Here is a 516153-nt window from a genome sequence, read left to right as displayed (position 1 = left end):
AGAAATAAAGCTAGATATTGTCCTTAACTTTTTTTTTTTTTAAGATTTTATTTATTTATTCATGAGAGACACACACACACACACAGAGGCAGAGGGAGAAGCAGGCCCCATGCAGGGAGCCTGACACGGGACTCGATCCTGGGTCCCCAGGATCACACCCTGGGCTGAAGGCGGCGCTAAACCGCTGAGCCACCGGGATTGCCCTCGTCTTTACTTTTTAACCTATGTTTCAGATGGCACAATTAATCGAAGGTAAACGTTGAAACCATAGAAGTGCGAGTCGAAGGCATGAATGACTTTGAAAATGAACCATGAGGGGATCCCTGGGTGGCGCAGTGGTTTGGTGCCTGCCTTTGGCCCAGGGCGCGATCCTGGAGACCCGGGATCGAATCCCACGTCGGGATCCCGGTGCATGGAGCCTGCTTCTCCCTCTGCCTGTGTCTCTGCCTCTCTCTCTCTCTCTCTCTGTGTGACTATCATAAATAAATAAAAATTAAAAAAAAAAAAAAAGAAAATGAACCATGAAGTGGAGAGGTTTTGAACTCTGGGAGAAAAACCTTCCCAGAAATCATAAAATGAAATGTTGATACATTTGACCTCGCAAAAATTTCACTTTAAATTTGACTAGCTTGAAACTTAAGCATTTTGTATGGGGAAAAAAGGCACAAGGCAAATGACAAGGTGAAGGAAAACATTTGCAGCATACATGATACCTAAAGACGCATTACCTTTGCTCCACATGTTAATAAGGTAGAGCATAGTTCATAGAAAAGAAATAAAAATGGCCGATAAACTTAATGCTGATTTTAAAAGAGCAAATCAACTCAACAGTGAAATACCATGTCAGACATATCAGGTGGGCAACATTTAATTTAATTTAATTTTTTTAAAGGTCTTATTTATTTGAAAGAGAACAAGAGTGAGCATGAGCAGAAGGAGGGTCAGAGGCAGTGGAAGAAGCAGACTCCTTGCTGAGCAGGGAGCCGGACACAGGACTTGATCCCAGGACCCTGACATCATGACCTGACTTGCAGTCAGATGCTTAACCCACTGAGCCCCTCAGGTACCCCAGGTGGGCAACATTTTAAAGCTACATTAAACTTTGCATTGCTGAGGGTGGGGAAATGGGCTCTCAGTAACACAGACAAATGTGTCAACCAGTCATCTTTTTGGAAGACGAATTGACAAATGAATAAAATCTTAAAAAAAAAAAAAAAAGGACACCCGGGTGGCTCGGAGGTTTAGCACCTGCCTTCAGCCCAGGGCATGATCCTGGAGTACTAAGAGCCTGCTTCTCCCTCTGCCTGTGTCTCTACCTCTCTGTGTCTCTCATGAATAAATGAATAAAATCTTTTTTTAAAAAAAGGAAGACGAATTGACGTAATCAGGATTGTGAATGTGTATATCCTCTCTTCCAGCAATTCTACTCTGGAACTTTATTTTCTAGAACTTTACTTTTTTTTGCCTAAGCTGGAAAAAATATGCATACTATAATCTTCCTTGCAGCATTATTCTGTTATGGTAAATAACCTATATGACTATCTGCAGGGCCTGGTTAGGTACCATAGACATCCTACAATTGGACGCTTTGAACCTATTTACCAGAGCAAGGTAGAACTCCATGTGCTGACTTAGGAGGATTCTCAAGATATATTATCAGACAGAAAGAGCAACGCGTAGAATAATATGTATAGAGAGTGTGATTTTAGCTATGTTAAGGAGAAAGGACTATCAGCTTTTGCATGTGTAGATAATTTCTGGAAAGAGAAGAAAATTAAAGGCGATTGCATCTGGGGAGTTGAGATGATTTTAGTTTGTGTCCAGAAGTACACTCCTCCCCTCAAGGAGTGAAGCCTAATTTCTCTGTGACGGACTTTGTGACTTGTGTATAGAATGAGTAGAATATGGCAAAATTGACATCGTGACTTCTGAAGCTGTATCTTAAAAGTCATTGTGGCTTTTTTCTTGCTCTCTCTTTTGGACCATGCACTCCGGGGGGAACCAGATGCCTCTTAAAAATTATTATTTGAACATTTTTTAGAATCCCATTTTAATTTCCATATTGGTAGTTTTGCTATATATCATTGCATTCCCCCAGCCCCGTGGCTCGCTAACAATCATGATATACAGTCTTAAATTTCACAGTATAATCGAATATTGTCCTACTTCACATAAATACAGAACCCTTGCAGCCATATAGGTCCACTTATCACCCCCAGTGGGATATAGATCTGACATATAACATTTCCTTTATACAACATCTGACATGTACAGATGTTATAAATACAAGACAGTATTATGATTTTCATTTCAAATAATCCTATATGTTTGAAAGAAATTAAGATGGAAAAAACAGCCTTTTATATTTACCAGATATTTATACTCTGGATGCCCTTCATTCCTTCCTAAAGATTCATATCTTCATTTTGTCTCATTTCTTTTCAGGCTGAAGAATTTCCTATAGCATTTCTTTAGTGTAGGTCTTCTAGTTACAAATTTTTTTAGTTTTCTCTTATCTGAAAGATCTTTATTTTGCTTTCATACTTGATAAACTTTTTTTTTCTGGATGTAGAATTCTGGGCTAGGTTTTTCTGCCAACTATCAGCCCTGGAAGATGTTTGACATACTGTTTTCTGGCCTCCATAATTTCTGACAGGAGAAACCAGTTATTTGAATCACTGTTGCAAGATGGTCCCTCTATCTCTGGTTTTCAGAAGTTTGATTTAATGTGCCCAAGCATGGTTTTCTTTTATTTAACCTGCTTGAGGCTTGCTGAGATTCTTAGGTGTGTAAATTTATTTCTTTTCCCAAGTTTGGAGATTTTTGGGGGTCATTATGTCTTCAATATTTTTTTTTTCTAATGCATCTCTTTTTTCCTTCTAGGACTCCAATTGCCTATGTGTTAGACCTTTTGATATTCTCCTATGGGTTCTATCATTTTCCTCTGTATGCTTCAGGTTGGATGTTTTGTGTTGATCTCTCTTTCTTTTTTTTTTTTTAATTTTTATTTATTTATGATAGTCACAGAGAGAGAGAGAGGCAGAGACACAGGCAGAGGGAGAAGCAGGCTCCATGCACCGGGAGCCCGACGTGGGATTCGATCCCGGGTCTCCAGGATCGCGCCCTGGGCCAAAGGCAGGCGCCAAACCGCTGCGCCACCCAGGGATCCCTTGATCTCTCTTTCGATTCACTGACTCTTTCCTCTGTTTTCTCCATTCTGTTAAGCCCATCCAATTAATTTCTTAAAATTTTAGATATTGCATTTTTCAGCTATAAAATTTCCATTTGATTCTTTTTTATGGTAGTTTTTATTTATTTGCTAACTATCATTTCATCATTATCTCATTGTGTTCCTTACATCATTTAACATAGGCAAAATTGCTGCTTTAAAATAATTATTTGCTCATTTCAACATCTGCATTGTCTTGAGCTTGGTGTTCATTGAATGCCTTTCTTCCCTGACGTGGGTCACATTTTGTTCATATGTCAAGAGATTTTGGATTGTATTCCAGACAGTGTGATCATTATGTTGTGGAGTCTGGATTTGTTGTATTCCTTCCAAAAGATTTGAACTTTTGTTTTAGCAAATAATTAACTTGATTTGGGCTCAAAGTGCAAACTTTGTTTTTAGGGTGACATCTCAAATCTCAGCTCAGCTGTCTTATCCTTAGCTGGGCTGCCTGAAGTCTGTCCTGTGTACAGGTGATTGGGGCAGAAATCTGAGGAGAATTTACACATGAAAGTTGAGATGTTTTCTCTCTGTCCCTCTCCCTTCCCAGATTCCACCTTACTTTCCAGCAGTTGTGGTTACCCCTGGTTCTCGTTCTTCGGGCCAGAAAGATTGTAGTCTCCGTCAGTTTTAGTTGCCCCTCAGGACATTGGCCACAGCTGACCTCCAGGCTGAAAGTCATAAAAATAGGATACTCAACTCATACTATTCCCTTCTTCCAAGTATCATCTTTCCTTTAGAATCTGTAGCTTTAAAAAAAAAAGATTTTATTTATTTATTCATAACAGACAGGGGGAGAGAGAGAGAGAGAGAGAGAGAGAGAGAGAAGCAGGCTCCATGCAGGGAGCCCAACATGGGCTCGATCCCGGGTCTCCAGGATCACACCCGGAGCTGAGGGCAGTGCTAAACCGCTGGGCCACAGGGCTGCCCGAATCTGTAGTTTTTGTACACTTTCTAAAACCCTCAGCCTCCAGGTAGGTGGGGTTTTTGTTGTTGTTGTTTTTCATTTTTTGTTTTGTTTTGTTGTTGTTGTTGTTCTGGAGCTGATAGTTGTTATCTTCAGGAAAGTTGGTACAGTACCAGCTTACTCATCCATACGAAGTGGAACTTGGTCCAGAAACTGGATTCTTCATCCTTGAAATATACTGTCACTTAATAAGATGCTAATCTGTCTTCATCAAACATTCTAGGAAGGGTCATTGCTCTGAGGAGTGTCTGAAACAGTGGGGTTTTAGACACTATGTAAGACTGGTGATATTTTTGAAGAATAATTTTTGTCAATGCTTGTCTACCTGTAGACAAGCTCCCACCTTTTTTTTCTGAAGAGAAAGTAATGACCATGTATGCAAACAGGAGATACTGACTCATCTTGGGTTAAGCCAGGCTCTGAGGGTGACTCACTATGCCTTCAGAGGCTGGAGGAAATGGCCAAGTGGGTGGACCTTCTGCTCATGCTTGGCTCTGACTTGACTAGATTTAGAACAAATTGATTCTGATTTGGGAAAGGTATGAACTTGATTTTCCAGGTCATTAGGAGGCATCTTCTGTTCCCTTTTATTTACCATCAAGAAGGCATGAGATCCTAGGATGTGATTAGAAATGAGCAAATAAATGCAATTTGTATGAAGTCATTCAGTCACGCAGGGCAATTTTGGGGGTGGAAGGTGAGGGAGGTGCCAGACCACAGAGGCAAGTCAGAGGCCATGGGCACAACTGGGTCCTCTTTAGTCTTCCCTCCTCCTTTCTCTGAGCATTGAGGTGGGGATTGGATGTTGGGGGTCATTAGGAAGGACCTGAGTCTCATGGATTGGCATCAGCCTTTGTCACAGCTTTGGTCCTCTGTGACTTAGAAGCTTTGGGGCTATTGGAAAGGCTCCATAAAGTAATTTCTCTTTTCTCCTCTGTCAAACTATGGCCATGGATTAGATGTGCCTGAAGGACCCTTCTGGTGCCCTGAATCTCCAGGGAGGGGCCTCTCTACCTTATCAACTCTAGCCAGAGATCATGGGAATGGGAGCCAAGACTGGAACAGTTTGGGGGCAGGAGAGAGTAGACACTAGTGAGTTCCATGCCAGAGGCCAAAGGCATCATCACCTTCCCTGTTAACCTTTCCTCCAGGTCCACCCTAGAGCTGAGGGCGGGAACAGAAAGGACCCAGGGAACCTCTCTCTGCTGTGAGCACTGCCCTCACCTCCCAGGAGAGCTTAGAAGGTCAATGGAGACCAAATCCTCCCGTGGAATCTGGAATCTGATCTGAAAAACCACCAACTGTGCTACCTCTCACCGGGCTGAGCCCTGTTTCCGCTTCCAACCTTGGGAAGGAAACCTGCACTTCTCCTCATTGGCTTGTCCCTTCTGGGGGTGGGGGTGGGACTCTAGGTGGCTTAAACAGTGGGAGAAGGGGTGGAGGAAGTGTCGAAGGAGGGGAGAAAACAGAAGGGGACGGTGGAACGTGTTTAGGGCCAATGTCACCATTTCTGTGTTGCAGATTCTACTCAGCTCAGCGACCCCTTCTCATCATGCCCTCATTCCCTCCCCCATTTGGAAAACATCTCTACTTGCATCTCTAGTTTATTAACCACAAAGTTTGAACTCACTGGCACCCTACATAAAACTTTAAAAAGCAGGAGGAGGATGCTATTCACTCTCTCTTTACCAAGTTTTCCAATTTCCCCACAAGCACTGCCCCTTCCCAGAGGCTTTCCCCAATCAGAGCAGTGGGTTCCAGAGGCTCTGAAGGTCTTTGGTCTCAGCTTGTGTCCCCTACTGTCCTGAGCCCAGGATCTCCTCTGCTCTGGGATGTTAGAGGTTGTGGTGTTTGAGCAGCTTGGCAGAAGGGACCCATCTTTCCACCCCTCAAAATGCAGTGGAAAAGACTGAAGCTCCAAGATCAGAGGGTAACGGGGCTTGTCGAGAGATGGGACCTCCAATGACAACTGTGTAGCTGTTGCTCAGTCAAATATCTCAGCAACTTTAGTTTTTAGTTGGACTTTTTAGCTGTTCCTCCCCAGCCATCATCATGCTGCATGCCTATTGTAGAAATTTCAATTTATACAGAAAATGATAAAGAGAGCGCAGGAGACCATCCATAGATTTACTACCCATTGTTGACATTGGCATATTCCCACCCAGTCTCTTTCCTTTTACATCCGTTCTTTATCCATGAGATCAAATAGCGTCTACCCACGTCTACCCTGCTTTTACAACTTAACCCTATGCCAGTAGAATTTTCCTATGACATGAAAATTCTGTGAGCATTCTCTTAAACGGCAGCATAACATCCTGTCAAAAGTCTATGCCTCTTTTACTTAACAATGGACCTATTTTTTGGATATGCAAGGTGTTTCCACTTTTAAGTTATTATAAATGAATCTGAAATGAACATGTTGGTTCACAAGCCTTTAGGACAGATTCCAGAAGTGGGAGGACCAGATGGACTGGTTTCCCTTAATCCTAGGCAGGCTGAGCCTTTCCCAGCCCCCAGGCCTTCTGCCCCATTAGGAGCTTCAGGCCTCTTCTTGAGCCAGTTACTATATTCTACCTCATGACTTTCTCAACATCTATGTAAGTTCACATTCCCACCAGGACTGGATGGGCATCCAGGTTATTTGGAAAGGCCACTTGCAAGCTAGAAAAACCTTTATGTTGCTTTGATCACGAGGAAAGTTAGGCACCCCAGTTCCCATCATGGCCAGTCCCCGGAGCCTGTCCCCCAAATAATGACATTATTAATTGTCACTAGAGCATCAGCAATTCCTTGGCAGATGCCAACTCTGTTCTGAGTCTCATATATATAATCTAATCTAATCTTCACAGCCACCTGAGAAATAGTGACATTCCCATTTTATAGATAAAGAAACAGGCTCAGAGAAGATAAGGGATCTATCCAAAGCATACAGGTGAGAGGCAGAGAGAAGTGTAGACCCTGGATGGTCTGGTCCCAATACCATGCTGGTGCCACACACCATGGGGTGTCAAGGAAGTGGGGGAGAGCACTGCGGTAAGTGCTAAGCTGGGCTTTCTAAGGATCTGGGAGTCAGGGGTGAGTAGGAGGTGAGGTTTCTCTGATTTTTTATTTTGGTCTCCCTACCTGGTCATCTGCCACTGGGATTTAGGCCAAATGGTGCCTGAGGGGTGTCTGCTCGAGGCTGTGTCCCTGGAAGGACAGATCTTATAATTCTTTTTTTGTTTTCGAGCTTTAAGATATAATTGACATATGATGTACCATGTAAGTTTAAAGTACACAACGTGGAGATTTGATAGACGTTTATATTGTGAAATGATTATCACAATAAGCTTAGTTAGCACATCACCTTATACAGTTACAATTTCTGTTTGGTTGGTTGGTTGTCTTTTGGCGCTGAGAATTTTTCAAATCTACTCTCCTAGCAACTTTCAGCTATACAGTAGAGTATATTATTAACTATAGTCACCATGCTGCACGTTACATCCTAGAAATTTACTCGTCTTATAACTGCAGGCTTGAACCCTTTGACTACCTTCACTCCACTGGCACCCCCACCGCTGGCAACTACCAATTTTCTTTCTGTTTCTGAGTTGGGTTTTCTTAGTTTCCACATATACATGAGATTACATGGTACTTGTCATTCTTTCTCTGACTTGTTTCACTTAGCATAATGCCCTCAAATTTCACCCATGTTGTCACAAAAGGCAGGAATTCCTTTTTTATGACTGAGTAACATTCCACTATATCTATATCTGTATATCACATTTTCCGTTATATATAAATCGCATTTTCTTTATCCAGTCATCGGTTGATGGACACTTTGGTTGTTGCTATGTGTTGGACTATTGGGAATATATTTATTTTATTTATCTATGTATTTTAGAAAGTTCTCGAGAAAGAGAGGAGGATAGGGAGAGGGACAGAGGGAGAGGATCTTAAGCAAACTCTGTGCTGAGCACAGAGCCCAACATGGGGCTCAATCTCATGTCCCTGAGATCATGACTTGAGCCAAAATCAAGAGTCAGCTGCTTGACTGACTGAGCCACCCTGGCACTCCTGGGCTATTGGGAAAAATGCTGTCATGAACATGGGGGTAGGTGTCTCTTCAAAGCAGAAATTTTCTTTCCTTCGGATATATACCCAGAAGTGGGATTGCTGGATCATATGGTAGTCCTATTTTTAATTTCTTGAGAAAACTCCATACTGTTTTTAATAGTGTCTGTTCCAATCTACATTCCCCCAATGGTGCACAGGGATTCCCTTTTCTCTGCATCCTCGCCAAGACTGGATATTTCTTGTCTTTTGAGCAACAACCATTCTAACAGGTATGAAGGGGTATCTCATGGTGATTTTGATTTGACAAGTCTTGTCATAATTTTAATGGAAGTGGGTGGAGACTTTCCCAAACTGCTGCTTCTGTTCCAATTCCAAGGTCCCGGCTGCAGGGGACCAGGCACTGCATTTCCCTGAGTAGAGGCAGTGCAGCTGCTGTACTGCCTTGGAAAAAAAAAAAAAAAAAAACCCAAAACCCTACTCTTAATTTAATATCCTTCGACACATAACCTCCTGCAAACACAAATTTAATAGCTGAAAAAATACGATTATTTATATGCTCATCTTTGTGCAGTTTTTTCTTTTTAGTTTGCTCCTCATTTAGTTCTTCATGTTATCAAATACCAGACACAGGTGTGCAGGTACAGATACTTGTACATATATGTGCATATGAGCACAAATATTTAAATGTACAGCACTATTTGGTGATTCATTTATTAAAAAGAATCAAGTTGTGACCTCCTGATTCTACTTGCTTTTTTATCCAACCATGCTTCCTTAGGACCCCTTTAAGCCACCTGTTTTATTTCTAATTTATTCTGTTAAATAGTGGCATAATATTCATGGTGAGGTTGTACCCAAATTTATTCATCTGTTCCCCTATTCATGGTAACTCCATTTGTTTCCATTTTTTTTTCTCCTCACTATAAGCTCTGCAGCCACAAATACTCTCACACATATGTACTAGTGATTTTATTTTTATAGGATGGATTCCCAGCAGAGGCATTGCTAGGTCAAAAGTCATAAGCGTTTGGAATTTTAGTGATAGCATGAGATGGCTGTCTAAAATGATTGTGATATTTTATACTTCCACCAGCAATGTGGTTTCCAACCACGCCAGCAACAGGAGTTACGGCTTTTCATTTTTTTTTTTTTTTTTGCCCATCAGAAGGGCATAAAGTGATGTTTTGTTGCTGTGTAACATTTATTTCCATGCCTGCCAGTGAATTTGAGCATCTTACCATGTTTATAGCTATCTGAACTTGCAACTCTGGACTTTTTTCTAGTTTGATTTGTCCACATTTCTTTGCAACAATTGTCTTTTTCTTACTGCACTTGTATGTTCTATTTGTTTGTTTTAAGTATTAACATTATACCACCTGCATTATAAATATTTTCCCTTGGGCTATGGCTCTACTTTTGTTTGTTTGGGGGATATTTTTGCTGTTCAAAGGACTTTTGTTTTCTTTGTCATTTTTCATGGCCAAGTATATCTACTCTTCTTTTATAGCTTTTATGTTCTTAATCTTGATTAAGAAGGTGCTTTCTAAAGATTTTTAAAAAATATTTTATTAATTTATTCATGAGACACACACACACACACACACAGAGGTAGAGGGAGAAAGAAGGGGTTTTCTGATCTTATCTCATATACATTGTGTTTTAGTTTGCTGGGGCTACCATAATAAAATACCATAGACAGGGGAGTTTGAATGACAGAAAGTTATTTCTCACAGTTCTAGAGGCCAAGAAGTCCAAGATCAAAGAGCCAGATAATTTGGTTTCTGGGTAGGGCTCTCTTCTTGGCTTGCAAATTTTATTATCTAATTAATTTTTAATTACTCAGTTAAAAAATAACTGTATTCAAAATGTAATTGCATGAATTTTATATATTGACTTCTGGAGAATTGGCATTTTTATGAAATCAACTGTTAATTCATCTGATAGTTCTGTTGGTAAGTCTTCTGCCTTTCTTGTTAAATTTACTTTTCAAAAGCCTGCTAATCACGAGATCCTCTGATATACTACTGCTGTGATTTCTTGTCTTCACAGATGCCTGCCAGCACTTGTCCCCATTCCTGCACCATTGAGCCACTCCTTCTAGGATGAGGTAGGATCAATTCCTCTTTCCCTTGACCCTGGGCTGGTCTTATGACTTGCTTTTACCCACAGAATGTGGTGGAAGTGACACATCATGGCTTCCAACCCTAGACCTTAAGACACCTTTTAGCTTCTGCTTTTGCTTTCTTGGAAGCCAGCTGCCATTTAAAGGGGCTTGCGCTAGGGCTCTTGGCAGGACTTAGTCGGTTGAGGGTCTGACTCCTGGTTTGGCTCAGGTCATGATCTCATGAGTCCGCATTGAGCTCTATGTTCAGTGAGGGAGTCTGCTTGGGATTCTCTCTGTCTCTGCCCTCTCTCTGTTTGTGCTTAGTCTTTCTTCCTCTCTTGAATAAATAAATAAATCATTAAAATAATAATAATAAACTGGCTTGAATTAGACCACAGAATGGACAAAAGCTATGTAGACAGAGGGAGGCCTCATCAGTCCCCAGCTCTCAGGCCATTCCAGTTGAGGTGCCAGACATGTGAGTGAATCCACTGTTGCTGTTGCAGCCCCAGTTATGTTTCCAGCTGAGTGCAGCCCCACAGACAACTCCAGTCAACACCACAAAGAGAAGAAATTCCCAGGTGAGCCCAACTGGAAGCATATGAAACAATAAATCTTTGTTTTGAGCTACTAATTTTGGGGTAGCTTGTTAAGAAGTGATAAAGAGCCGAAACACATACAAAAGACTATAAAAGTATATGATAGTTACACACACATACACACATACACACACACACATACAACAGTGGGATACCACCACCTACTTTAGGAATAAAAATTACAAGTGACTTAGAAGCTCCTTGCTCACATCCTCCTCCCCTCCCATCAGAGGTAACTACCATCTTGAATCCCCTATTAATCATTCCCTCACTTTTTAATAAATATTTATTTATTTATTTGAGGGGGGTGGGGCAGAGAGAGAGAGGGAGAGAGAATCTCAAGCAGACTCCCCACTGACTGTAGAGCCTGACACAGGGCTCAATCCCCTCCTCCGACCCTGACATCATGACCTGAGCCAAAATCAAGAGTCAGTCATCCGCATTCCTTCACTTTTAATTTTAACATCTTATGTATGTATCCTAAAACAGCATTTCAGTTTTGATGTTTGCATAAAAGGCATCGTGCCATATGTACACTTGATCACTCTCTTTGCTTAATATTTTGTTTCTAACATTTATCCATGTTGATGAATTAGCGGTAGTTCGTTCATTTTCCATGCTGTACTGCCTGCCCTCTGTTCTCAATAACCTTTGGGTTGTTCTAGTATTCTGCTCCTATGCTATGAATATTTATTTTAAATGATATTTCAAAAATATTTTTAATTTGTCTGAATTTTTTATCAAGGTAAAAAAATTGACAAATTTGATCATTTTTAAAACATGCACACAGTTTTTAAGGGTAACGAGGCTTTTTACAAGAATGTAGCATCCTTTCCTGTCTAGCCCACCTCATCTCTTTTCCTCTTCCTCAGAGCCAACCACTGCACTGATTATTTCATTCTTTCTGTCCACTTCTCTACATAATATGCTTGTGCTGCTACTTGGTTTTTTGAGGATCTAGTTCTTTTTCCTACAAACCTTGTCACCTCAATGCATATACCATCTTCCCATGCCCTCATCATGCCATATAATTATGTTATAATCATTTCTAGATGCATATTATGATGATATAAGCACTTTTGCAGCTGTTTCCTCTACATTCTGAAATGTCACCATTAGGATAGTTATTCCTTCTTCTTGGAGGAAGACGCTGGAAGGAGGAGGGCAGAGGGGCATGAAGATGCCCCCTCCCACTTCTACGTAATTGTATGATTTGGATTTTTTGCAACTGAAATGCAAGACTTCACATTTAACTTTCTCTTGTTCAGCCCATCATTCCATCTGTGAAAGAACTTTCAGTACTGGATGGTCTTTCATCTTTATAATCCCCCAAGCCTAGCACCCTCAAGCCTACCGGTGGCCGACAAGCACTGGTACAAATGAATGACTTGGTATATGTTAGGTACTGAGCAGGGCATCCAGATGGTCTACTGCCCACTCTGCTGGTCGGTTTTCCTTCCACAAGGTTCCTGGAAGACATGTAGTCATGTGAAATTCTTGCAAATGAGAATCAGCACCCCTGAGCACTACCTGAGCCTATGTCCAACACCAGCTACGCTTTCTCCCCAAGTGTGGTGTTCTAGTGAAGAGGGACTGGATTATGGATCTCAAGCAAAACACCATTCTATGATTCTATAGGCAATCAAATGAAATGAAAAGATCTATAGGCTCTGGAATTATTCTGTTAGCCAGAGTCAGGGCTGCCCTCCCAGGCAAGCCTTTTTGGTAATTCTTTGGTTGTAATGAATGGGAATTTTGAGAACACAAGAGTCTGAGGTTGGTCAAGGAGTTTCACTTACCTTTACTCCCTGGGAGTGAAAACCCTGAGATTGTTGCCTGGTCCCTTCCCACCTCCATGGGGGTGCCAGCAATCAGGATGCTCTCAGGTGTAAAAAGAGCTCATACTCCACAGGGAGGTAAAGGGTAATGGCTTGGCCAGGCCCTGACCTGAGGCCAGCATTGTCCCTTGACTAAGTATTCCAGGGGCAGGGCTAAGAATGTTTTGAATTCTTTTATTATGTCCCTCAGGGCAAGAATTAAGGGCTCAGGATGACATCTGAACACAACCTTCCTTTACTTTTATTTGGAACACTGATAGACAAGTTTTCTATCAATTTATTTGTAGAAATGAAGCCAGCATGGCTTCTAAACAAAGGGACATTGAGTGGTAGGTCTGCAGGTGCTTCGTGCTCTCCTCTTTCCCTGCACATATGTAACCGATTTCTTGGAAGGGACACAATGGCCTTGGTGGATCTCACTTAAGAACAATAGACAATGACAACCATTAATCCAAATTTGCTTCCCTGGAAAAGGAGAAGAGCTTTGCATGGAAGTGTCAGGGGGACTCAGGCTCTATGTTGGGGATTTTCCGGAGGGTTTTTCAAAACCCATAAGGAAACATATGACGCCTTTTGGAAATTGTGCCATTTCCAATAAATATTTATCAATATTTATTGTTGGTGGATCTAATGACAATTCTTTTTAAATAATTGAGTACAAAATATTTGAGCCTGGATGGAATCGCAGGTGGAGTGGGTAGGAGCTTTTTGGCTCTCTTTTATTATGAGGATGGCTGTGAGCTGTTTGTCGGGGGGATAGCAGTCTGCATACCTGGCCACAGGCCCAGGCTCATGACTTGGGCTTGGCTAACTGTGGAACCGATAGTCTGGGCCACAGTGACTGGTTTCAGCTATGAGCCCAGACGGACGGCCAGGATCCGGATCTGGTCTACAGACACTGGGAGGGAGAAATCCTCTCCTGAGGTCACTGGTTTGGGGAAGGCAGGACTGGTTGATGGCTATCTCCTCTGCTGCATGCAGATGTCTCTGCAGAGGGAAGTGGAGAGACAAGCAGAGATTACAAAGATCAAGAGCGAGGAAAATGTGGGAAAAGACAAAGCAGTGAGTGGAGCAGCGAGGCCTGCAAGTTCTGGCTGCCCCGAGGCCTGCTGCCAGCCTTCCAGGCCCGAGACCTTGCCCCATAATACTTCCCACCCTGGGAGTGGCACCTGAGTAGCACCAGTCACACTTGTCTCCCCAACCCCCTCTGTCCTCTTTATCAGCTCATGGCAATCCAGTGACTCGCATTTGAGAATCCTCTCGAACAGACTGTGTTAGGCTTAAATTCTTTCTATGTGTCTACTTAGCCTTTTCCAACTCGAGGATAATCTTCTCTGGTGGAGAGGATGCGTGAGAAGAGGTGTTGATGTTTCTTTCTGTTCTTGCTTAACATTATACCCCCTTCTCCAGGCACCAGTTAACATGTTCCTTTTCTGCCTCTTCTAAGCATAACTTGACTCAACCATTCGGAATCCTTGGTTGTTTTCCTAAATCCTGTTCATTCCAGACTCTGAATATTTTTATGCTGAGAATTTCAGCCCATACTTTTAAAGCCCTTCCTTCCATTTTTCTGGATAAACTAACACTAACTTTGAAAGATACCTATGTAAGGTCTTATGTATTGTTACATATAGAATCACAAAAGTAATAAGTGTTGATTATAAAGAAAGTGAAAATCTAGAAGTGTCCCAAGAGAAAAATTATAAAATAATGTAAAATAATAAAATAATATCATCCCTGCATCTAAAGAAAAATATTAATACTTTCGTGTGTGGTCTTCCAGTGTGTTTTATGCATATCTGTATACCCGTGGTATCTTAAAATCCAGCTTCAATAGAAGGAGAGAAATCACCATCCCCCAAGGATTTTGTCACTTTCATGGTTTTGAGTAATTCTTTTTTGCTTGGATGTAAGTATTGAGAAGCCATACCACTTCCTCTCGTCACTGCTTCTCTTTTCTAGCTTAAAATTGTCAGGGAGGCGAGGGGATGCCTTATTTATCAGGTACTGTGATTTTGGCAGAACATGACCTCTGTGCAGACTCATCCCAGCCCTGCATCACCCGGTTTGCTGCATATGGGTTTATGATATGTGTTAGAGGAGGAAATGCCAGGCCTTCCATCTAGCTGTGGATGCTTCTAGCACGAGGGCACTTCTGTCCACTTCTGTTCACTGCAGTGCCAGGCATCTGCATGGGAGCAGATTTCAGTTGTTTGCCTTCCTCCTTCTCTGCTCTTTGGTGCCACTTCTCATCTTCTTGCTTAGAAGCGTATGGCCACGGCCCTTGGTGTGGAACACGTCTGGATATCAATGCTGTTTTTGGCACTGCCTTGGTTATGAGACCCTGACCAAGCTACTTGGTGAGTCTTTGGATGTGATATTGCTCATCTGAGGAACAAGGATAAGTTGATCTGAAAGAGGCAGAGCTGGGCTTCTTGGAAGGAGGTGATAGCACTCAGTTATCTCAGGAATCCCAAGGAGGAGTCCCCCCACACCCCAGCATGAGCACTTGGCAAAATTCCACTCTCAGAGCTTGAAATGAATTTTGCGGAGGTTAAACCTTTGCTCTTTTTCTTCTAGAACCAGAGATAAAAAGCGACTATCTACAGTCCCTTGGAGGGGTCAGTGACTGATAGCAAATATTGTGGAAGTGTTTTGATATGAAATAAAGGAGAGGGGGGGAGAGAGAGAGAGAGAGAGAGAACGAGCTCAAGCAGTGGGGCCTGAGAAAAGGAGGGAGCTGGAGCCCAGGCCAGAGCGAGGATAGAAAAGATAGCAGTAGGATGGAGGCAGGCCACAGACCGTGTCCTTTGTTGTCTCTTTGGGCATGTTGTTTGTTGAGCCAGGTGCCCTGCTGCCTGGTCTAGCCCCTGCCTACATTTGTTGCCCTGAGCAGTTCCACTGGCGGCTCTTTGCATAAGTAAGATGGATGGTGTTGAAGTCTGGGAAACAATTAGGCTTCAAGGAGATGTCTCCCATCAGGATATGTATAAAAAGATATGTAATGGATCTGGGCTCACAGGGCACCTATCAGTTACTTGAGAGAGTCTTCCAGAAGAGGGCAAAACTCCCCCGGAGCCTGAGTGTCCATCCAGGGAACATACAAGCTTGCAGGTGGGACAGCTGGGAGGTCGGCGGGTTGATGAATACACATGGGCGCCCAGTTTTCCAGCACCTGCAGCTGCTTGCTGGGGGGTGGGGAGGGCTGGCATCTCCCCCACACCTGAGACCCTGCAAGATGACACCAGGCAGCTGGTATGATGAGTGCTGAGAGCAGGCTGGATGTAAGAATGTAAGTAAGTTGAGGAGGATGAGTAAGCGAGTGAGAGAGGCAACCTGTTCTGAATGCTTAGGATGAGGAAAAAGGTGAGGCAGGAAAAAAAAAGTATCAATCGAGCTGAGTTGTTTATTCTGAGCAGAGGACTTCTGTGCCAAAGAGCCAGGGTGGAATTCAAGGATGGCAGCAAGCACTCATTTGTCCAACAACTAATGACTCATCTGGCAGCTACTGATGTGTGCTGGAGACACAGAGAAGAGGACGGGCTCTGTTTTCAAGTCACTTTCATCTCATTCTGCCTCTGTGCGCTGGCTCACACCATCCGCTTGCCTGGCCCTCTCTAGCCTTCTCTCCATTCGTTCCAGGGGTTCTCAGCTTCAGCACTGTTGGCATTTTGGGATGTATATTTCTTTGTTGTGGTGACTGCTCTGTGTATCATAGAACTTTTAGCAGCATCTCTGGCCCCACTCACTAGATGCCGTCACTCCTCCTGAACTATGACATCTAAAAATGTGTCCAGACATTGCCAGATATCCATTGGGAAGCTATGAGAACCACTGATCCATTTTGACTTTATCTGTATTTCATAAACTTTCTCAGGTTCTCCTCCATGGAGCTTGCTTTTACTCCTTATGCTTATTTGGATTTTCCCTTTCTTTGGGCTCCCATATCAGATCCTGCTGCAGCAAGGCCATTCAACATGTGACCATCTCCTCCCCAACCCCCTCTGATATCTGTAGGAGGACAATCCTGAAGATGGTCCTGGAGCTGCAGATTTCACTCAGGAACCATGGCAAGCCCATTGCCTCCCCAAGAATGAGCTGCTTCCACTCGGCCAGGGAGACCCAGCTTCCTCAACTCACAAATCGAATGCAGGGCTAGGTCAGAAATTTTCACCATCCCTCATAAAAGACACAGAGGGGCCCATCGGGTAGGTTTCTAGGTACTAATTCTCTTTAAAAGAAGCAGAGCGTATGCTTCATACATTGAGTGTTTTGTTGAGTGGGTACCATGGAGAAAAAAAATGTCAAAAACTATTAGATTATCTTAAAGACTTTTTTAATATTCGACTATGAGGTATCATTTATATTTATTATGTCCCTCAGTTAGGTATGAGGGCCTGCAAACCTGCTACCTTGGTGGTTTCCACAGAGCCAACCAGCTCAGTGCTGGGCTCACAGAAAGTTCAATAAACATTTGTTGTTTTTTCTTTCCGCTCAGGTCCTCCTCCTGAGAGAAAGATGTCACTCTGAGAGAGAGAGATGATGTCACTCTGATGTGTAGCCCTGGCATTTGAAATCTCCTGATCTCAATTAAGAGGGTTTCATTTGCAAATGAAGGAAAACCTAACCACAATATTTTGAACAAGTAGTGGTTTCTTTCTCTCCCCTAAGAAAGCACTAGAGAGGGCACTTGATGGGATGAGCACTGGGTGTTATTCTATATGTTGGCAAATTGAACACCAATAAAAAATAAATTTATATATAAAAAAAAAAGAAAGCAATTTAGGGCTGGCTTCTTAAAGGTTCTCTGGGCCCCTCCCTGAGTGTAGGCTCCAGCACCTACAGCCTCAGAAGGAAGGTGGGCAGCTGGAGGCCCACGCTCTTTTCCCTGGGGCGGTGGGGCCTCCGTTCCCTGAGCTCGTCCACTGCCCGGACACTGGCAGTGGCTCTGGGAGAGCAGGGCCGATGCTCGCAGCTCCTGGAGTGGGGTGGATCTCTCTGTGGCTGAGGCTTCCCATTCTTCTGGGCAGCGCTGGCAGTGGGAATTGACGGCTCCCCAACAAGGAAGCAATTAAGTAGGTCGGATAATGCTGCCTGTTTTTGAAATCCCATGGGTTTAAGTAGGATTAGAAGTACCAAGTGAGAATTAACCCTCTAAATTCTTGTGTTCTTCATGTTGACTGGAGCAAGGGAAGGAAACCAATAAAAAGAATCCTTTTTTAATTCCGTTCTTACCCCTCTAGTGACTCTACAACTGTTCCCTCAAACCACCCCATACCCCCACTTCCTGATTCATTTTTCCACTCATGTCCCTCCACTGCTCGAAAGTTCTCATCTTCATCTCTAGCCAGAACCCACAGCAGATTTCTGCTTGTAGTAGAGGCAGGGCAGCTAATCTGGGCCAACTTTCCTTCTGAAAACAACTAAAACAACCTGAAGAAAAGATTAAAAAAAATTTTTTTTTCCCCTAAAACATCAAGAAGCAAATAGGATAAGGAGGGATCAACAAACCAAAATGCAGAAGACAGTAATCCAGAGAGGTGAATTTGCCATTTAGGGTTATGTTTGCCCAGGGGGCATTGGCTAAACAGGTTTCATGCAATTTTTGCATGCCACCAAGTCTCCTTGGCCACCCCTGACTCCTCTGTCCACCAAACTCCCAGGGCCTTAATAGACCAATGCACTTAAGATTGGATTTATTATACACTCTTTGTACTGTGGTTTATTTGGAGGATACATTTTAATTTTCCTAGAATATAGGTTTCTGAAGGACAAGGATCATGTCTTCGATTGCGTCTCTCACAGTGCCTTGCACAGGGGAGACATGAAACAAATCATTTTCACAGAAACAGGTAACTGTGAAAAGCCATGTAATATCTGTGACTCATTTTCTCAGCTGTTAAAATGATTAAAACAATATGTGGTCTAACCCAATTCACGAGATTGCTGAGAGGCTCAAATGGGCTAATACATACAAATGAATTTGGATCATGTAATATGCTATGGAGAGTTATGAACGATCATCAGCATTGATGATCAAGCAGCCATTGGGTATTTATAATAGGACGGAACTCTCAGTGATCAGAGGTTAATAAGAATCAAAAGTCATTGAACCTTTAGGTCACTGGCACCAGAATTCAAGTCCTCCCTTTACCCACTTCTGCAGTGATGTTTACTGAGGCTGTCTTCTATGACTGCCATGCGTCAGGCTCTACATATGCAGAAATAAAACAAGTTTCTGCCCACACCTCGCTCAGGCTGTCGAGGGACCAGATGAAGATGGCAAGTGATATCACAGAGATATTAATAAAGTGTGAAAAAGAGCACCGAGGGGAAGACATCTGACATGAGGAAAGAGGTATTAGGAGGCCTTCCTGGAAGAGGTGACCACTAAAACAACTGCTGGGGGACAAATAGGAGACAGTCAATGTAAGAAAAACCTATTGTAAAAAAAAAAAAAAAGAAAAAAAAAGAAAAAGAAAAACCTATTGTAAGAAGAGGGAAGAGTCCGTGTAAAGGTACAGAGTTTCAAAGAGCAAATCTTCATAAGGAAAGTTTCAGCCGTTTCATGCAGAGGAGGAGGCCTGTTGACTTCAGAGCTGGGCGGTTCCATGAGGACCACATTAGGGAGGGCCTGGTGTGGCCTCAGGCACAGCTCTAAGTATGTGCTCTCTTCGGAGATCAGGTCATCGGCAGTTTGAAACTCCAGCCTGAATCAGAATCTCTTGGAGAGGTTGTTCAAATGCAGGCTGCTGGGCTGGCCCCTGAGCTGATTATTTAGTAGGTCAGGGCAGGGGGCGGGTATTTGCATTTCTGACGAGTTCCTGGTTGATGCTCTACTGCTGGTCTGGGGATGGCTTGGAGAGCCACTACTCTAGCCCAACCCTTCTGTTCCTGCAGATAAACAAGCCGAGACCTGGGAGGGGAGTGTGTTAGCCCAGATCACAGAGCTGTGTAAGGCCAACTGGTCCAACAACAGGAGCTCTTCCCCCCCTCCAGCGGAGCCCCTCCCTTCTTGGATCTTCAACAGCCTTTCCTCCCTTCCGTCCTCCCTCTTATCCTCCCTCTCGTCCTCCCTCCTACTCTCCTTCCCATCCTCCCTCTAGTCTTCTCTCTCGTCCTCCTTCTCGGTGTCCTCTCGCTTCCTCCCCGCCACCCCATCCTCCCTGCCATCCCTCCTCCCCTGCCCTCCTCCACAGGAACCTCCCCTCGCAGCACTCACTTCCCCTTTATCTCCCTGTAAGGCAGAGAGATGGCATGTTCCAATTTAACACCACAACCCACTTTCCAAGAAGGCAAAGTTTTAACCACACGTTTAACCGTGGATTTGGGGGCAGGCCCCACATTGGCTCCCAGCCCGGACCCTGCAGTGGGAAACATGCATCTCTGTCCAGTGAACCCTGGTCCCGGGGGATGGGGAGGGGTGTGAGAGAAGCACGGCTCCACCGGCGACAGTCTTGTCCCCAGGTCCCTAGGTCCCCAGGTCCCCAGGCCCGCGCAGTGAGGTGCCCCCCACTAGCACGGCACCCTCAAGTCCTGGCCCTGGAGCCATGCTCCCCAGGGGCTGGGGAGGTGATGGGTGATGGGCACTGGCAAGATGAGGATCCTCCCCACCCAAGTACAGTCTCCTTCCCAAGAGGGGTCCCTCAGGCAGGCAGAGTCCTCGGAGCCCTGGAGCCTGGAGGGCCGCGCGGCCCACAGGCTTGCGGACAGCAACTCGCGCTGTTAGGGACGCTGTTAGGGACGTTGTGAGCAAAGGATGCAGCCTTATGGCTCCTGTCCTCTTGGAGAACACTGACCGTGGAGCTGCCATTCACGCTGTCCTCTGCTAGGCGTGGTGGTGAGGACACGCTTCCCAAAGGGAGCCCAAATGTGATGCTGGGGACCCAAGCACCGCCTTGGCAGCCACTCTACACCCCTGTTTGGAGGTGCCTCCAGAACTGATACAAAATGAACACAGATTTCCATTTGCAGCGTGAGTGTCAAGAAAGGTCACTGACGTGGTCACAGAGGCTTCAGAGAGGGGTCGGGGGGAGTGGACCTCGGAGGGGTGACAGGAAAGCAAACTTTCCAGCTTGAGGGTGGCCGGGAGGGCAGTGTGATGAGGACTGGCCCAGCCCAGAGGGACGGGGGTGCTCCCGTGGATGGAGGTGGGTGTGGAACTTCCTCTCCTCCTGGGATCTGCTCTTCCTACAGACCTTTATATTTCAGGTGACCACAGGTGACCAGCCACCTGCTAAGGCCGCGGGATGTGCTGCCTCAGACTTAGGACAAAGGCTGAGCAACACAATTCTCTGGACTCTGGTTTTTCTGCATCTCTCAGAGCCATAGGGCCAATGGCACATGCCCTGGGCAGGTGCGTGACATGCAAACCCAGAAACAGGAAGCTGTGTGGGCAGCTGCATAATAGGAGAATGACATTTATCTTCCAGCGCGATCTTTTTTATGATTATTATTAAGAAGGCCTGTTTAGATATGGTTAATGGCTTATTCAAACCAGTTGGGCAGGGCTGAAGGCAATCCCAGTTTCAGTGGATTCTTAGTTCATAATCAGAGCAGCGCTGGAAGGGAAGGATGGGATACGGTGAGCAGGGCAGAAGGCAGGGTTCCCAGCCGGGGACTGATGTTTTTGAGAGACTCTGAAGAAAACTTATATATGCTAATGTTTTATTGGTCCTAACGCACCTTTTCTCTCTGAAAAGAGCATGAAACCTGTAATACCATAGCGCCAGAGAAAACAAAGCATCATTTTTAGATGTAAAAGGTAGCAAGTATTGGGGCCCCCGGGCAGCTCAGTGAGTTGAGCGTCCAACTCTTGATTTCAGCTCCGGTCATGATCTCAGGGTCGTGGGACGGAGCCCATGTTAGGCTCTGTGCTCAGTGGGGAGCCTGCTGAGATTCTCTAACTCTCTCTCCTTCTGCTTCTCCCCTGGCTTGCATGTGTGCTCTCTCTCTCTCTCTCTCAAATAAATTTTTAAAAATAAAAAAAAAAAAACCCTAAAGGTAGCAAGTATGCATGAGAACCTATGGCTGGGGGGGAGGGTGGCCCTCTTCCCCCATCTGGTGTGAAGGTGCTGGTCTCAGTCTGGCTTGTGGAGGAGGCTATAGGCATGAGATGGAGAAGCACTGCTGGGGGGACTGCTGAACATATAGATTCTCTCTCCCAAGCTTCCCCCAGAGATGCTGTTTTAGTTGGTCTCTTTCTAGTCTTCACCCTGGAGTTTCTCTGGGGTTACCAGATCCTTCCTTTAAAATGGGAACACATCTGAACACACGTGAGTAGGAAGGGTGGTAGGAAGGCTGGGAACCGTTCTGAGGTTTGGGGCATCTTGGGGGCAGGAGGAATTTGGGGGGATCTTCAGGCACACTGGATGTGCAGAGAACCTTGAGAGGCATGGGATGTTGGTACAGGACACTGGGGGAGGGGTGCATATTTTGCCTAAGGTGCTGTGATAATAATACTCAAAAGGGTGAAATGCTGTATGTGAGGAGGAGGCTCTTTGAGACCTACTGGGGGTGTCCCGGTGTCCCGTTGCTGCCTAACAAACTACTCCAAGACCTAGTGGCTTAAGTCAACAACTATTTTATTATATCTAATGATTTTGTGGGGCAGAGATGAGGCAGGGGCTTTGCTAGGTCATTCTTCCATTCTGAACGGAGTCTGTGAAGATCCCTTGATGGTACTCTGCTAACATTTTAAGAGAAGGAAAAAGCAAAAGCAAAAGCCAATAAATATTTGTTGAGAACCTGCTTCTCATGGTGGTCCAAGAATGGTGCTGTCACTTCCTACCGATGTGGCCTTGGGAGAACCCCTTAGCCTTTCTCAGGGTCAGTCGTCACATCGGTTCAATGGGAAAACTTCCTCTTGGGGCTATTATGGGGTTCACATGAGATCATCGATGTAAGTCTTCGTTTAACCTACATTGATGTGGCTGGTGGTGTTTTGACTTCTCTGGGAATGCTATCTTGCTCCATGTGTGGACTTAGGGACGTAGCAGGTGCAGTCCGTCCCCTCAAGATGCTTAGTGAGAAAAACTCCACACCATGGATGGATAATGCAGCCATGCACTGTGGCTGTGAACGTGCTGGCTTAACCCTGGAGCTTAGCCGAAGGGAGACACTGCAGGCCTGGAGGACTTCCTGGAAGGTGAGCATGCTTCCAGTCAATGAGTAGGAGGAAGCCATTCCAGGCTGCAGGGGAAACAAGACAGATGCGCAGAGAGCAGAAGGGAGGGCTAGGGGGTATCAAGCGGGGTTCTTGGGAGGCTGTGGAGTTAGCTGAGCCTGGAAGATGAGTGGGACAGGCTGGAAATTCTGAAATTCCATACTAAGCCCTTCATCCTGTTTGCCAGTTGTTTTTCATAGTTTTCTTCTCAAATATTCTAAACAGGAGCTAGTTGGAGTCCAAACTGGTAACTGTAAGCAAGATATTTCCTGGGAATCTCATGTTTCATCTTAGAAATTCATGTGAGATTCGTGTTCTGCATAACGACGTCTCTATATTTTTAATATAAAAATCATCTTTGAAGTTACTGACCATCGCGTAAAAGGGAAGGACCTGGTATGTTCTCCACCAGCTTCCCATCCCCCAGACACATCGCCTCGTGCTGCTGGTGGGGCTGTGGGCCCTGGTGTGGGAAGGGGCCATGAGGGGCTCCAGAGGGCGCAGGATAGGGCCCGGGAGCCTGTGATGAGGGCTCACTGGAAGGGGTGAGCATGCACACCTTGACATCCACAGATGCGAGTTCAAATCCAGATGGTGTCACTTACTGGCTGTGTGACCTGGCTGAGGCGTAGCCGTTTTCAAACTCAGGGCCCTAGGCATGAACGGGATGGCGGTGGGCATCTAGACGGAAGGAAGGAATGGCTGTGTCTCCTCTTTCAAATGCTACCACTGTTTCCCCAGGGCTTCCAACACTCATGTGGTCTAAGGTCCGGATTCCACGTCTGTAGAATGGGGAAACTTCCTCGTGGGGTTATTATATGGTTCACATGAGATCACATATAAGCACGCAATAAAATGGAAGTCACTTAAACGATCCCAAGTGTCTCCCACATTTAAAATAACCTCCCTCCCATCTCCCATCCAGCTCTGGTTGCTGTACTCTTTTTTCTTTTTAACTATACAGATTAGCAAAGTTTGCCTGACTCTGTTTCCACTTCCTACCTCCCATCCTCTCCTGAATCCGAGACTCCCCAGCTTTCACTCCACCATGCCACTCTCTGCCTCCCAAGGTCATCGGGGACTCCCTAAGTGTGGGATCTCACAGGCGACCTCTGGGAAGATCAGCCACCTCTAGCACTCCTTTCTTTTTAAAATACGTCCTTCCTCTGGATTCTGTGGTACCCACCCTCCTGGTTTGCCTCCTGCCTCTCTGGCTATTCCTTCTCAGCCTTTCTCATTCCCTTCTTCTGTTGCAGCGTAACAGTGGATTTCCTCTGGGGCCCTGTGTTCATCTTCTCGCTCTTTATGCTCTCTTGGGTCATTTTTATTAACTCATGGTTTGAAATATCATCTGTGGCCCCAGGCACTAGCCGAGGCCCCAGACCACTGTGGTCCATGGCCTCCTGGGAGTCTCTACTTGGATTCCCTCTGCTCCAGGCCCTGCAAACTTGCTTCTTTTCTGTTTCACTTCTTGGTGACAGTCATTACCCCTCAGCTGCCCAGGGTGGTCATCCTTGACCATGCCCTTGGTCTTTTTTTTTTTTTTCATGCCCTTGGTCTTATTCCCCATGTGAAATAAATCACAAAGTCCTAATTCCATCCCCCAAAGTGCTTTAGGGTTTCTTACGTTTCTCCCTTCCAATATTATTCTGTCCATTATCTCTTACCTGGATTACTCCAGAAAGTATTGCACAGGGGCATGGCTTAGGAAAGCTCAGCTCAAATGTTCAGAATTGGTTGATTTGTTGGGACTTTTAGGTGACAGAGATAATTACATTTTTTTTTTTTTTTTTTTACATTTTCTTTACTAGCTTAGGCAGAAAAGGGTGAGCAAGCTCAGAGAATCAAGAGGTGAGGCAGACACACAGAAGTCGGAATTTATGGTCACCTCAGGGACCAGACCCAGACACTTTGGACTTCCAGCATGCACACATACACGCACACACACACACACACACACGCACATTCTCTCTCTCCTTCTCCTTGCCTCATTCTCTCCAACTTCAGATGGTCTTTCTCCACAGCCAGAAGAATTGAAATGGGCAGCTATTGTCAGATGACCTTCCTAAATCAATTACTGTGGTAAAGTGCAGAGATTGTTCTAACCTGGCTCACGGACCTCCCTGTGCAGTCAGGGGTTCAAGGTCTGTGGCCGGAAGAGTCTGGGGTAGGACGGAGGTGCGCACTGAACAAAGACAACAGTTATCTTTGCTTCCCAGCTCACACACCCTCTTCTCCCATATACACAATTTCAGAACTGTTCCTGCTTAAGATAATACCCCATTGCTCATACCTCCTTCCCCCTGGGAGACAACCAGAAGTCTATTGAATACCCTTCCCCGCCAGGGCTGGATGTGCTCGGCAAGACCTCGCAGAAAGATAAATGTGCCACGCGCAGCACGCTCGGTTGTGGGGTGGGGAACAGAATAACAATAAAGGCTTCCATTTAAAGAAGGGCACAGGAGATGACGGCCCCTGGCCCAGAGGGTGCATATCCTGCTGGTCAGGAACATGAGTAAGCAGGCAGACATGTTTGCTGAGTCACTGCCCCCAGTGAGCCAACAGGTGAGGCCTTGGGTGGCCACTGTGGCTCCCCTGTGGTCTGCTTGCTGGAGCTTCTGTCTGTCAGGCAGCACCTGAGGGTCCCCGGGCAAGATTTGGCTGCTGAGACTGGGCTTTGAGGCCCGTTTCCTCCTGGGATGGGCTTTGGAGCCCGGGTTTGCCTTGGAGTTGATATAATCATAAGCTTCTGTGTGTCCAGCCCAGAGCATCTCCGTCAATAAAGCTCAACAAAACTCTCACTGATTACACTGGGGGAGCGTTACCGTTAAGTCATGATGTTTGACTCTGGGCCTCGAGGTTTGGCCTCTTAGCTCGTCCCTCCAGCCCGCAGCCTAATGGAGGGGATCCAGGGGGCAGAGCTGAGTTTCTTCCCGTCAGACCCTCCCCCAACATTTATGAGGCTGGGCAAGAGCACAGAAAGAGGCTTCCGGTTGATGCCTCCCTGACCTTTTCTTCCCACTCAGCTCTGTCCTGCACGACAGGGCCTCCTGCTTGGACCTGGACAGCTTCGGGGGCACCTCCAATCTCTGGTCACTTCCAGCTCCATCTGCTGTCTCCCAGCAGCACCATGTGACCTAACAGCACAGGGTTCCCTCAGAAGAATGACTTGAGAAGGGGTCCTCTGGGGCCCAGGAAGCAGGCTCTGGCTACTTGGCCAGGACATTCTGTGATCTTGGGTGCTTGAGGCAAGGTCTAGAAGGAGGTCTTAGGCTCCAGGTGGACATGTCCCCTGGGTCCCGTGGGCTGTTTGTCCTGCAGGGAAGGGCATGGCCAGAGGAAAATCCGATTAGAGCGTTTTAAAGCATAAAGGGTGAGGGCTCCCAGCTTGGAAGTCTCTACTTCTTCTGTTGCCGGGCTGCTCCCCAGTAAGTGACGCTTAATCATGGCCAGGACTCGCTAAGCTTTTTTTGGCAAGGAGTGAATTTATAATAGAATGTGTTTGGGAAGGGCCTGAGGATAAGACTTCCCCACTTCTGTCCCTCCTCCCAGGTAGCTGCTTCCTATCAGGACAGTAATTTTAGTGCAGAGACAGAACTCGGCTGAGGAAGGGACCCCCCCCAGCCGGTCGCCTCTAGGGCTGGGACCTCTGAGGGGGTGTGCTGAGTCTGGTTATGGGACAAGGACAAGAGACAGGCGACTGCTGTGGAATGTGGCAAACCTCTCTGCCCGCCTCCCGCCTCCGGGCTTCCTCTGGTCCACCCTGTTAGTGGAAGCCAACAGGCCAAGGGGAAAGTGTGGGACCAGAGCTGAATAACTTGCACAGACACCCAATTATTCAACCTCCAGGCGGCTGTTGCATTTTGCTAAAGGCAGAAGGAGCATCTCAACAGGCATCCTGCTCTGAGTAAGCCAGAAGAGGAGCCGTGCGCCCCACGTCCGGGCATTCTCCTGCTTGCCCTTCCTGAAGCTTTAGCTGCTCGGATGTGTAGTTGGGGGTCATAACACTCAGGGGTTAATCACGTAACCCCTTGTGGCAAGGACTCTCCGATTCCCAGCCTGGGATAGGACAGGCGGGGGAGGGGGGGTTCCTCCTTTAGCTCTCCCCCGCCCCCCCCCAGCCAACCTCGACTCAGCCTATTCTAAATGTGTTACTCCGACGTTCTGTGTCCGTTTTGGCTGTTGGTTGCAACAACAGAAACAGATTCTCCCTCCCTGAAGTCCCAGTTTATGGGAAAGACATGGGGATAGCTCAGTATGTGGGAGCAATAGTAACCTGGCCTGGTGGGGCAGGGGAGGAAGCCCAGGTGGCTTCCGGTGTTGCATGGCTGGTCTCCACACCCCAGCTGTCAGCGGTAGCTTCCTTCTATCCCGGGGTGTCTGCTCAGGTTTCCAGTCCGTGCCCGGGAGGAGCTGACTGGCTCAGTTCGGATCAGGTGGGGCTGATCCCTGTGACTGGGGGGACTGGAGAACTCTGATGGGCCTGGTCCAAGCCCCTTGACCCCATGGTGCCTGGGAGGAAGGAGGGAGGATGTAGAGGCTGGCAGCCCCCCTCACCCAAGAGAACCCCATGAATGGGAAGGAGCAGATCTCTTCAGGGAAGGGAGGTGCTGTTACCAGAAGAAGGTAGGAAGTATGTAGGGAAGAGAAAAACAACAGATGGCCATTAGGGCAGGCGAGCTGGGACTTCAAGATTCTGGGAAAAGGAGCCGCATTCTAAAGAGCGAGGAAGGAAGCCCGCAGCCGGCCCTGCTGGCACAGGCTCGCACCTGCCCGGCTCCTTGGTCCTGCCGCCTGGCTTCTCTCTTCACTGTGCTTCAATCATGCGTTGTCCTTGGCTTCCTCTTGCTTGTCTCCCCCCACACACACTCCTTCCCCTTCCTCCTCTTGCACGACAGCTCCCCTAGTTCCAGATGACTGCCTTCCTTGGATTCGTCCATCTAATCTTTCTAGAACCCCTTTCCTACACGATTTGTTCTTTCTTACGATTCGGTGGGAAGAAACCCCATCAATGATTTCCACCGGGTTTTTAATATGAGATCTTAAGGGGTTGGCAGCTGTCACAACAAAATGCTGTTTCCCTGAGAATTCAAGGGAGGCATTTCTGGTTGCACGGGCAGCTGCTGGCGAAGGTGTCTTAGGCCCTGGGTGCCTCTCAGATCATGCAGGTGTGGGCCTGATCTGGTCCAGGTGTGACCGCACCGATTCTGGTGGAGGTACATGCACCCCTGTCATGTACCTAATGCCACGTCCTGGGTCTGTAGATTCCACTTTGTAGCCTGGAAGGAATCACTAAATTCTACCTCTGAGAACACCAACCACATGGTTAATCTTAGGGCCCACCAAAACGTGGCTCCTTAATGACAGCATTATTTTTTTTGGACCCTAGCAGTGGTTCTAGAAAGGGTGGTAGTCAGGGGTCCCAGGAAGAAACCAAATGAGGCTCCAAAGCCAAGTCTCCATAAGCTAGGGAGAAAATGTGTCAGAACAAGGGTAGAGTCACACCTCCTCCAGGAAGCCATCCAGCTTCTGTTGGTCTCTGAGTTTTCTGAACTTGCAGTAGCTTTAATGTAGGAAAACACATTAGAGGGGCACCTGGGTGGCTCCGTTGGTGAAGCGCCTGCCTTTGGCTCAGGTCATGATCCCAGGGTCCTGGAATCAAGCCCTGCATCAGGCTCCCTGCTCAGTGGGGCCTGTTTCTCTCTCTCCCTCTGTGCTCACGAACTCTCTCTCTCTCAAGTAAATACATACATACATACATACATACATACATACCTTAAAAGGAGAGCGCATTAGAATAATCTGTAGAGCTTTTAAAGATTCAGGAGGCCCAGGATGGGGTGGGACAATCGGAGTTTTTCGAAGGTTCTTATGCATGATCCTGATAAATACTCTTGGTTGAGAAACACTGTGGAGCATTTATAAGCCTGGGGATAGAACTTGCAGATTGGAGCCCTTGGAAGACATCCAGCCCCTAAACTGGCTTTGTTTGCCTGGCAGAGTATTTGAAAACATCTGAAATGTGAATGCTTTAGTGGGGGTCAGGTAAGATGGGGTGCTCAACCTTTAATTTGCCACGGTCCCCAATGTTCCCTATTGCCTCATAACCAGCTACTTCACTGTTTTCATCGCTTGTGACTAATGAGCACCTGTACACATGGGAGACTGTGTTCTTCATGTGGGCACGTCGCAGGGCGGCCCACTTATCCCGATGGTGCTGCCCCAGCTCTGAGCGTCTCCGAGGCTCCTTTCCAGGGGCTGCCTTCGGGATAACTTTATACCACACACGAGAAAATCAGTCTCCTCACTCTAGTAGCAGGTTATGCTTATTTTTTAAAAAATGATGTCCTTGAGGTGCAGCGGGTATCCCTGGAAAGGTGCGACATTTTTATCTGAAATGGACACTCTGGAATTAGCTAACTATGTCTCCACCATGTGATAGAGGAGGAAAGTCTTCTTACCCATTCATGATGATGAATAATGAATTCTCTAGAAGGTTGAGCTCTAAGAGCTTGGTGCCATCTGAGTTGCCGTGAAGACATTGTAGACCATTAAGAGACCAGGGAGGGGCACTGTCAAGCCCAGCACTGTCCCACAGTGTATTTGAACCACAAATACATGTCATGTATGGGATTTAAAATTTTCTCATGACCACATGAAACATTTTTTGTAAGTGAAATTAATTTAATAATATCTCTGATTTAACCTGATGTATCCAAAGTGTCATCATCTCCATGTTTAATCAATATACAAAATTATTGAGTTGTTTTACTTTTTTTTTTTTTTGTCTTATATGTTTGAAATCCCATATGTGCTTGTGAGCACAGCTCAGTTGGGGCTGGCTTTTTTTTTTTTTTTTAGAGTTAATTTATTTATTAATGAGAGACACAGAGAGAGAGAGAGAGAGCAAGACGAGAGTGAGAGAGGCAGAGGGAGAAGCAGGCTCCATGCAGGGAGCCCGACATGGGACTCGATCCCGGGTCTCCAGGATCACGCCCTGGGCTGAAGGCCGCGCTAAACCGCTAGCCACCCGGGCTGCCTGGGCCTGGCTTTATTTCAAGTGCTGTGTGTGGCTACTTGCTACCACACATCTACTCTGCTATTGTTGAGAGGCCGACACGGGCTCTCAGAACGTAGAAAGGCTCCCTGTTGGATTCGCCACTCCCGTGACCTGCCTATATGTACTCTCCTTGCCCCAAAGCCGTGCTTGCTCTGGGGTCACTGACTCATGTCCTAGCTGCCATTGTTTCCTGTGGTCCGACGGACTTAACTTTAGCCAGATTTCCTGATGCTGTGCCAGCTTTCCTCCGTGCTTCATTTCTTCCTCTTCAAGTGCTTGCATGTCACTGTGATATCATTCAAAGCTTCTAAGGGCCAGGATCCAATGGGCCCAGCCCCAAAGCAGGAAACTGGCTTTCTCATTGTTTATTTGAAACCACGAAGCAGAAAATGTCAGACACTTGTTTTCAGTGCTTCACTGAGCTGGAATCGAATTGCAACGCAACTATTCCCAACGGGGCCTTCTGACGTCGGATGATTTCGAGGCTTCACCGCTTTAGACGGAGACGACTAATTGAAGCACGAAGTAACCCTAGACTTCCCTCACTCTGGTTGTCATCACTAGCTGCCTCACCTTTTGTTTAGGATCTTGTTAGTCTATAAAATTTTGTTTGAAGCTGGGGCATCCTAATGTACTCTGGGAATATTCCAGCAAGGATTCTACAAAGTCTTTCTGTGTAAAAGGTCTCCATTTAGGTCTCTGTCCCAAACCCCCTTGGGAGTCCCACAAGAGACTGTCGTGTCTGTCACCACATAGCTCTCTCCAGTGTGGTCTGGGCACAAAGGTACCGTATACTGTATGCCACCGTGGCACATGTGTTTGTCTGCCTGTGCAGTAGCCATTCCTCCTGCTTTCCCTGCAATATGGCAGAGCTCACCTGCTACAATAGAGGCCGACGATGCCAGATGCATGCTTTCCTAGACTCTTTTGCAGCCAGGAATGGCCATGTGACCCCGTTCTGCCAAAAAGACACAAGTGAAGGTATGTGGAGAGAGCTTCTGGGGGAAGATTTTCCTCCCCGATAAAAAGAGACATGAAAGAGTGACTCTCTTGCAACTCTGGTTGCCTCCTTCTTCCTGATGTGGTTGTGATGTTTATAACAAAGCAGCTGTTTTGGGACCATGAGGCAACGAGCCTGAGGATGGACATGAAGTCTTCTGAGGATGCTGAGAACGATGAGGAGGATAGAAAGATATTGCAACCTTGATGACCTCGTTGAGCAGCTGCAACCAAACTTGGAACAGAACTTTCTACTTTAGGAACCAAACTACTGTTGTTGTTCTATTACTTGCTACCAAAAGCATGCTGACTGCTATGGATGCCTGGTATTTAGTGGTAGGTTCTTGTCTTCTGTTTCTTAGAAGGAAGAACTCACTGAAATACTCTTTCTTCAACCTTGTTGCCCAGCTACTCTTGCTCATCCTCATTACCACACTACTCCCTTTACTCATTTATTTGTCTGTTCACCTCATAAAGTTCCTGTGAGGGCAGAGGCCATGACTGTCTGGTTCACTCTGGTAGTTCCAGTTCCCATTATGTAATAAATAGGCGTTCAATAAATATTTACAAATTAATGAACCAAGGGGGGCTATGAAGGAGGTAAAATCCTTAGAATTTGGCTATTGCCCATTGGTGAGAGAAGGAAGCTAAAAGTGGCACCCTGCTTTTGGCTTGTATAGTTGGCTAGAGGGTGCGACCTTTCCTCATAACTCAGTAGCTTGAGGAGAGCAGAGTAGTTGAAGATGAGTTTTGCCCTGGATGTGTTGAAATTGATGCTTTTGGAACAGCCTCTGTAGACAGTTGAACAGAGGGCCTGGATTGAAGCTCTAGAAAGGATTGGACAGGGAGATGTATAGCATGAGAGAAGTGACTCTTCGGTGCTCCCATCTCATTGTGTGGCACCGCCATCCACCTGTTGCCCAAGTGAGGGTTCAGGAAGTCATCCTTGACACTCCCTCTCCCTCATTTCCCACATGAACCCATCATCCAGTACTGAGGATTCCACCTTTTGTTTCCCACACCCATGAACTTCTCTCCATCCTCCTGCCCCCACTGAGTCCAAGCCAACTACCTCTCTCCTGCATTACTACAGGGTCTACTTGGTTTCCCAAATCCACTCCAATCCCTTCTACTCCCTGCAGTCCAGCCACATCAGTCTTCTCTCACTTCTTGAGAGCACCAATCTCCTTGTCTCAAGACCTGTATGCATGAGCATCCATCTGCCAAGAACACTGCTCCCTCCATCCTCCACATCCCTCTACCTGTCCAGCTCTGGTCTACTCCCCTTTAGGTATTAGCCTAAACCTCACATCCTTAGGAAGGCCTTCCCTGACGACCTCCCACTCCCACCCACCTTTGTAGCCTCAGAAATTTAACTTTGTTGGAACACTACAGGGTGATTTGGCTTTTGGAGACAGGTACTGGCAAAACAAAACAAAACAAAACACCACCAACAAAAAACAAATTTTTTTTTTTTAAAACAAATCTTTACAAAAACCTATTAGCAAAATTGCATTATTTATTTTTTTAAAGATTTTATTTATTTATTCGTAGAGACACAGAGAGAGAATGAGAGGCAAAGACACAGGCAGAGGGAGAAGCAGGCTCCATGCAGAGAGCCTGATGTGGGACTTGATCCAGGGTCTCCAGGATCACGCCCCAGGCTGCAGGCGGCACTAAACCGCTGGGCCACCAGGGCTGCCCAAAATTGCATTATTTAGATGAGAAATGTAACTATAGAGGATCAAATATGCACAAGTACAGACAAGTGCATTGTTTCCTTTAGAAAGCAAATCTACACAGGAAGTCAAATAGCTTGTGAGTAAGGCTTAGACAAGGGGCTTTAGCTGCTTGAAATGATTATGTTTGCTAAACTGTGATCCCCCCAGTGTGCCCATCTCCACCACAGGTGTCCCCCCCCTTGACACCTGTTTCTGGGCCACCACTCCCAGGGCAGTCACTCAACAACTCAGCTCCCAGGGCTGAAGACCTCTTGCCTCTGTCTGCCGCCAACGCCTAAGCTTCAGCCATTGACCAGCTCTCCCACTAAGGGTAAGCTTGCTTTAGCTGTGTTAACACCTCCCTGGTTAACACTTAGGAAGGTCAAGGTCAGGCCTGGGAGCAGTCTTTTCTTTTAGCTGATTTCATATATGTCTGCTTTGAACACTACATGTATTGTGTAGTTCAATCTTAAGAGCTTGTAAAAGCAGACTATTATGGGCCTTAAGCCCACTTTTTAAAAAAATTTTATTTATTTATTCATGAGAGACACACAGAGAGAGGCAGAGACACAGGCAGAGGGAGAAGCAGGCTCCCCGTGGAGAGCCTGATGTGGGACTCGATCCCAGGACCCTGGGATCATGCCCTGAGCCAAAGGCAGATGCAAACACACTAACCACAGATGGAGGGAGGAGGGAGGGAGATGCTTCAGGAGGCAGGGAGGAGCACGGCTTGGCTTCACCGTCACTGGTCACATTCTGAGAAGTAGCCCTGCCCACAATGCTGGCCACTCAGGTGTGCCCAGCCTTCGACCTGGGGGGCACCCAGGACTTGGACAGCTGCCTGGCGGGATATCCATCCCAGAGTGCTAGGAGCACAGCCTGAACATCGGCGACTGCCCCTAAGTGATCCCTTCTCACCCCTGAGCGAGGAGGACAGTGTGCAGTTGAGAGGAGGCCCACAGAGATGGGTCCATAATCGAGTTGAACAGGGTTTGCTCAGCTACATATCTGGTGCTGTTAGCAAGTCTAGGGAAGGAATAAGGACAGCAGCACACCAAAATAGAAGCAATTATAATCAACATACTCTTAGGCACATGATGGTTAATATGCGCCATAATATAAAAGGCATATATGACTTTTATTTATTTTTTCTAAGATTTTATTCATTTATTCGTGAGAGACACACAGAGAGAGGCAGAGACACAGGCAGAAGGCTCCCTGTGGGGAGTCCAATGCAGGACTTGATCCTAGGACTCTGGGATCACGCCCTGAACCGAAGGCAGTCACTCAACAACTGAGTCACCTAGGTGCCTGGCATAGGTGACTTTTAAACAAAATTTACACAAAACTAAGCTGTGAGTATAACTTTATTCATATTCTTACTTGGAAACCTGTTATTACAGACAAAAGGCAAGAATACCGCTGATTCCTAAGAAAACTGACAAAATACTCACTTCATTTCAGGATAATACTCAGTAAAAAAAAAAAAAAAAAAAAAAGCTTGAAAAGTTTAATACCATTTAAATTAGACAATGTACAAGGCCTTAGACTGTTCCTATTTACATGATTGTGTGAGCACACCAGGAGAAGGTAGAGATCATTCTGGAGCTCCTTGAGAGGGCGGCCTACGTGTTAGAGGCTCTGGCTCCCTCCACCATGGCTCAGATTCCTAACTCCTGGTTATCTTTGGTTCTGCTTGCTTTTTTGTGTCCTCCCCCACCCCACCACCCCACCCCAAACCTGACCCATCTCCCCCAGTCTTGCTTCACAAATTCCTTAACAAGGGAGATTTCCGTGCAAACAATGAACATTTAGTTTTCCAACAGGAATACACATGAATCTACCACAGTTGCACATTCAGTTTCAAAAGGCTTTGGTTACAGGGTTGTTACATTTGGAACAATGTTTGTGTTCCTGAGAAAAGGAAGAAGTGGACTTCTCCCCAAAATATTTGTAGGTTTACTTCCCTTCTTCCGCTTATCCCGGCAGCAAACTTGTCTATTTTGCACTGAGCACTGCAAACCCAAAGGGCGAGAAAAAAAACTTTAGACTTCCACTATTTCTCTTTTTGAATCCTCCAAAATAGCAGATTGATACAGAATGAAGTAGAAGGTAGTGAGTAGAGCTTTCCACGGCATCCTCTGTGCATTTGCTCATAGAATGTTTATGGGACCAATAACCTTAAAATTAATACAAAGACAGGAGAACCCTTTTACCGGTATGTCTTTTCGGGTTTTTGAGCGAGAACATTGTGAGCATGCAGAAAATAATGAATTTTTTTTTTTTTTAAGTAGTTTTTTTTAAACTCAACAAGCTCTAAACGCCCAGAAACAATCTGACCTTCCCTTCCAGGCTTTATGATATAAGACATAGCCTCAAAGGAGTAGCAAATGCGGTTTCAAAGGGCCTTGGATGTTGATGACTCGGTTCTACTCATTCCAGGCATTTATAAAATCCACTTGGGGATGGAATTAAAAATAGCTATGCCGATTATTTTATAAAAATGTAACTTTTCCTTAATATCTAGGAACTGGTTAAGCCAGAAACTTGTTATTTTACCTCATTGAAAAAACAAATCCATTCTCCCAAGAAAATGATCATAAGCTTTATTTATCTAAAACATCTTTTGCAGTGTCGAAGGAAAATGACACTACAGAATAGTTTTGACTGATAAAATTCCCTTTCTTCCTCCTATAGCTGTGTCAGCCTGGAAAGAATCAACCATCTCCTGGAGGGGAGTGTGCAACACACTCAGGGCAGCATCCAGGCCCCTTTGCTGCCCAGGAGCCGGAGAATGAGCTGTGGCCACAGCTGCCAAGTGTGACTTGTATGGTTTTTATTTTATTTATTTTTTTAATATTTTTTTTTTTATTGGAGTTCGGTTTGCCAACATATAGTATAACACCCAGTGGTCTTCCCGTCAAGTGACTTGTATGGATTTTAAACGAGTCAAACTGCTTATCTGAGAATTCTGGGTTGACTAATTTCATGGTCATGAATTCTATTCACTTAAGGCTTAGTTGGTTTGTAGAGCTTGATTTTTTTTTTCCTTTTTTGAGCTTGGTTTTTAATACTGTTAACATCATGTAGCCAACCAAATACCAAGAACACCGGTAAATAATTAGCTCTGGTCTCGTGTCTTCTTTCTGTGGGAGCTGTTTGACTTTATAACGACATGACAGTCTAGCACCAACGCCCCACCAGGGCACACCATCCTGACGTGTCTCTCACATGTTTGGGGATGTTCCTGGAGTCTAAAAGAGAGCTACAGAGCGAGCTTAAGAACAGATTGCCAATGGGTTAGTATGAACATTGTCACTAGTGAAAAAACAGCAGTTTGCCAAGACCCCGGGAGTCACCTGGGGCTGTCAGCCACCCCTTGCGACCTTGGCCATGGGTGGGGGTTGCTCTCACAAAGGGCTTTCAACCATCCTTTTTTTCTTGACTTGGAGGAAGAAGATGCGGTTTTCTTCAGGATAAGTGACTTTACTGAGGGGCATTCTGTAGATGTTGGCATTTTTCGTGGTCAGCAAGAGGAACAGTAGTGTGGCCAAACAGAAGGGCCAGGTGCAGGCTGGCAGTCCCGCCTGAAGAGGAAGAGACAAGCCACATACTCCTCTGAGATCCTGTCACAAAGCACCAGCACCCATCCCATTCTCACTCAGTCCAGGGGGATGCATCCTGGGGCACCAACCGGACTCTGCTTAGGCCCACTGAGTTGGAGTCCACGATCCCAGTGGGACTGCATTTAGCAGTTGAAATGTCACCATCCATTCCTTAGGGTGGTCTGGGAATGTCCACTTTGCACATCTTTCCCTCCCTCTCATACAGTCGGGTTTCTACACCACTGTGAAGATGACGCTGGGCACCCCAATAAGTTATTTCATTGGATAATGCCAACTCGGCATTAGGTCCTAAACTAGGTAATTACCTTACATATTTACGTCTCATGGCCATTTGATGAAATTGGCATTATGTCTGCAAAAGCTGAGGAAATTGTCTTAGGGAGGCTGCATAATAATCCAAGTTTCTGGGTAAATAAGTGGTAATGTGAAGACTGGAAACCAAGTCAACCCAAGTTCAAAGCATGCATCTTTCCCAACAAGATGAAGTTCTGTCTCAGGAACCCCCTTGTCTGGAACCACATGCAAACTGAAGTGTGCATTGGAGTATAGACAGAGCTGCCTACTTAGGAAGCCACCAGTGGCCCCTGACCCCTCCTCACACCCACAGGGCCCTCTTTGCTTAGTTTGGCCCATGGTGACCTCTCTCCTGATCTCCACCCAGACTCATCTTGGACTCTCCTGGTTTTCCTCCCTTTCTTGTGGCTCCCAAACAGACTCTAAGCTCTTTGAGGGAAAGTCCTTGCTTTGGGCTGTTCTTGGCAACTCAGGCAGGTCTGAAGGAGAAGGTCAAGGACCAAAAGGGAAGGAGAAAGAGTGGCAGGAGGCACTACACAGGTAACGATTTTGCCTATTAAATAATTCAGCTAGGACATGGGTCTGAATGCTTCTTATTAATGACTCACTGGGGGTTTAACAAATGGCTCAATTAAAAACGAAATCCAAACCATCTGGGTCTTTAGCCAATTATCCTTTCCCTCCCTTTCCTGATTTCTCAACCACTACATGGTTCTGGCTTTCTGTTCAAGTAGAAAATATTCTAAAGTCACTTCCCTGGTACTCAGAGTATGAACTTGGTAAATATGGTATACAACCTAAGTTTCACTGCTTTAAATTATGCAATCTGATATTTTTAGCAAGGTGTGTGTGGAACAGGCAGGTGCAGGAGATGGGAAAGTAGTGGCTAACACAGCGATGGATCCTGCACTGGGGACCCCACCCAGGGGACCTCAGGGGGGTTTCCACGGCACTGAGAGCCGATCGATCATGCTGCTGATGAAGCAAGATTAAGGCAAACTCACCATAGCCATCACGTGTGACAGGCTGACTCCGAGGTAAGCAGTAAACAGGGCTAAAAAAAAGGGGAGGGAACAACAATACTTAGTAGGTGTACTTTTCATTATAGGAAATGTACATTTTCATTTTGCCAGCTAGCTCTCAGCACCCTGGTTACAAGCATGAGCTTACAGTCGGCAGTTCTGGGTTCAAATCCAGACTCTACTGCTTAGGAGCTTTGTGGCCTTCATTCTAAGCCTCTACCTCCTCACCTGCACCGTAGAGGTAACAGAAATTTCTCATGGGGTTGGTGTCATCATGAAAGGAGTAATACTTGGGTTTAGCATGCAATGAGAAGTACTCAGTAAAGGTAGCTTTTCTGTGGTTACTATTTCACTGCTATTATCACTGATCCCTAAGGAAAAGGCCTTCCATGGCAAATAAGCTTCCCTGTTGTTTTATCTGAACATAACTGAATTAAAATGAAATGTAGGGGGGCACCAGGGTGGCTCAGCTGGTTGAGCATCTGACTGTTGATTTCAGCTCAGGTCACATTCTCAGGGTCATGACATTGAGCCCTGTGTCAGGCTCCACACTTAGCAGGGAATCTGCTTGAGATTCTCTCTCTCTCTCTCTCTCTCTCTCTCTCCCCCCCTCTCCCCCTCCCTCCCTCACTCTATTGCTCTCTAAAATAAATACAATCTTTGAAGAAATTGAAACCTATGAATGTTTCTTGAGATAGCATGGATTCTGTACAACCACACCATATGCATCTAGGATTGTCCTATTAATGACTGGAATTTACAGTCATAAAAAAAAATCATGGTATAAAAAAAAAAATAAAGAGAGAGTAATTCAGCAATCAGCAGGACTGACCACAAACTTGGGATTTCGCCCCATAATAACATCGTTCCCAATACTGTTAAGGTTGGCACACAGGCCAATGAATTAGTATGTTATGCTTTTCCTTAACTCTGAGTGAGCACAAATCTTAAAGCGGTAATTTGAGTCTATGTGTGACCGTTGGTGGTAAAACAACAAAAACAAAGATCTCAAGTAGCTAATCATCAATTGAAGAGAGGGCTCAAGGCAGCCCAGGGAAGCTGGGGTTTCAGAAAGACAGGCTGCAGAATAATCTTGGTGCACTGGCCAGACAGGCCCCTGGGGCAGCGCTGGCCCCATGAGACCAGCCCACCACCTAAACCTCCTGGGCCTGAGAAGCCACCTGAGCCACCTCGGTGGGGGGTAGTGGGGAGGCAGTGGGGGGAAGGGGGAGGAGGGACTCTGTGACGCTCATTTACTTTACCACAGACTTCCATTTCTTCGCCAATCTTTGGTCTTTTTATCCCAGTGTTTTTGTTCAACAGCATACCTAATTCTTTCACATCTGAATTGTCTCATGCTCGTGGGAAAGGCTTGTCTCAGAAACAGCCTGGGCTTCAAACCCCAGCTCTGGTCATTTTACTGTACAACAAATCACTGAACTTTGGCACTCAGTATTGTCCTTTGTAAAAGGGCAGCTTGAAGATGCGCTTTCCAGGGAGGCGGTGAACCTCAAATGCAATCCTGTATTTCCACCAACACTGGCTGCCAAACCATCCTGGTTGGGGGGACCCCGATGCTGCTCTGAGCAGAGAACTGCGCAGGGGCGTGGGTTGGAAGAGCTTCTTTGTTTGATTTGATAATTTCATTCCTTTTTCCCCCATTTCCTTCCTTCCTTCCTTAACAAATATTCGCCAGCCCTAGGGTAAGCACCTGCTGTCTTGGGTACCTGCTCTTCTACGAGACCTCCCCTGAGCACATGAGACCTTATCACCATTCCTTTCCTTTTCTTTTTTCTCTTTCTTTCTTTCTTTCTTTCTTTCTTTCTTTCTTTCTTTCTTCATTCATTCATGAGAGACACACAGAGGGAGGCAGAGACACAGGCAGAGGGAGAAGCAGGTTCTCTATGGAGAGCCCGAAGCAGGACTCGATCCCAGGACTCCAGGATCACGACCTGAGCCAAAGGCAGACGCTCACCCCCTGAGCCACCCGGGTGCCCCATTCCTCTCCCTTTCACAAGGATTGCACTTGAAAGGTCCAGCAGTAGCTCTGGTCTCTTCCTGCTATGCTGTTTCCAAGCCGTCTCCAATTGCAAGTTGCTTTTCTCTCCATAGTAAGAGCATCAGATTGTCTAACAGTAGCTGTGCATCAATTAAGGCTTGCTGAGCGGGACTGGGAAAACCTCACGGGAGAGGTGCAAGTCTGCAACACCACAGTGTGTGGGTGATGACTCTGATGGCACCCTGGGCAGTGAGGGGCAGAAAGGCCCTGAGTGCCGAGTGGACAGTGTCCATCCCAGCAGAACACCAGGTGTGAGTCCTACTATGACAACCCCAGCATTAAAGAGAGACAAAATATCAGGATGGCTCAGTCACTCAACCCCCCCTCTTGATTTCAGCTCAGGCCATGGTCTCAGGGTCATGAGATCAAGCCCTACCTGAGGCTCGCGTGGAACATGGAGCCTGCTTGAGATTCTCCTCCTCCCCCATATAAATAAATAAATAAATAAATAAATAAATAAATAAATAAATAAATAAATAAATAGAGACAAAATGTGTCTATAGTTTGCAGTGACAAAATAACAAAGTTAGGACTCCCCTGGTGGGCAGTTTCCGGTTTGGAGGCAGGGAAGGCGGCCCTGCCAGGCTCCCTCAGCCTTTCCTGGGGCCTCTTCCTGATAATACCACAGCGAAGTTGTGAAAGGGCAACTCTGTAATAAATGTGTGTTATTTATTTACCCCAGCTGATATAGTCGGTCTTTCCTTGGGCCGGGGGCAGGGTGATATGGGCAAGCCAGAACTTGCTGTGACATTTTGCAGGGGAGATTTGCTTTCCAAGAGGGGCCAGAGGTCCCTCTCAACATTTCGTATCCGCGGATGAAATGGACAGTGCCCAGCATGGACGGAACACGCACTCCCCATTGTCTGTGGAGGGGAAATCGGTATGGCCTCTGTGGGGGTGAGTGTGGCATCTCTCGAAATTCAAGTTGGCAGAGCTAGGGTTCTGGCCTCAGGGTCTGGGTTCTCAGCTAACTCAGTATACAGCCCTAACCGTCAGGCTACGCCAGTGAGGAAAATATGACCTGTCCAAAGGAAGGTAGGTGTGATAGGCAGAATGAGAAACCCGCTAGCTTTCTAAATCTACATCACTTGAGGTTTGGTTTTACCTAAAGGCCTGGAGGCTGCCACAGGAGAGCAGAGTGGTGTAGTGCGTGGAATTCAGAGTTTCTTAGCAAATGTGGATTCTGGCTTGCATTTACCCTAATTGACCGGGTCCCCTTCAACACATCACTTTATCTCTCTAGCCTCAGAACTCCAACAATAAAACGAGGGGCATGGACTGGAGACCTCTAGAACCTCTTCTAGCTCTGACAGGCTGAGTCTGGCTAGAACATAGGGGTCAGAAGGGATGAACACAGTGGTTCGGAAAATGTGGTTCCCAAGACCAACAGCAGCAAGCACCATCTGGCCCTCGTTAGAAATGCCAACTCCTCTCCTACCTCTAAGGAGGAATCAGGGGCTGGGAGGTGGGGCGGGCAGCCATCTGTGTTTTAACAAGCCTTCCAATTGATTCTGACACTCCCTGAAGTGTGTGAGAAAAGCTGGATTCGTGTGATTCTCCAAGGGCCACATGGAGTCCTACCTGACTCAGCAGGAGAAATGGCTCTGTATTTAGCTTGAGTCATTTCCATTTTCGTTTCTTGGGTCAAACGATTAGTATGAAGAACATAGGATGAGTCAAGTTTCTATCCCCCAACACGTACATATGGCAAAATAGTTAACACGACTCGACAGGTTCTCCTGTCTTCACGACAACCAATAAGGAGGGCACAGCGGAGCTTAATCCTCCCAGGGAGGGGATGCCACTTGCCCTGTTCACACCTGCAGGCAGCCGGGGGCCCTCACTGGAACCTGGCCCCAGTGTCTCACATAGTCCCTTTTTACTGTATGGACTGATCCCACAGTTATGAGCGACCCTCCTTCCAATGCACAATATACGTACCGCAGGCAAGAGCCAGGATGTGAGTTTGCCAGGTGAGCGCCACGAACATTCCTCCAATTGCAATGCAGGCCAGAGAGCTGTTGAAACCCCAGAGCCCAAGGTAGATGTTCTCAAATGGCTCTGAAAGACTGAGTCCTATTAAGGAAGACAGGTGGGGTCAGCGCTGTGCACCAAAGGCAGGATGCTGTGGTAGGAGGCCGGGGGTGGGGGAGCACCCATGAACTCCCATTGGTCCCCTGGAAGTAGAGCCCTCCAGGAAGGTCCAGAGCATGGAAGATGCCTGCGGAGGAGGTGCTGGGTACTTGGGCCTGAGCCCTCAGCTTACCTGCTGCTATCCCCAGCAGTGATCCGATGGCGGCGTGCAGGCACATGAGTGGGGAGGAGAGCAGGAGGGCGCACAGGAAAATGCCCCCTGTCCACGGGTTATCACAGCCATAGATCTGCCCGACACCCACAGGCAGGGATTTCAGTAACTGCAAAGCCATTCAGAAAACGAGGTCATTAAAACAACTGAACAGAAACCCACAGGACGCTCACAGGCACGTACAATGCAACGTCAGAGTTAGCACATCTCTGTGTTACTAAATTTTTAAGTCTCTGTCTCGTTACAGAGAAATCTCATTCTTCTGCTTGATCCCAAGAGATACACAGGCCCTTCCCCGGCGGATGCTGAGCCTGCATGCCTCCTTGGCACGGCCACTAACTCAGGGGCTCCGCTGCTGGCGCTGACACTGGCCTCGGTCGCTGATAAGCCCCCAGGTGGAACCACTGCTGCCCCCACCTCACCTGCCGTGTCCCTCAGTGAGGACAGCAGGGACCACAGTTTACACTTCCAGTTCTTAACTGTGCATCAGGCCTCAGGCTAATGCATCAACGCCACCATGGTCAACAGAAGTATTATTACTCCCATGCAACTGGGCTGTTAAGGCCAAAGACCCAGAGTTGGGTTATCTTTTCCACAATTCAGAAGCAATTATTGCGGACGCCTGGGTGGCTGAGTTGGTTAAGCATCGGCCTTCAGCAAATCAGGTCATGATCTGAGAGTCCTGGGATCTAGCCCCACATCAGGCTCCTGGCTCAACGAGGAGCCTGCTTCTCCCTCTGCCCTTCCCCATGCTTGTGTTCTCTTTTGCTCGTGCTCGCTCTCTCTCAAGTAAATAAAATCTTTTTTTTTAAACGAGCAATTATTGGCAAGTTCATGAATCAGTACCCTATTTATACTTCCGCTGTTACAGAGAATATGTATTCATTTCAACCAGTATATCCTTAGCTTACGCTGGTTACCAGCAACTGCCAAATAGTCCTCAAAACACAAAAATACATGTAAATGTCACTAATGCTGGTGAGGCCTGAATTCAGCTAATGTGTTCACAGACTAACAGTTTTCAGGAAAGTAGAGGGTTTGATTTAAGCTAACACCTGGTAATGCTTTCTAAGGGCACTTCTGGTAAGGCCAGGCTAGGCATAATTAGCCATGTTAGCTTGACCAAGTTCATTTACTGAAAGACGCCTTCCTCGCCCCAGGTCACATGTACACCTTTTGAGCCACCATGGGGAGGCAGTTACTCTGCTATGGGGGCGCTGCTTTGGCACAAAAACTATCCTTTCCCGGGGTCCCTGGGTGGCTCAGTGGTTGAGTGGCTCAGGGAGTGATCCCGGGGTCCTGAGATCGAGTCTTGTATCAGGTCCTGGCAGGGAGCTTGATTTTCCCTCTGCCTGTGTCTCTGCCTCTCTCTCTGTGTCGCTCATGAATGAATAAATAAATAATGTCTTTAAAAAAAAAAGAATTATCCTCTCCCTCATGCATTAGGCTGCACTGACACTGGCTTCCAATCCTGCCTCCGTCCTTGCGCAGAGCACAGGATCACACTGTGAGTTTGGTTCTATCCTAAAGTGGATCCTGAATTCTGCAGCTCACACTGGATCTTCATGTCTACACAAGATCATTGCTCTTTTCTCTACAGCAAGGAACTTGACACGTTACAGACTGCATAGGCTTTCACTCAGAATCGACCGCAGAACTATCCCTCGTGTGGCCAGGAAAACGGGGGAGTCAAGCGAGATGGGAGAGACATGTGCTGATGTTGGGATGGTAGTTCAGAATGAGAAGAGGAAGACCCCCACTCCCACTGTCTAACATAACTTTCCTGATGGGGGAATATTCCCTATGGGGCTACTGAGCACCTGAAATGTGCCTAGTATAAGGGTAAGAAACTGGATTTTTAATTTTATTTTTTATTTAATTTTATTTTTTTAAAGACTTTATTTATTTATTCAGGAGAGACACAGAGAGGCAGAGGGAGAAGCAGGCTCCATGCGGGGAGCCTGATGCGGGACTCAATCCCAGGCCCTGGGGATCGTGCCCTGGGGCCGAAGGGAGGCACCCAACCACTGAGCCACCCAGGCATCCCTGGATTTTTAATTTTATCTAATTATAATAATTTCACATTGAAATTAAATAAGCTCTGTGGGTCTAATAGCTACTATATTGGACAGGGCAGTTTTAGATAGATCAATTAGCATTATTTATGATATTATTTTTCATGGGTAGTTTGAACAAACATTTGACTTTCTTTCTGAGTTATTTCCAAATGCTCCCATTTATTTTTTTGGCAAGAAGGTAAAGAAAAGCCTACCTGAGCCCCTCACATGTTTTGATGGCTCAGCAGAGAGGACAGCAAAAAGGGGTTTCATGAGCTAGTAGTGCAGAAAACCAGTCTTTTGCACATCAAAAAAGGTGGGTTTTGTTTGTTTTCCTCTGCCTTTAAGTGTTCTCTTGTTTTAAACAGTTATTTAATAACTCTTCAACAACTCTTCAACAGAGTTATTAAATAAACACCCCAGGAAGAGCGGGGCCTGGGTTAACCAGGTCTTTAAAATGGCACTCTCTCTGTGCACATCGGAAAGGAGTTGGATACAATACATGCTGTGGTAGTGGTTCTCAAATTCTGGCCCCCATTACCATTATTTGGGGAGCTTGTTAACATAGGTTCTTAGGTGCCCCCCTCAGAGATTATGATACAGAGAGTCTGAGATGAAGCCTGTATCGTATTTAAAAACAACGATTCTGATGGCTACCAATGCTTGAGCACCATGAATCACTGTACATACTCTATGAGATCTACCAAGAGAAAAAGCAGAATAGAGAGGTTCTATCATGAGATCTAACAGTAACCAGCCAGTTCTTTTGATCGGAGGAGGCAGGTCATGGAGGCCTTAACTCCACACTAGAGGCCCTTCCTCAAGGGCTGGGCCCCATCACATCCACCCAAGGAAGGGACAATTTTGAAACAGCCTTTGATTTCCAGTGGAGCTATACTCTAGACCGAATTTTAGGAAAAGAAGGGGGAAAGTTAGCTTTGAGCAGTCATTAAAAACAAACAAACAAACAAAAACCAAAAAACAACCCTTACAACAAAGGAAAAAAAAAGACAAAATAACAAACTCTTAAATACAGAAAACAAACTGGTGGCCACCAGAGGGAGCTGAATGGGGAAATAGGGGAAGTAGGTGAAGGGGATTGAGGGTACGTGTATCTTGATGAGCAATGGGTAGAAGTGTTGAATCATTACATTGCACACCTGAAACTAATGTAACACTGTAGGTTAACTAATTTTCAATAATAATAATAATAAACAAAGCCTTAGAACCCACAGCCTTAGAGTAGAATGGGTGAGAGGGCAAGAGGGAGGCAGTAAAGCCATCCTAGAGCTGAGTCTCCATAAGGCTCTGATGCCCAAGAACAATTAACCAAGGGGACACTGGGTGTCTTCGAGTCAGGGAGGAATGTGAGAGGACAGGGTACCTTACCTGCAGGGCACTGAGGTCAGGCCAGGTGACATTGGGAACCGCGGTCACGGGTTTGAACAATTTGCTTGGGAAGAACAGGTTGTAATGTCCCGTCGCCGAGAGGTACATTGACAATGCCATGTTGAAGGGCAGAGTGAAGACGGGGAGGTCCCATTTGCAGAACAAGGAGTTCAAGGCGCTTGAGAAAATTGGGCTAATGACAACGACCACAGAACAGAATGGAAGAACATGCACGTGACAAGTCAGTTGACAAACTGAATCTCTACACCCTGGGGGGGCTTTCTTTCATGGGCACAATACTAACGTGCTGTTTCAGCAAACTTTTTATGGGAGGACAAGAAAAAGAGAACCCCAAACTGAAACAAAAAAAACAAACACAACGTGGAATAAATCCTGTCAGAGAAGAATTTTTCCATAAAGTCAAAAATCAACTCGTAGCTCATCTGGCTTTCGAAAAATTACACTCTGGGATCGCTCACAGTGACTTAGGAAATCTAGGTTTTAGAAATATTTTTCTAGTATTTTAGACGTAAAGTAAAATACTCTGCACCCAGTGGGAGCCCCCTTTCCCCATGTAACCTACTTGATCATGTGCCCGGTCCTCCCCACCAGGGGCAGCCACCGTCTTGAATTTCTGTATCATCTTCATGCGCCTTTAGCATATTGTTTTTGAAAAAGAGAAACAGTTGTCCAAGGGAGGATGTAAGGTGGTGTGGGCGGGAGGAAAAATATCTTAAACTCAGGGCGGGGCGAGGGTGGGGGTGGGGGTGGGGGTGGGAGGAACAGCTTTAAGTCCAGAGCCGTTGGTGAACTGTGTGACCTTTGGCAAGGAGCTACTCTTCCATTTCCTTGTCTGTAGCCTGGGGGACTGGATTAGATTAGATGGTCTCGGGACCCCTTTTGTACTCTCACTTGTTGGCCCATCATGAAGGTCAGAGCCCCAGATTATGGGAGGGGGTGTGGTGAGCACCTGGAGGTGATCCACCTCCTGTCCTTGAGGTTGTTCTTCAGAACTGGTAAGAAATTACTTCCTGGGCAGCTTGGCTCTCCCAGCAGGCTCTCTCCCACACTGCTGTGGGTGCAGCCAGGGCAGGTGGCCCTGCAGACACTGTGCAGAGTGGGCTACCCTTCTCATCTGGGTGGATATTCGTGATTTATATTCTTAATGTGCCATCGTAAGAAGGAAATGTGTGCTTCCAAAAAACAAACAAGCAAAAAGAACCTTTAGCTAGTTTGAAGGATTTAGGGTTAAAAAAAAAAGGAACCGAATTCAGTGAAGAAATTTTTTTGAAGGTAGCAGGGGCAGGTGGGTAAGGAGAGTTCATAGAGGCACACACGGTGGTTCTCAAAGTGTAGTCCCTGGATGAGCCGTATCACCTGAGAACTAGTTAGAGATGCAAATTATTAGGCTTCACCCAGAGGGACGGAATCAGAAGCCCTGGGGCGGGGAGCAGAGGTCGTGTTTACCCAAGCCCTGCTGGGGATTCGTTAGTGTGCAGGTTTGAGGACCATGGATGACTCTCAAATTTAGTTGTCCTTTAGAAACCCCCAGGAGCCTTAAAACTCCCAGTGCCCGGGTAACACCCCAGACCAATTACATCAGAATCTGAGAGGAAGGGGGGACGAGGTGTGTGTCAAGGGTCACACGCATCAGTGTGTTTGGATGCTTCCTGTTTCTAACAGATGTAACCCAAATCTAAGTTAAAAAAATTTTTTTTTTCTAAACGTTGCTATACACAGATACCATAAAATTTACCATTTTAACCAACCTAAGGCCTGCAGTTCACTCACATTCAGTTCATTCACATTATTGTATAACCACCACTGCTGTCCATTTGTGGAACATTTTTCATTTTGCAAAACTGAAACTCTGTACCCATTAAACAGTAACTCCCCATTCCCTCCCCCTACTATGAATTTTTTTTCTTAGAGGTATTTTGAGAACCAGGCACAACTTACCAAGTCATGGACATGGCAGACACAGGTAATAACAGCCACCAGAAATAATTGCCCTTGTCTGAAAAGACAGCCATGAGTATTCCCAGCAGGGTGGCATTATAGCCGTGGAGTCCTGCGGCGATGGCTGACCTGTGGGCAGAGAGGCACAGGGGGGACGCATTCTGGGTGGGCGGGGGCCGGACTTGCCCAGAAATGGTGCTTGCAATTTTCAGATCATGGTCACATTAGAAAGTGAGGTTATGCTTAGAAATTTATTTCCAAGTCTATAAAAGCCAAACACTAATAAAGTCATGGAAAAATGAAATATAGTAGATCAAGGTAAAATACAAATGTGCTTCTAGAACAACCCCCTACAGAGGTGTCACAGTGAGACAGGATTCTAGCATCCAGGTGCAGAAAGGGAAATGAGCAAGGCGGCCTGTTCTGCTTTCTTTAGCCTTTCCTTCAGGAAGTTGTTACCTCTGTGTCTTAAGGGCCTTTGATCCGAATAGAGCTCTTAGAGGAAACTGGGTTCTAAGTCTGACATTCTTGGTGAGAGGTGTAAGATTGTTGAATTGCAAACTCCCTTTTGTAGTGTTTGTGACCTTAAAAAAACGACTCTTCCAACTGAGGATCCACTTTCATCTTCCTGCACTTCCACTTTGTGCTCTCCAAATACACGTTTCCAAGTTATTGCAAAGGAAAACAAGTACTTTTACTGGGCAGAGTTATTCCACTTATGTGCATATCTAGCACCGAATTCATTCTTGGGTTCTTTTTCGCTTCTCAGCATTTAACCTCACTTCTGAAGGTGGTCCTGTTAGTAAATTTCTACTCCCGGCCAAAATGGTTCCCAGTTTGTAACTGGGAACTAGGAGCCCCAAGTGAGAAATGAAACAACTTCTGCAGAATAAGCCCCAAGGCTGACAAGCTGGGCTCCCCGAGGCCCTATTAGTTGGCAACATCTCCACCAGGAAGGGCTGGAGTTTCAAAGATGAAGTCAGCGAGGCCACGAGGTGCGAAGCTGGGTGAGGTCAGGTGCAGGGTCTGCGGGGGCGGGGGGGGGTGACAGAGCCAGGGGCCAGGCTATAGAGGGGGTGCAGGTGGCGTGAGAGCTTCAGTTGGGGCACGAGGCACCAGCCCAACAGGAAGAAGGTGCCACTCATTCATCTGGGTGAGAGCATTAGCAGTGGGGCTCTCTGTCCAGTGTCCTTTGTCTCCCTTAAGGAATCTTTTGGGACATGTAGGAAGTGATGGAATGTTTACTGGTTTAACCCTGTAAGTGATACTCTCTTCTAGAATTTGGGAATACACAGCAGACAGCTAGGCAAAGACTCGCTTTCTCAACAAGGGACTTGCAGATTTTAAGGCAGACTGCCTGTGCTTTCATGGCAATGTCTGCAAGTTGTGGAGCACTATGGCTTAAAAACAACAGAAAGAGATATATTCACTTACAACAGGATTGCTATTTTAATGCAGGCCTTTAGGCCTGAGGAAGGTAAAAGAGACTTGAAAGCCAACACATGTAAATATGGCTTGCCTTCTAAATAATACCTGATAGGGAGAGTGGGTCATTTTTTGCTGGAACAAAATAATGAAAGGATATTTGACATGGCATGATGCTGGACCACATCTCCAAACTGGGTGGGCTGTTTCCTGACGTGTACCGGAATTGGATTTAACCTAATCTACGGACAACACATCAGGCTCCTTGGACCTGATGGGAAAGCGGAACGTTCTCGGAGCTCTAAATGCCACAGGAGCTGAGTTGTGTAATGACCACCCACTGGTGCTCATGCGTTGATTCTGGACACCTCGAAGACCAGCAGCCTCCCTGATTAAACCAGAAAGTCAGGAGCTGTCTAACCCTGTGGTGGGAGTCAGCGTTTTACTTCTTCAACAACAGATCAATTTATAAAGTAGTGGTCTTTTTAATCCAGCACATAGTTCAGAAGACACGCTAATGCTTCTTAAATCATAACTGGGAATTTGATTATTCACTTTTCCAGAAACTGAGCTAACATTTGCACCATCTATAAAGAATGGTTCACTAAACTGAGCATGGAAACAAAATAGGATGGGATTGGTGAGATTTTTTGTACACCACCAAGACTTTTCAAGTTCTCATGCACATGGGGCTCCTGGGCGGCTCAGTTGGTTAAGCATCTGCCTTTGGCTCTGGGTCCTGGGATTCAGTCTCGAGTTGGGCAACCTGCTCAGTGGGGAGTCTCCTTCTCCCTCTGCCTCCTCCCCCTGCTTGTGCTCTCTTTCTCTCTCAGATAAATAAATAAAATCTAAAAAAATAAAAAAATAAAAAGGACTCCTATGCATTCTTGCCCAAACAAACAAAATGCTGACGATAAATAATTGAGTAATCATTGCAGAAGAATGATCTAGGGAATGGTTAAAGAGAAACAATAAGGAATGTAAGTAATGCCTTGACCTCTGACTGAACACAAATACCAGGTCCTGTGGAATAAAGGGTAAGTTTTTCTGGGAAGGGTGGGGCTTTATCACCGATGCCCAAAGTCACTGACTGGTTCCTGTGTTCTCAGAAGCAGGAAGAGCAGGCTTGGATGGATGCACCTACCTGTCCTGGGCAAGCAACAGCGCCGTCAGGGTGGACACCACCGTTCCCACACAGCCATTAAGAGCCCACCAGGGATTCTGGACCAGCAGTCCCACCAGAATCAGGATTCCACTGATGGGGTTGCTGACGAACACCACTTGGGATATGCCCCGAAGAACCCAGTCAACGAACTGGAGCACCTGTGGTTTGTCTGGAAGAGATGAGATGGGCAGAGCTAAGGATGTGACAAGGCAAGGTGCTCCTTTCCGTGCCTGGTGCCCACCCTGAATAAAATCATCAAAATCCTCTCTGCTAAGGGTGGAACTAATTTTTGATATTCTTGGAAGCTTTTTCCCGCTGAGCCATTTCCCCCTTAATGGTACCCAGATCCCTGAAAGCCTCCAGTTTCTTCATTCTCAGCCCACCCTGCTCTTACCAGAATCTCCACTGCAGAAAGCACTGAATGTACTTATTTACCATGCTCAGAGGTACAGACTCTAAAGCTAAAGAAGTAAATTACCAACAGTAAAACTTCAGCTTTTAAGGGCTGAAACTATGGGATGGAGCCAGGTGTCTTCCTCTAAATAGGAGTAGGGCCCTGGCCCTAAGCACTATCTCCATAAAAAAAAATATTTGAAGAGGCTTGCATGCTAAATGATACAAAGTTAGGGGTGCCGGCTGGCTCAGCGAAGCACATGACGCTTGATCTCGGGATTGTAAATTCAAGCCCCATGTCGTGTATTGAGATTACTTAAAAATAAAATCTTGGGGCACCTGAGTGGTTCAGTCAGTTAAGCATCTGACTCTTCCCTTTGGCTCAGGTTCTATTCTGAGTCGTGGGTTTGAGCCCCGCATCAGGCTTCGTGCTCAGCAGGGAGTCTGCTTTGAGAGTCTCTCTCTTTCTTCAGCCTTCTCCCTCCCACTCATGTGCTCGCTCCTTCTCTCAAATAAATAAATCTTAAGGAAAAAAAGAGTAAAATCTTAAAAAAAAAAAAAAAGAAGATAAAAAGTTAAAAACTGGAGAGGGGGAGAGGGGGAGATAAAAGGCAGGAGACTATAATGAAAGAATCATTTCCCCCAAATCTACTTCTCCCATCTCTCCAAAGGATGGAAGCATAAATACCTTTGAGCCAGCTGGCAAATTCTCTCATATCACCGGTGATGTAGCCAAGTGCCTTGGGGAGGTACCTTCTTCTTGGTAAAATCTGATTTTCACCCTGGTCCATTTTAACCATAGTGGGACTGTCCTCCATGGTTATCTCTTCCTCTGGCTCCTTGAGGAAAGGACAGAGCTCATAAACATCCTAATGCAGAACACTTGAGACTGGCCAGCACTGGGCCTGGTTGCAGTAGCCACAGAGGATGAGTTTAAAAGCACTTCATTTGTATCATGACATTCTAGGGGACTAAGAAAGCACCCGGCTCCCCTTGCAACGTTGCCGTGGAGATTATTACCCAAATCCAAATCCCATACTACTTTTTTCATTACCGTCTTTATTGCTACCATGAGAAGGTTCTGGCCTTGGGTTTCCCGTTTCTAGTCCAACAGATCTTCACTGAGCACCTACAACCTGCACTCAGAGAGCTCAGTCTGGCGGAAAAGACTGAAAAATACTTAATTTTAACATACTGAGTCAAATAATAATACAGGAAGAGAGCTAAGACCAAGGACTTAAGCTTCATGCTGTCAGCTGAAGGAGCCCAGTGTCAGGTTACAAAATGGTGCTCATGAATGCAGACCAAGCAGCTCCTTCCCAGCGTGAGCAGCCTTTTCTTAAAGTTAAGTTTTTAATTTGAATTTGAATATAATTAACATACAGTGTTATATTAGTTTCAGGTGTACGATATGACAATTCAACAATTTTAGACATTGCTCAGTGCTCACCATGGTAAGTGGACTCTTAATCCCCTCTACCCATTTCACCCATCCTCCCACCCACCTCCTCTATGGCAACCCTCACCTTGTGCTCTGCAGTTAGTCTGCTTTTGGATTGTGTCTTTTTCTTTCCTCTGTTTGTTTTGTTTCTTAAATTCCATATATGAGTGAAACCATATGGTATTTGTCTTTCTCTGACTTATTTCACTTAGCATTACCCTCTCTAGCTCTATCTTGTTGCAAATGGCAAGATTTCATTCCTTTTTATGGCTGAGTAATATTCCATTGTATATACCCTTCATCTTCTTTATCCATTCATCTATTGATGGACACTTGGGCTGCTTCCATAATTCACTCTTGTAAATAACGCTGCAATAAACATAGGGGTTCATATGTCCTTTCAGATTAGTGTTTTTGTATTCTTTGGGTAAATACCAAGTAGTGCAATTACTGGATCATAGGGTAGCTCTATTTTTAAATTTGTTGAGGAACCTCCATACTATTTTCCACAATGGCTGCACCAATTTGCATTCCCACCAACAGTGCATGGGGGTTCCTTTTCCCCAACATCCTCACCAACACTTATTTTTTTTTTTTTTTCATTGTGGCCTTTCTGACAGGTGTGAGGTGATACCTCATTGCGGTTTTGATTTGCATTTCCCTGATGATGAGTGATGTTCAGCATCTTTTCATGTGTCTGCTGGCCATCTGGATGTCTTCTTGGGAGAGATGTCTGTTCGTGTCTTCTCTCCATATTGTTAAAACGTATTATTTATTTTGGGAGGGGGTGTTGAATTATATAAATTCCTTATCCATCTTGGATACTGACCTTTTATCAGACATGTCATTTGCAAATATCTTCTCCTGTTCCGTCTGTTGTCTTTTAGTTTTGTTGCTTGTTTCTTTGCTGGGCAGAAGCTTTTTTATTTTGATGTAGTCTCAATAGTTGATTTTTACTTTTATTTCCCTGGCCTCAGGAAATATCTAAAAACGTCAATGTCAGAGAAATTCCTGCCTGTGCTCTCTTCTAGGAATTTTTTAAAAATATTTCTTTATTTATTTATTCATGATAGACATAGAGAAAGAGAGAGGCAGAGACACAGGCAGAGGGAGAAGCAGGCTCCACGCTGGGAGCCCGACGTGGGACTTGATCCCGGGACTCCAGGATCGCGCCCTGGGCCAAAGGCAGGCACTAAACCGTTGAGCCACCCAGGGATCCCCTCTTCTAGGAATTTTATGGTTTCAGGTCTCATATTCAGGTCTTTAATCCATTTTGAGTTTACTTTTGTTTATGGTGTAAGCAAGTGGTTCACTTTCATTCTTTTGCAGGTGGCTGACCAGTTTTCCCAACACCCTTTGTTGAAGAGATTATCTTTTCTCCGGGACATCTTCTTGCCTCTTTTGTTGAAGATTAACTGACCATATCATTGTGGGTTTGTTTCTAGGCTTTCTATCCTGTTCCATTAATTTATGTGTCTGTTTTTGTGTCAGTATCATATTGTTTTGATTACTGCAGCTTTGTAGTATAACTTGAAATCTGGAGTTGTGATACCTCTGGCTTTGTTTTTCTTTTTCAAGATTGGTTTGCTATTCTAGGTCTTTAGTAGTTCCATACAAATTTCAATATTATTTGTTCCAGTTCTATGAAGAATGCTTTTGGTATTTTGATGCTGATTACATTAAATGTCTATATTGCTTTGGGTGGTATAAACATTTTAACAATATTTGTACTTCCAATCCATGGGCATGGAATATCTTTCCATGTGTTTGTATCATCTTCAATTTCTTCCATCAATGTTTCATAGTTTTCAGAGTCTAAGTCTTTCACCTCCTTGGTTAAGCTTATTTTTTGTTATTTTATTATTTTTGGTGCAATTGTAAATGGGTTTGCTTTCTTAATTTCTCTTTCACTTGCTTCATTATTAGCGTATAGAAATGCAACAGATTTCTGTACATTGATTTTATATCCTGGGATCTTATTAAATTCATTTATCTTCTAGCAGGTTTTTGGTGGAGTCCTCAAGGTTTTCTATATATAGTATCATATTACCTGCAAATAGTGAAAGTTTTACTTCTTCCTTACCAATTTGGATGCATTTTACTTCTTTTTGTGGTCTGTTGTGACTAGGAATTCCACTACTACGTTGAATGAAAGTGGTGAGAGTAAACATCCTGGTCTTGTTTCTGATCTTAGGGGGAAAGCTCTTAATTTTTCACTGAGAATGATGTAAGCTGTGGGTTTTTCATACATGGCCTTTATTATGTTGAGTTATGTTCTTCCTTAATCTATTTTCTTAAGAGTTTTTATCATGAATGGATGTTGTCCTTTGTCAAACACTTTTTCTGCATCTATTAAAATGATCATACATTTTTAATCCTTTCTCTTGCTGATGTGATGTATCATGTTAATCAATTTTTGAATATTGAAACATACTTGCATCCCAGGAATAAATCCCACTTGATTGTGGTGAATGTTTTTTTTTTTTTTTTAATGTATTGTTGGATTTGGTTTGCTAATATTTTGTTGAGGACTTTTGCATCTATGTTCATCAGAGATATTGGTCTGTAGTTCTCTTTTTTGTAGTGTCTTTATCTGGTTTGGGTATCGGGGTAATGTGGGATTTACTCTTTGATTTCTTGGTCTTGTTTAATAGTATGTTATTTAATCTCTATGTATCTGTGCTCTCTCAAGATTTTTTCTTGTGATTGATTTCTAGCTTCATAGTGTTGTGGTCAGAAAAAATGCATGGTATGTCTTCAATCTTTTTGAGATTGAATCTTGTTGAGACTTGTTTTGTGGCATAATGGGTGATCTATTCTGGAGAATGTTCCATGTGTACTTTAAAAGAATGTGTATTCTGCTGTTTTAGGATGGAATGTTCTGACTATATCTGTTAAAATCCATCTTGTCCAATGTGTCATTCAATGCCACTGTTTCCTTATTGATTTTCTGTTTGGATGATCTGTCCATTCATAGTAAGTGGGTTAGGTATTTGGGTGCTCCTATGTTGGATGCATAAATATTAACAATTGTTATATCTTCTTGTTGGATTGTTCCCTTTATTATTATATAGTATTCTTCTTTGTCTCTTGTTATCATCTTTGTTTTAAAGTTTATTTTATCTGATATAAGTATTACTACCTTAGCTTTCTTTTCACATCCATTTGCATGACAAATACTTCTCCATCCCTTCACTTTCAATCTGTCCAGGTGTTTCTGAGGTAAGTCCTTTATAGGCAGCATATAGATGGGTCTTTTTTTTTTTTTTAATCCATTCTGCCACCCTATGTCTTTTGATTGAACAGTCCATTTACATTTAAAGTCATTATTGATAAATATGTATTTATTGTCATTTTGTTCCTTGTTTTATTGTTGCTTTTGTAGTTCTCCTCTGTTCCTTTCTTTTCGTCCTCTCTTCTCTCATGATTAGTTGGCTTTCCTTAGTGAAATTTTTAGGATTTCTTTCTCCTTAATTTTTGCATATCTATTACCGGGTTTAGACTTGTGGTAACCACTCAGTTTGTATACAACATCTTCTGCATATAGCAGTCTGTATTAAGTTGACAGTTACTTAAGTTTGAATGTGTTCTTTACTCCACTAGCTCCCATATTTTAGGTATATGGTGTCATACTTTACATCCTTTTATTCTGTGAGTCCTTGGACTGATTTTTACAGATATACTTATTTTTACTGCTTTTGTGCTATTTTTCTTAATTCCTACTTATCGTCTTCCCTTTTCACTCACAAAGTCTCCTTTAATATTTTTTGTAGGGCTGGTGTAGTGGTCATGAATCTCTTTAACTTTTGTTTGTCTGGGAAGCTCTTTATCTCTCCTTCTATTCTGAATGATAGCCTTGGTGGATAGAAGGTTGCAGATTTTTCCCCCTTTCAATACGTTGAATACACCATGCCACTCTCTTCTGGCCTGCAAAGTTTTTGTTGAAAAATCAGCTGTAGCCTTATGAGATTTCCCTTGTATGTAAGTGTTTTCTTTTCTCTTGCTGCTTTTAAAATTCTCTCATTATCACAACTTTTTGCCATTTTAACTACTATGTGTTTTGGTAGGAACCTCCTTGGTTTTTTTTTGTTGGGGGCTCTCTGTGCCTTCTAGATCTGGATTTCTGTTTCCTTCTCAAGATTTGGGAATTTTTCAGCTATTATTTCTTCAAACAAATTTTTGGCCCTCCTTTCTTTCTATTCTACCTCTGGATCCTGATAATATGGATGTTATTATGCTTCATGTTGTTGCTGAGTTCCCTAAATCTATTCTCATTTTGTGTATTTTTCCCCCTTTTACCTGCTTAGCTTGACTGATTTCCTTTACTCTGTCCTCTGGGTCACAGATTCATTCTTCTGCTTCTTCTAGTCTGTGTATTCCATTTGGTCTATTTTTAATTTCGTTTCTTGTGTTCTCATATCTGATTGATTCTTTTTTTATCATTAAGGGTCTCAGTGACCCATTCTTTCCTCGAGTCCAGTGAGTTATCTTTATGATCATTTCTTTAAATTTACTATCAGGCACATTATTTATCTCCATTTCACTTAGATCTCTTGCTGTGATTTTGTCCAGTTCTTTCATTTGGGACATTTTCCTCTGTCTCCTTATTTTGTCTAAGTCTCTGTATCTGTTTCTCTCTGTTAGGAAAGTCGGCTATGTCTCCTGCACTGGAAAGTCATGGGCTTAGGAAGAAGAGGTTCTTTGGTGCCTTGCAGTCCCCTGTTCACCAGAACCTGGTGCTGCAGGGGTGTCTTCTATGTGTGTTGCGTACATTCAGCTGTGTGACTGAGCTGCTTTTTCCTACAGTCCAGTCGTCTACAGTGGTTTTCTTTCTTGTGGGCAGGATTTGGTCTCAGTATTAATAGTGGGCCAGTCTGTGGATGCCTCGGATTTGAGTCAAGTCAGGCCAGGTGTTTGCCAGAGCTGCAGTAGCAGTGAGCTGCAGGCTTCTCTCCCTTTGTTGTCTCCTGAGAAGCTGGGTTGGGGGGCAGGGCCCACAGTCAGACACAGTGTCTTCCCTCAGCCCACGGCCAGGCTGCAGCCTGACTGGCGCCTGTAGTCATCTTCCCCTCTCCCTGGGGCAGGGGTCACTCTGGAGTGGTGCTGGTCCCTGGTGGGGCTGCCCGTACTTGGCCAGGCCTGCAGCCCTGCCCTGCATGGGCTCCAGCCAAAAGCCCCCCGTGCCCCCCCCCCCCACAGCCCTGGGGCTGAGGCAGGTCTGTCTGGGGGAGGAAGGAGCAGTATTCACAAGTTCTTAGTGTGTCAGCGACAGGTTGGTTCCCGAAGGTGGCTGTGCATTTATGCTGGGGGCATGGGAGGGAACCGGTGCTTGCCAGCTTCCTTCTTCTTGGAGGAGGCCCCCAGTGATCTCTGTCCCCCCAGGACATGCTCTGAGATGAATGAATAACCCTCCCTCCTGTGTGCCCCAGGCATTTTTCAAACTGCTGCTTTTCTGCTGTGTCTCCTCTGGGATGTCCTGCCCTCTCTTGAAGCAAGCCTGAGGCCTCAGGCTCTCTCCCGCTTTGCTCTAGAGCCAAGCCCTGACTTTTAAAATTTCAGGGTTTAAGTCCCCCTGGTTGTGAGAAGTCATCAAGTTCAGCCCCTTTGGTTTTCAAAGCCAAGTGTTACGGGGATTCGGGGATTCGTCCTCCCTGTGTGGGTTCCCTGGTGCGGGATCTGCTCCTCTCTGCTCTCCATGCAGGCAGCTCTCTCCTGAGGCGGACTGACCTGGGGGGCCGTGTGGCTCCTGACCACATCCTTGCCCTTTATACCCTCTTCAATGTGCCCTCTTCTCTCCATTTAGTTGTGGAGATTGTTCCGCCAGTCTCCGGATCATTTTCTGGGTTATTTAGACTGATGTGTGTGTTACCTAGTTGTATCCATGGGACGAGGTGAGCTCGGGGTCCTCCTACTGTGCCCTCATGTCCATAAGTCCCAAGCAGCCTTTTTAAATTAAGCTTCTATTTTACAAAAAAGCTCTTGTTTTTAAAGGCTTGACAAAGCAGAATTATTTACAAAATAGTCCGTATGTTGACAGAGCCTAAGTAAAGCCCCTTGTAGACACTCTCCAAGTCAAAGAGGGCTTGACTATGTCCCCACCTTGGGCCACTGCCTCAGGTATTCTTTATTTTTGCTATTTGTTATTTAAATATTTTTAAAAACAGTCAAGAATGATATTGCACAAAATATAGAAATTGGAAAAGGTAAAAGTGAACCAAGTTATTGAAAACCAAAAGTTGTCATCTAAGATTGTACGATATAAGAATAGCCAAGGCATGAGTATGGTAAGCATGCCTCAGGAAAATATTAATATAACCGTGACTTGCATTCATGACAAGACTCTTCACTTCTCATGATAACTGTGATAAGAAAGCACCAACATCACCAGAGTGATAGCCTCTAGACAAAAATGAAGTTTTCACAGGGCCGATGGCAGATACAAAAGAAGAGTATCAACAACGTAACCCCAGAGGAAGGCAAAGGGAGGAAGATAATGGCAAACCACCTTGCACGTGCAAGAAACACCAAGAGCACAGCCAAGTGAGCGTGGAGTAGGGAGACATCCAAACTATCAGATCCCAGAAGGCACCAGTGGAAAGTTGAAACCACAGGCATATAAGACATGACCGAGGTAATACCCCAAATCTATGCAGATAAACCAGCTCATCTTCTCCCTGTGGCCAGGCTGTGAATAAGGGGTTCTCACGGCTAGGTTTGGCCTCATCCTTGTTGCATTTATCATAGCCAACAAACACCTATTAAGAGATAATAAAGTTATGCCTTTAAAAAATTTTTAGTTTTCGCAATCCTGACTCTAGTTTGGGCTTCCATTAATCCCAGGACAAAAAAATCAATGTGGGTAACTGATTATTTCCTGAGTAGCCCGGACACTTCAGTTGCATTATTTTACCACCTAAGTGTCCCGCTTTTAAACAATGGCCAACCATTAATCATTACACAAAGCAGAAGCTATTTATGCAACGAATTCTAGATCAAGCTCACTTCATCTTGGCAAAATAGTGTTAGACACCTGCACTTGTGAGATTTCCAATGAACATTGGCATGAAGAAATTCTTAAATTGAGACCTGCTGGACATCAGGAACCTAGTCTATAGGGAGCTCAGCTGGCCCCATGGTGAAACATAGAAAATGATTAAAATGTTAAGCCAATTTGAGAAGTACCTTTCATTTTATAATCTAAGTGATAGCTATTATTTATTTTCATATATCTTCCTCTTTAAATCTCATAACTGACAACATTGCTCAGTAAGCTCCTTCCTCAGCTCCAGTGACCCATTTGCAAAGCCCCACCGATTTATCAGAGGCATCAAGTTTTACCCCAGGCAACGGTCAAGAAGCTCAGACACAATTGCTTTGAGTTTCTATAACTGAGTAGATCTGTTCCTACAGAGGCAGCATTGAGTGAAAACATTACAGTTTTTCCATCAACTCTAGAAACAATTAAATGTATAGTTTGGAGTGAACACACACATGTTCTCAAAGTTCCTGGCATATATTTATTTATTTTAGAGGGTTTTAAATACACCATCAGCTCAGAGATTTTGGAGATACAGATGACAAACCCGATACTGTAACTGGTCAGACATGATCAAGAACCTGCATGGCCTGAGCTCTTTGCCGAGCCACTCTAAGTTAAAGGACTGGTTTTTTTTTTTTTTTTTTTTCTGATTGCACAGCTCAGCATATACAAGGCTTATTGTGATTTGTCTCCCCAGTACCCACATGTTGGGATGGTTTATTGGGGTACCATGTCCTAGAGAGAGGGCTCCTCTCCCAAGTTAAGCAGACAGTAGCTGCTGTGGCATATCTACCCATGAACTCTTTATTCTGAACTCCTGAACCCTTCCCGAGCCCTTCAGATCCTGACGACTTGCCTCAGAACCCAGGCATGAGAACTGGTTCTGAGAAACCAGCAACTTCAAGGTTGTAGTTTGCCCTAGAATTTTATCGTGTCCAACTATTTGCAGTTCTTTGGAGAACTTTAAGAATTCTGATCAGGAAGGCGATGCAGCAGGAAACCTTTATTGATGCTCAGATTTCTCCAGTCTAAGGAGGCCATTAAATTTAACTAACAAGACAAGAAAATAAAAGGAAGAAGCTCTAAATAAGGAGAAGCAGGGTAAGATGAAAACTCCAGACTCCTTTTTCCTAGCTTTTGCACTGTTAGCCAAAGTCAGTAGTTCAACAGTCCCGCATCTCGCCCAAGTTGAGCGCCATGTGACTTTGGGACAAAGACTCGTGTGCATCCCGCAAAACCCAAGCCGCACCACTCAGCAGAGCATGAGGACCCCACTTCCCTGGCTCCGTTCAGAAAAGACACACCAGAGCTTAGATCGCAGGAGCCCACGTTCCCGGAGACAGAGGCTGCACCCAGGGAGCCTACCTGTTCCGGGGGCCCAGGTGCCAGGGCCTCACCAGCCTTATCTCCAAAAGGGTCCTTCCAAAGAGGACCACGAGGGGTGTCCCCAGTGCTGCCAACCAAAGACTGTCCATTCATCCTTCCTTTCTCTCCATACTCGACAAAGGGCAAAAAGACATAAGTCAGCATGATAGACATGCAGAATGTGGGATGGAGGGAGTCAGGGGTCAGTGGGGTCCCGAGGCAGAGCCCTGACCCCAGATGGGGAGCTCCAAGGAGAAGGCAGGCTTCTCCATCAGCAAGGAGAGACAATGAGCCGACCACAGACAGGGAATGCTCATTTTATTTTGCTTAAATAAAAGGATAAAATGATAGTAAACCATCTGGCCCAGAGACCAACGCACAAATTTTGTTCTGCTGTGTCTCTCTACTGTTAGGGCTCCGACTTCGGGACCAAGACCAAAGCAACACTTTACCTCAGGCTTGTTCTTTACAGATGGGAGAAGACGGCATGGGGTGGGCTCTATTTTCTGAAATCAGATACAAGCCACACTCTCAATGCACAGCCAGAGCCCAGTGCGAGAGACCGCTAAAGGGCATTCTTTCTTGTATCAGAATAAGAATGGTTCAATATCGGAGGTCATCTTGTTAATAATAAACAATTCTTAGTAGAAGTCAACAAGTGTGGCAGCTTTTTGTAAGTTTTCTTAAAAAAAACACAAAAAACAAAAAACAAAACAACCAAACAAACCAAAAAGAAACATCCATTGTATCCAAGGATATCATTGTTCCTTCAGAAGTTCCAGAAAAGGTGTGTGCGCGTGGGGTTTTTTTTTTGCGGGGGTCCCTCCTTTATTTAATTTTTACTTTCTTCTACTGGCTTGCTTTGAAAAATCCACAGTTGTGGAAAATACTATTGACATGTGTTAGAAAAAAATCGCATATGTGTTCATCCATAGTTAAACTATCTGGTTCCTTAAGTACCAACAGATGTGTCTGTGGGTTGCATTATGTATTGTTTGTTTGATAAAGAACAGTATTAAGAAAAACCAGTGGTAGGACTCTCATCTTCTATGCAGTCTAAAAAAAAAAAAAAAAAAGGAAAGAAAGAGACAAGAAGGGACTGTCACATTCTCTTGGTGAGAGAGTTTTTACCCCCTTGGCTCCTGCATGGCTCCTGCCTTCCTGGCCCCCACCCCCCTCCCCCCAAATCACACACATGTAGGAAGATAATATCCTTGAGCTCAATATCATTATTTTCTCAGAGCTCAGAGAGAAAAACTTGAGAGCTAGGCGAGGTTGTAAAGAGCACATAGTTCAAGGCTTCACTTTATAGAAGAGAAAACCGAAGCTCAGAGTGGGCAAGTCTCCTCTGCAGAGTCAGCTTTATGCACTAAGGGAAGCGGGGTGGTTGTCTCCTCCAAGGCAGGCACATTAATGCCACCTGAGATTCTGTTCAAGTAAACAGGGAAGGAGCAGCTCCTGAGAGATGGGATCTGCTGTGTGTGTCAGGGCTCAGTGACGTAGCAGACCTGCTGTCTTTATGGCCGACTTGAAGCAATCACCGAGGGCCCCTGGTCACCCCCACTTTCACTCTTGCTGGAAGCAGGAACTCTTCTGACAAATAGACATGTCCTTGTCCCTCAAAGGGAGCCTCATTCTTTTGTATCATCGACACACCCCTAACAAGCTTATATGTGCTGAAGTTAACATTCTAGGAATATTCTGGAAGCTGCACCTGGTGAACTTTCCAATGGGAGTCAGAAAGTACTTTTCATAACCCAAATCACTAGGAAAACCAAAGCAGTACTTATTCTAATACAAGGCAATCTCAGGATTTCAATTCTACCAACATTTCCTATTTGATTATATGAAATAAAACTCAGGATACATTAGAAATCTGTGCAATTGGAGAGACCTGAAAGTCTTTAATTTTTTGTGACTTGAATATCACTTTAAAAATTAATACATGGGACACCTGTGTGGCTCAGAGGTTGAGTGTCTGCCTCCAGCTCAGGTCCTGGGAGCAAGTCCCTCATTGGGCTTCCCATGGGGAGCCTGCTTCTCCCTCTGCCTATGTCTCTGCCTCTCTCTCTGTCTCTGTGTCTCTCATGAATAAATACATAAAATCTTTAAAAAAAATGAAAATTAATACAAAGTTTTGGATATAGATACAGAAGAAAACCTTTCAACATTCATGCTGTATCATAAAGAAAGAGAATTTAAGCATTGACATTTACTTGGTACTTACAATAATCTATTATTTTGAGTGCTTTTTGGTTTGAAGTGGTGGGAGTCGCTCAGTTTTCTTTAAAGCTGTAAGCAGAAACAGGACAATGCTGTCAGGTCTTCCTATCATCGGATGAAAACACTTCTGTCTTCAGAAGGCACCAGTCCTAGGAGCCTTGGGGTCTGAATTCCACCCCAGGTCCATGGCTGCAGTGTGGATGCCAGGCTGTCCCGATGGGAAGCACGCACACTCCCTGCACATGCAGGTGGGCAGAGCCATAGTTGGAGAGGGCCCTTCACTGTACCCCACTTTTTTTGGAGTCTCCAAACTGGACTCAAGTATTTCAAGAACACAGTTTGAAAACTCGTATACAGCATTGATGAACTCAGAGTCATCTGGCCCATAGAACGGACCCCCTGCCCTCTTGCACGCGGAGCCCCAGTCCTGCTGCCACCCTGCTTCGGAAATCAGGAGCCAAGGCTTTGCTTGCAGGCTTCCAGGAGGAAGCCTGCGGCTTTGGCGAACTGCCTTTTAGCCGACCAGCCCTCGGACTTTGCTGCCTCTACAAAGTTGCAACCATCCGAGGCACATTTCTCCATAAAAAAAAAGGGAAAAAAAGGATGAAAGAGCAACAATTGAGAGTAAGAAGACGAGCTGGCAACAAGGGACAGCTGGAAGTGAATAGAGACGAGGAGGGTACTCACTGCAGCCGGCTCGGCTCCGGGGCAGAAGGCGCTGGCTGATAAAGCCTCGGGGCTCTGTGAGGAGGGAGGCTGCTCCGAAGGAGATAGTGCTGGGAGGAGGCACCCAACAGTTTTATACTGGGAACCCCGCTCTGCACACCCGTGCACTCGGCTTTCTCCTCCCACTTCGGGTGCCAGGGCCAAAGCATTGTGAGGACCAGTCCCCTATCCCGCACCTGATGTCTCTCTGTCTCTTCCTCTCTGTCCCTCTGTCTCTCTGTCTTTGCCGATGGATGTTTCTCTCCCTCTCCTGCCGCCTCTTCCTCCCCTCAATGCTGTCCTTGATTTGATGCCAGCAGCGTTGCCATCTTTTGCAAGGTTCCAAGGTCTGTACCCCGGGACAGTCCTGCAAGTTCATCTTTTACTTCTCCTCGTTGTTCTAGCCCCTGCCTTCACCCAGAAATAATTTGGGGGGAATACTTGCAACTAAAAATGATCAACACAGCGCCACTTAAAACTAAAAAGCGAGTGTCAGGTTGCTACACCGTCGACTCCGAGAGCCCAGTGACTGCTCTCGGGGTGGAATTCTTTTTTCTTAGGCTCAATACAGCTTCTACACAGATGTAAGATTCCAGCGAGGTTCTGTGGGGTGTGGTGTGAGGGTGGGGAGGACAGGGGGTGTGCGACTCATCTTCTGGAAACCAACCTGCCGTTTTTCCCAGTGAGGAGGAAACAGGAATATACGTGTTTCCCTGAAGGGTCCTTCTTTCCAGGCGAGGGTCCTAGGACAAGCCCTGCTGCGGCCTTCTAATAGATGGGAGGCAAACATTCCATAGCAGAGAATCGAAAATCCAAGTGAAAAACCAGCTCTTCCCCCATGCTTCTTAAAATTCAGTGTTTGCGGCTTGCTCAGCTACGGCAGGACTCTAACTCAGGTGCACTTCCTGGACCACGGGATTAAAAACAAAAACAAAAACAAAAGCAAAAACCAAACAACCCACAGGGAGCTGTGCAGATGCCATGGGCGTCTGTCCTCTGGACCTCCAGGCTTCTGGGAGAGCGGAGAGCTCTTGTCAGAGGTCCCTGAGGCCACCACGACTCGCTGGCTCCCCCAACTGGACACCTATGAAACCACAGGGTTCCCTGTCCTGGGGAGCCCCCCCCTCCAGCTCCCAGCGCTCAGGGGGTGTGCTTCTGGGGCCTGCGAGGGAGACCAGAGGTTGGGGGTCAGCATTACAGTTCTGAGCATCAGGGAAATCTCCCCGGTCAAATAAGGCAAAAATAAGCTCCTAGGTTACCCTGAAGGAGAAAAATCAACCATAAGAGGAGTCAAGTCAGAGGGCCCCGTTTGAAAAGGAAAGGAGCCACACCAGCTTCCAGGGGTTCATAGCACCAGTGATGACCGTGACAAGAAGGGCACAAGCGGTTGAGGGTTCACTCTATGTGCCCATCCCTCATCCAACCATTGCCAAAGTCCCGGGAGGGTAAATGCCGTTATCCCCATCTTGCAGAGAAGGAAACTGAGGCCCACAGAGTTTAAATAACTCGTCCAACGTCTAAAAGCAAAGTTTGTACTTTGACGTCCTCCGCACTGTTCCAACCTTCCCAACCACGGCCCCTTGTTTGCCTTTCACTCACCGACTAACTTAATCAAGCCGCCATCCGCAGGTGGTTAGGGACCTGGTCCTGAGACCGCCTCCCCGCAGCACCCCTGCAGCCTTCTGCCTCAGTGGCCCGGCCAGGATGGAGTCTCTAGTCTCCTGGGCAGAAGCCCCTCATCCCCCTCGTCCCCCCTCGTCCCTCCCCAGCCTCCCTGCTCGCAGAATGCACCCTGCTAGGCGCCGTGGACAAGGTAGTGTGGGCCCGTGGGCTTCGGGGTCAGCCAGACCCAGGTCTGGCTCCGTGCTGGGTCCCTTCCTAGATGGTTTCCCTTGGGGATGTGAGCCACCCTTTCCGGAGCTCAGCCTCCTCGCTGCAGGAAGGCGGAGGATGTCAGGGGGCTCGGCCGCGAGGCACACGAGGCTCTGGCTCTGCACCTGACCCACCCAGGCGGCACCGTGCCCGCGCCCGGCCGTCTCTAGTGCGGTTGGGTGGCCCGTGAGCATCTGGGGAGCAATCGCCCTTCCCAGCTTGCACCAGGGGGGCGTCTTCCTGGCCGTGACATGGGAAGACACGTAGTGATGAGCATGGAGAGGACTGTTGGGTAAGAACACTGGACCAGGGAGGCGGCTGACCAAGCTCCCTAAGTTCCTGCGCTGTGAGGGTCCACCGTGGCCCATCACTGTGGCTCTGTAAGGACTCCCTGAGCCGGAGAGCAGAGGGACAGTGGGGCGCCCCGTGGGTGCATACATGAGTTCATAGGTGTTTTTAAACCCTTGCTGATGATTCAGTGACTTCCTCTCAGTTCTTTCTCAGGCAGCCCTTGCTATCACTTACGGCCTTTTGCGGAGTGTTTAAGCCCTGACACTGGTTCCGTACCCACCTCCCCTGAGGTCCCCCGGCGCCTCCCCTGCTGTGTCCCCTCTCTTCTGCTGGCTCTCTGAACTCATCAGCCAGCCTTCAGTCTGGTTCTATCATGATGCAACCTATGCAGAGCTTTCCCTCCTCTGTGCTTCTCCTAGAATTTCTGCCCCTAGAAAGTTCTCTGCCCCCTCCCTACGTGCTCTGCCCACACACTCACACTGGGCTTTCGTTCCTCCTCTATTTGGCTTTCCCAGCAGGCCATTATGTAGGCTGCACTCTGGGGAGCTTACAGCCATTTACGTCCCTGCTCCTCACTGGACAGGCTGCCCTACCCCCCTGGCCCTGCAACAACTCTGGTATTGGCTTTTTATTTATTTATTTTTTTAAAGATTTTATTTACTTATTCATGAGAGACACAGAACGAAAGAGGCAGAGACAAAGGCAGGGGAGAAGCAGGCTCCCTTTCGGGGAGCCCGATGTGGGACTTGATCCCAGGACCTGGGGATCACACCCTGAGCCAAAGGCAGACGCTCAACCACTGAGCCCCCTGGGCATCCCCTCTGGTATTGGATTTTATTTTAAAATATTTTATGCTGCATCATCCTACTTGGGCCTGGAGATACTAGAGGATGAGCTCAGGATCTGATCGTTGTCATTATTCACGACATACGGGTAGCTTGGCTTTACACGTAGCTTGCAGCACCAGCGTTAGCTAGTGCCCACACTCGAGAAGTGTGCAGGTGAGGACCCCGTGAGTGTCTTCTGCATCCCAAGCAGGGGGTTTCTAAATGGAAAAGAGAATGGGGAAGAAGCTCATTCTCCTTCTTTTCTTCCTAGCTGCGCCCCCCCCCCCTCCCAAGAGAGAGAGAGAGAGAGAGGCCAGGATAGCAAGTCCAGGACACAGTGTTCCTCTGCAGTGTGTCCTGAGCCCACAACGTCTTCGTTTCCATTTGGTAAACAGTCAGACAAAAGGCATCAGATGGGTGCCTGATCTCCCAACTGGCCCCGTGCCCCTCTTGGGGGCCCCCTTTATGGGAGGCCTTCCCTAGATGAAGAGCCAAGAGGCAAACTGGCCCACAGTGCAGCGTCTCTCTCAAAGCTTCCCCGCTTGCCCTTGCCAGGGGAGCTCGGGGGTGGAAGGTGGCAGGAGGCAGTGAGGCGCCTGCATTTCTAGCCCTCGAGTGCAGTCATGCAATTATTCATTTCCACTGAATAGCTGGCTGTCCCTCCTGCACACAGCAGAAGGGTTAGAGAATCTCTGTCCTAACCTATGACTTTTCTCAGCTGTCTTCTTTCCATGCAGCACCTTCTTTCCAGCTTTTTTTTTTTTTTTTTTTTAAGATTTATTTATTTCAGAGAGAGAGAGAGGGAGAAAAGAGACAGTGCAAGCAGGGGGAGGGGCAACAGGAGAAGGAGAGAGAATCTGAGCCAGATTCTGTATTCAGTGGAGCCTGGTGGGGGTTGGGGGTCGAGCTCATGAGCCTGAGATCATGACCTGAGCCAAAACCAAGAGTCGGCTGCTTAACCAACTGAGCCACCCAGGCATCCCCACTTTTTTCTGGTTTCTAATGTAAACTCAGGCCAGGTTGGGTTCCATCACGTAGGTCTCTGGTCTCCACAGCCAGTGTTAAAGATGTGCAGGTTGTGCCCTGCACAAATGCATTTTGTCTAAAGGGTACCATTAACATCCTAGTATTTATTGCAATGAAACTCTTGCAGGTGGCACTAAAATCTCTTGAGGAAAGGGGAGTCTGGCTGTCTTTGCACTAAGGAGCCATATTGGCTAGCAATGGTCCTGCTGGTGTTTTGTTTCTTCAGGATTAAAAAAAATTCCCATTGAGAGACAATTGGGAAGGGGATGCGGGGGGAGAATCTTTTCAATCTCTTCTGAGTAGACTGAAGAAGGGATTGAAGTGTTGGGGAAAATTAAAGTTGGAGAGTGGCATGGCCCTGTTTCCTTCTTGAGAGTAATTTAAAACTCATTCCATTGTTTCTGTGCCATTAAAGATAGTATGATATTGGCTCCAAGCTTAGGGAGTTGAGCTTTATTTAATAATTGAGCTGGGAAAAGAATGTGGGATGGCCTGGCACCACCATTGCCAATGGGGCTCTTGGCAAAGACGTCAGCCACCCCAGTTTGAGTGGGATCACAGGTACTCACTGGAAAGCATCCTGGAGAGACCTGGCAAGAATGCAAGGGGAGGGGTGGCTGTGTTAAGTGAGGCTGCCCTCTGGAGCTGGGGAGGTGGCAGCTGGCTCCGGCTCCTCATACATGTCCTAACCGAAGCTTGCTGAGTGCTGGCTGCACAGTTTTGTGGTTATCAGAAATGCTCCAGATCACCATCCTTTGCTTAAAGCAACTGGCAGCCAGGAGCTGAGAAGGATTCAGAATCTCCTGGCCCTCACGCATCCTTCTATCTTCCTTGCCTCTTCTTTCTCTGCTGTTGGCATTGGCCAAGGCTAGGCTGATGGCCAAAGGCAGAGCATCCTGACCTAGAGAACAAACTAACGAACTATCCATTGGTCAATCAGTGCAGAGGTGGACCATGATGCATCCTCAAGCTCTGGAGTTGAGCATCTCCTTCATTCAGCTCAGGTCATGATCCGAGGTCTAGGGATTGAGTCCTACATCAGGATCCCTGTGAGGAGCCTGCTTCTCCCTCTGCCTATGTCTCTGTATCTCTTGCTGTGTCTCTCATGAATAAGTTTTAAAAAATAAGATATAAAAATGGCAAGAAAACTGGAAGAAGGGTTCACAATTAATCACAAACTCTAATTTTTAAAGAAAATGTGACAATTCCCAACACCTTTGCAAGCCTTAGTTGGAAAAACGCCCCATTGACTTTATTTCCAAATGGAAGAAGCCAAGTTATGACTGCTTCTTGGGACTAATGGTACCTTCTTCCAACTGAGATGTTAATTGTGGGTCCTGGGGATATAGAAACATGGGAAGAGGTCAGATTTTCCATTGCTTCATCCACTTTGTTTACCTACAGTCTTTTCTCCTCTCAGATTATTTATTTTCTCCTAACACCTGGATCAAGGGACATCTTTGAACAGAGGGCTGATATTCAGTTATGTCATGGGGCATGTGCTGCTATGTGTGAAGTCACAGAGTTGATTCCTGAGTAGGCTGGTCAGCTCACTAGCCCCCAAATGCATGACACACTGGACACCAGCCAGCCATACCCAGTGTCAGCCAAGGTCACCAAGTGGGCCAGGGGCATGTGGATGCTTGCAGAGAAGTCCCTCCTCCTTGTGGAGGAACATCTAAGACACAGCTCGGGCAATGTCATCTTTGAAGACAAGGGTCTGTGGGGTCATAATTAAACCCACACAAGATATTGATGATGAATAAATTAAACACTGTTGAGTGAAGGAAAAAAAAAATCCAGTAAGAAACTTAACAAACACTCTGACAAGTGATGAGCAAAGCAATATCCCCATGTGGATTCTTAATGCCTGACATCACCCAGAGTTTTGGCTCCTCCTAACTCATGGTTTTGCAGAATCTGGGGCTTACAGAACTTCAGAGATGATATGTAAGGCTGACCACTGATTTCTCAATGGCTTCTCACCCCTAATATTTGAAAGGGAGAAACTAGCTTTACATTAATATCTATTACAGCCTTGGAGGGAGAAAAAAGTTACCCAGAGGAAGCTTTGGGGGCAGGTGGAGGACCCAGAATTTTGCTCGGTTTAGGATCTGAGATTTCTCTTTGCAGGGCTGGTGGGCAGCCTGAATCTTTCATCCTGATTATGGCAAGACAAGAAGCACTACGTCTCTAGAAGAGCTCCAGGCTTTTTCTTCGCCTCAAATGGATTGCTTCATTTACTTTTACCACTTGGTGCAGTCCATCCTAATATTAAAAAATAACCCCAATTCTAAAAATAAAATCCCCACACATGGTTTCCTAGTGGACCACTCCCTTTTGTGCTGGTAGCTCTATACTAGGTAGAGGTCCTTTCTCCTGTCATTGACCTTACCCTCAACCCTAGCGTGAGCCCCATTTCTCTGTTCAACTTGTGTTCCATATCTCCTTGTCTGGGGGACCCACCCCATCTTCCTGGTTCCATCCATACACTCATCTATCCATCACCTCACAGATGCTAAGATGACTCAGCGATGACTAAGATGTTCTAATTTCAAGGACTTCAGTGAGCTGAGTTTTTCTCTTTCCCAACGAATCTTCCCCTCAGCTTCTATGTATATAGTGCCTGTAGCATTGGCTGATGCTTACGGCTCTTTTCTATGTATTTTTCCCTAGCAGCATCTCCATTCCACACCCTGTCCTATCCTGTTTCACCCTACTACATGGTTTGTGTTTAGCTGGTTTCTGGGAAGGAGTCCCTGAGGAAGAACTGAGAGGTACTGGTTCCGATGAGACTGGACTCCATCCATCAGCTACTTAATTGCCTTAATTTACCAGAAGGGGAGCTGGACTCACTCAGTGACTCCCAGTCTTGCTTGCACATTGGAATTCCCGGGGGAGGGGGCTTTACAAAATGCTGATAGTAGAGCATCTGATGTAATTGGCTTGGGCTGTGGGAGTTTTTAAAAGTCTTGCTGATTCTTACACGCCAGTGAGGTCGAGAGCCCCTGGACTAAATCTAGTTCTGCTTCCTTACCCTCCAAAGCAAGGATGTGTGTCATAGTGAGATCAGGTGGATTTTGGAGTTTGATCGACAGGATTCAAATTCCAGCCAGCTAGCCCCCTCTGGGGAAGATGACTTCATCTTTCCAAGCCTTAATTTCATTACGAAATTAATGGAGATCAGTAAAACCTACCTTGCCAAATCCAGAGATGAGACAAGATTGAGGCACATGATAGGCATTCAGGCACAGGTGATCTTTATCATTATTCCCATCTAAGGCACTTTCTACCCCTGACTTCCTTATTTCTGCTGGTCTTTGCCTCAGTTCTTAGGCTCAACGAATGCTTACTGAGTGGCTGATGGGTGGTGGAGCTGCCTCTCCCTCTCAGCACTTACTCAGAATAGGGAGGGTTTAACTGCGTTCACTGCGTTCACTCCTGTTGGTGTCCTCAAGTCTGTAAGGCGTCCGCAAACTGGCAGCCTTGGTACCCCTGGGAACTTGTTTCAAAAATGAAGCCCCACTCAGACTTGTGGAATCAGATTTTGCATTTTAACCAGATCTCCAGGGGATTTGCGTGCTGTTAACGTTTTGGAAGCACCCTCTCAAACATCCCCGTCCTTGAGACTTGGTGCAAAGGGATGGATTCAAATCCCCGGAGTGGCAACAGTTTACAAATTCCAATGTCTTGCTTGGAAACTCCATGGAGAGCCCAAGTGAGCCCTGTGGTGTTCCAGCTGGCAGCCCAGAGCGCGCTGTCACATGCTGGGCCAGTCGCCAGGGCCGCCTCCTGCAGAAGCCTCAGCATCCCCTGAGACTCTGGCAGGCCGCACCCTCTGCCTGGGGCGCATCGCTCCACGTAGGCTTGGTGAGTGCCTCCCGGCCCTCGGTCATAAGACAAATGATCACGGGGCTTGAGAGGGGGATGCTTGCAGGCACAGGGGCAGGTTCCTCCAGCCCAGGGACCCCAGCAGCAGTACCTGGGGTCCAGCCAGCAGCATCCTGCCCGCCCGCAGGACGAGCACCCCCACACTGCAGGTGCAACCCCTATCCCCCCAGGGCTAGGGATCTTCCCTGAGCATCTTCCTTGGGGGCCCTTGCCACTTGGTTCTCCATCTGGGATTTCTTGGCCTTTTGACCCCCAGGGCCCTGCCATAATCCTCCCCTCTCCCCACCAACCCCGCTATACAAGTTCTGTGGCTAAAAGGCCAAACCACCTGTGTTTAACTGTATTTTTTACAGCCTACCTTACAGCAATAGACACGTACACCTTACCAACGACACCCGCCTTTCCATTTGCTGTCCCTCCTACCTGAGGGCAGAGGCGGCTAAATTGTCCCCCATTCAGACTCATTGTTTGCAGGAAGGTGGCTCTGTGGGCCAGGACTGCAATCCTTGGCACATGTCTCCTAGAGTGCTTCTCTCTTCTCTCACCACATTGCCCAGCATTTGTAATTACATAATTGTGCAAGCATATGCTTCACGGGGTTTGCCCACCAGACGGCAAGCTTCCTGAGGGCAGGGTAGGGGCTGGTCTTATTTGCTGCTATAGCCCTGGTTTGGGGCTCCGTGTCTGGCTCCTAGGGACCCTCACTAGCTATTCACCAAGTCCATGGATGAATAAATGGGTAAATGACTCTGTCACTATGGTAACTTGGAGGGCTAGGGTGATTTCTTGCATAGTACTGAGATAGGTGCGTGTGTCTTTGGTGTGACACAGGGGTGGATTTCCCCCCAGTATGGCCCTCAGAGCAGGGTACGGCACTGTGACTGGTACGTGTAGTCCAGGGGCAGGTCCCCGCCACCTCTAACATGCATGGTTGGCCCTTGATCATCCACAGGTCAATCGACCACAGGCACCAAACAGTCAGCACTCGAGCCTACAGGTCAGCCTTGTGGTCAGAGGCTCTGGCTGGCCTCTAACACTGTCCTAACACTGGGGAGGATTGAGCCCAGCTTCAGGCATGCAGGCAGGCTGGCCGGTCCTTGGAGCATGGAGTCATCCTGAGTTCGGTGAGTAGAAAGGAAGCCTGTGTCTTCAGGGCTCCACGGTAGAGGTCAGTGTGGGTGATCTGGGATGGTCCCAATCCTAGCTCTCAACCAGGCCTTACCCTAAGCCCAGGAAGCCTGAGTTCTCCAAAAATTGGGGGTGGAGATGGGGGTGGGGTAGGACTGACTCCTCCCTCCCCTCTCTACATCCCAGATCTTAGGCTGTAAAGTCACCATGCCTTCTCCAGTTCTCGGTCTTCCTGCTGACCTGAGCCTCAGCATCTTCTCTCAGGCTATCTAGGCCGTGCTCTGAGGCGCCCCTCTGCCTTGAGTTAGCTGCCATTGATTCATCCGCACTATTGCACCCCATTGTGGATGCAGGTCAGTCCTCGCGGCTGTAGTGGGTGGCACAAAGTATAAGATGGCTCTGTTATCTGTGCGGCAACAAGACACAGGGAAAAGTGAGTGCCGGGGCGAGGCTCTATGTGACCAATGGTCATGCTATGGACAGAAAGGCACTTCTTCCTTAGCACAGAAGGGATGTGTAAGAATCATTAGCCTATAAGGAAGCCCATCATGCAGTCTTCCAAGGAGGGACAGGATGCCTGTCAAGTTTAATAAAAAATGGGCAGATTTTCGGGCTCTCTTAAATAATACAAGATGCTGTGCAATGAAGTGCTAAGTTGTGAGCAGACACAGTCTTGGGCTGGAAGAGTTTGGATCCTATCAGTGGTGTCTGGAGTCGGCAGAGAGAGCTCTACCGAAGATACAGGCCTCGTAAGGCCTTTGACATCTGACGAGCACTTTAGTGAAGGCAGGAAAAGCCAGGCAGCCTTTGAGAAAGAAAACTGAATGTGAGCTAAGAGAAACATGGCATCTTTGTGGGCTGTGAACAGCGTGCTGTGGGTCATGGTCTATCAGTTCAGCCCCCAGGCAGGTTCACAAGGAAGGCAGGGTTCCAGCACGCTTGTGCAAGGCATTTTGGGCTAATGCTGCACTCTGACATTTGCTTCCCTGTGATAGGATATACTAAGCAGGCACTGAGTCTCTTCCGAAGGACTCAGCATCAGAGGAAGAAACATGCTACATTATGAAAGAAAAGATGCCTATGGCCATTTAAAGTTACAAAATCATGCTCTAAGCTCTAAATATGGGCAATATGAACTGTAGTATATTGGGGTCCCTCATGTAAAGAATACAAGTAATAACTATAATAAACCATAAACAAACAAGACACATTTTTAGCCTTTTTAAAATTTGGGAAGAACAGGAAAAAAAAAAATGCCTGCTTCCTATCTCCCCGGCACTTACTTGTGATTCTCTGTAATGATAAAGAGCTTTCAAAACCTTTCTATTGATCAGAAGCCTCCTTAAATGTGGTGGCTGCTTGTGAACCTGCCCCTGAGGAGGATGTTTTTCTCAGTGAGAAGTGCTTTTAAAAGCAGAGCCAACCTAGAATTTCTATCCACAGCCCCTCACCTCCCCTTCCAGCTCATATCCCAAGCTCCACCTGCTTTCAGATCAAATAAAAGCTATCAGCAAATAAGAAGTGATAGTTGTCACTTTAAGAAAAGTCACAAAAACACCTGCTAAATCATTTGGATTTTTAAAAAAATCCTTTATAAAAATAATCCTTTGTAATTTGGAGTTTCTCTGGAGACAGAGGTGCTGGAACAGGTTCTCTAAGGCTTTGCCAGCATGAACCCTGTCCAGCCTCGGGGTTTCTTCCAGAATGGCTAACAAAGAAGACAATTACCCTGACAGACAAGCAGACGTCCCAGACTTACAGGGCGAGGGTCTGGGACATTGGAAGTCACCGCAGGGGAGGGATGAAGGAACATCGGGGCCTAAGGGAGACATGGGGTCTGGCTTGATCGTTGACTAGGTTTGCAGACAGTGTCCAAGGCCAGACAGATGAACAGATGTGGCTCTAAAGGAACAGGAGATGAGGAGCGATTGAAGGTTTATGCACAGAGCAGAGTGACAATTAAAGCAGCATTTGGGGAGATTTGCTGGGAGCGGTTCTCGGAGCCCGAAGGCCAGAGCTAGGCAGGTTGGCAGAGTTCACGCTGCCTGCAGTGGGCTGGGCCAAGGGGAAGGGGCTGCTCACATGAGATAATTTGGGAGGACAAAGGGACCCAGGTAGGCACGGGGTGAAGGATGAGTGAATCAAACATGGTGTCAAGCGTTGGTGAGTCAGTGGAGCAACCAGAACTCACACCCGCTGCTGGGAGACGCATCCCCATAACCACTTTGGAGAACCGCCTGGCGGAACCTGCTAGAGCGGGTTTCTGCACACCCCAAGGCCCGGCCACTCCCCCACAGCAATATGCACAGACGAAGTACCTGCATCCATCACACCGAGAGACAACGCGCCATGAAGTCCAATATAGTCCGACCCCAAACAGCCCCAAATGGGAAACAACCCAATTGCTCGTCAGCAAGCAGCATGGTGGATAAATACTGATTTATCTGCACGGCGAGGGAATGAGTGCCCTACAGCCGCAGGCAATGGTATGCATGCATCTCAAAATGGGGAGCAAAAGAAGCCAAGCACAAAGGAGTGTATAGATCATACAATTCCAATTATATGAAATTCAAACACAGGCTAACCTGGAAGAAGTCTGTAAGCCAACCAGCACTGGGAGGGGGCACAAGGACTTCTGGGGACTGATGGTGTTCAACGTCTTGATCTGGGAGCTGGTCACCTGGTGGTGTTAGTTTGTGAAAATTCACCAAGCTATCTATTTACGATATGTGTACTCTGATGTAAGTCTCTTACTCCTTACTAATGGTTTTGAGACGACAGTATGAGGTAGAGTAAAGGCAGTTAAGGCCCACTTCGTGACATGGAATTTGAGATGTCTAGACAGACAGGTGGAAATGCCCAGCTTGCCGTGGGAGGTGCAACACTCTGGTTTGGACAAGAGTCCAGGGCTGGAGACATAGAATTTGGGGGTTCACCCAGAAGTGATGGGGAAGATGAGAGCCTTGTTATATTCTGGGGCCATGGGGGCTGTTAGAAGCATCATTAGGCCGCATGAGAAGGCAGGAGGAAGATGGGGGGTGGGCAGAGCCATTCATCAGAAGCCTACTCAGCACTTTGCTGCACCAGGACCCTCTGCTTGACACCGGTAGCCATGACTTCTGTCCTTGAGGGCTTATATTTTGCTAGGGTGGGGGCAGATTCTTTTTCTTCTCTTCAGGCAGCAAAACCTTTTAAAAGATAAAAAAGCAGAGGAGGGGAGAGGTGGGCTGTTCAGGGCTGGTGAGCAGTAGAGCCAGGCACCAGCCAGGCCATCCACCTGTAGGGCACGTCGTGCCTTTGACACCGTGGCTGCCATTAGCAGAGGGCATCAAGCCATCCAGGCAGGTGGACAGTTCCGCTAGCAGAGCCTGGAAGGTCAACCCAAGGGGGTAGCAGGCAACACGCTGCCCAGTACTCCTCTCTAGGCTACAGGGGCTTCTCGAGATAAGAGGAATCTGTGCACACACACACAGAACAGCCACACAGGCTTGTGGCCCCATCGCCTCTCGTGGGCTGCTGGGCTTGTGCTTTTCCTATAAGCACATTAGGTTAGAAGGTCACAGTATCATCCCAAACGCCTCTGTGATGCTGGGGGCCAAGGTGATACATCAATAACAGAGCCAGTACATTTCCTCTAATGGCAAATACCAGGGCAGTAAGGCCTACCAAACACACTGACGGGAAACATCAAGACATTGGCAGAAATGCAGAAGAAAAACATATATTAAGATCACACACACACACACCAAGGTCCCCACCGTGACTCTTAATCATCACACACAGAATGGCAAGAGGGGCAAAGTAGCTGCTTCAGGCAAGCGGTAGTCCTTTCTCTAAAGCTCCTCTACCTATATTCAGGGCCCTCCATCTGTAATGGGGTGCCACTCTACCCCTCCATCCGTAATTCTCATCACTCCTCAGTGGGATGACACGTGGGTATGTCAGTTCTCCAGTGTAGAAGTGCCTGGGATGAAAGGTCCTCATTCCTACCCCAGTTGGCTTTGCCTATGCTGTTCCTTCTAGAAAGTTGTTCTCAAGAGTCAGGTGGATTGAAATCCTGGTTCTGGGGCTTTGAGGCATGATGATTTGAAGATTTGGGACAAGTCCCATTGGTTCTCTTCAGCTCCTTCTTCTTTCAAGTGGGGACAACTCTCCCAATGGTATCACTGGGAAGCCCCAACACAGGCGGGCACAGAGACGGCAGGCAACCAACAGTAGCTGTTCTCCAGCTCACTTCCATTAACCTGTACCTGGAATGTCCTTATAGTCAACGTGACCTTGTTCTTCAAACGTTGCTAATGGTTTCACTCCCTTAGATGGTGAGCCTGCCTCCTCTAATCCTGGCTCAGCTCCGAGGCTCAGGAGCGCCCACTGTGGGGTTCAGGTTAGCCGACGGCCTGGAAGTTGCTCTGAAAAGGAACACAGTGACTCCAGATCCACAGAGTGGCTTCCTCAGGGGGCATTTGGCTTCTGTAACTTCTAAAATGTCTTTGACAAGCTTGTAATTACTCACATATTTGAATCTTGATAGCTTACTTTTAAAATTACAAGTCTAAATAGTTAGAAATGCATTTTTAAACTGGATCATTGAGGGGCTTCTGGATGTTGTTAATATCCTGTTTCTTGGTCATAGGAGTATGTTCATTTACTGGAAATTCATTCACGAAGTGTTCACTTATGATTTTTTCACGTTTCTGGATATATGTTAAGAGTAGATTTGTTGTAGGCTGTCTGAGCTCTGCCACTTGACCTCATGGTAGGCTTTGCAGACTGAAGTGGAGTGACTTCTGGCCTGGCATGAGGGCAGTGGGTCAGAGCCTAAGATCCTTGGACGGGTCCATTCTAAGGCTGCTTCTTGTGGGCAAGGAGACCCCAAACCTGTTATATAAGACAGATCAACGATGTTGGAGCTGAGGCATGCACAGAATACCGTGGAACTATTGAGGAAGGACACTTAGCTTTGCCTTAAGAATCAGAGAACTCCACATAAGATGCTGGTGGTACTTGAACAGGATATTGAAGACTGAATGGGAGTGTTTCTGGTGGGAAAGGTAAGGAAAGCATGATAAGATTAGTATGAACGGTCTCTATCGAGTAAAATAAGGTTTAGAAGCCACCCTAATGTGGAGGAGCTTAGTGAGTGCGCGTGCATGTGTGGTTGGTGAGAGCAGAGGCTAGAGAAGTAAGGGTTCCCTCCAAGGCCCATGAACATGTCAGGACTGCTTGGAGGGACAAGGAGCAGAGGCTGACTGGTGCCAAGGACCAAGACCGCTCTTCCTGTCCCTTCTTCCTTTCTCATTCCCATCTTCACTGCCCACCAGTTTTGTCAAGGCCAAACTTAGCTTTGTTCATAATGAAATTAAGTATAAACAATAATAAATTAAATAATTTCATGCACATTTTATAAAATTCATGTTTGTGGTCACTTACATATCTCCAAAAACTTAACTGGTTTTAGTAAATAACAGTCTTTCTAAAACACAATCACAGTGTACCTAATTCTGAGGTAAATGTCCTGAATCCATTCTTTTGAGAAGAGTTTCAGCAGGGTCTCTCTGAAGTGGGTTGAGTCTACTGAACGTCAAGTTCTGGTGTTCACATGGGCTGGGGAAAGGGCAGAGATGATCCAAAATTTCATAACTGAGTGTTCCTTATTTGGCTCTATTAAGTTTATATATATATATATATATATATATATATATATATATATATATATATATTACCATTCAAGCTTCCCGCTTTCCTAGCAGTGCAAATCACTGCCTGTGGTGGAATAATAGTAGCCAGGAGCTGATTGAGGAGCGTTACCTCGATGATCTCTTTTAACCATTAAAAGCAGGACAAGTAACAGGTTCATATATTTCCTTGTTGGGGTGAGAACTGCCCCAGAGGCATTAAACAAACTCTCCAGGGCTCACAAGTAATAAGTGTTTTTTGCTTTTTCCGCAAAAAGCATCCTCCTGGGGCCCAACATCCTTCAGAGGATCAGTGAGGTGTGAGATAGGTCTGAGATTGGAAGAGCACTCTGAATGGAGAGCCTGCCGGGGAAGGGGAGACGGCTTGGCTTTGGAGGTGCTCTGGCGCTCTCTGGTGACAATCTGGAGGTAGCACAGGCCAAGGAGCACATGGGGGAGCTTCAGTTCTGTGACCACATTCCCTGGATGTGTCTACACGTTGCAGGGCATGGAGCTGGGCAGTGAAAATGAGGACGAGAAAGGAAGGGACAGGGAGAGCCGTCTTGGTCCTGGGCACCTGTCAGCCTCTGTCCCCCATGTCTCCACGGACAGCTTGACTCTGTCCTTCAATCCAAGGACGAGCAGCAGTTCTCACACTTTGGGGAGCACGAGAATCACCCCAGAGCTGGGTGTGCGGCCTCTGGGGTCCAGCTCCAGAGCTCCCGAGGACTGGGTCTGAAGGGGCCCCGGTGATCTCTATTTTTAAACCCCATCCAGGTGATTCTGATGCAGGTGGTTCATGGACCACACTTTCAAAAAACAAAACAAAACAAAACAAAAACCAAAACCCACTGTTCAGTATTAACATTGGTATTAAAAGTAGAAGTAGTAGTGTTTACCTAGGGGTTAGGAGGAAATGGGGAGTGATTGCTAACGGGTAAGGTTTCTTTTTGGGACAATGAAAACGTTCTAAGATCGATGGTGGTGGAGAAGCTTGCCCAGTTCTGTGGAGACGTATCCCTCCAGAGGGTGAGCTGCGTGGCGAGTGAATTTTATCCCGATCCAGGTGTTCTAGGAAAATTCCCATAAAGTCTTTCCTCCCGAGAGGCCGTGGGAAAATCACAGCAAGTGTGTAGGAAAAGAAACCCTTTTCATTTTATTTTATTTTTTTCAATGGAGTCTTCCCTCTGGAAGAAGAGCTGCTGGCTGCGGGAGCTGAGCCGGTGCTCGGGACAGAGCGGATTTTGCCACGCGCGTCCGGGAGAAAAGGCGGGGGCGGCTCCCCTGGGTCTCGGTCCGCAGCCTGCGGGGCCGCGAAGAGCCGGGCCGCGCCTTCCAGCTCGCGGGGCGCCCCCGCCCCGGGACCCGCCGCAACCCCCGCGGCCCCGCCGGCCCGGGGAGCGCGGGCTCGGGGACAGGAAACCGTGGCTCGGGGTCACGATCACAAAGACGAGGCACCCGGACAGGCCTCCGGCCTCCGCGTCCGTCCGCGGCAGCTCTGTTTACAGCCCGCGGCTTCCTCCCATTGTCAGGCCGGCCGCACCCCCGGGGCCCGCGGGCGCTGCGCGGGGCTCCGGGCCGCCGCCTCTCCGTCCCTTTCCTCGGCCCCCGAGCCCGGGCGGGCGGGCTGCTCCCATTGGCCCCTCGCCTGTCTGGCCCGCCCCCAGCGGGCTGACACCCACCAATGAGCGCTGCGCTGCGCTCAGCTCACGCCCCGCCCCGCTCCGGGGAGGGCCCCTCCGAGCGCGGCCGCGGGGGTTCGGGCGGGAATTCCGGCCGCGGGGGGCCGCAGGGGTCCGCGGGGTCCGCCGGGCTGCGGCTGCGGCTCCTCCCCTCCGGCCCCCCGGCAGCCCTTTGGCCGGTCCGACGGGCCCGAGCGGCCGCTGCCTCAGCGGAGGGTCCCGGGCAGCCCGGGGTTGAGGCTGCGTGCGGCCCGGCCCACGCCGCCTGGATCGGTCCTGCTCGGCTGCCCGGGCCGCGGCAGCCTCTTCCCCTTCCCAGAGCGTGTTTCCGAGCACACGCACGGCTTGGCGGCCGGTTCTCTTCCGGTGAGTTTGCTGGTGTCACGCTCTAAAGGACTGTGTGTCAGAGTGCGGCCCTGGGTTACAGAGTGAGGGGCAGAAAAGCTGGCGTTTTGTTGGAGAGATCTAGACTCCACTGAATCAACCTCTTGGGGAGGCAGGCGTGACAGAGAAAGCTCTTTGTAGTGGAAAACCTGAAATATGCATTTTCCATAAGCACTCCACTCTCCGTGCCCCCCCCATTCCTATATACACAGTAGCTGGTGCCCACCCACCCCCACCCCTGACCTGAATTCTAAGCAGGTAGAGCCCAGGGGGGTTCCAGGGTCTTTGCTCCTTCCCACCACATCACTTAGGACGGCGTTAAGCTCCTAACAGGTTCTTAAGTCAGTACCCGTGTGATTGAAAAGAAAGCGCCGTGCTGAGCCGAGTAGTTCTCAAACCCACCTGCACCAGAAGCATCTGGAAGGCTTGTTCACCCAGATAGCTTGTGCCCACCCCCCCGGAATCTCTGAGTCAGTAGGTGCGGGTGGCACCTGAGGATCTGCATTTCCAACAAGTTTCTCTGGCGGTGCTGATGCTGCTCAACTGGGCAGCACACAGTGTCTCCCTAAGTAAGAGTTGGGCGTCGAGACCGGAAGCTTCGGGATCACTCCGGGACTTGCAAATTGCAGCAGTTCAGACCCCACCCGGGACCCTATTGACACAGAGCGGGCATCTGATAAGATCTTCAGGAGACCTGGGTGCACGTTCAAATGCAGGAGGCGGCCCAGTTTAGTCCATTTGGACGGACCTAGGAGGCACCGCTACCTTTATTCTCATTTCATAGGTGAGGAAACGGAGGCTGTTGGAGAGAGTGCCTGAGGCAGAGTCACGTGACAGGGCTGGGCTTGGACTCTGCAGACACCCAGCCCTCACCCTTAGCACTCAGTTTCCCTCTCTCCATGGAAGCCCTCCCTGCGCCCTCCTTCCTTCAGGTAACAGTGCTAAGAGCCCAGACGACCGAATCCAGCCACAAGGAAATCCTGTGCCCAGCCATGTGCTGTGTGGTGTCCACATAATTAGGAGATGGGGTCCCTGGCCTCAGAATTTGCCACCTTGTTTTGGGACTAAGACCCACCCAGACGGAACTAGCAATACCAGACAACATAAAATTAAACCGGTAAGTTGGACGGTCAACATCACAGCTTATGTAAAAATTAGTTTGCCGAAAGAATATGGAGGCTACCAAGAAATTTTTGCCAGATTCAGGTCACCGGTGTCTTCTGGCTCATTCCAGACCCTGCACCACGGAGCCCAGGGGTGCTGGGCCTCAGAATGGCAGGTGCCCCCTCTCTGTGCGTTTGCCTCCTTCCTTGCATGTGCGCCCTTCTCTTCCCTCTGTGTATACAGAATGTCACATCGCTGCCTACACTGCCATGGGTGAGGGAGGGGCACAAAAAGCAGGGGGGAGCTTCATGCTGTCGCTGTGGCACAGAGATCTCCGGGCCCCAGCGAGACATGATTCACGGGGCCCAGTGCAAAAATCAGTAAGGGTTTTGAGAGGGTGACGGAAGAGTGTGAAAGCGACTGTGCAGCCCCTGTGACTACACAGGCCTTGTGAGGTTGGCCCTGGCCCTGCGTGCAGGGGCGGCACAGACCCTATAGCACCTTAACCCGTGCATGGCTTGCCTACCAGGGGCTGGGGTGGCCGGCGGGAGAGGAAAGGGGGTAGAACTGGGGGACAGGAGAAAGTGGGGGTGGCAGTGCTGCGTATCTCTCTGGGGTGACTGTGTCTGCCAGTGTCTCACTCCCCTGCACATGCAGACCCCGCCCCCCCCTCCGCGAGGGGATCAGTCTATTCCTGTTGAGGTCCTGGGGGCCGGGGTCAGGGGGCCAGGGTGGTGACCCAGGAGAGTGGGAGGCTAGGGGCCCAGGAATGCCGCTGGGTCCCTCTGCCACAGCCCTGGGCTCCCTGTCCTGCCCCCCAGGTCCTCACCTCAGTCCTGGGCCCCATGTTCCGGGGTGCCGAGCTCTGCACCAGCGCTGCCAGAAACCAGCCGCACCCCAATGTCTCTCAGTTCAGCAATCAGATGGGCCCAGTACGATCCCACAGCTCCTCCGTGCGCCAGGAGCACAGTGGAAATGTGTCAGCTCCAGAATTGCGTGGAAATAGGCCAACTCTGACCCCGGGGACAAGATACCCTTGGGTGACAACATAATGGTGCCGGGGGTGGGGAGGGGGCTCCCACCTCATAACCCTTTAGGGGACCTGGTGCTGGGGCACCTGCACCCTTGTTATCTGCTAGGGCACCCGCACTCCTGGCACGAGCGCCCCTCTCCACCTTCTGCTGCAGGGCGCCCCTCCTTGGCCTCACCCCTCGGGGAGCACTGATGGCTACTCCTGCCAGTGCCCCCCCCCCAAGATTCTGGTAGTGTCGGCCTGGCCCCCTGATCTGCTCTCCTCGACCCCCACAACCCTGCTCCCCACATCAGCTCAGGCCACACTAGAGGTGATGCTCTCTGGAACATTCTGGTGGGGCCTCCTGATTCAGACAGACTCCTCCAGAAGCCAGAGCTGGGGAGAAGAGTGACAACTGGCCCCTGGCCCTGGCCGTTCACAGAGGGGAGGAGCCTCATGCCAGAAGCGACACCGCCCGTCCCTGGCCCCTTCCTGTTATGGGACTGCCTGGCCTCCCGCCACCTGCTTCCCCACGTTTCCCTGTGTTCTGCTCTTCTGTCTCTGTATCTTACCTCGAACATCTACCTGGCCTGGGCTTCCCGCACGCAGGGCTCGCCTGCCCACCTGTCTGTCTACCTGCGGCAGCACCGACTGCTCCTGGCCCCTTCCACTTCCACTTCCACTTCCTTCCCCGGGTTGGGGACTGGGGGAGCCCTGGCCCGCTCCGTACCTGCTCACACAGCACACCTGCCGCTTCTCACCGTGCCGCTCACGAAGGCCAGCGCTGCCCGCGCCGCAGGGCCGGGGAGACCCCTGCCTGAGAGCAGCAGCGTGAGCCGGGGGCGCCGCTGACCACCCAGCTGCTCCAGTGGCTTCCTTTCTAGGGCCCAGGCTGCGTGCCTGGCAGGTTTCCGGGGCCAATGCAAAACCTTGCTTGTCTGCTCAGCCTCCTGGGCCAGATGTTTCCTGTTTAGTGGTTTCATTTTTTTTTTTTAAATCTAGTCTCCTTTGGGGTGCAGGGCCAGGACCCAACAACGTGGAGGAAGAGGCAAGCATCACTTCTGAGGATTCTCTGTGCCTCCTGTGCATACCTCTTCCTCGTCCAGGCACCTTGCAGTGCTTCTCGCTGCACCCACGGCAAGCCTACTTATCAAAACCCACTGGGGACTCTAGGATGGCGGGGGGCTCAACAGCCTCTAGAAGTGGCCCTGATTGGAGACTCTGGCTGCACAGTAGAATCCCTCTGGGAACTTTAAAACTACCTGTCCCCAGGCCCCTGCTGACCAGTGTGGTCCAGGGTCAGGTGATTTGAATCCAGTCCAGACTGAGCACCACTGTGCAATGATCTCAAAGTCTGGACCTTGACCCAGCTGCATCCGTATGATCTGAGAGTTTTCTAGAAGTTCAGATTCCTGGTTCCACTCAAATCTACTAAATCAAAATCTTTGGGGCTGAGGACCAAGGATCTGTGTTTTCATAAGAACAGTTGGTGATTCTTATATGCATGAAAGTTTGCAAACCAGAGCATTATAACCGGCAGAGCAAGGGGAAGGGATGACGGAGGCAGCACCATTTCTAAGTCTACACCGGTGATTTTCAAAGCACAGTCCTTGGTCCAACAGCGTTACACTGGAACTTGTTAGAAATGCAAATTCCCAGGCCCTCCCTGCCTCAGACCTGCTGAATCAGAATCTGGGGGTCAGGCCTCGCACTCTATTTCCCAAATGCTGTAGGTGATTCTGATGTGTGTTCAAGTTTGAGGGCTACTGGTCCACCATCCACCTCCCCCACCCAAGACCATTACATGGTCTGGATCCAAACCCTGGAGGCTCTCTAAGGAAAGGATGGTGGCAAAGGACCTTTGTAGAGGCTTGACATTACTACCCATCAGATGATGACATGCCTAGGGCTGGATGAGGGGTCTGTTCTGAAGAGTGTCCTCCCTAAAGACTATTCAGGGAGTATATGTTGGGAGGTTTGGGAGGCAAGATTCAAGCAGCTGGCCTGCCTGAGATTCTGTGTATCCATCATGTGCGGGTGGATGGAGGCATGAAACAGATCTCAAGATCCAGCCAGTGTGAGCAAACGGGCTCCGTAGAGGGAGACTGAGTGGAGACAGGAGGTGTTTCCATTCCCCAACCAATTATTTCCCCAGGGCCACTAGGTGCCCATCATGGCTAGTTCTCGGAAGAGACACAAAAACAAAAACAACTGTGTGTGTGTGTGTGTGTGTGTGTGTGTGTAGATGTACTGATATATGCAGGTACATAAGTATCTGTGGTTTCTGTCTGCACACGTTTGTGTGTCTACACAGGTGGGTACATCTCTGTGTGTGTGCATTGTGCATGCATGTAACGTACTCCTGGGATAGCATGTGTGTGTGTGTGTGTGTGTGTGTGTGTGTGTGTATGTGTTATCTGTGTGGGTGTGTATACTACAACCACTATCCTCCTAGGACTTACAATTTAATTGGAGAAAAGACCCACATAATTGAAGCAGAGAACAGCTGTGTGGTATGCTCCATAGTGGTGACCTTAAGGGATTAAGGAAACAAGGGGCCTCTGGGGAGTTCATTTTGAGAAAGTTTTCTAAAATATGTGAGGTAGGAGAGGAAGGAAAGAGGACAGTCCAAATGGTGAATTGAAGGGATGCCTTGGTGTACCCCCACTTGGGTCACACCTGAGCTATGACCAGTGTCCAGCCAGTCCTTTCCTTAGCATTTTAAAGCTAAGAGGAGATTCTGATCTGGCCCCTCTGGCCTGAACCTCCGTATTTTATTTTATTTTATTTTATTTTATTTTATTTTATTTTATTTTATTTTATTTTATTTTATTTTATTTATTTATTTTATTTTATTAAGAGATTTTATTTATTTGTCAGAGGGAGAAAGAGAAAGAGAAAGCACAAGCAGGGGCAGTGGCAGCCAGAGGGAGAAGCAGGCTCCCCACTGAACAAGGAGCCCAAGGCAGCACTCCATCCCAGGACCCTGGGGTCATGACCTTAGCTGAAGGCAGACACTTAACTGACTGAGCCACCCAGGCACCCCTGAGCACCCACATTTTAAAGAACACCTATCATATCATGTCTCGGCCCTTCTGGGCATTTCTGGTCACTGGGACCGCCTGGGAAGTAGGGGTAAGACTGTGAGCTCCCCTCCCGCCAGCACCGCACAGTGATGGACCCTGGCGTGGACTAGTCACATTCCAGGGATCCGTATTTAGCGCTATATCAACACTGCTCTTGGGGTGGGGGGGACGTCATCCTCATTTTGTAGGTGATACGCTGCAGGTAAGAGATTCACCCCCAGCCAGTAAGGAACAGAGAAGGGCTGGATTCAAAACCGGGGCTGTCTGATTTCAGAGCTCAGGCCTCTCCACACCTAACCTGATTGACTCAGCCATGAGGTTTGATGAGCATGGGAGGTTAATGTGAGCTCCAATTTATTATCCCTGAGGTCCCCACTCTTTGTGAACTCAGCTGACAGTCTCCATGCCACTGCTGTCATTCTCGACAACCACAAAATTTCCCTTTCCCTCCACATTTTATCTGAGATTCTAAAATATTCGAAAAGCAGAAATATATAACGTTATATACAACACTACTGTTGTTACTCTCAGGATTATGATGGTCATCTAATTTGGAGGCAAAGCACAGAGTTATGTTAATATATGCAAATTACATCTAATATATAAAAATATGCACTTAAAAGTGTGGCCAGGGGCAGCCCGGGTGGCTCAGCAGTTTAAGCGCTGCCTTCCGCCTGGGGTGTGATCCTGGAGTCCCAGGATCGAGTCCGGCGTCGGGTTCCCTGCATGGGACCTGCTTCTCCCTCTGCCTGTGTCTCTGCCTCTTTCTCTCTCTCTGTGTCTCTCATGAATAAATGAATAGAATCTAAAAAAAAAAAAAAAAAAGTGTGGCCGGAATGCTTCCAAATGTGGGTGCAGGCAGAATGGACACTGGAGGGCTTTGCAGATTGACCCGGCCTGAGTCCTGGGGCCAGTGGGACGCCGCCAGCCCGAGGCTCAAGGGCCCGAGCAGAGTGCCCTCTAAGCCCCGCTCTGTTAAGATTTTCTTCTGGCCGAGCTGAGTCACCCTTGCGGCGTAGTCCTTGCCTGCGATCTGCACGGGCCCAGGAAGGCTGCCTGCCTTGAACCTACAGAAGGGAGCATGTCTTTTCGTTTTTATACTCCACGGTCTTTTCTCTTTTTGTTTGAGGGCTTGCAAACTGTGTATTGTTGTTTGACGTGCCTGCTTTTTTGATTAATGTACGTGATACTGATCATAAATGTCACATTTGTGTTTTTAGCTCAGCACTAGGTTTTTATTTATTTTATTATTTTTAAAAATTTTATTTATTTATTCATGAGATACACAGAGAGAGAGGCAGAGACACAGGCAGAGGGAGAAGCAGGCTCCATGCAGGGAACCCGACATGGGACTCGATCCCAGGTCTCTAAGGATCACACCCCGGGATGCAAGCGGTGCTAAACCGCTGCCCCACCAGGGCTGCCCGGCACTAGGTTTTTAATTAAGATTTTTTGACATTGCTCTGTGGTCCTGGGCGCGGGTCTGCTGCGGGGGCTCCACTTTGCCTTCGCCTTCTTTGGCTCTTCCACCATGGTGAATGCGGGCAGGTGTAGCCGTCCTGACGGCCGCTGTGGAAGCAGGCAACACTTCTCCTGATGACCGTATCTGCTAGGGGAGGGGAATTTCTAGGTCACAGAGGGTGTGTAGACTTAACGTGACTGAATACTGAGGACCTGCTCCCTGAGTGGCTGCACTAGGCAACTTCCCACCAGCGTTTTGTGAGGATCCCAAGCTTGCTTTACAGTGTGATACGTGGCCTATGTGGTTAATTCTCTAGGGGTTCTTGAGAAAAACATGTGTCCCCTGCTTGTTTTTTTTCGGAGGGAGGATGTTGAGGGGGCAGATTTAGAATCCTACATGTAAATAATAGCTCACACTTGCTAATTCCATCGTTCATATCTCTCATGTCTCTATTCATTTTTTGTTCTTTTGATGTATCAGTTTCTGAGGTTTTGGTAAAACCTACAATTATTGGCTTGTTTATTTCTCCCTGATGTCCAGCCAGTTCTTGCTTGATGTGCTTGAGGCTGATTGTGTACTATATGTGTTTGTGATAATTTTGTACTGTTGTCCTATTGTTCCTTGCACATCATTCTTTCTGTTTTTTAATTTATTGAAACTAAACAAAAAAAACACTTCACTCATTTCTCCCATCCCTTACCTCTCAGCTCGGGCAACCATCAATGTGTTCTCTGTTTCTATGAACTTGTTTTTTTTTTTTTTTTTAATTCATTTATTTATTTTTGGATTCCACATATAAGTAAGAATATATGATATTTTTCTTTCTTGGTTGGACGTATTTCACTTAATATAATCCCCTTGAAGTCTGTCCACATTGTCACAAATGACAAGATTCCATTCTTTTTTTATAACGGAATAATGTTCTATTGTATATCTGTGGCACATTTTCTTTATTCACTCATCTATCAGTAGACACTTAGCTTGTTTCTATGTTTCAGCCTTATAAATAATGCTGAAGTGAATGTGGGGGTGCAGCTATCTTTTTGAGTTAATGTTTTTGTATTCTTTGGATACATACCCAGAAATGGGATTGCCTGGGTTATAAGGTAGTTCTATTTCTCATTTTTTTGAGGATCCTGCATACTGTTTTCCAAGCAGCTGCACAAGTTTGTATTCCCACACCAGAGCAGAAGGGTCGTTTTCCCCCAGGTCCTGCCAACCCTTGTTGTTTCTTGGCTTTGATACTAGCCATTCTGATGCATGAAAGGACATTTCATTGTGGCTTTGATTCATATTTTCCTGATGACTAAGAATGTATATATTTTTTGTTTTTTGACCTTTTTTTGCCTTAAATTTCACTTTTCAAGGTATTATGGTTGATGCCCCAAACTTTCTTTTAGTTCTTATTTATCTTATTGCATTATTATTATTTTTTTGTGTTTAAACATTTATGTCTTTCTTTTAGATGTTCTTTTTGTGAACAGCAAATTGTAAAGCCTTTTTCCAAAAAGCAACCTGAGGGTCTCTGCCTTCCAGTGGTAAATTTAATAGTTAACATTTTTTCAGTCAATTATATTATATTATTATTTAATAATTATATTATTATATTATATATTATAATTATTTAATGATTATATTATATTATTATTATTATATTAATTACATTATGTTATATTATGACCAGTTTCTACCTTCTGTTTATTTTTTATATTTACTGTCTTTTGAGGGACGGCTTATTTTTCCTCCTTTGCTATTCTCCATTGGAAAGATGGGACTTTCTTCTAGTTCAAAAATCATAATTCTAATTTTGTTTTCATGGTGGATGCTCTGATCAGCCTTTTATTTCTCCTTGTGAACTTTTTAAACTTACCAGTTTTTGTATAAGCCAAGTACTCTTACAGGCTCTCCTGCCTCATTTGTCCCCCTCTCCCTCCTAATCATTTAATAGTCCACTTTAGATTGTTACAGGTACTTTCCTTCTATTTTTTTTCCCCTTTGGTCCTAATGAACAGCAAGCATCACTGAGATGTTCAATCTCCCCGCACTTCTTGTATCCCTGCAACATTTCCTGGATTTGTTCTATCTGGATGCTTCCACCTGGTGTGCTTTCAGTATTAGACTTGGTGGGTAAGTCTTCTGAGCTTTTTTTAATGCCTGAGAACACATTTTCTGTCCTTGTAGATGCCTCCTGTATGTGGGATGGCATCTATGTGGTGTTGTTGCATTGAGTATTTCAGCCTAGTTTCTGAACTTCTGGTCTGGAGCCCTACAACAGTTCTTTTTCTTTTAAGCCAAACTGCCCTGGCCATGGTGTACTGGGAAGCCGGCTATCTGGGTGGAAAAGCCCACATTTGTAGTTTGTTGATTCTATGGTGGAAATATTACCTCCACAGCTGATTTCAAGCCATAGGTGTGATAGGAGCGGTGCACTCACTTGCACAACCAGCTCTCAGGAACTCTCTCCTCTGTAGCACCTAAATAAGGTGCTGATATAGACTTTTGAAATCCTGTGGCCTTCATACATTTTCATAGGTTGAATTCTTTTATCCCATCTATTCCTACCTTGCTCGATATCCTGGGCCAACTCAATTTGCTTTATAGATGAGGATTTTGAAATATTTAGAACACCTGAAGGGATTTGTTAGCGGTCACTAAGCAGAATGGTATGCGTGTGGAGGATTTCCTGGTCTTCATAAATTCAGATTATAATACTTTGGTGGAAAATACACAGAAAGTGCTATTTTAATGGTTCGATGTCATCACTTAAGAGTTCTGGGGCAGCTGAGTGAGCTGTGAGCAGAAACAGCCATCTGGGGAAATCCCTGGTTGCTTGATCTTCAGAGAGCCACAACTCCATGGTCATTAAAATATAGCCTGAGACCTTCTTGGCCTCAAGGTGTGATCACAAACTCAGAGGTAGCCTCTGGAGTGTGACTCATTCCCCTTTCCCATATGGGGGATTTGCTTTCAGCAGGAAGTATTCCGTTTTCCTGGAGAAGTCATAATGGCTAGGTATGACCTGGTGGAGAAAGAGGCACCACAGTGCTCTTGGGCCGGCAGAAGATGGCTGGGATCTCAGGGCAGACAGAGGAAGGAAAAGATGAACATAGACACCAGCTTTTTCCAAATGATGGATTTTGGTTAAATGTAATTCTTTCCTTAAAGCTGCATTTCTAGAGGCTGTGTCTCCTGCCCCTGGCCTTCTTCCCCTATCTTATGATCTTATGTCCTCATCCCACCATGCTAAATTGAGAATATGGAAGGGTGTGGAGGGAAGGGTGTCCACTGAGGCACTGGAGAAGTTTATTCCTGTGCTGTGGAGGCGAGGTGGGAGGGCTGAGCCACATGGATTCCCACAAAGGGGTCCTGTGAGTTAGGAGCTTAATGCTGTAACCAGAGTAACTAAATAACAAGAGTTATTGGCCATTCAAGTATGGCTGGGTTTGTAATTTTGAGGTGCAAGACTAAAAGACTATTCCCTAAAAAGTGAGATGTGTTGTTAATACCTGTGCTTCTACTGAAACAGAAAAAACAAAGACCTTAGTCATTTCAGTGTAATTCTCTCTGTAAGCAAATCAAACCATCTACTGATGATTTTTAACTTTTCCTCATCTCTTGTCAGACACTTGCTTGACCATGAAAATCCCCTCAAATGGGCAATGTGTGAACAGGGTAGGTGAGCTCCATTTCAAGAAAACCCTGATACCACCTTGTGAACTTAACCATTTAATAAGAGAATGCTTATCTATGCTACAAAAGAAAACACATTTGTTTAAAACATGATTTGAGTGTTGAAAAAGATCGGTTTTCATCTTATGACATTTCCAGAAATATTTCTGGTATGTAAAGGAAGGCATGTTGGCATTTCCAGTGAGTTTAGTTTCCTAACCCCAAATCTGGAGAACATCTTCTCATGACCCAAGAACAAATCTCAGAATATGAACATTTTCCTGCCTTGTCTCCAGGTAAGCCCTCCATCTATTATTTACTGTAATTATTTGATAGTCATGCTCATTTTGTCAGTTTATGGGAGAGAGAGAAGAATCAACATTTCTGTGGTAGGAGGGACTATAGAGTCCCTCCCTGTCATGAAACTAATAAGAAGTCGAGGCTGAGAGCAGGGATGTGCTCACCCAACATGGCAGGAGCTCATTAGAGGCAGAGCTGGGACAGAACCACCCCATCACCTTCCAGGCTGATACATGTTCCCTGGCACTGTGCATTGCTCCATGAAATGACTGAGTTGGAAGTGCATGCCACCAATCACTGTCTCCTTGATGAGTTCTCTTTAGTGACATGGCTTATTTTGCAGAAGAGGGAAAACCCCTCCAAGGGAGCTCTTCTGCAGTGAGCTATGGGTATGGAGTCTAAACTATTGTATCCTTGCTAAGCGTTGTGCATCTTGGACCTGAGAGGTTCCTAAATGGTGACTATACATGCATGTCCCTATGCAGGGGAATAACTAGGGTGTAGGCTTGCTTGAAGGGAAAATCACAAAACAGACAGAAAGGGAAGTTGAATGGCCTTCAGCCTGGGGACCGGGACAACCTGCTGAAGGCTGAGTGTTTTGGAAAAGGCAGCCTAGGAGACATCATAGGCCTGGTACTTTGTTATGGTTGATGCTCTTCTGTTTTTCTCCTGGGATAGGTAGTAGATGCGGTTGGCCTCTGGGTAGGTGACTTTGCTGAGTGGAAGCTTGTAGATGGCGGGGTTGTTGGTCGTCAGGAGCAGGAAGGTGAGTGCTGAGAGGCAGAAGGGCCAGGTGCACGGTGGTAGTCCAAACTGGGTGGGGGGCAGGGGAGACACACAAGAGAAACCTTGGTTATATCAGATGCTTGTGCCTGTTTTGTCAGCCCTTATCAAGCCCCTCCATCCCTGGGTAGACGACAGATCTTTGTGAGCATTGATAGAATAATACTTAATTCTTGACCAGTATAAATAAAATCACGTCAGTGCTCTCTGTCCACATTGTAGCAGGTGGACACACATTCTTCAAAATGCAGCCATTGGAACCGTATTGTAATATGGAATGTGGGTTTATGTAGAAACCATGGTTTGTCTTGGGCTGTCTGGCCAGGCTCTACCTCCAACTCTAGGAACCATGACCATTGCCTGTCTTTTCCCATAGCCCCTGTTGAAGGAGTGGCTTTGGCAGCTATTTTGTAGCTCATGACCTTTTTCTCTTTGGTCACAGCTGATTGAACTAGAGCAAGGGACTTGACTCAAATGCAATTTCCACAGGCAGATGGCCTGGGAACTGAATTTTCTTTTGAGGATTTGAACTAAGAGAGGTTGAGGTCTTGGTTTGAAATGACTGGAGAGCCAACCATTGCTGGGTGGCCACTGGGGCACTGTGTGCAGCAGAAGAAACCCACTGCGGAGAGACACGGAGATCGAACAGACATTTGGAGAGAGGCAGAGACGTGATCTCCTAGTTCCAGGGGCTGGTGGTGGAGGGCAGGAACCTCTCTTCTCAAAGGGATCACCCATTCCCAGCTTCCCTTCTCATGGAGTTGACCTGTTTTTTTATTCCTTAAGATGCCTTGAGCCTTTCTGATGTGCCTCCCCACTCTTCCTTGAGTTCACTTGAGTGGAGAGCTTGTTGACAGGGAGCCTGCAGACTCAACTGTGAGGCAGACCAAATCACGTTCCATCAACCCCCAGCGCCATTTCATTTTAAGCAGTAAAGACCTTGGGTAAATACCATGGAGATAACAATGCCAGTGATGTGTGTGCTCAAAGATGGCACTGCTGGATGGGGCCTGAAGAAGAACTATGGCAGCCAGAACTGTGGCTGTAAGAATATCAAGAGTAATGAATTCCATCCCGTGAGTCTGCCTAAAGCCCTGCTAACACAGCACAGTGTGTTTAGGGAAGCACCCCCTGGAGCCCTACAGTGGGAGACGATGTAGATCTAGAGTCCCACAGGCCCAGATCCACATCTCAGCTCCAATCACCTTGTTAAAGGCATTTCATCTGCCTGAGACTTATATCCTCAAGAGTAAAGTAGGGATAACAGTGTCTACTTAGAGAGTTGGTGCCTAGTACATACTGAGGACTCTGTAAATAGCCCTCAGCACGTGGCCATGAGTGTCAAGTAGAGGGTGGCATTGTGGAAGGCACGGGGCAGTGCATACAAGTGCCAGCGAGAAAGCAGAAGGACACAGCTCTTAAGTCCTCTCGTGTGTGGAGGGCTTGGATGGGCTCATAAACATCACTCGACATGTTTATCCCCTATTCCTCGAGAAGATTGGAAATTCCTTTGGAGAGAGTCAATAGCCTGCGCTTTTTTGTATCCCTGAGAGTGATCAACACAGCATCTTAAACATCATAGGAACGCAGAAAGTACACTTGATTTAAAAAAAAAAAAGCCTAAATTGGGTGGTATCACCTCTGACTCATCTGCACACAGAAGAAAGGACCGGCCATCCCTGAACAGAAGCCTCTGGTTTGGCTTCTCTTTCAGTACCCTGCCCGAGGAAGGCGCGTGACACCTAGTCACGGGCTGGACAATCAGAGGTAAGGGTGGGTACCACCAGCAGGAGGGGAGGGCCTGGAGCACACAGGAGCCACAGAGCCCAGACTCCATGCTCTCCTTACCCGTCTGTGTTTCGAGGGCTGACCATTCAGCCCCAGCTCTTATGTTCCCACGGTGGCAGCTTGTGCCTTTAGACTTTCACTCACTCCTTCAGCATTTCTTGTGCACCTGTCAGGTGCTGGGTACTGCAAAAGGTACTAGAGCTAAAGACTTGACTATGACTGGGCCCCTGTTCTGAAGGAGCACACGGGCTGGAGTTGGAAGAGGAAGAATGTATACTAGGCTCGTCACAATACTGTATACACAATACTGAAGGCCGCGTGTGGGAGCAGAGGTACATGCAAAAGCCACTGGGGCCCAGAGGGGAATTCAGTCCACTGGGGTCAGGGATAGGGTCAGGGAAGGCCAATTCTCTTGCTAAGAAAATTTCTTCCTGAGCTAAGTTCAATCTGCCCAATTTCACTGAGGATGAAGAAGGGTTTCAGACAGGTGTGCATGGAATGCCTGCCTCCGTTCCCACCTTCAGGACCACTGGGGCTTTTCCTGGTGGCTTTTATAAAATGTGCCCTTGAACCCTTATCCAAAAGAGGGAGGCACTGACTATGACTGAGCCCTAATAGCTCTGCTCTGGGTCTGGGACCCTAACCCAGGGTTTGTGGGGCTGGAACTGGCCATGTGGCTCCTCCTGACTTCAACACCACCTCACACCAGGGCACAACCAGGAGGTTCTTGGCCTGCTGCACATGCCCATAGCCAGCAGCTCTGGCTTCTCTCAGGTATGGCTGGGGCTTGGTTCCCTGTCTTCCCTGAGCTTTCCCTCATGACCGCCTCAACTCCTAGTTGTCAAGGGATGGACAAAGATGTACACTGGCCCATAAGCTGGTTGGGCAGTTGATCTATAAACATTAAAAAAAAATTAAATCATGAAGATTTAAGGGAAGTTCTAGGGGATGATGCAAGAATTCAATTTACAAGATAATGCTCAAGTTAGCCCTCTGTAAGAAGCTCCATTGGCCCAATGGCAATGGGGTCTGATCTGACCGATGGTTGACGTTTACGCTTTTTAAACCCAGCTCCTCCTGTGTAGCAGGTGCCAAGGTGGACAGTGTGATTGGAGACGAGAGAGATGAACTGGGGAGGGGTTCCCGGAGGAGAGGCTTGCACTGGCTTTGGGGAGCCCCCAAAACAGCTGGAAGGGCATGGTGGCATGTTCTTAGCGTACGCTGACTCACCACGGACAGCACATTAGCCAGAGCAGCGCCCAGGTAGGCCGCGAACAGCGCTGCAAAAAGAACCAAGAGACAGTCCAGTGACTAATGGACCCTCAAGCTTAGCCTGTATGTTATCTCCCCAGACATTCTCTGCCACAAATGCTATCTCTCAGATTAAAATTAAAACTTGAGTTATGTTTCTATTACTTGATAGCTTTGAAACATGTTAAATTCCAGGCAGGTGCTGGCACAGCTAAGACAGCAGGTGAACTTTGTTAGGGCCAGAATGGAGCGGTTACGGTTCTCTTGGGTTCCACCACCTTGCATTCTAGCAAAGGAACATTTAGCAGCATAAACCATACATGAAAATTTTTACTATCACAGCCAAGGTGAGTGGATCCCAGAAGCCCCTGCTGGAATAGTTCATCATGAGTTATTGACAGAATATGGGTTTCCAGGGAGGAGCAGCATTCTGTAAGCTTGAGGAAGACCACATGGGCCCACCGCCTTGTCTTCTAGGCTTCCCTTGTAGAGGGCATGGCCGGGCTGGCCACTGGCCAGAGCTGAATGCCGGTACGAGGTGAGGGGGGCTCTGTGAAAATGAGCCAGTGTAATTGGGCTTTGCTTCTGAACCCCCAGTTTCTCAACTGAAGGCTGCCCAGTTGTCCCTAGCATATTAACAAGAGCAAATCTTTATAAGAGAGGCACTGGGTGCCCACAGCCCTCGGCATTCCTGTCACATAAGCATTACTTGAAGGTCCTGTGATCAGTGTTTGGGTGCTTCTATCTATCTGATGTAAATCACCCAATTCTATATATGAAGATGAATTTGGGGGAAGAAGAGTTGTTCTATCAGTTAGCTTCCGTCACCAGCCAGGAGAATAACAATCACAGAGACAGCCCCCCGAACAACCCCCAAACAACCATCATCTAGAAATTCTGTCCTCGTGTGGCTGAGCTCTTTGTTCCGTGAAAATAACTTCTACCATGTGAATCATTGAGCAACCGACCATTCCGAACAGTTTTAGATAGAAACCCTTTTATGACGCAAACAATCCTCCCATTTATTGCTGAACGGCCCGCCGAATTTTCAGGGTGGCTTTCCGCACAGGGACAGCCCCACGGGAGGTGTGTGAGGTGCAGAGGGAGCTGGAGGTGGTCCCTACCGCAGGCAACGGCCAGGAGGTGGGTCTGCCAGGTGAGGACGTAGAACATGCCTCCTATCGCGATGCAGGCCAGTGTGCTGTTGAAGCCACACAGGCCGAAGTAGATGGACTCCAAGGGCGTTGCTATAGTGAGGGCTGCGGGAGAAGACAGGCATAGGTGCTGAGTTTAGGGGGATCTCACGGGGGCTCACCTGCTGGCCCTGGAAACCACCACCGTGCTCAAAGCCCAGACTGGCCACTCCCTTAGGCTTCTATAGAAAAAGAACTTTTGATCTTATTCAGTGAAAAAATAACTAAAATAAACTGATATGGCCATAGAACCACATGAGTACTAGCAGTGAAGTGTCAGGGGAAGACGAGAGCTTTCTAAGTAAGGACTCTACAGCCTTTTTAAGCAGTCCAGTCCAGAGAAGTTCCTTCCTCCAGCCAAGAAAGAAGACCTTTCCTTCTTCATTGCTATCTTAACGTTCTCTACTGGAGTATCATCCCTCGGGATAGGATGTAAACTACAAACATGCCTGGAATTAACCTCTCCCCGAATTTAAATTTATACTAAGATGTAAATGGTTAACACTTCAAACCTTCCAGAGGCATGAGGACACTGGCACCTAAAGTGGGGAAAACAGGGTATAATGGAGGGAAAGTTTACAGGAGTCAGTGGGAGGAGGGGGAGAGGGTCATTAAAGACACATGTCACCATTTTCTTTGGAGTCGACTCCAGACACTAACATCCTTATGGCCCATCGGAGAGGAAGAAGTGATGACACTAACCTGCTAACATCCCCATGGTGGAGCCAATCGCAGCGTGCAAGCAAATAAGAGGTGATGATATGAACAGAGCTATGAGGAAGATGCCTCCAGTCCAGGGGTTGTCGCAGCCGTACACCTGGCCGATTCCAACAGGGATGGCTCTCAGAAGCTGTGGGTGTAGAGTCGCATGTGGTTATAGAGGGAGACAACACAACTTGAGCCCTGGCTGGAAACAATTTGTGCCAAACCCTCTACGCCCATGTTTTGCAGCAGGTTTCCAAGATGTTTGTATTCAAATAGATTAACTCTAAAAGGAACACAGCTTTTTTGCTTTAATCTTGAGTTCTTAGACCAATACGCATTCAGGATGTTAAGCTTCCTTTATTTAGAGACGTTAGTGTAAGGCACTAAACCCCCAGTGAAGAGAAACTAAAAACTTAAAATGAGGGAATTATCCATTACAAAAGCAAGAGATGTGTGATCAAAGGGTTTGAAAACCCTCTTGTAACATTTAAAAAAACACCCTAGAATTATGACTAGAAGGCTGAATATTACATGAAAAAATGGTCCTTTGTGTTTCCAAGAATAAGGTGTCTGGGTGATGGTCACGTTAGTCTATGTGAGCAGTTGGACTCATGTCCACAGAAGGGTCCCTGAGGAGGTAGGATCACGGTCTCTGCTCTCTTGTTTGGTACACCAATCAGATGGTGACTGGTGGGTGAACACCCTGCTTGCATCAGGCCTCCAGGGAGCTTGGGGATGGGGGACCCGTCTGCCAAAGTGAAGGGTTTGACAAGGCAGGATCCACTGCCTTATGGGCACTTGCAAAGGTGCTCCGGAGTTCAGGAAAAGGATCCTGAGCATGCAGCCTTCCCCAGCAACGGGGGTTAGCCCCTATGCTTTGGAAGTTGGCCAAAGGTTCTTGAGTTAGTAGAGTGTATAAAGGAGGGGGCCTCTGGGCCATGCAGGGTACACTGGGGTTTTCTCACCCCTCGGGCGGTGAGCTGAGAAGGAGCAGAGTCCCGGGGCCAGGATGGCCATGGATTTTGAGGAGCCAGCTCTTCTCTCAGCCCATTGCTTTCTGAGAGGACTTGGCCCCTGGAGGTGTGCAGGGACAGGAAGACACAGCAGGAGCCTGTGGGTTGGCCTGGTGGGCCAGACTCAATCTCCTGGGACCCCCAACACAGAGAAGAGGGTGGGGCTCTGGTATTACCATGTGGGCAAAGGCAGGCAGGTGGGGGAGTCTGATGCAGAGGCAGTGGTGCTGGGCAGTGTGGTCCCAGCTGGTGGCCCCGTCCAGGGGGCCGTCCAGTGACCAAAGAGCCGAGGAACTCATGGGGCTTCGACATTGTTGGGAGTGTTAGACTCTCTCTCTGACACTGACTTGGTCCCCCAATGCTCCAGGCTGTCATGAATGGTCAGAAGGACAAAACATAGGGGTCATTGTCGTAATCCGTTTGATTGGCAGGAAAGTTACTTCTTAAAAGGTGACCAGCACAAACTGCATTTCTCTCTCCTAGAACTTTGGGGCTCTGAAGTGTCTGTATGAGATTCCCTAATTGTTGTTCCCTTCTGCGAAATTCCTAGATATCTTTTCCATTGGAAATGTGGCATAGAGAATGCAAACTTTCTTAAACTTGCCTTTTTTAACACCATCCCCCATAGGCAACAAGTTAGAGCAATTGTGCCTTCGAAACTCATTGGTGGGGGTAAATACCAGGAAAGGGAAGTGTAATGAGTGAATCGCTAACCTTTTCTTACCTCTGGTTCATGAGGGTCCTCACATACACAGACGCAAATCAACACGGATGAAGCTAACACGAGTATTTCTCTTCCTAAATCATATTTCTTACTGCAAACACAGGGCCCTTTCTACCAGGCCATGCTGTTGTATACTATGAAATGCTAAAAGAACGTAGGCCTCATTGTTTCTGAAAGTTCTTCCAACAAAGCCCAAGCGGCTTTGTGGTTAGATGATGGCCTGCCAACAACAAGGTTCCAGAGGGAGCCCTCGACCATGGAGTGTAGTCTAGTGTAATGGAAAACAGGAGAACCTCAGCGAAAACATGTCTTATTAATTATCTTGGCAGACTTCCAGAGGCAGGCGTTCTATGCAAAATCCTCGTAAAACACCATTCAAAGCTCTGATATGTAGACATTTCTTAATGGAGGGACACCTGCGCTTCACCGTGGGACCGTGCCGGAGAGAGCGAATGGAATCAAGTCTGGGGGTCAGAACAGAGACTTCTGTAGCCCACAGGTGGCCGTGTGATGTGTGTGCCTTTATCAGTGACACGGATAGAAGGGAATACACAGAATAAACTGGAGCAACATTGGAGGAAAGCCTCAGAAAGATTTTTTTCAAAGCAGTCAGGAGGCCGGAGGGCTAATGTTGACTCTGCTCTTCACCGATTAGCTGCATGACCTCAGGCCTCAGTTTCTTTCTCTGTGCTATGACAGTGTGGGCCACAAACGGTCCTGTTAGCTCTCAGAAGGAGGAAGGAGAAGGGTGGTGGCTAACGAGAGGCTGCATGTGGAGCACCTCACACCGAGTCGTGGTTCAGCCATTACCCGGGGAGGCTTTTGGCATGTGGAATCCGCAAATGCCACTTTGACATGGCTTTTGGACAGATGTTGCCCCCTGCCTTCCACGGTACCTACCAAGGGCACTTGGACCTCTGACCAGGTAATGTTGGGCACGGAGGAGGCGGGCTGCAGCAGCGTCGTGGGGAAGAAGAGGTTGTAGTGGCCGGTGGCCGCCAGGTACAGGGTCACGGCTATGTTGAAGGGCAGTGTGAAGACGGGGAGGTCCCACTTGCTGAGGATGGTGCCCAGGGCACTGGAGAGGATGGGGCTGTGGCAGAAACATAAGAGACTCCATTCAGGAGGCTCCTGCCCTGACACTAGGCTGAGCAGGAGTTGGGGAGGGCTGGTCCCTGTACTTTCCTGACGATGGGGAGCCTGCTGGGTACGTTCTCTGAGCCTGACTCGCCCTGAGCCTGTGTTCCCTTGGCCTCTTCCCTGGGTCTGGCGTGGTGACAGGGCGAACGCCTGGGCTCAACTGCAGAGAGAGGGCTTTCTGGGGGCAAGACCCAAGGCAAGGGGTCACAGAAACTCCTTGAAAAGTCATATAGCTCCATGCTCAGGCTTGAGGAGAGAGGACAAGCTGGGAGAGTGACAGGGAGGGGAGTCAGTCATTCTATGAATAAATTCCTTCATTTATTCATTCAACAAACGTTCGTGGAGCAGCCGAGAGCGCCGAGCCTCCTGGCCAGAGTGCCCTGTGCTGATCTCTGGAGGTGAAGGGGAGCTGAGGCTGGCCCTCGGAGGGCTCTGCCTGGTGGCTGGTCCTTCAGGCTACACTAGGATGTTGTCCTAGGCTGGTCAGGGGTTCCCGAGGATGGGGAAAAGCTGGGGGGGTGGGTAGGGGAGTGTGAGAAAGTTTCTAGAAACTGACAGCACGCTGTGGTATGGCTCTTCACCTATATGTGCCCCAGTTCCTTCCTCTGTGCTCTGGCAGAAACCCCTTGACATGTTAAAAAGAGAAAAGTGAGGGATGGCAGGTGATACCATCCCCAGATCCCTGGGCACAGGGCTGTCGCTGTGTGACACGAGGAATTACTGCTGGTGGATGTTTCCCATGTGCCAGCTAAGCCAATGCCCCCTTAAAGTGGAGTGGAGACACGCGGAGAGCTGGGATGAAACGCTGGGGGGGCCCTTGACTGTATCCACAGCCTCAGGAGCAAACTTACCAAGACATGGACATAATGATGACAGGGAGCAGGAGCCACCAGTAATAGTTGCCTCTGTCTGAGAACACGGCCATCAGTAGCCCCACCAGCACCCCGTTGTAGCCGTGAAGTCCCGCCGCGATGGCAGACCTGGGGGGACATAGGAGGCCGGGTGAGGTGGGGTCTCCCCGGGGCCTCAGGAGGGGCACTGGGGGCACTGCCTACTTGACTCCCCTTGTGACCCAGGTTTTTGTCAGTGGGGGCCTGACTGCACACGCCTTCCAGAGGATGGCCCCACTGGGCACAGGAAGGAAAGCCATCAACCCTTCCTGGTCCCCCTGGACGACGTGAAGCTGTTCCCAAATAATGCATGAGTGGCTGTGGTTAGTACTTAATGGAGGGGTTTCTGAGCTTGGAGGCCAGTGGGGAGGCAAGGGGAAGGTGGCCCATGGTCCCCGCAGGAAGCCACCTCTGGCCTTGTGCTTGAGTCTCAGGGCTCCTGGAACTTACCTGTCCTGGCTCAGGATGAGGGCTGTCAAGGTGGACACTACAGTGCCCAAGCAGCCTGACACGGCCCACCAGGGGTTCTGGACAAAGAGGCCCAGGACAATGAGGATGCCGCTGAGGGGGTTGTTCACAAACATCACCTGCGACGTGCCCCGGAGAACCCAGTCGAGGAACTGGAACACGGGAGATTTGTCTGAAATGGAAGCAGGGCAGGGAGTCAAAGTTAAGGTGTGCCAGGCCCGCGGGAGACTCCGCTGGGCGTGGGGAGCTCCGCACTGAATGGGGTTCTCAGGGCACCAGCCCCCACTGCCACCTGCCACAGGGGAAGCTGCATCAAAAACCCAGGAGAAAACTCTTTAGACCCCTCATCAGCTCTATGGTCTTTACTTTGGTTTTTAGGTTGTGAGGACAAGGTCCCCTGAGCCATCTGTGCCCCTGTGAGGGTGGCAAGAGTTTTCAAGAAGACGTATCCAAGAGGAAAGTTCTCTAGCTGCATAGAAGGTGTCAAAGCCACAGGCTCTGGGAAGATTGCTAGAGAGAACTTACTGGAACACTGAACATAGTTCTCCCAAGTGTCATCTGTAGGGCAGGCTTTTTTTTTTTTTTTTTTTTTGGAATGCTGATTCTAGGGACGCCTGGGTGGCTCAGCAGTTGAACATCTGTCTTCAGCTCAGGTTGTGACCCCGGGTCCCGGGATTGAGTCCCACATCGGATTCCCCACATGGAGCCTGATTCTCCCTTTGCCTGTGTCTCTGCCTCTCTGTGTGTGTCTCTCATGAATAAATAAATAAAATCTTAAGAGAAAAATGCAGATTCTAGAATCTCATGCCTAAATGCCCCAGGGGATGTGTGTCAGCTCGGCTGCTATGTTCCAAAATGAGGGCTTGCACACTGACGCCTAGTGCACTCACGTCCCAAGTGTCTGCATGTCTTTTGTAACAGCAAAAGACTCTCATCCCTTATAGAAGACCCTAGACAGGGCCCTCAGTCTAATCTGTCAAGGCCCGTGGCTTTGCACCTGCTGGGACGGGTGGCAGCGACACGTTAGGGGCAGGGTGGACTTACCTTTCAGCCCCTCGCCGCACTCCTTCATCTCCCCTGTGATGTAACTGAGGGCCCTGCCAACCCTCTTCCCGCTGGCTGCCACGTGGCTCTGAATCCAGGAGGCCTTGGATGTGCTCGCCTCCACCTTTATCTCCGCGCTGTCCTCCATGGTGTCCAGATCCTGTCCAGGGACAAGACAAGGGGCTCCCATATCCCGTGCTTCACACGCTGAGCAGCCACCTTTGTGCTGGCTCGGGGACCATGCTAACGTTTTCACTGGGTATCTAGTGATGCTGCTGCTTGGTGGTCTCCATGTTTCTGTGGACAGGAAGACCTTGCCTCGTTTGACGCGTTACTTCATTTAATACGGGCCAGAGCCTTGCAGTACAACGGACACTGTGTTTGTCCTCATCCTGGGGGTGAGGGCTCAGGCATGGGTGGAGTGGAGCAGGAGTTCTCACTGGCAAAGATCAAGGTCCAACAGTAGAGCTGGTTTCTAACCACATATCTTTAGGCTCTTTATTTAATCCATTACCACCACAACACCATGCTCTTCCCAGAAGAATTTATTCCCCACCCCCCAGCAGGTCGCGTCTATAAAATCTAACTATCCATTAAAATTAAACACGTGAAGATTCTGTTTCTAAAAAAATTGGTGCTGGCTTGTTTCCGAAATGCTTGAATGCCCGATTTAGAGGTAGACAGATAGTAACTACGTCAAATAAAAGGAACATGAAGTTTTATAAAGTAGACTACAAAAAACAGACATTTTTAAATCTCAGGTTATTTAGTTTTTAGAAATAACGAATTCAAGAAAAGTTGGCCTAAATCAGAGGACATCTTTCCCCAGTGTCCGCTCCCTGATCTATGGCAGGCTCTGTGGCCCGGGACCCTGCCCCATTTCGGCCACTTGTGACTCACCAGCAGCTCAACCGTGGGCTTCCGGTACTGATAGGGAGAAGGGTCTTTGGTCTGTCTCTCCTGGTGTTCGCTTTTTCCAAACACTGGAGTTAAGGAAAGCACAACATTAATTAGGACACCTCTACCCACCCAAGCAGAGCTCTCCAGGTGGGGCTGAAATACTCAGTATTTCCTATTCCACTTGTGTGAGTACAGAACCATGGCGTCTTGCAGCTGGAAGGCCTCTTTTAATTTTCGGTCAAGAACCCATTTGGGGGATCCCTGGGTGGCGCAGTGGTTTGGCGCCTGCCTTTGGCCCAGGGCGCGATCCTGGAGACCCGGGATCTAATCCCACGTCGGGCTCCCAGTGCCTGGAGCCTGCTTCTCCCTCTGCCTGTGTCTCTGCCCCTCTCTCTCTCTCTCTGTGACTATCATAAATAAATAAAAATTAAAAAAAAAAGAACCCATTTGGACTCTCACATTAGGTGGAAAATGTACTTCCCCATGTAAACAGGACACTTTAGAGAGTTCTGAATTTAGGGAGTTCAGAGGCTGGCCTCCAGGGAAGAGGCTCTGAGTTCGCTCAACGTTTCTATTTCTCAGATAAGGACACAGTGCCTTGGCCATGATCTCCAAACTAGGGTTCCTTCTCCTACACTGCATGAACTTTTAAGCATAGAAGGAAGGAAAGCTTGGATGTTATTTCTCCCAGAGGATTAAACTGCCTGAGCCATGCAAAGTGTGGGTTTGAGTTTGACCATGATTCTCTCCATCTGGATGACCTTGGGCTGTCCTGGTCTCGTGTTTTTGGATTTATTTCTGATTTTAGCAGCAACTGCCAGTTGGATTAAGACAAGTGATGTCTACATCAATCCTTGAAACAGATTTTGTCATGTTCTTGTAATTCTAGGAAACCCTTGTGAAGTTGCTGCAAGCCTATTTTTTCATGATTACCAGATGGGTTATTTTTTAGGATGACCAAGTGTAGCAGGGTTTTATGCATCCCAAAAGAAGGCCTTGGCAAGCTTCGGCCTCGGTGCTCTGGTTCCCTCTCGTGGTCAAGTGCGAGGATGGCAGGCTGGGCTCTGAGTGCCCTCCCTGTAGGTTCAGACTGAACTGGCCGTTCTGCTGCATTCAGGAGCCTTTAGGGCACCTGTGTGCTGGAAGGACGCATTGCTGAGCTCCCAGTTCTGAAGGGGCAGGGGCTGCAAGTACCTGTGTGGTTGGGAAGTTACACTATGCAGGGCAAACTAATTAATGTTGGAAGCTTTGAGATAAAGAGTAGGAGCAAGGAGTCCTCTAGGAATTGAGGCCTGTGTGTCTGTGTCTCCTGGTGGACCCACTGCTTGTGTGTGGAACACCCCCATCATCACCTGCCCCCACCCGTGGCTGCCGTTGAGCAATTTCCACTAGCCCACGTCCCAGGCTCCTTGGCACTCTCCCCACCCCAGCCCCCAGGCCCCATGAGGAAGGATGTTTGGAGGGGGGTTGTTAACCTTCTGAGGAAGGCCGTACCTCTTCCTTGCCATGCCAGTGGCCCCCACCCCCCGCCCCTGTCAGATACAAACTCCTGGGCTAGAGGGTCCCTGAGAAGTCTCAGTACCCTCTACCATGTAGGACATGTTCCCCCTCTGCCCCCGGCCCTGTTTTCTGTGTTGGCCACTCTAGATGGTGAGAAACTAGGAGGCTTAGGTGAAGCAGAGCAAGAATGTCACAAACACATCTTCTAGAAAGCATGTGAGGCTGTATGAAGGACACTGACTGGTCCTCCCCCGCCTTGTCCTTCACCAGCTGCATGACTGTGGGGGAGTCGGTTCCCCTCCCTGAGGTTTCAGGGGCAGAATTAGATTGCCCCTCTGCCCAGGCCCATCACATGGCTACTTTTGCATCTGACTAGCAAGGACTCCGGGCGAGCCCCTCCCTGGTCCCGGGCTCCTCCCTGGCTCATTTTGGCTGCCCCTCTTGGTCTGTGGGAGCCCCCTCCCATCCACGACTCTCCACCTGTTTCCTTGGCCTTGACATCTCGGTGGCCACTGTGGGTGAGAACTTTTTACCTCAAGCCCTGTCGGTATACCTGTGGTTTGTGGCTCAGCAAGAAATTAGACTCTCCTGGGGAGCTTTGGAAGCTCTTACATTGGCTTGGGCTGCTCCCCAGATGAATTAGATTAGTCTCCTGGGATGGGAGGCAGGGGATTCCAATATGCAGTCAAGTTTGAGACCTCCCGAGTCAGCTGCTTATCCCAGCATCAGCATCCCCCCGGCCCCCTGACGGGTCTAGACAATGGGGTGGTGCTGTGGTCACAGGCTGGGTGTGAGAAAAACAAGCCTGGCCCTCGTGGCTCTGCCTACCGCCCAGTGAAGTAGGCACTGCCATTGTCCCCATTCTAGAGATGAGCAAATCGACCCGAGAGTGAAGGGGAAGCAGCACACACCTTTGCTCCTCCTCCGAATGGATGACCACTCGATGTGGAACACGCTCCTGGGCTTGGGGGGCACGGCCTCCAAGCCCTCATCGGCCTTCGTGCTTGCTGCCGCTGGCTGCTCCCTCCCGCCACCTAGCCAGGGGCAAAACAAGACAGGTCAGTGTCCGCCCTGGCCTGTGCCCAGGGAGAGCCAAGCAGGCGGTGTGGGGACAAGTCACATGCAGAAGCTGGAAGGGCAGGAGCGGTCGCTGTGAGGCTGCAGGTAGTAACCACATCTGTGTCTGTGTCAAGCATCCAGTGTCTCTGCTCCCCCTGTAAACACTTCCAATCCCTTTCCCCACAGGGACCGTGTCACAGACACCTATACCTGCCAAGACAGAGATGAGCTGGTCTGCCCTATTTCCCCAGCAGGACCTTCTCATCTGGGCCTTGCCAGCCTGGCTGGCGTTCAAGTGCTGCAGCTAGTGACCTGGCCTCCCTCTGGAGAGGGGCTGGGGCGGGCGGTCCTCGATGCTGACCGTGTTTTGGAACCACCGGGCTCTTTACCCGATGCCTGGAGAACCGAGGCTGGGAATGGGTCCTGGAGCTTTCTACCAACGAAAGTTTTTCAATGCCTGTCATATTTAAAAGGTGGCTCTGAGGAGCTTGAGCTGAGAACCACCGACCTGGGTTCTTCCCACCTGAGATGTGGTCCTGGGACCAGCAGCATCAGACTCATCTGGGAGCAGGTTGAAAATGCAGACTGTGGGGGGAGCAGAGCGTGCTCATCTCTTGGGACAGAGTTTCCCAAAGCTGGGCCTGGGATTACAGCATCCTGTTGGCTTGCTGCGGTCCATGCACCCATGTCCACCCCACGTGGATCAGTTGGAGTATTTGGTGGTCCCAGAGGTACACAGTTTCAATACTTTCTGCTTGGGATTCAGGGCACTCTGGCCGCTGTGATCTAGTGGTCACCTGCGGTCTTGGTTCGGAATAATGCCTGGGCATTGTTGTCTGCACAAGCTGGAGAACCGAGGTGGGAATGGGTCCTGGAGTTTCCTACCAATGGCCATGTGACTCTCAGCCCTCAGTCCTTTTCTCGGCATTCTTGCTGCTTAGAGTCTGGTTCATGGGCCAGCTCCATGGACATCAAATGCAGACTCTCAGGTCCCATCTCAGACTGGCTGAACTGTAGTCTATTTTTACCAAGCTCCACAGCTGACCTGAGTGCACCCTTACATTGAGAGAACCCATCTGGATCACAGCATTTGCACAAAAATGATTTTAGCAAAGCTCAGAACATAGCAAGACCCACACCCAGAGCATGTATGGGATATGCATGAGCAAGGAAAGGGGTTTTGTCTATACTCCCAGACTGAAAGGGCAAACAGGCAACCATGTTCCTTCCCTCTAGGCAGCAGGATGGGGAAGAAAGTCCCCATTCCAGCATCCTGTCTGTGTGCCAGCGCCAGGCCCTCACTTCCTCCATAACTCCAGGGAGAAGCCCCCCACCCCGATCCCATGTCAGACACACCTGGAACATCAGCCTGCCCTAGGGGCCCTCTGCAACCTCTGCCGGACGCTTGCTTCCTGTTTCTTGTAGCGCAGTGTCAGCGGCCCTGGCCACCCCCCATACACCCCCGTAACCCCTGGCCTCTGGGCAGAGCAATATTTTGTCCTTAGTACCCTCGCCTGGGCATTGCATGGAGCTACAAGATCACCGTCTACCTCCCACGTCCAGAAAACTGAACTCACCTAAGCCGCACAGCTCATTAATTATGGCACAGCCAGGAGTTGTTCCCAGGTCTCCTGACCCCCAGTTTGAAGCTCTGTAAATGGCTGCACAAGGTCTGGCTCGGCTCTCATGCCCTGGCTCCTCACTTGTAGCCCCCCAGATTCTGCAAGTGGCTCAGGGCCCAGGAAAGTGGGGCAGGGCCCATATTGCCAGGTGCTCCTCAGGTTGATGTCCCCACCACCAAAAGCTAAAGCAAAAAAGTATCTTTCTTTTCCTTGAGCATCTTTTTTTGGTCTTTATTTAGGGAGGTGACACCAAATACGGTCTGATCCAGGGGTGGTCGTGCGTCTCCCGTGGGTTATGACGGAAGGGCTGGGCCTGGAGGCAGCAGCCCTGCTGGATGTGCCTGCCAGCACTTGAGAATGAAAAGTGGGAGCAGATGCCACCAGAACACTGGAGGTAAAAATCATGAATTTCCCAAGGCTGTGAAAATACCTTAAAGCTGGAATGGCAGCAGTTTACCGCTATCTTTGGGACAGATTCTCAGGACTTTCCTAATGGGAAAAGGTGATTTCAAGAGTATCATGGGCACTTCTATCAGATGGTTTAGAAATAAATGCTTATCGATGTGGCGGGGAACAAAGAAAACAACAGTAACTCTGGCAGAGAACCCAAGTCACTCATCTCTGCATGCTGTTTCCAGTGACGTTTCACCCACTTGCAGGCATGGCTCTCAGAAAGAAGTAGGCAGACCCCCTTAGGCAGGCCTTGCAAGCTCCATCTATAGAATGATGGCAGATATTTTGGAGGGATACCCTCTGTTTCTTTCTCTTATTGTTTTGAAGAGGAGACGATGCTTGCAAAAGGCTCTGGAAAATAATTTTGCAGTGCTCTTGTGTCAGATACCTTTCCAGCGAGGCCACTTTCCTTGGATGGCACATGTTCCTCCACTTGGGCAGGAGGGCTCCCTGTCCTGGCGCACGCCTGGCACCTTACACCTGCCTGCACTGACTCTTACCTTTGCCAAGTGTCAACTATGTGTTCTCGTCTGTCACCTTCACAGGATGATGAGGTCCTTGGCAGCCCGGATTATACCCGTTTATCTAGGCTTTCCCAGCACCCAGCACGAGCCTGGGATTGGGTAGGCACTCAAGTATTTGCTGAATAAATTAATGAAGGATAATTATACCATGCACTTTAGTTTTGAATGGTATAATGAATAATCATTGGATATTTTAGGCTATGAACTATTTTTAAGAAGTATGAACTATTTTTAAGAAGGTATGAACTATTTTTAAGAAGGCCCCATTTTACGAACTATTTTTAAGAAGAATTGTAATTGTTAAATGCTTGATACATATTGAAATAAAGGTGAGCATCTTTCATTGGTTGACAAAGTAACAGCTGAGTCGTGTAGGGTTTTGCAGGTTATAGGAGAAGAGCTGATTATTTTCAGTGGTACTTGGATAAAAGAAACGAAGTTTACAGATGGTGATACAATGCTCAGCCATCTGTGACCAACCAACCAGAAACCCAGGAATCCTGCAAGGGTGGTTGGACAGAAGACAGACCATCGAAGACAGAGATCTTGCTCAACAGAATATAGGAACTACATATTACACAGGTCTGTTCTGTGTGATCACAAAATGCTAAGCGTTTTGTTCTATAGCCCATGAGTAATTTTTTGATCATAATAACTTACTTTTTTGAAGTACTTTCAACTTTTCTTCCCCTAACGTCACGGCACACATAGAAAATAGGTGGTACAGTGAATAGATAATATTTATGGCCAGAGGGCCTACACCCATGGACTCGGGGCCCCCCAGGCCCACCTGGTTCCTTAGAGGCTGGTGGGTGCTCTGCCGGCCCAGCTCTGTGGGCGCTGTGGCCACATGATTGGAAAGCTCTGCCCTCGATAGCCCGCGGGTAAACCTTAGTGGCTGAGTAACTCCATGGCCTGCCTACCCGGTGTAGGAGCCAGGCTCTCCTTCTCTGGCAAGCCTTATTAAGAGTCCTAGTGCATGTAGGGGCATGGTCCTTGCCTTCGAGGACTGCCACCATCCTCTTTTTTTATAGGCAGGAGTCTAGCAGCCCTTTCCTCCTGTTGACTCACAAAACAAAAGAACGAAAGAACAGTTATGAGGCACAGTATTTGTTCAGAGGTGTTTTTCCTGGACAGCGGCGCCCTAGAGTACTTCTGCCTCTACTGACATTGAACATACAGAAAATGTCAACTGTTTAAACACCAGAGTTAAAAATTTTTTTGTAGAGGACCCCATCTGTCACATACAATTTTGAAGTTTCCTGCCATTTCTCTGAGAGGAACTAAACAAACCCAGACCACGTATGACATTGTTCAGAAGAGAGAAACTGATCTCGTCCATCTCACTGAAAATCAGTCTTCACCCAGACAGGCCCAGGCCTGAATTCTTTCTGCAAGTTGTCTTTCTCAGATTTTGAACAGATGTTCCTGTCTCCTGCAGGTGGATCGATGCCATCCATGCATCACTTGCAATGTCCAGCATATGGAGCATCTGGAACCCACCATTAAGACCATTTGTCACCCCTCCCTAAAATTTGCCCCCTCAAAACCCCACTCCAAACTTGCCTGTGTATCATTACATTTGTGACACTCAATAAAAGGCCAAGGAAAGTTCCAGACCATTGCACACTGCCTTCTCTAGTAGCAGTGTTTTCATATTCCCTTTCCCCATATCCTCTTCCTCACCTCCTTCCTCTCCATTATCTGTGGCAAGCATAGCGAATTAGTGATAGCATTTTCTTCCGATAAATTTGAAAACAGTCTCAGACTCCTTCTTCACAGAACACTCAGACAACCAATACCAATTAGCTCGAGTTGGCACTTAAGAGTAAATTTATTTTCCCTCCTCTAGCCTTAAAGGAAGGTGTAGACACTGTACAAGTTTGAGAAAAGGGTTATATCAAGGCCAGTGTATTGCTCTCAAGCAGAGGCCTGGCTACAGGCCCTTTCAAGCCTCACAGGATAGCCTTTCCTCAGTAAGTTCACCAGAGCTCACATCCTTTGGTGCCAGTCTTAGAGGAGATCACATACCATACAAGGTTGTCCATTCTCTGATCATATAACTTCAATATCCTGGAACGTTCTAGAAACGTCCACTCTCTGTGGCTACACAGAATATGTCTACAGTAATCTAAGATGGCTGTGTAAGAGAGGAGTGCCAAAGAGATAGGTTATTAAGCTGGGATGTTAAGATGTTTGTGGATCCTGAGATGGTCTAGTTCTGTTGGCATGTCTGAGGAAGGGGTAGAGGACCTGAGGGGAGAGACCAATATGCCTGGACCAGGTACCCCAGCCCTGGAAGAAGCAGGTAATGACTTGGGAAGAAAGTTTTCAAATTCACTGCATGAGCTTCCACAGTTCAACTCCACATGATGCTGCCCTGAGAACCATCGTGATGTGACAGCTGTGGGTCACAAGGTTGTAGAAAGGATGACAAACAGTGTGAAGGCGCATGCAGTGGGCAGCTGGGGAGGTAAGGGGGTTTAAGAGCTGACGGATTAACTTGGTTTCATCACCAGGTGAGCAAGAAGAGCTCAGAGCTGTGAGTTACAACCCCTGGACTTCTGCCCAGGCCCTTCTATCACAGGAACAGCTCTTTGGACAAACCTTGGTTTCCTTATCTACAAAGTAAGGCCTTTGAAGTCTATCTGTTTAAGAGCTCTTCCAGCTAGAAGCTTTCAGAATCTAAATTCTCTTTAGAGTTTTTAGTAATCTTCCCGGTTTCAAGACTAGCTTCCCCTGATGCCCTAGCTCAACAGAAGACAGGAACAGAAAAGCACCAGCCCTTTTTTTTCCTCTTCCTTTGAAAAGTTAGATGGTCCTGTTGGCTGGGGTGTGCGTGTGTGTGTGGGTGGTTTATGGTTCAGTTCTCTCCCGCAAGACCTCTTACCTGGGCTCCTGATTTCCCGCACAGGGCTGGAGGAATCTAGACCATTGAGATGTGGGACGAAGCTTCTTTCCAATTGGGTGGTGTTTCTGGTCCTCAATTCCGGATGCTGGACTTCGCCCTAAACCCAAAGCCCTTCAGTTCCTGGGGACCTCCTGCCCATCCTCTTGCTGACCCTCTGGAAGTTCACTTTGCCTTCCCTGACCCTATGCCTGGCACACGTCTTCCGGTTGAGAAAGGGTATCATGGAGGAGGAGGAGAGAGGAAAGATAAATGTTCTGCAGCTTGCTCTCACTCTGCCCTTTCTGACAACAGATGACTTTCTACACTCCCTGAGGAAGACTGGCTCTGGCTACCATGGTTCCCCCACCTGGTTTAATAAGACAGGTTTCCTTTAAAGGGACAGAGCCAGGGACTGTGTAGTAGGAGCTTCCCTGTCCTCCTTCAGTTACTCCTCTCATTAGAAATTCGCTCCAGTGCTTGCCTTTAAGCAATCATCTAAGTGTTGTCTCCTCAGGGGGCCAATTTGCCTTCCAGCCTCAATAAACTCCCTTAATTCCCTGTATAGGCAGGGCACAGTCTAGGGGACAGTACTGCCATCTCGATAGAAATTTCTGCACAGCCCAATACTAGATGCTGTATTTCTGGTTCTGTGGAAATTTTCAGACCTTTCCTCCTTCTGACTTATGCTGATGGGTGTCCTGGGGACTCACCATGGGACTCTCTCAGAGCAAGAAGGGCATGACCTAACCACTGCCTCCAGAAATGACTTGAGGTCTATATATTAGGAAAGGGGACACTCCCACATCCCATGGGGCTATGGGGCCTGGTGGGCTGGAGTTTGAGGAGGGAGGCCCAATCTAAACATGTTTTGTTTGGCTTCAGGGTATGATGGGTCAAGCATCACTCTCCCTCCCATGCCCCCAGCCTGTCCTAGGTTTGTGAACCCCCACTCCACACACACACTCTCATTGATCCGGTGTGAGGCAGCCTATCCAGGTTTAGAAACAAAACCTCACATTGAGGAAATTAGCTACACCCGAGTAGACAACCTCCCCACTGACGTCAAAGGCCCCCTTCCCAACATGCCAGGTGTTTTAGAACTGCCAAAGAGGGGACCTGATCACGGAGGTCCTTCTGAGGAAGGAAAGCAAACAAAAGCTGGGGGGCCCCACATTCCAGGGGCAGGTGTGGAGCGGACTAGAGATCAGTCCCCTGCACAGGGTCTTTACTTTGGTATTGCTAGTTCAGGGCCCATGGACGTCTGCCAATGACACCTTTCCTTGTCCCCCATCTGACGGCTCTTGGCTCAGTTCTGCATGCCCTATCCCTTACCCTCTTGCTCTGGTCTTTCCTGAGGGTTCCTGAACTTCTTGTGGTATGCTCCCTCCAGCCCCCTAATCTGCCCTAAAGGTGGCAGGAAAGATGCCATCTGAGCACAACATGTAACTGGTTTGAAAAGCCTGGAAATAATTCTCCCTGAGGAGCCATTCACAAGTTCATATGCAGCCCATGAGCCACATGAGACATGCAGAGTATCTGTCATATATGCTAAGGGTGGGGCAATCAAGGCCTGTTCTGTAAGAGAGAATATCAAGATTTACTCTTGTTCCGGATGAGTCTTACTGAAGGCTGCAACGCATGTACCAGTGGCTCCCTAAGACATCTGTCTATGCCTACACATGATTTCCTTGAAGGCTCAATCAGAATTCACTTCAGAACTGTTTTCTTCACAGTACTCATGGCTCCCTTCAACTCCACATATCCAATCTTGTAGAAGGAGGAGGGCTGCACTGATCACTAGGGGCTAAACTTGGAAAGGTCAGACTTCTCTAGAGTTCAGGTGGCATAAATGCATGCTGGGCTAGACATTCTCCAAAGAGCTACTTCATTTACTTCATTCTGTTCCCATAGCTTGTTCTGTATGAGGGGGCTGGGGACTCATAGTCATCAATTTACAAAGGGCAACACTTTTCTAGCAATCCTCATCTCCCTCCTTGGGGCCTTGCAATTCTAGTTTCACTAGGGACAGAATTGTTCCCTATGGATTCTTCTATCTTCTCTGAATGGCAAGAGGTGGGAAAAGTCAGGCAAGTAAAAAAATCTCACATAAAAACTGAATGCCTTTCAAGTTGCCAAATGAGACTGTGGTTTATTGAGTAGAAATCACACCTACACTTTAACTGCCAACTCTTAACTAATTTAGATTATAGTTGTCCCCAGACCCTTGCAACCTTTATGACCCAAGGAAACAGACTCATACAAGAAGCACAAACAAATTGGGGCACATGGGTTTGATGTAGCCACAAACATAGGCCATGAAGATTTGAATTTCCAAATGGGCAGATCTTAGAAGACAGACCCAAAAGAAGAACTTCCTGAGAGGAGAGAGTGACAGGAGGGCAATTAAAAGACTAGGCACAGTTGAGTGATGTTGGCACCTCAGCTTGCATTCACATAAGCATGTTGAGCATTTTGGTAAACTGACCAAGTGGCTAAAGGTCAAGCTATAGGAAAATCTCTAAGGGCAACAGTGGTATGCTCTTGGTTTATTTGATCTCCATGTTATTAACTTTTTGTCACCTCAGTGATGCCTCCTTCTCATTCCTATGTAGGGATTCAGGGCCAGAATATCAGAGAAACTAATGTTAGAGGACAGAGGCTACATGGTCAACTGGTCTACCCCCAACCAAAGCAAGCATCCCCAACAGGTGTCTAGCCCTTGTCCCTGCGCTGCCAGAGCAGGGAACTCAGTGTCTCACGGGATTATTTATAAGTCAACTTCCATTGTGAAAAAGTGCTCTTCTCCACTGATTCAAAGTCTGATTGCTTATTAATCCCAGTTAGTTATCTTTTGAAGTAATATTGAGTAAATTGACTTTTTCCACATTCATTACTCCACACTGCAGACAGCCATGACCCTAGCCATTTTTTTCTCCTCCAAGCCAAATATAACAGTGTCATTATCATTTATGATAAAATAAGAGGGCTTTAGACCTCATTTACCCACCTTAGACTCACCTAGCATGTCCTCAATTGCCAAAGACTCTTTCAAAGTACTCTACCCATTTTTTTCTTTGTATTCTCTCCTCCTTTTCTATCTCAACTATTCTCGGAAATGACTCCTACAACCTAAGATGCAAATGACTGATCATGCTTACTGTGTTACCTTCCCAGGATTGTTTATATTTTAACAGGTTCAAAGCGTTGAACTGAGGGGATGGGTGGGAATGTTTGGGCATCAGGTAATGGCAAGATAAAGGACAAGAGACAAAGCACAGAAATCTTTCTGGGACCCCTAACATCAAAAGCTTGATACTTTTCCTGAACAGAAGACCAATCCAACCAGATAATTCATTCAAGATAATGAAACTGGTGCTGTAAACTAACACAGCCTAGGCAATCTGTTGTGTTACCCTCATCTTCACCTCAGGTGAGACTACTCACCTGGCCAGGCAAATTCCCATAAAATGAATTCCTTGAAGGCAGGAACTGGGCTGATTCTTTCCCGGTTTGTTGTCAAGCACAGTCCTGAGTAACATATTAACAGTTCCTCATACATGTCTTCTGGATGAATAAGTGAATGAGGTCAGACCATAAGGCAGAGTTTCTAGGGGCTTCACTCACGAGAGTTGGCAAGTGGCCTTGGGCACAACAGAAGAATAATATAAACATACATGGAGATTCAAGATTCAAAAACCCAAAGATTTTCTGAAATGAAACACATGATTTTTGAACTGAAGAATTCAACTTATTTCTTGAATTGAAGAAAAGAAAGGGGGATCCCTGGGTGGCGCAGCGGTTTGGCGCCTGCCTTTGGCCCGGGGCGTGATCCTGGAGACCCGGGATCGAATCCCACGTCAGGCTCCCTGCATGGAGCCTGCTTCTCCCTCTACCTGTGTCTCTGCCTCTCTGTCTCTCTCTGTGTGACTATCATGAATAAATAAATAAAATCTTTAAAAAAAAAAAAAAAAGAAAAGAAAGGTTACTGTAGGGATCTGAATTGGTGGCCTAGAAGATCAAATGGAAGAAATATCTGAAAGCAAAGCAAAAATACAAATGGTGAAAATTGTGAAGGAGATAAGCAACTTGGTGCAGAGCTCAAGGAGACTAAACACGTGGATAATAGGCATTCCAGAGATAGAAGGAAAAGATGGAGAAAGGGCAATAATCAGACAAATGTTAGAAGAAAAGCTGCTGAGCTAAAGAAGGACTTGACATTGTGGATTGAAAGGCAGGACTGATGAGACAAGACACACTCTTAGGCTTGACTTAATAAAATTCCTGAAATCTACTGATAAGGAGAGAATCTTATGATCTTTTAGAAAGAATAGGTTACTTACAGAGGAAAAAGAATGAGATTGACATCAGATTTTTAAATTTGTAACATCTGGAAGCCAGAAAATGGAAGGACAATGGCTATAGACAGCTGAAGAAAAGGCTGTGGCTCAAGGAAGGATCACCAGCCAAAATGCCATTCTTTTGCAAGGGAAAGAAACTTTGTGGATGTGCAGCCTCAAAGAACATGTCATCCATATTCTCTCATCTAGTATTTGAACAAAATACTCAATTCTCAAGCAAGAGCTCTAAACAAGTAATAAATGAATCAGAGCAGAGATCACAAACCAGGGAAAGGTGAAGAATAGAGGAAACAGTGATAGAAAGTAACATGTTCACTATATATTGTAAACTCCAAATGGACAATGATAGAATTACTGGGAATGTGGTACATAGGGGCAAAGTAAGGATTCTTGCACAAATAAGAGGCAAGGGAAATAAATGATCTCAGCAAGATCCAGAGGTGGGTGATACTAGAGAAGTAAAAGTGTTATAAGAATGGGGGCTTCAGGGAGCAGAATAGTGAAAGTGGTATAAGGGTTTTAGTTATTTAGGGTTGGGGAAGGACCATCAGAGAATGGCAACTCTTGTCAGGGTAAACTATCTGGCATCTTGTTTTTATATAATAGAGAAATATACTTTTGATCATGAGTGTTGGGAAAGAAGTAGGAACATCTAGGGAAATGGAAAAGTAGACCTTCCAAATGAACAAAGAAAAAGATAGCAACAGGATCAAACTTGCAAAATGAGGAAAGTAAAAACAAAGCAGTCATAACCAACAAATAGTAAAAAAAAAAAAAAAGTACGGTGGAAGAGGTAAAACATACATATTGATGGTTATACTAAATAGGAAGAGGTTAAACTATCTTATTAAATTACAGATACACTAAGATTAGGTTAAATATAAAACATTGCTAAATGCTCTTCTTAAGAAGTTAAAAGAAAATGATCAATGTTGAAACAAAGGGATAAGAAAACACTAGGAAGAAAGTAGGTATGGCAACACTAATGCTAGATAAGTTGGAATGAGGTTAAAAGCATGAATGAGGATAAAAATTGGCAGTGTAGAAATAGTGAAAGAGAACATTTATGAAAAATTAATGACTCATTTCCCATAGGCACCAAACAACGCAGCTGATAAATATATGAGACAAATGTTATAAAAATGCAAAGAGAGTTTCATGAAACTATATAATTTTAATTGAAAATTTTTTCTTTTTTCTTTTTTTGGTAGTCTTCATACCAGTGTGGAGCCCAATGTGGCACTTGAACTCATGACCCTGAGATCAAGACCTGAGCTGAGATTAAGAGACACTTAACCAATTGGGTCACCCAGGTGCCCCACAGTTGAGTTTTAATAAACCCTTTTCAGAATTAAGATCCCATAGACAAAAAATAAATAAGCACATAGAAAAATTAAATGATGCAATTAATAAATCAATTTAATATGTATTTCCTTCAAATAAAAAATTTGCATTTTGCATCTCCAAAATCAACCAAGTACTTGGCTACAAATAAGAATTCATATAATTTTAAAATAGAGGTTTTACAGGCCATCCCCTCTACTCATAATCTAGTAAAACTAGTATAGAAAGTTAAAAAAATATAAAAAGTCCCAAGTGCTAGGAATTAAGAAATCATTCTTAAATAATTTTCAGATCAAAGAGAAATCAAAACTAAAATTACAAACTATTCAAAACTGATCAAAGTAGAATACTTTATTCCCAAAACTACAGTACACAGCTATAGCTATACTCAGAGGAAAATTAATAGCTTAAAAAATGCCTTTGTTGTTAAAGGAGAAAGATCTAAAATGAAGAAATTGCACATTAATTTTAAAACATTAGGAAAAAGGAACATTTAAATTTGAAAAAATAGGAAAAAACAGGAAAAAAAATCAACAAAATAGAAAACAAACCAGAACTGGAGATAGGGCAAATAAATCTCAGACTGCTTCTTTGAAAAAGTCAATAAAAACCTATCACAATGATGAGGTGAGCACTGGGTGTTATACTTTATGTTGGCAAACTGAATTCAAATAAAATTATTATTATTTTTTAAACATTTTATTTATTTATTCATGAGAGACACACACAGAGAGAGGCAGAGATACAGGCAGAGGGAGAAGCAGGCTCCATGCAGGGAGCCCGACGTGGGACTCCATCCCAGGACTCCAGGATTACACCTTGGGCCGAAGGGAGGCACTAGACACCAGGGATCCCCTGAATTCAAATAAAATTTTTAAAAATCATGAACTTGATTAAGTAAAAGAAAGAGCAAGTTTCCGTAAGATTGGAAAGGTACAGCCATACATACAGGAGAGATTGAAATCATGGTAAGAGAGACTAATGAGTAAGAGCATGGCAACAGTGTTGTAAATCTAAAGAAAACAGGTTATTCCCTCGCAAACAAACTCTGAAGTTTGACCAAGAGAAAGTAGAAAACTCAACTATGTCGGTTATCAGAGAAATTAAAAGACGAGTCAAGATGGAAGATTTAAAAGTACAGCAGGACAAGACTTTCATGGGAGACAGCAGCCCTCGTCTGCTGGGGAAGAAAGCAGATGGAAATGGCAGCAGAGGAGGGGCGAGATGATGAGGTCAGAAGGAGGAGATGAGAAGATCTGGGGAAGGGACAGTGGAGAGAGGGAGAGGGGCGTGTGTTAGGGACAGTTTTGGGCAGCACCTCCTCCACTGCCCCTGCTGCCCAACATACGTTCCTATTCTCTGTAATGACTTTATGTTCAGCCATATTTGTGTTCACTACTATGTGGCTACCTAAAAGCTGCTGTCTGGAGTTTGGGGCGATTGCCCCATTGGGGGTAATCCAATGGATTGGATGCGGCCCCCAAAGCTCTCCTCCCTTCTATCCTGGCGACTCACTCCTGTGCAATCTCTCGTCGGTGGTGTCTCTGTGGTTAAGGCCTCTGCCCCCCTACTGATCCATCCTACTCATCAGTGGGATGGGAAGGTGCTGGTCAAGGCAGGACAGGGTCACTCCAGAGAGCTCTCCAAACCTCCTATCACTATTTGGGCAACTTCAGAGGACCTCTGGGCATCTCTTCACGGCCACTGGGCAGGGTGACCTGCGAGGGGCAGACTTTTCTTAGAGGAGTGGGGATTTGCATTTCTGCCCCACCCTTCTCCATGCCCACAAGAGAGATGCAGCATCTGCCTGCCAGACTGGCTTAATAAGATTTGTTCTGCTCCAGGAGGAGCTTATTTGACCACATTTGGGAAATACCATCAATTTTCTGCCTCTTAGTCACAAAAGATTTTTTTTTTAAACATTTCATTATTCCTAGACGACATCTCTTGGCAAGTGAATTCAGTGATTAGTAATACTTCATCCAGGCAGTTCTTTCTTATTTCAAATGAGTAGATATTTTCCTATTTCTACATAAATATCTGGTCATCTGGATCATAGTGTATTACAGAATTTCTAAGGCCCAGTGGTGTTTCCAGACTTGCTGGACGTGCTTTTTCCTTCTTCTGAATCACTTAGCTCTTACCCATTTTTCCTCACATGAATTTGGCAGCTGGCAAAGCAGTTTAACATTTAATTTCTATGGGGGTGGAAGCAGGGATGTGGGAGAAAAAAAGCAACCAAGATAGCTGTGACCTTGTCAGCAACAGAGACGTGGGGCAGGAAAGGAAGGGAGAGAGAGAATCTGGTCTAAGTGAACTGAAAGGATTTTTTTATATCCAAATAGTTTTCCTGTCCTGGAAATCCAATATAAAGCAGGGTTAAAACCCAGCTCCCATCAGATCCCATTCTTGGGGTGGAGCGTCTCATGGGCTTGAAGGAAAGGAAAGCAGATTTCTGGGCACAGTTTGTCCGTAACGAATGAATGAATGGGGTTATCTGGTTCTGTTATCTCTCGTTAGACTATTTGGGGGGTCCCCCTCCCTTTTGGGTAATTGAGCCCTGTCTGGAAGCCCAGTAGGGAACTGAAGCCTCTGTCCTCTGTAGAGAGGGATTCATGAATCCCAGAAGGGCAGGACCATCTGGCCTTCAAAGCTCCCCTTCAAGCCTGGGATTCTAGGAGCCTCCCTGCTCTTCCTGCTGGAAACTCCTGCACCAAAGGTCAGTTTTCTCTTCCTCTCCTGGTGTGCATCTGCTGGCAGAGGTGAAAACAGAGTGAGGGGACAGAGGAGGGGTGGTTCCCAGACATTACTGTGGAAGGAGGGCCTGGTGTAGCCCATTGTATGCTGGGTCTGTCAAAGAGCCTCAGAGCAGACTTTTCTGATCCCATCATACTAATCTCACTTTCCTAAAAATCTTCCACTATAACCCAGCAAAGAAAGGCTATGTGAGTGTCTGTGGTAAAGAACTTGGTGTCATCTTTTTGGGCCTGCCCTCTGCTCACGAGCTCCTGATCATTCTCATGGGGAGCATCCACATCAGGTACTGGCAAACTCAGGCTTGTGGGCCAAATACAGGTTTTGCTTGTTTAATAAAGTCTTCTTGGAACACAACCATGCTCATGTCTAAGGCTGTGTCATGCTCCAATGATGCAGGTGAGTCTTTGCTAAAGACACAGTAAGGCCTCCAGAACCAAAACTATTTACTATTTGACCCTTTCCAGAAAAAGTTTGCTGAGCCCTGATAATACATATAAATAAAGACAATGTAGGCTAATGATGTAATTGGGAAGTCAAATTATGAACTTCGTGGATCACAGTTTGTCCTTCTACTCAGGCTAACCATTTGTTTTAAGTATCACAGCCCTCATAAAACTTCCAACACCCACAAGCAAACAGGAAAATGAGATAAATTGCCCCAGCTTTTCACCCTCTGAGCTCAGATACTTTTTTCAACCAGGATCTCTGCTCAAAGTTGCTGGTTTGACTTATGCTGAGAAAGGCTTATCCTTCACCACTTTATCCTTTATAGTAAAAGTCAGATACAGAATCTAACTTTTATTAATTGCTTCCTGCTAGAAGATATCAGCTTGCCCTTCCTCTGACCACTGTCTCCACTGAATGTGTGAGACTTCCTATTTAGACACCCCAGTGCCCTGATTGTTCCTGTTTGGACTTTAAAACTCTATCCGTGTGAAATTCCTCTCTTTTATGTAAAGCTGGGTGTGCTCATCAGCCATTAGCTCAGTGCACTGATGCACCTTCAATTCTTTGCGTGTGTCCCCTGAATTTTCACCTACTCTGTGTCCACCTGGGAACCACTTAGCAAGTTCAGTTTTACAGCATCTATTATTCAGTTAAACATGCTCAAAGATCATCTTGTAATCATCTTTCCAAAAGACTAAATAGAAATGTTTTTAAGACAATGACATGTAAAGCACATGCCTTACTTCTGAAAACTCTGGCAAGCTCATACCAACTTCCTCTAATGTCATGTATGGATAGTTGTGGCTATTTGGGCAGAGAGAGAAACCGGCATTGGGGAAGGGAGGTACAGGTGTGTCTGGTTCTACACAGGTGCAAGGAGAGGCACAAGAGGTGAGTGCTGCGGCAGATTGACCCAGAGCTGAGACCACAGGGAGCAGACACCAGGTCCAGGCAAAGAGCATTTCTGGCTAGTCACCGCTGGGGGACTTCTCTTCTTCACTGCTCTTCATTTTCAGGTAGTAGATGCGGTTGGCCTCTGGGTAGGTGACTTTGCTGAGCGGGAGCTTGTAGATGGCTGGGTTGTTGGTTGTCAGGAGCAGGAAGATGAGGGTAGAGAGGCAGAAGGCCCAGGTGCCTGGTGGCACACCAACCTGGAAGAAGTAGCACTGGGGTCTGAAAGTGGTCCTAGGCTTTAGGGACCCTGGGGGAGAAGGATGGGGTAGGAGTTGAGGATGGGGATCCTTCCCTAGTGATGACATTGATTTTGGGGTTCATAACATCAGAGTAGCTGATCTAGGCATTTGAGATGTTGGTACCTTTGGACACAATCAGAATCTTTTAATGATGGAGCTGAACTTCAGCCTTGGGATGATTTCCCACATCTAGCCACACACAAACACCTCCATCTGCCCATCTAGGTTCTCCACTGCTTGTTGTATCACTCTTTGGCACACACACACACAGCCAGGGGAACACAAATACAACTGCCAGTCCTTCTCTGGGCAAACCCTCGATAAACCTTGACAAAGACATTGACTAGCTACCGTAACACACTCAGGATTCTTCCACAAACTGCAAATGTCCTCAAGCCCTGGCTGGGGAGTGGCATGTTCAGGAGAATCCAAACTTACCACTGACATTATGTTGGAGAGGGCTGCTCCCATGTATGCACAGAACAGGGCTGTGGAAAAACAAGCACCATAGAGTCAGCTTCCCAGGGTCTGCCTCCACCTCTCCCCAAGGGCAGGGGTCCCATCCTGTCTCTAGCAGCTTCCATGTCTGCACCATACCCTGACATCTGGCCTATTTGTTGGACATAACCACCATGGTGGTTATCTTTGCAGGTAGGTGTAGCCACTCTCCCACCAGATGGTGTTCCCAGGGCAGAGGTTAAAGCCTTCTCTCCCTTCCCCACTTTCATGCACAGAGTCAGGGCTCAGTAAGCATCTTCTGTTTGTCCATACTGACCTTGGGGAGAGTCTGTCTGGGGGGTGAGGGGTCAGACTACATGAGCCCCCAACAAGTCTCCTCCTGTCCAAGATTCTAAGCAGCCACGATAGACCCCGCTGGACCTTACTGGTCCATGAGCTTGTCTTTACGAGCCAGGCATCTGAGTTCACCCTAGGATGTGACCCCCAGGACAGTTAGGGGGGCTCATCCACACCCCTGTGCCTCTGAACAAGCTCCTTCTGCCCCTTTACCTTTGTTCTTTCTGTTCTGTGTCCAGAAAAACTTCTCCTGCCCCTTCCCAGCCATCCCCACCCTGGAGGTGTTGAGATAAACCCCATGCTCCGCCCGAAGCCTTCCCAGATGGTTCTAGCCGTAAGAATCTGCCACTTCTCTGAAGGCCAAAGGCAGTTACAATCTTAGCCTCAAAATATCTGGCACTTTTGACTCGAAGAATATTTACCAAGTCTACTGTCTCCCTGCTGGCCACTGAGAGGAATGCAAGGGACATGGAAGTCATTTACAGTCTCCGCACATGAGTGGGGAAGAAAAACAACAAAAAAGGTCTTCTGGATGGTACTCTGTCCATTACATGTCTCTAATTTTGCTTATTAAAGTCCTGCTGTTTCCAGAGACTGTAAGCAACTCCAGAGCAGGAAGACTGGTGGAAAAGATGGGGATGGGGTTTGAATCTTGCCTCTGCCCTTAATAACTGTGTTCTACACCAAGTTCATGAACCTTCTGGGCTTCATTCCCTCACCTGTAAAATGGGCCGACAATCGATGCCTGCTAGTGGGCTTGGGAGGATTGAGTTCACAGGTGGTGCTGGGCTGCCACTGTAATAAGGCCTGTAGCCCATTTCCCTTGGGATGGCATGCTATTTGCTCCATGGGAATCAAGCTCCCATGGAATGATTTTCTGAGACCTCAGTGTTCCCAGGTACATCATCTCACTGGGTCTTTCCAACAATCTTTTCAGACATCACGGCCTTAACCATCATGTGATTATACATTTCCTAATGTGCCAGATGTGGCTTCATGAGGATGTGGTCACCACTGCCTTGCCCATGTGTAGCCTAGGGCCTGGCACTCAGCGGTGCTCTATAAGGTTGTGGGATGAAAAGTTATTACATCAGAACACTGCCACTAGCACATTAGGAAGTGCATATGTGATCTTGTACACCTACAGCACTGCTGTAATAGCAGTAAGTGTGGTTGTGACTCTATTTGACAGAAGAGGCACCTCAAGTACCCCAGTGCTGGGACCCAAGCCACAGGTCCTTGTATTGCTGCTGCTCAGTTCCGATCAGTGGTCCCCCATGGGTTTCACATCATCAAGTAGGGAGGGAAGGAAGGAAGGAATAGCAGAACGACTTGGCTGCCAGCTTTCCCCCAAATACCCACCACAGACGAGGGCCAGCAGGTGGGTCTGCCAGGTGAGGGCGTAGAACATGCCCCCGATGGCGATGCAGGAGAGGACACAGTTGTAGCTCCAGAGGCCCATGTAGATCATCTCAAAGGGCGTGGCCACCGTCAGGGCTGTGGGACAAGGGGTGATGTTTCTGGGCAGTTCCAGGTCCCAGCACAAAAGCCGCCCCGTGGCTGGTGCCAGGTCTCAGGGTGGCTTCGCTCCTTCCATCTCCCTCCAGTCCCTCCCCCCCTCCCATCAAAGGAGCCTCTACAAATGGCATATGTCTTCAGTAGCTGGAAACAGGAAGAGAGCAGTGGTTTCCAAATGGTGTTCTGAAGATTTCACACAGGGGTATGACTACTTCCAGGGTGAGGGGAGGTCAAGGCTTTGGGATTCTTGGCCTTCCCTACTCCTTTGGCCAAAGCAACTGCATTTTTAGCAAGAACGTTTTCATTTAAGAAAGGTCTGCTTCCAATGGTGGAGGAAAAGTATGTATGTGCACATGTAGAAACATGGAGATATAGAAATAATATAGCAGGAGGGTGGGATGTGAACAGTGGGTGAATCAGGTGAAGAATGTATGGGTGCTTTGCATCCCATTTTTATTTTTGTAATTTTTTGGTAAGTTCGAAGTTATTTTCAAGTAATCTTTTAAGTTCTGCTTCCAAGATGTTTTTGAAAAATATTGAAATGAGCCAACAGGATCCTAGTCCCACATGCCTAACTCCAATTTCTGGCTCTACTGTCCCATGTACAGACATAAATGCATATACACACTTATGCATACATGGAGAAATATTAAGGCATGTTTGTTAAATAGCGACACAAGTTTTGAGATTTTTTTTTTTTTTTTTTTTTAGTTTACTTGAGATTTCGAAGTGCTGGATCGTTTATACCCCGTGGTTTGCTGTTCTCCTTCTCTGAATTACCCTCCCCTTTCTCCCATTGCTCAGCTCCCAGGGGCTCAGTTAGCAGGCCAATCAGGTCTTCAGTCCCTTGTGTCTCTCCATATATCCTGCTGCTGCAGTCTACTCCCTTCGGAGACTCAAGAAAGGGAAAAATAAGTCCCTATCCTTGACAGTGTTCAAAAACATCAGTGAAGATAATAGGTCTAGAGTATTTGCCATGTGCAGTGGTGAAATGACCTCAGGAAAATTATTCCAAAGTCCTCCCTGCAGAGAGGGGGACTCTCTCCTACCTGCTAGCATCCCCACGATTGAGCCAATGGCTGCATGCAGGCAGATGAGTGGCGAGGAGATGAACAGGGCCACCAGGAACACACCGCCTGTCCAGGGATTGTCGCAGCCGTACACCTGGCCGACCCCGATGGGAATGGCTTGTAGCAGCTGCAAAGTCAACAGAATCCAGGTTACTGGAGCGTGGGTACATAATGCAAAGCCCAGGCCTTGGGGTCAGGACTGAGCCATTCCTGGTGGGGGTAATGGGCTGGAACGGGGGATGCCGGGACCCTCCAGCGTGTAAGAGAACTTGGGAGGAAGGACACCAGCTGGAACAAATCACTCCTCACTCCACCACCTAGCAGGCATCTGGCATCCCCCATGCAAAGCAGGGCAGGGCCCCCAACACAAGTGGTTCTGAGGGACACATGGCTTCTGCTGAGAGAGGAGAAGCTTTGAGGGGACCAGAGGATAACCTCTTCTCTAGACTGCCCCTGGGGCTTTTGGGGCCCTAAGGTATTTCCATTAGACCTTCTAAAATCCTACAAGTATTCCAGGAATATTGGAAATATTTTAGGCCATTCTGATGATTGATTTAATCCAAGGTCACCCAGCTCATTGGTGGCAAAAGCCAGGCTAAAGCCTCAAAATTTGACCCTTCATCTATAAGTGGTTGCTGTATATTCAGTGTTCCCTAGGGTATTTTGGGGCTCTGGGAAGGAGGAGGCACTTCCCTTGCTCAGGGAGCATTCAGCAGAAAGGTTAATGTGTGCAACAGTGGAACACAGAACAAAGCCAACATCCCTGAGCCTGAGAGCCATTTGGTGGTGGCATAATTGGAGATGGTTACTTTTGTGGCCAGATGGCCCTTTTCTGCTCAAGCTGAGCCATCCAGCTCTGATAGAAGAGGGGAAGGGGGAAAGGAGGGAGATTGGCGGGCCAGGGAGAGCACTGGCCTGGGAGCCGAGGGCTCCAGATTTCAGGGGGCTCTGCATGAGCTCATGGCTTGATGATGGGTATGTCACTTCCTCATGCTGGGCTCTGGTGTCCGCCTCTGTAACATAAGGAGGCTGCCCTAGCAGATGATCTTCTAGCTTTAAAATCCTGCAGTCTTTACTTCATTCCTAGGTCATGTGACCTCTTTGAGGGCAAGGCTCCTTTTTGTCTGGGTACATATTAGATGCTTAATAAGTATGTCTTGCTTAGCTCAGGGGTTTCCAAACTTTGCTGTACATTGAAATCACCTGGAGATCCTTAAAAAAAATAAAATTGATGCCTGGTTTCTCCCCAGACATTGTGATTTAACTGGTATGCACCTGACCAGGGCCTCAGGAGATTCTAACATGCCATTGACTCTAGGGACCACTTGGTTAGTTATATGTGACCTACTGCAGATGTTGGGGGTTCATTGCACATTTTCCCTTGAGAGAAATTTTGTAATTTTTTAACAAACTGATTTAATTCCGGAGTCAGTGTGATCTCTTTAGAGAATAGTGTTTTGAGGAATTCCACAGAGCTTTTAAGCTTTGCCCATCCTTGTCTCTGGGTGAGTGGCCTTTTGATCACCAGGCACTATTTGGGCCTGAGCCTACGGCCTTCTGCCAGGAGTGACAGGGTGGGGTGCCTCTGATTTAAAGGAGCCCTAAGAAGGCTCGGTGTCAGTTCAGGGAACCCAGCTTCCATGTGGGGAACTGGCTAGACGACTACTCAGTAAATACTCCATGACTTCTCCAAGTCTCAGGAATGCAGGATGCTGAGGGGGTTCTTACTTCCCCTTTCCCCTCTGGGAACACAGGTTTGAAGTGCAAGCAGTTAAGAACGAGAGGAATGAGGGGCAAGCAGCCACGGAATGGAGTCTGTGTTCAGAAAGCAGCTTCTTTTGCTTGGATCCATATTTTAGCTTGGTGAACTGTGGCCCTGTGGCCACCTCCCTCCCTGCTACCTCCTTCCCGACACCCTGTGGGGAAGGTGTGAAGGGCAGTAGGGTGTGCATGGAAATTTACTGAGCCCCAGGCCCCTTCCTGCTCTCTATTCCAGACAGTTCTCCAGTAACAACAACAGGCCTGACAAATAAAAAGGAAGTCACTCCCATGGTTGGTTTAAAGAGAAGGAGATCAGAGGTGTGGGGATCTGCATGGTGGGGACGAGAAGGAGCCGAGTGTCGGAGTAGTGGCATGTCGGGGAGCTCAGACGGTGGGCTTGGGCTCCTGTGGATTTGCGTCCTGCCACTTTCTGTTTGTTTGTTTGTTTATTTATTTTTTAAGATTTTATTTATTTATTCATGAGAGACACACAGAGAGAGAGAGAGAGAGAGAGAGAGGCAGAGACACAGGCAGAGGGAGAAGCAGTCTCCATGCAGGGAGCCCGATGTGGGACTCGATCCGGGGTCTCCAGGATCAGGCCCTGGGCTGAAGGTGGCGCTAAACCGCTGAGCCACCCGGGCTACCCTGTTTATTTTGAAGATGAACAAGAAGCATCTCTTGCCCGTGGCTATCTCCCTTCCGTATTCCCCTTGGTGCTGGACTGCACAGCCTCATAGTGGGGGTGGGTAGGGTCTCCGTGGGCCTTTCCCTCTGGCAGTGCCACATGCCCCTGCTGCTGTCACTTGGACCCTGCCCTGAGGGGACAGCAGGTCTGGGCCCCTAAGACAATATGCCTAACTGCCAGATGAGGATCCCTCTGGGTCCTAGCAGAGTTAGGGTTTTACCCCTGCTCCCACTGCTGTTTTCCACTTGAGAGGGTGGGCTTTCCCTTCAATGCAGGGCACTGTCTTTTCCATCCTCTTGGATTTAGGCCCTAACCCTGACTCTAATCCTACTCCTGCCTTGGGCCCCAGACAAACTTTAAAATGACAAAATCTTCAAAATTTTTGCAGCAGCATCTGCAGTAGGGGCAGGGAAGCCTTTCCTTTTCTGATGGCTTCAGAGCCGAGTGTGGCCAGCCCTGGAGGACCTGTGCTGCCTGCCTCGCCCTGGGAGTGGTGGCCCTGGAGCTCAGCACATGGCAGCAGGGTCATGCTGGGTATTTAAATATGTAGACAATGGGCTTCGCTGGGTAGTAAGGGCTCAGGAATCAGACTGCATAAACAGGATTAAGGACATAGGTTATGTCTGCAAGCATTCAAAAGGCAATCCTGGAAACAATATTCTGAATTACTCTAAAAAGATGAGCTAGAACCAATGGGTGAAAGATGGAGGGGGATGGATTTCTGAGGAAGGTGGAGAATACTCCAGCACTTAATAAAGAGACCCAGAGAGGAGGGGTGGACTGCACTGAGAAGCAGAGGGTTTTGCCTCCGTGTGGTTGCTCCCGGGAGGTGCCTGTCCTGCCTGGGACGAAGTGGGTAGCAGTCACAGCCTGGGCTCTGCATCAGGCCGCCTGGGTTTTATGCTCAGGCACACAAGCTGCAGTTGGACCCTGGTCAGCTAACCCTCTCTGTGCCTTAGTTTTGTCATTTGTGAACAGGGATAATGGTAAAAGTTAACAGCATTGGGCTATTATGAGGGTTGGTTAAACGATTTCAGAAGCCAAGGGCTTGGAACAGTGTCTGGTATGTCACAAGCTTGCCTTAGCGTGAGCTCTTGGCAATCTATGTTGTCCATTAACAAGGCCAAATGTTGCGATTCTATATATGTAATCTTATGTTAGATTTTTATTATATCGCCTCATCTCTGGTGTCTAGACATCAGTAGAATAAATGAATATGTACGCTTATGATAGTTGGATATAAAGCAGAGTTTCTCAACTTCAGTATTATTGTCATTTGGGGCTGGATAATTCTTGTGACAGGGAGGGCTGTCTTGTGCATAGTAGGATATTTATCGGCATCTCTGGCTTCTACCTACTTGATCCCAGTAGCACCCCTCCCCTCAGTTAAGATGATTAAAAATGTATCTGCAGACATTTGCCCTCTCAGGAGGACAAAATCACCCCTTCCTGAGAGCCACTGATACGGAAAGTACATTAAAACTCATCCCCATTTTCTACTGATGATATCTTTAAAATTCTAATTTTCTTTCCTTTTCTTTTTTTTTTTTTTTTTTTTTTAAGATTTTTAAATTTATTCATTGGAGACACAGAGAGAGAGGCAGAGACACAGGCAGAAGGAGAGGCATGCTCCTCTCTGGAAGCTCAATATGGGACTCAATTCTGGGACTCCAGGATCACGACCTGAGCCAAAGGTAGATGCTCAACCACTGAACCACCCAGGTGCCCCAAAATCCTAATTTTCAACACTTATTTTAGTGTCTTGCCTCTTCCCCCAACCATCCATCTTATTCTCCCTGAACCCCACCATTGTGTATTATCAATTTAGCACTTGTCTGTGAGCTTGTTTACTGTGTTTCCCTGTGTGGAGTGGACACTTCAAAAGGGCAGACAGCTTGTTGTCCTCTTACTCCCTTATTCCTAGTGTCTGATAAAGTTCCCGGCACATAACAGGTCTTCAATAAGGGTTTGGTAAAAGAACCTATGGAGGCGGCAGCAGCCCTTCCCTGTCCCATCCTCTCCCATGACGATCATCTGGTGGAGATGCACCTAGAGAAACAGGGAACCTAGGTAATCCACAGGCTGGTTATCAAGAAGGTGTGTGGTGGAAGCAAGGTCACCTGTCATTGGGGCACTTACCAAGGACATCTCCATCTCTGACCAGGTGATATTGGGCACTGAAGAAATGGGCTGCACGAGCGTCGTGGGGAAGAAGAGGTTGTAATGGCCTGTGGCTGCCAGGTACAGGGTCACGGCTATGTTGAAGGGAAGTGTGAAGACCGGGAGGTCCCACCTACTGAAGATGGAATTCAAGGCACTGGAAAGAAGTGGGCTGAAGATAAGAGAGACAAAGGGTGAATCCATGCTCATCCTTAGGTCTACATTGTCTCTTTAGCTCTGGCCACAGTGCCACCCACTGTCCCCGTCTCCTTGGCATGGCCATTCCTGGCTCCTTGGAGACTCTAGTGGCCCATTTATCTGAGGCTGGGAATAAGGTGTTCAATTTAGGGGTGAATCTTTGAGAAACAAGTTTTTTAAAGTATTATAATTTGTTTCAAATAGTAAACTTTATAATTTAGATCTTTCCTTATTTCTTAAACCAAGAAAACGAAACAAAATGTCATCCTTAGAAAATATCATGCATTGCCTTTGAGATGTACAACATCATCAATATCATTGAGATGTACGTATCCTGGGCTATGATAACGTTTTGAAGTCTGGCCTTGTAGGAGGTGGCTGTTATGGCACAAATAGGTAATGCGTGGTCCTGGATTCAGCTGAAGTGCCTTGAGCAACTCTGGAAGTCATCACATGAAGATGGAGCCTTCAGTTGTTTGTGCCCTCTTTCTTCTTGGCGTCTTCCTTAGGAAGAGCATGCATTTTGGAGACAGATGGAGCTGGGTGCAAATCCTAATGCTTATACTAACAAGCTGAGTGAGCTACATCAGGTAATGACTCTCCTCGAACTTTAGTTTTCTTGAAGGTATTAGCCACTGCAGACACCTGACACCCTGCGTCTTCCACACCTGGTAAACTGCTAGACAAAACATGAAGTCACATGATCTGGCGGACCGGTCTACCTTGATGACCATGGGTGTCCAATGGGCATTTAAGACTGCCTGAAAAACTTACCACACAGCCCTGGCAGACTAACTCTCCAAATTGCTGAGACAACTATTTCACATTTCACTTTCTCCTCAAACCTTCACTAGCTGCTTCCCTTTAGTTGAGCACCTTGCTCGACTTCATTAAAAAGGATAGAAATGATGAGATGCAAGATGCCTCATTTTTCCCAATCATAAGCTCCACACACTCTAATGGCCCGGCTCCCACAAACTTTCTCTCTGCCTTTGTCATATAATGAAACTGTCCCTCCTTCTTTATTGGGCCAATTCTTTTTCTTGTACTTCAGGATCCAATCTGTCTCTAAGGCTTCACTCCTGCAGCCTCAGTCTCCCCTTTTCCCCTACATCATTCTTGTAAGTCTACAACAAGAACGTACACATTCTCCTCCTCTAACTCGATGTCCCCTTCAGCTAGTTTGTCCCATTTTTCTGCTCCCCTTCATAGCAATTACTCCTCAGGAGATGGCTATGCCCAATCTTTCCTACCCCTTTCTTTCCTGAACCTACTCCCATCTGGTGTGTGTTCTCCCCATACCACGAAGTGGCTCCTGTCCACTTCACCAATGACATTGATCTTGCCAAATCTATGGCCGTTCCCTGCTCCCTTCATTTGACAGCTGGATGCTCCAATGGGACTGACGTACTTTCTGTCTGGGTTATCAGCACACTGCCCTTTCTTAGCTTTTCTTCCCGCTTCTCCAGCCACTCCTTGTCATCTGTTCTTTGTGGTTCTTTCCTTCTTCGGCTAGGCATCTAACTATTGGAAGATCCTATGGCTCTGCCTTGGGTCTTCTCTTTCTTAATCTTCTTTTTCTGAGTGATATCCTTTAGTTAAATGGACAAAATATCTTCCATATGTTTCTACCCTCCAAGTCTTGAATGTATCACAAAGTTTTGGATGTTACTTTGTCAACATATCTCTTTGGAATTTAAAGACTAATAATTATGTCTGACAGAACTCTTGATTTGTGCCCTGTCTCCCACCACTAGCCTGTTTTTCTCTTAGTCTTGTCCATCAAACCAAGTGCTCAGGCAAACTACAGGAGTCTACTGGATTTTCTTTTCTCCCCACCCGCCCTGCACACCACAGCCTCCCAGCGAGTCTTGTTGCCTACACCTTCTTTAAAATATATTCCAAGCCCAACCACTTCTCACCACCTTCCTGTGTGTCTACACAGACCATTCTCATTTCTCTGTGAGTTCCAGACGATGCTTCCAGCATCCACTCTTGCTCCAGCTAAAATCCATTCTCCACATGGCAAGACAAGTGGTTTGTTTAAATGTAAACCCTATCCTATCACATCTTTGCTTAAAACCCTTTAGCTGCTTCTCATCACAGTTGTAATAAAATCAAAAAGCTTACTGGATCCTCAAAGCAAATGGAATCTAGGTCTCACTTACTTTTGCCCTCCTTTCCTGCCACTTCTCTTTGTTCACAGGGGGCAAGCCCCTCTCTGGTTTTATTTCCTGAACACAGACACTCCTTTGTTGGGGTCTGCACATGCCACTGCTTCTGCCTGCAGCATCCTGTACCAGATGTCCAGACAGCAGCTGCCCTTTATCATTTAGGTGAAAGCGTTAATGTGCCCTCTATGAAGTGGCCTTCCCTGACCACTCATGTCTGGAATCACCCTCTGTCCCCTCACCCTGTTTGCCTTTCCTCACAGTGCTTTTATCAAATCTTGACATGTTCTTTTTATTCAACTAGTTGGGGGGCATTATTTCTATCTTTGTCAAGAAGTACATAAACTCTAAGAGGATGGAGGCCATTTCTTGTTCACAAGAATAGTCCCTGCACATAGCAGGCACTCAGCTAATATTTGTTTGTTGGATAAACCTGGAAAATGGCATTCCTAATACCTACCTTACGGGTTTTAGGTTCTACATGAATAGATTAGCGAACACACTGAAACAGCAGCACAGAGTTGGATGCTGGATGGTTTTTTGTCTTTTAACCTGGGGAGTGGGGGTGGGGGTGGGGGTGGGGACACTAGAGACACACTGCCACCTATTGCAGCCTGGCCATGCAGCTTCTGGGAGGCTTCATCTGTGTTGTTGTAAACCACAGGGATGCAAATGAAGATAAGGTCTGCTACTCCTTACAAGGGAGCAGGTAGGGGGCACTGAGAAAAATCTCCACAGAAATGACTGCTATAGCTTCTGGTCCCAATGGTTTCATAAAGACAGAAACCCTAAGAAGAAACTTGAATTGCTCAGAATGCTCAACGTAGTAATTCATTTACAAGTACTCCTAAAAAATAATACAACAATACTTTAAACTAAATTAAATTAAATTATTTATTAAAATAATAAATTTTATTTATTTATTTATTTATTTATTTATTTTTTAATTTTTATTTATTTATGATAGTCACACACACACACACACACACACACACACACACACACAGAGGCAGCGACATAGGCAGAAGGAGAAGCAGGCTCCATGCACCAGGAGCCTGACGTGGGATTCGATCCCGGGTCTCCAGGATCGCGCCCTCGGCCAAAAGCAGGTGCTAAACCGCTGCGCCACCCAAGGATCCCAAGCTAACAGGTTTTAGAAACTCTAGAAACCGAAGAAAGATATGTTCTAAGGAGAGATGTTAAAAATGAGTCAGCATGTCTCAGAACTGCAGGGCACGGTCTGGAGGACATGGGACACCTCAGGCTCCTGTCCTTTGGTACTGGGGCACAGGAGTGATAAAAGCCTCAGGCACCACAGACAGGCCATAGATGCAGGGTGAGCTAAGGCCTAGCATGCCTCTGGTCTCCACCAATATTTGTTTCCAAGACCCTTCCTCCTGACTTTTTTATTCCTTTGCAAAATGAGGTGACTGCACAGCAAGATCTTAACTGATGCTTCTTGTTCAAAGATTCTATGCTTTCACTACCGATAGTCTGCTCCAAGAGAGCTCTGATTCTGTCACAAACGAGTTTATAGCTTTATCACCTTGCTGAGGCCACGGTGTAGATGATTCCCACGTAGCCTGGAGTTTTATAGTTGCAGACTCTGGGTTCATCATCAAAAACTTTGTAAAAATACGATCTGGGGTTAAGTTACTTAACCTCTTCATGACTTGGTCTTCCCTTCTGTAAACTGGGGACAATTATAACCTGACCTGACTTAGCATTGTGCCTGGCTTGTAGGAAATACTCAATAAATGTTAGCCTTTATTATTAAAACTATAATTCAAGGAAGATTATTAGCACAATAAAAAAAACCTGTGCTCATTTCTGCTCTAAAGGGTCTCTCTTATTCCGAAATAAAAAAATGATCTGATCTGCTTTGTTGCAACCAAATTCATGGATTTTCACTGTGTCTTGTGGGACAAGCCAGCCTATGAAGCACTGGGCTCCAGGAGGGTTCACATCCCTGTCAGGTGTAAGACACAACAACTTGGGGCCCTGTGGGTCTGTGAGCAGAAAGAATGAGGTGTCTTACCAGGTCATGGCTGTGAAGGTCACAGGAATCAGAAGCCACCAGTAATAGTCCAATTTCTCAGAGAACACAGCCACCAGCAGTCCCACCAGCATCCCGTTGTACCCATGGAGGCCAGAGGCGATGGCGGACCTGGGGGTGGGGGCAGTTACTTTGCATTTGAATTTGGTGGTGCTTATAGGGATTCCCCATCCTCCCCCCCACCCAGTACTCCCAGAAAAAAGTCAGCTTACTCCTGAATGAATGTTGGGCAGTCACATAGCTGCCAGCACCTTCCTAGATACACCCCCTCCCCACAGACCTGGTTACCCTGCCATTCTAGGATTAAGTCTCTTCACTGCTTCTGAGCTCTCCCCTTGGCTTCTCAGGGGGGTTTCAGATGGCTAAATATAGTGGGAGATCTAATAGAAACCTGAGCTATGACACTGGGGAAGGTGTGTGTGTGTGTGTGTGTGTGTGTGTGTAAGTGTATAGGAGACAGGGAGGAGAGAGGAAGAGAAGAGGGAGGAGATCCCGCACTGCGTGAGGCTGTAATTGTCACCTGGCCTCTCCTGGAGGACAATGCATCCCTGAGTGGATGTGCAGGTGCCTCTCCCCATGGCAGGGCAGGCAGGGCCCTGGAGAATCCAAGCCTGAGTCTATCCTTTCTTTTCATCTCATCTGGGAAGTCTACATGCACCTAAACTTCCCTCCCTGATGCTGATAAACACTGCCCTTGCCCATAGCTCTGCTGGCTGGGGGAATGGGGAGTGGGGCGAGGGATGGACTGGGCCAGGCCCTGAAGACCCCTGCCTGATCTTGAGCTCTGTGTGCGGCACTCTGTCCCCCTGTCCCTGACTCGAAGTTGCCTGGGCTGCAGCTCGTCTGTCTGACATCAGTGTGACCACAGGCAATGTCTGTTGTGGAATGCACATGTGCCAATGTTAGAGCTCCTCCCCCACTCACTGTCTGCATCCAGTGGAGGCCATGGCTGAGGTCTGGAATGAGGGGAGCTCTCAGCTCTGGAGGGGCCAGGAGATGGGCTCAGCTAGACTGGGGGGAATGGGGAGTCTCTGGACAGTCACCGAAAAAGCTGAACATGAGACACTTGTGGGAGACACTTGTATGGGCCTCTGGACAGTATGTGGGGGGTGCTGCTCCCGAGGCCAGGATCATATGGGGCAGCTGGAGATAGGCAGGGGGCTGGCGGGCAAGACCCTTGGGGTCCAGAACGTCCTCAGGACTAGATAATCTCTCTGTAAATAAGAAACCCATGTTTGGGAAAACAATTATTTTTAAGTGTGTTTGCAGTTTAGCTGTATTTTCCCATTTCTGGTCAGCATTAGTAGCATTTAGTACTTTTTTGGTTTTAAGACTGGCTGCTTCAGGCAAACTGAGAAAAGCCCACTAGGGGCTGTCCTGTAGCCCTAGGGGCAAGGTGTAGTGGGAATAGTAGGAATTAAACAAGGGAGCACAGGGGAGACAAAATTAGGGCGACATCCATAGCTGCCCCTCCCTGGGGAAGTTCACTCCCAGAACACTTCTCTACTCACCCTTTAGAGGCCTATTGGCTTGGCTGTCAAAATGAAACCCATGACCTTACGTCCCCCTCTGACTATCAAGGATATAAAATTAGGTTTAACCCTGGTGCCAAGAAGGTGTTGGCGAGGACTACATCCCATCAGGACGGTGCAGCAGTAGTGTCGCTGACCTGAAGCTCCTCTCTGGGAAGTGGCCTCTGGGCCAGTGGGGGCAAGGTAGCAGGGATAAGGGGAGACATAGGGCTGGTGGAGGAGGCAACGGGGAATAAGACTGGTGGACAGGAAAGAGGGGTGGTCAGGGGGATGGGGGTTGGAGAGTAGGGGTGGTGGAGAGGGATGGTAGAGGTTGTTGATGAGAACATGTGGCCGTGTCCATGCTTTGTTGGGGACAGTGGTGACATCAGGATTCCTTGGAAAGATGTGTGCGTGGATGCTGTAGGGCTCCTAGAGCTTTGAAAGTATGGTGTCAGACACGGTCTTGGCCTATCAGCAATGAAGCTGGAATCTTTTCGAGTCACTGTAGTAGCATGTGGAGCATTCAGAATGGACTTCCCGTCCCGAACATGCTTAGAACATTGTCCGGGAGAGAAGACTCAGAAAACTATTGGAGAACTGTCCCATAGAGTTATTGAGATATGTTCTGCAGTTATCCAGTGAGAAAGGAGGGTTCAGAGAGCACTGGGGTAAATCAGGGGTGGCTCCCTGGAGGAGGAGAGATTTGAAACAATGGATTAGATAGAGGCAAAAGTGCTCGATCGGGAAGAGTGCGATGCTGAATGGGAGATATGTTGGGGCCCATCAGAGAGAGCTTTGGAAGCCAAACAGGCCCATTCTTGTCTTAGCAAAGATGTTTGGGAGGACTTGGCAGGCATGGTTTGTGTCTCCGCTGTAATTCTGATGTCCGTGAAGCAGCTCTCTGAACGGACTGGCAAGTTTTCCAGTTGATCATAATTGGGAGGAAAGTCAGAGATTCAGACAGTCAGTGCAGGAAGAGACTCTGGCTCCTCGAAGGTGAGCCAGTAAGTCACAAATCTCACAGATGAGGACGATGGGGCTAGGAGGGGCTGCCCATGAGAAGTAGGAATAGGGAACCTAGTGGTTGAAAGAGAGACACAAAATCCTGGCTGGTGCCTGTTTTTTCTGTCACTGCACTCCAAAGAATTTGGTCTCTCAGTCATCCAATTTGGATTGGCCTCCCGGGTTGCTAGACTTGGAGTGGTCCCCCAAGGCCACCTGAGAGATGAATGAAAGGCTTCTCAGGGGAGACAAGCTGACTCACAAATTTGCCTTGGTGGCATCTGGAATGTCAGGTGGGCCTGGAGGAGGTGTGATGTTGGTTTCAACACCATTAACTCTGATTACTCCCCACTCCCTGGGTTCACCAGGGTGCCTCTGGCCTTACTGTTCATGGTGTCTATGTGACACAGAGAGTGTGACCTCAACCTAGGAGATGCAGGCCAAGTGTCCCGGCCCGAGCCCTGCTTCCCACTGACTGTGGCACCTTAGGTGAACACCTTGCCCTCCACAGTCTCTTTCTCTCACTTGGGAAATGTGGATCCTCCTACCTTCACTGTCTGCCTTGGGAAGTGGCGGTGAGAATCACATGTAACAAGGCATGACAGTGCTTTTCAATCTTTTTCACAGTGACCCACAGAGGGAATATATTTGATAGCACGACCCAGTTCTCTCTTTCTCTCTACATATACACCTCCCCCACATACACAACACATCCCAACATTAATGAAACAAAAATTTCACAGAATATCTACTACATACGGATTACTCTAATCTGTTTTATTTTATCCTAGTATTTTGATTTAAAAAAATACTGTTGACAATTAATTTGTGATCCACAAATGGATCAGAATCCCCTCCCCCCAAAGAATATAAAAAATAGTGAAAGGGAATAAAGGGGAGAGGAGAAAAAATGAGTGGGAAATATTAGAAAGGGAGACAGAACATGAGAGACTCCTAACTCTGGGAAACGAACAAGGGGTGGTGGAAAGGGAGGTGGGCAGGGAGTGGGGGTGACTGGGTGACGGGCACTGAGGGGGGCACTTGATGGCATGAGCACAGGTTTTATGCTATATGTTGGCAAATTGAACTCCAATAAAAAAAATAAAAAAATATGTAAAAAAAAAGAATCCCCCCCAAATTGAAAAACACTAAAAATATGGGCATTCCCAAACTTCTCTGATGATCAGAAGCATCCAGAAGGATCTTGTTAAAAACATCCCCTCCCTGGCCCACTGAATGGGACTGTCGCAGGGAATAGAAGGGGTTGGCCTGAAGAAGACATGTTTCTTAACAGTCAGCCCAGATGATTCTAGCCATCAGGAAAGTTTGAGAACTGTTGGGCAAAGTCTGTGGAAACGGTCAAGTTACATAAAATACTACTTGTTGTTGTTCCTGGACTCTGCAGCCCCTCCTCTAGCTGCCTCCTGCCTCTGCACCATCCTTCCTCTTGTCCTTTCCTCCTCTCTTCCACATCCCATGTTTCCAGCTCAAAGGCTGCCTCCTCTCATCCCCTTCCACCCTCAGAGATGTCTGTCTTTTCTGAGCTTTCTGGTACATACTGTCTCATGTTATTCTGAGATATTTCTTGCCAGTTCCTCATCTTCCCTCAACTAGATGGTAGGCTCCATGAGGGAAGAACCGCTTAAGTGTTCCTCTGCACCTGCCTCCCAGGGAGGGTTTCTAGAAGGATCTACAGTTCAAAGGAGCCCAGTGCTGTCACTTGCTGTGAGCAAAGGAGTAGTTTAATTCTGTTTGATTCTGTAGAGGCCTCCAGTGACCTGTTGAAAGTTGATCTTCAGGAGACTTTGGGCAGGCTGGTAGGATAAGGTTGGCTGACTACTCAAGTAAACACTTCTCTACCTGTCTACCTTAAGACCCCACGACCACCAATGACAGGGACCCACCTGTCCTGGTTCAGGGCGAGGGCAGTTAAGGTTGAGACCACTGCCCCTAGGCCCCCAGCAATTGTCCACCAGGGATTCTGGATCAGGAGCCCTATGAAGATGATGAGTCCACTGAGAGGGTTGTTGACAAACATCACCTGAGCAGTTCCCCTCAGGACCCAGTCTGTGAACTGCATGGCCAGGGGCTTATCTGAAAGAGATAGGCAGAAGTATCAGCAGGGGGCAGCCGGTACTTCTCTGCTGGACCACTGGTTGGCATGGCAACCAAGGCAAACAGGGATGCAGAAGCCAGGACATTTGTCTCATTTGGCCTGCCACCCCCCCCCCCCCCAGCCTGAGTTTCTGAGTGGCCAGGCAATCAGTCCACAGTGGGTGTGTTTTTGCCATACAGACTGAGGCACCGTGCTGAGACCAATTTAACGCCGTTCCAGCCATCAGCTTGGTTGGCACGGAAGCCTCAGGAGCATTCCAAAGGAAATTTATTGGTCCAAGGGAAAGGATGAGGAGGGAAGGAAACTCTCTTTTCGTGTTGCAGTGTATGACTCAGTTGAAAGCTGGTATCTGAGCAGCAAAGACAGTAGTCTAGAGAAAAGACGTTGCAAAAGAAATGATATTAGTCCAGCTGTGGAATCAGTATTGAATTAGGATGTGGAGGAAGCCAGGTCTAGAAGAGAGGACATACATTCTGCCTCAGTCTCTGGCTTGGTTTCTAGGACAGCCTACAGGTGTGGGTAGGGAGGGTAGGGGTGTTTGTTGCAGTATTTAATTGAGGGAAACTAGGAGAAGAAGGACATTGAAAGGAGAGAATGAACGCTAGAGCATGAGGGAGGGTGAGGTCAATATTTTCTTGGCACATAATAAGTGGCTGTGGAACCAGGGAAGGAACAGCCATTGGGAAATGGCTCATACGTTGCTAAAGTGGTCGTACTGTACCTACTCCATGTAGGGGCAAAGAATTAGTTCAAAGAACTAAAATCAGTGAAGTGTATTTAATTCTGAAACCATGGGAATTCCAAGTCATTAGGGTACATTCGATCCACCCACAGCCAACTCAGGGTGAGAGCACTCCAGCTGAGAGTCTTCTCCATGAGTGAGCAAAGGAGCAGCATCCTCCACCCAGGCCCAAGGGGGGTGCTGTCTCCCAGGCCAGCCTGGCTGCTTCTTCCTGGGGCATCTGTTTACCTTTCAGCCAGTTCCTGCACTCCTTCATCTCCCCTGTGAGGTAGCCCACTGCTTGGAAGAGGCTGATGCCCCCCATGCCTGCAGAGCCCCGATGGGCTGCCCCGCTTTCTCTCCTTTTACTCCTTTCACTGGGCTTTTCCATTTTTACAATATGGCTGTCTTCATTGGATGACCGGAGATCCTTTTAAGAGAAACCATGACAAACTATCAGATAATACAGCTTTTTGAGGGCAGGGGTATTTGGGGATATGGAAGCTTGTCAGGTGTTCTGATAAAGATAAATGATCCTAAGACACCTGTCCACTCTCTATTGCTGTCCAGAGTGCTGCACGCAGGCCAGCTCTTCCAGGATTGTGTACGTTATTTTTTCCAGACTAATGTTGGGAAATGAATAAAATAAATAGAATTGCAAAGAAAACAGTTACTTTATATAGTATATATACTTTATATACTTTTTAAAAAGTATATATATATATATATATATATATATATATATGCAAAAGTATATATATATATACTTTTTAGCTTGTGATAGACATACAGGTATGGCCAATCCAATAACTATTATAATTTCAAAGTAACAATGAGTGAATATGTGAGGCCTTCTCACCCCAACTCAGGGCAACCTTACAGGGCCACCTGAGATCCAAATCTCACCATAGGATTGCCTGGGGCCTTTATCGCCCAACTCTTCCTTTATAGCCCAACTTCTCCTTCTGCCTAATCCTGCTGCCCTTCCTCCTCTACAAGTATTGACCCCAAAGGCACATCCCAGTAGAGTTCCTACATGCAAATCTCTACCTCAAAGTCAGCCTCTAGGGGAACCCAACCTGTGACAATGGCCACAATCTCAGGTAATACTGATAGAGCTGTTGTTTATTTGCTATGTTTATAATTCAAATAAGTGCTTAAGTTCACTGGAAGTTAGTGAAATACAGATAAATTATTCTCCCCATCCAAGCTCAAACCCCCTCAATTCTATTTGCGGACCCCTTGGTCAGGAGTACTTGTTCTAAAACTACACTATCCTATAGCATAGCCAATAGGACATATCAGTATTGAGCTCTTAAAATGTGGCTAATCTGAATCAAGATGGTCTCTAAGTGGATTTTGAAGACTTAGTATGAAAAGAGAATGTGTAAAATATCTCAATGATACTTTATACTGATTATATGATAAAATAACAATATTATATATATCCATATATATTAGGCTAAATAAAATATAGTATTAAATTAATTTTACCTTCTTTTTACTTTAAAAAATGTGGTTAATAGACATTTAAATATACATATGTGGCTCACATTATATTTCTATTATACACTGATGGTCTATAGTCCTCCTTATATTAAGATTTCAGTGTCTGGAGGATACTAGTGGAAGTGATAGAGTAAGGATCTCCACAAATTCTCCTTCATAAAGGCAATATAATTGGCCCAGGGCGCGATCCTGGAGACCCGGGATGGAATCCCACATCGGGCTCCCGGTGCATGGAGCCTGCTTCTCCCTCTGCCTGTGTCTCTGCTCTCTCTCTCTCTCTCTGTGACTATCATAAATAAATAAATAAAAATTAAAAAAAAAAGAAAGTCAAAGGTTTAAAAAAAAATAAAGGCAATATAAATTCTTTTCTAGTGCACATGGAACCTTCTCCAATACACAGCATATGTTAGGCCATAAGATAAGTAAAATATTTTTACTGGTAAAAAAGTATCAGTAAAGTTAAAGGCATTGAAATAATACAAAGTATGTTCTCTCTTGTTTTAAAGATTTTATTTTTTGTAATCTCTGTGCCCAATGTGAGGCTTGAACCCACAACCTCAAGATCAAGGGTTGTACACTCTACCAACTGAGCCAGCCAGGTGCCTCCAAAGTATGTTCTCTGACCATGATGGTGTGAATTTAGAAATCAAAAGCAAAAGGAAATTTGGGAGATAATGTGGCAATTAAACAACATGCTCCTAAATAATCAATGGATCACAGAGGCAAACAGAAGAGAAATTAGAAAAATACTTTGAGATGAATGAAAAAAAAAAAAAACCCCACAACATACTAAAACTTATGGGGTACAGCTAAATCAGTGTTTGAAGGAAATTGTAGGTATGAAGACCTTTGTGAAAAAAATGAAATATCCTGTGTCAACAACCTAACATTTCACATTAAGAAACTAGAAAAAAAACAATGGACTAAACCCAAAGCAAGTAGAAGGAAGGAAATAATAAATATTATCATGAAAATAAATGAAATAGAGAAGAAAAAATATAGAAAATCCATGAAACTAAAAGACGGTTAATTGCAGTTGTCAAAATTGATCAACCTTTAGCTAGACTGACCAAGGAAGAAAGAGAAGATGGAAATTACCAGAATCAGAAATGAAAGAGGAGACATTAATATCAACCTTCAAGAAATAAAAAGGGTTATAAGGAAATGGATTCTAAAGAAATGAATAATTGTATGTTAACAGATCAGTTAACCTAGATGAACTGGATACATTCTTAGACAGGTACCATACAATCAAGCCTACTCAAGAAGAAACAGAAAATCTGAACTGACTTATAATCAAGGAAATGACTGAATTAGTAGAACAAAAACAAAAACAACAAATAAAACATTTCCTACAAAGAAAATCCCAAATTCAGTTGGCTTCACTTGCACATTCTGCCAAATCTTTAAAGAATTAATAACATTTTTCAAAGCCTAGAAGAGAAGGCAACACTTTCTAATACATTCTATGAGACTAGTATTACCCTAACACCACAGCCAGACAAAGACATCACAAGAAAGAAAATCACAGATCAATCTGCTTTGTAAATATAGGTGCAAAATTTCTTGACAAAATACTACCAAGCCAGATTCAGTAACACATAAAAAGAATTATATGGCCAAGTGGGATTTATTCTCAGAATTCAAGACTGTTTCAACACACAAAAAAACTATAATTATTAATATTAACCTAATGAAAGAAAAAACCCCACAAGATTATCTCAATAGACACAGAAAAATCCCTTGAAAAATTCAACAATCTTTCCTGATAAAAACTTTTAACAAACTAGGGACAGAAAGGAAATTCCTCAACTTAATAAAGGGTATCTATTAAAAACCCCAGCTACTATGATAGGTAATGGTGAAAGATGGGATGTTTTCCCTTTAAGATCAGGAACTAGACAAGGATGTTGGTTCTCTTGTCACTTCTATTCAACATTGTACTGCAAGTTCTAGCCTGAGCAACTAGGTAAGAAAAACAAACAAACAAAGGAACCCAGATTGGAAAGAAAGAATTTAAACTATCTCCATTTGCAGATGGCACATTCTGTTATATGGAAACTTATTTTTTTTTTAATATTTATTTATTTATTATTTATGATAGACATAGAGAGAGAGAGAGTGGCAGAGACACAGGAGGAGGGAGAAGCAGGCTCCATGCTGAGAGCCTGACATGGGACTCGATCCCGGGACTCCAGGATCGCACCCTGGGCCAAAGGCAGGCGCTAAACCACTGAGCCACCCAGGGATACCCTATGGAAACTTCTAAAAAATCTATTTAAAAATTCAAAAAACCCCATTAAAGTTAGTGAAGAAATTCAGCAAGTTTCCTGGGTAGAAGATCGATGTACAAAAATCAATTTTATTTGTATGCCTGGGCAATGAACAATCCAAAAATATAAAGAAGAAAACGATTCTATGATAGTATGAAAAATAATAAAATATTTTGGAATGAATTTAACATAAAAGGCTTTGCGTACTAAACTAAAGGTTTTGTACAAGTGTTCTTATACTAGCAACTACAAAACAGCAAAAGGAATTAAAGACCTAAATAAATGGAAATGTATCCTATGTCCATGGATTGGAAGACTTGTTAAAATGGCAATACTCAAGTTCATCTACAGATTTACTACAATCCTTATCAAGATCCCAATTACCTTTTTTTATTTCCTTGCAGAAATTGAAAGTTGGATCCTAAAAGTAATATAGAAATTCAAGGGTCTCAGAATAGATAAAACGATCTTAAAAAGGAAGAACAAAGTTGGAAGACTCATACTCTTCATTTCAAAACTTACTACAAAGCTACAGTAATCAAGATGGCATGCTACTAGCATAAGGATAGACATATAAATCAGTTAAATAAATTTGAGAGTCCAGAAATAAACCCATGCACTGTGGTCAGTTAATTTTTGATGGGAGTGTCAAAACAGTTCAATGGAGGAAGAATAGCCTTTTCAATAATAGTGCTGGGACAACTGGATACCTACTTGTAAAAGGTTAAAGTTAGACCCCTACTTGACACCATATATAAAAATTAATTCAAAATGGATGAAAGACTTAAATGTAAGTACTAAAGTTATAAAACTGTTACATAAAAAACATAGGACTAAATCTCCATGACCTTGGATAAGAAAATGGTTTCTTACAGATATGACACTAAATGTGGAAGCAATCTGATAGATAAATCAGACTTAGAATCACAAATTTTGTGCTTCTATCTTTGTGACACTTTCAAGACTGTGAAAAGATCTACAGAGTAGGAGATATTGTTTGTGAATCACATAATTGGCAAGGGTCTAATATCCAGAATATAGAAAGAACTGTTACAACCCCACAATAAAAAGGTAAATAATTCAGTTGAAAAATGGGCAAAGAACTTGAGAAGACATTTTTTCAAGGAAGATATACAACTGGCCAGTAAGCATATGAAAAGATGCTCAACATCAATCGGACATTAGGGAAATACTAATCAAAATCACAGTGAGATGTTAGTTCACCTTCACTTGGGCTATAATAAAAAAACAATGACAAGTTTTGACAAGGAGGTGGAGTGGCAGGACGTGTACACTGCTGGTGAGAATGTTCACTGATGCAGCTACTTTGGCAGTGCCTGAAAATGTTAAACATTAGGTTTATCATATGGTCCAGGAATTCCACTTCTGGATATATACCCAAGAAAAATAAAAACACATGTCTGCACAACACCTTCTGCACAAATGCTCATAGTAGCATTTTTGTGACAGGCAAAAAGGGGAAACACCCAAGTGTCCATCAACTGATGAATGAGTAAATACACTGTAGTATACTCATCCCATGAAATATTGTCTGGCCCTAAAAGGTAACAATGTCCCCGTTCATGCTACAATAAGGATGCTCCTGAAAACATTATGGAAAATGACAGGAGCACTTCACAAAAGCCCATATATTATATGATTCCATTTCCATGAAACATACAGAATAGGTAAATCCAGAGGGATAATAAATAGATTGGCAGTGGCCAGGTGTGGGGGACGGGGAACCGCGGGGTGACTGCTAATGGGTATTCTGTGTTTCTTTTCGAGGTGATGAAAACATTCTGGAATCCACTGGCGGTGATTTTGGTGAACTCTGTAATTATGCTAAGAACCAGTGAAGTGTATACTTTAAAGGGGTGAATTTTATGATATCTAAGTTATATCTCATTAAAAAAAAAAAAAACCTTTAGTGGTCCTGGGTTGCTCTCCATTGTATCAGTTCATGGAGTGTTAAAAGCTAGCATTTGAACACAGGTTTTACTTTAGGGAGACAATAAGGGAAGTCGAGGGGGCAGGTCTAAGGGGAAGGATTTGGGGGCACTGGTTGGAAAACTGGTGTGTGAGTGCGTGCGTTCTCTACCTGTCTTTAAAATCGTCTTGCACACAGAACCCCATTTTCCATCATAAGGCTAAATAGGACCAACCAGGGGTGTGACCTTGTGTTGCCCAGGGGCAGAACCTCCTTGGGCAGTGGCCCTTCCAGGCCATCATGCAACGCATGCCCTGGGAAGCTGGGTCTCCAGTGTCTTTCATCACCCTTCCTCCCCTTCTCTGTACCTGGGAGACCTGCTGGGAGGGAGACTTCTCACCTTTTCCTCAGGCATCTCCAGGAGGGGCAGGGCCGGGTGTGTGTCCTGGGGGCTTGAGGGCCAGCTAGGGTTGGTAAACTCCGACTCATAGAGTTTGTATCTGCTGGAAAGAGGCTCCGGGAGGAGAGGGCTGCGGTGAGTGTGGGACATTTCCCTCAGGGCGTGGTCGCTCATAGGTCCTGCAACCAGAGAGACAAGGGGGACAGAAGTGAGTCAGGACGGGGCCCTGAGGGACAAGGCTGAGGCTGGATGGAGGCCACAGGAGGCACGTGGGTCCGGGCAGATACATGTACGGGACCTCCTGTTGCAGTAGCCACACTGCCAAGGAGGCCTGGGGCCATTCCTCCACCCCTGTGGCCTTACCTTTCAAAATCCCCACATTCTTTCCCCATCCATGGGACAGTCTGTTTCTGCTGTGAAGAGTTCCCTGACCCCTCAGTTACAACAGGTGCCTTTTTTTTTTTTTTTTTTTTTTCTGATCGTGGAAATATTTTTTCTCTACCTTTCATAATATCCGTTGTGCTGTCTTCCTGTAGTAGTTGTAAGTATGCTTTCTCTTTGGTATGCACGGGTGGTTCTGGGTCTTCGAACCCAGTAGGGACCTAAGAGAAACTCATTTTCTTACTTGCTCTGGGGCTTATATTGGTTATGGGCCACCTCAGTGCCTCCCTCTCTTCCCTCTGCCCTCAGTGCCCTTTCCAGCACCTTCCTCTTTTTCCTTCCCCTTGGAGGAACAGCACTGAAGCAGCAGCTCTCTATAATCTGCTAGAAGCTGTGTGCACCAGGCTGGTGGTCCCTCCATGCCGGGCTACCAGGACTAGCGGTTCCACCATGACTAGCTTCTGGAGCATCCCCTGCCTGCAGGCCTCAGTATCCTGCTCCACTACGGCGGCCACCCGGTAGTGCTCACTTCTTCCTCTCTGGCCACCTTAGCCCTTCTTCCCTTCTGTGGCCTCCTCGGGCTTAGTTAGATCTTCATTTACTTCACTGTTTCTTTGAAACAGCTCCTACCCAGCAGACCTGCACGGTCCCCTCTCAGTATGATCTAGAGTGTTCTCTATTGTTCTATGCTGCCTCCCTTGAATTGCAAGACAGCATATCTTAGGATGGTGCTTGCAGACCCCTGGCATGGGTGCTAGCCTTCCTCATGCTCACCTCTGCAGACACTGCCCAGGGATTGCCGGGCTCTCTTCCAAAGCGGAGGAAGTCGATTAGTGACCTTTCCCTGGCCTATTTCCTACTCCCCATGAAAGGAGTTCTTGTTCTTGACTGTTGCTTCCAGACCCCTGCTCCCCTTGCTGGTGCAGAAAGCCCTCTTCTTTGAGGCTTACACTACTGTCTCACTGCTCCTGCTCACTGCCATGGTACTACTCTCTGGTCACCCACTCATTCAGTGAAGACTTCAGCTCCTACTGGTCACCTTCATCTCCACTCCAATAATTTTCAGCAACTTCAATGCCTGGACATTGACAATGACCTCACTGACATTAACTCATCATTTCCTTCTCTTACCTCGCAGACCCTTGTCTTTCTCATCTCCAGGGACGCTCTCCACCTTTTCTTTTAAGCCACTGATTTCCATGGTCACCACATGGACTTGAGATTACACAAACTATGAAGTCTCAAAAGTCTGGCTTTCTTCTGGGCTTGCAGCTCACCTGCTCAAGTGCACCCACTGACCCAGCACTTTCACATGATGGAGACCTTCAGTCCCTTAGCTCCACTGACCCCGTGTTCTCTCCTGACCTCCTTAACCAACCTAGACTTCACAGACCACCATCTCACCTCTCTCAATGTGCTTGCTCTGCCCTACCCACTCTCTCTCTCATGCTTGTGTGGTGAAATCCTGGCCAGGCTAAACCCAACCATCCATCTCTTCCAGGTTTTCATCAAGCAGCTGAACATTGCCTGAGAAAAACTGCCTAACTGGGTAGCCTGCCATCATTCTAGGATTATGCTTGCCATCCTCTTGGGTGGACTCTTGGCATTGCCTTTCTGCCTTTGGCCAGCCCAGGCTAGTTTCTGCTGCTGCTGGCCTTGCTATAAGACCTCCATGTTGGCAAATCCAAAACATGCTTTGGTCTTCATCTCATTAGACTGCTCAGAGCATCCACACAGTTGACCATCCCTCCTTTACATACTCTCGTCTTTTTGGCAATTTACATTGATCCTGTCTCTGGAAGCTCCTTCACACTGTCCTTGGCTGGCTCCTCCTGGAAATATAAGCATTCTGCTGAGCTCTGTTATGGACCATTTTCTCTTCATTGTCTTCATTGATGCTCTTACCCAGCTGACATCAGCTTTATCCATGGCTTTATCCCCCATCTGTATACCTATGACTCCCAAATCAGGTATTTTCAGCCTAGTTTTGAGCATTGGATTCACAGACTTAATTGTATGCTTTACATTTGCACGTGGATGTTCCAGAAATAACATAAAGTTCATGCACTGAAATAGCTCATAATGTTCCCTTCTCAGATGCTGTCCTCCCTGAAAGGTGCTTGTCCCAGGAGGGCATTCCAAGCTACCCCTTAGAATACGCTGTTCTCTCTCTCCCCCAATCTAGTAATCTTACCTCTAAAATACACCTGAATGCCCACTGTCACCATTTGGCTGCCATCATCTCTTGCCTCTGCTCCAATAACTCCCAACTGGACACCCCACTTCTCAAATTTCTCTTCCATGCCATATTCCCTACGGCCATCAGTGCTGTCCTATCAGTACTCCACTCCACTCATGTCTATTCCCTGCTTCAATCCTGTCGCTACCAATGGAAAAATAGGCCTTAAACATGCACATGAGGCTCTGCACCTCCATGGTCCTGTGATGCTTCAGGCCACCCTGGGTTTCTCTTACCTCTCGTCTCTGAGCTCCACCCCCACCTCCTTTCAGTGCCTCGGTGTTGAGTACTTTCCACCTCAGGGCCTCTGCAAATGCTGGTCCATCTGCCCCAAGGACTCTTACTTGCTCTTCACCTGGGAACTCCTTCCCTCAGGCATTGTCTCCATTATCACTCATCAGAGAAGCCTGCTTGGACCACATTCTCTTGTCGCACACTCTTATGGCACCCAGTACCTTTCCTTACAGCATGTCTTGTTTTTTCTTTTTTTTGTACCATGCAATGACTGATTTATTTGTATACTATCTTCCCACCAGAACTCAAGATGCATGAGGACAGTAATCTTCTCCTCTGTTCTGTTTATTGTTGTATCCCTAGTTCCTAGCACAGACCCTGGCACATAGCAGATGTTCAATAAATAAGTAGTGAAGCGAGGGAAGGAAGGGAGGAAGGAAGAAATGAGAAAGCTACAGGTAATTGCTAGAGTGGGAAAACTTCCTTGCAGAACTTTATGCATCACTATGGTCTCATAAGTCTTGACCCGTTTCAGGAGGGCAGGGGGGCCACCCGCCAGCCCTGCATTTTTCAGGCAGAACTCCACCATGTATAATAGTTGTCCTCATCCCCAGAAGCTGCTCATTTAAACCACAGCTGATTTTTAGTGTGGGTTTGCAGACATCATTCAGATCCAACGCCTCTTTCTCACCGCCACTGCACTGGGAGAGGGCCCTCTCCTGGACTTTGACTCTGCAGGTAGAGAGTCTGCAGTGATGTTCAGCCCACCCTGGAGGGGTTCTTGCTGGAAAGGTTTAGGAGAGGGAAAGGCAGCAAGCCTGAGAACCAGTGCACTCTCTCCCTCTGGTGGCCAAGGGTTGATGCAGCATCCTGGTCCCATGCTTTGAGATGGTGTCTAAGCCATCCTGCTGGAAAGTGAGGGGCAATCAGGTCTCTAGACACAGGAGCTGTGTGACACCACACATCTGGATGAACTAGAAATGTCTTGGAAAGATTTTTGTGGTGACCTTGGTGGCTGTGAATTTCCTTTAAAAGTCCAGTTGAAAAGTAACTCCCCCCCCCCTCGAGTGCATTTCCTTAAGTCTAAGATCTGTACGATGATCATTGTTTAGTGTATCACCAAGAAGAAAACGCTGCCAATCAAAATGGTAAGATGCAGACTGACTTGAAAGATGTTAAAATATGAGAACAATGTATATCATATAGTCAAGGAGATATATATATATATATAGTGATGGGGCTCAAGTATACAGGATTTGAGAATGGGTATATTCAGGATTATTTTATAAACATAAGACTTCAAACACATACACATACACACATTTATTCTTTATGATGACAAAATTTATATACGATTCTTTTAAGAACAGGGGCTTGACCCTGTTGATTTCTGTATTTGCATTGCCCAGCAGAGAGCCTGGCACATAACAAGCCCTGAGTATGTGTTTAATGATTCCGGAAAGAATAAATGATTGTACAAGGGGAGTTACTCTCCAGAGACATCTCCTAAAAGGCACTTTCTTCTCTACCTCTGAGTCCCTCCTGTATGCAGACAACATTTGCACTTACGGACAGAGAAAGAAATCAATGCCCAGGAAAGTAAAACGAGAGAGTTATTTCTCACATGGATTTAACGCTCTGTACTTTCCAAAGCAAGCTTGCTGCCTCATGATAGCAACAGGAAGCAGAGACCCAGGGAAACCAGCGACTTGCTGCAAAGTCAAGATTAGACCCGGCTCTCCGGCCTGAGCTCCCCACCCTTCTGTTCTTCCAACTGCCTTGTAGGGCATGGCCGGGGGATGCCAGGGAGGGTGGCTGCCCCGGAGCCTGGGTCCAGGCCCTCAACCCAGTTCTATTTCATTAGCACACATAGCTTCAGCAGGAACAATGTGATTGCATCTCCTCTGGGGAACACGGCGTTTCTTTGCCATGGGAATGTTTACCCTGTTTAACTGGGGGAATTTTGGCTTTGGGGAAGGATTGAGACATGCGGCAAGAATGGCCTTGTAAAGAGAAGGTCGTTGTGTCTGGAAAGAGCACAGGCTCAGGAGGTGAGATGCCAGCTTCACTCCTTCTCTGCCGCCAGGGGCTCCATGAGCCTCTGTGTCTTCCTCTTCAAAGGGCAACATGGGACTCTTGAGGGCAGTGAGATTGCTGACTTGGTTCTTGGCACGTAGTAGGCGCTCAGTGATTTCTAGTTTCCTTCCTTCTTGTGCTCCTAAACTGAAGGAAAGATGGCCAGAGCAACCAGATGAAGCACAAGCTGGCTGTCCTGAAACAGAACGCCTTTCAAAAGTTTCCATAAGGCGTTGGCCACTTGTTAAAACTGGACGGTGAAATCCTTGCCTGAGCCACGTCCCGTCTGAAGGCGGCAGGCCTCAGAGCCCATTCCCAGATCAGCGCTGAGCCAGTACATTAAACCAGCTTCCAAGAACACATAATTATCTGCTTGGCGTGTCGACGCTCTCCTTGGCTGCCTGCACCTTCTCTTCTCCCTCCGAAATAGGGATGGGAAGGGCTGTCGGATTGGGCTGACCTCATCTCTCTTCAAAAAGCCAGGTCTTGAATGCTCCCACTAGGAGGCTCCCCAAACACTAACTCCTCCGTCCTCTTTGTAAGAATGCTCTTTGTTGAGTACCTCCTGTGTGCTCTTGGATGCCTCATCCTTTTTGTAAGAATGCTCTTTGTTGAGTACCTACTGTGTGCTCTTGGATGCCTCATCCTTTTTGTAAGAATGCTCTTTGTTGAGTACCTACTGTGTGCCCTCAGATGCCCCCCAACTCCCCAAGCATCAGCACTGGCCACACAGCATGCTCACATTCCGGCTTGGGCACCGGAGGGTAGGGACTGGGGAGTGAACAGACTTTCAGTAAGGAGGGAAGGAGACGGCAGAGGGGAAGTGGGGCCAGCTGTAGGAGCATAGGGATGTAGGATGGGCGGGCAGGTGCCAAGAGACTAGGGCTTAGGCTTTCATGTTGGGCGCTTGGCTGAGAAAGAGGGAGGAGAACACTCTAGGCCGAGGAAATGCCTAGGAAAATACATACATGGTTTATGTCGGGAAATCCCAGTTGGAGACCCTGCTAGAATGATGGAGGGGGTCAGAACACAATAAAGTGATGAGAGTAGGGGGTCAGAAGCCAGACTGGGAAGCATTCTCAGTTCCTGTATTTGGACCCCAATTCTTCTTCAACATTTGGAAGCCATGGCCCTGACTCTATTGTCCTAACTTTTAAATTCTTGTCCTGGCTCTGTTGTCTAAAAAACTATCTGTCCCTGGTAGCAATGCCAAAGCATGCCCATGCTCAATGGGGAGAGGCTGTGTCCTCTCTAGCACATTCTTGATGTCAAGGGAGAGCAGGGGCTTGTGGTGGGAGGGGTTTCTTGAATTGTTGGTGTGAATTACTGCAGAGTTAAGGCTCTCCCTCCTGTGGTGGGTGGGGGGTTGGCTATATAAGTGTGCCAGTGAACTTGTCATCCAGGGCTGAGTCTAGAATGGGCTCATTTATGTCATCATCTATCTAGCTGAGTTATGGAGGTCGCAGTAGCTCTACAGAAGAAAAGGTGATTAGCCAGTTTTCCAAAAAACCGATTAATTCATTTGCTGAATTAAGTTTGCTAAAGATTTTGCAATTGATACAATTATGGAAAACCATCTCCATATATTTCTACAACTTCATGACCAAAAAGGATATTCTTTGCCTCTCTCAAACAATGAAGGAATCCACTTCATAGTGCTTCTGACAGTTGGTTGGTATCCCTCAGTCCCATGCAGTAGGCTGCTCTCATTGTGAACATCTCTGTGTATTAGAAACCCTTAAATCTATGGAGCTGACATCCAGTGCCTGGGAGTTTTACCCAGTGCTGGTTCTAGATCCTTCCATCATATCTGTGTAGTAGACGGTACCCTCTTTCCTATGTGAGAGCATTTCAGAGATTGATCATGATCTTCCTTTCTCTGGAGCAGACCTCTTGACTCCTTCAATTTGGCTCTTCCAACAAGGCCCCCAGACTCTCTGTCATCTAGAGAGGATCTCAGTGACAAGAAGATCAGAGGCAGAGACATGACTCCAAAAGGACCTTGCTGAGTCAGGCTGGGTCCCTGGGCCAGGGCTCTGCTGATCTCTGAACTGACCGGACAGCTGCTGAAAGGGAGAAATCAGCTGTTTGGGGCCAAGTAGATGCTGGAATAGGGGCAGAACAGACCCACCAATGGTTGCTCAGAGAGGCCAGGGAGGGCACGAAGCCAGGAGAGGCCTGGTCCCTCAACAGACGGGGCAGGGAACAGAGGAAGGGAGCAGCCGGCAGCTGGGCTAAGGTGAGAGGTGCCTTTCTCAGAGCTGGCTCATGTAAGGGGTTGGCTGAGTGCTGCTTCTTGATGGGGGCTCTGAGTTTTTCTTGGCAGCTCCAGCCCAGTGAGTCTGATGTGGCTGAGAGGAGCCTGACTCATTGGGCCAGGGGTCAGGTTGGGCGGGAGGGGAGCCGGGAGGCAGCTCAGCCTCCCCTGGGCCATCTGCAGACTGTCAGGGTTAAAGACGGCTGGTGGTGAGCGTGTTGGGAGTTCTATCTGTCTGGGTTCCCCTGCAGGGCCAGGGCTGGTTCCTGTAGCTGGGGATCTGAGCAGGGCCTGCAGTGGAGTAGGCAGAGGAGGCCAGACCTGCTTGGATCTCCTCCTTAGATCTTGGATACCCTTGTGTCTGGAAGCACATTCTGAGGCAGTCACCACACCCTTCTCAGCTGACATTCCTTCAGTGGGATGACTCTTTGATGTGCTGTATATCGAGTCCCTGCCTCACCACAGCCCCAAACTAGCAATCACTAAGCCGTCAAATTTCATTTCAAGGGCCTCTTCTGCATAAGTCTATTCTCTTCCTCCAGGTCAGCTCCTAGCTGGTCTCCCTGACTTCAGCTCCCTGGGTTGTCTCCACCTTGCCACTGGGGATGGATGAATTACCTTAAAACATGATTTGGTCATGCAGCTGCTCAGAAAGCTTCTGGGATGCTCCATGTCTGAGTGGCTTGGTACTGGAACTGGGTGATTATGGTTTTATGGTTTTGCTTTTGTTCTATTTTTTTTAATTTTAGTTTTAAGATTTGATTGATTGATTTGAGAGAGAGCGAGAGAGAATGTGTGTGTGAGCATGCAAGGGTGAGGGAGGAGCAGAGGAGGAGGGGCAGAGGGTGAAGAAGAGAGAATCCCAAACAGACTCAACACTGAGTGCAGAGCAGGATGAGAGGCTCAATCTCATGACCCTGAGATCACAACCTGAGCCTAAAAACAAGGGTTGAATGCTTAACTGACTGAGCCAACCAGGTACTCCTATGTTTTTGTTTTTAAAACAAAAATTTCTAGGAAGACGTTTTTGACTCTGCAGGTGGCTGCTTTAGGCAAGTCCCCAGGCCCCGTAAGGGTGACATGTCCAGTCTGTATGCTGGCTGGGGCTACCTGGGGTACAAGGTGAGCAGCACTGAGGGCAGCAGTGTTTGCATTCTCCACGGATCTGCCTTGGGGTTATAGGGCTCCACTCATGTGGGAACCGGTTTCCAGCTTCTCTGCACTGCGTGCCCCTGTTCTGGGGAGGAGCTCTGCTCTGGCCTCAGGGCTGCCTCAGGCTCCCTTGGCTTTCTGTGTGTGTCGTTCTCCATAAGGACCCTGGCCACACGCTGCAGCCCTGTCACTGCCCAGGTGCTCTCCTGACCCAAGGGCACCCTGACCTCTCTTCTGGCCCGTGCGGGGTTAGGATGTATTTCCGAGAGCAGTAGCCAGACACACATGCACGCTCTATGAACTCATACATACGTGCATACACACTCATGTATGTGCACACATGCACACGCTCACATACCTGCACTCACACTATGAGCTCTGCAAATTCTGCACTGATCTGACCCTTTGTGTACGTGTTTCATACTCTATAAGGCACTCTCTTGTCAAGAACTGCATTTGAGGGGTGCCTGGGTGGTTCAGCCAGGAAGCATCTGCCTTCTGCTCAGGTTATGACCCTGGAGTCCTGGGATGGAGCCCCTCGTGGGGCTCCCTGCTCAGCGGGGAGCCTGCTTCTCCCTCTGCCCCTTCCCCCGACTCATGGTAGCTCATTCTCAAATACATACATACACACATACATACATACATCTTAAACAAAAAACAAGACCCCCAAAACTGAATTTGTTTTCCTGAATGATCCCATGATGAGGAGAGAGGCAGGGTATTTTCACTTCACAGGCCCAGAGAAGGGAGGGTACCCCCACCCCTCCTGAGGGACACAGGAACTGGGAGCATTATTATGCTGCCTCCTAATGCTCAGGTCTGAGCTCGTTCCACAGGAGCATCATTGACTCCTTTGCTATAGGCCGTGGGCTCCACCCTGAGGGTTTCTCTCTAGTCTCAGGCAGAGCCTGGGGCCAGCAGGTCCTCCATTCTCCCCAGGGCCTGGCTTTCTGTTTCAAGTTTGGATTTAACGTGTATAAACACATGCCTCCTTTCAGGATCTGAGCCATGGTGTAAAAGTGGGACTTCGTGTGTCCCCTGGGGCAGTCTGCAGCCCCGTTCTTCCACTTGGCAGGGACACAGTTCTCCTGGACTTGACCTCTCCAAGGACTTAGCCTGGCATGTCCTTTAGGCCCTGGAGCTACCCCCTTTCCTTTCAACAAAACCTTGATAATGTTTTCCCTGCACAGATGTGTATTTTCTAGAACTGACACTGATGAGAGTGGGGAGGCAGGGCTGTTCCTGGGAGGGCATGGAAATTGGGACAGATCCCACCAGGCACTGTCCCTGGAGCCTCTGGTTCAGGTACAGCTCAGAGTCACAGGACATGGAAGGCCTTCTGGAGACAGGGTGGAGGCATTCTGCAGGAATAAGGGGTGTTGTTGGGTGCAGGTAAAAGTGGAGGTTAAGGGGATGGCGTTGGATCTCAGTTCTTACCCGTAGCCTGAAGGGCCCTGGGGCTGGGTTCTCCTGGTGCAGCAACCCCAGGCCCTGGCCTCTATCCCTATGGACTGCGTTCTCCACATTCTGTAACGTGCCTGGGAGCCAGGGCAGGCACGGCTCCCCCCAGTCACCCTTAGGCCTCAGACCTGGCCTCCTTTTCTATACGTGATGAACTGGAGCCCCTGCTGCAATCTAGTTGGGTGGAAAAACAACTGGGTGACAGGGGATGATGTTTCCAGAGCACTTTCCCCTTCAAACTTTGGTGAGCGTTCCTTTCTTTAAACCCCTAGAGCAAAGATTCTGGTTCTACCACACACAGCTGGCCTCCTCCTCCAGAGACATATGCGGTCTGGGGTGTAGCCGGCACACTGAGATCCTCAAAAGCTCTCTACGTGATGCCGATGTGAGGCCTATGTTGAGAAGTATGACCTGGACCTTTGGCGATCTGTCTTTGTGGCACACGGTTACTGCACGCTACTCAAGGTGTGAGAGTTGAGGACCTGCTGCATGTCTAAATGCCCTGTGCCCCTTTCTCAGATAAGGAATCTGCACTTGAACGAGCCCCCCAGGTGGCTCTGAGAAGCCCAGGTGAGGGGGTCTATCAGGCAGCATTCTTGCTTGGTGGGGGCTCTAGGTGTGGGGAGCTACAAGAAGGGAGCTGGGGCATGCTGGGAGAGGGTCTGGGAACAATCTCCATTGTTTTAGAACTTGGGCGGAGTGGTGGGAGCATTCGGCAAACAAGTGAAACCAGATTAGATTTAGCAACAGGAAAACTAAAATGAAACCAAAGCTAGATTTATGACTTTAATTAAGTATCATTTACGCCGTCTATCTCCAGATGAAAGGTGGTGGCAAATGCCCCAGTCCTTTCCATCATGAGTCTTGGCCTCTCGAAGCTAAATCCCTGCCTCCCACGCAACCTGCATGGGGTCTGAGCCACGGCCTACCTCCAAAGAGGCTGGTTTGTAAGCAGTGCATGAGTTCAGAAATAAAAATGTAGCACGTTGTTGAAAATACCTAAACCAGAGGCTCACCTTTGCCTTATTATACGCTCTACAAGACCATAATGAACTTGACAGGATGAGCACTGGGTGTTATGCTATACGTTGGCAAATCGAACTCCAATTAAAAAAAAAAAAAAGACCATAATAGGAGACACAAAGGGGTCATTGCTGTGAATGGCCCCAAAGAGGACAGAAGCACGGGGTCGTGTTGAGGTGAGTGAGCGTCAGGAGGCTTTTGTGCTGACAGCCCCATGCATCCTCGCTGTGAACTTCACTGGGAGGCAGGGAGGAAGGACCCCCGTAAGGACAGCAGTGATCAAACAGTATGTCTGTGCCACATCCAGGAAGACAAAACAGAGAGAGCCCCACCTGGACTGGAAGGTGGAGGTAGTAAGAAAAGCAGTATAGCTGGGGTTGGCAGGGAGGAAACCACGGAAGGACCGGGAATTACAGGTAGACCTAAGGGAAGTAGCAGGGGACAGGGAATAAGGAGGAAGGAGGACGAGAGGAGAGAAAAGGCAGAGTCACTGCGCGGGAGGAGAGCTTGAAGTCCTCGCAGCAAAGGATATGCTGAAAAGGGGAGCTGGAGAGGTGATGGGGCTGGGGAGACAGAGGGCTGCTCCCAAACCACTTGTCCTTGCTCTGAAGGGACCACAGCCTTCAAGCTGCCAGACTTCCTGGCAAGGCTTCTCCCCCTTCCTTCCTCCCTTCTTGCATGAATCCTGAGAAGGATGGAGCAACAATCTTCCTGGAGAAGAGGAAGCAAGGTGATTGGTCGCACTGCCCTGAGTGTGGCTCCTGGCACATCATCTGGGCTTAGAGCTAGCCAGCCCTTGGAACAGCTACTTAAGGAGGAGGGCCAGAGGGAGGCTGGTGTGGAGATGGGGACTTAATTCTAGCTTTATCCCACCCTTTCTCCTCCTTCATGCCTAACCAATTTACCACATGCGCTTTCCTCAGATCCCCAAGAAGCCACTTGGGGTTACACCAGTTGAGTGTTAAAGAACACATGCATGTTGCAAATGGCCAAAGACATTTGCCAAGATGCTTGTCCTCTGACCCCCCGTGGCTTGGCCGAGGCAATGGGAGAGATAAGTTGGCTATATTTAAGCAGCCAAGGCTCTGAAGAGATGGAATGTGTCTGGGCATCACTGGAAAAATAAATGGAGTTTGTTGTGAAATCTCTGAAGACGTGTTTTCTCGAGAGCATCCGAAAGGAGGGTGAGAGGTGATGAGCAAACCCTACCGGGATGGTCACCGCGAGTGGAACCAAAAGAGGATGGCCTGGGGAGTCTGCTCACATTCTAGCTCTGCCACTTGCCATGGTGCCACATGGGGCACACAGATGCCTTCTCCTCTGGGAAGCAGGCTGCTGATTACTACCTCATAAGACAAAATGCAGAGGGCCGAGGAGTGCACCACCCTGCGTGCTGAAGGTGTCAGCAAGTGTCAGTTTCTGCCTATGGCCTCCTGGCTTTTCTGGAGTTGTTCATAAGCTCTCGAAATCCTCCAACTACCAGGAATTTAATGAGAGTGGAATTGCTGATGTAAATATTTAGAAACGTTAATCTTCCTCAAACGCTAATTTCTCCACAGCAGATTCCATATTGAGTATCGCTCATTCATTCACATGTGTTTGTTGAGTACCTACTATGTACTACCCACTAGAGATTCAACACTGAACAAGCAAAATCTCTTCTTCTTCTTTTTTTTAATTTTATTTATTTGACAGAGAGAGAGAGAGAGAGAGAGAGAGAGACTGAGCACCAGCAGGGGAAGCAGCAGGCAGAGGGAGAGAGAGAAGCATGCCCTCCACTGAGCAGGGAGGCCGATGTGGGACTTGATCCCAGGACTCTGGGATCAGGACCTGAGTCAAAGGCAGACACTTAACTGACTGAGCCACCTAGGCAAAAGTTCTTCTTGCCTTCATGGAAACCAGAAGACACACTGTGTCTTCACTAGGATTGCCCTAGTTCCCACTGTGGAGGTGGGTAGGGAATGAAGGTGGAAATAAGGGGAGCATCTTTCTGGTTGTCTCGATGACTGAGGGGTACCACTACTATTTATGGAGTGAAGGCCAGGGAGGCTAAATATGCTGCATTATGCAGGACAAGCCTATATGATAAGGGACTGTCCCCCACAAAATGCTCAGTGAGAAAATCTGGTAGGCCAAGGATGAAAAAAGTCATGAAAACTAAAAACGTGCCTGCTAGCAGAAAGATTTTTAATACCATCATTTTCCTAAGATCGACTTTTAAGAGATCTTTGAATTGAGTGTGAAGGAGTCCTATGTCCTGTCCTGTTTCTTTCTGTTTTTCAGAGTTTATAGTTACATTCCTCTTCTTCTTGGGCTTGTCCTTCCACATAATGATTGCATTGCCTTTTTGGTGATGCTCCTAATTCCTTCATGCTGAGGGCTGATGCAACTATGAACTAAGACATAGGATTCAACCAGGACTCCAGGACTTGCAGACCTCCTTGATCAGTGCTTTGCCTGTATAAGGGGCCCAGTTCTAGTTAGGGGTGCACATGGGGATCACAGATCAGGGGTGCACATGGCTCATCTGAGGATCCTAACCCATCATCTTGGCTGCACTGATTCTATACCCTAACCCACTAGGACAAGAGGCAGGTAAAGTACACCCCTCAAGACTGATGATGTATCTATAACACCTTCAAGGGCTTCTGAGGTTCTAAGACATAAACATTTGACGGGATAAATGAGATGACAATATCACCCACCCAATAATCATATTCCTTTTAAGCCCCTCCTTGTCATATTTATAAAATCATATTTGCCATGAAAATATCATCTACAGGAGCTTACTGGCACTTTCCAAATGCAGAAGTGGCCATTGTAAACATTGGGGAGCTTTCCTTCCAGATACCTCTCTACTCATATTCCTAAGCAGCAAGGGAAAGAGACAAAATTATTTTCTAGAACTAGGATCATGCCTTATGAGCTATTTGTTTTTGTTTTTGTTTTGCTTTTGAGCTATTGTTTTTAAATAGAAAGTATCATATTTAATTTTGTGTGACTATAACAAAAGAAAAATGAATTAAAGTGAAACCAGAGAAAGTGCTAAACTTCAGATAAATGTTTACTTGTCACAGGAAATATTTTTAGTTTTCATAACATTTTAAGGCTAAGAAAACAGAAAAATCATTTAAAAATTAAGAAATTAATATCTTTTAAAAAAGAAAAAAATCCAGGTTTCTGGGGCACCTGGGTGGCTCAGTGGTGGAGCATCTGCCTTTGGCTCAGGTCATGATCTCGGGGTCCTGGGATGGAGTCCCACATTGGGCTCCTTGCAAGGAATCTACTTCTCCCTCTGCCTGTGTCTCCGCCTCTCTCTCTATTTCTCATGAATAAATAAATAAAATCTTAAAAAAAAATCCAGGTTTCATATTTAGGTGATACTGATTGCCTCCTTGCTAGAAAAATCAGAAAATTGATTTTCTTATGCTTTTATCAATTTTTACTAATTTTATTATTATTCTTACTTTGTCAGGGTTATACCATTTCATTCTATTCTTTAATTGCAATTCATAGTTATCATACATTTCTATTCCTATCTATTGAAGAAAGCATACCACACGCGCGCACACGCACACACACACACACACACACACACACTCCTGAACATAAAAAGGAATTCAGTGATTATTACTAGTTCTTTTATTATAGTTTACACGTTCCCAAATTCTTATTGTGGGTGACATTTTATCACACACACATAGCACCTAATTCACATACATATATATTCACAAGAAGCTCCATAGATGCTTTATCTCTTGAGTTGTTCCATTTTGGGGAATGCCTATATGTTGCTCAAAGGACAAATTTATTCATTATTTACATATTTCCTGATGTCTAATGAGTGCACTCTAGAGCTAAAATCTTGACAAAGATTAAAGTGTCTCTAAGGGTATCTCACAAAGTTGCATTGAAACATTCAAAATCCCTTCCAAATCACAATGACAGCAACTGGAAGAGCTCCTCTACAGTATTAAGCCATTATAAGGTGTGGCAGCCAGCCACCACGGTGGCCCTTGGTGACCCTTGCCTCCCAGTACTCACAGAGCTGATCCGTGTAACCAGCAGGACATCATGGGAATGAGGCTCTGTGGCTTCGGAGGCTAGTTTATTAAAGACCTTGCCACTTCAGCCTTGCCCTCTTAGGGCATTTGCTCTGGAGGAGCTGCTGCCATGTCATGATGGCGCTCGAGCAGCCTTGGGAGTTCCTCATGGAGAGGCAGAGACCTCCTGGCAACAACCAGCATCAGCTGGCTAGCTGCACAGCAGACTCTTCTTGAGAGCAGACTCCAGCTCCAGTAAAGCCTTCAGACTACGGCAACCCTGGCTGTCATCTTGACATCTTGTCATCTCATTAGAGATCCTAAGCCAGAGCCACCAGGTAGGCTGCTGCTGCTCCTGGATTCCTGGCCAAGGACATTTTTATTATTTTAAGTTGGCTAAGTTTTGGGCAATTTGTTATACATCGGTAGACAACTAATACATTAACCATTAATATCGCCTCAAGGATCTAATTAGCCAGTCTCTTAGCAAGAGCCCAGAAAGGCATATTTTTTATGGAAGAAAAAGTTCTTGGGAAGAAGGAAGGAACAGACACTACTGAACACCTTCTATGTGGTAGGTATTGTTACCTGTGTTTCTTTTCTTTTCTTTCTTTTCTTTTCTTTTCTTTTCTTTTCTTTTCTTTTCTTTTTCCTTTTTCTTTTTTTTTTTTTTTTTTTTTAAAGATTTTATCCATTTACTGAGACACAGAGAGAGAGGCAGAGACACAGGCAGAGGGAAGCAGGCTCCATGCAGGGAACCCGATGTGGGACTCGATCCCTGGTCTCCAGGATCATGCCCTGGGCTGCAGGTGGTGCTAAACCACTGCTAAACCAGTGCCCTGTTACCTGTGTTTTCTTACCTAATCCTCATAACAAGCATGTAGGGCAGTGTAGAGGGCACTTGCTTACCCATTCAGAGGTAGCCTGTTGACACAATGAGATGATAGTTCATAAAAGAAAGATCTGTTGGCTTCAGGGAATCACTTTTCTATTGGTTGAGCCTCATTGGGTAGAAATGTCTCTTGGGGGAAAAAAACCAGCTCTGGCTGGGGATCAGTTGTGAAACACAATCACCCACTAGTTGAGGAATATACATATACACACACCCAGCCCCGTGGCTCACTTGGAGAAGTGCCAACTAGCATTACCTTCAAGGAGGTTTAATGAGAGACAACATTTAAAGGTAGGATCAGAAAGCAAAGTAAGAAAATACTGAAACAGTGAATGCATCTCATCGTTTGATTATTTGCAAGGAAGGGCCTCTCATCTTGCAGCCTTAGAGGATGTGAAAGACATGAACCCTGTCCTCTAGGAACGGAGAGGTGGTTAGACACATAAAAAACAACGCAGGATGTATTATCTGGGAGATCCCATGCTGGAACCCGTAGTGTGGCTTGCTCAATCCTTCTGGGGTACCTTACTATATTCAAGAGGCTAAAATCAAATTTCTCAGCTTCCCTTGCAGCTAAAATTTTAGGATAAAATCAGGGGTTGTCAGAGGCATTTAGGCAAAACTTAAAAGGTAGAAGTGAAGCAGAAGTCTTGCTCTTTCAGCTGTGTGTGTGGTTTTTTTTTTTTGAAAGCAAGGTCATGGACAGATGATGTTTTCTTGTTTTCTGCCAATGTGCTTAGCCATCAGCTTTGTGGGGTTTGAGGGGTGGGAGCTAGAGTGACTTCATGATTCTGGCTTCCTGATTCCTGGAATATCAGGAATATCATTCCTGTTCATGGTTCTTGAGCTCAGTAGTTTCAGTGGAGGCCTTGGAGGTAGTGGCCCCTATGGGTCAGATTTGTAGTGTTCCAGGAGTAATTTCTGGCCCAACCTAGAAAGCTCACTCCTACAACTCTGCCCCAAATTTCGTGACCCCACCCCCAGGTTCTTGTACTAAATCCCTTTCTGTTTAAAATATCTGTAGTGGTTTCTGTTTTCTGTACTGAACCCTGAGTAAGAGATGCCATAAGAAAGGAGATTAGGGCAGGAGATGGGAAAGAAGGGGTAATTAGGAAGGAATTTTTGGAGGAGCTAATGTTTTAGCTTAAAGGAAGAAGGATTTTAAACAGTCCAGAAGAGATGAGGGCTCCTGAGTGGGAATGATTACAAGAATCTGTTTATCTTTCCCCCATGTTGGTACCTCCCTAGCACCTTCCACTCTTCAGCAGGACGGGTTATGGTTTTTGTTAAGGCCTGCACTTGAATGGATAGTCACTTGGAGTTTCTGTTTGCCATCATGGAAAATGTGTTATTTCAGTATGGGATTCAACACCCAGAAAACAGATTCTCATGGAGTCCCCTGATGGATCCTACAAAGACAAATACATCTGGAGAAGGCAGTGCCTTTCCTTTCCTGGTGCCTTCCTTCATCATCCTGCTGGAAACTGCACGGTGCTGTCTGGGCTCAGCTCCTGATCACCTATCTCCCTCGGGGAGGATAAAACGGAGGGACCAGGTGTTCTCTGACATGGCAAATCAGAAGAAAAATCACTGTTTTGGGAGTGAGGAGACCTGGGGTCTAAATTTAGCTCTGCTGCCTACCAGCTGTTTAACCTTGGGCAAGTTTAGTGAATAGCCAAATCTTTACTATCTTGTGAATCTGCCCACTTTTCTCCATCTTTAAAGGCTGCAGCCTTAATTCAGACCATTATCATTTCTCCTGTTATATAACTCCTATTATCTTCACAATCCATTTTCCTTAGGGCATTCAGAATAATCTTGCAAGAATGCAAATTAGGTCACATCATCCCTTCTTTAAAAGACCGTTTAACGCTTCCCAGTGGCCCCAGGATGCCCAAACTACTGGGCAGGACATCAAGTCTGACACGGTCTCAGCGGGCCTCCTCTCCTGAAGAGCCTGTATTTTGAGGTGAACTAGAACCAGTGGTTCTCAAAGTGGGACATTCATCCTGAGGGAGATGTAAGACACTCAGGCCATTGGGGTGAGGTCAGAAAATACTAGAACTTATGGGGTGCCTGGGTGGCTTAGTCGATTGAATGGCTGCCTTTGGCTCAGGTCACGATCCTGGAGTCCTGGGATCCAGCGCCACATCAGGCTCCCTGCTCAGTGGGGAGCCTGCTTCTCCTTTTCCCTCTGCTGTGCTCTCTCTCAAACAAACAAGCTTAAAAAAGAAAATATTAGGACTTCTATGTATATTTTTATCTAAAAATTGAGATAAACTTAAGATGTCCTGGTTCAGATCCTTTTTCAAGTTGTCACATGTCATGTATGGACCTTGTATATCATGTGTGAAGGTCAGCATGCAAGATCAGGAGGCTGATGGCTGCCGATGCAGCTTCTGGAGTCAATCCTGGATAAGTACTTTTTATTATCCAGGATTGGATATTATTATTATTATTATTATCATCATTCTGGAATAGAGTGGTTTCCCATGGTACTAAGGGATTTACACAAAATGGACACTTAGGATTAACAAGATTCTTACAAAGACTTCAGCATATAAAGAAAGATTGATAGAAAAGCCCAAATAAATCACAGGAAAGTGCTGGGGCTATTGTTTCCTCAGTTCTGCTTATGTTCTGATTATTCCAGCCACATTAGAAAGTAAAGGCAATGACAACCTAATTAGCCATGACAAGAACTAGGCCCCTCAAATGTCAGGATTATGAAATCTAGTTTAAAAAGGATTTACATTTTCTGTCATTAAAGATGACCCTCACCTAACTGCATATGTGGCTTGACATACTGGCTGATGTACGTACAGAAATATAATTTGCAATTAAACAAATGTATAGGGGGGTGCCTGTTCAAAGATATTTTTCTGGTAGAATTGCACAATAAAAAAATTTGGAGTCCACCGAACTAAGCCCGAATTTGGGTCTGGATTGTGCAAGGACTTGATCCTAGATCCAATACATATCCTCTGGCCTAATACAAGAATGTGAACCTCCTGGTTTTTGATGCTTTTAATGCATTTATAGGGCAGGGTTGTTACTGTGCCGTATATTTTCAGTGGATTTTAAAGGGGTAAACTTCAAAATCTGGGAGTTTTTATCTGCAAAATCATTTGATTTAATATTATCTACTATTTACTGAGAATAAAAAAAGGTCAATATTATGCACCGTACGAAATTTTGTCACTGATAGGATGGGTTCTGGCAACCTGCACCCTCGTGATGGTGAATTGCCTCCTGACATTAGGACCAATTGGATCACACACCAGTTCCATCATTAGAAGCCAGCGAGCAATGCCCTTTTTTGCTCCAGTCATTCTTGAAGTAATTTGTTTACCCCAGCCATCAGAGCACAGTCAATAAACTGCAGGGATTGACAAAGTGGCACTGTACAGGCAACACGGAAAATTGGAAAAGTGAATTGTAGGTGGTGAGTGACTAGCAATAAATAATCAGCTTATTCCCGTTGCAGAAATGTCTATGACTGGGAGAAAATCTGGCCAGTGAAAAATTTGAATCAGACAAAAGTGGGCCACTTAATTCTGCATGAATACACTTGAGAGCGAATATGTTCTGATTCTCCAAGCAAGATGGCTCTTCACAATACTTGGCTTTGTTAAAACCATGTCTGCTGACACTTGGACTCTCTCCAGTTACCTGGCATCTGAAATTATACCTTTAGTGATTCACTCCTTTGAACTAAACACAGATGTCTTCAGGTATCCTCTTTTGAAGAACAAGCACCCTTGGGAAGATTTAGCACAGTGAGTCAAAGATCTCTTAGCATGGCTTGGTCTATTAAATGGTCACCCCTGCAAGGGAGAGCTCTGGGACGGTATGAAGGCTCCAGGCATCCTGGGGATGGGGGCGGGTGCAAGGTGGCGGGGAACCCGGGAAAGGGTGAGATGATGCTTGAGAGAAGGATAAAGGGTACAGAAGGAGGGTGCCAAAGGCCAGGTCGAATGGTTTCAGTTTAAACAAAGAAATCAATTTTAACTCTTTAGTTTGGGTCTAACACAGACCGTGTCAAGCACTGAATTTATCATAATCCTCTGGACTTGGGAAGGCATCATATCTTTCAGAATTAATTCAGCATAATATAACAGTCAAAGGACTTCAAATAAATACAATCAACTTTTGGTTTTTAGCGAACCTGCCATCAGCTCGTTGGTTTTTGACAGGCAATCAGGGACACAAATCAGTACTCCCGGGGCAATCACACCCATTTTCTTATCAATTATGGACAAACAAGACAGGAAGGTGAATTTCTAGAAAGAATAGAAAAATGCTCTTCCATGCACCAAATTGTTGTGATTAGGGACTACCTGTCATACATCTTGTAGGATCCCATTTCTCATTGTTATTGTGGATGATTGAGCAGCGGCCATTCTGATGGAATCTTTTTGATGATTTCATTTCTGATGTTCACCTCCCTGCTTGTTCAAGCTGCACATCTGGTCAATATCCTCCCCACACTGCACACAACTGATTGATTTAGTAGATTCAGTGGGAAAAAAAATCAAAGTAGTTTGACAAAAATGTAGGTTTTTTTTTGATAGAAGTTATTAGTCTATCGCTAACTAAATTGATAGGTTACTTTTATCTTGTTTTTTTCTTTTGTTTTTGTTTTTGTTTTCAGAAATAACAAGTTTAGCTGACTAAAAAGACCAGGTGTCTAATCGACTTGGCTGGATGTACTGACAGATATTTGATATGACATCAATTGACTAAACTGACGGGAATTTGAATGAGTACAGTCAAAATGTTTGAATCCATCATCGGGGAGTGTCAACCAATTTTTGCTCTGGAGAAAGCACTCAAGTGTCTGCATTTTACCATGAGGAAGTACAAGCTGTTTGGCCTCAAGAAATAGAAAGTGATCCAAGAGAAGACTCCTTTGAAAGAACCTGAGTGATTTTTTGTGTGTGTGCCTTCTGATCTTTTGCAAGAACCTAAGTGTGTTTGGGAAAGACCAGCTTATGTGCCCATTACAGTTACTTGGTCTCCAGGGAAGGCAGATGCAGCAGAAGTGAGTCTGGGCAGATATGTTTTTCATATTATGCTAGAGACCTTACACTTACCCTGTTCCTGAGGTTTCCAGGGCCAGACCATGCAAAAGCAGAGCAGTAGGTATAAAGGGTTTTCAGGTTTCCATAATCCATGTTCCTGCCACCCGACCCTGCCTCAGATTCTTTCTTCCACCTTTGTCCTCCCTCATCAGGGTGTTCAACTCTCCTACTGCCCCTCTCTGGGGAAAATAGTCTCTACTCCCCTTAAGGAATAGGTGACAAATCCCACTACTCACTAAGCCTCCCCAAGAGAGACGACGTTGGCCAGGGACTGACATTTTAGTTGAACACTTACTATGTCCCAGGAACTGTGCTGAGTACTTTACACATGTTCCTAACAACTACTAACCATTCCATGGCTCATTTATGGTCTTTTGACAGTTCATGAAATAACTCTCTTGGCTGAAGTTGAGAGCTGAGGTTCTGCAAAATTTCCAGATATGTTTGACTTGCTCTAGGCAGTGAACTGGATCCCAGAGATGTGGGGTCTTGGGTACCATGCGCAGCCACACATAGCCACACACACCCTGGCACACCCTCAGCCAGCATCAGTTACTGCAGTGGCCGACGCAGAGGCTCTGATGGCTCAGACCTTTCAACCCATTTTGCCAAACCAGGAACTTCTCTGATAAGACCAAAAGAAAGCTCCTGAGCTTGTCTGAGGAAGCACATGTCACTCGAGGTCAGCAGAAGAGACCTAAAAGTTGAGGGTTGCCAAGGCTTTTTCTTGTCTTACTATAGATTTGGGTCCCTTAAGTCAAAGCTTACAAATGGGTCAGTCTGATGAGATCATTTGAGGAAAAGACTTTTTTTTAAAAAAGATTTTTATTTATTTGAGAGAGAGAGCAGAGAGAAAGAGCACGAGTTAGTGCATGAGCAGGGGGGAAGTGCAGAGGAAGAGAGAGAGAAGCAGACTCCCTGCTGAGGAGGGAGCCCCATGCAGGTATCCATCCCAGGACCCCAAGATCATGACCTGAGCCAAAGCCAGGTGCTTAACCGGCCGAGCTACCCAGGCTCCCCAGACCTTTTCTTTTTTCTTCCTTCCTTCCTTCCTTCCTTCCTTCCTTCCTTCCTTCCTTCCTTCCTTCCTTCCTTCTTTCCTTTCTTTCCTTCTTTCTTCTTTCTTTCTTTCTTTCTTTCTTTCTTTCTTTCTTTCTTTCTTTCTTCCTTCCTTCCTTCCTTCCTTCCTTCCTTCCTTCCTTCCTTCTTTCTTCTTTCTTTCTTTCTTTCTTTCTTTCTTTCTTTCTTTCTTTCTTTCTTTCTTTCAAGATTTATTTATTTTAGACAGAGAGCATGCACAAGCAGGGGCAGACAGAGACAGGAAGCAGGCTCCCCAATGAGTGCCCAAGGTGGGGCCTGATCTCATGACCCTGAGATCATGACATGAGCTGAAACCAAGGGTCCAATGTGCTTAACCAATGGGGTCGCCCAGGAGCCCTGTGGTGCAGACTTTTGATGACTTCATTCAGTCAACATTTATTTTTTATTTTATTTTATTTTATTTTTTATTGGTGTTCAATTTACTAACATACAGAATAACACCCAGTGCCCGTCACCCATTCACTCCCACCCCCCGCCCTCCTCCCCTTCTACCACCCCTAGTTCGTTTCCCAGAGTTAGCAGTCTTTACGTTCTGTCTCCCTTTCTGATATTTCCCACACATTTCTTCTCCCTTCCCTTATATCAGTCAACATTTAACTCAGTGGCGCAGATGTCAGGTTGGGCAGGGGGAGTCCTGGATCACTAGGGCAGAGAGCTAGCCCCATGGACTGTACACATATAAGAAAAAAGCCCCATTATAATTAAGATGACATCAAAGCAGTTTCCTTTAGAGACCTGAACGGTGAACTGGTTCAGACTTGCTCCTTTCTTACTGTATAGCCACGAGGTAGTTACATTACAAAGCATGTGCACTGTCCTTCTTGGACATTCAGGGTCAGGGTCAGTTGCTCAGAGGGGTGGGAAGAAGCTTGGGAAAGGAGGAGATGGATGAGAGATCCAGTTCTGGTCAGGCTCTCCTACTCGTCTTTTATATATTAGGTGACACTGGTGCTTCTCTATAAATGTACCTTTATCACTCCAAATTTCTTTTTCATAGTGCCTCCATATGGCAGGTTAGGCTCAAGCTCAGAGAGGTTAAGTGACTTGCCTAAAGCCACACAGCCAGTCAGCATGAGTCAGTATGATGCTGTAGGTTGGGGCATGCACTTTTTTTTGCCTTTTCTTTTCTTTCTTTTTTTTTTCTTTAAAGATTTTATTTATTTATTCATGAGAGACACAGAGAGAGCGGCAGAGACACAGGCAGAGGGAGAAGCAGGCTCCCTGCGGGGAACCCAATGCAGGACTTGATCCCAGGACCCCAGGATCATGCCTTGAGCTGAAGGCAGACATTCAACCACTGAGCCACCCAGGTGTCCCTCTTTTGCCTTTTCTATACAGTGTAGTACTGTGCTGATCACCCTGAGAGGCAGCAGCCAGGTTTGGAGGAATGAGGGACAGCACAGGGAAGTGGTAAAGAATAAGCTCTGGAGCCAGATTACAAAGTTTGAGCCTTAGGCCCTTCCCCACCTCCACCCCTGCCCGCTTTTCAGTATCATGACCTTGGCCTAATTTTAGGGCCTATGTTCTCCCATTTGTGGTACTATCTACCCAAAGCTGGTTCTGTGGGCATGTGACCAGGGCAGTTTTATACAGTCTTATGCTTCAAAGGATTGGGGTTTGTTGCTCTATAATCAGCATCTTGAAATTCTTAATAATTCAAACATGTTCAATTGTTCAAAATCTTAAATTTGTGTCTTGTAAGTGAAGTTTGACAGACAGTGGGCCATGAATGTGGGAGGCTTGGATCCTTGGCTGACACTCTGGCCTGCCTCCTGCTGCCTCTCCCTCCTGGCCCCTCACCCAGGGATTGCTGCTGCCCTCTGTGCTCAGGTGTGCTCAGGTGTGGGGAGGGGTATAGTTACCTGAGGCACGCAGCAGCATCTGGTCTCTTCCTGGTACCAAGTGAAACGGGGCCAAGAGGTTGCAGTCCCTTGGGGGTCATCCATTCACAGTGGGCTGGAGTCAGGGGCTTGTGGGAAGGTGAGACACCTGGCTCAACTCCCCTATGCTGCCTGGGACGTGGTGCGGCACTCTGATGGCCAAGGGCAGGGAAGCCTGCAGGTAGTGGGTCTTTTGTGCACATATAAATTTGGTGGGGTGGAGTGGGGGGGCATGTGGTGACACCTAGCAAGAGTCCCTGTGCCCCTGGGAGTGCAACATTAAATAGCAGATGAAAACAGCATAACAAGTCAGGAGAGAGAGGGAGGAAAGGAGGGAGAGAGAGGGAAAAAACCACCTGAGGAAGAATGAAAGAAAAAGTTTCACCCTTCAGTACCCTTAACTGCATGTTTCCCCTGCTATTTTTGAACAAAGCCCACCTATTTTCCTTTTGCACTGGACCTCACAAATTCTGCGCTGTGCCCCCCGAACCCACCCCAGGGCTTGTTGGGGGGGGTAGATGAGTGAGCACCTGACAGTACCCGGGACAGGAAGGTGTGTGCGCAGGGCTCAGTTCACTCTTGGCCATTTCCTGGCTGGAGCTGTGAGCCATGGTGAGGTTAGGTCCCCTTTCTTTGGAGAGAGAGGGCCACAGTCATGCTTCAAGGAGGGGGGAGTCCCTCTGCCCATCAAGCCTGTAATTAAACAGAATTATCTGACCTCTTCCTAACTCCTGATGAGCTTCTTTAAATCGGGCCAGGTATTGAGTGGTAACTACTTTTGCAATAGTCGGAGTGGGCAGGGGCCAAGGCTCTGGCAGGCATCTCGCTGAGCCCAACTGGAAGGAAGCAGGGGGATCGTCATGTGGTCACATCCGCTGTGATTCAGCTCATTTCCAGCATGATAATGAATTCAAGAAACGAGCTTCTGAAATGAACTCTCCATCAGGAGGGAGGCAGTAATTGTGCTGGTTATTAGCGATTACTCCTGGATGGGGGTTAGGGGTGTGAGCAATAGAATTAAATGAATTTCCTTTGAAAGTTCTGCTGCGCAAAGTAAGAGATATAAATGCTACATTATGCGTTTAAAATACCTCCTGGGTTTGGTTTATAGACTTGTTTATATTTATATATTTATTTGAATGTTTATGGCTTTCGCTCTGTCATTTCACATTGGTATCTCCATACTCATTATGGTTTTATGGCTGCCTTTTGGAAACCAGTGGCTGCACACAACACCAGCATGTGATTTGATGAGAGAAGGAGATCCAGAAAGGAAAACAAGTTTAATATTGTAGTTCGGGGGGTGGGGTGGGATGGAGGAGAGCCTTCCCTTGGGGTCAGAAAGTTAAAAATGAAGCTCAAGGTCTGCAAGCTTTAGTTAGAATCTTGGGGAGTCATTGCTTAGAAGGCCAAGAGATGGTCAAGTTCGGCTCCCCTCACCCCTCACCCCTACCCTCCTTTCCGCCGTGGGAAGATGAGGAAGTGGAGGCCTTGAGAGGAAGAGAGACTGATCAGAGATCTCATAGCTTATTGTTCAGGGGTCAAGACAGGGGCCCAGGTGTCCTGACATCCACGGCTCCTCCATATCCACCCTCTTCCTGTCTTGCACACAGGGATGCTTCTCCACTGGGCATAGCAGCCACTGTGCTTAAAGCCCATGATACTTTCAAGGGCCCACAACATTGCTTTAATTTCTTTTAAAATCGGAAGGAAAAAAAACCCCACATATAACCCAGCCTGCATTATCATTATATTCATCTCGATACCCATGCAGTCATAAAATACAATTTTTAATATTTTTTTTTTCTGGAGAAAGGGACCTATGAAAACCAAGTGCTTAGGGGCCCCACAAGCCATAAGGCAGCCCTGCCAATACCAACTGCCCAAGAGAGCCGTGGGGAAGTGCAGGGGGTGGGGAGCAGTCCACTGAATCCCCTCTGCCCCATCCACAGAGATGAGGTTCTGCTCCCGTCCCACCCCCATGCCTTGTAGGCCCCACACACCTCAGATGCCTTTTTGTCTCTCTGCAGGGAGACTATTTCAAACAGGAAAGAGGAAGCTCTGAGAAATGCCTTATGATGGGTAGAGAGTGACAGATATAACCAATGCGGGTAAACACACACCGAGCAGCAAGCCCCTACTGACTAGGTTTTGATCACAAGGCACCTGATGATGTTCTGAGTCTCAAGGTCTCTACGGTACGGTACGTGTGAGCCACAACTGCTGTGTGAACGTGTGAGTGGCCCATTTAGTAAAAAAAGATTCCATTCAGTGAAAGGTGAGATCTGTTGGGTACCTCTGGTTGGGTATATACTGGTGGGCTTGCACTCCTCAGGTCTGATCAGCCTGTGAGGCTCCCCGATCTCAGCAAAAGAGATCGTCACTCACTGCTATGGACTGAATGACTATGTCCTCCAAATCCACATGTTGAGTGTGATGTATTAAGAAGTGGAGTCTTTGGGAGGTGATTAGGTCATGGGGGTGCAGCCCTCATGGATGGGATGAGTATCCTTGTCAAAGAGACCCCATAGAGAGCCCCACTGCCCATCCCACAGTGTGAGGACATAGCCCAGCAGAGCCGTCTATGAACCAGGAAGTGGGTCCTTACCAGACACTGAATCTGGGGCGCCTTGATCTTGGACTTCCCAGGCTCTGGAACTGTGAGAAATAAATGATTGTTGTTTATGAGCCACCCAGTCAGTGGTTTTTATTACAGTGGCCGGAATGGTCTAAGACACCCACCCGGGTGCTCAGGACTCTCTTCCTCTCACCCCACACCACAACATGCCAACTCCTGTTAGCTCCACCTCCACGTCACATCTGGGACTGGCTTTTTGCATCACCGTCACCTCTGGGGCAGAGCCCAAGGCAGCAGCATCTGTCTCCTGGTCCATGTGTCTCAGCTTCCTCCAGTACCTGCCTCCGTCAGCCTAAGCAGCCAGAGTGGTCGTTTGGCTATGCAGCATGAGGCCCTTCCCCACTGAAGGCCCCTCCGGAGACTGCCCAGCTCATGCAAACACAAGCCAAAGTCCTTCTGCCTCCCACCTGGCCTCCACCACCTGATCTCTGGCTACAGCTTTGACACTGTCTCCTGCCCCACCTAGGGCATGTTACAGCCAGTCCTGCCCTATGACCTTTGCATGTGCCACTCCCTCTGTTTACACCACCTTCCCCTGGTGAGCCATGGCTTCTCAGGCATTCTCCAGACACCTCTCCACGGTAGCACACACACCACACTCCTTCCCACCCCACCAACATTCCTCAGTACATTACCACCACCTGAAGCTCTCAAACCCCCCTTTGTTCCTGTCCTTCCCTCCCCCTGAGATGAAGCCCCTTGAGGGTAGGAACCCTGGTCTACTGTCAAATCTCTAGGCTGAAAACAAATCGCATGTTCAAATAACATTTGCTGAATGAATAAAAGTCTGGGGCTGTAGCTGTTTTTTTTTTTTTTTTTTTTTTTTTTTTTTTTTTTTTTTTTTTTTTTTTTTAAGTCTCAACATCTGTCCATACGGGCAGTTTTCCTATTTTCATCTCAGGTTTGGATCTTCAAATTTGGTCATTCCTCTTCTGGCCCCTGCCTACATCTATCCCCTCATATCCTCTGAAGTGCATTCCAGAAATAGCCAGGTGGCTGGTCTCCTGGCCCCTCTTCCTTTGCCCAGGGAGGGTACTCCTGAGACATGTCAGACCAGGTGGCCTGCTGAGCACCCTTGGGAGGCTACTGGCAGCCTCAGACCAGCATCCAGCCCTGCCTCTCACCCTGCCTGTCTTCCCCTCTTGGCTGCATGGTTCTGTGGTTTTGTCTTTTTGTTTCAGGCCATAACTTCTGTATACCATAATTTATCATGACAGTGGTATTACTCAAAACAGTTCTCAAACTGGAAGACAGAGAAGGGAGAGGGAGAAGAAAAAAACCACTCCCTACTCCAATAAATTTCCAACAGAACTACACACAGAGGAAGAATGTGAGCAGCCAAGCTAATGGAGGGGTGCTGGGGAAACCCTGCTGGCACATTTTGTCCACTAGCTCAGCTAGAATTTTCAGGACACACACCAAGAGCCCTATGGATGTTGGGCTGGGCACTGGGGCAGAGGTGAGAGTGGGGTGCAGAGGTGCTCCATTCAAGGTGGGGGCAGATGATAGGCAGGTGGTTCTGTCCCAGAGTGTGGAGCATCTCCACGAAGAAGGGAAGGGGGCCCAGGGTAGGAGCTTCTCTCAGCTGGGGAGCTAGTCTTTGGGGAGGAGGCAAAGATATGAGTGGATGTCAGTGGAGAGTGTAGGCCTCGGCGTGGAAGTGAGCAGTATGGTCAGCTCCAGGAACCACAGAAACACAGAAGACACAGGGAAGGGGAGGGCAACAAGAAGGCAGGCTGGATGCCACTCAGAGGAGTGACCGGTTCTGTAGGAACCCTGTGGGCAGGTGCCAAGAAAGTCTTAGCCCCTGAAGAGTTGGCTGGGGTATAGAGCTTAGAAACACACTCTCCTGGCAAATGAGGATTTGGAGGCTGGGAGAGCAGCTGGGAGGCCCTTTCAGACACCCGCTGGAGAAGTGATGAACAGGGACAGCCCACCCTGGGGATCCATTTGTGGTTTCAATGGGGTTGGTGGGCAGACAACTTAGGGGCCATTCCTGGGTGACTAGGACACTGGAGAACCACTTGAGAGCAGGAGGCTTCAGGAGGTGGTGGTGGGGCCTGATGACAGAGGAGGTGGGGGCTGAGTGGTTAGGAGGGCAGAGCAGTTGTGACGGGTGGTTTAGTGTGTCATTGTGGCTGGGCCACCATCCCTGGCTGCTCAAGCACCAACATAGGTGTTGGTACACAGGTACTCTGTGGATGTGATTACAGTCCAGGGTGCATCGGCTGGCTTTCTAAGTAATAGAGATGATCCTAGATGATCTGGGTGGATCAATCAGTTGAAAGGCCTTATGAACAGAACTGGAGCTTCCCTGAGAAAAGAAGTAATTCTACCTGTGGACAGCAGCTTCACCCTGTGCCTGGGAGTCCCAGCTTGCCCTGTGGGTTCTGGACCTGCCAAGCCAGCTCCCACAACCACATAAGCCAATTTCTTGCAATAAATCTCTTCATATACTATGTATTCTCTCCTACTGGTTCTGTTTTTCTGGTTGGCTCCCGACAATACAACAGCTGTGATGGCAGCAAGCCCAGCCCCTTGCCTGCCCCACCTCAGGCCAGGGTGCTTCCTTCCCTGTGCCTCCTGTTTCGGGAGCCTTGTGGAGCTTTAAGAGCAAAGATGAGTCTGTCAAGGGAAGGGCGTTAGGCACCTGCCCATCCTCTGTGTGTACACAAATACACCACCCGTCACTGCAGGATTGGATTCTTGCCTCTCAGAGACATCCAAACCCACCCAGCTCTGTGTGCCTCACTTTAGAAGATCCTCTCTTTCTCTTGTCCAACCCTTGGGCAATTCCCTTTGGGTCTGGCACATCATAGGAGAATCCCCGCACCAGTGTCTTTCTTTCTCTTTTAATTTTGTCTTCCTGCTCCCCAGTAAGGGTTTGAAATATATCCGCAGTGTTTTTAATGAAGATCCTGCTCTACCTGCATATGCCTCCATTAACCAGAGTCAATCTCATCAGGAGTCCTGGGGGTGAGATCAATTCTGCTCCAGATAGCCGTGCCAATTTCCACGGCTTCCAATAGTATTTCAAACCTATCAAGAGCGCTTGGCAAGCCAAACATTTCCACATGGTTTACACACATTAATTAATTTAGCCTCATGCCACCATAGCGAGACAGGAGAGGGCAACTGGAGCGCACAGGTATAGTTTACAGGAGGGGGAGAGGTTCCCTGTGAACAGGGGAGAGGGGACCTTTCCCAAGCAGATGCTTTCCACCTATCCACAATGGGTGGTTGTCTTTTTCTTGGATGGAATCTGCACTGCTCAGCGGGAGAGCCTCCATGAAGCATGAGCAACACAAGCTCTGTGATCCCATTTCTGCAGTGTCTTCATGATTGTAGAGGGGCAAAGCCTCCTTAATGAGTCTGCTCGGGGCAGCCCACTTGATCTAATACTGGCTCCCAAGGACGAAGTCAGGCAAACTGAACAAGGATGCTGCCTGCAAGGCTGCAAGTGTGTGGGATGGGGCCGGGGAGGTGGGCTGGGAGGGGGAAGAGGCCGGAGGGAGAGAAGACGCTGAAAGCTGGCATTACCCAAATACTAGTTTTGTGCGAGGAAATGCATGAGAGTCTTCCTTGGGCCTAATCCTCACAGCAATGGGCTAGGTAATTATTGCTACTTTCTTCTTACAAAAGGTAAAACTTAGGCTCTGCCTGGCTTTAAAGTCTTTGCTGTTTCCTCTATACGTGGAAGGAAGAATTCAGTTGCCAAGCTTGAAAGAGGCAGTGAAGCTCAGTGGAGAGGACTTGGTTTGTAGCCCCCACCCTGTGAATTCAGGTAATTCATGGAATGTCTGTGTGTCTCAGTTTAGTTAATGGTTAAATGGACAGACAGTTTTGTGCAGTGGCAAAATGTGGCATCTGAAATAAGACTGCCTTATATTCTAGAATCTTCTATGTCACAGCTTTTTTTTTTTTTTAAATGAAAAAATCTCTAATACCTATCTTATAGGGTTATTGATGAAATGAGATACTGTATATAAAGTGCTTGGCCCAGAGCTGGCCACACTGTTAAATGCAAAATGAATGTTAACTATTATTAATTCCACCTAGAGACACTGTAGAGATCATTTTTTTTTTCAGGTCATTTTTAATGAGTTCCTGCTTTTTGTATAACCTTATGCTTGGTACTGGAATAGGTATACAAACACACTGAAAGGTTGTAAAGCATGCTATTATTTTCATATGCAAGGAAACAGTTTAGAAACCTAGTTGCACAAGTAGATAAAAACTGTTGAATCAATGAGGTGGTCAGATTTTAAAGATCAATGCAGAAAGGTTTTACCTCCTAAGGTTTTAGAAGATTAAAAGTCTGGGCAGGGTTTGGAAAGAGGAAAGCGCTATGCTTTGGAGAAAGAAGTGTTCTTTTCTGGAGCATGGATAAAGTCTCACAGATGGGGGAGGAAGTGGTGGGTCTGTGTGCACATACACGTGTGTGTGTGCATGCTTGTGTGCACATCTAGGTATATGTGCCTGTGTGTGTGTACATGTGTAGGTCTCTAGATGTATCTGGAGACGTGTGCCTATTTGTGGTTGCGTGTGTCTGTACGTGTGTGGCACATGTGTGCATGCATGTATCTGTGTTTTTGTGTGCATATCTATATGCACATGTGTGCATGTGCGTAGGCAGGGGCACCTGGGGACGGATGTTGGGACGGTTGCCTGGATAGAACCTGTTCTGCTGTGGTGTAACTGTTGCCAGGGTGGAGTCCGGGTAACAGTGCATCATGAGGTCCATGTCTGGGAGTCTTACTTTGGTAGCAAGACTTAGGCTGTAGGGTTCTTGGCTTGTTTCCTAGAGTTCCAGAACTGAGCACCAGAAGACATCTGATTCAGTTTCCAGTCTCTCAGGCTAGTGATATTATCCCAGTTTTCACAAGGCAGAGACTAGTGAGGTGTCAAGAATTATAAGGGCCTGTATGACTGACCCCACTCTCCTAGGTCCTGCCCTCTGTCCCACCACCTTCTGTTAGCAGAGGTAACAACTGATCGGGGAGAGAGAAGAGAGGAGGTGTTAGGGAGGAAGGAAGGGACAATGTCTGTTTTGTTGTGGCAATCCTCACAACAAAAATAAGGACCCAAGGAAGTTTGGGGAGCAAGCCGTGAAGTTAGTAGAGACAACCTCAGTGCTGTTTTCTGACTGGAGGAGGACTGTTCACTCTGCTTTCCCCCATCCACTGCCCCAGTTCCCTTGAACCTTATATGTAATGTCCAATATTCTCTAAAGTGTCTTATTCTTAAAACCCCCATTGCTATAGTACGGTTCCTAGTACTCAGTATCTTTGCGGCCTTCGGCCTAGTACCCTGTACTTGAGTCATCTGAACCACGATGCTACTCAAACCTCTCCTCTCCTAGTAAATAGTCCATCTGTGTGCATTAACCCTTCCCTACACCTGTTAATGCCCTGACTCTGTTCTAATCCTGCACCCTTTCAGCCTATTCCACCAGCAAGCTGTGCACAGGTATTCAAGGTCCTCATCTAAATTACATTTTAAGAAAGAAACAGCACTGAACTCTTCATTTGTTGAGCAGCTCCCCCCGCAGGTGCTTTTTTGCACAGACAAATGCCTTCTCCACTGGCCAGTCTTAGTTCCAAAAGTATTTACTGAAGGAGCACAGAGGCAAGTCATCTGGAAGGGGGTGTTGCTAATGTTGCATGTGCATAGCTAGCTTATTGTTTTTACTTAACTCCAGTACTAAAGATCAATAAAAATAGCATAGTTTTCCAAAAATCCTTTTATTTTTCCTTCGCATAATATTAAAGAAATGCATAGTCACCACATCTAAGAATATTATTCTTAGGATTTCAGTGTTATTGATGCTTATTACTGGGGATGGCTAGGGGGTGGTGCTGAAGATGATAGGAATGTTAAACCCTGCCTTCCCCCAGCCAACTTTTGCTGCCATTGCTGGTTTGGTATCCATTGGTGTCCTCTGCTCTATATCTGTACAATTTGGTAGAGTTGTTGCCAGCCACATGTGGCCACTGAGCACTTGAAATATGGCTAGTCCAAAGTGAGACGTGCTGTCAATGTAAAATACACACCAAATTTCCAAGACTCTGTACAAAAAAAGAATGTAAAATGTATCATTAATCATTTTTAATGTTGATTATATGTCAAAATGATCCTAGTTTGTATATTAGGTTAAATTAAATAAATTATTAAAATGAATTAAACTTGTTACTTTTTATTTTTAAATGTAATACATTTAATTTCTTAAACTTTTTTTTTTTTACTAAAAATTTAAAATTACACATATGATACACATTGATGGTTCACATTACATTTCTACTGGGAAGCCCTGGTCTAGAACCCTGAATCTTTAGTTGTTCGACAATACGAGTTCCAAGTGTCCCTTGGACTTGGTCAGATTCTCTGGAGAACAGATCTGGGGAGTGTCTGATTTATCATCAATAGTCACTTTGTCATCCACCTACGCTGTGGCTAGCCCTTGTAAGGAATGGCGCTTATAGCAGCATTAAAGGTCGCAGAGCTTGAGGATCTGAAAGCCACCTCCAGGGAGCTAGGGACTTGAGCCCAGCTCTGTAGGGCTGGGTGTCTATTAGGGCTCCCTGCCCCTCTCCAGGCCACAATGCTTTGCTTCACCCTGTCAGGGGGAACCAGACCAGGGAGGCCAGGGGTTGAGCGCTGCCCCTTTCTGCTCTTCCATGTCTTGTTTCTCTAGGCTGTGCAAAGTCTTCTGAGCCAGTAGGAACACAATGTTGATGTATGTGTCGGCTGTGAGGCAGAGCCCTCACACCTTGCAGTCTCAGGGCTGGGGCAGCGTACTTGGCGAAGTGCGGGGAATCAGCTTCCTCCAGCTGCTTCTCAAGATGTAGGTGGGGACCGAGAACAGGGCAGCCAGGTTCCTGTGAGAGCTGTTTTATGGCGCTGCAGCCTCTGCAGAGCCAGGAAACGGGCTCTGTCTGATGCCCTGGTGTTGGTGTTGGCAGCAAGGATATCAGAATATCAGGATGTGCAGACAGCTGGCTGAATTTTTACTCACTGTATAGGCATTTATAGACTCATAGATTGGGATGGGAGGGAGGGGAGATTGAAAGGTGTTGTGCAATCCTTAGACAAATGGAACCAGGAAGGTTAAATGTCTGTCCAAAGTCCCCAGCAAGAATGTGGAAACTGCCATCCGGGGTCCCTTCCTCTTGGTCAGCAGCCTTCCCGCCAGGATGTAAGAGAGGCGTCAGGTTGTTCCTGACCTCAGCAATCCCTGTATACTCATTACTGTCCCTGCCAGGGAGGTAGAGATGCTGGACTCTCTGGTCCTGTGGCACCTGGCTGGTGCTGGTGGCTGCAGAGATTTCAATCCCAGGGCTTCTAGTGGCCCCAAAGGCCTCCCAATGAAATCCAGTGGCTCTACTGATAGGTGGCAGGCTAGCCTGGGCCACAGCTGTGGAATTGATGAAATGTCTCTGACCCTTCCATCTGCCTTCTTATGGGCGCCTCTTCTGGTGGAGAAGAGCAATCCGGTAGATACCTACAGCCTTGCCACTCAAGTGTGCTCTGTGGCCCACTGGAGTACCTGCAAGCTTGTTAGAAATGGGGAACATCAGACTCCTTCACAGACCTGCTGAATAAGAATCTGCATTCTAGCAAGATTGCTGGGGAATTTGTGTGCCCCTTACATTTTGAGAAGCCCTGGTTTAAACTATTAGTTTAGACTATTTAGGTTCACTGACACTCTGGGAGCTATTTACATATCCAAGGGTAAGGAGAAAGTATGAAACGTTTATTTCAGAAAGTACATCTCCAATGAGGGTGAGAAGGAGGAGAATTAAGACCTCCTCTGATGTTGCTATTTAGGTCTGCGTGCTTAGGGGTGGGATTGGGGAGGATGGTGGGTAGTGTGAGATCCTGATGGTTGAGATTCAAATACTGGCTTGGTCACCTGGGTCAGTTATGCGATCTTAGCTGACTGTGAGACTTTGGGCAATTTGCCTCAGATTTCTCACCTGCAAATTGGGGATAGTGGTGTCACTACAACATAGGGTTGTTAGGATGGAATGACTGAACTCATACCAAGTTCTTGGAACAGTGCCTTAGCATACTGTAAGCACTCAATCAAAGTCAGCTTTCATTCTGATCCTTTTCCATGCATGACACTGCTCCTGGCAGCTGGGCAAGAGATGCTGGGACCATATGACATTTCAGGGACCATTGCATGGATGACAGGTGGGCGATGATGTTCTGTGTGCCCTTACATTCCAGAGGTCTGAACTAGGGTGCCAAGACAGACTAGGGTGCCCCTAGGGTGGGGGAAGAAGGGCCCCACTTGGCTTCCTGGAAGGCGAACTCAGCACATACATGTGAACTCCTGCAATTGACATGTCCTGTGGAGGTTTCAGAAAACAAAACCAACGCACCTCCAGGGAGCCCTCACTCTGATCTATTTGAAAATAAACATGCTATAGTTTTATGATGTGAATTATAGTCCAATAGGAAATGAACTTAGGGTGTCCAACTTGTTTAGGGTAGACTGTTTCATAGCTGGGGGAGTCTAGGCCTGTGAGTTCATGCAAAAAACCATGTTGTCAGCAGCTCTGATCTGGGGCCAACAAAGAGAAGGTCTCTGCCTTGTTTTTATCTAGGGAGGTGGTGTGCTTTGGTGAAAAGAACTAAACTGGGATTCAGGAGCTCTGGGTTTTCCTTCCATGTGCTGCACCTTGGGTGAGTCTGTCTCTCTCCTCGCTGCCCTTGGCCCCTCAGCTATGAAACGATGGTTGGAATCCAAACATCCTCTGAGGAGTGCTGGAGTGTCCTGTGCTCTGAAACACCCATCCCATCAGGGAAACTGGTCATGGTCATATGCTCAGCAACTCGACAGGGAGAGGAATCATGGTGGCCACTTTCCTTTCTGGGAAGAGTCGAACCCTGAGAAAGCCTGGTGTTGCCAGGGTCTGAAGGAGCCCTCAGACCCAGACCCAGAAATCTGAAACCTCTTCAGAATTCCCAGGCTCCTTTGTGCTTTCCTCAATAGAGCCTCCTGCCTCCCAGCCCTGCCCCAGCCTTGCCACTTCCCCCTTCTTCGGCAAGCTAACCAGATTCTCCCTTCATGGACAGTTCAATGGAAAGTTAGTCTGAAACGACAGTATATCATATTTCATGAATTTAATAGGGTTTTCATGATTTTACAAAGTGCCTCCACCAGACACTCGCAGCTGGAGGCGGCTCAGCAGGAGGCTGAAGCCCTGCATCTGGGTTTTTCAACTCTTGCCAAAATCCATTGAATTTGATCCGGAATGACTATGAATCTTTGGAATGTACAGTCCCTTTTCTCTTGCCTTATCCAAATAAAAAAAGGGGAGGAGGGGAGAAGGGGGGTGCGGGGAAATGTCCTATGAGAATTCCATATGGAAACACTAAACGTGCATTATAAAGGATTTCCTATAAACAAAATCACAGTCAGAGATGTTGGACCCTCACCATGTTGAAAACAAAGGGCCCTTGTGTGTGTGTGCGTGTGTGTCTGTCTGCACTTTAAAACATATACATGTATTCATTCAGGGTACCTGGCAGCCCCCTTCCTCTCTCTAGCTAACTCTCCCTTTCCATCTTCCTCGCCCCCCAAAACTAGCCCCAAACTCCTAACAAGAGCAAACTTTAATCGTTCTGCGCAGTAAATCCCCTACAAATAAATATCCAGGGCAACTTCAAACGCGCTAAATTGGAAGCACATGGGAAGAACTGCACAGTCCTGGCTGAGGCTGCAGAGCTGTAATTTACTGTTATGATCTGCCATAAACGTGTGCCATAATGAGCAGAGTTTGGGTTTCCCTTCTGCGTATCAGAAAAGTGCAGGTTTGAGTTTTTTTTTTTCGCATTCTTTTTTTTCTTGTGCTTTGCATTTTGTTCGGTCATCAGACTTCACATTTACACCCCTCAACCCTCATCTGAGTGGAATAGGGCAGCCACCACCTAAACAGACCTTCTCCCTCTAACCTCTTCCCATAGCTCCCCTGCTTCAAACCGTGCATGACTGTCCTGTCTTTCCCTCTGCTGTAAAAGAATTATGGTTTAGAGTTTATAGGGTTTAAGAAAATGTGTTCTATCACCAGAATGGGAGAAATGAGGCTAAACCACCTCTGGGCCCTCTAATGGTCTTATCACAGAATTATAGCTGGAGTGGGCTGCCGGGAACTTGGAGAGGTCATGAGTTCCATTCCCCTGCCTCCACACTGCTTTATCTGTGGTACCGAGGTACACCGAGGTTCCCTTCTCCTCAGAGATCACCCAGAGAGGAGCTTCTGTAACATTCTCTGGCAAGTGAACCCCACCTCCAACCTCACAATATAGGAAGTCTTTCACAAGTCACATGACTTTAGGCCATTTCTCCTTATTACATCTTGGGGGATGGCAGACTTTTGGATGTCATCCTTTAGGATGACTTTACTGGGGAGAATGTCTCCGGCCCACTGGGTGGGGAGGAACTCTTCCTGGTTTCAAAGGGGAGGAACCCAATGCCAAGTTCCGTGTGCACGGAACTGCTGAATGCCAGGCTTAAAATGGGCCTCAGAGGCCAACCAGTCCAACTGCCCCTGTGAGCAGGGGACCTTTGACTTCCAGCCTGGACCCAGGTCTTTCCAGGAATCAGGAGTCCACCATCTCCTCAGTCCTTTCCCTCGTGATCAGAAAGCTGCCTCTCCTACTGAGCCCAGATCCACTTTCTATTTCTCCCTTTTGCTGGTCCTCATTTTGTTCTCAGGAACTACACAGAAGAATTTGAATACCTCTGAATGACAGTCATGTTCATTATCCTATCATATTATTATCATATTTATGTGCTATCATTATCATGTTCATATCATATCACCATATCCATATATCATTATCATATTCATCCCTACTTTTCCCTTTACATGGATTAAAAAACAACCAGGTTTTCAGCACCCTCCCCCCACAACACACATTTCAATATATGGTCTGGACCACTCAGCAGAATCTTGGTCTTTCCTTGTTCTACGTATAAAATGGGGATAATTTTGCCATTTGTTCTTACTGTCTAGAATGGCTACAAAGATTGCAAAGCGGTTCAGTTTTATCTCCTCTGCACCAAAGCAGTACTAGCATTGGCTGGTGGGGGTGGGGGGCCTCCCATGGCTTTGATCTTTGCTATCGGCCTCTGCCTGTGAGCCCTGGGCCAGCCACTTCACCTCTCCGAGGGTTGCTTTTTTCCTCTGGGATACTGGAGAGCTGGATTAAAGGACTTCCAAGATCCCTTCTAGTTCAATAGGCTCACAAGGGCAAGTGTTCATGCCAACTGGAGCCAAAGGCCTAAAAGCTTCTGTATCTCAGATCCTATTGCCTGCCCTCTGCTCATCTATCAACCGATGCCAGCAGTCCACTAGACTGAGGAAAAGAAGGTATTGTTTTGCCTGCTGGGAGCTACCTTCTAGTTCACGAGACAAGAAATACACAGAGGACAGAGTCAGAGGATGTATAGCCATGTGCCTCAAAGGGTATCCTGGAAAGAGGCTCTCATTCCCAGGGTTGGCACCCTGCGTATGTGTGCCTAGGAAAGCTAGGCATTATAAGTAGCAGTTAAGGTACTGAGTTTATGAGTGAACAACTAAAAAGATAAAGCAGAATAATGATTTTTTTTCCCTATGACGTTATTCCCATCCATGCACATTCTACTACAGGTTCTCAAAGTGGTAGATATAGGGGCAAAGTTATAGCTGGCACTTTATCTCCCTCCAAATCCCTGCCTGGTCTCCTCCTTCACCTTTGGGCGCCCTACTCAGCTTGCAGGCAGCAGTAACCAAAGGCTGCACACCACTGACCCACTTGACTACACTGGGGACAGAACCCGTGAGCGCCAGTGGAAGATCAGGGCCTCAAACGGTACAGTTTACTGGGGCATGGGGGAGGACCTGGTGGGAGCTCCCATTGAGTGTCACTATTGCCATGGCCTGCCATTCTGCCTCCCCTCTCATTCCCCTACAGAGTATTCTCCACCCAGCAGCCTGAATGAGTGCTTGAAAATGCAAATTAGATCAGGTTGCTTCTCCGTTCTGGATCTTTCCATCCTTTTCCATCACCCTAGGAATACAGTCCCAATTTACCAAGGCCTCCACAGTTCATGACAATTGGCTTCTAGCTATCTCTATGACCTTACTTTCCGCCTCTTCTCCTTTCATGCTCTACTCCTTAGCCACACTAACATTCTTAGTGTTCCTTGGACAAGCCAGGCACACTCTTGCCTCAGGGCCTTGGCACTGGTTGGTTGCAGGTGTGTGGCTCACTCTCTTACTCTGAGGTCATCTCAACACCTAGAGTAGTACTCCCTGCCATTCTCTCCTGTAGCTTTCTTCACTTTTTCATAGTATTTATTACCACTCGACAGTGTATTATATGTTTATTAGCATATTTGTTTATTGTTTGTCTCTGTCATAGGAGGACAGGGAACTGTCTCACTTGCCTCCATACTTCCAACATCACTCAATAAATACGTCTTGAATGAATAAGTGAGTGAATGAATAAAGCCTTGCTTTTTTCCCCAGTGACAGATGTTGTCATAGGGAGAGCCTTGAACCTGCATAAAGTGTGAGATGGGGTATAACTGGTCCCCATTCAAGAGGAGGCAGTCCAGGTACTCACATTCACATGGAGCCATCCCTGCATTGGATGGGCCATCAGAATATCTCCTGAGAATGGCTCATGAGTAAGGAGAAGGGACAGGTGAAGCCTGGGGCATCTCGAGTGGGGTGGGAGTGGGGTCAGGACTGGAGGAGACACTAGGAATGGGAGGCTGATGCTCACCAGTCGGAGAAGAGCACCCTGACTGTTTCACTTCTATTCTCTGGGCTCAGAGCTCCAGGAGGACCAAGCTGGCTGTACCTTGAAAGGGGAAAAATATAATTTGCGTATGCCTATGAATAGAAGGCTTCTAGAATCTTGGCTGTTAATCTCTTTGTTTCAAGTATTAATTTTTATTGATAGGAAGTTATAATCTTAGAATGTTAGAGCTGGAATGGTATTCATTCATTCATTCATTCATTCATTCAACCAGTATTTGTTGAATACCTGCTATGTGCTGTTTTAGGCATGGGGAATATATCCAGTTAAGGAAACAGACACAAATCCCTTCTCTTTATAGAGTTTATATTCTAGATAAGGGAGATAAACATCAAAATACATAAATAAAAATATGCTAGGAGGTGATAATTACTATGAGGGAAACAAAAATATAAACAGGGAGCTCACTGAAAGGAGTCAGTTGAAGGTCAGGGGGCCCATAAGAAGGCATCATGGCTGAAGCCTAGAGCAAGGGGAAAAGGTGGGGGACAGTGGTGTCAGAGAGGTGAGGTGGGGGACTTTGGCTCTGGGGGAAGGAGGAAGCCATGGAGTTTGCTAATAGAAGATGACATGATCTCTTCACCCTGGTCATGCAGATGGACCCTTTCATTCTAGTGATAAGGAAAAGGCCCAGAGAGGTAACCTGACTTGTGCACAGCCTATTTCTGACAGATCCAAGAAAAGAATCCAGGTTTTCTGGTTCCTAGTCTTTGCATCTCTCCATAAGGCCTGCTACTTCTGATCTCAATATCCTGGCATTTAACATTTTTCTAGAGCATTTTCATAAACGTCATTTTGTTCTGTCAGAAACAGAATCTGCTGCCAGATTCTCAATGTCAGATTACAAAAGGATAAAGAGAGCTACAGAGGTGGTGGGATTTTCTGAAGGTCACAGAGCTGAGCTGGAACCCATGACTTCTGGTGCTTAGGCCATTGCCTTGGGGTTTGCAGACTCTCTTTTCAAAGATGAGACCTTACATTCTTCTCCCCAGGCTCTTGTGTGGCAGCTTAGGTCCTCCACTAATCAACAGGAGCATTTCTGACCACTTTCCATTCACATTTAGCTTCTGAAAAGTCCAGCTTCATTATTTGTGCACCCTACTCCCTAGCAGTCAGTGATGGGAGGAACAGTCTGGGAGGTTGGGGAGGCGATGCAATTTCTGATGCCAAATTGGCATGTGGAGCAGAGAGGGTAAAGTGCATCTGGGTATTCATTGGCTCCCTTCAATCTTATACTCTGAAAGCTGGAAAGACGGTATAGTAATTAATAAGAGCTCAGGATCCTGATGGAGCAGCCATATGGGCCAGAGGGGCAACATATCTGCCTCTTAAATTAACCTAACCCATGGGACTAGCACTGTTTCTGCCTAAAGTTGTAAAAAGGCAACAGTATTTAAAAAAAATCATTGGACAATATCCTAAAAATGACAGATGTCCATGTCATTCTCTCTGTGTGTCTCTGACTGTGATTCCAGAATTGTGCTGTCCCATGCTGGTAGCCACTAGCCACATGCAGTTAGTCCCAGGGGAGATGCTGCAGTGTCAAATACACACTGGCATTTCAAAGACTAAATATGAAACCAACAATGTAAAATAGCTTATTAATAATCTTTTGTAATGGGGGTGCCTGGGTGGCTCAGTCGGTTAGGTGTCCGACTCTTGATTTTGGCTCAGGTCATGATCTCAGAGTTATGAGATAGGGTCTGGAGTTGGGCTCTGTGCTCAGTGAAAAATCTGCTTGAGATTTTCTCTCTTCCTCTCCTTCTGCTCCTCCCTCACCCCTGCTCTCTCTCTCTCTAATAAATAAATAAATCTTTAGAAAAATAATCTTTTGTAAGCATTAGATGTTAAAGTAATATTCTGGATATACTGAGCTAAAATACTAAGATTAGTGTTGGCTGTTTCTTTTTACAATTTTAGTGGGACTACTAGAAAATTGAAAATTACATATGTGGCTTTCATCCAGTAGTGGGCTGGAACCATATGGCTCATGGGAGCCAATTGTGTACCCTTCTAGCCAACACTCTGTGTCTAGTGAGTTTACAATGGTAGCTTGCAATCAGTCATGGTGGGGGTTTCTACACCAAGGAAATCGGCAAGTACTGCAATTAAGGCTTTTTTTTTTTTTTTTTTTGAGAGTTGGTTTATCAACATACCACTTCTCACATTGTATTTCTCAGTTCCATCCTAGATGTTTCGTTTCCTAAGCTTTATTTTCTGGGTTTGATGGTTGAGTATGGGAGTTTGTGTACTTTCCCCTGTCTCTTTTCTTTAGTGCCTGTATTATATCATTCATCCACAATCACTGAATAAGTACTATGTATAAGGTGTTGGTTTAGACCACAGAGATTTATGATGAATAAATCACACTCAGGATCTTGGGGCACTCAGAATCTAGTGGGAGTGGCAGTGGTGATAGAAGTTGGAGCAAATTACCATAGTAGTGGTGAAGGTGAGACCCAGTGCACAGGATAGTTTGCAATGTCTGGATGGGGTGAGAAGCAGGAAAGGCTTCAGAGAGGAAGGGCTATTTGAATTGGGTCTCTAGGGATGAGTAGGAGTTTGTCAGGAGAGATTCTGGGAAAGATCATTCCAGGTGGGATAGAGTTGGCACAGCATGGAAGACAGGAAAGGGGAGTAATCTTAGATGGGATGGGAAGATGATTTTGGAAAACAAGAGAGGCTTTGTATAACATGCTAAAAAGCCTCACATATATTTTCTCTTCTCCTCCCATTCCCCAATATCTCTTCCTACCAGTGGAGAACTGGAATTGAAAGCATTTAACTTTTCAAGCCTCATCTCCTCAGGGGCCAGAGATTCCATGCCCTGGTGGGTGGTAGGGAGAAAAGACTGGAAGCCCTACACTCAAGGGCCAGGAGTAAGGTAGACTCAGACACTCCATGTGTGGAGATTGAGGGGTTCTATTTAGTTTTTTAAACATTCCTACAGGGTTGGATGGCTTCAGAACTTTCAGGGATGTGTGTATTGGAGATTCAGAGAGAAGATGAAGTAAAATCTCTGCTCGTTGGTGCCAGTGGCAGAGTGGGAGTGACACAGGGAACAGCCAAGTGTAGTAGTAGAAAGAGCACATGGCTAGCGGCTTGCTTTGTGACCTGGGAAAATCATCCCCTCTCTGGACCTCAGTTTCCTCATCTTTAAAATGAGCAAGTTGGACTCAATTCTGTGTGTTTTAATGTTTATTATATTTGTTGATTACTTCATATTTTCTCTTAATTTTAAACATGTGACTAGAATATTTTCTATTTCTCATAAAATAAAGGCTAAATGAATTTATTTTGCACTGATATGGCTTTGGTCAGTATCACAAATTGTTAGTTGCACATAACGGAAAATAGAAACCTTTCTTGTGTCTGTACTTTATACCTCTGTGCCGATATGACTGGCAATACCAAGACCAAAAGTGTGGAATTTATAACCCTGAGCAAAGGGATTTGCACATTTTCCTGGAATCTCTGGTCCTATATAATTTCCTTCTTAATTAGTCAGGGGCTGTCTTAGTCTGTTCTGAGATCAGCAATTGTCCTATTTGGTGCCAGAGGTAGAGACTGGGTTGCCTGGACCAGATGTCCATCATGAACCCTTCCTTTTATCATCTCATGGCCAAGAGGTTCTTGCTGCTTCCAGAATCAGTGGGCCAGGAGCAAAAGTCTTCTGAACTGGATGGCATCTTGCATATTATATTGGACCCCTTTTTATCTATAGCTCCCCCTTTGGGTCAGTCACTCTGCTCATATCTACCAGAAAGTGCTTCTAAATGATATCTTTTGTCTTGCTTTGTTTCTTCTCTGCCCTAGAGCTGCCAGTGGCATCTTGGGGGTGACAGAGCACACACTTCTACTGGCCTCAGCATTGCTTCTCCAGCTTTACTGGAGGCCTATCATCTTCCAGGCTGCTCCTCGAGACTCTCTCTTTTCCTCACCTTGAGGAATCTGATCACCACAGCTCCAGAGATACCTATGATTTCCTTTCTGCCATCTCAATTTTTTCAGACTCTGGAAGTTCTCTCTTCATCTCCCTTAGTCTCTTTCCTGCACACCTCCAAAGCATCTATAAAACACTTGCTGTGGGTCCTCTCTGTCTCTCCTGTCTGTATGTTGCCTTACAAAACAGGCAGTAAGTCTGAGAGTGCAGGGATCTCACAGGTGGAGGAGCGAGGTAGGACAGCTGCCTGCCCATAAATGGACTGTGCGACACTGGACACAGTATTTTACCTCTTAGGCAACCTCAACTGCTTTGTCTGTAAGATGGAATAATACTGCCTGTCCTCCTTCATTCTTGGAGTTGGATGTCTCATGGGAGAGTCTGACATGTGTATAATAACTAAACAATGAACCGCATGGTGGCAGGGTCCTACAACTCACAGCACTGGGATCACACTTCCTTCCCTCAACCCCTGCCATTTAAGGGAGTCCTGAAGGTTATTCTGACTCCAACACCATGTCTGGAATTTTGGCTGGGAAATGTGGTGCTAACAGAGGGGCAACTGGATTTATTAACGTTCAAATCTAAAGCTTCTGAGTTGTGAGGAATGGGGAAGAGGCCCATTAGTCCTTAATGATAGGTTGTAGAAACTATTATGGGAGGTGTGCTGGTTTTAAAACATGCTCACAAATTCTTTGTTACGCTTCCATCAAAAGCTGGAGTCCAATTCTCTTCTTAGATTATGGGCTGGCCTTAATGACTTGCTTCTTACAAATAGAAAGTGACAAATGATACTGCATGACTTTTGAAGCTAGCTCATAAAAAGCAATGTTAATGTCTACCTGGCTCTCTATGGCTTTCAACACATGCCTTTGGAGCCCTGAGCTACCATGTGCATGAACTATGTTTTTTATTTTCTGTATTTTGATGCTTGACATCTGGAAACTTGCTGACCCTGGAGGGATTGCCCTCATCAGGATTAGGGAATTCTTAGAGATGGCAAACAACTCACCTGCGAGTGCAAACTAACCAGTCAGGGCCCATACCCCCCAACTGCCTCTTTTATCAGGCTCTTCTAGGACCACTAGCCACCTGCTGTAATCATTCTAGGGCCAGGTACCAGACAACTGAGGGGCAGCTGCTAGAAATTATTTGAACTGGCCAATCCTACAGCTGCATACTCTGTCTCACCTGTTCCTTCCCGCAGAAATGTAATATAGGCTCTTGCCTGCATCCCACCCCTCTCCTACTCCCTGACCAATCCTGGTGCTTCTCTATGTGGGTCTCCATGCATGGTCCCTTCTTTCTAAGATCTGTCAGTATAAAAAACTATCTTTTTAACAGTAATTGTTTCTTAACCCACTGACCTCATCATACTACATAATGATACAACCCTTATTTTGAAACACCATGTAAGAAGTCTGGGTACCATGGGACCATGGTGCTGCAGGAACCCTGTGAAGAAATGATGTAGAGAGGAAGGGATGGCTGAGGAGCCCCAACTGTTAAAGCCTTCCCAGCCCAGATACTGGATACGTGAGGGAGACTTTGAGAAGACTCCTGCTCCAGCCACTTTCTGACTGCAAACTCACAGAAGATCCCAAGCAAGAACCACCAGCCAACGACAGAGCTATGAAAGATAATCGTATTAGATGACTATTTTGTAACACAATTTGGATGTTTTGTTAGAGAAATATAGGTATCTGAAATAGAAGGGTGATCAAAGTGAATGGATCTGCTGATTACATTCTTATTCCTTTTGACAGCCGAATCCCTGCTTAAGCCTTTTCAGAATCATTTAATTCCTGAAATTTGAAATTCCTCCAGTTCTAGCAAGATGCCATAGACTGCCCTCACTTCCCGCCCCACAACACACAGAGCACCAGTAATATCCCTCTCATACTGCTCAGTGCAGTGCCTCAAAGAAAACATCTAAAACTATTTAGAAATATTTCTAGGGGCACCAGGATGAAATCTGGAGCTCAGCATGGTCAGTCAGAAAAAAAAAAAAAAAAAAAAGGTGGGGAGGGGGAAGAAAACAAGACAAACTAGGCTTTCAAAGAAAATTGAGGATCTGGAGAGCCTTCAACTATTTTGATTTATAGTTAAACATTTCTTGAGATTGAAGTCTTGATTAGCCCAGTCCTCTCAAGTTCTGCCTTAGCCCTGATTTATGGGAAAGCCAGGCCCGAGCAAAATGAAAGCAAAATGAGGTATTCTTTAAAATTACCTTGGAGCACTTGAAGGAGGGCACAAGTGCTAACGTGGAGATTAAAAGGGAAGTGATGAGATGAGTTTCTGAAGCCCTAGATCTGCAGATGCCTGGCAGTGTGGGGAGGGGAGCCTGTGAAGGATGGGCTACAATCTCTGCAGGTGAGACCCCTGCAGGATGCTTTGTTTGGTTTGGCTTGCCATAGACTGAGCTCTCCATCAAAGGGTGGATCTGAGAGTTCCGGCTGGCATTTTGATTCAGTGACTCTTCCATCACCAGCTGGAAGGGAGAAACTTCTAACATGGAGAGAACAGTAGGGGCATGGAGGGAGGGGGGTGGCTGGCAGTGGGTTGTGATAGTAGAATTCAGACTCACTGTGGCTCAGGGGCTGAATCAGTGTTAGATCAGGCGAGAGGAGCCCCTGATCCAGCTCCCTACTCTGACTGTCTTCCAGCCATGCTTTCCATATGGGCAGGAAAGCCATGGGACCAAGATGTGCTCACCTGGAGCCCACTGTCCTCTTCTAGATTTCATCATTAGTTCTTGGGATCTGTAATGCCCTGACATAATGGCTCCAAGCTCACTCCTAGGGGATGCATGGACCTCCTTCTTGGTCCATCCTTCTGAGGACAGATTGCATCCTGAGACTTGAAGGATGGCCAAGTGGTGGCTATTTACAGGATCCTGTGGAGGCGCTTGGACACACTGTCTGGGATGTTCACATGCCTGAGCATAAGGCCTTTAATATGTGGGTGGAGCCAAGGGTGGAAAGAGAAGAGAGGTATATGGCAGAGGCTGGAACCTACACATCCCCAGGGCTCTAGGTTTGGTACAGAAAATGGAGAATTCTGAGAATTTTAAATTGAAATTTGGCTTTCTAGGCTGATATAAAAGTATATCTATCAATGGAGGAGGAGGGAACATATTGTATTTGACAGTTGTTATCTTTATTTATAACCCTTACATATGTAGCCATATGGCACATGTGGGCCTCCATATGTACTCTTGCCCTGGTCCTGTGAATATTAGGAAAGGTCTGTGCAAAGGGCAGAGGCAGAGTGTGCTATTGGTCTGCTGTGTCAGCTGCAGGGAGCTTGGGCTTTCTCCCTGCAGGTTGTGATGGTACTGTTTTCAACTTTAACTTCTCTTAGCCCCAACCCCCACCCTCCCCAGCTGGAGGCAACAATGGCTATTATCATTTACAGGAAGAACCCTGAAGACTCATAGAACATTCTGGGCCCAATCTACCTCCTATCACTCCTCTTTCCCTCCATGAATCTTCTGTGTGGTAGCATAAACCTCCTCACTGCTCCTCCCTACTCTCTTCTGCCCCGACCCTGTGCCCCCTTCTCACAAGTAAGCAGGTTCCTCCTTCTCAATTTACTCATGACACTTACTCTGCTTCAAGTACCTTTCTTCCTCTTTTCCACCCATCCAAACTCAACCCATTTTTAAAGATTTAGTTTATGCTGAATTTCTTAAACTGTGTCTATTCATTAATTAATTCGTTCAATGACTAATCAGTGAAACTCTGGCATGTATCAATTCCTGGATTATAGCCATCTGGACACGTTTTTCTACTCTAACTCATCCTGATCTTGATTTTCCTAATTTCTACTCCAAGTAACATCATTACTTCTAGATTTTAACAAAATCTCAATATTGCTTTCTTAAATTTTCTTACAGATTTTATATCTAAACTGGATGACATATTTGTTGTGAGCATGAGCTCTCTGTTGGGCCATTTTCATATCCCACTCATTGGTTAGCAGTGTTTAACAGTATGAAGTGGATATGCAGCAAAGACCCATTGATTGAGTGACAGGCAGATTGATGGAAGAACCAACTGATTTGCTGCCAAACCCCCTTCCTTGTAAAGGAATTTGGGTGGTCTGGCTTCCATTGTCTCCTTGCCATTTTTTTTTTTATCATTCTGCTAGATTATTTCTAATCCATTTTGCATCTATCATGCCCGAATTTATTTCAACCCCTTTGAACATATTGATATTTTGGCTTGAAGTCTTAATAACAATGATTTCTTTATTACAAATTTGAGTTTCAATTTGTAATTTATACCAAATTACTCTTATAGACAAGCATGTGTTGAAATAAATAGGTTAAGTCATTTATTATTTCTTATTATTTCCATATGATTTGCGTTTACTTTTATAACATCTCTTCTACTAGGTCTGAAGTCTCTGTTTCTATCTTTTTTCTTTTATGAAATAGCTTGGATTAGAATGGTGGTCCTCAAAAATGTGCTGCCTAAGCCAGTACCATCATCATTTTCGGAAATTGCTAGAAATGCAATTATCAGGACCTGGTCCAGATCTACTACTTGAACAAGACTTCTAGGTGATTCTGATGCATTAGCTAAAGTTTGAGAACCACTCTATTAGTTGAAAGAACACTGAATGGGCAGGGTAGACCTTGAATTTTGGCTCTATTATTAAAAGGCTGTATGACTCATACTGAGTCTTAGTTTCCTCATACCAGTTCTTCTGCTGTCTTAGTGTCTTTAGGGATAAAAATGAACTATTCTTCTTTTAGGTTTTTTTTTTTTAAACTGGTGACATGGTGAAAATAACAATATTTACTTCACACGGTTGTTCTAAAGATGAAATAATTTGAGTTTTTATTTTATTAAAAATAATAAAGATCAAATGATTCATTGTATGCACATTCTTATAGGATTCTCTCTCAAATCTTAGAATTCTTAGGGGAACCCAAATTCTCATTATTTTACATTGTATTACACAGCAAGAAATCTTGGTTTCTACCACATGTAAGTGTTAGAGCCCACTGGGAAATGTGCACACACATGCTCATGCACATATTTGAAGTGTCCAAATAAATGGTACTTCCAATAGACAATTAACTCAGGAGAGGAAACAGCTTCTGTAGTGGTCACACAGAGATTTGTGCATATCAAAGATGCTTTTTGAGTTAAGACATACAGATTGGCTACGGAGAGACAGATTGGGGGAAGGGCACTTTGGATCAGCCTGGTAGGCACCAGGATTCGATATGCACACTAAGATGGGGATACAGAGGGGGACACTGAGTACACCAGCTACCAGCAGTTGGGTGTGTGTAGAGAAACATAGTGGAAGAAAATCTGAAGGGGATGCTGAGGCCAGTTGTTGAGGATCTTGATGGTAGGCAAAAGAATCTGGAAAGTCTGAGTGAGAAAACTAGCATAGGTCACTAGTCATGATTTAGATCTCTCTAGGGTCAGTGGGCTATTCACCTGGTGATGTGCTGGAAGCATCTGATCACATGCTTTCAGGAAACAGCACTGAAGTCTGAGGCCTGAACCCTTGAAACCTATCTTGGGAACTGCCTTGGCTGGCTCAATGGAGCGATTCTGAATGCATATGTATTAATTAACTCCTAATAGCTTTAAAGACTAGGCCAGCCACAGTTTCAGATACCCCTGAGGAAAGGAAGCAAGTTCATCATAGCAGTAGTTCACAATCTTGGCTATATAGGATCACCGGAGAACTTTAAAAAATCCATATCTGGACCCCACCCCAGAGATTTTGATTTAATTGGTCTAGGGTGGGGTCTGTGTACTGTTATGTTTTAAAAGCTCTCCAGGTGATTCTGAAGTGTAGCCAGTGCTCTGAACCATGGGCCCTGGAGAGTCCAGCAGATATAACTGTAGGTCTCAGATAATGTTTGGTCAACCCCAATGATTTGTAACATATTCTGCTCAATGAGGAACTGTTTCTGTTGTCTCAGACATCAGTTGTCTCTGATTTTTGGTGGCTCTTCAAATAATGCAGCAGATTGCCATGGTTTTGGCAAGCTGGGGAGTCTGGCAGACATGAATGATCTTGGCTGGTGTATTAAAAAATACGGATCCAGAAAAGAAAACATAAGGTGAGGTGGAACAGGGGAAAGGACTCTGCGTAGGAAATCTGAAGACTTCTACACAACACCAGTTAGGAGTCAGGAACTACAGATCAAGACTGCAATTGTAAAAACATTGTCTGATTTCCTAGACTTTACAACCATCACATGTTTATTTTTTATACTTCCTTCTGTAGCTCTATAGCAACTACCAGTAAATCTTTGGAATTGAAAAAGGATGGCAGGCTGTTGTCAGGGCCTCAAAGGAAAACTGGAGGGTTTTGTGGCACAGTGTCTTAGAAGAAAGGAACTCTCAGGGTAGCCCTGGGTAGGGACTGTTTTCAAGAGAAAAAAGAGAACATGGCTGCCTGGAAGAGAGCGAGAAATCTCTTGTGGCTCCATTGCACTTAGAAGTACAAGTAACCCATCATCCAGCACACAGAATTTATTAAAGAAATAATTGTCGAACTGACATGTGTTCTAGGCCTGGCCTCCATTCTTTCTGGGTTGTGCGCCCTTCCTTGAGCATCTTCTTTATTCATCTAGTATTCCTCTTCCAAGTGGGGTAAATTGTAACCTAATTTCCAGTCTTCAGGAAGTACCCCAAAGGCATGAGCAAATGAACTGATAAACTTGAGGAGTCTAGGATTAGAGGTTAAAGTGACATGGCTTTGATGACATCATTTCTCCAAGTCTCAAGTTTTAGCTGAAACATCCATATATGATGTGCATTCACTCAGTCAGTCATTCACAGTTTACTGTCTATGACATCCATCGCACTACCCTAGGAACTTGGCATTCGACAAGGAACAACCAAAATAAAGAAGACCCCAGTTTCATGTTGTTTCTTTTCTAGTGGAGGGAGACACAATAAACTCTGTAATTTGTTTGTGCTTGTTTAATATAAAAACAAGAAAACGTTACTTATAACTTCAAATTCCTTAATACTCGGTCTGCCCTTGCTTCATAATCTTAGTGTCATATGAGGCTTCAGGAGGAGGTGCAGGGCCCAGGGCCCTGACTGTCATGGTATACTACCAAAGGCATGTGATCCCACATGGGAGAACTAAGTAAACCATTAAGTAAAGAGATGGAAGTCACTTGGTTGGGAGACTTCAATACACTGTATAAATATAAAGGATGAATACGAACGTTTAAGAATTTTATATTTCAAATTATGAAATGCACTGTGTGCCAGGATATGGTGAGCTATGAATTCTCTCAACTGCTGTCTTATTCTCATGTGACCCACAGACCCCAGTATTTGGGTACATGTGGGCATGGGATGACTTTAGAATCAGTTGGTCTGCTTTGGAACACACAAGGAAGGAGCTGTGCCATGGTGTTGTAACATCCACCATTTGGGTTAAGTGCCAACCACCACAATCCATGAAGGGCTTCTTTTCAGGATGAGGATGGAGTGAGGGTTTGGGGAGACTACAGATAGGTCTTCAAGAACATGCAGAATGTCATGGAACTTTAGAGCCAAAGGGTAGCTCAGAGTGGTTAAGTAGCAGGTTCAAGATCACAGAGTTAATAACGGGGTGTAGCTGGAATGGGACAAGACAGCTAGTCTCCTATACTTCCTCTCTGTTAAGAGATGTTAACTGCATACCAGCCCATATCAACCCCTCGCCAGCTGGTACCCCTCAAAGCCACACACTGGCTAGAAGTTGAAAGACATGTTTTTCCTGCTTATCTGGAACAAATTGATACAGTTCCAGTTCTTCATTCTTGACAACACTATGCTTTAGCACAGAAGACAATGATGAGAAAGAATCAATAATGTTGTAGTTTAAAAGGCTTTTTGTCAAACTCTTTTGACTAGGGGTGGAGGTGGGTGGGCTCCATCCTGCAGCCTAAGAAGGAATGTGACTGGCTCCAGGTCACATGGCTGGGAAGGGCACACTCAGGACTCCTGACTTCCATGCAAGGGCTCTGTCTCCCACTGTCTTGGAGAGAGGATATTGGTGTGGATTGGCAGACTTGGCAGATGGATTATTTAATGAGCCAAATTATTTTACCATAATGGCATGAACATTTCATAGTAAATCAGGTTCATTGTCACTACAGCATGGCTAATTACCCACATGTAGTCAGCTAGGATGAACTTTCCTCTGGAAATCACTGTTTCATAGAATATTGATTTCCCAGATACGTTGTGAGATGGCTAACATTGGCCATGATGACATATAAAGTCTGGATGGAATATACCTTGATGTGCTTTTTTTATAGCCTCTGATCCCTAAATCCTGAATTTTATTTTGTAAGGAGGAAGCTCAGAGTAAATTCTAAGGGAATAAAGAAGTATAGAGTTGGTATATTAATGAATCATTTAGACTAAAGGGGTTGGTTCAAGGTTAAGAGATGATTTTTACTTCAAGTAGGGAGGCACTTGAGAGCATTTATAGGCTGTTGATAAGGAACCAGTGGAGAGGGAGGTACAAATACAAGAGAGGGGAGGTGGATCACTGAGCGGATGAAGTCCCTGAGTCGGTAGGGTGATTGGATTTGGACTCTCAGACTGAAGATAAGGATGAGTGAAGAGGGCAATAAATAGAAGACTGAAGGCATGTCATGAGAGGCAGTTGGGATAAAGGAAGCGGGTCACAAGGGGTTCAGCTGAAGCCTGATGCCCTCCTAACTAAAGAAATGTTGGAAGAGCAATGTAGGCTGAAATAGGTACCCAATGTTCAGGGAGAAACGGAGAGGTGGAGATTTACTCCCACCCCACTCAACCTAACTTCAATCCTACTCAGACTCCTGCATGTGCTCTCAGACCATGCCAGCTTACAGTAAATTCCACTTCTTTTACCGCATCCTGGGTCTATGACCAAATCTGTAACATTCAGAATACGACCATTCATGGCCCTGCATCACGCTCATTTTATACAAGATCTACATATCTTGTGTCTCTGTATCAGTCAGGGTAGGTTAGGTTGTGTTGCAGTAAGAGCTCCCCCTCGCCCCACCTCACCCCCAGTCTCTGAGGATTAAAACAATCAAGGTTTATTTCTTGCACATACTGAATGTCTCACTTGGTGTATGAAGGTTGGGCTCTGCTCAACGCTGTCCTGCAGGGACCCAGGCAGGACTCAGGCTGATAACAGAGCAGCCTTCTCGAAGTAGCTGGTCCTCATGCCAAATATAAAAGAATGCTTTGTGAGGTCTTGCCTCAGCGATCTGATGCTCTGGCTTAGAAGTAACATGACAATTTTGCTCATAGCTCATTGGGCAGAACCATTCTTGTGACACCATCCAGCACAACGAACAGGAAGTGTAATCCTACACTGTGCCTTGAATGGGGAATTGTGGCAAAAATTTAGCCCACAGTGCTAATGACTAGTATACGTCAGTCAGCGCACTGTCTGAAGGTAAGGCCGGACTGGGCCTCCTGATTCTCTAGCAGAGGCACCATATTGGGGAGCCACAGCACTGGTCACAAGACGGCAATGTTCTTCCTGCACCCACAGAGCATACTAACTAGTCCAGTCCTGCAACCATAGGTCACAAACCTCATGAGGCAGACCAGGCAGGGAGTGGGGGAGGCAAGGTCCTGTTGGGGGTTGTAGTAGAAGCAAAGATCACAAGGAGGCAAGGAGCAAGTAGTAAGAAACAGAAAGGAGGCTGCCCATAATGATGGAGGCAATGATGCTGCCATCTTGAGTGGTTCAGTCCCTGCAGTGCTGGGCATGTCCATGAGTGTTTGAAAAAAGGGATCAGGAGAGACCCACACTTATGCTGGTTTGACTGCAGTGAATTGAGTGTAAGAACACTAGAAAGAACAGCTTGTGTCAAGCCCTATGATACTGATGGGCAGGCTGGGAGACACCACGGCCGTTCTTCTACATGTCTTCACAGCCATCTCCTGAAGATCCTGGGGGGTGGATCCATTATTCATGAAATGATCTGTACTTGTTTTTTTTTTTTTTTTTTTTTTTTAATCTTGTTCCTAGGTTTCCTCTTGAGGGAGGTGACCATTTTATCTTTAAACTCAACAACTCCCCAGTGAATTGATCAGCCCAGGTGGAGGCCTAGAGAGGCAGGTCACTTGCTCCAGGCAGGGCAATGAATGACCCAGAGTCTTGCCTCCTTCACACTCATCTGTGTACTGCATGGTCACCTGGCTAACCCCAGACAAAGGTTAGCTTTTTCAGAAACTGAGTAAAAACAACCTCAGGCTTCTGAATTAATGGACATTCAGGTTCCTTCTCAAGTTTTAAGTTTTAAGGTGTTCTAGATATTGAATAAGATAGGGAAGCTTCCCGCTGCTCAAGGACAACGGCTCAAAAGGGCTGTCCGGCCAGCTTGCTCTCTCAGCCAGGGTCCCTTTAAGATGTGAGAACTTGGAGGTAGGGAGGTCATACACAGGCCAGTGGAAGTTTCCACACTCTGTGTGTCTGGGCCAGCATCTCTATCTATCTCGGCTGGGGAAGGGTGGGTCCTGTTCCCACAGGCCTGAGATTTATGACTTCAGTCTGGGAGGGGAGCGTTGGCCTTTACTTCTCGGCACGAACAATGGTAAACACTTAGGAAGAACATTTGGAACTGGTAGCCTTCAGCCTGTCCTCTCGCTCTTTGTGCACATGCACATGCATGCACACGCGTGCGCACATACACGTGCGCACACACACACATTTTGTAAACCTTTCACCTTACTCCCAGACCTCTCCGGCACCTCTTTTTGCCTGACCCCTGAGCAAAGCCAAAGCTTCTTGGCTTGCACTGCCTCGCAGTTATCTGCTAGTGGAGATAAGATCTCCTGCTCCCAAGATTCTTCCTTCAATGCACTGAAATATTAAGGGGCAAAAGCTGCATGTATAGAAGGTCTATGTGGAGCTTAAATGGGAATCAAAGACCAGTAGTTGACTGGCTGAGGCCTTAATTGTTGGTGGAGGGACAGGGAAGGAAGTCTGGCCAGACCAGGGAGGCAGTGATGGGTACATGTGTGCATGTGTCAGGGGCGACAGCAGGGAGAGGGCTGCCATCAGCTATTTAGAGGATTTTTAAGTGTTTGCCTGATGAGGGGTTCTGGTGAGGGTTTCGTCCTTATGGCAGCATCATCCCACTTTCTTACATGGAAGGCAGTAGATCATAGAGGCTAAGACATACTTCCAAAATCAGACCAACTGAGTCTAAATCCTGGCCCTGCTACTTCTACCTGCATGACGTGGTCAAACTCCTGCACTTCTTCTATGCCTCAGTTTCCTTGTCTATAAAATGGGCACGACTAGAACACTGGCCTTGAAGAGCTGAGTCGGCTGAGTGCCCACCACACAGCCAGGAATTCCAAATTCCTACTCATTCATGGATATTCTACCTGAATTGACAGTTGGGTTATTTCACATTCTTGTTTCCTGGCCTGTAGCAATGCAGAAACCATTGGGAACTCCTCCTTCTGTGACAGAAATGACCTATAGCTGCTCATTTCCTCAAGGAAGCAGTGCAGAAACCCACCCCTCACTCTGCCTCTGAAGCAAAAGACACCTGCCCTGAACCCATGTCCCCGCCTGGCACCCAGGGCTGGTGGCCTCCCACAGGGCCTGAGCTAGAGTGGAGGAGTCAGGGTAAAGGATGAGGTGACTCTCTTCTCTCCCAAGGCAGGGCTGGATGGGTGTGATGGAGAGCAACAGAGTGACCCAGGGAGGAGGCAGGTTTGTCTGCACCCCCCATGCCTCCTGCATCTGTGCCTGGAAGGGCGCTCTGCCTATGGAGAGGCAGGTCAGGTTGCGATGCTGCAGGGCTGCAGAGGAGGCCGGGGGTGTGGGCAGCGAGGGGGACAGCATGGTGCATGTGGTGTCCAGAGGCCTGGGTGTGGCTCTGAGTTCTGCTACTCACTGACTGCAGAGCTGCCCTGCCTTTCTGGGCCTCAGCGTTCTGCTTGCAGGTCAGCTTGATGTCGGTCCTGATGCCAGGCCACTTCTCCTGAATGCTTTGTGCAGGTCCCTTAATTCCCTCCTTAAACACACTCACACTTGCACATGCACACGTGCACACACGCTCACAGGGAGGCATCTGCTCATACACATAATGTGCCCTAGGTGCAGGTGCTCATGTGTACGCACACAGGTGTGAACACATGTGTGCTCCTCCTCAGCCATCTGAATCACACACCCAGTTCTGGTTCTACCCCCTGCCATCCTGGGCCTCCCCTTCCACACTGATCCCCTGCTCTTCACGGCTTCTGGGGCGTCCCTGCACAGTCACCCTCTGATTCCTTTGTTGACTTTGGGCTGCTCTACTTTTCCCTTCAGATGCATGGTAAGTCCCCAACAGCCCCAGCTTCTAAGTCCTCTCCCCCACGGCCTCTGCAGTGCACAGAAGTGGCTTTCTTGTGCCACGGATGCCATGTCAGGCCCCGGGGCCTTCCTCAGCACAGGGCTCATATTTGCGTACGGCTGGGGAATGCAAGATATTTTAGCTATGGTCTATTAATACCACCTTTTCTCTCGCCTCTGATCTGCTGCCTGTCACATCTCTTTGTTTGGTGGCATCTGAGTGGCAGTTTGGAAGTGAGCTAAGGAGCGGCTGAGTTGGGACTGTTCAGTGTGGGTTGAGTGAGATGTGCTTCACGTGACATTGAGTCCCTTTTGCATGTAAGTCACTCTTCCTAGCAGTCCCTACAGAGCAAAGGCTTTCAGGGCCACCCTGAGGCCCACTGTGGTGAGGTATTCTGTCAGTGCCACAAAGGGCCACCAGAAGAGGTAAGGAGACCTGAAGGAATGTGTCCTACAGCGCCTGGCATTGGAAGTGCATGGATGGTGGAAGACCTACAAGGTCTAAAACGTACAGAGCCAGAAGCTAGTTGGTGGGGAATTCCTCCAATCGTCAGGCAGCTGACATTGTAAGCAGAAGATTCTGTTCTCATGGGTGCCTGGTCAAAAGGAAAGTTCTCTCTCGTCAGGGATACATTCGATCATGCAAAGTATTACAGTGACAAACACGCTATTCATTTTGTTTCTTTTTTGATGAGAATTACTGACACAGAATTTATCAGAACCCCCCATGTTTCAGTGCCTCGCTGATGTGACAGCAAATACTGACAGTGACAGAGATAACAGAAAACTCATTATACACCACCACAATGAGGGCATCGATGACAATCTGGTTATAAGTTTCATAAATTCAGAAAGTATTTTAGATTTGTCACTGTAAATGAGAAGTTGAAACGCCCTGAAATCTCCTTGCTAGTCTACGAAAGATACTTGACAGAGGTTTTCCCAAAGTTGATAACAATCCTGAAAATCCACATGGCATTACCAGTGACAAATTGTGAGACTCAAAGAAACCTTTCCAAACCATGAATAATAAAATGCAAAATTGGATCAACTTGTTAGGGGAGAGATGGGATTATCTTTGTATTCTCTCTATAAAGATGATGTTGAAAAATGATAGTCATTTAAAGAGATGATCAGAAAGTTTGCAGCCAAATATATATATAAATATATATTTATAGAAGAAGAGTGTTACGGATATGTGTCAGACAGTAATTCTGATTTTGTGGTGCCTGTGGAATCTGTCAGTGTTTCATAATTTATAATTTGTTGTGATTTCTTTTGGTCTATGTAAATACAATTTCATTTTCAAACATAACTTTGTATTTGGAGTTTCGAATTCTTTTTCTTCAACAGGGGCCCCTATGTTGCGAAAGCTGGGTCTGCCCCGTGGGATCCTCGGCTCCGGGAGAAGCTTGGCCTGTGGCTGCCAGTGAAGGTTCTGGATGTGCGCCCAGGACGTGGGGGGCACTGACAAGAGCACCCACCCCAAGCCAGTGGGTGATGCGGGCCTGGCTGTCATCACACATCCTTGGAGACCGCCGGACTCTTACTCTAAGAGGGGCAAAACTTCTGTGGCATTGCCTGTGAGGGGCACAGACCTTTCCACCAACAGTCTCGTCAGGGCCTGGCTGGGCCCTGCCAGCCCCCCTGCGTTTCCTTTTAATAAAATTTAATGTTTTCATTTTCAAAGACCTAGAAAATCCAAACACTTTTTAAAAGCCCCAAGGAACTATAAAAATTAATAGCACAGGGATAATTTCTTTTTCAGTGGCGACTCAATTAAACCTGCCAAAGTCAGACAGTGTGATTTAAACACGCCGCTTGCAGAGAGACCCGAGCAAAGCACGCAAGCATGGTATGAACAATAATATTTACCAATTACCCTCTTGGATGTTTCCCACCCGGCCCCTTCCCCCCGGGAAGCATTTTTTCCTTCCCTCCCTCCTCTCTAGGGGCCAGAGGTCAGCATCCCTAATTGTTTTCTCCTTGAATGGTCACATTGCTATCAACAAGTGACTGAACTTCTTCTCTGCTCCAGGGTAATGGAAAAATACCACCCGGGCTGGCTGCCCAGGGCAACAGGCCACGTGGACATCATCCCGACTGACCACGGGGCTGAGCTCAGCTTTGAAAATGGGAGAATGGCTCCCGGCTCATCTCAACTCTGCACTCCAGCCAGACTAGACATCTCACATTCCACACTTAAGTCCTGCCCCAGGGCACTTGCTCCTGCTGTTCCCCCTGCCAGGAATGCCCTCTCTCCTGTTTGCTCAATGCTTACCACAGAACACCTAAGTCTTGTATTTTGTTTGAGGCCCCTCATCAAGATCAAGTTGGTTTAAGAAAGCTTTCCTGATAAAATCCACATCCACGCAGATTACCCACTTTTTAAAAATTTTTTATTTATTTACGATAGTCACACACAGATTGAGAGAGAGAGAGAGAGAGAGAGAGAGAGAGGCAGAGACACAGGCAGAGGGAGAAGCAGGCTCCATGCACCGGGAGCCCCACGTGGGATTCGATCCCGGGTCTCCAGGATCGCGCCCTGAGCCAAAGGCAGGCGCCAAACCGCTGCGCCACCCAGGGATCCCCAGATTACCCACTTAATCTTCTTGCCTTCAACTTTTCTCTCCTGAGTCAACTGCACATTATTTCTGAACTCGTATGGGCTGTGTGGGCACTGTCCTGGCTGAGAGCTTTTAATAGGCTTATCCCTACTTCCAGAATGGAAGCTCCTCCAAGGCAGGGACCCCTCTGGGTGTATCCTTTGCGTTATTCACTGCATTTGGTTATGTGTTCTGCATGCATTGGAGGCTTAATAGGTGCCTTTGGACTGGAATGGAGAGTTTGCACATCTCTACAACAGGAGAATGAATTTTGTGCCTCAGGAAAGGGTGCAAGGATTTCAAGGTAGCATTGTTTGCACAGGAAAAATAAGAAATAAGAAATAATTATAAATTACAAAAGATAAAGAAGACCTCAGCTAAATGTCCATCAGTGCAGAATGGATGAAGAGAACACAGAATATAGTGACATGCTCTGGAGCAGTCAAAGGAAATGGAGTCGAATTATCCATGTGTACAGATTCCCCAAAAGAAATGTTGATGGAAGAAGTTGAACTGCAGAACAATATGTTTGTTAAGATATAATTTATGAAGATTCAATGCCACATAAACCAATACTACATAGCATTTTATGGATCCATGTGAACATGTCCACGTGTGAACACATGGATGAGATAAAAATACACATGGTTCTTGCCAGAGGTTGCTTCTGGAGACAGAGTGGAGGGGATGGGGAAGGGCGCCCGAGACTTTTCATCCTTCCCCCTCCTCCAACCCACCCTGCACCCCATTTCCCAGCTTCCTCTGTGTCAGCCATGTGACCTTGGTCTGGCTGGGGAAGGGGGCAGGTGGGTGGGAGTCATAGGTGAGCATCTCCAGGCCTGGTTGCTGAACACCGGCCTTGGTCAGGGTCAGCAGCCCTGGAAGGAGGCAAGCCGGCCATTAATTTTGCTGTCACCATCCCCTGAGCTTCCCAGGATTAGCTAGAGGGCAGGGAACAGGAAGAGCCAAGTTCCTGGAGACTTTTGCTGCCTGCAGGATGACAGCTGATCCCCCACACCCCCAACAGGTACTTTGCCCTTGATTCATGTTAGCCAGCCTCCTCGCTGTCCCCAGACCACACCTTGCCTACTTCTGATCTGCTCCCCACTAGGGATATCCCCGTACAGTGCTCTGCTTTTACAGCACACACTCAACCATCAAACTCTTCTGCCTGGCTCAGGCTACCATCTCGGTGACGCTGCATCCTATTCCCAGAATTTTATCTGTACTGCTTATTTTGGCTTTAACTACACACCGCAATGTGCTGTTGCTTGTATCTTCGTGACAGGGACAACGCCTTACCTTTGTATCACTCTGTCAGGGAGGGACCTCAAGTGACTTTTTCTGTGCTATGCAGGGTGGGGTGGGGGGAGAATAACAAAGTCTAACCTGGTGCCCTCTGTGAGTCTGATGGGTTTATAACACATTGTTCAGAGTTTCCAGAGTTGAGGTAGAAGAGATCCTTGCTTAGAGGGTGAAGGGCAAGCAGGCATGTGCCCCAGTGCCAGGGGAAGAGCACAGCACAGAAGCCCCCTACAAGAAGCTGGGGAGAAGAGGGCTCTGAACCCATGCCTGAGTCTCATTCTCATGGCAGAGAAGATAAAGATGAATTCTGGCCGGGGTTTCTTAATATTGATTGTTTCGCTTCCGGTGCCTCTGTGGGGACTCCGGGTAAGGTCCCATAGAATGCAGTGGTGTTTCTTTCAGAGGCAGTAGAGAAAGGAGGGAAGCAGCATCCTATTCAAATAGGTTTATGAGTAGAAGGGCGGTGGTGATACAGGAGTTCAGGAGTGATAGAAGATCTTAGAGGCAGGGATGGCATGCTCATCTGTGGTGGGCAGCTCTTTTGGCCTTGAACAAAGGCCACTTTACCTCTCTGAGATCTAGGTTCCTTGTTTTTAGAAAAGGGATGATACAATTTTGCTGGGCTTCTGGGGTCTAAATGAATAAAATACATGAAATAGGGCTTCTCAGCCTTGAGGATGGATATACAAATACACACATCATGGCTATCATATTAGATGCCAGATATATGGAGGCCCATCAGAATGAAGAGGCTAAATGAATGCATGAGAGAAGGGATGAAGGAATGATCTAGGGAGGGGGCGTATGCTCACAGGTGGTGGACATGTATATATAGGTAATATCTAGACAAAGACATTGAGTAGGGACTTGGGGCCATACCCAGGTGCATGACCTTGATGTGGTTGATCCCTTATCCCCTCAAGACTAGGGGGCATGGTCAAGCATTCTCTTCCACAGGAGAGAGTCAATACCTGGTGCTGGTAGCCAGTGAAGTGCTCCCAGGGCTCCTGTACCACCAACCAGAGGCCCAAACTGAGTCCACTCTAGGGAGGACATAGAAAACGAAGCAATTCCTCAGATGTTAGTAATCTGGTCAAATGACTCGCAGAGCACTGTGACTGTGACTGCATGTTTAGAAAATGAAGAGACAATCATAAAGCTAATTAGGGTAGACCCTGTGGTCAGGAAAGAAATACTCTGGAGGAAAACATAAGGACCATAAATTTTTTATATCGCAGAGTTTTGTCTATCTGAAATGCTTATCTTCCTCCTTCCCTGAGATATATAACCTGAGCATCTCCTTTGGAGACTGGAACTTTCCACAACCTGGCCAGATGGTCTTTGTGGTGTGTTCTTCCCACTATGGCTGCCTTGCATGAACTCTTCCTAGCCCATTCCATCCTATCATCAGGGCCCTGCTCAAAGCTCACCTTCTTCCCAGTGGATTCAGGGCTTCCCCTTGAAATATATCTTTTGCTTTTCACACTCTCCTGTTTGTACCCTTCAAATGCGTGGTGCCCCTACCCTCCATTGGACTCAGCACTCTCTGCCTAGCATTGCGCCTGTGTATGTCCCATCTTTTCTTCCACACTGTGAGCTCTTGAAGACACTATGTTCAGTTTACGGCTTCTCGTGCCCCTTAATCCACCTGGCACAATGTGGGGTACATAGGGAACCCCCCAAGTATCCGATGACTGATTGGGAAGAGAGCATCCTTAGTGACCAAGTGACACCTTGTCCCTTGTAGCTGGGGTCAAATGGACACTTACAGGGAATCAGAACTTTTCATGCTCTCCAAGGTGCGAGCATTAGCAGGTGACACCTGGCTTTAGCTCTGGCCTCCAAATGCCTCCCTCCCTGCCCCCTACCCCAAGCCCCCCAGTGAGGCTGGCCTATCAGACTCTACATGACATGTGGCACTTACTTGTGTAATCCTGCCCAGGTGATGCTGCATTTTTTTTTTTCTTGATTCTGTACATTGATGTCTAACCATTTCCCTTCTGCTCCTGAGAAACTAACTCACAATCCAGGGAGATCTCCCAGAGGATGGGACACTGGGGCTGGGCGGCCTGGCTTGAGCGGGTCCTCCCCACCCCTCCCCTTTAAGAAAGATGCTGGCACAGAGGACATCCACACACGGGCTAGAGGGAACCTGCCCCAAGAACTCTGAGTGAAGGGGGAATAAGAGGCGTGGGGAACAGCACCAGAGAACCTTGAGAGAGGGCACAAGATAGCCCTCTTGGCATAGGTTTTAGTGTTTGCCTGAAACCATCAGGGTGAGAGGTTTGGCTCTGTGGGCAGTGTTCCTGCGGGGGCAAGACTGAGGCTCCAAGGACACTGGTGTCCTAACACCTGAGGGCTATTCTGCAAGTGAAGGAACTGCTTGCATTGGGATCCCTCGCTCCTTCCTCAGCATGTCCCAACACAGCAGGAAGCTGGTCACACTCAGGCTCATGGAAACCACATTTGGGGCTGAGTGGAACATGTGCAGAACGCTGTCTTTGATAAGAGTGCTCTGAAGAATTCTCGTGTGCATAAGCTTTTTGTACTTAATATTGGCAAATGGAGAAGAGCTGTGTGCTCCTGGGAGTGGGAAAGTGACACACCATCTCCCGCTCTGGGTGCTCCATGTGAGGGAAGGATCTTAACAGAAACGACGGCCTGCATCATTTTTGGCACGCACACCCAATGCATCCTGAATCAGGCTACACACAGATTGCAGATAAGGTCGTATGTAAATACATGAAACTGTATTGCATAAATAGAAATTGAGAATTCCAAGCAGCAGCAGAGAAAGCACAGCAACATGTATTCTCTGTTGCAGTGCTCACAATAATCCCATGGGGGCAGGGGCCATTACCTTCATTTTTTTATCGAAGAGGAAAGCCAAGGCATAGAAAGATCAAGTAAATTGGACAAGGTCACTTAGCTGATAGGCGGCTAAAGCAGGAATTGAACCCAGGGCTGTCTGATGGTTTTAGTTTCCACATTCCATCTTGGGTAGGTCAACACAGGAAGAAGGGTGCCCTGTCCGAGACACCACAGGGAATTTTCGTGTCAGGGCTGGGGTGGGTAAGTTTCTTTCTTTCTTTTTTTTTTTTTTCATCTCAAATTATAAATTTAATTAGGCCAAGTAAAATTATTTTTACTTAGTCGATTTGTTCTCTGAATAAACTATACTCTTGGTTTAAAATATTTGTATGCATAATCTTTATATTAAAAATGTGTTTTCGAATGGGTAATACATTCACATAGTTCTAAACTCAATTCAGAAGTACATATTTTGAGAATGTTCAAAAGCAACAGTCTCATATGGGTAAAATCATTAACACTTGATGACTACCAATCCTTTCAATCAATTCCTAACATTACCTTTTGTCTATTGTATTGGTTTAATATTACACAGAGCTTGGACTATCAGTTTCCTTACACTTCTACGGGCCTGTGGTCTGGCCCTTAGGGTTTTCAGGCAAACACTAAAACCTATGCCAACTTGGGCTCCAGCCTCCACACCTCTACGTAATGCCAAGAATGTGGTAGTGGGGAGGCAGAGAGACAAGCGCAAAGGCAAGGCTAGGGAAGTTTGTTCACACCTTCTGACTTCCTGTTCTCCTAGCTGTTCCTGCTATCCCTTTAAGGGCACCCAGGTCCCGGGGACCCAGCAGCTGATCCCTCTGAAGGAAGGGATGCTAACCAGCACAGTGGAGAAGACTTGGGAGTGAGAGGCCTCAAGTCCATCTACTTAGATCCACTGACCCATGACAAAATAAATCCCCCTCATCCTGCGAAGAACAAGAGATGCTCTCATTTTGAGTGGAATGGAAGATGCCTAGTGTGAGTCCTAAGGTCAGTTTATGAATCTTCACCAGCTGGGAAGATTCTGTTGAGCATTTCTTTTTGTAGATTTTATTAGGAAAGTCTCTCATGTTAGAAGCAGACATTTTGGTTTTCTAGGTATAACACTGTATATTATATTGCTGAATATTCTTTCTCAAACCATGATTGCTGCCTTCTCCCTCCCCATGGAGTGTGATGTACCTCCTCAGAAAGACAAGTCACCTTCTTCCACTGCCCTACACAACTGGGAATCACTGGTCTTGTGTAATGGTTATAGCTAAGAAGCCAGAGATAGGAAATAGTTTGGTCATAGTCACAAAACGGCTTTCAGCTCATTCGATTCAGTGGTAGTCAACAAATATTTATTGAGCAACTACTCTGTGCCTTAGATCTTAAAGGCAGAAGGTGCACCTGCATTCTCAAATCTACCTCAGAAGAAGGGACTCCTTAACCAAAGGACTGAAAGTGTTTACGGGTAGAATTTAGGTGCTAGTAGGGTACATTCCTTTGGGATTCCCTTTAAGGGAATCTTTCAGATACCCTTAAAACCTCACACTGTGGATGAATCTGCTCATTTGTACAAACAGGGCCAGGGTACCCAGCTCTGAAGATGGCAAAGAAGAGGATTAGCTCTCTCCCTAAAGTAGCAGCATCTTCCTGTTGCCCCTCTCTTGTCAACACCCTCTTTTCCTTGGATTTGGTCTCATACTCTGCCTGCTGTGTTCTTTGTTGTCCCCACCAAGTTGGGCAGAAGGGCACCTCCCCCTTTATTTCCTCCCAACCCCCCCACCCCCCAAATCTGTTTTTTTCCCAGCACAAGGTTCCATTCTTCATTAATGCTGTTTTAAAGCCAGCATGGAGCTGTTTTCCAGATGTGGCCATGCGCAGACAGTAATTGTGCTCTGTGATCCCTTCCAGCTGCTCCCCTAGCTTGCCAGCAGCCCCCTCCCACCCCCACCTTGCAGCCTCAGGAGTCCAAGTTTGGGGGCTGCAAATTAGGGCAAGCATTGTAAAATGATCGTGTGCTACACACGGCCTTCCCCGCAAGAATTATGGACTTTATAACTGAGCTAATTGGCATTAGGTCTTGCCTGAAAGGTCAACAGAGTGGCAGAGAAACAGGATCTTTGTAAATTGATCGGCTGGCTCCCCCTGTGTCCCCTCAACTCTCTCCCCTGTTTTGAAATATGGCCTACCTGCCTTGCAGAATTGCTGACTCCTGTAAATTACTGCTTTGACTGGGGGTGGGGGGGGTGGGGGGACTGTGACACATTGTTTCACATCACGTGGAAGGTGGTGGGGATGTTGGAGGGGTGCATAATTACACCCTGCAAATTCTCCTAGCAGGCCACAAGCTTCAGCCTTTATGCATCTCGGTGAGGTAAGTGGGGCATTGTAATGTTCTTGACCTTCAAATCAAGCATCAGGCATGATTTATTTGAAGGTAGCATGCAGGCTCGGGATTATTTATTTATTTGTTGCCCCAAATACATGATTTCCTTCAGGATAATCTTGCCTTTCTTAAATGGGAACACTTGTAGAGTGCTCTTTTTTTTTTTTTTTTTTCCATTCCACACATTCTTATTGAGCTTAATAGTGGTCGGGTTCAAGACTGACTAGGAGGAGAAAAAAAAGTCTTCCTGGAATCTGAGATGTTATGTTTTTATCTATACTTGGTGTAGTCTTTCCGCTCGGGGTGAATTAAAGCCTTATGGTTTCAAAATGTCTATCCTCCCCATCTGGTGCTCACCGTTGAGGGTTAAGCATTGGAAGTCCCTGTGAAAACATGTATGGTATCTGAGAGGGATAGTGCATCAAATTCGTGGTTCTTACCCCTTGCCTGCTTCTTTTTCTTCATCAGGGACCCTTGGGAATCTAATGAAAGGTGACTCCGTATTGTACACACTCATATATATTTTGCCTACAATTTAGGGCTGTTCTTGGATCTTTCAAATCGCAGCTACGGATCAATTCCAAGTTATGAATCCCCACTCAGTTATCATTGCCCACTGACACCCTAGCTCACATGGGCTTATTAGACCCCTTCCAGCAGAGAGACCTAAGGGAACAGGTCCTATGCTGGCCAAGGTAATGGGAAAAATGAAAGAGGCAAAGCTTTAGTGGTCTGCTTTTGGGCCACAATGCAAGAAGGGGTCTGAAAAATCATTCCCTTGTTAAATATGCAGCCTGCAGACCTAAAAAATAATGCAACTTGCACACATCCACATGCAACTCTTTCTCAAATGTATGTAAATACCGTGGAGATGTGAACACTGTGGATTCATTTAGGAATGTGGCTATGAAGTGTTTGTTTAATCAACATATAAAAATGGTAACGGTTGTCATGCCAGGAGGCTATTTAATGCAAAAAAAGAGATCTGAGCTGGGAAGTCTGGGAGCCCTTGGACTACTCTATCAGTGATCCAGGTCCCCATCTCCTCTCACCCTGACTACTGCTGCAGCCTGAGCAAGTTTCTCCCTCATTTACTGCTCCCAACATTGTGGCCAGGGTGGTCCTTCCCGGATGTTAGGTCTCCTAAACTTACACCCTCTCATGGCTGCCATCCCACTCTGAGTCTAAGCCGTGGCCTCCTGCTCTGGCCTCATCTGCTATTACCCTCTCTCTCACTCCCACCAGCCCAGTCCTGGATATTCCTCAAACATGCTGGTTGAGCTACTGCCTCACATCTTTTGTGCTTGCTGTTGCTCTCTGCCCACAATGCTCAGGCCCAGATCCCCCTTCCAGGTCATTGCTCATATTTCACCTTGCTCCCCACCTTGTCTAACACAGCTACCACCTGCCCTAGCACTGCTGATCCTTCTTCCCTGCTGTATGTTTCCCTACAGCCTCCAACACCACCTGACTTCATATTTACTTTTGTCTGTGCCTCCCCACCAGGATATCAGCTCCTTGAGAATAGAACCTTTGTTTGAGGTGTCCACTGCTGAATCCAACAGCTATAGATACTTTGCTATTGGTGACTTCCAGGCCCTCAGACCCCATCTGCCACAGCTCTGTGCTTTGAGCATTGCACTGCAGCTTTTCCTTGAGAGGTTTTCACAAGTTCAGAGCAGTCCTGGGTATTGGGGAGTTGAAATTATTTTTACCCATGTGCAGCTGAAATAGCCATCTGCCATCACACCGCCCAATTCCCCACTGTGTTTAAAATCCATCTGGAGTTCTTTCTTTCTTTCTTTCTTTTTTTTTTTTTTAATTATCCATATTAAAAAGAAATCAGTGTCTCGGTACAAAGGAAGGTGCCATGTTTTCATGTCTTTCCTGCCTGTGGCAGAACCTGTCCTAAGAGAAGGATAGATTTAGGGTGACTCATTGCTTGTTTCAAGCTCTATGGATTAATTATTGCTTCTAGGGTTACGGTTGTTCCTTGTTCTAGGGATGTTTATCTTCCTGTACCTAAATTTAATTCAAAGCTCAGCTCATGTCACCTCTTCCATGAAGCCTTCCTGATTACTCTAGCCCTCTCTTCTCTGATATCACTATGGTCAAATTAGGCAGCTCCTTCAAACAGAGTCCTTACTTTTCTTCTGTTTTCTTCAGCTGTGTTGGCCTTGTACCTCTCAGTTCTGTGACAACTGAGAGTGTATTTTATGTTGATCTTGCAACTACCTTCAACCCAGTCTGGGGGGGCCCTTAATAAACTCTTGGAATGCCTTCTAGCTGTCTTTTTTTTTTTCCTTCAAGCCTCCTCAGATTCTTTTCGAACAGCTCTGATTTTCACCACACCTGGACTCCTATAGTGTCAATCGAATCACCCAAATTCAATATAGTGCACATGCTCCTCCTGTTTTGCCAAAGCTCACTGTGTGCTCTGGATTGTGGGGATGGTATCTCACATCCCATTGCCTACATAATGACCAGCCCGAGGAGATGCTGAGTGAATAATTTTGATTTAAATTAAGATGGCAATGATGATGGAAACATTCAATTAATACACATCTTTCAGGGTGTTAATAAGTGCAGGCCCTTTGGCAGGTGCTAGGGATTGAGCAATAAATAAATCATCATTCCTACCTTCAAAGAGCTCACAGTCTAGTGGAGGAGATAGATGGTGGAGATTTCCATTTCATTTCAAGAGGAGAGAGCTACAAACTCTTTTTGAGATTTTAAAAAGTTTGACATTTGAACCTGAAGTTTCAGGAAGAAGAAGCACAAAGACAGACATGGGAAGAGTCTGATGGATTCAGGGAGCAGCTGTGGTTCTGACTGGCTGGGGCGCAGGAGGTGTGGGGGCTGCTGAGAGGTCAGTCTGGGGAGGTAGGAGGGCCAGGGCAGGGAGCCCCATCCTGCTCTGCTAGACATGCCCAACCTTAGTTTCCAAGGCCATTCATTCCACTTGCATTGCATGCTTTTATCTAGACTGTTTGATAATGGGGTCTATGGGTTTGTTGTCCTCTGTGTGAAGTGGGACTTCCTTTGACTCACCTTAAATTGTGGGTTGGGGTTGGCTCCCCCAACTGCCCTCAGTCCAGTGACGTGTCCTTTATGAGAAACAAGGCACATACAGATGAGCATTGGAAACTAGGTGTCTGGAGATCCATCTATTACTTTCATGAGTTTGACAATTTCTTTAACTGCTCTCAGCCTCAGTCTTCACTTGAAAAACAGAAAATTTTTGTTCTGGGCCCACCTACTTCATTGGGTGGTTATGAAGCTCAACTATAATATAACAATTGATATTAAAGCGTTTCAAAACACGCAAAACTCTGCACAAATGCAAAGACTTGTTACCCCAACGGAAGGAAATAGCCGCTCCTTCCCTCCCGAGAAGACTCCCTTGCCAGGTGGTACAAACATCAGTGGGGTCCCTCCGTCTCCCATGGCAACTCGCTTCATCATCCCACTGGCGGGTCTGCCTCCATAGAAGGCGGCACTTGCTCATTAGGCATAACAAATTACCCACGCTCCATTGGGGTATAGATGGAAAGCTGTGAGGCAGAATAGATTTCTTCCCCTCTGCTTCACTCCCTCTCCCTTTTCATGTTCACAAGTGTCTCCGGAACAAGCTGTCTCCTGTCTGGAGAAGGCAGAGCCCAGGCCGCACAGAGGTGGTATGCAAGATTTGAAAAGGCAACTGCTCAGGCCTTCTTCCTCCAGTGCTTCCCACAGCTTGGCTGGCCCCGGCCCCGCCATGCTTGCAGCAGATCTGAACATTCGCATAAATTGGGAGCTCAATTTATGAGCCCTTTGTTGGAAGCACCTGAGGTTTCCAGCTCCACATACCTACTAGGGGCAGAGCACTGAGGAACCAGAAGCCATATTCCTATTTCTTTAGCTGCTCCCATCTAGAGAGTGGTGAAGGAGTCCTTTATGGTCACATTTCCAGCCCTGGTCCATTATACTTCCATTCAAGCAGCAGCACAGATCCCAAATCCTGAATGGGAAGCAGGGGGAACAGGTAGTACAGGGAGGCAGAAGAGACAAGCAGTATTGTGGCAGAGATCAAGAGCACTACTCTTCACTCTCTGGGGTCCCTTCTCACCTTCTTGTAGGCCGTTGGGCCTTTGCAATACCTCTGCAGATGCTCCAGCACCCTATGCCTGGGTTCCAACTAGGTCACCATCAAGTTGCCGCCAGATGGCCAAGTAATGAGGCTGGAGATCTGTCTTCCCCTTCTGTTTGAGTGATACTGCCCACCTCAGCCTCCACTCGTGTGCAATGAGGCCACTGAACTGGGAGTGAACTCTGATCCCATTATGCTCCAAAGTGGGTGATTCTCCCACCTGCTTCCTATCTACTACTTGTCTTCCCTGATCAAAAATCATGTTTCCTGTGGTTCATTCCCTCTGGGTGTCACTCCTCATGGAAGGAAATGTTCACATGCTCTTGGGAAAAGCTCACTGGCACAAGGGGTCTTCCTGACAAGCTTAGGCCACACCCTCCCAGCCCCATCCTCAGCCCTGAGGCCAGGATGCTTTCTCCTTCTGGAGAGTTCCCATTGGACACCTGGCCCTGCATTCACTACTCTTGGATCATTGTCTGGTTGTTCTGACTTGGGCAATCCTACCTCCTACAGATTACAGAATGCCCTGACACCTGAAATTAAGTGGGCACCATGCTGACCCCTTGGATGACTCTCAATAACAATAATTTTGAATAATTGATTAGTTAGAAAAGACTCCGGTTTCTGGGTTACAAAGTCTTATTTGCATCCGATACCCTACCCTGCTGTGTGCCTTTCAGTTCTATCCTCCTCAATCCACCCCAGGCCTACCTTCTCCTCCCATCTCATTGAGGACCCTCTGGCCCTTATAACCTTTCTCATTATCCACCTGGTATGCAGCCCTCTGTTCTCCAAAGTCCCACTTCTCCAGGAAGTCTTTCTGAGCTAGATCAATACACAGTGGGCTTCTGCTTCTTTCCTTAATTAAAATCCCTCACACACGCATTTTATAAGGCACATTCACAGAGGTTGTCTTATTTTATTAACTCAGAGACAATAGACATTATCAGCCCCATTTGGAAGGAGAGGCAACGGAAGGTCAAGGAGACTAACTGAGCCCAAGATTACTAGGCTGTCACTAGAAGGTCCATGAGGGGTAGGCTAGAGACTCAAACAGCAGCTCCTGTATCCCAAGCTAAGGGCCCTCTCAGTTACAGCACAGGCTGTGGGGCTCCAGTACCTGCCAGGGCTGGTAGGCATTCCTATCGTCTGGCTTTCATTTACTCCAGAGCTGCCTGCTTCCCATTCCACAGCTCTATCTTGGCTGAAAACACCCAAGGAGTCAGGGGAGGGATTACTGCAGGATGAGGCAGGGTAGGAGGGGATCAGAGGCAAGGTACATTCCAGGGACAGAGTCAAGCTTTCAACGTCCTGAGATGAATCTCCCAGAATGGGATCTGGCCCTCCAGTGTTTAAAGTGATGGGTCTCAAAACATGATGAAGATCAGAAACAAATCCTTCATACTTCTTAAGTCAAAATCAATACTATTTTTTTTTCTTTTTTCTTTTGCTTCACTCAGATGGCAATCTTCTTGGCTCTCTAAGTATAAGAACTGGGTGCTCTGATAGCTGCCTCTACCCAGGACAAGAAGGAGCCCTGGGTCCCCTGGCCTGTATTCTAATCAGAAAGGGGTTAGAAGGCACCTCTTGCTCAGGGAGGTTCAAAGGGATCCAGGGACCATGATGGGAAATGTATTAGTTTCTGGGGTAAGAAGGCTGGGCATGGATGGTTCCTTATGCTTCCCACCATCAGCAATAGCAGCTAGCCTGCAGGAAGGAATGAAAACCCAGGTGGATCTTGCTCTGAGAACATCTAGAAACATCTAGGAGAACAAATAAAATTAATGGCTATCATGGAGAGCTTACTATGTGCCAGGCACTGTGCAAAGTGTTTATGTAGATTATCTCAGTTTGATCTTTATCACAATCTCCTGAAGTAACTTCTATTATGATTCCCATTATAGAGATGAGGAACTAAGGCACAGCAGTTAAGTAATGTGCCTAAAGCCAACCACTAGCCAGCGGTGGGCTTGAAATCGGTCTGGATTTAGTCAGGCTTAACCGTTAAACTCTTTGGCCTTCAGGGCTCAGAAAAGCTCCTTTTGTAAAAGAACCCATCCATGGGCTCTGTTATCCATGGCTAAGAGCTCTTTCATTCCAGGGATGTCGACTGCTGCTTCTGGAGCTTGGGTCAAAGGTGGAGGCAACGTCAGGCAAAGAAAAGTAAAAGCATCGCCCAGTGCTTTCAGAGATTCAATTTGATCTGGTTCGCTTCGATATGATTCGACCCGATTCAACCCCATTTCCGCATCTGTGGCACTATTTGTGTGTCAGGCGGTTTTCTCTGTCTTGGAGCTTCTCAAGTGAAGCCCAGGCAATCCTGAAATAATTTCAAAAGCCTTCAATGTTTGGCTAATCTGACTCGGCAATTCTATTGCTGGGAGTTTATTCTAAGAAGATAATCTTGAATATATGGGAATGTACGCTATGAAGATGCTCCTCTTTGTTTGTTAAATAGTAAGAAACAACATAAATGTCTCAGGGACAGGAGATAGGCAACAGATATATCTACTGCAGCCCCTATAAGCTCTAGTGACAGAGCCCTGCGCGTTGGAACTAGTCAGGCGGTAGGGAAACCAGTTAGTGCCACAACTTTAGATGCACAAGGAATGTGCGTAAGGTTCCCAAACTTTGTCTCAGTAATATTTTTTCAGTGCCTCTAAGCCAAAATAGATGACATGTACTTCGGTTTTTTAAATATGTAGGTCCAAGAAAACTGATAAGTATTTATTTTCTAACAACTTAGTAACTGAAAAAAATTTCACACAAAAACTGAAAGAAAAAAATATTTACAATTCATTCTTAATCATAATTGCTTACTAATGGAATATGTGCACCTATTGGCTATTGTACAATTAGTCAAACCTTGGAATCAGATAGGATACATCTACCCTCATTTCCCGTTCCATACTGATTTTTGTGCGGTCCTTTCTTTTTAATATATCAACCAGTGAAAATCCAGTTTTGCAAAAATATGATATCATATATGTGTAGCATGATAAAATGCTGAATTTCTGAATTCCCTCAATTTGGTAGTTTGAGTAGTATCTGACAGTTCTGAGTCTAATGGTGTGTTCTTTGATAATTAAAAATACCTTGAGCTACCCTTGGTGGGTTCACTGTGGCATACTGGAGTTCCTTGGCACACAGTTTGGGAACTGTGGAAATATGTTCACTTCCATTTCGTTGAAACAAACTGTCTTCTTTATTTTCCCTTTTGGTTTAGCTTTTGATAGACATATGAATACAAGAAATATTTCACTTTTCTCTTGACTGCAGAAAAGAAAATCAGCCCAAGCGTCTGATAAATACCAATTGATGTTTAGTTTCAGGGAGGCCATAGGGCATGGGGGTGGTGTACTGAGGCAAAGAGAAAACAAAAGCTCTGTCTAAAGAAATCAGCTTCCACTCAGCTCCCCACCATGTGGCCTGATGGGCATGTGATATTACTATTTTTTTTTTTTTAAGAAAAGCAGAAATTATGGACCTTCATGCAAAGTTTCCCAATATTCAGGTACTGGCAACTAATTCTAACATATTCTTTATAAATGTAGGGTAGGTCAATATTATGCTACATGGAAAAGGCATGTCTTTGGGTGATGGTGTTTCACTTGAGAGTCACTGAGTATGTGACACATAATAAGTTATTATGTCACCATTAAAAATGACATTGCTGATAAACATGTCATCACACTGATGATGTTCATGATAAGTAGAAAATGGTAACAAAAATCATGATATTATTTTTACAAAGGCTATTTATGGATAGTAAGTAGACTAAAAGGATGTATAACCAAGTAGATTAACTGGTTTTGCTGGGAAGGGAATCATGGAAGGTTAAAATGTTTTTTCTTTCTGTTCTTCTGTATTTTCTAAGTTATTTTTACGATAACCATATATTGCATCCCAAATTTTGTTTTGTTTGTGTTTGTTTTAAAAAAGAAACTTAGAGCAATTACCATGAATAAGACACTATTAGGCACAAACACAAATACAAATCAAAGTTGTATGAGTCATACAGAAGCTTATTAATGAATGAGAGAGAGACATCATATTTACTCATGATAGATTAATTGATAAAACAAGTGGGAGAGCTCCATGATTATATTTTAGTTGCTGAAGGGGCTCAGGATAAGAAGAAAATTGGAGGGTGGCATGGCCATGAAGGGCAGCTCTATGTAGGGTCCCTGAGACCATCCCCAGGTCAGGCTTAGGACTCAGCATATGGTTGCATTCACAACTAAGATTCACTAAAGTGAAAGGATATGAAGCATAAGCAGCCAAGAGAAAAGGCACATGGCGTGAAGTCCAGGGGAAACCGGGCACAATTTTCCAAGAGTCTTTTCCCCATGGAATCACATAGGACAAGCTTCATTTCTCCAGCATCGAATGGTGACAATACATGGGAAGTGCTATCTACCAGGGATGCTCATTAGAGATGCAGTGCTCAAGGTTTTTACTGGGGCTGGTCACACAGACACTCTCTACCTTGCATGTACCCAAATTTTAGACTCCCAGAGGGAAGCAGGTTTCAGCGTAAACCATATTGTTTGTATAGTGTAGGTACAATGAGCCATGCTTGTCAATTAGGGAATGGTTAGGATTTTCCTAAAATCCAAGTTCTCAATACCAGCCAAAGACCGCCCTTGGAGGCAGGACTTTCTGAGGATAGCAATCTCAGGCCTGCTGTGTTATTGCTCTTTTGTACAGATGCCTTCATGGGGGAGATGAGATTTGTGCAGGGCCATGAATTAGGGAGGTGGAAAAAAGGAAGGCATTCCAGGTGTGGCCCATACTCACAAAACTAAACCGCTTTTCAGAAATCAGAGAATCCTAAAACTGAAAGGGGTCATAAAAGTTACCTAGTCTAGTACTTCCAAAGGGCAAGCATACACCAATAATATTAAGACAATTTTAGGCCATCCATGGATGAATTTTAAATTGTTTTAATGTATATGCATTAACGTTTATGTAACATTTATATATTTATTTTCATGTGCAGTTATAGGCATACCACATTGTATTGTGATGCTCAAATACTGAGTTTTTTAACAAATTGGAGCTTTGTGGCAACCCCGTGCTATGCAAGTCTATTGGTGCCAGTTTTCCAAACCCATTTGTTCATTTTGTGTTTCTGTGTCACATTTTGGTAATTCTCTCAGTATTTCAAGTTATTATTATATTATTCATTATTATACTTGTTATGGTGTAATCACATGGACACGTGTTCATGATCTATTAAATAAAAACAGGTAACTAACAAAAACCATGATATCATTTTTATAAAAGCTGTCTACAGATAATAAGAGGACTAAAAGGATATGTTATTATATTTGCCATGGTGATCTGTGATCAGTGATTGCAGGTCTCTGAAAGCTCAGATGATGGTTAGCATTTTTTTAGCCATAAAGTTATTTTTAAACTAAAGCATGTACATTTTTTATACATAATACTATTGTACACTTAATAAGCCACACTATAGTGTCAACATAGCTTTTATATCCACTGGGAAAACAAAACATTTATTTGACTTACTGTATTGCGATATTTGCTTTATTGCAATGGTCAGGAATGAAACCCACAATATCTCTGAGGTATGCTTGTGTATATATAATGTAAAATTAATAAGAATATTTTATAATATATTACAGACATTATATAAGGATGTGTATTTCTATGTATTTATCTTTCATCTTTATAAAAATCTGATACTATAAGTATTATGTAGGATAATACTAATTTTTTAAGACAAATACTAAATAACATTAAATAATAAATATAGTACAATTAAATATTAAATACATCTTAGATAATATTAAATATTAAGTAAACAACAGTCCAGGGGCTGAGGCCACATCTGCCCCCCGAGGGCAGTACAGTGAGCAAATGGCCGATGCTGATCAGCCAGCCTCCCTCCTGCTGCACAAACCCCCATCACGTTTTTACGTTGTTGCGGAACCCTGCAGTGTCATATGCTACCTCTGTACAAAGAGCTTTGAGTTAAACCTCTAGGGTACCTTCCAGATCTACTAGACAATACCTCCCTGATTCTATGGGGCCTAGTAATGTAAGTCAGTGGGAAAATGGAATTCAATTTTTACTATTTCAAGAATTTTTTTTTTTCTTGTATAACACAAGACACATCTTTATGGGTACTATCATTGTTTATCTGCCTCAGGAAGTTCATGGAAAAAAGAAAATACACAAATTGCCCAGAAGCTTCCTCTTGCACATTACTTCCTGCATCTTAAAACCAACTCCCTCATTGCTCCGTTCTTTCAACAAATTCCACTCTTAATACCCTGTGCACTTGAGACATTGGCATTGCTGAGTTGGCTTGATTCTCTATTTCCCTTGCCCATCCTTCAGGAGAGGCAGTCTTTGGTGACAATATTTTGGCCCTGACCATCCACTCTGGGTTCCAGAGGGACTTCCAAAGCTACTCACGGCAGTTCTCAGCCATGCCCTCTGAGATTTCTGAGCCCACAGAGACTAGGAAGTTATTATTAAGCAGAGAAATACACCTTTGCGGTAGTCCTGGAGGCTATTTCAGGCAAGTGTGCTGAAAACCTAAGTGAGGCTTTCTGATTGTTGATGCCTGGGGGACCCAAAAGCAAAAGCCCCTTTTCTCTTTTATCTAACAAGCCTCTAGGATAGATGCACCTTGTAATGCCTGTCAAAGAAGTGAGCCTGCTGTCAGGAAGAGGGCTCTGCCTTTCAGTATTATTAATTCACTTAGAAAAAAAAAAAAAAAACCTATTATGTGTAAGATTCTATCCTGAGCACTGGGGACACAGCAGGAAGTGTGGTGTCCTTGCTCCCTGTCCATATGGAGATTATGCTTCAAGAAGCCTTGGCCATAGGCGAGTGGACAACCTGATGACCTCACCAAGTCCCATTTGCCTCTGTGCCCACTACCAATTCTCTACCCTTCTTTCAGGTTTGAAAATCTCAATCTTATTTTATCCATAAGGCATGGATGTCTAACGTCTAATAGACAGTGTTAGACCAAGCTCTTAAATCAATCACTCTCTCAGGTGTAGAATGACCTCTATTTCCTTACATATGAACCAACATTTAAGGCTCAAATTAAGTCAAATTTCCTCGGCGAACCATTGTGTATCAGAAGCTCTGAGAAAACCTGTCCTCCTCCCAGGCTCCCCCACAGGCACAGGTCTGCTCCACTCCCTTCCCTGAGCAGCGAAGCTGGTGCCTGGAAGCCTGTCTCTCAGAGATGAGCGACTACACGAGGGCACCTGATCTAGGCAGCCTCTCTCTGGCCAGGTGCCTCCGAGCAGGGTTTGGTTTGAGAGATTTGCTTAAAGGGGCAGTGGGACTTTAGTGGGCCCATCTGATCTTTCAACTGGGCTTATAGGGCTGTTGATAGTGGCAGCAGGTAAGAGATAGGGACACACACACATACGGCTGCATCATGGGAGAAGTAGAACTCTGGCAAGAAGACCACAGATTCCTGCTGTCAAGGGGCACAAAATATCCCTACTGCCAGAATGGCCTTGGATCTTAATCGTCTTTGATTCCCATTTGTATTTGAGGTATTCTAAGCTCCTGTTCCTTCTAAACCAAAGGGCTGAGATGAGACTTTTTTCCTTCTCTCTGGCCCCATTCTTCCCCTCTTGTCATCTTCCCTCACATGCTTTCTCTTGCCTCTCTGGACTAGAACCCAACAGAATTCCTGATTCTTAGCTTCCTGATTCCAATAGCTTGTGAAGTTTGGACCAAGGGCTCAGCGCTATGCCAGGTGCTGAAAGGGAAAAGAAAGGAAGACATCCAGCCCCAGTATGCAGAAAGCCTCCTTGCTGGCAGGACAGATAAAGCCTGTGAGCACCACGAGGCTTGGTAACTCAGTGAGCCAGCATCTGACTACTCCTGAATGTGGTGTATTTGGGGTGTCTATGAAGTCAGAGGAGGCTTCTGGGCACTGGGAGAGGTCAGAAAATGTGGCTGGATGGAGAGGTTTAGGGAAATCATCCCAGTTACGGAGCCCAGCATGAGGAGATGTCTGAGGAAGGGAACAGAGCTTGTCAAGGGGGCCAGGAGAGTCCAAATGGGGAGCAGGGGCTGGAGACCACTTCACCCTACAGGCCTCGCCTTGCCATTAAATTTGGGGAGGCCAAATGGGTGTGCCAGCCAACCTGCCCTCTCCCTCACGTTATCAGGCACGAATTACCCAGGATTAAAGAAGAAGAAGGAAGAAGGAAGAAGGAAAAAGGAAGAAGGAGGAAGGAGGAAGGAGGAAGGAGGAAGAAGGAAGAAGAAGAAGAAGAAGAAGAAGAAGAAGAAGAAGAAGAAGAAGAAGAAGAAGAAGAAGAAGAAGGAAAGGCCTCATTATGTGGTTGGAAATCCTCATACCAGAGATAAACTTTTATGAGTTGCCTATTGCTCAGCACCCCATATTTTTGACATTCCCTGTTTCACATACAGTATTTTAAATACATGAGACACAGACATTACTGTTTTTTTATTTTTTTACCCTTTCATTTTTTTTTCTTTCTGTCATGGCTTAGTGGGTAGCTCTGAAGTTTTTAATACTGAAGGGCCCATTTCATGTTATTTATTACCCTGCTTGTGTGAAAGCTGAGGCCTATAAATCGTCAACACAGGCCGTCTAATTCCAGCAACGGCAGGGCTTCGTCACATGTAATTAAAAGATCCCAAAGCCATTGGAATGTAATGGATTTGGAAATGACACCATGGGGGCGCGGGGAGTAGGCCCAGGAAGAGGCGGCCGTATTTCAAAGGCTCTCCTACATGGTCTGGGATCGATGGGGCTGCCTGGCTGGCCTCCAGCAGTGCTGGCTGCCTACGGATAGAGGCGGGGTCTGGATTTGATCTCACCCTCAGCTTGGAGACTACTCCAGTTCCCACCTGCATGGAGATGCACCCAGCTCTTGGCATCACAGACTCCTTCAGCCTGGCCTGCCCAGGGGCCACCTCCGATGGCAGAGAGCATCCAGTTCTCCTGGAGAAGGGTTTCTAGAAGCAGGAGAGTAACTTTGTTTCATAGACAGGATGCCAGCCCAGGACAGAGGGATGGTCTTGGATGCAGGAAGACAGGGAGGGGAAAAGAGGACAAAAGGGAAGAAGGGGAAAAAAGGAAGGAAGTTGAGAGAAGTCTTTGGTAATCTGTCTCATGACTTTAAATAATAAGGTAATCAGACTCCTAGATGACCCCAATGCTCTCCCTCTCCTGCTCGCCACATCTTTGTCCCTCCCCTGCTCCAAGGCACCAGGGTTGGTGTTTGTGACTAATGGCATGCAGCAGAAGTGTGGTATGTCTCCTTGGAGATTAGGTTATAAAAAAGACTGCAGGCTCTTCTTTTTCCCCTCTCCTCCTTTCTCGAATTTCTTGCTCTGGGGCAGCAGGCTGCCATGTTGTGTGAGCAGCTCCACAGGCAGGCCCATGCGTCAGGAAACTGAAGCTTCTGGCTGACAGTCTGACTGCAATCCCACTAAGCTGCCCTCAGATTCTTGACCTCAGAAGTCTTGGGACTAAATGAAGGTGCCTTTAGGTTGCTAAGTTTTGGAATGATACATCATACAGTGATAGATAACTATATGCAAACACCATTTATTTGTTGATGACACCAGATTTTTGTTTCCTACTCAGACTCCTCTGCTGAACTTCAGAGTTGTATATCCAACTGCCTCCTTGACCTCTCTGCCTATATTCCAAACCAAACTCCTGATTAACCTCTTAACCTGTTTCCTCCTCAGTTTTCCCACATCAGTTGGTGGCACCTCTTCCCTGGAGGCTAGCTACAGCCTTCTCTCTGCTTCCTGCCTCCTTCTCTGGCCACTGCAGTCTCCTCTCTATCCGGCAGCCTGTGACCCCAATCAAATTTAAGTCAGATCATGACATTCTGAACCAAAATATGCCACCCAAACCCCTGAACTCCCAGGCCTCATTACTCTGCTTTCCCCACCATCACCTTTTTTGTAAAACACTTGAAGCCTTCAGGAATAGTATATGATTAATTTATGATGCTTACTGCTTATTGCCCTCTGCTGGAATGTAAACTCCATGAGATCAGAGATTTTGTTGCTGTTTTCTCTTTTGTTTATTGTGGTATCTCCAGTACCTAGAACAGAAAGCCTAGAACTATGTGCCTGGGGTGTAGTGGTAGGCAGTAAATATCTATTGAAGGATGGAAGACAGTGGGGAGTTGGTGGCAGGAGGTCAAGATGGTGAAGGGAGGGCAGAAGGATAGCTCTATGAGAACTCTTGTGTTGTGATCTGAATTATTCCTCACCTTGTAAGACCTCGACTGTAAGATGTTTGAAGGCATGAGAGGCTGTCCCATCCCCAACATCTGGAGACCAGAGGTCCAGGAATGTGCATGAACAATCTGCTTTGGCAGCCCAGGGATCCCTCAGTTTTGCTGCCCTCCCAATCCAACAAACCTGGATATTTTCAGTTCTTTGGTCTTTTGCTGTTTTTCACATCCAGCCTCTCTGCTTTTCTCACTTTGTCATTAGTTGAATTGCACCCCTTGAAGAGATTTGTTGGTCTCAACCCCTCAGTACCTTAGAATGTGACCTTATCTGGAGATAGGTCACATTCTCATGGTAGAATTGTGGTAGAGTAATAAACTAAGTTAAGATGTGGTCATACTGGAAAAGTATGATCTGAGTCTAATATGACTAATTGTCTTCTTAAGAAGAAGGGACACACAGGGAAAAATCACATGTGAGGACAGAGGCAGAAATTGCAGTGATGCATATACAAGTTCAAGAGTGCCAAGAATTGCTGGCCATCACCAGAATCTAGGAGAGAGGCAGGGAATGGATTCTCTTTCAGAAGGAACCGACTGTGCCAACACCTTGATTTCAGAGGCTCAGCTTCTAAAACTGAGAGAACAATTTTCTGCTGTTTTAAGCTACCTAGTTTGTATTTCTTTGTTATGGTAGCTCTAGGATACTAATATATACTCCATGCCTTCTTCTAGACCATTCCAGTCCTTCTTGCCTTTTATCAGCATTAACAGACAATTAGAACATACCACCTTTGATTTGTCACAGAGTGTGTTCTCTTTCACATACAATACATACAATGAATCTCATGTCCTCCAAGAAGCTCTCTTGGACAGCCTATGACCTAGGAGGCCAATGCTCTCAGCATTCCAGTATTTAAAAGTTAAACTATAGGGGTGGTGCCTGGGTGGCTCAGTCAGTTAAGTGTCTGCCTTTGGCTCAGGCCATGGTCTCAAGGTCCTGAGATTGAGTCTCGCATCAGGCTCCCTGGAGCCTGCTTCTCCCTCTGTCCTTCCCCCTGCTCATACTTGCTCTCTCTCAAATAAATAAACAAAATCTTAAAAAAAAAAGGGTTAAACTGTAGAATATATGGTTTCTTTAGTCACATTTATTCTATTGGTTTGAGATGACATAGACTATCCATTTTATCCATTTTTTTGACTTGCTCATTCACTGCCATGATATCATCACTGATTAAATATCATCACTGATTAAATATCATCAAATGATAAGAAACATATGTCTCCTTCATCGCCTGTAGTTATAAGTCCAACTATGGAAAAGAAAAGGCATTCATCCTGTTGAAAGAGATTGTTTAGTAAGTGGGGTCTGGTTTACTCAATCCTTTTCTATTTTACAAATGAGGAAACTGAGGCCCAGGAAGGAAAAGTGACCCTTGAAAGATGAAGAACTACCAAATTTTTCCATTTTGCCTCCATATAGGATTGGCTAATACTGAGGCTTTTGCTCAAAGTCAAGCATTAGAGAGACATGCCCTTGCACAGTCATTGCTAACCATAGATGAATAGCTAGGTTTAAATCCCAGCCCCACTGTTCTTTGTTTGTACAATCTTGGGCAAGTTACTGAACCTCCCCAAGGCTCAGAGTCCTCATCTGAAAAATGAGGGTGGAAATATCAACCTCATAGAGTGGTAAGGAGGATTCAATAGAATGTCACAAAGGAATTGAGCCTGTGTACTGTGTCAATTCAACAAACCTTCATTTCTTAACTTTTACTCCCATCACATAAACTCCAGACTAGAAAAAGGTAGAAAAAAATTACATTTTTAACAAATTCTTGGTCTATTTGTCACATTCAGCTTAAGTTGGAAAAATTGTCAGAAATAATGGAAGTGTGTAAAATAATCTATCCCAGCCTTGTCACTAATAGCAAGTGTTATATAGTGCTAGCAAGATCCTTCATCAGCAAACAAAAGCCTGGTGATGTTCACTAAACTTGACTGAGTATAAGAAGAAAATGGGAACCTGACATTTTGGAAAGATTTCCAAAAACCAGAGCAGAAACAGGAAGAGCTTTCTGGTTGCCTCTTGGTGAAGGATCAGATATCATAGCAGATGGGAAAGTACAAAAGGATTACAGATATGGAACACACTTTGGGTCTCATTAACCAGCTAATTCACTTAACCAGAATGCCTCATTTCCTAAGAATGCTAGTGAGCTGAGATTTTATAATAATGTTTGGAGGATATATTTTTTCTTCCCATCAATGGCTGCAAAGATGTCTTGTAGTGCTGGACATATAGAGCTTAAAATAATGATGCAAGGATATAGGAACCAGCTCCAGCATTAATTGACCATGAACTAGCCAGTTTGCCAGTCTAATTTCAGGGTCATCCTTCAGCTAATGCAAGGTAGGAGTAATGATCTCTGAGGTCCCTAAATTGATAATTTTAATTATTTCTGCTTCATGTTCAACACTTTTTCCAGGTCACACATACTCCATTAAGGCACAATTCATCCCCTGCTCGACTTTGAAGATATCTATAAAAGGGGAGTTGGACCAGATAAACTCTAAAGTTCCTTTGACATTTGAAATGCTATTGTTTGTAGCAGCATGGTATCTTAAGGAACTTTAGAGTTCATCCGGTCCAACTTTCACATTTTACAGTGTAAGTATCTGTAAAGAACTAAAGATACTTACAGTGTAAGTATCTGTAGTGATCTCCTTTACTATTATTAATTATTAACTAAAGGATTAAATTTATAAGGTCTTTATCTCAAGTATTTGTGATGAAATAAAATGAAGAGGTTCATTGAGCTGTATTACAAGGTGTTAGAGACTGAATGTTTAATTCCTGTTAAATCCTAACCCCTAATGTGATGGTATTAGGAGGTGTGGCCTTTGGGAGGTAATTAGGTCATGAGGGTAGAGTCCTCATGAAAGGGCTGAGTGCCTTTATAAGAAGAGACACAGCAGAGATAATCTTTCTGCCACAATGAGAAGATAGCCATTTGTAAACTAGGAAGAGGGCTTTCATCAAGAACCCAAATGTGCTAGCACTCTCATGTTGGACTTCTGGCCTCCAGAACTATGAGAAATAAATGTTGGTTAAGCCACCCAGTCTATGGTATTCTATAATAGCAGCCTGAATTGTCTAAGACACAAGTGTGATGAAAAAACCACTGGGCATGAGTTTGAGTTCTGACCACCCTGCTTTGCTATCCTGAGTAAGTCAACACACCTCTCTGGACTTTTTTTGTATCTATAAGTTTGTATGCCTGAACTAGTTATTTTTTGGGCCTATTTCTGAGATTTGCCACTAAGCTGTAGAGTTATCCCTCCAACTCCAGCAATGTTTCATAAGGGGATAATTTGCAGTGAGGAGGAGTAGAGAGTGGAATTCATAGAAGGAATACACAGAAAGTGAACTCTTATATCTCTTCCAGCTCCGAAATTACAGCTTTACTTTCTCAGACTCAAAGTACCTCCTTGAGCAGAGGCACAATTTCACTACACTTGGATGGATGTGAAGCCCAAAAGCCCATGACTCCTCAAGACCCTAAACAAAGGTGTTTCTTCCTTTTCTACCTTCTTCCTGATTTGGGTTCTTGAGTCTGGCATGTTTTGCTTTATAACTGAGCCAGAACTAGTCATTAAAAAAAGTAGGGCTCAAATGCAAACTCCTGGGTGAGATCAGCCTACCACTCCAGCTTGCAACTTGGCATCATTTGACCTCTCCTGAAACCAGTCTTTCCCCAGGGCCTCTGGACTCTAAACAAAAGGAAGGTGATTTCTAATGAGCCTTTCCCCACCAGAAGCAATGCTATAGTCAAACGTATTAATTCACATAGACTTTGAAATTGATCACATAAAGTGAACGGAGCCACTACTTTTCAAAGGACACATATGGACCTGAAATGATTCCAGGTTTGTAGAAACTTATGTGTAGCAGAATACTTGAAGTTCCTCTGGCTGCTGTTACCCTGAATGCTTTATCTTATCAAAAATAATGCCTTAATGCTTTTCTAGCACCACACTTAGTCAGAGGCCAGGCTAGTAGCAGTTTGGACTTTGGATCCCATGTTCAAGAACAAAACTCTTCTGAACGACTGAAAGAATATCTGCAGTAAGTAAAGTCACTGTACCTTTCTCTCTCCTTATGCTGTCATGCAGCACTTTGTTGACTCCTTTCAATATACAATTTTAACACACTTAGTCATAGATTGCTGCCAAAGCTTACAGAAGATATAGAGAATCACAACTAAAAGTGGGTTATGAGAGGCACTGGCATTAGGGAGAAATAAGACTGACAGTGTAGGATGAAAAAGAAAACCTTTTTAAACTCAACACGAAAACACAGCAATAGAGCGACATTTTTATATCAGGGCAGGTAGCCTCACATAACTCAGCAACATATGAGACTTTTGCACTGTTTAATCATGGATTATGGAATGAAGCTACATTCAATTTTAGCATTTCCTTTATATAAAAGTAGGGAGGAAATAATGTTTGTCAGGAAAATGGCAACAAAAATTGTCCTCTCCACCAAATGATTATTATCGATGAGATTCATCTGAGCTCAGGAACTCTGATTTGTATCTCTGTGTCCCCAGTACCTGGCATACTCCCTAGTGCACAGCAGGTGCTCAATAAACACTTGAATGAAACAGAGGCATGTTTTGAAGGTTTAATTTCTGGAAAATTCACTTATGTACAATATCATGCTTTCTAGTGATTCGTTGAACAAAACTCTTTGTGGAAAACGTACCAACTGGGGATGCAGGGTCTTCCTTATCAGAGAATGGCACTGGATCAATGACAGCTCCTTCTAACAGTGAGTGTGAACCATATTGATGCCTGGCTCTAAAGGTTGGTCAAAACTTGGGACCCTGGGAGTTTTGTGCCTATTTGGAGAAATTAAAGGCCGTATAGAAGTCCATTCCAAAAACTGTTATTTTAAACCCTCAGACACAAGACAGCGCCCCGCCAAAGAGCTCCAGAGGATTGATGTGCTGAAGAGTACACATAAAGTGGTTATTTCACACTACCCTACTACACCTTGGGCTCTTTTGTTAAATCAAAGCTACTTTTCTCTTGCTGGCTGATTAACTCTAGTTCATTCGATCTTAAGTCCTGGGCCTCAATATGACAAGGCTGAAGATTTCAGAAAGAGAGGGTTATAAGGTAGGGACTGACATATGTGTTAAACTTTAGGAAATCAATCCATTCATATTTACCAGTGACAAATTATGTGCCCAGAACACTAAGTCAAAGTCTTTACTAGAAAGGGGCCAAAGAAATAGAAGACCTAGACTTTTCCTTATAGAAGACCATCCAAGGGCTAAGACAGTACCAGCTTGGGTAGTAGGAGGTACAACTTGTGCCTCTTGGATTGACCCTGCCCCCCTGCCATGATTCCTCATACAGAGTTATATACTTAATACCTGTGTGGATATATGGCCAAATAACCAATGATAAGTGAGTCATGGTGAAATATTTGTGTTTAATTAATTAATTAATTAATTAATTAATTAATTTGAGAGAGAGCATGCAGGCATGAACGAGGGAGGGCTAGAGGGAGAAGAAGACTCTCCACTGAGCAGGGAGCCAGACATGGGACTCGATCCCAGGATTCCAGGATCATAACCTGAGCCAAAGGCAGACCCTTGACTGACTGAGCCAGTCAGGCACCTGAGGTATTTGTTTTTTAAAGAAATCTTTTACTGAAGAAGGCTAAATAGGTGTTTTGACTATGTTTATCTTGCCAATGCTGATTTTATTTCAGTTATATATTGCTGCCTAATAACACAAAACAAAAATTTATTATTTCTCATGATTCTGTGAGTCAAAAATTTAAGCAGGGCTTACCTGTGCATCTCTTTTGTTCCCTGATGTCAGCTGGAGTCACTCAGCTGTTTGTTAGATAGGAAGGTGCAAGAAGGCCTCACTCTCATGTCTGGTGCTTTAGTTTTCCTGCATGTGGCCTCTTTCTCTCCGTGTAAGAAAGAGTAACAAGTGAGTTACTCTTGTAACTTCACTGGATGAGTAACTCCTTTCAGAAGTCTAGCCTAGGTTTCCTCACAGCATGGTGGCTAGCTTTCCCAGAAAGCAGAAAAGTATAAGCTGCTAGTCTAGGCCTGGCATTGACACAGGGACATGTTCACCTCAGTTTATTGGTCAAAGAAAGTCACTAGGACAGCCCAAGAGGAGGTAAAATAGTCTTCCCTCCTATCTAGCAAATATTTGAGTCTTTGTTTTCCAGGATTTACTCTTTTTTGTATCTCCAATATTTTCCATGGTTCTGGTTTGGAATGAATCAATTAGGTTTGATGGAACCAAATGGTGTGTGTGTGTGTGTGTGTGTGTGTGTGTGTGTATGTGTGTGTGTGTTTTAACTGGGAGTAGAGGAATGGAGATCCTATTGGCTGGATAATTAATTCATTATTGACAAGACCTGAAATAGAACACAATTGTATGTGATTTATGACCTGTGTGTTAAACACTCCTGGCCAGTCTGGACACTACAGCTTCTCAGTCCAGGTAAGGAAATTGGTATGGTCCTAAGATGTCAGGATGTCAGTGAGCCTTTTTCAACAACATGGATTTTGAAGTCCAACTGGGAACTATAGAGATGATATTGAAAGCTTAATGGTAGCTTCCAATGGTTAGCTCTCTGCTTAAATCTAGAACAATCTTGTTCCTTTCGGATTCTTTTTGGGAGGAATTTCTGATGGTTTTGAAATCATAATGCTTGTTAGACATAGACTGAGGAAGTTTATTTGTGCGTGCGCGCACACACACACACACACACACAAACACACACACAGGGTTTCCTGCCTTAATTACAGGACAGTGTTCCCCTGGAAGTAGTGTCAAGACTCAACCTCAGTAAGTAAGCTTCTTTTCTTGGAAAGAGCTGTAAATTTGGTCTTAAGAGTAGCTTTCTAGGAGATAAGTTGTGGGTGGTAGAGAAGAGTCACGAACTGTAATCACTCATATTTGTGCATCAATTTGCACATTTTCAAAGCACTTTCCAATATATTATTGTACTTAATCCTCACAATCCTATGATACAGCTATTATTACCTCCATTTTATTTGAAAAAACAGAGAGCGCAAGGGATTTGCTCAAGAGGACACAGCTGCTAAGTGTGTCTTTGTTGGAACTGAACCTGGAGCTTTGCCATGTCCTTTCCTTATCACAGGTCTGTAGAAATGACTTAGATTTATATTTTTTTCTCTAAATGTTGCTTTTTTTCTTGTACAAAATTTGAATAGGTTAAAATACAAATTGGGCAATTTATGTGATTCTATTGCTATGGCTAATTTTAGGGGCAACCTTGGCCTGCTTTTCTTGTAAGCTATTTCCTACCACATCACCAAACATCTGTATTGAATACATCAAATCTACATTTGATTTCACCTACATAAGCTACAACAAATGTGACATCTAAGGGGGTGTGCTGTTAAGATTTCTGAGACGTAAAACCGGATTGTGAAGGTGACCTCACTTTTAATCATCTCACATCTTGGATCTGCCAGCATTGTCTCATTAGTGGAGAGGTGCCATCTAAGGACTCAGATCCTACAGCTCAACAGAACCTCGAGAAATCTGCCACTCTAGGACAGAAAGCCAAGTTTTTTTTCTTCTTGGAAACAGATACTGGGAGATCTCAGCTCTGTCATTCACCAGCTGTGTGAATTAGGCAAGACATGTCCCTCTCTGGGCCTTAGCTTTCTGACTTGTGAAGTGAAGGCTTTGGTAGATTATCTCTGAGATCCTTATGACTCTTCTATTTTCTGATTATAACTTTCCACTCTTATCTACCCAGCATCTATTATTCTGATTTTGAAGAATCTTCCTCCTGTTCCATTCCTTTTTCCTTAATTACATTTCCTCTACTTGTGCTCTATGTGAGGCCATGGTAAATTTCACGGCAGCTCCCTCTTGGCCTATAAAGTCCCAGCTCCAGATTAGCATAAAAGATTGAGAAAATTAAAATCTACCCCCCTTAGCCTGGCTGATAAGGCCTTTGTAATCTTCCTCCACTCTGCCTGTCCACAATGTAGTGCCCTTTCCTCTTTTGTAGGGATTTCCAGTTGCAACTAAATTACAGATGCTACCCACCTCCCCTTCTTAATGGCTCAGTTGGCTAATATTACACACCCTGTGACTCTTTGCTGCCATCACATTCACTCCAATATTGCTGGGGTACTGGTTCTCTGTGCTTCTCTGAAGCACTGGCTTGGATCTACTGCTTTCCCTTTACTGGATTCTCTGGTTGGTTGTTCATTCATTCATTCATTCATTCATTTAATCTTTCCAAGTAAATTACAAGCTACTTGACTCAGATACTGAGTGATGCTTCCTTCTGCATCCCCACAGCGCCAAGCACAGTGAATCTGGGTCTATCAATAGGTGGGGATGTCAATGGGTTAGAAGAGCTTGTCTCCCAGTTAGGCAATGGGATTAGGAATGAATGTCTCATGGCAGTGTCAAAGCATCCTGAGGATGACTCCTGGTCATGTCACACATGGTTCTCTCAGATTACACCAGCAAAGAGGATTTTTTTTTAATTCCCTTCAGCTGGACAGGGAATCCCAGTGACTACAGACCATGAGGGGTCACTGTTGGGAAGAGAATGCAAGTGAGGCTAAGCTACAGCAAAGACCCTCCCTGCACAACCCAAATATTTACAGCCACAGCATTAGTTCATTCTCTCTGAAGCTATCTTTCATGTGAAAAAGAATGTCTCTATGCCTTCCACCTTTTTTCTTTATTTAACCAAGTGAAATGATGCTTTTATTGAACATTTAGAATTTTTAATTCCTTTTTGCTTATAATATCCTTAGAGCCAGTGAACTGATTTTGATAGGACTTGTTGTGATGTTAGAGGGGCCCAAGATGCATCCTGAATTCCACGGAGTCTCAGAGGACAGTGAGAAACAAAGTGGTCACCATCAGCTGCATTAAGAATGGCACACCTGTCACTAATTTAAATTTGCACAATTGGAAATTTGGAATTGTTATTGCACTGGGTGTGCAATGGGCAAGAGTTCATCTAGAACACTATCAGAGGATATATTCCTGGTCTTATGAGTCTCATCTAAAATGTGAAAAGAATTCCTGAGCAGATTTACAAAATGCTAATTGGAATGCACAGCAAATAGGTCGGTTAAGTTCGTGAGCATTTTGAAATTATCATGGGTGATATAAGCATATTTTTATTCCTAGTGTTTAATAAAAGCCATTTCTGTGTTTGGGCCAAGGGCTTTGGCACATGCTCAGTGCAAGTCAAAGGATTAATAACCAGTAATAAAAGGAAATTGAGCCTAGGAATATCTAAACTGCATATCTCTAGGGAGCTTGGAAGTGGTAGAAGGGACATTCCTCAAGACATGCAGGGTGGACTGCACCAGTGTCACTATAATCAATCATTCACTGCAAGCCCAATCTACGAGACCTTTCCCGGGAGAAAAGGCTAGGGCTGATCCCATGAAATCCTTGCTTCATTTGCTTATTTCTATGATTAACTGCAAGTAATTCTGTTTGCTTCATTACCAATAGAAACCACACTTAAAGAACTCCCAGGTAGGTGAAAGGGAGAATTTTAAAGGATGGGCAGAGGCAGAAGGGAGGATGCTTTATGGCATTTCACCTGATAATAAAGGAGTTCCTCCTTCTATTTCTGTCTCTGACTCTCTCTCTCTCTCTCTCTCTCTCTCTCACACACACACACACACACACACACACAGTCATCTGCATTGGGATGTCCAAATAATTTCATTCTTGGTGACCACGTGTGGTCAGAAGATGGGTGGGAGGTCTCCTGATTTAATTCTACCAGAAATCTCTCTGAATTTTGAAGAAAGCATTCCTTTATGTACGGCGTCTGGAAAGAGGGACGAGGCCTCTTTTCTCAAGGTTGAGCTGGGACAAAGCAAAATGTGGGGAAAAGCCTTTCAGCTTTAATCTGAGGAGAAATGACATTAGCCATACTACCCAGAACCCTAGTATTTTATATGATTTAAAGCATTTTAATGGAGGATGGGGCAAAACGAGGGGTTGGCAAAATGGGGAAAGGGGATTAAAAGGTACAAACTTCCAGTTTGGGGGATGCAATGTACAGCAAGGGGAAAATAATTAATAACATGTAACAACTTTGTGTGGTGACAGATGGTAGCTAGATTTATTATGGTGATCACTTTGTAATGTATATAAATGTTGAATCATTATGTTGTATTACCCGAAACTAATATAATATTCTATGTCTACACATCAATTAAAAAATTTTTTTACATATATTCTAATTGAATCATTGAAAATATCCTCTATGCTAAGACTGGGTTCGTTGCTCTTCATTTGAAAACAGAAAATTCTGAAATTCAGATGAATAAATCAAGTTGTTTGCCCAAATACACTTTGTGGGTGGCAGCCCTTGTACCAGAAACTGCTTCTTTGATGCCATGCATCGCTTTAAGCCAGACAGCATGACCCTGTGGCAGGTGCTGCAGCTCTGGGAGTTTCTGGGAAACCAGATGGGGTAAACAGACAAAATCAGAGACCAGGTTCTTTTCCTGGTTCTGTCACATATTTAGACAAGACGCTCACTGGCTTTCTCAGCTCAGGATTCACCATCTGTTCATTGGTAATGGTGATGGGGTGGGAACAATCCTGCCTACTCTACGACTCTCAGGGAAGGTATAGGGATCTGTGGGCACCCATTTCTGGGATAGGCACTTTCCCCATTTGTTTTCCCATTTGATCCTGATAATAGCACTCTGAAGTAAGTATTATTTCTAGATTATATACAAAAGCCTAAAACTCAAAGAGGTTAAGTAACTTGCTCAAGGTAGGTGGTTTTGTTAGGTGGCAGAAGGTGGGATTCCAACCCAAGTCTCATGCTATTTTTACTGTGCAAACACCCTCAAATGGGATAGCGGCTGTGGTAGCTCTTGAGATGTATAAAAAGTCATCCTAACACAAGAGGAATTGGTTGGTGTTTTGATAAGTATCTGAAGTCTAGAGCAAGCTGGAAGGGGACCACGGTGAGAGAGAGGGGATCCAGAGCTGATTATTATGGCAAAGCTGGACACAAGCCCCTGACCTCCTCAGTCACCTGTTGCATCTATTTTGAATATTCTAGATTCATTCACTCATTTATTTATTAAACAAGTATCCACTGACTGAGCCCAACAATGGCTAGGCACTATGCTTAAAATGGGGGTGGCAGTGGGGTAAACAGGGGTTTAGCAGGCCATCACAGTAGATGCGATAGGGAGACTCAGAGAAGAAAATCAGAAGAACTGGGAGATTTTAGTATCTAGAAGCAACACAGAGGGTAAGGTAGTCGAGGAGCGGGGAGCTGCAAGGCTAGTGAGGCAGGAAGAGACTGAAGAAATGTTGAAGAGCAGGGAAAATGGCCAAAGCAAGGCATTTCCTACTGTGTCTCAGGAACTAGCCTGGGCATTGCCAGGAATGTTTCAACAGGTGAGACTGAAGACAGAATTCATGGATGTGGAAGCCAAGGCTCACCCAGCTTGTCCTTGAAGTAGTCATTTAAGAAATTAGCCTTCTTGATGACTCTGAGAAGGGAGGGCCTTTGTGTCCTGAAGAACCAGCTAGAAAGCCAGTTGGATGGTCTCCTTTCAATTTAGGAATGGCAGAGGACAGGTGAATGCCTTCAGAGAGAACATGTGGCGTTGGTTGCCTCCTTTGGCCTATGAGACAGGCCACCCTCATCTGACATAACTTGGGTCAAGCTCTCGCAGCCCCTGGGAGACCCTGGCAGGCCCCACCATGCATGCCTCTGTCTGGCTTCACTCATTGTACAGGGCTCAGAGAGAGGTGCTGCTGGGGAGTCAAGCTGCAATCAGGGAATGCTAAACCTGGAGCCTGTGAACGAGCATTTAGTGCCCTTCCCACCTTGTTTCCCCCCAGTGGTTTTGGGAGCGTTTTTCTGGTTTCCACACTAGAATTAGACTCTTTCAGAACAGAGGCTTCATATTTTTCACGGTGACTGACATTGATCTGGGCATGGAGTAGGTGTTATTTGTTAGTTAAAGGAATGCTAATTGGGGCTGTTGCAGAACAACTGCTGTGAAGATTTGTAAGGAAAGCTGTTCTGAGTTTAAAGCTTCACTTAGAGTCACAGTGTCATGGAACGCAGGAGCTGGCCAGGCTGTGGTGCCCACACCTCATTTTACAGACAGAGAGGTGGGAGGCCAGGAAAGGTAGGTGAGTTACAAAGGGCTTAGAAGAGTTAGGTCTACCCTGTGTGCTTCATTTGTGGGTCATTGTTCTTGCCACCAAGACATTGCTTACCTCCTCTCTCAATGAGCCCTGAACTAAAGAGGAAGAATGAAATGCCAATTTCACGAGTGTCTGCTCCCTGCTCACTGTCCTAGGTGCTGGATAAAGAACTGAGGCCAGTGTGCCTTACCTGCTGGGGGTGATGAGGCTGCTCTAAGGTTCTTCAAAGTCTTGTCCAACCTTCCATCTCTTTTCAGATCCGGTTAGGCTGGCCCCACACTAGGTCCCTCCCATTGCCTTGTCTTTGCTTCTTCCCACCCTATTCAAACCCTGCCAGGTCTTCAAGACCCAGTTCAGTGCCATGTAATTCAATTCAACAGACATTTATGGAGGGCCTCATGTATACAAGGCATTGCGTTGCCAGACATTTACTGGGGGTGTTGAGGACACTAAGTAAAAAGAACACATTTTTCTGTTCAAGGCTCAAGGGGAAGATAGATCTGTAAACAATCAAGACCCACAGCCCAAGGCTGAGAATATGAGTAATAAAAATCACTTATTGAGCACCCACAAATTACCAGACTCTGTCCCAGGCACTTTATATTTGTTACTGCCAATCCTTCCAAGGCCAGGAAAGATAGGTGTCAGATACAGCCCGGTTCAAAAGACCTCCAGTTTTGAAACCAGGCCTAAGGCTAAATTCTTCCACTCTACAAATCACCTGTCTTTGGGCAAGTTCCTTAACTTCTCTGCATCTTTCATCTGTAAAATGAAGGTAAGAAAACCTTCACAGGATGGATGTGAGAATTAAATGATCAAATGCACACAAAAGACCTGCTGTTTGTTGGGAAAGTGCTTGACAAATGTGATGGGAGGACCTGATGCTCCAGGACAAGTGGGGCAGCTGTGAAGGAAGACTACGGTGGAGTCAGAGGTGGACTGTGGCAGTTCATAGGCAGGAGGCATCCTTTGAGCTGGGTCTCTAAAGACAGGGAGGAGTTGAGCGGGGTTCGAGAATGGTGGCCACCAAAGGGCTCTGGTTGCTGCTGCCCTGAATGACCTGTCTTCATGATGCTTCCCTACCTTGCAGAGTGTCTCTGCTGGATTATCCAGACTCAGAGTGGGATTGGAGATGGGAAGGAATTTCTGGACATTCCCTCTATTATTTATTTAATCCCTTCCTCAATTGATTATCAGCTATAATCCTTACCAGTTTGGAAGTGGAGAGCCCTGAGTTCCCATTATCTTAGGGAACTGTGTAGACCTTAGCCTTCTAATTAACTGTGGGGTTCTGCTTGGACACCTGGACCACTCCTGACTTGAACCCTACATAGACCAGCTTTTTTGGATGCACCTGTGCAAAGCCACGTGTGCTGTATCTTGGAATTGAGCAGCACTGGGAACCTCAAGCGATCCAGATTGTCTAAACTAGGTGTCCTTTAAAATGTCTTCTGACTTCCACTGCCCAAGGCAATGGGGTGTAGCTGTTGGGTAATACGATTTTCCAATGACCCACATGTCAGGGAGAATCAGATGAGAGCCTGAGGAAAGTAGGCAAGCAAGCAATCAAAAATCCTCATGCGGCGAACAACAGCAGTGACAACAAGCACACTGAAAAAAAAATCAATAAATAGTTGTGGTCCAGAATGAATGAATGAATACATGAATGGAATTTCCTGAAAAAAGTCCTCTTACCAAAGCCATCAGCTTCTTTTAGAGCATGAGGGAGAACTAGGCCTGTTTCCCGGGAACTGTCACTGTAGAATTAAATGTGCTTGGTGGCATTTCCATTCCGGGTAGTGAGTTATGTAGGACTGTCCCCTCCCCAAGCAGAAAGAGAGACCGGTGCTAATGGATGCTGCCAGGAAGCTGCTGCACCCAGGACAGCAGGGTTAAAACTTGCCTTGGTCTGAAATGTTAAGGGCAGGCCTGCCAGGGTCCGCTCCCCGAGTTTATCACTGCAAACTAGACATTTTCTCATGGACTCACAGTGTTTATGCTTCTAAGGCTTAGCTGCTTGGATCACAAGGCTAATGAAACAAACGCTTCCTTTTCACAGAGCATCATACCCATAACATGACGCTAGCATGCCCGTGGCACCTTCTATCTGAAGGTGCTTTTGTATTCACACTCCTGTTTAAAACCCACGGTCACCTAGTGAGGGAGATGGTTATCTCCAGTTATGAGGCATGCAGGCTAAGGGTCAGAAGACGCACATGATTGCATTAACGTGACTCAGGAGGCAGAGTCAAGGCAGGACTAGAACCCACATCTCCTGACTCCCAACCCGGGGTGTTTTCTTGACAAGTTGATGAGGCAACTTCTCAATGAGTGCATGTGATGCTTGGCAGCCAGTTCCCCCATAGACCTTGGAGTAAATGCCTCCTGCCTTCTGATGGTGCTCCCCCACCCCTCATTATAGGCACCTGCACACTCCTGCTCCTGCTCGAGTCCCTATAATCACCTGGCACTTTGATACAAATACAGATTTGGGGCCCAACCCCGGAAATTCTGTTTCTCTAACAAGATGCATTTCTGACATGCTCATTCAGTGATTCTGATGCCTGTTAAACTCTGTGACTTGCTGGTTTAGGGCAGCAAACCAGCAAACCATACATTCTGAAGATCACTTGAGCCAGACATAATCTTACATGTAAATCTGTTCCCTTGAAAGGTAAGTGAAAAGGAAGAGGAGGAAAGACAAAAAAGAAACAAGCTTCCTTTTTGGCAGCCTTTTCCAAAATCACGATTTCTGCCTTGAATGTCCCCTCTTTCCTCCTTCTCCCAATCTGCCATGCCCTTCTGAGCTACTGTCTGGTCCCTGAGCTGTGTCATACTTAGCTTAATATGTAGTCACTGTGGGTCTGCCTTTGTGGTTTTTGGTCCCTACCCTAGGCACTCTTTGAGAGTGAGTTTCCTGTAAGAGTCCTTGGCACAACACTGGAGACTGAAAAGATGCTTTTATTAGACTCTTGGAATGAGCCGCTTAATGCTGTTGGACTTTGCCTAGCATGCTCCCTGCATCCAGGGGGATAATCAGGTGTGCTTGTTGCAGATGCCAAACCTGTTATCAAATAGGCATTGAGTCCCTACCAGATGCAAAGCTAAAATCTCAAAAAAAATCCCTCAAAAATATGGGGTCCACACATATGGGTGTATGAAACATAACTGTGGATGTATCAGCTGATACAAAACTGGGGTTTTAAAAGCTGGAGGGGATGGTTTAGCCCACAGGTGGGCCTGTTGGCTGGTTGTGAACATCGCTCTTGCCTGGGCCAGCTGTTCAGATCCTGGAGGATCTCTCAGGAGGTGGGGTGTGTGTGTGTGTGTGTGTCTGCACACTGTCCCACTCCCAACACTTAGGTCCTATTCAAGCAGTGCACAGAAAATCACCTTTGTTATTCAAAGAACAGGATGAGGGTCTCCTGGGATTGTAACAACCATAATGAAAACAGTTTCTATTTGCTCCAGCTTTGGCATTTACTAAGCCTTTCCCTGATCTTTTGGCAACCACCTACAAATTAGGTAAATTGTTACCTCCAGGTTTAGGGAGGAGGAAGTGGATGTTCCCAGAGGTGAAGTGAACTGCCCCAGATCACCCAGCTGGATGCATTAGTACCCAAGTTTCTGGATGCTGAAATGTCATGCTCTCCTCAGGAGACTGTATAGCTTCTCACCTGGAGGCTGCACCTCTTTTAGGACTTTAATTCCCAGAGAAACATTTTTCCATAAAGATCTAACTCATTTTATATGCAGAGTTTATTCCACAAACTGTAATAAAAAATAGAAAGGACTGCAGTCTTAAACACATTTATTTAATCAATCACTCAAAAATTATCAATATATTCCTTAGTACTATGAAAAAGCCTCATGCCCCTGGCACTATAGGGGATACAAGTGGCATGTACAAGGCATGCCCATTGGCGCTAAGAGCTCTAAGCATGGTGCAGGTGTGGTTTCCAGCTGGTGAAGGTGGCAGGAGCTGCCAGTTCCCATGCATGTGTGCAAAGGTCTGCTAAAGACAGGAGGAGCTGGGTGAGAAGCTTGATGTTTCTGCCAGGTTCCTGGTGCCACCAGCCTGTTGTTCCTAGTTCAGGACTCCACCTGACTCTGGCTTCACTCAGAGACCTCACTGTAGGGTAGAACCCAAAGTATTCTCATAGCCACAGGAATTCCAGACCATAGCTACCCTCCCCCTGCCAGGCGGCAGCAAGTACTGGAGCAACAGCATGAAGGGGTTTCTCTGAACCTTTGGATTAATTTCTTATACTCATTAGCCAGAAAGTATTTGCCTTGGCACCTTTTTGATTGCCAAAAACTGAGGTTGTGGTTTATAAGCTCTCTTCTCCTTCTTTGTCTTTACCTCTATCCCTCTACCCTGGTTAATTTTCAGTCAGGGACTCTTCCCCAGGGTAGGGGAGGAAAATGTTTTCCCTCTACCTTTTAAGATTTTTGGCTGAGATACCTCTGTAATAAAAGAGAAAAAACAAACAAAAGTTTAATAACATGTATACCTCCTGGATATATGGGAGAGACCCAGGACAACTGAGGAACTCTCGGAAATGGCTCAAACCATGACCCTAAATACCATCTTCAGCTGGAGGCAAGATGGTGTGGGAGAATGGGGGGGAGGGTAAAAGTGCAATCTGGGAGGTGACCAGGAAAGGCAGAGTAAACCAGGTAAGGCTTGCTATGCAGATTTTCTGCTGATAAAGAGTTTTAGAGATTTAGAATCCTCTCTCTTTTCCCGATTCAGAGAGAGAGAGACAGCATACAATAGAGATTTCCCTAATGCATGTAAATGTCTTTTACCAAAGGTAACTTTTCCTGGGTTTTCAGAGCTTTTCCTCTGTCTGCATCTTAAAAACAATCAGCTAAAGATAATCCTAATTCCAAAAAGGCATACTTTGGGGTGTCCTTTTCTGTTCCCCTTCACCAGCTAGCCAGGATCAGTGAATTACAAGTCTGGGATTCCCAGTGGGGGGTAAGTGAGCGAAGTGCGTATGTTCTTGCATGTGAACTCATGTGTGGGCACAGGGCTGTGGAAGTGGGAGAGGATGATCCAAGTTCAGAACTAACACTGGGGACTCTGAACGGGCAGATGATTTCCCTGGAGGGTCAACATTCCATCTCCTACAAGAAGCGATCAAACGGAACTATGCCTGGTTCACGGGTAGCTAATCTGCAAGGGAGATTTTTTTTTCAGTCTGAGCCCCACCTCGCCTTGCCCTTCCTTCGTGGATTTCAGTTCATTTATACACGGATTCAGTTGCTTGTTAGTGTGCTCCGCGGTGCCTCCCTAAGGATATAACTCTGCAGATGGACGACATTTTTTATTTTCTTAATATTATTCTTGGCTTTTCGAAGAAGAGTTTTTAATGATTATTCCTCCTGGTATTATTTTAGTTTCCAATTACAATGTGGGTATACTCCAGCACACTGCTATTTTGTAAATGGATGTATATGCTTATTGTTAATTGATTCCCCAAACAGGCCCCAAACGTTTGCATTTAGATTGTGTATTATATTACTTGCATGCCACTGGGCTGGCCCCCTGCCAGCTGGGGCTCTTGGTTTGCCAAAATTACGGTGGACGCATCTTGTTTTCCCTGACACCTGTGCAAACTAGTTTGCCTGCCCTTGACTTTGCTCTCCAGGGAAAAGGAGCTGAGGTGGCACTCTATTGAAGAGGTGCCCAAAAACCTGAGATCCATCTGTTCTTTTTTCATAAGTTAAGGACTAGAAAGAAATTTCAGCTCCAGTCTCTGGACTATCCACCTTTTTGTGAAAACACAAAGAAAGGTGAGCTCTGGTCACAATGTCTTAATCTTTGACCATCAGTGGCTGAGTTCTGACAGCATCAACTTGAACCACTCCTCTGTGAAGCTCTTCCTGGGGGCCCAGCAGGTTAGAATTCCTTTCTCTGGGTTCTCTGTCACTACTTGATCCCAGTGGTAGCAGACTGTTTTACTTACTAATATGTCTATTTCACCACCAGACTGCAGGTGTGGGCTGAGATCTCTTTTTTCTGCTGATAATCCTGATGTCTAGAACTGTACTTAATAGTTACTAAACAGACTGAATGAAAGACAAATGACTGAGTACAAAGGCGGTCACAAAAGAGTTATACTGAAGTTTAACACCAAGTACTTGTACACAATGGATATATAATTTTTAAGATAAGATTATTACCTACTTTTAAAAGAGTTACAGCATTTAATAAAGTATGAAAGCTAGCGTGCATAGCACATGGTGAACAGAGGTCTGATTTGTATCTGCTGTGAAATGAAATGGACCAGAGATGTCTCAGAAATGCTGTGGTGACCCAGAGCTACAATCTATGCTTTGGCAGGTAACAGCTCTTTTAAAGCATGGAATTGCAATCGGGAAAATATATCATAGGTCTCATTCCTTCTTCTATATGACGGAGTAGAGAGCAGACTGAATCTAGATGCTGTGTTCCTTATTATTATTATTTTACATTTAAGACATCTAGTTGAAGATGTCAAAGTTAAGATGAGGTATTAGTTGGGACATTCCAGTTCAACAATCGTCTAGAAGAGATGCAATAGAACATGTTACTCTGTAGCAGCTGCCTTGTTGAGCAAGCTGCTTGATTTCTAACTCTTCTCGGGTACCAGTCTATTTTTTTTGGACCCTGAGGAACCTAATATTCCCTCCTAGAAAAAAGAGGGATTAAAGTCTTCAGTCGAATGCCCCAAATCCCAAAGGTAGAATTTCAGGCATTAGTCAAAAGGCAAGAAAGCTCTGGGAGGGAAGGTCAGGGTACCACAGAGTTCCTCAAGGTACAGGATTTACAACTCCCAGCCAAGAACTGGTGGCCGCCTTCACCTCCGGGTGAGACTGGCCTTGGCCATGATAAAGCCTGTCAAAAGAAGCTAATTCGGCAGTTGGATAGCAGCAGGAATGTTTATGTAATGCTAGCCTGAGGTTTAATGCCACAATTAAAAGAATAACAAACCCTCCTGCTGAGGAGCCTTTTGGCTACTCCAGACCCTTTAATTCCCTTCAGAAAACAGCATGTCACTTCCAAGGGTTACCCACAACAGGCCTTACTTTGGAGACCTACAGGCGTAATTATCTATTGGGAGAGGCAAGGCTGAGGTCAGTCTGGCTGGGGCGAGGGCCTGCCCTTTGTGCAGATATTGGAATGTCTCGGAATCCCAGCCAAACCGAATCAGCCAGGGCTGTGTCTCATGAGAAGTTACTCCGGGAGGTCATTTTGTCTGCCGTGCTGCTGATTCAGGCGGCCTTCTCCAAGCTAACGAGAGTCAGATGAATTCTTGGGAAAAGCTCTGTCGTCACCATCAAGGCCCCAAGTGGAGCTGGGCCCTGAGCCCACCGTGTTCTTTGGTGGGCTGTCCATGTCTCCCCAGACGACGATATCTGGTTCCCCTCTGGGTGCCCGTGCCCCGCAGGCCTGTGGAGGGCAGGTCTTGGCTCCCTCTGTCTCCTGTGCAGTCACTCTCACTTCTCTTCTTCCAGATGCCACCCATCCTTGGAGGCTTACTGCAAGCTCCACCCCTCTGTGAAGCTTCCTGTGCTGCCCAGCACTGCCTGGTGTCTCAGGGTCCCTGCACTCACGGGTCCCCACAGCGAGCCCCAGAGGTGTGGGAGCGCCTCGAGCCGCAGACTCTGCCTTCTACCTCTCCTGGTTTCACTTGGTGTCGCCAGCATCATGTCTTCTACATGACAGAAACTCAATAAACACTACAAACCCACATGCCTGGAGTGGGAAAGGACCTTCGAGATCAAGTGGCCCAGTGGGTTTCTAACATTTTGTTTTTAAAAAGTGGAGAGAACACTTTGTTCTTTTCAAATGAACTATTATGAAGTCTCCTCCCCTGTGGAAAGCAGATAAGAAACGAGCTTCCTGATTGAGGAGAGGGCAGAGGGCTGGAAGCCCCATGTCTGATCTTTCTCTACCCCACTCAGCTCCCTGAGGCAGCGCTTGAAAAATGACTGATCTGTTCAGACCCTTCACTTTATATACAACGATGCTGAGGGCCAGACAAACACAGTGACCCCACTAGGTTCACACTTATATCAGTTGCAAATTTGGGAGGAGAACTAGGATCTCCAAAGTATTTCCTGAGTGACCTGCCCAATTTATTTTATTTTATTTTATTTTTTTAATTTTTTTTTATTTATTTATAATAGTCACACAGAGAGAGAGAGAGAGGCAGAGACACAGGCAGAGGGAGAAGCAGGCTCCATGCACCGAGAGCCCGACGTGGGATTCGATCCCGGGTCTCCAGGATCGCGCCCTGGGCCAAAGGCAGGCGCTAAACCGCTGCGCCACCCAGGGATCCCGACCTGCCCAATTTATGATATGGCTTTACTTTTGTCTGAAAGAAGGAAGGAAGGAAAGAAGGAAGGAAGGGAAGGAAGGAGGATAGGTAGGAAGGAAGGAAGGGCAGGAAAGAAGCAAATAGTGGGGAGAAAGGAAATAAAGAAAAACATGGAAATTCAATACGTTCTGGATGAGTTTAATGTTCTCTTTGACCCCAACATCAACACAGCCTTACACCTGGTGTAGCAGAACCCCTGCACTCCCCCAAATCCCAATGTTATGTGTTGTAAAGAGGATCTTCAGAAAGGGAGTTTAAGGAACCATATCAATGATTAATTCAGTTACTTATTAAGATTCCATTCTGCCTATCAACTTTGAATTTTTACAGTGAGGAGTTTCCAGTTATAGGGCAGTTTGAGTGAGCTAGGCGGCTTACCCTTAGGGGACGCAGAGGAGGGCAATGCAGAGCAGACCCTGCTTAATTTCCAAGAATGAACCTTCTCGGTTAAATCCTTCTTGCTCTGGGTCCTGTTTGCTGCCACTGGCAGTTTCTCCACCCCAGGAGGGTGCCCCCTTGTGGCTTTGCCCAGCCCTGCCTTCACAGGCCCCATCCGTGGGGGGGGCAGGTGAGCTGGGAGGGAGCCAACCCCCCCCCCCCCCACCCCGGGTTGGTAGGGTCCTTCCTTTTGTTTCCTCTCTGCCTCCCCTTGACTCCGCTGGTACTCCCTTTCCCAGACTACTTCATGAGAAAACAGAGGCTCAGAACGATGAAAGGCTCCTCCCAAGGCCAACCTGGAGAGTTAATATTAGTCAAGCTCAGTACTCAGGTGTTTGGATAGCAAATTTACATTCTGTCCACACTCTCCATAATCATTCCATAAAATGGATTTTAACTCAGTGATGCTACAGTTAGTATGACAAGGCAGTTACTTTAAGATCATAATATCCAGAAGCTGTAGTTGTATCAAAAGTACTTGAAAACTCTTCCATTTTCAATCAATCATTTACTCATTGGACAAATATTTATTGACAAGTCATCTAGTGCCACAAGTGTTGTGGTGCTGGGCACACACCACTAGGTACTTTAACACTCCTGTGAGTGAAACACTAATCCTGTTCAGCTAACATGTCCCTCTCAACTCTCAACCTATCCCAGGAGAAGTCTGTCATGATTAATGTGGTTCTTATTGCTTTCTTATTAGGTTTCAAGAGAATCACTGAATCTGGTGCTTGTGTTTCAATTTTTGATAAATTGGGGAACAGAGGAAAGAAGGGGGCCTTGATGGGTAGGAATAAAAGCATTTATTAACATATCAATTAACGTTTTAATGGATAGCAACGGCTATATTAGTAGCTATCTCAATGTCAAGTAAGCAATAGGAAGTTTGCAGCAGTTACTTCATGGGTGGGTTTCCATCTAAGTCTTGAGGGCGTGGGTTGAGCTTTATTCATCTTTGTATCACCCATAGAATCTAGCCTTGCACATCACAGATGTGCAAAAAATTTGCTGACTCGTATGCTTCCCAATATCACTATTTGCTCAACAAGTAATATAGGCCAGGTACCCCTTAGAACTCTCACCTAAAACATCTACAGCAAATTTTTAACAAGGCGAGTTCATCTCCAAGGCCAGATTTACATTTATCAGAGTAGATGTTTACCTCCATGGATCATCCTTGGGAAAGGTCTTTTTTTTTTTCTTTTTCTTTCCGTCTCTGGCTGATATTAGTATGATTAGGACTGACTTTTTTAGTTCTAGAGATGAAACCAGGGTCTGCAGCGTAGAAAGGGGAGGACACCTACCCAAGGAAGGACATGAAGGGTTATAGGTTTTCACCACTCCAGGGCAGATCACTGTATAGAGGTGGAGCTGTTCTCTTAGTCTGTGGCACCCCCATGGAGACTGGGTCCATCCTCAGCTGGTCAAAGGAGAAACTTCTCTCAACACAGGTCTGAGTAGGTACAGTGAGAATGGCACAGACCAGATAAGCATTTCATTCTTTTCACCATCAGAAACCCAGGGCCAGACAATATAGACCCAAGTCACTCATCAATTATTTGCACATATGTGGGTAAGATCTAAACACTCATACCCTTCCACCTTTGCGTCTGGGGCTAAACTCAAACTGCTGTTACTGTAATTAAATTTATCACAGTGAACTCTTGTGAGTCCTAGAGGCCCTGACTAATTTGGAGATGAGGTTATAACTCAAAGAAAAGTAGTACCATTACATAGTGGTATTATAAAATGTGCTTTGTCTATTGTGTGCATCCCTCCTATGTATTCCAACCCACCCCACCAGCACCTTATCAGTGCAATGATGCTGGAAATTCCTTTCCTAGAGAGTTAGTGATAAGGCTTAAAGTAGAGGTTACTACAGGAAAGAGAACATAATGATTTATGTTTGCACTGGGGGAGAAATGACAGGTTTGAGAGTTTTTCTTCAAGTAGGTTTTGACCCAGAGACATACAGAGAGAGAAGTAAAGATTGGGTGGTATGGAAGGTGAGTATGTGCCTCAGCCTACTTGTTTGTAATAGAGACCTGGTGTTTGCTACCAGTTGGCTACACTGACCTCTACCGTGGCTCCATGATACGAGCTTTCAGGGCATCAGCAGGGCTGAGCTGCAGCCATCACTGGGCACCTAACTGGGCACCACATAGGCGAATGATAAGTTTCCGGGGGCCGTCTTCACTGAACCCTGGTCAACAGGGGTCCCTCAAAGAGGCACTTTTTCTGATCACAGCCCAGAGTAGACAGAGCTTTGGTAATGGATTTACCTAAAAGTTACTGACAGAAAAGTACTTGGAAGTATTCTGAACTAGACATGGCCCTCACTGTTGAGAAATGATGTCTGGGAATTCCCCTCTGCATCCCCCACCCTTCCAGCCCACCACCCTCTCCAGTAATGGCCTTGTGATCTCATCCTCCAAGACAAACTCTGAAAGCATAGTGAACCCGATGTATGTAAATCTTGTGCCCGAGCCAGACTCTCCCAGAGAGCCTGCCCTGAAGAAAATCTATTGCCCTAATCAATTACCAAACTTCCAAATGAAATAGATTGTTCTCTGTTGCTGGAAGACTATGAAGCTGTCATTTTTCTTGGTAATGAGCAATAGTGCAGAGGGGGGAATTGCACTTTGTCTATGGCACTGGACGAAGGGTTCCAGTAAGCAGGGCCTGACCAGGAAAGCTGGGAGTTACCTGCCAAAATGATGGAAAGGTATCTGGAAACTTCTCTCACTCCTAAATGTACTCCAACAAATTTCCCTTGACTGTTTGATATGGATCAGGCAGTTTGCTGGGTGCAGGAGGTATAAAACTAAGAAAGGACCCTTCCTCCGGGTCTGGGAATCTCCTTGTCTGGCTTTGCTTTCCTGTTCCCCACTCCTTCCTTGCTGGCACAGTTCACCCCAATTCCTGAGCTACCCCTGGTGAGGATAAGAACTCATTTAGGGTTCTCACCTGCATCATCTGACAGACACTGGAATTGGTCTGTTGCCCAGGGATGCTCTGTGCACACTGGCACATAATGTCCAAACACTTATCTTTCTCCTGAAATGTGCTCCTCTACAAGCCTCTGGGTGTTGGGTGCAAACCCTCTAAATAGTTCTCCTGCCTCAGTTTACTTTCCCAGCCTCCTAATTCCCCTATGGGCTTGAAAGAGCATCTCAAACTTTAGTCTGCTAGGCTGGGCTCTTGCTAGGTTCATTCTCTGAGAACTGAGAGCCTATTTTTCTACCTCCCTCTTCCCAGGAGGGCCCTGCCATGAGTAGACTGATGCCACAGCCTACTTGTCTTCAAATACTATGTGTCCCTTAGGTATTTCCCAAAGTAATGCTTTACCTACCAAGGTGAACCCTCTGATACACAGATGGAGGCCTGACCCCCTGCGTGATATCATCCCACCCCTTGGATTCTGTACTCTTGTTCCAAGGCAGTGCTTTTGATGAGCTCCATTTCAGGGGTAGTACTTAACATGAGTGGGAGAATTTTTACTGGTAGCACTTTAGTGGTAGCACTTTATTGGGGCACTTGGATTAGGTCCCTCATTTTCCCTACATATTTCCAACTGCCTTCTTGTTGAAGCTTGTATCCCTGAAATCTCAGCTTGTCCTGCTAGTTGTTCCTGGGTATGGCACTTACTCACCTGGTGTTCACCTTCTGGATGGAAAGACAACCAGATACTTAACAGATAAAAATGAACCATTGTGATCAGGCAATAATAAAGTTATGTATAAAGGGCCATGGAGCAAGTACGGGGAAGGGAGTTCTAATTTCACTGGAGTACAGGATGGTGCCAAGAATATCACAAGGAAAATAGTGGAAGTGGACCTTATGAGTGATAGGGTCCTCTGTTACAAGTGATAGACAAAAGTCTGAAAATTACTATATACATGCTAGAATTTCAGAGCCCATTGCCCCAAATATAGTTCCTGCCCCACAGGAGCTGTATCCTGGTTAAGAAAAGTTCCTCACGCAGTAAACAGCTGACTAAGGATGTGAGGCTCTCCGTAATAAAGTGCTCCTTTGAATACAGACAGGTACTGTGGAGGTGTTAAGTGCCAGGAGGTTGTCTGGCCTAGGAAAAGCCACCTGCAAAGGCTGGGAAAAGAGTGAGGCTGTTGGCTTGGGGTGACTCAGTAAACAATTAGAGGGCCGTTACTACATGAGCTAGGACCAGGGGCCTTTTTGCTGTCTGTGAAGTCATGTGGTGTGCGTGGCTGGCTTCTTTGGCCTCTGCCCTGAGGAGGACTCTTGGATTTTCAGGAGAGAAGGAGAAAAAAGAGAGAATAAAAATAATAGGACTTGGTGTGCATGTCTGTGAATGAGTGTGGGTCCAAAGGAATGCCTAGCAGTGCAGCTAGTGCTGAGCACTGGCTGGTGGAGGTGTCCTGAATCCAAAGTGAGGGGAATGGCCTTTGCAAATGCCAGCTGGAAATGTTGCTGTGCTGTGCAAGCAGGATGAAAACAGGCTGGTGAGCTGTCACCTTTCCCAGTAAGTTTCCTCTCTGACTTCAGGGGATTGTCTAGCTATTTGGAGAGGGGCTTTGGGCATCTCGATGCCTCTTTGTGTGAGGCAGATGCCTGAGAGTGGGGAGCAGGGCTGAGTGCCGAGCACTGGCCTGGGCTACTTTCTGAAGGCCAGACCCTGACTGGTAGGCCAAGGAGAATGTGTCGTTGTGATAGTCCATGGCAGAGTGGACGAGGCTGCTCTCCAGGGAGCACAGCCACCTGCTTCTTCACTTCATCAGTGGCAGGGCCTGGGGGCAAGGGATAGCGCCCTGCCTCCACTGGCAGGAGCAGGGTGGAGAGGCCTGGGAGTGTGAGAGTGCATGGTCATGGGTCCACACTCATCTCTTGTCCTTTAAGGCTGTGCTAAGTACAAGCTGGGCAGGGCAGGCACTGAATAAACCACTGCGATCGGGATTCAGATTCTGACTCTACAAGCTTCATGACCTTAAGGAGTTGGCTTAATCTCACAGAGACTAATTTTTCTCACCTAAATGTGGGAATTTTGATGACTACTGTAAAACACAGAAATGCCAGGTTTAAACACAAGAATAGTTGTAAACACTTGCTACTCCATAAGGAACCTTCAGAAATGCTCTCTTCCCAAATCCCCTAATTCTGCACTCAGAATGCTGAGGCTCAGAGAGGTTAAGCATCTCACCCAATGTGGCCCATCACAGACAGTGGTGAGGCAGGAGCCTGGGAAGCACAGTGAGGAGGTGTTAGAGAAATGCTTTGGACTGGCTCTGCCCAAACTAGCTGTGGGATTTTGGACAACCTCATTTCTTTGGTTTCAGGTTCCCTCTCCATTACATAGAGGGCAAATCAGATACTCTCCAAAGCCTCCTCCAGTCCCGACATTGAAGCAGCACCGTTCACTCCTCTGTGCAGCAGAGGCCTGGCCCATGACTCATAATACTTTCTATTTCAGAAAAGCAATCATGTGGGCTCCAAGTCAGATAGTTCTCCAAAGAGGATTTATCCTAGTCGAACTATTTAGAGGGTTTGCCCCCAACACCTCCCATAAGAACAATCCAAGGGAGGCAGGGGTGAGGGCTCACTGAATGCAGAGTCACAGCCCTTAGAGTGGCAGACTGCTGACACAATGTAACTCAGCGGGTCTGGTCCTCACTTTAAATTCTGTCCAATTTATTTTTCCTCCTCTGTCCCCTCAGTGACCTGAAATGCAGTCACAGCCTTATCTTGGCTTTCCTGTAAATGTCTTTTCTTCTTCTTCTTCTTTTTTTTAAAAATTATTTATTTATTCATGAAGAGAAGAAAAGAAGCAGAGATACAGGCAGAGGGAGAAACAGAGATATAGGCAGAGGGAGAAGCAGGCTCCCTGGGGGAGCCTAATGGGGGACTTGGTCCCAGGACCCCGGATCACACCCGAGCTGAAGGCAGACACTCACCCACTGAGCTACCCAGGCATCCCTTTTCTTCTTCTTTTAAACCTTGATCTCCTCCATGCTAATAAATTAGAACTGAGGCTCACTGTGACAAGGGCCTATAATTGTGTGCATGTAACAGAAAGAGCTAGAGACCGAGAGGCAGAAAGAGACAGTGGGAGAAAAGAACAGAGAGGAAGCTCATGGAGAATTGGAGAGAGAGACAGACAGGTCTTGACAGAAAGAGAGGGAGGGAAATAGGGAAGAGATGATAGAGATGGATAGGCAGAGATGGGGACCTGATCTGTCTCCTCCCTGTGTTGCTGTCTCCAAAGAGGGATGGGATGGAGGCTGCCAGGTCCACAGATGAGGTGGGTGAGATGGGGATGTATTCCACGAAAGGGCATAGGGAGTCTTCATTTTCAAAGATAATCTTTTCAAAGAGATTTCAAGGCCATTGGCTACATTGGAAGCTCCACAATACCCCAGCCCCATCTACAGTCCCCAGGTGAGGGCCAAGGATCCTTCATCCTTGCATTTTGCCTCAGATAGACCTGAAAGCAATGATTTGGAGGATGCTGGCATTGCTACCCATGAAATCAACTCAGAGGTCATCTCTGACCCCCAAATATCTTTACATTTTGGGATTCCATTGACATTTTCACACGTTTGTGTCTGGTTTCCATAATCAGATTGTAAACTCCTTGAGGACAGGTGTTTTTGTGTGAGTATGATGCCTTGAAACTGAGACCCCTTAATAAAGTCTTGTTGAATTACTGGGCCCATATCTTCAGACAGCTTTCCCCGGTCCATTTGAATAGATGCTGGAAAGTTTGAGGGGACTCACTAAATCGACACTGGTTATTTGTAGAGGAACACTTTGTAGATGGCTAGGCACCCATGAGTGGATTGGCAAGGAAAGAAATGATAAAGGCCCTGCCTTTGAGGAACTTAGGACTCTCTTCCAAAAGCTGAGAGAGAGAGAGGAGAGTCACCCTGAGAATGCAGATGAAGACCAGTCTGTCAACAGTCAACAAAGGAAGACTCAGGAGGTCAGCCCCTGCTGGGAACAGATCTACCCAAATCAATCTTCCAGAGAGCTGTGATGCCTCTGCTGCTGATGTTGGATGATGGTATTTCTGAAAAATGTCCCAGTGTTTCTTACCTTTGAGAAAAGCAGAGGACAGTGAAATCTATTTCAAGCTTGTATTTTAGGTTCAGGGTTATACTTGGAAGGCCCTAGTTTGTGCAGGGATATTTGTCCCCATGCCAGATGGCCCCAGATGGCCATGTTTTTATAACTGATTATGCTTCTTGCCTTTTCTTACTATTCCTATTTATTCCTGTTGTATGTATGTTTCTGCTTCTTTATTTTACACATACTCAAATGAGGGAGAGCTAAAGGAAGCTCCCACCATTCCTGTCAACTAGCCAACTTTTATTCATTTTTCAGGTAGCTTAAAAGGCACTGCTTCTGGGAAGATTTCCAAGCTCCCCAAACTGAGGTAGGGATCAGCCTGAGGTACCCCTCTGTGTATGTTCTTGACTAAAATATCCACCACCTTGAACGTAGTTACATGCTCAATGATCTGCCTCCGCCATCTGATTGCAAGCTGAGGGCAGAGGCTGTGCTCACCACTGACTCTTCTATGCTTGGGCCATGCTGGCTGTACAGTGAGTATTCAATATCTATTTGTTTAATGCACAGATGTGGGAAAGTCTGATTTTTCCCAGGGGGCAAAGCACATCCCTTGGTGCTGGGATGCTGGCAGTGAAGAAGATATTAGCAAAGGCTGACTTTTGGGTGGGTGGTGATGTGGCCCTCCCATGGTCTTCCTTGCTCTACCCTGGCCCATTTCCTCACTGTCACCCACTCATCCAACCTCTGCTTGTTCCCTCCCCCTGGCCCTTGCCTCTGATCCCCTCCCTGTTCCTGTCCTTCACCAATCTGTGCTTGAGCTTAGAGACTGACTCCTTTGTGGGCCTTTCACTGACTCTGCTGCTGCACTTGAACTTCTCTGATCCATGATGGCTTTTTTAGTCTGCTTTTCATAGTAGGCATTTGGGCTTATAATGTCACCATCCTATGTTGTTATAATCTCTTTCTTTTGCACAAAACATTTAATACTAGAGCTGTAAGGGGTCCTAGACATATTGTTTTGTCCACCTCCTTCAATGTACAGGCCTGGATATGTGTCCTCTCTAAGGGGACACAGCAGACCAGGTCCCTAGTTTCAAGTCTAGGGTAGATTCCAACTCTCATTTTTAGAATTTTGTCCATGTCACCCTAGCCTCAGGCTACTTTACCACATTACTACCAATTTGGTGCCTTAAAACAATAGAAGTTTATTCTTTCACAGTTCTGGAAGCTACAAGTTCAAAATCAAGGTGTTGGCAGGGTCATGCTTGCTCTGAAGGCTCCTGGAGAGGATTTTTTTTCTTGCCACTTCCAGCATCTGGTGGCTTCTGGCATTCCTTGCCTTGTGGCTGCATCATTCCAATCTGTCCTCCTCTCTGTCATTTACTTTTCTGTCTCCTCCATCATTGGATTTAGGACCCACCCTCATCCAGAAGATTCCATCTCAGGATCCTTACCTTAATGTTATCTACAAAGACCTTCATCCCCCAAAGTTCACATTCTGAGGTTCTGGGGGGGGACATCTTGGGAGGGGGCACCAGTCAACCCACTATAGCTCTAAATACAGCAAAAACACAGTATGTGCCTATTGCTGACTGGCAGAAGCACCGCCGAGGGTGTGATCGGGTCAGCAAGCAACTATGGGGGGGCTCTTTGGAGGTGCCTGGGGCTTTGACAAACAGAAGAGAGGGTTTTCTGAGTGAAAGGCAGGGTCTCAGAGGCTGGTGGGAACGGGCCTTGAAGGTGACGTGAGGCTAGCGGCACCAGCTAGTGTGTGAGTCAAAGCAGGGGAGGGACACTCACTGGGATGATGGTGGGAGAGGGACCCCCATAGTCTCAGGCTGTGAGGCCAGGGGTGGAAAGAGGGAGGCAGGTGTCCCCCAAATATCTACTTTCCCAGGAAGGTGATTTTCTGTTCTCATCTTGGTCCTCCCCACCCCCAGTTCATCTGAGAGAACCCCAGCAGAGAGCAGACTGGGGTGAATGCAGGTGGCCCCGTCTTCACATGTCCCAGTCTGCTACTTGAGAAGAAAATGAGAGAGGCGGCAATGTTAGGCTGTGTGTCCCGCCTCCTGTGAAACACGTAGGCGGGTCTGTACACAAACATCGGCTCATACAAATAAACCAAACCTGGCCAAAAATAACAGAAAAGGCAACAGATGCTTCCAATTAAAATGTCAGCGTCTCCCGAGAAGCCGCGTTCTCACGTGGTGTGGGTGCTCCGGGGCCGAGGACTATGGGGAGGGACCGCATATGGAAATCTGTGTGCATTATACCATGTCCCAGATGCCACGGAAGACACTGGCCTGACCTTGCAATTAACACTGTGGCTGTCTCTGGGGTGTGGACGTGGATGCAGGGAAAAATCAGGAAGTTGTGAAACAGAGCGACTGTTCCTACCACGTCCCTTCGACAGTGAGGAGCCCGGGAGCATTCTCAGGGAATACTACCCTGTGGGCTTCCTCACACCTTCATCTCCTTTCCTCCTTGCCTTCATTTCCTTGTATTCTTCAACATTATCATAAAAGGAAAATCAATGCACAGGAGCACCAGGCAGTCAGTGGGGAAAGGCTGTCGAATGGGGGATAGTCAATACCCCTTGTTCCTTACTGGTGAGGGTTGGGGGACACTGAGGGATGCTGGTGTACGGAAGCAGCACACCAAACCACAGCCTCCCTGACCTGCTGGTCTCCTAAACCCTTCATAAAATGGTTCCTTTCCAATTGGGTTTGCTCTATACTGGTGGTAGATCCTCATTCTCCTCTCCTCTTGGGTGGCTTTATTCTGTTTTTCTTCAGGATTCCCCAAACTCTTTTTCTAGCCCTAGTTGGGTGCTAAGGAAAGTAGCAAAAGAGGCAAGGAAACAAAATGGTAGAGGAGCAGAAGGGAAACCAACATTGCTCTTTCCAAAATTTCACCATCTCCTCAGACCAACAGGGAATGTGTATTTGAAATGGTGCCTTTTTCTAATAAATGAATCTCCTTCTTCTGATTATTTTTATTATCACTCTTATCATAAAATCCACATTTTATAGCTGACGATCCAACTAGAGTAATGTCCACAGACAGGAAGAACGATGGGGGAAATTAATGAACTGAATCCACATTTGTGTTTCTATTGGGAAAGATGATAATTTGTTGGTTTTAATAAGTTCCTGGATTGAGTTGCTACCATAGGCCCAGTGCTGCTAGGCCTGGGTACCCACTAGGTAATACAAGATGTGAAATTTAAATATTTTTATGTGAACTCAAACACATTTTCATTTCTTAATGGTCACTATTATTAGCCAGATAAGAGAAGACCTGTCTGCATAAAACAAACAAATAATTAGTTTTGACAACAGAAGCTTAAACAGGACGTTAATTAGCAGCCATAGAGATGGGGGGGGGGGGTCCTGGATGGGAACAATTACACAGACAAATCCACAGTATGGCTACAATGTGCCAGGGTCCCATCCCTCACCATATGGCTGCAGTCTGGCGAATGGCTCGTTGGCAATTCATTACCATAGCGCTTGGAACTCAGGAGCGAATGGTTTATGATTAGCCAATTCATTATGCTATCTTTGGTACCTCAAGGGGGCCCTGAGGGCTTGCCTCCCCCATTGTGTTATTTTAAGGACATATGACAGGGAAGGAACAGCCCTCCCTTCCCCAGCTGCCTCAAAGTACTGTTTGCTGGAAAGTTTTCTGGAATCGAGATAGAATCTTTCAAAAGAAAATAAACAAGCAAAAAAAAATCCCCACAGTCATGAACTGTAGCCACAGCTGGAACCATTAGAACATTCCAGGAGATGAAAACAAAGATTTCCTTCTCCTTCTCTTCCATCCTACTGAGGACATACCAGCCGGCCTTATAGTCTAACTATGTAAGAGTGTGATCAGAGGGAGATAGAGACTAAAGACTCTCAGACCAGTATACGCAAAGTCATGATTCTTGAAGGGGCTCTATTACCAACTAACTTTGGGTTAAGTCAGCATGACCCTTGGTCCTTAGCTTCAAAACTTGCAAAATGAACACAATCCCTTCTGTCTCATCCACTACCCCATGGGGTGGGAAGCTTCGTGAGAGAAGCCTCTTTGATGGGGGAAATTACTCTGAATCCAACAGGCTGATTACAATGCAGCAGAGAGCATGAGAGCCATCAGAGAGATTTATCTGCAAATCATTAGCACAGGTGGGCAAAGAAGAAAGGGCACAACCTCTCTCATTGGATCTACTACAGATGGGGTCCGTCCACCTCTGTTATTGAGCATTTTAGCTACAGTTGCCAAGTAGGAGGGTAACAAGGTTTTGCATAAGGGAAAAAAAGTGGAGGCAAGGTGAGGCCCGAGGACTGAATAAAAGGAATGCATCTCGCAGAGCACCTGAAAAAGTAGCAGGAATACCTGAAGAGTCAGAAAAACATTAAGATAGGAGAGTTACAGTGATGAACAACCCAAAATGGAACGGAGAATGGAAAAAGGACACATAAAAAACAGACATTGAGTTAGTTACATTAATGTGCTTTGCTAAGCATGTGGCTGGGCAGAGAGGAGGCCCTTTCATTGAGTGCAGAGCACAGGGAGGTTCCATTTGGGTTAATGTGCATAACACGGAGCCACCCTCTGTAGAGCTTGTTTTGTGAAATCCACAGCAGCCTGTTCCCCCATCCTTTACAACCAGCCTCTAAGTAATACTTCCAAGGCTGAGACAAGGGTCCCAATTTAGTGAGAACATACACAATGCTATCACGTGTCACAAACACTATCAGGCCCCTGCATCATAAATCTGACCTAAAAGAAGCATGCTTGCTACAATCAACAGTAATTACACATTTAATTAGCTCTAACATCGTTTCCTTCTTAGAATTCCAAGGGACTCTGGGGAAGACTTTCCATGGCCCGAGTCCCTGGTAAGAGCTGTCCAGGGAACTTTAAAATGATGCATCCTTCTTGTGACAAATGCCCCTATAGCAAGCACTAGAGGCATTAGAAAAGGGAAAGATTTTATTGGCCATTCTTTAAAAAAAGTAAAAACAAAAACCAACACAGGTCCTTCTCAGGATCTTGTGGTTTTCAGGAAGCTCTGCTCAGGAAATCCAGAGACCCAGGTCTGAGTTCTGGGCATGACACTGATTCAGGGTGCAGTCTTGAATGTGTCAGCCTCTTTAGGCCTTGGACCTCTTGTCTACAAAGTTGCTGTAAGGTATACTGTATGACACTGGTTAGATGATCTCAGAGAAAATGTTTCTTGGAGCATAATCCTATAGACCCAAATGGTTGCAGGGATCCTTTGTTTTAGGGAAGCTGAAGCATGGATTTGGGTACATTTTAGCTCTATCACTCTGGCATCCCACCATTCAATACTCTTGCCATATTTATGATCTATGGGGGTTCCCAGTGATGCTTGTAAACTATACAAGCCCTAGATATGGGACTGTTCCTATGAGAATGGGATGTATCTGGATGTGAGCACAACCAAACACCTATGACGTGCCAGATGCTCTGCCAGGCCTGGGGTACGAGGATGAGAAGGCACAGACCCTGTCCTGGAGTAGCTAACAATATGGCCGGGGGAGTTAGACCCATAAACAGATCACTTCAGTACAAGATAGTACGTGAAACAATAGACTATCAGCTTTTCCCTAGGGCGTACTCCACTGGAAGCAGAGTTTGTTAAAGGCACATTACTACTGTCCTATCCCTGCCTTGTGAACCTGAATCTGCGAGGGGAACTTGGGAATCTGTTTAGTAAGCACTCTAGGTCCTTCTGCCTAATGAAAAGTTCATTATGGGACAAGTTAGCTGTGGGAACTCACAGGAGGATGGCACAGTATCCTGCCTTTATGGACCACTTATTTGAGCTCTGTACTCTTCTAGGTTCTACAGGAAGTCCAATAACATGTAAGATAAAAAGTCCATATACTCTGGGATCTGACAGCCTATACTTTTCTCTAGAGCCATAAAACCAGGACACCGTATCCAGAGATTAGAGGGGAAAGGCAGAGTTAGAGCTCATCTCTCATGATATTTTTGCTCTAGCCAGCTGTAATGACCTCCCAGCTTCCTGCCCCATGACTTTCCTCTTCCTGGGTCAGAAAATATTGACTTAACCACAGGAACACTTAGCTCTGCCCAAGGCTCTGAGACCCATTCGATCCTAGGAAGGTTTTAAGCAGGATGTGTGGGGCCCCTTGTCACTGGTAGTGCTGCTCTGATCTAGTAACTCATTATCAGACCTTGGTTGCATTCTAGGCTCCTGCTTTATTCATATCCAGTATCCCAGGACCTCTACAGTCTTTGCTCTTTTGTGTCTATGCAGGGATGTGGCCTTTAGCTGCAACCCTGTGAGTGGAGGCAATGTCACCCTCTCTATCTCTGAAGACAAGGTACTGTCACAAATATCACTGCATTTGAATTATACAACTCACACTGGAAAGGAGAGATAATGTTTTGTTTATTTTATAGATAGTTAGGTTTACAAGGTAGTAGATGTCTAGTAGATGTCTGAGACTGGGGTCTTCTTACTCAACTATAGTCTGTGTCTATTACATAATAATCAAAGGTCCTTTATCAAGGGGAATGTCTTAGGACACAACTGGAGAGTCTCTTTTTCTGGGTGTGTCCAGTACTTGGAAAGACCTCTGACACCTCTGGTGAGCCAGTGTGTTGGAGTGCAAATAGCCTGGCATCTAGAGTCCCACTGTTTCTTCTCTGTGTGATCTTGGGCAACTTTTAGCCATTTTGGCCCTCAGGTTCTTTGCTGGGAAAAGGGGACAATAAACCCATATGTGAGAGTATTGTTGACTGGATTGAATGAAATACGTAGATAATATCCTTGGCTCAATAAACGCTGGCTTCCCTTCCATTTCCTTATTCTGCTTCCCCTCCCAGGGAGCCCAAGACACTTTGTTTCTCCTCACTTCTGGAATGAAGGGCCAGTTTTGTACCTCCCAGATCCTAGAGATTGTTGAGACATGCTTCTTGCTATGTATATGACTCTGACAGCAGCCTGGCTTGTCCTCACCAGGTAATAGTTAGTGCTCCCTCCCCATAGCACCATGGAAATCCTGTATCTTTCTGAAACCAGAGAAAACTTGGTGGAGCCACCTTAAGCTTGATGGTTTGTCTGCAAACCCTGCCCCCTCCAACACTCTGAGCCTCAGCTGGGCACAGTGGAGGACAGAAGAAAGGACTGGGACCAAGGAAGGCACATTAATTCCAGCTGCTGTGCTCTTTTTTGGAGAGCTGGAAACTTGTGCACACCTACCAGAGGCTATGCATCCAGGTAGAGCCAGGATTTCAGGTCAGAAAGTATTTTATTTTATGAAAAAAATGGTTTTTTTAGAAAGTATTTTCTAAAAAAAAAAGCGACCCAGTATACCAAAGAGCACATGCTTGCTCCTAGGGTGGGGTTCAAATGTAGGCCAAGTGGCTAGGAGGAGTGATTATTTCTACAATGGATAATCTTTCTCACACACTATATTCTTTCTCTCCATGCACCCTTTATAAAAATAATAAGTAGCCAATTATTATCAATTTATTTGCTGCTTCTTATAATTACATTATCCATGATTAACTCACTGGAGTCTAATTCGACTCCAGACTTGTTTCATAGGAACTCTCCATCATTGGGCACGGTGGGACTCTTGTGAACACAGCCTCACTCTGCTGGGCTCACGGAACTCAATTAATGCACATGGAGAGGGGACAAAGAAGAGGATGAGAAATGGCAGGCGCCTCAGCCTTGCTGAGCTGCAAAGTCCCTCCACATTTGTTATTTCATTTGATAGACATACTGGCTCTATGAGGTAGCTAGAAGAGCTGTTATCTTCAGTTTACAAACTGAGAAATGGACCCAGGTCATATCATAACATGGTGCCTAACACAGGATTAAAGCCCGTGTCGACACCCTGCTAGTGTACCCTGGAAGGATATTGACAGGTGATTTTCATGGTAATCATTTCCATACTGCTTTGAACTCTGCAAAATGTTTTCAAATTCCCCATCTCATTTGACCTTTACCACAAATCCTGGGCAGCAGAGAAGAAATTATAATACCTATTTTTATAGAGGTAACTTTGGTTTAGAGAGGTGACTTGTTTAAGTCTTTAAGGTATGAAAACTGGGATGAGAACGGTGGGCTCCTGCCTTCTGATAAAGCGTGTGACTTCATTACAGGACCCCTGAAGCCAAGAACTTACTAGAAACATGTGATTTAAAAGCAACATGGAGGGGTGCCTAGGTGGCCCAGTGGGTTAAACATCTGATTCTTGGTTTTGGCTCAGGTCATGATCTCAGAGTCGTGAAATAGAGCCCTGCATCAAGCACTGCATCAGGCTCCACACTATAAGGAGTCTGCTTGTTTCTCTCCCTTCCCCTCTGCCCCTCCCCTTTTGTCCCTCCTCCGGTTCCTGCTTGCTTTCTCTCTCTAAAACAAACAAACAAACAAAATCTTTAAGAAAACAAATAAAAAATTTAAAGCAACATGGAACAGCCACATGACATTATAATTACATTTTGTACAAAAGGTTTGTCTCTGGAGAGAGGCCCTTCATTTAGGAAGTCCATGAGCTTCTCCTGAAATATTGTTTGTGTGTGTGTGCCTATCTGTATGCATGTATATGTATACACAAACCATATTTTAAGGAGATTTTTTAAAAACGTCCCTCAGATTTTTGAAAGAGTGTGTTACCCCCAAACATCCAGTCAGTTGAATCATTCTGGTGTCTTTTCCATCAAAGGACTAAGGTGATAGTTTATAGGGGGTCTTGGGACCGAGAGGAGGTGAGAAGGTATTGGAGGAGACCAGGGGAACAGGGTCATGTAGGCCAAAGGAGGGGATTATTTTAAGATGTTGGGTCCAGGCAATGGTTACACGGTGACAAATGCTGCTGAGACCAGGGGCGTGGACAGACTGGTGTATCTAGCCATTAGAGAAGTTCTGTGGAATTGTGGGACCAGAAAGCAGACTGTGAGGTGTTAAAGAAGGTGGAGATGTGGCAGGCATGACAGTGAACAAAGAAGTACTTCTTTAAAATCTGGCAATTAAGAAAAGTAGAGAGACTGGGTGCTAGTGTGGGGGGAAAGTGGGGCTGAGGAAAGTTCTCTCTCTCTCTCTCTCTCTCCCCCTTAAAAAAGGGATATGATGTGTTTGTGGGGGAAGAAGAATCTAATTGAAAGGGAGAGACCAGGTAAGAATGTAGGAGCCTAATTAGGAGACAGGAGGAGATGAATCCTGAGCTGAGATGGAGGGTTCACTTTAGAATAGATGTGAGACTCTCCTGAAGCCGCCACGGTGGTGGTAAGGAGAGGTGAAGATGCAGAGAAAGTGTGAGCTTCACGCACGTTTCCTGCCAATTTCATCTACAGCACTACTTATGGCACTTACAGCAAGCAGCGCGCCACGCCATCCAGCCAGGCTGTTCCTGTCACCTCCAGGCACAAGGCCTTCTGGCTCTGGGTGGCTGGCAGCTTCTCACTGCCCTTCCTGCTCTGAGTCTATTTCCCAGCATCTGACACTGACCCTGTTCAAGGGCTTCCAGAGCTGCTCCCTGGGGCCTCTCCTCAAGCCCCTAGCAAATAGAATTCTCCTGGGGTGATTTCAGTAGTAAAATACAGAAATGTATTTAGGTGATGGTTTTCTTCGTTGTTGATTTGATTGCTAAACCTTTTAGAAAATTTGTGCTACACACTACAATATATCACCAGATAGCTATAAAATAGATGATATACTTGGCAGTTTCTGCATAAAGCTTTTTCGCTGGGCCTTGGACAAAAATGGACTCTCATATTATTTCTGAGGTACAATCAGAGTCTTCTTATTATTTTACTTTTAGTGCCTTTAATTAATCTATGAAAAGCACTCAGACTGGTGCTTGAAACAGAGGGTGAGTGTTGGCTAATGCTGTCATTATTATTGCTGTTATGAGCTGCATGACCTGGGACAATTCAATTCTGACTTGAGGTAGCAGTGTCTTCACTTATGAAATAAGGGCAAGATATTCTCTTTTCAGAGTGTGTTCTGAAGACTTTGGGCTCCACCCACTGTGCACCACCATTTTATTCATCTTACCACTTCCTTGGGTTTTCTACTTTTTTCACTTGACGAAAGGGTTCATAAATAAATAAATAAATAAATAAATAAATAAATAAATAAATACAAACAAAAAACTGTGAATCACCGGCCCAGAGAGTCAAAGGGGGCCTGACTGTCTAAGTGAAAGATGCTGTTGACAATGGACGTGGAGATGAAGTGGTCTCAGTGGGGACGGCCATAAGCCAAGGGAAGGCTCCCTGGAAGAAGTGAGTTGGAAAGTTAGAATCCAGGTGTTTCTAGCAGTTGATAGGCCTGGAAAAGAAACTGCACTTCCTAAAGGGTGGGGAGTATGGAGTGTAAGTGCAGAAGCACAGCTGTGGGGGGACGAAAAGGTGAGCAGCCCAACTCAGACCTGTCCCTGGGTGGTAGAAGCCAAGTGGGCAGACAAGGGCTTCAGGTATAATGATCCCAAGTAGAAGTCTGATCAAAGTGTGAAGTGATGAACAGCAAAGAAAACATTTCCTAGCTTCCTTTGACATTAGGGATGGCCAACAAAATGTCCATGTAAGTTAAAGGACTTCCAGGAAAGAACTGATGGAAGGCTATATGACAGCTCATGGGAACCATTTTCTCCTTCCTCCTTCTTCTTGCTTCCGACCTGGATGGCTTTCAGCTATGGGGCCATCTCAGATCATGAAGTGACCTTGGAGATGGAACACGTGTAACTAGGGATGGCAGAGCAGAAAGATGGAAAGAACCTGAGTCCTGGAGACATTGTGCAGACACATATTAGGTGCGGACTGCCAACCTCTGAATTCTTTTATGTTGACAGAGAGGCTGTCCTATTGTATTTAAGCCATTGTCATTCCTGGGCCCTATTCCTAGCCACAGAATGTTCTCGATGCCGTGGCAGAGCTGGGGCTGGCAGGGCCTCTGTATGCCTTGACTATTTTGCTTGGCAGTGCTTCTTGTGTGACCCTGCTGCTCCCGTGTGTGGAACTGTCTCGGTGTGTGTGCATGAGTAGAAATCCAAAGCCAAAATAATCTTCAAAGCTGTCAGCTCTGTTTCCTGCAGATTCATGCTCCCCACTGCCTTCTCATTTCCACCAGAGGAAAGAGAGGCTGCTGGTGAATAACTTCTTTCCTGAATTGTTTACTATGTCAAACACTCAATAGCCACAGTACAGAATGTTATAATGGTCACATCACTGAATTTGTTTTAGTTTATTTTTTAATTAATGAAATGACACATAGGTTCAGTTGAAGTGTCTTTGTACTGTCCTTGAGCCTATCATCCTCCTCCTTCTTCTGAGAAACCATTCTCCTGGACTGCATGGATCTCTCTGTGTTTTTATGCACTTACCACACCTATGCTTGAATCCATAAGTAATAGACAATATTGTTTTGTATGCTTTAAACATGTATGTAAATGGTACATTGATATGATTTGATTTTTTTGTTCAACTTGGAGTTTCCCAAATCATCTATTTTGATAATGAGTTAGGGAGCCTCACTGCTATGAAATATACATGGCTTTTCCATTGACCTGTCTTCTCCTTTTTTAAAATTTTATTTATTCATGAGAGACACACAAAGAGAGGCAGAGACACAGGCAGAGGGAGACGCAGGCTCCCTGCAGGGAGCCCGATGTGGGACTCAAACTGAGGACCCTGGGATCACAACCTGAGCCAAAGGCAGATGCTCAACCACTGAGCCACCCAGGCATCCCTTCATTGACCCGCTGATGAGCATTTAGATTGTTTCCAAATTTTCAATTTTGGAAAGCATTGCAATAATAAACATCCTTTTTTATAAGTCATATTATGCATCGGAATGAGTTTTGCTAGGGTATGTATCTAGACATAGAAGTAGTTGTCATAGAGACATATACCTTCACTTTTACAAGATATTTCCAAATTGCTCTCTAAAGGGGTTAAAACAACATGCTCCCTCCAGAATGACAGTGCCTATTTCCCACAAAAACTCAGCACTGTTGAACTATCTAATTCTGACAACTAAATAGGTGTGAAATGGTATCTGTTCACTGTACTTGGCATTTCCTTGATTATTAATGAGGTAGGGCATCTTTCCATGTTTTTATAGCCCATTTTGATTTCTATTTTTATATTTTGCATGTTTTTCTAGTGGGCTGTTTGTCTTTTACCTATTGCAGCATTTTCCTCACATATTTTAGATATTAATCCTTTGCTGGTCAAATGCATTGCAACTGCCTCCTTCAAATCTCTCACTCTTCCTTTGGCTTTGTTCATGGTGTCTTTGGTCTTATACAAATCTTAAATTTTAATGTGATCCAATATATCTTTTTATTTTGTGGGGTTTTTTTTTGTATCTTAAGAAATCTTTTCCTGATTTGATATAAAAATATTTTCCTGAATTTTCTTCAAATAGTTTAAAAGTTGTTGTTTGAACTTTTAGCCTCAAATCCACCTGCAGTTTATTTACAATATTTTGTCATTTTGCATATGAAATAAAGCTCTAATGTTAATTTTGCAATATGGGGAGCCAATTGTTGTGACACTAATTTCAAAAGTCCATACTTTACCTATTTATTTGTAATCAACTACTGTCATATAACAAGTTTCCTAAATGCGTGGGTCTCTTTCTGAACTTTCTAGTTATTCCATTAGTCTCTGTGTCCCTACACCTTGATCACATTGCTTTATCATGTGTTTTGATGCCTGTGATGTAGCCCCGCTTTTTTACATCCTTTCCCCAAACTCTTGGCTGTTGTTGGTTTTACTTTCATGTGAATTTTTAAGTTTATTTTTTCCAGTCTTACTGACATATTATCAACCTACATCAGTGTGTAAGTTTAAGGTATAGAGCATAATGGTTTGACTTCCGTTTTGTATAATGTGAAATGTATATGGATACTGATGAATCTTTTAATGAAATGTTTCCTTCCTACTTCTCTCAGCAGGTGCTTCCCCCCATCCCATCCCCATCGCAAGGATCTGGGTTCCAGTTCCAATGTTGCCACTGGATGGCCAACTGTTCTTGGGCCAGTGGTCTAACCTCTCTGGGCTGTAGCTTTCTCATCTGTCAGATGTGCTCTGCCTACCTCACAGGACTGCTGAGTGGAACAAATGAGGTAAGGGTGTACAAAATGCTTTGAAGAGTTGAAAACACTGAGGGAAAGGCAAAAGGAGCCAAAAACAGGGATGCCTGGTTGGCTCAGTCGGTTGAATCTCTCTGACTCTTGATTTTGGCGCAGGTCATGATCTCAGAGTCCTGGGATAGAGCTCATGCTCAGTGGAGAGTCTGCTTTTCTCCCTCTGCCCCTATCCCTCTCTCTCTGAAATAAGTAAATAAATCTTAAAAAAAAAAAAAAAAAAAGGAATCAAATACAGTGATCTCAGAACTGGCCTGAGACAAAAGGTGAAAGTCAGACAATTTTTTCCTCAGTTCTCTGCCTTCTCTACCTTCCTGACTCTCCTTCCTCCTAAACTTGCAGGGTTGTGAGACACAGAACTCTTTCACTGGTGTAGACTTATGATAATGTGGTAGAAGCAACTTGTATTTGAAAGGCCCAGGTCCAATTTCAGACTCTAACCTGTGACTTAAGGTAAGTCACTCAACTCTCTGAATCAGTTCATTCATCTTTACTAGGAGCATAGTAATTCCCTCCCCCAAGTAGTATCGTCAAATTGAAAAGAAACAATGGACATGAGAGAGCTTGGTAAAACGTGAGGCCTTTCAGGAAACAGAAGTTTTTGTTAGTGTTCTTGCTGATAGTTACACGTGACAAAGGACTTACAGGGAAGTAACAGTGCTTACTATGTAGAAGTGCTTTGCTCTCACCCCTTGAATTAAGGCATGTAGAAGAAAACAAAACCACTTTGTCTATAAATATGGTTAGACTCCATACAGTATCTATACAATCTTCTAGAACATGCAGGTAGCCCCTGTCTTAAATATCATTCTCTTCAGAGTTTGCAGTCTGGATGTGCAGAGAAGTGGAGGTTGTTGAGATTCCATGAGGTTTGTCTGGACAAACAAGCAGAGCTCACTCTGGCACCGATATTGGGTTCAGTCAGCACTGACCAGAGACAGTGAGAGTCTTGGGGGTTCGAGGGTAGGGACAAATCAGTCTTTGTACCCTCCTCACAGACACTATTTGGTTAAAACGAACATTAAGGTTAGCCCTGATATTCTGTGAAAGAACATGAGGCAATGCCCTCACATCTTTCTAGCCTTTGCTACTCAGATGACTGGAACATCCTGTGCTCCTGTGCTGAAATCCGACTGGGGCTGGTGCCAAATGACATCCATAGGCCAAATGACATGAGACTGTAGTGCACCTGCTCAATCTCATACAGAACACCACTTTCCTTGGTAATTTGGCTCTTGCCTTTTCCTCAGTTCTATAGAAACAGGACTTCTTACCTGTTCCCTAATTACTCCCATGGCTCATGCTGGGTTGTAATGTTTTGACCAGTCTCTGCTGCAAGTTGTTGGAATCTTCCTAAACCAGTATCAGCATTACCATCCCTACCTGTAGCCTCTGGCAATGTCCACTCCTCTGCTATGGGTTGGATGTGAATTTGGATCTTAGTCCCCAGAACTCACAATCTGTCTGTTTTTTCCTTTGGGGTCGACACTATTTCTGACCCAGTGTCATTCTCCTCTCCTCATGTGACTCTTGCCTGTTCTTGCTCCCATGTCCGTGCAATGTCAAGAATCTGACTCTCCTTCCAGACCCTGTTCTGTCTCATGAACCTCTCTGCAAAATCTGTCAGGCATCATTCAAAACAGACCATAGCTGACTTCATTATTATTACTTTTTTTCAAATGTGGGCATGAAATGTCGGCACAAGGGCAGCCCGGGTGGCTCAGCAGTTTAGAGCTGCCTTCAGCCCAGGGCCTGATCCTGGAGACCTGGGATCGAGTCCCACGTCCGCCTCCCCACATGGAGCTTGCTTCTCCCTCCGCCTGTGTCTCTGCCTCTCTCTCTCTCTCTCTCTGTGTCTCTTATGAATAAATAAATAAAACCTTAAAAAAATGTCGGCACAAGCTCTCTACTAGAAGCTGTGATTGTCTTCTTAGAGCTTCCTTTACAAATGAAGGACAAATTCCCCTAGATACTGAGAACTGTCCTCTCAGAAGAAAGTGGACTTGCCCAAGGTCACAACCCCTTCTTGGGGCAGCCCACACCCTGTGACTGCTTAATGTGGTCAAAGCAATAAAAGGGAAAAGAGTTTAAAGATCAGACCCTCATGACAACTCTGAAGGGCCATTCCATTCTAGGGATTACCATGGGGTGAATTGAAGCTTTAGGATTGCCCAGCTCCTCCCTCCACCCATTCCTGTCTCCTGTAGGACTTGATCCTGAGCACTCTTACTTCCAACAACTTTCCATGTAGAGTAGGATTCCTGGAGACCCTAGCCTACAATAGGTGTCCACAGTTATTTTTTGTGGAAAAAATTTTAACTCATTAACTCAACCATTTTAACTCACCATCTTGTTTCTCTGTAAATTCATTCTCCCTCTGGTGGGCAGAATAATGCCCTTCCCTGCCCAAAGATGTCCCCCAGAACCTATGAACATATTATCTTTTGCTAAAAGGGACTCAGCAGATGTAAATAAGGTTACCGATCTCAGGATAGGGGGATTACCCTGGATCATTCAAGTGAACTCAGTCTAATCACATGAGTCCTTAAAAGCAGAGAATCCTTCCTGGCTATGGTCAGAGATGTGATTACATAAAAAAGCATCAGAGACATGTAACATTTCTGGCTTTGAAGATGGAAGAAGGGGCCACAAGCCAAGGATGCAGGCTGTTTTGGAAGCTGGACAGGACAAAGAAGTGGATTCTCCTCAGAGTTTCCAGAAAAGAACAACACCTTGATCAACACCTTGATCTTAGCCCAGTGACACCATGCGAGGCCTCTGATCTGTAAGAATGGAATGGTGAGAATATAAATTTGTGTTGCTTTAGGCCACTAAATATGTGGTAATTTGTTACAACAAAGATAGGAAAGTAATATGCTCCCCTCAGGGATCAACTTAATGTTGTGCATTTGCATGACCTTGGATGTGCACTTCAGCTGTGTAAGCCTTCTTTCTCTTATCTATAAAATGGTTATTTTGGGCCATAGGCTTGCATAGCCCCTTCTAATTTGATATTTTATGGCCCTAACTGGCTAGATTCCCTAGTTTGCAACATTTACTATTTTTTTCCTTCTAATGAGGCAGTTGTTTACTTGTCTTTTTGATAATGACACTAAGGCAAGCCTACCTAAGATGCTATAGGAACAACAGAAAGGCCATGTGCCAGGGTGATGAGTGAGATAGCCCTTCTCTTTGTTTGGCTTTACCAGTCTGTCTTTATGTTGATTACTAAATTTCCTATTCCGGTAACTTCTCGTGACCATAGGAAAAGTGCTTCTCTGCAGGTGAACAGTTTGTAAACCAAAGTCTGATGACTAATAGACTTTGTCATTTTTCTCTCTACTACTAGGCCTTCAAATACAATTAAACATTTTTTTTTGTTATGCTGAAAATAATTCATTAAAAGTTGTAGGTACCAAGCTTAGAGGTAGGATCAAAGGTGTCAGTGTTTTGGTTGCTGGTGAAAGTTAGAATTTCTTTAGGAACATCCACCATTTTTAGGATTAAAAAAATATGCCCTTAGCCTGGTTTTTGTTAGGAATAAGTATAATGAAGTGGCACTGTAATTAAAATACTGATAAACCCACTAGACATAGCTATTGTGAATAAAAACCCAGATACTAAAATGGGATAAAAATAGAGCCTCATTTGGCCCCTTCACCCTCCTAGTGGGAAACCAATACAGTTGCCACTTCATTAACTGCTCTGCATTAAGAAAAGCTGAGCTGACCACAAAATAATAATGGCAATAGCACAGTGATAATGATGACTCTTGGTATATTTATTTAGCACATTATGCTTTTCAAAGCACTTTCTGTTTACTTGTTTGAGTCCCCAGGTCTCAGTATTTCCAGAAGAAAGTTGAGGAGGTGGCAAGGAGGGCATCATCCACCTGATTTAACAGATGAGGAAATCATAACGGACGGTGTCTAAATAACCTTCCTGTGACAGCAGGTCTAGGTCTGGGGGCTGCGCTCTACAGGAAGATCCATGTGTGCAACAGCTCAACTGCCGGTGGCAGTTGGAGTCACCCAATTCAGGACCAAACACTGTCTCTAGAGACCTTATTCTGCTAACCTAAGGCTACTGGTGATAGTTCTTTTTGTTTTTTTCCTCTTTCTCAATTGAAAGAATAAAGTCACTAAAGAATTAGTCATTAACATTATCTGGGAAAAGTCCTAAGGATTGAAAGGAAGAGAGAAAAAATTTATGAAACCTAGTAGCAGATTCCAATTTATCACTCACTTCACTAGGTTTGGTGATGCTGGCCAGTGATACATGTATGTGAGCTAAAGAGGAGGAAAAGTGCCCCCTTTCCCACCTTTCTGGGATTCTGCTCATGTTCCTTGGAACAGTTTCCAAGAGCCCCGTGTATTATGGCTTCTATAAAATGATACCACCAACACTGTCACTACTTGCCTTTCCGTCCACCCCGTGACCCAGGTCCAATTAGTCTGACTAATATGGAAGGAGAAAGGACAACTTGAGGCCAGGGGCATAGAAAGAATCAGTCCTCAATGGCATCCCCAAGTCATCTGAACAATGAGGGGGTGAGACGAGGTCTCCTCAATGATGCCATATTTTCCAACACATTCCTATTTTACATCTGGTGCAGTAGTATCATTTAACTTGGGTTTGAGAGCCAAGTGGTGACTCTGGCTGGGCTATACGGTGACCTTGGTCATTATCACTTAGCCTCCATGAGGCTCAATTCTCTCACCTATGGAATGGGTGTAATAGTGAGTCTCCTTTCCAGTTTATAAGGTTGTCATGAGACTTAAATATCCAAATATAAGCACTGTTGAGAAGAGATGTCGCATTGACGGTAGTGCTAATCATTGTAATTGTAGCTTAATAGTAACAAGGATATTATTATAATCAGTGATTGTGGTAGTGCTGGAAAGGCACTTTGGAGATTATTCATCACATGTGGATACTTGCTTCTCCAGAAGCCCCTGGTGTTGAGACAGTGTGTACCATGCCCTTTCTCGAATTATTTCCTTGTGGCTTTATAACAATCCTAAGAAATGGAACTTGTTACTGTCATTTGACACAATAAGAAGCTAAGACTGAGAGAGAGAAAGAGAGACAGACAGGCAGGGAGACAGGCAGACAAAAGTGGTTTTAGAGCTGGTATCATGAGAACCCAGTGGGTTCTGCAAACTACCAGCATTGGCAGGCATACTTAGCACCTTTAGAACCTTGTTTGACACCAGGGACTTGTTGCTTTAATCACGAGAAGAATGTATGGTTGGTATTAGAAGTTCCTTCATAAAGAGAAGAATGGTTCATTATTCAAAATTATTGATGAGTCAACTGATCCCTGCTCTGTGATGGACGAATGAATGCCCACTAAGAATTTTCTTAATAGGACCTTTCTAACACTATGATTTTTCCTGATAGAGCCCATGATGTGTGTTCTCCTACCACAGAGTAGATTTGTTAGGAAGTGACTGCCAATCAGGGACTAACTCAAGGCCTTTTTTTTAAAAAAAATCAAGGTGAGGCCCATGTGACTGGCAGTCATTCATGAAATGGAATGTGTGTCAATCACAGGTCAAGGTTGGTAGGAGCCATCTTCACGGTCTTCTTCCCTGTCAACCAGGTAGATGTAGAAAATCCAGCATAAACCTCAAAGGTCCTAGAAGATGGTGAAGCCACAAGATAGAAAACACCTGGGTTTCTGAATCATCACTTTGACAAACACTCATCTGGGCCTTATATAAAGGAAAAATGATCTATTATGTTAAACCACCAAGATTTGAGTGTGATGTTATGCCAGCTCTTGTACTGTATATCCAATAAGAAGATACCCACCAGTATTTCAAACCTGGTCCTAATTCCTTGCCATTTAAAAAAACCACTGCCTTCCTTCTCTATGGATACCAATTCACCCAACCTAAGCAGATTTCTCTGTGCTCAGTATAGGTATAGAAAAACTGGACAGCTTGTCAAGCAACCAATAAATCTATGTTTGGAAAAACAATAGTTTTCATCAGTAAATGACCTTAAGATAACATTTACATTGATGGAGAAGTCATTTCAACCTAGAACCAGTGGCATCCCAACTCAGGCCCTTCTGGTGGTGTGTGGCCTGGAAACCAATGAAGTGTGGGGATTAGTAATGATTTTATCTTCTCACCCATCCCCTTTCCTTTCACAAACTTGCAAATATATTCAGCAGTGTCAGATCTGGTTTACCTATGTTTGACATAAAAATAGAACCTATCATGTTGGAATTTTGCAGAGAAGATAGACATCCTGTGATTATGCCAACTCATGAAAGCAACCATGATTGAGCCAGGAAGATACTGGTTCAAGGGGAAAAAGATCATCATGGGACCCAGCTCTTTCAGGTAGTTACAGTGTGGTCCCAGTGACCTTAGAGGTCACTAAAATTTTTTTTTTAGTTTTCCATGGTAGCATTATTGGTGGTAACGGTTGTTTGAGAAGACATAAATATAGAAAATTCTAGAACATACTCACAATTTACTTGACAGTGGTTTCAATGGGGTCTACAAAGAATTTCGTGAACTTCTACTTAGGTGCCTTCAAGTAGTGAGCAAGAACGTCCTGTAAAGATGGACAGTAGTACAGGTCAGAAACAAGAAGTTTAGAGGATTTAGAATGCTTTGTGTTTAAATTAAATAATATGTGCTCTTTTTAAAATTGTAAGCAATATATGTTCATTTTAGAAAAAATAAAAAATACATATTAGGAAATGAGACACAAAACTCATCTGTCATCCCACCATTCAGATATAATCACTAGTTAACCCACAGGACACTTACAGACTGTTTCATGAGTATTTAATATATATGCATATATATTTTTTTCTGTTGTTTTTCGCTTATAGAACTGAGATCATACTGCATATGCTGTTTGGTGACCTGCTTTTGTTTCATTGAGTAAGATTTTATGAATATTTTTTTTGCCAATATTTTTTAATACATGTTAATTGTGTGGTATCTAGTAGCTTCTAAGATGGCTCCCGGTGATCCCTGCTCTCTTGCATCTTTGTCATCGTGTAATGAACTCCCCTGGAGTGTAGGTGGGACCTCTGATTTACTTCTAACCAACAGAATATGGCAAATGTGATGGGATATCAGTTCAAGATTAGGTTACAAAATTACTCTGACTGCTGTCTTGTTCACCTTCTCCTGCTCTCTGGCTTGTTTATTGTGATGAAACCAACTGCTATGTTGTAAACTGCCCCACAGAAAGGAGGGCTGTGGAACTGAGGGAGACCTCCAATCAGCAGGCTTAGAGGACCTGAATCCTGCCAATGCCCACTTGAATGAACTTGAAAGTGGATCCTTTCCTTGAGATGGTTCAAACACCTTGACTTATGAGAGTCCTGAGTCAGAGGACCCAGATCAGCCATTGCCCACAGGCTCTTGACACTGCAAGATAATGTGTTTGTTATTTTAAGCTGCTAAGTTTTGGGGTAATGTAGCCATAGATAACTAATACAAACCACATAGTTTTTAATAGTTGTTTAGTATTCCAGCAAAAGATTTATTCAATCTCTTACTGCTGTACATAGGTTATTTTACTTATTTTGCTACTATAAACAGGGCAGTAATGAATGTCATTGTAGCTATATCTTGGCACACATCCTTCATTCTTTGCTAAGGATAAATTCATTGAAGTGGACTAGCTGGATTTCAAAGGGTTTTCCTCTTTTAGGGCTTTTGAGATGGTATTCCTCAATTGCTTTCTGGTAGAATTATACCCATTTACACCCTTGCGGGCTGGAGTCTGGAGTGGCTGCTGGCCCACACCGAAGGACTTAAAGTTCTAACGCATATTTTTGGTTAATGTCAACCACTCTCTCTTGAGCTGTGTCTCTATGCAAACCAGTTAGAAACAAAACTAAATCCAAAAACCCAAGAATGAAGACTAAGGTTGAATCTTCAAAAGTACTAGATAATTTGATGTTAAATAGTTTATTGAGATTCTGTTGTTTTGAAGTCAGTGAGATGAATTCAACCACCCTTAAATTGTTTTTATTATTTTTCAGTGAGCACTGATCTTCTGAAAATATGATGATGCTCAAATCTCCAAGAACTTTGAAAGGGAAAACAAGAGCACTGGTTGAAGTTAAAATAATAATGAGCTATTCTGAAAATCTTAGTTTATTTCAGTTACACAAAGGATTGTCAACAAATTCAACTTTCTAAATTAGCTGGATGAATTTTATATTCTATACATTTGTATTTATATAGATAGAGATAGTTATAGTTTATTTTTGAGGGGGGAAGAATTTTGTATACATAGATATCGCCACCATTTCCAAATTGCAACTTCACTGTTGGGGAAGAATAAATATTTTAATGAATGCTATATATTTTAACAGGCTCTGAACCCTGTGGTTGGTTTAAGCTAAGGGTGCAATTTCAGGCATCTAAATAAGTAAATAAATGAGGAAGAAAATCCATGTTAATTGCAGTAATTTGCAGTACTTTCAAATTCTTAATTAAGAAATAAAATAGGATTCATTATCCATGCCCACTGTAGATGGCATACATAGATCACCATTATGACCAGACACAGGACCTGAAGTTATTGCCATAAATGAAATACCAGAGAGAAATCACTGGTGCATTATTGGTCAAAGTGTGCAGACACAAAGAGGGAGAAAAAAGGGCACACAGAATGCCTGTTCTCCACAAATGCCCTTCTTTCTGACCTGGGGAGTGTATTATCCCCAAATATCTCCCCTAAGCCTGGAGTCCTGCCCCTCTTTCCTAATCTCTGGGATAGGTTTCTTCCCTTTAGCCTCACATAAAATTTCTCTGAGTTTGCCTGGACACCCTTCAGTGTCAACTTTTTCCCAATCACCTGCCCCAGGTCATTTGTGTGCTGAGACTTCAAGTCCCTGTGTCATTCTTCTGGTGTCATTCTTTTGGTGCATCCTAATATTCTTCTACAAAGGTGAGAAAAAGAGAAAGACTTTTCTTTTTTAAAAAATATTTTATTTATTTATTCATGATAGACACTGAGAGAGAGGCAGGGACACAGGCAGAGGGAGAAGCAGGCTCCATGAAGGGAGCCTGATGTGGGACTCGATCCCATGACTTGGGGATCATGCCCTGAGCTAAAGGCAGATGCTCAACCACTGAGCCACCAAAGCATACCAAGAGAAAGACTTTTCTTATAACCAGAGACATTCTGACTCATGCTGCCTTTTGAAAATCAGGCATTTAATTAAACTAGGGAGAGCATATAATCTGTCAAAAAAAACCACTTTTGACTGGGACAAATGCTTAATTTTATAGGTTATCAGACATAAGCTAGAACTGTCCCTGACAAAGCAGAGTGCCCCTAATGGAAGCTCATCAAGGCCCCAAAGGCAGGGGTAGGGTTTGGGCAGACACAGGTTTTCAGGCAGTTAAGTGAGAGTTCTACTTTGGTTATGTGGGCTGCAGGGGTAATATCAATGGACATCTGGAAGGAAGAGCATTGATGCACCTAGTTGTAGGCAGACATGGCTGGTTATTGTACTTCTGTTTGGAATACCTGTAATAAGGACTGGGGGTGTGCATCCCCCAGGCTCTCCCTTTCCTGTTGTCTTACCCATCTAAATTTTGCAGGCTGGCATGGGTAGTCCATGGATAGTCGACATGACTCTGGATTCTCTGTCAACATGTGCAGTAATGGGTAACCAATTGCAGTTAGCTCAGCAATGAGAAGGGTGCAGAGCATGAACAATTTGGAGGAGTTTGAGTGACTCAAGAAAAGGAAGATAAGAAAGAAAATCATCCCTTGAAGAGCCCTTAAAAGGAATGAGGAATTTTGTCAGATTAGGCACTGAAGGTGTTTGAGCTAGTAGGACAGCTTTTGGTTTTACCTGTAGTCCCAAGGACAATCAGAAATTAACATATATATTTCCCAAATGCCTCCTGGAATGCGTAAGAATAATCTGAGATGTACAGCTTGTTCTCAGGGGCCTTAAGAAGTAGATTCCTTGAGTTAAAGGCTCTTCTCTTTTGAAAGGGAAACCAGAAAGAAAGCTGGACTCAGTATCTCTTCTGACAGCCAGGCTGATCTTTTCTTGAATCACATGTACGCTAAAATCCCTATGGAATTCACAAGGGCTGAAAAGAGTGGCTGTATCTTGCAGTGTTCCATTTCTCAAACGATCCTTCCTCTTTGGCTGCATTTGGATAGAGTCCAGACCAATGTTGGACCCTGGGGGACCTGGGGAAATGTGAACAATTATCTCCATTCCTTACCAAAACAGGGTGCAGAATGACATCACTCTGCCTTTATTTTCTGATGATTTATGGTAAAGAGGATACAGTGCTTTTCCAATTTCAGAAACAAGCCAAGGAGAAACAATTGCAAAATGCATCTATAAAAACAGGCTAGATAACAAACTAGAAAAAAAACTCTCCACTATATTAAGTGTTCCTGTAGAATTCACTGTTCATGTGTACCAGGTACTCTGAGTTCCAATACTGAGTGACAGCAGGATGCTGAGACAAGATAGTGAAAGATGGGAGAAAGGTGGGCAGAAGATCTTTAAACCATAAGAAATGCCCTGGAAAATACGCCTTGTTATGCTATAGCAAGGAGGAACTAGGACATTAGTTCCTGAAGTTCTTCTGAAGAGAGGTCTTAATAAATGCAGTTATGTCTCAACTATTACATTTAAGAATTGTTCATTCTTTCATTTATTTATTTCATCTAACAAGTATTTATTGAGCATCTTCTTTTCCCAGATATAATTAAGCTGGAGATTCAGACAGAACAAGACAAGGGATTACATCCTTTTAGACAGGACTTCTACTTTTAAGATAGCAGTGTGAAGAAAGCCTTGTTCACTTCTTTCTAAATTCATTCCAAAACAATAAGGAAAATGAAAAACAAAAATGCAAACTTCACCTTTGTTGAGGAAAAGCTGTCATATGCAATAAAGTTCCAACCAGGAGCAGGTAGATGCTAAAGGATGTCTACTGGCAAGGACCTCAAGCACAGTTGGCAGAGCACAGAGCTCATCAAAGAGGACAGAACCAATGCCATCTTTTGGTAAATAACAGGTCTACGGTGAATCAGCTGTCTGTGAGAACATCTCTGGACCCTGTCTGGCTCCATCAAGAAGCAGGGAATATGGTATAAACAAGAAAGCACTTCAGGGTGCTCTCTCTGCAGGAAGCAGTCTGTTGGGGAGGCAGACTGGAGAGCAAAGGTTCAGTATTAATCAGTCTTGTAATTGTCAATCTCTTCTTTCTTTTGGGCTGAAGTAAAGGCTAAATCAACATGTACATATATGCATACACACAACCCTGTGTGTTATAAAATGTAGTCCTGTAAATGAAAGAGACTCTGATGGATGGTATCATGGCCTGGACCCTGCCCCATAAACTTTCTGCAAAATAGCTGACAAAATAGAAAGAGCTTATCTCCATCAAGTACAAGTCAGAATAGAAAATAAACTATCAGGAGGTGCCTGGTTGGCTCAGTCAGTTAAGTGTCCGACTCTTAATTTCAGCTCAGGGTTGTGAGTTCAAGCCCTGTGTTACTTATAAAAATAAAGAGAGAGAGAGAGAGAGAGAGAGAGAGAGAGAAAGGAAGGAAGGAAGGAAGGAAGGAAGGAAGGAAGGAAGGAAGGAGGGAAGGAAGGAAGGAAGGAAGAAGGGAAGGAAAGAAGGAAGGAAGAAGGGAAGGAAGGAAGGAATAGAGAAAAAAAGAAAAAGAAAGAAAGAAAGAAGAAAGAAAGAAGAAAAGAAAGAAAGAAAGAAAGAAAGAAAGAAAGAAGGAAAAAACTATCCAAAGAGCTCCACAAACATACTGCAAAGAAAAGAAGGTTATGATTAAAGAAAACAAATGGACAAAAAACACATCTGAAGTTGTGTTGTCACAGAGCTAAAGGAACCGGACAAGCAAATAAGCATAGATAAACAAAAAAACACAAAACTTAATGAAGAAAGATCACTTATATAAAATAGAAACTCAAGGAAGAAATGTTGAGACAACTGAAAGAGACAAAAAGTGAGCTAGCAGAGTTCAGGGGAGAAGTGGAGGAGATTCAGAAGCCAAAGAGGCAGCAGAAAGGTAAATAGACAATGCTCAAAAAAGTGGGCTTAAGATCAAGAATGCTGAAGTGAGCAAAAAGAAAATGGAAATTAATACTTAAAAAGGATTATAAAAAGAACATGGCAGCTATGGAAGATGAAACAGATCACGTAGACCTATGTGTATGCATAAATAGACCAAGAAGTATTTATTAGAGTATTGAAAAAAGTAGAATATAAATTGTATTTGAAGAAATATAATTACAACACATTTTCCAGAAATAAGATATTTAAGTCTATGTACAAAGCATAGACAAACCAAACCAAAACCAAACATAAACTGTCTGTGAAAAAATTGATACAGAGCCAACAACCCAAAATGTAAAGAAAGACTCTTAACCATCAAAAAAAACAAAACAAAACAAAACAAAACAAAACAAAACAAAAAACCAAAACAAACAATATAAACCAAAACCAAAACCAAAACGTCTTTTCTAAGGGGAAAAGAATTAGGTTGGTTTCAGAATTTTCCACAGCAACATCTCATGCTAGGAGACAGTGGAACTGTGCTTACAAAAACCTTATTAAGAATTAAGTTTAAAGGATTAAAAAAATGTTACAATTGAACTTTTCAAGTACAAATGCTGCTACTAAACATCTAACAACTCAGAAAACATGGTCACCAGGATCCTGTCTAGAATAAACCGCCCTTCAACCAACCAGTAGAGAATACAGAAACTGGGGCAGAAACACTGCGGTTGGGTTTTTAACAATTTAGTTTAGCACATTATGATGAAAAAAAATGTGGCAATTATGGCTCTAGAAAACGATGTAAATTCTAATGAACTATAACAACATGAAAAACAATCAATTTAACACAATTCAGAAGGTGAGGAAAAAGAAAAGGTGGGAGGTAGCCAGGGTTTAAAATGACCAAGTAGGGCTAATGAGTCAAGCAATAGAGAGAAACATATATTAAAAATTACAAAATTAAGATTAACAGAGGTATCATCACCACCATCATCATCATCAACTAAAATTGGGTAGGAGAGCAAAATGAGAGGCAGAAAAAAGAGTAAGAAAATGAGAGGCAGAAAAAAAAGTAAGAAAATGTCATCATCTTGCAGAGCTATATCTAAGGATATGGAGGATCAAGTACATTCTAAATTATGAAGATAATCACTTAAAAATTTTTTAAAATTTTCTAAAGTATCACTATGAACCCACACATATATTAAATTAAAAGACAGGGCAGCCCCGTTGGCTCAGCGGTTTAGCACTGCCTTCAGCCCAGGGCCTGATTCTGGAGACTCCGGATTGAGTCCCACACCGGGCTTCCTGCATGGAGCCTGCTTCTCCCTCTGCCTGTGTCTCTGCCTCCTTCTCTCTCTCTCTCTCTCTCTCTCTCTCTGTATCTCTCATTATTAAATTAATTAAATTAAATTAATTAAATTAATTAAATTAATTAAATTAATTAAATCTCTCATTATTAAATTAAATCATAAATTAAAAAAATAAATAAATTAAAATGGAATATTACTCAGCCATTAGAAATGACAAATACCCACCATTTGCTTCGACGTGGATGGAACTGGAGGGTATTATGCTGAGTGAAATAAGTCAATCGGAGAAGGACAAACATTATATGGTCTCATTCATTTGGGGAATATAAATAATAGTGAAAGGGAATAAAGGGGAAAGGAGAAAAAATAAGTGGGAAATATCAGAAAGGGAGACAGAACATAAAGACTCCTAACTCTGGGAAACGAACTAGGGGTGGTGTAAGGGGAGGAGGGTGGGGGGTGGGGGTGACTGGGTGGCAGGCACTGAGGTGGGCACTTGATGAGATGAGCACTGGGTGTTATTCTGTATGTTGGCAAATTGAACACCCATAAAAAATAAATTTATTATTAAAAAAAAAGACAAAACCAAGTCTATAAAGTGAAATAAAAGTTGAAAGCATATAATGTTAAGACTAATTCCAAGCATACCTATCATATTACAATTTATAAAAGATGTCAAAAGGAACTATCAAAGGAAATAGATTCTCAGTTTAAATTACAAATGAAAAAAAACAATCATATGCTGTGTACAAGAGAAATAATGAAAACAAAGGGACTGGAAATCTGAAAATAAAAGGTAGGCAAAGGCAAACCAACAAACCAAACCAAAACAGCAAGCAGAGACCCCAATTTTAGTATCAGGCATGTATCAGACAAGGCTGAATTCAGTACACAAAATAGTAAATGGTGCAAAGATGGGAACTTTACTGCAATCTCAATGACGCTCTAAATATTAGGAGGATTTATGCACCCCCAATTTTTTATAGCAGTAACATTTATTAAGCTGAAAGGTGGTACATATAAAAATAAAGGCAGAGGGATCCCTGGGTGGCGCAGCGGTTTGGCGCCTGCCTTTGGCCCAGGGCGCGATCCTGGAGACCCGGAATCGAATCCCACGTCAGGCTCCCGGTGCATGGAGCCTGCTTCTCCCTCTGCCTGTGTCTCTGCCTCTCTCTCTCTCTCTCTGTGACTATCATAAATAAATAAAATTAAAAAAAAAAAAAAAGGCAGAGCCACATGAGCAGTAAAAGACTAATACAGTCCCCTCCATTCTAAGTAATCAGAGAATGCTTTCAGGCACATAACACTTCATTCTGCGGTTATCTATACTCTTCAACTGTCTATATTTGCACGAACAACTATGAGAGATCCTGATGGTGTCTCTCCCTTGCTTATAGAGCCTTCTGAGCTCCCCAGTCCTGCTGTCTAAAGTCCCAAAGTTCCTCTATGTATGATCTGGCTCCTGTCTCCTTCTCCAGCCTTCTCCCACTCTTCATGTGTTCAGAGACATCCCCACAATGGGGATTCTTTTTTCCACACTTCCTTGCCTTTGCCTTGGCCCATGCTGTTTCCTCTTTTTGGATGCTCTCTCCTCTCTCTGACAGCAGGTGGAATGTGCTCACCAACATGTCACTTCTCTGGGAAGCCTTCTTTGACCCCAGTCCTGACAGGGACAGGACGCAGGACATACTTACACCTCCTGGTAACTAATCTAGTTCTTTAGGACCAAGGCAATCAAGACATCTTTACTCCATAACTTCCCTCATGCTCTGCGTGCAAATAGGTACTAAGTTCCGCCTTCTCTTGCCCTGTCATTCTTCATTCCCTCTGCACCCATCTGGCCATTGCCCCCTGTACTTCTGAGCTCCTCTTCTTTGAGCATTTTTGCCACCAGCCTCACCCTCTCCTGTTGATTCAATGTTCTGCCCCGGCACCCATCTTCCTAAAGCACCATTTTGTCAAGCCAGCTCCTTTGCTCCAGTGTCTCCAATGGGTTCCCTTTCCTTTACAGTTGATTTTTTCAACTGATGTCAAGGCTTTCTGCAACTGGACATATGCCCCTTCCAGAGTGGTTGTCCAGCATTCCCATCTTCTCCACCATTTCATTCATATGGACAGGCCCTGCAACCATGCCACACACTCGTGCCATCACCACGAGCTTCCTTGACTTGTGCCTTATGTTCCTCATATTCTCTCCCTTTTCTCTGTCTACCTATCCAAATTCTGCTTCAAGAGCAACTGCCCCTGGTCCACCAGCTCATAAATTTCTCCTCTGAGCCATTTGTACTTTTATTATCAACACCCTGGCTTGACTTTTATCATAACTCAGGCTAGGAGTTGCACTTATTTGTACATGTTTATCTTATTTGAGAGACAGCCTCAGAAGTGGCATCTTATGCTTTTTCTATGTTATTCTTGACATCTTACAAGGGATCGAGAATTTAGTGGGTACTCAGCATTCATATATGCTTTCTTAAAAATGGAGAATCTGTTGCATCCATCTGTGTCATTTAGCAGGATGGCAGCTTACCTGAGTCCTGAGCCTGAAATGGCCTCCTTCACGGCCTCCTTCCTCCCAGGGTTATACTGACCCAATTTCTGACTGTCATTTTCTCATTATTCACCTAGCCTACTTAATTACAATAGGGTTGCTTAATATTTTAAAAACCGCCTCCCTATCCATCATCTCGGAGGACCCACACATAATAGTGTATTGTAGGTGAGGCAGAGATGGTAAGCTCACTCTACAAAAGGGGCAATAAAGTCAGTGCATCCTTGGTGCCAGCATGGCCAGACCGTTGGGTTCTCCTAGTTGAATAGCCTTTATGTCAGGGCAAAGCAGTGGCTCTTCCCTAAGTTTCTAGAACTTCTCTCTGGAAGTGTGAATGTGTGTTTTTAAAACATTGATTTTTGCTAAAATGGCTCTTTATTTTGCTTTTGATTTCCTCTTTCCTTGTGAAGATACTGCCCTCCCCCCTGACGGCAAGCATTATTTTTCTTTCCTGAATGATGGCCTCACTTGGTCCCCCTTTGGTTTTCTTTGCCTGAGTTTCCACTTAGTCCCGCCACCCACCCCTGGAGAACCATTCTGGCTTAATGCCTCCCACATCCTTTCAAATTGTTCTTGTTCCTCAGCTCAGGATTTCCTGCAGGGCTGGCCTTCTCGGCTAATGAGGAGCCTCTAGTTGAAGGCACTGTTTCTGACCAAGTTTCCCAATCCTGCTGGGAGGTGGGGGTGGCAGCTGGTGGGAGGGCGGGTGGCAGTCCTGCACTGAGGCTCTGCCATCACAGGCAGGAGTCTCTGCTAATGCGGCTCTGGCGAGCCCTGCAACTCACGGGCGGGCACCTGGTTTGGTTTCGAATGACCCACTCTCCCCACGTGCCCCCCCACCCCCCCCCCCCCGCCAACACTGTATCTTTAAAATGATTCACTTTACTTTCCTCCAGGAAAGCTTGTTCATATTGTGTTTTCTCTTGCTCTAAATTGTTCAATGCTATTACTATAATTTGTGGAGGTGGAGTGGGGAGAGTACTATTTATGTACCAGACTAATTGAGGAGGAGTGACCTGTATTATGCATTTTGGAGAGATGCTGGGGGCACCCCTCAGCATAATGGTCCATTAAGTAAAGTGGGGTTTAAGTTGTCACAATACTATCAGCAGACATTTATGATTTTCATTCCCCCTCTGTCTCTAGTAGCTGTGAAGGGGAACAGGTCACTTGGCCCGGGTACCTCATAGAGCCTCATGACCCCTTTGGCTGTCAGGACTGGCCCAGGGTATGGGCATGTGACCCAAGCCAGCTCAGCCACAGTTCTTCCCTAGGAATTGTAGAGCGGAGTTGGGCAGAGGAGGTCAACTTCCCTGTCTGGCTGCTGAACTGTCAGGACACGAAGCCTTAAAGGGCTGATGCCAAATTCTCGACAACAGACAATTTGAGGAAATGACATGACACCCACAGAGAAACGTCAATGGAGGTTGAGGGATGGGTGGCACTCACATCATCCTCAATCCTAGTTATTCCTGAAGCCAGTTCCCAACCCTGGTTTTTCAGGAGTCGGGCTACATGAGCCTATAAATCACTTTTTATTACTGAAGCCAGTTTAATGGTTAATGGCAATCAAGTAAGGCCTGGCTTTCCAACACCTCCTGTCTGTGACTCTTCTCATCACAGATTCCAGATGCCCTTGTATTGCCCTTGGCTGCCAAGGCCAGGTGCCCTTCCATGGCAGCCGTGGGGCCTCCTAGTGGGTTGATTCTTGGCTGCATATGAACCCTAAAAGTCATGCTCTCACTGACCCAGTCCCATCCTTGGTAGCTAAGACATAGAATGCGTGTGTCCCTGCAAGAATGAGAGCTCCACGAGGCAGGGAACAAAGGTCTGCTTTGTCTTCCGTTGAGCCCATTTGTCTAGACGGGGCCAGCCACACAGTGGGGACAGGATGAGTATTTGTTAAGGGAAAGCAGCCTGAATGTGGCCATTCACTCATTCACAGGGCAGTGCAGGTGGCTGGGAGGCCTCTTTTTCTGATCAGACGCCTTCAGTGACCACCCACTGCACTCGGAACCCAACCCTCCCTCAGACTGACTCCTACCTACCTGTCTGGCTTCTTTTGTTGCTCCCCCAACTAACTGGAGAGCCTGCTAGTGTGATGCAGGCCTTAGCTCTCCCGGCTGCAGCCTGTCTCTGCAATCTCTGTGCCTTTGCATGGGCAATTCTGTCTAGTGGGAAGGCACTTTTTCTCTGCACTTAACTGTCTTGTGTTTTGAAGTCATGCCTCAGGGCCTGGCTCAGGAGAAGCTCATGCCATGTGCTGGCCCTGCTCCTCCCATTCGGAAAGAACCTCGTGTTTTTCTGGACCCTCACAGCACATTCCTTCAGCTCTTGCCCTCTGCGCTTGCGATACTGGGAACTACTGGTGCACGTGCGTCCCTTCCCCAGTGGACTTCAGGCTCCTTGGGTGCAGCACTCCTGTCTCTCTGTCCTTGTCCATCATCTTTTTTTTCTTCCCACCCCCACCCCAGCCCTTCACCACAGACCAGCATGCTTTCCTACCAACTGGGCCCCAGCGCAGCCTCGCACACACTGATGTCCAGTGAGTATTGTTATACCGGAGTAAATCTGTACATGTCAGTGCAAGACAGAAAACTCTGGTCTGACTGGCATGAGCCCATGGACTCAGGAGGCATGGTTTATCTGCACAGACTGCAGACTCTACTGGCTGATAAAGTCCGTAGCTTCTGCAAAGTGCTTATAGTCCAATGCCTGGCATATAATTAGGTGCTCAGTAAATGTGGGTGGTTGTTATTGGTAGGTATTAGGTACCCCGAAAACCAGGATGACATTTTCCCCCCATTTCCCACCCAGGTGAGGTCTCTGATAATTTATAACCTCGCAGTCATCTCCATTTCCCACCTCACAGCGTGGCTTCCCATATGTCTACCCAAGTCAAGGGTCTCCCCCGCCCCGGGGGTGCGGGGGTGGGGTGCTTCCTCTGAGCCAGCCAAGCAGCCAGCTTCTCTGCAGTCTGAGCCCACCCCTCACCACCACTGTCCTACCTCTGAGGCCAGGGGAAAAGGAGAGGGAAGGGAAAGCAGCCCCGTCGTGGACTTCTCAGCCTGGGCTTTGGAGGGATGAGACAAAACGGGCATGTGGGGCGAGCCTGGCTGCCTCCATGAAACCCCCCTGGCCACCGGAGCTGCTGGAGCCGGTCAGGATGCTTTCCTTTCTTTGCCCCTTTGCACGCTGATGCTGTTGGCCCTGCAGCTCCTCTCCTCTTGCAGGATGCTCAGAGATCTCCAGGGCCTACCTGTGGGTGAGGCGCCATGAAGAGCTCTCTTCCTGTCTCTTCCCCTCCTTCTGCTCCTGCACTGTTCTCTCTGGCTCTGGCTCTCCTCCATCTGTCTCTGGCTACAAATCTGCTTTCTTCCCTCTCTAGCTGACCTCGCCATGGTTCCCAACGCTCTCTTTTCTGTCATTTCTCTAGCTCTCTCTCTCCCCTCATCTTCTCCCTGTCTCTCTCGTGCTGCCTCTTCCTCCCCCCTCCTGCCTTCCCCCTGCGCCCTGCCTCCCCACCTGCTTTTTGGCTCCCCTGCTCTCCTTCTCACCACCACGATGCTGCAGTGGCGAGGAGGGGACCATCTATCTGTCAGAGACAGGCTCCGCCAACCTCGACCACCTCTCTCTGGCTGCTGGCAATTATCTGGAGGTTGGCACCAGGCCCGGAAACTGCCGCTTGTACCACCCCGCGGCTCGGGGCCTGCTCCCCCACACCAGCACCCTTGGAGGACCGCTTGGTGCCATGCCCAGGATGTGACAACCTGCAAAGGTCACACACTGCAGAGAAGATGGACTGCTCTACGAGTGGAATTGACATTGGGCAGATTTGCAAGTGTCCCTTCAGACTTGCTAGCGTTTCACAGAGGCAAGGAATGAGCAAAAAATAGAAACTATAAATTGCATGCAGTGCCCCTACCTCCCCCTGACACACACACTTTAACATCGCCACACATCCAGATTTTTAATTTCTTTATTTTTTTAAAGGGTAGCTTTTGGCTCTACCTTATTTGATATATTATAACTAACTCATCCCTACGGCATCACTGGGAGTTAGTGTGCCAGGTCCCACCAAACTGGGAGCTGAGCTGACATATATAGGATGCTGTGCAGTTCTGTAAACTGAGTCAAGCTGAGACCTGGCACTCTTTTTTTTCAGAAGTCAATGGGCTTTCAGAGCCAACAAGGGCTTGTGCAGCTCTTTATGCCAAGACTCTCACTTTGGAGCTGGGAAATCTGCAGACCAGAGCAGCTGAGAAAGGTACCCGAAGGCAAACAGCTAATTGGTAGCAAAGGCCAGGCAGGGATTCTGGTTTTCAGGCTCTTGGTAAAGTACCCACCTCACTCTGGACCCCAATGCTTTTCATGAGGGAGGAGAGACACAAACAATGCCACCCACATCACTCAGTTCTTAGGTGCTAGAGTCCCAAGGTCTTCTGATATTTTAGTCATCCTTGCAACTGGTCAACTGGTCATGACGGATCCTGGAAATCAGAGATACTGGGAAAAATGGGGGGGGGGGTGGGTTGCAGTGAGGCTAATCACCTTGGGCTGATTTGGGCTTTTTCAGCTGGTTCCAAGCATGGAGGCTCTTTTCATCAACAGTAAAGCAAAGGACTGTCACAAAGTGCTTACTAATGTTCAACGTGTCTTTCCCCCAGGGCCACCATGTGTCATGGGTTCATTTCATGGCAGGGCACCCCGCACCCACTGTGTGCACACTGCTGCACATTCCACACGCTCACTGGGAGACCTTGGTGTCTAGGGTTAGCGGCTCACTGTCACCAGCCTCTCGGTGGGCTGTGTGACATGCACCGTGCACTGCAGTGCTGCCTCGCTCAACATGTGTGAAATCCTGGTGGAATTGGGGCTTTGAGGAAAGGATAACTGCAGGGTTAGGATACCCTAGGAACCTGGCTGTGACCAGATCATGGCTCGCTATTGGACTGAGTATAAAGCTGCAGCTTGAATGGCTTTGCTGTTCCACTGTGGCCATTCGTTGGTAACAGGAGCTGCCGTTTATTGAGCATCTGCCATGCACCAGACATTGCATCTGACTGAGGCTCCCCCCGCCGTGCATCATCTCCCTTGATCTTTGCTGCCACCCAGGAGGGCGGGGCTGCCCTTGCTGTCTGCCTCCCTAACTGAGGCTCAGAGAGGCCAAGTCCATAAGGCTGAGGGGTGAGCAAGCTCAGTGCTGAATTCAGGCTCTTTAGCCACAAGGGTTGTCCCCATTCCTCACCCTCTGCCCAACTGCTCCCACTTTGTCCATTTATAGGAAATCCAGATCCAAGGCTCCTGGCAGAGAAGGGACAGCAGAGCTCCCAGGTAGGTAGTGCAGATGGGCCTGCTTATGTCAGAGGCTGAACCTGCCTGTCTACTTCCTGGGCTCCCAAGGGCATTCCGTATCACAGAGAATTATAAAAATAAGCATTCATCAAATATTACCCACCTTCAGAGAAACAAAACGTTAATGCATGTTCAGTACATGTTGTTTTAAAAGGGGGGGGGGGAATAATCCTAATGATGTGATAATGCAGAGACTGTATATTGAGTACCTAGTAGGTGACAAACAGTTTGCTCTGTGCCTCACTTACATTTCACAGACATGTGCGGATTATGCATGATCCCATTTTGCAAGTGAGAAAATTCAAGTCTGAAGATGTTAAATGCAGACAAAAAAAACAAAACAAAACAAAACAAACCCAAACCTCTTCAGATTTATTCACATTTTAAGTACAGGACTGGGATTCAAATGTCGAGCTGCCTGCTCCCAAAGCTTTTCCACCAACCTGCTCACAAGGAAGCACACACTACCAGTTAAAAAGCTTTTCCTATTAAATAATTAAAACTTCAGAATGGTCCTAGTCCTTAAAGGGATCCGTTTCAATTACATGGAACAGTCACTGAGGCAGAACAGCCTCTCTGTCTATGTACTCTTCCTCGGCTCTGTTTCAAATCATATATCTTGAAACCCTCAGGCTCTAGTGAACAATATATACCTCCTGCCTGGCAGCTTCACAAGGGGGCCTTAAAACTGGGGAATTTACAGGCCCTGCTAGATGGCCTACAAGGCTCTTGCCTGCTTGGCATGCAGGATGCTGGCTGGCCAAAGACTCTGGAAACAAGGGCGCAGTTCCAGCAGTCAGCGGGCTCTAAAAGTCTATGCCTTTGGTACTGAGGTTTTATTTTCCCTTTCGATGCTGTTATGGGGGACAGTTGAAGAGGAAACTCCCCATAGTTTAACAGACTCCAGATTTATGGAGTAGTATGAAAATATTTGCCCTGTGTTTGAAACTGCTGAAGAGGGAAAAAGAAATGTTTTCTATGGATTTATGAAAACAGAAACATTGATTTGTTTTGCTTGGGGTTTGTCACTTTCTAAATGATAGCTTGATGTTTTGGGGTACTTTTAGAGCACGTGTTTCTTTTAGGTAAGCCTGGCACCTGGGGAAATTGCGAAGTTTGTTTCTTGCACTTTCTCCTCCACCTTCTGCCTCCCTCTGCCCTGTGTTCCCTTTTGATTCCCACCTGCAATGATCCCAGTGTCCAGTGTCACCCAGACTTTCCCAGGGAGGAAAATCACCTAGCATTAATTCGTAGAAATTATGCAGAATGGATGGTTCACAGTTCCTTTTGGGTTTTTGTCTTTTAAAAAATGCTGAAGGTGGGGCGCCTGGGTGGCTCAGTCAGTTAAGTGTCAGACTCTTGGTTTCAGCTCAGGTCTGATCTCAGGGTTGTGAGATCAAGCCCCATGTTGGGCTCCACGCTCAGTAAGGAGACTGAATGTCTCTCTCCCTCTCCTTCTTCCTCTGCCCCTCACCCTCCAAATAAATACATAAATTTGAAAAAAAAATTAAAAATGCTGAAGGCGAGTAATGCTTCCTAACTGAAATATATTCTTACTCTTATATGATGTGATTTTAAGGCACTTGGGAGAGAAATAAGTTTGGGGGGATTTTGAAGGTCTTATCATTGCCCTTCATGCTGTATCATATAAGCAAAGGTGGGTTCTGTCTAAACATGAGGCTGGCTCTGACTATAAAAATGGATTTTGTTTCAAACTAGCTCTTTAGAGAGCCAAAATTATTCTAGACACTTAGATCTCAAATGTGAGGCTTCCTAGCAGAGTTGAGGGTTAGATTCCTAGGGCCAAAACTAAATTACAGTAGATCCTAAGAAAAGGAGATTAGTCTGGTTCTACTAAAGGATGGCTCAAAATGCTGCTCCTAGCTGAGGGGGGGCGGGGAAGAAAGAGAAATGTAATTCTCATTAATAAATCGCTCAATTACACCCAAGCTAGGTAGCCCCTGGAGATGACCCTGTCACTCAGATTCATCCTCACATTCTTCAATGTCCCTAATGCAGAGGAACATCTCTGAGAAGTGACCACAGTAATGCTCTCCCCCATGCATGTTCCCCTAATGCAATAAAAACTAGCAAACTCTGACTTACTTCTCTGTGTCTGCTCAGCAACCAGGACTGCTAGGACCAGCAGGTTGTCAGTGTCAGGAATAATAAGAAACAGAAGGACTTGGGAAGAATGCAGTAGGAAAAGTGAAAATAGGGATAACACTTTTGGGGGGACAGTGAAGATGAACTGGGGAAAAATAATGTTGAAATGGCCTTTGTGAAGGAGGTGAGAGGTGAAATTTGGTAGGAAGGACTGGGGCAGGTGCCCCAGGCCTATGACATAATGTATTGAGAAAAGATTTGAGGAATGCCCATTTGGCATCCCAGTAAGTTAATAAATAAAGGCAAGCCAAAGCCTTTTCTCTCTCCAGCTTCCAAGTCACACAGTAAGACCCAGGAGGCAGGAGACAATAAAATCTTAAAGACACCCAAGGACCAGGCCCATATATTCCAAATGCTTCTTAGGGTATTTTCTGCAACAAAGCAAAATGAATTTACAAGTATCTCATTAAAGCTGCAGGGGAGGAAGAACGTGAAAAGTTTCCAGGGAGGGAGGGATGGTAAATGGAATTAATAGCACAGAACTCATTAGGACCCATTATTACTAATTTAAGATATGTAAAATGTTACTGATATTTTCTTTATTTAGTGCGGAGTCTCTGTTGTTGGTTTGAGTAGATTTTGCTGGGGCTTCCTTAGATTTTTTTATTTTTTATTTTATTTTATTTTTTTAAAGATTTTATTTATTTATTCATGGGAGAGAAAGAGGCAGAGACATAGGCAGAGGGAGAAACAGGCTCCATGCAGGGAGCCCGATGCGGGACTCGATCCCAGGACTCTAGGATCATGCCCTGGGCCGAAGGCAGGTGCCAAACCGCTGAGCCACCCAGGGATCCCAAGATTTCTTTAAAACCTAAACTCTAATTCTATTTTAGGTTGGAAAAATCTCCTCTTGTGGAGGGCTCTTGGGAACAGTCAGGAAGTTCAACCTGAATCACAAATTTTGGGCTTCCCCTACCCCAAGGTGGACTAGGCAGCTCGAATATGAACAGCACACCAATAGGAAGACTTTGGTGGAAAGGGACGACATGGAAGCAGACGTGGGGAAGACAGGTGAGGAGCCAGTCCATGATTTGTGGAGTGTGTCAGTGAGGAGGTCTCAGTCTCCACCTCTTCTCCTCAGATCAGATGCTTGAGAAGGTAACAGATTACAGCTTCACGAAAATGGCCCCTCCATCCCTCAGAACCCAATGGCTCTGTCTTCTTCAAGAGCAGTTTTGAGGTATTAAAGGAACTTGGAAGAACCCAGAAGAGGAATGAACTAGTGACCGAAGAAGGTTCACAAGGATGGGGCACATGAGGGCACTGGATGCTGGGTGGGAAATGGCTGAGGGTGAGAGGAACAAGATTCAGTTAAGGGGTCGGAGGTAAAGAGTCTCGGGCTGAATACATAGTTTTCTCATCTTCTTGTTCAACCAGGATAGGCCTGCCCCACACAGGTCTATCAAAGCCATGATGACAGCCACCCACTGAGGTGAGAGAGGTCATAGCATGAGTGCTTCTAGCTTCCCAATTTAGTTCCCAAATGTCAGAACTGGATAGGACTGTATATTCCCTAGATTCCCGAGTGTTCTGAGTAGCCTATGTACCAGGCACTTGGTGAGGCCCTGGGAATAGAGGGTTGCAAATGACAGGGCACCTTGGGGAGGTGAATAGTAGGTTAGTGTCTCCTACCTTCACAGACTCACTCACTCAGCAGAAGTGCTGAAACACTGAGGGATCTCTACAAAATCCACCCTAGCCCAAAAGATGAAAACAGAAAAGGAGACAAACCATAAGAGATTCTTAACTATGGGAAACAAACTGAGGGTTGCTGGAGGGGTGGTGGGTGAGGGAATGGGGTAACTGGTGATGGGCATTAAGGAGGGCATGTGACGGAATGGGCACTGGGTGTTACATGTAACTCATGAATCACCAAATTCTGAAACTAATAATATACTATATGTTAATTAAATTGAATTTAAATAAAAAATTAAAATAAAATCCACCCTACTCTAGAACTGTGGTCATGAATGGTCCTCTCATCTTGAATCATCTCCTGCTATACAGAGAGTACCTCATTATAACTGTCCTATTTTAACTGTCATTTGTACCCTGACACATAGCTTTCTGTACATCAGTATACTCACTTGCATCAAACATTCTGTGAGTTTTCTAACCTTGCTACAGCTGTGAAAGGTCATCAGGTACACCATCCAGATTTCAAGTGACATGACTCTACCTCTACCTTGCTGACACAGCTCCACAAACCCATGAGGACATGGAGGCTCAGACACTGTCATGTGGCTGGTAAATGTGCTCTTGGGCAAATTAAAAATCTTTCTGGGTCGTAGCTTGATCTTCTACAAAAAGAGGAGCTGGACTAGAAATATTCAAAGCTCTCTTTCAGTTCTAGCCTGATTCACTGAGGTAGGGATGGCTGATGAGCCAGCAGAGGTGGTGCTAAAATCAGCGCATGGCTAGTTGATTATTTCAAGACACTGTCAGGAAGAAAAGACTCTTTAGCAGGGGGTAGGAGGTGAACAGATTTGGGGGTGTGAGTCACCCATAGCCCGCCCAAAGGGAGAGGCTTCTCTTCCTGAGTGTCACCCTGAGTGAGGGGTTCCCTGCTCAGAAGCAGCAGGGCCACTCTGGGTTTTGCAATGATGCCAATTCTCCTTTCCTAATGTTCCGGGAAGAACATTTTCATGGAACACAAATCACTGGTCCTTCATTCTGTGACAGCAAATGGAGACTAATGATAGGAACTGGGACTTAAGAGATGCCTCTACATTAATGCCCATTTCTGCAAACTTGTTCCAGAGCTCTTTTGTGCTACTGGATCCTGGCCTGAGGGCCTCACCCTGGGGGCTGTAGGATGGTAGATGTTAGGCAGTGGTGCCCAACATGTCCTGGGGAAGGATGTCTCTTCTACATCTCTCTCCCTTCATGCTGTAGCCTGAAACCTGCAGCTCCCTCACACCCACAGCACACCTCTCAACACCATTCTCCAGGGAGATTGTGCATGCTTATCTTCAGCTTCCTGTCACCCGTCCTGGCCACTTTTGATCACTGATACTCAGGTCCCTGTTGGGGTGCATCTGAATCCAGAATACCCCTTCTCCTCCCACCCCTAAGAAGCAGCTACTCCTATTATATCCATTTTACAGATGGGAAGATGGAGGCATAGGGAGGTAAAGGGACTTGGCCAAGGTCATGAGGATAGATGGCAAGTACCAAAGCCAGAATTGGAATCCAGGCAGTCCAGATCTTGACACTGTGCTCTTGACCTTGTGGTTCTTCTGCCTTTTCACCAGCACAGCCTTCTGACTCCTAGTCACAGCTTCCTGGTCCCTACGAAACAAACCATCATCCAGTGACTCTTTCTACACTGTTGGTTTCAAATAATGCTTCTAAGATTCTACGTCTCCCAACTGGTTATGGGCCTTGGAGAGAGGGGGCAAAACTGGATCTGAAGCAAATCTGGCCAGGTTCACAAATCTCCCTTTGCCACCAGAGCTGCCAGTGGTAAAACCCCATAAGGAGGTAGAGCTGGTCAGGGTGCTTTCTTTCATTTTCCCTTCTGCACATACATGCAATTGGTTTTGGAGGCCCTGTGCTGGGGAGAGAGAGAGAGGAGGTGTGTGCTGCTCCTTTCTAAACCTACCATCAGGGACACTGAACATCTGGGATGGGATAGGGGAGCCTTTAGGTACCACTGTCCAACAAATTGTTTGAAAATGTGCTATACCACTTATTCTGCCCTACTAGTGATCCAATCTTAAATAAGATTCAATCTTATTTGATAACTGAATCTGAGACTCAGAGATTAAATAGGTAAAAAAAAATCCCTTCATATATTGCAAAATACTCTGCAAGATATGCTTTGTTATAACTTATTAATATTCAACTTTCACCCAAAGTGGAATTGATTTTTTAAAATTCATATTCATGCATGCTCCCTAATTGGGGGGAGTGTCTGGCAGCCCTGAGGTCTCCAGGTCCCTGCATCTCATGGGTCTTATAGACTCTATCCCTCCAGGCACATCTTGGCTTGAATAATAAGGCATTTCTTTACATTCCCCCAACCCCACTGCCCATCTTGTATTTATTCCAAAGGCTGTCTTTACCTCAGCTTTGAGAATCTACAACAGCCCTGCAGCTGGGAAGAGAGTATATCATTTGGCTTTTTGCCCAGAAAATAAGATGCTTCAAAAAGGTCATCAAAAAAAAAAAAAAAAAAGTCTCTTGGGGGAGAAAAGAAAAAATAAAAAAACCCCCTTCTCTCTCAAGGTTAATTGAGTGGAAGGTGAACTTTCCTCACGTGTTGTCTCTTTGTGAAAGCACCACAGCCTTAAGTACATGGAGAGGGCAATTCACAGGAGGGCATGGGCTGGGCTGTGGTACAGGGACACGGTGTTCTCCAGAGGTGGCCTCGAGCTTCCAGTGTTTCCCATTCTTCCCAGTGTGTCCACCATGCAGGAGCAGAAGGGGGGTGTGCAGGCATGCAGCCAGTCTACATGGAGTCCAGACCTTCATAAGATACAAAGAAATGAAGGCTAGACACCGGCCCTCAGAGAGCTTTTGCTCTTGAGAATGAAGGAAGGCCAACAGCCAGTCAGTGTGAAGTGAATCAGAGACACGCAGTGTGTGGTGTGTCGGTGGTGCTGGTTCTGCAGGTGGTGGTGCTTAGGGCTGGCGGGGTTGACAGGTATCAGAGAGCCTGCTCTGAGGTGTGGGAAAAGCCTGACCTACTTAGAGCCTTTGCACTTGCCTCTTACTGTGTGCACAGATTCTGGTGCTAGCTGGGGACAACTTTACTCCTCAGAGGATACTTGGCAATGTCAGGGGACACTTTTGGTTGTCACAAATGAGAGAGATGTGCTACTGGTATCAACTAGATAGAGGCCAGAGATGCTCTTAAACACCCTCCAATTAAGGGTACAGGTCACCCCTTCCAGCCCCCCAATAAAGAATTATCTAGCCCCAAATGTCAATAGTGTCAAAGAAGAGGCACCTTGCCCTAGAACTATCTCCCACCATCTCTACCCTGTCCACCTACCTTCCTCTTTCCTTCACTTCATTTAGGTATTTGTTCAAACCACCTACCAAAAATCCTTTCACAACCATCTTATACAAAATAAAACCCCAATCTCACTCCCACCATTCCTTTTCCCCTCACCCCAATTCAATTTTTCAGACACTCTTGTCTGATAGGTGTCTATGTGTGTCTGTTTGTTCACTGGCTGTCCTACTGACACTAGAATGTAAGTTCTTTGAGAGCAGGGACAATGTCCCCTTTGTTCCTTACTCTATTTCCCACGTCGATATCAGAGGATGTACTAGATGCTCAGTTTGCATTTGTTGAGTTAATGAATAAATGGACACTAATACCAACAGCTGTGTGATCCTGGGCATCACTTATCTCCTCTAATATGACTGAAATTCTCATGTGAAAAAAGAAAGCAAAGGATTAGGATGTTTCAAAGGGTCTTTTTCAGCTTTAAGTTTTTTTATCCTTTAAGAAAGAGTAACTTGACTTGGGAGTTTTGGATAGTCAAGAGGGCAGGTGCCAGTAGGGAGCATGGTGAAGGCAGAGCCCTGTGTGGTGGAGTAGTACCTGGAGGGGATAGTGTATGGATTAAACAAGCAGAGTACTTAGCCCAAGGCCAGCTTCCTACCAAATGCAAGGTGAGTGGCAGCTACTGCTATTTACACACAATTCAGGGCCAGGATTAGGGTGAGGCAAGAGAGGCACAAAATTGAAGCTACGGCCAAAAAACTCTGTAGTCATTTTAATGCAATCTTTTTTACAAAATAAAAATTAATGCAAAAATCCAAAATGAAGGAAACATCAAGATTTTAGCTAAAGACAAGATCAGTAGACTGTTTCCTTTTGCTTCAGGCTCCAATATGCCTTGGCACAGTGCTGCTACTGATTCTGTCTTTATTTGAAATTTTGATGTATTTCTCATCAAGGATTGTTTTGGCAGGAATTTTGATTTTTTAAAAACAGTACATTGAAATATGATTTGTCTTAATTACTGAGCTTTTTGTCACTTCCTTCAGATTTGTGCCTGAGGGTGAGTGTCTCCCCCTCTTCACCTGAGGCCCAGCCTGCAGATGGGGATGCTGGTAAGCCATGGACTATTTGGAGGCAGAGAGGAGCTTCTCATTCATCCCTACGGAAGAGAAACAGGGTGGGGGATGGATTATATATGTGATGGGGATTAAGGCAAGGGAGCTTTATGACAGCTGCTGAGATCTTAGAATTTGAGGGCTGGGCTTTTCAGGCAGAGTGGGGCTGGATAGATGGTTTAATTCCAAGTGAAAAGGAGAAGGACCCCGGGGCTGGGAGACTGCAGGTCCTGGTTTGCCCGGAACAGTCTTCCGGGACGGTCTTGGTTGCACCAGTTGTCTCAGCAGTGATTCCTACTCTGGGCTCTCTAAAATATCAAGGATTGGGCCATCAGTATATGGTCACCCTGGGTCAGGCTGCTGTCCATGCCAGGGCTGCAGTGGGCCTCTCATGACCACGACAAAGGAGAAAGACACTGCCTTCCATTTGAGACCTGATCTTTGATGCTGCTGGAAGAATTCCTCAGACCCATCTCAGACCTTAGCTATGCTTCATAGCTTACCCCTTGCCCTCTAGCCATTTTTCACATGTCTGACCTTGCCCTTATCTTGCCAGACTCTTGGCCCCTCACGGCCTTGCCTTGTGACCTGCTGCCAACACCACAGAGTAGCTGTCCTGGGAGCAACATTCACAAAGAAGCATGGTGTTTTTCTGGTGCATAGTGTTGGAGAGAAAAAAAATGAAATTGACATGAAAAATAATCAATACATAAAATTAATGCCAATTAAAAAAAAAAGCCCTTATTTCTATGGTATTAACCTACATAGTCAGCTCTTTTTCTGCAGCATTGTTTGTCCTGAGCTTAAAATACGTATATGGATTAATGTGTGAGGTACCCAACCAGAAATAGCAAATTCTCATTTCACTCATACATGGTATGAACTAATATAATAGGTTTAGTCTGTAGTATGTAAAATTAAGCAGTAAGAAGCACTAAAACCAGAAGAACATACACTGTTTGATGGCTACAAATAATGCACTTTGTTTTCTTTTTTTAAAAAATGGACTTGTTTTCATTATCATTGCATATTAGATTATTAATTTTTCAGACACTTGGCTACACACTTTACAGGCATTGTCCCTTTTAACTTTAATCCCTACAGAAATTCTGACATTGGATGCTATTACCTCTCATTTAGAGATGAGAAAAACCAATGCCTATAGAAGTCAAGTTGCCAAAGTCACAAAGTTGGCAGATGGCAGACCTGGGATTCAAACCCAGTCTTCTCTGAGCCCAAGTTCTCAGCTAAACTCAAGCACTGTTTTGCCTCCCACAGAGGGTCAAATCAGCAGCCAAGAACATCACTTACATATGTACCCAGTCCTGTCAAAGAGGCATGTGACAGACCTGTCCCCACCTATCCCCACCCTTTATATGAACACCCCCCTCAATCCTAAAATGCTCTGCTTAACTGAAGTTTGACATGCTGAATGGGCAAATGGATAAACCAGGGGGGTAATTATTTACATAACCTGCAAAATAATCTTTCAAAATAGAATATTGTTGGTCTTTTGAACAGTTTATTGATGACTCATGATTCTTAAAATCTCTGATCAGAAAGGAATTTAGAAGTCATCTGATCCAAATCTCTTTGACTAATGAATTGAGGCTGCAAGAAACTTAAACTAAAATGATCTATTGGAGTGAAATTGTGGATATAGGTAAGCTATCCCCAAGATGGTAATGTGAATGTGAATAGGAAGGAAGAGTTCACTGGACTCAATTGGATTATTTATTTTTCAAGTTGGCTTTTATATCTAATTTTGGAAATAAATAATTTTATCCTAACCTTCCATTCCATCTGTTCCATAATCCAAATCCTATCCATTCTTAAAGTCCTAATTAATTATAAGGTTTTTTGTCTTGTTTTGTTTTTTAAGATTTATTTATTTATTTGAGAGAGAGAGAGAGTGAGCACAAGAATGGCAGAAGGAGAGAGAGAGAGAGAGACAGAGAGAGAATTTCAAGCAGACTCTGTGCTAAGTGCAGAGCCTGATGTGGGGCTTGATCTCATGAGATCATAACCTGAGCCTAAACTAATAGTTGGACACTTAACTGCACCACCCAGGCACCCCTAATTGTAAGGTTTTCATGAAATTTTCCAGTGGTTGGATAGTTATTTTTTTTTCCTCTGAACTTCCAGTTTTCTCAGTCTTCATTATGTCACTTAGTGTTGATTTTTGGTGTGCTTTCTAATAGTTTTATCCTTCCAAACTGATTGCATGAAGGACACAGAAAGTGGATATTCAGTTCTTGCTCCCTCACTTAGGGATTGGCTTTGTAGTAAGTGGTTTCAGGCCCCTGCCCTACCCCTTGGACCCTTCAGTGGGCTCCAGATAACTTACAAATGCCAGTATCTGTCTCTCTCTGCCTGAAGGCCCTCCTTCCTTTACCCTCAGTAAAGGAAAGCTTGCTTTTTGTGGTAGGCCAGAGTTTCAAAGAGTTACCACCCTCCCAGCAAGAGTCCTCAAACTAACAAGTCTCTGAGGCTGGTAGATAAACACCCCAGCTCCCTCACTCCTTGAAGTAGTTCTGAACCATGTGCTTTGCATCATTTCCCGGAGTTTCCATGAGAGTTAGGCTCCAGTGGCCCATAGCAGTAGATGGCTAAATAAATCATGTACCCTTTATTCACTGCATTTTCTTCACTGTATTACTTTTCCTACTTGTCTCCCAGTGTTGCCTGCAATTCCCAAGTAAACAGTTTACATTCACATCCTTATTTTAGGGTCTGCTTCTGGGAACTCAAACCAAGACAGGCATGGAGGATATTGTCAATATTGATTTACTGACTGGATGATTAACCAACCGTCAGTATTACCTTGCAGGTAAGAGGGATTGTGTATTTCTGTTCAGAAGCCATGGTGCTTTTCTGCCCAGTGGTACTCATTCAACCCTAGCTGAACAATGATGATGGGCAAGGATCCCACCCCAGGTTCATCTAGCTCTGTTCACTACTCTGTATTTGTAATCTATTATTGACTTCGGTAAGTAGCAAAGAGCCAAAGGGAATTATGTCAAACCTCTATTACCTCTCTCCCATCCCTGCTGCTACCAGCTGTGTGCAATTCTCATGTTGTATTGTCTTTACATTGATTACCTCCTGACAAGGCCAAGAAGAAATGTTGACCCTCGGTTAAAACTCAGCAAAGACCCCTTCCTTTGGAAACAAAAAGAATAAGAAAATGGACAACAGAAAAATGTTTCCTAACACAGCCATGTCAAATTTATAGATAAATAAAATATCAAAGATCAAATGACGCTAGATGATCAGCAATTCGGAACTCTTCCCAACCAAGCAGAGAATATGCTGTTGACTCTTAGACTGATTTCCAACTTTGTGATTCACAGCTGTAGCTAAGCAGAGCACGTCCAATAATGCTATTTGTTTTCCACTTAAAAAAAAAAAAAAGACTGGGGAAATATATAAATGGCTCATAGGAGAAGGGGGCATTAGCAGACAGTCAGTCTGACCAAATCGAGACAGGCAGATGGTTTGTGGGCCTGACGCCAGCTGGGTGTTTCCATAAGTGATCGCGTATCTCCTCTCTGTGCCCTGGCACTTGGCTTGATTAAGAGGTCAGGAGCAGGCTGCCACAGCACGAGACTGGAGTGCACATGATGTACGGCCAACCTGTCGGTCGCCTAGAAACAGCTCTGTAAAGGGGCCCAAAGACAAATCAATTTATAAGCCCAAAGTTTGAGCCCAGTAGTCTCGGCTATTATTACAACATGAAGTTTGATTCTTTGGGTTTGCTTTCTCAAATGCCACGCAGCCCCTTTACCTTTGACCCCACATTACTTCCTTTTCCTTTTAATACAGTAGTATCTTTTGATGAGTGACAATAACTTTCAGGTGGGATTCGGGGACGGGCGTGAAGGTGAAGGCAGGCAGGAGAGAGAAATATTTAGGGAAAACTCTGTGAGGTCTGGTTCTCATTTCTTTACTTGCTGAGCGCTGTGTGCTCAGTACTATGGGGAAGTGTAGGGAGGGGAAGACACATCACCCTTTTCTGGATGGCTGGAGATTTATGTATATAAAGCCAGGTGACCCAAAGATGCAAACAGTTGAAATGAGAGATATGATAGATTTTTAAATGGTCGGAGAGGTGGTCAGGAAAATCCTGTGGAGAGGATGTGGAACATGAGGTAGGTGGGATTCATACAGATGAGGAGGCCAGATTTGCAGAGATACGCCAATTATCTGGGTAACCTTAGGGAAGCCTCTTAACCTATTTAACACTTTGGTAGGTTTTATCTTCCTTTTTCAGAGAGCATAGGATGGAAATTTTTCTAGATAAAGTACTCAGAGAACAAAGGCTGAGCATGATCCTCTAGGGCCATGAGACACTGGTCTGACTGGAGTGGACCTTGAGACTTTGTTCATTGATTTGTGAGTTAAGTGATTTCCATGGCAGACTTAGAATGGCCCTTGGAATGGTGCCTGCTAGTCACACCTTCCACTATGTTCCACTCCCCAGACTCATCTGCTCAGTTGCAGATTCTGGGCAGTGATCTTGGATTGAAATTTTACCTTCACTGCTGATTAGAAAGACAAGAGATTGTGCTTCCCAACTCTAAAATATATTTAGTAAATGTTTACCATATACCTGCTTTTAGCAAGGCACCAATGGGAGGATGCTGGAAGAGCTAAAAATCTGCAAGTATAATTTGTCTCCTTCTGTAAAGAGTTTGCAATCTCTTCATGGAGTGGTTAAAATAAATACATAAATAAAGATGCCGCGAGCCACTGAGATAGGTACCAACACAGGTGTAAGCAATATGATGGGAATTAGAAGGTGTGGTATTTTCTGGTTGGAGGGACCAGGAAAGGTTTCTTGGAGGAGACTACAGGCAGCCCAAAGTTGCCTGAAAGTGAGAGAAGGTAGAGGTCTAGCTTTCTGTCTAAAACCTTATGTGGGTGGCAGTCCGGGTAAAAGGTGATCTTTTTTTTTTTTTTTTTTTTAAGGTGATCTTTATATTCACAGCTTGGTAAAAGAAACCCAGCTAGATGGATAAAGGCCACTTAAATTTTTGGAGGTTCAGCCTAGGTTTGCCTAGAACCCTCTAAATTTACATGTTATTAACAATATCCTCTTTCATTCCCCAAATTATTCCAGTTTGGACAAGAATGATATCATCTTCATTATGGGTAGTGTTTTCAGCAGCCCTTTAGGAGCAGCCATTCTGAGCTGCACCAACATGGTGGGTGGGGGATATTCAATTGCACCAAGAAATCCCCTTTATTTTGCCTCCAAATCAACAATGAGAGAAAGCCAAAGCACTCATTTTCTGTAGAACTGAGTGATAGAAGCAGGTGGGCATGCCAGACATACACCCATTGTCGAGGTACACTATTAATACATGGAATGATCACGAATAATCTATTAACACACTTGAGCCACACTTAGTCTTGTTTTGCAGATAAACATGGTTGGTGATTATTTTACAACACTGTGAAGGTGCTGGAGGTTGTCCCTCATTTATTACTTGACTAATAAATACTTTAATTACACTTAATAAATAATGTAAGCAGGGCTCACTGAAGTGGTAATTCTTTAAATTAATTATTAACTGCATGCGAAAGGCTGCACTGCCAGTACCACTAAAAGAAAATTCAGCCTTTAATCTAAAGTGATTATTCATTATCTGGTATAAAGGCTCCATTTGCATATTATTAGGGAAATAAACTTTGGCCTCCTTGGCAATACAGATAGATCTCAAAGTCCATGCGTTATGAATCTCCAAATACTAAAGTAATGATAAACAATATGTAATAAAGTCTCCAGTTTATAGCTTTATAACAGCTGGTTTTTGATTTTCCAAATATATTACAATGATAAAGTGACCAGTTTAATGTATAAGCTCTTTGTGAAAGGTGGTGCCTACAGATGGTCGACTGATAGGAAACGGTAAATGTGCAAACTGCTCATTTCCCTTGAGATCAGAGCCATAAAATGATCTCAATAAGATATGGGAAGGAAATCTCTCTTTAACCCTTTTTTCAGCCACAACCCAAATATGGTGCTGAATTTAATTGTTTGGTGTGTCTCTTTCTCTGCTCTTCTCAGACTCCCACTCTTTCCCCTGATAAAGTGAAGAGGGTATATCTGGATCTGCAGGCCTTGTGGTATCTTTGACCCTATCTTGGGTCAAAGAGGCAAGGCAAGATTCCAGTCAAAAGAGAAAGATGATCTCTAAAACCAGCAAAAGAGTTGAATTCATGTGCCCCTGCATTCTCTGGCTTGGAACTTTCTCCTTGAGCCGGGGCATCTTCCAGAGGAAGTGCCTGACCCCAGATGTGATGGCTGGGGAGCAAGATGCACAGAGCAGTCTCCTAGCATTCAAACTCTAAAATGCTGGGAACAAATGATTGAAACAGAGGTTTCTGAAGGAGAAGGAGAAATCTCTCTCCTTGGCTCCCTTTGGCACAAATGGGGGTAGGGGATGGAGAGCAGGGTGAGAAGTGAGAGGATGGGGAGACAGGACACCAGGAGGTCATGAAAATGATGACAGGCACAAGTAAGCAGGAATGACCTCCCTCCTCCACTTTACATCCCATCCTATTCATCTCTCTGAACCCCACCCAGAGGCTATCTCTTTCAGGAGATCTTTTCTAATCCTCTGCGATTTCCAGTGGCATTCACCTACAGTGTGGGCCAGTGAACAGTCACTGATCATCTGTGGGAGGTGGGAAAGGGGCTACATGAAGCTGAGGCGTGTTCTTCAAAGTGGTCATTTGGGGGGAGTTGAAACTTGTTTCAGTAATGTTGCCGTGCTCCAAATATGATTGAAAACCTTTGAGAATTGCCTTTCACATTTGTTTTAGTCCACTTGTGCTGCTGTAACAAAATACCATACACATTAGTGACTTGAACAACAGACATTTATTTCCCATAGTTCTGGAGGATCAAAGTCTAAGATCAGGGTGCCAGCATGGTTCGGTTCTTGGTAAGGATTTTCTTCCTGGCTTGTAGACACTTGCTTTCTCATTATGTCCTCATAGGGCAGAGAGAGAGAGAGAGCTCTGAATCTTTTTCTTTTCTTACACTGATATTAATCCCATTTTGGTGGCTCCACCATCATGACCCATCTATATCTAATGACCTCCCAATGGCTCTTCCTCCTAATACCATTATATTGGGGATCAGGGATTTAGCATATAAGTATGGGAGTGGGGGGACACAAACATTCTGTCCACAATGTTTTTATGAACATGTTTTAAATGGGAGAAAAATCATTTTAATAATAATCACTCCCTTAACTGAGTTATGAGTGATGTATGCAAACAGTTTCATGTACATTATCTCATGTTATCCCCACAGTTAACACTAAGAAGTAAATATCATTAGCTGGGTATAATTGACAACATGAAGATTCAGAGAAGTTTAGTAAGGTCACACAGCTAGATGCATGCCCAGATTTGAACTGAGTGACTCCAAAGCCAAGGCATTAATGTGTATGCATACTACCTTGTCTTTTGAAGGTAGACTGAAGTATGGGAAATAACTAGTGGTTAATAATTGAATGTGATCACATTCTCATGTAATTTATATCACCAATAGGACTTCTCTGAGCATTTCTTTAGCTCAAGGGGAATTCCTTTTTTTTCTTTTTCCCAAAGGGAATTCTAAGAGTAGGAATTTTAGATACATTATTGGCTCAGTGGCATGATATTTGGGAGAGAAGGGCCGTGTCGATGTTTTTGAATCATACCATAGAGGCAACTGCCTAGTGCATTCTGTGGTACACACATAGGGCCAAATTCATTCTCATCTAGACTAATCTGTAGTTCCCTAGGCCACAAAGTGTAACTACTGCTCACACTTACGATGTCCTGTCTTCTCACTGTCCCCAGGAGCTAGGTTGGTACTATTATTATCTTCATTTTAGAGATGAGAAAACTAAAGCACAGACAGATTGAGCAACTTCCCTAAGTTTACACAGCAAGTGAGGGAAAGGCCTGGGGCTCAAAAGTAGGAATCTCTGTTTTAATCAATAAGAAATCAATAGACAGATGGGTTTTACATCACAAATGTCTCTCACATCCTAATGATGTCAATTTGACAGGAAGAGTGAAAATTCATCTGTACATTTTTTTCCCCTTACCTACGAGGCTTCTATCCATTATTCATGCATTCCCTCATTGTTCCTGTCACTCACTGATTAATTAATTTAATAAATACTTTTGGAGCACATTACTTGGTGCTCACGACTGTCCTTGGTACTGGCTATCTAATCTAAATTTACAAAAGGAAATTGAACCAATGGGCTGTTAACTGAATTGACAAAGTGATCCAATTACTTTGGTGTTGGTGGAGACTTCATTAGAGACCCCTGCACAGTCTCAGTCCCCCAGAGGCTCCAGGAGAGATGTGGGGTCTTCAAAAGAACTGTGGACCCACGACTACCTGTGAGCCTCGCCACTGGCCTCCACTTTTGAAAAGATGACAACATGATTTCTGATTATAGCCATTAGGCAAACGAAAACACAGAGAACGCTGGCTCGCCAGTTTCATCCTGCTTAATCAAATAGCCTCATTCATCACATTCACTCACACTACTCAGGGTAAGTGCCTTTCTGCGCTTCAAAGATGAGCACGAGCAAGCCTGATCTGTGCTTCCCATTTTGCTCTCTTTCCTTTTTAGATACAAGCAGATGATCTCTCCTTCTTTTTTTTCCCTCCCTTCCAATTCCTGATGCAGAGGCACATCCTCAGCACAGCGGCAGTTCAGCCAGGAAGAAATCTAAGCTGAGGACATCGTTATCCCTCACGACACTCCTAATTCAGCAGGATTTCTTTCTAACTGACTTTGGAGCTGGGCCTGAGCGGGGATCAGAATATCAAAGAATGTCCAGCTAGCCAGGTAGACAGAGAGAAGGCATTCCAGCCACTCATTTTACAGATGAGGACATCGAAGCACAGAAAGGGGAAGAAGTTTGTCCAAGGTTACACAGCAGAATTGCTGTAGAGTGGCCCCAGGACCAGTTCCCAAACTGGCAATTCCCAATCCAGTGCTCTCAAATGTCTTATGACCATGACTATTGCTAACACTACAGAAAACTCCAGAACAGGGGCTTGGGTTCTTCAGCACTTTCCCTAATTCTACATTCAGGTACATTGCTGATGGTTTGATGGAGGAGCCAAAACTTCTTTGTTTCTGATAGAAGTGAATTTGCAAAATTGGTGTTATCACTCTACTATGCTTTTTACTTCCTCTCTCTGGGTTCGTGTTTTCCAGGTGACTTACTCTTTAAGCACATTCCCCCAGAATTTCACACTGCTAACCAGGTCTGCTTTCTCTCCACAGGACCCAGGCTCTGGAAAGACCCCTTCCCCCTCCTTCTCTAGTCCTGTGTCTCAAGCAAAGAGGAGGAATGTTTTATACTTGCATTCAAAATGGGATCTGACTGACTAGCAACTAATCTTGGATGAATCTCATGGTTAAATTTTTTTGGGGGGGTAAATTTTAAAAATATTTATTTATTTGAGAGACAGAAAGAAAAAGAGAGAGCATGCAGGAGTGGAGAGAGGAGTAGAAACGGAGGGAGAGAGAGAGAATCCACAAATGGACTCCCCTCTGAGTGTGGAGCCTGACACAGGGTTCGATCTCAAGATCCTGAGATCCCGACCTGAGCTGAAACCAAGAGCTGGCTGCTTAAATGACTGAGCCACCCAGGTGCCCCAGGAGGGTTTGGTTTTAGAGCAAAGATTTTTTATATACTTTTTCAAAAGATGCACTTATATAACCATACATTTGCCAGTGTGGCTGGCCCACATGGTGACATGTAGCCCTGGGACTACATTTGAGGCCCCCAAATACAGTGTATGCTTTCATGCTGTTTCTGAGAGGGTGAATTACAAAATTCACCAGGAGTGGAGAGGAGAGTCAAGTTTAAAACTAAAATACTCCTTCATTCCTGATTTCTGTGGTCAAGGGGCCCTCTTGCCTCCTCGTATCCATCTATTCAGCCTTCAAACACACACACACACACACACACACACACACACACACACACACACAATCTGAAAGTTGAACTTGGCTCTCTTACCAAAGCCAAATGGACCTACTTCCTCCAGAGCCTCCTCATCTTACCGTTCATCCAGCACTAAGCTTAGTTGTCCCACCCTCAGAAGTCTTCCACCACCATCTGTCCTGAAGCCAAGATCCACGGTGGTCCTGCCTCAGCAGCTATGGCATTCCTATTTCAAGGTTTTGACTGGGTGGAGGAAAGGGGAGCCCCAGGACAGTGAAATGGTTGCCATCTTGGATCTGATTCCATTTCTGGAATCATTTGAATCTAGTGCCCCTTAGCGGGAGGGTATTTGGAGACTTATCTTTGGAATTTCTGCAAGGAAGGACTTCTCAGCATTTCCCAAGCTGAGAAATTATGTAAAACTATATTTTAAAATGGGGATACTTCCTTTTTCCCCCATCCATCAGGCTAGAACTTTGGTGTGACTAGGATGTGGACAAAGACAGCCACAGTGAAGGAAGAGAAGGTACAGTTGTCCATCAGAAGGGACAGTCCAGAAGCAGGGAGAAGCAGGGCAGGTAGTTACAAACCACGGGTCCAGCCTTGAGGCCAGGCAAAGCAGGACACCAGAAACAAGAGAGTGGGTCAATACTAGATCAAAACAGAACGGCACTAACAAGGAGGCCTTGCTATTCCTCAGACAGGAAGTTATTTTCCTAGATAGAGCAGGAACCAACACCTAACTCCCAGGGCAATACCAGCTTAAGACCAAAGAACTCAAAGTGTCCATCGTTCTGAGCTTATGGAAGATTCCCATCTAGGAATCGAAGCAAGAGTATCAACAGTAGCAACAGCTTTCCTTTATTGCACAACATCTCTGGGTCCTGGGTCCATCCACAAGCTTTATCTTTGAGGTAGTTTCTATTAGTCTCCTCATTTATAGATGACAAAGTGGAGACTTCCAGAGGCCAATTTGCCAAATGTTACACAACTAGTAAGTTGTAGTGCCAGACATGAATATAATTTACTCTTAGAATTCTGCCTACCAGATAGGGAAAGTGTTTTTAAGGCTGTGGTTTTTAGCCCCTGTCTTCTTGTAGGTTAACAGCCCATTTACTAGGCTTACTAGGTTCGCTTCCCACTGAATTGCTGATTCAATTGTGGTGCCCAGAGAACTCTGTTCATTCCCAGTAAGCTCGAACAGTTCTGCTGGTGAGGAGTAAAAGGAAACCCAGGTCTGGAGTTTATGCTGAAATCCCTGGCTACCCAACAGCATTTACTGTCCTGGAGTGGGTACCATAGAGGGACCCAGCTGGGTCTGGGATCCAGGGGTGGATGGAGCATGAGGGGGCAACCAAGTAGCATTCAGATTATGTATGTGGGAGCAAAAGCTATAGAGCAATACTTCTGGATTTAGTGCAGGCTGTCATGAATTAATGGCTGACAGAAGGAAAAGAAATACTTTGAAAAAAAATTTCTTTAAAGCTCTGTTTGCATGGAAAGGAGCTTGGGCTGAGCTGTCTGGAGGAGGACTATATTCATGCCCCTTTGAAAGCCCCAGCCATCCATTTTCATTAGTTTTACGGTTTGATCAACTTACAAAGGTCACTCTTTAGCTTCCTGTGAACCACAATATTATGACTGGACTTAAATAATGCCAAAGCAATTCATTGAGAAGGGAAACATTTAGTTACACCAGTCACTGGGCACTGAGACTTGCTTTCCAAAGCTGAATTGCTCCCTTGTAAAGTGAGGGTCTTGCTTATGAAAACAAAGCACAGAGCCTCCAAGAACTGCTCTACACAGGGCAGAACCTGGGGGAGATGTCCAGGTAGAAAGTATAAGCTGGCACCACTTCTGTTCTGGAGTGGTCTCTTCTCTTTGACTACCCTGACTCCATGACTCCTGTGCTTCTCTCACCCCCAACACTTGCTAGTGCTGACATCATGCCATCTCCTTGAAAACTCTGCACCTAGTGTAGACACAACTCTTTTCTGTGTTTTTCCATAGCATAGGAAAGCAGAGCCAGGCTATAATGATGTGGCTAATTACATGTAATGATTTCTTTGGCATCTCTTCTTCACTAGACTTCTCCTTCACTAGGTTGACTGTGTTCATCTCCACATCCTAGCGCCTACCACAGTGCCAAGCACATTGTAGGTACTCCAGGAATAGCTGCTCACTGACATTTTTTTTCAAAGGGAAATATCCCAGAAAATACAACACGAGAATCAGTAGTTTCTTCACTGAATACTGCTGAACACCAAATCCCTTATTCTAACCCTAGTTAATCACATGTTGGAATGTGACAAGCAAACCATGCACCTTTGCCATTTCAATGCCAACTCTGCAATGTCTTCCCCTGACCTTGAGATGCTAGAGGTCCCAAGTAACATTGGGGTTACATATGGTTATTGGGAAGATTAAAGGAGATATTGGACAGAAAGCACCCAGTGCCTAGTATGGCCAGTAAGGAAGTACATGTATATCCCTCATAGTTTTGTGCTGGATTAGCCAAGTAACTTTATTGGCATTGGATTACCTTCTAGGCACCAGAATCTGGTCTTCCTGTCCATTTTCCTATCATAGGACAGACATGAACCTTTAAGTTTCTTGCTAGATCATTACCATATTTTTACTCTTGCTTTCCAATCTGAGGAATGTGATCCATCGTTTGAGTGGAAATGGTATTGTTACCCTCCAGCAGAATGGATTTCCTTTAAACAGTTGCTTTGGGTATTATATAGCATCCTGAACAATCAGAGTCTTTTTTTTTTTTTTAAAGATTTTATTTATTTATTCATGAGAGACAGAGAGAGAGAGAGAGAGAGAGGGAGAGAGGCAGAGACACAGGGAGAGGGAGAAGCAGGCTCCATGCAGGGAGCCTGATGTAGGACTCCATCCCAGGTCTCCAGGATCATGCCCTGGGCCGAAGGCAGGCACTAAACTGCCAAGCCATCCAGGGATCCCCATCAATCAGAGTCTCATACAAAAATCTTTCTTTCGTATGCACATGCGCATGAACATACATGTGTGCACACACATGGATGGAGCCCTTCTTTAAAATTGTACCCGAACTCTGTCAAACTAGTTTGTATGTGTAGATACAGGTAACAGGAGGTGAATTCTCTCAGCTGCAGCGACAAAAATATTTCTCTGTGTTTTTCAGGCAGCCTTGCAGTTTCAGTAGTAATAGAAGGGACCCTTGCCCCACATTACCATATATTCTCCTTGACCTGCCTGAGCCAGTCATGCAGAGAAATGCTGATTTGCTGCCTACTTTCATAGGAATGATTTTGAAGATTTAATTCAAGTGATTTGATTTAATCAAATATGCACTGAGCATCTATCATAAGCAAAGAACCTAGCATATTTTATACTTGCTAGGAGTCTTTATTTTTGTTTCTCCATATCTCTGAGGTACCATGCTTCTGTTCATTTCTTTTAAGATTTTATTTATTTATTCACGAGAGACACAGAGAAAGAGGCAGAAACATAGGCAAAGGGAGAAGTAGGCTCCCTGTGGGGAGCCCGATGTGGGGAACTCAATCCCAGGACCCCGGGATCACAACCTGAGCCAAAGGCAGGTGCTCAACTACTGAGCCACCTAGGTGCCCCCTGCTGTTCATTTCTATGTTTCTATAGTTTTAGTGCCTAGCATAGTCCCTCATATGCAGTAACTGCCTAATAAATGTTTTGTTGGATGTATGACTGAAGACAGAAGCACAACAGGGAGTCAGAGATGTAAGAGTATTTGTAACCCAAGATTACCAGGCCCTTGGAAAGCAGAAGGGAATCATAGACGATACCAGTATGGGTTTTGTTCTCAGTGTGAGTGTGGATTTTCCTTCTGGGAGTTACTGCCTGCTAAGAAGTTAATTATCCTCTTTATTTCTCCATCTTCTCATCAATCAAATGGGAAGCAATAGGTGATTTTGAGGGTTAAGCCATTGCTGATATGCCATAGTGAATGCTCAACACACAAGTACAACTCCCATAACTGTTGCTGGTGAGGTTGGGAAGGTGGTGGTGAACATTTCTCCATGGTAAACACTTAATAATCGCCAGTGCAAGTTGCTGTACATCGGAAAAAGAGAGATGGAACCCCTAGAGATGGGGGTGGTTAGAAGGCTAGAGCAGACAGGGAAGGGGGGAGGCTGGAGCAGACAGGTCAGCTCCCTGATAGGGGGCCTGAATGAGGTGGGAACCCTTGCAGTATTCGGTGATGGTGGGAATGGCTGATGCGTTGGGGGGAACACATCTGCAGAGGGGACAACTTTTTTATCTGGCAGCGGGGTCCTGGTTGAAGGACTCTATCTCCTTGAAGTGGGTTTCCACCGTCTAGAAACAAGGAGGTGGCAGTCTTGTGACCCTGCTCTCTTTAACACTCCCTTAGAGTCTGGTGGTATCAGCTGTGTCTCAGTGGGTGCCCTCTTTGGTGGCTTTTTACAGACTTTGGGGTCTAACCACAGCTCTCAAGGACCATGCTTAGAGGGCAATAAGAATGGGAGGGAAATGGAAAGAAGATAAAAAGACAGAGTGAAGCAGAGTGTGGGGACGGGGCGGGGAGAGAGGAGGGTCTGGCAGTGAGAAGCACTTATTCAGAAGAGCACTCTACTTTCTGTTGTCTCCTCTCTGGTCCAACCCTCTGGAATCCTGAGCTGGGGATCAGCTTGCTCTAGGAGAAAACATGTAAAGAAGTTCTAGTATGCCTTTCCTTTCTATTTGCATCTGGGCTCATTTTAATCAAGCCTCCTCTTCCCTTGAATTTTTTTTTTTCCCTGTGAATATATACCTTTTGATTTTACCTGCTCTACGTGATGGTTTCCGGTTTTGACTTTTTCAAAATGAAATCTCCAACCATTCTGATTTTCTCAGTTTCTGGCCCCACTGGCATCTCTATTTTGCTTTAATTATCCAATTACTGAAGCTATCCAACCTATTTATTCAGGCAATCAAGGCTTTAAATGCATGGATTTATCATCACCTCAAATCACCTGTCACTGTGGTAGGGCAAAAATAGAAAGGCAACCAGGAATGCTGTAGGAGGTCTGAATCAAGATACTTCTCCAGGTCACTTCTTTGCTTTCAAGGTTCCCATATGCAAAGACACAAATTGTAGGGGGAAGATGGGGAGGGGAGAGGAGGAAAGACTGTAGGAGAGGAGGGGGATGGAGACGGGAAGGGTTTTGTCTCTGTTGCTGTAAGGACAGGCCTGTACTGCTCCCCTGATTTTCTCTACAGTCCCCACCTTCCTAGCTCTCCCCTCCATAGAAGGGGCATGGATTGAAGCTTCTCACGATTTCCTCTATTAACAATGTTGTGAGGACCGATATGAAGAGATACAGAGGGCTTGGGGGTCCATTTTTTTTCATCAGTTGTGCCCCTAGTAGAGATGAAGAATGAAAAGAATCAGAGGAAAGAGAAGGTGGTCTATAGATCTGGGCTGTATCTGCTTTCTGGAGTTATTCAGAATAAGTCCATTTTCTCATTTATCTGCTCTGAAAGTACTTGAAAACAGATTGCTTTTTAAAGCATAAACAGCCTCATCTCTTTCAACCATTCCTCATTTGCCATTCTAGGCATTTTACTCCAACTTACCAACTTCTTTGTTAAAAGGTGGTGACCTCAAATTTAACATAAAACTCCAAGTGTGTTATGTGTGGTGAAGGGCAATCACCTCCTTCCCTCTGGGCATGGTATCACTATTAATAGAGCCCTAATACCTTTTAAGCTTCTTTGGCATGTCCTCTGGTGCCGTTTAGCCACATTCCCTATAATGTGCTGCTTTCTTGGTTTTGAGAAACCTACACGTAGAAATTTATACTTAGTATTCTACATTATTATAGGTTAAGTCTGGCTCACTCTACAAGCCATGAAGACTAGTTTGGATTACAACATACCTCCCCATGTATTTACCCACTTTTACTAAAACTGTCGTTTTCTGTACTCTCATCCCCGGTATTAAGGCTATCAATGTGAACGGGGTTGATACAGAACCTGGGGACAAGTCACTAGATATGATTGCTATCACTCCATTAATCACTATTCTTAGGGCTGATTTTCCCAATCAAAGGGAAACTCTTATACTGGAAGGTCCCTGGGGCTCTGCCATCGATGATATTTTGAGGACAATAATAAGAATAATGGACCAGCCTTGTCAACATTGTCTTAGTACAACACCAACTGAAAAGAGGACTCAACTGGGTACAGACCCATCGACAACTTTGCCATTTGTGCTTTCTTGTGTGGGTGGTATCATAATACTAGCTGATGCTGTACTCACTTTTTAATGTATAAATTTCTCAACAACTTACTGTGTAACAACAAGTATAACTGACTTTTCTATTTGTTTCCTCCAAATTAATTTAAAACACGCTCACTTCCTTTGCCTTTGCATTTGGCTAATATCCTCACACTAGCAGGTTTCCATCTGTGAGTTTGATCGAAGCAAGTTTATCTGCAAAATTTCTAAGAATCAGCTTCATCTCTACTTGGCAGCATGTGGTAAATGAAGGTATTTCTGGTGAGATTTATTGTATCACCTTCGAGGAAACGCTAACTCCAGAGAGGAGCAGATTGCAGAGAACTATATATTAAAGTTCCTCTTCCTATCTCTGGGCCCAGGTGGAGGGGACAAATGGATTCCTACCTGACTGCAAAATATGATATATTATTATAAACAGAGTCTTGAATTATAGAAAATACTAGTTAGCATAATTACATTACCATATTTTTATATGGAGATTATTATTCAAATACCAAACAGGCAATCTTCCATTGGAAAAAACCAATAAACACTCTCAATCCAGACTTCCACTGTTATGTATGTCACAGTACAAAACAATTTTAAAGTTTAAAACCCATTACATTACAAGAGCTATTCACTTCAAGTAGGTGGCAATTTGCTTCTTTTTTTTTCACCCCACGTTTTGATAGCTATTCACCTCTATCAATTCTTATCTTGCCCATTCTTTAGAAACCAATTGCAGTTTAAAAAGTGCCCATCTATTTCTGATTGAAATCTTCACATGCTGGTTTTTTAAACTATTTTTCAATCTCTTAATAAAATAGATTGCCTCCAGGCTGTCAGTTAGTAAACCCACTAACAATGCAGTGATTCCAAGGACTGCCCTGGCTTGTGGGTTTTCCTTGCTCTTGGTTCTGTCCAAGAGATCCTGGATTTCCATTGCTGCTGCTACAGTGTACAAAACAGTTGAAAACAGTTGAATGGACTAACTTATTTAAAATTGTACAAGCCTCAGAAACAATGTCCTGACTAAATGGAGGTAAATTCTCAGACTTTTAGTCCATGAAATAGAAAACAGGTCTCATACCTTTTCTTTTATTTGTTAAGAGTTAACATCAGACTGAGGACAACTTTCAATAGAGAGAGAGGCTCTCTGTCCATTAGTCTTAGAACAAATACTTCTTAAGGATCCACCCTTGGCTGGCAAGTAAAGGAAGCAAAGATATTATGTCAGTCCCTGAGGACTTACGCTTTAGAGAGAGAAGAGTATGAGACAATCCACAAACTTAAGGGGGGAGAGGCTGAGACTATGGGGTCACCTGTGATTCAGAGATGGAAAAAATAAGGGGGTGAAGGAAGGTCCCACAGAGATGGTGATGAGGATACATGAGGTGGAGAGAGGGCCATGTGATGCTGATGAATGAGTATTGTGAGCAGTGAAAAGTTGGCCACAGTGGCCCTTTCCCCTCCATCTACCCCTTCTCAGAGGAAGAAAAGCCACACTTTCTTTCCTTTTTAGCCACAGTCACCCTCAGTGTCCACTCAGGACTTCCATACCCATTCCATAGCCTGGGTCCCATCACTCCCCAGGGTTTGAATGTCCTGTGACTCAAGATAACTTGCATATCCCCATGGTTTGAATCAGATACAGATAAACTTCTCCTTCCTGACTCTGAATTGCAGGTATCAGGAAACTTGAAGATAATGCAACTCCACAAGTGTTTATTGATTTCATGTCAAGGGATTGACATTGCACGTCACCAGCCTTCCAGATCTTTTTACCCCAGTAGCAGGTACAAGGTAGAGAAGTGTGGCAGATAGGGCAGGGGTCACGAGAATAGCATGGACCACTCTGAGAGAGCATGTCCCATTTGGAGAATCAGAGCAAGTTATGTGCATTTGAGATGACTTCTACAAATGACTTTTATATTCATCATAAGAAGGCAGCCTAGGAAGGTAAGAGCATAGTAGAGGCAGAGCATGGACAGAAGCCAGCTGAGATTACATTCAAGAAAAAGCAAACAGTTCCCTTTGGCCAAGTGCATTGACAATACAATTTTGTTAATTATAAAATGATATCTAATTATGAGTGGGCATACTGAACACATGGGGAAACTGAGGCTTCAGTATGTTAAGGATGACAGCAGCAGCCCCTTAGCTAATAAATGTTGAGGACAAGACCCAAGTCTCATCTATATAGAGAAGGATATAGTTTAGGGAAGATAAAGATTTATTTTGAGGAGGTAACAAGAGTTGTTGGAGCATGTCTCTAGAGAAGAGGAAGAGAGATCGGTTAAAAAATCTGCTGTGGTGACAAATAAGAGCCTTTGGAAAATATACAAAAGGGATTTATTTACTAATATAAGGGAGTCAAAATCTCAGACAAACTCTTGCCCCTAATATTGGATTTGAGGCTCAAGGTCAACCCAGAAAACACTTAGCAACTGAGGCTGTGTCTCTGCACCATGTAATCCCATCTTGAGATCAGACATCTTCCACTAGGCTGTCCTGTACTATGGAGACAAAAATGTCAGGTAGATGGAGTACAGGCCTTTGCAGAGAACCATGAGAGAACCATGAACATACCACACCTGTCTCCCAAGGCCAAATCAAGATTGAAGATCAGAAGTTGGGCATCAGGGAACAGCAAAGAAACTGGGATTGGTGACTTCTCTAGGGCTCGGCCTCTCCTTGATTATGCTGGCTCTTTTCCAGCACTGTAGTTGGTTCTCCTGGAGTAGGAAGCATGTGTCCAGCTGAGTCCCTGGGGAATGCCAATGAAGGTCTGATCAGGGACTGAGGATTCTGGGCCACTTGTTAATTAATCACCCCTTTATTGTTTCAGCTACTTTCTTCAGAAGAGGGTTCCATAATGGTGATTTCCCTAAAGCTACACCAGAAACTTCTTTCAAACGGTCACCTGGGTCTGGCTGGCTCCCAGGACATGGGAGTATCTGTAATTTTCCTTCCTTCCTTGCTATGGAGAACACTGCATCTGCAGGAGCAGGGTGCCATGCTGGGGAATGCTGTTATCCTTTCCAACACTGCTATTCTTATTATAAAAGATGGAGACATAGTAGGAGGTTAATGGCTGCTCAGAATAAAAACAAATAATGACTAGAACAAATATGCAAATCAGGCATTGTCTTGCTGGGGAAATGATATTCAACAGTGAAGCTCTGTGCACCAGGTCTCTTTGACTTCACAAACCAGAGGCTGTGTAGAGTCCTTTACTACTACTGTACTGCTTTCCATTGTCAGGTAGCCTAATAAGAGACTTGGTTGGACAAACAGGGACCCTCCAAGGGCTAAGGGCTCTACCCAGGGCAGTTTGTTTCTTCCTTTCCCCAGCATCACACTTCCCATTTCCTTCATCTTATTGAATGAATTATCACCTCACAATGACTTCCCTGGGCACCTTGCAAAGCCCAGGCCTGGGCACCGAGGGGTAACGGATCTTGGGAAGCCATCAGCCCTAGACCAGACTCACTGAGCTTGGGTATGCCTGTTTCCTCTGCCTAAAGCACATGGCACACACATCACTGCTCCTTTGTTTGCCCATGACTTAGAATTTCTAACAGTTTCTAACTATGCTGACACAGCGTCCTCATCTCCAGCCTTTTGTTGCTTCTCCCTGCCCAATTCCCCCATAGTCCTCCTGTTTCATAGATAAAAAAGAGGAAAGAGAACCAACCTTATCTGGGTGCATACCATATGCGAGGTACCTTGTAAGGTATTTTTGTTTTATTTACTTCTTTTTGATAATCCTGCAAGATAAGTGTTATTACCTTTATTTCACTGTAAAGAAACTAAGGCACAGGAGTGGTTTAGTAAATTATCCAAGGTCACTGAACTAGTAAGCAATAGGCCAAGATTCTTCATTAACCAGACACTGCATGCACACACATACACCACACACTCATTCACTTGCTAGGCCTAAGATATATATATATATATATCTTCTTGATAAACAAGCATGCTATATGCAACAACCTAAATCTTACAAAAATACTCTCTCCAGAAATCCCTTCAGAAGAGAGTCTAATGGTCACTCTCAGACTTTAGCACAAATAATGCCATATAGGGAGCTATTCCCTCTGCCTATTCAGCATTAAGCTTTATCTAATCAACACAAATGAAATGTTATATGATCGTTTCCAAATACAGGGTAAGAGATCTAAAGTTGATTATGTAAGATCTGCTACCACTTTCTTCACCTTTCTCTAAATCCTTTGCATCCCACGCCTTGATCCTAAACTCCCTCTCTGTTACCTTCCCCTTCTAAAATTGAGTCATCTACACCCAGCCAGAGAAGTTTCCTTAAGCATGGGGCTCAGACTGGCCAAAGGCTAATATGGGACTCTCTGGGTACCCACTACACCTGTCAGCTCCACTGATCTATAAATCTCTCTATTTTGGTGGGTAGTGAGTAGACTTCCATGTTACTACCACATGAAGTCCCTTCACCTCTGCAGGCCCTCATTGTATCTGGGTTACATTCACTTTCCAACCTGCCTCTCAAGCTTCTCCCTTCAGTGTCTTCCTGATGTCATAGTTCCCTTCCACAGGCAGAGCCAGTCTGGAGACTAACCCATACTGCACTCTCTCTTCTTCTTGAAATCCTTCAGTCAATGTTAAATGGGTCACCATGATAGCCCTCTCATTTCTCTTGCATATGTTTTGTCTATAATGTGATTGATTTATAGCTTTGAGGGTAGAGGCTAAGCCTATGCTTTTCTCTAACCCTTTGTAGCAAATGTTCAACAAATCTAACTGCTAAAATTAAGCCACAGAAAGAACACTGAGTTAGTGATTTGGAAACTTGACTTTCGTCCCAGCTCTGCTACAAACCGGCTAAATATGAGTTAATTCTATTCCAGCATTGGCTAGGCTGGAGAGGCCTATCTGGATATGAGTGCAGGGTCCTAGGAGCTAATAGCTGTCCATTTCACAGAGCTTTAATGAGAGGGGAAGAAGTGATGGGCTAGTTTTCCTCCCTTAAGGCTTTCTCAGTGCTATTATGGAACACCCTGAAGATGGTCCTCCCTGAGCCCTGCCAGCATGCTTCTGCTCAGATAGGTCCTTACCTCTCAAAACATAGTCTATAAAGAGCAACTTCCTTTGTTTAGCCATGGCCAGTCTACTGTCACAGGCAGGTTTTTTCTAGAAATGTGATCTCTCCACGGACTCCTAACTTGATGGATTTAGCTTTAAAAAATGTAACTGTGTTAATTTATCCAATAAGTATTTTTTCTTTTCGCAAAAAATGAAAACATACAGTACATATATTATTTCATAAGGTAATTTTAAATTTAATGATACACTGTGAATATCTCTTCATACTGATAAATTCAGAACTCTAACATCTTTGTCCTCGTCTTCCTTGACTTCCATTACATAACTTCATTTGTTGTCCTGGTTAATGTTCCTCAAAATATATAAGAGAATAATTTTGTCTTTGGTCCCTGGACTGACTCTCATCCCTGTTCATTAATACACCTGCTACTCAGTTCTCTTAGTTCATCAGGTACTTGTGAGGGGATGGTGTCAGTGCTTACAGGATTTCTTCCATGAGAGCAACAGATGCCCATCTCTTCCCAGAAATCTAGAACCAATGGTAGAACCAAGGGTACAAGTTGAAGGGCTCATCAAGAACCAGTTAACCACCAATTCATCACCAGTGATGCACCACTGTTTATCAAGAACCACCAATCATGGGATGCCTGGCTGGCTCAGTGGTTGAGCATCTGCCTTTGATTCAGGGCATGGTTCCAGATCCTGGAGTCCCAGGATCAAGTCCCACATCAGGCTTCCTGCAGGGAGCCTGCTTCTCTCTCTGCCTATGCCTCGCCTCTCTCTCTGTGTCTCTCATGAATAAATAAATAAAATCTTTAAAAAAGAACCACCAATCATCATCCTGAATGACTTCAGAGAAGCTGAATTTCTGTTTCTTATATTTATTGAATAGAAACCAAATGGGAGTTTTAGTTTTTCTTCCTTTGACTTGGAGTGGTAAGCGTGGCAGGTCTTTTGTAAGTGCATTCCCAGGGATTGGTCCATTCCATCATTAAATCTGCTATTCCCTCTGCTCACTTCTCTACCCAGACCCATGTCACCTTGGCATGGTCCTCTGTCTCTTTGATTTTCAGATTATAGCCCATGTTTCAAGACAAACTTATACAGTATGTGCTCTGGAGGTTGTTATGTGCTCATAACCTCCAGCTCATAGGATTAGCTCTATCTCCAGCCCTCAAGGATTTCCCTCCCCACAATTTTGTGGTGCCCATTGTCGGCGCTGTTCTCTGCCTATATTCATGTTAGCACCATTTCTCCTCTGCACTTCCTATAATGTGTACATTTTTCTCAGCTACAATTCTGCAAAGCAGGTTTTTTATTTTAAAGTTATGGTCTGTGGTCACCATTTTATAGCTTCTTAAACATGGATCATTTCTATCCAACAATCCAAAGAAGTGACACTGCGCCCTTGAAAGGTGTTGTTTTATTTGAGTTGGATATAATACCACTAAGATATATGCTATCCCCAGGGACTGGCTGTGTGGTGAGTTTTCCTTGTAAATATCTGCCTTCCATCTTTAATTCCCAGGCTGGTACTCCTTGTGTTGAATGACACATCTTTCAGAAGTAATGCAGGTGCAGTGGTTGGGTAATTTACATATAAGGTTTCCCTCTGGGACTCTGTCTTAGGAGGGTAGGTTTCTTACATGGAATGACTGGACTTCAATCCAGATAGACTGGCTAAAAACAGTGAACTCCTTCTTACTTGAAAATAGTGTTGTATACTTGTCAATGCTCTTTCATACATATTATTTCAGATCTTTGCTGCACCCTTGTGTGAAAGGTAGGGCAGTTATTTTAATCCCCACTTGACAGATGGGGAAAGCAAGGCCTGAGGAGATGTTAAGACTTGCCTAAAATCACATGGCAGCCAAGCTAGAACCACATGCCAGGTCCCCTGCCTGGGTTATCCTCTTGGCAACACAAATGATGATGTTCTGACAACCATCTGTTTCTCCACATCATTTTGTTTCTAAAATATGATCATATTTCTAATCCCATTTAATTCTCAAAAACCCTGGAAGAACCGTTGGGCAGGGTTTATCATTGTTTCCAATTTACAGACAGAAACACAGAAACTAAAGGGGCTTTGCTAATTTTATGTGGATCAGCGGATGAAGTAGGAGAAAACTTACTTCCCAGACCCCCTAGATGGAACTTTGACACCTTTCTGCACACAGGCTGTGTACCTCAGAGGTTGGTCTCCCTCTTGCCAACAATTTTAAGGAGAAAGCATGAGTGTCAGCAGGAACTTCTGGGTGGTCCTCAAAGGAAGCATGCCACCCAAATGAACCCATCACTTGGTACTAAGTGACAGGCAGGTGTGCAAGTGGTGTGGTCCCATGGAAAGAACCAGGGGGAGGAGGTCTTGGGCACAGAGCCAGGGTGAGAAGCCACCCCTCCTGATTTCCAGGCCAGTGCTGTTTTTTTTCTAATCCCACTAATAGGAGAAGTCAACAGCTTTTACCATGAAGAAAAATTAAGTGAATATCAGATCAGGGGTTGGGTTTCACCCATGACAAATATAAAGAATCACTCCCACAATCTTCTAGTGAAAAGGGGTCGGGTGTCCATTTCCACGCTACTTATGTCCCTCAGTAGGTATTTTGGAATGACTCAGTCACTATTAACTAAGTAAAATGACCCATAGTCTCAACTCAGCCAATACTAATATTTCCCCAACTCTGTGTTGAGGAAGGAATGAATACATTTGGCATCTTAAGAGGTGGAAGGAGATGGTTACAATGCAGTCATTCCCTGAGGGAAGATAGCAGATGGATAGATTTCCTGCTGTTGTGATGGGTGGTCCAGAATCAGCAAGGAAGGGACTTCCTCACACCGGCATGCATGACCAATGCAAGTTCCCTGGGGCAGAGCCAGAACTGTGGGACAGCACCATGCTTCCCTTAGAAAATGCTCAGTCTTATCCAAGAGTTATTATTCCACTGAATATACATATGCTTTGCTCAGTTCTGCTTTATATCATCAGGGCTAAAGTCTGGGTGTACTCTGCTCAGAAGTCATTTTGAAAAAAATAAAAAACCTAACATTTTCCATGTGACTAGCTAACATAAACCATAGGGAGTAACAGAGATGAAGAAAGCATATCTTCTGCCTTCAGGGACCCTCCACTCCAACTGGAAAGCCGTGACTACACACTTGACAAGTCAGTGGGCAGCTGAAGAATAATAATGATGAATAGCACTCCGTGAAGAAGAGAAAGATTGGTTGTAGTAGCCCATAAAAGGAAGAGGTCCAAGGGGGTTGGGATGGTCTACGCAGAATCAGAAGAGTGGGGCGAGAGTTGGGTCTTGACTGCTGGATTGCTGCTTGATGGGAGGGATTATCAGGAAGGTGAGGCCAAAGGCAAAGAGAGAAGTGCAGATGAGAGGAAGCAGGAATATTAGCTTGGTCATTTTCCTGGGCTCAGACCTCCCTTTTGTGCCCAGGGGCTTGCTCTCTCATAATCACAAAGAATTACTCAAGGCAATGTGGAGAGCTCAGAAGAAACCTGCCTGCACTTCTAGAGGCTCAAAGAGCATTCTGTGTGAGAAACACCATTTCTGAAGTGGAGGGATAGCACACAATTTTTCAGACAAATAAAATCTCCCTCTCAAGCTCTTTGCCCCAACTTGGAAAAAAAAAATCCCTGGGCTGTGTTACCTACCTATAGAGAAGACTTAAAGGGAAATGTGCAAACTGGGATTGCTTTGAGGATCTATAGATGGTTAATGTCATCTTTGTCAACTAAAAAGTACTGGACAGCCTACTAATGTATATGAGGGCTTGACTGAAGGGCCAAATTCCAGGACATGTCAAGTAATGAGGTAGTTATAGCACTTACAGGGTGTATACTGGTGAGAATCTCAGAGCCCTCTCTTGAGAGACAGATCTCTTCCTGAGTCATCCCTCAGGGCAGGCTCTCTAGCCTCTGTTCTGCTTATTCCACTGGTATACTGGCATGTCAGTGGGAACTAATAGGGACTGAATCAAGGGTACATATCTAGGGTGGAGGAGGCTATGGAATCATGGTGTTGAGAAGGGAGAGAAGACACAGCACTGTGCCGTGGAAAAGCATTGGTACATGCTTTACTTACTTCAAATCAAAGTTGAAGCCTGGGCCTGGTGCTCTCATCAACTGTTGCTACTGCCCTGCCATATCTCTAAGAATTATTATGTATCTCCTAAGTCATTAACTGGGGCTAGAAGGCCATCTTAAAATAAGAGTGGGTGATGGAAGACTGCTCTTTGGATATTTGGATGGGATATTACCATTGTAGGGCCATTTTGTCCATGTTGTATTTGAAAGCTTCTTCTGAGAGCTTTTGTTTTTGGTTAAAAATCACAGCTCCAAGGGATACCTGGTTGGCTAAGTCATTAGAGCATGTGACTCTCAATCTCAGGGTCATGCGTTTGAGCCCCACTTTGGGTGTGCAGCCTATTAAAAAAAATCATAGCTCCTAAAGGGCACTGGATATACAGTTAAGCTATTTTGAGATCAAAACTGGCCTTGACCTTAGGTAGCTGTGTCTGGGTTGTACTTGGCAGATTGTAAATGCTCTATGAAGTTTTGTTGGACAAATAGAAAACTCAGGGAAAATCATTTAATTTCCCTGGGACTTAGTTTCCTTTTCTCCAAAATAGGAGAAATAGTCCCTAATACTGTAACTAACAGGGCCATGGTGGGAGAAACATGAGGTAATGTTTTTTTCCTTCTTAAGATTTTATTTATTTATTTGAGGGGAGGAGGGACAGAGGGAGAGAGGAGAGAATCTCAAGCAGACTCCCCACCAAGTGTGGAACCCCACTTACTAATGTGGTGCTCGATCCCATGTCCCCAAGATCATGACCTGAGCTGAAATGAAGAGTCAGTTGCTTGGGATGCCTCGGAGGTGTGATCCTGGGGTCCTGGGATGGAGTCCCACATTGGGCTCCCTGCATGGAGCTTGCTTCTCCTCCCTCTGCCTGTGTCTCTTGTGAATAAGTAAATAAAATCTTCAAAAAAAAAAAAAAAAAAAGAGTCAGTTGCTTAACCCACTGAGCCACTCAGGCACTCCAAGATAATGTGTTTTAAACACTTTAAAAGTAGAAAGTTTTGTAGAAATGCAAGTGAATTATCACAAACTCAGTTGGAGAAGGCCTATGAGTACAGGACTTAAGAAACTTTGGAACTTGTACAACTCAGCCCATAAGTAGTACATCTTGGGAAGTCTTTTACCTTCCTGAAACCTCTTCTACTTCATATGTAAGTGTAGGATTATAGAATCTGTTTACTTCACAGAGGTGTTTTGAATGTCAACAGAGATGATTATGAATTGCTCTTCTCTGATAAGCAGTAAAAAAGTTAAGTTATGGGTGTCTAACCCTTGCCTGTGCTCAGTAGTGACTTTGGAAACAGTTTGCTCCTGGAGAAGTGAAGCTTTTACAGGGAGCTCCCAGGCCTCCCTTTCTTCCTACTTCTAGTCATCCACACCATGTGTTTCCTATTAGCCTCTCCTTAGCATTCCCCTTCAGGCCCATGTTCCTTGCAATCATTGTTCACCATCACCCGAAAGCAGAGTCTTCATAGAATCTCAGAATATTAGAGCTGGGCGGGGTCTCTGAGTCTATAGAATGAACCCACTTACCTCCTACATGAGAGTATGGAGGCCCAGAAGGGTCATGAAGCTATCTGGTTGCAAAGTCAGAACCAAAACCTGGGTCTAAGCCCAGGGTTCTTTTTATTGCATGTCACCTCAGGCCTTTTAAACACTATACTTCCCAACCCCATTTTCCTACAGGAAATCTCATCTGCCCAAAGTTACCTGAAATACTTGATAGACACTGTTATGTGAAATTTGTGAGTCTGTGTTCTCCCTCTGCAATCTCGGGCATCTCCCTGAGAGCCAGTCCCAACAGAGGCATTGGTCAGCATGTTCCAATTATGGCAGGGAGAAGCTACTCCACTCAGCTCCAGTTTTCTCTCTCTTTTGTTGGAAAGCACAAGAGAGATGAATATGGGATGGGAAAAACTCCATCTCAATATATCTTGTGTGGAATGATGCAGTCTGACAAGGTAAATAAAAAATGGAGCACTTGAGCACCAACTCTTGAGATAAAGGCATGTCAATTACCAGGACTTCCTTTTACTTTGTTTTCTTAACATAAAACATCACATTAGAATTACTGCATGCTATCATCTGTGGGGTTTTGTCTACTTGGGACACTTGAATAGATAGGCTGTGTGTCATATTTCTATGTATTTATCAAAACAATTTTTTAAGACTTTTTTTTGACTGTCAAAAGCTTAATTTCCAGACCCAAGGCTGTCATTATATCTGTGTCCCTGGTTGATCACATCCCACATCTGAGCTCTGGTCTCTTCATCTATAAAATGGGTGGGATAGCCTAGATTCTTATCAAGAAATCTTTCCATGTCAGTGTTCCAGGGTAGCCCATCAGCTTATGCACACTGTTGTTGAATAGGAGAACCTTTTAAAAATTAGTGGTCACTTTGCCCTACTGTAGCAGCTCCTCTACACACAGGAGCTCCAGAGCAAAGGGCTCTCACCAGGGCAAATTGTGAACCGTCAAGCAGTGGCTGATTACCCTATCTTTCAGCTCCTGTTTCCTGACAATTCACATAACCACCCTTCAGAAGGACATGATAATGCAGTGTCTGGATTGTAAAACTGCTCATAAAACATTATGGGATTGTGGGAAGTCCGGGTCCCTGTAAGGACGGTGCTGGAATCCAACTTGAGCCTGAGTGGAAAATAAATAATGAGCTATTTGAAACCGTCATCTTTTGCCCAAACGCAACAGAGAAAGTAAAGATAAATGGAAATACCATCAATTACTGTTTTTCCCAGTGAGAAAGTGATAAAGATATTTAAACGATGTGTGACACAATGGAGTATGGGTCCTAATGGAGGGCTTCCCATCCTTTATAAGGGAGAAATTTTAGGTAATGTAATGAGTAGAAAAGTTAGGAGGGGAGAACAAAGAAAGGGCAGAGATAAATGAGAGGCCAGGGGAGCCAGGCTGAGTCTACACATAAAAATAAAAAGCGGACTGAAAGGGAACATATGCTTATACAAAGCTTGATTGCCTATTGTCCAAATGGAAACCCAGAAAGGAAACACAGAGGGTGGGACTCCCAAAATGGGGTGAATGGGGAAATAAAAACTTGGGCTATAAGACTTTAGACAGCAGCACTGTAGCCACCTTTTCTGGGCCCTGAAAAGCTCTGGCTTAGGGGATGGAGGCAGGGTTTGGGCCAAGGTGTAGACTTGACTTTGGCTTTCTTCTTCTCTAAGACCCTCCTGAGAGGTTTGACCCATCCACTTTTGGGGTCTCACACAGGCTGCTCTGTATATGATTCCTAAATCTACCCCTTAGGTTCCATCTCCTCTCCTTGGGTCCAGTCCTCCTATGTTTCTAACCTTGCACCACTCCTCTTCAAACCACCCCCTCCCCTCCTACTCAGCCTAAATCTGCATCCACTTCCTTACCCTTCCCATATGTTCACACTATGACAATGGCACGAACTATTTCTCATCTCTCCCTAGACTCAAACTTGCATTTCTTCTACTCATCTTCCCTTTTTTATAGCTCCCAAATTCAGCTATTTTTCTTCTAGCAAAAACTCGGTACCCACAAACTACATTTATCAGGACCCTCTCATACATTATTTCCAAACCACTCTAATAGCTTCTGCACACTGACCCTGGCTCCAGCTTCTTCTCCCCACTTGAATCTAGTCAGTGCTCTCTTGGCAGTCTGATAGTCCTCAAATACCCTCAAATGTCTCCAAAAGATTACATTTTCAGCTTTTCTTTTCCATGTTGTTTGCTATTCTACAAATGTTCTTATCATTTCCACTCACACTCACTTCTGTAGTATAATCTCTTGTTCTGTTGGATGTTTCATAAACCTATTCAAGGCCAACATTAAGATGTTTTCCTCCAGAAAGCCCACCCTGACTACTGAGATTGATGCTGACACACTTATTGCCACACATTGCCATTGGGTATTAGATTAGAAGCTGATCCATATTATCACCCTAAGGTTTGGGGCCAAATAGAGTTTGCTCTAAGGCATTTATCTTCCATTCTTTAAGGTCTTCTCTAGACCTCTCCTACATGCTTGGTAAAAAGAGCATTGTGGGTTCATTGATAGTCAGTGATTATCTGATCAGCTACATGGCCAGTTTGATGATTTGCAGACTTGACTTTTGAGGAAGAAGCAGAGATCAGTCATTTCTGCATTTTTTAAAAAGATTCAAGTAAATAAAAACATTTACCATAAACATTGCCTGACACATGACCACCCTGTCTTCAAGATGAACCTGATGAACTTTGGGGCTAGCACTGTCCTCTCTAGGAGGCCAGTGCATTCTACTCCTACCTGTTATTTTGTATGCTTTACAAGAATCAATTATGTTTGTTCCCAAGCCCTTTTATGCTAGTTGTAAGTATGCAATTTATTTAAAAATTATGCAAAAATGTGAAATACGAATGCAAAAAGGGTTGTTTCATTGATAAAAACCAAATCCAAGTTGATTGCTTTAGAAAAAGTAAGTAGGAAGTTGATTTTTAAAAAAATGATAAATTGAGTATGGGTGAAACAGGTCTAAGAAATTAGCCAAAATTTATAAAGGTCTTGACATATTCTGTTTTCATATTGCTTGGAAAACACAATTTAGGTTCTTGCTTTACTTTAAGGAGACCAAAACTAGATTATGTAAATTATGTATTCTGGGAATGGTTTGGGGGAAAAGATGATGCAGAACTTTAATTAGAAGGCCCTTACTTAAAGGAAAATTATTGTTTTCTTAAAAAAAAAAGGAAAAATGAAAATACTGGTAAATGAATACACACTTATGACTTTAAGCTAAAATAAAAGGTTTACTGTTTTAATGTATGTTTAAAATACTTTGACCCATTAGTGACCATTATTCTAGACTATGTCAGATTAAAGCAATTCTTCTCCAATGAGCACTGCTCAACCTTAGTATGGGCAAAAATTTTCCCAGAGTTTTTAAGCAGAAACTTAAAGGGGTAGTTTTTCTTTTAATACTAGCAGCTCACACATCCACTTATTAGGTACAGAGACACAGTACTTCTGTGGTAGGCAGCCCCTAAGTAATCTCCTAGTAATCTATACCTCCTAGAGTTCACACCTTGTGTGATTCCCTGCCTGATCCAATCAGGCTGTCCTGTTGCACACAACAGAATATATATCACAGTAGGATAAACACAATATATTGTATGACCAATAGAATAAATTATAAGCGATAGTGAGTGATTTCCAAGACTGGGCCATAAGGGCTTTGAGCTTGGTATCTTATATTACTTACTCACCCTGAGGGAAGCCAACCACCATGTTGTAAGGACACTCAAGCAGCCTTGTGGAGAGCCCCTTGTGGTGAAGAAGTGAGGACTCTTGACAACAGCTAATACCAACCTGCCAGCTTGTGAGTGAGCCACCTCAGAAGCAAATATTCTAGTCCTAGGCAAATCCTCAGATGATAGTAGCCCTCCCTGACACTTGATGAAAGTCTCATGAGAGACCCCAGCCAGCACTGCCTAACCAAGCTATTCCTGAATTTATGATCCTCAGAAACAGTGAGAGAGATTAAATTATTGCTATTATTGCTTTAAGCCATCATGTTTTTGAGAGATTTGTTATGCAGCTATAGATAACATACAATCTTTGGAACAGAGCTGCTATTTCTATCCAGGGAGAACCTGATATTGAGAACTAACAAAAAGAAGAATGCTCACTCTACTGAGAGTACAAAGGACACGTTGCTTTTTTATCCTCATGGATCTTAAAATGAAAAAGGAGAAAGAAGAAAAACCTCATTTTGGACAGCTGCTGGGACAGAACCACAATACAAAACAAATTTGCTCAATAGTTTGATGGTCAAGAGCAAGGTAGAGTGAATGGGCACTGGGGAGAGAGAATTGTTTTTTTTTTTTAATTATTTATTTATTCATGAGAGACACACACAGAGAGAGACAGAGACACAGGCTGAGGGAGAGCAGGCTCCATGCAGGGAGCCTGACATGGGACTCGATCCTGGGAGTCCAGGATCATGCCCTGGGCCGAAGGCAGACGCCCCAACTGCTGAGCCACCCAGGCATCCCGAGAGAGAATTGTATCTCTCTATTCACATTTTTAAAGCTTGCCTATACGTGTCACACCACCCTAATAGAGTCAGAGGGAGCAATGAGGAGCCCCAGCAATCATCCAGGTCTGGGTGGGCTTCATGAACCCTGGGTTCCAGACGCAATTCTGTGAAGATTCTCTACCACATAGTGTGAACATGTTTCTCTTTTTATATCTAAGTAAAGCACTCTTGAGTCTAATAACAGCAATGCTCACTGGTCATAGCTTACTGAGTGTTGGTTAGTACTGATCACTTCTTTCCTCTTTATAAGGGTCTCGCTAAAACTTGAGAAATCAAATGATGAGTTTGGCTTCATGATGAGTCTGTGCTTCAGCAACCAGCCCGACTATGTATGACCAGTTGCATTTTCCTAACTATTCTCCTACGTAATTGTTAAGCCATGGATCTGAGGCTTGCACCAGGAAGAGGGATCCTCTGCCCACCTCAAACAAAGCACCTCAAAGCCATCATCAAAAGGGAGATGCCTCCTCCCTCCCCACAAAAACAGAAGAAGAAGAAGAAAAGCTAATTGATCAGGGACTTGGGGTGAATCCACCTTTCCAAGTCATCAAACAACTTCTGAAATGTCTTCCTCCTCACCTCAGTTTCATTTAAATTTTCCTACAGCTTTGATCAGATCAATATTCTGCTTTAAGAACTTGACATGACTCTCTAATGCCACTCAAATAAATGTCCAAGCATCTTAGCATGACACTTAAGTGGACTTGATAATGACATTTTGAATATAGCCTGAAGGTACTTGCCAGTCTTATGTGTCTACCTACAGTAATGGATGTGAATCTGGAGCCCCAACAAATGCTGATCATCCTCAGAACACATTAAACACTTCTGTGTCTCTTGCTTTCCCTCCTGTCATCTTTTCTCCCTGAAATGCTCTCTTTCAAATCACTAGCCTTCCATACATCATTAGAGTCTAGCAGTTCCAACACTACAAACTATAGGATCCCTCCCATGACAAAGCCAGTGACTATTGCCACTTCTGGACTTTTATACCACTTACTTACAAGAAATTGGTTTCTCATTCAACAGTGCAGCTGCTAAGTTCTGTACATATTTTATCTGCTCTGTGAGCTGGTAAGTGCCTGGAGAATGGGAATTAGATCTCATTCCTTGCCATTTCCCCCACAGCATCTCGCAGTATTCATGGCATTTACAAGGACTTTAATATATAGTTGATGAATGAATGAATTACTGTGTTCCTGTTACTCCTCCATGTCTTGCTTTTCCAACTTAGCTTACTCCCTGCCCTATGTATACATTTATTTCCAAGAGACAAGTGCAAAAAGACAAGAGCAGGGATTTGACATTGGATGGGCAGTGCCATTTCCCTGAATAACTTTATTCAAAATGTGCCCACTTAGCTACTTCTCATCTCCAAATCCAATCAGTTATTTGATTGGACTGACTGCAGGTCTTAGAAGGTGGTAAAGTACATGGCTACGCTGAAGGTAAAATTGGATGGACATTTAAAAAATGTTCTTGGAGCGCCTGGGTGACTCAGTCAGTTACGTGGCCAACTCTTGATTTTGGCTCAGGTCATGATCTCAGGGTCCTGCGATCCAGCCCTGCATCAGGCTCTGCGCTCAGCAGGGAATCTGCTTCAGTATTCTCTGTCTCCTTCTGCCCCCCCACCTCTGCTCTCAGTCTCTTTCTCTCAAATAAACATACAAATCTTAAAAAAAAAAAGTTCTTTCCTCCTTCAATTCCTTCTTTAAAAAAACTATTCCTTACTGATTTCTATAATTCTTCAAGATTCAATGTTTAGTTTTTTATGTAACTATTCTTGGGAGAAGCCACACTTAAGGTGAGAAGATTATTATCAACAATAACCATGACAAATGACCTATAAGAAATAAGACTCTAGGACTAGGAAGTGCAAGAAGCAGGGGTAGGAGAGAAGACCCCTGAGAACAGTAAGTGTTAAAGTACCCAAGGAAACAAGTTTGGTGAATTTGCTGAAGTTTGTCCTCATCACTAGTAGAATTTTACGTGGCATCTCTTCATGGATCAGAAAACCTCTCTGCTGATGAATAACAACAATCCTGGCACATTTTTTAACAACCCCCCACCCCCCGCTCTAACATAATTGCCTGTGATAGAGAGCCAGTTGTATCCCTGTGATGTAATTATTCTCTTTCTGGGGTCCATCCTGTGGGTTCATGTACATGCACATAAGCGCCCGTGTGTGTGTGCATACATGCGCATGCTGTGTAGGCACGGAGACAGCTCGCTGATCCCTTACACCCCATTCATTTTTCCTCCTAATATGCTACATCAGAAGCACATTGAAATTTCTGGGTGTGTAGTAAAACATGAATCTATGTAAAATAAATTAACTTAGTAAAATCCATTCAAATGATCAAAATGTCCTGTAAAGGTAATTTGAGAGTAAAAAAAAAATATTGGTTTTGATGGCAGCTTAAAATATCTTTTATTTCTCATCAATAATAGACTAGTTAAAATGCCCATTTTACATATATCATGGTAATGAGTTCTATGTGCCATTCCCAAATCCTCATTCTGCTCATGAAGCCTTCCCAGTAATAATAATGACAATAACAATAACAACAATGGCCATATACAACAAAGAGCAAAGATTGTTGGAAAGTTTTCTTCCTCCAAAGAGGAATTTTTGAATGGCTGCACTCCGCGTCTTGAATGCATGATGGTTAATTTCAGATTCCGAGGATGATTAACTCTGACTGGTGGAATAAAAGGCCACGACCAATTATTATTCAGAAAAATCCTGCTGTTTAGCCAAAGAGCGTACAGTGCAATCCAGTCCTTGATGTTCCTGTGATAAATGCTCACATGACAAGGTTATTTGGTGTAGAGCAGCCAGAGTGGTTGCTATGGCAACCTGTTCACAATGCTCATAAATCTGAGGTGTAGTTATCCTTGCTGTGTATGCAAAAAAAAAAAAAATAAGGAAAGAAAAAAGAAACCTACAAAGCCAACTCAAGCGGTTTAATTTACAGTGCTGCCTCAAAAAAAAAAAAAAAAAGAAAGAAAGAAAAAAGAAAAAATGGGCAAATGAATTCTAAGATAATAGACCTCTCCATATTATATTCTTTCACAATACAGGCACTTAGGACTCAAACGCTCTCTTCAAAGCCAAAAAGACTTTTAAGATAATCATTATGGTAGAGAATATAGGTCATCATTAGCACCAGGAGTGACAAAAATAAAAGAGGTGGTTAGAAATTCGAGTTTGCTGGTATCAATTGTTTTCCCTTGGCACAGTTAGCAATGCAAACAGCTGTTGACAGCGCATCAGGACAGGTACATTCAACGGAGAACAAATGGCTTTTTTAGTTGCTGCTTCCCATAAATGATGGGCTGTAAGTCTAAGAGGCCAAAGGTCAAGCAGACAATGATGAAATATCCCCCACAGACCTAGTGTCAGGTGGTTCGATGTTAAGATCGCTCTGATATGGTCTCTTGGCCTCGATTTCAGCTCCACTCAAGCCCCATTAGAAATAAGGGCAGCCTATTAAACCAGCAGGTAGTAAGGGTTTCTCATCTCTGGTATAAGCTCCCCGGCCACCTGGCTCTTTGACCCCCTGTGGCTTATTTCAACCATTATCAGTTTTCTAAATAAAAATTGGGGAAGAGTTGAACCTTTTGAAGTGGCAATTCTTTAACACTTGGGAACATGGGAGTCATTGGCTCTGAAGTTATCTAGAATGACAGAGAATTCTAGCATGTTAATGGTCTAATTTAAATTAAGACTATTATTTGACTTATGCCATCCCACAGTGGAGATGGCTCAATCAGACAGCTTTGATGGGCACGTTTAGTGCATGATCAAGTCTCTGTATACTCACATACTGTGGCATTCTGAGGAGTACAACAAACCACACATTTGCTTGGGCAACACTGGAAATACTCAGTTGTAGAAAATTAGAGAGAATGACAACAGAAACACACCCACTGCCTTCAGGTCTTAAGCTTAGGTCTTTCCACTACCCTGTGATAAAGAATACCTATAGGATATGGGACTTCTAAACCTACTCTGTAGGTCAAGGAGGATCGTGACCAAGACATATTTGGTAGCCACATAGCTGGTACTCATATTGTGAGTACACACTCAATTTATCAAAATTTGCTCCACCTACCTTTTTATTTAAGAATGCCTAAAAATTTATCATTTTAGAGAATTGTTTTAGTTTAAGATGTATCCTCTCCTTTTAAAAAGCAGACTTGCTTTGATCTGAAGAGGTTAAACACACACATACAGACTTGAGTGCAATGTAGCCATGTAGACTTTAGTATGAAGAAGTTGATCAGACTTTTTGCTAAGAACAAGTGAACACACTGGGAACTCAGGATAGGAACAGCCCTAGAGGGAGAAAAGGGATGGCTGGGGCTCCGCAAACATAACCCTGTCTCCAAGACCATGAGATCCTTGGGAATAGGGACTATATTTTCCAGTTATTGTATCTTCAATGCCCAGGACAGTACCTGGCACATGGAAAGGTCCACCGTATCTCTGAGGAACTGATACAATTACGTAAGTCTGCAGAGGATAAACTTTCCTCTGGAAAAGTGAATTGCTCATGTGTCCAAATGTTCCAATGCAGTTCTCTTGTATACATGGATGGATTTGGAGAAAGAGAGAAAAGAGTGATGAGAGAAAGAGAAAAGAAGGAATTTCCTTCTAAATTGTTGGGTTCTTTAGAAGATTCCTCTGTCCACAATCATTATTCTAGGATTACAAAACTCTTGGAAAACTCTGAGTATGCCATTGTTTATTATTTAATGAGGGCCATTTTCCAACTGGTAGGATATGGGGGATGGACTACATGCACTGCACTTAATTCAGGCCTGCAATGCTTCATGCTTAGTGCTGGGCCTGGAGGGGCACATTTCTCTATTGGCCAGGCCAGAGCTTATCCACCACCTATATGATACTAAATGTGGCTTTGCCTAGGCTGACTTGTTCCATTTGCAGTAAATTAGAAATTCTGCAGATGTCCCCTTATTTTTATAATACTCCACAGCAAGGAACTATTTATGCTTCTGTTTGATAATAATGATATTGACTCTCTTTAACTGAGCATTTTTTTAAATGCCAGGTACAGATCCCTGTGCTTCACACATAGACCTCACTTGATCTTTTATCAAACTCTCTAGGGATACTTGTAAGGTTTTTCACCCATGTAAAGTTACATGTATGATCTCATTTGATCCTCACAAAACAACCCAGAAATAGGTACTATTACTACCTTATATAGACATGAGAATACAATGGTTTATGGACCAGGCTAAGGACCTTGGCCAAAGTCATACTGCTAGTGTGAGGAGTATTGAGACTGGGATCAAGAACATTTGCTCCAGAACCCTCCATATTAACTACTATGGCTCAGCATTGGCAGAAAAGGAAAGTCTGATTGCCTTGCTGACAGATAAAGTTGGAGAGAAAGCAACCATGTTTTATAAAGGCATTGAAATTCTGAATCTTAAATGTTGCCATTACCTTAAAATTCTGATTGTTCCTTCTTCTTAAGTAAGGATAGAGAAGCATAACTTATTGGAAATTGGGGACTTGGATCTAAGTCCAGATGAAGAAAGAGAAAAAGAAAATAAAGCTGAAGAATGCTAGTACAGTGTGGTTCTGTGAATATACTTTAACTCAGGCATGTCTTTGATAGAACCACTTTTAGTAGCCTTCTTATCACATTGCAACACGATTCTCTAAGCAATTCTACAACTCTACAAGCTCAGCAAAGAGACCTTACTGGCAGAAAAAGCTTCCTTTTCTGGGAGCAGTGAAGTTTCTTGTTACTAAAGAGAGAAGATTCTCCTCCCCAAAATTGCCTAATAAAACTTTCCAACAATCTCTCTCCATAGATAACATTAGCTAACATAAGCTACTGTGTATAATGATCTTTGTATGCATGAGCTTTAGTTCTCCCCCTGGACCTTAAGCTCCTTTAGATGGGCACATGGTTCTATTTATCTTTATCTTCTGCCTAATGATCGACAAAGGGCACTTCAGAAAAACAAGAGCAACAACAAAACCAACAAGCTGAAGACAGAATGCCAGATTTCTACTTTATTTTAAAAAAATCAGAAAATTTGGCAACACAACACTAGTCCCAGATTCTTGCCTGGAGCTGAGTAGCAGTTGCCCCCTCAGGACTGGGCTTGTCATGGTCCTAACTGACCATTCCATCTATTTACATTATGGGTCCAGACACATGAACAGTTGAATTTAAGAACTCCACAACAAAGAAATGAGAAACAGGAGAAGGGTGAGGCCTCCTGGTTCAGATGCTTCACAGCTTTCTTCTTCTATACCAGGATTAGCCATTCTGGTTATCTTGACCCTGATCAACACCTATAATACATCTATGACTTTTGTCCCACTTGGATGTGCTTTATTTTACTTCACACACCCAGAGATTAGGGGTCTTCATGGCAAGGAAATTTAAAGGGACTAAGGACAAGCAAATAATTCTCTAGGAATGGGATTCTGGGCTGATCCTCAAACTCAAATTTGGTGATTATATCGCATCAAGTGATGGTAAAAGCAGGTATGTGAACCCCCTGCCCATGAGGGCAGTCTCCACTCTGAGCTGAGAACACAGGCCAAGCTGCTGGGACCAAAGGTTGCATTTAAAACTGTAAGTTAGAGGGCCTGACTGAAACCTTTCTGTTTTCTCTCTTTTCAGCTCTAATTACTGCTAATTTACCCATTATCAGGTCAAAGAGGCAACAAAAAGCTTAGAACATGATGATAAAAATGCCTATGGGATGTACATTTATTTCCCAGGATGAAACATTGTTCCATATGGGAAAAAATCCCCCCAATATTTTGATTTGTCAAAGCTATCCCCTAGGTATAAGACCTCAGTCTTACTCTGCAATCTCCATCCAGCTGTTCAGCAGTTTGTGCCAGGCTGTGCTTAAGGCACTGGAAGATGCAATGGTGAACAACAACTAAAATACCTGGCCCCTGCTTTCAGGGGCACACACTCTATTTGGGGAGACAGATGCTAGTCAAGTAAGTGCCAGGATGAAACAGAAAGGAGTCCTATGGGAGGACTGAGACCTAGCAGCCATGGTTAGGAATGTATGTGTCCAGGGAGGGAAAGGTGTCTCCAGGGAAAGCTTTCTTGAGAAACTGGCCTTAGAGGGTACAGCCCATGATGTCTGTTCTGGGGCCTCAAACAGAGTAAGTGCTTTGGACCCCTGCACCAGGGAACCCACCCAGGTCACCATGCTCACTGGTCCTTATCTCTCAGTTCAAGCATCTTACCCTCAGGGCAGCTTTTACTGACATTTACCCTCCATCCTAGGGTGAGTTCTCCTCAGCAGTTGTCCTATATCTCCTTATCAAACCATGATGTTGTGGCAAGTATAAGATGAGGACCTGTCACATCTGCTACCCAGGACTTAGTACACCTTGGATAAATGCTTGTTGCAGAGTGAATGGATGACCTCTGAGACAACAGAGATGACATGGTTTGCATTGTGGTTGTAGGGAAGTGAATATTTGTTCTGGGGAGTCTCAAATTTGGCTTACACAAAGATAAACCATTTTTAGGTAGATCAGAGCTCTTAACATAGTTTGGTTTTGAAGGCTGACTGTTTTGTTTTCTAAGACTCAGCTGACCAGTTTTCATTTATCCTAATAAAAACAGAAATGCTCACTTAAATTAGCAGCTTCTGGTGAGATTAGCAGGTTAAATAGAAAAGTATTGCATAAGTTTGCTAATTATATTCCTCTACAGTCGGTATCTAGTACCTATGTGCACATGTGTGTATGTGTGTGTATATATATATATATATATATATATATATATAAAATATGTATATACATATGTAATATATATGTAATCAGTTCTCATTATTTGAGGGAGTTATGTTCTAGAAAGTTGTTTCCAACACTGAATTAGTGAATACTGAGCAGTCGCTCCTACGGGAAATACAAGATTAGGTTCCTGAGAGCCCCTGGTCACATTTTTGCCAGCCAATCAATACATAATCTTTGCCTTATGTGAGTTTCTGTTTGAAGATATCTTATATAATATATATTATTAATTCAATAATGTTGAAGTCATGGCCAGCAGCATGATATCTCTCATGAAAATATATCATATATAATTCATGCCTGAATGAAGCTTATCTACACACATATTTTCTCCATCAGGCACACCACAGCCTTCCTGAACTTTAAGAACACTAGAGAGGACCTCAGCACTGTGCTAGAGGCCATTTTAAATAGGAGAATCATAAACAAAAAGCACAAAAATGCAAAAAGAAAATGTGACACTACATAAACCACAAAAAGACACTTGTTTGCTGTATGACAGCTAAAACAAGAAGGCAAAGTGCTTCTTGTTTGACTTAGCTGGGAATGTGTGAGTCAGGCAACTCAATTTTTTCACCATTCTGCACATGTTCTTGAATGACTGTGAAAAACACTGTGAGTATTGATTTTGGGGTTACGAATACATTTTAGCATGTAGGTGAATTTTCAATGTGAGATCTGTAGATAGGGATCAAATGTCTGTATAATATAGAGGGAGAAATATATATATATATATATATTCTTCAGCACACTATCTGCCATACAGTAAGTATCCAATAAACATGCTTTGAATGAATGAGTTAATATGGTTTGCTATTTAACATAGTAAAAAATAAAACATTTTGGTTAAGAAAGAATCCACATATTTCATATGAGGTAATACAAAGCATATTTAGTAATAAAATGCTACTGAACATAATTTAGTCTTTTGATCATCTGCCTCACAGATTCATGTAAAGAACATCCCAAATGATCTCATCATGAAAGTTTATCAAGTTCACTTAAAAGTTAAATAACTTTCTCTAGACTATGCTGCTCATGTGGATTTGGGGGAGGGGAAAGGAATACAAACAATTATTTCAATTCTTTTGCTTCTTTATTTTCATCATTGCTCTTCTACCTGCCCTTGGAGTACTGTTACTGGAGGAGTTGGAGCTCTGAGCCAAATGTTTGGTGAGCAGAAGTCAACAGATACTTGAATAGCTGAGCAACTAAGCCACTCCCAGAATCCATTTGGTTAAATTTATAGACTCAGAGCATTGATTAAATAAAATAAATATTAGGGATAATGTTGTAGAGCTCTATTTTTTAGATTAGGAAATCAGTCCTAGAGGGGGTAAAGTGAATTATATAGTAAGAGAGCTAGTTAGAAGCAAAGCCTGGTCTTGAACTCTCGCTTCCAAATTCTGGGTCTTCTTCCTGCCAGCCTTATGCTATTTCTACTCTCACTGCACTCCTTCCTTCCCACTGCCAACAGCTTCACGATTTTGAATTTTCCTGATGGAGTTTCAAATACATGGTGTGGGGAAATCCTCTCTGTGGTTCACAGATAAGAATTGTAGACTTCCCCACTGTATTAATTAATGGCCTCATTAATCCACATTTAACTGTTCAATTAAATGTTTAATGTAACGCTTAGAGGTGCCATCAATTACCACGTGCAAAGCAACTCTTGGAGATCCAAGCCTGCAAGCTGCTATGTACATGTGCAAAATTACTGTCATTCGGACACACCATGTTATCTCATAGAGCTCTATTCAGGGAAGGTGCGTTACCACTCTGGTTTAACTCAGGGTGGATTAAATCAGTGCGTTGGAGAAGAATGGAATTAAATGCTTTGCTGTAATGACTCACATCCTCACAAGTACCACTCATTAATTGTCGGTGCTACATGACATGAATGTGCTAGGGGATGGCAAATATAATATTTTGAATGCTTTCCTTTCCCAGAATTACCCTAGAGAGAGAGAGAGAGAGAGAGAGAGAGAGAGAAATGATCTCAGTAGTGGTTACTGAAAACATGCCAGCTTGATTTCCCCAGCAATGATATTAACAGTGAAGAGTAAAGCATTTGTGCCTCAGTTCGAAGAAAGGCAGCTCTATTTCCACCAAATGTATTTTAGCCTGACCTAGGTAATAATTAAGCAAGCAATATGGGGAGGTTCATAATTGCAATTGCTTATTATGTGAGTGAAAATGGTAAGATTTGTTTCTGTGACAGAGTTCCACTACATAGGCCCAGAGATTAGAGCTTGCAGTTGCCTCTTTGCAATGCCAACAGATGTATGTGACGTGTTGTCTGAATGGACAGTGGTGCTGTTTACTAAGGCCAGGTCTTGCACTAGCTGAAATAAGACAAGATTTTATTTTTATTTTGTTTTTTTTTAAAGATTTTATTTCTTTATTCATGAGAGACACACAGAGAGAGGCAGAGACACAGGCAGAGGGAGAAGCAGGCTCCATGCAGGGAGCCCGATGCGGGACTCGATTCTGGGTCTCCAGGATCACACCCTCGGCTGAAGGCAGTGATAAACCACTGAGCCACGGAGGCTGCCCAAGACAGGATTTTAAAAGTTGAGATCAGGCAATTAACTATGGTTGCTGTCCTGAGTGAGTGCAAACATCTGCTTTGTGACTAGTGGTTTAGGTATCCAGGAGATTCAGTCTTTATGAGAACAGTCTTTGGAATGAAAGGTAAGAACTGGTACCTGGCTCCTTGGAGTCTGCGCCTGTGAGGTCTCATCTACCACGCATTTTCTTCTGAGGGCCTGGGTGGGTCTGCTCAGTGTCAGGATAGGAGGAGACTGGGTGGGTGGGGAGTGGGAGCAAGGGGAAGATCCAAACCAGGCAGAATCCAAACATCAAGAAAAAACTCTGTTCTAGGGACAGCATTCAAAGCATTTCTTCTAAATGAGCAGCTGGGTTAAAATTATGAGGTGGATTCAAAGGAAAGGAGAGACATTCAGGAATGAACTTGAGTTGGGCATGAACGTGGGTACGAGACATACACGGTGAAACTGGGATAAAATCTTTGCCAGAAAGGATGTTTTCATCTGGGTATTGGGTGGAGTCTGGAAAGCACAGAGAAAAATGAAGAGCTTCTAGAATCAAAAGATCCTAACAGTGAGGATAGAAAAGAACAGGAGAGGTAAAAAAGGAGTTTTTAGAGAAGTAATGCTATGTGTTATGATTTGGACATCAAAGATACCAAAATAGATCAGATATTTTTAATTGGCTTTGGTCATTAAATATTATTTCTTTGAATATGAGTGTCCTGAAACAGAACCAAATGGGTCCTAATAATTTATAAGGGTTATATTTTCCTTCATGCGGAAGAATCAGATGGGACAAATCCTGATATTGACTTCTATTTCAGCAATAAGCACTCTCTGATTTCTCACTGAGACATACAGAATTATTGGATGCCCTGGATTCATCTACTTCAACCCTTTGCTACTGTATCTCCCCTGATTTTAACCTGCTGATGTGTTCTGCTCATTGATGTCCTTCTCCCTACATCTTTTGCATCTCAGAGCTCCAGAGTTGTTCCAACTGTTTTTCTGCCTTTGTTTCTTAGCGCTGTTCCTGCACATTCTCAGACCACTCTCCTGCCCTGGGGGATGTTCTGCAACTTTCCAGACTATTCTATAAAGTGACCAGAGGCCTCATCCCCAAGCAAGCACACAATTACCATGGAGTCACAAAATGCTAACTGGCAGAGACCTAGATTTTCTGGTCTAAGGTTTTTCAAGTTATATGCTAGAAAGTCCTAGAAGCCCCACATGGGAGATACCCATGATCTTCCCATGATACTTCCACATGGAAGTATCTTGAACGCTTCTCAGAACAGTGCTGGTGGAAATGAGAATGAGGCTGAATGGGAAGTCTTCTCTGTCCTCAATCATTACAACCTTTTTTTATTCTGTTTTATTGGGATTCTGTACAAATTTTGTTCCACTACTGGGAAAATAGGATTGACAAACACTAATTCAGTTGTGTCCTCCCCACATGCACAGAAACCAGGGTAAAAACCTAAAGAGATGGGGATACCTGGATGGCTCAGTGGCTGATCATCTACCTTGGGCTCAGGGCATAATCCCAGGACCCTGGGATCAAGTCCCACATCAGGCTCCCTGCAGGGAGCCTGCTTCTCCTTCTGCCTGTGTCTCTGTAGTTCTCTTTGTCTCCCATGAATAAATAAATGAAATCTTAAAAAAAAATCTGAAGAGATGAATAACCTTACCACAGAGATTCAGCTCATCAGTGGCTGGACCAGGAAGAAACTCCAGTTTTAGTCTTCTTCCAACTATACTAGTGTTTGCCACCTGACTGATCACAGAGACACTTGGGGTCTCTCCTGGGGAGATTCATTCACTAGAAATAGGGAGTGCAGTCTGGTAATATGTAATAGTAAGTTTCCCAGGAGATTTGGACAGATTTAGAAATTACTGTATCAAGCCCACTGACCAACAAGCTTCCCATTCCAGCAAGTATGAAGCACCATAAGGGAGACACCTCCCACTGATGGGAAGAAGGAAGACAGGGAGGGAACTCAGGAGTTGGCCAAATTCTCTGAGCTCCTAAGACCATAAATTTTCTTACATAGGTGTACACTGCACTGGCTTCTGATTTATGGATTGGAAATCTAGTCTTATTATTATATAATGCAAAAATTAATAATATCATAATACATTTGGCTAATTAACTCCTTGTGTACCAGGCATTGTGCTAGATTGTAAGAATATACAGATAAAAGTGTTATACCTAATGGAGGGAGACAGACTAGTTAATGGACACATATAACTCTGGATTTGGAAAGAAAGCAATAAGAGCTCTGAAAATGGGAGAACCTCCCAAGCTAGGAGGAGGTGAGAGAGTCTTGACCCTTGAACTCAGTAAGCCAGATAAAGGAAGGATCCCTTCCAGGCAGCAGAAACAGTATGAACAAAGACACAGATATATGGGAAGGCAAGAAAACTGCAAGAAGCTTGGCATGGACAGAGGTAGAGGGAAAAAGGGGCCAGTGCCAAAGTGTAATGCCCTGAGCCTACAGGGGTGGATATAGGGCTGGATCATGAAAGTCTTCACTAGCCTTCATTCTCTGGGTGCCAAGAAGCCATTGAAGCATTTTATGCAAAGGAAATTGGTGATAGAACCAGACTCATATAAAGCATCCTTTCATTCATTCATTTATTCGTTCATTCATCTCTGGCTATTTATGACACTGGGGATACAAAGGAAGATAGACAAAGCATGGTCCCTACCCAGCACATAGAGTCAATCATGCTGAGGCCATGAACTAGGCTGTGAAGTGTCCACTAAGTTCCCGCCTGCTCTCGTGTCCAGGCTACACCCTTGGCACAGGTTCTCTAGCCAGCTCACAAGGAGGAGTGAGCAGGAATGCAGACAGCTCAGGAGCAACATATCTCAAGAGTTTGAGAGATATTGCTATGTCTATGGCCCAAAGCTATGGAGCACTATTGTTGCTTCCAAACAATTATTACCATTATTAGCTTAAAAGTAAAAAAAAAAAAAAAAAGATTCTGTGACAAAATTAAATTATTACCTTTAGAATTCTGTGATAGAATTTATTATTATCCAGTTACAGATTGAATTGTATCCCCCACATTCATATGTTGAAGCCCTAATGTCCACATTTGGAGACAGGCTCTTCAAGGAGATAGTTGAAGTAAAATAAGGTCCTAAGGTTGGGGACCTAATCTGATAGGAAGAGGAAGAAACACCCGAGCTCTTGCTCTCTGCATACACATAGAGGAAAGGCCATGTGAAGACATAGTGAGAAGGCAGCTATCGGTAAGCTGAGGAGAGAGGCCTCAGAGAAACCCAGTCTGCTGGCACCCTGATCTTGGACTTCTACCCCCCCACAACTATGTGAAAATGAATGTCTGTTGTTTATGCAATCTAGTTTGTGTATTTTGTTACAGCAGCCCTAGTAGATTAATACACCAGATAGGGAATACTGAAATGTCTTTTCATCATAAGGATTTTTTAGGAGCTAGAAGCTGAAGGAGAATCTGTACTACAAGTGTGCACAGCGGTGGTGGAGCCCCAGACATCATCTTCTGTGTGGTTCACCTATGACAAGAAGCTAAATTACACTTGAGATTGGTTAAATCCTACTACAGCTCCACTGTTCTAAAAGTATGCAAGAGGTCTGGATTCTGATCTCAAGATTGCCACCAACAAGTCTATAAACTCCTCTCAAATATTCAGATTCCTTGTTTATAAAATGAGGATGTTGGGCAGGGATGGGGCAGCCAGGAGGGGCCAAATTCTTGTGATATCCTTTAGACTACCAAGACACAGTGATTTTATGATTCTTTTCCTCCTAGTCTCCCAGATAGATATTTCAATATTGACAAGATCTATTGGGAAATTCACCAGATAAACACATCAACAGTATAGCTATCTAGAAGTGGCCCATTTGCAATAAACCTGACTGGGGAAAGAAATGGACAATTAATTTCAGGAAAACAATAAAAATGTGTGAAAATTAAAGATGTAGAGAAATTAATAATGACAGCGATGAGGGCTGGCTCTGGCTTTATTAGTGTCTTTTGTGTTCTTTTATGAAACATCTATTATCGGTGAACTGGCTGATTATTCTCTCATAATTACTTCATACAGAATAATTAAATAAAATGCAGACAATAATCTTTTATAGACAATTACAAAGAGAAACATTTTTGCAGGAGGAAAGGAGAGGAGGGGCGTTGGGTAAGAAAGGTGGTATGTGATTCCTTGTTCTTGGGTTTTCATTGGGGGACCTTTGCCAGCTCCTGGGTATCTGTTAAGACCTCTAAAGAGGATGTATGTTGGCCTCATCAAAGGTTTTGAGGACCTAGATTATTACTTCTTTGACTAGAGGGGTATTTGGCTCCCTGGTAGGTAGGGATGTGTGGACAGACTGTATAAAGCAACTCTTGATCCAAATATTTACCTGCAAAGCTTCATTCTCTTATAGCTATCTGGGGATGTCAAGGCAGTTGAGATGACAGGCTTTGAAGCCATACAGGTCCAGATTCAATTCCCTCTTCTTGAAACTATACCTTGGGGGTTATTACTGACACTTATTTCTTCCTCACTCATCACATCTAATCCATCATCAGTAGTCTTGGGGAGTCTGTTTCCAATATATCTCCTAAGTCTTCTACCATTATGTCTACTGCCACCATCCTATGCCTTTATCACTCTTGGGCCACTGTTAACTACCTTCATATAAGTATCTCTGCTAAAAGTCTTGCCCCCATATAATTATTTCTCCATTAAGTAACCAGTGTGATCTTTGAAAAATATAGGGTAGATTAGGTCATTCCTGTATTTATTTATTTATTTATTTATTTATTTATTTATTTATAATTTTTATTTATTTATGATAGTCACACACAGAGAGAGAGAGAGAGAGAGAGAGAGGCAGAGACACAGGCAGAGGGAGAAGCAGGCTCCATGCAGGGAGCCCAACGTGGGATTCGATCCCAGGTCTCCAGGATCGCGCCCTGGGCCAAAGGCAGGCGCCAAACCGCTGCACCACCCAGGGATCCCTCATTCCTGTATTTAAAACCCTGCAGTGGCTTCTTGTGGCACTTTTAAGGAGATGTACCAAATCCTTTTGCTGAGCTACACAGGTCTGCCTGATGTGGGCTCAACTGGCTGCTATGCCCTCATTCACTCCTCTCTCCCCTCCTTGGCCATCAGCCTTCTGCCACTTCTTGCATTCTGTGTCTTTCCTAAGCTTAGATCCATATATATACTTTGCCTTGACTTCTTTTCCTAGGTAATTCTATATACTGTTCACATTCATTAATGAGGACAAGGATTTTCACTTATTTTGTTCACCTAGCATAATGCTTACCCTTATTAAGCCAATATTTTTTGGGGGTACATAAAAAGTGCATAAAAATACTTGTGGCATTATATAATAATAAGTGATAAGGAAAAACTCAAAAAGGGGAGATGGATAGACTGTGGCTAGGGATGGGTCAAGGGTGGCCATTTTAAACAGGGTAGAGAAGGACAAACATTATATGTTCTCATTCATTTGGGGAATATAAATAATAGTGAAAGGGAATATAAGGGATGGGAGAAGAAATGTGTGGGAAATATCAGAAAGGGAGACAGAACGTAAAGACTGCTAACTCTGGGAAACGAACTAGGGGTGGTAGAAGGGGAGGAGGGCGGGGGGTGGGAGTGAATGGGTGACGGGCACTGGGTGTTATTCTGTATGTTAGTAAATTGAACACCAATAAAAAATAAATTAAAAAAAATAAAAAATAAAAAAAAACAAGTTATAGTATCATACAATAGAATGTTCAATATTCTCAAATGGGCATTTTGAAATTTTCTCCAGAATTCATCCTGAAGCTACATCCCTCTGAATTAATTGGAGCTATGGGGGGAACGCCTGGGTGGCTCAGTGGTTGAGTGCCTGCCTTTGCTCAGTGCATGATCCTGGGATCCAGGTTCAAGTCCCACATCTGGCTCCTTGCATGGAGCCTGCTTTTACCTCTGCCTATGTATCTGCTTCTTTCTGTGCATCTTTCATGAATAAATAAATAAAATCTTTTTTTAAAAAATTGAAAAAAAAAAAAAACAGGGTAGAAGGGAAGGCCCATGAAAATGTATTCTGAGTAAAGACCTGTAGGGGGCAAGAGTGAGCCCTATCATTGAGAAGTCTTCAAAGAAGCAGCACCCTTGTAGGTTGAGCGCAGCCAGCACCCAGATCTTAGCTTCCAGCTGCCATCATCCAAAAAGAACCAGGCAGCCTTGGCGGAATGGCTGACTCCAGGGATGGGGCAGGGAAAGTACAATTCACTGAAATGCTCAAAGAATGATACAGGTAGATGAAAAGGACACAGAGGCCAGCTTGAAGGAACTCCTGATGGCCAAATCTAGGACAAAGCTGAACATCAAAATAAATAATGATAGGGATAAATTATGACCCGTTGAATAAAATAGAAATCCACGAATCGATGTTGATATAATAAAGCAAATGAATAAAAACATGGGGAGAGATTGAAGCTCTTTGTTATAGGAGCATGCCAACTAATAAATATAGAAAGAAGGAAGGAATTAGGAAATCACTGTTTGTCGATCATCATACTAACAACTCAGTCAAAAAAGAAACATCAGTGGAGGCTAAAACTGGTGGGTGAAATCAAAGAGATCTTTACAATCTCAAAATATCTACACACCAACTACTGATTACGTACAAAAGGGAAAAATAATTTTAATAATGGGGAAACCTGGAAGGCACCATCATAATTAAGTGGATCACAGTATCAACATAAATGGGACACTGCATGTCACCTGAGGGATGCCAACATGCAGAATAGCATTAATCCTGGGATTGCCTGCCCAAAACACATAACCTGGGTCTAATCATGAGGAAGGATACGACCAACCCCAGTTAAGGGATGGATGTTCCACAAAACGACTTCCTTAAAATCTTCAAAAAGGTAAAGCATGTGAGAAGTAAGAACAAACCAAAGGACTCTTCCAGATGAGGGAAACTAGAGGTGTGACTATTGGGTCTAACCCAGCAACCTTTTGCTATAAAGGACATCATCAGAACATTTGGTGTAGCTTGATTGGAGTCTCTGGATGAAGAGTATATAAAATCTCCTAGGACTATCCTTGCAACTCTTTTTATAAGTTTGTTTCAAATAATATTACATTAAAAAAAATTTACCTTATCTTCCATACTTCACCTACTGCTGGTGACATGCTTCTTGTGACACAAATTGCAACTGACTGTGATGTGGCCAGGAATGGTGACAAGAGAGTCAATTGCCTCAGGTCTGTAGGACCTTTAGGGTCACAGACAACTCTGATGAGGATGAGGAGAAAGCAAAGAATGAAGAGGATGTTCATGGGATGGCTTTGTCACTTGGCTCTTACCACCCGTTCTCATTTGCAAATTCCTCTGCAGGAGTAGTAGCATAATCAGACCCCTTTTAACTCTAAATGTAAGCTCACCAGTTGTCTTCCTGTGTGGTTGGGAGTGTGTGGGTGGCAGCAAATAGAAGAAAAATCTGAAAAAGTAGAAAAAAAATAGATGCAAATGGAAAAAAAAGGTTCCATCATAATATATATTCTTCCTCTCCTCCCCTAAACCCCATCAAACAGAATAATGAAAGGAAAAGAAAAAACAAAAATCAGCCACCAGCAGGAAACCTCCCAAGTTCTTCGGTGCCAAAAAACAGCAGAAGCCAAGGAAGTGGCATTTCACCCACACGGACTTCTCGACGATGGACCCCAGCTGGGTCTCCCACGTCTGGGATATTTATGAGGTTCTGGGAAGGCGTTCAGAACTGGAGATAAACTCTAAACCCTACCTCTCAGAGAAGTGTGATGGCTTCAAGGCCTATGGGTCAGTCAGCATCTCCTCTGCTGGTTCAGGTGCTCACAACGTGGGTAACAACTCCTGCCCTGGGGCGGGGGAATCTCAGCTCTGGCTCAGGGATTGCCTCTACTTCCCAAAGCTAAAGATTCTCTTAGACTCTGGAGAGGTAGTTTGCTGTGCCAATTTTAACACAGCGGGTAGGAGCACAAACTCAGAAGCCAGACTGGGTTCAAATCCTGACTCCAGTCCCTACTGACTGTGTGCACATAGGTAGATTTCTTGACCTCTTTCTGCCTCAGGGCCACCATCTCAAAATTGATAGCAACAATAAGACCTACTTTTTGAAATTATTGTGAGGATTCAATGAGATGGAACTTAGTATCTAATAAGTGTCACTATATTATTTCTTGGCTCTCTAAATATATTTTATTGTGGTAAAATATACATAACACAGAATTTTAACCACTTTAAAATGTACAGTTCTGTGGCATTAAGTATGTGCACATTGTTGTACCATCTGTCCATCTCCAGAACTTTTTCATTAACCCCAACTGAAACTCTGTATCCACTAAACAACAACTCCCCACTCCCTGCTCCTCCCCACCCCTGGCAACCACCCTTCTGCTTTCTGTTTCTGTAAGTTGGACTGCTCTCAGAAACTCATGTTAAGTGAAGTTACATAATATTTGTCCTTTTGCATCTGACTTCGTTCACGCAGCATAATGTCCTCAGATTTGCCCATGTTACACCGTGTGTCAGAATTGCATTTCTTTTTAAGGCAGAATAATATTCCATTGTATGTATAGACCACATTTTGTTTATCCATTCGTCTGTCAATGAACATGTGGGTTGCTTCCACCTTTTGGCTATTATAAATAATGCTGCTATGAACACTGGTACACAAATATCTGTTTGAGCCCCTGCTTTCAAGGCTTTTGAGCACACCAGTGTCTTAGAGTGAATGTCTGCCCACCCAACCCCTGCTGCTTCATGATAAGAGTCTGGTCTGGTGCCCAAGACAGGTTGGAAGTGGCATGACCATCTGATTTCCCTCAAGAACCTTGGCCTTCATTATCTAAGTCAGAAATTAACATCCAGCTTTGGTATCACCCACACACTCAATGCAGAGAGATGGGAAGGGGAAAGGTTGATCTGGAGGGCTTTGGATTCAAAAGAATTCCTTCAGGATCTTTGCCTGTCATCTTAAATCTGTATAGGCCTTGCCCTTCTCATTTTATCTCTACAAGTTTTCCCATATATAAAATGAATTCTATGCATAGACCATCTACTCCTTTTTACTTGTGAAAATTAATAGTAAGCTTCTGGAATATAGTAGGTTCTCAGTAAAAGCTACTTTGTAAATCCCCTCTAGGATTTATGTCAAAAGTAACAGAGGCTGTTAGCTAGGTGATTTATTTGTATCATCATAATCATCATTATTGCTAATTCTTGAGGGCCTACTATTGACCAGGCACTGAACTAATTTTTTTACATAGATTAATTTATTCAATTTTCTAAATATTGCTTTAAAGAGGTAAGCCCTATTGTTATCTCTAATCTACAGTTCTGATAACTGGCACAGAGGGATTCATTAATTTGTTTAAGGTAGTAAGTGACAGAGCCAGGATTCAAATTAGGCAGATTGACTCCAGAGCTGTCTTTATTTCCCCACTCCACTGCCCCTTCTAACTAAACGGGATAATAAAGATAACAATAAAATAAAATAAATATTAGAAAATAAAAGAAAACAGATGAAATTCTCACATTTCCTGAGTGCATGTGAACAAGTTGGGGGGGGGGGTGGACAATGTGGATGATAGTACAGTTTGATGAACATATATCTGAGTAAATAGTTGGTCTCAAGGATATAAGGTTAATGGACCAATACAAAGATGGAGAAAAGTCTCTACTGGGGTTCCACAGGACTGTGCCTTTGATATGATCAGGGTCAGTGGTTTATATGAAGTCATAGAAAGAACAATTATATAATCATGTGGATCTGGGAAGGCTAGCTACTGGATGGCAAAAAGTTCTCTGTATATGAAATAAGCGCAGAACAAACAACATAAATTTTAATAAAAATATATATAAAAGCTTAACTATGGTAAACAAAACAAAACAAAACTGCAAAACTGGAATGAAGATGAACTGACTTGTCACAAATTAAATGAGAAAAAGCTTAAGAATGACTTATTTGGCCAGAAATGCTTCATGCTGTAGTTGTGGGATATACAAGCCAAACATCTAATGTTCCCTTAGGCCCTTTAATTAGTGGTACCATATCCAGATATGATATGAGCAAAGGACTTAAACAGTCATTTCTCCAAAAAAGATCTACAATGACCATCAGGTGTATGAAAAAGATGCTCAATATTTGTAATCATGAGGGAAATGCAAATCAAAACAACCAGGAGATATGACTTCACAACTGCTAGGATGGCCAGTATAAAAATAAATAGACAATATCTTAAAAGTAATTCCTACTTTGGCAGTTTGTGATTCTAAATTTAAAATAACCCAAACACTGAGTTGCAAAGGATGCTACCAATTTCATATGTATTTTACTTATGGTGAAGCCTGAGGACTTTATTCAGTGTCTCTTTATTTTCCATTTACGTGCCACTTTAAGAACATGATTCTTTGATATCCAACACCATAACTAATTATATGAAATCAATTAAGTAAAGTAGCAACTGATGTCCGTGCAAAGTCACTCCTCACAGCCTGGTACACAACAGGACAATGAGAAGTAGGCATGGAAATATTCAATTCACTGTTGATTGGTCTCATGCAATACTTGGACCAATGAAAGTATCAATGCATGACAGCAAACATTTAATGTGCATAATATTTCTTGTTTCATTAAAAAGACAAATGATAAAATGCTGAGTTGCCTTAAGAAGGCAAACTTGTATGGATTAAGACCATCTGAAAGACAGGGTGAGGATGGGCTAAGAGCCTGGAGCCTTTTAGACCTGAGTCTGGATCCCATCTCTGTCACTTACTAATGTTGAGACCCTGGGTCTCCATTTTCCTTCTGTAAAACAGGGATTATACACCACAGAGAGTTTTGAGGAGGATTCAGTAGGTATATAATACTTGGAAGGTACATTGTCTGTTGTAAGAACTCAGTGAGTGTTGGCTGCTGCTCTGGTCTGGAGAACTGGCAGAAAAATGGTAGTGTTGTGCACCCAGCCTACAAAGCGAGCTAAACTAGGCCAGAAAGGGTAGTGAATAAAGTGAGCTGTGTGCTCCCTCAAACAACCTGGAGAAGACCAAGCCAGGGTTGATGAACTAAGTCCACTCCTCGAGCTTTAAGATCTCTCCCACCCTCTTGGACTAGTAAACCTTCAAAAGCTTCTGCGTATTGCCTTGTTTCAAACCCTGGGTTTCCATGATGCACAGGGACAATCTATTGTCACAAACTTTTCTGTAGGAAAAAAAAATAAACTGATGCATACTCTCCTGTTAAAGCAGCAACTGATGTGCCACCTCTACCCCAGAATGTATACATTTTATAAATTTCTCCAGCAGAGGACAAAGTTTCAGTTAAGGGACTGAATCAAACACCAGCAAAATTTTAGGCATGGGTTGGCAGAAGGGAGCAAGGCATGGTCAGGAGTTCGGGTCTTCCTGGACCCTTTTGAGTTATAACATAGGTTGAGATCATTTACCTATCAAATAGCTCTAAAAATGGATCAACTTATAAAATTGATATTAACCAGTACTATCCCAGACATATAAGGGAAGACATTGAGAGAGGAAAGGCTTTCTAGTCAAGTGTTTTTGTAGAAAGAACGCTAGTGAAGCTGATGAAGAAAAATCTTTCATGATCTATATTCACTAAGAATTTACTGCTTTCTAAAAAAAAAAAAAAAAATTTACTGCTTTTTTTTTTACAAAGAAAATAAGTCAATTCACATTATTAGAAAGCAAATGTGCTCTTAAAAATGAGTTTAATTCCAACATTTTATTTTATTTTATTATTTTTTTAATAAAATAATTTTTTATTGGTGTTCAATTTACCAACATACAGAATAACACCCAGTGCTCATCCCGTCAAGTGTCCCCCTCAGTGCCCATCACCCAGTCACCCCCACCCCCCGCCCTCCTCCCCTTCCACCACCCCTAGTTCATTTCCCAGAGTTAGGAGTCTTTATGCTCTGTTTCCCTTTCTGATATTTCCCACACATTTCTTCTCCCTTCCCTTATATTCCCTTTCACTATTATTTATATTCCCCAAATGAATGAGAACATATGTTTGTCCTTCTCCTATTGACTTACTTCACTCAGTCAGCATAATACCCTCCAGTTCCAACCACGTTGAAGCAAATGGTGGGTATTTGTCGTTTCTAATGGCTGAGTAATATTCCTTGTATACATAAACCACATCTTCTTTATCCATTCATCTTTCGATGGACACCGAGGCTCCTTCCACAGTTTGGCTATTGTGGACATTGCTGCTATAAACATCGGGGTGCAGGTGTCCCGGCGTTTCATTGCATCTGTATCTTTGGGGTAAATCCCCACAGTGCAATTGCTGGGTCGTAGGGCAGGTCTATTTTTAACTGTTTGAGGAACCTCCACACAGTTTTCCAGAGTGGCTGCACCAGTGCACATTCCCACCAACAGTGTAAGAGGGTTCCCCTTTCTCCGCATCCTCTCCAACATTTGTTGTTTCCTGCCTTGTTAATTTTCCCCATTCTCACTGGTGTGAGGTGGTATCTCATTGTAGTTTTGATTTGTATTTCCCTGATGGCAAGTGATGCAGAGCATTTTCTCATGTGCATGTTGGCCATGTCTATGTCTTCCTCTGTGAGATTTCTCTTCATGTCTTTTGCCCATTTCACAATTGGATTGTTTGTTCCTTTGGTGTTGAGTTTAAGAAGTTCTTTATAGATCTTGGAAACTAGCCCTTTATCTGATATGTCATTTGCAAATATCTTCTCCCATTCTGTAGGCTGTCTTTTAGTTTTGTTGACTGTATCCTTTGCTGTGCAAAAGCTTCTTATCTTGATGAAGTCCCAATAGTTCATTTTTGCTTTTGTTTCTTTTGCCTTCGTAATTCCAACATTTTAAATAAAGACTGGACTTTCCAATTATGCTTTTATTTTTTTCAAAGTGAGATAGAAAAACTATATACATACATATTTGGATACACATATGTTCAAAGGTTCAGATAGAAAGTGTACTGTCACACAAAATGATACCTTATTTCAGTGTTTCAGATAAGTGAAATTTTTTTTTTTAGATAAGTGAATTTTTTATGTAAGCATGTTATGTACCAGTTAAAGTGAACACTGCATACAACAGTCATTTTAGTGGAATATCTTTTAAAAATATGTTATTTGACTCTGGCCCATTTTAAACAGAGCTATTAAGTGTCTTCTGACATTTTATGGTGAACTCCAGGTCAACACTATGCACATTGATTACCATGCTGTGCTGGGAAGCATCAGCACTGTCACTGACCCCAGTAATACCTGGGGCCGATCATCTGTGTTTTTTCAATTCTTCCCCTAAACATTTAGCAATGAGAATTCATACACATCAAACAAAATTAAACTCTTAGACAAAGAGTGAAAAACCAGCATATTATAGGTGAAAGCATATGTGTGTTGAGGGAGAGAGGTTCCTACTGTGTGTCTTGAGGGTCCTGAGGGGGCCAGATGGCCTTACATGGCTGTGCTCATTGTGGTTAAGCACAGAGGTTAGGATTTGGGGATTTGGATCATGCTTTCACTTTCTTCTATGTGTTCAGGACAATGAACTAAATTCTCTGTGTGTTGCTTTCCTCATCTTAAAATGGGCATAGCAACACTAACACTGTTACCTGGTTATTTTGAGCATCCAGTGAGCAGTGTGGGAGGCACCCAGTTCAGTGCCTGGCTCCAGTAGCCATTTGCGACAGGTGACAATTGTTTTCACCTCCTTTGGGTCTTTTACCTCTGACCAGCCCAGCCAAATTCACACCCCTATTCATACCCACTTTTCAACTGCCTTCCCAGTCTCTATATACCTTATTTTATTTGAGCATCTTTTAAAGCTATCTCTCTTGGATAATAAAATACAGGCTCTGGTAGGGTAGGACTTTTGTCTCTTTGTTCACTAAGTGCCTGGCATTTAGTAGGTGTATACGGTAGGTTCATTGAACGATAAATGAATGAATTAGCTGATGGGGGTGTGCAGTGGACAGCCATCCCCCTATGAAGTTGAGTGGACTGCAAGGTCACTTACTTCATCCTGACTTCCCATTCTTGGAACCCCACAAGCTAATGAGGCCATGATGAGGTACTTCCTAAGATTGCTCATGGCTTGCCTCATGGAGCCCAGTGAGAGGATGGCATGTGGAACAGAGGAAGCAGGACAGATGCAGGTGTCTCTTTAGCACCACCTGGACATGCCATGGCTTTCCTCACAATTCAGGTTTCTCCCAGTGTTCATGTCACCCTCATTCTGTCTGCAGCCTGAGCTGGAGAGAGTAAGGGGCCATCTATGTTCTGCAGCTCCAGGACCTATAACAAGACTCTTTTTATCCTCTCAGATTCTCTCCAAATGCCCCTTGGGCTTTTGCATGTTACTGTGATCTTTTAAAGTTTCGATATCTGTCAAAATGCAAAGATCTTTTAGCAGCATCAACATTTTTACTCCTTAGAGTGAGTACAAAATGTAATTTACAGATCTTTTGGAATAAGGATGAGCATGGGACACAAGGCTCAGGAAGAAGGAGAGAAAGGACAGAACATTAGGTGAAGCATCCAAACTTCACCAGTTTTCTTATTTTGTTTAAAATAAGAAATAAGGCCTGTCCAACGCTCTGGTGCCTATAAGGAAAATATCCTCAAATATACAGCAGCTTCGCACTTCTGGTTGAATAACTATTTGAGAAACAATTTGTAGCAGAACTCTAGTGTCACAGTTTTGTAATGCTTACCTATTAACTTAATCTAAGGAAGATAGAATGTTGGTTGAAGTTGATTTGGGACTCTAAGAGTAACTATGAGAACAGTGCTTTTTATCCTGCAAAATTAGTCAGACTTTGAATATGAGGAATGGTATGATTTTGATAAAAAATAAGATAGACTTTTTGGAAAAGCTTAGTTTGGACATTTGGACACTGGGTTGGCCATTACTTTTGGACGAAGAAACCTATGGTCCATGGTTCAAAAAATGATGAAGATGGAATCTGTAGCCCATGTTTACGAGAAAGGAAGTTTATAAAGCATCAACCCAATAGCAAAATTTGGTCAGGAAAACAACCTGCAAGCCTGCCCTGGAGTGAGCACACATTCTGTGCCATCAGTCAAGCTAAAAAGCTTCAACAGTCAGCTAATAACTGGTTAGAACGATGATCTTTATCACCAGCAAATGGGTTCAGGATGGCCAGCTTCCTCTATATACAAGGGTTCACACTTGTGCCATATATTTTAGAAAGATTTCTATCAAAACAACTTGAAATCAAACAATTTTACCTCTCAAATGGTTAACTCTTGTGCTTATCCATGCCAGATTACTGTGTGTCTATTTATATGCACATATTTTTATATATGAATATTTTACTTGTCTTAATTATTTATTCAATATTTTAAAAAATCTTCATTAGATGCTTCTAGCACATCAGCATGCCTTCTTTGAAGGAGCCAACCCACACTTGGAGGTATAAGAATCCCCTGGCTTCACAGTCCTATCACACACAAACACATCTGTGTGCACCTGTGGCCTTATGCCCCCTCTATATTCATGGACTGCAATGGGGTTGTTTGTGATTTGTACCTCTTCTCCCTGCAATAGCTGAGATGCTCTTCCTTTCTAGCTAGCATCTGGAATTAGAAATATGGGTGGAATTCCTACTTTTTCATGGTTTTCTGGGGAGTTTGAGGGGAATAGTGGAGATGAAGGGTTAAAGATTTTGTATCTGAATATCTAAGAATGATCAACTGCAGGTACTGCCAGCCTTGGGGGCACTGAAGGGAAATGCCAGAGTGGCCCCAGGTGCCAGGAAGGAAAAGGGAGAAGCTCTCAAATAATTACAATGGCTTTTGTTGTTAAGAGCTAAGGAGTGAAACTGTTCTCCATCTGTGATAAAGTCAGGCCTCATCTCAGGTTCATGGTTTCTTTAAGATGTGAACAAGGTAACCTCTAGGAGATTGGGGACTCTTCCTCCTTTGAGTCTTCCCAAACTGTACAATGACTTTAACATTTGTTTTTATTTTATTTTTAAAAAATATTCTATTTATTTATATGAGAGAGAGAGTGACAGTGAGCATGAGCAGCAGAGAGGGACAGAGGGAGAAGCAGACTCCTTGCTGAGCAGGGAGTCCAATGCAGGACTCCATCTCAGGACCCTGAGATCATGAGAGACACTTAACCGACTGAGCCACCAAGGTACCCTTCATACTGCCTTTAAAAATCAGGTTAAGAATGACTTCCTTTCCCTATAACCTGACCTCTCCAGGAATCTAGCTACTTCTCAGTATTTCCTATGGACACAGTATATACCAGCTCTTATACCTTTTCTACAAGCAGCTGTGGGCTCTCTTCCAGCTGTGTCGTGTGTAAATGCTATTTCATGTGTGAATCAGTTTTTAGAGAGCAAATAATCCTTTTCAGTTACTAATTGTCCTAATAATCCAAATGACTTTTTACATGTAAAAACACATGGTGTGAATAAGAGAGGAATAAAATTGTGACCTGTACCATCCCTTTGGATCTGTCCTGAGGATACCTGAAATTTCTACAAGCTGTCATTAGGAGACTTTTGACCTAAGGCATTTAACTTTACTGGGAAAGATAACACAAATGTGAACAAATACATTCATTCAGTTATTCACTCAAAGATTTCTACTGTGCACTTACTGTGTATAAGGCACATTGCTAGGTAAGCAGGAGGGGGCATTGCAAAGTAGATGGGAGATTGCCTTTGCTCTCCAGAAATGTAGTATCCATTACTCATTCTGACCGATAGCTAGTTCTTAGTTTGGGGGTAAGGAGGTATGTGCATTTGCTGACTCTTTGTGTTGGGGGCAGGCATATGACTAATTTGTCAATGAGCTGTGGCAAGAAGTCATGTGTTCTACTTTCATGCTGGAGCATTTAAGTGCTGGTGTGAGACCCTCCCCAGCTTTCTTTCTTTCCTTCATTCATGGTGACCAGCAAAGTGTGAGATGGTAGCTGCTCCATTAGCCTAGCCCCTGAGTGATGACCATGAACACAGCCCCCCAGTTGATGGACAAGGAGTGTGAGACAAGGGCCCTTCCTGTTTTAAACCTTTGAGATTGGGGCTCATTTGATGCAGCAGCATAGTTTAGCCTATTTTAACTGAAATAGGCAGCTTACCCTTGTAATAAAAAGGACACTCACATAAACAACTACAATATAAGGAAGAAAGTTGTAAGGGAGATAAAACAAAATTCTTGTGGCAAGAGATTCCTCAATGTGGAGAGTATAAGGAAAAACCCAATGAAAGAATTGGTAACTGGGGAAAGACCAGTTTAGAGAAAAATAGTAATTCAGACAAAAGCATCCCACAAGCAGTTTGAGCCCAGGTTTGGAGGGAAAGAGAGTCAACATTCATAGAATGATCATACACAATAATTCAGATCAAATCACAATTACACTACCAGTAACAAACAGCTACTTATTGCATGTGCTCATCATTGTTATATGCTAAGTGGTTTGCATCCATTACCATCAACCTTCACAGTGTCCCTGAGAGGTAAGTATTGTCATCATACCAGTTCCACAGTTGAGGAAAGTGACGCTTTGAGGAGGGGTCAAGTAACATGTTCCAGGTCCCAAAGCCAGTTAATATCACTGCAAATACTCAAATCCCAGCCTGATCCCAGAGTCCATGCTAACAGCCACAGGGATGTTTTTCTTCTGAAAGCAGGCACCTCAGCAGCTGTTTAATGGAGGACAAATCTAAGGTTATGTGTTAGCAAGACTCTGTTTATCTGTTCATGTAGCTGTGCACACTGCCACTAAGCAGGAAGGGAGCCTTTTCTGGAGGGGACCCATGAGGTGAGCTACCGATGGAGGAAGAACTTGAGAAGCCCGTACAGAGGCAATGCTTGGGTCCATTAGGGGGCGCTGTGTGCCTTCAGACTACAAGGTTGTGGTTGGCCTTGGTTTTCTAAGACCTTCCTGGGGTCTTTGATTTCTAGAAGACACTGCAGGAAATGGCTCCAAATCCAGGTGTCATGAAAACCGAGTTCCTTGTCACCAGTCCTCACTCTATCCTGTCTTCTCTTCAGTTTTAATATGATCTCCCCTCCCATCTCTGGGTTTTGGATATGAAATTTCCACGAGACCTTTGACCCTTCACTTTGGGTTTTAAAAGCCAGCCAGAAGTAGTTTCCAGCTGCAGTTTTTGAACCCACTCCAGCTACACAGATGTAATTCCTCATCTGGGCCTCCTGATTTTACCCCAGAATAACTCACCACCATCACTTGCACCTCCATCATTTGGCTGATGTTCTCTCTGCTGATTCGAATCATCTTTTTGTCAGTGCACCTCTCCTTTCTGGGCCAAACAATCTCTTCTCCTTCTAACAGACTCTGTGCTACTTGAGGACAGGCACTGTGCCTTTTCCTGTGCTCATGGACCTGAATGCAGTCCTGAGGGCATGGAAGATCAGTCCTGAGGGCTCAGTGAAGATCTCTGCTGCTTCCAGTTCATTTCTTTTCAACCTTCCTGAAGTCATTGATTGGCTTCTAGTATTCCTCTTACTTTCTGTGTAACCTCTACAACATCCCAACATCGGCAATACCTCATGTGAACCCCTATTTCCATCAGAGTCATTTACCATGAAGGCTTTTAAGTCAGTCCTGGGTTCAAACTATGAGTTTATAATTTCCTAGCTGAGTTATCTCAGGTGAGTTCTCAGTTCTCTCATCTGCAAAATGGGAAGACAGTGATGTAACCACATACTGCGTGTGAGGATGTGAGGATGTTAGATATATAAAATATTCAGTACCTGGCACACCCCACTCTCCCTCTAGGCCATTTTCAAGACTCACTGGAAACAGTCTGGTTTTCCTACTAAATCTACCTCCCCTTGCCCCTGCTAAGTTTTTTTCCTTCTTCTTCTCCTTCTCCTTCTCCTTCTTTTTTGCCTGTTTAAACCCAGCACCTCAGCACCCTGGAAAGAGGGCTGAGCTGTGCTTCTCGGAGAAGGTTGTGACCTAAGGGCAAAGGGCCTGCTGGCGAGCCAGCAGCAGCTCCTGCTGGTGATATGCAGCCCTGTGATTCTTGCATGCTTGGAAGCTTTATCAAGTTGCAGGGAATTTGGTAGCACTAATCAAACATTTGCTGTGCACCACCTGGAACTGGTGTGTACTTTAAGATAATGTCTGGCTTCAGATTGGATGCTGGTGATTAGAGCAGTAAATTAGCCCCACTTCGTGGCTGCAGGTTTTCTTGGCCCACTTAGCGCATTGGAGCAGATTTCAGCATGCAGATGTTTTTCGGCTTCTCTTTTCATCTCCAAGGAGAACAATTACAATATCCTGATGTTCCCCTGCCATCCAATTATTCCCATTTTGCTTCTGTGGTTTAGCTCATCAATAGCAAAAGGCAGGTGAAGCCTGAAAGGCCCCTGGTCATCTTTGCTTGAAGGTGGTATCATGCTGGCAACCAGAGCAGGAGTGTCTGCTGAGTGACGCCTCAGTAAGGTCTTGCTCAAGTCATAGAGAGCTTTCACCTAATTGAGGACAACTGACCATTTGGATTTATACTTATGTGCCATCTTCCCTCCACACACATGTGCATACACTATCCTGGGTCCTCAGCTTCTTTGTGGCTTTCCACTTGAATATGAGGTGCGAGACAGATTACCATAGGGGAACACAGGAGTAGTGGCTGGGTAACTGGGGGTGGACAGAACACCTTGTGGGGGCAGTTGGCTACATACCACCCAGCAGAGGGCAGCAGTGCCTAACAGTCTATCCTAAATTCATCCCTATCTTCAGAGATGGGCCAAGGCAGATTGGGGGTGACTCTGGGACATCCTCTGCAGCCCCAAGAAAGTGGGGAACATTTCCTTTACAAAGTCTGTGCACTTATTTCCACTGTGGAACACAGAAAATCCTAGAGCTCCAGAGAGAGAATCTTCGGAAAGCAAACATCTGATCCATTCATATTACAGCATGAAAACTTATTCGTGGATTGCCAGGCTGGTCTGGGAGGGTTCCATGTTGCTCTTTACTCTGAAGGTGAAATCAACTGCTGGAGGTGAAGCCAGCATGTCGCAACCAGCAGAGGATGGGATCTATGTGAACCCCTCAAGCTCTTATTCCTCCTGTCAGTATGTGGGTTAGGTCCCATTGGTTTAAGAGCAAGTGTAAAGGCTTCTTGTTTCAGTTCTCTCATTTTCAAAGAAATGTAATTTATAGCCAGTCTCTATTTCCTTGTGCAGTGCCTATGCTAACATATGCTATATAGAAGGACAAGTATCTTCCCCCTCTCACTCAACCCAGATACTCTTCCTGACTCTCTAACTTGTTCATGTTTCTCAGGATTTACCTTTGATGTTGGTCCTTCTCCTTAAATCCATCCTGCACATGAATCTTAGATTAACCTCACTCATCCTTTGCACCTCATTTCGCTGTCAGAGGCCCCTTGGGAGCTGCAGGGAGAAAAGAGGAGGGAATTGATAGGTCCAAAAGTAGAGGAAGTAAAGAAGTCCGGAAAAGCAGAGCCCAGGGCAGCCACCCAAGGATATTTTTCAGATTGCTTTTATATAACATTCAGCAGAAATGTCAGTTGGTTCAGACATTTTGAATTACAGAACAACTTGGGGTAAGATTAAGCCTGGGATGAAGGTCTAAAACTGGACGGAGAGCATCATGAAGGTGTGAACACCTGGAGGCCCATAAAAGGAGCATCAGGAAGTTCGGGTTCGGGAGAAATAGAGAAGGCTAGGGAGGTGGGAATGTAAATATAAATCTTGTCTATGTCAAAATTTTGTTTGGGGCCATCATAGAATCTGTAAAAAGACTGCTGCCCTGGCTGAATAGTTTTACTGGATGACTGCTAAGCCCATTTCAACTTTTAGCCTCTGGGATTCTAAGAGCTGGATGGAGTTTGGAAGTGCCTTTGGCTGAAGAAGCTTCCATATGGTCACTGTGTTTTCCACTTGGAGCTGAGATGTTTTAGTATACAATGGGCTAACATCGTCTATTTTCCACAGACAGCTCACACAGAACCTCCCAGGCACTTCTGGGAGCTACATGGGATTATGAGAAAAGCAATATACTTGGAATCAAGAGACCTGGGTCTTGGTTCTACTTTTCCCACTAACACACTGTGTGCTCTTGGGCAAGTCACTTTCCTCCTCTAGTTTTTAATTTGTTGCTTTGACAAATATAGACATTGTAATATGTTCAGGAAGGCAAATGAATAGCACAAATAAAGCCAATGCCGATAGCACATGGTGCTAATAGATTACAGCACTCTTTCCTATTGAACTGGACTCAGAATCCCTCTCAATTTGAAATAGCCATTATCAACCAAATAGAGCTTTTTCTTGAAATGAAAACTGCCATCATTGTACTAGACAATTTTAAAGGTTTTTACAGTTCTAAACTAAACTCTTCCTCTGCTATATATTACACAGGACTGCCATGGGCACAGAACAAATGCATATCTAGCAGCTCTTTTCAAAATAGCTACATGAAATATATATTTAAAAAAAAGACATCTGAAAATATTGGTGTTATTTGATCTGTTACAGGTATTTATGAAGTGTCTATCAAGTAACTAGAACTTTCATGAGTTCTTTATACAGAGATTAGGCCTAAAATACAAATATTTCCAGGGACTAATGACACCTGACTTAAACTCACTGTAACCCAGAAGGGCATTATGGTTCTTTTTAATAATGCAGTGTGGGTAATCATTTAGTCTCTAGATAGCAAAAGTGGTGTGGAGAGTTTATTGGGGAAAATCCGGGAGACATAACATAGTAGCTGGTATATTGCAGAGCAAGTCACATAGACATATTCTAGCATAAATGACTGTTTTTCATGGTCTTTCCCTATGTCTTCAGGTAGAATGGAATACCACTGTCCTTGATACCCACTGTACTAGTCAATACATTCTGACATGTATTATCTTTCTTATAAAAGTATAAGCTCTTTGAAAGTAGAATTTGGGTTTAATCATTTTCCTTATCTCCAGGATCTAACACAAGTATTACTCCAAAATGTTACTAGAATTGAGTTGAAGTCATAATTTTGTCTCCAACCAATCTGCCCCTTAAAGAAGGTGTAGTGTATATTACTGGATCCCTAAGAGCTATGCCCAAGACACACTGAAGAGGAAAAAACTAAAATATTAACTCAAACATTGAAGCTCTCAATTGGCTCAAGTCAGGATCTGGAAGAAAAGGGAATATATCAAATCCTCTCTTGTATCTTTGTGGTTCATGCAGTTTGGGATGACTACAGCAAAAGACCACAGAAAACTAAATTCAAGAGGTCTTTCCTCTTTTGATCCTTCATTTCCTCAACTAAAATATAAGGGGCTTGGTCAAGAATATGGCTAGTGGCTTCCACATCTAATACCCAATGATGTTTTGATTTGAAGAGTACAATCACTAATTAACCAAATATATGCTGAGTGTCATTATCCAACTGCCTTACATGGGAAGATGGATTTGGCTGGCTAGGTTTTGTCCTATAAGAGAGTTCAGCTTCTCCTGGTGGAGGAGATAATTTATTATCTAACAAGTGCAGAAAACTAGGTGGTTTAACCTATGGAACAAGGTTTATCAGAAGAATTCAAGAGCAACTTTCTCAGAAGACTCGAGCTATGAAGCTATAGGTAAGATTTGTTTGCCTCAGAGGGACAGGTAATATAAGGGTAATGAGGCCCAGAAAATCCCAAGAACTTCTACAGGTCATAAATCTGGTGAGTAGAATTGAACAAGGCAGCTCCATGTTTGTCAAACAATGGTAGATTGTACAAAGCATTTTCACAAATGTTACCACTTTTGACCCCTGACCATAATGCTTAGAATTATTATTTCTGTTTTACAGATGAAGAGACTAAGATTCAAGGAAGTTCAAAAATAGTTGAATAATTTTGAAAAAGAAAAAAAAAAAAAAAGAGTAGCTCCTGACATCTGAAAGCTGGCCTGGCACTCACATCCAGATCATGTTATTCTCTTATTGGACGAAAGCATCTTAAAGAATACTAAACTCAGACAAGTTTATTTTGAGACTATAATGAAATGAGACAATTAAAGGTCACTTCATAGCTTCATCTTAAACATAGACAAAAACAAGGCCACCATGCAACCCACACATAAATGCAAAACATTCTTCCTTGAGTAAAATGAATGACTTGTTTCTTTATCAGTTATGGCTTTATCCTCATTCTCACTGTAGATGAGATTAAGACTTTTCCCCACTTTTTTGGTAGCATCCAATCTAGAGAAAATCTTTATTTCCTTAGACCCTGTCTCAGATTACCCAACCAAGGCCCAAATTCTCTAATAGGTTCTTTTTAATACCCTATTACTGAATGACCTGTGGTTCCTTATGGTGTGTATTCTCCCTTGCTGCAAAGAGTATAAATCCAACATGTTTAACTATAGGTATGCTCCTGATGGTCTTTAGCTGGGGGATATTGAGAATTTTCATAATGTTAAATGGATTGCCATAGTCACACAGTTAGTAAGGGCTGGTCTTGAGGTACTTAGACCCCTTCTTTCCTGTACTATACTACTGACCAAGGCTGACCTTCCCTACCACCATAGGAGAGAGGTCCTGAGAGTATAGTGGCAGCCACTAGGAGATAGTTGGCAAGGCAATGGGGTTTGAGGAGTATTAATTGTCTTAATTTCTATTTGAGTCTCTATTTCAACTTTTCAAATCCCTTTCAAATCTATCTTATTTGAGTCTTATATTACTCTGGTAAGGAAGGTAGGATGTGTATTACTGTGCTATTCAATAGGTGAGATGCAAAGTGATGGCCCTTAGCTAGTATGGGGAGAGCTCCTTTTCTTATCTACCATATTGTCCCTACAAGTCCATGTATCACATGGAGTACATGTGAAATATTATTTTTGGCCAAGGTCAAGACTTGTGATAAAAACAAAATTAGAGGATGGGGAGGATTTTATCTTATATGGGCATGTAGTTTTAACATAATGATACACTTAATGCAAGCAAATAATGATGAAGCTTTGATAAAATTTGGTGTGCTCTTAGGTCTCATTAAATGGTGGGTGAGGCTCAGTTATGGTAGCTAGCAGTTTGGAAAGATCATAAATAAGATATTTTTCTCAGGTCTGGGAACCACATTTAGAGAATCAGTGGGTACTTGTAGCACATTCAGAGGAGGGCAGTGATTATGAAGAGTGGCTTTGAAACAAGGTCAGCAGAAGAATGGTTGAGAGAATGGGGGCAGGAGCAGTTAGCCTGGAGAATAGTTTACATGGTGGAGACATGATAGCTGCCTTCAGACATGGGAAAGGCCATCACATGGAAGAGAAAATAGATTTGTCATGTCACTTTAGAGGCAGAATTAGGACCAGTGGGTGGAATTTATAACAAGCCAACTTTTTGGCTCAATATAGGAATTGTCTTTTTAACACGAAGAGTTGTCCAACAATGTAGATGTCAGAAAGCTTATTATTCTTTAGGGGATTTAAGTGGAATCTTAAGAGGTCATTTTGTCAAGGACACTTGAGAGCAGAACCTGTACCAGGTAGGAGTTTGTATTCCATGACACCTGTGGCTGTTCCATCTCTAAATGCCCCTCTGGGTTGTTCCAGGAAATATGTTAGACTCTAGGTGGGAGTGAGGGTAGGGTAGGGAATTCAAGGATTAATAAGATGCAGTCGCTTTCCTATCTTGTGTCCTTTTATTTGATCCTTTGCTGCCTTGGATTTTAAATTAATTAGTTCTTTGGTAAGGTATCATCTCTTCATTAGATTTGCTTAATAAAAACATACTGCACACTTATGTTTTCCAGGCTTTGTGGATACCTTGGTAAATATAAGAAACATGAACCTTCTTCTTACAGATTTCCATCAAGATGCTAAACTTGAGGGCAGGAACTATATCATAAGCTAATTTTTTTACCTTCCAAAGAGCATCAGTAAAATGGCTTTTAAATGTGTCTGTATATACAAGAACAAATTAGAATCCAGAACAATTGTCCAAGCCCAGATACCTTTTGCTGAATCACTTGCCTCTATTATGTTATCTCAAGAGTTTTAAAGGAAAAACTACTTCCGGAACCCTTTGAAGTCAGTTTCCACTAGAGATAGGAGATGGTAATCCAATTTCAATTCTAAATGTGAACTGTGCTGTAGCTCAGAGATTCTTTTCAAGAAGTAGTTCTCCAAAGATTTTACTCTGGAGATGAGGAATAAAGGGAACTGTCTTCAGACCTCTTTGCCAATAATTCAATTCAGTTCAGTTCAATTCAATTCACTTCTTAATGGGAGCCTTTAAGGCACTGTGTTAAGTACTCCAGAGAATTCAGAAACAAGTAAGACCTAGCCCCCAGCCTTAGGAACTTACTGTCTATCTTTGGAGCCCACAGATAAATGTAAATTCAAAGTAAAATATCTTAGTGCCTTAGGGGAGAAATATAGAGATAGATTATAGTAGTTTCTGTGTTCAACAAGGAAATTGTAATTTCACAGGAATTTTGATGTATATGTAAATTTTTATGGTAATTGTGAGGGGGTAGGATCTTCCAGGAAGACAGGTGAGCTTGAGAGAGCAACAGAGATGGGAATTTGTGGGACAACTTTGGAAAACAGTCAAGATCCCTGTAATTGGGTGATTGAGTAGATAGTAGTAGGACATAAAGCTAGAAAATGGGGTCATAGAGGACAGAGGCTTGCATGCTCAGACCAAGGGTCTTTTAAGTTCAGTAGGTATTGGAGAACTATGGAAAGCTTTCACTCAGAGAAGAGAAGTCAGAGTCATACAACAGAACAGGTGCATTTGGCAGTTTTCAATGGATGGAAATAAGAGTGACAGGGCAAGTGTCTCTGAGGTAGAGATTACCCAGACAAAAGTCTGAATACATGAAATAAAAAAAAGAGGATGCATCTGAGGTGCTAGGGTAGAGGATCTACAAGGCTTTAGCTTTGGAATAAATGTAGGTAGGAAGGGAAATGGAGAGTGGGGAAGGAAAGGGGGAGTGGGGAAGAATGGGTGGGGAACAAAAGAAAAAAAGGCTTGGTTAAGAGTAAATAGGAAGGACTGGGATTTAGACACTGGTTTTGAATTCAGGCTGAGAGTTTAGCTGGCAGTTGGAAACCAGTGTCCAGAGTTTGGGCTAGGAGTTGCAGTTCACAACGGGTGCTTACAAGTCATCTGAGTAGAAGCCATTATTATATTTAAAAAATGTAACCATTAAGGGATTGAGAATCCTCAACTGTATTTAGGGAAGAAGAGAAGGCAGTAAAAAACAAACAAACAAACAAACAAACATACAGAATGAGGTTCATGATGAAGAAGTTAACATTGAGCAGACCACAGAAACCAGAGGAGACATTTCAAGAAAGGTAGGTTGGTGGTTAATAGATCAAACAGTGTCAGAGGTCAAGGAGGATCAGTAATAAGAAACAGTTTTGAGGTTTGGCAATTATAGATGTTTTGGAGGTCTTTTGAAAATATAATCAGCACATGGTAGAAGAAGTAGCCAGATCTCAGGGGGTTGTTTGAGCAGTGGAAACAGTGATGGAAGCCACATTTTAAAGGGGTTTAGGATATAAAGGAACATTTTGAAAGGATAGCATGGGTGACAACATGTTTTATTAAGATGGAGATATGACAGCCTATCTTTAGGAAGAAGTAGGTAGAAAGTGAGAGGCTAAAGGTATGAGGAAGAGAAAAGAACCCAAATCTAGATGTAAATGTCTCTTGTTGAATTGACAGTCAGAAATCATGGTCTGTGGCTCCTCAGGGTGCCATTCTCCTCCCGCAGCTAACTAGCTTATATGTCCAGCCCCAAAGCCATGCTGTACCTCCCACAGTCATCTCCTCTTAGGATGCTCCCACTCTGTGCCCTCCCACCCACCACCATTGAGAACCTTCTTTAAATGCCCCACTTGGCAGAGATATCTCTTTTCTCTGAATCCCGGTCGTATCAACTAAAACCAACCAATTTAGCTTGAAATGAATTTCTTTACTGAATGTGTTTGTCTTTCTAACTAGACCCATGAGGGACAAGATCAGGTTTCATAATTCTTTGATTCTTAGTAACTCCTAGTAGAATTTGAGTACACACTGGGTACAATAGTATCCTAAAGTCATAGAATTAAGTTGAAAAAGTCCAACTACATCATTCTCCTGATGTGGAAATTGAAGTTTGAAGAGGATTTTATGACTTAGTTTACTCATTCTGTCATTTGTCAAACACTTGCTGAGCATATATTTGTGGCAGACACGGTGCAATATGCTCAGGACTTTAAGAAGACAAAAAGACTCAAAATCTAACCTGGAAGAGAAACGTGTATAAACAGCTCAGAAAAGTATAAATTATACAAAGTAAAATAGAGGTTTGCACAAGCTGGAGCAGGAGGAGGGGTTGTTAATTAAATCTGGGAAACGAGGTCAAGTCCAGAAAAAAAAAAGCATCAGAGAGGAAGAGCTATTTGCCCTGTGCCTTAAAGAAATATCGAGAACTTAGAGCTTGTTAGTGTCCATCCCAGCATGTAGCCCCAACCTCCCATATCCACACTGCTCCTCTTCCAACTTGGGCAGTGGTTAATTGCCTGACTGAGTAACAATTGCTTGGTCTCTTGCCACAGCTTTCCACCCTGCTCTGGCCAACGAGAGTGTGGACATATGCACTGGTGCTTGTTGGATATATAGGTGATAGGAGGAGTCAATGGTGTCTCTAGGAAAGGAGAGGGACATGATGGAAGTCGTGGGGCAGCCTAAGATTGGCTGGAGGACATGGGATAAAAGGGAAGGGGTTAAGGAAAGATGGTTACAGATTGCTCACAGAGCCTGCACTGTATCCCCCAGTGCTTGTGGTTCAGTAGTATTACCTTTGTAAATCTGAGGCTTTATTTATCTGTGTGTGTGTGTGTGTGTGTGTTTAAGAGTTTCTCTACTTTAAGAGAAAAGGAGTACAGCATATAAAGTTTTATCTTTCAATTAACTCACAAATGACTATCATTTTTGGGACCAGATGCTTGGTCTGAGTCCTCCAACCCTCTGTCCTGAAGCCCTAGAAGTTGGTTCTCTAGGTTAGAAGTCCAGATCAGCAAGAAGAGTTCATTTAAGAGGGACCAAGCAGGGGAGGGATAGCTAGAGACAATTCCATTTAGGAGGCTGCATTTCATAGCAGCAAAAGCCCAATCAGTAGGAGAGATGTGTTAACATCTCATGGAGGGCTGAGACAGGGAGTCTGTCACTGCCTTGTGACCTTGGTTCTGCTACTAATAGCACAGGAAGCCTGGAAACCTCCACGCCTTTTTGGACTTCTGACTTCCTCACCCTTAATGTGAGAGGTGTGTAGGGAGAGGAATTGAATAGCTCCTGAGATTCCTCTTAACCTGGTGGTCTCCAGATTTCTAATCGGAACCCTAAGAAGACAGCAGCTTGTCAATTTCTCTTCTCACCTCGAGAGGAGTCAGAAAATATTTGGCTCTGACTCTTTAGCATGGGAAGTGGTGGCCCACAGACATCACAGTCGAGATATTAATAGATTATTCCAAATGTTATATTTGCATAGATGCACCACTCATTATGCAGATTGCCAATTATGAACTATTTGTTCTTTCTTCCAGGGGAGAAGCTGTTTATTTGCAAAGTGCATGAGGGTGACTTTGGGCTGCATGGTGACAGGGTCTCAGCCAGGAGATCTCTTCGTGGGGCTCTCTGAAGTGATCTGCACTTTAATACCAGATGAAGGTTACCAGTGAGTGCTGGGCAGTGAGGTGATGAGAAAGAAACAAGTGATAAGATTTTAAGAGAAGGGCTGCAATTAGAAGTTCTTAATACAAGAATGATCAGATGTCAATGGGAAAGAGAAATTGTTTTGCTCTAAGTTAGGCACAACCTAAAATACACTCAGTCCTTTAGCATAGCATTTCTTCCAGCTGAACCACACAATGATCATGTCCCTTTATGCAAAAATCACCAACTTAAAGAGACACCTGCCAGTTACTGAGCACTGATATGTAGGGGCACTGTTTTAAGCCCTTTACTTGGGTTGTCTCATTTAACCTCATAGCTATTAGGAGACACTAAAGTTTAGAGAATTTATATATGCCTCCTGTTGAGCTGGTACTTGATCCTAGGCTGTCTGATCCCATGGCCTGTGCACTTAACCAGTACATGCTACTCCTCCTTAGACACTTACTACTTTGACCACAGGCCATTTTTCTTTGGGCCGTATTTTAACACAAGACTGAATTCTGAGGGCATGTAGAAACAGGAGCATCTGATATAATGCCCCCGACTGTCCTCTATTAGACTCCAGTTTTCCACATAAGCCTTTAAATCTGAGAGTTGCCTGAAGTTGGCTCCAGAGGGAGCATGAGGGTGATTAATGAGTTTTTAAAAGGGGAAATGAGGGAGGAATGTAGGACCTGTTTGCGAAGAACAAAAAGAGGAGGCTGAGTGGGTATCTGACACAGTGACTGCCCTGAATGTTGGAAGGGATAAAATCAGAGACTGCTGTAAGAAGAAAAAGCTTGGAAGTCACCTTGTCTTCCTGCATGTAGTCTTCCTTGACTTCCTTGGAAGTCATCTGCATGTTATATGCAATGCAGGAATCAGAGAGCCCTGATCTGAACAATATAAATATGTGAAGATGCTGGGAAAGGCTGTTTTCTCTTCATAAGAGGTCAGGGTGAGCAGAAATTAATACATTTCCATGGATGGCATGTATATGTGCCCTGAACCTGGGTAAGATGTCATAGGACATACATAGAAACAAGCCCTGTTCTGCAGGGTGAGCTGGTCTAGTTGGGTTTCAGGACCACAAAATGAATAAGATAGTCCACACGTAATACCAGTGCAATCTGGAGCTGTGCTGCCTAATTTGGTAGCCACTGGCCACATGTGTCTATTGAGCATTTGAAAAGTGCCTAGTCCAAATTGTGTTATCAATTTAAACTATATGCTGGATTTTGAAGACTTAATATGAAAAAAAGAATGTAAAACATATAATTATATTTTCTATTGTTTATAAACTGAAATAATATTGTGTATATATTAGATTCAATAAATATTAAAATTTTACTTTTTTTCTTCTTAAAATTTTGAAATGACATACATGGCTGCCATTATATTTCTTTCTTTTCTTTCAAATTTTAAAATTCTAGTTAGTTAAAATATAGTGTAATATTGGCTTCAGGAGTAGAAGTTAGTGATTCATCACTTACATACAATATCCAGTGCTCATCACAAGTGTGCTCCTTAATACCCATCACCCATTTAGCCCATCCCACACCCACCTCACTCCCTTAGTTTGTTCTCTATCAAGTCTCTTATAATCAAGTCTCTTATAATTTGTTTCTGTGTCTTTTCTTTTTTTCCCCTTCTCATGTGTTCACCTCTTTTGTTTCCTAAATTCTACATATGAGTGAAATTATATGGTATTTGTCTTTCTTTGACTGACTTATTTCACTTAGCATAATATATTCTAGCTCCATCCACATTGCTGCAAATAGCAAGATTTAATTCTTTCTGATGGCTGAGTAATATTCCATTGTATACATATACCACATCTTTATCCATTCATCAGCTAATGGACAATTGGGCTCTCTCCATAGCTTGGCTATTGTTGATAATGCTACTATAAACATCAGGGTGCATGTAACTCCTTCAAATCTGCATTTTTGCATCCTTTTGGGTAAATATCTAGTAGTATAATTGGTGGATCATAGGGTAGTTCTATTTTTGATTTTTTAAGGAACCGCCATAATATTTCTATTGGATAGTGCTGGTCTAGATTAGCTCCTGGCTACCTAAGGTATAGTTAGCCCATGAACCATTTGCAAGGGCATCACCTGCAAGCTTGTTAGAAATGCAGGCCCCTTTGATTTGTATGTACCCTGAAGTTTGAGAATCATTAGATAACACCAATGTTCCTCGTCTCCTTTGTGGGCCGTTCTTCTAGTCTTCACACTTAAACAATGCCAGCATTGACACTAACTACCTGAATGACCAGGAACAAGGTGTGCCTTTAGTCTACACCTTAGATTTTCTCATCTAGGACCAAAAGGAGCTGCCCTTAGAATCATTTTCAGCCCTACCTGGCATACTATAGCCATATAATTACATTGTAGAAATTTTGTTATCTGGTAGAAAAACTTAATTTTTCACCATAACAGTTAATTTTAGAATCTCTAGCTCCCAGTTGAGGTCTTATATAAGAAAGTAATACCTTTATACTTCTTTTTAAGAATATTTAACTCTGTACTAGATAACCTAGTATTCCAGTATTCATACTTCTGAATAAACTTACTTACAAAGTGAGCAGTGGAGAGTTTAGTATTTGGACTATGTGCATTGAGAAATGAAAATGGTCAGACATAAAGGCATTATTTACAACTGGCTTTTTGAACACCTTCTCTGGGCTAGATCTGCAAAATGGGTATTCATCATTTCCTCTTCAGTAAATAGATAGGAAGCAAACATTAAGTAGAAAATCACAGGAGTGAAGAGCAGAGCATTTCAAGTCAGAAGGACTGAGATTTGTATCTAGGCTCTTCCCATATGTATAGTTAAAGATAAGCAATTTTACCTACCTAAGCCTCAGTTTATTTCTCTGTCAAAGAGAGAAAATAATGTTACTATTTATTCACTGAATAGACTTAAAAAGATTAAACTAGCTTAGCATGGTATTGGGCTCAATAAATATTAGTTATTACTTGATTATTAATTTTTCAATTGAGACTAATATAGTGTGGATGAAAATGTCTTAGGACAGAGTCTTAATTGTAGTTGAACACCATACTGGGAGGTGAAATTTAAAATGGTCTTTGAAATATAATGGTTTGGAGAGATGGAAGAGAGGAGGACGGGTCCTAGGCAGAAAAAAAAAACACATGACCTATGGAACATGAAAGACCTCCATAGGCATGTTTGCAAAATGGCAAATCATCTAGTTTGGTGAACATAAGGGTATAATGGGAATTGTGGTTGAAAAGGCAGGTTGAGTCCTTGCTTGTGGAAACTGGGGTGGAGGAGATTTCAGAGCTATAGGCTTAAGCATTTTTGATTAACACTGAGAAAATGGGTATCTACACTACCAAACCAGGATGCAGGGCATCTTTATCTTTGGGGTGCTGTTTGCTTTTGGTACCACAGATTATTCCATCAGCCCCATCTTTCTAGCCTGTCTTCCTCCAACCAAGCCATTGGCAATTGGATCTTGCTCCCATGCTGACATTTCCCTGAGACTCATTTCATACTATTTCTTCACGGGGGCATCTGGGCTGACAATGCAGAAAGACTTTTCCCACATAATTGAAAGGAATTTCTGATTATGCGCGGGGATGTCAGCCATGATGAAGTCTTGGACTGTTTCCAATTCCAGCTGCTTCTGATGACAGTGTTCAAGTCCCCCCCCACCCCCCCTACCCCCGTCCCTGGCATTCTCCCTGTGAACTTTTTGCTCCCTTCTGGGAGTGATTTCTCAAGATAATATGCTATTTCCAAGCTTCCCTTTCTCCAGCCAGATTGATGGGTCCTGCGTGAAGTGTACTCTTTTGGGGAACCCAGCTCAGAAATGCTGCTATTGCACAGACCTGCACAAATTTCATCAGTAGTTACCCTGTCATTTCCATATCTGGAACCCTGTGCCTGACAGGAAAAGGTTGAGTGAACACACATATATTTTGGGTCTTTCTTTAGAGAAGTTCTTTTGAATATGCAGAACAAAGTGAGGGCTGCATTTATCTCTGACCTTTTCCGGCTTTTTTCTTGCATCTGTTAAGGGAAAAGCAGGCCTCCGAGCTCACCAGCCTCCTCTCCCACGGAGCAGATGATAGAGTTGCCTGGATTCACTTCCTCACGAGCCTTCATTGCTCAAGCCTGCCTAACTCTTTCCCCTGTGGCCAATTCTCCTTGGGGTTTCTGGGGGATCTCAGGGAAAAATGAAATGGGGTCCATAAGGAGTGGCTAAGATTGGGGCTAAACATTCAGGACCTTGGGTTCTCCCTGTGTGTTCAGTCTTTAAAGCCATTTTCCATGAAGCAATTGGTCGCATTGTCATCCTCTAGGTGTTTCCTGGCAGAGGATGTGAGGAAAGAATGTGTATCAGGAACAGGGAAGTGAAAGATGGAGAAAGCATCAGGTCATTCCCTCAGTGCCAATCATAGACAGTACGTTGGCTTGGAACATACAGTCCTCAGTCCATGGTTTCATCGCAGATCTGGAGCAATCCAGGGGTAACTCTGGGGGCAGAAATCTACCAATACAAGGCTTGGCCATTTTTAAAAAAGATTTTATTTATTTATTCATGAGAGACAGAGAGACAGAGAGAGAGAGAGAGAGGCAGAGACACAGGCAGAGGGAGAAGCAGGCTCCATGCAGGGAGCTGGATGTGGGACTCGATGCTGGGTCTCCAGGATCACGCCCTGGGCTGAAGGTAGTGCTAAACCATTGAGCCATGTGGGCTGCCCAGTTTGGCCATTTCTTATAAATTCCCTGGGAAATAGCTATAACATAATAGAAAGAATTGGACTTATTACCAGGAATCTTGGAATTGGTTCTGGCTATACCATTAAAAGGTATACGTACTAGACTGTAGGCTTCATAAAAAATCATTGTGTCTGCTTCCCATCATGTCTCAGAGTTTGGCACTGTGCCTGGTACATAGCAGGTGTTTAATGATGAAAATATGATCTGGAGTAAGATCATGTATTAAATATTTTATATGTATATATATGCGTGTATACACACACACACATATATATATATATACACACACACATATACTCATAGTGTGCTCTTACTGTTAAAAGAGATTAAATGAAAGCATTATGAACAATGCCCTAAAATAATGCTCCTAGCATAGAACATACACATATATGTTAATATTAGCTTACCCTCCACTGGAACACTATCCTTCAGCCAACCCACCTATATATAAAATACCCATCTTGGATCCCTGAGATTTCACCATTAAATGTATGATATTTCTTTTGATTAAGTCTTACGTTATCCTAATGACCACCTTTAAAATACAAATGTACCTGGGTTGGGCATCACACTAAATCATGTGTGTGAACTAGTTTGAAAAATTACTTCCTAAGACAGGCAGAAAAGACCAAGTACCTTTCTGTTTAGCCTGAGAGAGGGATGGGTAGGTAGAAGGATACTAAAAGAGAAAGCTGGAAACTGAGACTTCACCAGAGATGGAACCACCCCATATTTCTGGCCCAGATGATCAGACCCAATTTATTCTTATATGGTAGGGGAGAAAATGAGAAGATGGAGAGAGGGGTTACTTCTGAAAAGATTAGCAGTGACAGTATTTGTTTTTTCCATGTTGACTGAGACGCATGCAGAATAGTTACTTTTACCTAATAGAGCATCTTAGACTCTCCCAGGTGAGCTGGTTGCAGTCACTCATTCAGGAACCCTCATTACAATATCCCAAGGTGTTGCTTGGATATTTCTTGGCTGAAGATGGCTCCTGCTTCTTAAGGCCTGCCATTCTACTATTGGATAACCAAAAAATTTAGGAAAGATTTAATTTAGTTGGGTGGTTAAGATCATTGGTATTTACTGGCTATAAATGTCATTTGAAATCCTTCAATTTTCAATAATACCAATTTTTCTCTGGTGTGAGGGGAGCAAGAGGTTAGACCAAATTAAAGCAAAATCATGAGGAACCTGAGATTTGCCTTAAACCCTTTCCACTTGCTCCTTATATCTTTCCCTTGTCCACATGGCCTTTCCTCTCTGCTTTCAACACTGGAGGCCCAAAACCTTTCTGGGTTTGACATTTGCACAGTTTCACTAATTGTTAAATGGAAATAAAACTGACTTCCCAAATGCTAACAAGGGAAAAAACATTACAAAGTCATATACCTAATGTGATGGGAAATATTCTGTGGGCCCTTCCTTAAATCTTGCCATGGAAGCAATCATCAAATCTACCCACATCTTAGTCTCTGACTCCTAGAAATTTATACCAATGGAAAGCTAACAATGAATCCCAGGCACCAAGGTTTCTTAGCTCGTGGTAAGCAAAGATATGGCTGTTATTTTAAGTCTTCTTTTTCCTCCCACGCTGCCACCCTCAACTCATGCCTCTTTTATATATTCTAATGTCATGAAACTCAACCACAACAAGCCAAAGCATACATTCAAAGGAAATGAATAACCATATGCATAAGGATGTCACTCTTTTGAGAGGCCTTACTCTTTAGCATTGATATAAGACCTTTATTGAAGTAAGGGGCTAGCATCAGAGTGTGTCTCTCCATCCCTCCCTAGTTAAGTCTGCTTGAAGGATGTAACTGTTGTTCCTGACCTCTTGTGCCCTACAGTAGGATTGAGGGATGAGTATGCACAGAGCACCGAGTGGACACAAAGGGTCATGCCATCCAGATTTTTCTGATCCGAGGTGTTAACCAGTGAGCCTAACATTTGCCTTTCATTAATCAAAAAAAAAAAAAAAAAAGGATTAAACATTCAGTGTCTCTTTCTCTAATAAGAGCTGCCACTTTGCTCTGATTACAATTCTTCAGCTCAGGAGCCAGAAGTAGGCTGAGCCAAAATAGCCTCTGAGAGCAGGGTAAATAGGGGCCCTGGGAAGGGAGAAAGCTGATGAACCAGCTCAACATCAACAAAAAGCTCTGATTTGTAGCATTTGCTGATTTCCATGGTGTAAATACTTCTATCATGACAAATTTCAAGCTACCAACATGAAGTTACTGAAATTGGAATTGGGGAAAGATGAGCACAGTTGGCTTGTGTGAGTCAGCTCCAGCATACCAATGGGAGAGTGACCTTTTTGAGGTCACAAGATCACTAAAATGTCAAACCACAGACTGACATGACATTCTAGCTTGCTTGCTCACTATTTAATCAATTTTCTATTTAAAATGGGAAGATGTTTATTTGTTTGTTTGTTTATTTATTGTTAAGAAAGGCAGGCCGACACAAGCAGTGCCTCATTTGGATGTGTTTGGAGTCTTAGAAGCTTGATTATGCTATGTTCTCCTAAAAATGGACCTTGAGAACTTGTTTGGAGATTCTATCAGGGGAGCAGAGTTAACTCAAAGACCAATCCCCCTCTATTGGGGAAGATTATCCTCTTCCACTAGGCATGCAGTTTGAGGAGGAGTGTACTTGGAGTGGAGAGAGAAGGAGGGGACATGTGTCTAGGCAGCCAGATCAGCCAAATCAATGCTGGCAATTGATTGGGTGACAGACGCCAAAGCTAGATCATCCCTCACATCCAAAGCCAGTAATTCTTTACATGCAGTTTCTTTTTGTTCTTGGGCATGCCATATTCAGCTGGTTTCTGAGAACCCAAAATCGAGGAGAAGAATATCTTGAGGCAAAAGGCCTCATTCTCTCCATAATGTAGAAGAAAACTTAATTCATTTTATATTTGTGAAACCTTGGAAATTTTCCCCAAACACATAGGCCACCATCTCACTGTAGGACGTTGGTCACATCATTTCCCTTTTCTGGATTGTTGTTTTTGCATCTGCAAAATGAGGAGGGTGGATTACAAAATCTCCTAAGTTCCTCGTGGTTTTAACATTACTCTTACCCCAACCTGAAAACCCCAAAGCTACAAATACAAAATATAAAATAAAAGTGAAAATTTCCAAAGAAACACCTTTTTCTGTTTACATGCTGCTGGATAACCAGTTCCCTGCCCCTCAGTTAAATGGAGCTGTGATTCTGATGGATTTTCCTCCTCGCTCCTCATGCAGGCCCTCAGCATGCCATGTGATTTGAAAGGATACCAGCAAGTCCCAGCCTTTGTCCTTAAACTGCTCTCCCACTGGCCCAGTACTTGGCCTGACATTCTACCTTTCTATATAAACTCTGTTCCATTCTGAAGAGCAGAGACCACTCTGATGAAGCAGATGGAATCTATCAGTCACCGTGAATGCTTTTGTATCCATAAGTACTCTACCAGATACCAGCTGAGCCAATTCTCCCAATATTGAGAGACACACACCAGATACCTATGGAGGGGGAGAAGCAGGAGACAGAGTCAGTCTCAGATGCTGGGGAGATGGAGGTATGTCTCAGGCAAGAGACCAAAGCTAGTTCCCCTGGGCAGCCAGAGGACAGTCAGTGGGTGTCTTCCAGGTGGTGGAAGAGGGGAAGGCACCAAAGGAATAAGAAGGACCCTGAAGAGGAAGGTAGAAAGTGAGAGACAATTCCATAGCTCACACTTTGCTGAGATCCACCCTGCACATTTCCATCTTTGATATAGATGGGAATGGTGACAGAGCAGTCCTTGGCATGAGCCTGTTTCTATGATCATCAAGAGTGGCTTTCATATCTGGTAGCACCTGGCTGGACAGATCTCAGAGTCTGTCCTCATCAATACCTTTCCTGCAGCTGATCCAGCTAGCACACACTGGGGAGGAGCCTGGAAGGGAGAAGAACAAATATGGAGGGAGGCCAAGAAGAGGCCCCTGGGCAATGTGGGGGACTAAGCCCAGAAAGGACATGTAACTGTGGTGACTGCTGTGGCTAGTGAGTGCAGAGAGCCAAAGGAGTATGGCTGCTGAAGCTTGGCTGGGGCGCTGGGTTCAGGCTCCTGACTGGGGAGGCAGCAGTGTTCTTTCCTCTAGGGCACTCTGCTTCACTGTAAGTCCTTTGGAAAGGAGCCACGAAAACATACAGTTATACTCATTCTTTTTTATTTTTAAATATTTTATTTATTTATTCATGAGAGACACAGAGAGAGAGAAAGAGAGGCAGAGACACAGGCAGAGGGAGAAGCAGGTTCCATACAGGGAGCCTGACGTGGGACTCGATCCCAGGACTCCAGGATCGTGCCCTGGGCCAAAGGCAGGTGCTAAACTGCTGAGCCACCCGGGCTGCCCTAGTTATATTCATTCTATCCCTGCTGGTGAAATTTTCTAATTACAAAACTAAGTTTACTGAAGTTAGTTTTTTTGTTTGTTTGTTTTTGGATTCCTTTGCTTGGGTGTACATGCTTAGGCTGTTTATGGAATAATCTGGCCCCAGTTGCAGCCCTAAACTGACTGAGTGGACAACTTATATGTGCTGAGTGCACAAGAAGAGCCCATTCACAGACCTGGGAAAACAATTAAAAGTAATAAGAGTAATAGTAATAATAATCATCATAATAATAATCATAATACTGTATCTACAGATACAGTAGCTATTATAAGCCAGGTGAGAGAGCTGTGACTTAAACCCAGTCCTTCTGGTCTAGAGTCTGTGATTATCACCATCAAAAGACAGATGTCTTCTTCTCACCAAGAGTGTAACCCAAGTGAGACAGGGAGAAAAGCACTGAGGTAGAGAGCCATAGGTGACCTGGGATCTGTGACACTGGGAACAATATGATCGGTCTCTAATCCTCAGTTTCTTCTCTGAATAATCAGAGTAGCAAAGAAGATGATCAAGACCAAGATGTCTCACTGTTATGTGTCCTGCTTTGTGTCTGGTGATCCTTATGCTCCACAAGAGAATGCACACTGTTTTACACATAAAATAAGAAGTACCTGTAATGACCATTTTCTAGGCAACATTACCAACCAAGATTTCTCAAGAGGAATGATCTCATAAGGCCATAAGGCTAGAAAAATGCCAGAATTTCTAACTGTAAAGCTGGGACATGAAAAGAAAGCAGAGGTTCTGCACAGTGTTCCTCTGAGCTTAGGAAGTCTATGTGCCCTGCTGGGGCCACTGGCGTTTGAGTGGGAGGGGGAAAGGCAGAGGGTCCTCTTGACTTATTTACCTATCTGCGATTTCATTTGAAGATTTTATGGCTTGAAAAGGCTTGTGATTAACCTTGTTCCTGGTCTGTCACCCTTCACATCACGGGTTAAGAAGGGGCTTCTGATCGTTGTCACTAAGAGCAAAGATGCAAGGAGAGAATGGTGCTTTAGGTCTTCTCAGTAAAAACGAGTGAGGCCCTGTTAGTGAATTCCTATTCATGAGACAACCCATTCCCACTCCTGGAAAAATTACTTGCAACAACATTGATAATACAAATGAACAAAACGTGTCATACTTGCTAGGTGCCAAGCACTATTCTGAAATTGAGTGTTGCCTAATCTATGCTGCTTGAAAAACCTACAGTAGTTTTTCTTTACAATGAAAGACCATCAACTCCTTTCCAGAAGAAAGCTGTTTTCTCTTTTGTAATTGCCCTTTATAAAAACATGTACTCCTAGTCCACATAGGTATGGATATACATACCTCTGTATACATATAGCTGCCTATATATATAATATAGGTACATATACACGTGTATATATGTTCATGTATAAATTAATTCTTTTAATTTATCCATCTTCAGCATGCCATGATTACAGAAGCACTACCATCTTCTTGCTCTTACCTGATCTTCACCTTGCAATGACTGAAATAAGTCAATCAACCAACCATGGGGAAAAGTCTATAAGCATAGTGTATTTTAAGAGTTTGGAGAACTGGATTCCAGACTCAGTTCTTGTTAGTTATGTAGCTGGTTCAAACAATGTTTATTAATTATCTCCTAAGCATAAAGGATCATGGAGAACATCATAAGTACATGATACAGTCATGGGGGGCACAGGGGAGATACAGGGACATGGGAGTAGAGGGAAGATAAAGGGACATGGGGGAGCTAGGGGAAATAAAGGGGGGCATGGCAGTGGGGGGTAATGAGCAAGATAAAGGAGTATGAGGGTATGGGAAAGATAAAGGGGCATAGAAGGGCAACACAGGGAAGGGAAGATAAAGGGGGTATGGTGGGGGGCACAGGGAAGATAAAGGGGCATGACATGAGGATGGGGATGGCATTTGAAATGAGTCTGGAAGGATGGGTATAGATTTTTATTTGTGTATGGGCCCCTTTGGCAAGGGAGAGGACTGAATTTTAACAGTGAGAAAGGTGGCGTGGTGAAGCAACAAGAGAGGGGCAGGGAGCCTGGGGTGAGGGAACATGCTGGAATCCCTTCCCGACTCTGACACTTTCTTCTCATCTGTTAAAGGAGCAGTGAGGATTGAGTAGGTGACCTCCCAAGGCCCCAGCCCAGGCATGACACCCCAGGAGGTGGTTCATGCTCAGGTAGCTTCCGTTCCTGGCTCCCCTAGTAGCAGGGTCCCTCCCATCAGTGCCACATGGCAAAGACCCAGCTGATGCTTTTGTCTTAATCTATGGTGTTCCAGAATCAACCTCTGCATTTCTCCATCTTCCACTTCTAAGCACAGCCTCATTGATATTCTGCAAACTTTCCTGGCCCCCTTCTTGTCTAATTCTGTGAGAAGACATTTCAATGAGTCTGAGCTGGGACAATTTAGAGCTGAGACTCGGATCTCTATTCACAGCCAGGGTACGTTCTCACCAGATTTGAGTCAGGAGGCTAAGCTTTTTAGATCCCCCAATGGCATTGTCTCCAAGTTTTCTCGGGGCCAGGCTGCCAAGTTCATGCGAGGTGCCGATCTCCCTGCTTTCACAGACTTACTTATTAGCAGCTTGCTTTTTTTCTTTTTCTTTTCTTTTCTTTTCTTTTTTTTCCCCCTTCCAGGCCCATAGATACAATTATTAGAAATTCCTGGTTTTGTGCCCATATTGAAAGAAGGCCTGAATGGGTATGCTAAGGACCCGAAAGTGAGCCACTCTCCCTAACTCCAGCTTATGCGGTTAATTAGATTTGGATGGTTTCAGAGGAGCAGCTGGGGTTTTCAGAAAATGGGAACCATAAAAAGGGACTATTCAAGGTATTTTGGAGGGGCCTTATAAAACAATATAGCTGTGAAATGGGGTTTGGGAAATACAACGCTCTTGATTGGGGGGGAGGTTTCAGGGGAGAGGGGCGGGCAAGGGGCAACACCAATGGTTGTGAGCAAGCAGAGAAATGCCAGGCCAGGGCAGATTCCGTTCACATGAACGCTGTCAGGCTGGTGCCACACAGCTCTGATCCCTATAGCAGCTCTGGCCTTAGCTTGGGGGAGCAGCTCCAGCACATGCCAGAGGCAGTCAATTGGGGAGGATGGTCGTTAAATACTGGCCTTGGAGTGGAAGCCTACTCTCATTTGACTGAAACGAAGTTTTTCAGAAAATACAGTTTCTGTAGTGCTGGCTTTGCACTCTGCAGGCAGCATGGGTGACGACCTCCTGGCCAAGTCTGACTGCAGGAGAACCACGGTCTCTTCACCTTGGACAGGACCCAGCCTGACCTGCGGTTGCCTGATGCCTGAACTTCTGTGATAGCCCTGGTTCCTTGCAGTGTGATATTTTAAACTTGTTGAATATGCAAACAGCCTACAAAGCACGTGTCTCTGCAGCCACAGTCTAACAGTGTGACAGCCCTTTCCCTCACCTGTCTAGAATTCACAGTAGGGTTCTTCACCTCAAAGACCAAGGAGAGTGTGGATGCTCTCACCTTTAGTTGTTCCCTCGTAATAATGCAGAGGCTTTATGAGAACCTGTAGAAGTGGGTGGGGTGCAAGAGGGTGGGTGGTAGTGGTGAGCTGGGGGGCGGCCTACAGGTAAACAGGAAGAAAGGTGACTTTCCATAGCTCCACTGGTAGGAGGAGGGCAGCTCATAGCCACGTTCCCCTCACAAATTCTGCTGGCTGGTAGTCAGGGATCTAAGCACTGTGGGGACTGCTATGAGGTGTGCTCTAGGGGAGAAGGTGGGTATGAACAGTGGCATTTTGTTTCACAGAGCAGTAATTAGGAAGCCTTTTGTAACCTAGCTTTTTATTTTGTTTTGTTTTCCTAACTACTGGAAGACTTTCTTTGGATCAAGTTCTATATAGAATCCCTGACTATGAAACTGGGAGTAGCAGAGTGGCCCTGGTTAAGGGAGTGGGAGTGGGAGCTGCCAGGACCATGCTTGGCTATTGCTGGCTCTCACTCCTCAGATGGCCTCTCAGGTCCAGGCACAGAGCATGGGGGCTCTCTTGTTGCTTTGGAGCCTCTGCATTCCGAAAAGCAGCCTTTTGCTGAATCCAGACATTTTAACCTGTCCCATCTGTTTTTTATATTAAGGTCTGTCTGTAGGTCTGCCCCCTTCCTCCACCCTGATTCAGATGGAGTCAATGTGTGACAGACTGTCTGGTTGTGTAGGTGGGAGCTGTGTAGGACCAAAATGTGGTTATTAATATCAGCGTGTCCATGGGCTGTCAAGTCCTGGAGAGAATCATGATTTCAAAGAATAGCTCACTCATTCCTTTAGCAAAGACCACCTTCTTATACCAAAAACGCTGCGCTGTGTCCTGCTGCTACTGGGGTGAATGAGACACAGTTCCTTCTGTTAAGGGGTTTGTACTCTAATAAGGGCGAAAACCACACACACAATGAGTCCAGTCCAGGACTGCTTCATCAGTACTGCATCAGAAGGGCACCAAATGCTCTCAGAGGAAGGAGGGAGACTTTCATCTCAGTGATCTGACAGGAGCTACACAATGTGCTGCCTCGTTTCTGGGGAGAGACAAGCGGGGATGGACATGGGCGCTTGCTGCCCAGTGGATTCTGTTTTGACTTTTTAAAGGTTTAAATATTAGAAGAGAGGGAGCAAATAGAAAAAAAGAAGCGAAGATTTTAGGAGGAGGAGGGAGAGAGGGAGAGAGAATGAGAGATGTCTGCTTTGGACAAGCTTTCAGGGGGTAACACTATAAAACCACCCTCTTCCATTCAGAGCCCTGATATTTTTAGATACTGTCTGCTCCCAGTTCTTGTCTTTTCAATTGTCTGTGTGCCCTTTCTCTCTGTGGCATATTTTTAGATGGTTGGCTTCTAAAAGGCAAGTGGCAGGTACTTTAGTGGGCAGGTACTTTAGTGTTTCCCTTCCTTGGAGACCAGATCACCAGGTGGAAAGCCTTTAGGCAAATGGAACACAGAGCATCCATTTTCTTTGTTAGCTGGGGTGGAGGTGAAGTATGAGGATGTCCACGTAAGACATGACCCTGGTCCCCAGAAATGGACTACTTGGAGAGACAAGATGAACTATCAGAAGCTTTCACAAAACAGTGAACTCCTAAACTCTGGGATGTCTATGAATGTAACTGGTATTGACTATTTGAGTGGCTAGAGGATATTTTTGTGGGTGGGGGTGAGCTAGGCCCTGCAGAAGGTTCAGGACTTAGGACAGAAACTGAATGAGTAAGTAATTCAATGCCTACACTTCAGTCCTAGATAATGTGGGAGACACAAAAAGTAGAAGACCCTTGAGTCACTCTCTGTTTTCTGAGGGGAGTACAGAACACACCTAGGAAGCCATCCTAGCCAATTGGGGAGTGCACAGAGATATGATGTTGGGTTCTAGGGTTCCAACAATCGCAGGGCAGAAAAGGGAGTGATCTCTGTGGGGCTAGAGTAGCCATCAAGGGAAGGCGTACCCTTTGATGAAGAAGGGGAATCTGGAGAAATGATAAATCAGAGTAGGGTTAACTGGGAAGGGAGGAGATACAGGGGTAGCTGGGGCAGAGGTCCAGAGGCAGGTGAAGTAGATCTGGTTAAAAAGAAGACATCTAATAGGAGTGGAGAGTCTGAGCTGCCCAAGAGCATGAGGGGAAAGTGGGCAAAGATTCTGAGTAGAGAGATTGCACATGAGTTTGGAGAGTGGGAGCCCTGAATGCCAAGCTAAGAGATGTGAACTTTTCCCTGTAGGTGAGAGAAACTCTTTTTTGGACCAGGAAACTGAGCCCCTATCATTTCATCAGCTGGAGAGAAGCCCTCACCGGTGGTTGGTGGTCAGACAGCAGAAACTTGTACCAGGATGCTCTGCAGTACTGGGAGGCACAGACAGGAGTTGGAAGCGGCTCACCATAATTGGCTTTCTCTAGGCTGTTGCCTTGTTGTGAGGAGAGGTGGTGCTCCCTCCTCTGCACACAGTGATTGCTGGCCCAAAATAGCCCTGCACCTGCTCTGAGATGCCTGCGAGATAATTTCAGCTTCCAAGGAAACTGCCCTGATTGGTGTTGATTTTTCATGACCTCCCTTCAGGCAAACACCTGGAGATAAGCACCTGATCACAGAGGTGCACCCTGGTGAGCTGAAGGCACAGAGGTATGAAGCCTGGGTGCTCCTTATCTCCTCCCAAGGAAGGAGGTGGCTCTCAGGGCTGCTGCACTGCTACCTGAACCAAAAGGCTAGGCATTAATTGGCCGAAGCAGACAGCAGGGAAGGGGGCAGAGGAAGTTAGAGTGGGGAATAGAAGCCGGAGCCATCGCCCTGGGCCGCCACTTGGGAAGTAATGCTTGAAGTGGGCCCTGCCTCCTATTTCTGATTAACAATCTGTCTCTGACCTATCTTCCCAGTTTATCTCCCACCTCTGCACACTCTTCCACATAGCTCAAAACAACCTTCTAGAACGGCCTTCCTTTAGCTGATGCCTGGACTTCTGCTCAGCTCACCTAACCAAATGCTTCCTTTTCAGCTCAAACATCACTTTTTCTTAGACCCAACTATGACCTTCTGCTTGCAGAAAAATCCAGGGGACCTGGGAGAAATACAAATAGCTGGCTGAAAACTGGGAGGGATCACAGATTTAGTGAATTGGCTGGTCTCCTTCTTACACACCTGAGAACCTGAGCCCAGGAGCATCACTCTTCTCAGGGCACCTGTGGCTTCTCCTTGCTCTTTTGATAGGAGTTGTAGAGGATGGGGTGAAGGTGAGGAAAATCCAAATGCACACAGTCTTATTTTCCTCCTTCTTCTAATTCCACCGTATTTCTCCCTCAAGTTCTGTTTTCTTAACCTGTCCTGAGAACAGTGGTTAAAAAAAGAAAAAAAAAAAAAGTGTCCCAAGCCCACTGCTTTAGGAGAGAAAGTCAGAGAGCGTGAGAAAAGAAAACCTGTTGTCTTCACAGTGACCCTCAGGGCTCCTCCAGGCTCCCCATGAAGCCTCTCCAACACCTTGAACTGTAGCTTCCACATCTCTAGAATTAAGCAAGTAAAAAAAATCCACAGGCCAGTGAAGCCTGCCCCCATCACTCTCCCTTCCATGTTCATGTTTGGTGTCCCTGTCATGGTCCAGAGGACTGCAGGCCCCAGGTTTCCAGGCACTTGAGTCTGCAGGGTCGATGGCTCCAACACCTGGACCCAAGACTTGGCTCAGTCCTTCGCTTCCCAAACCTGGCTGATCACCCTAATTACTTAGGGAATTTTCAAAAAGATTTGCCCCCAGACACCATCCAGAGATTCTGATTCACTAGGTCTCTTTTGTTAAAGCTCCTGCCTAATTCTAGTAAGAACCAGCCAGGTTCAAGGACCACTAATCCAGACCACTAATTATTATATCATTCTTCATCTGCATCTTTATCTCTTCATACCTAGACTTTCAGCCCACATTTTATTTCCTCCAGCTATGATTTTTGGGAGAGCCAGCTTTCTGGTCTCAGATTCAGCCATTTTCCACATCATTCCTGATGCTGATCCACACCTCATTAGATGAATTTGTTGCTGTCTATGCTGATGTGATGCATTTCTTCCAAGACATCCATAAGTGGGAGACTGTCCCACTCTAGAAAATTCTGTAAAAACAGGATACAAGTCAACTGAGTGAGCTTTGCTGTGTAACTAGCACCACTGTACAGTGATCATCATTGAAAATATGTTATTCACAGTCATTGTTATAGTTATCAATAGTAGGACACAAAGTTGTTCCATATCCATGAACTCACTTGGTCCTGGTAAAAGCTCTAATATCTACCTGTGTCCTTTAAATTGTATAGACTTATAAACTGAGACTTGGAGAAGGAAAGGGGCACATACAAGGATCCATAGAAACTGTTCTTCTGGGCTTTTTTGAGCACCGAAGGCCACAGCATGCTGAACACAGCTAATGTAGTTAGAGAGTGGACATGTTCACAAAGTCCTTGGCTCTTCCCCATCACAGCCTCCACCACAAAATATCTTGGACATTCACAGCAGTTCCGGACTGCCCTCTGACTCCTCCAGCAGCTACTTCTCAGTCTCTAGCAGTCAGCTCCTCCCATGTACGCTGGTTGGGATTCATCCCTCTGGTTTCCTTGATTCTTGCTTCCTTGGATGGTAAGCTTCCCCGACTGTTCCCCTGCAGCCCAACCTGCTCAGTTCACAGGTCAGCCCTGATATGGAGTGGAACACTCAGACAATAATTCTTAGATATTTGGGACCCAGGTATTATCTGAATCCAGAGTAAGCCTTTTGGAAGCTCTGACAGTGTGAGCATAGCCAGGGGACTTTGTGCTTCCTATCCAGAAATGCCTTCCCTCTCCAAACTACCTTGGCAGCTAGAAAAAGATGGTCTCTTTTCTGGCTCTGTAAGATCTGAATCATTACCAGCATCCTAAGTTGTCCTTTACTGAACACCTATTATGTTCCAGGCCTTGTGCTTTGTCTACTTTGTTTCTCTGCAAGAGAGGTATGATCTTTTTATAGACTAGGGCATTTGAGCTCAGAGAGATTAATGCAGGAATCCATGAGCATCTTTCTGCCCCAGGCTATATGACCAGGAGGTAAAAGGGCCCTGTCTCCATGTCTCAAAGGCAGGTAAGCCTCAAGTATTTGTTCTATATTATCTTTCTTCAGTTCCATCAATGTATGATCCATTTAACATCCTACATCTTTTGAAAAAAATACATAGGAGTGATCAGTCACTGACATGCTTCGGTGAGTGTTCTTAGTTGATGCTTCCCAGTGTACATAGCCAAAAATCCTTTAGGATTTGAGAGAGGGAGAATCACAGATAATTTGGAGGTTGAGCCACTCTGGAATAGCAGACCTTGTAGGGCACATGTAGAGTGAGATGGCTCGGATGGGCAATGCATAGTGTAAAATTGTGAAAACCTCACCTCTTTCCTAATTTCATTTTGTCAAGTCATTTCTATAGAAATTGACTTTTACCAAAGCAGGTAATTGTTAGTTTACCAGGGCATTAGCAATCTGACCCCATGATGGTAGCCAAGTGCCACTGGCTTTGGGAGTATCGTTCCGACTACACCAGACAGGACTCAGGCATAGTACCCCTTGGAGATCCGAGGATATGCTTACATGTTTGTCTACTCTGTTGATCTGGGAACCTCCACAAGTCAAAACTATTATTTATATGGCTTTTCTCTAGCTTTGACTACATAGTCAACATTACTAAAGTTGGATTGAAGAGGTGAGTGGAGGAATGCATCAAAAACAACCTTTGTTAACACCAATACTCAGAAGCCAGGCCATCTAGTCCCTGTCTAGAAATCAGCTTACTCCTGATGTCTAGAAGTTTTGCTGATTGATTTGCCAGGGATTCTTGAAGACTATTGATTAGGTAAATAGAACGCTAACAGTTGACTGGTGAGCCAGAGAACATCAATAGCTGAGATAAGCTTGAATCAGCGACTTCTACTGGTTATAGCACAGGTAATTTGTCTTTATATTTACTTAGTATTGATGTTAAAGAGAACAATTATTCATTAACTTTATAGGTTACCTCAAACCTAACCCCTCCAAAAAATTACAAGTGCTTTAGATATCAAAGAGATAAAGCTAAGCATTTTGCTTCTTTCTCATAATGGAAAGAGACCAATTGAGAACAAATAATTCCCATCATCATCTCCAACCATCTCCAACCATTATGCCCTTCTTTTTTTAAAATTTATTTAAGTGGGGGAGAGAGAGAGAGAGAGCATGCGCACATGTGCAAGCGCAAGCAGGGGGAGGGGCAGAGGGAGAGGAAGTGAGAGAATCTCAAGCAGTCTCCTTGCTGAGCATGGAGGGTGATGCAGGGCTCTATCTCACAACCCTGAGATAATGACCTGAGGTGAAATCAAGAGTTGGATGCTCAACCAACTGAGCCACCCAGGTACTCCCTGTCCCGCCATTATGCCCTTCATCAAAGAGTCCCCATTTGTCTTGTTAAAAATATTTTTAATTTCAGAAAGGAGAATATGATTAGTAACTCATTTAGTCTGTCCATTCAACATAAATATCTAAGATTTCAGAATGAAGCCAGCCTAAGCTGCCATTGGTAGATTAATACAAAAGATTGATAACCCAGGGGCTTATGTTTAATCTTGGAAGATGGTTTGAAAAAAACCCACTAGTCATAGGCTTTATGTATACCTACTACACTTGGACTCTCAAATCCATTCATCTTGGTACCCAGCCCCAGGATTCCTCCACATCTAATATATGTTCTTTTTCTTGTCCTGTTGAGGCTTACTAACATGGTAGAAAGGAAAACTACTTATGGGCCTAAGTTAGTAGGGATGATGCATGCATGGATAATCAAGAGATCATTTTAATCTATAAATTCTGCTTGGACCTACAGGAGAATTGTGCTAAAACAGGTCACCTGGACCCCAATCCAAAATAATTTCTGTAATACAACTGACCTATAAAATGAACAATAATCTCTCCAACTTCCCAAAGGACTGCCAAAGCAGGGTTATACTATTTACAGAAATCTCAGGTTTCCAAATTTCATCAGTTTATCCTGATTCCCTTCCTGTATCCCTGGTCACTAATCATGATGCTAATTCAAGTATTTTCTACCATTGTGGATGGGTACCATGTTGGTGTTTCTTAGAATTTTTCTTGAGTTCCCTGCATGGGTAGTTTTTCCTTGTTTGTTGATGTTGCTTCCTCTTCCTGGAATGATTTATTCTTCTTCTCCATACTCTTGAATCTCTTAACTTTTACCTTGTTACCATCTCCTAACCTTGGCTCTCAGCTCAACTATCCCTCCCTTAGTGAAGCCTGTTCTGTCTCCATTGCAGCCTAGATTTGGACTCTCTCTTATGTCTTCTCATTTCTTCCTGTATTTTCCTTTGGTGTCATTTGTAAATATATATCTGTGACATTACTTGGCTAATGTCTTCTCCCTGATAGACTGTAAGCTCTCTCAAGGCAGGGACCAAATCTGTCTTTGCACATCATTATATCTCTAGCACTTGGCCCCAGTATCTAGATCCTTAGTTCTGTCTTTCTGGAAGACAGAAAAATAGATGAATGGAAAGAGAGAATGAATGAATGAATGAATGAATGAATGAATGAATGAGAAAGACAGACAGACAGGCAGGCATCAACTTAAAATTTTGGTCTACTCTTAGGCTTCTTCCTTCATGTCATGAACTATTTTCTTTCTGCCTAAGAGAGGTAAATTTGCCCTCTGGATGAAGAATTCTAAGAAATAGTAGGTGTGGGGGAGTGTGAGCGTAAGTTGAATGTGTGCTGTACCTTTTTAGAAGCACCTTCCCCACATCTTCTTGAGCAGTTCAGCTCTTACACAGGGACTAAGTCAATTTTTACCTCTTCTTTGAAGTCTGCCTTGATAACTAGAGCCCTCACAAATGTGTTCCTTCTGCAGACTCCCAAAGCACACATTTGTCACATCAGAGAACTTGGGGCTTAAACAGGCCCAGTATCATGACCTGTAATAACTCTACGACCATAGCCCCCATAGATGTCATTCATCTTCTTTTCCCAGATGACTCTGCTTAATGGATTGAGAAGGTTTCTTCATGTCAACCTAACATCTCTCTTTGAGGACCTCATGCTTTGATCCCATTCATGTTCTCCAGAGCCCCCACAGGACACCTACTCCTCTTTGCCCTTCACTGTCCTTCTGATATTTGAATATAGTTGTCACACCTACTCATTTCCTCCCATCTATTCTCCATCCTACTCCCACAGTGCCATTAATTCTATGCTTCACGTGTGTCTCATCTCCTCATATAGACTGTATGCTCTGAGAAGGAATAATTTTCCTTCTGCCTCTTTTATATACTTATCAAACCCAATACTTGGCTGAAAACACAGTGGGGCATTCATTGCTGAATGAAAAGTGCTTAAGTGTCATGAAGAAAGGTTATGTTGAGAAAAATGGATATTATATGGGCTGGAGGCCCAGGAAGAACAGGATTGCCCTCCTTTCCCAAGGTTGGCAAAGTTTAATTGGTCAATGTAAAGATTTTTTTACCACCCCATGTTAGGCTCTTTTAGTCCAATATAGAAACACAAAATGTTCATTTGGTAGGCAAACAGGAAATCATTTTTCTACCAATTGGTGTTGGAATAAAAGACTAAAGACAACTCTCATTGGAAAGCCATAGGAACTGAGGAGACAAAGACAATTTAACACATGTAGAAAAAGATCAGGAAGGAAGGAAGATAAAGGAGGAGATAGTGTGGAATTCAGAACATGGCCAGGCCAAGAGTGCCATTTCTCTGGAATCCCCTAGTCCCAGAGGATGCATTAGGTTTAATGCAGAAAATGACTGACAAATTACTAGGTCACTGAGTGTGAAATTTATACTTTTTGCTCCTTGCTTTCGCCCATCCTATAATTGTATCGACCTAAAGAGTAAAAATATTGCTATTGTCTTCTTTATTATGGCACCTCTGAAAAGGGAACTGCTGCATCTCAGTAGATTTTTTTTTCCTGGATAAATCTTTTACTTGTGATAAATAAATTTCCTAATAGGTTCTTATTTAAATAACACGGTGCTGGGAGTGAGGCAGAAATCAAAAAATGAACCATTAAGCCTAGAAATAGGAAAGTAGTGTGCGTCAGCAGCATTGCCACATCCCAAGAAGCCACATCAATTAGATACCTAATGTGTGACCCGTCACATAAACTAGTCCAGCCACACACCCCTCATGTTCCCACTATTGATTGTTGCCCAGATATTTGGAATTAAACTGAGCCTCCTAATTATCAAGCACACAGAGCTATGCTGGTCCTGCCATCAGGAGACTGAACTACAGCCTCTTTCTGAGGAATTTCCCTCACAGTGATGAACGTGCTCTCCCTGCGACCTTGGGTTATGAGTGTGTTTGTTTTATAATCAACCCTATCTGAGCCACAGGGTGTTCCTTGGAATCAGAGAAATCAGAAATAACAACTGTTCAGTGCATCTCAGTGACATACCTTGTGATTCTGGGGCTTTATTCAGCTTGGTTTTTAGCGACATTTATTCACTTTGGAGAAAACACTCTTTAAGTCAGATTCTTACACATTTCTCTGACTTTTTGGCCACCCCAGGTAATGGGGATCTTTCCCTGCCCTGAACTTTTTTAGAATATTGTCTGCTCTCTGGACTCTGTTTAAGGTCTTTTTGGCTCTGCTGTCCTCCCACACTGATGTTTTAACTCATTTTGCATCTGTCTTAAGTCCTCATTGGTATGCAGCACAGGGTTGGACACATAGCAGGTGCTCAATAAAAAGTTGATAATATGCTGTATTTTTTACTACTTCTGATTTCTTCTCCTACCTTAAGCAGTCATTGTTCCCACCATTGATGGATTTAGATGTTGCCTTTTGCCAAATTACCTGGGCACACAAAATACTTGGAGGCGGTTTTCAGGTCCCCTGGCATTTTCATTTAGCCAAGTTATGCCTAGTTAGTTCTCTTAATCTTCTTCTATGTTCCACTTCTTGCCTTTAATTTTTTACAATCTAGAGATGACAGCACCTTGGATAATTCTAGGGAAACATTTGGGGAAATGCCCAGGAGAGGAGAGTGCTATAGCCAAGAGGGGTAATGTTTGTGCAGTCTCCCTTTTCACTGTATTCACTGCACGACGTGTCAGAATTGAAATGCCTGGTGCAACCCACGGACAACTGTTGCTGCCTGTCTCTGCTTGACCTTTGCTGTGTCCGGGAATGGATGTGCCGGTCTACCACCTAGGAGGCCCATTGATATATTTCTATTCATCCCCAGGAGGAGGTTGGAATGTGGCCAGCTAATTGAAACACAGAAAAGGGATTGTTAGCAACATTTTTTAAACAACAGAATCAGTTTCTATCTGTGTGACATGGTTAACAGGCCCAATATGACACTTTTGGTACACTGCAAAGTTCTCGTGTGGCTGTTCTCATCTGCCTGGGAACTTATCTATGCATTCCCCATTATGTGGCTTTTCTCCCATTTGATATCATCCCCAGGCTGAAGCATGTGTTTTTGATCAAGCAAAGCTTCCCAGTGAATGGATAGTCCTTCCAAATATGATGTGTGTCCAAATGGACAGGGAACATAAAGCACCTTTTAAAAGCACAAAAGCGAGCAGCCCAGGTGGCTCAGCGGTTTAGCGCTGCCTTTGGCCCAGGGCATGATCCTGGAGACCTGGAATCGAGTCCCACGTCGGGCTCCCTGCATGGAGCCTGCTTCTCCCTCTGCCTGTGTCTCTACCTCTCTCTCTCTCTCTGTGTGTGTGTCTCTCATGAATAAATAAATAAAATCTTAAAAAAATAAAAAACAAAAGCAAAATGAACACATAGAGACATTGAGAAGAACGTAGTGAGACTCCATTATAAACTACCTCAATCTAGCATGGATTGCATGATAAGTCTAATCTTCTATCCTGAGGCAACAACAGGTTCATCCCTGACACAGGGGGCCAGGAGCCTGACACAAATTAAAACCTCTGATACTAGCATTCCCGTCAGTTGCTGCTGAATTCAAAATACAGGGCTAAAACTATCCTGTGACTAGCCATACAAAAGGAAGATAGAGTCACATAACTGGTCTGAATGTAAAGGAAATGGGAGACAGAATGATATAGGAAACAGATGCCTCAGCTGGACTTCAAGAGCCTGAGTTATCAGTCTTTGCTTTTGTACTTCCTATGGTGTGATTCTGGGCAAGCCACTCAACCTCTCTGGGTCTCAGTTTCTTTATAAATTAGAGCAAATTGTTACTGTCCTATCCATCTCCCAAAGCAGTTATGAAGCCATAGAATTATAGCATTTTGGAACCGAAAATGACTTTGTTGAGTCTAACATTCTTCTATTACAGATGAAATAATTGAGGTCCAGAGCTGCCAAGGCTGAATAGTAGAATTAGAACTTTAGGAGGAACAGTGGGGACCATGATCATAATCATAGTCACAGAGTGTACTGGAAGTGACCCTGGACTGAACTGGTACAGTATTTTTATTTTATAGTTAAAAAATTGAAACCTAGAGATAGAGAGGAATTAAGGGATTCATGGGAGAACTGGGGCTGCTACTTGGGTGCTTGGATTCACTGTCAGCTAGTCCAAGTGAGATGAACTATGTGCAAGCCTTTTGAGAAATCCAAATTTTCATTTACATGTACGTGAATGTGTAAAAGGACTAAATATTGTCGATTGCACATTTGAAACCTTGTAAATAATTTCCATAGGCATCTCACAAACCAGAACTTCTGACTGAAGTCATCTCATCCACTCCCTGTAGGCTGTGGGCCAGTGCATCCCAGACCTGGTGGAGAGCAGGGAAGCTTCTGCCAGAGAAACTGTCTCAGTGCCCCTGATGGTGTGGCAGTGCAGATATCACTGTCAGTATGATGGTAAAGAGCTGTATCTCATGAAGTCTACCTGTGGCTGTTATGTGCTTCCCACTCAGCTGAAGTGCTCTGGGAAGGCTGAGAGGAGACCTTGTTTTGCAGGGAGCTCCCAGCTATGTGGGTATGGGGAAAGCGGGCTGGGGCACACAGGACAATGGGATGAGACCCAAGGTGGGTCTTGATAGATGCTATTATGGGGGTAAAAGTGCTAAAAGAACATCGGGGCTGAATACAATAATCCTAAACAGTCTGTCATGGGAAGGTTCTGTAGCTGTATTTATGTTTTTATAATGAGTCTTGAAAATCGAGTAGACAGTAAGTAGGACATGGAAGTAGATAAAGAAAAAGGCTAAACTACAGATTCAAGGGGACTGAAGAATCAGAACACAATGCACCTCCCCATATCAAGGCTCATTATATAGCTATAGTCATTATAATAGTGTGGTATTAGTACAGGGAGATATAGAGCCAGAAACACGTTTTTCTTTTCTGGCTTCTTGATCTATGACAAAGGTGACCCTGCAGATTTACAGAGGAAGGAGGGATTGACCCATATTTGAGAGCAGAGACAACTGGCTACCCAAATGGAAAGAAAATGAAGTCAGATATTGGATCCCTAATTGATACCCTGAACACAAATCAATGTCAGATAAAGATCTCAATATGAAAGGCAAAAATTTTTTAAAGGAAAATGTGAACAAAAATTATGGTAGGGAGGATTTTTCAATATTGATAAATTTATATTAGATTTCAAAACTCTTATTTATCAAAAGATGCCGATAAGAAGATGCCATTAGAAGAAAATTTATATTCAGAGAAGATATCTGCAACTCATAAAACCAACAAAAATTGATATTTAGAACATATATTTCTAAACAGGCAAAAATCAAAAAGAAAAAGACAACCCAACAGAAAAGGAGACAAAACATGAATATGCAATTCACAAAAGAAGAAATACAAATCACAACAGATGTGTACATAGAAGTTCAGTTCTTACTATCAGGAAAATGCAGATTAAACTATAGTGAGATACAGTGCCTCATCCATGATACTGGCAAATATTTTAAGGTCTGACAGTTCCAAGTGTTGGCAAGGATGCAGATTAATGGGATCTCTCATCTACTATTAATGAGAGTGTAAACTGGTGCCAGTAATTTGGACAGCAATTTGTCATTATCTAGTAAAGCTAAAGAGGTATGTTTCCTATATTCCTGTAATTTTTCTTATAAATATTTTCCCTGGATAAACACTCATAGTAGGTCAAGAATACACATATATGAATCACTGCATAGTGTAAAACTGGAGGAAACTCACAGGTCTATCAGAGGAGGCTGAGTAAATAAACTGGAATGGTCCTGCAATGGAATGATACACAGCACTGTAAATAAATGAACTAAATGATACGTATGGATCAATGTCACAAATAAAGCCCAGAAGCGATGGCTGGTTTTCTTGAGAACTGGAAAGGCAGGTAATAAACAAAACAAAAGTTTGTAGAGCTGTGCTCTAAAAAGAAGTGGAGGACATCATGTGCATGATGCAATGTGAGCTGGGCTTCTCTCCTGGACCTCTGACTTGGATGTGTGAAGAGTCATCGCTAGAGAGCAGAGATTCTGCCTTTTTTATCTCCATCTCTCTGGCACCAATGAGAGTTCCTGCCATGGTGTAAATTCTCAATAATGTAATTTTAAATGAATGAATGAATGCCAGAACCAATTCTACCTTTCTTTATAAGGATAAGCACAGAAAGATATAATGTGCCCTTTGGAGTTATTCTTTCTACATTCACTTACTGGCCAGACGACTTTCTCTATTTTTCAATCCCTCTGGGTCTTTATAGAGTGAAACTGCTTACTCGATCCATCCTTCTGGTAACATTTCTGGAATCTATCTTTCCCCTCTTGCACCCAGAATACCTGCTTGCTGGGATTCTTCTAGATCTCACCCTATATACATTTTCATCTGGCTCTTCATTGATATCCTATATAATAAATTAGTCATCATAAATACAGAACTTACCTGAGTTCTGTGAGTTGTTCTAGTGAATTACTGAAGAGGTTGTGGTCAGCCCCAAATATGTAAGCAGCCACAAATGTTTGGGGGTACCTGGGACTTGTGGCTGGCGTCTGAAGTGAGAGCAGTCTTGTGGGACTAAGCCTGAGGTCTGCACCAACTCTGGGTAGTTAGTGTCACTGACCTCAATTATTGGACACCTAGTTGGCATCGGAGAGTTGATGTTGAAGAGTATATGGGTGAAGGAACATCTCAATGAACTGATAAGTGTATATTTATATAGTAAAGAACATGCATAGGAGACTCTGCCAGGCATTACAGGCATACTAAGAGTAACAAAAACAACAGAGATAGTGACAAATTTTGACTAGAGAATTACACAGAGGGCTTTAACATACATTGACCCTTTTCATCCTATGAACAAAATGGGAATATTAGATCTTAGGAGATTCAGTGGACCAGCAAATTGTAGCTGCTTGTATGTGCAGATTTCATCATGAATGTTTGCTTTCTTAGCAAAGGAGAGCCTTATAATAATGATGAGCCACCCCCACTCTGGGGACTATAGTTTCAGGATCCCTGAGGTCTCATATAATCAGATATTGCTATCACACAAAATCTGGCCTTGTCATAACCTCACAAATTATCCCTTCTGGATACTCTATGCAGTTTGTACAGAGAATGACTTTATATTTTTTGATATCATGATACCTGGAATTTCTAAGGCTCTTTGAATAAGCAGAAGGAACCACAAGGCCATAATCTGACTGGGTCAGGGACTCAGGAACCCTTTCAAAGGCCTCATAAGGGGAGGGAGAATGCTTTCAGCAGAAATTAAATCATAGCATTTTATTTTTATCAGATACTTGCTATCATTTCCCCCCTCCTTTTGCTGCCATGAAAATTGAGAAACTGGGAATCCAATTACAAAGGCGAGATAAAAAGGAAAGATAGTAAAACATTTTAATTGGATGGAGGAGACGCTGAACTGTGTTCTCCTGCTCTGTGCTGCAAGTGTACTGTGTGTGTCACAGCAGCGGCGGGGGAGGGGCGGTGTCACTGGAGACACGGACAGTAAGGTGACACGAGAAAAACACGAACCACTATGGGAGTGTTCATATCAATAAAAGGACCATCATCACTGCATTTCAGCCCCCTAGCATTATTGATTTCCCCCGACCACCTGAACCAACATACTGACAGGCAGAATGTAGCCCAAATAAGAAAGACCCAGCTACTCTGTGGCACTCATTTCAGATACAGATTCTCAGAGCAGGAAGAGAGACTGTTATTAAACAAATTTAGATAAATGAAAGTAGCTTTGCTGAGTTGGGAGTTGGGGGTGAGGGAGCGATTCCCTTGGAGTTGGATCAGAGCTTTGCTTAGGAGAAAAAGCAATAGAGGAGTACCTGGGTGGCTCAGTCAGTTAAGTGTCTGGCTCTTGGTCTCAGCTCAGATCATGATCTTGGGGTTGTAGGATGGAGCCCTGTGTTGGGCTCCACGTTCAGCGTGAGTCTACCTCAGAGTCTCTTTCTCTCCCTCCGCCCCTTCCTGCTCATGCTCCCTCTCTAAAGTAAATAAATAAATCTTAAAGGAAAAGGAAAGGAAAAACAACAGAATCACAGACAAAGGTTTTCAGCAGCACTGAAGGACAATCTGATAGGCCTACTTTGAGTAGAGGTATGGACTACTCCTTGGGGTTACAGGTTGTGAGAGTTGGTATCACCCAGATCTATGTTATGATTTTCCTAAAGTGGCATGCAGAGACTAGAACTTTTGGTGTCTGACTTCATACTAGTGCTTTCTCCAGAATCCCCTTTGAAACAAATAGTGGTTATGGCTTGTATTTTTTCAGTCTACCAATTATTGCACAGAAAGTGCATTTCTAATTCAGAATCTCTTGTCTTCCAAGAGATCAAGAAAGTTGTAGTCTCATTTTTACCACCTAGCATCTTTAGGACCCAGAGCTCACAAATATACCTTGAATTATCTATGTTGGTGGGACTTTTCCATCAGCTATTCCACAATGTGTCCCAAAGACTCCAACTTGAACCTTAGTGCTTCTATTCAAGATATGCTACCCTCATAACCAGGATAACCAATTCTTTAATTTTTCAAGGATCTTTTTGCTTCATTTTACCTTCATACACTCTGGAATGAAAGTACGGTGGATACTTACACCTTCATTTATGGATGGGAAGGTCATGTTATCTCCCGAATACTTCCTAGGACTGCTGGGAAGAATGAGATCGCATATGGAAAATCTTGCCACCAGCACATAGTAGTTGATCAAAAAATACTTGCTAATCTAAATTGTTGGCCCAGAGAAATGATTGCTCAAAACCACATAAGCAAAACAGGGAGGGAGCTGGTTTTCTTACTACTGTGTAATTGCTTCTGGATAAGTCAAAGTTCAGGGAGCAAAACATGTTCCAGAAATGCTGCTCTGAGAATGTAGGGCACCACACTGGCTACAGATGAACAGGTCTGAGATAACTAATCAAGGTACGATCAGAGGGACTTTTCCTGGATAGCTTCTGTGATCTACCAGGTCACCCAAAGGAAACTGCTGTGCCCAGGTGAACCAGAACAGAAATGTCTGATGGACCAGGCTTCATAGAATGCAGCTTTAATCATGTCTTCTCTGTGCTTTAATGCACCGAGCGTAGCTAAGTTGACCACATGCCTAGGACAGAGACAGTTATATCTGTTGTTCTGGAATTATTATTAATGGTGCCCACTTCTTTCTAATAAGCTTTTTCTTTCTTTTACTTATCATAAATTATAGGATCGCCCTACTCATAGATTACACCATTAAACCTGCTCAGCCTGTAATCCAACACCTCACCAATCTGCCAAAAACCTGCCCACACAGCCTGTTCTCTTCTTTCTTCTATCTACTGGCCAGCTGATGGTCCTTCCACTGTCCACAATCCATGCCACATTCTTTTTCATCTACTTTTATTATCTGTAATTTACTTCAAAATGCATTAGGATAGACAGCATAATGGGTGCATAGGTATTAACTTTAATCTATACTCTAGAGATGATTGATTAACATTTATAGTTCCTTAATCAGGAAGGAATACACATTCCAGAGGTGGTTAGTTAGCATTTGAAAGACTCTAATCAGAAACCATAACTTCAGAGGCACTTACAGCAGGCCTTCAGCTTTCTTTATGTCTGCTTATGACCAGTGGCTTTGTTAATTAGAATAATGGATGTTAGAAACCCTGTTTTTTTCATTGACAGTTAGAAACATAAAATGTTTTTGCACTGTTTTACAGGCACTCCTGCCCTTGCACAAAGTATAAGAAGCTAGTGAGGAAAAAAAAGAAGAAGAAGAAGAAGAAGAAGAAGAAGAAGGAGGAGGAGGAGGAGGAGGAGGAGGAGGAGGAGAAGAAGAAGCCAGTGAGAACAATTTTCTCTTCATTTTGGAATGGTATTCCTAGGGTTAGGAATCCAAATGGGTCCTGTGTCTTTGTTTATCAGACTAGAAGATTACTGAAATCCTGCCACCAGAACACTGCTCCATCTGTTTCACTATGTGCTTTTGTACGAGGACAGAGGGACATGACCCATGCTGTTTACAGCACAGGTTATATGACTGTTTTCATACCTGCCTGCAAATAAACTTGCTCGTGTATGGCAGAATTGAGTACTCTATAAGAAGCCTGATTACCGGTAAATTACAATGTGGAAGCAAGTTAGTAGGAAAACAGACCTATAGGCCTCTCCTACTTCTAACTTTGGAGGCTACCAGTCCTACCAAAAATAACTTAATACTTGGCACACATCAGTCTGCAAACAGCTCCATGCTCTTTTGCATGTTGTTTTCCCTACTAGATTGCCTGTTCTCCCCATCCCCCATTCCAATTCATTTCTATCCTTTAAAGCCCAGTTCAAGTACCCGTCAAAGTCCAAGGACCTTCTGACTAGTCCAGTCCTTTGGATTCCTATTCTGAACTCTTATACCACTTAGACCTAGACACATACAATCTAAAACATGGGGTTTTCTTTTCTATCATTATTATTTCTTTCTCTAGTTATTTTTGTATATACACTTTTTAAAAAATGTACTATAAACAGCCTGGTTGTGGAGATGTGTTCTCCTTCCCTTGGACACCTTTAATGCCTGACCCAAAAGTAAGCATATATTATATGCTCAGTAAATACTTGCTGGCCAATATACTTAAGGACCTGAGTCTCCATGTATTTGGACAGGAGGTTAGGTGGAGGCCAGTTGAAAGATGCTGAATTCTGGGCTGTGGGTTTCGATTTGGTGGCAGAGGAAACTGGGAGCTATCACAGGCAGTTATTGTTACATTTCCATGTGAAATATGGGGCCAAAGGAATAGTCCCAGAACATCTGTCCAGGGCTGGAGGCCAATGCATATCCTCCAGATGTTACTCAGGGATCTATGAATGTACTCTTCCTGCTCTATTGGCAAAGAGGTAACAGAGGGGAGGAGGCAAGATCCAAGGGGAAAACTGATGAAATAAAAGAGACATTATAAGGCACACCTTCAGAGAGCAGTCGATTTATAGGTTCTGAATATTGCACTATACATATTAGCATCATAGAATCTCAGAGTGAGAAAGGGCCCTTAGAGATCATCTGGTCCAACCTCCTGCCCAATGCAGAATTATTAACTATGGCAGGCTGATGTTAATAAGGATCCCCTGCCGCTTCCTCTGGAAAGCTCCATTTTTCAAGGGTCTCTTGCTCACCTTTATATCCGGTTAGGCTACTGCCCAGAAGACATTTTCACAGTTCAAATACCTTTTTATTTTCTTTTGGATTCGCTTTTGAATCTGTTTTCCTTACCAATAAGGTGACACAAAAGCAGGCGGTCCAGGTGGTTTATGCTGTATCTCCTTCACCACCCTCACTTTTCTAATTAATTGGTCCATTTTCAAAGCTGAAACTGGCAGGCGCTTACTTCTTTAGGGTCCCTCTTGTTCTTGCCAAAAACAGCCATGTTAAAAAACCTATTTTATGGCTAGGTTTTCCAAAGTTACAGCCTCTCTCATTCCAACCAGCCTGGCAAGAAGGAGGCCAAAACACAGATTAAGCCATTTTCTCCTCATTATCGCCCCATTAAGCTTACAAAGATGCTGTGGAAGCCCAGGGCTTCATCTACCTGTTCTGGCCAGGGAGCCAGGAGAGTTTAGCACCTTCCTCTGAAAGAAGCCATTAATTCAATGAGTCAGGGAAAGGCCCCTCCCCTCCTGGCTAGAAGAGGAAACCCTACAAGTGAAGTGCAATAAATCCTTGGCTGCTTGGAGCCCTTGGAGAATTCTGGTGAGGCCAGTGTTCCAGGTAGCTCAGGATGACTTCTTCAGACTTCAAAATTCAGAATAATTCCAGCTATTCTGGAAGAAATTTCTACAAAGTATTTTCTGCATTTCCATGTCTTCTTAAATAAGAGTATCCTAACTATCCCTTGATCCTTTCTTGACTGCTGAGGGTCATCTGTATTAACACCAATTCTACTGGCTTCAATGAATCCTAAGAGTTGTACAATACCGGTGGTCACACCCAGAATGCAAAATGCTTTAGATTCTTATGTCTGAACACAATAGTTTTTAGGTCTTCTTCCTTTACTGCAATCAATGAATTTACTTTCAATAAGATGTCCTCAAAAGGACATCTAATTTATACACACAACATGGATGAATCTCAAAATAATTATGCTGAGTGCCAAAAAGCTAGACAAACAAACAAACAAAAAAGATCCACATGGCATGATTCCATTTATATAATACTCTACAGAATGCAAAATAATCTATAGTGACCAAAAGAAAATCAGTGGTTGCCTGAAGTGGGGCAGATTACAAAGAGACATAATGTTTTGGGGGTGATGGTTATATTCCTGGTTTTGATTATGGTGGTGGTTTCAAGAATGTAAGTACTTGTCAAAATTTATCAAATTGTGTACTTTAAATAAATGTCACTTATTTTTTTTAAATTTTTATTTATTTATGATAGTCACACAGAGAGAGAGAGAGGCAGAGACACAGGCAGAGGGAGAAGCAGGCTCCATGCACCAGGAGCCTGACATGGGATTGGATCCCGGGTCTCCAGGATCATGCCCTGGGCCAAAGGCAGGTGCCAAACCGCTGAGCCACCCAGGGATCCCAATGTCACTTATTTTATGTCAATCATACCTCAAAGAAGGTATTTAAATAGGTAAGTAAATATGTGAATAAACAATAAATAAAAGCCATCCACTTGTTCTCTCAAATTCTGTGGAGTACTCAGGAATGAAGGCAGGGGGTACTTGCAGGAAGAGAGAGGCAGAGGGAGGCAGGTGGAACATGGCTTTCTGAGCCGATTCCTTCTCAGCTACTAGTGGGGCAGAGAAGCACCTGGTTTGTGGTGCGTGGAGCTCACCATTTACTGGGTGTTGCCTCTGCCAAGGGCATGCTCTTGGTATTTCACTTATTCCTTACCAGAAGCCCGAGAGGTAGAGGTGCAAATTTTATTTTACTATTTTGTACACAAAAGAGAGATGAAGGCAAAGTGGGTTTGGAATATGAGAGATGATCTAAAACAGACATTCAAAAGATGCTTTCTAAAGTTCTAGGAGTTTACAGACCAAGACAGATCCACAGAGATAAGTACATTTATGTGGTATTGTGACCAAAATGCTTAATGACTTTATTTCTTATTCTGTGATAGCTGTAATAGGAATTTGGTAACTGCCCTTATAGTAAAAAAAAAAAAAAAAAAAAAAAAAAAAAAGGAAGTTATAAGAAGCTAAAAAGAAACAAAACCCAAAACAAACAACTAATATATGGGGCACGACACACCATTCCCCCAAATATCGATCACCTATGCACCCTAGTTCTATTGGCAAGTGTTTAAACAACATTAATAAAGGATTAATAAAATATTCTCATCCAGTAGGCAAAACAAAATGCAATTGCTATTTGGATTCCTAATATGCAGACTTACATTTGCAATAAAAGGTGATAACTGGGATTCCACTTTTACATTAGCTCTTCTATTGTATCACTTATTATATACAAATCCTGAAGCAAACAATTCAGTAGTGGCCAGGCCTCAAGGGACAGAAGCAAGGGAAGAGAATGTGGAATAAACCAGAAATATTTCCTTTACCTTAAATTGCTAGTTTTTGTAGGAAGAAACTGCAACTAATGTCAGAACCTATTATGTATCTTCATAGTGTATCATATATACCACTAGGTGTAATAAACTATATATAGCTCTCAGTTTAAAAATAGGCTCAATCAATCTCAATAGACACTTTCATCAAGTTAAAGAACTATTTCAAATTTTGCTATGAATAAGTGTTGGTGCTGGGTGGGCTAGTATGTAGCTCAGTGCCTGGCACTCAATAAACACATATTAAATTAATGAATGGAGCCAAGATCATGTTGCTCAGAATAAGCACAACCAGTCAAGCATTACATTTTTTCTTTTTTAACAAGGCACATTAAGGACTGATGGGCTATGAGTTTTTACCCCTTCGAACTTGCCATTGTCCATAGCACAGTGTGGTGCTCCTCATGAGCCTTCAATAAAGATTCATGGCCGAAGTGATTGCAATTTACTGACTCCACGATTTTTCTCAGGACCAGTGCTGGGACAGGTCCTCTGTTATTTTCTGTGTATATTCTAGAATATAAATTACACTGCCAATGCAAAATAAACGACATTAAGCCATGTGCTGAATTCTAAGGAAGTGCCCTAAAAATGCCTTCACATAGACCCTCCTTGCATTATATGTCTCATTCCCAGCCATTTCTTTCCTACTGCAGAGACTCTATACATTCACTCTTAGAGATATTCAGTCATTGGGTCTATTGCATCATATAGCCACTACTACAAATAAGGCTTATATTATTTTTTTGCCTATCTAAATATTTTCATCTCTCAGTTCCAGACCACTCTGCTTGATCCTCTGAGAAGGCAAATAATTTCTTCTGTCAATGGATATGATTCCCCAGAAGATATTGATGCATTTGGGAGTATAATTTGGCCAGGGAAGGAGATAACCTGAAACCACAAACCGCCCTAAACACTCTATTATTAACAAAGAGAAAAAGGCCGAATTGAGTTGGAGAAAAGCCTTGCTGAATGATAAATTGCCAGACCCTGTGTAGCTCAGGAGGTTTCACCCCAGCTGCATTTTTATGAATTCTTGAAGAAAGAACTTTGAAATGGAAAGTCTAATAGTTAGGATTTGAATGGCTGCATTTGCTCCCTAAGGTGGCCAGAGTCTTGAGAAACCTGGCTAAGAAATTCACCCTGTACCTCTCCCCACTCCTGACCCTTTAGGCTGCTCTCCTCATGCAAAATTGCATCATTCAAATTGCTGCCAGTACTTTTATTCCAGTTTAAGCTGTGGACTTAGGGTAGCAACTATAATTCCAGAAATGTCTCTGGAAGCAGTTGTCATTCTGTGTGAAGACTCTGACTCAACTTTGCGTTTTTTTAGAACTCTTTGGATTTTTTATTCTCCTTGAGTTATGGTTACCTATTTGTTTTATTTCCTCCCTCTCACTACCTTGGAAGCCTCTTGAGAGAAGTTTTTACAGTATCCAACCATGTCCTTGATCATTAGTGGACACTTATTATACCTTTGAAACATGGAATTGACTGTCCAAGGGGAAACCTAGCAGGATGAAAACAAAGTGACACACCAGGTGATTACAATGTTACAGCTGCCCTTGACTTTAGAGGAAACATTTTAGAAGAGGGGAGGGAATGGAGTAGATTTCCAAGGGGCAAGGATTTACCTTCTATAGACAGGTACTTCAGACCACCTTCTATAGATAGGTACTTCAGACCACCCAGCTATCACAGATAGGCACAGATGATGTGTATCACTGTTAACCCCATGTGCCATCTGTGGCGAGGAAGGTCCAAATATGGGCTGAGCCCCAGTGATTAGAAGAGTTCAAATCACAGTTATAGATAAAGGCTCTGGTGTCTGGGATGTGCTTTAAAATATTCCAGATGGAACTGGAGGGTATTATGGTGAATGAAATAAGTCAATTGGAGAAGGACAAACATTATATGATCTCATTCATTTGGGGAATATAAAAAATAGTGCAAGGGAATAAAGGGGAAAGGAGAAAATGTGAGTGGGAAATATCAGAGAGGGAGACAGAACATGAGAGACTCCTAACTCTGGGAAATGAACAAGGGGTGGTAGAAAGGGAGGTGGGCGGGGGGGCGGTGACTGGGTGATGGGCACTGAGGGGGGCACTTGATGGGATGAGCACTGGGTGTTATTCTATATGTTGGCAAATTGAACACCAATAAAAAAAAAATTCCAGATAGGCAGCCCTGGTGGCTCAGCAGTTTAGCGCCACACCACCTTCGGTCCAGGGTGTGATGCTGGAGACCTGGGATTGAGTCCCACATCAGGCTCCCTGCATGGAGCCTGCTCCTCCCTCTGCCTGTGTCTCTGTCTCTTTCTCTGTGTCTCTCATGAATAAATAAAATCTTAAAAAATAAAATAAAATAAAATATTCCAGAAAAACAAAGATTTTGTTTTTGTGTTTTGGTGGAGGGAAATAGATGAAACAAGAATTCAACAATGTTGATAATTATTCAAGCTGAGTGATGGTATGTAGGGCATATATACTATTTTTGTGTATATTTGACAGATTAAGTAATTTTTTAAAAATTAGCTGAAAAAGTAAGACAAAAGAAAGTTGCCCTTAGAAACTGGCCAAGTGGGGATCCCTGGGTGGCTCAGCAGTTTAGCACCTGTCTTCAGCCCAGAGCGTGATCCTGGAGTTCGGGGATCAAGTCCTGTGTCAGGCTCCTTGCATGGAGGAGCCTGCTTCTCCCTCTGCATGTGTCTCTGCCTCTCTCTCCCTGTGTCTCTCATAAATAAATAAATAAAATCTTAAAGAAAGAAAGAAAGAAAGAAAGAAAGAAAGAAAGAAAGAAAGAACGGACGGACGAACGAACCTGGCCAAGCAAGGTAAGAATAGCTTTCTTCTGCCTGTTAGAATTTTTACACTATTTTAATATGACTTTGTGTGTGTTTAAGTGGCTATTACAAGAAATTTCACTTTGGGTCTTATTTCATGAGGGCCCCAAGTCTGCGAATACAGAGTTAGGTGTCCATATATATTCTAAAGAGAGATGCTAGAATCTCTATTCAATAGTTGCTAGTAAGGTGGTTGTTGTGGGTCAAATTGTGTCCTCCAAAAAGATACATTGAAGTCCTAATCCCAGGTACCTGTGGATCTGATCCTACTTAGAAACAAATTCTTTGCAGATGTAATCAAGTTAAGGAGAGAGTGTGCTGGATTAGGGGGTACTTTTTTTTTTAATTTTTTTTTTATTTTTTTTATTTGGATTAGGGGGTACTTTAAATCCATTGACTGGTGTCTTTACAAGAAGAGATGACACACAGAGACACACACAGAGGGAAGAAAGCCATGCAAAGACAAAGGCATAAATTAGAGTGATGCATCTATAAGCCAAGGAATATCAAGGGTTATTGGCAACCATCAGAAGCTAGGAGTGGCATGGAACAGATTCTCCCTCAAAGTGTCCAGAAGGAACCAAGTGTGCTGATACCTTAGTTTCAGACTTCTATCCTCCAGAACTGTGAGAGAATAGATTTCTGTTGTTGTTTTAAGCCACCTGGTTTGTGGTAATTTGCTACTTCAGCTCTAAGAAACTAATTCAGTGGCCAAACACCAGTTTTGCTGCTGTAGCTCATTATTCTTCCTTCCTTTACCATGTAAGATGGGGATTTGGAGGGAAACAGTGAGGAGAATGGATCTCTGCAGACTTTCCAGGAAGTATGGCTCCTTCTGCTCAACTTTCATAATCAACTAGGTCAAGGGACTTCCAGGAACTGTTGGGGAGCTTGACCTGTATCCCTGGATTTTGAAGGATTCAGAGCCTGGTGCCTGATTTCCATGTGAAGATGTCCAAAGACTGTAGCAGCCTGTGGTGGCTGAGGAAGGAGTGTGGACTGTATTGGTTCCAAGTATTCCCTGTGGGCTAGAATAAAGGCCAATGGATTCTACAGAAGTGGCTGGGCATAAGCCCTTTTGAAAGGATCCTGCTTAAGAACTGCCTGCCAGGATGAGGGAGCCACAGCAGAAAGATTCAACATCAGCTTTGCCAATAGCAGCTTGAAGTAAAAGGGAGATTCAAAGTTGTTCAGACAGAGGAGGCATCAGAGTACTTAGAAACCATTCAGCATTGGACCTTAAAAAGAATATCTTCCTAAAAAGAAGAAGACAGACAAAGAACCGACAAAAGTGCCCCATAAGAGTAAGAGCTAGTATTTGTTCACCTAACACAAAATGAGCCCAATATGGTAGAATGACAGAACTCGGTACTAATAGCTGTGCTCTTTTCATAAAATTTTCTTTCCTCTTAGGGTCTGGCATGTAGAAAAACAAATTCTATTAAGAAGGTCAGAATGAGGAAAGGATAGAAAGTCTCCTCCCCTGCCCCCCGCCTTCCTGAGCTCAAGTGGTGTGGAGCTTTTCTCCACTGTTGACCCAACAATCCAATACCTCAAAATGAGATTGTTGTTATCTAAAAATGACTTGGAAAACTAGGGGCTCTGCAATATCACCAAAAACAGAGAAAGCCAGTGGCAGGTAGAAATTAGTTTGTTTCTTTCTTACACCCTACTCAACCCAGCTTGTTCAATAAACCAATAAAACTTGCTAGTTTTACCATCTCTAAAATAGTATAAACTGCCTAATGGTAAGAGCTATGTAATATATGCCTTCAGTTATTCCATCCAAATGTCTAACAGAATCTTGGACACAGAATATCCAGCAACAATTTTATCTAGTTATACATTTCTTACATCCCTTGGGTTTTTTGACATAACACAATACCTATCATTCATACATTTTTTGAAAATGCATGAAATATTTCCATGTTGGTGGATGTGTACTATGTGTAATCTCATCTTCTCAACAATCACATAAATTCAGGAAGGCAGATATTACCCCAAACATCTAGCTCAAGAAATGAAGATTCACTTTTTCTAGCTAGTGAGTGATAGTGAAAGACTTCAGTTATGGTCTTCTTATTTCAAAGCCAATGCTCCTTTCTCCAACACAAGGTTTCCTGTAATTGGGAATGATTTGGGGAGGAAGGGTCCTGGGTTCTGTGAGTGCATGGCAAATGATGAACTCTGGGTGGCAAGGAAAAGATTTGCCTGGTCATATCACACCCATGATATGGTACATGTGTGTACTAAGCCTGAAGAGTATGTATAGTATGCTCATTTATGAAGCTCATATCCATGTTTCTGTGTCCTACTTGGGGTAGTTGGACATTTTGCCTTCCCCTAAAAATCCCCCTCACTCAAAGACAGAGGCCAGGCCATGGCTAACATACCATCTCCATCCCTTCTCAGACCCTGGCAGCCATGCACCATCATCACTCATGCACAGAAATGTTTTCCCAGCCTCCCATTAGAAGACCATGTGCTCTGAAATGCAGCTTCAAGCCTAGTGATGGATTTTCCCCAAGCCACCCACACTCTTTTGCCTGTGACCAATTGCACAATTTCAAATCCAGCTGGCTTGGCTTAGAGGTGTGGTTGGAAGCCAAAAAAGAGTTTGTCTTGATGCAGCACAAACACAAAGAGTCACAATCATGGCTTTGGGCTCCCTAGTCCCTTGCTTGACCCCACTGAGTGAGCTGGCTATGACATCAGCCCTGTTTACTTTCAAGGTCTAGCCCATACCCAAAGATTCATCAACAAACCTGGATCTGACTCAACTTCAGTCACTGGAATCCAAAGTTATTTAATTCTTTGAGCCTCAGTTTCTTCATTTGTAGAATACTATAGTTATTTCATTTTGTAGTTCTGTTATGAAGATTAAAGGAGATCATATATGTAAAGCACTTCTCACTGTGCCTAGCACATAATATTACCTCAATAAAGGGTGACAGTAATAATAATAATATTAAAAATAAGTTATAATTATTACTTATTATATTGCAAACCGTAACAGCTTGAAATCTGAACTGACTATCTTCCTAGTTGAGTTAGTTAAGTTTTCTTTGGCTCTATGTAAATGTAATGAGCTAATAAAGTGTGTCACATGTCCTATCGTATCAACTTTTTTCCCAAATCAACATCTATTACTAGTTGAACACTGTGCTAGGCACTGTGGGAGTTTCAAAGAGGAAGAAGACACACTTCTAGACTTGTAAGAACTCAGAATCTCACAGAAAAGATGAGGCATATACATATTAAACTACTGGATGACAATATAGTCTAGTGACAGTTCAGCAAAGTGAAAAAATGCCTTTCTTTTCAATCCCAGTGAAATGTGTCCCTCCTTAGAAACAACTCTCCCTGCTGTCAATTATTAGCTTTGGCCCCCAGTGCCCAAACATGTTTCTAAATGGGGCATGTTTTTTTTCTATTAGTACAGGGAGTTGTATCTGCAAATTGATGGTTACCTGAAGATCTTAGGGAGAGGAAGGGGGTCACTTGAATCTCACCAGAATACCTACATACACACACACAGAATCCCCATGTTCAACCTCTTTGAAATGAGCTTGCTCATTATCTTACAAGAAGTACATATTGTGTGGCCAGTTTCTCCATCATAATCTGCTTCATAACACAGAAGAAATGCTACCTTGCCAAAGGAAATAAGACATTGGCAATCAACATGTCTCCTCAGACCCTGTCAAAGAGCCATAACTATAACAAAATAAACAAACAGATCATCAAAACATTCCTTTTCCCTTCCCCCTTGCTGTCTCTGTCTCTGTCTCTGTCTCTCTCTCTCTCTTTTTTTTTTTTTTTTTTTCCATTTGAATGCTCCATTAGAGTGTAGAAGATTTCACAGTTTTCTCCAGCTCTGGAAAAATCGTTAGGCCCTTCTGCTGGTCGGCTTTGGAAACATTTGGAACAAATTATCTCTACTTTTGGAATCTGAATAAAGGAATGTGAGCCTCACTAGAGAAATGTGAAATCTAGGGTGGGATTCGAGAAACGGTTTAAAGTTTGCTTTTGCACACATACTTTTTTCAAGTTTGTTTGGGTTTGGAACATAGTACAAGAAAAATAACAGGACTTGCAAAGTGCTTTCCATAATTCCTTTGCTTTTTATAAAACCTACTGGCCCCTCCCCCAATGCTCCATCATCACCCTCAGTAGCTTCCCAGTTTGAGTGTCAAGCATGTGTTTCTTACATAACATGAAATCCACCAATTTAGGTAAAGCAAGAGGAAGGAGATTTTCTAGGGATTTATTCTTGATGCAATCTCATGTATAGCCTTTTGTTATGCTACCAACTTCATGATGTCCAAACACCCCTCCAAGAAGTTGACGTAGCCTCCAAGGAAGTTATTGAGACTTCATGAATTTCAATATTGAGTTGTGTTATCTGAGCCCCAAAGGAGCCATATCAGAGTATAACCCTGTACTTTAGTCCAACCCAAGTCATTTAGGTTCTGACTGGGCTGGTTTCAGTCCTATACTGCTTTTTAAGACTTTGCCATCTTTTCTGCCCAGGGGCTGGGGTTGATATTTAGTGATAAAAGGATGGAGGGTCTAAGAGGTTGAGAGATAACATAGACATCTTTCTGGGCCACAAGTGCTTCTAAGTTATTTTTCCTGGGTTTCCAGGCTACACTCTCTTCCTGCTCTGCAGACACAACATCTTCAGGAAAAGAAGGCACTCAATTTCACAGAACAGGCCAAAATCAGGAAGGTAAGGAAGCAAAGAATTCCAGAACCTCTGCTTCAGAAGGGAGAGATCCTTATGGAATATTTTTTCCCCCACTTCATTTTTCCAGTTGCTGAGGGAGCTATAGTGACCACACCTGTTTAATCTTCTGGACAGCCTATTTTCAACATTTTCTTCAGTTATCCCTGTACAAACATGATACTTGTCAAATCATGTCCTCATTTTCAGTTCAGAAAAAAACGTGGACACTAATATTTCTATAGCTTATAAAGCCTCATTCAGAGATTCCCTAAGACCTCACCAAACCTCATCAGTTCTTTCCCTCTAGCTTAGGTAAATAGGTATCACACCCAACCAATGCTTCCTTACCTTCCTGATTTTGGCCTGTTCTGTGAAATTGAGTGCCTTCTTTTCCTGAAGGTGTTGTGTCTGCAGAGCAGGAAGAGAGTGTAGCCTGGAAACCCAGGAAAAATAACTTAGAAGCACTTGTGGCCCAGAAAGATGTCTATGTTATCTCTCAACCTCTTAGACCCTCCATCCTTTTATCACTAAATATCAACCCCAGCCCCTGGGCAGAAAAGATGGCAAAGTCTTAAAAAGTATGGAAGTGCCTGGGTTAGTTTACCCACTGCTGAATGGAAAAAAATATGTGGTCTATACATACAACATAATATTATTCAGGCCTAAAAAGGAGTGAAATTCTAACACATGCTTCAATATGGATGAACCTTGAAAACATTATGTTAAGTGAAATAAGCCAGATGCAAAGGACAAATATTATATAATTTCACTTATATCAGGTACCTTTAAGAGGAAAATTCATAGAGACAGAAAATAGAATAAAGGCTACCAGGGAGTGAGAGAGGAGAGAAAGAGTAAATGCAAGGCTATTGTTTAATGAGTACAGAGTTCCATTTGGGTTGACAGAAAAGTTGTGGAAATGGATAGTGGTGATGGTTGCATAACACTGTGAATGTACTTAATGCCATGGAATGGAACACCTAAAAAATGTTTAAAATGGTAAATTTGAAGTTATGCATATTTTATCACAATAAGAAAACAAAGTTTTGGGGCTACTGGTTTGCAGACCTTTATTACTGGAAAGAGAGCCTCATATGCACATTCTTCAGTGTAAAGAGATATATTATGGCTGCTGCTAAATAGGTGGAATCACTCATAATAGAAAATTGTGGTACACAGAACCTTACTCGAATCAGGAACATTTTGAACAGAGCATTTGTTATTAAGAGTAGGACTGGGTAACCCTCCATTGCCTTCTCTTACTAGGAATTTCCTAATGAGATTTCCTAGAGTCTGGACAGGAATTGAGGTTAGGAAATTTGTAGAGCCTGTCTTAGGCCTGCTTGTCCAACTAGTAGCATGAAAGAGGTGAGCACAGAAGAAAGGTGTGCCTTCATTTCTTAGCACTTGAGTTCAGGAAGCACCAGAACTAGAGCTCTATCTACCTTTCACACAGTAACCCAGCCCACTAGTAAATGGGACTAAAGAAGGGCCATAATTGTGAGCAATCTGATGAATCTCTCCCATCCAGGAGTGCAAGGGGATCTGATGAGATTACTAGAGAGGGGTTTGACAGAGGGGCAGAGGAGCAGGGAAGAAACACTTTTGCTCTTCTCTCCAACACAGCTCATTTGCTGCCCAGAGTCCTTTCTCTTCTTCATCAGTGCATTCCCATATATTTTAGGTTATTGATGATATGAGCCCTAAATTCAACAGAATGTTCCTGTGGTTTGGGGAAGGTGCAGAGAATCTGAAAATGAAGTGCCATCAAGAGAAAGAGGATCATCACTATTCATGAGAATCAGTGCCACCTCTTGGGACCATAGAGTAAAACCTGTGAGGAACATGCATTCAGGTAGAAATGCTTCTCCACAGAAAATTGTGGTTCTGGGAACTTTACTCACACCATAAATTGTGGTGTATTTTGGATAGAACATTTCTTATCACTTTTCCTTCTAGTAGCAAAAAGCACAAAATAGTTTAAAATAAAGAGTATCATCCTGGAAGTCCCTCCTTTGATTTGGAAAGATGGTAGGAAAGTGTGAAAGAAAAGCCATCCAACTAGATGTCAGGAGGCTGCAATTGAAACACAGATGCTGCCACTGTGTGTGCCTCTGGGTCAACTGTATCTGCTTTACTCTTCAACTTCCCCACTAGACAAATGAGGAACTAGTCTAGGGCAGTGGTATAAACCGGGGTATGCTTTGGGGTGTTTTCTAAGAAGTATTTATATGTAGGTTCTCCTCCCCACTTAGTGATGCAGACTCTGTATGTGTGTGTTGGGGGGAGTAATGCAGGAAGTGGAGAGTTGGGAAGGAGGCACACACACATAGGTTTTAACAATTCCTCTGATGATTCAATATGCATCCCTGGTTGGCATCTATTGATCAAAATTATAGCTAAGGTCACTTTGAGTTCTAATATTCCTAAGATTTTATAAAAACAAAGACCAAATACCTACTAAAACCATTAAATGTGGTTTTTACAAAGATCAAATAAGAAAATAATGCAAGTGGATGTCTAGCATATGGTAGTATACAAATGTAAACAATTATTGGGGTTCCCATAATTCTGTGCATTATTCAAGTGGTTCATCAAATATTAACCAAACCCCCATAGATTAGAAATTCTGCAATGATAAGTCTAGGGAACAGGATCTACACTTGGCACTTTTGCTTGAGTTTCTGGTAGGGAGAGCATCTGCCAATATAAGAACATTCCTGCTTGTTTTCTGATAGTGCGAATGCATGTAAGTCAAAAGAAGATAGAAGATAGTCATTTTCCAGCAAAGGTGAACCATGGAAAACCTGGATCTATCTAACATCTACCCATTTTTCCCAGATCAAATGATATGTTATCCTGAAGATCTCTGGTATTACCAAAGAGGTATATGTTGTCTTATTGTCACCACCCTATCCCCAGAAGCTGATAACCATCATTGTGCCCTGGCTTCTAGAATGACTCTTGAGGTAGAGTTAGTTAGTATGGCACAAAGGGAGAGAAGTCTTTGCCTAGAAACCTTCATTTCCATTGAGCTAATGAGAGTGCTGTCACCTAAATTTTCATTGTTTTAAGAGCAAGTGGAGGTTGACAGTTTCCTTTCAAGCTTGAATGATGAAGAGAAAACATCCCCGCAGCCTCATCTGGCTGGCTTGCTGCGAGGTAATGAGCCCTGTGCAGCACCCATCTCTGCTAGACTGGGATGACCTTATGTCTGGTAACGCATCAGGGAAGAGTGAAAAAAACGCACTGCGAGTCCTGCGGATAATTCTCCCAGGACGTGGTGAATGTGCCAAACAGTTTAGTAAATAGATCTCGAGTTACCGTGTTGAAACCTATTCCAATGTATTGCAACACAGAGTGTCTCAATCTAAAGGTCATGGTTTACTTTGCGAAGACCCTGTGTGAAGGGGACTAGGGGGTGGCTGGACAGGGAATGAATGGAGGCGAGGGTCAGGAGATAAAATATTCATAGCATTTAAAAACAAATTTCAAAACCTTCCCTAGCTAATTGCATTCTATTCCTAGTCCAGACAAAGACTTCCTGCCAGCCTTTGTTCCAAGACATGCTGGAGTTTCTTGGGATAGGGTTAACAGCCTGGTGGGAGTGGGGATAGGGGTAGCTGGGCTGTGTCCTACAAACGCTGGGAGAGCATAACATCATGGGGTGAGGCCAGGATGGAGTTCAAAGGGCTCAACTTTCCTGATTTCTTCTTTTCTTCTCTTTTCCTCCCTCCGTCTGTCCCTCCCATCATCCTTTCCCTCTTTCCTTTCTTCTTTCCTTTTTATGTTGGCTGTTTATTTTTCCTTTCTTGACTTCTTGCTTTCTTAGCTTTTGGAGTCCTTTGGGGAAAGAATAAAAGAGGATTTAAATATATGAATCTTCCTTAAAGATTGGACAATGCCTCAGTGTAGAGAAGAATAAAAAGACTGGAAAAAACTTGGATTAAATCTGGCTTTGCAAATATAGGTAATTGGTGGCTGCCTCCATAGTGTGGTTTGAAAAATGCATGGAGAAGGGATATCTTGCCTCCACCATTATTGGCTTCACCACTGAAGATTTAAAACAAAGTGTTTACTTTGATTCAATGGATACCTGTTGAACAGCTATTATGTTCCTAATGATGTATCAAAAAGTCAATACCTACCTCCAAAGAGCTCACTCCCTTTTGAGTGATGGGAATCCACCCCACTACCCCCACATGGGCTTACATTGCTTTTCAGTGCTTTCAAATTATAATTTCTCTTTTGCCTTCCTTCCCACTGCCATTAAACTTGAAATCTCCAGAGCATGCATTTTGCACAGAGTGCTAAGCATAGTTCAACAGATATCTCTGAGAACAACAGTGAAAATGATAGGAAAAACCCTGCTATTTTCCAATGTCTATTAGTGCAAAAGCTCAAGAAACCATGATGTGTTCTGGAGGTAGGAGGTGAAAAGGAGAGGTCAGGCTATATACTGGTATTTGGAACCTGTCTTGGCAAACAAGTCCACGGAGATGAGAACTTTAATTTATTTGAGTGGCTACCAAGCAACATCACTCTTAAGAGGGAAGTATCTAGGTGCTATGGGGGCATCCTCAGTCCTCAGAACACACTGACTCATTGACATTAGGTTGAATCTTATTAAATCACTAATATATAACTGTTTTTGACCTACAAAAACGACAATTTTCTAGGGTTCAATCTAATACAAAGCAGAATTTGAAAAAGCCGATAATGGAAGCAAATACATTCAGAAGAATGAGAGAGAACTATATGGTTAGATTTAGGAATCTGTCCTCTTGTCTCTATTTCTTTCTGGCTATAAGATTGGAAATAGATCTCTAAATTCTTATGTTAAAACCTCATCCCAAATGTGATGGTATTAAGAGGTGGGGGGTCTTTGAGGAGTGATTAGATCATCTGGGTAGAGCCCTTGTGAATGGAGTAGTGCCTTAGGAAGAGACCTCAGAGAGCTCCTTCCACCCTGTGAGGACACAGTAAAAAGATGACCATCTATGAACCAGGGAACAGGCTCTCACCAGACACTGAATCTGCCAGTGCCTTGATCTTGGACTTCCCAATCTCCCGAATCATGAGAAATAAATTTCTGTCATTTACAAGCCAGCCAGTTTGTTTTGTTACAGCAGCCGAAATGGACTAGAACACGTCTCTTCTTCCCTTTGGCCTTCTCAAACGTATTGCATCTTATGGGCAAATACTTTAAGGGAGACTATGGCAGCTGGCTGACAGTAAGACTCTAACACAAGGGGTGGCTTCCGGGGAGAGGCTTGACCTAAAGAACAAAGAGAAATCATCAGGAAGTTGAGTGGACATCAGAAAACAGCAAAATTTGTTATTGTGTAGCTCTGTTAACAATCAGTTCACTAAGGCTATTGTTCCAACAGTCTCAAAGAGTTTGCCTTAGCTAGAATGCAGTAAGCAACATACACAGTATTTATGCAACAAAATCACAGCTTGGCTTCCATCACAATTTGTTTACTCTGTAAAAATAGTCTTGTGAGGTCCACAAGTTCTGAATTACACACCTCAGGACCACTCTACACTAAGATGCAGCCAGGTGGTGTTTTTATTTGTTTGTTCTGTATTTATGTTAAGCAGGATCAAAAGAAAATCGACTCAACTTGGCATTCATCCCTTTTGTCTAATTTTGTGTTTCAGAAGAATTACTAGAAAAAATTCTGTGTGATCTCCAACTTATCAGTTCAAGTATTGGGGATAACTGGTTATGTTGGATGATTTTTAAGATTTGCTCAAACTTTGAAAGCTTTAGGTTGTCTAGTAGAAAAAGCAGTGAGCTGGGAGTCAGGATTCTAGGCTAGCCCAACAAACAAATAGCTGTGTAAGCTTGAGAAGTAGACAAGAGTCCTTTGTTCATCCATAATAGGAGAGGATTGGACCAGCTATCCCATTATAGTTCAACCCAGTATTTCATGAAAGGCTGAAAGAGGAAGAGGAGACTTTCATAATTGCAACTAGAAGAAGAGGAAGAGATAGATCAGAAAATGACATTTTCTGACCTAAAGTGTTATGAATCTACCTGAAAGGTCAAACAAATGCATAACATTTATCAGATTGATTGTGTTCACTTGGATGGGAAATTCCATGTCAGAACATGTTATGGAAGTCTCTTTCTATCCTTCTGTATGGATTCATATCTTTAGCCAATTGTCAATATGCCTGCGCTTGGAAATGTTTCTTTAAGGCCTTAATTAGTGTTTACTATTATTCCTCATTTGGAAAGAAGAGAGCCTGGGTGGCTTAGTCGGTTAAGAGTCTGCCTTTGGCTCAGGTCATAGTCTCAGGGTCCTGGGATTGAGCCCCGCATTGGGCTCCCTGCTCAGCAGACAGTCTGCTTACCCCTCTCCCTCGGTTGCTCCTCCTGCTTATGCTCTTGCTCTCTGTCAAGTAAATAAAATCTTAAAAAAAAAAAAGTTGACATTCTGAGTTGATAGTCTTTCTAAATGGCTGCAATCTCTAAGCTAGGTTCTAAGCAACCTAACCTAACTAACATGTATCTAACATGAAATTAGGTAATTTGTCCCATCCACAAATGCAAAGTGTGACAATCCCAACAAGGAGGACATTTTTGCAGCTGGATAAATTATTTTTATTTTTTTAAATTTTTTTTAAAGATTTTATTTATTTACTCATAGACACAGAGAGAGAGAGAGATGCAGAGACACAGGCAGAGGGAGAAGCAGGCTCCATGCAGGGAGCCCGATGCTGGACCCGATTCCCGGTCTCCAGGATCACACCCCAGGTTGCAGGCGGTGCCAAACCGCTGCGCCACCAGGGCTGCCCTGGATAAATTATTTTTAAAAGATTTTATTTATTCATGAGACACACACACACACACAGAGAGAGAGAGAGAGAGAGAGAGACTTAGGCAGAGGGAAAAAGCAGGCTCTGTTCAGGAAGTCCAATGGGAGACTCGATCCCAGGACTCCAGGACTCCAGGATCATGCCCTCAGCCAAAGGCAGAGGCTCAACTGCTGAGCCACCCAGGCATCCCTAAAATTAATGAGATAAAAATATTTCCCACTCATTCCTACCTTGAGCTGTTCCAGAATAAGTCCTAGAGAACACACTGTTCCATTTTTTTGGAATCAAAATCATCTAAACTTAATTTTAAATATGTGTTCTTCTTCCATCAAAAACACCTCAAATAGATCAGAATGACACTCCTTATCCCATCTTATTTCTTTACCACCATGTCTCCACCTCATCCTCAACCATAAAACAAACCAAAACAAAGTAAAAAATCAGACTTGCTAAGTTTTCAATGACTCAATTGATAGGGCATTATAGAATCAGCCAGAGAGAACATGCTGAAACCTTTCCACCTTCCTGCTGGCTGGTGCCCTTTGGGAGCCTCTCCAAATGTCCCTCTGCTCTTTGCAGCAGTTCTAAAAATAGAGGATGACTGCTCGGTACAGGTGTTGTTTGTGAAAATGTTCTTCTTGCATTTAGCCTGCCTGGCTTAGTGATTAGTGCTCTGCAGACACTCAGCATCCCCTGGACTCTGCTGTGTCAGCTTTTCTTTATAATAGTGAGGGAGCTGGAGGATAATTCTGGGATTGCTGTTTATAGGGACTCTCTTTATCCCTCAGAACACAGAGCAGGCTTTCTTCCTTTCTCATCTTACCATTGAGAACTTCATGCTCCAGAACAGCCTGGAGGAAATCTCAAGATGAATCTGCAACTCCAATGCCCCCCAGAATGTACCAGCTTTTTCAAAAGCATCTATTTTCTATAGAACTGGCACACATCGGTGGGGGATTAAAAAAAATCAGGAGGCTAGAAGTGTTGTGTGCTCCTAGTGGACCTTGTAATAATTATATTCATTAATCCACAAGATGCTAGCTATCTCATGATGGAAGCTCAGAGCTCATCTGGTGCTGGGGTTGCTGAGCCTTAGTATGCTTCATGATCTTACCTTACACAAGCTTGTTTCAAGTGCTGATTTTCCTGCCCCCTCCTTAATACTCAGATTCAGGAGGTCATGGGGAAGTTTAAGGATCTGTCTTTCTAGACATGTACCCAGATGATGTGGATACAGTTGGTCCTCAGACTAAACAGTGAGAACCACTTCTCTGAATAGTTCTCTTATGGAAAGATGAGGAAAGTGAGACCACAGAATGTGGAAGCAATTCTTTAACTAGGGCTTCAGCTAGAACTCTGGTTGCTTCTTGCCCAGAATTCTTTGTCTGAAATCATATGGTTTCCACATGTTCAAGCCCATGAATACTGGTGATGCAATATTCATGAGGATGCTGTTGAGGTCAAAGTTCAAAAGGCACTTTTGAATGAGAAAATAGCTTTCTCTCCTGACAGTGAGTGGGAGGTATAGCCATATGTCCCAGCCACTGAATTTTGGTGGTTCCTTGGACCAGCCATGACACGTTTCTAGACCTTGTATTTCAAAACTAGTAAAACAAACTAGGCTTCCTTACCTGATGACAGCAGCCGATGTGGCACAGCTGAAAATTACTTGAGCTGTGTCCTTAAGTGGGACTCAGGTGAAAGCCTAGATCACTCCCACCATCTCTGCCAGGCTCAAAGGACCCAATGCCAGGATCACTGGATCCCAAGTCAGGGTAAGCCTGATGCACTGCCAGAGATCAGCAGCCCTGGCTTGTGACTGACAGGGAAGTAGGAAGTCACTCTTTCCAACAAACACAGACCATCACGACTGTGGGAAATTTCTCCACCAGGGAGTCATGTCTTTGGAGAATAAGCCATTTTGGGGTCTCTCTTTTATTATTCCCTGTGAATGAGTTTGTGTTCTGTGACTCAGGGGTACCTGGGAATTCTTGGCTCTATTCTGAGGAAGGAATCCTGTACAAGGGCCAAAGGGTACATATAAATCTTTAAATTCAAACCTCTTAGAAACTGAAAACTGTAACAAATATTACAAATCATCTAGACCAAACTATTCTATCTACTCAGAGGTCCAGGAAATAAGAGATAAGATGCATAAATAATCTTCATGTGTGTTCAAAAAGCTGCACTTAGGGGAGCAATTTTTAATATTTTCGCAATAATTACAAAACAGACTAGAAAGGTAGTATAGAAAAACTAGACTAGAATAAAAGAGGTAGGGCATAGGTGCAGCCCTTGAAAGTAGGAAACTAGGCCAATTGGTTGAATATGCCTGAGGTCTCATAGCAATTTAATAGTAGAATCTGGTTTCCTAACTCTTGGGAAGGAAGCTTTTTCTAAGACATCTTGTTTCCCAGCTTTGTAGAATATCAAACTATCACAGGATAAAATATTCCTCTCTTCTCTCCTTGTATATAAATGTTAAGAGCCCATTAATTGCTGATGTTCAATCTATACTAAAGGTTTTGAAAACCCAGAACTTCTGGAAAAAAATTATACATTCTGTTGAAGCTATTCAACTACAACTACTACCCACAGCACAGTGACTAAGTTCAGCACAGTTTGATGAAGTTGGGGCCATGGGCAATTGTAGATTGAGTGTGCCTCCCAGGGGACATGGACTAAGAGAACAAAGTGTTTACTGGGATAAGGTATCTGATCCTCACAAAATCCACAACCAAACTGGTTTTCAGAAGTCCAGATCGACTCATTCATTTACTCAATATATATTTATTGAGTAGCTCCTATGTGTCAGACATATGCCAGGCATTAGTGATTGGTGGATGGACAAGATAAGCATGGGCCTAGTTCTCCTGATACTATGGTGCACACAAATCAATAGACAGTCCTCATCATGCTCCATGAGCAGGGTAATTTGTAGGGTACAGAGATTGTATAACCAATAACCAACCAAGACTCAGAGGTGGGGGAGAGGTCAGGGAGGTTTTCGCAAAAGAACTATGATATGCCAGACACTGTGCTAAAAGTATTAGAAAGGCACAGACACTGTCTTCAGGAGGTTTCCTGTCTAGAAGGGAAGTTAGATCTGCATAACAGGGTGATAAACTCCATTACAGGAGTGGGAGAACACTCCCTCGCTAGGGCAAACAGAAGAGGGAGCTATGATCACCAAGAAGACCATCTTCATGTGCAAGGAGATGACTGGAGTCATAAAAAGGAGCTGAAACACATGGAAAGACTGGAGGTCAGAGTGAAAAGTGGGTAGAATCAGATAAGGGAGAGGTCTTCTCCCACAAGGAAGCCAGCTTGGACTTCCCCTTGGCACAAGTGAGGAATGTGCAGAGATAGCAATGCAGCCTCCACATAATGCAACTCAGAATCCTAAGTTCTCCAATTCCCTTGACTTCTTCCTTGTCCCGATGTACTCAAGTGTGTCTCAACATCTGGCTGTGCACCCAACCTCCTGAGACTCCAGGAGACCTTGCAAGTACGCATGCTGACTGGTAATGAGGGATAGGCCAGGGAGGGTCTGCCCAGGAACACAAGGTAACGGGATCACAAAGTAAGGCATGAACTGAGCCAAATCTGGGATGTGACCGGCTTGTGGTCCCTCCCTTCCATCCTTAGGTGCCTGGATATTCAGAGAAGCCCTCTCAGAGGTTCTCCAGGCTTTAAGTTTCCTCAAAACAGTCTAATTTCTCAAACATCTCCTTCAGGTAAGGCAGCTGGAACAGTGAAAATGGCATAGTGGTTGTCACCACACAAACCTGGGTTCAGATCCTGAGGATTAAATGAGAAGACATACATGAAAGACCCAGTGTTCTCCTAGGCTTATAATCAATGGTATTGATTGTAATACCACTAATTATAAGGAGATTGGTATCTCCTGGGCTCCATCAATGGTAGCAAATTTTTTATGCTCTCCTCTATCTCCTTGGGCCCTAAAGGGTAATCAGCAATTATTCTCTAAACAAATAGGGCGTTAATGAATACAGTTGGATTAATGTGTTTTCCATTTTAGGGATGTTTTAATAGTGGGTTGCTGAAGTCACCATACTTAACTCCAAGGAATAGCTCTGTAGTTGTAGATGGGTAACCAGCAAGGAAACCCAATTTTGCACTGAGAGGCCTATTTTAGATGCCTTAAATCTTAGTATCTGCACTCAGAGCTGGCTTCTCCCCTGTCATCAGAGTAGTGAATATCATGGCCAGGACTTGGGGTAGAGCTTGTATTTGAATCACTCAGAATCTGACAGGCTGTTTCTCCCCACACTGAAGTTGTCCCTTGCTACAGGGCATCATGTGTGGTTAGCACAAGAGCTTGTCAAAGTTAAGGTGGGGCAGGGACACTTTGGGAGCCTGGGCAGGTGGCCAGTGGTGCCTCTTGAGTTGAGGAAAGGAAAGGAATCCCAGCTAAGTTCCACACTTTAAATCTGGAACAACAAAGAGAGGCATGGATCAAAGGCTGGGGAATGCATTCCATGCACCAACATCTCTCTGTTCTGCACAAACGGAGACACTGTTCAGGATCTAAAGGACTTTCTTAAAAATTATACCTCTCATCTATGGAGAATTTTCCCATGGTCCAAATGACTTGGGTAGCAGAGTTGTCAGCAGCCCTGAACCTGTGCTCATTCCTCCCAGCTGAAGCTTGTTCTTAGGAGGGCAGCAGGCTGCGACAGACAGCCCAGTGTTTGCAAAGGCAGCCCGAACCTGAACCTTCCCTCTCAGGAACAGAGAGGGTGCAAGCTGCTTTCCCTAAATGTTTCTGGCCAGTTCTCTCCAGGGCCAGGCAGGATCCCAAGCCTGCCCTTGATGTGTCTATCCCTCCAGTCTTTGTTGCTATCTCCTCTGTGCTCAGAGCCAGCTGCCTCCCACTCCTGGAAGCCTGCCAGCATCGCCCTCCAAAGAGGCGCGTCTCAATCAAGTTATTTATTCACCTAATCAAAAAGGAAATAATGTATACAATTTACAGTCTTCCCAGGTTCTAGCTCCCACAGAGGCTGGAGAGGGGGAGATACAAAAGAAAGAGTTCTCTAGGTTGGGGTCTGATAGCCCAGTGGCCCTCTGTTTAGGGATATGAGCCATGAGCCCTACTGTCCAAGTGGTCCAGAAGCCCCTGACGTGATCAAAGGGAGAAAATGGACAAAGCAAGAGGCCAGGCTCAGACTGAAGATGTGGATAATTCCATAAAAACAGACCAGGGGTCTATGGACAGAAGGAGAGGCATCTGCTAGGCTCAGGGCATTCAGAATGTGGGGTCTGAGGGCTCAAGAAACCCAAAAACAATGGCAAAAGCTGGAGGCACACAGCTGGCTGCCTTGGTTAGATGTATGTCTTTAAAGCTCCATGTTTCTTTCTGCCTGGGGCTATGACCAGAAACCACCCTTTCCCAGATCCCAACCTCCTTACATTTTGTCAGCTTTTGCTCATCTTCCAAATCTCAGCCAAAATAATGCTTTGAAAGGTAGGTTTTCTGTGGCCTTCACATCTAAAAAAAGATCCCCTGGCTATTAGCTCTCATAGCTTACAGATATTTCTCTCCCTAATATTTTCCACTGTAAATTATACAGCTATCTGCATTATTTGCTGAAAGACTAAATCCCTCAGTGGACTATAAGCATCAGTGAAACAGAGACAGTTCTCTCTTGAGATATTTAGGAGCTTAGTATTATGCCTAGTGGTACATACTAGATACTCAATAAACATTAGTTGATATGATGAAATGTGTGTGCTCTGTTTTAACAACCTATTTAAATACTTGATCTGTATGTCTAGATTTCAAATTCCTTGAACACAAGGGAATGTGTATCTCATAGTACTTTATATTCCCACAGAACCTAGCAAGTTCAGTTTTAACTATAATGGTTTTATTTTTTTTAATCTTATTTATTTATTCATGAGAGACACACACATACACACAGAGGCAGAGACACAAGCAGAGGGAGCTCCATGTGGGGAGCCTGATGTAGGACTTTATCCCAGACTCCTGACCTCAGGATCACACCCTGAGCCAAAGGCAGATGCTCAACCGCTGAGCCACCAGGCATCCCAACTATTATGGCTTTAATATCAAAACAATAGTGCACATTGTCAGGGCTGGAAGAACACTAGAGTACAGTGGTTCAGAGCACAAACTTTGGAATCACCTGGACCCAGGTTGAGAATCCTTAGCTTCTTTGAGTCTCTGTCCTCCCATCAAGAAATGGAATGCTTCACTTCATAGGTTTGGTGTGAACATATATGAGGATACCATGACTAACGCAGGGCCTACAAATAAGCTTTCTTCAGATGGAGCTTTCACTCGCTAGCCTTTGGAAAGACACATGGATTGGGGTTAGCTATTTGGAGCTACCTTCATGGAGCAAAGGCCTTGGATTGGCTCTGGAAGGACAGAAAAGGTTTGTGAGTTGGTGGTGAAGGAAAGGCAGCTCTGCTGGTGGAAGCAGGACATGGGACTGAGTCATTCAGGTCACGCATGTAAACTGGTGACCTCACAGGGCAGAGCATCTGGAGTACTGCTGTATTCTTCTTGGCTTCTCACTTCAGAATTCTCACACTTAGAAATTTTCAAAGGTCCAGGGAGGTCTAAGCATCATGGAGGGTTTAGAATTGAGGCTTTCTCAGCTCTAGAAACCCCTAAGGGGAAAGAAGCCTTTGCACAGGGTCCTCTGAAGCACTGAAGCCATCACTTTCTTTGCAACTACACCACCCACCCAATTTCACATATTAGAAGATTTTAAATTCCAGACTGGCTGATTCATTCAGTGAAATAACTAGCCGTGCAACTTAGGCCAGTCCCTGAAGGATTATTTGCCATCTGTGTCCCACATCCTCTGACCTTCCCTTCCCTCTGCCTGTCCCCTGTGGTGCCACAGCAGCAGGCAGCCTCCTGGTGGCTGTCATTTACTCCACTTTCAAGGGTCTTTTGGGGCTGACACATTAGGTAGCCCTTCCTTGGGCTTTCTCAGGAAGGAAAGTGGGAGACAGAGCCCGTATCAGCCTGCTAAAAATTGTGAGGTCAGGAAAATTGCCCAGAGTTCCCCTCTTATCCTGTGCATCACACCCTTCTCCTCTGGTTCTCATTTTGTGTTGCTCCAGTTCCCAAGCCAGGGCAGAGATAGAAATGGTGCAAGAAGAGAAGGGGGCATTGGGTCCTCAAAGGTTCTCTCTGAATGTAGACCTCCCCTTACTTCTTCCAGAGGAGCCTATGCCCAGAAAGCAGGCACAAAGGAAAGGTGAACAGTCTAAATCACACTAGGTGTGGATGGCAGTTAACAGTGGTCCTCCACTGGGGAAGCTTGCATTCTCACAGAGCAACTGCTCATTCAAAAGGATGATGGAATATGGTTCCTGGAAACACTGTGTTGCTACTTTTCCCACTTTTCCCATTTCCATCTCTTACTCTCCTCCTCTACATATTTGAGACTAGGTGAAATCAGTTATACCTGAACTTAGAGCGAACCCTGAAGAGGAGAAACCCTCAAACCACACCTGCTTGAAGATTATGGAGGACTTATGGGTTACTATGGATTTCACCTCATTCCCTCTTGCCTTCTCACTGCCAACACACCAGCTTTCAGGGTGCCTCCAGGCCTCAAGCTGGGAGCAACCATATATGGGCCCTGGGTGGTTCTAAGCTAGGAAGATCCATTAGGGAGAGGACTTTTCAGTTCCTGTCAAGCCAGGGACATTGCCAGTCTCTTGTTCTACCTGTCCAATAAGGCTCAACCTGTGGTTTATCATCTAACCTGAAAATGCTGGCCAGATGAGGGGAGTCATGGGGATAAGTCACCTGGCTGTGTATTCATCCTAAACTCCTCTTCTCTTCTCCCCACTCCTTCTGCTGCATGATGCACTAAACAACCACCTTCTCCATCTCTGAATGTCAAAGACTGTCATCAAAGCCAAAGGATCTTTCCAATTAGACTATGACTGGGGACAGATGTGATGCCGTCCTACCTTTTCTAGTATTTTTGATCTTGACACTCCTCCTCTCTGGATCTCTTGTCCCATTCCTCCAATATTCAAATTCTTCCTCCCTGTGGTCCCTGTAGGTTCCCTTACTTCTGGACACTTTCCCTGATTACTCCTCCCTGCAGCAAGCAAGATACTGTTCCTCTTACTGTCAGGCAGCCTGAATCTCTTTTTGTAACTTAATCCAGCTTAGCATTTATAGGTTCTCACCTTATCTCAAATTCTAAGCCCATCCAGTCCATACAACTGGGTAGCTGTTTTCACAGGGTAACATGAAGTTTCCTTCTGGGGATGCTCATTTTATTGTCTCCCAGAGTTTTTTTTTTTTTTTTTTTTAAGATTTTATTTATTTATTAATGAGAGACACACAGAGAGAGAGAGAGAGAGAGAGAGAGAGAGAGAGAGAGGCAGAGACACAGGCAGAGGGAGAAGCAGGCTCCATACAGGGAGCCTAATGTGAGACTTGATCCCAGGACTCCAGGATCATGCCCTGAGCTGAAGGCAGGCGCTTAACTGCTGAGCCACCCAGGGATCCCTAAATCATCAAAGTGATCTCCCAGAGTTTGTGATGCATCAGAGGACAGGAACAGCCTCTTACTCAACTCTGTGCCCCTCTCTACTCCCTCCTGCCATAATTCCAGCCTGGTATCTTGCAGTAGGTGTTCCATAACTATGGCTGCTTTACTGAGAATATTAATTTTCCCTAAACTCTAGGTTCATAATTATAGTGTGGAAACATGCTTGTTCTTTTATCTTAAGGTTACACAGCCCCACCTTGTACTATCACAACATGTACTCTTTCTTTGCCAACAGTCAGTGGAACAAGGCTTTTCAGGCCCAATAGCCCTTATTTCATGGAGGGATCCATGTGTGTAGGGGAGAGAGGAGAGAATCTCTACTCCAGAGACCTGAAGTCACATTTCAGCTGTGTGACCTTGGTTGGGTAAGTCCCTCAATCTCTCATTGCCCTGTTGTCATTACCTGTTGTATAGGAATGGTTAGCACAGTGCTCTACAAACAGCAGGATGCTGCTTCAATGTCAAGTTGCATTATAGTTAAGATCCCTACTTATAGGGATTGTGCCCTCCTGAAGGACAGGCATAATCTTTACATTTTCAGTATTTGGCATAGTAGCTGGTCCAAGGCAGGGCCTTAATATAGTATCTATGGAGGCCCCACTAAGAGTATATATAGTAGTGTCTCTTGGTGGCTAAGGTGGCTCTGACCTATGCTTAATGGGTTAAAATAAGACTGATTTTGCTTTTTCCTGGAAAGGAAAATATAAATAATCTCCATGACCAAGGAAAAGCCTGAAGGGAAGAGATTTTTTTTCCCACTTGGTTTCTTGTTCTCTGTAGCCTTGAAAGATGCAGGCATATCTTGCCTCTCCAAATTGGACTGTTGGTGGTTCCACTCACATTCAAGATGTATTGTGTACTTGACCTGTGCTGTCACTGGGAAGCTGGAGACAAATAAGGCAAACTTCCTGCCATCACAAGGATTTGCACCAGTGACTTCAGTTCTTATGCTCTTCTCTCAATTAAGAGGGGGCTGCAGACATTTCTAAATACTGAAATTCCCCTCTTAGATTTTTTAATACTAAAAGCAGGACAGATGGTAAATGAAGGCAAGGGAATTAGAGTCCCCCTTTCTGAGAGAATGGGAATATCTGATCTCTCTCTCTGACACACACACAATCTTATAATAAAAACACATCAGAAATTTAGAATATTTCAAATAATAACACTAATAGTTAATGTTTACTGAATACTTATCTTCTGCCAGACACTGTTCTAAGGACTTTACATGAATCAATTAGTTTGATACTCATAATAATCTCCTGAAGAGTGTGCTATTGTTATCCGCATGTTACAAATGAGGAAGCTGAGGCACAGAAAGGAGTGAGTAGCTCGTACAATGTTATCTCGCTAGAGCAAGGATCTGAACTCAGGTGGCCTGACTTGGGGCTCCTATCATGAATTAGTTATCAAGAAAGTCACTGGGTTCACTTTATAGAGCTGATGAGAAATGGTGCAGCAGAGAGTACTACAAGGATGGTGGTGTCTTTGGGTTCTAGGCCTCATCAAGTTTTTGACTGCCCCTCAGACCCTGAGCCAAGCACTTCTCTTGGGCTTCTGGGTCTTCAGCCATAGCAAAAGGAGGTAGGAGTACTGACTCCCCTGATTCCTGGAGTTGAACACAGAACGAGGTAGGCAAGGGGGAGGCCAACCTATCCTCTCTCAAGCCCCATCCTGAAAGTGGGCATCTCCTCAGCTTCCTCATAAAGCTACTTCTGCTGCCCTCGACAGAGAAAACTCCCCTTAGTTCATCAAATTAATCCCTTCAGTGCGGATACGTCCAATTAGGTAGTTCTCTCCGTGCCCTGATGAAAACAGCTCCACAGGAGGGCAGGGCATCACCAAGCCTGAGAGTATGAAGCCAGTTGCCTGGCCCCAGCAGGTGACCATCTGTCTTGAAAGAAAGATGTAGGCACCTGCCCCACCATGGAGGTGGGGCAAGTACTGTGCATATCCCTGGTCAGCATTACTGCCCAGGTCAACCTGCCTTCCTGCGACTTTGGTCTTAGAGCAAGAACTCCACACCTGCAGTCAGCAAATATCCCACTCCTTTATGGTCTGCAAATTCCAGGATGAGAAGCTGGGAGGGGGTTGGAGTGAGGCCTGAGAAGGAGCCCAAGCTTTCTCTTTGGCTAAGTAGACTGGAAAACGTGAAATTAACACACATTGTTTATTTCACGCTCTCAGCCTTGCCTGCACAATAGCACAAATTAAATTCTGCACTAACCAGACGAGCAATTAGCCCACAGCGAAGAATCGGGCTTTCAGCTGATTGCTGAGGCATTCCATTCACACTATTTATGAAGGGAACAAACTTACTGAAAATATTTTTGTAGCAATAATTTTTTCTGATACACATTTTCCCCCAATTTGCTGCATTACCCCACACTTCCTGGTATTTGAGATGATTTGGCTAGGTTTTCTGAAGAGCAGTATGTAGTTCATCAAAGAGAAATTCATCTTGGGTCAATACCCAGTAATTAGCATCATTTTCATTGAAAATGAAGCTGCTGTCATTTTGGAAAAAGCAGAGGTTTTGTTTTTTTTTTTTTTTCCCAGTCTGAAGGTAGCCTATGGTAGGATCAGAGATCTTGCCTCTTCAAAGACCAAGATTTCTAAATCTTAGTTTACTGTCTCTCACTCCCCAATTTCCAACTTCTAACGTAAAAATAGTAAGACCTAACATTTGCTGCACACACATTGTGAACAAACCACTGCTCTAAGCATTGTTTATACAGTAATCACCCAATGAGAGGGGCTGTCATTATTTTCACATCATAAATGAACCAAATGAAGCATGGAAAGGTTACGTAGCTTGCCTGTCCACAGCCACACAGCTTGTAAGTGATGGAACAGGGACTGGAACCAGAGCCTGCGTGTTAACCACTAGGGTGGACTCAGCAGCATAAGGATTTTGTTACTCCCTATTGTCACTCCCTAATCAAGTTTCCAACTTGAAGGCATCCACACCTCCTTTTAGATTGTCTAGCTGGTCTCTAGCATCAATGGTTTATTCAGTTTCTGTTTCCTCCTTCTGGTCCAGCCCCTCCTCTCCCATGACTTGGCTTCTGAACAGTCTGCCACTCTCTCTCGACCTCAATGCTTTGGACCTTCCTAGTCCCTGCCAAGCACAACTGCCAGATCAGTTCTGCTAAAACACTACTTTGCTTGTGACACTCCTTTGCTCAAATGCTGAACTTTGGGAATGTTGTTGGGCTTATCAGAAACCCAAGCGGCTCCCAGTGGCTGACAACAGTGACTGTTAGCCAGGTGTGCTATGCATCCGAATTACCTAGGCAGTTGTTCAGTATTTCAGATGTGTGGAATCTAAATGTCCAGTGATGTGGCCAGGCATTTTGGATTTTTTAAAAGCTATAGGCTTTAACTAACCGTTACTTAGAAACTCCCCAGATCCTATAATGGGATTACAGCATAGTGGTTAAAAGCCACCCAGCAGCTACTCTGAATAGGTCCAAAGTCTGGCTCTACCACTTGGTAGCTGGAAGATTTGGGACAAGTCTCCTAACCTCTCTGTGCCCAGTTCCCTCACTTATAAAACAGAGATAAAAATATACCCACCAAGGGACACCTGGGAGGCTAAGTTGGATAAGTGTCTGCCTTCGGCTTGGGTTATCGTCTTGGGGTCCTGCTCAGCAGGAAGTCTGCTTCTCCCTCTCCCTCTGTGCTCGCTCTTTCTCAAATAAAGAAAAAAATCTTAAAATACATATGTATATATATTCATACATATGTATATATACACACCCACACACCCACCTATAGGATAATTGAGAGAATTAATATAAGATAAAGTATGTACAGTGTGTACTACCTAGTATATAACAGGTGCCATATAAGTATGCTGATAGTATTACCAGATAATTCTATTGCTTTGCTTGGCATTCAAGTCCCCCTATCAATGGTTTTTTCACTTTAGCTTTTGGTACTTTTCATTTGAGCTTTTGGTACTACTATTCCCTACCATGGACCCCTCACCATATGTTTACTTCTACTTTTTAATGTATATGTATACAAAGCCTAGAATGCCCTTTTGCTTTCCTTATTTCAACTCTCTGATAATATACCAAATCTGAGGCAAGGGCCAAGTTTTGTTTTGTTTTGTTTTGTTTTAAGATTTTATTTACTTATTCATGAGAGACACACACACACACACAGAGGCAGAGACACAGGCAGAGGGAGAAGCAGGCTCCATGCTGGAAGCCCGATGCGGGACTCAATCCTGGGACTCCAGGATCACGCCCTGGGCCAAAGGCAGGCGCTAAACTGCTGAGCCACCCAGGGATCCCAAGGGCCAAATCTTATACCTGTTATCTCAGTACCTCCCAAGTATCTGAATCTGGCAGGTGCAGAGCAAAAATTTGTACAGTCTTCACCTGTGGGCTTGTGGGCTTCACCTTCTGGATCTAGTCAGTAGCCAGTGCCTTGGGCTTCCCTAGCCCAATGTGCAGTGCCGAGAGAAGTATCACCACCTTCCCTATGCTATGCGTCTATAAGCTCCTTCAACGGAGCTGCTCTAGTAGACTCACTGGCATTCACCTGCTGGATGCCCAGGCTTTCAATATCTGCCTGACCTTCCCTGGCTTGCAGGTTTTCATATCCTTTCTCAGACTGTCTGTCTCTTCTTGTCACCTCAAAGTCATCAGGGCACATCCTCAGAGAACATCTTCAAAATTGGGTTGACTTTCTATTTCTATGATTTTAATCCCAGCAATACTCTTTACCTTCCAACTGGGCCACTGCTCATGGCATTTATTTGCTCCACCATTTAGTGGCAGGTTACCTGACAATATGGAACATGTCCACTTCCATAGAACCATGCTATTATATAGAGTGGTTTAGTACACACTTCAATTATATCCCTGGAAGCAGCATGAGCCCAAATTACAAACCTACCTTACCTGTACATATCCTCCATCAGCATTAATACAAATGTAAATGAATTTCCTATGGATGTCTCATGGCATCTAGGATAGCTTTATTTTCCCCCTTTTTTACAAACCAATGTCTAGGCAATATTGACTAATGGCTGACAGTAGCAAAGCAAATTCTACTCCTGCAAAGGAGTTTGCATTCTAATTCAGACTATGTGGCTTGGTCAGGACTGTTAATGCAGATAAAGTTTAGCATTCTGCACTCTAATGTAAATTAGAAACAATAATATCTGTTTTTCTCAAAATAATTATGGTCATACCTATTAGGCTGGCAAAGTATGATATTACTAAGTGTTGATTAAGAGGTAGCACCACAGAGTCCTTCAACCACTGCTAGGGAGCATAAAATGCCAATTTGGAGGGCAATGTGGCAATATCTGGTAAAGCTGCACATATTCTACATGCATGCATTTTATGACCTAGTATTTCCATTTCTAGAGAAACTTGGGCTCAGGGAACCACACAGCATGTTTGTTGAAACATTGTTGCAACGGCAAGATGGGAAAGAACCTAAAATGTTCATCAGTAGTAGAATGAGTAAATAAATAGCATATTCATTAAAGGGAATATTATTATAGGACAAAGAAAAACATGTACTATAGTCACATATCAATATGAATGAGTCTCAAAACCAAACTATTAAATGAAAGAAAAAAATTGAGATACCTACAGTATGAATAGCATATATATGAAGTTTAATAAAATATGAAATTATACTATGTGTTGAGTAGGGATAGATATAAAAACAATATACATGGCATTTAGAATAATGGTTACTTTTGGATTAAAAGGATGGGTATGAAATAGGGGTCATTATAAAAGGGTATATAAGGTATTATCTATAATGTTTTATTTCTGGGTAGTGGCTACAAAGGTGTTCATTAAGTTATTAATTATCTCATTTTGTAATGTCTGAGGTATTTCATTTTAAAGTGAGAAAAAAAGAAAGGAAAAAGAAAATATGAAAGGAAGAAAAAAATGCTCTGAGCACCTCTATTAAAAGGTACTCTACCATGAGCCCACATTGAGCTGTGGAGAAAAGAGTAGTCGACAGACAGTGAATCTTCACTGGACTGTAGAGATTGATGGTGAACACATCATTTTGTCCACCTTGTGATTAGTCTCCTCATCTGTATAGCAGGAACCCAACTGTCCCTGCTATTTACAGAATAGTTGTGAAGATAATGTGAAATAAAAACCCTTAGAGTGCTTCTGAGAACAACAGTTACCTGTATTAAGAGGAGTCCTGGAGTCTAATGGGAAAAGAAAGATTAGAAAAGTGAGCATGATCAACACCAAATTAAATGAGAGGCATTTGAAGGAACTGAGAAAGCTTGTTACAGAATAAGGAAGCTTCCAGAAAGTCATGATCACAGTTTAATACTCATGTTCAACATCTTACTCTGTGTATGTCCAGAGGGTAAAACCTAGACACGTGAGCAAATGCTTCAGGTAGAAGGGATACATTGGCTTATAGAGGGAAGTAGAACTCCCTAATAAATCTTTCAACCACTAACTAGATCAGGAATCTTCAAAAGTTAGGTTGAATTCTACCTGTCAGTAGAACATGAAAGGGAGATGTGGATGACCTCTGGGACCCTTGCAAGTCTGAATCCCTTGTTCAGTAGTCCTAATACTCTCTGAAATGCCTCCTTGTGTGATCATGGTTATGGAAACCCTAAAATAACTGAGCCATTCAAATGACGTCAAGAACTGATAGGAAACAACAGATGGCCTGGGTGGCATTTTAAAGTGTTATGTTTTTGCTATGTTCAGAACAGGGGGAAAGAAAATTCTGAGTATAAATCATAAATATTAGCTTTACTTAACCAATTATTTTTATAATGAAGTTATTATTTGGCCATCTGGATGAAATCATACTGCAAGGGATGGGCAAAGCAACCTGGGAGGAAGAGAGGAAGACAGAACCAAACAGCTCCAGGGACAATCAGCTCCCAGATTCCAGTGCATAAGGATCCTCTTTCTTGGCAAACTGTGAATGAGAGAAGGAAAGTATGTGACAGGAGAGGCAACCTCACCGGAGACAAAATGTGTGGCAGTGACACAGTTTGTATACGATGGCAGCTCAGACAAGCTCTCTTAATACTTTTCTTTTTCCATTTACTGAGTCTCCCAATTTTACCATTCTAGAGATGGTATACTGTTAAGAGTGGCAGCTCTAAAGTCAAACTGCCCAGGTTGAAATCCCATTACTTAATAGATGATGACCTGGGTCAAGTTACTAAGATTCTTCAAGTCTTGACTCTTTTAATATGCAAAATGGGGATTTTAGGTAGAAACACACACATAAACACATGCATATGTGCACACGTACACACAGAGTTTTAGCAGGTGTAAGGACCATTAAGTGTTGGCTCTCTTAATTACTAAAGTCCAATTATTCCTGCTTTTTCCAGTGTTAGAAGTTTTCAACAACTGTCCTTATCTCAACATGAATGGCCACATTATGTCCTTATATTCTGATGGTGGGATTTTACAGGAAGGAGAAGAGTGTCAATGGGCAGAAATGACTATTGAAGGGATGGGAGCCAAAATGGAAGACTGGAGGGAGTTCTGCCTCCTTTGGTGGCTGACTATAGCTGAGGGCCAGTCCTTGGAAGGAGAAACATGTTCTCTGTTCCACAGCCATGTCCTTTGCCTCTGAATTCTATGGGCTTCCCCAGTGGTTAACACTTCCTGAATGGGCTTTCTGGATGAAGATTTTGAAGCTCTCAAGAGAATAAAGTTCCAGAGAAGAAGAGGGAGAAATTGTTCGTTTTGCAGCCAAGGCCAAAATGAGGCTCCTATATCCCAAAGCGCAGACCATGAGCCTCAGGCGCTCCATAACTGGCCTGGCTACTTTTGCTCTCCTTCCGGTTAGCATCTTGGGACTAAGGAAAGGGACTGCTTTAAGAAGCAAGAGGGAAATGAGAACAGATGGTTCTTATGGCCTCTAGAAAGAGTACCGAAGCAAGTTACTGCAGTGGAAGCAATGCCTCATCCTTAGACCAGGATCTTAGCCACCATGCAGGCCAAGTCTTCATTTTACCACCGAAGAAACTGGTTCCCAAGACAGTGTAGTGGTTTTCTTTCTTTCTTTCTTTCTTCTTTCTTTTCTTTCTTTTCTTTCCTTTCTTTCTTTCTTCTTTCTTTCTTCTTTCTCTCTCTTTCTTTCTTCCTTTCTTCCTTCCTTTCTTTCTTTTTTTAGATTTTATTTATTTATTCGAGAAACAGATAGAGGCAGATACACAGGCAGAGGAAGAAGCAGGCAGAGGGAGAAGCAGACTCCATACTGGAAGCCTGACACAGGACTCGATCCTGGGTCCCCAGGATCACACCCTGGGCTGAAGGTGGCACTAAACCGCTGAGCTACCGGGGCTGCCCCTGTAGCGGTTTTCTTGAGAGCTCCTAGGTGACCTAGTGGCAGAGCTAGACTGAGATTCCAGGTCTCCTGACCTAGGTTCTGGACTCTTCTCACTAAAGCAAGGGTTGGAAAACTGGCCATTGGCCAAATCATAAGCTAAGGATGGTTTCTACATGTTTAAATGGTTGAAAAAAAAAAACAAGAATAGTATTTTGTGACATATGAAAATAAGAAATTTAAATTTCATTTAAATATTGGAACACAGCTACACCCATCTATCTATGTATTGTCTATGGCTGCTTTTTTGCTATAAGGGCAGAATCAAGCAGCTGGGACACCGACCATATGACCCACAATATCTTTACAGCAAATATGGCCCCTTACAGAAAAAGTTTGCAGACACCTGCACTAATATATGTTACTCCTATGCATTGGGAAATAAATTACAGATGCAAAGAAGAAATAAAATACCTTTAAGGACATAATTTTAAAGATTCCTTTATATGCTTTGGACTGGCTTGTTCAAAAAATCTACTCTGTGCCTCTTGCATACCCAGTGGTACAATACTGTCTGTTCACTTCAGTGGGGAAATTAATAATGAGAGTATTAATTGTGTTCCTGACCAAATACCTTCTAATGGGATCTATTCTCTGGGGTGAGGAAAGACTGAAAGGAAGATATGGCTTCCCTATCGGTCAGTGAGAACCAAGGACCCTGAACACCTCAGTCCCTTCCTTGCTGAGAGGATCCTGATCAAATGTTATTGGATATTAAATATGCATTACTGCAAGCATTAATTGAGGATTTAATATGCTCCCTAATTAAAATTTGGTGGAGAGAAGTCCATCATATTTAGAAACACAGTATTAAAAATCCTCAGAAACTTAATAAAATTATAAATCGGAATATCTTCTCTGAAATTAATGAGCCAAAATATTATAGCCAAGCAGGAGTCAGCCGTGTCTGGAATTCTGAAGGTCATTTGAAGTCATAAAAATGCAGTTTTCAGTTTTATGGTTTCCGAACAATAATAAGGCTGAGAAGAAATCTGGCAGAAAAAAAATCATCTCTGCTATACACAGCAATTAATATAATAAGAAGCCCTAAGCTGGTGACTAAGGCACAGAAGCAGGTCTAATTTAGAGTTCTAAATTTCAAGTAGTGGGTGGAAGTGTGATAAGTGGTGGGGTCAGGTGGGTCTGTGTCAATGCATGGTGGCTTGGAGGGAGAGAGTTTTAATAGAGTGTAGGGGGAGAAACAAAACGAGATAGCATCAGAGAATCAGGGGAGAATGTTTTAATAATTCAATCCATCTAGAAAGGATCAAGAGCCCCGGGGAGCAGTGAGCTCTTGTTTACTGGAAGAATTCAGCAGAGCTTGTTTAGAAACCTAAGGTGGAGATTGCCACTATGGGTGGAAGTCAGATTAGATGGCTTCCCCGTGCCCTTCGAGATTAAGATTTTGAAATCCTTTGACCTTGGAAAGATACATTCTGCTAGGAAGTGGTAATAACATTAAACAGTTTGTTGGCTTGATATACCCTTGGGTGCACCAATGGAGGGTTGGGGATCTTGGACTCCCTCCTTAACACATGTGTTCACTGAGTGCTGTATCCTGTATCTCCAACAACAGTACTCTTTCCTACTGTTCACCCAGCCCTGCTTCTGCTCCTGCAATGCTCTGGCCTCCCCCATCACATAACCATTACCTCTCTGTATCTGGAACAAGTCTCATCTCTCCTCTGGACCACTGTTAACTCAAACCCATTAGTCCTGTTCCCAACCTCTGTCACAGGTCAGGTTGTAAACACTCACTATGCATTTGACCATGAGCACTGTTTGTAGAATGATTCCCAAAGGTGATTTCTGCCTCTCAGATAGTCTCTTACTGACACCCTGAGGGCAAGGAAAACACGTATGTATTCCCTAACAAGGCTCCATTTGATCTGTGTTAGACATGATCAATGTGCTAATAAAGAGTTAACCTATGTTCCTAAACAAAATAGGGAGCAGAAGCCTTTACCCAGAGGTGGTTCTTGAGCCTCAGAGTCCTCCTCTCTAACAGATGAATACAAACTGGAAGCATATCCTGAATGTTGTCTACCTCTCAGGGGATCCGGAGGTAGCATTGTGCAGTGAATTTACCTTCTCCTCTTTAGCACTTAGAATTTTGTCTCCCCTCTTCCTCTCAATACCAGCTATTCATTCCTTAAAGAATGATCACCCCCTCTCAAAAAAAAAAAAAAAAAAGATCACTCTTTCTCAACACACAGACCACCAAACCGCCTACCACCTACAATTTGCATTTTAACAAAAATTCCAAAGCCTTAAGCTAAATGCTATGGAAGTGGCAGAGTGTTTGAGAGGGCCCAAATGATAACATCTTTACTTCTGTTATATGTACATGGAGAATATATTTATGTACATATGTGACTGAAATCTCTTGGAAATGACACTTTAGTCTTCTGAGGGGTCAGTGGCCCACAGGTTGGAAAATATTCTATATCATTAAATTTCTATTTAAGAGAAAGTAAACCCTAAATATAGTTTTTGGATCATCTTTTCCATGACTCAGGATGTCAAGTAATTAGAAAGACACTTCAGTTATTAATTCATTATCACATCTTCTTAAAGTTTCTGCATTTTGTAGATAGTGTGATATATGCTTGGAAGAACAGGGAGACTACAACAAGTGTAAGACACAGGTCCTGCCCTCAGTGGGCCTAGAGTCTAGTTGAGGACCCCGCCAGACACATGTAAACATAAACCAAAGGCTTCTATGGAGAGGGCCAAGAAACCAGCACAGGAGGTGGGATAATGGAGACCAGGTGAGGCCATGCTTGTTGAGCTGACACACCAAAGAGTGACTTATTGGAGACTCCCTGGAAAGAACTGTATTCTAACTTGATCAACATATCTTAACACATACTGAAAAAATAGAGGGGAAAAGGGAAAGGCATCCCAAATTCTGAAGAGTTGGGTTTCTTCAACATTCAGTTTTCATAAACTATTTAAATGCATGTTTTGCATTATTAGAAGTCCAAATGGTGTGTCATCAGCATCTTTTAATAGATAGGTCCAATGTGTTCAATGCTACAAGTATGTAGAAGGCTGTCAAGGACAATGCATATTTAACAGGTCTGGGGCACATCATAAGTGCTCAGGGATGGATGCATCACTGACTGATGTGGACAGCTGAACCTTGCTCCAACATTAGTGTTACACAGACTGTCATCTTGGTATAAAAGCTTGAATCTTGATCTTTTGGCCAAAGGGAAGGAAAAAGAAACAGTAATAATACAAAGAACAGACACACTTTTAAAGTAGCATGGTGTGTTTCAACTATTCAACTAGCTTATAAACTGATTTGCCAAGGTGGTTCTGCAATGAACGCTGTTGTGACATTCCAGGCTCATTGATATAAAGATCACAAGAAATCATGGAAGAGGGCAGAGGTGTCTCCTCATCTGGAACATCACAACCGAGGCTGTATACATGTCACAGGGATGAAAGCAGCCAGTACTGGTGGCTATGCCCAGAAATGTCCATCACAGAAGCTTTGTCTCTCCCACGGTCCCCATCTCTGGAACACTTTCATGAAAGTTCCTTGATCCACAGTGACCTTGGACCCTGGCTTTGACATATGACACAGATTGGCTTTTATCCACAGTTACCCAATGCATACTTCTACAGAAAGGGTCTTTCTAAGGAATTGTTTTAGTAGTTTGTTTGGCTGGGTAATGCAGTTTGAACACTGATCACTGCTTTATATTTTGCTAACAGTTTCCATGCACATGTCCCATCTTCTTGTTTATACCATATGTATTTTAGGAGTAAAGCCTGAATCCGAAATATCTGAGGTTTCCCGCAATGGCTTGTACTAGGAAGAACCTATGAATTTATAAGAATATTATTTTTCTCTCTGTAATAGAAGCTGTATTTCTGTTGGCTAGAGAAAGAAGACCTTAACCCAGGACTTGATAAAACCAAAGAATGGATAACTAAAGAAGAAATAAAGAAGGTCCTTGTCCTTAGAAAATGTAGGAAGCCAGACATATTGGAAAGATTAGGAATTGTGATGGGAAAAGAGCCAAGTGGCCCAGACATGCAGACAAGGGGCCTTAGTCCATAACTTCCTGAGGGAATTTGGACAAAGTCATTGTCTCTCTCTGGACGTTAATGTCCTCCTCTAGTGAATCAAGTCATTGGGAAAGCTGTTCTGCAAGGTTCTTACTAGTGCAGACATCGATATCGATAATTCAATGGCTTCCAACTGTCTACAAGTGAGTATAGATCAACTGTCTATTTATTCCAAACCTCAGAAGCCAGAAACATCATATAAAAAAAGACCTGCTAGGAATCAACCAAACTATCCTAAGTTGATTCCCCATACTGGCCTCATTTAGGACTGGATTATGTGACATTTTTCTTTTCTTTTTTTTTTTTTTTAAGATTTTATTTATTTATTCATGAGACACACACACACACACACAGAGAGAGAGAGAGAGAGAGGCAGAGACACAGGCAGAGGGAGAAGCAGGCCCCACGCAGGGAGCCCAACGTGGGACTGGGGCTGAAGGAGGTGCTATACCGCTGAGCCACCTGGGCTGCCCTGAGCCACCTGGGCTGCCCATGTGACATTTTTCAGAGAAGTACCAAGCACACACTTGGTCTATTCCTCTGTGGGGTTTCCTGTGTAGTTGAAGAGAGAGGAGACATAAACACAGATGATAAGCATCACAGGTCGGGGAGGGGAAGCACCAAATGGAGTGGCCATTGTAAGACCTGGAGGAACCCAACAGAGGTAATGAGTCCTAAAAGCTGACACTGAGAAAAAGGTGTCCTTTGGGTGGAATATCAGGGGAGGGCCTGACCTGGAAAAAAACGAAGATGGATTTGTGGGGGGCGGGGTTGGGCAGAGGAGCAGCATTTTAAATAAGAGTAAATATTCACGGTGGTGAGAATGTCTGCAGCATATTCAGGAACTAATGAATAGATCAAGCTGGCTGGAATAAAGGTTTCCAAAAAGGAGCACCAGGAGACTATCTGTACAGGCTACAAAAATCATTCCAACCAACCATTTGGCATTGTGGAAAGGAAACAACCTGCTCGATAGATTGCATTTTCCTTTTTTGAAGCTGTTGCTTTGGCTTATAGCTTCACCACACAAACAAACCAGTCTGATTGAATGGAGCAAAAACAAAATTTCTGAAATCAGTCACAAATTCTCTGAGCCAAGTGCAGGCACAAATGTGGGTGTCTACAATGCCAATAACCAGTTCTTAGTTTTTCTCAGCAACTTCTTCTTGGTAAATAGGTAGGTCAGGCCTCTTTAAGGGTAAAGAAGATGTTTCTGGATGGATCTGCCAGGGTCCATGAATTGTACAAGCCTCTGGCCAACTCAGGTGGGACTCCAGGCACTCTATCTGCTGCATCTGGGAACCCCATGTATCTTTACTCATTGGCTTCTTCCCCACCTGGTGTAGTAGTTCATTGGGGCCAGAATAGCAAAGGTGAGAACCAGAGAGTCAGTATCAGGGTTCTAGTCCTGACTCAACTACTTAATGCAATACGTGACCTTGGATAAGTCCCCACTGAGCCTTAGTTTCCTAGTCTCTAAAATAGGATAATATTACTCACTCTGCTCACCTTACAAAATTGTGAAAATGTTTTATAAATTGTAAATTGGATTAGGAATAGTGGTAATCCCTGAGCCAGCCAACTGATGATTTGCTTATACAAGAGGTCACATCACCCACCTGTCATTGACCCCAATTCCTACCCAACTTTCAAGGCTCAGAAAACAATCTTGCCACATGAGCATCATCTCCTTTTCCTGCTGGTCATGTGGTATCTCCCCTGTTATAGCAGAGATATTTGACACACATCTGCCTCCCTTATCAGACTGCCAGCCTCCTTTATATGGTTGCTCCTGAGGTAAAAAGTACAGGCTGTGAGTCAGACAGTGTTCAAATCAGAGCACCTTCAGAGGTGCTCTGAGGATTCATCATATTCAAGTATGTAAAATGTTTAAAACGGTGCCTGATCCATAGCATGAAAGTAATCAATGTTAGCTATGAATGATTTTTACTTCTGAAACAAAGTTTTATTTTCATTTCCATCTCTCCTACAGCATCTACCCCAGTAACTGGCACATAAGAGGTAACTGCTATGGACTGAATGTTTGTAGCCTCCCACCACAATTCCTATTTGAAATCTTAATGCCCAACTTGATGATATTAGGAGGTGGGGCCTTTGGGAGATGCTCAGGTCATAAAGGTGGTGCCCTCAAGAATGGGACAGGTAGGTGCCTTCATAAAAAGAGATTCCAGAGAGATCCCTAGCCTCTTCATGACACAGTAGGAAGGCTCTGGCTAAAATATGCCACTTTGACATAGTGATCATTTTGAGCTTCAAGGCAAAGGCACCAAACAGCATGTGGAGTACTGACAATCCCGACTCCATCTTTGACCTGCCATCTTGTACCTGTCCACAGGATGACCTCCCTAGGGGCTACGGGTTCCAGACCCCTTGAAGATTAATATATGCCATGGCTGGAATGTGGGGGCTTGTTCTGGTTTTCCTAAATTGGTTTAGATAACCAGTAGAGACAATGTAGTTCCCCAACCCCTCCTGATGCACAGATGGCGCTACAAGTTCTGCTAAGTGCTGACTTCACCACAGTGCCCCCTCCACATCCCTTTCCTCTATAATATCCATAGACTAAGGTCTGGACTTTGTGGAGAAGAGCTGTGCAGCCGTCCTCCCTATAAGGTACACTGAATAAAATTCAGTGTAAACCACATGTAGTTGTCTGCTTCATTTCTTGGTGTCAAAGTCCTTTCCCAGTTTGGAAGATAGTTTCCTGTTCCTCCTCCAACTTCCAACAAAAAAATGCTGGAAGAGGCTTTTTCTGAACTGCCTCTATCTGCCTAAAGACAGATCCTCCAATAGAAACACAGGTGTCAGAAATCCCCTGCCCAGGAGTTTCATCAACCAGAGAGAACTGAATCTTATCCCAGGAGAGGAGACTGGAAGTTAATACCACACCCAGACAAACTTTGTCACTAACTATCACACCTCCATCTATTCTTCTATGGGCTCATTTATCTTTGCTAATAATCATTTATTCTTTCTTGAGAGGCCTACGTCTCCCTAACTCTATCTCTATTAAGATAGTAATTTAAACCTGAATTCTCAGCCACCTTTAAAGTTATTCATCTTTTTTCTGAGTATCTCCCTTGTGTAATTAAGGTATGTATGTTAATAAGTTTTTGTTTGTTTCTCTCTTGTTAGTCTATTATTACAGGGGTCTCAGCCAAGAACTCAGAAAGGTCAAGGGAAATTATGTTTCTTCCACTGTGAACCAGGCCCTCACCCAACCACACTGGCACCTTGGTCTTGGACTTCTCAGTCTCCAGAACCACAAGCAATAAATTTTTATTTATTTATAAATAAATATATTTATTTATTTATAAGCTACCCAGTATTTGGAATCTTGTTATGGCAGCCTGAATGGACTAAGACAGTGATAAATAAACTTTTTTTTGATTACGTGAATGAATGATTACAACACAGTATTATCATTAGTTTCAGATTAAGTGGGAATGAAATAATGCAGCTTCTTAGGACTTCAATGTGGGAGGGCTCAGTAGAACCGAACATTAGTGACAAGGACTTGAGACAGACACAGCAGGCTCAACCATTTATCCATCTGCGTAAACTTGAGCAAGTTAGTTAACTTCTCTGAGCCCCAGTGCCCTCAACTGTAAAATGAAGGTGTGACAGCCCCTAATCCACCATTTATGTTAAAAAATGGAAGGAAAAGGAAAACCTATGACACAGAGGAGGCTGCAAATCCTCAGAAAGGGCCTCCAGATGCTGATACAAGGAAAAGAGAGGAACAGAGAAGCCACACCAGAGGTCTTGCTCTTTCCCTTCATGAAGCCATAGCCTCTCTTTTAACTGTGGCCAGGCCAAACCTGGGCCTGTCCTCAGAGTCTGGCCTCCAAGGGACACTAATTAAGACGGACTAGATACTCATCTTCCTGTGGAAAATGCATAAGGCAAACCCACAAATCTAATTACCAGCCAAATAACGAAAAAGAATTTAAAACCAAGAAGCCACCCTCTCTCCTGCACATCTTTCTGCCACCCTTAAACATAAGCACCATTTGGGGACAGCCTCGGAGGACAGGCCAAAGACACAAGTACTGGCAACTGACTCTCTCAGGCCAGGACTTGAGTCAGGAAAGGAGCAGCAGAGGGGACTTCTATGCTGCTACCTTTTTCCAGCTGCATTTTAAAGTAGGGTGTGTGTGTGTCCCTTGCTTTTCCTGGGATCTAATCTACATCACCAGGATAGGATAGCAAAGGCGTGAAGAAGATAATAGTTAACCTGGCATACAAAGAGTCTCTCCCTATTTCCCTGTCTTTACATAGAAAAGACATTTGCACAGAATGCTGGAAACCCTCTAAAGAGAAAGGGCTTTGCATTTACTGGTGGCAGCTTGATGTCCTCTGAAACACCAGTAGTACACCAGTGTACCCCACTGTTTATGCATTAGGAGCTGAGCTATCTCCCAGGAACATTGTCTATTCAGAACCCAGGCTGAATGCCTTATCTCTTTTACGGAATTTCTAATGTGTCAAAGAATCTAATTTGCAAAACAAAACTACCTTTAGCCAGAGGGCTTCTGATGGGCTTTATCAGTTACTCTGTGTTTTTTCACAGCTAAACAATGGCTCTTCAACCAATGGGTCAAGTAGCTCAGCTCCAGACTATGTATTTAAAAATACAAAAACTTGGTGAATTGTTCCTTAATCAAGAATGAGAAAGATGTCATTGTCAATATTAAAAAGCAAGAAATCAGGCTTCTGGGGGTATATGATCTCCCACTCTTCCCAGTGAATTAGGTCAGAGAATCCCCTTTTCTCCTCCCAGAGAGCCACACTGGAGGCTGACTTTGGGAGTGATTTAAATTGGATATTTTTATTTAAATTTCAGTTTTTCCTAATTCAGATGATGTTAATATACAATCAAACATTAACCACATTCTGACGCATGCAAACCTCCACTGAAAACCCGCAGACAGATGGTCTTTGATCAGGTTTGCTATCTAAACAAGAGGAAGAAAAATGAAGCTACAGGGGGCAAGGGCTGGGGAATAAAAGGTGGCTAAAGGGGCCTCAGGAAGAGGAAATCCTATTTTGAAATGATTTGATCAGGAGAGAGTAAACATCGTATTTGCTCTAGATATTGCCGGTGGATAGGTGTAGCCTGGCTCCCGGTAGATTTTTGCACGCTCTGCACTGTCATATTTGCATCAAGGAGAAAACAAAACAAACAAGCCACTTTAAATAAATGGGTATTTCATTAGCCTTTTCTCTAAGTAACAGCAACAATCATTGCCCTGGATGACCTGCTTTCTCACTGCTGCTCTACCAATTACAGGGATGTCTCCTCCGACAAATGGTTCTAGAACACATTTTCCTAAATCTTAAATTATCTCTCTTGCTACTTTATAGAAAATGATGTGAGGAATAAAAGAAATGATGCGTATGTCCAGTTAAAAGTAATAAATATTCAGAAGATACTATATTATGATTATAGGCTTTTCATGGCTCCAACTGTGGCTTGATTAAGTAAATTCATCTTTGAAGGATTTTTTCCACTTACTTTTAAAATGGAGACACAAGCGTTGAGTACTAAAATGCCTCTTTGTCTTTAAAGTGAACTTATTTTGACCTTTTGGATGAGTGGCTTGTCATATTTTGTCTGTGTCCTAAATGGGATTGTAAACGCTCTCCTTCAGGGTGATGCCCATGCCAGGCAGTCAGGCTGTTTGGTCAGTCCCACGGGGTGAGTGCCTACTGTGTGCAGAAATACTAACCTGGGCCCTGAAGAAGACCAGCAAACATGGAGCTATTTGTCCAGCAGTGACTAGTATCTCTGGTCACTCGGGGACTAACGCTAACACTTGTTTAATCGTTTAAAGTTTACAAAATGCACCTAAATGGACATTATACCATTGGGTTCTCCAAATGATCCTGTTGAGTCAACAGAGTGGTAATTTTTACTCCCATTTTGTAGATTAAGTGACTGAGACTCAGGGAAGTTCAGTGGCCTGTCCCAAATCCACAGCTAGCAGGTAATGGAGCTGGAGTTAGAATGAAGCCTGTCTGAAAGCCTGCTATCTCTTCCACTGAAGGGAACTTCCACATGGGGCATCCCGGCCTGATGTGTGACCCTGCTCACGATCCCTGACAAAATGCTCTCATCCACATTCATCCTCTGAGGATCCGAGATTAAAAATGCCATCCCGGATAAGAATCCCGTCAAAGAATGCTAATCAAATCTGGCCTGATTTGATGTCAGCTCTTCCGTTCATCTCAATTGCGAAGCTAAGCTATAATTAATACATAAAAGATGGTGATTACACTGAATTAGACAACATATCGGGAGAAACCACACTTTTAGATTGTCTTTCAGTAGTTGCTGTACCTTCAACAAATAAATCTAGCAAGGCAGTTATTATCAGGTTAATAGACTATCTGAGTGTCACTCATGATCTCCTGCATTGATTGTTATGCCCAATATCCTTCTTCTTCTTTCATTCTCCAGTGAAACAGGTTCCTATTCATCTTCCTACATTCTTTCCTTCTTCCAGCACTGTATTTTTATTGTTTTCTTCCATAGGGGAACATGTAACTTTAAATCAAAATAAGAGGCAGAATAATAGAGGGTCTCACATCTGCCGTCCTTACTCAGTATCAAAATATCTTACAAGGCCTCAAAAGAAGCTATCAAAGAGGCATAAAGGAAACAATAAACATGAAAAGAACAATAGGATATTTGAAAAGGAGAAAAATATCTCAGCCAACAGAGATGGGCACTTTAATGATGGTTACCCCGGGAAAAATACTTTCAGAAAAGGAGTTGTCTTACATTTCCCTATAAACTGGGGAAGTGGAGACCACCACTCTTCAGAAACAATGCCCCCTCACCATCTCTGAAAACAGAGCCTGGGAAATATCTACTTCTATTGATGGGCCTAAAGAGCTGGTCTAAGGTAACTGGTGCAGGAAGACAGTTACTCTTTTTTTTTTTTTTTTTTTTAAGATTTTATTTATTTATTCATGAGAGACACACACAGAGAGAGGCAGAGACACAGGCAGAGGGAGAAGCAGGCTCCATGCAGGGAGCCCCTTGTGGGACTCGATCCTGGGTCTCCAGGATCACGCCCTGGGCTGAAGGCCACGCTAAACCCCTGAGCCACCTGGGCTGCCCTATGATAGTTACTGATGGACCCAACAGCAAAATTCCAGAGGGAAGGTTGACTCCCTGACTATTTGGTGTAAGGACGAGGACACTGGTTTAGCTAATTCAGATATGCTGGGTGAGCCTCTGGGTAACAGATGTTGTAGCCAGGTTAGCTTCACATCTGGCTTCTCTACTTAATGACACAGAAACACTTCTGTCAGTTGGGTGTCTAAGTATATCCTAACCTAACTTACTACCTGCATAAAAAGCTGCTATCTCTGTATAGCTGCAGTCATAGGATCTTTGGAAGATGAGGACTATTTTTTCTTACATTTGTACCTATCTCATTCCATCCCAGGACGTAACATAGGACTAAACACAGAGTAAACTTTAAGGTCCTTTATTCTGGGGTATTTCCCTTTGGAGGCAAGATTCTTATTCTATTTACCTGTATTTCCTCAGAGCCCCTTTATTTTCTCATGCACATCAAGGGTAGTTCATAATAAATGTTGTTGAATTACATATCTGGTGTTCATTGAAGATTTCTTTAATTCAAATAGGTGAGATTTCAAAAATTAATTCCAAACCTACCTCTGATAAAGAGTGCTAAGAAATAATAAGAGTAAAAAAAAATAGCAAACATTCTTTGAGTATTTATGATGTGGCGCACCGTTTAAGTGTCTTCCCTCTGCTACTTCCTCTTTTTGCTCACAATGACTCCATGAGGTCAGCATTATTTTTTATTCCCATTCTGCAGATGGGCAAACTTGGAGCTCAACTCAGTAGCCCATCGTTGTATAGCAAGTAAGGATCTAACAAAGTGTTTCTATGATAAAACACACCAGAGAGGAAAAGTGAGATAAATCTGGCATTTTGCCCACTTCTGCGGTCCTCCAGATAGCTCCCATAGCCAATGCGATTGATGGTGCAGAAATCAGTTATCAAGGTGAAAAGGCAAGCTGCAGATAGATAAGGCCTGTAAAAATGGACAGAACATGACATGCCTCACTGGGAGGACTGATGGAAAGGATTGGTATTGCTTCCGAGAAATGTGCTGATTCTTATCAGGCAGTGACTGTGCCCTGACCTTTTCTAAGGAAACATGTTTGTAATGGGTTCTTGCCTACTTCTCCTTTTCAGTTGTAAGAAGCTACAGTCTGTGAAGAGGATGGACAGCTTCTTGATGATGATACTGGGCAGCCCTATGACAACCCATAATAATGCCTATCATGGTTACAATGACCACTGCTGCTGCAAGAGGCATGCCAAGAGGCTTAAGCGGCTGTGAGCAGCTGCATTTTCCATGGGGGTTCTCCTACTCTCAAGAAGTACACTTTAAAAAATGCAAATTAAGGAATACTTAAGGAGGATGCACCGTGAATGGATGATATAGAACCAAGCTGTAAACCACTCTATCATTGGTGTAAATCACAATCTTCCATTGGTCCAGAATATAATGGGAGGGGCTTGCACTTCCACACCAGGACTCGCTCTGAAAAAAGCTCCATTGCCATTTACCACATTGCTCCAAGAGTGGGATATCTTATTAGTTGCTTTGCTTGGACTATGAGTTCTAGCACACAACCAGTCCACCGGAGGTAATCAATGTATGTTTGACCAATGAGTAATGGGATGAAAGGATAAGTTTTATGGCTCATTAAGGATTCACTTTAAATAAAGATTGCCATATGCTTCTAAAAACTAGAAAAAACAAATATGTATATTTCAGACATTTTGAAGAAGCCTTAACACAAAGTGGGTTCCCCAAATTGCATTTCACAGATGCTGAGAAATACCTGGCCAAAATGGAGTGGAAAATGGATCAAGGTCCATGATCAGTTGAGCTTGGGAATTCAGGGTTAAGCAAAGTCAACCCTTTATCAAAGATGATACTTTTAAAGTATCATCTTTAAAGCAGGATTCTAAGCTTGTAAGATGCCAATATGCACTGTGTGTCTTCACAAAGGTATTATATTGTGTAGCCAAATATATTTGACCACGGAAATAATTTTCATTTGTAAACATTTGTTAACATTTAACATTTGTAAAATTTAACATTAACATTTGTTAAATTCCTCTGTTAACATTTGTAAAATTCCTCTGCTGAAAGAGTTAGCTTAGTAGGCATTTAAGAATTTTATAGGGTCAGGGCACCCGAGTGGCTCAGTCAGTTAAGCGTCCAACTTTATTTCTGCTCAGGTCCTGGTCTCAGGTACATGGGATGGAGCCCTGCACCCAGCAGCGAGTCTGCTCAGGATTCTCTGTCTCTGGCTCTCCTTTCCCCCCTTCCCCGCTTGTGCCTGCCTGTGCATGCTCTCTAATATAAATAAATAAATCTTTAAAAAATTATTTTATAGGGCCAAGGCATGCCAGGCTGCCTAGTACTTATCTTTCATACATTCCTTCTAGTCACTTCTACAATATCTATGGGGTATAGTTCTAAAAGATAAATGAGGAGGAAACAAAATAAATAATAGCTGTTCCAGTCCTTAAATATCTTACTATTGAATAGGAACAACAGATATACTAATATTAATACTACTAATATTAATTTACCACTTTCATAATCAAAGGATACATAAAGTGCAAGGAAATTTGATTAGAAAGTAATAAATAAATAAATAAATAAATAAATAGTAACTATGTTTAGAAGTCAGAAAAAATAAATTAGAGCTGACCCTATGGCATAACCTAGAAGTTGCTTCCTTGAGTAAATATCTAATACCTGCTTGATGATTCACTAAATAGAAGGGAAAAACAGGAATAAAAATGTCTGGCTATTTGAGATTTTGACAGATATTTAAACTTCTGGAAAATGTGAAGATTTTCATCCTATGTAGATGGCATTCTTTGAAAATCATCACTCATCTGAGAATGGTAAACGCAATGACCCTTTTCAGGCAACATCTGTTTTCCCTCCAAACATGAGGCCTGGAGTGAACTCACTCCTACTTTCTTTAAATTCCTTCATCCCAGCAAACCCCTCTGGCCTCAGTGTCTCACATGGGCTGTCTCCTTCTGTGTAAAATGTACTTCCTCTTACTCTCCCCAAACTCCCCCTTCTCTCTCCAATCTCAACTTAAATGGCACTTCTCCCAAGGGCTTTGCTTGATCCCTCCAATCTAAATTAGGCAACCCCTCTGGTCCCTCTCAACATTTCCGGTTCTTACAATGACATATTTATATTTTAAAATATGTCTTCCCCATTAGATTAAGCTTCATGAAGACAGGGGCTGTGTCTATTATGTTTACCACTTAATCCCCACCATCTAGAACACATCTTGGTGCTCAATAAATATTTGATGAATGAATACATGAATGAAATGAACAGTGGCTGAAACAAATCAGAATACCAAACTAAAAATTGAGATGTAGCTATAAACTCATATACCTAAATTCACACATCTGAGTGCTTTGCATGTCAAAAAAGTTCCCCATGGGAAGCTGCCTGTTTTCACTAATAAAGTAATCACTGCTTCAAATATGTTTAGAATTCTCCTTTTGGAAGAGTGCTCAGAGTCTGATTCAGGGTGACCTGATTTTGTGAAATAGTCAGAAATCATTCAGAATGGACTCTGAAGAACTTGGAGGAAGCTGAGTCATCTTTTGGGGGGGGAGGCAAGCAAAAGAGCTTGATGACTTGGAAGACAATTTCTAAACCAAAAACCCACTAATAACATACATCACATCATTGTTGCAATTATTAAGGAGCTACTGGAGACATACGTGAAATGGGGTAACACTTACTTGGATACTGAGTAAAAAATGAATGTTATGTCTTTAAAGTTTTTATCTCCTAATTTTTAGGGTTAATGAAACATCAAACAAAAATAGAGGATGCATCTGAAGATAAACTGGCCCAATATTCTCAATAGTTTCTAACTGCACATGCAACATGTAGGCTAATCCAGCCTTGTCCCACCAACAGGGCTTCTCAAAGTCATTGTTCTGAGGGAGTTATCAATTTCCCATAAGACTTATCTGGGGGACCCTATTTCAGGAGAAAGAATAATAATCGAGTGTTATAATGGAGATTCATCTGGTCTGGGTACAATTGCCCCCACAACCCACTCCTTCCTTGCACCATAATGAGATCATGTGTGAAAGCCTAAATTATGTAAATGAAAAGGCTCCACTAATACTGCTGAAATATTCCTGGAGTGTTACACTTGACAACCTCAAAGTACATTTCACACTGCTAATGACTTCATCACTAACACAACTGCCATGAGTCAAGCAGTTTCCATGGCAACGCCCTAGTACAGCTGTTTACCCATATAAAGTATTGCACCTACTTAGTTACATATACAGACAGATCACTAGATTCCTAGGTACTGAAATTGAAATAATTCAATTTTCAATGTCTCTCTTTATGAAGTGATTCTGCCAGCTATAGGGATTAGCATATCAATGTGACTTTGACAGGGGTTGCCGCAAAAGACATATTTTGCAGGCACTTCATGTCAATTAGAGCCCTAACTGTTTCATGGAATAATCATTCCTGCCAGATTAAGGTCGGGCTGCAAGGTAATTTAATTGGTGCCATTATATGTAGAAAAAAAATGCTCTAATAGAGTGCATACACTGTCTCTGCCAGGAAAGGGGAGGGCTGCACAAAGCAAATGACTGAAAGGAATTGCCTTCTTAGCCATTTGGAAGGGATTTAAAAACACCACACACACCAAGATGGGAACCTCTGCAATGTTATTTCCTGGATTAGCTGGGAGGAAAACTTTGAAGGAGAGAGAGGACGTTGGCCAGTTCATGGTTTTCTCCAAAGGTTTTTTTTTTTTCTTTTCTTTCTCCTGTAACGGAACCTGGGATAGCACAACCGTTTAATTGATTCATCACCACAACACCTATGTAAGCTTTCTGAAATGCTATGGTCACATCTGCTGAGGGGACCCTTGTCTCCAGGCAGGGGAAGAGAAAAAGGAAGGGAAGTCACAAGGCAGTGTGCTTAGCACATTCAGTGTGCTGAGGAGTGATGCTGCACCACTTTTTCTCTCTTGCCTGGAAGGGGAAAAGATGCCGAGTCACACCTTTACTGCCCTTTGTTGCCAGAACTCTCTAATATAACTTCCCGCTGTCTCACAGAGACTCATGTCATCTCTAGCTTCCCACAGTTGGAGGCTGGGGAAAAGGATCCAGGCTCTGAGCAACCAGGAGCAATGGGTAGCATCATTCAGGTTTCCCAGTCTTGATGGGACAAAGGCTGGGGAAATATTCTTAGAGGGGAAGATCATGGCTCAATAGGCATTTTCTGTTACAGATAACACTTAACTTACCTGTGCACCCTCATTGTTCCCCATTATTATCATGCAACCATTTATGGGAGAATGAGAAATAATGGTCTCATCTTTGTTTTGTTCTTCCTATTAATCCCCACCAGAAATAGTCTCATGTGAAGTTCTCTGAATTGATTATAAAGATTTACACATCCTATATTATGCTAAGAACTAATTTGGCAGTTAATTACATCTGACTTTGTACCATTCGTGATTATTTTGTGTTTCCCTGTCTTATAATTCCATCCTCAGCATTAGCTGCTTGAGGGCAAGGCTTGTGCTTTTTTACATCTTTATAGTGCTTCGATGCCAACATATGCCTCACACGATGTGTTTTGTATTCAATAATTCTTTTTTTAAAGATTTTATTTATTTATTGATGAAAGACCTAGAGAGGCACAGGCATAGGCAGAGGGAGAATCAGGCTCTTTAAGGTAGCCTGATGTGGGACTCGATCCTGGGACTCCAGGACCTTGCCCTGAGCAGAAGGCAGACGTTCAATCACTGGGTCACCTGTGAGCCACCCAGGTGGCCCTTTATTCACTAATTCTTTAACATTCATTGATGGTGCTGGGGAATCATTTCTAAAATATCAAAGTCTGTGAACCTTGGAGGATATAGCATATACAAGGAAAATACTGATTGTCAGAGGTGGTCTCTCATGTTAACTCTTTACCAATTAGGGAAGTTCCACAGACTTGCCTAGGGCAGCTCTGATGCATAGAAATATAAGCCTTGTGTGAAATTTTAAAACTTTCTAGTAGCCACATTAAAAATTAAAATTATGCAGATGAAATTAGTATTTTTGTTTAACCTGAATATTCAAAAAGTATCATTTCAAGATGGAGTAAACACAATTATCAATGCATTATTTTGGGGTGTGTGCTAAGTCTTTAAAATACAGTGTGTTTTTTACTCCTTCCAGCAGATCTCAAGTTGGACTGGCCAGATTGCAAGTATGCAGTGGCCGCATGGGGCTGGCAGCTGCTGTGCTGGACAGAACAGCTTTGAGTTCCCACTATCACTAGTAGAGCAGCAGCAGACCCTATGTCTCCTGACCCAGCAGCCGATATTTCTTCCCTTTTACAGGGCGCAGCTGATTCCCTTTCTCTGTATCCCCCGCAGTGTATCTGGGCTTCAGCTATGAGCCAAACTCCAACAAACATGTCTGAGAAGCTCAGAGCCACACAGAGCTGGGAGAGCTCAAGAGAAATTGACTTTGCCTAGCTTTTAACAATGTAGGTTTATAATAGTGCATTGGGGGCAGCCTGGGTGACTCAGCGGTTTAGTGCCGCCTTCAGCCCAGGGCCTGATCCTGGAGACTCAGGATCGAGTCCCACCCACATCAGGCTCCCTGCATGGAGCCTGCTTCTCTGCCTCTCTCTCTCTCTCTCTCTTTCTCTCTCTCTTTCTGTGTGTCTCATGAATAAATAAATAAAATCTTAAAAATAAAATAAACTAGTGCAATGGAAAACTCAAAGGTTGGTGGGAGGAGGGAAGATCAGCCGCAGACAGGAGCTTGGCAGTTGGAAGCTTTGTCAAAGTTACGATCAAGAATCCATTGAATCTGTCCATTTGTCAGCAAGCAAGTCCTCGCCCTATGTGCCGTATTTTTCTCTTTCAGTGTAAAAACTCATTTATCAAGGCATGGAGTAATTCTCTCACGTTCTTCAGGTCTTGCCTCAACTCAACAGTGAACATTTAAATGATGTTAGAACACAATCCCTACTTGCCTGGTACCCTGGCAACAGAGAGAGGCTCTTTGTAAGTTAACATACCCACCTAGAGAATGAGACCACCTGCCCTCTGCTCAGCCCTGGGGGAAGGATACTTTTAGGGGATATATGTGTGCATGGACTGCACAGGGGACACAGATGATGCCAGAGGAGCTTTTCATTTGGGGATAAAGATTACATTCCAGAAACTTGCCAAACTGCACCTACTATACGACCTAGGTGTCCTGGTCAGGAGACAGGGTAAAAAGTGAGGACGTTGGTCTGTGGCTCAGTAAAGTTTATCAGCTTTGTGGGGATTTAAAAAAATAGTAGGACTGTCACCTTCTTATATTGACGGGTAGAGTTCTGTGTTACTGGAATCCCCAGGGTGTTTAATTAGGGCATTTTTATTAAATCTTGGTTCCTAGGGGGTTTAAAGGGCCACTGTGGAGGTGACTGGAGTGGGAGGTGGCTAGGTGTCAGTTCTCTCTTGCTTAAGCATTCTTGCATCTAGTAGCATCCTTGTTGCCGGCTCCCTTGGGCTGGAGGGGCTTATCTACTAGGTTAAAAAAAAAGATTTATTTTATTATTTTATTTTTTAAAAAATATTTAATTTATTTATTCATGAGAGACACACAGAGAGAGAGGCAGAGACATAGGCAGAGGGAGAAGCAGGCTCCCTGAGGGGAGCCCAATGTGGGACTCGATCCCAGGATCCCTGGATCATATACCCTTAGACAAAGGCAGATGGTCAACCACTGAGCCACCCAGGTGCCTCCCAGAAAATGTTTTAAAATAAAAAGGACTTTTTTACATGTGATAAGAAATTAAGCAAGAGAATGTAGTGAGAGACAGATGGATGAAGCGATGAAAGCAAACGATAAGCGATGTACTTGGTCCCTGAAAATACTTCCCCTTGGAAGGAAGACAGGTGTCCTTGTTGAAGTGGCTGAATGACCAACAGGTGTCCTGGGCACCTGCTTGCTCAGAGTTAGGATATACCTTGATGGCCCCAAGGTCTGCACAGACCAGTGGGATCCTGGGTTAGCCAGCCCCAGAAGGCTTTTCCCTATATTTAGCATCAATTGATGGAATACACAATTACCGCATGTAGGCGGTTTCATCTCCGCAGGAACCACAAGTAGGATTAGAGATATTCCCAGTCCTCAGAGTCCACATATCCCCTTGGGATAAGAGGTGTGGGTGGGGTACAGACAGGAAATGACAAAATCAAAACTATAGCACATGGAAAGTTCATGCTCTCTGCACTTGCAAAATGACACTGTGTTAGCTACTTAAGAATGATTTCAACCGGCACTCAAAATTGTTATGAGGAAGGAAATGTATTATTCTCCCCATTTCTGCGGTTCCCTGAGGACATGGGTTTTATCCTCCTCAAATATCTGGTCTGTTTTGGGGTTTGGCATATATCATGTGTCTGGCAACTTATGCCACACAGAGAAGCTGGAAGTGGTGAGTGAGGGTATCATGCCTGCCCACCTCTCTCCAAAGCTGCCTGGCCATAAAGTGGAGGTGTCTGGAGAGGTGGGGCACTGGCCCAGGGACTCTTTTCCAGCTGCCAGGGCTGGTAAACTGTACCTCCCAATGTTTGCTGTTGTTCTGGCCACCTACCCTCCTGCCCCACTGAAGATGGAGCAGAGAACCTGGCATGACATCTATCTGTTCGTGGTAGGGGCAAGGCAGCTCACATATTAACATATACAATCAATCCTGATACACAGGTTAGATCACCAGGAGGATCACAGAGTTTGGTTTAGTTTCTCAGCAATGGACCCTACTGCTAAACCCACCAGAGACCCAAGAAAATATGACTGAGGAGGAGGAGGGGCAGAAGCAACAGGTGCCACCATTTGTCCCTGTGAAGAGCTTTGTGCCTATAAGATTCATTCACTGTCTTCCTCTCATTTTTTTTAACCTTTCACCAACCCTATGAATTAGATATTTCTGTAGGTACCAGTGGTACTACACTGGCTCCCACAGTGTTCCTGTTAAGAGAGGAGAAATGGAAGCACACAGAACTAAAGCAACTTGCTCAAAGCTGTTGGGCAAGAGATGAAGAGAGTTAGGGTTGAAGGGCAGTTGTCCTGCTCCTGGCAGGGTTCAGCAGCAAGAAGGGTAGCATACTGGGACTTGGGTGGTCCCCCAGGCTTATGGTGGGCACAGGTGGTCACACTGGTAGGAGTCCTGGGAGGGGAAGTTATCTACTGTTGCTGGTATCAGGCCAAAGGGAGAGGGCTCCGCTGTGTCTGGGAGAAGATGAAACTAGGAGGCACTGCCCAAATGGCCTATCAGAGCAAGTAGTGCCCCAGTGGGAGGAAGGGGCCCAGACAAACTGCCAAAGAGTCAAAGAGGAAAGATAAGACTCTGGAACAGCTGGTGAGATGGGGATGCAGGAGGACAAAAGGACAGAGTGAAGGAGGATCATTTGATTCTCATGGCCACCATGTAACCTCCACTTCCTCACTAAAACTTCACAGTATCAGAATTTGAGAGCATAAATCTGCAAGCAGAGAAGTCTGGAGAGAACCCTTTTTTCCCCTGTCCCCATGAGCTCCCCCACGGGCTAACAATGAGCTCGACCATGAACCAAGAGCTGTTGCTCTCCAGGTGTCCGTGTAGGGACTCACCTGCAGGGCCTTGACCTGTGTGTGACCTTCACAGGACTGTACCCCAATTCTAATCAGTCCCCTTGTTCCTCTGAGATGACATGAGTGACAATCAGTATGCTGTTCATGCAAGTTGCTGTAATTCCTCCCCAAAATATTTACCAGCTTTTACCTTTTTCTAATTAATGCCAACAGGTAATCCCTCCTCCCACAAGGAAATAATTCCCTCTTCTGAGCAGGTGTGCTGTTATCCTTCATCCACGATAGCTTAGACACAGGCAAACAGGAGTAACAGGCACCACCTTCTAGAGGTTATAAAAGGAAAGGTCTTTCTGCTTTCTTTTAAATCTCTGTGGGGTTAGTTTGTTTGTTTTAAATGAGACAGCGTGTAAATGGCTCTCCTTAGGAGAAGGGAGTTCTAATGAACAAGCCTGGCCCATTTTCCACTGGGTAATGAGTGCACCCAGGTAGCTGCTGGGAACAGTGATGTATTCAGTTGTCACCCTGATTTTACACTGGGGCTGGGTGGCCTGTTAAATACATGAACATAAATCTATCAGCTGTTTTTACACGTTCCCATTTGGAAAGCCAAAGTCTTAGAATAATACATGCTCTGTGTTTGCGAGATTGGCACAGCCCTTCAATCATTTCTCTAACATCTATGAGCATTTACAGGTGCTGTGTATTATGGACCCTAATATTTGTGCACACGTGTGCATGTGTCTATGCATGTATGCACACGTGCACACACACAGAGTCATGCATACGATAGAAGAGTGAATACCAACAAAAAGAAAGAGGGCTTTGTGATCACTAAAAACCCTTTCCAGTCCCTCGGCTTCAGAGAGGGAGAAGATGAGGCATGAGACAAGTAAAGGCAACACTCAACCAAAAATTAAAGTGCCCTCCATCAGGCTTCTACAAAATGAGGGCAAGTACAGTCTCTTAGTTTTTGCCATTGCCAAAATTTTTGGATTCTAGAATTTGGAACTTGGTGTGAGAAACCACAAGTCAAGTTTTAATAAAGGAGAAAAGAGAAGCGACAATGTGATGGGAGTTTTGGACATGCAGAGGTGAGCAGCATAATAACTGGATGAAAACGCTGGAGGTGGCAAAGACAATGTTCAAAACATTGACATGTTTCTGAATTCAAACAGCTCTGAGCATCCAATCAAGGGCATGCGATCTATATGGACAAAGATGGAAATCAATAATGGACCAAGGTAAAGAAGAGACAGTTGTACACTAACAATGATAAAGCCAAACAGGAAGTGCCCAGATAAGAACATGAGGAAGTCTAGAGGACCAATCTTGGAAGGGCTTCTGACAAAATACAGTGCATGTGGAAATTCATACTCAGGTCAGCTGTCAGTGCCGAGAATAGTGAGGAGGGTCATTTAAGCCACAACGTGCCAATTTCTAGAGCCCTTCAGGTCTGGTTCTGAACCCTGGCCACATGGTATAAACACCTGGGGAGCTTTTTATAAATACCAATTGCCAGGCTCCAAACTAGACCAATGATGAGAAGCTGGGACCTACCCACTGGCATTTGCAAGCTCTCTAGGTGATTCCAATGGGCATCCAAGGTTAAGGACTGCTACTCTCAAGAAATATGGGGCAGCTGCTGATTCTCTCAGTCGGTGTCTGATATGCACCCCAAAGTAGAGACTTACACAGACCCGGGCCCCAAGAAATGTCATGTATAAAACTCTGCTTGTGGTTCTCTGTTGTCAGCAGGTAAATGCCTCTGCCCTAAAAACAACATAGTCAGTCGCTGATAAAATAATCGCTGGACTGCAGGCAGAAGCTTCTAGCTCTATTCTTAATTCTTCCACTAATGAGCTAAATTATCCTTAGCTTACCACTTTAGTCCAGTGCCTGGACTGTAACTCATTTTTTGTGAATGAATAAAAAGGCACTGAGTTTCTCATCTTGTAAAAGAAAAAAATTAAATGAGAGTTCCCCAAGACCCTGTCAAATTCTAAAATTTGGGAACTAGTATAGATCCTCTATCATCTGCTTCTACTTTACCAATAGAATGTATCACCCACATTTAAAGTTACCATAGTTATGTAAGGTGTTAATATTGAGGGGACTCTGGGTGAAGGATACACGAGAAATCTCTGTAATATGTTTGCCACTTTTCTGTAAACTCTGGACACCCAAATTATTCCAGAATCAAAAGTTTATTAGAACAATACAAAACTCTTCCATACCATCAAGTGGTTTCTCCCCTTCTGAACACACTGTATGTACCCACGTCTGAGACTTTCCTGGGACTAGCCCCCTCCCCCGATTTTTTCTCTTTCTTTTCCTCTCCCCTTCCCTACATCCCCATTTAAGTTCCTCACTTCTAGTCTAAAAGATGTAGTTGGTCACTTCTGAGACTCTTCCAGCTCTCAGACCCCCCATTTTGTCTTCCATTATCTCCTCCAGCTCTGGCCAGTCTGTCCCTTCATTTAGTTTCTGGATCAGTTGGTGTCAAACCAGGACAAGAGAAACAGGGACTTGTGACACAGAGGGTACAAAAGATGAAAAGCCAAGTGTGGAAGGAGGGAGGCTGTGATCAAATAGCAGGAAGCCACTCTCTCTGAGCTGGAAGAATGAAGGGATAAAGTTGTTTTACCAAAGCCCAGGGTCCAGGTAACCCAGGGGAATGGAGCCCTAGGGTAGTCTGTCTATAGAGATCTGGAGCATGGAGGTGACACAGCACCTGCCAAAAACACTGCCGAAGCAGAAGCAGAGAGGGAGAAATCTGCCCTCCACCCTCCCAATGCCTCCCATTAGCTGAATCCAGGCCAAAGCCAGATGCCACGGGAATTTGAGAAACAGAATCTTGTAAGCAGCAGCCCCCAGGGGGTATGGAGCAAAGTGGGAGCAGGATAAGGAACAAGTTTGTGGGAAAAAGGTCAAGAACTTATACTGTACCTATAGCTTGTATAACACAATATGATGCTTGATTGTATCCCATTATGTCTGATACTCTAAGACAGGCCGTCCAATAGAAGTGGAATGCAAGCCATGAAATGTAGAGAATGTAGGAGATTTAAAATTTTCTAGTAGTCTTATTTAAAATACTAAAAAATATGTAAAATTAATTTTAATAGTACATTTTATTTCATCCCAAATACCCAAAAATATTATCATTTCAACATGTAATTGGTTACCAGGTTTAATGAGATAATTTACTTTTTTTTCCATACTAAGTCTCTGAAATCCACTGTGCATCTTACACTTACAGCACATCTCTACTTGGACATTTCAGTGCTCAATAGTCACATGTGACTGGTGACTGACTATTGGAGTTTTGAGTTATTTCATATGATTTCCAAGTTTTGAGAGTGTAGGACAAGAATCCACCAGGAGAATGTCTCTGTATCTAAAAGAAACCTCACAAGAGTTAAAGTTTCAAAACATTCTTATTGAACTCAGAATTGAAAAGGAAGAGGAAAACACAACAGGAACCTGTTGAACATAGATCTTGGAAGTCTGTGAAAGGCAGCACTATATATGCCAGATTTAATAACATTTAAAGCTTTTTCACACATCATATTAAGTAGCTTTGGAATCGTGGGCTATGCTATTGATTTGTAGGTTTCTCTTGGATGATGTTGAGTGATGAACATTAGTTTTTGATATCTTCCACTTTCATTAATCAGAAAAAGACTGGAAGTGTTCAGAAATGTCCCTCCTGTCATCTTCTCAAAGTTGGAGGGAAACTTTTCTTTACAGGATGTAATGACTCAATGCCTGGGAAACTTTGGGATTGTAAAAGTCTCAACAGGCCATGGGGATCACAAATCAGATGCACACAATGTAGGGACAGTGATTAGTTTGTGATCCATGGGGATCACAAATCAGATGCACACAATGTAGGGATAGTGATTAGTTCTGATAGAAAATGAGTTTCAAGTGGTGACCATGTCCTGTTTTTTCTATTCAGCAATGCTGTGCAAGTGTTGACTGTATTACTAATTTTCACAGCCTGCATGCATTTTATAAATGTTTTTATTCCTTTGATATTTAAGAAAATTACAAGTGGCACTATTGCAAATGCATACAAAGTAAATGAAGAAGATAAAAGGGAAGCAAAGAAGGAAGAAAGGAAGGAAGGGAGGAGTTAGAAAGGAAAGAACAAATAAGGGAAAACTGAAAGCAGGCAGAATGTCCACCTGGTATAAACTTACCCTGCCCCCAAAAGATACCTTGTTGTATTCTAAAATCTCATCACTCTGGTTTGCCCTACTGTCCAGCTTCATATACCTAGGGCAGGTGTTTCCTAGACATGGAGATACTCCAGAATGGATGAGGCTGGGTCTTGGCATTTCCCTCTGGCAAAAGGACATTCTCTTGACAATCCTGTGTCCTTTATGAGCTGATTCTTTGAGATCAGAGATCAGACTTTATGAGAAAAATGGAAAGCACCTGCTTTGCAAAAACTGAGATGGTGTTGGTGTGGTGGAAGGATACAACTTGCACTCTAATGCCAGCTGAACCCAATAGATTAGGGACCTTTCCCTGACTTCTATAATAACTCCAGACTTGAAGCTGGGATCCATGTAACTTGAGTACCTCATGACTCCTAACAGAAGTGCCCCAGATGACTGGGTCATCTCTTACTCAAAGCAGAGCCCCCACATGCCATTCAAGCCAGATCTTACTAAAAGAGGCAGAGTGAACTTCTCTTCTGAAGTTGGCACCAGCTCTCAAACCTCCTCTCTGAAATCAGGCCAGGGGTGCAATGGCTCAGCATCTCATTCTATTTGCATTAGCCTGGTAGTAGTACCAAGTCCTTGACCCAAAGGCCCTCACTGCCACAGGGGAGTGAGCTATACGAGCATGCAGGTGGCCAGGACTTGGCATTCCAGGCCTGGATTCAAGGAGGAAGTAAGACTTAACCTAATAAGAAAGCAGCTATGTGGGCAAAGAGTATGTAGGAAGCAGGGCTTATGCAAGTCAGAGGCTGAGCCACTTACTGGAGCTCTGGTGAACAAGATTCACTTCTGATCCTAGAGCTGAGACTGCCCCTTCTCTATTTTATAGCCTTGGTTGCTGTCAGTATCATGCACCTAGAAGGATTTAATATTAACAGAAAGGTGTTAGATCTGGCATGGGAGTCCTCTACTGGAAAGAGACAGGATTCCTTTGCTCTCCTTGCTGTGGAGTGATCTTGTTTTTGCTAATAAGTAGAGAAGGTGATGGGCATGCTTTATTTACCAAGATATACTTCTAAATTCCCTCCACCATCTAAGAAAGGTGAGCCAGAATGATGACAAGCATTCTCAACATATTTCGACTGACAGAGTCCCATAATTAAATTTTGATTGGAAAGGGCCAGAAGAAACAAACAAAAAATATCTATACTATCCCATATTTCTTTTTTTCTCCCCAATAATTTAAGTGGTCTTTGAAATCAGGAATGATCTCAAACATTCTGTTGTTCATGTAACATACAGACCAAGAGTAACCCAGACTGATGCTTATGACAGTGATGGCATGAGCAAGACATTATTCACATGTCTATGTGTGTATGTACGAGTGTACATTTGCATGTGTGCAAGTATATATATGTATGTATGAGTCTAGAAGCACACAAATAAGGTGGCTGAGTTTGAGATGTAGTGAGTAAACTCTAAGAATAGCAGGGACACTGTTAACCCCCAGAAAAATGATTTGGAATTTAAATAGCAAGTGTTCAGAAGTGATAGGCAAAATAAACCTGGAAGACTGTTTGTGGTACAGATGGGATCTGATGCTCTCTGAGCAGGGAGAAGCACTGTCAGTGTTTTGACAGACACAGACTGATGTTCAGGACAGAGCCAAGAGGTACTGGGTAGAGGGACGTGGCAGGGTGTGTGTGTGTGTGTGTGTGTGTGTGTGTGTGTGTGTGTGTGTGCTGGAGACCTCTGTGACAGATTGACAAGCCTGCACAGGAATTCTTCTCAAAGCAGAGGGCAGGGAGAGAGGAGCTATGAAGATAAAGGCAGAGCAAGACTGAGATGCTGGTGGTGGGGTGAGGTGAGAGGGGCAGCACTGCATTTACCACATCTGCCTCTTTGGGGATTATTAAGGAGGTAAAGACAGGGGCCAAAAGCCAGACCGCAGAGGGGATAAGCATCACTGGACAGCGCTTTATTCTCCTTGCAGTTTGTGGAGCTGGTGGGCCTGCTTAGTGCTCCAGAGAGAAACCTCAATGACAAATGCCTCCCACGAGGGCTGAAGGTCAGAGGTGACCATACAGAGTGTGTTCCTATTCTAGGACCTGTAGAAATGTTACCCAGAAAGAAAACTAGAGCCTGAAGGGGTATAAAAGCACTATAAACTGTGTGGCCTGTGAGATGGAAGACCCCCATACAGACTTAAACACCTGGTGGTAGAAATACTATTCTCCAAATGGGGAGCCTCAACTCACTTAGACCAGATCATCCCCTTGCCCCTCCCAGCCTGCCCACAGCCTCTCAGAATCCTTGTATGCCTTCGAATGGGGGCTGTCCTGCTCTCCTCTTGGATCTGTCCCACCTGTCTACCCTGAGGCCTCTGTTTCCACACGCCCAGCGCTTCTGGCAGATGCAGTATCCTTGTTCTGATTTCTCCTAGTGTGCATCCGGGGCCCTAGCATCCAACAGGCAATGTGGTGGTGTGGTTACAGCATCACTTTAAGTCAGAAACACTCCACTCAAGTCTTTCCCTCATTAGCCCTGTGCTCCTGGACAAGTTGCTTACTCTTTGGGAGCCTCAGTTTCCTGGTTTGTGGAATAAAAATCTGTTAGTAGGAAAGCAGGCTTGTTGCACTGAAACCAGTGGTTCTCTACCAAGAGGACTTTGGCAATGTATGCCATTCTGGTTGTCACAAATGCAGGAAGGGAGGTTAATTCTAGCGTCCACTCAGTAGAGGCCAAGGATGCTGCTAAACATCCTAAATGCATAGGTCAGCCCTCCACAACAAAGAATCTTCCAGCCCCAAATGTCAATAGTGCTGAAGTTACCTATAAAATGTCTCTCAGTGTTTCATGGTTTTTTTTTTTTTTTTATCAATGACAGCTTCTAGCATCGACTGCATGGATACATAATGCATAGTATTATTGGAAGAGTATAAGCTTCTTGAAGGCAGGCACAGGCTGTGTCTAAAACCTCTTTTTTTCCTCATTCAGAGCCTTGTACAGCAAAAGGCCTCAGCAGTCATCACCTTCTTGATAAAAGTAATCATGGAGGAGACTTTGACTCCTGGCAAAAAGGTAAATCTGATTTGTAGAGCTGGATTCATCTCTTCATGGCTTAAGACAGAAGTAAAGCCATTTACTATGCTTTTCCCCTCCCCAAGTCCCGAATTAGTAGATTGTGGATCATTCTAAAACAGTTCAGAAGAGAAAAATACAGTCAAGTCACTGCTTTCCAATGGGTTGACAACAAAAGAAAGGCTGTTTGACTAAATTCATCACTTTTTTACTGCAAGCCATCAAAATGACATGAGTGGGGCTTGGTCAGTGTGAGGAAACATCACCTTTCACATAAATTCATCATAAATGTTTCAAGCGACCTGTTTTTGCTAGAAAATATTGTAAGTAAATTTCAAAGTCTTCCTATTATTCCTTCCTATTATTCCTTCTTAATTATCTTAAAACATCTCAGACAATCTGCTATTGCTATCATGTCATGTTTTCTTTTATCCCTGCCTGTCTGGAGCAGGAACTGGCCCACTGGATGGTCAGTGGATATTTGTTGAGGAGGAGGTAAACTTTCCCCATGGCCTGTAGAACAGAGCAAAACCAGGCTATAGGGCCAGAGTGCCTGCTGAATATCTCAGCTCCACTACTCACCCGCATGTGGTATCAGTCAAGTTGCTTATCATCTCTATATTTCTGTTTCCCATCTATGAGATAGGTATATATGTTGCCTATCTTTGGGGGCTGCTGTGAGTTAATATATACTGTGTGTTTTATATCACACGTCATGAATAGTGAATGTGCATTAGTATCAGTCAGCAACCATGTTGTTTAGAAAAGCAAAACAAGCAATGATTCACCCTCCAGCTTTTAGGAACAGAATAGTAATATTTGTAAAAAAAATTTTGTTTTTACATTTTATAATACTTCATGAGCTTTATCCTTTTTGCCCAACACAGTGACCCTGTGAGTTAGGTAGGTCAATGCTAACTATTTCCTGCCCAACCCAGGTATCGAGCCAAAGTCAGAATTCCTGCCTCCAGTGATCCACTACAGTGATTCTTAATGGGGCAACTTTGCCTACCCCCAGGAGACATTTGACATTTGGAAACAATTGGAGGATGCTATTGGCATCTAGTGAGAAGAGGCCAAGGGTGCTGCTAACATCATATGATGCAGAGGACAGCCCCCACAACAAAATAATTATCTGACCCCAAATGTCATCAGTGCCAAGGCTGAAAAATCCCTGACTTAACAGGAAATCTCATGTTATTCCCACCAAACACACAAATGAGACACTCGATTAATATCAGAAAAGCCTTTACCCTACAAGGAAGCCACTGATTCATCTCATGGACTATGTTTTTCAACGGGAAGCTCCTAGAGAAGGCCCTTTGCAAATTACCACATATTTACTGAACCATAGAGTCACAGTGGTTATCAAATAATTTAGGGTTATCTGGGGCACACTATCTGAATGTGGCCTCGTAGATAAAGTCCTCCTATGTGTGGATAATCATAGAGAGCCAGCTTTGGAATGGAGGGAGAAGTGATACAAGATCAGGTTGTAATTATTGGGAGAAATCCATACTATTGAGCTGTTCATGTACATACTAAGTACGTTCAGAAGGCTAGGAAATGGAAGCCCCTGTTAAAAGCAGGCTAAAAGAGGATGGGGGCTTTTTGGAGCCTCTGTGCACACTTTTGTGTGCCTGTAATATAGCACAGATACTGTATTGAGTGTGTTGTCTCATTTATCCTTACAACAACCTGATTACATAGGAACCAAGGCTTAGAAAAACTATCAGTGTATTTCATAGATCTTAAAACAAACATTTTTCACATTTTACCATCCTGGAATGGAATGCATCTTAACATTGATGCCACCTTAGAATCAATGTTGGCTTCCCGCCCCCCTTTTCTTTTTTTCACATTTTAATATATCTGAAGTAAGGATGCATCTTACCATCTTTGGCTTCTTAGATTTGTAAAATATGGTCACTTATCCAAGACCATACAGCTAATACATGGTAGAGCTGACAACTGTAAGGTAGTAGGTGTGATTCATTTCTAATGCAAGGAAATTCAAGTGGTGCATAGCAAGCTTCTCATAAAATCAGCTTCTCATAAAATCCTGAGATGAGTGGATGAATGCAGTGAGAGATTAAGGAAGGTGGTACATTTGTGTTACTCTATGTTTTTAGGGAAGTTTTAAACTTAAGAGGGACAGAATGAAAAGGTAAAGGCAAAAAAAAACGGTCAAGGCCAAGGATTATTGTTAACATCAACATTTAGAGACTAAATCTAAGAGAAGACAGGCACTTAAAAATATATGAGATATATATTTACATATATAATAAAATACATAATAAACTTTATGTATAATAATATTGTATTGCTGATAGAAGTAACCAGGACTAGAGTGGGAGATCAGGCCTAGCCACCAACCATTATGTCACTGGTTGTCCTGGATGTTGGTACAGTGATTCAGCCTTGCAAGGGAGGTTGCAGATCAATAAAATACAGTTTAACTCAGGAGTGCTTGATGATGATTCAGTTATTCAGATGGTACCAATCTATGCCTAGGAACAGAATTCATTTTTAACTCATTCCAAATGGGATTCTAACTCAGTGATAACATAGATAGGTAATGTCTAATACATATATCTGTCGAATGCAACAATGTATAAAGAAAAAGTCATGGGCTTTCTCCATTATATACCATTTGTGTTCCTTAAGTTGTCATGCTCACTAAAGTCAGATTGCTGTTACTTGGCATGTTTAACCTACCTCATTATTCACCTTATCTTTGTCTAGAAAAATCCACTCATCTTTCATTTTTTTTTCATCTTTCATTTTTCAAAGCTCATCTCCTGAGAGCTTGTCTTGATTTCCTCAGATTTCAGAGACTCTTCTATGCTCTCTGTGCACTTTGTGCATATTTCTGTTGCAATGATCATGAAGTTCCATTGAATATTTTGGAGTGCATTTCTGTCTGGTCCTTGTGGATCATCTTATCCTTTTGGACTTATCAGCATTGCCTCTGATTTACACATGATGGTGAACTTGCTAAAGAGATGAATGAAGTGTGCATGCTGTGAAATATCTCCTCACTCTGGCCCAGAGGGCACAAAGGATCTGCCTCAGCTGTCTCTCAAACCCCAATACCCAACACATTTTGCCTCACACATTTCCATCCCAACCCACAAGTCTTCTTGCTGTCCCCAAACACCAGGCCTCAGGGCTTTCACACTTGCTTTTACAATTGTCCAGAGCACTCTCCTCTTAGATGCTTGCTATGGCTCATTCCCTTTCTTGATTTGGGTCTCTGTTTAAATGTCATCTGCACAAAGTCTTCTATGACTTCTATGTCAAAAATAGCACCTTTCTTCTACATTCTCTGCTCTTATCTGTTCTATTTTTCTTTTAGCACTTATAGACAACATACATATTTGTATATGTTCACTTTTTTTTTTAATTTGCTGATCTTACCCCACTGAAATGTAAGGTAAGAAAGATGGAGCTTTTTATTTGCAAATAATAAACAAGGAATCACTCAGTAATAAATGAGTGAATGAGTTGATTACTATCTTTAATGAGACTACTTCCACCTGGTGGTAAAATACAGAACTGCGGGCATAGTGTCACTAGAGAAAATCCCTTTTTTTGGAGCACCTAATACAGCCACACACCATTTTAAGTTGTTTACATACATTATCTCATTTGTCACTCATAACAGCCCTAGAATGTAGGTACCATCACACTCAATTTAGAAGTGGAAACAACGGTGATTCTTCCAAATCCCATGCATTTTCTTTTATACCCTGCTATCTTTACACTATCTCATTGTTGTAAATCTACCTACCCCATTACCTTTATTCAATGATTTATTCAGTACTTGAGTTTATCCTACATGTTTCCATTCCTAGGGAGCATACAGCTTTTATCTTATAGGAGTTTAGCAAAGCATTTGTTTCTTCTACCTATTATTTACAAACACTCTTTCATTATTACTCTCATCCAACATTAAAAAGTCACTAAAAATGTGGAATAGCTACCACATATTCTGTGACACAAGAAAATTAGCACTTTGTCTCCATCTACTACCATCCCTTTCTAGGCTCTAACTGCTGTAATTTTTTTTTTATGGAGTTCAATTTTGCCAACATATAGCATAACATCCAGTGCTCATCCCATCAAGTGCCCCCCTCAGTGCCCATCACCCAGTCACCCCCAACCCCCGCCCACCTCCCTTTCCACCACCCCTTGTTCGTTTCCCAGAGTTAGGAGTCTCTCATGTTCTGTCTCCCTCTGATATTTCCCACTCATTTTTTCTCCTTTCCCCTTTATTCCCTTTCACTATTTTTTATATTCCCCAAATGAATGAGACCATATAATGTTTGTCCTTCTCCGATTGACTTATTTCACTCAGCATAATACCCTCCAGTTCCATCCACGTTGAAGCAAATGGTGGGTATTTGTCGTTTCTAATGGCTGAGTAATATTCCATTGTATACATAAACCACATCTTCTTTATCCATTCATCTTTCGATGGACACCGAGGCTCCTTCCACAGTTTGGCTATTGTGGACATTGCTGCTATAAACATCGAGGTGCAGGTGTCCCAGCATTTCACTGCATCTCTATCTTAGGGGTAAATCCCCAGCAGTGCAATTGCTGGGTCGTAGGGCAAATCTATTTTAACTCTTTGAGGAACCTCCACACAGTTTTTCAGAGTGACTGCACCAGTTCACATTCCCACCAAAAGTGCAGGAGGGTTCCCCTTTCTCCACATCCTCTCCAACATTTGTTGTTTCCTGCCTTGTTAATTTCCCCCATTCTCACTGGTGTGAGGTGGTATCTTATTGTGGTTTTGATTTGTATTTCCCTGATGGCAAGTGATGTGGAGCATTTTCTCATGTGCTTGTTGGCCATGTCTAGGTCCTAGGTCTTCCTCTGTGAGATTTCTGTTCATGTCTTTTGCCCATTTCATGATTGGATTGTTTGTTTCTTTGGTGTTGAGTTTAATAAGTTCTTTATAGATCTTGGATACTAGTCCTTTATCTGATAGGTCATTTGCAAATATCTTCTCCCATTCTGTAGGTTGTCTTTTAGTTTTGTTGACTGTTTCTTTTGTGTGCAAAAGCTTCTTATCTTGATGAAGTCAATAGTTAATTTTTGCTTTTGTTTCTCTGGCCTTCATGGATGTATCTTGCAAGAAGTTATTGTGGCCCAGTTCAAAAAGGGTGTTGCCTGTCTTCTTCTCTAGGATTTTGATGGAATCTTGTCTCACATTTAGATCTTTCAACCATTTTGAATTTATCTTTGTGTATGGTGTAAGAGAATGGTCTAGTTTCATTCTTCTGCATGTGGATGTCCAATTTTCCCAGCACCATTTATTGAAGAGACTGTCTTTTTTCCAGTGGATAGTCTTTCCTCCTTTGTCGAATATTAGTTGACCATAAAGTTGAGGGTTCATTTCTGAATTCTCTATTCTGTTCCATTGATCTATGTGTCTGTTTTTGTGCCAGTACCACACTGTCTTGATGACCACAGCTTTGTAGTACAACCTGAAATCTGGCATTGTGATGCCTCCAGCTATGGTTTTCTTTTTTAATATTCCCCTGGCTATTCGGGGTCTTTTCTGATTCCGCACAAATCTTTATTTTTATTTTTATTTTTTTTTGATTCCACACAAATCTTAAGATGATTTGTTCCAACTCTCTGAAGAAAGTCCATGGTATTTTGATAGGGATTGCATTAAATGTGTAAATTGCCCTGGGTAGCATTGACATTTCACAACATTAATTCTTCCAATCCATGAGCATGGAATATTTTTCCATCTATTTGTGTCTTCCTCAATTTCTTTCAGAAGTGTTCTGGTAGTTTTTAGGGTATAGATCCTTTACCTCTTTGGTTAGGTTTATTCCTAGGTATCTTATGCTTTTGGGTGCAATTGTAAATGGGATTGACTCCTTAATTTCTCTTTCTTCAGTCTCATTGTTAGTGTATAGAATTGCCACTGACTTCTGGGCATTGATTTTGTATCCTGCCACACTGCCTATTTGCTGTATGAGTTCTAGCAATCTTGGGCAATACAAGCATCCATCCAAAAACTGGAAAGAACTCAAATACAAAAGGTAACCTTGCACCTAAAGGAACTAGAGAAAGAACAGCAAATAGATCCTATACCCAGCAGAAGAGAGTTAATAAAGATTTGAGCAGAACTCAATGAAATAGAGACCAGAAGAACTGTGGAACAGATTAACAAAACCAGGAGTTGGTTCTTTGAAAGAATTAATAAGATAGATAAACCATTAGCCAGCCTTATTAAAAAGAAGAGAGAAAAGACTCAAATTAATAAAATCATGAATGAGAAAGGAGAGATCACCACCAACACCAAGGAATTACAAACAATTTTAAAAACATATTATGAGCAGCTATATGCCAATAAATTAGACAATCTAGAAGAAATGGACGCATTTCTGGAAAACCACAAACTACCAAAACTGGAACAGGAAGAAATAGAAAACCTGAACAGGCCAATAACCAGGGAGGAAATTGAAGCAGTCATCAAAAACCTCCCAAGACACAAAAGTCCAGGGCCAGATGGCTTCCCAGGGGAATTCTATCAAACGTTTAAAGAAGAAACTATACCTATTCTACTAAAGCTGTTCCAAAAGATAGAAAGAGATGGAATACTTCCAAACTCGTTCTATGAGGCCAGCATCACCTTAATTCCAAAACTAGATAAAGACCCCACCGAAAAGGAGAATTATAGACCAATATCCCTGATGAACATGGATGCAAAAATTCTCAACAAGATACTAGTCAATAGGATCCAACAATACATTAAGAAGATTATTCACCATGACCAAGTGGGATTTATCCCCAGGATGCAAGGCTGGTTCAACACTCGTAAAGCAATCAATGTGACTGATCATATCAGCAAGAGAAAAAACAAGAACCGTATGATCCTCTCAATAGATGCAGAGAAAGCATTTGACAAAATACAGCATCCATTCCTGATCAAAACTCTTCAGAGTGTAGGGATAGAGGGAACATTCCTCAGCATCTTAAAAGCCATCTACAAAAAGCTCACAGCAAATATCATTCTCAATGGGGCAACACTGGGAGCCTTTCCCCTAAGATAATGTTTTGGTTTGAATAAAGAATTATAGGAAAACAAAGTCTTAACATGAGTAAAGGAAAGACTGTATCCCAGGAAGGAGTTTTATTTTTTTATTTTTTTTATTTTTTTATTTTTTTATTTATTTTTTTTTATTTTTATTTTTTTTTTTTTTACAGGAAGGAGTTTTAAAAAGAGAATTCAGTTAATGCATCTCTACAGTTCTCCCTGGAAGAGACCTTCAAATTCATTCATCAGTGAGAGAATCAAGTCTGGAAAAACTATTCTTGGAAGAGCTGGGCTTGAGGAACTCACACCAAGAATAATATTCTCAAGAGAGCCTGGGGTGTGTTCAATGAGGAGTAAATGATGTTCATGAGGACAAGAGAGTTGAATTATCAGGAAGGTCACAGAGAATTATGAGTCAGACTCCCTTGGGCAAGGCCTGAAATACTACTACAGAAGTGATTGTAAATTTGGATCTAAGGACACTGCCCTGACTCTGTTGGGCTATGGTGGTTTCCCACCTTTGACATCTGTTGACTGGTAATATCCTGCCCTGAAAAAATATGAATTTGCTAGAGGATGGATTTCCTACTCTATGGATGACTTATAGAACAAAGCTGCCTTAATAAAATGTTACATTCACAATTGTGAAAAAAATCAGATATTTGGAAAACCTGGATCTTATAAAAACTTGGGACAGCATCTATGAGGAAAGATAATAAAAGATGTATGGTTGGGCCTTAGCCTTGGAAAACAATGGTTAAGGCATCATTTAACCCTAAAGACTTCTAATAATATAAGGAAGAAAAAAGGATTACAAGTTTAGTAAATTGTTTAAGTCTTGCTATTTAAGTAAGTAGCAGACTAAAATTTTCTCTTTAAGACAGATGTTTATTCTCTTTAAGACAGATGTTTAATCTCACTAATGAAAACGATACACATCTTGCCTGAATTGACCCAGGAAGGTCAACATGGGTGAAACTATCCAGCCAAATTACAGCTGATCAATTCACTTTGGCCTCTGCCCCAAGCACTGTACAGAAGGTCTCAGAGTTTGCGGTACCACTGTTAGTTGGGTTGTGCTATCACCAATACAATGGACTCCTGACAAGCCCATTATCACATAAATGGAATCCAAGAATATAAGGAAGTAGTGGTGAAGTATATTACATTTTCTTAAATTAGGTATTTCTTGTATTAGGTAATCTTCATTAGTCGTGTCTTGAAATTATAATTCAAATTAAATAAAATTCATTAAAAATTAAATATGACATAAGTTTGCAGCATAATGGAACCTCGGTGTTAAGTTGACTTAAATCCTCTTCACCCTTCCATGTCATTTAACAGATTATTACCCTGAGCCCAGAGAAGAAAAGTGACTTACAGTAGACACAGTTAAGTTTAAATTTCTAAAAGAGAAGATTTTGTTTCACTCAAAGAACAATCTGTGCTAACATAATGAATCTGGTTTGCTCTCCTACTTGTCCTACATCTTACTTTCCAGATCCTTGTTAATGCTTTCTTTATAGACTATCAGACTTTTCTTTGGAGACCTTGTTACTCTGCCCATCTGTTTGTGCCTCTTCTCTTCCTCTTTGCCACCCCCTACCACAAGCATACAACAAACACACATTATCAGAGAAAAAACTGACTTTATAGTTTGATGGTCTTATCATACACCATCCATTCTCTCTTGATTTGGTAGGGGAATTTTCCTCCTAAAATAGGAGGAGAAAAATATTCTCCCACCCACTTCAGTCTCAATGGTGTGAGTCATATCTTGATTTTACCTCCAGGTTCAGAGAGAGGAATGTGACTCAAACCTGACCAATCACAGCATCCAATTGCCCTGGCCACAGAGATTGGTACAGGGATGAGAATATGACCTAGTAAGACCCAAATAGGCAGTACCATAATAGGGGCATTCTGTCAGGAGTATCATAATAGAGGCATTTTCTCTTTCTTGCTAAACTTGCAGTTGCTAGGACATAAGTCTGGAACTGCTGGATGATCATTTTACTTCTGCAATGTATGGAGTCACTGAAAATGAAATCAATACATAGCAAAGCAGAGTGGAAGGATGAGGGAAAAACATTCTGATGATACTGTTAGAATTCCTTGAGAATTTCATCTGAGCTTGAAAGATATTTCTGTTATAAGAACCAAAAAATCACTCCTTTATTTAAGGTATTTGGGTCCATTATCACAACACCTACAATTGCAAGATTCCTGACAGACTCTTTAGTGTAGAGTTTAATGTCTAGCCTCACCTAGAAGGGATCTGGTTGCTGATTTAATTATCTTTTTATCATTGCATGTTTTGCTAATACTTTTTTTTTTAAAGCTTTATTTTTTTTATATTTTTTAAAATTTTTATTTATTTATGATAGTCACAGAGAGAGAGAGAGAGGCAGAGACACAGGCAGAGGGAGAAGCAGGCTCCATGCGCCGGGAGCCCGACGTGGGATTCGATCCCGGGTCTCCAGGATTGCGCCCTGGGCCAAAGGCAGGCGCTAAACCGCTGCGCCACCCAGGGATCCCTGCTAATACTTTTAAAGTCACTTTTCAGTTGCAGCATGCTTTTTCATAATGTCACAAATGCAGTTAAACTATTAGCCTCTATTTACATTTGAGCTGTGACTTCCTGATTTTCCTAGGATATAGGCTAGCATGGTCTTTTAGACTCTAGAATCACTTCTCAAGGGAAATAAAAACAAAAAATAAAAAATAAAACATTGCTAGAGAGAACTAAAAGTAAACTGGCCCAACCACTAAGATGTCTACAGAGGACACTTCCTTTGGGGAAATGTTGGCTTGATCTGACAAAAACTACTTTTCCCTTTGCTCTTATGACTTGGCTAGGTCTTGCAAATGCAGCTTGAAATTCAAACAGGCATTACTAACTTTCTTTACCTGGAAGTAGGGCCCCACTGTACAAAGGGGATGTGAGCACTGGTGCCATTAGCTGCACTACTCATCTACCAATGCCTGCTCTTTTACTTTTAGCCCCGCATGGATGGCTTTGAAGAACAGCCTCATTGATGTATAAAAGCAGCTAAAAGCTTACTGTGTTCCCCTATATGGCATATCTGTTTTAAAGCAAAGTTTTATTTCAAGGTAAAGACCTGCAGGCATCAGCCAAAAATGAATGAGAAGGAATTTCTCAGCACACTGAAATCCTACCCATCCATTTTGCTTTTGAGTAAGGAGGTCCCTAATAATGGAAATGAAAGGGCAGACCCTTGGGAATCAAGTTCAGGTCATTCTCAAAGTTTTATCTTGATTTGGCACTGTAAAACCTGGCCCATTCAGGTCTCCTTCTGGAAGCAGGACTCAACCTTCGGGCCTTACTTCCTTTTGTCAGTGATCATCACTAGCAACCTCAATGTCCTCTCATCCTATTTAGTACATACACACACACACACACACACACACACACACACACACACACACACACCTGAAGTGAGGCAAAGTGATAATGAAGAGCCTCTCCTCCCAGGTCAGAACTTCTATCAGTGCCTCTGTTTTCTTTTCCCCCTATTACTTTTGCTGCTCTAATCTGCAGAACTCTGGATCATTACTCTCATGATCTGGCTTCACTGTCCAGCCTCACCCATCATGTGGAGTTCTGCCTTTGGCCAGCCTGAGCCACAATGGTAACCAACGCCCCATCCATGCCCACTCAACCAGAAGAAATGCCAGGAGTCTGGTACTGTGACCACCTGCTTGCTGGTCCAAGGCTGGACCACACTGCTGACAACTGCCTATATGTGCTTCGAAACGGTTGCATGGCATGTATTTAGACTTACAAAATCATGTTGCTCTCCCAAAGAAACAGCAGGACAAAGAAGGGAGAAATAAACAGGAGCATTGTTCTCTTTCGATAAGGCAAAATCTTTTGTTATTCTGAATCTAACTGTTTATAAAACAATGGATTGTTTTATTCTGTTTTATAAACAGAAGTTGTACATATGATATCCTACCATTTATTTAGCATGGATCAGAAACTGCTTTTGGATTCTTATATATTATATATTATTATTATATATTAGTGCTCAGCATTTCTGTTTAACTTTTACATGGAAATTAACTACTTGTGTTTTTTTTCCCCATTTCTCTCATATTTTGTTTAAAAGACATATTTACATTACCCAGCTCCTAGCAGAGGGCTTAGGCTGATATTTGTATTAAATAAACCCATAGTTTATCAATACATATTTATTGAGCATTTGGTATTTGCTTCAACTTTGTTCTGGTTACTTTGGGATTTACAGAAGAAAACTTTATGATATTCTCCCCTCCCTGGAGATTATGAAGCTTGTGGGTGGGGGTTGGGGAATAGGGAGTAAGATTAATGAGCACGAAGCAAATAGAGACAAGATATTTTATGATCAAGTGGTGCATTGTGAGCAATGGGCTGTGTTGGCTGCAAGGTTTTAAAAAACAAACAAAAGTTCCTGAGAAAAGTAAACTTTTTACAGTCATGAACTGAAATGAAAGAACACCAACAGGTTCACCTTCAGTTCATGCCAACTGCTGCCTACAATTTATCTCTTTACAGTTGCTCTGTCTAGCCCGGGATGCTGCTCGGCATCCAAGTTCCATCAAAGCCATTGAGAAATACCAGCAATCAAAGCATTATCCACCCCCGAGAGTTTCTTCCCAGCACTCAATATTTATTGTCCCATCTCTTTCAGCCTTTCACAGTTCCTTGTCGCCATTTCTCAAGCTATATCTCCCAGGACCTTTGTCGTCCATCTCCTTGATGTGGTTGGCCCAGTGTTCTACATGTATCATCACCCTCATCCTTCATCTTTGGTTTCTTTCTTTTATATTTCCCCTAATGATGATGATCGCATTCTTACCAGGTATGTCCTCTGTATTAAATAAATTGTTTAGAGTGTAACTTATAGTATGCACGCTACTTTAGAAGCAATAGTTCAGATGTCCTTTGACATCAAAACACTTCTAGTTCATGGCTGTATCTCAATGTCTAGTGCTGGCAATTGGATGCTGGATGCATGGATTAACTCACCCTCCTAAAAATACCTAGTTCTCTCAAGAATGGCTGCTGTGGGCCTAAAAGGGATGATAGCACAGTGGAATGTCACATGACATCATCATGCTTTTGAAGCCAGGAAGAATACAGTGAAAATAACAAGAGAAGGATGGAAGCTCACACAATGTTGTGTAGTTATCAGGTGAAGTAACATAGTATGGAAACTAAGTGATCCTGGGAGGCAGAGTCAGGTTCTCAGCTCTGTCTATTGCTAGCTAGATGAGGAAGATTGAATCTCAGTAGGTGTCTTATAACACACCCACCTATCTCATGTTTGAAAAAGTGACCCAATGGGGCAGGCTTGTGTCTGTACATGTTGTCAGGACTTTTAAGACAGGATTGAATAGTTGGAATTTTTGGCAGAATACTAAACGCTAAATGTTTCTAAACAAGTTGTCAATGAGGGCAGGACGATCCCCAGTACAACAGGAGAATCCTTAGTGCCCATAAAGGCATCTGCATAAATATGCACACTGTTTTCCTGGTTACCCTTCAAATCTGTGTCATGTTTGAGGAGATCTGGTCACTGTCCAGACTTCACTCTCATTAGTTCACAAGGCAGTGTTCTCACATGTTACAGAAAATACGGGATGTTTGTCTGGTATTTGTTTGACCACATTTCTTCCCCTGACCTGTATGTAGCAAGAATTGCCCAAATCACCCAGCTTAGCATTAAGCCTGACCACCACAGCCATAAAATTATAGATTCTTGGTCATAACAAAATTAGTGCACACATAGCTTGTATGTATAATTTGGCAGTGTGTCTGTGAAGGGTGTTTGGTACCCAGGGAACAGCCACATACCAACTGAAAACCTCTACTTTACAGTGAGCTTTTCATAACATTATGGCCATGAGAGGAAGTGAGAAAAGTATGAATAACCTGACCTTAAAACTATTCTTTTGCTTGAGTATGTTTGATATTATAAACATAAATGTATTATAAATATATAATATAAATAATTTATATATAAACACAAATATATAATAATATATAAATTTATAATATATAATAAATTGTAATAATATGTAAATAACATAGTATATGATACATTATAATAATTTGTAAGTATTATTATAATATAAATATTTATATAAATATATATATTTTAAAGGAGTTTTGGTTGAACTCGCTATGAAAATAAAGCCTAGGGGATCCCTGGGTGGCTCAGTGGTTTAGCGCCTGCCTTCAGCCCAGGGCATGATCCTAGAGCCCCGGGATCAAATCCCACATCAGGCTCCCTGCATGGAGCCTGCTTCTCCCTCTGCCTCTTTCTCTGTGTCTCTCATGAATAAATAAATAAAATCTTAAAAAAAAAAAGAAAAGAAAGCCTTGATTAATATCTATGAAGAGGTCCCATACTCAGACTGAACAGAAGTTTCAAGAATTCAAATGAAAGGAGTGGGGATATGTAAATAAAGTCAATGACTAAAAGGGGCCAATTATCATGGCATAGGCAATATCTGCCCCCTTCTCAGCCTCTATGATGGTGTGCTTGGGAAATGAACCTGTCAACATTTACACTCAAATTCTTCAAATTCAATGCCATTACATCCTCTAGTCCAGATGAGATGTGGCCACTTTCTCTCAAATTTCGTATTATAAATGTTGCTGCTATGAATATCTTTTTGCCATTTTTTAAATTTATTTTTTATTGGTGTTCAATTTGCCAACATATAAAATAACACCCAGTGCTCATCCCGTCAAGTGCCCACCTCAGTGCCCGCCACCCAGTCACCCCCAACCCCCGCCCACCTCCCCTTCCACCACCCCTAGTTTGTTTTCCAGTTAGGAGTCTTTCATGTTCTGTCTCCCTTTCTGATATTTCCCACTCATTTTTTCTCCTTTCCTCTTTATTCCCTTTCACTATTTTTTATATTCCCCAAATGAATGAGACCATATAATGTTTGTCCTTCTCCAATTGACTTATTTCACTCAGCATAATACCCTCCAGTTCCATCCACGTCGAAGCAAATGGTGGGTATTTGTCGTTTCTAATGGCTGAGTAATATTCCATTGTATACATAAACCACATCTTCTTTATCCATTCCTGGTAGATTTCTTACCAAAAATGCATAACCACAATCTAATCATGAGAAAATTTAAGACAAACCCAGTTGGATGGTCTACAGATTAAGACCAGCATTCTGCAAAACTTTCAAGGCCATGAAAGATGAAGAAAGACTGAAGAACTGTCATGCTTAGAGAAAATTTGGAGGGATGAGGGCTAAATGTCATGTAGGATACTGGATTAGATCCTGGAATAAAAAAATCCCATCAGTGGACAAACAGGTAAAATCTAAATACAGTTATAGTTAGTTAATAGTATTGGAGTAATGCCAATCTCTTAGTTTTGATATTTGTGCTATGGTTATGCAAAATGGTAATATTTGGGGCAGCTGGTGAAGGATATATAGGCATCCTTTGTATTTGTTTTGCAACTTTTCTGTTAAGTCTATAATTACTTCAAAGTAAAACGTGTAAAACAAGTATTTCAAGGGTTGATCACTCATTCTGGCTTATGCTGGCCTTGCCTTTGTTCCATCTTCTCCTTGATGTTCATCACATAGCAATGTACTCAACTAATGTTGGGAAAGGAAAGAATGTAGTAAGGCAGAAAGTACCCGGGACTGGGTCATGTGCCTAGACTGCAAAGTGGGACGGCTCCTCCCAAAGTCGGAAGCTCTGGCTAGCAACAAGGACTTTAATTCCAGTTCTGGCTTCATCAAATTGTTATTTTTGATGATATGAACTTGTGAAAGTTGTTCAATCATTTCTATCATAGAAATGAGCATAAATAGCAACCTCTTCTCCCTCACTCTTGGGGCCATTGTTAGGTTCAAAGGCCATAGTGAGAGTCTGAGCCAACATAATGCTAGAGGCATTCCCTTACTCAGAATTCCCACTGCATTTACTGCATGTCTAATTCATTCACTTTTGTGAACAGTGGTATACAGTGGTGTTTTAGGAGGGGTGGCGTGTGTAGTGGTTAGGACCCGAGGCTCTGGGTTTATATTGCCCAGTTCCCATCCTAATGCCACTGCATGCTCATGGTGGTGTCATTTTCTCACCTATAAAAATGAGGGTAGTGACAGGACCTAACTCATAGGGTTGTTGTAAGGATTAAAGGAGGTAATATTCATAAAGCTTTTAATCTTGCAACATGATAAACACTATAGTGTTTTCTCTTAACATTACATTAATGTCATTTTTCTTGATACTTCATGGCAATATTCAGAATACTATTGAACTCCTCCGGGTATAGCAACTTCTGCCTTCCTTTCTAAACAGTAGGTTTTTTGAGGGCAGGGATGTACCTGGCTTGTGCTTCAGCCTTCTGCAGCACGATGCCTTGTGCTGAGGAGCTACTCAATAAATATCTGATGATTGATTGATTCATAAAGCCCTAAAGCCAATGTTCTCTTACTTCGCAATTTTGCTTCAGGCCAACTTGTCATCTGTGTATATTTAAACAAACTTAGAAAATAGAAAATTCTCTAGTGCTAGAACTGGTCTTTCCTGAACTCTGTCAGAGTTTGCTATGGGAGTCATTAGCTTTTTGACACCTCTTCCTCCCATTCCTCTCCACCAAAAATCGCCTGTCAGCACCACGTCTGAGAAGACAAACTCAGAAATAGCACGCCGACACTCAATCTTTGACTGTACTCTGCCCTTCCCTTTCCTCTTGTCTGGAAGAAAAAGAAAATCCTGCCATACACTTCCCCAGATTATCTCTTTATGTTCTTTTGTCCTTGTTTCCAAGAATACATATTCAGAGTCAACTTGAGCTTCAATGCTCGGCAATTACTAAAGAAAGAAAATATCATCCTCCTCGTTAAGCATTTGGGCCACATTCTTCTTGGTGCTCCCACTTTCAGTATCTAATGTGCAGCGCTCTTTCGGTACCCTTAAAGATATACTTGTTTCCTTACTGAATGCATTATTCCATAGAAGAAAAAAATACCATCTTTCAATTTATGAATCACTCTTATCTTTACTCTTCACCTTTCCTTCTCTTTGTGTTTCTTCCACTTACATACTTCTAAATTATTTCTGGCCAAACATGAGGCAGCCAAGTTGTGATCCTGGGTCCGCTGCTATCATTATAATGGTTCCTTTGGTGCCATTTGTACGAAATGAAGTCCCATAGATTCAGGAACAAGGCAACCTCCTTTCATTTTTGCAGATAGCAGTGATTTTGCTCAAGAATTATCCAAATGCTGCCCCTCTTCCCGACCCTGGTTGTCATCTCTCTCCAATATATTATTTCTTCCCATTTCGCCCCTATGACTCAGTAGTGGAAATAGTTCATGATTCCAAGAGGCTTTATTGCTCTGCTTACCCTAAAAAGTGTCCCAGAATGACAGGAGTACTTCCCAAGCCTCTGGTATGGGGAGAGGAGAAAATTAAACACTAGCCCTTAAATCCTCCAAATCTTCTCTCCTTTCCTTCCATGCCTAACTCTGGTGGGCCAAAACCATGGGCTTGTGGGAGACAGAAAGGAATGTAGCCTGAGATGCACTGACACCTGAATGTGCATGTGTGCAAATGCATGGGCACACTCCAAAGACAGTGGCTACTCCTACATAAGACACTTCACTTATCTGTGGTGGAATGGAGATCAAGGCAGCCAAGAGAGGTATAATGTCTAGATTTGAAGAACCTACACTGAGTCTCAGTTCTACCACCTTCAAACTCTCTTCCATGAACTTGATCAAATCATGAATGTGATCATCCTTGGAAAGGGGAGAGACAACTCACATCTTCACTGGGCTGTCATGGGGATCAAGACCCTCTGCACTTGTCAAAGCATTTACAAATAGCAAAATAATACTATGTAGATGCTATTATTCAAGAACAGAATTTATAGAAATGAATAAAAGTATAGTTATCAATATGGCCATTCAAATAAAGTAATCAATATGATTTTTGTTTATTATGTGGGCAAGAAGCATTGGAGAAGGTCCTTGGCCACAGAAGCTTAAAGTCCAGTTGAAGACAAAACTGGCACAGCTTGTCCAAACTTACACAGCTGAACCCATGAGAAAGCAGAGAAAATCTGGAGCTAAATTTTGTGCTGTGGCATATTCTGCAATGGTGTTAAGATTTCAGAGATTTAAATACCTCAGTAGGAAATAATAACATTGATCATACACTGCTCCTTCTAAGTCCTGGTAATTCTTTTTTTTTTAAGATTTTATTTATTTATTCATGATAGAGAGAGAGAGAGGCAGAGACACAGGGAGAGAAGCAGGCTCCATGCAGGGAGCCTGACGTGGGACTCGATCCGGGGTCTCCAGGATCACACCCTGGGACGAAGGCAGCGCCAAACCGCTGGGGCCATCGGGGTTGCCCAGTCCTGGTAATTCTTTAACTAGACAGCAACAAAGGTGATATGTGAGATGTGGGCACTTCCTAGGCATCCACTTCCCTCACACTCTTGGCCACCATGTTCTTCTACCATCATCAGCCTCTTGTCACAGAGTGTTGGGAACAGGATAGAAGACTGGAGAGAGGGCAGCCTGGGTGGCTCAGCGGTTTAGTGCGCTGCCTTCCACCCAGGGCCTGATCCTGGAGACCCGAGATTGAGTCCTACGTCAGGCTCCCTGCATGGAGCCTGCTTCTCCCTCTGCCTGTGTCTCTGCCTGTCTCTCTCTCTCTCTCTCTCTCTCTCTCTGTCTCTCATGAATAAATAAATAAAATCCTTAAAAGAAAAAAAAGAAGACTGGAGAGAGCAAGCTGTAGGGTCAATCAGCCTTGTTCAAATCATACCTCCCAAATGTAATAGCTGGGGACCCTGGGCAAGTTATTTGCTCTCTTTGAGTCTTGGGTGCCACAAGTGTACCTATCTATCATAGGAAGGTGGGGATGGTACATGAACACATGTTAGATACTAAGAACAATGCTTGGCCTATGATATGTACTCAGTAAAAGCTACTTATCATAGGTACTGACACTGTTATAATTACTATTACTGTAATGGTAGTATTTCCCAAAGTGTCTTCAGAAGATACTAGTCCTGCAAAATATTCTTCACAGGGTGGGTTCTGTGGCTGAAATATATGGTAACTGCTACATTTACATGTAAAAATGTGCATGAGCATTCAGACATATGTGAAATCCTTAAAAAAAGATAATTAACAGACCAACTAGGTTGTCTAACATACCTGGTCATGTGGCCCTTGGTTCCTACATAACACCAGTAACCTTAGACCTCCTCCATAAAGCACATGTCAGGGAACTTATTCCAAGGGAGTGAAAGAAAGGGAGGATATCTCCAATTTATAAATATTCTTTTTTTTTAATTTATAAATATTCTTAGTTTAGTTAAGGGCTATAGCAACAAGGAAATCAATTAGAAGTATTAGCCATATTGTGAGTGATTTGTTAAAAAGTTGTCAAATAAACAGTTTGCATATTTTAATGTAATTATCAGCTCTTTATTTGATTGATTAAAATTGACTAAAATATTGAATTTTCTCTCTGGCTGTCAATTCACCTGCAATTTTAGAGAGAGCTTAAAATTGTGTCATTCTCAATCTCACTAATGACAAAAAGGCCACAAGGAATGCGATAAGGAATACATGAGTCTCATCCATCAGCAAACAAAAGTTAGGGATAACTCCCAAGAGAGCTTAGCTAAGCCTGAGACATAGGAAAAACCTTTAAAGAAGGATATTTAAGAATAATTTATCTAATTTAGAATTTATCTAAAACATTTCAGCTTTTCTCATCCTTGGAACAATTAATTTCATAAACTGAAATGCCATTTTATGAAGCAATTTTAGAGTCAATGTGTCTGGATGCAGTGATCATTATCACCTTAATGTCCACCTTCTATCTCTTTAAAAATATGTTACCATTGCCAGTCTCTGCGCAGACCCACCTTGACATGCCACCTTTTCAGAAGATGTGCCTTTAACAAAACATTGGGAGAGGTATCAGGAAAGAAGGTAAGGGTAGCAGGATCTAATAGAATTTAACTTCCAATATTGTCTCTAGGTATGTATACATGATATTTAGGAGGCCTTCCATTCAGGGCATTTCCAGTGCTGACATTCGAAAGCACTAATTCATGTTATACCTGTGTTTTAACTCTTTCCTCTTTCTTTCCTTAGATAGTCAAGAAAAGTAGCTTTGAGAAATAAAAGCTGCTGTTAGGTTCTTATTTTAGTCATCAACTGGTGATAGAAAGTTTCTTGTTAAATTTGAACTTTCCAATATATGTTTTAATGATAGTTCCATAATTGGTAACTTGGCCTCTCTTGAAATAAAATTATTGCATCAGAAGAGCAACACAGAACCATAATCAGTTAAGATGCCTTCACTCAATAGAGTGTATCAAGGGAATGAGAAAATGGACTTCTAAGAGTGACAGAAAAGGAGAGACAGGATGCAAGAAGCTATTCAGGACCCAAGCAAGTCACACCTTTTGGGAGCTCTCTAGATAACTGGAAGATCATGAAGAAGTACCAAGTTCCACTGGAATTCAAAGAGATCAAAGGGGTGGAAATGAAGGCAATGTATCTGTTTTTTTTGTTTTGTTTTTTTTTTTTTTTTTTTGCATGATGGGGATTTGGGCTGGCCTTAACTTTGACACCTCATTTCTATTCAGCAGTATTAACCATTCCTGTTGCTTTTTAATTCCCAGTGAGGGATCAACAATCCAAATCTTTCGATAAGGATTTGCTCCATTTGCTCCTCTTGCCCTCCACTATCTGAAATCTAGGGAATTTTAGATAGACAGTACCACCAGTCTCTTCACCAAGGAAAATCAAGGGACCTGGAGGTGGTGGTGGTGGACATGTGTTTAGGCTTCTCCAGGAGATACTTCAACCCAGGATAGAACCATCTCTCAGGTTCTCAATGGGTAAGGCCAAACCAGGTGTCAAGAATAAAAAAATAGAATGACTATCCAAGTCTGAATGGCTGGAGACAATTCAAAGGGCTTAGTCTTATAAGATCTACGAAGGGCAGGTATCTGGGCCTTCCTATTTTCTCTGTGCCTGCAGGCATCTGAAATGTGAAGGGCAGAGAAGCTGCCCATGAGACTGTGCCAGGGACACCACTGACTAGGGCTTGGGGGCCAGTGGCATATGGGTTTTCTTTTTAAATATATATATTTTTCATCTCTAAAACCACAAGTATTTGAAATACTCCCAAAGGAATGAAATCTCAGACCTGTGGAATGTCAGTCGTGGAAATTAAATGGCCACCACGTGACCTAGCAAATGCCACTGTGGAAAATAAACATATGATGCTGAGCAGACCCACTGTTTACTCTAACATTTTGAGATGACAGGCAATCACTTTCCAAAACCACGGCCAGAGGTAGAGCTCTCAGAAGGCTTAAATCAAGAGTCTTTTAAAGCAAATTGACTATTCGGCTGTGATTCTTCAGCAAATTAAGGATCTGCTCTTGAATGCTGGACAATGAAAGCCCGGACAAAGCTAAACACACACAAGCACACTCTTCCTTTTTGGCCACAAAAAAACCATGCTGTTAAGTACAGTCTTGCTCAATCCTACTTGCAGCTGTGCAAAACCAAGATCTTTTTATTTTAAAGGAGCAAATCCTGTAGCCTAACTCTGGTGTGATGCTACAGGGAATGTGAGCCAGGGATGGGAGGAGGAAACATCAGGGTGATAGAAAGTGCCAAAGGACGGAAAGAAAGGATGGGAAACAGAAAGGAGAGCTGAAAAGGATACAAGGGAAAGAGAAAGGGTGGCACAATATGAAGAGAATGATAAAGAAGGGAAAAGGAGAAAGAGAATGGGAAAAAAAGAGAAGGAAAGAAGTGAAAAATGGAAATGAGTGTGGGGAGAGAATCAGCAAAATGGCTAAGATAAGGACCAAAGGGGGAAAACAGCATTTTCAGTCCTGAAAATGGGACTTTCATAGAAGCCCCCTCGTCCCTTCAAATAGCATTACTAATGCAGAAGACTTGGCCAGCATGGCACCACACAGCTGGAATCAATTGGAGTGAATGTGGGCGGCTGCCCAGGCCGGCTCTGGGGAAGCAGTGGGAAGCCCTGCCCTCTGGTTTGGCAAGGTCTGGCTCAAGCCTGCCAGAATCATCAGCCTCTCTGGGGCAGCAAGAACTTGGCCTACCCTAGCCTTCAGCAGCCCTGGACCCAGGCCCATGTGGACCGCTCAGGCCCTGCTTGCTTTTTCACCTGAACTGCTAGAATATTAAAATAGGGTAATTTCTCTCCTCAGGAAGAGATAAAGAAGTAAGGATTCTTCCTGGAGAAAAGCAAAATCCAGTCAACTGCCTTTAGGCCTTCAAAGCACTGGAATAGAAGTCCAGTGTTTCACAGTATATAGCAACAAAATCTTGGCCAAACTGCACAATTGGATGGTTACTATTTATACCTCTCTTCTCTCCTCATCCTCAGGGCTGCTTTCCAAATGTTGAGCATCTCAGCTCATTCGATTAAAGTATGTGTGTGGCCTACAATGTGCTGGGTCCCTGGCTCTGCTCAGGGGATGCTGAATAACAGACACATGCCTGTTTTCAAGTTACTTGCAAGCTCTTCCACATTCCTGTGTCTCTCCCTAAAGTCTCATGATGTTAAGTGAAAACCAAAAGAGCAAGGACTTTAATGAGTTTACAAAATTGAAGTAAATCTATTTGTTCTCTAAAGATAAGACCTGGAGCTAGAGGTTCAGTTCCATCTTTCAAATGGCTTGGGGTGGAGGTGAGGGAGAGGGAATGTATACTCATATTTGAAAATGATTAAAATGAAAATTTAATTCTTGATTATCCTTGTAACAGCTGCTGATGGAAAATCATGTGTGCACCAAATTTTAAAGTGCCTGGGTTCTGTGCTTTCAAATTAAGATTTTTTTATGCAGGCATTTGATTTTTAAAGTTATAATGAATGTCTGTTTTCAAAGCATCCAACATAATGCAAATAGCAAATACTTTAGTACTCTGCTTATTTTTCCAAATCTATGGATCTCTCTCAACTGCTTTGAGCTGTTTCTTGGTCTGTTTTAAGTCTATCATCCATTATGTTTCTTGTCATTACACTGCTCCTTCCTGCATCTCAATACTGGGCCAATGGGATGCTCCCCTTATCAGACTGTTAGGTCAAAGGTTCTTAGAGTGTGGTCTCCCAGCCAGCAGCAGCACCATCAACTGGGAACTCATTATCATTGCCAATTATTGGGCACCACTCTGACCTGTGGAATCAGAAACCAGGTGGGTTCTGACAAGTCCCTCAGGAGTTTCTGATGCTCAGTCTGAGAATGTGGGTTATAGGAAGGAACTGGGAACTAAACTGAAGCAGAAGAAGGTTGTAGGGTGGCAAAGCTCAACCTTTTTAATTCTGTCAGTCACAGATTTGCTTCCTGACCACCCCAACTCCCATCCCTTTTGAACACTTCTCCTTATTTTAGCCTATCAGTAGAAATGGAAGAAATATGTACCCAGTCATGCTTCCTAATTACTTCTGACCTTTCTCCATTGAGCACTCTTGCCTGTAAAAAGAATTCCATGTCAAAATTGCTTTGAGTATGTTGGCATTAGGTAAAACCTGAAGTGACAATAAGTAGCTTTAATTTTAATGTTTCTTCTCAACTTGGGTTTATGGAAAGCCTGAAGGTTCTCAAGTTTGAATAGCACTGATGTAGAACAGCAGGAATCACAGATACCGCTCTATAGACTGTTCTGATCTGTGATTGAGTTCTTATTAGAACAAAGCAAAATGTTCAAGTGAAGATGTTCAAGTTATTTTGCACTTCTTTGTTTTTTTTAAAAAGGCCAGATAGGGGGATCCCTGGGTGGCGCAGCAGATTGGCGCCTGCCTTTGGCCCAGGGCGCGATCCTGGAGACCCAGGATGGAATCCCACATCGGGCTCCCAGTGCATGGAGCCTGCTTCTCCCTCTGCCTGTGTCTCTGCCTCTCTCTCTCTGTGTGTGACTATCATAAAAAAAAAAAAAAAAAAAAAAAAGGCCAGATGGTCAATTTAAATGACTCTGACTCTTTAGGGTCTGAGATTATGGCCTTCAATTTTTTTTGTTATTAACATGTTCTTTTTTCTTAATCTCTACATTTTATCAAAGCAAAAATTAGAAACCCTAAAAGACACCCCTGTTAAAAAATTATTGGAAGTAAAATGCAAAAAGTCTAGGAAACACAGTTATAAGTCATTTCTAATGTCCCTGTATGCTTTCAAATTTCTGTGGTCTCATACTCATCTCTCTACTATCCCAATCTCAGGTGAAAACAAGATTTCATGGGCACCTGGGTGGCTCAATGGTTGAGCATCTGCCTTCTGCTCAGGTAGTGATCCCGGGGTCCTGGGATTGAGTCCTGCATCAGGCTCCCTGTGAGGAGCCTGCTTCTCCCTCTGTCTGTGTCTCTGTCTCTCTCTCTGTGCCTCTCATGAATAAATAAATAAAATCTTAAAAAAAAAAACAGATTTCAATCTTTAGATTTCTCTTATAATACAGTCAATTCTTGTTTTTTTTTTCATGAATAAAATAAAAGCCTATGGTTCTGATATAGATGTTAAGAAGGTAGAATCTGTCCAATCCAGAGTTTGATATGAGGCTCAAGGCACCCCTGGTATAATCCTCATTGTTGGTAACAATGGCAACCCAGGTCTTTATATTGTAGAAATAGCTTTTATCAGTAACAGAGCTTTCTGAAGCAAGTTATGCATTAAAGCAAAGGACTCAAAAGATATGTGTTTCTTTCATCATGATTTTAATGTTTTATAAGCTAATGCTTCTCTATTTCTTTAAGCTCCAGACCAGGAAAAAATTATAGTTTGCCATATAGTTAGGTGGAGGCTGCCATTTGCATAGATGCTCTATTAACTGCCTGTTAGAGGCTGAATTGTGTTCTCCCCAACTTCATATTTTAAAACCCTAATCCCACAGAATGTGATTGTATTTGGAGACAGGGTCTTTAAAGAGATAATCAAATTAAAATAAAGTCATTAGAGTGGACCCTCATCCAATATGACTAGTCTCCTTACAGAAAGAGGGAATTAGGGAACACACAAATACAGAGGGAAGACCATGTGAAGACACAGAGAGAAGGAAGCTGTCAGTAAGTCAAGGAGAGAGGCCTCAGAAGAAACCAACTTCAGTGACACTTTGATATTGGGACTTCTAGCCTCCAGAATTGTTGAGGAAATGAATTTCTGTTGTTTAAGGCAACTAATCTGTAGTATTTTATTATGGTAGCCTTAGGAAACTGATACACTACCTGTCCTGAGGATCAGAATGCATTTTCAAGGGAAGAATTCTCTTCTGACAGGGAAGATAGTTTGAGTTCTTTGAATACAGTGGGAAAATCTTGGAGTAAGATTCTTCTGTCTGTAAGTGAATTATGAGGTTTTTTTCAGCCTTGTTTCATAGTATATATGATCTTATAATCTTTTATATTCTGAACGATAAACACTCCTTCCTAGAATGATAGAGTTGAAGAGATTTCACAGATCGTCTGGTCTATCTGCCTTTCCCACCCTTTGTTTATAGAAAGAAAACTGAAGTACTAAAAGGTTAAGCAATTGTGTGGGGTCACTGGCTAGTTATTGACAGAGACAAACTTTGGTTCAAAGTATTGATCCCAATCCTAGTTTCCTTTGCCATATCAGTCTACCTTTAATTCTTTTTCTGCACATATTTACTGAATTACTAATATGCAAGGTGCTGTGATATAGGCTTTAGGTTAAGGATGGCATTTCTTAATCAAAAGTATGCAACAGAAGCACACAGTGAGATTTTTCAAAATTTAGATGCCAGGCACCAACGTCAGACCTACTAAATCCAAATGTGATAGAGTGTGAAAATGAGTGGAGTGTCAAAACCAGATGGCATATGTATGGCTATCTTTTTAAGAAAGTGCAGAACTGGGGTGCCTGGATGGCTCAGTAAGTTAAGCGTCTGCCTTTGGCTCAGGTCATGATCCCAGAGTCCTGGGATTGAGCCCCATGTCGGGCTTCCTGCTCAGTGGGGAGCCTGCTTCTACCTCTCCCCACTGCTTCTGTTCTCTCTCTCTCTCTCTCTCTCTATTTCTCTCTTGCTTACAAATAAATAAATAAATAAATAATAAGAAAGAAAGAAAGAAAGAAAGAAAGAAAGAAAGAAAGAAAGAGCAGAACCATGAATATACTATTTGCTACTCCTTCCCTCAGTGTATGAGAGTTCCAATTTCTCCACATCCTCACCAACACTTGAGATGGTCATTCGTTGTAATGTCAGTGCCACTTGTGCTGTTATAGCATAATGTTTGTAATGTTTGCATTTTATTTCATAATATAATTAGCCCCTTTTCTACTGATGGATATTTAGGTGATCCAAATCATTTATTATGAGAGTATTGCCTAACATTGTACAGCCACTTTACATATTGATCCACTACATTGCCAGTTTTCAGAAGCCATCATTCACAATGCAGTTTACATAAAGATATCCTAGACTTGTCCATTTGAAGAGCCCAAGTTTTCATACATTGGAGAAAGAGTTTCTAAAAGGCATAGTCAAACTGCCAAAGACGATATGCATTTAACTGCCTGTAACTGGGCACAATTTTTTCAGAAAGATGATAGTAGGAGCAAAGGGAATAGGTAAGATCAACCACAGAAAATTTGAAAATTTGAAGGATGAGAAGAAAGCATGTATAAAGACAGACTATGAAACACCAACATTTAAAGTACAGAGAGAGAGAAAAGAAAAAGTGAATGACATGAGAGGCCAGAGGAGAAAGAGAAGTGGACATTCAGAGTGGTTGAGTGACTTATCCAGTGCTGCCCAGCTGGAGGCCAGCCAAGCACAGAGGAGATCTGACAAGGCCCTATCAGTGCAATTGACTTTTGGGGCAAGTACTTTCTGTTTAAATTCCTTCTTGCCTACATCCTTCCTCCACTACCCCTTCACAATCTTCTGCATATTCATTTGTTTATCTTTATCCATAGCTATTCCCTTCCCACCTGACTTGTCTTTATGGAGGAGAAAACCAGAAAGCTCAATTTCTCCAGATCCAGCTCTGATAGGCACAAGCCATGCAATCTTGTGAGTCAGCTGCCTCTCTGGTAGGTCACTGGTAATGAGATGTGCTTTGAGGATCAGGTGGGAGTATAGGTGTCAAAGATACAGAAATGCTCATAGCCACAGTGGGAGAAGATGCAAAAAAGGTGCCCCAACATCACTGAAAGCCCAAACAATTGACTCCATGGTGCCTTGAATTGACCAAACTTGATAATATGTTGCAAGATGATAAGGATAGTGACAATGACATCCATTTTGTAAAAGAAGCCTAGTTTTTGCAGGATCACTCATTCAGAGTGATGTCCTCCTATAAGTGCCTAGTGCTCTACAAATACTTCTTAAAAAAGATTTTATTTATTTATTCATGACAGACACATAGAGAGAGGCAGAGACATGGGCAGAGAGAGAAGTAGGCTCCATGAGGGAGCCCAATGTGGGACTCCATCCTGGGACTCCAGGATCACGCCCTGGGCCAAAGGCAGACACCCAACCACTGAGCCACTCAGGTGTCCCACCTACAAATACTTGTACCCTGCAGGATTAGTCACATAAATTTCTCATAATATAAGCAAAGCACCTGAAACAGTGGCTAGCATGTAGCAAGTGATCTCTATAAGGTAAACAATATGATCACTGTTGAATATCAGGATATGACCTGATTTTGTAATGTTTGGCTTCATTTTAGCACCTCAGTGGGAGAACAATGCCCACCTGTAATATAAAAGATCATGTATCACAGGAGGGATACGGAAAGAATGGGAAGTTTTCTTTAATTACTCCGACTTCATTGTATGGAAGAGCATACAGCTTCTGTCTGCATAAATATTTTGTGTGACAACATCAGACAAGAAACGCTTATTCTCACCCATGGCCTGACCTGAAGAATCCAGAATTAGAGCTCTAGCTATGTTGTACAGCCTACCTGTGTTTACATGAAGAGGTGATTGTAATGCCAAGACTCCAAAGCTGGCTTACAGCTGCATAAATGGGGATGGGGAGGGTACATATATGTGGGAAGAGAGATCAAGGCAAAGGGACAGAAACCCAGGGAAGGAGAAAAATGGGAACCTCAGCCCCAGAAAAAAAATGACAATTTGTTTCTCTTAATCTCCTGAGGATTTCCTAAGAAACTTCTCTCTATAGTCTTCCACTAACTCTTTGAGGAGAGTTGTGAGTATGATTTCTCAAGGGACCTATACATTTCCCCAGTTAACTTGACTCAGGCATCTTATCTTCCAAGTTTCCAGTAATGTTCACAACTGGCTTTTGGTTCAGGGAAAGAGATCTATAAACATAACATTTCTTTCTCTCCAAGATGTCTCAGACCCCAAAAAGGAACTAGGTAGGAGAGGTTTCTGTGATAAAATCAGGAGGACTCAGCCCTTTTGATCTCCTGGACCACTTCTCACTACCAGACTGGCACTGTGCAGGGGGGTTTCCTATGGACAACCCTGACCTCACCCTATCCACTACGAGTTATTTCTGTAGATCAGGGACATGGAAAGGACATTTAGAAAATAGGCAGAAGGGTCAATGAGTACAGCAAGAGGATGAAGAAGAAAAACTCCAAGATGAGAGATGAAAAGAATGATGAAAAAATTAGAGCAAAGGAAGGGAAGAAAAAAGAAAAGGGAGAGTAGAAAAGAAAAAAAAGAACAAAGAGGGAAAAGAAATAAAATAGGTTACATGTGATAATAAAACATCTTAAAAGTGGTCATGGAAGAAAAAACAGCTGAAAAAACAAATGAGGACTAATTAAAATATACCCTCAACTGCATGCATGCATGCATGGGTGTTTGCCAATGGTATCCTTGATCTACGACCCAAAGATCAAACCAGAGCTAATGCTGTGAAAAGGAAAGTATTAATATACATAGATGCTTATTAGGACTACTTAATGCCTCTTGATTTTAGCTACTAGTTTCTTTAAAGTGACCACACCTTAGTAGAGTTATCGAGGTATGCTAGTAAACCATATTGTTTGAATTTCCACAGGTGGGTTTATATGCCATTTCTTCTATTTCAAATCCAGGATCTGGCCTTAGTGATGATCCTTCTTTTCTTCTGGTGGTTATTAGGTCTGTTTTATATTGAGTCAATGTCTCTGATTCATGGAATGAATTTGACATTTTCTATACTAGTAATGAAAGTCATTGTTGCTGAGCATTACAGCTGGAAGGAGGAGAGACACCATTCATTGGACCTATGAGGAGACAAAGACCAGAGGAGCCAGGTGTTTTTCAGGAGGCCAAATACTACAGTTCTGCCTCTAGTAAAACTCAAGCAAGTCACTCAACCTCTTTGAGCTCAGTCATATCTGCTCTCAAAGGAGAATAATATATCTGCCTCAAGGATTTTTGAGAAGATTAAAAGAAAGAAGGCTTGAAATATAAATAGCAAAAACCCAAGAAAGTGCTCAATAAATGTTAAGCACATGTGCATACACATATACACAGTTAACAACACCTTACCCCTTGCATCTACATGCATGGCAGATGAGAAATAAGGCTGGAGTGTAGCCCCCAACCTTAGTGTCCTCATCAGGGCATCCCAGGTATATAGCCAAGTCCAAATATAAGATAACAGAAAAAGAGTAAATGAGTGAGCATATTAATTAATGTTCTTCCCTAGATTGAAAAATATGTAAAAATATTTTTATAAAAGTCCTTAAAGAAGGAAACGATTATGTCAAAAATATGTTTATGTAAAAATCCTTCTCGTTGATACTGAGGCAAACTCATATATGAACAGCTGACAGTTGCTCCTGAGTGAGTGTTGCTTACACACATGTAGAGACACATGCATATATACAGTCCTGTGATGACTATCTTGGAGGCAACCCCACAAATAAATCTGGGTCCCTTCTATTTCCTTGAAAAGACACTAAAGGGAATTTAAAAGAGAAAAATTATGGAAAGTGGACAGCAATGAAAATATCATTTCACTCAGGTTCATAAATCATTTAAAAAATTCTCCTTTCATTTCCCGCCACCCAGCAGATTTATTGAAAATTTATCACCAGTCCTTTCAGGGAAACTTTCCCTTGTTGAGAAGAGAGAAGATTTTGACCTAAATTGCCTAAGAGCTAAGCCAGAATACCATTGTAGTCCTGCGGCTCTGTTTCAAAACTAGCCTGTATTTTAGAGAATTTCAAACATCCAAGTCACTTCCAGTCAGTGGAGCTAAAATTGGGCAGGGTGGAACTGTGGCTGTCAGAACTGATAAACATTTCCTGAATGCCAATTGGTTGGAGAACCATGTCTCTGAATGCCATTAAAAAAGTCTGAAGTCTACCTCAACACATAACCCCAAGTTGCAATTGCTTGTCAGGAAATTGAGACTTTGTTTGAACAAGCTCAACCAATATTTTAGTCCCTTATTCTGTGATGCAGGGCTCTTATGAGTAGTGAGACCTCTGGAAGAACAGGCCAAGTCTTCTGGTTTGGTACCAGGAGGAGAATAATAAAGTTCAAATACCTTGATCTCTGGGACCAGGATCTTTCTGTATGGACCGATGCCTTCCGTGGGCATCAGAAAGTCTCCAGAAGAAATAAAAATCAGATCAAAGCATCCATTATGTGCTATGGTAGGACAAAATAGGTTTGACAAAGACTAAGACCTTTTTCTGTGTTGGAGGAATTTTGTTCTCTTAGGCAAAGTTTATCTTTGGCAAAACTGGAAGAGGATGTTTCTTTTGCCACTTGCCTCCCTCCCTCCTTCCTTTACTGTGCAGTGACCACAGCCAGCTATTTATTTACTGCACAAATTCAGACCAGCCTGCTACACTCTATTCAAGGTGGTATTTAATATACATTTCTGCCCCTCCCCGCTAAAAGTCTTACTGATAGGAAGAAGTCTTCTGTTCCTGAGACAAATCTAACCTAAGCTGGTTTGGGCACAAAGTGACTTCTAGCTTACCTGGCTACTGAAAGGGTGTGGGTGTCCCGGGCCTCAGCAACACTTGCAATTGAGGACTATAATTCAGCCACCTTCCTCTTTCTCTCCCTCTCTTCTATGCTTCTGCCTAAGTCACCTCCATTCTCTCCATTTTAGATTGGCTTCTTTTATAATGGGGCACATGGTTACCTACAATTCCAGTGCTTCATACCAGATCATCAGAGAGCTTCTACTCTTCTGGCAGTCAAATTTTAAAATGCTGAGGAAGGGCTTGACTGGGCTGATGTAAATAAGGTGGACATGACCAGAATAAGCAACCAATGACAGCAGAGTAAGGTTCTACAATTGGTCCCACCTCTTCAGGGGGTAGATTTGTCTGAAAATGGCAGCTCCCATTTGAACTCCTCAGGGGAAAAAGTGAAAGGGAGTATTTCTGGAAGAAGGAAGTAGATAGGAAGTTGTAGACAAAGTTAGACATGTTTCTCAGAGAAAATCTAAAATTTTCATATGCAAATCTGTTGCTCCTATTTATGTCTTGATACAAATAAGTAACTGAGGCCAGGATCTGGGAATTCAGCCCACAGGTTTCTAGGACTCCATAATCCAGAAATCCCTAGGCTATTACTCTTCTTATCAGTATTTTTTCAGTAGCACTTGTTTGGTTTTAGTAGTTATATTTTTTTATACAATGGATGTGTTTCTGGAAAGCATGTGTATAAATCGATTTTTCTAAAGAAAGAAAAATTTAAACAAACTGGTGATGTTTATTATTTAAATAACCTCTTTTTTAAAAAAAGTGGTAATTCATTTAAAGTGAAGACCTTGTAAAAAAAAGTGATGCATATACAGTCAATTGTTTTACAACAAAGAAGCCAAGAATATGCAATGGAGGAAAACACTCTCTAACTGAACAGCCACACATAAAAGAATGAAACTGGACCCCTCTCTTACACCATACACAAAAATCAACTCAAAATGGGTTAAAGACTTTAATATAAAATCTTAATCCATAAAGCTCCTAGAAGAGGACATGGGGGTAAGCTCCTTGATATCAATCTTGGTGATGGGTTTTTTTAGGTTTGACACCAAGAGCAACAAAAGCAAAAATAAACAGGTGGTACTACATCAAACTAAAAAGCTTCTGCACAGCAAAGAAGATCATTAACTAAATGAAAAGGCAACCTATTGAATGGGAGAAAATGTTTGGAAATCATATATCTGATAAGGGGTTAATATCTAAAATATATAAAGAACTCCTAAACAAAAATAATCCAATTAAGAAATTAAAATAGACATTTTTCTGAAGAAGACATACAGATGGCCAACAGGTATGTGGAAAAATGCTCAACATGACTAATCATCAAGGAAATGCAAATCAAAATCATAATGAGATCACCTCACAACTGTTAGAATGGCTGTTATCAAAAAGACAAGAAATGTAAAGATATGGAGAAAGGGAACTTTGGGTACTGTTGGTGGGAATGTACACTGGTGTAGTCACTATGGAAAACAGTATGGAGGCTCCTCAAAAAATTACAAATAGAACTACCATAGGATCCAGAAATCCCACTTCTCATTATTGATCCAAAGGAAATGAAAACACTAACCAAAAAGATATCTGCACCCCCATGTTCATGGAAGCATTATTTATAATAGCTAAGACATGGAAGCAAACTAAGTGTCCATTGGTGGATGAATGGATTAAAAATGTGATATATATGTGATGGAATAATAATAATAGAATATTACTTAGCCATAAAAAGAAGGAAATCTTGCCATCTGCAACAATATGAATAGACCTTGAGGACACTAAGGTTAATTAAATCAAACAGAAAAAACAAAGGCTGTATGATTTCACTTAGTGTGAAATCTAAACTAATTAAACACCCAAGAAACTAACTCATAGATACAGAGAACATCTGATGCCAGCAGGACTGTGATGTGTAAAGCCCATGCTATGGGCACCCAGTCTCTTAGACACTGCTGGTGGGCACTACCCACACCGACCTCTGTGATAGGCATGTGGTCTGTGCTTCTATTGCTAAACACCTTCTACCTGATTCATTTTCCCCCAAAGATGTCTTGAAGTTCTCAATCCACTTACAGTCAATATCTACTCTTTGGAAAACCTTCTTCTCTATAAAGAAACAGCTAATATTCTGTTCTGGTATGTTATGTTCCCAAATAAACTCTCAGGGCAATCCTAGCTCCCTTAATTTCAGGTCCTTATGAGCATCCTACTTTTGTTGTCCCATGTGATCATTCCTTCAGGTTGTAGCTGAGAGTACTAGTTCTGAGTCATACAGACCTGGTTTCATATCCAAGCTGGGTAAACATGGGCAAGTCACTTAACCTCTATGAGCCTGCTTCCTCATCTGTAAAATGGCAGCGAAAACACCTAAGAAGACTATTGTTAAGATTAATTAGGGTAATATTTAAAAGCACTTAGCACACCTGCAAACTCTCACAGTGAGCAATAGTAAATGTGACTATTAGTCATTATTTCTCATTCCTCCATTCAGCCATCCTTCACTGAGCACCCACTAAATGAGCCTGGCCCCATGGTAGGCCAGGAATCCAGCACAGGATAACCTGCATCTGAATACTAAATTTAGCTTTTTAGCTTCCTGGCTGCCAAGGCCCAAGATTTTTTTTTTTTTTTTCCCCCTGGGCCCAAGTTTATTCAGTTCTATGATACTTATACAAGAAGCTTGATACCAAAAGGTTTACACTCTAAAGGAATGGCTATATAATTATGGACTTTCAGATACTGAGATAATCAGATGAGAATAACATATCAGCACTCAATAGGCTTAATTTTGTGGTAGGACAAATCAACCCATATCGAAAATACCCCACACATCCCTGCACTGCCAATATAAACTAAAAAACACAAGCTAAACATGGGGGTGACTGTTGTAACACCTCAGTTTCTAAAAATAGGATAGGTCCTCCTGGCTGATGAGAAAAGCATGCAGGTTTAGTCTAATAGAGATGTGACCCTAGCTATAAATTATTGCTTTATAATTTTAAATACAGTGCTTAAGAAATGAACTCGCATGGCCAAGATGCACGTATGCATTCATTTAGTCCAATCTTGAGTAATTCACATTAATAAGAAAGACACAGGGCCCCATCTTGCCATATGCTCGCAGTCACTTTACTGGACTCGAGATAGAATCAAAGTAATTGCTCCATAAAGTAAAGCAGTTAGTAATAACCTAAACTCCAAAAGCCCTTTAATTTTCTGATTCATATCTTTAATCAATTTGCAACATGGAGCAATTGAGTTTTCCCTCTAGTTTTCCCAATTGTTTGCTCAAAAGGGCTGCTCTGCTGCCTTTGACTGACGTGACATTATTGCATTTATATTGACTTTTACGGCAGTTTTTACAACATTCGAGGTGCATAAGTTACATGAAAATGTAGCAAAGGAACATTTCAGGATGAAAGTAAGCCATAAAGAGAGTGCCTGGCTATAATGTCTGCAATTTACAGTGTGAGGACATTACAAATGGAGGAGAGCAAACCAGGCCTGGGCTTGGCGTCATCTGCTTCCAAAACCCTCAGGAAACTGCCCAAGCTGCTTTCCTACAGACCTAGGACCAGGAGAAGCCAAAATTGTGTTGGTTGCTTTTGACTTTGCTGTGCTTTGAGGTGCTCTGAAATACTTTCTCAGACCTAAATAACTGCTTTCTAGTTTCAGAGTTGGAGCAAGGGAAAGTACTAAGGGAAGGTGCTAATGAGGCAATATTGTTTTGAAAATCAAATGAGTCAACTGAGGCCTCAATTAAACCAGGAGATGGCTTGAAGAAGATGCTACCACTGGCTGATTGTCACCTGTTCTCAGGTGGCCCCTCACTACCCACCATTCACTTCCTACCAGGGATGTGGTGGGGAGGTGGAAACAAATGGAAGGTCATTTCCCACATATAAAGTATCCCCACTTCCACTTCTCTAACTGAAGTGACCCCTTTTCATTCAGACCCTCGGCATCTCCTGCCTAACTGGCTCCAAATCTTTGGCCCTTCACCTCTCCTGTCCTCACTAGGGATGCTTTTCTAAGACATCAGTAAGAGCATGTCACTTCTATCCCAAGAACATGTCCAGCAGCTTCCTCCTCCTTCAGAGTGAACCCCCGATTCTTTCTTCAGCACTCCAGGAAAACCACATGACAGCATTATCTCACTTTCAGGGTGATGGCTTGTATTCAAGTTATGCCAGAGAATAACTGGTCTATGTACCAGCTCTTCACCTTGAGTGTTCCTACCACTCCTTTACCTATGCTCCATCATTTCTCTATCTACGAAAAGGTTTGGAGAGGTCAAGAGTTGGACCCTAGAACCAAATTCCCTTGGTTTGGGTCTCAGTTTACCACTTATCCCTCTGGGACCCTAGGAGAATTACTTATTTTCTGTGCCTCAGTTTTCTCATCTGCAAAATGGGTATAATAGCCATACCTATCTCACTGGATTGTTATGAAGATTAATTTATTCTACATATGTGAAGAGCTTAGAATAGCACTTGGCAGAGTACGGACTACTGCAGTGTGAACTGCTGTTTGTTGGATTCTTCTCTATTTCTTCTTCTGTATTTCTTCTTCTTCTTCAATGTTTCCTCCTCAGTGAAGCCATCCTACATTTTCCTGTCAGAAATGAGGCACCCTTCTGTGCCTTCCTTGCCCCCTGCATGCATTTTTTATTTAGAATTTTTACTAAGATCACATGTGTCTCTGCCCGGAAGACCATGATTCTCATAAGCAACAGGAGCTGCTGCATAAGAGGATCACAGTAGGTGACTGAACCAACTGTCAGCCTTGCTTACCTTCCTCACCCTACAGGTCTGCCACCTTTGAGGTCCCATCATGGCATGTTAAACACATGTAATGCAAAGTTAATTTCTATCACATTACCTGTGATTTGGGCTTGATTTTGAAAAAGTTTGAAGTTCCAAGGAAAATGTAAATCAGAGAAGCTACTAAAATCTTCCCTTAGATCAGCCCTCACAAACCTGCAGGCCTCCTTCTGGATAGACCTGCTGGTGAAGTATGATTGGGCCCAGGGGCTGGAAAGGTGGGTCCAACACTTTCCTACCTAAGGAGGATCTGGAGTTGGCTGGTGGTTAGCTCTGGAGGTACACTGAGCTGAGTGCAGCCACCCAGAACTCAGAGAGGCAATTCATGAGTAGCTACCACCCTAGAGATGAAAAAATAAAGTCCTTAGTTAATATTGTTGGTGGGAAATGTTCTTTCAACATGTGGCCTTTTTGTCTTGTAAATAACTTTTCAAGAAAATGCTCCTTGTGAACTAGCAGTGTCTTTGTTTCATTCTTTCTGATAATGTAGTTAATGCTTTTTTGCTCTTTGGGTTCTAAGGCCCTTGAAGTTGAGGACTATGTAGATGCCTTTTAGGTACCTTTTTTTTTTTTTTTTTGGCTAGGTGCCTACTTTTGAGCATTTTATTTCTCAAATACTAAAACACACATACACACACACACACACACACACACACACACACACACAAATCACTCCTAATCTGACTTCAAAAAGTTATGTGAAATACAGACCAACAATATGACCCTTTCCATCCCTCCATCTACACTGCCATTAGTTGCATGTAAATTCTTCCTGTTGCTCTAGGTGTCTCTCTCTTGCTCTCTACTCTCTCTTATTTCCTATCTATCTTTCCATTCCAGCTATTTGTCTACATGCATAATGTATGCATATATATCCCATAAGCATACACACATACAGCTGGTGAACATAAAATTTTGGCCTGCAGAATTCTTTTCCCATTTAATGCTCTATCATCATCAGCATCTTTTCCCAATCATCTGAATCTCTCTCATTTTTATTAATGCTTGCACTCCTAGAAATGGAGTATCAGGTCAAGAAGTATGGGTATTTTGGGGTAGCAAGTCCTCAAATTCTGCAACAGCATGGTGCCATCTTACCCCTCCAACATGGCTTTCTGTACTCTAACCTCTCAGGTCATCAGGGACCCAACTTCTTGAATAGAGGAACAGAGGCCCTTCCATAGGTCTTATTTTCACCTTCCCCTAACTCAGTACCCCATAAGATGCCATACAAACAGCAAGTGCTCAATAAAAGCCTATTATAAGAATGAATGGACATGCAAAAAAAAAAAAACAATATAATGCTATCCAGTCAAGACCGCAACCACCTGTTAGACAGACTGCATACGTAGTTGAGGGACTTTCTGTGCTGCTTTCAGGAAGTTACTGAGCTTTTTTGTTTGTTTGTTTCCTCAGTTTCCCATTCATTCAGTAAGTATAGAGACACTGGCTTGTCTCCCTGGAGACCTTGGGTGGAATCTGGTATTTCAAAGTGCTTAATGGCGTTGCTCAGTAAATAAAAGATGTCATTAATATGCATGAAGCTATTTCATCAAGAGGCCAACAGAGCAAATTTAAAAGCTATCTTCAAGGGAAAAAGAACTAAACTGCCATTATCATGCATACTAATAACCACAATGGAAGTCTGCAGGAGCCAGGACAATGTGCTCCCCAGGGCCCCTCAGCCTCAACCAAAACCTTAAGGTGCCCCTGGTCTCGCTGTCAGCCTCTCAGGGAAGGGCTGGAGGAGAATCATCTTTTACCTCCAGACTCCCACAAGCAGCACGGAGCTCTCAGCATTCCAGGCTGTGCTTAAGGGCCCTCAGATGATGCATCTAATGGTTTCCGAGAACTGTCCCTAACGATATGAAAAATTAGATGGGAAACAGCGAATGCATGGGCAGGAGAAAAGCTCGAGAGGATTTATGATTTGCCACCACTCCAAGGTCACATTTCCACTCACAGGCATGAGAAATGGGGTGCATAGTTAAGGCAGAGTCATTAGGAGTGAACTGAGCACGCCTTGCCAACTGTAGAGTTAGCAGCAAGCTGGGGAAAGAGGTTATAGGGGCCTTGGGCTGCCACATGACCTTGGGTAAAGTCCTTAAACTCTTGTCACCTGGAAACTATACGTCACCTCATCTATACTTCATCCATAGGTAATCAGTGACACCTAAGTGTTCATATTAGCAGGGAGTCCAGTGTCTTCCTCTTGAGGCTTCTCCTTCTTTAAGCATCCAAGAATTCCCAATGGGCCAGTTTTCATTCAAATGTTGGGAGAACTTAGGAAGCTAGTGTGTCCACTAATGATCTCCAGTTGAGCTGTCTTTGTTTCTATTATTACCACAGTTATTGCCGATAACACGATTCCCACTCCACACAGCTCCCTGTGTTCTTTCTGTGGATGAGATGATGCCTATTCTAGTCCAGATCCTGTGATAGGTTTGCAAGGGGTCTCCTCACTTGTGACCCCCTACTACTAGGCTGTCAGTGGTTACGTGCCCATGCCCAGCAGCAGTATTTCTGGGTTCTCCCTCAAGACTTCCAGGTCCTGGGGTTGAGACTAGAGCAATACTTCCAGATGTGGGGATCCCTGGGTGGCGCAGCAGTTTGGCGCCTGCCTGCCTTTGGCCCAGGGCGCGATCCTGGAGACCTGGGATCGAATCCCACGTCAGGCTCCCGGTGCATGGAGCCTGCTTCTCCCTCTGCCTGTGTCTCTGCCTCTCTCTCTTTCTCTCTGTATGACTATCATAAATAAATAAAAAATTAAAAAAAAATACTTCCAGATGTGTGAAGTTCTTTCTTACCAAGGAATATCACTTCACCCATCCCAAGCTAATACAGGTGGTTAAAAAGGGATGTTTAGATTCTAAGCCTCTCAGGAAATCCCTTGGCCCCTATGCAAACTTACTCATCTTTTTTCCAGCTAAGCATACTACAGAGTATTGAAAGGGTTCAAAGACATCCCCTTCACATCTTAGGTTTGCCTAATTAGGAGGGGCCACCTGTCTGTTCAGAAAACAGGCAAATTTGAAGAGTTCCAAAGTAACTTTCTATACCCACCTATACAATGAAATAGCAGATAATTCTCCTATTTAAAAAATGAGGTCTATCTTTACAGGCATTTTGCTCTCTGTATAATGTGCTTTACTAACACCTTCTTTATCTGTCTCACTGGGATGTTGTGAAGATCAAATAAGGCATTTGATGAAAACATGCATTTTGAAAAGTGAAACCAAACCAAACCAAACCAAACAAAAGCTAAATGATAAAGACAAGGAATTGCCATATAAATGATTCATTCCATTAGAAATATAGTTTAGTTCTAGAAACCCTGAGTTGACTTCTAGGCAGATAGGGTCTCCTAAAAGGCAGTAGAGAATAAAAATTGGTTCTCTGAGGAAGGTCAGGGACAGAGCATGCTTGATTTGTGGTGCAAACATGGAGAGGAAGCCAAAAAAAATGGAAAGACAAATGAAAATTGTTATAAGGACAGTATTACTAATTACAATATCCATCTCTCACTTAAATAATTGCTGTTCCCTTAGATTTTCCTCTAAAATTTTGTATATTTTTGGAGCTACTTAAACACTCTGGAATTCAGTTTCCTAAATGTGAAATGAGGGAGATAGACTAAAATCAGTAGTTTTCAATTTTTTTTTAGACATAGAATGTCTTGAATGAGCAAAGACTCATAAATACAAATGACCAATAAATAAATCCACTGAAGTACAGTATTTGAACACTCCATGACTAAGAGATAAATGATAGTCTTCCAAAATCTGTTCATACTTTATAGAGTAGGAGTTGCTGCCCTACCTAATGAGTCCACCATGAGGCTTTTGGAGATATTTTAGGGCAATGGTCTTTGGTGGCAAGGCCCACGTCCTCAGCCCACGACTGCATGTACAATTACATTGAGCTTCTTGAGTAATCTGGCACTGCTGGGGAGATGAAGGAATTTATCTAAGTAATCAGCACTTAATTTTTCCTAATTTTTCAAACAGAGAGAATAATTGACTCTGGCCAGAGGTATAATGTGAAGAAATTACCTCTGATAATGCCTGGAAGGCCATAAGCAGTCTAGACAATGAATAGTTCAGATAGCCTTTCTTTATCTAATATTAAGCCTGCATTCTCCTAATGAGCTAATTTCTCACTTTTCTGATGGGTAGCTTTAAAGGCACCCCTTGCTCCAAAAAAGCAGAAAAAAAACAGTGTATACAGAAAAGAAACAATTTCACTTCTCTGCATAAAGGAAATGCTTTTAGGTGGGGCAGTGGGGGAGGTGGGGGTGGAAAGTGAAGAATACTTCGGAATAAACCCAAAAATGTAAAGATGACCTTGGGAGGCAATAAGGCTAAAAGGCACTTACAAAAATCAACTCAGCAAGCCAAACTTAAGAGTTGTGACAAACACATGCCCCATCACAACTTAACTTCGTTTCTCTTCAGAGTCACACAGATTGTCCTTTCTTCATAAACCTTTTCATGATGCATAGAAGGGATCCCAAAGCAAGAACCAAGAAATAGGGGAATTTTCTTTGGTTTCTTTCAATGCTTCACTTTCACCCATATCAAGAGAAAAAGAATTAGGGGCAAAGAATCACATATTCTGTACAGCAAGACGTTAGTTTGGGGAGAGGGGGTTTGCTGTGAATAACACAGCACAAGGACATGCTTTTGCCAGTCAGGTGAGTTTAGATTAGGAGAAAGCTGATCTTAAGAGGTCAGAATGATGGTCACTAAGGTTCCCTGTGAATCTCTTCAGAGATAGGAACTTCCTGCCACTCCAATTCAAAAGTTCTACTGTTGGACCACTATCAGTGTTAGAAAGTTGTTAGAAAGTAGAATGAGGGGATCCCTGGGTGGCTCAGCGGTTTAGCTCCTGCCTTTGGCCCAGAGTGTGATCCTGGAGTCCCAGGATTGAGTCCCACATCGGGCTTTCATGGAGCCTGCTTCTCCCTCTCCCTGTGTCTCTGCCTCTCTCTCTCTCTCTCTCTCTCTCTCTCTCTGTCTCATGAATAAATAAAATCTTTAAAAAAAGAAAAAAAGAAAGTAGAATTAAAGTAGATCCAACAGTTTCAAAGACAAATGCAAGAAGAAGAAAAAGTGTCTGAACAGAAAGAAAGTATATTGAATATTAAAAATCTCATGTAGGCATTTAAGTTGGAGAAAAATTGTGGAGGAAGTTAATCTGCAGCCTCTCTTGCCAAGGATCCATATAGCACTGGATAGCCTGTTCCACATATCTTGGCACTTGATTATATTTTTAATTATCTTATCCTTTTATGGTTTCATGGGTGTGCCTCTCAAGTGGGTATTCAAGTTGCCTAACAGCATCTCCTGTGACATCCAGCCTGGAACTAGCTGGCTGTTCTTTGAAGACCTTGGTGACCAAACCAATTAATCTGAACATATAACAGATTTTTAAAAGTGATAACCTAGAATATATTTAAATATAGTCTGCTGATTGGGTCCCAAAGAGATTGTCTATAATGTCAGCTTGGTGTATCTTGGTTTGCCAAACGGATCTTTAAAGCTAGAATGCAAGTTGGTTATTTCTGTCCATATTTCTATATTATCACTGGAATGCCAAAGAATTAGGTTGAGATGTGTTATTATGATGACCTAGGTGATCCTTCCCTTTCTGCACCCACAAGTTCAATTCTGGTCCAAGCTCTCCTCATCTTGTGTTTTTATTATTGCGTTGGGCTCTTAGTTGAAATCCATCAGCCTGGTTCTCAAGGTGTTATATGAGAGGCTTCTGGCTTCACTTGTTGCTTCTTCCCAGAGCAGCTTATGGGCAGTGGCTGCACCCTGGATATTTATCAGGTAACCCACAACAGAGATGTTCAATAATAACTTTCTAATCTCCCACATACATCATATATATACCCCACAGCACTACATAATTGAGGTGAGTACCACTCTTCAAACTGGCTCCCCATTCTCCTGCACTATTATTGCTCATGTCATTTGCTTATGTCATCTTCATTATGGCCATATTAGGAGAAAATGCCAAAGATGGTGTGAAGACACTGATTTGGATACTGTCTGAATGATAAGAAAGGAAAGATCAAAGTATCCTGGCTGGAGACAAGAAAGGATTTTCAGGGTCATGAGCTGAGAAAAGCCTACCTTGATCATAAGAATACCAAGATTTTATTATTTCAACTTTTGCCTCTGGGTTATACTGTGATCTTGGGAAGATTACTTACACTTTCTGCACATTTACTGGTTCCTTACTCTGTGAAGCTTGGAGAGCAATACCATTCTACTCTATGACATTTCTAGGAGTCTGTGCAGAATGGCTGTAGAACACCCCGTACTTTGGCACTTTTACCAATACACTTGTGTTTTTGTTAAATATTTAACATAACTGCAACCTGGGCTCAAATTTTTTTTTCTTGCCGGAGGTGTTAACACATAACAATTCATTCCAATAATTTGCACAAATGATATTAGGAATGCATTTTCTGGAAAACAACAACAGATTCTTCAAAATTCTCTGCTAGTCTTCCTTCCTTCCCTGACTCTCTGTGAGGACTGGATTTAGTTCAACATTTCTTAAAAGGCTTTCATATGCCAGACCCCATAAGGAACAGTTGAGGGAAAGGAGAAGGTCTGTCTTTAAGGATCTTGTAGCAGGCAAAATAATGGCCCTGAAAGATGTCCAAGTCCTAATCCCCACATCCTGTGGATAAGTTAAAGGCCCTAAAATGGGCAGACTTTCCTGGATTACCCTATTAGGGTGGGCACAATCTGCTTACCTAGCTCCTTAAACTGGAGCCCCTTTCCTGATGGTGGTCACAGAGGGAAGTGTTACTACAGAAAAATGGATAGCTACCATTATGTTAGCTTTGAAGCTGATACAAGAGGTCCACAAGCCATGGAATGAAGGTGACCTTCAGAAGCAAGAAAACTGACACTCCTTCAGAGCCTCTAGAATGGGACACAACTTTGCCAACACCCTGATTTTGACCTGTGTTAGACTGTTGACCTGCAGAATTGTAAGGTAATAAATCTGTGTTGTTTAAGTCACTAAGTTTATGGTAACTTTTTATGACAGCAATAGAAAACTAATACAGACCTCATGAAGTAACAAAGTACGAATAAAAGGAGAATTCATAACTTAAATCTAAGGACATCTCAGATTAATTATGCAAGAGTGATATAAATCAATAACCCTGATAATGATGATGAAGGTTTTGATAATATTAAATAACACTGATTAGCATTCATGCTTGAGATATGTTTCATTATTGATCCCACTTTACAGATATGGAAACTGAGGCAAAGAGATATTAACTAACTTGCCCAAGTTTATACTTCAGTTACATGCAGATGTAGATTCTGAAACCATGTTCACTGCACAAGGTAGAAAGATCTCACCTGGGAACCCAGCAGTAACTTCCTAGATTAGATAGGATTTTGCTCGACCTTGAACTTCAGAGTAGGGTTTTGAGTAGAGACTAGAATAATAGTGAAAGGGAATAGAAGGGAATGGAGAAGAAATGGGTAGGAAGTATCAGAAAGGGAGACAGAACATAAAGACTCCTGACTCTGGGAAACAAACTAGGGGTGGTGGAAGGGGAGGAGGGCGGGGGGTGGGGGTGAATGGGTGACGGGCACTGAGGGGGGCACTTGATGGGATGAGCACTGGGTGTTATTCTGTATGTTGGCAAATTGAACACCAATAAAAAATAAATTTATTATTAAAAAAGAAAGAGACTAGTGAGATCAACCATGTGGAAGAAGTAATGTGAAGAATGGCATGGGGATACCACTGTGCTTGGGGGAAGGTGAAGAATGAGTTGACATCATGCAGAGTGCCATAATGTACTAGTAGATACAGGTTGAAAAAATAGGTTTAAAACAAGTCATGAAGCTCTGGCCGTGCTGGATGCTGGGTTCTAATTTGTAGGTAGGTGGGAGCTATAGAAGTGTTCTACATGGAGTGACATGCAGAACCCATTTGGCTTTTTACCTGATCCATCGAGAAAGCAAGTGGAAGGCAGTGAGAAGAGGTATTTACTTTTGTTTAAAAAGCTTTGTCTATGAGAAAAATCACTGGCTTGACTCAGGAGATTTATGCTGATTATCTGCCTCTCAAATTTTGAAATTTTTCTTCAATATTAAACTCCTTAGTTATGAACTTCTAATTTCTGATCCTCTGGAAGGCAGGAACTGGCTGCTATCTGTGTGTCTCTCCAGCACCCTTTTTAGGGCCTAAATCGGCATAGGGCTTTCTAGAGAAGAAACTGATAAATGAATGAACAGTCAGGTCAGGTTATGCATTCCTGAACTTCTTTTATTGGAGATACATGCCTTGTCTGCTTTCTGAAAAGACTATATGCCAATAATGCACAGAGCAGACGTTCAGGAAACATGTGTATGCCAAACCAAACAGTCTTGCTAAAAATTGGAGAGTATCCAGACACCAGATTTCAGCAGTTTCCGTGATTTCTGCCCTGGGAGATGTGGTGATGGTGGTGAGGGGATGTGTGAGCTGGGAAAGGCCAGCTGGCCCACCAGGCCTGCTTTCAGCTATAGAAACCACTGGAGAGGTGAACTGGGCCACACGGTCGGGGGTCTGTGCGAGCACAGAACATCACATGACAGGAGTGCTGGACATGTTAGGGGTGGGGCCTGAGAAATGCAGCATCCAAGAGACAGCTGGAGTGAGGCTGTATGCACTGGGACGTCTCTCTGCAGCTTCCCAAAACATCTGTCAAGGCCCTGAACTCACAGAGTGGTGAATGCTATTGGCTTTCTTATAGAAAAAGGTGAAGGGTGGCATTTTACATTGAGTATGATGAAAGTCAAAGGCAGGCCAATGCTATGGAAGAGACAGACCTATGAGGGACACTCTGGACTTCTGGTTACCCTACAGGTTAGAAAAGGTTGTCTCCCCATTCCCAACTCATCCCCCACTGAGAGGAGTTGGGTGGTGGGGAGGTGGCCCAGAGACCCTCATGAAAAACTCCCTTCCATGAAGAGCACTAAGGGGCTGTATTCTGAGTTTGTGGCAGTCACTTGGGCATGACGTCTATGTCACTAAGCATCTAGAATAGTCCTAGAGAAGCCAAAAGAACCCCAAATCACTGCAGGCCTCACGTGATGGCAGGAAGGGGAGAGAGGGTGTCCACAGGAAGGCACAGACAAGGCAAGTCTCCCAGAAAGCATCCCCATAGCTGTTGGTAATAGCTCTACTTCTAGAGAAGTTTCTGACAATTACATTTATTAAGATTCATCCCTACATAAACTGCTGTCATGGTAACTTGACAATAGATTCTTTTTCAATGACCCTAAATATTTTTCCTTTTCTTTTTAGCAAAATACAATTCAACTTTAAAGAAAATGTTTTAACAATAATAATAATAAATCACCCCATACTCTGTCACCCAATACAACCCCTATTGCCACTGCCTGTTAATGTCTCTAATCAATGACAGATTCTTGTCTTATAGGAGGGACATTCCCAATGAGAAAACGGAAGTAGAAAAGGAAGAATTCTTCCATTATCTACTTAAAGTGATAGAATCTACTTTAATTGGAGCACAAAGGATCTATTCACACATGAACCTAGAACCTTCTTTTCCTACCGTGGAATCAGGCCCCAAGCCTTGGGGCAAGTTTTCGGAAATCTAGCAAATTAATTAACACATGCATCTTGTTAATGCAGGAGCAAGAAAATGTGGCTGACAGAAGCATGGAAGCAACAGTGTGCGCCTGTGAGGCTGAAAGTCTGGCTTTCAGGACTGGCACTTGCATTCCACTGCAGTATGAGCCTCATATGGCTTTCCAATATGCTCTCCACACCCACTGGGATCCAGATAGCCCAGCCTCCGATCTCTCTACCATCTTTCCTCCCTAGCATCTTCCCCTCCTCTCTGACCATCCAGTGCACAGATCACATTTTAGCTACAGGTGCAGTTGCAGAAAGCCATTCCTCTCCTTCTAACATGGGGAATGAAAAGACGAATTTGTGCTTTCCTCAGACCTCCTTCTAGCTAAGGGAGGCCTTGTGACCCCTTTCTCGTCAATGAGACTTAAGAAGTTGCTTTTGTTGGGAAGAGGTTGTCCTGAAAAGCATTTTCTTACCTGCTGGAAGGAGACAGATAGTGCTAGCACCAACCTCTCTCCTTTCCATCTTTCTGCCTTGAATACAGATGTAAAGTCTGGAGGTACATGGCCTTCTTGTGACAAGAAAGTGATGGCACCTGAGGGCAAGGACAAAGGAAGAGTCGCCCTCCAACTGAGCTGCTGATCATGTACCAGCAACCGCCCACCTCCTGAGTCTTATTAAAAGAGAAAAATCAACTCCTGTTTATTTAAGTCACTGCAAATCAGGTTTTTTTATTACCTGCAATCAAAAGAATTCATTTTTCTTTTTAAGATTTCATTTATTTATTTGAGACACAGAGAGAGAGAGAGCATGTGGATAACCAGGGAAGACGGTCAGAGGGAGAGGGAGAAGCAGGCTCCCACTGAGCAGGGAGCCCAATGTAGGGCTGGACCCCAGGACCCTGAAATCATGACTTGAGCTGAAGGCGGACACTTAACCAACTGAGCCCTCCAGGTGTCCCACAACCGAAGGTATTCTTAACGGATATAACTATCCTCATCAGCCTTCTCTAAGCAATCCAACCTGAGAGGCCATGTATACAGTTGTTACAAACTTGGGTTGTGGAATCAACCTTAGTTTTGAATCCTGAGTCTATCACTGACTAGCCATATGACCTTGAGCAAGTGATGTAATTGCTAGAAGCTTCATTTACTTATCTATAATATGGGAATCACAGTGCTATGTGCTTCATAAAAATGCTGCATGAGATAATGCACATAAAATACTTGAAACACTATCAGGTAAGTGTCAAATAACACGGGTTTTCCTAGCAGAGGTGCTAATATCAGCACCTGATGAACACTGAGATTTCTGAACGAATCTTTCTGTGTCCTGCAGCTGGGCTCACTCCCCCATTTCACAGAGACCCATATTTGATTCTGCCCTGAGAAGAGAGAATCCAGAGTAGTCATGCCATCCATCTGCTTGGACCTGCCCCTTACAGACCTCCACTTCGGAGCCTGAGTTGGACTTGGATGTGATTAGCTCTCACAGTTATTATTTAGCTTCCACAACTGATTTGGAGCTTCATTCTACTTTAACCTTCGGTTTCCTTGAAGGAGGACCTTATAGCAGAGAGAGGGAAAGAAGAGAGTTATGACTCCGCTTTCTATCCCTCTGCTTCCTAGTGGCCCCAGACGCTCTGGCTGTTGCCATGGCAGTGGGCTCCAGGACACCACCACAACAGCCACTTGGTCTCCCTGGCACTTCAAGGATGGAAAAAATAAATCATTCAAGGAGTCCCTTTCCCTCTTGGGAACTTAGGATTATGCTGAAACTTTATTATTACTTTAAATAAATAAATTACTCCCTTAAGGCCAGATGAAAACATGCTCTTATTAAATTTTTTGAAGAGGGAAAGCAACTGGAGAATAAAATCAAAGGTGACCAAATGGATTGAAGTGGCTCAGAAGATGACATAATAGAAATTTGTATTTATATTATGCTTTTCATCAAAGGAGCATTTCACAAAGGCTCTGTTTCCCCAGAGTTGCCCCATGGAGCCCAACTTCAACACAGAATTGCCCAAAGTCTTGGGGGTCTGCCAGCCTACAAAGCCCAGCCTCAGGCTCTGACCACACTGGATGACCTCCTGTCTCAACCTCAGGGCCGGCTTAGTTTCAGAGCCCTTCTCGGAACTTCGAGAGAGTGTCTGTGTCCTCACTGGCCAGTGGGAAAGAGAGTGGCTTCCTCTGATGGAAGAATTTCTAGTGGAGATGGGTCATGAAAGCCTAATCGGGATGACTGATCACGCACCCACACAAGTATGCTGAAGACTGCTGGAAATAAGAAGCGCCTGGGTGGCTCAGTCAGTTAAGTGTCTGCCTTTGGCTCAAGCAGGTCATGATCTCAGGGTCCTGGGATCCAGATCCTGTATCAGGCTCCCTGCTCAGTGGGAGCCTGCTTCTCCCTCCCCCTTTGGCCCTCCCTCTGCTTGTGTGCACACTCTCTCACTCTCAAATAAATAAAATCTTTAACAAAACAAAACACCCCCACCCCTTAAAAAAAAAAAACTGCTGGAAATAAGAGCCTATCTGAGGTTGAGGTTCCTCCCTGACTATCCATTAGCAAAGACCAGGATTTTTTTTTATTATTGTATTTGGTTTTCTCCAAGTGTTTCAGATATGCAGACCAGTGATGAAACACTTTTTCTTTTCTTGTATTCAAGATGACAGACAAGACATCTGCATATATATATAATTGAGAAAAGTAAAACATCTATCAAAAGATCATCTTTTTTTAAAGATTTTATTTATTTATTCATTAGAGACACAGAGAAAGAGAAAGAGGCAGAGATACAGGCAGAGGGGAGAAGCAGCTCCATGCAGGGAACCCCATGCAGGACTCAATCCTGGGTCTCCAGGATCACACCCTGGGCTGAAGGCAGCGCTAAACCACTGAGCCACCTGGGCTGCCCCCAAAAGATCGTCTTTTTTTTTTTTTTTATTGGAGTTCAATTTGCCAACATATAGCAAACACCCAGTGCTCATCCCATCAAGTGTCTTTGTCTACACAGTGCTTGGTGCCTGGCAGGGGTTAAATAAGTGTCCTTCAATGACATAACTGCACAGGGGAGTTGATGAAGAACAAGGGTAGATCAATGTGATGGTAAATGAAAGTTTCCAGGTAGGGAGTGATCACTTTGCTTGGGGAGTTAGACAGGATTTCACTCCTCAATCACAAAAGCAATTTGAAAAATAGAGCTACTATTTATTGAAAGTCTCCTCTTTGTTTCGCACTGTTGCAGGATTCGAAACATTTTTAAAAAAATTTTCACCATAGCCATTCTCGTAGCCACCTTACAGATGAGGAGACTAAGGCTCAGAGAAGTTGTGATTTGTCCATGGACTTGGTGAGGCTGGCGGGGCGGGGGCAGCTCTACCTGGCTCCAAACCCATGCTCCTCCTCAGTGCCTCCTGTCTCCCTCCACCCACAGTCTTGCCTCATCTTTCTACCACAATGTCCAAATCCATACTTGTTCTGTGAAAACTCCACACTTGGAATACCTTCTTCCTATTTTATTTAGCAAAATTCTTTATTTTCTTTTCAGCCCAACCCTACTCCAAAAGCTTCCAGGATCCAGACTAAGTCCCCAGCATAGTCACCAAGCAAATACTCTATCAAAAAAGGCAGAGGAGAGATCCTACATTGATTAATGAAGGTTTGTATATTCTGTGAAATGACAAGTGACTCCTACAACATATAGCAGGGCTATTCTCCATCTTGAACTTCCATCCTTTGTGACCCCACATGCACAGTGATGGTGAGCTCCCTGCAGTCTAAGTCGCAGCTCCATCAGCTCCCACCTCTGTGACTTTAGACAGGTCACTGAACCCCTCTAAGCATTATTATCTTCATTTGGAAACATGGAGATAATAATATAAAATCTACCTCATAGGGCAACTAGAAGGATTAAATGAAATATTAACTATTAAAGCCTTAGCACTACTTGGCACACAGTCATATTGGCTATGATTGTTGGTGATGAGGAGTGTGTTGGTAGAAATGGCAATCCTACATGCTCCTCATATGATATTATATGGTAGTAGCTTTGGTGAGTTGGCTAAGGCCCTGTGTGGCACTGAGACGAGAGTAAGAGGCTTTTCAGTGACATCAGCTGAGTGTCATTGGTGAGTGCTAGGGCATACATTTGCACTGTTAGAGCCCCATACATGGTGGCTTGCCATAATAGGCCCAACCCCTAGGGAGGTTGATCCCCAGCAACTGGCTTAACAAGTGTTAAACAACAGGATAAAAAAGGTCTGGGAATATTTAAAAGAGATAGTGTGCAGTGATATTCAGAAGGGCAGCTGGTAACCTCTGCAGGTCTAAGTGTCTCTATCTGAGATAAACACTTTCCCAACTCCTCTCTCTTGCTCACTCCTTCCCCTCCAGCGGGTGCCCAACCCCCATATCCATGTCCTTGCTCCTTGCCTTTGTCTATGTTAATCACAACCATCCTTACATCCCAGTTGAAATCTCATCATTCCATGAAGCTTTTCTCACCGCTGCAGCCCCTCTCCTTCCCCTGAGTTCTTAAATCAGAGCTGTCTGTATCTCTCACATGTCCGTTTCAGTATGGTGACCTTGCACTAATATTCCATTGTTCACATTTAAGCCTTGATGATTAGTCTGCAGTTCTTCATGGACAGGACCCATGCCAAATACAGTCCTCTGCATTCCAAAACCGAGGTCAGTCCTGAGGCCAGATGGAGCCGATAACCAGTTTTCAAGCTACATGCTTGTTGGAAAGATAAGTAGCAACTAGCTGAACTGTCAGGGCCATAAGACAAATGCTTTCATTTGAAATAAATAAATAAACTGAGAACAAAGAGGAGATGTTCCTGGACCAGAGTTACAGTTAGTATCAGAACCCAGGCTAGTGTTTCTCTCCTCAGGCTATGGGAAGTGTTAAGCTTTATAAGAGAGAACCAAAGCCAAATTATGCCTCCCACCTTCTCCATTTTCCTTTTTGTACCTTTATCTTAATGAAAGATTCGAGTTTTGTTGTCGAACTGGATACACAGTCAAAAATACATGTTCTCTTATGATTCACTGTAAGTCTTCCAAACTCTGCTAATTTGAAGACATGGACTCCCTAGTTTCAACTTCGACATTCCGTTCAACCCTGTTGAAATACTTAAGGTTCACAAAAAGCTCCCACACACAGGCTTTGCACATCTTCCCCATGCCTCACTTCATTTGGCTAGACTTCTCCGTCCTCAGGACTTATTTTTAAGTCCTCTGCGAAGTCTTCACCAACCCTCCCCAGATTGGGGTATTCCCACCAAGTGCTGCTCTAGTTCTTTGGGACAATTCCTCCTCCAGACCTGTTAATTCCTGAAATATGTTCCTGACATGGGCTGCCATCTTGATAAGACCTGCCTTCCTGGCTGCAGTGACTGACGAGGCAGTGGGCACCAGATGAACCTGGGCCAATCAAAGTGTCTCTCTGTTGTGGCCACACTGATAGGTCCATAGAAGATTCCTTGATGCAAAATAAGCCAATTGGAGGCTCTCTCCAGGATGTTTCAGGCTTAAGCTGCTAGGAGGGCACTTACTTTCCTCTCTAAGAATGCACTAAAGATCAGAGGTCAGAGGGTCTGGAAGCCATGATTCTTTCTTACTGGAGAAGTCATTCTGGAATGATGAAGCCAACTGAGAAAGAAGAGCGAAGACAACATTTAGGAGAAGAGAATCTTGGACAGGTTTGATCCTTTATGTTTCCAGTGCAGTTCTCACCCTGCCAGTTAGATAGTTTGATCAAATGGCTGTATTATAGGGCTGATGGGCCCCCTCCCAAATTCATATGCTGAATCCCTAGCCCCTAGTACCTCCAGTGAAGGTAGCCTCTCAACTAAGATCAGGTAGCTTGCTTTAAACATGATTGGATGGCACTTTTCTTTTCCTCTGAGGCATTTTTCCAACTTCTGAATCAGCTACTTGCTTACTCCCAGGAAGGGGCTTTTCTTAGCTCTATTAAGAATAACTTTACCTGGTCAAGATCAATATCACTCTTGTATTTCATCTAATAATATCTGAATTCTAGTTAGACCACCATTCATTCACCAAATGTCTACTGCAGGCCCACTAGTCATCAGAAGTAGCCAGACCACAGTAGATCTATCACTGAACTTAGATTCAATGTCTTAACCTTCTACGAGCGTCAGCCTTGGGGACTACTTCTTAAACCTTCAAAAGCTTTATGGTCTATTTACACTTGATGGTGTTTGTTGCTTGTTTTCCCTGCTACAGTCCTTATGTACTGCTGCCCGCTCACTGCATTCTATTGCAGGGAAGCTCTTTCTCCTAAAACAAAGTTTCTAAATGTATTTTCCTGCCTCCCTATACATCAATAGACTCCTTGCTTGTTTAAGAGTAAACAAAAGGTGGTTCCTCAGGAAAATTCAGCAAACAGAGGTTAAAAATAAGCAATGAGAAATTTATTAAGCTACAAAAATCTTCAGTAACTGGCATTTGAGGTTTTCAGAGGTGTGAAAACAGAAAACGGATTTTTTTTAAGTTCTCTTTGCTCTTTTAAATGCATCTTTCCCTGTGAGTCTCACGTAGCTGCTCCCTTAATATTTCATCAATGGCTTTGATAATATCCTTCCACCTTTCACCTCCTCTCCTCCTCACTAGATTGTACCACTTGTGAAAACCATGGCTAAAACTCAGTTCTTTCTGGTGAACATGCTTGTAACAAATTACTGCCTTTATGTATTTTTTTTTGTTTCACTTATCAAAAGACTACACAAAACATGTAATTTAAACAGGCTTTTATTTAAATAAAATTTTGCATATTTATTTATTTAAATAAGTTTGGTAAACAGCACTGTTAGGTCTTCCGCAAAAATCCAGACAAAAAATATTAAAATTATTTGCACATCTATCTTTCAATACTCTTTATATAGACAGAAGATACATTCTTGAGTTAAGCCACAGGGTTTTTTTTAAATAAATAACAAATGAATTCTCTATGAATCTAAGTGCCTTTGTCCTAATTATAGGAAAACAGATGAGAATTTATTTGTCTGCGTGTCACAATCCACTCAGCTCAGGATTCTGAAAAAACCTACTTTTCTGCTTTTTCAGAAGTTCTCAGTCTTACCTTTTTGAAGATTTTACCTTATTTTAATCCAGAGTATTTTTATGTATTACAAAAATAACAACTAAAAAGTGATTTTGAGTTCAGATATGTTTGTAAAATGCTAGCTAGAATAAAGTTTTGTTTTGTTTTGTTTTTTTAAGTGGCAAGACAATCCTCTGGGATTTTAAAATGCTTGCGTACCCTGAGGATCCACAATGGGTGCTTGTAAGCAATACTTACAATTTATTTGACCTCCATAACCACTTGGTGCAAAAAATCTTTTAGGATTAGTGCTATCAGTATGATGTCTCTAGTCATTGCAAGTGACTTACAGAAGAAAGAAACCTTAAAGGCCTAACACAAAGAACATTTTTATTTTCTTTTAAAAATTCAAGCTACCATTCTACTTGACTTTAAAACTACATCTAATTGCCTTAGAGGGAGTGCTGATTTTGGTGTTACCACATGGCATATTCTTTTTAAAAAGGTCTGTATTTAAACACTTTAATCAAATACTTCATAATAGAGAGAGAATCAAGACACCAAAAAACCACTCACTGGAAGTTAATGAGCCTTTCATCTTTGCCACAAACTATCCACCCAATGGAATAGTCTTTGGCCTTGAAAAAGAAGAAAATTTTGACATGTCCTATAACATGGATGAGCCTGCAACACATTCTGCAAAATCAAATAAGCCAGACACAAAAGGACAAATATTGTATGATTCTCTTTATGTGATATACCTAGAATAGATAAATTCATAGAGATATAAAGTAGAATGGCGGTTGTTAGGGGCTTCAGGAAAGGAGGAAATGGGAAGCTATTGTCCAATAAGTATAGAGTTTCAATTCAGAAAGATGAAACAGTTCTGGAGATGGATGGTGGTGATGGTGGCCCAACAATGTGAATGTAATTAAAGCCACTTAATTGTATACTTAAAAATAATGAAAATAGTAAAGTTCATGTTATGTATATTTTGCACTAAAAAAGGAATAGTTTGAGGTGATAAACATATGGAAATCCCATAAATAAGGAGGGTGGGACATTAAGAAGAGAAAGGAGAATCTGAAGTATTCAGATATTTGAAGAATATTTAAAGTAAATTTCTGTTCAGATCTTCTAGAAATTCTTTTTCTTTAATATAGGGAGTAAAGTAACACAGCAATTTTGAAAGGGGGAACTAAAGGAAAAATAATTTAAAAGTCCTAAATTCTTAATATGTTAAGTTTTAAATATATATGTGAGCCTAATGCATATAAGCACAGGGCTAAGTAATATTATAGATATAAATACAAAAAGTTTTTATCTTTGTTCTCAAGTAATTTATAATCTCATAGTAAGATTCACCCATTAGTAATCTGGAGTCACAACCCATCATGCTAAGAGAACTCTGGGGATACCAGGAAAGGAGGCAGGTTTGATTGAGGATCCATTTCCTGTTCTTCACACCTACTCTCATTCTGTCAGCACTGAGATCCAGATCCAGATCCACTGCCTCTCAGAAGCCATTGGTCATTTGTTTTAACCCACTGTGGTCCAATTTCTGAACTCTTCCTGTGATCATATTCTAGTAACGATTCAGAACCTTGCCCTTTTCTCTCAATGGTTTTAAGTAAACACTGCAACATGGTTGATACATATTTTTATGCATTTTCACATGTTCTCCCTATTTGGTCAGAGGCATCCATTGCTTTGGAGATGATTAAAATTGGAATTTTAAAATAGGAATGAAAGGGAACAAAGGAAAATGGTGTTTTGAGTCCATAGTATAAGAAGGTTTTAAAAGCCAGGTGTGGTCAGGAGAGAAAGGATTCTCCATGTGGGAAGCTACCAGCACAAAGTGTTCAGGGCCCAGACAAGACCAACCTCACTCTGGTGGACAGTAGAGAGGACAGCATATAGGAAAGTCTTCCTCACACTCAGGGTTTATCAGCTTTCCCTGCCCACATCCCCTCCATCTTGGGAAGGGACACAGAGGGGCTTCTTTGTGAAAGGGGAAATATCCCCGATAAAGTATTTATAATTCAAATTCATTTGTCCCAATTAGACCCAATTACACCTAACAAACTATTCTTTTTTTTTTAAAGATTTTATTTATTTATTAGACTGAGGGAAAGAGAGAGAGAGAATGAGTGGAGTGAGAGGCAGAGGGAGACGCAGACTCCCCACTGAGCAGGGAGCCCAATGTGGGGCTCGACGTGGGGCTGGATCCAGGGACTCCAGGATTATGACCTGAGCCAAAAGCAGATACTTAGCCAACTGAGTCACCCACAAGCCCCTAAAAAACTATTATGAAATGAAAAAGACTGAATCATCTTTAATGGAAAATTTAAATCTACCCGCCACTATGCATAGGACTGAGGAGAATAGATATAGAAAAGAAAAGTATGGGGATCCCTGGGTGGCTCAGCAGTTTAGCGCCTGCCTTTGGCCCAGGGCACAGTCCTGGAGTCCCAGGATCGAGACCCGCGTCGGGCTCCCTGCATGGAGCCTGCTTTTCCCTCTGCCTGTGTCTTTGCCTCTCTCTCTCTATGTCTATCATGAATAAATAAATAAAAATCTTAAAAAAAAAGAAAAGTATTCTTTTATTTTTAATTTTGATTTTTTAAAGATTTTATTTATTTATTCATGAGAGACACACAGAGAGAGGCAGAGACATAGGCAGAGGGAGAAGCAGATTCCCTGCAGGGAGCCCGATGAAGGACTTGATCCCAGGACCTTAGATCACAACCTGAGCCAAAGGCAGACACTTAACCACTGAGCCACCCAGGTACCCCTCTTTTATTTTCTGACCCATTTAGTTTAAAGTATGCAAATGATAATTCCTTTCACATGTTTAACACAAGCAGACTAATGTCTCCTGGAGATCTGTGGAATACTTTATGCAATATACCCAATAGATGCCTCTAAAATGTACTGTATGAAGAAATGAAAGAAAAAAAATATGGATTTCATTTCTTCCCTGCCTCTTATTCCACTAAAGTCAAGATAAATTTTAAAACAGAGATTTTTTTAAAATAACATAAGAGAAATCACAGAGAGAGTTCTGGAAAAAGAACTGGCATTCGGAAAGTCACAGGGTTTAGTCCTTGGAATATTAATACTGCTGGCCACAGACAGTCTTCCTGCCAAGGTTTCTGTAAATAAGCTGAGGTAAATATCTATCTGGACCAGTAAAGTCCCACGAAAGTAATAAGCAAAGTTTTCAATCCTCAAAAATATTTGAACATCTCTCTTTCTTATAGAGAAAAAATCCTGGAACTTCTCATAAATGGATATTTCCCTTGGGGAACTAATATCCTCTCCAGGGTCAAACCTGCATTCTCCTGAAGATTCAGTGAAGCAACACTCATGAGAAGTGTTTTTCTTTTTATTATTCTCTTACCTTAAAATTCACTTGGCTTTAAGAAGTCACTGAATATACATTCTTCTAATTGGAGCTTTCAGTAGGAGAAAAACTAGGGCAAATTTTAGACAAAGCAAAGACAATCTTAAAAGTTGGCAACCAGGTCAGGGAAGCCTTAATGAGAAAGTTAACAGACTGGGTGGCTTTTCCTTGTTGTGCATGATGAGGTGTGCAAAGTTATTAACAATAGAACTCTGCAAAAAGCAGTGTGGAAAGTAGGTGAATATTGATTCTCTGTCTAAAGCTCATAAATAATTAAAGAGGCAATTGTAGTTTAAAGATACAGGGATTACATTTTTTTTTTTTTTAGCTTGGCACAGTGGTATTCAGAGACTCACTATATTCAGTATCCCCTCCAAATTTTCTTCTCATCCTTTAAAAAAAAACTCAAATTTCATCTCATTCATAAAGCCTTCCCTGACCAGTTCAGCCATCACCAACCACTCCTTTCTCTGAACTTGAAGAGCATATTGCCTTTAGCACTCACTGGATATAACTGTTAGGTATCTTTTTTCCCCCCTCTTAAACAAACATGGTCCAATAGATAATAAAATCCTCCAGGGTAGGGATCGCATTAAATTCCTCTTATTATCCCTAGTACCTAGCCTGGAGCCTGATCCACAGTCCATAAGAGTTCAATAAATGTTTGTTGTTAATGATGATGTGTTGTAGATGCATCTGTAACATAATCTGGATAAACACAATACAGGAAAAGTGCAAATCATCATCTAACGAACATGCAAGCCAAGAAATCAATATGAGAGAGCTGTCTGAGCTCCGAATGAAAGACAAAGTAATGCCCTTCTCCCTGGCCCAACATCCAACATGGTGATGGATTATGCTACATAAAATTATCGATAAAGACCAATGTAGTCACAATGATTTCTAAATAGTAGCAAGAAATATTAGATACAAAATGTAACATTATAACAAAGGCAGCTGAACTGAGAGGCCATACATGGAGAAACAGATTTCCTTGATGAAGAAGTTTGTAAATAAGTAACCTAGAGCATAATGAAAGCATGGCATTTTCATATCCTCCCTTCTCTAGCTCCCCAACCCAGGGACCAAGGTGCTTATTTCTCACAAGATATTTCGAATGAGTGTCACTTGCCCCTGAAACAGAGGAGCAAGAAAGCAAACTTGGGCACTTAACCTTTGCCAAAACAAACCCAATCCTTCAAATGATCTACATTTTTACGATATGAGTCAGGTTGTGTAAATTCATACAACCCTCACTTACATGCACAAGAGGAGTAAATCAAACCACTTACCTCTTGTCTTCTTCCACAAGATTTGGCTTATTAGGAATAGAAAGTTGGGGCCAAATCTGTTGCAGCAGTGAACCTCACTTGTCTTTCTCTGTCCCTCTTTGTTTATTCTCTTTCTACTTAGACTCTTTCTTTTATCCTGATAGTGGAAAACTTACGCAGAAGGCTCTCTACTATTTTTATTGAATATATATGTAACATACTCAGCGCCAACATTGGTCTAACTGATGAAGTAGTGAAAGGATTAATCAGGCCAACAGCCCAAATGTTTCTGGGCCTTGGGTAGAGAGCTAGAGCAAGGTGGGAGGAAGGGAAAAGGAGGTGGGGGCACAGATTGATATTCTCCTCACAGACTGCATATGCTTTGTTGCTATATGGACAATTGGAACAAGGATAATTAATTTAACTGATCACTTCAACAGAACATTGACAATGATTTGACTGACTTATAATAGCATTTACTAGTTCTTTAGCTTAACTAACCAACCAACAAGATTTGAATGAATGCATTTAATCCTCACCTCATCCACTACCACGTTTCTCAGTCACCTTTAAAATTCTGAATGGGTTAAAGAACTTGCAAAATTAATTGTCTATAGAGACATATTATTAATCCTTTTTTTGTGCATTAAATACACTAGCTAAAGGAAATGAGGATTGAATTCCATGGGTTAATCAATGTGTAGCAGTAACCATTTCTACAGCCAACTTGGCTTCCCTCACAGCCAAAAGAAGACCAAAACCATCTCATCTCTTTGAAATAATTGGCGTGTGGTATCTTTTTGTGAGCCAAAGTTCTTACTGAAATAAAGAAAGAATTATACATGTATAACATATTCCTAAACTTAGTGAATGCAGGAAGCTTTCATTGTAAGATATAGAATTTTCTTTCTAGATCCTGAAGATATGGCCTCAGAAATGATACATGTACTCACGGTCGTTCATGTCCTGTTGACAGTGGACTGAGGTGCTCCAAGTCTTCTCTTTGTCAGTAGATAGAGGTGGAAAATATTTCAATGGGATGTACTCATGTCCAAAACACCCAGGAAGAAAACTGGAAAGAACCTAAATAGAAGTACAGAGGAGCACATTTAGGATGGTTGTTTTTTTAGGACAATGGAGGCAGCCCTCAAAATGGTGAGTCGGAGAAATGGCTGCAGCCAACACAAGGAGGCACTGTGGGGCAGAAAGTGGAATTCTCCAGTAGATGGCACTAGGAAACGTGTGGCACCAATGGGCACTGTTACCAAGATAGGAACAGCTTTCACACCTTTGTAGGCAAGGCCCGATATGGAGTACCATATGGGCTAAAGTGAGTATAAGTGGGTATTTCATACCTCCTTAGGTTTGATTTTTATGTTGAAGATATACTTGGGATGGCACATGTATATGTTTGTAGGAGTATGATTCCATATGTGGATATGAATATGTGTGTGTATGAACACCTATGTACACAGAAAAATGTTAGGTTATATAGATATGGATTGATACGAGTATAGATATAGATTGGGGGGTATTATTACAATAAATGGAAAACATGTTACAGAAAGAGGACTAGCTTCTGTTGAGTATATACTGTGTACCAGGCCTTTCAATATACTTTCTCATTTAAATGTGACAATAGCTGTAAAAGTGGCTATTACCTCCATATTTACCAAAGAGGAAAGTTCACGAACTTCATACAGATTAAGGAGTTTGCCCAAGGTTACACAGCTGAAAAACTGCAGGGCCTGGATTAAAATCCACGTCTGCTTAGCTTCAAAACTTGAACGCAGTCTTCAAAACCATAATACAGTCATGCTTCACATCACATAGACTTGCAATAGATTCTTGCAATGTGCAAATTAACTCCAGAGAATAT

At 43.8% G+C, this 516153-nt stretch overlaps 2 protein-coding genes and 3 long non-coding RNA genes across 14 annotated transcripts; 3 read left to right on the top strand and 2 right to left on the bottom strand.

The window, feature by feature from the left end:
• Positions 1-34087: 34087 nt before the first annotated feature.
• On the bottom strand, positions 34088-82975 carry LOC144315701 (urea transporter 1). 7 transcript variants are annotated; one of them, XM_077900631.1, is made up of 12 exons: positions 63188-63781; positions 62505-62569; positions 60278-60409; positions 58512-58628; positions 51121-51271; positions 50019-50208; positions 47450-47578; positions 45491-45683; positions 42006-42153; positions 41681-41815; positions 37663-37712; positions 34088-36325 (listed from the first exon to the last, which is right to left on the bottom strand). In XM_077900631.1, exons 3-12 carry the CDS (start codon positions 60389-60391, stop codon positions 36149-36151), a joined length of 1404 nt encoding a protein of 467 aa, XP_077756757.1. In that variant the 5' UTR covers positions 60392-60409; positions 62505-62569; positions 63188-63781; the 3' UTR covers positions 34088-36148. The 7 variants fall into 7 exon arrangements, with proteins under 7 accessions (XP_077756757.1, XP_077756758.1, XP_077756761.1 ...); XM_077900632.1 differs by lacking the exon at positions 58512-58628 and having other exon boundaries at positions 63188-63775; XM_077900635.1 differs by lacking the exon at positions 60278-60409 and having other exon boundaries at positions 63188-63768.
• Positions 46280-50305, top strand: LOC144315704 (uncharacterized). The gene is made up of 2 exons (XR_013381502.1): positions 46280-46506; positions 49984-50305. It is a non-coding gene; the product is annotated as an uncharacterized LOC144315704 (long non-coding RNA).
• Positions 79718-109283, top strand: LOC144315705 (uncharacterized). Of its 3 annotated transcripts, none has more exons than XR_013381503.1 (4): positions 79718-79963; positions 80766-81098; positions 106934-107088; positions 109113-109283. It is a non-coding gene; the product is annotated as an uncharacterized LOC144315705 (long non-coding RNA). The 3 variants fall into 3 exon arrangements; XR_013381505.1 differs by lacking the exons at positions 106934-107088; positions 109113-109283 and adding exons at positions 98401-98996; positions 100948-101315 and having other exon boundaries at positions 79719-79963; XR_013381504.1 differs by having other exon boundaries at positions 79722-79963; positions 80914-81098.
• On the bottom strand, positions 90390-515358 carry SLC14A2 (solute carrier family 14 member 2). 2 transcript variants are annotated; one of them, XM_077900639.1, is made up of 22 exons: positions 515228-515352; positions 291482-291598; positions 271359-271445; positions 144540-144718; positions 138677-138857; positions 137495-137684; positions 133057-133185; positions 128629-128821; positions 124023-124170; positions 122818-122952; positions 121099-121148; positions 120444-120618; positions 104925-105047; positions 102514-102596; positions 101614-101773; positions 100552-100741; positions 100063-100191; positions 98972-99164; positions 96332-96479; positions 95561-95695; positions 94416-94465; positions 90390-91427 (listed from the first exon to the last, which is right to left on the bottom strand). In XM_077900639.1, the coding sequence occupies exons 4-22, from the start codon at positions 144711-144713 to the stop codon at positions 91227-91229; spliced, it is 2787 nt and encodes a 928-aa protein (XP_077756765.1). In that variant the 5' UTR covers positions 144714-144718; positions 271359-271445; positions 291482-291598; positions 515228-515352; the 3' UTR covers positions 90390-91226. The 2 variants fall into 2 exon arrangements, with proteins under 2 accessions (XP_077756765.1, XP_077756764.1); XM_077900638.1 differs by lacking the exons at positions 90390-91427; positions 94416-94465; positions 95561-95695; ... (6 more) ...; positions 104925-105047; positions 291482-291598 and having other exon boundaries at positions 116259-120618; positions 515228-515358.
• LOC144315166 (uncharacterized) lies at positions 159423-166470 on the top strand. Its single transcript, XR_013380930.1, has 3 exons — positions 159423-159979; positions 163785-164031; positions 164952-166470. It is a non-coding gene; the product is annotated as an uncharacterized LOC144315166 (long non-coding RNA).
• Positions 515359-516153: the final 795 nt, after the last annotated feature.

Source organism: Canis aureus, chromosome 6, assembly GCF_053574225.1.
Source record: "Canis aureus isolate CA01 chromosome 6, VMU_Caureus_v.1.0, whole genome shotgun sequence".
Taxonomy (NCBI): domain Eukaryota; kingdom Metazoa; phylum Chordata; class Mammalia; order Carnivora; family Canidae; genus Canis; species Canis aureus.
This window is presented reverse-complemented; position numbering and strand designations above follow the sequence as displayed.

Excerpts from the sequence above, each read along its gene's own strand:
- LOC144315701 (XM_077900631.1), bottom strand. The coding sequence starts at position 60,391 with ATGAATGGACAGTCTTTGGTTGGCAGCACTGGGGACACCCCTCGTGGT. Across the intron at positions 50,209-51,120 it reads ATTTGCCAGCTGGCTCAAAG|ACAAACCACAGGTGCTCCAG; the intron begins GTATTTATGCTT and ends CATCTCTTCCAG. Across the intron at positions 47,579-50,018 it reads CTGTTGCTTGCCCAGGACAG|GTCAGCCATCGCCGCAGGAC; the intron begins GTAGGTGCATCC and ends CTCTGCCCACAG.
- SLC14A2 (XM_077900639.1), bottom strand. The coding sequence starts at position 144,713 with ATGAGCGACCACGCCCTGAGGGAAATGTCCCACACTCACCGCAGCCCT. Across the intron at positions 128,822-133,056 it reads ACCTTCACAGCCATGACCTG|CCCACTTCTTTCCAGTGCCT; the intron begins GTAAGACACCTC and ends TCTTATCTTCAG. Across the intron at positions 122,953-124,022 it reads AATCGTGGGGATGCTAGCAG|CCCTGACGGTGGCCACGCCC; the intron begins GTAGGAGAGAGT and ends CTTGTCCCACAG.